The sequence below is a fragment of the Lepidochelys kempii genome, chromosome 3 (assembly GCF_965140285.1).
Source record: "Lepidochelys kempii isolate rLepKem1 chromosome 3, rLepKem1.hap1, whole genome shotgun sequence".
Taxonomy (NCBI): domain Eukaryota; kingdom Metazoa; phylum Chordata; order Testudines; family Cheloniidae; genus Lepidochelys; species Lepidochelys kempii.
Window position 1 is genome coordinate 27,945,709 of NC_136382.1, and position 576,716 is coordinate 28,522,424.

The 576,716-nt window shown below is 41.9% G+C and overlaps 1 protein-coding gene and 1 long non-coding RNA gene across 4 annotated transcripts; one reads left to right on the forward strand and one right to left on the reverse strand.

The window, feature by feature from the left end:
* Positions 1-134,679: 134,679 nt before the first annotated feature.
* Positions 134,680-138,260, reverse strand: LRATD1 (LRAT domain containing 1). Its single transcript, XM_073335985.1, has 2 exons — positions 138,174-138,260; positions 134,680-137,456 (listed from the first exon to the last, which is right to left on the reverse strand). The coding sequence occupies exon 2, from the start codon at positions 137,417-137,419 to the stop codon at positions 136,565-136,567; it is 855 nt and encodes a 284-aa protein (XP_073192086.1). The 5' UTR covers positions 137,420-137,456; positions 138,174-138,260; the 3' UTR covers positions 134,680-136,564.
* LOC140908575 (uncharacterized) lies at positions 136,849-150,274 on the forward strand. 3 transcript variants are annotated; one of them, XR_012157921.1, is made up of 3 exons: positions 136,849-137,389; positions 143,155-143,331; positions 149,982-150,274. It is a non-coding gene; the product is annotated as an uncharacterized LOC140908575 (long non-coding RNA). The 3 variants fall into 3 exon arrangements; XR_012157920.1 differs by lacking the exon at positions 149,982-150,274 and adding an exon at positions 148,034-148,719; XR_012157922.1 differs by lacking the exon at positions 149,982-150,274 and adding an exon at positions 148,037-148,719.
* Positions 150,275-576,716: the final 426,442 nt, after the last annotated feature.

The following is a 576,716-nucleotide window of genomic DNA, read 5'->3' on the forward strand; positions in this document are numbered from 1 at the left end:
AACAGTGTGCCCTTGTTGCCAAGAAGACCATTTTGGGATGTATAAGTAGGGGCATTGCCCGCAGATCGAGGGACGTGATTGTTCCTCTCTATTCGACATTGGTGAGGCCCCATCTGCAGTACTGTGTCCAGTTTTGCGCCCCTCACTACAAGAAGGATGTGAAAAAATTGGAAAGAGTCCAGCGGAGGGCAACAAAAATGATTAGGGGACTGGAACACATGACTTATGAGGAGAGGCTGAGGGAACTGGGATTGTTTAGTCTGTGGAAGAGAAGAATGAGGGGGGATTTGATAGCTGATTTCAACTACCTGAAAGGGGGTTCCAAAGAGGATGGATCTAGACCGTTCTCAGCAGTAGCAGATGACAGAACGAGGAGTAATGGTCTCAAGTTACAGTGGGGGAGGTTTAGGTTGGATATTAGGAAAAAACTTTTTCACTAGGAGGGTCGTGAAACACTGGAATGTGTTACCTAGGGAGGTGGTGGAATCTCCTTCCTTTGAAGTTTTTAAGGTCAGCTTGACAAAGCCCTGTCTGTGATGATTTAGTTGGGGATTGGTCCTGCTTTGAGCAGGGGGTTGGACTAGATGACCTCCTGAGGTCCCTTCCAACCATGATATTCTATGATTCTATGATTGCACAGCACTCCAGGCAGAAAGGCTGAGTATGATAAGTCATATGCAAATCTGTGATTGTCCTGTTGCCATCGTACCCCCTTCCCTCGTCCCACACAGCACAGATGTGTCATGTTCTTTCTGTTTCCCAAGCAGTTGTATTTCTTTTCAAAAAATGAATTTTTTGGCTTTGAAAACATTCTTTATTATTGCATTTAGTAAAAGATACAGTAGCCCAGGAAAGCAAGACACACTTCAAGTCAGTGCATCATACGTAGCAAACACAGATTCCTACTAACATTGGAACCACTGCACTTCACTCCTTTGCAGGGCACCAAACACTAGTGGTGGCTTTCAGCCTCAAATTTCTCCTTCAAGGCATCCCTAATCCTTACAGCCCCACACTGGGTCCCTCTAATAGCCCTGCACTCTGGCTGTTCAAATTCAGCCTCCAGGTGTTGAACCTCAGAGGTCCATGCCTGAGAGAAGCTTTCACCCTTCCCTTCACAAATGTTATGGAGGGTATAGCATGCGGATATAACTGTTGGGATGTTGTCATCGGCCAGGTTCAGCTTCCCATACAGACAGCGCCAATGACCCTTTAAACAGCCAAAAGCACACTCCATGGTCATTCTGCAACCACTCAGCCTGTTGAATTACTCCTTGCTGCTGTCAAGGCCCCTGTGTAGGGTTTCATGTGCCATGGCATTAAAGGGTAAGCGGGGTTTTCAAGGATCACAATTGGCATTTTGACTTCCCCTATGGTGATCTTCTGGTCCGGAAAGAAAGTCCCATCTTGCAGCTTCCTGAACAGGCCTTGTGCTCTGAAAGATGCGCGTGTCATGCACCTTTCTGGACCAGCCTGCATTAATGTCTATGGAATGCCCACTGTGATCCAAAAGTGCCTGGAGAACCACAGAGAAATACCCCTTCTGATTAACGTACTTGGAGGCTAGGTGGCTGGTGCCAGAATTGGAATGTGTGTCCCATCTATCGCCCCTCTGCAGTTAGTGAAACCCATTTGTGCAAAGCCAGCCACAATGTCATGCACGTTACCCAGAGTCATGGTTCTCCTGAGCAGGATGCAATTAATGGCCCTGAAAACTTGCATGAACACGATTCCAATGGATGTCTTTCCCACTCCAAACTGGTTAGTGACCAATTGATTGCTGTCTGGAGTTGCCAGCTTCCAGATTGCAATAGCCACCTGCTTCTCCACCAGCAGGGCAGCTCTCAATCTTGTGTCCTTGTACCGCAGGTTTGGGGCGAGCTCAGCACGCAGTCCCATGAAAGTGGCTCTTCTCATTCGAAAGTTCTGCGGCCACTGCTCATCATCCCAGACTTGCATGACGATCTGATCCCACCACTCAGTGCTTGATTTCCTAGCCCAAAAGCGGCGTTCCACTATAGTGAGCGTGTCCCTGAATGCCATAAGCAACCTCATGTCGTATGTGTTATGTGAGTCGACATCATCCTCAGACTCCTCACTGTCAGTTTGTAGCTTAAGGAGTAACTCGACTGCAATTTTTGACATGCTGGCGAGACCCATCAGCATATTTCTCAGCAGTTTGGGATCCATTCCCGCAGACTGAAAGGGAAGACAGCCTGCAGTACAAAAACCATTGAAAGGTGGCGCCAAATGTGGATGGAAGCACAGGGATTGCTGGGATGCAAACTGATGCATCACAGGGCATTGGGACAGGAACCAGAATGCCCAGCACCCTCCGCCCCTACCCACAGCACCAGAATGGCAAGAGGTGCTCTGTGGGATAGCTGTCCATAATGCACTGCTCCGAATGCCACTGCAAGTGTCTAAAATGTGGCCATGCCAGTGCGCTTGCAGCTGACAGCGTGAACACACTGCAGTGTTTTCCCTGCTGCGGTCTCCGAGGACTGGTTTAACTCCCAGCTCTCTACATCTGCAGGTGTAGCCATGCCCTCATTAATGAAATCTACAATTCCCTTTTGTAGGTAGGTATTTTGTTATTCCCATCTTGCAGATGGATAAATTGAGTCACAGAATTAAGTGACTTGAGCAGGGTTATATAGCAAATCAATGGAACATCTGGAAATAGAATGCAAGAGTTCTGACTAAATCCCTGCAATGATGTATGATTGCAAACACACAAAAGTAGTCACTAAATATCGATGACAATGAATGAATTACTTTTCACTCCAGAAACAATCCTTTTCTGTGACCTATAAAGCCAGTCCATGCTTCTTAGAATCTAAAATATGAGATAAATTTTATTTTACTTTTGGGTTTCTGAGGAGACATTTTAAAAAAAAATTCTAGTTAAGACTGTTTTCTTTTTAATTTGTGATGGTGAATGAATTATCCTTGTGGTGGTTTTTGTGTCAGGATTAAGCAAGTTGGTTGGGCAGACATTCCCCTTGCACTATTTTAGTGTAAAGCTTAAGAACAGCGTAAGAACAGCCATACTGGGTCAGACCACAGGTCCATCTAGCTCAGTATCCTGTCTTCCAACACTGGCCAATGCCAGGTGCCATAGAAGGAATGAACAGGTAATCATCAAGCGATCCATTCTGTGATGTTGCACTCCATAATGTTTTATGGAAATATGCTAATGAGTGTGAATACAATGTAACTGGAATATGCTTTAAGCAAAAGGTGTCTTGTAAGATATCATTGCAAAGCTTGTAATCTACTGAGTGTGTTCATCCCATTTGTATGAATGTATCATTCTTGTATCTGAAACTAGGAATATGAAGTATAATGCTGAAGTCCTATTGTAATTACGCAAAGTGTGGGCCATTTATGGTGGTTTGGAAGCTTGATGGCTCCCATTGACTAGGACAATTGGTTGTAAATGGTCTGTTTACTTGCAAGCCTTCCTGGGTGCATGTGGGCCACCCCTGGAAGAATGGAGGCTGGGGTTTCACAGGACATGTGAACATATCACCTGATACTGGAATCCATCTTAAACCTGGTGCTTTTCCTTTTAGAAGGAGGAATGGGGACGCAGAGAGACAACAGATTCCCACCTGGTGCCAAAGCTATAAAAGGGGGTGGAACAGAACAAAGGTGGCTGCCAGTCATGAGAACACTCCTGCTTTCCACCTAAGATGTCTGCTGGAACTAACAAGGACTGTACCAGGGGAAAGGATTGGGCCCAGACTAGGAAGGAGTCTAATCTGTGAAAGAAGCTTATTGGAACATCTCTGAGGGTGAGATTTTACCTGTAATCAGTTTCTTAATCTATTAGGCTTAGACTTGCGTGTTTTGGCTTTATTTTGCTTGGTTACTTACTTTGTTCTGTCTGTTATTACTTGAAACCACTTAAATCCTACTCTTTATACTTTTTATATTTTATAAAATCACCTTTATTTATTAATGAACCCAGAGTAAGTGATTAATACCTGAGGGAGAAAACAGCTGTGACTATCTCTCTATCAGTGTCATAGAGGGTGGACGATTTTTGAGTTTACCCTGTATAAGCTTTATACAGAGTAAAACAGATTTATTTGGGGTTTGGATCCCATTGGGAACTGGGTGTCTGGGTGCAGGAGATAGGTGACCTGCTGAGCAGTTTTTGGTTAAAATCTGCAGCTTTTGGGGCATGGACAAGACCTGGGTCTGTGTTGCAGCAGGCTAGCATGTCTGGATCAAGAAGACAGGATTCTGGAGTCCCAAGCTGGCAGGGAAAATGGGCTCAGAGGTAATTCCAGCATGTCAGGTGACAGTCCCAAGCGGGTCTCTGTAACTTAACCCATCACACATTCCCTGTCACTCATTCCCAGCTTCTGGCAAACAGAGGCTAGGGACAGCATCCCTGCCCATCCTGGCTAATAGCCATTGGTGGATCTATCCTCCATAAATTTATCTAGTTCTTTTTTTAAAAAGAACCATATTCAAGGACAAAGGAGGAAACGGCAAGGGCTCTTCTTAACTAAGGAGGATCCTGGCATATTCCTGGCACTTTTTTGCACCCATGTAAAACTCCATTAATCCGTACAATGAAACAATGCCTGGATAATAAGTAGATCACCACCTTCTTTAATCCTTCCATTGTTTCCATGCAAGGATAAAAAGAGTGGTCTGCCAAGCACTGTTAGGTACAAGGGTTAAGCAAGAGACTATTCATAGGAGCAATGCTAGTGGGGAAATATAAATAATCACTCTTTTCAATAGCCAAAATCCTGGCATGTTCCATTTATTTTTGGTCTTGTAGAAAACAGGACTAATCCTTGACTCTTTGTGTCATCACACATGATTCTTGCACTTTTTCTGGCATGAGTAAATCAATGCGCCCCTTCGATGAATTTGCTAGAGCTACAAAAATGTCTATAATATAATCATGGAAAAACATTAAGGACCAAATCATGGCCCTATGAATATTAGGTTAGAGGGAGCAAAGAGGAAGATGTTATGCCTCCAGCAGTACTGGGGGATGCACGGTAGAGAGTCATGCTGCAGCATGAAGGTATAGCCTATGGTGCCTACAGTACCACCCTGCCAGCACGCGCTGGTGTGTTGGCTGGGCAAAGCCATGATCGCACCCCTTTCCTTCTAGACTATTAAGATGCCACCAGCTGCATTCGCCATCTTGCACCTCTTGCAATCCCAGCCACATTGTGGCTGTCATCTTGAGGGTTTGCTGGGAGGGAAGAGGAAGGGGCTCCTCCACTCTAATTCATTGGGGGCCCAATTATCACTTACACTAAGTCCCCTTTATACTACCTAAAGTGGATGTAAATGTGGCTTACTCTAAGGTCCCTTTACTGCCAGAGGGGTGTAAAGTCGCCTTTGTGCATAGGCCTGTCATGAGTCTGTCTGTCTGTAGAGTGTCCCCTCTAGGACTGTGATAAATGAAGGTGCGGGGGAGCTCCCTTTTATGGACACCCAGCTATCCAGTTAGCTATAAAATCCCTGTTAGTAGCTGTTTCTCTACTTGCTTTACCTGTAAAGGGTTAAAAAAAGTCCATAGGTAAAAGGAAGGGAGTGGGCACTTGACGAAAAGAGCCAATGGGAAGGCTAGAACTTTTTAAAATTGGGAAAAAAACTTCCCCTTTGTCTGTCTTGTTCTCCGGAGAGAGGGGACAGAGCAGAGACAGGGCTGAAGCTATGCTGTAAAAAGCTGTGGGCCTGGTATGAAAATCATCACATCATACCTAGAGACTACTCAGTTGAAACCCCAGATATGTAAGTAGATCAGGAAATGTCTAGGAAGACGTGATTAGGTTTATCTCTTTTATTTCTTTATGGCTTGTGGACTCCTATGTGCTAGCCCCAGATGCTTTTGTTTTGCTTGTAACCTTTAAGCTGGACCTTGAGAGAGCTATCTTGATGCTTAATCCTTGTAACTGTTTTTTTTTAAATCTAGCAAAAAGCCTAAATTCCAAATGTATTTTCTTTCTTTTTGTTTTTAATAAAATTTACCTTTTTTTTAAAGAACAGGATTGGATTTTTGTGTCCTAAGTGGTTTGTGCATATGTTGTTAATTAGCTGGTGGCAATAGCTCATTTCCTTTGTTTTCTTTCTCAGCTCTTCCCGGGGGTGGGGGTGAAAGGGCTTGAGGGTACCCCACAGGAAGGAATTCCCAAATGCGCCTTCCTGGGATCCAAAAGGGTTTTTTTGCACTTGGGTGGTGGCAGCATCTACCCATCCAAGGTCAGAGAGAAGATATAACCTTGGGAGTTTAATACTAGCCTGAAGTGGCCAGTACTGATTTTTAGAATCCTTGCGGGCCCCCACCTTCTGCACTCGAAGTGCCAGAGTGGGGAATCAGCCTTGACAAGACTTACATGGGAAGTACCCACCTGAGTCCAATTATCCCCCACCCTAGCAGGTGTTACAGGGCATCTTTCTAACAGGCCAGCCCTCAACCCTATGGCTGAGGCCTCTGGAGTCTGATCCCCTCACAGGGTCCCAGGTGAAACCACAAAACAGCCTGCAGTCAGTAAATGGGGCTAAACAAAACCAGGGGTGGGGGGAACCCTGTAGGTAGTTCCCTCCAGAATATGGGCCTCGCTTACTTCAGAGGGGCTGTGGGGCTATCACCATCCACTAGGGTTCCAGTGAAAGTAAATATCAGTCCTTTCTCCTTCATATAAGGGGTCCTGCACCCTGCCTCTGCAAGGGTAGGGGCTCTGCAATCTCCCAGTCCTCTTCCGAGCTAGAGAGGCTCAACAAACTGTTTCCTTCACAGGGTTGGCCAGATATGAAAAGCATTCAGTCCTTTAACTCTTCCTCCAGTCCTGGGATGACTCACAGGTGTGGAGGAATGAGGCCATTCCAGCTACGGTGACCAGATAACAAGTGTGAAAAATCGGGACGGGGGTGGGGGGTAATAAGAAAAAGTCCCAAATATTATGACTGTCCCTATAAAATCGGGACATCTGCTCACCCTAATTCCAGCCCAAAGCAGCTCCTTAACCACTTGCATACTAGTGCAGGGTTTATATATCCTGTCAGAAGGCCTCTGCAGTGTATTATAAATGCTGAAGTGGATAAAACATATCTGTACATGGCATTAAAAGAAGATTAAAAATCCCTTCCAAAGCCTAGGTGTCGCTGGTAAAAAAAACAAAACAAACCCCCTGCCCCAAACCCCATCATAAGATAAAATAAAACACATTTGTGACACAAGCAATGAATCAAGAGGATCTGACCTGACAGGGAAATCAGATAATGGGTTCTACAAAAGTGTCTCTATTCCTAGACAGGAAGACTAATACTTTTAAGTGGAAATGAGGTCCACGAGTGTTGGGTTATTTGAGGTATCAACTGTGGCTGTAGTGATATGAGAAATATTTGTTCTGGCAGAAAAGATTAAAATAAGTTTCAAAAACTACAACCATGTATAAAACATTCCCTTCTATCCTTGGAGACCAGTGAAGAAACAGATAAATAGAACATCTTAGGAAAGATTCAAATCTAGTCTTGACAACCTATTAGCATTGCTCAAGAGCAAGTTGTCCCTGTTGTCTTTGAGGATTAGGGAAATGGAGGGACTATACTTATGAGAGGATGCACAGAACACAGGGATGTTTCAATGCCAGCACACAGTCACACACACTCCTGCAGTATTTATAGCATAACTTCATTGGGCTAAAAAGCATATTTGCATATGGACCCTCTAATATAAACTTGCAAGTGCAATGATGTATGGTAATGCTATTGGTTGCTGTTATAATCAGCTTTCATCCTTTTATACTATATGTCATACCAACTGTTTCTCTTATCATCCATAAGTCTGCTATTAAGTTACAAAGTTTTTAAAAAGTACATAATGTCTTGTCTTGTCTTATTCCTGGCTTATAGATGTTCTTAATTTATTTCTCTGTTCAGCTCCTTTTCCTTTCCCCACCATAGAGGCAAATACTGCACAGATTTTGTTTAACACATCATAATAGGCATAAACTTCTTTTTAAAAGAATTGCATTGTTCCATGCTTAACTTGGATGCCTGCTTATCTGAAAAAAGCAGTAAATCTCATGTATAACAATTCCAATGCTATGGATAGATTTATAACAGATCCCAAGTAATTTTCTTCAATCATACTTCTCTCTGGAAATATTGCACCTATGATTGTTTCAAGTAATCCATAAGATTAGTATAGCTGAAATAAATTAGACGGGGGTGGGGATTAAGGGAAGGGATTTTCTATTTTTAGTTTGTTTGCTTGTATGTAGTTGAAAGAATTTTTGGTATTAGTCAGTTTCACTGTTTTCCCTGAACAGTCAGTTACAGTGAAATTCACCATTGTTCAAATTCTGGACCTCTACACAATCTGCCAGTCCCTAATTAAACCTGCTTAGGTGGGTTTTTAAGGGGACTACAGTGATGCATATGCAGTGTGGCCAACTCTAGCCACTTTGATTGCAAATTTTGTGATAGGTGGCATTTGTCTTGACTCCCCAGCTCTGGTAATCTTGTGACTGTGAGATTCTCAGCATTCTTTAAAAAACAACAACAAATACTTGTAGCCCTTCTGGTTGCTGAGGAAAGCTGAAAACATAGAATCACAGTAATGTATAGCTGGAAGGGACCAGAGGTCATCTAGTGCAGTCCCCTGCACTGAGGCAGGACCAAGTACACTAGCTCACTCCACCAGAGAAGTAGATCACAAAATGGAACGGGCTACCCATATACCCTAAGACAGTGGTGGGCAACCTGCAGGCTACACACGGCCCATCAGGGTAAGCTGATTGCGGGCTGAGAGACATTTTGCAGCTGTTGACCGTCCGCCGGCATAGCCCCCTGCAGCCTCCCAATGGCTGAGATTCACCGTTTCCAGCCAATGGGAGTTGTAGGAAGTGATGGCCAGCACATCCCTGAGGCCTGCCGCTTCCTGCAGCTCCAATTGGCCAGGAACAGTGAACCACAGCCATTGGGAGCTGCAGGGGGCCATGGATGCAGATTGTCAACGTCCGCAAAATGTCTCACAGCCCACAATCAGCTTACCTTGACAGGGCAGTGGTGGGTAACCTGTGGCCCAAGAGAACCTGCTTCATTATGGGGTGGGGGAGGGGAGAAAATCCCACTGATGCCTAGTTATCAACTACCACACCACCCTGGAACCCTTACAGAGTATCATCAAACAATTACTTAATGGAGACCACCATACTGAAAGAAAACTTTCTAGATCCGTCTCTTCTGGCTTGTGCTAAGCTCATCATCAGGATCTCCCCATAGATGAGGATGCACCAACTCTAAGTGGCACCAGATCCGGCCATAACAACAGACACAGACATATGTCCACTGCTATGATGATCAATACTCCCAACAACATGCCTTTCAAGATCCATAAGTCCTACGTGTGACTATCACAATGTGCATGAAAGGGGGAGAGTAGGGGACGAGAGCTGAGGAAGCATTGTTCTAAGTCAGCCATAAAAATGTTGGCATACTGTGGGGCCATGCAGGTACCCACAGCAGTGCCACTGATTTGAAGGTATACATTGTCCCCAAATGTGAAATAGTTATGAGTGAGGACAAAGTCACAAAGTTCAGCCACCAGGTTTGCCATGACATTATCGGGGATACTGTTCCTGACGGCTTGTAGTCCATCTTTGTGTGGAATGTTGGTGTAGAGGGCTTCTACATCCATAGTGGCCAGGATGGTGTTTTTAGGAAGATCACAGATGGATTGTAGTTTCCTCAAGAAGTCAGTGGTGTCTCAAAGATAGCTGGGAGTGCTGGTAGCATAGCGCCTGAGGAGGGAGTCTACATAGCCAGACAATCCTGCTGTCAGGGTGCCAATGTCTGAGATGATGGGGCATCCAGGATTACCAGATTTATGGATCTTGGGTAGCAGATAGAATATCCCAGGTCGGGGTTCCAGGGGTGTGTCTGTGTTAGTTCTTGTGCTTTTTCAGGGAGTTTCTTGAGCAAATGCTGTAGTTTCTTTTGGTAATTCTCAGTGGGATCAGAGGGTAATGGCTTGTAGAAAGTGGTGTTGGAGAGCTGCTGAGCAGCCTCTTGTTCATATTCCAACTTATTCATGATGATGACAGCACCTTCTTTGTCAGCCTTTTTGATTATGATGTCAGAGTTGTTTCTGAGGCTGTGGATGGCATTCTGTTCTGCACGGCTGAGGTTATGGGGCAAGTGATGCTGCTTTTCCACAATTTCAGCCCGTGAACGTCGGCGGAAGCACTCTATGTAGAAGTCCATTCTGTTGTTTTGACCTTCAGGAGGAGTCCACCCAGAATCCTTCTTTTTGTAGTCTTGGTAGGAATGGCTCTGTGGGTTAGTATGTTGTTCAGAGGTGTGTTGGAAATATTCCTTGAGTTGGAGATGTCGAAAATAGGATTCTAGGTCACCACAGAACTGTATCATGTTGGGGGGGGGGGGCAGAAGGAGAGGCCCCGAGATAGGACAGATTCTTCTGCTGGGCTAAGAGTATACCTGAATAGATTAACAATATTGCTGGGTTGGTTAAGGGAACCACTGTTGTGGCCCCTTGTGGCATGTAGTAGTTTAGATAGTTTAGTGTCCTTTTTCTTTTGTAGAGAAGCAACAGAATGTTTGCCAGTAAAAGATGACCTCGCCCACCTTCTCTCTCTCTCTCTCTCTCATATATCCTGGGACCAACATGCTTACAATACTGCAATAAACTATCCCTGACAAGCGATTGTGTAACTGGTCTTACAAACCTTCAATGATTGGGATTTCACAATGTTCTTTAGAAGTCTATTCCAGATCTTAACTATCCTTATAGTAAGACAGTTTACCACAATATCTAACCAAATCAACCTTTTCTCAGGATTAAGATGAGAATAATTCATTGAGAATAATTGATCACAGTGCTCTTTATAACAGCCCTTTACATATATGAACTGTTATCAGGTCCCCCCTCAGTTGCCTTTTCTCAAGACTTAACATGCCCAGACTTTTTAACCTAGCCTCATACATCAGCCTTTTATCATTTTGTGTTCTCTTCTACACTCTTTCTAATGTCCACATATTTCTTAAAATGTGGTGTCCAGAACTGGCACAGTACTCCAGCTGAGGCCTCACCAGGGCTGAGTAGAGCAGGACCAATGGAATTACCTCCACTGTCTTACATATCACACTCTTGTTAATACACCCCAGAATGTTGTTAGCCTTTTTTGCACCTTTTTTTTTGCATCCTGTTTGCTCATGATCAGTTTATGATCTGCTATAATCCGCTGATCCTTTTTCAGCAGTACTACTGCCTAGCCAGTTATTCCTTGTTTTGTAGTTGTGCATTTGATTTTTTTTCTAAGTGTAGTACTTTGCACTTGACTCTATTGAATTTCAGCAAGTGAACCTGAAAGGCTCAGAGAAGAGAAGGTGAATTAAAAAAACAAACAAACAAAAAAACGAACTAAAAACCTCCAGGATTTTTAAGCTATGCTCATGAGTTTTAGGACCTGACTCGAATTTTTGAACATTTAGGGTTGATGATGCTGCATAGGGCAAATACAGGCCATCTCTGCAAGGGTGAATTTCCCCTAGGGAATATAGATCCTTAACTTGGGCCTAATTCTGCTGCCATACTGGAAGAATTCGTATTAATTTCCCTGGAAGCAGGAGCAGGTCTGTGCTTGTGTGACAGCTATCATCTTGGCTGACAGCAGCAAAGATTGAATCAGGGACTTCAGAGCTAAAAGCACAAGTCTTCACAGCTTGAGCTCAAGAGGCAGCTTATGCTCAAATAAATTTGTTAGTCTCTAAGATGCCACAAGTACTTCTGTTCTTCTTACTACCTGAGAGATGTAACAGATTCACATCTTCTGTGGATTAGGCACAGACTGGGAGATAGAAAACATACTGATCACTGGGTTTCACTGTCATTTAGTATATTTTATAACTATGAATATATTTCAAGAGGCCAGCACTGTGTGGGTAGATAATGCTGCTAAGAATGTTTTTCTTGTTTGTTTGTTCATTCCTTCCTTTAAAAGTGTGGAAAAACTAAACTGGGCAATTATAATTCTTTTGCTTTTAATTATCGTAATTGTTAGTAGTATACATGTATTACATATGAATTTTAAGTTTAAACGGCTCTTTAAAATGTAGGTCCTGACATTTTTATTGCATGCTTTTTGATGAGACTTAAGACATCGTCTGTACTTTCTGAAGTCAGAAAAGAATAAGAAGTTTATAAAACCACACTTCACATTTGTGTATGCTGTGTGGATTAAAATATTAAATCACACATTACAAAATGAATATTAAAATATCTTGCTATTCACGTGGATGGAGAAAATGTCTCCTCTGTACATGTATTGCATCCTTTGGGTGTTAAAATATAGATTAACTTGATACATAAATTAACGAAGCAATTTGACATTTAAAAACAATCCCCACTAGTCTTTCATTGTCATTTCCCACTGCAGGTGCATTAAAAATAAACAAATTATTAACTTGTTAGCAGAATGAATTGAAATGTTTAAAATAACTTTTTAAAAATATTCCTTCTAACTGCCTTGTGATTTACTCTGTTTGAATACAACCTGAACCATTCATGAGAAAACAACTTGTAAATTGTTGAAAGCATTCCCATTTCCTACCTGGTCATAATCTCTATAGATAAAAATAATTGAAAATAATAATTCATTAGTTACTCCAAAACAATGTTCAAAATTTTTTTACTTTTTTAAAAATTGTACTTTTGAGAAAATGAGACAAAAATGGCAGTCAGAGCAAATGCTTTGACTCTTTTAAAAAATTTAAAAGACTTTTTTTAGGTAAGTAATGGTAATTAACCATGATTAGAACAATTTATCCAGTAGATCCTTAATCACTGGCAATCTTTAAATCAAGACTGGACTTTTAAAAAAAGATATGTTCTAGTTCAAACAGGAGTTAATTCAGGCAAGTCCTAGGGACTGTTATACAGAACATCAGAATAGATCACACTGGTCCCTTCTGGCTTTATAATCCATGCATCTGGGAAATGTTAAGGTCCAGTTTTTCAGAAGAACTCCATTCCAATTTAAGTACTTCACATTTCACAAAATGGGGAAGAGATGGCCAGCCCTCTGTGGAGATAGAGGTGGTTAGGGACTATTTAGAAAAGCTGGACGTGCACAAGTCCATGGGGCCGGACGAGTTGCATCCGAGAGTGCTGAAGGAATTGGCGGCTGTGATTGCAGAGTCATTGGCCATTATCTTTGAAAACTCGTGGCGAACCGGGGAAGTCCCGGATGACTGGAAAAAGGCTAATGTAGTGCCAATCTTTAAAAAAGGGAAGAAGGAGGATCCTGGGAACTACAGGCCAGTCAGCCTCACTTCAGTCCCTGGAAAAATCATGGAGCAGGTCCTCAAAGAATCAATCCTGAAGCACTTGCATGAGAGGAAAGTGATCAGGAACAGCCAGCATGGATTCACCAAGGGAAGGTCATGCCTGACTAATCTAATCACCTTTTATGATGAGATTACTGGTTCTGTGGATGAAGGGAAAGCAGTGGATGTATTGTTTCTTGACTTTAGCAAAGCTTTTGACACGGTCTCCCACAGTATTCTTGTCAGCAAGTTAAGGAAGTATGGGCTGGATGAATGCACTATAAGGTGGGTAGAAAGCTGGCTAGATTGTCGGGCTCAACGGGTAGTGATCAATGGCTCCATGTCTAGTTGGCAGCCGGTATCAAGTGGAGTGCCCCAAGGGTCAGTCCTGGGGCCGGTTTTGTTCAATATCTTCATAAATGATCTGGAGGATGGTGTGAATTGCACTCTCAGCAAATTTGCGGATGATACTAAACTGGGAGGAGTGGTAGATGCACTGGAGGGGAGGGATAGGATACAGAAGGACCTAGACAAATTGGAGGATTGGGCCAAAAGAAATCTGATGAGGTTCAATAAGGATAAGTGCAGGGTCCTGCACTTAGGACGGAAGAATCCAATGCACCGCTACAGACTAGGGACCGAATGGCTAGGCAGCAGTTCTGCGGAAAAGGACCTAGGGGTGACAGTGGACGAGAAGCTGGATATGAGTCAGCAGTGTGCCCTTTTTGCCAAGAAGGCCAATGGCATTTTGGGATGTATAAGTAGGGGCATAGCGAGCAGATCGAGGGACGTGATCGTTCCCCTCTATTCGACATTGGTGAGGCCTCATCTGGAGTACTGTGTCCAGTTTTGGGCCCCACACTTCAAGAAGGATGTGGATAAATTGGAGAGAGTCCAGCGAAGGGCAACAAAAATGATTAGGGGTCTGGAACACATGAGTTATGAGGAGAGGCTGAGGGAGCTGGGATTGTTTAGCCTGCAGAAGAGAAGAATGAGGGGGGATTTGATAGCTGCTTTCAACTACCTGAAAGGGGGTTCCAAAGAGGATGGCTCTAAACTGTTCTCAATGGTAGCAGATGACAGAACGAGGAGTAATGGTCTCAAGTTGCAGTGGGGGAGGTTTAGATTGGATATTAGGAAAAACTTTTTCACTAAGAGGGTGGTGAAACACTGGAATGCGTTACCTAGGGAGGTGGTAGAATCTCCTTCCTTAGAGGTTTTTAAGGTCAGGCTTGACAAAGCCCTGGCTGGGATGATTTAACTGGGAATTGGTCCTGCTTCGAGCAGGGGGTTGGACTAGATGACCTTCAGGGGTCCCTTCCAACCCTGATATTCTATGATTCTATGATACTTAAAAAGCTGTTGAGTGCTCAGCACTCTTGAAAATCTGCTCACTTGGTCTAGGTGCCTCAATGAAAATTCTTGGGTGCTGAATTCTTTTTTAAACCTGGACCTCAACTCTTATTTTTCCATTCCGGTTAGTCTCATAAGAACTCTGACAATTGTTATGCCTGGCTCAGTGGTGTGGCATGCGGGAAAGGGCCTGTCTCGAGTGTGACTTTGGAACCCTCACTTCACAAAGTTGGCAGGGTCTTGGAATGATTGTCCCATGGAGAAAGGAGACTCGCTGAATTCTGTGGCAGTCGCAATACAGTGCTGTGGCAACACGTACTGATATGGTGAATCTGAGTCTGGAGTCCATTCTGAACATAAAGAGAATTCTGTGCATGGCTGTATGCGTGCATACACACACGTAAACACACACAAGGGCTGAGATCCCTTAAAGATATTTAGTGCATTGGCTCAGCATTGCACCACCTAACCTGTACATAGGGTTAGAAGAGACTGCAAGGGTCACCTATACTAATCCCCATAGTTTGCTGACCAGTGGAATTCTCAGCCCTGAGTTAAGTACCCAGGCTCCCCATAGAGTGCATGGGAAGAGTTAGATGTTAAAGGAAGGGATCTTCAGAAACTGGCCATGTGAGCAGGGCGCCACCTAGGCGAGCCAGGAGTGAAATGCTGAGGAGAGGGGCTTAGGTACCTTAGTCCCGAGGTGTACACACTGTCAAGCCCCTGAGTGTTCAGAAACTGCGCAGCTGTAGCGCTCTTAAAAAAAAACTACCCCGGAGCGAGGCGTAGAACTTTCTGCATGGGGCTACAGTGCCACGGTGCCAGTGTAGACCCCGTGGTGATTCCAGTGCTGCAATTGGCCTCCGGGAGGTGTCCCACAATGCCTGTTCTCACCTCTCTGGGCATTAGTTTGAACTCTACTGCCCTGTCCTCAGGTGACCAACCGTCAGCCCCACCCCATCATTCCTTTGCAAATTTGAAAGTCCCCTTCCTGTTTGCTCAGTGATGCGTGCCATGGTCTCAGCGCATCTTTCCAGGTGGCCATGCCTGCTCCACGCACCAGGCGATCCCCCGCTTGGAGCAATGCCGAGCTGCTGGACCTCCTTGGCATCTGGGGAGAGGAGACTGTCCAGCCCCAGCTGCGCTCCGGCCATCGGAATTATGATATCTACGGACAGATTTCAAGATGCATGATAGAAAGGGGCCGTGACCAGGACACATTGCTGTGTAGGATAAAAGTGAAGGAGCTGCGGAATGCCTACCACAAGGCACGGGAGGCAAACTGCCACTATGGTGCTGCGCTCACGAGCTTCTGGTTCTACAAAGAGCTGGACCCAATACTCGGTGGTGACCCCACCTCCTCTGCTAAGGCCCCTGTGGATACTTTGTTGGCTCACGTGCCAGTCAAGAGTGGACCGAGCCAGGAGGAGGAAATCTTGGATGAAGAGTGGGAGGGGGACGCAGAGGTAGAGGATGGCTTGGAGGCCAGAGATGCATGCAGTCAGGAGCTCTTTTCTATCCTGGAGAAGCCTAGACAGTCACAGCAATTGGATCTTGGTGAAGCACAAACGGGAGAGGAGGCCCTTGGTCAGTGGATCTGATTTTGGGAATTGCTGAAGCTAGTTGTTGGGGGCAGGAGGGTTGCAGGAGGCAGGGTTATCTCCCACCGTGTGCCTAGTCTGAGCAGTGGAACAGGCTGTTGATTGACTCCCTCATTTCACGGGAATCTCCCTCAGAGATCTCCAGGAAACTCTCATGGAGATACTGGGCAACCTGGGCAACTCAGGTTCCTCGGCAGAGCTGCTTTGTTTCTTGCCCCATTAATGGTAACTTTCCCATGCCACTCTGCCATCACGGGGGTGGAAGGGAAAAGGGGGGAACCATTGCTGCACACAGGCAAGCCGCATAGGGGCCAGGGCAGAAGCTGCAGGCTTGGAGAAGACCCTCCCTTGATTCCCGGCTCACCCTCAGCAGCAAGTTATCTTCCATAATGATCACATCCTGTGGAAAGTGTGGGGACGGGAATGATTATCAAGCCCCCCCATTACAGTGCTGGCTCTCCCGAAGAGCCATGTGCCCAGTATACAGCAGGGTCCAGCAAGAGTGTTTCGCCCTGCCCCTGTGGCTACTCACCATTTTGGGGGTCTTGTGGCTCATGTGTGCTTGCCTGGGGTCAGCCAGTTAGTGACAGGTGTGTGAGTACTGGATGTGTTTTAAAGCACTGAATCAGTGTTGTCTGTGTTGCAAACAATACTGCTTCTGTAAAATGTTACATTTTAAACTTCCTAGAGATGACCTTGGGAGGCCAACCTCCCTTATCGGCGGCAGAACGACTGCACAGAATTAGAAAGTGGCCACAAAGAACTAAGGATGACTTTCTCCATGAGGTTATGATGAATTCTGCTGCTGAGAAATAGGAATTGAAGGAGTTGCAAGACAGCGAGAAAAGGACTGAAAGGAGAATGCGGCACACCAGAAAGGAGCCACGGAGAGGCTCTTAAATGTTATGCAGCGCCAAGTGGACACGCTCCAGGCAATACTAGCTCTTCAAACCAAGCAGCTCTACGCCTGCCTTCCCCTGCAGCCGCTGTCACAAAACTCTTTCCCATGCTCCCCCTCCCTGCCACACCATCAACACACTCTTATCAACCTCCTGGCTCCACTCTCTACCCACAGCATTCCACTCCTCATAGTCCAGCAGTGTTGTCTCCCACCACCCACTGCACTCAACCCCCATCCCTCTGCAGTTTGGCCCTGCTGAAGTACAGCACCCACTGTATTGTACTCCAAAGGAGAAGGTTGAGTATGATCCCTGGACATACACATATCTGTAGCCGTCCTGGGACCCTTCCTCCTCTGGAGACCTTCTCTTCCCCCATCCCCATCCCTGCTGATGTATTTTTGTCATTTGACTCTCTCCTCCAGTTGCTGTCTTTTAATAAAAGAATTGGTTTGGTTTGAAAGCAATGTTTATTCTATTAAGTGAAAGCAAAAAGAGCACTGCAAAGCAACATGCAATTATGTTAAACCCCCTTATTGCATCATGTGCACCAGTCACCTCCTAGCATTACAAGCACTGCAATCCCGAGCATAGCAGCAAATATTAGTGGCTTTCCGTTTCAAATTGCTGCCTCAAGACATCCCTGATCCTTATGGCCCCACACTGTGCCCCTCTAATAGTCCTGGTCTCTGGCTGTTCAAACTCAGCCTCCAGAGCACCTGAGTGAAGTTTTCACCCTTCCCTTCACAAATATTATGGAGTGCACAGCACGCAGCTATAAGCATAGGAATATTGTCATCGGCCATATTCAGCTTCCCATACAGGCATTGCCAGAAGGCTTTTAAATGGCCAAAAGCACACTCATCAGTCATTCTGCACTTGCTCAGCCTGTTGTTGAACTGCTCCTTGCTGCTGTCAAGTTGCTCCATGTATGGCTTCATAAGCCACAGCACTAAGGGGTAAGCGGGGTCTTCCAGGATCACAATGGGAATTTCAGTGATCTTCTGGTCCAGAAAGAAAGTCCCTGCTTGCAGGTTCTTGAACAGGCCAGTGTTATGAAAGATGTGTGTGTCGTGCACCTTTCTGGACCAGCCTGCATTAATGTCCATGAAACACCCACGGTGATCCACAAGTGCCCAAGAACAATTGAAAAATACACCTTGCAATTAATGTACTCGGTGGCTAGGTGGTCTGGTGCCAGAATTGGAATGTGCGTGCCATCTATCACCCCTCGTCAGTTAGGGAAGCCCATTTGTGCAAAGCCATCCACAATGTCATGTACGTTGCCCAGAGTACCAGTCTTTCGGAGCAGGATGTGATTAATGGCCCTGCACACTTCCATCAACACGACTCCAAAGGTTGACTTTCCCACTCTGAACTGGTTAGTGACAGATCAGTAGCAGTCTGGAGTAACCCGCCTCCAAAGTGCAATAGCCACATGCTTCTCCAATGACAGGACAGCTCTCATTCTCTTTGTCCTTGTGCTGCAGGGCTGGGGTGAGCTCATCACACAGTCCCATGAATGTGGCTTTCCTCATGCGAAAGTTCTGCCACCACTTCTCATCATCCCAGATGTACATCACCATGTGATCTCACCACTCAGTGCTTGTTTCCTGAGCCCTAAAGTGGCATTCCACTATGGTCAGCACCTCCATGAATGCCACAAGCGATCTCGTGTCATAGCTACTACGCGTGGCGAGATCAATGTCACACTCCTCTTGCCTTTGTAGATTAAGAAATAACTCTACTGCCACTCGTGACGTGTTGGTCAGAGCGAGCAGCATACTGGTCAGCAGTTTGGGATCAGCAGGGATCCATTCCTGCGGCCTGAAAGAGGCCGGGCACACAGTACACAAACTGTTGAAAGATGGCTCCAAATGTGGACAGAAGCACAGGGATTGCTGGGATGCGAAGCAATGCATCATGGGGCATTGGGACTGGACCCAGGATGCCCCAAGACCCTCTCTGCCTTCCCACAAGTCTTAGTGGCAAAAGAGAGAGAGGTGCTCTGTGGGATAGCTGCCCAGAGTGCACCACTCCAAAGAGTGCCGCAAGTGTGAACACGTTATTGCGCTGTCAGCTGTCAGTGTGAACACACAACAGCAGTTTCCCTTCTGAGCTCTCTGAGTGGTGCTGTAACTGCCGGCGCTGTAACTTTGCTAGTGTAGACATGCCCTTAGACACCCAAGCCAGGTCAACTGCTTAGGAAGTCCATGTGCTAGCAGCTGCAACTGTGTCTGTTTCCTGCTCACTACAATACCCTCTCACACTGATACTACATTTACTTTGGTCCCCACCTGTCTTTTGTGCAGGTGCTGTGCTGTCCCTCCACCTATCAGTAGCCTGCATCGAGTCCCCTGCTGAGGCATCTGACAGGTATCAGATCTTAGACGTGATCAGACCATGCCTGTAGGTTCAGGTCCTGCTGGTGAGATAGATGTTCTCCTACTTAGTTTGACAATCCAGCTGTGGGGTCTCTGGGGCTTATTTCACTAGGTGTCTAGGTGCCTAAGGGGTTAGGCAACAACTGAATGGTGGCTTTGAAAATTTCAGTGGCACCTAAATGGTGAACTTAGGCATCTACCAGCTTCTTTAAGTGCCCAAGTACCTTAGTGGATCTGGGCCAAAGAGTGTATACAGGGCAAGACAGTTGTTTGGATCCCAGTCCTGCAAACACTTACATGTGTGTTTAACCTGACTAATTTAACTGTTTGGGACTATTCACAATAGTGAAGTTAAACACATGTGTAAGTGCCATAGAGTCAGGATGCTGGCCACCCAGAAGAGAAAAGCAGAGTTGGAGTAGGGAAGATGGCTGCCAGGCCTTTCTCCTTTCTGGTGTAGACCTATAACCAAGTAGGTGTCTCTGGAACTTATTAAAAGGAGGGAATATGTAACGACTAAGGAAAGAAAGGTGAAAAAGTTCAGGTAATACAGAAAAAACATGATATAAATTAAATCTGATCTCTGAAGTTAATCCACCTTGAATCTGAAATCAATATGTGGATAGAAGCAAAAGCTCCATCTTTCAAGGACAGAGTGAGCTGGATCTGCTGGATGTTCAGTGTCAAAGGAGCTCAATCAAGTTATAATGAACCCTACTTAGTACTTTCACAAGCTGTTAAAATCTTTACCTGCAGCTGAGTGGCACTGAAAGGTATGAAATTCTTTCCTGCCTTTGAAAACATCAAAGAAAATCAATTCCTCATAACTGGAAAAGTCTATCAAAAATGTGTAAGCAATGGTGATCAAAAGTCCATCAAAATGTGCAAGCAATGGTAATCACAAAAAGCATTAATGCAAATGGGAACTGGTTTTTGGTAAGTCATATTGGCTTTGTACAGCTGAATGATACCAACGAAGTGTTCACTAAAACCAAAGTCCACTCTACGTATATTTAGATTTTCTGATATGAATAAATTAGTTTCTTAGTACATTTACAGTAATGTAAATTATATTCTCAGAATAAAAATATTTCTCTTTGCAGCTTGTCTATAAATAACTTTAGACATTAAAGTGCTACAGATAGGCTTGATCCTTTCTGGATCCAGATCCAAATGTCCCTAAGCATTAAAGAGTGTTGATCCCAACTTTGTCTCAGGCCCATCAAACCCACATCAGTGTGTGGGTTGCTGCGTAAATAGAAGAGAGCTGCTAGGATCTCTGCTAATCCTCACTAATTTAGCATGTGTGTGTGTGAGTGTGTGTGTGTGAGAACACCCTCACAAGGCATCCAGGAAGTGGATAGTGAAAGAAGAAATATGTCATGACAGAATCCCAATGGTAGGATTTTTCAAAAGCTGAAAGGTTCATTCAACATTGATCTGATTCTGCTCCTATGGGATCCAATGGAATTTTACCAGTGATGTCTATGAGAGAAGGGTTAAGCCAATACTGATGGCTTTTGAAAAGTACACCTAATCTTTTCTGTACTGTACTATACGTTCATTGTACTCTTACAACTGCATCTGGTGATGCTGAGTCAGGATGGTGCAACATCATATCTAGAGTGGATCAAATTAATGTTACTAGCCAGTCTATTCAGACATTTTAATGAATGTTTTTTTGTTCATAAGAATCTTTGGGGAATGGCTGTTCATGTAAACCACATGTACTGGCATGTGAAGAACGGCAGTAGGGAAAGACAAGAATACTTATATTTCATTCTTTGCTATTTGCTAGTTTTAATTTATAATTCTTCTGCTTAAAGTGTTCTTTATTCAATCAAAAAGAAAAGGAGTACTTGTGGCAGCTTAGAGACTAACCAATTTATCTGAGCATAAGCTTTCGTGAGCTACAGCTCACTTCATCGGATTCTTTTTGCGAATACAGAGTAACATGGCTGCTACTCTGAAACCTTTATTCAATCAGAGAGCACAAAAGTACTATGTAACTAAAGTAACCAATCCCATACCAGGAATGAAAATAGTAAATAGTCAACCCAAAAAACTTGCAAACAACCCACAGGCTTAAGAGTGTGTGCATACATTATTCAGGAAATCCTTGTAAAAATGAACAAATATGCAGAAATCAGGACTGATTCACAAACAGTCTGAATGGAAGAGTCTAATGTAGACTTTCAGTAGGACTTACACTGCTAAGTCACTTAGAGCAAGATTTTGAAAGATATTTAGGCACTTGAAAATGCAGATAGCTGCCTAGTTGGATTTTCCCATTTATTTCAACTCCTTAGGCTCCTTCCCGTCAAGCACCTATTTGCATCTTTAGGTGCCTAACTTCCTTTGAAAATCTACAAGGTTATTTTGAAAATTCCACACTACTCTTTAGAAATAAATTATCCAATGAATTTAATTTGTCAAGTTCTCTTCACAATGCAACCCACACAAAGTCAGATTGCCATACTGTGCTACTCTACAATTGTGTTTTGTGATGTCATGGCTCCCCAACTCCTCAATATTGAGTCCAACTCTTCTAAAAGCACATCAACAGCCAAAATGTGAGCAGCAGGTACAGATTCCGAGAACTGGTCATCCATGCAGTTCTAAGTGAAATCTACAACATTAGTGAAATTATGGAAGAGAATTCTGCAGTGCTTCACAGGGCTTCAAGCACAGAATGTGATTATTTTCAAATATTTGGTAATGGGGGAATGAACAGGACAATGCATGTTCCAATGACTGTTAGAATACAAAACATATTGCCAGGTCATCATTTCAAATCCAGATCAGGTTCATAGTAACATAAAATAAGTGCCATATGATTGTTTGGTGGTCTATGTGCAGTGAGTTGATAGCTTCAGCTCCCTTCCAGAGAGCAAATCTCCAGTTTACCATACGTACTAATTAGCACCTTTTGTTGGCAATTTCAGCAGAGAGCCTGAAGTATCCTCTCACTTGAAGCGGTGGTCCGTATGACTCTGGACTGAATACATCAGCAGCACAGAAAGGAAAAGTTTGTACTGTCCTTGCTCATGCTAATCTCATTCTGTGGATAAATAAATGACTTCATTTTTCATGATTGTAATCCAAACATATTTGATGAACATAGACATTCATTTAATTATGAACAATGCTGATATGCCTTGGTTATGCCATCGTTAGGTGTAACATATTGCAGTACAGATGCATCTCCCTTATTTACTGAGACCACAGCTATAATATTCTGTTTGTCAAAGCATCTTGGCTGTGCAGGTAACTTTGCAGTATAATGGTATTTATGCCACATACCACTGAAGGCACTACAATGTACTAAGTACCTATGTATGTTATACTGTATGCAGTAGGTGAACAAAGCATGCATAAAGTAAGATAAAACCTAGCCTGCAGTATTCCACAACATCTTTGTGGTAAAAGATTGGAGATTCAATGGTAAGGTGGGGGAATGGAACACCATCACCATTCAACTTCCTTTCCCTCAGAGAGCATGGCTGTGACGTTCTGTACCTCATGGGAAGACCCTACGTCCCCATGTTCATCCTTATAATATGATTGTGTGGTATCTAATGCAAAGTTTGTCATGCTGGGTGTCTTCGGAAGGCTCATGATGTACTGAGCATAGTTGTTATGGTAATATTATAGTAATCGTTATAGTAATGTTATAGGTTGTAATTTCATGTATATAGTTATGAGGCTGGGAATATGTCCTCATGACTTAAAGTAAGCCCAGGCAAAAACTCCCTAAGAGCAGAGGGGCAGTTCACACCTTATCAGGGCACGTATGGGACAAGCCCAGCCCAGCCTCACAGAAACAAAGGACCCTGGCCTAGGCAACAACAAAGGATCTGTTGGACTCTCGAGTGAGTCATTCCCCCTTCCTTTGGTCAGTTTGGGACTGCGATGAGGTAATGCTCACCTGACTCTGAAAGGGGGCAGCAGGGAGAACCCAAGAAGAAAGAAAGAACATGATAAAAGGGAGAGACGTTTGCTGTGCTCTTCCTCTCCCTTCCACCTCCATCTACAGACATCACCACCAAGCAACTGAAGTGCTGATCAGAGGGGAGAGCCTGGCTGAAGGGCAACCATCCAGCCTGTGGTGAGACGCACCTAAGTTTGTAAGGGCATTGAAAATGTTAAGATTAGCTTAGAATGCATTTTGCTTTTATTTCATTTGACTAAATCTGACTTGTTGTGCTTAGATTTTAAGTGATTGTAAGTCAATCTTTCTAGTTAATAAATCTGTTTGTTTATTCTACCTGAACCAATGTGTTTGGTTTGAAGTGTGTCAGAGACTCCCCTTGGGTTAACAAGCCTGGTACATATCAATTTCTTTTTTAAATTGACAAACTAATATAAGCTTGCAGCGTCCATGGGCATAACTGGACACTTCAAGAAGGAGGTTCCTAGGGTTGTGCCTGGGATTGGAGATATTGGCTAGTGTCATTTGGCTGCACAATCCAAGGAGCAGTTTACACACCAGAGGCTGTGTGTGAACAGCCCAGGAGTGGGGGTTCTCACAGCAGAGCAGGGTAAGGCTGGCTCCCAGAGTCAAGGACTGGAGTGAGCTATCAGATCACTTGTCCAGATAACACCAGAAGTGAATGTCAGGGCCATGTTGATCCTTCCCATCATGGAATTAGGTCTGGTAAAGATTTTGTGGTGGGCTCCAAATTCCATAACTTAGACTTTATTTTATGTATTTTCAACACTTCCTCAGTCACACAATGCTTCCTGCTTTGGCCATCAATGTCTCCAGAGGCTTGCATGCAGAGGGATGAAAAGGAAATATTTTGAAACTAAGGGTCTGGGCTTAGTTATTTATTTATCTGGTAATGTGGCAGCTGAAACCCCGAGGACACACAATTTGGTTACGCTAAGCATCAGGTACTAAAGGATACTAATATCAATGAAGGCTTTAACTGGAATTACAAAGAAATAAGGGAATTTGGCATTTGATTTTAGACACCTAAACAAATGTACTGACTTACATTAAAAAGTTTTTTTTTAACAAAAAGAAAAAGATGAAGTGACTCACACTTTAAATAGCTATATTTCAACTGTGATGGTAGGCAGCAAGGTGCGTTAATTAACCCATATGGTAGGGCACAATGCAGCATGTAACTAAATAGAAGGGGAAAGGGAGCAGAGCATTACATCACAATGGACTGCGGAGGGCGGGGGAGAGAAGGCCTGCCCTTAGCAGAGAAGAAGCTCTTCTTTCCTGAAAAAGCATGCCTGAGAAAAGCAAGCCACCATCTTTGAGTAACTACAAAAAGTGAACCACAGACAGGGTAATAAATCCACGCACCATTCAGCTCAGAATATCAAAGTAAATGATTGAATGAAACAAGCACTACTGGTAGAGATGAATAGGAGTGTAGCAGGTGGGAGGCTGAAAAAGCTTGGGGGAGACTTTTCAAAGGCACAAAGGGAAGTTATGTGCCTAACCCCCATGAAAAGCGCCCTGGAAGTTCTACAGAACCTCCCACCCACTCGCTCTGCTCTTTTCCCAGAACGCTTTTATCTGCTACCACAAGGGAACTGTGCTGTTCTGACTTCTCCTCCCCTCCCCACTAAACACACCCTTCACTGTGAGGGGTTCACTGCTCCCTGTATTCATTACTACAGCCCTCTATCGCTCAGGGCTGGAAGGAGAAGCCAAGTCATACTGGTTGAGGTTATTTTCCATAACGTTGGCAGCGGCAGGCAGTAGGTGATGATGAGGAATGAAGACTAAAAGCATCGCTAGTCTTGAAATCTGATATCTTAAAAACACCGGCCTGGATTCTAAGGATCAGTGAATTTTAAAAACCTGTGGTAGAGAGTCTCAGAGCCTGGGGCTATAGGCATGGCCTTCTACTATAGAGCTAAAAACAGCCGTATAGACATCGGGCTCTGATGCCCATCCCCATCCCTATGCTTCAGAATCTGAGTGCAGGGGCAATGTGTAGGGTGTTAGCAGTGGGGGTTCATGTGCCCCCCCCAGATTTACCTGTTATGGACCGGGAGGGAGAGGGGCTACATGAGCTGGTAGCCCCCCCAGCATCTTGGCCCCTGTCCCTGGCAGCTGAGCTCAGATGAGGAGGCATGCCACCCCGCCACTGCCTCCCAGCCAGGGTCTTTCAGGCAGAAGCGGTTCTGACCTGTTCCTTGCTCAGCTGCCAGAGAGAGTCTAATGTGCTGGTGGGGGGAAGGAGGGGCACAGTGAGAGAAGGGCAGAGCTCCCTTCCCCCTCAGGTAATGTGGGGCAGGAAGAGTGTGGTGGCCATGGGCTGGGTGGAGGGTGGGTGGGGGGACACCGGGCAGAGGAGACACGTGGGGCAGTCACATGTCCTCCCCTTTAGTTTGTGACCACCAAAATGCTTGAGCCCTAACCTAACACAAACATCTACACAGCTGTTTTTAGTTTTTAGTGCCATAGAGCAAGTCTGGATCTGCAAACCCAGGCTCTGACACTTGCTGCTGTGGGTTTTAAAACACAGCGAAAACATACCCTAAGAGCAGCAGATGTTTCTACCCTTGGAAGGTTATGAGACAGCAGATCTTAATGCAAAATGATGTATTTTTATCAGCTTGCTTATTTTCAACCACTTCACTTCTGTGTGAGAACTCTTGGAGCTAGAGATTATTGCTGTATATACTAACTAAATGCTTGGGATTGCAGCTGTTTAGTGCTCTATATCATCCACTTGTAAATATGTGAAATCAGTCTTAAAACTACCACTGGTCCCTCAAACTAGCAGTTTCTTGTTCAGCCACTGCATTCTGGAGCAGAAGCTTCTCTTCTTAAACCAGCCATAAACAGCAGCCTCAGCTGGGTGGAGGACTGTACCTAGAGCCAGGAACAAAAAGGACACCTTCAGATGGGGAATCCAAAAGAAACTGAACTAAAGATAGAATGCTATTAAAAATAGATAGTGATCTTGTGACACATAGCCAGAAATGGTTAAGCAACTTGCAGGCTAATTGACTCAGATTCAACCTTTAGAGACATGTTAAAGTATGTAAAGGGTAATTAGGGCCATTCCATGTTAGATAGGCTAGAGCTTGAAATGTAAACTTAGTGGGTAATGTGTCCGATCCTTTGGGATTGGTAAAACTTTCCTATATGATGAACAAGATTTTCAATAATCCTTATCATATTTGACTTGGCTGTCTGGGTGAGAGCTCAAGGCTGGGCTGCTTTAAAGTAACTGTGTTTTGGCTTCTGTGTAACCAGTAAGGTATTATAGAAGCTATTTTGATGCTGGCTTGGTGAATCTCAGCATTGGAATATCTACCAGTTTGGGGGGATTGTCTGCCCCATTCTTTGCAGTTGGCTCTAATTAAGCAACCTCAGTGTGGGCCCCCTGGGATCTTGGTCACAGATCTATAACCCAGCATCTATCTACTTATCCTCCCTTGTGTATCACAGTGACATCAGTGTACCTTCCACATTGAGTGTCAGTATCAGCTATAATTCAAAGAACATTATACTGGGAATTTCAGCACAGAAAATCTGAGGAGAGTGATAAGGAATGAGAACAGCCTGTAGAAAGTGTATATACCCGTCCATACCAAGCTACTGGAAAGTATGGCAGGAATGCAATTCAAATTTGACTGGAGACAACATAGAAATGGTGAAAAAAATTTTAACTGAGTTTTATTGAGGGATGGGGCATACATGAATCTGCTCCACTGTTAGAAAGGTGTATATATGTGAAGGAAAGAAGGTAAAGTCCCACAAGAAGAGTGCCTGCTCACTGATGCTAAGCATTGGTAGAGTAATGTAATGGGTTGGGACTCTCTCTGTCTAATGATTTTGAGGATCTGTTTTTTTTCTCAACTACTGGCATAATAGTGCAGTCTGTGAAGGGATTTGCAGATATTTTAGGCCAGAAGAGACCATTGTGATCATTTAGCCTGACCTCCTGCATAACCCAGGTCATAGAATTTCACATAGTAATTCCTGCAGTGGAAGGAATTCTCTTTCCCAGCTGTGAGCTAGATTATCACTTTGCAATCTGCACTGAGTAATGGGTAACACTCACATGAAGGAGAAGCAGATTACAGCACAGCTGCAATGAATGGGATGGAGCCAAAGCTCTGTCTAGCCTCCCACACCTATTTGTGTATTCCTCGCCCATCAGGATGAAAGCAGAAGTAGTGCCCCCTTGGTCTCTGTTTTCTCCCACTGAAGGACTATGTACATTGAGGGACTGAATGCATAGCCAATGGAAGAACAGTGCACCTCAGTCTTCTTCCTCCTCTGCAAAGGGACATTTTCCCTTCCCCTGTGTTTATTAACTCTATTTTCCCTCATAACCTGAGGCTGAAATCAAGCATATCTTTTAGAAAGTGTGGTGTACTGAAAATTATATTTAAGCTGTCACTTTAAATGTGCACGGATTTTCCTGGTCCTGCTTGCAGGCTAGAGGGATCTGTAGGGAAGTGTGTGATCTAGACTAAGTAACAGTCAATCTTCAGAAAGGTTTCAGAGTAGAAGCCGTGTTAGTCTGTATCCGCAAAAAGAAAAGGAGGACTTGTGGCACCTTAGAGACTAACAAATTTATTTGAGCATCAACTTTTGTAAGCTACAGCTCACTTCATCGGATGCATTCAGTGGAAAATACAGTGAGGAGATTTATATACACAGAGAACATGAAACAATGGGTGTTACCATACACACTGTAAGGAGAGTGATCAGGTAAGGTGAGCTATTACCAGCAGGAGAGCGGGGTGGGGCGGGATGGATCTTTTGTAGTGATAATCAAGGTGGGCCATTTCCAGCAGTTGACAAGAATGTCTGAGGAACAGCGGGGTGGGGGGGGGAAAGAGGGATAGTTTTACTTTGTGTAATGACCCATCCACTCCCAGTCTTTATTCAAGCCTAAGTTAATTGTATCCAGTTTGCAAATTAATTCCAATTCAGCAGTCTCTTGCTGGAGTCTGTTTCTGAAGTTTTTTTGTTGAAGAATTGCCACTTTTAGGTCTGTAATCGAGTGATCAAAGAGATTGAAGTGTTCTCCAATTGGTTTTTGAATGTTATAATTCTTGACGTCTGATTTGTGTCCATTTATTCTTTTACATAGAGACTGTCCAGTTTGGCCAATGTACATGGCAGAGGGGCGTTGTTGGCACATGATGGCATATATCACATTGGTAGATGTGCAGGTGAATGAGCCTCTGATAGTGTGGCTGATATGATTAGGCCCCATGATGGTGTCCCCTAAATAGATATGTGGACACAGTTGGCAACGGGCTTTGTTGCAAGGATAGGTTCCTAGGTTAGTGGTTCTGTTGTGTGGTGTGTGGTTGCTAGTGAGTATTTGCTTCAGGTTGGGGGGCTGTCTGTAAGCAAGGAGTAGCCTGTCTCCCAAATCTGTGAGAGTGATGGGTCATCCTTCAGGATAGGTTGTAGATCTTTGATGATGCGTTTGAGAGGTTTTAGTTGGGGGCTGAAGGTGATGGCTAGTGGCGTTCTGTTATTTTCTTTGTTGGGCCTGTCCTGTAGTAGGTGACTTCTGGCTCTGTCAGTCTGTTTCTTCACTTCAGCAGGTGGGTATTGTAGTTGTAAGAACTCTTGATAGAGATCTTGTAGGTGTTTGTCTCTGTCTGAGGGATTGGAGCAAATGCGGTTGTATCATAGAGCTTTGCTGTAGACAATGGATCGTCTGGTGTGATCTGGATGAAAGCTGGAGGAATGTAGGTAGGCATAGCAGTCGGTAAGTTTCTGTTATAGGGTTGTGTTTATGTGATCATCGCTTATTAGCACCGTAGTGTACAGGAAGTGGACCTCTTGTGCGGACTGGTCCAGGCTGAGGTTGAGGGTGGGATGGAAATTGTTGAAATCATGGTGGATTCCTCAAAAGCTTCTTTTCCATGGGTCCAGATGATGAAGATATCATCAATGTAGTGCAAGTAGAGTACGGGCATTAGGGGAAGAGAGCTAAGGAAGCGTTGTTTTAAGTCAGCCATAAAAATGTTGGCACATTGTGGGGCCATGCAGGTACCCATAGCAGTGCTGCTGATTTGAAGGTATACATTGTCCCCAAATGTGAAATAGCTGTGAGTGAGGACAAAGTCACAAAGGTGAGCCACTAGTTTGCTGTGACATTATCGGGGATACTGTTCCTGACGGCTTGTAGTCCATCTTTGTGTGGAATGTTGGTGTAGAGGGCTTCTACATCCATAGTGGCCAGGATGGTGTTTTTAGGAAGATCACTGATGGATTGTAGTTTCCTCAGGAAGTCAGTGGTGTCTCGAAGATAGCTGGGAGTGCTGGTAGCATAGGGCCTGAGGAGGGAGTCTACATAGCCAGACAATCCTGCTGTCAGGGTGCCAATGCCTAAGATGATGGGGCGTGCAGGATTTCCAGGTTTATGGATCTTGGGTAGCAGATAGAATACCCCAGGTCAAGGTTCCAGGGGTGTGTCTGTGCGGATTAGTTCTTGTGCTTTTTCAGGGAGTTTCTTGAGCAAATGCTGTAGTTTCTTTTGGTAACTCTCAGTGGGAAATCGCTTGTAGAAAGTGGTGTTGGACAGCTGCCTAGCAGCCTCTTGTTCATATTCTGACCTATTCATGATGACAACAGCACCTCCTTTGTCAGCCTTCTTGATTATGATGTCAGAGTTGTTTCTGAGGCTGTGGATGGCATTGTGTTCTGCATGGCTGAGGTTATGGGGCAAGTGATGCTGCTTTTCCACAATTTCAGTCCGTGCACATCGGCGGAAGCACTCTATGTAGAAGTCCAGTCTGTTGTTTTGACCTTCAGGAGGAGTCCACCCAGAATCCTTCTTTTTGTAGTCTTGGTAGGAAGGTCTCTGTGGGTTAGTATGTTGTTCAGAGGTGTGCTGGAAATATTCCTTAAGTCGGAGACATCAAAAATAGGATTCTAGGTCATCACAGAACTGTATCATTTTCGTGGGGGGGCGGGGTGGGGGGGAGAGGGGCAGAAGGAGAGGCCCCGAGATAGGACAGATTCTTCTGCTGGGCTAAGAGTATAGTTGGATAGATTAACAATATTGCTGGGTGGGTTAAGAGAACCACTGTTCAGGCCCCTTGTGGCATGTAGTAGTTTAGATAGTTTAGTGTCCTTTTTCTTCAGAAAGACAGCTTAGAGTAAGGTGGAGTGCACTGTGCCTTTCTGTTTTAGGGCAGGGATCAGCAACCTTTGGCATGCAGGCCATCAGGGAAATCTGCTTGCGGGCCAGGACAGTTTGTTTACCTGCAACGTCCGCAGGTGCAGCCAATCTCGCAGCTCCCACTGGCTGTGGTTCACCGTTCCAGGCTAATGGGGACTGTGGGAAGCAGCAGCCAGCACATCCCTTGGCCCACACCACTTCCTGCAGCCCCCATTGGAACGGTGAACCAATTTCCCTGAATGGCCACGTGCCAAAGATTGACAATCACTGTTCTAGGCAGTAGCCTGCTTTGTGTCTCTGTTTTGAGGTTCTTGTACATTATCATTCTGAACTCTAAGAAATAAAGTAGCATTACATTGCAGCCTTCCAGCAAAACTATTTTTTGTTTTTTGCCTAACTTCTCTGTTTGCGTGCTGTGAAACATAACAGACACCCAGACACATCTGTACCTGCAATGAGTGGAGGAAGCTTGAAAAAGAATTTATAATCAACAGAACAATGACCAAAGCATGCATCACATGTGGACAACTCTGCAACAGAAAATGATTCAACGGCTAACTTCACTGTTGGCAGAAATGAATGAAAATCAATTGAACTACACGGAGTTCCAGCCACTGATGCTAGTGGCAAATATGGAACCAAGTATTTAATACTTTGGCCATCACAGCCACGTGATTTTACTCCAGTGGAAAGAAGTTGGAGTGGATTGAAGATAACAGTAGAGAAGAACATTCACAGCAAGAAAGGCTCCTTCTCAAAAAAATTCTGCTGTCCAGACAGCATTTTTAGGACACTTTATGGTCCTAAAGGACAAGCTCATGGTGGGTGCCAGAAATATTAAATAGTCTGCAAAGGTATATTCACTACCTTTTTTATTTATTTAACTTTTCAGTATAGATCTAAACTTCTGAGTGAATAAAGTCAGGTGCCCAGTTATATAGTTTCTTTTATACAACTCTAATTAAATCTCCAGTTAATTTCTGATGGAATCTTTTATTACCGGACAGTACAAATAAACAACATGGAAAGAACAGAAATGCCACAGTGGGAACAGTTAGGAAAGTCATATGCCCTATTATGTATGAGGTCTGAAGCAATGGCATAAAATTAATGCACTAGACATTATTATACTTGTAATGGTATATTCTGTTTTGTTGTCATGTTTGGATTGTACCTGAATGTGCAATTATATATGGCCTCACAGCTGGCAGATAGCATGGAGCTGGTGATTTGCTGATAACAGGAAGGAGGTAGCTACAGTGCATTACTAGGTATTGAATCTTGCTACTTTTCATCTCCAGTCACAGTATGTGGCTGTTTCTATGCATGGTATAACCAACACAGCTTAGTAATCAGCATCTTGTCTTTGAGTGGATGCCTGATCACATTTTCAGAGAACTCTCTTCTTGTAGCATGCATCTACAATCTGTAGGCCAAATCATACAGCTCCATTGATTGAGGATAGCTCTGCAGGGATAGCTGAGTCCCCCTTCTGTGCAGTAGCTGCAGATGCGGGTCTTGATTCTAGTTTTTCATTTTTCGTGCCACTTTAAATTTGAGCTATAATGGCTATTGCACTCAGCATTATAACATGAAAGGAAAAGCATGTCAGAACGAGGCTCAGCAGAGTCAGTCCTGGGCAGACATGATGGGAAATCTCAAAGGAAAATCCTAGGTCCTTCAAGGAGTGGTGCTGGGGATTCAGTAAATGACATTCTTCCCTCCTATTCTGTACTGTCCATAATATACAAAAACAATGACCTCACTATTTGTAATGTTTAAAGATCCCCTGAAATATTTTGGAAGTAAAAGGGTGTTAACCCCAATGTGGTGGGTTTTTTAAATATCTCAATATTCCTGGTATTTAACAACCCTTTGTAGTTCCACTTCCTTCACTTCTAATCCTCTACTATTCCACAGCATTGCTGTGGTGTGTTAAACATTTGCAATGTCCCACCCATAAATGGCTGCACTTGAGGGACTGTTGGGTAAATTTTAGATTCTATAAAGCCTGATCCTGAAAAGCAGTGAGCACCTACCACTAAGGTGATGAGATCCTGATTTTTATAGGGACAGTCCCAATATTTGGGGCTTTTTCTTATATACGCACCTATTACCCCACAGCCTGTCCCAATTTTTTTCACATTTGCTATCTGGTCACCCTACCTACAACTCCCACTGGTTTCTGTGGCTAGTTCTGACATTCTTTCCTCAACACGCTAAACCGATGAGTACAAATACATGAAAGTCTAGATAGGAGTTGTGAGCGGCCAGAGCTTATCAAGATCCAGACTATAGTTTGTGAGGCATGTTGCAACGCTTCCAGATGTTATATAATTGAAAGTGTTATGAAAATCTATTCAAATACAAAAAGAATAAGAGAAAAAATCATGGCCTCTTGAAGCTGCTAGGGCTAAGGAGACCTTTAAGTCTCAGAATCTGAAAAAACTAACCATATTAAACAATTATCTCATTTTGAATTGTGATGCATTTAAAATGCCTGCCTTTGTAAAAACATTTTTTTTTAAAATGAGAGATGAAGTCCATCTCTACTAAGAGGTGTCAAAAGAAATGGCTGGTCTGGGACAGTAGGGGGGATGTATTCATACAGTGCTGAAAGGAGGTGTTGTCGCTGATGAGGAATGGAGGGAAAGGCAGCATAGGGTCTTATAAGAGCAGAGCCAGATAGAGATTGTGGGAAGAAGAAAGATAACAGTTGGGTATATAATCTGCTACAATACAGTACATACAAATGCTCAGCCACAGTTCATCAGCTTGTGTGCTGTGGCCACTGCTTTTTGCACTTATCATAATTGTCTCATTGTTATCTTGTGCTTCCCCATCCATTTGTTGTAGCAACCTGTTGTGTTTTGTCTTGCACTTTTATTGTAAGCTCATTGGGGCAAGGGCCATCCTTTTGTTATAAATGTGCATATTGCCCAGAACAACGGGGCCCTGACGGGAGGCCTCTAGGTGCTATCACAATTCATACAGTAAATATCAGTAATAAAGCTGGGCCTCTGAAATGCCCTACTCTAGCCCTCCCTCCTCCTAAACCTCTTTGTCTTTCATTCTTTCTCTATCCTTGTTCCTCGCTCCACCTCCTTTCTTCTTCCCTTTCTGCTAAATGTGAAGGTCAAGGCAATGCACATAGACAGTATATTAATAGGCCCAAGACAACTGTATTATTATTGGCTGGGTTACTGCTTGTGTCACAGACAATTAATCTGTGGGGAAGTGGAGTCGCAACCACCTTGAAATCAAAATTTGAAGGCTGGTTCCCCTGACTTACCAATGCAACAAGAGCAAATATCCAAGCATGGTTCACGTGCTGTTCCTGGTGCAGCTTAGCTATGCATGAACCTTTTGTAACCTTGCACTCCAGCCCAGTGTAAAGAAGGGTAACACAATCTGGCCATTTCTTGGTATCATGGTTTCCCCTTTCCAGCTTTGACGTCACTGTGTCTGCTGAAAATTCTAAAGTTCTAGTAAAGTATGTTTGGGGGAATTATAGATATAAATAATACTAAAAATGTCTAAGAGCCAAGATTCTTCTGAAAAAATTCTCCATGTAGTCAGCAGTCTAGTAATTATCACATTGCAGAAGGGTACATGATGCTACCCGTACATCATTCTGAAAAGCAAAAAACGTCCAGTACATCTTGTAATGATGTTATTTAAGGAGACATTCTTCCCTTTTGATGTAAAAGCTCACGGTGACCTATGCTAAGTCATTAGGATAATCAAATCTTTTGCTTGGAGGCATAAATGCTAATTGCCACGAACTCTGGAATTTTAATCTTTCCTTTCCTCATGTAGAATCCACATTTGTCTATTTAGCACTGATGGATTTATTTGAGGATTTACCAAATGCCCTATTTTGGAAGCTCACCTCTGGACTTTGGCAATACGAATAATGTTATGGGATGGCAGCATTAAGACTGCCACCTTTGACTCCAGCCTGTCCACTTCTCTCATTTGTTTCCTTCCTCTTTCTCCTCCCTGTCTCTTGAAACTACTCTGCAATAATGGATCACAAGAAATATGTTGTGTTGTCAGCACATGCTTGCAATAAGACCTTGAGAATCACCTGTAGACTGCTCCCCCTGGTTGCCCTTTTCTGTTGCCTCTGAATAATCATTTGTACAGTAGTGATCATGGAAAAAAATAAAAGAAGCAGCAACTAATTATTCCTATAATTTTATAGAAGGCACATTGAAACAACCCAATTTTTAAAAATAAATCACATCAAATAGTAAATCGTGGGGAGAGGACTGGCCCAGAAGAGGGTTCCTGACCAGAATGGGGAAAGGGGGCTTTCTAGTTGCCCCTTGAATACCTACTTTAGATTTACACAAGTGTAATTCCCAGCAAACTCCAGTTCTACATTTGGGACAATGGAGTTTTGACTTGCATATCGGACTTGAGTCTAGAAATTGGGCCTATTAACAAGGGAGAAGGAATGCAAGCCAAAATAGGAAAAGAACAGGTTAAAGATGATATCAAGAACTTAGATGTATTCAAGCTTGCAGTGTCTGACATTCACCCTAGGGTACTTCAGGAATAAGATGAAACAATATTGGAACCATTAGCAATTATCTTTGAGAACTTATTGAGGACAGATGAGGTCTCAGAGGCCTGGAGAAGGGCTAACATAGTGCCTATCTTTAAAAAGGAGAACAAAAGGACCCAGGGAATTAAACACTAGTCAATCTAATTTTGATTTCTGATACTGGAACAAATTATTAATCAATTAGTAAGCACCAAGAGTATAATAAGGTGCTAAGTAATAGCCAAAATGGATTTGTTAAGAATAAATCATGCCTAACTAACCCAATTTCTTTCTTTGCCAGTGTTGCTGAAACCATAGACCTGATATTTTAGTAAGGCTTTTTTAAGTGTCTCAGAGGACATTCTTGTAAGCAGAAGTGAAATGTGGTCTAGATAAAATTACCATAAGTTAGGTGCAAAATTGATTGAAAGACTGTACTCAAAGTGTTATGGGTATAAAGATGATCATGTTTAGTTTTGAGAAAAGAAGGCTGAGGGGGACCTGATAAGTCTTCAAATATGATGAGGGATGTTATGAAGAGGACTGTGATCAATTGTGCTCTATGTCCATTGGAGGTAGGACAAGAATGAATGGTCTTAATCTGCAACAAGGGAGAGTTAGAAAGATTTTCCTAATATCTACCTTAACTATAAGGATAGTTAAGTACTGGCATAGATTACCAAAGGAGGTTATGGAATCCCCATCACTGGAGGTTTTAAAGAACAGGTTAGACTAACACCTGTTATGGATGCTCTAGGTATACTTGCTCCTGCCTCGGCACAGAGGGTGGAGTAGATGACCTCTTGAGGTCCCTATATTTCTACAAGTCTATGGGCTTCTGAAACAAAGCCTCAAAAACAAAACAGGCAAGGTAGAAGGGAACTGGGGCCTGGCTGGAAAAGGCATGTAGGGTGGGGCAGGAACCTGATACACTAGCTTCAAACCAGCTGAAAGCTCCCTCGTACTAAGGCAATTCTGAGCTGGCCAGATAGTCTGATTCTGAAATAGTGCAAGGGGGATTGAACTGGGCAGAGAACATGGACTTTGAACATTTGAAAGTTAACTCAGAAATATTTCAGTAGTGATGCCATGCACAGCTACAGCACTACAGATGTAAATACATTATAAAAAATGATGTAGTGTATTCTAGAAAGAATTCAAGTGGTTTTCCTATACAATTTTTCAATAATAAATATTTAAAGAAAATGATGTGAGTGGGGATGCAGGGTCTGGTTGGGAGGATCACAGTGATATGCGAGTTTCACATAAGCAATGTTTCCAAACTTTTAGTTGCTTACCTGAATGAAATCTCTGAACCTTTAGTACTATTACCATAAAAGATTCAGAGTTGAGATTGGGATTCTCATGACACAGCAGGTCATTCTGCTCTCTACTTGCCCCTCTACAGTCTCCAGTACTATTCAGTTTTCTTACATGTAAACTAGATTAAACTCTTAAGCCACTAATACACTTTACAGAATATTTTATCTGTGTCCCCATCTTAAAATCCAACGATTCAAGATCTGCAGAGAATGGCTGTGTTACTTAGCAAACTTGTTGAAGGAAATCTGCTCTCACTGAAATGAAGCTAGCTTTCCCTAATTTCATATCATTAATATTTGTCAGGCTCTTTTTAAGGAAAAGTAATTATTTATTCATTATAAAAACCAATTTTAATCCTGATTCATCTCCCACTGAAGTCAATTAGAGTATTTCCATTGACCTAGGAGGGCACTGAATTTAGGTTCAACTTACTTCCTCCTCCTGAGGAAAACAAAACGAAACAAAACAAAAACAAAAAGCCCAGAACATTTTCCCTTGTTATCACATCCCAAGATAAAAGGTGTCCATCATGAATCTTTCTCCCTCACCTTAATTTGCGTCACACAGCAATGTATAATTTTAACAGAGTGTGAAAAGTCAGCTAGAAAAACAAAATGACATACCAGAAAATATTTTACTTTTGAAACAGAAAATAAAGAATTATTCTTGAGGGTGGGAGAGAAGATATGTTAGGACTTAGGCCACCAGAACTGTACAATTGTAATTTACAATATGCCTCTACTTGTTCTGATCTTTACTATTAAAAAAATGTTAATTTGGCAACTTCCCTACTGATTAAAAAAAAAGATCATTGGGGCAGGGACTGTGTCTTCCATCATGTTTTGTACCGTTTAGTACTGAGCACACTATGAAATAGTACCAACAGGGTCATCTACTAACTTACGTAAGAAAAGCCTATGCAGAAATTCCATAGGGACAGGATTTACCCCCATCATAGAACACACAGCAGGGAATGGTTGGTCCCCTTTGTCCCTGGGTCTCAGGATGACTCTGCTCTTCTCCCAGTGTTCCCTGAAGAGTTATTCTCCCATGCAGTCCCCACCAAAAACTCCAGTCGAGCTACTGGTGGTTCAACTTAATTAAAGACGTTAATTCTTTATCTCAAGTGATAACAGCTCATCCTTTTAGTGCTGGAAGTCCCAGGTTCAGTCTTGCAATGACTTCCATCATTGGAAGGACCTTATTTTTCTCAACAGCTAATACATCTGTAACTATAGAAGGTGATCAGAGCTGTGGCTCTCTCCCCTCTCACTTGTTTGGGATCTAATATGGAGCCCCCTGCACTGTGTAGTGACCTTGTGATTCAATAATAATAATTTTATTATTATATATATAATATATTATATAAAATAATCAGCTGAATGATCACATTGGTGAAAATTCAACAAGGTGGCATTGGAAAAATAACCCAACCCAAACTTTTAGCTTTTTCAAAATAAAACTGCAGTGAAAAACTTTGCCAGCAATTTCTTTATCTCGTAGGCTGGTATTTAAAAATTACCAGCCAACGACTTTGCATTAATCCTGCCAAAAACTGAACAGCAACTAACAGTTGTGCTTTACTCTTCTGGGCTCATCATCAGTGAGGTGCAGCTGCTGCTTTAACTTCATCTTTTGTGTCTTGTCTTTGAAATGTTGTACCTTTTTTTTTTTTGCATTGCTCTATATTAATTTTATTATCCTGGCTTCTCTTAAGGACTCACATTTACCTTGACAAATCCATGCTGATTAGCTGCAAGAGGGATGCTCCGTGGTTCTTTATGGTGAATGAAATGCTGGCTGAAGGTGTAGAGAATAGGTTTAGAAGATGCATACACGTCAGCAGGATGCAGCAGACTGATGTTCATTTTAGAATAATGGGACATTTTGTCATTGGAAAGATGGCAGTTATTTTGTAAGCAACACTAGGACATCAGCTGGATGAGAGTGAGCATGTTTGCTACCCTAAATTATCTTCCAAAGTGATCGTATTTATTTTATTTAAGCTGTGTTTTAGAGCACAAAAAGAAGGCAGCAGAGGGGCAGTGACTTGGCTAGCATAAAGTTATTTACATTAGTACATCACAGCTTGACGTTACCCATGTTTGAAATAGAGTGGATTATACATGAAGACTTTTAAGAATATCACTCCGCTAGATCTTATTGTATCTGGTAATTACAACGATGTAAAACCTGGATGTAAAATACACTATTTACCTTTTCTCAATGGAAAGATCTCAAAGAGAAGTGCATGGAAATATGTTAAGGACAGATACTTAAAGTAGGGATAAACAAAACAGTTTGCATTTATGGTAAGGATTCAGCAGCTTTCTGCATGATGGAAGCAACAATTTTGCTGGAGCGCTGTCAGATTTATTTACACATTGCTATGTGCTCTGACAATCTGAGCCCAAGGAAGTGAGATTTATTTGGAAAGAAGCGTATCTTTTGGCTAAGGAAGGTTTTCTATTCAGAAGGTATGCAATGAAAAAAACAATTACAATATACAAAGATAATGAAGGAAGACTCTGTAATCACAATTAGTTGAGAGAGTGACACTAATTGGAGTAAATTTATTACAGTTTCCAGTAGTAACAATGTATTTGCTTCTCACCTTGAAAGTCTCCCATAGAAATGTGACTTTCATGTTTAGAAAGAGCCTGTTGGGAACAACCCCTGAATTAAGGGGCTGGTGGTGTGTTTATAGGGAGCTCCTGGTGTTGGTGGAAAGAAAAAATAATTTGAGATACTCTTTTATGGAGAGCACCATATGTCTGGCCAGCTCTGTTAGCTGGCACATAATGGGGCAGAGTCACCTATCCTCCCTCCTCTTTTCAGACAGTTGGTCTGGACAGGAGCACAGGCTCTGTGTGACATTCTGTACCTCGGGGGAGCGTATTGTAACCCCCATATTCTTCATTTTCATATCATCATGATCTCACATATAAAGTATGCCTTGTAAGGTATTAGGGGAAAGGTTATGATCTGCTGAAAATCATTTCTCTATCCACATATGTATGTCATTAATACATATGAAGTTATGAGAATTGTGTTGTATGGTGGTCACTAAAGCATGGTGTAAGTTGGGGAATCAGCCAGATATTAGCTCCCCAGAGGCAACACCAAGGAAAGTAACCAAAGCCTGGGCAGAGTGTCAAATAGCTCTCAACAGCCATTGTCCAGCAAGGGAGCTACAATGCAATGACTCACCTGCATGAGGCCCCACCAGGGGTATTGCTCAACCCTGCTTGGGGAGACTCAGCAATGCCACACAGACATGCTTGGACTTGTGTTCTACAGGCACATGGACTGAGAGTATAAAACAGGCAGAGTGGACACATCAGTAGTGTAGCCAGGTGGCAAAAACTGGGGGAGTAGAGATAAAAACGGCACAACCCACTTGTACTCACCCAGCAGCGCTCCGGGTCTTCAGAGGCTCTTTGGCATCGGGTTCTTCACTCACTCCGGTCTTCGGTGGCACTGAAGGATCCCCTCCCCCGCCCACCACTGAAATGCTGCCAAAGACTGGAGCAAGTGAAGGACCTGATGCCGAAGAGCTGCTGAAGACTTGGAGCGCCTCCTGACCCGCCGCCGAAGACCCGGAGCACCGCCGGGTGAGTAAAAATTCAAAAGGCGTCAAAAATTTTTAAAGGCACCATTTGTGCTCGGTGGGGGAGCGGCCGCTGTCCCACTCCCGCCCCTAGCTACACTACTGGGACACATACTGAGCCCTTCTCCTGCCCCACCTATCCTGCAAGCAACCAAGACACAGAGAAGAAGACAAGACTCCAACACAGAAGATTGGTCCAGGTTTAAGGAACAAACTTGTGTTCTAAGGACAGCAATATCTAATGGGGTGAGAAAAACTGCTTAGTCTAGTTGCTGCTCAGTCTAATAGGGTTGAGAGTTTAGACTGTGTGCTTATATTATATTTTATTTTATTTTGGTGAGTTGTTATGCTTTGTCTTATAATCACTTAAAATCTACCTTTATAGTTAATAAATCTGTTTGTTTGTTCTACCTGAAGCAGTGTATTTTGTTTGAAGCGCATCAAAGACTCCACTTGGGAGAACAAGCCTGGTACATATCAATTTCTTTGTTAAACTGACAAACTTATGTAGGCTTGCAGCATCTAGCAGGCATAACTGGACGCTGCAAGACGGAGGTACCTAGCGTTATTTCTGGGTCCGGAGATATTGGCTAGTGTCATTCACTTGCAAGTAGCTGGGAGCAGCTTACATGCCAGAGGCTGTGTGTGAACAGCCCAGGAGTGGGGGTTCTTACAGCCGAGCAGGGTAAGGCTGGCTCCCAGAGTCAAGGATTGGAGCGGCCTAGCAGATCACTGGTCCAGATAACACCAGAGGGGAACGTCACACTCTGCTACTGAGGGAGAGGAGCAAAATGGTAGCAGCCCCTGTGCTCATTTGATTGCAGGGGCAGTGGTTCTGTGTATCCATAAAGATGCACAGGCAGGCAGGAGGTGCAGTAATTATTCTCCCCAATACCCTGTTCAGCAGCAATAGAAAGGGCACAATCTAGTCCAAAGGGATCACTTCAGTATACATGTGGGATTAGAGTCAGTGTTGTCACTGATATTCGAATTGGGCACCGTTATAGGGGATGCTTTGTATCCCCGTTGCATCATAGACATTCCAGAGGAAGATGATGTATTCAGTCATCTAGATTGTCCTGCTGCTTGTATGGGAATGTTCAGCAGAGTCAACACTCTAGTGCTTCCTTCAGCCCACTTTTACATGACCCAAATAAATGTGGCTTCCAGCACTCCCTTTGAGAGACAATCCCACAGATTTTTCAACATTGAAAATTTATTTTCCTGACATGAAGCCTACATTTTCCATTGATTTGCCTCTTTTCATCATTATTTTTTATGAACATGGTAACTGCTAATCCTTGAAATACATAGCGGTTTAGAATTTAAATGGCAAGTGCATGGAAAGAAGAGCTACACAGTAAGTTTAGAGCCTGATGCTACATATCTGTACACACATAAGTACTCCTAAGTCAATTTCAATGGGTCTATTCACCAGACTAAGGACTTTCTGTGAGGTGAGAGTGAGCAACAAGAGGTTTTTGGGGCCAGGTTGTGTCCTAGCCTAGGAAGCTGTCCAGGGAAATAAAAAGGAGCAAGTCCCACAACGTGCTCCTGCAGGGCTTCTCTGCATCTCCACCACAGGCCCATAAGGGAAAAGCGGTCCTGTGAGCCGGATTCTGCCCCTTGCACAGATGGTGGGAAATGGGTGGAGCACTGTCATCACCCCTGAGCCAATGGGTGTTTGTGAGGGTAGTAATTTGCCACTGGAAAAGATCAGTAGCAGGTTTCCATCCTGCAGGAACAAGGAGAAAATAGGGATGGAACAGAGCATCTCAGAGGCAGTTCCTTCCCTGCTCTGTCTCTGGAGTTGAACAGCTATATGCCACGCCTATTATGGGCTCAAGGTAAAAAGACAATCAATCCCTTGTTCTGTAAACTGTTTGGGCTATGGATCTGTCTTTTATTTGTCTGTACATTACTGTACACTCTTACCATATTGTAAATATTATTATTATTATTATATAATTATATAATAAACATGCAGTTATTTCATTCCTGTAAACCAGAGTGCAGGTTACCTGATAGTGACACTATTTTGGGAACTACAGGACTAAAAGCAATCACCAGAAAAGATTAAGGAACCATGAATCATGCACTGGCATGGTTTTAACCCGCAAGTAAAACCTGCATAAGTAATTACTAGGGCTGTCAAGCAATTAAAAAAATAAATTGCGCGATTAAAAACATTTGTTCAGCCAATTGCTCAAACAAGTTTGTTTACAGGAGATAATGCTGAATGCTTCTTATTTACAATGTCACCTGAAAGTGAGAACAGGCATTCTCATGGCACTGTTCTAGCTGGAATCACAAGATATTTACATGCTAGATGCACTAAAGAGTCATATGTCCCTTCATGCTTCAACCACCATTCCTGGGGACTGCGTCCATGCTGATGCTGGGTTCTGCTTGATAACAATCCAAAGAAGTGAAGACTGATGCGTGTTCTTTTTCATTATCTGAGTCAGTTGCCACCAGCAGAAGGCTGATTATCTTTTTTTGGTGGTTCAGGTTCTGTAGCTTCTGCATCAGAGTTTCTCTTTTAAGACATCTGAAAGCATGCTCCACACCTCATCCCTCTCAGATTTTGGAAGGCACTGCAGATTCTTAAACCTCAGGTAGAGTGCTGTAGCTATCTTTATAAATCTCACATTGGTATTTTCTCTGTGTTTTGTGAAACATTGAAAGTGTTCTTAAAATGAACAACATGTGCTGGGTCATTATCTGAGACTGCTATAACAAGAACTATATGGCAGAATGCGGGTAAAACCATGGAGTAGGGGACATACATTTCTCCCCCAAGGAGTTCAATCACAAATTTAATTAATGCATTACTTTTTAATGAGCATCATCAGCATGGAAGAATGTCCTCTGGAATGGTGGCCAAAGCATGAAGGGGCATGTGAATGTTTAGCATATCTGACACGTAAATACCTTGCAATGCCAGCTACAAAAGTGCCATGCAAATATCTGTTCTCACTTTCTGGTGACATTGTAAATAAGAAGAGGGCAGCATTATCTCCTGTAAATGTAAACAAACTTGTTTGTCTTAGAGATTGGCTGAACAAGAAGTAGGACTGAGTGGACTTATAGGCTCTGAAGTTTTACAGTTTTGTTTTTGAGTGCAGTTATGTAACAAAAACCCACGTTTGTAAGTTACACTTTCATGACAAAGAGATTGCACTACAGTACTTGTATGAGGCAAATTGAAAAATACTATTTCTTTTATCATTTTTACAGTGCAAATATTTGTAATAAAATAGCATACACTTTGATTTCAATTACAACGCAGAATGCAATATATATGAAAATATAGAAAAACATCCAGAATTAATAAATTTCAATTGGTGTTCTATTGTTTAACACTGCAATTAATCATGATTAATTTTTTGAGTTAATTGTGTGAGTTCACTGTGATTAATCGACAGCCCTAGTAATTACTTAAGCTGATTGAATAATTAAGTGAATAATTTCCTTGATGTGTTTAGCCTCATATTCCACTTGTGGAATGCCTATAGGATGATTGCAATTTCCACAAATAAATTTATCACTGGAATTTGCTCAATTTCTTTTTTTTAAATATTTTTTGTATTATGTATTGATTGTGATCAAACTGATGTGAATAGTAAATATTTGATATCTGAAACTTGAGTTATGATGGCCAGTTGTGACTGGTCATGTAAATCACATTATTGTTTCTGGTCCCTGACCTGGATGAGTGTGGTTCTTATTGGCCTCACCTGGATGAAAAGTTTTGACCAGTCATAGTTGACCCATGCATGTGCAGTCTTAGCTGCAAAGGGTGCAGTCAGAACTTTATCTTGCTCATTTAGTTTCCTCTGTGTCAGAACTCTGGCAATGGGTTTTCCCTTTGTGGTGTCCCTCCTCTTCTGGTACAAATGTTTGCATGTGCGTGTTTACATTTGCCCTCAGCAACCATTCATGCCTACAGAGTTTGGTCGGGGAAAGAGCATAGAAAGGCAAACAAAGCCATGCCAAAGTCAAATCCAACTGCTTGCTTCCGCCAGATATGTCATAGAATGAGGTATAATAGGAGCAATGGAAGACTCAAATACATTGCATTTGAGAAGTTTCATAATAACTTTTGTTAATTTTTTTTTGCAAAAAAATGGTTTTCCTCTATACTGGCATCTCAGTTTCAGCTCACGCTATTCTCCCCATGCTCCTCCAAACTTTTTCTAGTGTTCCTCTGACCTGTCTCCCCTTACAACTAGATGTGGCTCGCTATCTTCCCATCGACCGCCCAACCCTCTCTTCCAGCACATTGTGGCACCTTCTTCCCTCCCCTAACCACCATTAAGGCCCTGCCTAGTTCCCTATCTTCCCGCTGCCCTCCCCACAACCTCTTCTGACCTAGTGTACTTTCTCAACTGCCCAAAACCTCTTTTGTCCTCCTGGTGTCCCTTGTAAATGCTTCTAACACTTTCTCCTCATTTCCATGGGACCAGGGCTTAAATTCAGCCTGAGCTGTCTGGAACAGACCTCCAGGAAATATGTTCAACCCCCCTGGAGTTTTCATAGCATGTTGGGGGCTAGGGCATAGACCGCTCTGGGAACTACTCTGAGAATTTAAGCCCTGCATGGGACTAAGTATGGAGTAAGGTACAACTCAACATGACTAAAGGTGGTAGAATCAGATCTCATGTGAATATTCACAAAGATGTGTTTGTGCCATTTGCCCACCTCCAGTAATTACTATGTGTGCCCACGAGGGCCGGGGAGTAGGGGCGGGGGGGTGGGGGGGGAAGAGAGATACCAGCGAAAGGAGGACACTCAGGCCTAAGAATAGTAAACTATGCTTTATTGAAGGAAGGAAGGAAGGAAGGAAGGAAGGAAGGACTTATGCTCCAATCTGCGCGGGGAACCCCTAGGATGTGCGGAGGGGCTGCAGGGGACTCTGGCCATTCGGGACAGCTGACCAGGCAGGACTCCGTCAGGGGGAGTCCTCTGCAGCACTATATTCTCTGCGCTTATCTCAGGGTTACATGGGGTCAACAGCTGGTTACATTCTTATATGTATGATTTATGCTTATTATATAAACTAACTTGTTTACAGGCAAAAATATGCTGAGCTATGCTACAATTTCTTTTGGCAAGGTCTGTCGGACAAAGTTCATTGAAACTGCCTGCATCCTCCGCTTACATCCAGTCACATACTCAGTCCACCACTTAGCTCCTCGCCAATCTTCCGCAACCTTGCCCCTACACTATGCACTGGATATAAACAGGTACTGACATACTGACATGGTAACTGGTTAAAAGATAGGAAACAAAGGGTAGGTATAAATGGTCAGTTTTCAGAATGGAGAGGTAAATAGTGGTGTCCCCCAGGGGTCAGTTCTGGGACCAGTCCTATTCAACATATTTATAAATGATTTGAAAAAAGGGGTAAACAGTGAGGCGGAAAAATTTGCAGATGATACAAAATGACTAAAGATAGTTAAGACCCAGGCAGACTGCGAAGAGATACAAAAGGATCTCTCAAAACTTGGTGACTGGGCAACAAAATGACAGATGAAATTTAATGTTGATAAATGCAAAGTAATGCACATTGGAAAACATAATCCCAACTATACATATAAAATGATGGGGTCTAAATTAGCTGTTACCACTCAAGAAAGGGAACTTGGGAGTCATTCTGGATAGTTTTCTGAAAACATCCCCTAAATGTGCAGCGGCAGTCAATAAAGCAAACACAATGCTGGAATAATTAAGAAAGGAATAGATAATAGGAGAGAAAATATCTTGTTGCCTCTATATAAATCCATGGTATGCCCACATCTTAAATACTGTGTGCAGATGTGGTCACCCCATCTCCAAAAAGATATATTGGAATTGGAAAAAGTTCAGAAAAGGGCAACAAAAATTATTAGGAATATGGAACAGCTGCCATATGAGGAGTGATTAATAAGACTGGGACTTCTCAGCTTGGAAAAGAGACAACTGAGGGGAGGTATGATTGAGGTCTATAAAATCATGACTGGTATAGAGAAAGTAGATAAGGAAGTGTTGTTTACTACTTCTCATAACACAAGAACTAGGGGTCATCAAATGAAATTAATAGGCAGCAGGTTTAAAACAATAAAATAAAAGAAACTATTTCTTCACATATCGCACAGTCAACCTGTGGAACTCCTTGCCAGATGATGTTGTAAAGGCCAAGACTTCAACAGGGTTCAAAAAAGAACTAGATAAATTCCTGGAGGATGGGTCCATCAATGACAATTAGCCAGGATGGGCAGGAATGGTGTCCCTAGCCGCTGTTTGCCAGAAGCTGGGGATGAGCGACAGGGGGTGGATCACTTGATGATTGCCTGTTCTGTTCATTCCTTCTGGGGCATCTGGCACTGCCCACTGTTGGAAGACAGGATACTGGCCTAGATGGACCTTTGGTCTGACCCAGTAGGGCCATTCTTATGTTCTTATGTTATTTACAATGTAAAAGGATGTGATACTGCCATTGGATGAAGAAGAAAAAGCAGAAACCTGCAGATGGGCTATAAACAGAGAGCATCTATTGGACGAATATTTTATTAATTGTGCAGTGTGTTCTCTCCAATGGACCTGTCCTCTAACCTAGCCTAACTAGAGCAACTGGCCTATGGTGCATACTGCAGATGGATAGCAACAGCAGCAACACAGTTACATAACTGGCTCACAGGCGTCTGGGTTCGTCTTTCCAGTGAGCTGCCATAAGCCAAATATTTATTTGTTGTTTGGAGGCTTTGGGGTGTGTACTGTTGTAAAGAGGTAGGGACAGTGGTGAGCTGGAGCTGGGTCCCACCGGTTCACACGAACCGGTTGTTAAATTTTGCAGCCGGTTTAGAACCAGTTGTTAAAGGGGTTCAGGAAACTCCGGCCCGCAGGCCACATGCGGCCCGCAGGACCATCCTGTCCATCCCGCCTGAGCTCTCGGCTGGGGAGGCTCCCCTGAGAATTTCTACTCACCCAGCAGCCCTGCGGTCCTTCGGCAGCACTTCGGCGGCAGGTCATTCACTCACTCCGGGTCTTCGGCGGCACTAGGTTTCACTCTAGTGTGTGGCGGACCCGGAGCGACTGAAGGAACCGGTTCTTCAGCTTCTGGCAGCTCATCACTGGGTAGGGGATCTCAATCTCTTAATCAGAAACGTTTGTGGATTTAGGATCTGCCTGTGGATTTTCGCTGTATTTTCCAGAAATCTTTAAAAAGTGATGTTTTTATCTCTTGATTGCAAAATGTGCATTCACAATCTAAAACAATGTCCAATCAGTATCATCATGTCAGGATCCCTGCTACCTAAAAAGAATTGGCATTTTGGGGAATGTTCCTGTTAATAATAAGAAAGCACAGGCACCTAGGTACATAGCAACTTTTCTCCAAAGATCTCAAGGGCCTTTACAAACAGTTGATTAACCCTCATGATGCACCTATGGAGTAAGTATTATTATCCCCATTTTGCAGATGGGGAAACTGAGGTGTATATAGAAATTAAGTACCCAGAGTCACGCAGTGGATTCATGGCAGGGCTGCAAATAGCTGCAGGAGTTCTGATCCCCACCTCCATTCCCATTAGCTCCTAGAACACATTGCATGGAAGAGTACTGCATGCGGCCAGCAGCCTAAGATTTAAAAGCATTTTGATTTTTTTCCAGTAAAAAGAGATTTTTCTCCTCACATATCCTGGTGATTATATACTATCTGTTCACTCACTGCTAAAGGGAATAGCAAAGGGCTCATGAATGATTAATGAAGTTTTAAGTCCAAAAATCTCTAAGTAGCAGTGTACTTGCAAGTTTTACAGAGTGATCTGTTACCAGGGAATATACCTTTTGATGTTTCATTTGTTGGATATATTGTGCTGTGAACTGGATAATCCTTTTCATCCTCCCCCTTTCCTCCTCCTCCAAAATGATCAGCTGGGTGTGGGCAAGAGAAAAACCTTGCTGCATTAAGTGGATATTGCTGGTAAGAGTCTGATATCTTTCTGCATGGCATGGTGAATTGTTTCTTGTTTATATGCTTGGTAGGAATAGGGATTGGGGGAAATCTCTGATTTTTCTGGCATTTTCTTCTGGTATGAAGTACAATTTGCATAGCATCCACCACAAACTTTTTCATATGCTTTATTAATAGCCTTTTAGGGAAGACAGGGACACTCCTCCAGGTAGCTTGGGTCTGGAAATCCTTGTCATGACTGAATTTTAGAGGCTTGAAATAAAGGATGAGTCACAACTAGCTTTAGGAGGGAAGCAATTATGCTGGATGTATGAATTGCAGGTTGGTGGGGGGGTTAATAGAGATGATATTTTTCATTTTTGAGATGGGTTGTCACATTGCTTGAGAGGGTGGGGAATTGAGGATAATAAGTGGCAATCCTAAACTCAAACAGCCATGGTACAACATGCTCTGCTTGTGTGGTATTACACTGCATACAAAAAATGACATTCAAAGGATGTTCTTTAGGTTGCAAAGTCAAGCACTGGAAAATGGCAGATGCAACCATGCAATTTTAATTCTGCCTCTTCATGCATCCATTCTGCATCCTGAATGAGGCTGGGGTCCTGCAGGAAAAAAACTGTATGGGTACATCTACGGTAGTGAGTCCGGGTCTGGGTCAACTGCGATATGGGGCTAAAAATAGCAGTGCAAACATTCCCACTCAGGCTGGAGCCTGGACTCTGAAACCAGGGTTGGGAGGAGGGTCTCAGAGTGGGAACATCTGCACTGCTATTTTTATCTCCATTGTGCGATCCCCACAAGCCTGGATCAGTTGATCTGGGCTCTGAGACTTGCTACCATGGCTTTTTTATTTTTATTTTTATTTATTTTCCCCCCAGTGTAGACATACCTTACTTGATCCAGGCTTTCCATCCGCTGAATTTCAAAGGCCTGCAGCAAACAGAATCAGTAGAGCTTCTTAAAAAAAAGTCGCAAAACTTCCTTACATTGGAATGTGCTGGCAACCTAAATATAACAGGCACTGCCAGGTTTCACTCTAGTGTGTGGTTAATGAGCACAAATAAGAGAAGGAAGAAAAACAATGACTAGACAAGTGTGATGTAATAAATATATCAGTGGAGAATGGCTTGAAGTACAAATTCAAACAGAGCTAACTCAAACTACCTGCGATCAAGGCCAGAGCTATCTAACTAGGGCTAGCTCTAACCTGTAATGAGCAGATACTGGCCTTGTGGGAGGGCTTATTTTATAAAGAGTCATTTTGAAATCCTGTCCCTACCAAAGACAACTCTTGGCATGGAAATTCTGCCCCAAAAAGAGGCAGTTTGCTACTTAACCTCAAGTTTTGGGTCTGAGACTTAGGTGTATGGGGGACTTTTCATGTCCTGCTGGTAGCACCATTACCATGGATTGCCTCAAACTTGCCTACTTAAAGCGTCATTGAATAGAAAAGGCAGACAGTAACTGTTCCACATATGCCCTTCTTTTAATGAGTTCTCCATGTTAATGACAGCAAAACAGTTGACTGCAAAGCTAATTTAGTTGTGCCTGAGATATACAATTAGGGACTGATCCACTGAATTCCACTCCCACTAACTTCAAAGGACCCTGAAATAACTTCATGAGAAATCTAGAGAATTTGCTCAATATGAGATTTTCAAATGCCCAATCTCATTCCAAATAAAACCAGTTTCCACCAGAGAAAGACAACGAACTGCTTCTCAGGCCTGCTCTACACTAAAAAAGCAGACATAACTATATGAGCTAAGAGTATGAAATAGTCATATCCTCTATCCAACTTAACTATTCCAACAAAAACCTCAATATAGATGCAACTATGCTTACATAAGAGTACTTTTGTTGGCATAGCTAATATCCTTCACAGAGATGGTGATTCTATATTTGCAGAACTCCAGTTGGCATAAGCTGTGTGTCCACTGGGAGGCTCTGCTGACATAGTTATTGTGGCATAGGCTGTGGAGTGTAGACCTGCCTCAGGGAGGGCTACTTCCATGTCAAATGATGTCTTTCAAACTTCAGCCTTTTGGGCTAGTCAAAAAAAGGTCACCATGACTTTTTCTTACATTCAAAAATAAATAATAATAATTAATGAGATATATTTCTCACTTTCGTATCACCCCCAAAACATCAAATCACTTTTACTGAAACCTCTCAAAACAACCTTGCCGTCCAGCAAAGATCAGTTGTGGAAAATTTCAGTGCAAAAGGTGAACTTTTCTGAGAGACTGAAAGCAAGAATGGGAACAGTCTCGAAACCTTTATGAGAACCAGGTTGCAGCTACTGCCCCATTATAATAAGAAAATTTGACATTTTAAAATATATATTACAAAAACATAGCAGAGGCAGATGATGCAACGATGGGAAGATGGTTCTAAAACAAAGAAATGGTAAGTGGGGTCATTAGAGCACTCAGCTGAGAGGAAGCACTTTGGCTTGGCTTTATCTTTTCTCCATTTTATTTGGCATATTTTCCCCTGTTGACTCTTAAATTGGATGTTAAATTCTTTTACAGTATTTACTTTCCAACCTTGCCTAAAAGGAAGATTAAGGTAGATTTAAATTCTCTGCAGCTGAATCTTTAAACTCTCAGGGGCTGGTGAGTCCTCTAATTTGGCTTTCATAGAATCATAGAAGATTAGGGTTGGAAGAGACCTCAGGAGGTCATCTAGTCCAACCCCCTGCTCAAAGCTGGACCAACCCCAACTAAATAATCCCAGCCAGGACTTTGTCAAAGCCACTTGACAGGGCTTTGGCAAGCCACTTTCTTCAGTGCTGGCCCCTGGTGGAATCGTGTGTGATTCCTCATTGTGCACTGTCCTAGAGGAAGAGAATTGGAGACAACCTACTGATTGTGGTTATGTACATTGAGCTGGAGTGGATGATACACTAGTGCAGCCAGGCTATTTTGTTCATTCACTTTTGAAATAAAACTTTGTAACACGCTTTGGGTGGGTGATGCATGTGGAAGGATAATAAATTATATTAAGCATTATAAACTTTCAAAACACTGAACAAACACTAGTTTACTAATCCTCACAGTACACCAAGGAAAAGGAAGTATTATTTTTCCCATTTTTAAAGATTAGGGTAGCTGAGGAACAGAGAGATTATGCCAGTGGTATTACCAACCCTCATGATTTTACTGGGGGGTCTCACAATATTTGGTATTTTTCTGAAAGGCCCAGCATCTGGAGTCAAGTATTTACATGAGAATCTCAGTTTCCATTTTCTTTTGAAAGTAAATTTCTAGTTCTCATGGCTGTGGAGAAAAAGATCAGAAACCAGAAATCCCAAACCCACCCCCCCCCAAACTTTGACTAAAAGCCAAAGTCATATATAAATTTTATGACTTCAGGGGTCTGCATCCTAATTTTTGAATGCCTGGGGTTGGCACTACTGTAAGACTTACCCAATGTCGAGCAGCAAATCAGTGTTATCAAGTGACAGTTGTAAATAACACAGTCTTCTAACACTGTATTAGACTAAGAAAAACATATTCTACTAAAACTACTCTGATTAACTGTTTCTCTGTAGTGTTTTTCTCTGGAATCTTCCCCAGCTTCCTCCTGCCTCATTTTCTGTTCCAGATTAAACGAAACAGTGTACACCCTTAGACATGGCAGAGCTAGGATTAGATTTTTGGAATACTTGAATTATACTTCATTCAGTAGATCATCCTGCCTCCCTGCAGGAATACAACTAAGGAGGGATATAGGCAGAGACTAAAAAAAAATTATTATTAGCCACTTTGCAACAGCTTAGCTGTTAGAATCCTGCTATTTCCTGGAATGATTTGCCAAAGTGATGCTTAGAAGAATGTGGTGTATCTAATACAGAAATGGAAATTATTGGTGCAAGTTAACTGATGTTGTTTTAGCTGATTTTTTCAAACCAAAATTAAGGCACAGTGATTATTTCTACAAAACAGATTAATATATTTTTCCCTAGCACTCAACTTCCCTGTAGAGGCCAGCTCAGAGTGTGAAAATTATTTACTGTTGATAAAGAAATGTTACAGTGGACTTACCACAGTGTCCCGAAAGGATTAATTATGTGCTGCAGAACCAAATTGAAACAGTGTAAAAATCACATGAAAGCATGTAATGTCAGAATCCTTGGCCTGCCAGTTGGTGCAGAGAATGGGACCTGATTACTTTCTTAGAAGATTGGTTTGTGGAGGTCTTGGAACTTGAGACAGTGATCTGATCTATGTTGAAAAGGCTTACAGGCTTCCCACCAAGAAGCTTAATAAAGAATTGTTGGCTGGAAATACTGTAATTTGTAAACCAGTGACTTTAGGGATAAAGACAAAATTCTGAGAACAGCTTGTGTGAGAGGTGAAATTCTGTATCACTCATTAGTCCTGGTATACAGATCGTACTCCTGGGGGAATTCTGTGCCACTGCGCACACACAGAATTCTATGTCATCAATGTTCCCTCTAATTTTTCCCACTCACATGTGGAGTGAATTTTGTTATGTGCACTGTCATAAATATAAAGGGAAGGGTAAACCCCTTTGAAATACCTCCTGGCCAGGGGAAAGTTCCTCTCACCTGTAAAGGGTTAAGAAGCTAAAGGTAACCTCGCTGGCACCTGACCAAAATGACCAATGAGGAGACAAGATACTTTCAAAAGCTGGGAGGAGGGAGAGAAACAAAGGGTCTGTGGGTCTGTCTATATGCTGGTTTCTGCCAGGGATAGACCAGGAATGGAGTCTTAGAACTTTTAGTAAGTAATCTAGCTAGGTATGTATTAGATTATGATTTCTTTAAATGGCTGAGAAAAGAATTGTGCTGAATAGAATAACTATTTCTGTCTGTGCATCTTTTTTGTAACTTAAGGTTTTGCCTAGAGGGGTTCTCTATGTTTTTGAATCTAATTACCCTGTAAGATATCTACCATCCTGATTTTACAGGGGGGATTTCTTTATTTCTATTTACTTCTATTTTTATTAAAAGTCTTCTTGTAAGAAAACTGAATGCTTTTTCAGTGTTCTCAGATCCAAGGGTTTGGGTCTGTGGTCACCTATGCAAATTGGTGAGGCTTTTTATCCAACATTTCCCAGGAAAGGGGGGGTGCAAGTGTTGGGAGGATTGTTCATTGTTCTTAAGATCCAAGGGTCTGGGTCTGTAGTCACCTAGGCAAATTGGTGAGGCTTTTTACCAAACCTTGTCCAGGAAGTGGGGTGCAAGGTTTTGGGAAGTATTTTGGGGGGAAAGACGTGTCCAAACAGCTCTTCCCCAGTAACCAGTATTAGTTTGGTGGTGGTAGCGGCCAATCCAAGGACGACGGGTGGAATATTTTGTACCTTGGGGAAGTTTTGACCTAAGCTGGTAAAGATAAGCTTAGGAGGGTTTTCATGCAGGTCCCCACATCTGTACCCTAGAGTTCAGAGTGGGGGAGGAACCTTGACATGGTGGCAGTGGTGGGATTAACCTGAAATCATTTTGAGATCCAGTTGAGATTTTTTGAACTAGAAATACAGTTTTTAAAAAGGAATTTTTTTTTCCTTTGGAAAGGAAGTCCAGAAAGCAGCTGAAACTGAAAGCAGCTTGTTTTTTCTCTGCTTTGTGGCCAAGCAGAGACAAAAGGTGATTATCTTTGTGAATTGCAGGTTGTCTTTGCCTGGAGGCAGGGTACTTAACTCCTGCAGGGAAATTCACAGTCTTCCAACCCAGGTTTTTTTTTTTTCCTTAAAGTAAATGGGGGGGGGTGTTCTACCCATTTGCTTTTCCTTTGGGTGCTGGTAAGCAGGTTTCCAAGTAGTTGGAGGTTTTTTGCTTTGATTTGGGCCCAGAGCAGAGACAAGGGAATTGTCTTTTTCTGTAGGCTGACAATCACTATCAGAGAATAGGTATTCTATTCCAGCACAGCAAAATTTTACAGCCAAGTTTTGTTTGTTTATTTCTAAACCTCGGGTGTAAAGTTAGTTAAAAACAGAGAGGTTAGAATGACAAAATCCACGGCTCGACTACAGCTGGAATTAGCCAAATTTCAGGCTGAGAAAAAACAAAGGGAACATGAAAGACAGATAGAACTCATGCGGCTGGAGAAGGAGGTACAGGAGGCTGCCCACAAGAGGGAAATGGAGGCAAGGAAGCATGTGGAGGAGGAGAAGGTAAAAGAGAGGAAGCATGTGAAGGAGGTGGAGAAGATAAAGGCTCAGCAGAATATACCAACAAACCCTAGCAATCCTTCTCCAGGTACCACTTCCCATCCCAGAAAGTTCCCCACCTACAAGGCAGGTGATGATACTGAGGCCTTCTTAGAAAACTTCGAAAGGGCCTGCCTTGGGTACAGCATCTCTACCGACCAATACATGGTAGACCTGAGGCCACAGCTCAGTGGACCCTTAGCTGAGGTGGCGGCTGAAATGCCTAGAGAACACATGAACGAGTATGAACTGTTTAAATCCAAGGCGAGAGTCAGAATGGGGATAACACCCGAGCATTCTCGTCAGAGGTTCAGAGCCCTAAGGTGGAAACCAGACGTGTCATTTACCCGACATGCCTACCACATTGTGAAACATTGGGATGCCTGGATATCAGGAGCAAGTGTTGAATCTCCAGTAGATGTGCCCTTCCTAATGCAAATGGAACAATTCTTAGAGGGTGTTCCTGAGGAAATAGAAAGATACATCCTAGATGGGAAGCCCAAAACTGTAATCGAGGCAGGAGAGATTGGAGCCAGATGGGTGGAGGTGGCAGAGAAGAAGAAAACTGGTCGCAGTTGGAGCGGAGACCAGAAGGGACAACCCCAGACCACACCCTATTACCGGGGGCCACCCAAAGCCCCACCTACCTCCCAAAGAACCCTCCAGACCCCTTATCGTCCCACCACCCCGTTCTCCAGCAACCCTCCTTGCCCCAGTGATCTGTCAGCTGGACGATGTTTTAAATGTAACGAGCTGGGGCACGTAAAGGCCAACTGCCCCAAGAACCCCAACAGATTACAGTTCATTGCACCGGAATCACACCAGAGGTCCACAGGCCCAGATACCTCCCAGATACCCTTGGAGCGGAGGGAAACTGTGAGTGTGGGTGGGAAGAAGGTCACCGCGTGGAGGGACACCGGAGCACAAGTGTCAGCTATCCATGCTTCCTTAGTGGACCCCAATTTAATCAACCCAGAGATCCAAGTGACGATTCAACCCTTCAAGTCCAACTATTTCGATTTGCCTACAGCCCAGTTGCCTGTCCAGTACAAGGGCGGGTCAGGAATGTGGACTTTTGCAGTCCATGATGATTATCCCATCCCCATGCTGTTGGGGGAAGACTTGGCCAATCATGTGAAGCAGGCCAAGAGGGTGGGAACGATCACCCGCAGCCAGGCTAAACAAGCCGTGAGGCCTAGCTCTGTTCCGGAAACTTCTATCAGGACCCGGTCAGAGGTGATGGACCCGGACCCCAGGCCAATGTCTGCAACAGCAGTAGTGGATCCAGTCCCAGAGGCCCAGATGGAACCAGTCCCAGAACCGGAACCAGCCGAAAAACCAACACCAGACCCATTGTCAGCACTGAATCCAGTACTTGCAACCTCAACACCAGAGTGCCCCACCGACCCTGAACTGGCAGCAGCCGATAACCCGACACAAGAGGCTCAGCCGGAGCCTGAATCCCAACATAGTGCACCAGCAGAGAGCGGTTCACAGTCAATAGAAACAGCTCCATCCCCTATATCGCTTCCAGAGGGACCAAGCCTAGGTCCACAATCCAATGAGGAACTGATGTCTCCAACATCAAGGGAACAGTTCCAGACCAAACAGGAAGCAGATGAAAGCCTCCAGAGAGCTTGGTCGGCAGCACGGAGCAACCCACCGCCTCTCAGCTCTTCTAATCGATCCAGGTTTGTTGTAGAAAGAGGACTTTTATACAAGGAAACTCTTTCTGGGGGACACCAGGAAGACTGGCATCCTCAGAGACAGTTGGTAGTTCCAACTAAATACCGGGCCAAGCTCTTGAGCTTAGCCCACAATCACCCTAGTGGCCATGCTGGGGTGAACAGGACCAAAGACCGTTTGGAGGGGTCACTCCACTGGAAGGGAATGGGCAAGGATGTGTCTACCTATGTCCAGTCTTGTGAGGTGTGCCAAAGAGTGGGAAAACCCCAAGACCAGGTCAAAGCCCCTCTCCAGCCACTCCCCATCATTGAAGTTCCATTTCAGCGAGTAGCTGTGGATATTCTGGGTCCTTTTCCGAAAAAGACAGCCAGAGGAAAGCAGTACATACTGACTTTTATGGATTTTGCCACCCGATGGCCAGAAGCAGTAGCTCTAAGCAACACCAGGGCTAAAAGTGTGTGCCAGGCACTAGCAGACATTTTTGCCAGGGTAGGTTGGCCCTCCGACATCCTCACAGATGCAGGGACTAATTTCCTGGCAGGAACTATGGAAAACCTTTGGGAAGCTCATGGGGTAAATCACTTGGTTGCCACTCCTTACCACCATCAAACAAATGGCATGGTGGAGAAGTTTAATGGAACTTTGGGGGCCATGATACATAAATTCGTAAATGAGCACTCCAATGATTGGGACCTAGTGTTGCAGCAGTTGCTCTTTGCCTACAGAGCTGTACCACACCCCAGTTTAGGGTTTTCCCCATTTGAACTTGTATATGGCCATGAGGTTAAGGGGCCATTGCAGTTGGTGAAGCAGCAATGGGAGGGATTCACAACTTCTCCAGGATCTAACATTCTGGACTTTGTAACCAACCTACAAAACACCCTCCAAACCTCTTTAGCCCTTGCTAAAGAAAACTTACAGGATGCTCAAAAAGAGCAAAAAGCCTGGTATGATAAACATGCCAGAGAGCGTTCCTTCAAAATAGGGGACCAGGTCATGGTCTTAAAGGCGCTCCAGGCCCATAAAATGGAAGCATCTTGGGAAGGGCCATTCACGGTCCAGGAGCGCCTGGGAGCTGTTAATTATTTCATAGCATTCCCCACCTGCAACCGAAAGCCTAATGTGTACCATATTAATTCTCTAAAGCCCTTTTATTCCAGAGAATTAAAGGTTTGTCAGTTTACAGCCCAGGGAGGAGACGACGCTGAGTGGCCCGAAGGTGTCTACTACGAAGGGAAATGTGGTGGTGGTGTGGAAGAGGTGAACCTCTCCATGACCCTTGGGCGTATGCAGCGACAGCAGATCCAGGAGCTGTGCACTAGCTATGCGCCAACGTTCTCAGCCACCCCAGGACTGACTGAACGGGCATACCACTCCATTGACACAGGTAATGCTCACCCAATTAGGGTCCAACCTTACCGGGTGTCTCCTCAAGCTAAAACTGCTATAGAACGGGAGATCCAGGATATGTTACAGATGGGTGTAATCCGCCCCTCTGAAAGTGCATGGCCATCTCCAGTGGTTCTAGTTCCCAAACCAGATGGGGAAATACGTTTTTGCGTGGACTACCGTAAGCTAAATGCTGTAACTCGCCCAGACAACTATCCAATGCCACGCACAGATGAACTATTAGAGAAACTGGGACGGGCCCAGTTCATCTCTACCTTGGACTTAACCAAGGGGTACTGGCAGGTACCGCTAGATGAATCTGCCAAGGAAAGGTCAGCCTTCACCACACATCTCGGGCTATATGAATTTAATGTACTCCCTTTCGGGCTGCGAAATGCACCCGCCACTTTCCAAAGACTTGTAGATGGTCTCCTAGCGGGATTAGGAGAATATGCAGTCGCCTACCTTGACGATGTGGCCATATTTTCGGATTCCTGGGCAGACCATCTGGAACATCTACAAAAAGTCCTTGAGTGCATAAGGGAGGCAGGACTAACTGTTAAGGCTCAGAAGTGTCAAATAGGCCTAAACAGAGTGACTTACCTTGGACACCAGGTGGGTCAAGGAACTATCAGCCCCCTACAGGCCAAAGTGGATGCTATCCAAAAGTGGCCTGTCCCAAAGTCAAAGAAACAGGTTCAATCCTTCTTAGGCTTGGCCGGTTATTACAGACAATTTCAACCACACTACAGCCAAATCGCCGCCCCACTGACAGACCTAACCAAAAAGAAACAGCAAATGCTGTTCAGTGGACCGAAAAGTGTCAGAAGGCCTTTAACAAGCTTAAAGCGACACTCATGTCTGACCCTGTACTAAGGGCCCCAGACTTTGACAAACCGTTCCTAGTAACCACAGATGCATCTGAGCGTGGTGTGGGAGCAGTTTTAATGCAGAAAGGACCTGATCAAGAATTCCACCCTGTAGTGTTTCTCAGCAAAAAATTGTCTGAGAGGGAAAGCAACTGGTCAGTCACTGAAAAAGAATGTTACGCCCATATGTTTGGGGACGGCCTTTCCACCTGCAAACCGACCATGCTGCACTGAAGTGGCTTCACACCATCAAGAAAACTAACAAAAAACTTCTTCGGTGGAGTTTAGCTCTCCAAGATTTTGATTTCGACATCCAACACATCTCAGGAGCTTCTAACAAAGTGGCTGATGCACTCTCCCGTGAAAGTTTTCCAGAATCAACTTGTTAAAATCGTCCTTGAGATGTGGAAAATATTGTTAGTCTTTATGTACTTGGTAGTATATTTAGAGATGCATGTGTCTTATTAACTCTGTTTTTCCTAGAGCTCCAGGAAGAAATCCCATCCAGTGTTTCACCCTAGCTGAGATTTGGGGGGCGTGTCATAAATATAAAGGGAAGGGTAAACCTCTTTGAAATCCCTCCTGGCCAGGGGAAAGCTCCTCTCACCTGTAAAGGGTTAAGAAGCTAAAGGTAACCTCGCTGGCACCTGACCAAAATGACCAATGAGGAGACAAGATACTTTCAAAAGCTGGGAGGAGGGAGAAAAACAAAGGGTCTGTGTGTCTGTCTATATGCTGGTTTCTGCCAGGGATAGACCAGGAATGGAGTCTTAGAACTTTTAGTAAGTAATCTAGCTAGGTATGTGTTAGATTATGATTTCTTTAAATGGCTGAGAAAAGAATTGTGCTGAATAGAATAACTATTTCTGTCTGTGCATCTTTTTTGTAACTTAAGGTTTTGCCTAGAGGGGTTCTCTATGTTTTTGAATCTAATTACCCTGTAAGATATCTACCATCCTGATTTTACAGGGGGGATTTCTTTATTTCTATTTACTTCTATTTTTATTAAAAGTCTTCTTGTAAGAAAACTGAATGCTTTTTCAGTGTTCTCAGATCCAAGGGTTTGGGTCTGTGGTCACCTATGCAAATTGGTGAGGCTTTTTATCCAACATTTCCCAGGAAAGGGGGGGTGCAAGTGTTGGGAGGATTGTTCATTGTTCTTAAGATCCAAGGGTCTGGGTCTGTAGTCACCTAGGCAAATTGGTGAGGCTTTTTACCAAACCTTGTCCAGGAAGTGGGGTGCAAGGTTTTGGGAAGTATTTTGGGGGGAAAGATGTGTCCAAACAGCTCTTCCCCAGTAACCAGTATTAGTTTGGTGGTGGTAGCGGCCAATCCAAGGACGACGGGTGGAATATTTTGTACCTTGGGGAAGTTTTGACCTAAGCTGGTAAAGATAAGCTTAGGAGGGTTTTCATGCAGGTCCCCACATCTGTATCCTAGAGTTCAGAGTGGGGGAGGAACCTTGACATGCACCAATATGGGGGTGATGTATGACACAGCACCTTCATATTGGTGCACATAACAAAATTCATGTGGTAGGGGTGGGCTGAGGGGTTCAGAGTATGGGAGGGGGCTCAGGGTTGGGACAGACAGTTGGGGTGGAGGCAATGGGGTAGGGCCAGAGATGAGGGGCTCAGAGTTGGGGCAGAGAGTTGGAGTACAGAGGTGTGAGGGCTGTGGCAGGCTCTGGGGTGGGGCTGGGCATGAGAGGTTTGGGGTGCAGGAGGGTGCTCCAGGGCTTTCCTCTTCCCAGCTGTTATTAGCAAGCAGCCTGGCTCTAACGAGCCCTGGGAGCTTCTCCCTGCCGGGCAGGGACTACAGCCCAGCCCAGCTCCCTGCCAAGAACCAGCAGCTTGGCGGGCAACTTCCGAAGAGCCAGGAGCTTGGCAGACAACTCCCTGGTTGCACTGAACCACTTTCCCCTCTGCAAGCCCTACCGGGAAGGCACACTAAAGCGAAACAGGCAGGGGTTCCACTCCACAACCCGGCCGGTCACTCCATGTGCATTTCAACTTGCAAGAAGCAATTAGCTCCCCCGCTCTAATGCCCCCTGGCAGAGAACAGGGACGATGTGGGAACCCGCTGCTTTCCGCCCGCCAGGACCAACCACAGCCAGAGAGACTAAGGGCTGGTCTACACTGGCAACGCTAAAGCGCTGCCATAGCAGTGCATTAATGTGCCTTGTGTGGTCGCGGCAGAGCCAGGGAGAGAGCTCACCCAGTGTACTAAAAAAACCCGCCTCCACGAGGGGCGTAGCTTCCAGCCCTGGGAATGCGGCTCTCAGCGCTGGTGCACTGTCTACACTGGTGCTTTACAGCCCTAAAACTTGCTGCACTCAGGGGGGTGTTTTTTCACCAGCCTGAATGAGAAAGTTGCAGCACTGTAAATTGCTAGTGTAGACAAGCCCTAAGCTGCTTCCACCATCTCCACTCCCTACCAGCACCAAGGCACACAATACCTCTGACCTCTGAGCACACCACCACTGGCCCCAGCCCCTTCCTGCGGCCCCCAGGCATGAGATCACTGGCCCCAGCCCCCAGGCATGAGATCACCAGCCCCTTTTCTCCTCCTGCAGCCCCCAGGGACAAGATCCCTGGCCCCAGCCCCCTCCTGCAGCCTCTGGGCTGTGGGGGAGAGGCACCTCTCCCCGCCATGGCAGCTCCAGGGCTGGGACCACAGGGTAGGCGTCCCCGGCAGGTCCGGGCCAGGGCTGGGTTCAGGCTGGGGAAGGTCCAGGATGTGGCAGAATTGGGGCTGGGGGAGGGGCACCCCGGCTACAGCAGGTCCAGGCTGAGGCTGCATTCTACCTACAGCTGTGGTAGGTTGGGGGCTGGGGTAGGTTGGGGCCAGGGAGGTGTCCCCCCCTTCCTGGCCATGGCAGGTCCTCAGGTGAGTTCCCTGAGCACCTGCACAGTGCTAAATAGACTGTTGCATGGCCGCGCAGCTTACAGAAAACTTAACATATCCCCTGCAGATTTTTTCTTTTCTCTGTGAAAAATAAATTGTTGGAGAGGCACTGCAGTTATGCCTTTCACCCACCAGGAGCTGCTGTGGTGCCAGAAAAGAGGGCAGATGGCTCACCAGCAGTAGCAGTCAGCAACTGATAGAGAGGAGGAGGAAAGGCTACGTTCCTCACAGTGGCCTTCCTGCATGGTCAGGTGAGGAGACATGGGATGAGGGGCACAGACTAGAGCAGGGCACATGGGGTTTCTGAGGGATCACATTAACTGGGGTTCAGAAGTGATAGTGAGGGACAGACTGGGTAGGGAGCTAAATGGGTGTGGGGGTGCAGGGCCACATGAGGATGGGGGCAAGGAAGTGCAAGGCCACATGTGTTGTCTGAGTGGGGGTGCAGGGACAGAAGGAGATGGGACAGTTGTGCCTGACTGAATGGAAGAGGCTAGGAGTCAACCAGGGTCTGAAAGACTCCCCAGCTCCCTAACAATCCCCCAGCAAAACCTGCTCCATACTTCTCCCACCCAAAACCAACAACCCTCCAGGTTGACCCCCAGTCTCCTTCCCAGTTATTACTTCCCTCTCCCTGAGTTCCTCCATTACCCTGACTTCCCGAAGCCTTTGCATTGCTTCTGAGGGGTGCAGGAAATATGTTTCTCTATTGTAGTTTAAAAGAATTATTACTCAGAGTTCTGCATTTATATGCCTATTTGTCAGAAAACATTTCCTGAATCTTTTTTGTTGTTTGTATAGTTACAGACATACTTGCTGATAGATATTTTGAAGCAAATTACCAAAATAATTGAAACTGGTATGATTATATTGTTGTTTTGACAAATAAAATATGTATAATTTTCTACAATTTTAAAATATTGTGTGCAGAATTTTTTTTGGCGCAGAATTCCCCCAGGAGTAAAATCAAAAGGTGGTCTCTTGCAGACTGAGACAGGGATTCTAATATGGCAGGGTCCATTCTTTATCCAGCAAAAACCCAGGTCTCCGGGTTTTCAGAGAGTGTCCATTGGGAAAGGCTAGAAAAATATCCCTCAGACATCTCTCTCAGATTTGGAGATTTTTATATATATATATATATATATATATATATATATACTCTCATTTAACCTCTCTCTGGACTGCATTGTAACTTTAGAATCTGCTCTGAGTAAAGGGGTGGTTCATAGCTGCAGAACTCCCGGGGCAGACCAGAGAATGGTACAGGTGCAGAGAAGGGCTACTAAAATGATCAGATGAATGGAAAACCTACTTCATGAGATAACTGGTAACTAGTCTCTCGGAACAGTTTTCCAACCATTTATGCACCCATGTTATAGTAGCTCCATCTAGGTTGTTTTTTCCTAGTTTGTTTATGAGAAGGTCATGCAAGACAGTATCAAAAGCCTTACTAAAGTCAAGATATACCCCATCTACTGTTTCCTCCCTATCTTCATGGCTTGTTACTCTGTCAAAGAAAGCCAGTAGGTTGGTTTGACGCTATTTGTTCTTGACAAATGAATGCTGACTTTTACTTACTACCTTATTATCTTCTAGGTGTTTGCAAATTATTTGCTCCATTATCTTTCCAGGTACTGAAGTTAAGCTGGCTGGTCTGTAATTCTCCTGTTTGTCCTTGTTTTCCTTTTTTATAGATGGCACTATATTTGCCCTTTTCCAGTCCTCTGGAATCTCTCCCATCTTCCAAGACTTTTCAAAGATAATCACCTTTCTCTCCCTCTTTCTTTCTTACCTAGTTAAATATCTAGGACCCGATCATCAGTTGGTGTGTAAATCAGCATAGCTCCATTCAAGTCAGTAGAGCTACATTGCTTTATACAACCTGGCCCATACAATTCTGGGAGGGGGAGTAACAAAATCCCCTCTGTGGTTTGCATGGTTATGGGCTTTGCTTCAAACATTTCACACAGCTCCAGCACCAAGCTCATTTTTTTTCTAAAGGTATATCTGATTTTTAAAGGTGGTTTTGAAAGTAGCAATTAAACAAAGACCTTACTGGAATACAATCTCTCTCTTGTGGGTATGATCTGGTGTTTAGCATTGCAACAAGTGACCCTTAGTTTACACAACCCTCATCAGGATACAGTGTGGCAGTTTGAGTGACACAATTAATGTGATATGACCTTGTCTTACTGAATGTCATTTTCCCTATGCCCCTACTCATGAATTGCTGTCAAAAATGGTTTTCGATTGTGTCAGCTACTCAAAAACATTTATACCCACAATAGCATGGATTGTAACATACCTTATCCTTCACAGCCTGACAGTTAACTCATGTCTGCTTGCCCTAATACTTAAATAGTTATTTCACCAAACTAATTTACCTTCATAAGTGGTAAGTACACATACCAATAACATGCTATGACCCTAAGCTGTGACACCTGTACTCACACCCTAAACACTATTGTAATACTCCTTGTACAAAAAACATGCCTTATAAGTTTTCAAGTTATGCCTCTCAACTTGCTGATCATTAATACTCTTGTCTGATGTATGTATGCAGTGTGTACTAAGAGTTATGAATATATGCTAGAATTATGACTGTGTGATTAAACCAGGCATGTCAGAGGGAGTTGGTAAACAAGTCTGCCTTAGACAAAAGAATGTGCTTTGCTTCTCTGACCTGCAGCCCAGCTGTCAGGCAGAGACAATGAAAATACATTTACATACTGGGTAAATAAATATATCAAGAAACAAGAGGGGTAGGAGACGGCATGGCATGAAGAAAGAAGCTTGGTCAGGGTTTTACTTTTCAAATAATACACTGCAAATGTTTACTTACTAGAAAGAGGGGGGTTGGACCTCAAGTGATAAGCAATTGAAGCAACTGATTGTATTCAGTATTTCTGTATTATAAAAGTGTATAGAGTGAGGTCTTTTATGAAAGTTAATGACTCACTGGTGACACACTGGTGATTAACATCATTTATCCCAGTCAAGTTAATAAGATGTGATGTACTTTTGTCACTTCAAAGGAACAAACAAACCTTGTTATTTCTCTGAACTGTCCAGAAAAGGGCTGAACATTGCCAAGCGCAGAGTTTGAAGAAAACTCAGGCCTGGGAGTGTGTTGGGGTCACCTTGCTGGTTGTAAGCCAGACTGGTGGAAGCTGCTAGAGTCAGAGTTCTGAAAGCAGGGTTGGCTGACTAGCACACAGACACTCAGGTTGTGACCTGCACTCTTGTAGGCTGGTAGGGAGCTACATCAGAAAAGCCTTATATGGTGTGCAAGGGCTTTGGGGCAAGTGGTAACACAAAGCCTTACTGGTCTGGATTACACCCCAAACCCTGTGACACATGACTCTACTGTATATTGTTGTATTTAGCATGTAGCACAGTATCTCACTGTGTGTTGCTCTAATTGCATTTCTGGCCAATCCAACAGAGCTGTGATGCTGTGATGTTTTTAATTGGCAGGCATGGATCTCAGAATTTTTGTTCTCTAGGTCAATGTGGAGAGTGATCATCAGGTTACCCAGGGTTTTCAAAACCCAAAACAGTGGTATCTTTACTGTTTCTCTCCAGGTGCTGTCAGGAATAAATCAATGGGGGCACAGCTCATCCATCTGATAAATAATTGGCACAAGGAGGATTGCTTTCATCTAAACTACTTTTCTGTTAGATCTTAAGCATGTGAACACATGCACATGCTGTCAAATTAGGGTTAAAGCATTTCAAAACATTTATAGTTACCCCAAAAGTCTGAAATTGTTCCAAGGGATCATCAGCCAGGCTTCAGTGGGGGCCTCATTTTCCGTCTAGCCACTGGGGAACTTAGCTGTCAGATCCTTGCCCAAAGAAAGATTCCATGGACTGCTCCAAAGTAAATTCTTTTGCCTAATCTTTTATTGCTAACTTCAAACAAAGCACATAACCTACAGTTACTTTTAGTGGGTCACCATAGTAACCCATAATGTATTACCAATTCTCCTATTTTCAAAGAAACTACTCATCTCTTATCATAAAAAAAAACATTTCTAGTCATAACAATAATAAAACTTACATATCAGAGATGTCAGAAGAAAAGGAGTACTTGTGGCACCTTAGAGACTAACAAATTTATTTGAGCATAAGCTTTCGTGAGCTACAGCTCACTTCATCGGATGTAGCTCACAAAAGCTTATGCTCAAATAAATTTGTTAGTCTCTAAGGTGCCACGAGTACTCCTTTTCTTTTTGCGAATACAGACTAACACGGCTGCTACTCTGAGAGATGTCAGAGACACTCAAGACCAAGGTCAGCCATCCAAGCACTCCTATTCTCACAATACATTCACTTCTTGTCCCAATCTCCCATTCTGATAGCAATAACTGCAAACAATTATTTGGCCTTGCCTCGCACGGCCTAAGATTTTCCTAGGTATGTGATGTTTGGTTTTCAGCTCTCAGTGGCATGTCCTTGCATGCCCTGGCAAATTCTGCAAGGGATCTCAGAGCAGCATGGTGCCCCAGAGGTAGAGTGAACAGGCCCACTGATATGTGGAAAACATCCTGGCACTCACTATTCCTTGCCCCTAACTAGCAGGCTAGTAGCAAGAATCTCACCAGTTTCAATGGCAGATAGGACTGTTATACTCTACAGCGGCCTAGGAAGTGGATGCAGACAGAGCAGTTGTCTACTACTATACAGGAACAATTCCACATCGACAGCCATAGACTGCACCCTGACCCCTGCCAATTGCCTTTAGAACACATGCAACTGGAGAACAGCTGAATGGGCAAGAGCGTGTGAATGGTTCAACACAAGCCATTACCACTGAAAACAATTCTGAGGACTAAGGAAAGTTTTACAGTGAAGAAGATCATACTGGCAAGCAGTAGGCAACGACGGGCTTATTTTGTTCTAGATTAACCACCATATGGATCTTTGAGGCACAGATTCTGAGTCATAAACAGAAACAGACTTGGCAGGCACAGATGGCAATCTTTTCCTCCGCATCAAGCTACCTATGTACTTCATCTGGAAAGGACTGCTACTCACACATTGGTCTTTGTAGCCACAACTGTACTCACAATCATGTAAAACAATCATCAGTGTCATCTTTGGTCATGAGGGACAAAGAACAACAACAACAACAATAGGGAGAGCAGCATATTGAACTCAAGAACAATGTGGTGGATCTCAGCACCCAATTCTGCACTTTTAGATAGTCTATGTTGATACAGGGGACTGGACTAGATGATCTCTTGAGGACGCTTCCAGTGTTACGATTCTATAAAGGCTTTGGAGAGAGAAAATGCCTCAGTGACCATTTTAAAACAATATTTTACTGGAAAGGTTAAAGCCTTTGGGGCCTCAGCTAATATAAATCAGCAGACTCTTACTGAAGTCCCTGGAACTACATTGATTTATACCAGGTGGGGATTTGGCCGCCTTCTATTTTGCTTGTGAGGGCATGGAATTATAGCAATGATCAGTCACTTCTGAGGATTATCTTGGTGCTATACTGCAGCAATTTCCTACTTTCTCAGCCACTGGTGATTCAAGTTTTTGCTGCTGGTATTTGGCTTGCCTTGCTCCCCTCAGCTGATGGCCCCCAAGGCAATAAGTGTCCCAGTTTGGGACCCAATCCAACTCCCTTTAAAGTCAATTGAAAGGCTAAGTGAATTTAATGAAAGTTGAACCTGGGCTCTTAATGATGACCCTTTGTGCTGGATGTTGGTGAGTTGATGTTAATGACTTTCCATTCATTTTTAGCTGGTGCACTCTAGATGAATTTGCCTTCATGTTTTCATATACAATAACTCCTTGCTTATAACTTTCACCTGTTAGATTGAAAATGTCAAGGTCTGGGTCTTTTTCTGTGGGTGAATAAGGCCTGGTCTACACTCGAAAAATAGGTTGGCATAACTATGCCACTCAGATATGAAAATTTTTCACACCCCTGAGCCACATAGTAAAGGCCTTGCATAGTCAACACTAAGCCAACAGAAGAAGTCTCCCATTGACCTAGCTACCATCTCATGGGGAGGTGGATTACCTATGCCAATGGAAGAATCCCTCTGATTGGCGTAGGTAGTGTATATGCTGAAACGTGACAGCGGTGCAGCTGCACAGCTAGGCTGCTGTAGCATTTTAAGGCTAGACGAACCCTTAGTTTGGAGAGTTTCAGGAAAAACAATTCAGCTACTTCTGAAGGAACAGAGAATAAAAAAAATACATTTTCCCCCATTATAAAAACATTTCTTTAGCCTTTTATTGAACAGATTTAGCTTTGAAAGGAATAGAGGAACAAGCTGAAATTTACTTCCAATATAATCCCTGGCACGGAGATAATTCCAATGAAAATAGCTTTTTATGTGGCCAAGTCACAGTATTTTTATTATAGCAATATTTTTAACAATAGAAGTTGGTTTCTGCTGCACCTGGGTACATGTCTGATTTACCTGCGTACCCAAAAATGTGCACTTATCCACTGTGCAGTAGAGTGTACATTGTGTAAAGCAGGGCCTACTTCATTCAGTGTACTCTTGTAAGGTTACACATTGAGGATCTGATCCACAGCCCATTGAAGGCATGTGAGTCTTTCCATGGACTTTAATGGGTTCTGTATTGGTCCCAAAATTTTCAGTAGCACAGGGTACACCTTCACTCTCGAATCCTGTCTCAATGAGGCACGGTATCAAGTGAATGAGGCCGGGTTCCGCAGAGTCCCTTGCATCAGTGAATGTACACCCAGTGTCAGACAAGGCATCCTGGTGGCATGTTGCCAAATTGTTCCCAATCATGGAATGTCTTTTTTCTTTTGAAAAATAAAAGACAAGCCAGGGGAAAAGTCATTTAAAAGACAACAAACCCTATGTTAAGAGAACGTTAAGGTGAGCATTCGGACGTTCAAAAAATGTCAGAGTAAAGATTGCCCTCCACCCTTAACACTTCTTCCTTGTGTGTGCATGTATACATCACAAAGAAGTTCATTACCTGTTCATATACTATTTCTCAAAAACACAATCTGTAGTATCATACAGATTTTCTTCTTTATAGATTTATGGAGATACATCTTGGGAGGTGTTCAGTGAAGAAGACAGGGCTCCAACTGAGCCCTTTCAACTCTGAGTATTCATCTGGAATAGAGCAGGCTATTCCAGTGGCACCTAGCCAAATAATTGAAGATTATAAATTCTTTTCCTTAAAAAGAACCCATCTAAGGTTTTCCCACCAAAAAACATACAAAAAATCAACAACCCCTCTCTCCTCACTATATAATGATTGCACAGTTAAGAATTCAAAAGTAAGGAAATGAAGTTTTATGTTGCTTGTATGATATAGCCCAGCAGAGAAGAAAGAAACAAGCATCAACGAACCCTAAACAACATTTCTGACATATACCAAGTGAGATAACCATCCTGCTATTTCTATCAGGTCACATCTTGATAAATGAAAGTAGGAGAGAAGTTCGGCGCAAGGGGCTATAAGGTGAATCATCATAAATGAAAAAGAGTGATGCTCTTCAAAGAGAAGTTTTTCAAACCAAAATTAAATCTATACAAAATAAAATAACAGGGCCCTTCCAGGCACTCATGTCTTACTGTGTAGCGAGTTGCAGCAACAAAACAGGTTGGTAGCTGATGCTTTAGGTATCATTCACTGCTAAACACAAGGTCCACACAAAACAATTTGTCTTTAAATTATTATTAATTGAAAAGCTACTGTGGCTGAACAACAAAGGGAAGTTGACAATTTACCTCTTTCCAGAGGCAATATATAACGAGAGAAGACAGACATGAGCAATTTCATTTCTATACTAACTGCTGTCTTAGTAAAAAATAAACACAGTAGGCCACTGACATTACCTTCCACAGCTACAGCAGCATTACTTTTCTCTTTGGCTTTATCTGTATACTCTGTTAAACCCAATCTAACTACCTATACTTGTGGTTCTCTGTACAGTGTCTGACACAGAAAATCTTGATTATAATGTATAGCAAATGACAAGTTGCATATCAATCTGTTGCTTCTTATCTTAAATTAGCTTGTAAATTCTTCAGGGCAGGGATCTTCTCTTACTACGTATTAGCACAAGGGCTTGAACTTGAATGGGATTTGTGGGCACTAGTGTGACAGTATAATAATAAATACTAATAAGGGGTCAATGTCACAGAGTAGTTGGGGAAAATATCATATTTTGGGGGTTCTGATTCATATGCCTCTAGCTGTCCTCTCCTCCCCAAATCCTGATGGATAAGGCAGGAGGAAGAGGTGGCTCAATCATTACTAGACTAGGATGGAGCTTGATGTGCTTGATAGTTTAGCTGAGTTCCTGGAGTGTGGACAGGCTGTGAAGCAGGACAGTGATTGCCAAACCCTGTGAGCTCTGCGACTCATGGTGGTGGTGGTTACACCCAACCCACTGTATGTCTTCCTTCCTTCACTGCTGCCACTTATTTTATTGGTTTAGGGCCCTGAGCGTAGTGATGGCTCCTGTGATGGGAGAAGGCAAAACGATAGGACGGGACAGGTCCTGTGAGATATTCAGCCTCCATAGGACTTCTGGGGTAGGCTTGAGGTCTTGCAGGATTTGGCCCATGATTTGCAGCCATAAGGTCTTCTGGGATTTGGCATGAGATTTGGAGCCATGATAAGAGCCACATGCTCAGAGCCACTTCCTGTTTGCTGGTTTCCAGCAGTTGAAGAGGAACAGAACACACAGAGTACTTGGATCATAAGCAGCGGTCTGGGAATAACCCAAACCTGCTGGATTATGCAGGGCACATGGCCAGCTGGTTGTAGACCTGGCACTGAGCCCCAATGGAGCAGCAGGATGGGCTAACAGACCCATTGCATCCACCTGATGCAGGGGGCTGTGTGTTTCCTATCCCAGACCAGAAGGTAAACAGAAAAATCAGGAAGGAGAGAGAAAAGCACATGAACCCAAGAAGGGAACTATGTCCTAAGCAGCCAGGAATAGGGAGAAGATGCAATCCATTTCAGATCGGCACGAGGCAAGGATGCCTGACCAGCTGAGGCTTTTCTGCTGGGAGTATGATGAGACGGGGAAGTATTTTCATGCATCAGGTAGGTTTTTGCCATGAATGTGGGCATTCTGGAAGCAGGCACACATCCTCAGGCTGCCAGCATTTTAAGGGCACCTTCCCCGGGGGAGGAATGGGGGAATGCGCAGCAGCTGAAGACAGCACGGAGTGTGGGCAGGGCCAATGTGACTGAAAAATTCAACATCTCCAATTAATTTGGGGTTTTGAGCCTCCCCTTTTAAGTGACTAGCCCAAGAAGGCAGATTTCATATATTTGTGAGAGAGTTACTTTCAGGGTTTCAGGATGAATGTGAAAAAAATGGTTAAATTAAGACTGGCATAACGGAGGCATGCACAGTACAAGAGTGATCCTATAATGGATTTGCCAGCCCTTGTGCTTGGATAACTGCATCTTCAAATGACCATGATTCAGACCAATGTAATGGCAAATAACTTCAGCTCTGTTAAAGGCATGGAGGACATAGCCAGGGACAAGATTCAAAAGAGGTCCATTTGGTGAGGGTTGCATGTCCTTTCCAGCAAATGCTGTTGCCTAATCTCTGTCTCTCCCCCTTGGGCCTTGTCCCTAAGGAAGTGCCTGGTGAGTATTGCCTCAGTCACCATTTCTCATACCCATAGGGGGAATCAGTGAAAAATGTGATCAACCCCAGGCTGTGCACTGTTCACTATGCGTCAGGCGACATGGCAGTGCACATGGTATGCTCATGCGGCCCTGCTGCCTTTCTTGCAAAGTGCAACATTAAGTAGGCTTTTCACTTCCTCCCAGTCCATCCAGCTGACTGTGACCTCTTGGGCTTTTCCTTCAATGGTCAATTTTATGTGGACAAAGCAATGCCCATGGGCAGTGTTATTTCGTGTGTAACCTTCAAAAAAAATTCATTACAGTGCTGGATTGGAAGGTCAGGAGATGTGTTGAAGGTCACTTGTTAGTGATACATTACCTGGATGATTTTCTGGTTGCACACAGGGCTGGGGCAGGCGAGCGTGAGGGCCTGCTTTCAGTTTTTCAGGTGCTGACTAGCAAATTGGGTTTTTCCCTAACTGATGAAAAATGGAGGGACCTGTGACCACATTGACATATATAGGCACTGAGCTTGACACTGTCCAGGGCAGTCCCACCTTCCTTGGGCCAAACTTTTGATGTTAAAACATACGGTTGTTAGGATGAGCAGGGCCAAAAAGGTGAGTCTGAGGAATCCCCAGTCTCTGTGGGGCCATTTGAAGTTTGCATGCAAAGTCATCACCCCGGGCATGCCTTCGGTGTGTGGTTTGCTACTGGTTTTAGTGGGGTATGAGCCCCACACTGGTTTATAAGGGTAACTATGGAGATGACGGAAGATCTGGCAACCGGCATTGTTTCCTCGCTCATTATAATGAGGTGTCCATATAGTGGGATGTTTACATGATCAAGGCCAATCTGGAGTCTACTTGGACGCAGCAGGAGGCATAGGTTTTGGCTTGTGTTTCAGGTGGCATTGGTGTGGCCCTAGGCGTGGAAGGAGTCTGGAGTTTTGAAGGCCATCACATTCCTGGAGTTCTTCCCCATTCTGGTGATGGTCACCGTCTGGGAGGGGGAGTTCAAGGAGAAGAGGGTCAGGTTGGAGGGCAGCAATCATCAGTTGTTCACATGGTGAACTCTCAGTGCGCTAAATTGACTTGTGTAATGAGGTTGGTGAGGCCTTTCGTTTGCCATTGCCTCAAATGCAATATTTAGTTCACTGCAAAGTAGGAACTTGGGCTTAACAATGGCATAGCCAATGCTCTCTCGATTGTAGGTCGACAGATCCTAAGCACTAGCCCTGTGGAGTCTTGGTTACTAGACACAGCATCCATGCCCAAGGGATCCCTTATACCACATACCTTTTTAACTTACACAATGCTGTTTCAGGAGTTTCAGATATTCAGGGGATATGTGGGACAACCCGGGCCTGGTCTATACCAGAACCCCACATTTGGCAGTTTAAGGTCTCAGTACATAGGCAGGGGCTGGTGCCACCAACTATAGCAGGGGTGGGCAAACTTTTTGGCCCGAGGAACACATTGGGCAATAGAAATTGTATGATGGACCAGGATAAGAGCCAGGTGCTCAGAACCACTTCTTTTTCGCTGGTTTTCAGCAGTCAACCCACTTTGCCTCCCTTGTGCAGGTCCCTGTGGGCTATGCGGGTTGCCACTTTGTGACAGGAAGGATTTTTTTCCTCATACCACCAGACTGGGAGAGGCTGGTTGGGTTTTTTCACATTCCTTTCAGCAAAACCTAGAGGTTGAATTTGGGTAAAGGGAGGTCTGGAATTCTCCCCGCTCCCAGAGGTCACAGTTGGACCTATGTGAGAATTGTTGAGTTGTCACAACTTTTGGCAGAGGCCCAGTGTATGAACTCACTGATTTGGAATCCAAATCCAAAAAAGGTAAGATAGCGGGCAGCCCGAGGGAATCTCCTTATAAGAGGGAGGCAGTATGTCTAATGCCCCTGGGGGCAGATGCAAATCTGAGGCACCACTGTAGGGGGACTGGCCCTCAAATGTGCTTGATGGCAGTGGTGGCTGGGGGTTGAGTTCCACTCTTGGCTCAACACCTGAAAAGGGGAGGGATGCTATCAGGCAAGTAGAGGCATCCAGAAACCTTCTTAGCGTGGTGATTGACAAAGGATCAATGGAGTGCAAGTGACTGCATGGAGCTGTCCCCTGCTGGGAACCTTGGTTGTATTTTAACTAATAAAGTTGTGGCTTGGTTAAAACCCATACCACGTGCCATCGTCCACGCAGTAAGCACACCACTATTACTTCTGCTTCTCTGAAAAACAAAACAAGATTCTTTCCCTTTTCAACTTCCATCCCACAAAGGGCTTTCAAAATAACCCTGCAAACACAGGAGATATTGCTGCACATGTATACTCTTGTACCGTTGATTTCAGCAAACAGTCTCAACGCAACTTTGCCGAAAGACGGAGTGAAAAACAGATTTTAATGGTCAGAAAGCCACCCTTACTCATGGTGAATGGAACCTTACTCCATCAGTAGTCCCACTAAAATTCAGGTGGCTACCCATGGGTAAGATACTACTCATCATTAGTAAGGTTACAGAATCTGACCCGGGGTAAGGATTTCAGAATCGATTTGGGTAACAAATTTTCAACTGAAACAAACTTGTGTGTATGTAAAAATGCAGTTTTTGTGACACAAACATTTAATCAATTCCTGTCCATTTCATAGAATCATAGAATCATAGAATATCAGGGTTGGAAGGGACCCCAGAAGGTCATCTAGTCCAACCCCCTGCTCGAAGCAGGACCAATTCCCAGTTAAATCATCCCAGCCAGGGCTTTGTCAAGCCTGACCTTAAAAACCTCTAAGGAAGGAGATTCTACCACCTCCCTAGGTAACGCATTCCAGTGTTTCACCACCCTCTTAGTGAAAAAGTTTTTCCTAATATCCAATCTAAACCTCCCCCACTGCAACTTGAGACCATTACTCCTCGTTCTGTCATCTGCTACCATTGAGAACAGTCTAGAGCCATCCTCTTTGGAACCCCCTTTCAGGTAGTTGAAAGCAGCTATCAAATCCCCCCTCATTCTTCTCTTCTGCAGGCTAAACAATCCCAGCTCCCTCAGCCTCTCCTCATAACTCATGTGTTCCAGTCCCCTAATCATTTTTGTTGCCCTTCGCTGGACTCTCTCCAATTTATCCACATCCTTCTTGAAGTGTGGGGCCCAAAACTGGACACAGTACTCCAGATGAGGCCTCACCAATGTCGAATAGAGGGGAACGATCACGTCCCTCGATCTGCTCGCTATGCCCCTACTTATACATCCCAAAATGCCATTGGCCTTCTTGGCAACAAGGGCACACTGCTGACTGATATCCAGCTTCTCGTCCACTGTCACCCCTAGGTCCTTTTCCGCAGAACTGCTGCCTAGCCATTCGGTCCCTAGTCTGTAGCTGTGCATTGGGTTCTTCCGTCCTAAGTGCAGGACCCTGCACTTATCCTTATTGAACCTCATCAGATTTCTTTTGGCCCAATCCTTCAATTTGTCTAGGTCCTTCTGTATCCTATCCCTCCCCTCCAGCGTATCTACCACTCCTCCCAGTTTAGTATCATCCGCAAATTTGCTGAGAGTGCAATCCACACCATCCTCCAGATCATTTATGAAGATATTGAACAAAACCGGCCCCAGGACCGACCGTTGGGGTACTCCACTTGATACTGGCTGCCAACTAGACATGGAGCCATTGATCACTACCCGTTGAGCCCGACAATCTAGCCAGCTTTCTACCCACCTTATAGTGCATTCATCCAGCCCATACTTTCACCAAATTGTTTGTGTACGGTTGTTTTGACTGAAAGTCCGTGTTTCATTTTGACAATTTTGAAATTAAATATTTCAATTTTTTTTATTTGAAATGACTTTTTTAGAAATTGCCTTTTAAAAAAAAATAAAACATGAAAAAATGCTCAAAATCTAAGCAGAATATTTTATTTTGGGGGATTTTTTTGACCCAAAATTTTTAAACAAAATTTTTGCAACCAAAAAAAATCCATCAGCTATAGGCCCAGCGTGAAATATAAACTCTTCGAAACTGCTAGTTGTAATTTCCTTTTCCTTCAAAAACACTGTTTTATATCAGCCTTGGACATATTCAGGAATTGTTCCTGTATCATCAAATCCCACATTCCTCCAAAGCTAGTTACATCCTGTCCTTTGAGCCATTTATCAAACAGATCTGTCACCTGGTTTACATAAGCCACAGTACTTAGTCCAGGCCCTCTCTTAAGGGTTTGAAATTTTGCTCTGAAAGTTTCAGGTGTAACTTGAAATTGTTTTAAAACCAAATCCTTGAATTTAGCATAGTCAGAAGACTCATCAATAGGCATCTTATTGAATATGTTCAGAGCTCTTCCAGTCAGCACTTATTGAATATGTTCAGAGCTCTTCCAGACCAAGAGATTGCTGATTACTTATGCTTTTAGTGCCAGCTGCAAGACAGAATTAACTGGAATGCTGGAAGTTGAGGGTGGAGGGAAAGACCTATATTTACCTGAATGGACCCCCTGATTTATTCTAAAGGTTGGCTTGTTAATGCTAATCTAGTACATTTATGCACATCAATCGCATAAATCTATGAATACTCCCAACCAAATGTAAATATAACACTACAGTTCTGAGATAAAAGACAAAAAAAGTGAACATTTGTATTTTCAATAAAGCCAAAAAGCCAGACTTTACTGGGTTGATTTCAGAAAATTTATGGGATATAATTCTTAGGAAAAGAATACCACATTTTCATTAACATAAAAATGCATTATGTAGTCCCATTCCACCCAGTGAACTCAAGGAGGTCAAGAATATTTGCTAGATTCCCACAGAGAAATAAACAGAATAACGCCACCAAGTTTTCAAGCATTTAAATGAGAGAGGCAGTGCTTTACCTGCCACTAGAAACTATTGGTTTCATAAGGATACTTTTCATATTAAAGCACTTCATAAACATTAGCTATTTATCTTCTCTACCCTAACAAAATTATAGAGATTCAGTTTAATTTACAGGGAAGGGAATGATTTCTGAACATGGATTAATGTTGCTAAGCCTTCATAAGAGCATGGAGGAAAAAGCAGGACATTCATCAGTAGCAACATGTCTTCAATAGCAACATTTCTAAAGATAACACATTTTTTGATGGAAAAAAAACAAACACCCACACTTTCAAGTCAGAGGCTAACGCTAATCCCCACTGGGGCCTAGAACACTGCAAGTCTTTATTTTTCCTTTGGATATTGCACACAGGGTTTAAAAACTGAAAGTAGCAACCTTGAGATGGTACCTTGGTATTACGAAAGGTACTACTCACAGCTGAGCCAGATCATCCCCTTTGCAGGGTAGGAGATTGCGAACCTCCATGAATTTCGAGTCAAGGAGTTTCCATCTGACCTCTGCCTTTAAGGGATAGAAGTGAGGTTGGTCCTTTCACGGAATGAGAGCAGGATTCATGGCTGTCAGAGGCCTGGATATCAGGAACTTTCCAGAAAGCCCCGGGGCTGTGCCAAAGACTGTGCTTTCAGCAGTTTCCATGGGCCTGCAAATCAGCTGCTGCCTCATGAGCCTCCTCCTTTCTGTGGGCTGAGGGAAAAGTTAGATAATGACCTAGTCAGCATTATTTAATGATCCTCCCTGGGTTTTTGGGAGATCAGTGAAGACCCACAGCCAATGGTTGCCAACTTTCTAATTGCACAAAACCAAACACCTTTGACCTGCCCCTAGCCCACCCCTTCCCAGAGATCCTGCCCCTTCTGAGGCCCCTCTCCCACTCACTCCAGCCCCCCTCCCTCTGTTGCTCATAGTCTCCCACCTTCACTCACTTTCATTGGGCTCGGGCATGGGGTTGGGGAGTGGGAGGGGGAGAGAATTCTGGGGTAGGGCCAGAAATGAGTGAGGCTCTGGGCTGGGGCAAGGGGTTGGGGTGTGCAGGAGGTGAGGGCTCCAGCTGGGGGTGCAGGCCTTGGGGATGAGGGCTTTGGGGTGTAGGAGGGAGCTCTGGGATGGGGGCAAGAGGTTTGGAGTGCAGGAGCAGGCTCAGGGCTGGGGCAGTTAGTTGGGGTGTGGGAGGGTGCAGGCTCTGGCTGGGGGTGTGGGCTCTGGGGTGGGGCTGAAGTGTTTGGGGTACAGGAGGGGGTTCAAGTGGTTTGGAGTGCATGAGGAAGTTTGGGGTGTGGACTCTGGGAGGCAGTTTGGGTGTGGGATGGAGCTCAGGGCTGGGGCAGGCAGTTGGGGTATGGGTGGAGGTGCGGGGTCTGGGAGGGGTTCAGACCTGGGGCAGGGGGCTTGGGGTGCAGGCTCTGCCTTGGTAGTGCTTACCTCAGGTGGCTCCCAGTCGTCAGTGCAGTGGGGCTATGGCAGACTCTCTGCCTGCCCTGGCTCCGCGTTTCTCCTGGGTAGTGTTTTTCCATGATACCCAGGGACAGCTCTGTGGGGGGGAAGACCAACTTCCCTCACTTCCCCGGTCCATCAGTTCTCCCTCTCAGTCATTTCTGATCACACTGCATTCTCTTCTAGTTTAGGCTCCTCCAGGTAGTCATCACCCAATGGGAAAGGCTCTGGTAGTTGCACATGATGTTATCTTACCACTCAACCATCACTTAATAAGTGGACTTTAAAAGACAAGGTCCAGTTTGCTCTAGGATAGTACTTGAATCCCCAGTGGCTGGTGAATTTTGAAACTATTGTTATAGGTCCGTTGGATCCAGCTCTGTCATGGTTTTGTTTTTGAAAAGCTTGCTTCCCCAACATTTGCTTCCTCAACACTTCCCCCCATGCTGTGATGCGTTGAGGGACAAGCTCATGCCTGTTGTAGTTTGAGGAGTGGTTCTGTATTTCTAAAGAAAGCAAACCAGCTTTGTTTCCAAGCTTCCATCGTCTTCATCCCCTCTTTAAAAGTCCTTACTGCTCCCTCTGCTAGACCACTGAAAGCTGGATGATATGGGTGTAGTAGCAAGAGAGTGAAAGAGCAAGCACATGCAGGCGCCTGGAGCAAGGCCCAAGGCCTGAAACAAAGTCAGCAAAAGTTAGACTATGAGAAAAAGTCAGGCCCTGCACAAAATAAGATGGTTTGACAGAGGTGATGAATAGGGATGTTTAGTTTGAAATATCCGGTGATAACCATGAAACACATAAGATGATACACAAGTTTTTTATCTCAGATTGTTTGTCTCAGTCTATAAATGTTGGGATACCTCACCTTCACTCTTTGTCAGGCCTAAGGGGCAGCAGAAAATTGCACTGCTGACTGAGCTGGTCCATTGTGCTGAGCATACACGTGTTAGTGTACCTGTAGACATTGATCCTGGGAACTAAAACCGTGATTTGTTGACAATAAACCTGTCAGAGCACCTTCACCACCGAACCAAGACTGTGGTCCTTCTTCAGTTCTTCAAGGTCGGCTGGGCCAGCTATCTGTGCAGAGCCAGGACAACACATAGAGAGAACATATACACACTTGACAATAACAGTGTTACTCACAAAAATCTAGGGCAACCCACCTATACCCTACCGAGGTCTCAAGGTGTGACCCAATCAATTTAGGCAACCCCCACCCTGTCCTTTCCAAGGGCTCAGGGTGTAAGGAACTATCTTTACCCACGGGGCTCAGGAAGAAACCTGCTCAATTTAAGTATCTGCCCTTTCCTTCGGGGATCAGGACTCTATGGGTCTGCAGAAACTTTTCCCAGTGAAAAAGCCTTAAACATCTGTGTTCTAAACACCTATTAGCAACACACACAGAATACATATACCAAGCAAATCTCTTATGCTCACCACTCCCAATATACAGACAAATTTCACCAGATGACTAGTCAGGAGCCACTAATCTAGGGGTTCCTTGCTATGCCTCTGCTTGTCACAGTTGTGCAGAGGGGTCAGAGTTCCAGCAGCTTGATGCTGAATTGTGGTCATGAAATGCTTCCCAAAGATCATTGTTTTTCATTTACAGTATATAGGTAAAACAAGTTCCCACCTTCAAATTTATTAAACCTATCACATTAGCCACACTCCTAAATAACAAAAAAATTAACCAGTTACATACTGGCACCTATGTGTCCTCCTTGCTGCCCAAGTTTTTACATGTTATCTTTCATGCCCAAATTGTAATTTAATTTAACCTTCTCTGTTTATGTATATGGTCAGCCTAAAAACTCTGGTTAGAGCTGATTTTACCATTTGTTGAGTCTCTTTCTGTATCCTCCCTAATTTATCAGAGCCTGAGGGTCTCTACTTTTATAACCAACAAGTTGTACTCTCATTAGGGACATTCCTGAAGTGGGAGTGCTTTATCAGCAACAGAACATTCTTTTTTTCAATTTTGGTTGTGAACTCCTTGAGTTTTCCCCAAGGCTAGTTTAATATGGGATGGAGGTGATCAGGTCTCAGGCCTACAACAGAGACGTTTGAATGTGTTTAATCCCATGTGTCATGAATGTAAAGGGAAGGGTAGCAACCTTTATGTATGCAGAAGCATAAAATCCCTCCTTGGCAGCTGTACTGGATTGCCTTACATGTAAGGGGTTAAGCAGTTCAAATAATCTAGTTGGCACCTGACTAGAAGGAGCAATGAGGAAAGAAGATACTTTCAAATCTGGCGTGGGAGGTGCGGGGGGGGATTTGTTTGTTGTTCTCTTTTGTTGTTCCCTCTCCGGACGGAGGGAGAAGCCATGCAGGTACAACATCTCCTGAAAAAATACCTGGAATAAGCCATCTAAAACCACAGAAACTGTGAGTAGGGCAAGGAAATGCATTAGGTTACCTTTTGTTTTGGCTTGTGCATTATTCCTATGCTACTGTGGTAGTTTCATTCCTGTTTTTGTAACTGTGAAGCTGAGCCCAGAAGGGACTCCTCTGTGTTTTAAATCTTTTCTTACTCTATAAAGTTACCTTCCATCCTGATTTTGCAGGTGTGATTCTTTTACTTTTTTCTTTATTATAAAGTTCTTCTTTTAAGAACCTGATTTATTTCAGTGTCCTGAAGACAAAGGGTCTGGTCTGTGCTCACATTGCTAAGGCAATTGGTTGGTACATTATTCTCAAGCCTCCCCAGGGGGTGAAGGGACTTGGTGGGGGGGATATTTTGGGGGGATAGGGATTCCAAGTGAGCCTTCCCTGAATATTTTCTGTAAATCACTTGGTGGTGGAACAATACCAGTCCAAGGACATGGAAAGGGATTTGTGACTTGGAAAAGTTTTAACCTACGCTGGTAAAATCATAGGGGGTCTTTTATGTGGGTCCCCACATCTGTACCCCAGAGCTCAGAATGGGGGGCGGGAGGAGAACCCTGACACCATGTTTGCTTAAAAAGTCTTTAAACTCCAAGCCTGTAAAATTTGGTCCATGGTGTGTGACAGGTACTCCTGGTAGTCTGTGTGAGCAAGGATCTAACTGAGCTGTTCACAAGTAGCAGTGGAGATGGTGGGGTCATTGCATGCACCACTAACCATTTTTAATGTGTATCCAATAAGATTAGAAACATTTTATCCCAGGTATGGGCCTGCAGAGCCCATACATATGCAGAATCATGGGTGTTCTGGCCATTCTAGGGGTGAGGAGTGTCAGCACCAGGTCTGCTGGTGTATGACATTAGAGACTTCTCTTTATTACTTTTTCCAGGTCCTCATCCTCATGCTTGGCCACCACACCCAGCCAAAGATTTCATGCATGAAATGCCAGAGTGTACTTCATGTACTTCAGTCAGGCCTTTATCTCATCCTGGAATGACTTCTGTTTCATATATTCATATGATTCTATGATTCTATGAAACAGAAGTCATTCCAGGATGAGATAAAGGCCTGACTGAAGTACATGAAGTACACTATATACGTCCATTCTTTGTGCTCATTTCCGTACGCCTGTCCCTAAATGGGCAGAATTCTTCCCTCTTACACTGATTTAGCCAGGCCTGCAGTATCTGATGCTGCCTCTGGGCAGGATAGGATTCTGTCTAGTCCATTCCCCTACCTAGGAAGCCTTTACTCATGTCTGGTAGAGGTGGTGCATGAACACCACAAATCTCTCCTGGAAGCACCATAGAACCAGCTTGTTCTGATAACACCAATGGACTAAAGGTATCTGTGTTAGCATAGTAATGTCCAGCCTCAGAGTCTATCCTGTACACATAAGCCGCTATGGTCAAAGCCCAACAGTGTAGCAAGTGGCCAGCATACACTTGTTTTCATGGAAAAGTCCCACAAGTGGTTTGTAATCTGTCAGAACAGTACAAGGCTCCCCATACAGATACTGATACAGTCTCCCACAGTATTCTTACCAGCAAGTTAAAAACGCATGGATTGGATGAATGGACTATAAAGTGGATAGAAAGCTGGCTAGATTGTTGAGCTCAACGGGTAATGATCAACAGCTCAATGTCGATTTTGCAGCTGGTATCAAGCGGAGTGCCCCAAAGGATGATCCTGGGGCCGGTTTTGTTCAACATCTTCATTAATGATCTGGATGATGGGATGTACAGCAAGTTTGAGGATGACACTAAGCTGAGGGGAGAGGTAGATACACTGGAGGGTAGGGATAGGGGCCAGAGTGACCTAGACAAATAGGAGAATTGGGCCAAAAGAAATCTGATGAGGTTCAACAAGGACAAGGGCAGAGTCCTGCACTTAGGGTGGAAGAATCCCATGCACTGCTACAGGCTCGGGAACGACTGGCGAAGCGACAGTTCTGCAGAAAAGGACCTGGGGATTATAGTAGATGAGAAGCTGGATATGAGTAAACAGTGTGCCCTTGTTGTCAAGATGGCTAATGGCATATTGGGCTGCATTAGTGGGAGCATTGCCAGCAGATTGAGGGAAGTGACTATTCCCCTCTATTCTGCACTGGTGAGGCCACATCTGTAGTATTGCATCCAGTTTTGGGCCCCCTCACTAAAGAAACATCGGAGAGAGTCCAGAGGAGGGCAACAAAAATCATTAGGGGTCTGGGGCACATGACTTATGAGGAGGAACTGGGCTTATTTAGTCTGCAGAAGAGAAGAGTGAGGGAGGATTTGAGAGCAGCCTTCAACTACCTGAAGGGGGGTTCCAAAGAGGATGTTCTCAGTGGTGGCAGATGACAGAACAAGAAGCAATGATCTCAAGTTGCAGGGGGGGAGGTCTAGATTGGATATTAGGAAAACCTATTTCAGCAGGAAGGTGGTGAAGCACTGGAATGGGTTTCTTGGGGAGGTGGTGGAATCTCCATCCTGAGACGTTTTTTAAGGCCCAGCTTGACAAAGCCCTGGCTGGGATGATTTAGTTGGTGTTGGTCCTGCTTTGAGCAGGGGGTTGGACTAAATGACCCTCTGAGGTCTCTTCCAACCCTAATCTTCTATGAGTCTATGATGAATTTTTGTATTCTAAAAATGATATTTAGATCTCTAACTGAAAACAATCCCATCCAGCTTTAGTCAGTGATCTGGAGACATAGCCAATTGGCCATTCTCTGACAAAATTGTCCCTATCCCACATGAGGAAGCAGCATATGATAGGATCAATTCTTTGCCGGGGTCAAAATGAATAAGTTTAAAGATTCTGAGTAGATTTTAGACTCCTGGAAAGCTCTCTCATTCTCCCCTTTTCCCCCCCGCCTCAATTCCTGGAGAGCTTCTTACTTCAGAGTTGATGCAAGGTCTCTAAAAGGACTGAAACATTTGGAAGAGACCTGTAATAATAATTTAACATACCATACAGCTTGCAGCTCAGCTGTGTTCTAAGGGGCAGGAGCCTGATTAATTGCTCTGATGTGATCTGCTACAGAGTGAATCCCTTCATTGTCTATTCTGTAGCCCAGGTACACCACTTTTGGTCTCATAATGAATCTTTGATCCTTAATCCCTTTAGAAGCCCTTAAACGGTGGGTGGGACTACTCAGGGTTTTAAAAAGCCATCTCCAATGTGACCTTGGGTGGCCTCCACATCCGCCCTGGCCCCACCATGTTGCCTGCTCACCACCTCCTGGCCCTTGGGCCCCATACCTGCCTGGCCTCCGGGCCCCAGCTTGCTCCTATGCCGAGGTGGCTGCTGACCCAGCCCAGATGTCCTTCACCTTTGCCTTGCCCACGCAGGTGTTGTACAATGGAGCCACCGTTTAGCAGGTGGACGTTCCCACTTCGAACGGCTCCTTTGGCATCTCCCGTTCCCACCCTGCAGGTCCTGAAACCTGGAATTTTGATGGTCTTTGCCAAGGATGGCACAGCGACCAAGTACTTTGTGCAGCTGCTGGCAGAAGAGGTGGCCACTTTAGACATGCTGGATCTTGCTACTGCTAAATTGAATCTGGATAAGTCCTTATCCCAGCTGGCTGCAGTACCTGATGTAACAGCTAAAGTAGAAGCCCAGATTAACAGCCCAGATTAGAAGAAGCCCATGAGTAGAAGACCAGGTTAGAAGCCCAGATTAGAAGCCCATGAGGCCCTTGTAAAAGCCCTGGAGTAATCAGGGGATTCTGTGGTCGATGTGCAGAAGCCATGGACTGGAGCTGGGGCTGGGCCTGGCTCCTCTCCCTTCCCTCCCCCCACCCGTTTGTACAGATGGCATGAGACAGATTGATGCCGATATATCACTTTGATCAATTAAAGAAAACAAAAGCCTCCCCCCAAGAAAAAAAGTGACCAAAGGAACTAGTGAGCAAGAGCTGAAAACAGGGGAGTTTTGAAGGGGAGTTTAGAAGGTAGCGAGAGCCAGATACACCAAACATTCTCTAAATGTAGGTCAAGAAACACCTCCCCCAACCCCAAAAGAAACAACCACCACCAAACCAAAAAAAAAGCTGCAAGATTAAAAATAATGCAGGCAGAAGTCCAGCAGCAGAACGGGGGTTACCAATTTATCACACTGAATGCATCATGCCTGATTACATGTTTTGTGGGCAGGTGGCATGTGTGCATTCAGTGCAAGCAGCTCATGGCCCTTAAAGACAGACCGAGTATGGGCTCTTGAAGCCAGAGTGGCTGACCTGGAGGAGCTAAGGGAGACAGAGTGCTACATAGATGAGACTTTATGGGATACAGTAGAGCAGGGCCTCCCCGAGTCTGGCCACTTGCGTGCTGTTGAGGAGGATGAAAGTCTCAAGGAAAAAGAAGATCAAACTGAAATGGAGGGAAGTGATCTCCTAGTTGGGGCCCTCCTTCCAGATGATGTCATGGTACCCTCTTGCACTGAGGGTACTTCTCTGGGGAAGGGGATCACAGTTATTAGAAACAGACAGGTAATAGTAATGGGGGGGTTCAATTCTTAGAAATCTAGATAGTTGGATTTGTGATGACCAGGAGAACCACATGGTAAATCCCCTGCTGTGTGTGAAGGTTGCAGATCTCTCAAGAAATGTAAACAGACTTATGTGCAGGCCTGGGGAGGAGCTTGTGGTCACAGTACATCTAGGTACCAATAACATAGGGAAAGGCAAGCCTGGAGGCCAAATTTAGGCTGTTAGGTAAGAGATTGAAGTCAAGGACCTCCATGGTAACATTCTCTGAAATACTTCCAGTTCCAAGAGCAGGGCCAGGTAGACAGGCAGAATTGCATGATCTCAACCCATGGATGAATGAGGGTAGGGGAGTTATTTTTAGGAACTGGGGAACCTTTTGGAAAAAGAGAAGCCTATACAGGAAGGATGGGCTCCATCTAAACCAAAATGGAACCAGATTGCTGGCATGTAAAATTAAAACAGAGGCCTAGGGGAAAAACTAATGGGTTTGTAGGAACACACAGTTCAGACAGGCACATCCCTTATAGGAGGATCTATTAATGGGGATTCTCTACATCCTAATAAAGAAGAAAGGATAGAAGTTGACAAAGTACTGGTAGGAGCTGAAGAGAAACAGTCAAATGAAAAAGAGTCCCATTCAATTTTATCACATGAAGGCAGACAACTAAATATTGTCTAATTTTATAAGTGCTTGTATACAAATGCAAGAAGTCTAAATACTAAGATGGTAAACTTGAGTGCCTAGTATTAAATGAGGATATTGGTATAATAGGCACCAGAGAAACTTGGTGGAACAAGGGTAATCAAAAGGGACATGGTAATGCCAGGGTACAAAATATATAGGAATGACAGAGTAGGTCGTGCTGCTGGGGGAGTGACACTATATGTTGAAAGAAAGTGTAGAGTCAAATATAATAAAAATCTTAAATGAATCAAACTGTACCACAGAATCTCTGTGGATAGGAATTCCTACTGCTATGGTATTGTTGTTCAAGGGGGCAGGGAAGGTACCAAAGAAGAACACCAACTAGCATTTATCTTCAAAAATGGGAACTACATAAAAAGAAGGAAGCTAGTTAAATGGAAATTAAAAGCAACAGTCAAAAAAGTGAAATATCTGAAAGTTTTATGGAAACTTAACCCCCCCCCCCAACAAACACAATAATAGAGGCTAAAATTACTTGTATAGCCCAAATTAAAAAGAAAAAAATAAGTGTACCAAATAAAGTGTACCAAATAAGTGTAAGTGTACCAAAAAAATTCCACCTTGGCTAAACAGAGTAAAAGATGGTTACAGACAAAGAGACATCTTTTAAAAATTCAAAGTCAAATCCCACTGAGAAAAAGTAGAAAGAAGCATAAACTCTGACAAGTCAAGTGTAAAAGTATAGTTAGGCAGGCCAAACATTTTTTTAAGAGTACCTTGCAAAAGACATAAAAACTAACAGGAAAAAAAGATTAAGTACATCAAAAGCAGGAAGAATGCCAACAATCAGTAGGACCAGTAGGCGATCAAGTTGTTAAAGGAGCATTGGAGCATTTAGGGAAGACAAGGCCATTGCGGAGAAGCTAAATGAATTCTTTGCTTCAGTCTTCACTGCAGAGGATGTGAGGGAGATTCCCACACCAGAGCAATTCTTTTTAGGTGTCAAGTTTGAAGAACCATTAGGAACAAGATAGATAATAAGACAGTAAATATCATAATGCCACTATATAAACCTTGAATACTGGACACAATTCTTGTCACCCCATCTCAAAAAAGACATTCGAATTGGAAAAGGTACCGAGAAGGGCAACAAAAATGATTAGGGATATGGAACATCTTCCTTATGAGGGGAGATTAAAGAGTCTTGGATTATTAATCTTAGAAAAGAGATGACTAATGGGGGATATAATAGAAGTCTATAAATCATGACTGGTGTGCAGAAAGTGAATAAGTGAAGAAAGTGAATTTACCCCTTCACATTACACAAGAACCAGGGGTTACCCAATGAAATTAATAGGCAGGAGGTTTAAAGCAAACATGAGAAAGTATTTCTGCACACAACACAGTATCAGCCTGTGGAACTCATTGCCAAGAGATGTTGTGAAGGCCAAAAGTATAACTGGGTTACAAAAATCAAAAATAGTTCATGGAGGATGAATTACTTACTGAGACAAGTTAGAGGTCTTCAAATCACCAGGGCTTGATGAAATGCAACCTAGAATACTCAAGGAGTTGACTGAGGAGATATCTGAGCCATTAGCAATTATCTTTGAAAAGTCATGGAAGACAGGAGACATTCCAGAAGACTGGAAAAGGGCAAATATAGTGCCCATCTATAAAAAGGGAAATAAGGACAACCCAGGGAATTACAGACCAGTCAGCTTAACTTCTGTACCTGGAAAGATAATGGAGCAAATAATTAAGCAATCAATTTGCAAACACCTAGAACAGTGGTTGTCAACTCTGGTCCACTGTTTATTCAGGGAAAGTCCCTGGTGCGTTGGGCCAGGTTGTTTACCTGCCACGTCCGCAGGTTCGGCCAATCACAGCTCCCACTGGCCGCGGTTGGCTGCTCCAGGCCAATGGGGGCTGCGGGAAGGGCAGCAAGCACATCCCTCGGCCCACGCCACTTCCTGCAGCCCCATTGGCCTGGAGCGGCAAACCGCAGCCAGTTGGAGCTGCGATCGGCTGAACCTGTGGACATGGCAGGTAAACAAACCGGTCCGGCATGCCAGGGGCTTTTCCTGAACAAGCGGTGGACCAGAGTTGAGAACCACTGACCTAGAAGATAACAAGGTGATAAATAACAGTCAGCATGGATTTGTCAAGAATAAATAGTGTGAAACCAACCTGATAGCTTGCTCTGACAGGGTAACAAGCCTTGTGGATAGGGAGGAAGTGGTAGATGGGGTATATCTTGACTTTAGTAAGGCTTTTGATACTGTCTTGCATGACCGTCTCATAAACAAACTAGGGAAATACAACCTAGATGGAACTACTATAAGGTGGGTGCATAACTGATTGGAAAATTGTTCCCAGAGAATAGTTATCAGTGGTTCACAGTCATGCTGGAAGGGCATAATGAGTGAGGTCCCACAGGGATTGGTTCTGGGTCCAGTCCTGATCAATATCTTCATCAATGATGTAGATAATGGCATGGAGAGTACACTTATAAAGTTTGCGGACAATACCAATTTGGCAGGGGTTGCAAGTGCTTTGGAGAATAGGATTAAAATTCAAAATGATCTGGAGAAATGGTCTGAAGTAAATAGGTTGAAATTCAATAAGGACAAATGCAAAGTACTCCACTTAGGAAGGAACAATCAGTTGCACACATACAAAATGGGAAATGGCTGCCTAGGAAAGAGTTCTGCGGAAAAGGATCTGGGGGTCATAGTGAATTACAAGCTAAATATGAGTCAACAGTGAATGCTGTTGCAAAAAAAGCAAATATCATTCTGGGATGTATTAGCAGGAGTATTGTAAGCAAGACACGAGAAGTAATTCTCTCTACTCCACGCTGATTAGGCCTCAACTGGAATATTGTGTCCAATTCTGGGTGCCACATTTCAGGAAAGATGTAGACAAACTGGGGAAAGTTCAGAAAAGAGCAACAGAAATGATTAAAGGTCTAGAAAATATGACCTATAAGGGAAGATTGAAAAAATTGGGTTTGTTTAGTCTGGAGAAGAGAAAGCCGAGAGGGGACATGATAACAGTTTTCAAGTGTATAAAAGGTTGTTAAAAGGAGGAGGGAGAAAAATTGTTCTTCTTAACCTCTGAGGATAGGACAAGAAGCAATGGACTTAAATTGCAGCAAGGGCAGTTTAGGTTGAACTTTAGGAAAAACTTCCTGTCAGAGTGGTTAAGCACTGGAATAAATTGCCTAGGGGAGGTTGTGGAATCTCCATTATTGGGGATTTTTAAGAGCAGCTTGGACAAACACCTGTCAGGGACGGTGTAGATAATACTTAGTCCTGCCTTGAGTGCAGGGGACTGGACTAGGTGACCTCTTGAGGTCCCTTCCAGTTCTAAGATTCTATGAAAGGCTATTAGCCAAGCTGGTCAGGTTGTCCCTAAACCTCTGACTGCCAAATTCTGGGACTAGATGACAGCAGATGGATCACTTGATGATTGCCCTGTTCTGTTCGTTCCCACTGAAACATCTGGCATCAGCCACAGTCAAAGACAAGATACTGGGTTAGATGGACCATTGGTCTGACCAGTATGGCCGTTCTTATGGATGTTAGATGTTCTTTATTTAAAAAGCCCTTACTTTGTTGTAAGCAAAGCACCATGGCCTTCAAATCTTTGAAGTACTTTTGCCAGTGTTGAGACATTGTGTCACTTCTGCCTGTGATGAGAATGTCATCAATCCTCACTAAAATACGTGGGGCACCTTTCAGCAGAAGTTCCATGGCCCACTGGAAAATTAATGTGCTGCTGATATTGCAATCTATTATATGAGTATTAGTCCTTGGCAGTGTCTATAGTGCTAAGTTTTCTGAGGGCATAAGGAAGTGGACTTACTTTAAAGAATTTTGGCTTGACCCCATCCTGGGTATAAATCCTGGCCATTACACCATCCAGGGTCCCTAACCCTTCTTTAAAAAGGTGTAGGTCAATGTCCAGGAGTGCTGTGTTTTGCTAGGGTCTAATTTGGGCATTTCCTCCCAATTCAGTTTTAGTTCTTGCAACCAATCTCTGCCTAACAGATTTTACATTTGTCCCCAGGTCATCAGGGGTCAGGAACGTGGGCGGTCAGGTCCACTGGTTGGAGCAGGAGTCAGGGCTGGGAAATGGAACTGAGGCTCAGAACCAGGTCCAGAAGCTAGATGCCAGAGCCAAGGGTCAGACCAGAGTTAGCACCAGGAATCAGAACCAAGCGTCAGAAGTGGGTTACCTGGAGTCAAGGAAGGGAGAGCAGAGCTAGGTCTGAGGCAGGATTGAGACTGGGATAAGGCAAGTGTAGTCCCTTACCCCCTACCACAGCCTCTCTTATTCACTGGCTCAGTTTGAGATTGTTCAAGATAGGGGAAGCCTGCCTTGTGACTTTTTACACAGCTTTGGTAAACTGCGTCTGAGGTGTGCTTTGTGTTGTGTGTCAGTGTGTGTTCACCTCAGACCAGACCCATTCAGACAAACCACCAGGAATAAGGCTTTATTCTTTAAAGAACACAGGACAGGATTACAGGCCAGCAGCCTCCTCTCTGCTTGCCTGCTATGTGCTCCCAGCTGAGTCAGTGCTGAGACCTCCTGCTGGGGGGGCACAGAGTATATCTGGGTCGGAACCAGGAAGTTCTCCCAACATGCAGCAGTTCATTGTCCACAATGTGTAGTTCCCATGGCTGCTGTTGAAGCACACTGGACTTTGGGCTACACAAGGATGCAGGAACAAAGCAGGATCTGTCTCAGCAGCAAGTCAAGGACCTGCCTTGTTGTACAAACAGCCTACAAGTGTTTTCCTTAGGCCTTTAATAGCACAGTGGGGCCAATACAGAACATTGCAGGCTCCGCTAGTCAGGGCCTCTGTGGGCAGGACATCCAGTGCTACTTGGCTCCACAATGTTCACAGAACAGGGATATGCAGACCCAGGTCCTAGCCCAGCTGATCCTCACCTCAAGAGTGGTAACTTTTCCTTTACAGGGACAAGCACAAAACCTACCACCTGTACGGGTTTTCCAATGTATATGTGCAGTGTCACTTTTGCATTCAGTCCTGCTTTGCACTGCTGACCTGTACGTAACGCTGACAGACCCAGGAGGTGTGTGGGTTACATGTATATTCATTGATCACCGTAGCTGAAGTCTCCTTATCTAATTCCATTTGGACTGACTGATTGTTTAACTCTACCATTATTTCCTAAGGTCCCACTTTCTTCACTTTTAGACCATACACGGTATGTACCACATTTTCTGTCCTCCCCACCAAGGTAAAAAGCCCTCTGCTTTCTCTTTTTCTCTGATCTTTGGGAATCTACCCTCCTGTGCTTGATAGTCACCTTTGCTTTTTCTGGTGACGTGTCCAATCTTGAGCCATCTATGACATGGAGCTGCTTTAAGTTTATAAACTGATGCAAAATGAGCTCCTCCACAGCAGAAATACCTCTCAGGAGTCTGAGTCTCTTGCAGCTGGCTTTGTCTTTTTTATTGATTTGCCCCGAATTCTAAGTGCAAATACATTGTAAGGTTTTTTTTTTTGAAAAATGCTGCTTCCATTGCTGTTGCTAATTCTACTGCCTTCAGCCAGGCTGAGTTCTCCTCTGCCAGCAATCTTCTTTGAATTCTCTCATTATTAAAGCCACAAACAAACCTGTCCTGCAGTCCTCTAGGACTTTTCCAAATGAGCAATATTCCGTTAATCTTTTTAGCTCTGACACATACACAGATACAGTTTCACCTTGAGACCTCATTCTAGTATGAAACTTGAAACATTCCACAATAATGTTTGGCTTTAGGGTGTAGTGCTCTGGTAAGATATTTTGCAGGTCTCCTAAACTTTTGTCTCCAGGTTTCTGAGGCTGTAACAAACTCCTTAAGCAAGAGTAGGTTTTGCAACCACTGACCCTGAGGAAAATTGGTCTCCATTTGTCCTCATCTATAATCTCATTTGCAAGAAAATAGTGTTCCAATCTTTCAAAATGTTGCTGACTCTCCTCATTTTCTGCATTAACTGAGGAATTTTATCAGACATTGCCATTCCTATGTTCTTCCTTGTGTAACCCTTCTGCCAGATGGAGTCAGTAACAAGGGTTGGGTTCAATACCTCGGGGTTCCTCTTAATACAAAACAGAACGGGCTCAACCCCCTCAACCTGTAATGTGGGAAAACTAAACACCACCCCTGGGCTCCTCTAAGAGGCAACGCTTCCCCGCTTGCAAGCACGAAGCCTGTGCATAACAAAGTAAAACTTTATAAAAGGGAATTGCGAGGTGAAAGTCTGACAAATGAATGTCCCTTTAACACACCACTCCTGTTTCTCTCTGCTTCACCCCACTCACAGTTAGCTGTCCTTGGTCAAGGAAGATCCAGAGTTCAGAGAGTCGTTTATCTCCCATCCCTGACAAGGGAGGAGGAAATTCACCAAACAATGTCTCTGCTGACACTTTTGCAACTTGCTCACTGCTGCTGCTGTCTGTGCTACCACATGCCATCATACTCTACCACCGCCACTGTTATCTCTGCTGCTGCTTTGCCACTTCTGCAAAACTGCATTCCAAGGGTCCACCACATATCTGTGGAAGTCACTAAGAACTGAGCTCAATGGTAGACATCTCAGCTGCTACCCCGTCAGGGCCTTTCATAGAACACTACCTCCCGCACTGCATCTAAGTCTTTTCCCCCAGTTTGTCACTAGATGTCAGGGCAGAGCTCATTTAGTTGCTGCTTATACTTGTGAACCAGTGAATGCTCACCAGCCCCAAGGAGTTGGGTAGACAATCATTAATGTACTAATGTGGTCAAGGTACACATGGTGGACCAGGATGATCTGACCACCGCAGGATGAAGTGGGGGTTGGGGAATGGAAAAAAATATCGAAGCCCAAAGAATATGCAGTATTAGTGATAAAGGACATATCAGAATTTAAATGATCATTTATGCTCAAGTCTTTTAGATCCATTTCTCCACCATTTTCTCACATCTTGGCAAGTTTTCTTGGGAAGGCAGCCCCCAGCCTTTGCCTGATTTGCCCAAACCTTGTACCTAACAGGGCTTTGTACCTTCTCCTTTCCCAAAAGGATTCTTTTCCTTAGGCACTGTTTCATCCGCCCAATTTGCTAAAGCACTTGCTCATCCTTATCCTTTGAAAGGAGCTGGGTCGGGTTTATATAGGCCCAGACCCATCCCACTTTTAGGAGCTTCTAATAGGACTGCCTAATTAGAGAGAGCTGCTTTCCTCCACTCACATCATGTGATAGGTTACTCTAATGCATTCCTCAACACCAGTTTTGTCAAGGGACCACTTATAGTATTGCAGGCTGGGAATGTGCTGCTTTATTCAACTACATATGAACAGAATGGGGCAGGGTACACCCAGTAACTAAACTGAAAGTAAGGGTATGTCTACACTACGAAATTAGATCGAATGTATAGAAGTCAGTTTTGTAGAAAGCGTTTTTATACAGTCGATTGTGTGTGTCCCCACACAAATGCTCTAAGTGCATGTAGCCGGTGGAGTGTGTCCACAGTACTGAGGCAACCGTCGACTTCCGGAGCTTTGCACTGTCGGTAGCCTATTGCACAGTTCCTGCAGTCTCTGCCGCGCATTTGATTTCTGGGTAGAAATCCCAGTGCCTGATGGGGCTAAAACATTGTCGCGGGTGGTTCTGGGTACATATCGTCAGGCCTCCCTTCCCTCCCTCCTTCCATAAAAGCAAGGGCAGACAAACATTTTGCACCTTTTTTCTTGAGTTACCTGTGCAGACGCCGTACCACGGCAAGCATGGAGCCCGCTCAGCAAACCGTCACCGTATGTCTCCTGGGTGCTGGCAGACGCGGTACTGCATTGCTACACAGCAGCAGTTTATTGCCTTTTGGCAGCCGACAGTGCAGTATGACTAGTAGCCGCCGTCGACATAGTCCTGGGTGCTCTTTTAACTGACCTTGATGAGGTCAGGGCACCTGGGCAAACATGGGAGTGACTCAGCCAGGTTATTTCCCTTTTAAGTTTTGTCTCTTGGCAATTGAACCCTACTGGCAGTGCACTGTCTTTTAATCAGCAGCCAGCAGAAGATGATGACCAGTAGTCATACTGCACCGTCTTCTGCTGAGCACCCAGAAAATGACGATGTCTAGCAGTCGTACTGCACAGTCTGCTGCCAGCAAGATGTATAAAGATAGATGAAGTGGCTCAAAACAAGAAATAGACCAGATTTGTTTTGTATTCATTTTCTCCTCCCTCCCTCCGTGAAATCAACGGCCTGCTAAACCCAGTTTTGAGTTCTATCCTTGAGGTTTAGAGTTCTATCTTTGAGAGGGCCATTCAGTTTCTCGCAAAGCCACCCCCTTTCTTGATTTTAATTCCCTGTAAGCCAACCCTGTAAGCCATGTCGTCAGTCGCCCCTCCCTCCATCAGAGCAACAGCAGACAATCGTTCCGCGCCTTTTTTCTGTGCAGACGCCATACCGTGGCAAGCATGGAGCCTGCTCAGATCACTTTGGCAATTAGGATCACATTAAACACCACACACATTATCCAGCAGTATATGCAGCACCAGAACCTGGCAAAGCAAAACCGGGCGAGTAGGCAATGTCAGTGCGGTGACAAGAGTGATGAGGACATGGACACAGACTTCTCTCGAAGCAGGGGCCCTGGCAATGTGGGCATCATGGTGCTAATGGAGCAGGTTAATGCAGTGGAACTCCAATTCTGGGCTCGGGAAACAAGCACAGACTGGTGGGACCGCATAGTGTTGCAGGTCTTGGACGATTCCTAGTGGCTGTGAAACTTTCGCATGACAAAGGGCACTTTCATGGAACTTTGTGACTTGCTTTCCCCTGCCCTGAAGCGCAAGAATACCAAGATGAAAGCAGCCCTCACAGATGAGAAGCAAGTGGCAATACCCTGTGGAAGCTTGCAATGCCAGACAGCTACCGGTCAGTCGGGAATCAATTTGGAGTGGGCAAATCTACTGTGGGGGCTGCTGTGATGCAAGTAGCCAACGCAATCAAAGATCTGCTGATATCAAGGGTAGTGACCCTGGGAAATGTGCAGGTCATAGTGGATGGCTTTGCTGCAATGGGATTCCCTAACTGTGGTGGGGCCATAGACGGAACCCATATCCCTATCTTGGCACCGGAGCACCAAGCCGGCAAGTACATAAACCGCAAGCGGTACTTTTCAATAGTGCTGCAAGCACTGGTGGATCACAAGGGATGTTTCACCAACATCAACGTGGGATGGCCGGGAAAGGTACATGACGCTCGCATCTTCAGGAACTCTGATCTGTTTCAAAAGCTGCAGAAAGGGACTTTATTCCCAGACCAGAAAATAACAATTGGGGATGTTGAAATGCCTATTTTTATCCTTGGGGACCCAGCCTACCCCTTAATGCCATGGCTCATGAAGCCATACACAGGCAGCCTGGACAGTGGTCAGGAGCTGTTCAGCTACAGGCTGAGCAAGTGCAGAATGGTGGTAGAATGTTCATTTGGATGTTTAAAAGTGCACTGGTGCAGTTCACTGACACAGTTAGACCTCAGCGAAACCAATATTCCCACTGTTATTACTGCTTGCTGTGCACGCCACAATATCTGACACTAAACTGGGAGGAGAGGTAGATACGCTGGAGGGTAGAGATAGGATACAGAGGAACCTAGACAAATTAGAGGATTGGGCCAAAAGAAATCTGATGAGGTGCAACAAGGACAAGTGCAGAGTCTGCACTTAGGACAGAATCCCATGCACCACTACAGACTAGGGACTGAATGGCTCGGCAGCAGTTCTGCAGAAAAGGACCTAGGGGTTACAGTGGACGAGAAGCTGGATATGAGTCAACAGTGTGCCCTTGTTGCCAAGAAGGCCAATGGCATTTTGGGATGTATAAGTAGGGGCATTGCCAGCAGAACGATGGACGTGATCGTTCCCCTCTATTCAACATTGGTGAGGCCTCATCTGGAGTACTGTGTCCAGTTTTGGGCCCCACACTACAAGAAGGATTTGGACAAATTGGAAAGAGTCCAGCAGAGGGCAACAAAAATGATTAGGGGACTGGAACACATGACTTATGAGGAGAGGCTGAGGGAACTGGGATTGTTTAGTCTGCGGAAGAGAAGAATGAGGGGGGATTTGATAGCTGCTTTCAACTACCTGAAAGGGGGTTCCAAAGAGGATGGCTCTAGACTGTTCTCAGTGGTAGCTGAGGTAGAACAAGGAGTAATGGTCTCAAGTTGCAGTGGGGGAGGTTTAGGTTGGATATTAGGAAAAACTTTTTCACTAGGAGGGTGGTGAAACACTGGAATGAGTTATCTAGGGAGGTGGTGGAATCTCCTTCCTTAGATATTTTTAAGGTCAGGCTTGACAAAGCCCTGTCTGGGATGACTTAGTTGGGGATTGGTCCTGCTTTGAGCAGGGCGTTGGACTAGATGACCTTCTGGGGTCCCTTCCAACCCTGATATTCTATGATTCTATGATCTGTCAGAGTAAGGGGGAGACGTTTATGGCGGGGTGGAAGGTTGAGGCAAATCACCTCACTGCTGGTTATGCACAGCCAGACAACAAGGTGGTTAGAAGAGCACAGGAGGGCGCAGTGCGCATCAGAGAAGCTTTGAAAACCAGTTTCATGACTGGCCAGGCTACGGTGTAAAAGTTCTGTTTGTTTCTCCTTGATGAAACCCCCCACCCCTTGGTTCACTCTACTTCCCTGTCAGCTAACCACTCTCCCCTCCTCCCTTCAATCACCACTTGCAGAGGCAATAAAGTCATTGTTGCTTCATATTCATGCATTCTTTATTAATTCATCACACAAATAGGGGGATAACTACAAGGTAGCCCAGGAGGGGTGGTGGAGGAGAGAAGCACCCCAAGGGGTGGTGGAGGAGGGAAGGACAAGGCCACACAGACCTTTAAAAGTTTAAAACTTTAAAACTTATTGAATGCCAGCCTTCTGTTGCTTGGGCAATCCTCTGGGGTGGAGTGGCTGGGAGGCCGGAGGCCCCTCCACCGCGTTCTTGGGCATCTGGGTGAGGAGGCTATGGAACTTGGGGAGGAGGGTGGTTGGTTACACAGGGGCTGTAGTGGCAGTCTGTGCTCCTGCTGCCTGTTAGAGAGCTTATTCCTTCACTCTTCCACTTCCCTGGTCCTTCTCGCATGAAAGAGAGCAACAATACCCAAAGTCCGAAGGTGCAAACAATTTGATGTTTATTGGGGTGAACTTCCCGCAAGCTTAAATCCAAGTTCCTTTTTCCTTATTTTCAAATCCCAACTTACTTCCTGTTTGCCCCTAAGTTATATAGTAATATTCTTAGCTATACCTTAACCAATCATTCTACTGAAATTTACCTAACCAATCCTAACATATTGTAACATGATTAGCTAACCAATTATATCTCACCACCTTAATTAGTTTACACCCAGCAAAATTAATTATACAGCAGACAGAAACAATCACAGAACCAGACAGAGACCATGCAAATAAACAATAGCAAAGTGGGAACTATAATGACAAAACAGTACAGAAGTGAGGATTTCACAACTACATTTATAAAGACATGAGGGTTTCCCAGCTGTGTCTATTGATGAGTGAGTTCTTACCAGACAGAAAACTATCAACCTAAATTTCCTTTTACATTTTCTAGGCTCTTCCCTTTCTCTGGAGGTGATAGATCGGATCACCTTCCTAACAGCCCCATATTGACTAGATAGGAATGTGAGGATGTGACCGTACACTTCCCAGCTTATGGCTGCCTCTGCTGCTTAGCCAAAGGCATTGGCCTAAGAACAGGGCTTTAGACTGTCACAGTGAGAGAAGGCCCTTACACAGATTCTTTCTTGTCTTCCTCTATTACTAGCTAAATGATAAACATATACCTACATTCTTAGAGTATAGGCCTTTACAGACAGGCCTAAATATCTATATCTTAACATTGCCTTTCCTGCAGCTCAACCATACGCTGGAGCATATTAGTTAGATCCTCCAGCAGCCTCAGCATTGAATCCTGCCTCCTCTCATCACGCTGCTGCCACCTTTCAGCTTCAGCCCTCTCTTCAGCCCGCCACCTCTCCTCCCGGTCATTTTGTGCTTTCCTGCACTCTGACATTATTTGCCTCCACACATTCGTCTGTGCTCTGTCAGTGTGGGAGGACAGCATGAGCTCAGAGAACATTTCATCACGAGTGCGTTTTTTTCGCCTTCTGATCTTCACTAGCCTCTGGGAAAGAGAAGATCCTGTGATCCTTGAAACACATGCAGCTGGTAGAGAAAAAAAAAGGGACAGTGGTATTTAAAAAGACACATTTTCTAGAACAATGGCTACACTCTTTCACGGTAAACCTTGCTTTTAACATTACATACATAGCACATGTGCTTTCATTCCAAGGTCGCATTTTGCCTCTCCCCAGCATGTGGCTAGCCTCTTCACCCTCCCCCCTCCCCATGGCTAACAGCGGGGAACATTTCTGTTCAGCCACAGGGAAACAGCCTAGCAGGAACGAGCACCTCTGAATGTCCCCTTAAGAAGAGCACCCTATTTCAACCAGGTGACCATGAATGATATCACTCTCCTGAGGATAACACAGAGAGATAAAGAACAGATGTTGTTTGAACGCCAGCAAACATACACTGCAATGCTTCATTCTACAATGATTCCCGAGTACGTGCTACTGGCCTGGAGTGGTAAAGTGTCGTACTATGGTGGATGGAATAAGGCTGCCCTCCCCAGAAACCTTTTGCAAAGGCTTTGGGAGTACCTGCAGGAGAGCCGTGAATGCCAGGGCAAATTAAACATTAAACATGCTTGCTTTTAAACCATGTATAGTATTTTAAAAGAGACACTCACCAGAGGTCCCTTCTCTGCCTGGCGGGTCCAGGAGGCAGCCTTGGCTGGGTTCGGGAGGTACTGGATCCAGGCCAGGGTGAGAAACAGTTCCTGGCTGTCGGGAAAACCGGTTTCTCCACTTGCCTGCTGAGAGCTATCTACAACTTCATCATCATCTTCTTCCTCGTCCCCAAAACCTGCTTCCATGTTGCCTCCATTTCCATTGAAGGAGTCAAACAACATGGCTGGGGTAGTGGTGGCTGAACCCCCTAAAATGGCACGCAGCTCATCATAGAAGCGGCATGTTTGGGGCTCTGACCCGGAGCGGCCGTTTACCTCTCTGGTTTTCTGGTAGGCTTGCCTCAGCTCCTTAAGTTTCACGCGGCACTGCTTCGGGTCCCTGTTATGGCCTCTGTCCTTCATGCCCTGGGAGGTTTTGATAAATGTTTTGGCATTTCGAAAACTGGAACGTAGTTCTGATAGCACGGATTCCTCTCCCCATACAGTGATCAGATCCCGTACCTCCCGTTCGGTCCATGCTGGAGCTCTTTTCCGATTCTGGGACTCTATCGTGGTCACCTCTGCTGATGAGCTCTGCATGGTCACCTTTGCTGATGAGCTCTGCATGGTCACCTGCAGCTTGCCACGCTGGCCAAACAGGAAATGAAATTCAAAACTTTGCGGGCCTTTTCCTGTCTACCTGGCCAATGCATCCAAGTTGAGAGTGCTGTCCAGAGCGGTCACAATGGAACACTCTGGGATAGCTCACGGAGACCAATACTGTCTAATTGTGTCCACAGTACCCCAAATTCGACCCAGCAAGGCTGATTTCAGCGCTTATCCCCTGGTCAGGGGTGGAGTAAGGAAATTGATTTTAAGAGCCCTTTTCGTCGAAAAAAAGGGCTTTGTCATGTGGACGGGTGCAGGGTTAAATAGATTTAACGCTGCTAAATTCGACTTCAACTCCTAGTGTAGATCAGGGCTAAGAGAAGGGTGGATTATGGCTCCAGCCCATAATACTCTAAGCAACCCAGTTAAACTCTGGATAACTACTTTACTACAGAACCCCCCCTCCACCAGATCTGTTGCTGAGTCAATTAAACATGTAGCTGATCAGAAAAGCCACTATGATTTCATGGCTGGGAGGGGAGGAGAACGAAAGAGCTACAATAGGAGATTAATATAGTCCCAAAGGTCGGCAATGTTCATTGAGAAAGTGCATAAACATGGAATGTGTTGATTCAGAGTATCCTATAACCAACCTCCGTAAACTAGGCTCTTGGGTAGTGGAACCTACCCCCTGCAGTAACCTCAAGGGATATCAGTGGAATTAATCTTTTCTGAGGCACAAAGGGTTGCTGCATCTCTGAAGTATAAATTGCTCCTCCCTGCATCAGGATTAGTGAATATCACACACAATTTTCTGGAGAGGTCCAGAGAAAACAAAAACTAAAAACTCTATATACAGGTTTAGGGTGCTATGAGTGAAAGTTAATAAAGCAGAGGGTTACTTGTTTGTTTAATTTCCTATACTTAGCATCAGATTATTGCAGGTAGGAAATGGCCAGTTTTATTGGCACCTACCACATGTTCTACAAAGAAAGCTTCAGTAATGACTCTGTGTCCACTCTGAGTTTAGGGACAAGTATGTTAGATGCTGAAAACAGATACAAAGCATGCAATTCACTTTGAGCCTAGAGGAAGAGGAGAAAGTGTTACAAAAAGCCGACTTTACAAATGCTTATAAACCACTTGTCTCCCTATACGAGCTGTTTGACACTAGCTTTCTCTTTGAAATTATTTTTACTTTATGTACTCAGTTATACAATGTCTCTGCTTCTGAAATGTTAATGTCTTTTTGTGTATAAAACAGGGCTGGATTATCCTTTCTACAGTACTTTTAGCAGGCACTTAGGTCTTTGCCAGTGCTAATAATGTTTAGGAGGACCCTCACAGTTGACCTGGGGTGGAGGTTGGGAGTGGGGGAGGGGAAGGGAAACAATAACCCCTGCCTTCCTTCTCACTTACAGAGACTTGTGACTCACACTGTTTTAATTCTCTTGAATGCCACTGTCTTTTTGTCCTTCAGAATTGAAATAAATTTACAAGGGTGTTTTAGAGAAAGGAAAGTGGAAAAGCTGTTTATTCTCCAAGCACACCATGCTGGCTTCTTCAAGCAGCAGTCATTGTTCAGTAGTTATAGTCCCTGCTGAACTCATAAATTGAATTCAGGGAGGCGGTGCAAAGATGGTGGGAAGGTTAGATAAAATGGCAAGTTGTTCCAGTGAGTCCCACAATGATGGTAATGTCTTATTTATTTCGTGCTTGCAGCTACACTTGACATTTTACAACATGTAGAATATTGCCACGTGCAAAGTCCCAGAATTCTTGTCCTGAAGAGTTTACAACTGAGCAGCACTTAGAGGAACTTAGGTTGGGACCTCAGAGTGCCATTGTCAGGCAACATGTTAATTATCATTATTATTAAGAGTGATGTGGGCATGGTCACATGTGGGCATTGCTGAATGGGCTGATATTCTGAATATAGATCTCGAGGTGATTGACATACAATAATTGAGAGGCTATTCCAAGCATAAGGAACCAAATGTAACAAGACATGAAACTGAGGAAAGAGAAAAGACAAAAGGTTAGATCTAATTGTTTCCTTGCTTTGTGATTAGGTTTGGAAGGATTAAATTTTTGTCTATATATGTCAATAAATACTAATAAAAATTTACATACAGGCAAAGTCAGAAAAATGCTGCTTGAGAACTTACTAAAATTTGATTTTAGGGTATTTACTTTGTGTATTTTGACGTGTGATAGTGACACTTTGTATTTTTACAGTTAGAAAGTTTAACACTTTTAATCTCATCCTCTACAGTCATTAAATTATTATTGTCTGACCCTGTCCACCCTAATTTTCTGCAACTATGAAACTTTAAATGGATAAAAATTGAAAAAAATGCTTAAGCCCCATAATTCTGCAGTACTGTAAACATTTAAATAAACCAAAAAAGTGCTTAAAATAAACACTGATATTATCCATCAAAATTATTTTTAAAAAATCAAATTCTGCCAACATGAGGGCCTGGAGCTTACCCACTGTCCTGACCAAGGTGATAGTAGTTAGAAAGCCTTCCCGCACCAAAAAATGTGTGAGAGAGCAAGAGGTAGATAGCACCAGCTTCAAATCCCAAGCAGGCAAAGGTTTCAATACTGAGAGAACATTCTGATAACAACTTTTAGAAACTTTAGTGTTGTGGAATGGGCGAAAACTGAGCCATTCTCTATTGGAGGATGAAAGGCCTGAACAGTTGCTAAATGTGCTCATAGAAAGTGGATGGATAGGCCCAATGATTTCAAAGAAAGAAAAATTCCAGTACAAGAGGAATCCTGGGCTCCTCAGAAGGTAACTGATGCTGCTGACATCACAAGGAGAACCTCTTCCATCTGGTGGCATAGCACTTCCTTGTGGAGGGTTTTGTTCTATTGGGAAGGATGCCTTGAACCTCCTTTGAGCAAGAATTCTCTAGGTCCTTTGCCCATCCACAAACCAGGCTGGCAGATGAGGGGATGCCATGCCATCCCTTTCTCCATTGTGCAATAGTAGACATGGGAAGAGCTATTTTGTTTCTTAAGCACAGCACTGAGAACATTGCTCTGCCATCATTAACTGAAAATAGAGGAAAAACTGAAATAAAATTAATTAAATGAATTGGCAGTGGTAGACTATAACATTAAGGTGTATAAGATAACAATTAATCATATACTAAAGAAATAAGGTGATGGTTTATAAGTTAAAAGTTTGGTAATATAAGTGTGCATACAATATTGGCACACAGTCAAGGACAATGAATTGGCAGTTTCAAGCAGTTTGGCCTATGGCAGTCGTTCTCAACTCTGCTCCACCGCTTGTTCAGGGAAAGCCCCTGGCGTGCCGGGCAGGTTTGTTTACTTGCTGCGTCCACAGGTTTGGCCAATCACAGCTCCCACTGGCCGCGGTTCGCCGTTCCAGACCCATGGGGGCTGCAGGAAGTGGCGTGGGCTGAGGGATGTGCTGGCTGCCCTTCTTGCAGCCCCCATTGGCCTGGAGCAGCGAACTGCGGCCAGTGGGAGCCGCGATTAGCTGAATCTGAGGACGCGGCAGGTAAACAAACTGGCCTGGCATGCCAAGGGCTTTCCCTGAACAAGCAGTGGACCAGAGTTGAGAACCACTGGCCTATGGCTATTGTGTTGGTAGGCAGAATGTGGACTGAGGTTAAGTAAAGGTCACTCCAACACTGCAGGGATGGGTCAGTCAGGCATGGTCAGTCCAAAACAGGATGAGGGTCCTCAGACCATAATAGTAAACAACCCATAATTCTACGACTTGTTGTGTAACAGCTTTGATTGACAGTTAGACTTCACAGTTCTAATTAATTAATACTACAGAGTTTGGGGGGAAGTTGGAGGGAAGTAAACAGTTAAGAGTTGTGGAAATGTTAAAAGGTAATGGTTGTGAAGATGCTAAAGAGTAACAGTTGTGGTGTTATAAGAAGGAAATTTTTGGTTTGATGATAAAACCCAGTTATATAAATGTAATTATTTGTGCACCTCGGTACAGTCACATTGGGTGGAGCCCTGGTAGTTAAACAAATTATACAAGAGAGTCAGGTGACTACTACCACCACTATGTTTTTGTCCTCAAAAGCCTTTACGGCTATTCTGAAGGAAAATTGGCCCTTTTCCCACAGGGAAGGTTTATAAATACGATTTAATCAAAATCACTAAAGAAATGTAAGGGGTTTCTATTGGAAGTTAACTTGACTGCCTCCAATTATACAAGATGGGAATGTAATTTGGGTACAGTTGTTTAAAAATAATGAAAGCAGTGCAAGTTAGGCAAAAGAGAATGTGTGTGTGTGTGTAATTATGTAAGGTTATAAGGACCTAAACCAACATTCATGGTTTGTAAAATCCTGTTTGTAGATTTAAGACAAATTGGTTTGGTTTTGTTTTTTACAATAAAGACAAAAACGGTGGCACTAAAACTCCATTTGAATCTCTCATTCAAAGTTGCAACACTGACAGACCCTTGTGCCAGACATGGGTAGCTAGTATGATGTGGCTTTGGTATTTAACATTTAACTCTTTGGGTACCTTCCATATTTTTTAATAGAGTTTAATATCTTTTTAAATAGGGACCAGAGAATGTGGCCGTGGCTGGGGCAGCCAGAACTGGGAGAAGGGGAAGAGATTCTGGATTCTTTTTGGTAATGAATAGCAGGAGGGGAACAAAAAGTTAAAAGAGAGTGTACCTGTGAAGCAAAGGCAGAGATGGAATGTACAAAAAAGCAATGTCAGAAACACTGAGCCTTGAGGTGGCTCTGAGTAATCAAACTGTCGCAATGTTAAACCTTGGGATAAAAACTAGTGAGTAATCTTGTAATAATGGATCATGTGTATGATTTTGGGGAAATTTTTAAGCATGCTAAAAATGGTCATTGAAAGAAAATCTGATGTCAAATGTTTCGTAGCCTCTCAGCTATTACCTGTGAATAAACTTAATGCTTGGCACAGCAGAGAAATAATTACAAACCTGGTCTGTTGTACAAGAGGGGAAACTGAGGTACACCACCTCATGAATTTCATAAATGAACAGTGGGATAACTCACTAGTCTGACTATAGAGCAAAACAAGGAAAGTTTGGAGGTAATTCTTCTGTTTTTCCTGCAGTCAGCAAGATTTGTAAAAGGAAAGGGATATTTTAAAGCAATAATCTGTCCCCACCCAGGGGGCTGGGAAATGTTTCTTTTGTTTTTCAGACACTCTACAGGCAAGCTGGCACAGTGGAAGAGCAACCCAGAACACTATATGTCTACTGAAACTACAAAGATTGTGTTGAAAGAAAAGGAGGACTTGTGGCACCTTAGAGACTAACCAATTTATTTGAGCATAAGCTTAGTCTCTAAGGTGCCACAAGTCCTCCTTTTCTTTTTGCGAATACAGACTAACATGGCTGCTACTCTGAAGATTGTATTGTGTGTTTTGTGTTGTTTGTCTTGTTATTACTGTTATTTTAGTGGATATTGTACAAGGAGGGTTAACACATATAGTAGCAAAGGTCAACAAGTGGTATGACCTGCCTGGGAAGCATGGTCTACCCAAGCTGGGAAATCAACAAAAAGGCACAAAATGGGGGTTAAGAAGGAGGATGTATAAATTGTTACATGTATATTACAGGTGGACCTACAAAGGGAAACCCAAGGATTCCCTGGCCTGGGATGGAACAATCATTGCTGCTAATGACAATTGTTGCTGTTAATGTAACCCTACAGGTGATATGGATGCCAAGCTGGAAGAATTCTGATCTAAACTGGCCACAGCCTGGAGCCGGACATACTTCCTGACAGGCAAATGTGTTGGAGCCACTGTGGGAGCAGGTGCAATCAGCGCTTCTCAACGTGTCTTTCCAGTCCGTAACATGGATGGTGCATCCCAGAGAATGGTGGGTGGACCGGGTATACCCCAACTGCAGTACATACATAAAAGGCTGATGCAACATTTTAATAGGTGAGTGAGGGGACCCACATGGAATCGTCGCCAGAAAAGGGATTTGTGGGAAGCAGGAAAAACAGGGTTGGGTGTATGAAATCATTGGGTAACTAAGTAACTGATAAGCCAGAATGTAAAATTGCAGCAGCAAATCAACGAGCTATTGGCACAGCTGTCTGCAATTGCAATGGGGTGGAAAAGAGCAGCAGAGCTTAACACAGTGGACAAGGAACCTTGTGGTGTCGGTGGGAGGTGGCTTCAGAAGGCTAATCTGGGGGGAAGGATGTATGGGAATACAAAATGCTCAACTGTGGGGCTAGCACCTGTGTAATAGTTACTGTGGTACCTTGGAATGGGATGGCAACTAAGGTGGCCCCCATAAGTCCTATGGGAATAATGAGACAGGGAAGGACTTGCTAGAAACCACTGGGGGTATAGATGGGGAGGATGGAATGGTGAAAATTGGACTATAATTCAATTAAGTAATTGTCCAGAGAAAATATTTGGATGTGTACCTCTCCGATGGCCATGGTGGAGCAGACCTAATGGCCTGTTGCCAGGAGTTGACAATTGAGTGTAATGTATGTAATATATTGGGTATGGAGTGTTATGCTGGGAGTGTATACAATTCTGCAATATAATACTTGGGAGTACCAGTGCACCAGCATCTGGCACAATTATGCACATTGATGTGCTGCCATCGGGACTTCAGTATACAAATGGATCTGTGAAACTCATTGCTGTGGACAATCAAACCAGTGTATACTACCTGATTCCATACCACGTGGTCGAGCTGGTTTGGACAATACCCCATTTCTCTGTGGACATTCAGTGGGCTCATGATATAGACAAAAGAATGCAAAACCTGCAGGAGCAGCTCAATGCAACTGCCAACAATTGGACATATTTAAAATATATTCTCCAGAATGGTGTTAAAAGGATCTTAACCCTGTCAACAGAGGAGAAACAGTGTTTCTGGTGGTGGCCTGGATGTTGGATTATATTATGATGGACAGGGCTGACAATATTACTGTGCATAATTGTGGCTATTGGCCTATTGTTAAGTGTGCTAATTTTGCAATGTATAGTATGGTGGTTAAGTGGGGCACAGACCCACAAGGTATAACTACTAATTGTCACATATAAGTAATGTAATTGGCCCTCCACCACAGTGTAACAGATAACCTGGACCCAACCTTCTCGGGCCCATTACTATGGAGAGTCTGACACACTCATTGGAATATACATGCAGTATGTCCGTACGAGGGAAGGTGCAGGGTATCATGCCGCATAGGTGGCAGTGGGACAGATGGAGCATTGACACATTCATTCTTGATACTTGGCCGCCATATGTCCTATGCTTTTCCCAGGAAACCTGGGCAGGAGGGTCCCAGAAGAAAAGAAAATAAAGGGGTGGCGTGTTAGTATATAGGTCTGTTTGTTAGCCTGGGATAGAATTTTGGGTCTGACTTTTTGATACTCTTATACTAAAATGTGTAAACACGGGAAAAAGACACTGGGATGTTGCTTCTGCTTAGTCAGCTGGATTTGTTAGTACAATGGAAACAGATAAGAGCAGTTAAAGTGTTACTCACCAGTGTTACTCACTTAGCAATCCCTATCTCAAAGCAAAGTTAAGCAACCAGTCGGGAGGGGCAAAGGGGCTTGGCGTGGGGGAGGTATAAAACACTAAAAGACCAAGTAGCACAACCTCACTCCTTACCACTTCCATGGGGTACAAAAGGGTGGGATGAAGACCCCAGACCCAAAATGGAACATGACCCTAAGTTGTAAGGGGTGGAGCTGTGGGAATGCTTTGCAGGTATATTTGGGCCTGCTAAGAAGGAGGAGGTGGGCATTGGAGAATTGGGAATGGGGAATAGGGAATGGGAAATGAGAACTGGGACACAGGCAATGCTCTGCAGCATCAGAGCTGGGAAGGGAACACTAGGGAACAAATTCTATCAGCCTATAGAGATAAGCCTGCCTGGTGTGAAGGGCTTCGGAATATGCTTGCTTGGAAGCTAATCCCAATAAACAACGCATTGTCTGCACTTCAGACTTCTGGTCTTTTGCTGCTTGCTGTCTGCGTGCAGCAAAAGACCAGAAGTCCGAAGTACAGACAATGCAATGTTTATTGGGAACATTAACAAGAACCAGGGAAGTGGGAGGGTTGAGGGAAAGCCCTCTAATAGTGTAAATCACCAGGTCCTCAAGAAGGGTGTGCAAAGAGCTCGTGGGAGGAGAGCTGGTTGGATTCTTTGGAAGAGTGCAAGCTTGGACATGGGGGGCTTGGTGCACTGTGATACTGCCCGTGCAGAAGGCAAACACTCCGTCCCATCCTTGCATAACGCAGGGGTCAGTCCCGCCTCCTTTATGAGTGGTTTTGGAATGTTGGAAGCTCCCGGTACTGTATGTGCAAGCCTATATCCCTCATGAGCTCTGCACACGTTCCAGGGCATAAAGTCATTGGGTTTACTGGAGGATTCTGAGATGCAAAGTGTCGGTTCTAGAGGGGCACTACCCCAAGACTAAAGTTGAAGAAACAAAGAGTGGGAAGGTCCTGAATTCAAAAGGAGCTCTATTAGGTGCCTGTACAGTGTGAAATCCTGAAACAGCCTGATAAAAGGTGGACAAGAACAGCTGATTTCACACAGCGAAGGAATGTGTGATTCCCAAGGAAGTACAAGCAGCTTTTGTGCATGTCTGTAGGGCAGGCAGGGTTTGAAGCCTGGACTCCCAAGCAAACTAGGTGCCTGAACTGTGTGGGAACAAGAGGGGAGGAAATTCCCCAATCCCAAACTATTTAATTAAGACAACTGTCTAATTTACAATTTATATACAGAATTAAACTTTGAAGGAATGCTAGAATGCTACGGACTTGTGTTTCCATCCCAGACCACTTGTGGCAGAAAGGAACGGGAGAGGTGGCCAGTCGGTTCCATCCCTTATGCCCTGGACTAGGAGCACCAGGAGGTGAAGGGCACAGCTGCGGCCCAACAGACACTTCCTTTGAAGAGTTTGTGATCTTGGATGCAAAGAGCACATACGCACCCACAGTGAATACCCATAGGGACCAACTCTCAAAGAATATTTTTTTTTTCCCAGCTGAAGATGGCATGTGCCTCCCTTCTCAGACAAAAATAATTCAGAAGTCTGTGACAAGCAAATTCAACAATCTGACATCCACCAAGCAATAATGCCTGAGACAAAGCTCTTGAGAGGTGGCAAGAAGGTCTTCTTGTTTTAGGGCCTCCTCTGTGTAGTCTTGTACTCACAGTTGTGATGTTTGGCCACCAAATGTCTCTCTTCTCATCTTTGGAAACAAAAATGGAAGCCAAATTGTTTTCTTTGTAGCTTGTTGTTGTTCTGTCCAATAAATACCTGTTGTTACAGTCTGTGGCTAAATTACTAGGAGACTGTGGAACACCTAACCAGAAAAGAGAAGAATAGGCTCAAGCCAACTATTTTCAGAGCGTAATGCCTCCCAAGAACTACCACAGATAAGTAATGACAAAAACAAGAGAGAGAATGAAACAATAAGCAAAGCTCCCTAAATTAGCAGAGGTGAAGAGCAAAGTACATTATGGACAACTTCATGTGAATCAGCTCTATTGTATATGGTATATTTAGAAACGGTAGCAGAGAATAACACTTAGTGAGTCTGTTTCCCACTGATTTTCCTCAGCCCCAGTAGTTCCACTTAGTTTTATTTTGGTCTATTGATTGATCTTGAAGTTGTTATTTCTACACCTCCACTACAAAAACAGAAAGATGTTTCTGCAACCATAAAGTTTTAATCGGTCTTGCTCTGCTCTCCTGCATAGGAGGATAGTGGGGATTCTAATAATAGGGAGTTGCTGACAGAAGAAAGGAGCTGATCACCAACTCTGAAACTTGCCACAACAGAGATATGTGTTGATGTAGCTCATCCAGAGTGCACCAATCTTTCTGTGAATAAACTGACCTACTGCAGAGCCAAGATATGCAGCCTTTTGGAGCTTGAGAGGCTTCTAAGGCCAAAGATATACCATATAGTCCTCCAATCAGTGCAAGTGGACAAGTGCTTATAAAAGTGCTTTGCTGTGTTCTGCTCTGATGTTTTCTGCTGAAAGGAAGAACAAATGGAATATCTATTTGCTTTTTGCCACTGCAGTCGGACTGCAATGCCATGGAGAGAAATGTATCCACTGATCTATTATACTGTTCATTTGAACAGTGTACATGTATTTAGATCAAAAGACAACATTTGGGCACCAGGTGGATAAGGCTTAGACAATTCATCGAGAATTGTATCAACAGGCCGGTGAACAGAAGTAGTGCTTGGTGTGGTTATTGAAAACCATGAGAACAACTGTTCCAGCAGCAATCATGTTCTCTCTTTAGGATGTCTATAAACCCTACCCCTACCACTGGGCTACAAGAATAAAGATATCCTACCAAACATGTACCATGAACAGGGTAATACAGCTCATTGTTTTCCATATCACACAAAAGCAAGAGCAAACAGGGACAAGTTTGAAGTCCTCATCAAATAAGTATTAAAAACAAAACAAAAGAAAACAGCTCTAGCTTGTGGCACTGTGATTAGAGCAGGTCCCCTAACTGAGAAAATAAAAAGCTTTGAAACCTCTCTGTCCTCTTTGTGTTCTGATGACATCCTCAGGAGGCACACAAAGGAGTTTCAAAATGAAAGCAAGCTCCAGGCTAATTATTTGATTTTTATAGCACTGAGCCTCAGAAAAGTTTAATCTTTCACCTGAGAGTAGTAGAAAATTCCATCTATTGCCTGTACTTTGGGTCTCTGCTAAAATGCTCTGACCCCCAGGGGCAAGCAGGTAAAGAAAAAGTAATATCCAGTCCCTGCAATTAGAAGAGTGTTTCCCCCCCCAGGCTACAAGGATTCCAAATGCTTTTGAATTCCTGCATACCATTCAAAATTTTATTCTTTCTAAATGATAACAGTTACAATGAAATGAATGGAATAATAGTTAAAATTAATAAAACACTTTTCACTGCCACATCTTTCCATGGATAGATGCTGTGCATTTTATATTGCAGCATGGGTCTAGGTAAGTGTTTTTGTAAATTAATCACTTTCTCATTACTGGAGTAAAGGTCAGTCCTTAGGGGAAAGAAAAAAAAAAACAGTGCTTGCCCTGTTACTGGAAATGATACTTTCGTTTAATTCCCTGCTTCACTGCTAATCTATTATTTTATGCTTCATAAAGAGTTACTTAAGCAGGAACCAAAGACGGGGTTTGGAATTGCACAGGCGGCAATTGTCAGTCGATAGTTTTCAGTCAAGTGTGAAATTCATCAGGGGAACGTTTTAGATTTGTGCAGCTAGCATTTTTTTAATCCAGGTCATTTTTATTCGTTTTTCTTTCTAAATAGAAAACGTCATTATTTGATGGCATCTGGTAGAGTGATGTGTGAAGTTTGATCAATCAGAGGTTTAACCAACACAGTAAGAGTGAAGGGAGAAAAAAGATCTATGAGTGCTTCCTGTCAATGTCTGAATGAAACTGGTTGGTTAGGACCTACAGGTAAGGTTCAGAAATAAGAGATCCCACCTAAAAGCTAGTTGGGGATTCCTAATATACAAATTTATACATGATATCAAAGAAACACTTATGAAACACGAATGCTTTAATAGTCTTTGTCACTCTGTCTGGAGCGGCTAACGGTCATAAGTGGCAACCTCAGGGCAGACTGTCAAAAAGCAGGGCAGAAACTCCAAACTGGATGTATGTTCTATTATTAGATTTCACCCACCCAGTAAAAAGTGTAAAAAGAAAAGGAGTACTTGTGGCACCTTAGAGACTAACCAATTTATTTGAGCATAAGCTTTCGTGAACTACAGCTCACTTCATCGGATGCATACTGTGGAAAATACAGATGATGTTTTTATATACACAAACCATGAAAAAATGGGTGTTTATCACTACAAAAGGTTTTCTCTCCTCCCACCCCACTCTCCTGCTGGTAATAGCTTATCTAAAGTGATCACTCTCCTTACAATGTGTATGATAATCAAGGTGGGCCATTTCCAGCACAAATCCAGGGTTTAACAAGAATGTCTGAGGAACGGGGCGGGGGGGTAGGAAAAAAAAAGGGGAAATAGGTTACCTTGCATAATGACTTAGCCACTCCCAGTCTCTATTCAAGCCTAAGTTAATTGTATCCAATTTGCAAATGAATTCCAATTCAGCAGTCTCTCGCTGGAGTCTGGTTTTGAAGTTTTTCTGTTGTAATATCGCAACTTTCATGTCTGTAATCGCGTGACCAGAGAGATTGAAGTGTTCTCCGACTGGTTTATGAATGTTATAATTCTTGACATCTGATTTGTGTCCATTTATTCTTTTACGTAGAGACTGTCCAGTTTGATCAATGTACATGGCAGAGGGGCATTGCTGGCACATGATGGCATATATCACATTGGTAGATGTGCAGGTGAACGAGCCTCTGATAGTGTGGCTGATGTTATTAGGCCCTGTGATGGTGTCCCCTGAATAGATATGTGGGCACAGTTGGCAATGGGCTTTGTTGCAAGGATAGGTTCCTGGGTTAGCGGTTCTGTTGTGTGGTATGTGGTTGCTGGTGAGTATTTGCTTCAGGTTGGGGGGCTGTCTGTAGGCAAGGACTGGCCTGTCTCCCAAGATTTGTGAGAGTGTTGGGTCATCCTTCAGGATAGGTTGTAGATCCTTAATAATGCGTTGGAGGGGTTTTAGTTGGGGGCTGAAGGTGACGGCTAGTGGAGTTCTGTTATTTTCTTTGTTAGGCCTGTCCTGTAGTAGGTGACTTCTGGGAACTCTTCTGGCTCTATCAATCTGTTTCTTCACTTCTGCAGGTGGGTATTGTAGTTGTAAGAATGCTTGATAGAGATCTTGTAGGTGTTTGTCTCTGTCTGAGGGGTTGGAGCAAATGCGGTTGTATCACAGAGCTTGGCTGTAGACAATGGATTGTGTGGTGTGGTCAGGGTGAAAGCTGGAGGCATGTAGGTAGGAATAGCAGTCAGTAGGTTTCCGGTAAGGGTGGTGTTTATGTGACCATTGTTTATTAGCACTGTAGTGTCCAGGAAGTGGATCTCTTGTGTAGACTGGACCAGGCTGAGGTTGATGGTGGGATGGAAATTGTTGAAATCATGGTGGAATTCCTCAAGGGCTTCTTTTCCATGGGTCCAGATGATGAAGATGTCATCAATATAGCGCAAGTAGAGTAGGGGCGTTAGGGGACGAGAGCTGAAAGCACTAAGGACACGATTCTGTCATGGAGGTCATAGAGTTCATGGAATCTGTGACTTTCTGGGACTTTTGGGACTTCTTGTGGGGCAGGGCTGGAGGGGTGGTGGCCCCTGGAACAACTGTCTGGCAGTCAGCCCAAGGCCACCGAACAGTTGACCAAGGGAGCAGCAGTCCCCGGCCTGCTGGAGCAGCAGCTGGTATTGTGTCAGCCTCCCTGGGGCTGGAGCAGCACTGGTTAGCGCTGGTCCAGTTTAAAGGTTACAAGCAAAACAAAAGCATCTGGGGTTAGCACAGAGGAGTCCACAAGCCATAAAGATATAAACTTAATCGTGTCTTCTTAGACATTTCCTGATCTATTTACATATCTGGGGTTTCAAATGAGTAGTTTCTAGGTATGATCTGATGATTTTTCATACCTGGCTCAAAGCTTTTTACAGCATTGCTCCATGCCTGTCTCTCCTCTCCAGGAGAACAACATAGACAGACAAAGGTAAGTTTTTTCCCAATTTTAAAAAGTTCTAGCTTTCCCATTGGCTCTTTTGGTCAGGTGCCCACTCCCTTCCTTTTACCTATGGACTTTTTAACCCTTTACAAGTAAAGCAAGTAGAGAACAACTACTAAAAGGGATTTTATAGATAACTGGCTGGCTGAGTGTCCATAAAAGGGAGCTACCCTGCCCCGCTTTCATTTATCACAGCCCCTGCTGCAGGAGCAGCTGCAAGCCCTGGCAGCACTCTGTTTGTCTCCCCCACCTCCAGGGTATTTTTAGTAAAAGTCTCAGACAGGTCACAGGCTTCTGTAAATTTTTGTTTATTTCCCACAACCTGTCCTTGACTTTTACTAAACCTGTGACAGAATCTTAACCTTAACTATAACAGTCTCCCCATGGAATCACAGACAGTCCCCTTGTGCATTCCAGTCAATCTTGTCACCCAGTCAAGCTGGACTATGTGATAGAGGGTCACTTTACACCAAAAATCACAACAATATTCAGGTTACTACCAGTCCCAAAGGACCAGTCATTTACCCCAGATCATTTGTACTCAGATCTCAAACCAAAGACAATGCCTGTAGCCAAAGCTGTAATTAACTAAGAAAAGAAATGAGAGTTATATACAAGGTTAAAATAGGAAACACACACAAAATTTACAGTCTTAGATTTAAAAAGGTAATATAAGGTTCTATAATAAACAGCTCTGTATGTCCTTTAGGGATGACCCATACCAAGCAGAATGGGGAACTCTTGCTTGTTTTTAGGAATCTTTGTCCCTCAGAGTCCAGAGAGCATAAAGAGACCCCAATTGCTTCTGATCAGGGATTTTTATCACACTCCCTAGAGTCCAAGCTGATGGGACAAGCGCTTCTGCACATAACCTCTTCATGGGGGTTGGGGCAATCAACAAAGTCTTTGTTCCACAATGGCCCATTTGGATTCAATAGTCTTTTGTTATGGGCAGAAGAAAACACCTTCTGTAGGAACCCAACAGTTTGCATTAGATGAAGGGTTCCCTTCCCCCCCATCGCTGCTTGATTGGTTACAGACTTTCAGAACACACATTTTACAGTTATAGAGCAAACACTCAAGTATTATCTTATAGCATGGGGTGCAGATATTATAAGCAGGATTAATACATGCATGATCATACAACCATTCCATAAAGTCTAAACACTAATATCTATTTTAATTATACTGACCCACAAGTAAGCCACACTGGTTTCCAGCTATGCATTTGTCAGCATTTGGTGAGACCCAGGGACTTGGCATGAGCTGGCATCTGCCCTACCAGCACCACAGCCTTCTGCATTTTAGTCAAGTCTCTTTATGTTATGTCTCTTCTTTGGCTATTTCTCGATGCGAGGATGATGTCTTTCAAAGGGGGTTCATTGGTGAGTTTTTAAGTGGCTGAGGAGCCCAATTCTTGCTCTGCTGATTTTCCCACAGAAGTGACAGGTGTAATCTTGGAGGAGACATAGTTGTCGGCTGGAGTGTTGTGCCCTTTCTTTCCTCCTCTGTCACTTCTCTGTCTCATGAGCACGTCTGTTCTCCTCAAAGTGAGCTGTGGCTTGGTGTATGGAGTGGCATCACTGTGTTCTGTTCCGTGCCAAGTCCTCCCAGTTTGTTGGGTTGATGCCTCCCTTTTTAAGACATACTTTCAGTACATCTTTGAAATGCTTCTGCTGCCCTCTGTGAGCCCTTCTTCCCTGACTGAACTGAGAGAAGAGTACTTGCTTTGGGAGGCAAGTGTCAGACATACGTACACAGTGACCAGCCCAGTGGAGTTGGTATTTCATGACCTGCGCTTCTATACTGCTGATGTTGGTTGAAGAGAGAACGCTGATGTTAGTGCATTGGTCTTCCCAGATGAGCCTGATAATCCTCCTGAGGCAGTGCTACTGGAACCATTCAAACCGTTTGAGATGTCATCTGTAGATTACCCAGGTCTCACACCCATACAGAAGGGTGGAGAATGACAACTGCCTTGTAAACCAAGATCTTGGTTCCTGTTCATAGATCCCTTTCATTGAAGACTCATTTGAGTAATCTTCCAAAAGATGTGCTGGCACAGTGGATCCTGTATTCAATTTCTGTGTCAACGCTGGCTGTTTGGGAGAGGTGGCTGCCAAGGTACAGAAAATAGTCCACATTTTCCAGGGGTTCTCTGCTGATGGTGATTTGTGGAGTAAAAAGAGTAGTTTGTGTAGGTGAGGGCTGGTAGAGTATCTTGGTTTTCCCGATGTTGAGAGAGAGACCCAGGCTGTGATAGTCATCTGCAAAAAGATTTAGGGTGTTTGCACATCTGCCTCTGTGTGTGCAAGAATTACACAGTCATCTGCATATTGAAGGTCAGTGATGCCAATTCTCATGATCTTAGATTTTGTTTGGAGATGTCGAAGATTGAGGAGTTGGCCATGCACACAATACTCAGTTCTGATTCTGTCAGGAAGGCGGTCACAAAGGAGAATCAGAATCATGGCAAGGTAAATGGAGAAGAGTGTTGGAGCAATGACAGAGACCTGCTTGACACCAGTGCAAATGGTAAATGGTTCGGTCTCTGAGTCGTTGCACAAAATGGTAGCAGTCATCCCATCATGGAGTAGTCTGATGATGGAAATGAATTTCTGTGGACAGCCAAATCTATAAAGCACCTTCCATAGGACATCACGGTTGATAGAGGCAAAGGCCTTGGTTAGGTTGATGAATGCCATGTTCTTGTTGCTGTTCCTGGTGTTGCTCTCTGAACTTTTCCTGAATCTGTCGTGCCATGAAGATCATGTAGGTTGTGCCTTGGGATGGCTTGAAGCCACACTGTGATTCAGGGAGGAGTTCCTCGGCAAGGGGGAGGAGGCAGTTTAGTGGAATTCGGAAAAGAATCTTCCCTGCAATGGAGAGGAGAGCAATACCTCTGTAGTTCCCACACAAGGATTTGTCCCCTTTCTTGAATATTGTAACCATGTTGGCATTCTTAAAGTCAGGTAGAATTTCTTTGCAGGTTCAGATTTTCTCAAGGAGTTAGCAAAGTTGGTGCTGGAGCATTGTTCCACTAGCTTTAAAAACCTCAACTGGGATGCTGTGCGGGCCTGGCGCCTTGTCATTTTTTGTCTGAGTGATGGCATGCCAGACTTCCTCAAAAGATCGGGGATCAGAAAGGTGTTCCATTGCTGAGTGTTGTGGAATAAACTTGATGGCATCTTCAGAGGCCATGGATTCGTGGTTTAGTAGACTCTCAAAGTGTTCCTTCCAGAGTTGTTTAATGGTTGCATTGTACTTGAGGGGGGTGGAGCCATCCTGAGAACGTAAGGGGGTTGGGCCTTTGGAGCTTGACCTATATATAGCTTTTGTTGCTTGAAAGAAGCTTCTCATGTCATCCTGGTCTATGAAACCCTGGATCTCACAGGCCCTTTCTTGTCACCACTTGTTTTTGATGTCATGTAACCACCTTTGGACTTTGGGTTTAAGCAGGTGATAGGCCTCATGTTTTTGTTTGTTAGAAGAATCATTTTGCCAGTTACAAAATGCATTTCTTTTGTGTTGAATTAATGCTAGGATTTCCTTGTTGTTTTCATCAAACCAGTCTTGGTGCCAATGAGTGGAATATCCTATGGTTTCAGCATATGCATTGTGAATGGTGTTTTTAAGTTGATCCTAGTGCTCTTGAATGTCAATGACGTTGTCAGGCAGGCTAAAGCATTTCTCCAACAGATGTTGCTGGAACGACTCGTAGCTGGCTTTGTCTTGAAGTGCTTTGACGTTGTACTGCTTTCGCTTAGTCTTTGGGTGTTTGTGGTGTGGTGGAGCGAACTGATGGAGCGAGCTGATGACTGATCTTACTAATCAATGGTCTGTCCAACAGTGATCGGAACCTCTCATATCTCGGGTTATATATATATAACATAGTAAAGGAGGTGCCAGTGTTTGGACCAAGGATGTTTCCAGGTGGTCTTAAATTTGTTACTCTGCCTAAAGATGGTATTTGTGATGAGCAGGTCATGGTTCACACATTTGCTGAGGAGGAGAATACTATTGGGGTTTACATTTCCCACCCTTTCTTTCCCTATTGTGGCTCTCCAGAGTTAGGAATCCTGTCCGACTCTGGCATTGAAATCTCCAAGGAGGATGTGGTTGTGAGAACTGACTCGAGAGTTCCATGAAACTGCTCCTTATTGTCTTCCTCATCATCAAGTGTTGGGGCATATGTGCTGATGATCGTGGCATATTGGTTATTGCTAAGCTTGAGCTGACAAGTCATGAGACGCTCATTGATCCCCATGGGAAGCTCCAAAAGCTGATTGGTGATCTTATTTTTGATGGCAAAGCCAATCCTGTGACTGCATCTCTCTTCAGGTGGCTTACCTTTCCAAAATAAAGAGTAGCCACCTCCATCATCTTTTAATTGGACCTCATCAGAGTGGCAGATCTCACTAAGAGCTACAATGTCAATATTGAGTCTCTGGCAATTATGGCAGTTCTTCTTTCTGGGCATTCACTGTCCTGAGAGTCCATAAGGGTGCAGACATTCCAGGTGGAGAAATTCATTGTCTTGTAGCTCTTGTTTTGGCCACAGAGTTGAGTGATCTCATGGGATATGGCCATCCAGTCCGAAGAGTGAGAGACAGTCTGTGTTTGGGTCACATTTTTTAGCCTCCTCCCCATTTGGGGTGAGCAGAGGGGATCCTGAAAAGGCCTGCCCAGTCACAGCTGCTGCTGCTGAAATGCTCTTCTGTCTCAACCAAGCACAAGATGACTGTCACACAGCTACCACCTGCATGCAGATTTGTGACTAAAGACTCCCAGAGATCACTGCTTCTGTATTCCCTGCCACTCATCCATCGCCACAGGATTTTGTGTGGGTTTGAACCCTTTGGCAGAGGACTGCATGTGAAATCTTTTAACGTGGCGAAACCAGTGTGCAGGCGATAACCACACAAAAATTGACAGGAGGAAAACCCTGACCTGGTGGCGAGGAGTTCAAAGATAACCAGGGGTCTCCCTTCTGCTGCAGCCCTCATCCGCCTTCACAGCCGCAGAGTACTAAAGTTCCTCGATATGCGCCCGATCCACCATTGGGGTCTTTTGACATTTGGACCAAGGTTAGTAAGGAGCCTTGCCTCAGACCTGCTTGCCAAGGGGGACCCTACCAGGAGTATAAAAGCTCTGGATGATATAGCTCCAAGGATCTTTAGCCCATGCAAGCCTCTCCACCATGACCATCAGAGAGGTTATATTATTAATTAATTAATTATTATATATTATATTATAATATGTAGCACAGCGGCTACTGACAGATATAAATCCATAGGACAGCTGCAGCAGCACAGGAGACAGCAAACAGAGCTGTAAACAGGGGAGTTTGAGTGGGAGTTTGCAAGGGGAGTTTGGGGGGAAGACTAGGAGAATCAGGCAGAGGAACAGACAGGCTACTGAACAGAGTGTGTGAAGGTCTTGCAGTGTTTTGGTGCTCGTTGGGGGTTTGTTTTTGCTGTGCGTGGTGGTGTTTTGGTTTGGTTTGTGTTTCCTGGACTAACAGGGACTTAAGTGGGAAGGCTGTGAAAGATACAGAGGCAGCAGTGGGAGTGACCCAAGCAGTGGAAGACACAATGAAGAGGACTGGATGTGGAAGCTGCAGCATATACATGATCCTGGAGGGGGTACCTGAAAATACTTTCGTCTGCATGAAGTGACGCCTGATAGGGCTGATGGAAGAAAAGATCCGAGGATTGGAGATACAGGATGTGGACCTGAGGCTGAAGAGGATCCTAATGGAGTGGGAAAGAATCCACTGATTGTCCTTCAAGTGGGAACAAATGATTCGGCTAGATTCTCACGGGAATGTATCAAGGGAGACTATGCCAGGCTCGGGATGACACTTAAGGAAATCGAGGCTCAGGTGATCTTCAGTGGGATTCTGCCTGTTCCTAGAGAAGGGCAACAAAGGTGTGACAAGATTATGATGATCAACAGATGGCTCAGGCAGTGGTGCTATAGGAAGGACTTTGGTATGTATGGCCACTGGGATGCATTCATGGACAGAGGACTGTTCTCTTGGGATGGATTTCACCTGAGTAGGGAGGGAAATAGACTTCTAGGATGGAGGCTGGCACAACTGATTAAGAGAGTTTTAAACTAGGAATCTGGGGGAGATGGTTGGGAGATAATCCAGGTAATCTCCAAGCCGGATTTTAACATTGAGAGGGAAGAAAACAAAGTAAGAAAGGATACAACTGTGGGTTGGAGAATGGATATAAGAAGGAAGGGTAGTGTAGATACCAGTCTAATAGATGATACTGGCAGTAGAATGTATGTGCCTAATCAGGTAAAGAATGTGAGTGAAGCCAAATAGCAAAAATTAAGATGATTGTACACTAATGTAAGGAGCCTAGGTAACAAAAATGAGGAATTAGAGCTATTGGTCCAGGAAGTAAAACCAGATATTACAGGGATAACAGAAACATGGTGGAATAGTAGTCATAACTGGAGTACAGATATTGAAGGGTATGTGCTGTTTAGGAAAGACAGAAATAAAGGCAAAGGTGGTGGAGTAGCATTGTATATCACTGATGAGGTAGACTGTAAAGAAATAAGAAGTGATGGAATGGATAAGACAGAGTTTGTCTGGGCAAAAATCACACTGGGGAAGAAAGCTAATAGAGCCTTCGCTGGGATAGTGCTTGGGGTGTGCTATAGACCGCCGGGATCAGATTTGGATATGGATAGAGAACTCTTTAATGTTTTTAATGAAGTAAATACTAATGGAAACTGCGTGATCATGGGAGACTTAAACTTACCAGATATAGACTGGAGGACAAGTGCTAGTCATAATAATAGGGCTCAGATTTTCCTGGATGCGATAGCTGATGGATTCCTTCACCAAGTAGTTGCTGAACCAAGAAGAGGGGATGCCATTTTATATTTGGTTTTGGTGGGTAGTAAGGACCTCGTAGCAGAAATGGTTGTAGGGGACAATCTTGATTCAAGTGATCATGAGCTATTTCAGTACAAATTAAATGGAAGGATAAACAAAAATAGATCTGTGACTAGCGTTTTTCATTTCAAAAGGGCTAACTTTCAAAAATTAAGGAAATTAGTTAGGGAAGTTGATTGGACTGAAGAATTTATGGATCTAAAGGCGGAGGAGGCCTGGAATTACTTCAAGTCAAGGTTGCAGAAACTATCAGAAGCCTGCATCCCAAGAAAGGGGGAAAAACTCATAGGCAGGAGTTGTAGACCTAGCTGGATGAGCAAGCATCTTAGAGAGGTGATTAAGAAAAAGCAGAAAGCATACAGGGAGTGGAAGATGGGAGGGATCAGCAAGAAAAGCTACCTTATTGAGGTCAGAACATGTAGGGATAAAGTGAGAAAGGCCAAAAGTCAGAGTTGGACCTTGCAAAGGGAATTAAAACCAATAGTAAAAGATTCTATAGCCATATAAATAAGAAGAAAACAAAGAAAGAAGAAGTGGGACCGCTTAACACTGAGGATGGAGTGGAAGTTAAGGATAATTTAGGCATGGCCCAATATCTAAACAAATACATTGCCTCAGTCTTTAATGAGGAGCTTAGGGATAATGGTAGGATAACAAATGGGAATGAGGATATGGAGGTAGATATTACCACATCCGAGGTAGAAGCCAAACCCGAACTTCACCTTAATGGGACTAAATCGGGGGGCCCGGATAATCTTCATCCAAGAATATTAAAGGAACTGGCACATGAAATTGCAAGCCCATTAGCAAGAATTTTTAATCAATCTATAAACTCAGGGGTTGTACTGTATGACTGGAGAATTGCTGACATAGTTCCTATTTTTAAGAAAGGGGAAAAAAAGTGATCCAGGTAACTTCGGGCCTGTTAGTTTGACATCTGTAGTATGCAAGGTCTTGGAAAAAAATTTGAAGGAGAAAGTAGTGAAGGACATTGAGGTCAATGGTAACTGGGACAAAATACAACATGGTTTTACAAAAGGTAGATCGTGCCAAACCAATCTGATCTCCTTCTTTGAGAAGTTTCAGAGTAACAGCCATGTTAGTCTGTATTCGCAAAAAGAAAAGGAGTACTTGTGGCACCTTAGAGACTAACCAATTTATTTGAGCATAAGCTTTTGTGAGCTACAGCTCACTTCATCGGATGCATACCTTTGAGAAGGTAACAGATTTTTTAGACAAAGGAAACACAGTGGATCTAATGTACCTCGATTTCAGTAAGGCATTTGATACGATACCACATGGGGAATGATTAGCTAAATTGGAAAAGATGGGGATCAATATGAAAATTGAAAGGTGGATAAGGAACTGGTTAAAGGGGAGACTACAACGGGTCATACTGAAAGGTGAACTCTCAGGCTGGAAGGAGGTTACTAGTGGAGTTCCTCAGGGATCGGTTTTGGGACTAATCTTATTTAATCTTTTTATTACTGACCTTGGCAGTAATAAAAAGTGGGAATGTGCTAATAAAGTTTGCGGATGACACAAAGCTGTGAAGTATTGCCAATACAGAGGGGGACCGGGATATCATACAGGAAGATCTGTCTGACCTTGTAAACTGGAGTAATAGTAATAGGATGAAAGTTAATAGTGAAAAGTGCAAGGTCATGCATTTAGGGACGCATCACTTCGAAGTAACAGAGAGTATCTTGAAGTATTAGTTGATCACAGGATGACTATGAGCCGCCAATGTCATATCGCCGTGAAAAAAGCTAATGCAGTCTTGCGATGCATCAGGTGAGGTATTTCCAGTACAGATAAGGAGGTGTTAGGACCATTATACAAGGCACTGATGAGACCTCATCTGGAATATTGTGTGCAGTTCTAGTCTCCCATGTTTAAGAAGGATGAATTCAAACTGGAACAGGTACAGAGAAGGGCTACTAGGATGATCCAAGGAACGAAAAACCTGTCTTATCAAAGGAGACTCAAAGAGCTTAGCTTGTTTAGCCTAACCAAAAGAAGGTTGAGGGGAGATATGATTGCTGTCTATAAATATATCAGAGGGATAAATACCAGGGAAGGAGAGGAATTATTTAAGCTCAGTACCAATGTGGACACAAGAACAAATGGATATAAACTGGCCATCAGGAAGTTTAGACTTGAAATTAGACGAAGGTTTCTAACCATCAGAGGAGTGAAGTTCTGGCATAGCCTTACAAGGTGAGCAGCGGAGACAAAAGACATATCTGGATTCAAAACTAAGCTTGATATGTTTATGGAGGGGATGGTATGATGGGGTCGCCTAAGTTTGGCAATTAATTGATCTTTGACTATTAGCGGTAAATATGCCCAATGGCTTGATATGGGATGTTAGATAGGGTGGGATCTGAGTTACTACAGAGAATTCTTTCCTGGGTGTCTGGCTGGTGAGTCTTGCCCACATGCTCAGGGTTTAGCTGATCACCATATTTGGGGTCAGGAAGGAATTTTCCTCCAGGGCAGATTGGCAGAGGCCCTGGGAGGTTTTCACCATCCTTTGCAGCATGGGGCATGGGTCACTTGCTGGAAGATTCTCTGCACCTTGAAGTCTTTAAACCATGATTTGAGGACTTCAATAGCTCAGACATTGGTCAGGGGTTTGTTACAGGAGGGGGTGGATGAGATTCTGTGGCCTGTGTTGTGCAGGAGGTCAGACTAGACAATCATAATGGTCCCTTCTGACCATAAAGTCTATGATTGTATGACTTGCATAAGGAAATTCAGCCCTGATGCAAAACCCACGGAAGCTGATGAAAGTCTTTTTCCATTGAGTTAAGTGAGCTTTGGCTCAAGGCCTTTGAGTCCTGTCCTGACACCCCCTTCTCCTCTATTCCAAGGATGTTTAGTACTGGCCATTATACAAATTCAGACTAGATATAAGGTGTACATTTTTGACAGTGGGGGTAATTAACCATTGAAACAATTTATCAAGGGTTGAGGTGGCTTCTCCATCACTAACAATTTTAAATCAAGATGGGATGTTTTTCTAAAAGATATACTCTTGGAATTATTTTGGGGGTAGTGCTATTGCCTATGCTATACAGGTGATCAGCCTACATGATCACACTGGTTGCTTCTGGCCTTGGAATCTATAACATGCCTTCATTCAGAACTTTTACAACAAGGTGAGAAAAAGTACTAGACTCTGTATTATAGGGAGCAATCCTATATTTGCAAGAGAGGTACAGACTATGGGGAAAAAATTCAAAAGCACCTACTGAAATACTGTGGCCAGTTCTGGTGTACACCTTTTAAAAAGAATGTTCAAAAAATGGAGAGGGTTCAGAAGAGAGCCACAAAAATTATTTGAAGGCTGGGCAAAATGTCTTCCAGTGGGAAACTTAGAGAGCTCATTCTGTTTATCTTATGAAAAAGAAGATTGAAAGGGGACTTTATTACAGTGTATGGAGACAGGTCTACGCTACAGACCTATATCAGTGTAACTATGTCACTCAGTGGTGTGAAAAATTCATACCTTTGAGTGATGCAGTTATGCCAACCTAGTCACCCATGTAGCTGTGTCAATGGGACAGATTCTCCTATCAATGTAGCAATCGCATCTCGGGGAAGTGGATTAACTGATCCAACAGGAGAAGCTCTTCTGTTTGTATAGTAGTATCTTCACTAAAGCGCTGCAGCAGCCCCAGCTGTGCTGCTGTAGTACTGTAAGTGAAGACATGCCCTTAGTATCTTCCCAGGGAGAAAATTCAGGATACTAAAGGGCTCTTCAATTTAGAGAAGAAGGGCATAACAAAAAACAATGGCTGGAAGATGAAGACATACAAATTCAAATTTGACATTGGGCACAAATTTTTAACGGTGAGGGAAATTGGATGAATGAATGGGGAACAAACTAGCAAGGGAAGTGGTGGATTCTCCATCTGTGAAGGTCTTCACATCAAGACTGTCTACCTCTCTGGAAGATATGCCTTAGCCAAGCACAAGTTATGCATTAGTCAAAGTTATTGGGCTAAATACAGGGATAAAATGTAATGGCCTGTGCTACACAGGAGGATCATCTAATGGTTCTTTTGGCCTTAAACTCTAAGAATCTAAGTGTTGTAAGAGCTTAAGGGCCAGATTTTAAAGGTATTTTGCACCTAAAGACGCAGATAGGAACCTAAGTGACAAGGCTTTAAAAAAATCTCAGGAGGTTCTTATCTGCATCTTTAGTGACAAATACCTTTACAAATCTGGCCCCAAGTCCCATTTTCAGAAGCAGCCTAGGCACTTAGGATGGGAACATAAGTCTCACTGAAAGTCCATAGTACTTAGGCTTCTAAGTGTCTCAGTCACTTTTGAAAAGGGGAGATGGATGACTATAGGTATGCTACACTGTAATCAGGTGGTGTGACTGTAGCACATGCCAACATTCCTTAGCTAGCTTTAATTTAGCTCGGTCAAGTACTGTTAGTAATGATACTGGGGCAGTGCAGGCTTGAGCATGGACTGCACAGGCCTGCCCAGTATCCTCAGGCAGCTAGCCGTGCAGAAACCCATTCTCCTATGGCTTCACTGCTACCCAAGCTAGTTAGATTAAAGCCAACTTTGGGTATTGTGACAGATATGGCAGTTTCCTGCAGTATCTTTGGGAGATGCTATCATTTGATGTAATATTGTGGGCCAGGGAAAGTATGTAATTCTATGGGGGAGGATGACCACATCTCCTCCAGGAACTCAGAACAGTGGTGGGTGATTAGGCAAATTCATTCAGGTTGTAACATGTCCAGAGGAATACCATCACCTGGAGACACTCGCATATATTAGTTCAAACTGGATTCTCTGGAGACCAACAGACAAAGAAATGACTTTTGGATATATAGTCTCACGGTAAATTGACTCAGGGCCTTCTTTGTGATCCAGCAAACTGTAGCCAGTGAACTGGGCAGCCTGGAAACCACGGCCAGGAGGAAGGGAGAGTTCCCGCCTATGGGACGTGATGTCTGAGGAGCCAGGTGCCTTTGCTGGATCATGAAGGGAAATATAGGTGCAGTTGCCCTGAACTAAGTGGTTTCAAGTAATAAAAGACAGAACAAAGTAAGTTACCAAGCAAAATAAAACAAAACACGCAAGTCAGCCTAATACAGTTAAGAAACTGAATACAGGTAAATGTCACCCACAGAGATGTTCCAATAAGCTTCTTTCACAGACAAGACTCCTTCCTAGTCTGCGCTCAATCCTTTCCCCTGGTACAATCCTTGTTAGTTCTATCTCAGGTGGTAACTACGGGATTTCTCCATGACTGGCCCCCTTTGTTCTGTTCCACACCTTTTAATAGCTTTGGCACAAGGTGGGAATCCTTTGTCTCTCTCTGGGTTTCCACCCCTCCTTCTAACTGGAAAAGCACAAAGTTAAAGATGGATTCCAGTTCAGGAGACATGATCACATATCCTGTGAGACTTTATTACCCACTCACTGGCACACAGGAAGTCTTAAAAGTAAACAGAGCCATTTACTACCAATTTTCCTAGTCAATGGGAGCCATCAAGCTTCCAAACCACAATTAATGGCCCACACTTTGCATAATTACAGTAGGACCTCAGAGTTCTATTTCATATTCCCAGTTTCAGATACAAGAATGATACATTCATACAAATAGGATGACCACATTCAGTAGATTATAAGCTTTATAAGTAAATGATACCTTACAAGAGACCTTTTGCATAAAGCGTATTCCAGTTACATCATATCCACACTTAAATATATTTTTTATAAAAATATGGAGTGCAACGTCACAGACATAATGCCGCAGAAAGTCTCAGATACTGCCAGATATATGGTACCTCTACACTGCACAAGAACCCAAAGCAAAAACACCCCCCCCATTTCCCCAAAACCTGAGGCAGTGGGCCTCAGTGCCCAGATCAACCTGAGCTCACCCTATGGGGTTAAAAATACCAGTGTAGATGTCTCTGCTTCAGCTGGAACCTAGCTCTGAAACTCAGCAAGTCAACTGACATGGGCTTTGAGACTTGGTGCCACAGGGCTGGTTTTTTTCCGCATTGTAGTCATGCCCATAGACATTTTAGTGCATAACTGCCTTTACTTCCCTGCATGGTGGGGCACATATAACATTTCTTAAAGCCAGATCCTGAGCTAGAGTAAACTGACACTGAAATCAAAGGAGCTACACCAGCTTGGAATCTGTCCCCTCAGTCTTTAGAGTCTCTGGGTATGTCTATACTGAAGAAGAAAAAAAAAGACCTGCAGCAGTTAGTCTCAGAGCCTAGTCAACTGACTCAGGCTCATTGGGCTTGCGCTATGGGACTAAAAAATTGCAGTGTAGATGATCAGACTCAGGCTGGAGTTAAGGTTCTGAGACTCAAGCCTACCAGATTTCAGAGCCTGGGCTTCATTCCAAAACCAAAATGTCTACATTGCTCTTTTTCATAGAATCATAGAAGATTAGAGTTGGAAGAGACCCCAGGAGGTTATCTAGTCCAACCCTCTGCTCAAAGCAGGACCAACACCAACTAAATCATCTGAGCCAGGGCTTTGTCAAGCCTGACCGTAAAAACCTCTAAGGATGGAGATTCCACCACTTCCCTAGGTAACCCATTCCAGTGCTTCCCCACCCTCCTAATGAAATAGTTTTTCCTAATATCCAATCTAGACCTCCCACACTGCAACTTGAGACCATTACTCCTCATTCTGTCACCTGCCACCACTGAAAACAGCCGAGCTCCATCCTGTTTGGAACCCCCATTCAGGTAGTTGAAGGCTGCTATAAAATCCCCCCATCACTCTTCTCTTCTGCAGACTAAATAAGCCCTCAACTTCTCCTCATAAGTCACGTGCCTCAGCCCTCTAATAATTTTTGCTGCCCTCCGCTGAACTCTCTCTAATTTATCCGCAAATTTTGCTGTGTAGCATGAGCTGAGGTCAGTTGACTTGGCCTCTGAGACTCACGGCTGTGGGTCATTTTTTGTAGTGTAGACATGCTTTCGGTTTTGTAATTCCTCCGACATCTCTGGTGAAGCTGTCATTCCTTACAATTCATTTCTTTATTTGAGGAAAACTCAAGTTGTGGCAATGATTTACATTCTTATTATTAGAATAACAATTAACTCAGTTGAAAAATGGATCACACTCATATCTACTTCTCACATTCTACAGTCTTGCTGCTTCCTGGTATGTGACCAAACACCAAGATTTGGATGAAAGAGAACCATCAGAGGCTCAGTGAAGGCAAGATTAATGGAATGCTGGTGGGCAGGAAGAAGCATCTACAGAAGCATACAGGGCAGTGGGTACATCAGGCTTTTCCCAGTATAATTCAGTGTGTTGATATCCACTTAGATCCATCACTACTCCAGGAATCCACAGATAGGAGCAATGGTTCCTCATGCTTTAATTCCCCCCCACACACACCATGATATATGATCTTTCCACCCAAATATGGTCCTTAGTAGTTACCCATCCCTTTTTCATCTAGCTGGAGGTACTCTCCTTAGGCTCAGCTTGAATTCTGTATTAGTTGAAAATTCCCATGTGATCTTCATCTGCTCCCTTCTTAGATTGCGCCAATCCATAAAAGCATGAAACATGAATTCTGTGTACTGGCTGCCTGTTTACTTCCAACAGCAATTAGAGGCATTGATAACAATCTTTAAAGCCTTGAACCTGTCTGAAACCCAGCTTTGTGGGAGTTAAGATCAGTTGGATCATTCCTAATATCAGAGATGGTATTAAAACTTTCCAAAGCCTGCAGCAGAGATCTCAATGGAAGGCTCTATTCCTCTGGCAGATCACCAGAATCTAAGTTTGGCAGCCTTCAAAGCATAGTGTAAGGCTTACTTGTTCAATCAACCATTCAATTAACTAATATGTCAGTATGTTGGTCCTTTGTGAGACAAATAAAAGGCAGTTAGAATGCATTAGGCTATCCATATGGGTATTTTTAATTAATATTTGTTTTTAATTTATTGTAAGATGTTCTGCCAATGAGTTCCAAAGAAATCCTTAAAATAATTAAATGAGTTCTGTAAACTTACTGGAGGGCACAGGTTTTTCCTCTGTGTGTGATTAGAATTAGGCAAACTGTTTAATGGACAATTTATTCCACACACTTAATCATTTTTACTGTTCATGCATTATTTGAAGTTTCACAAATGAGTTATTTGTAACTAACTGTCCATTGAATTATTTGTACAAACAAGATACGGATTAACCACAAACTGACCAATATAATTATTTGTTAGACATTTTGTGATTGGACATCTAAATAACGTCATTCTCTGACTGAATACATTAGGAAGTATGCCTGAACAAATCAATGACACTTTGAATGTCTCATGAGAGAATGGAACGTCTAGGGAATTTTAGGACATTTTAAATAATTTCCTATTTAAATTCCTAGAGAGCTTTTGGCATCAGTTCTTACGATGGACTAATAAAAGTTGTTAGCATTCTATGAAATGGAAACCCTAACATTATCCTCTCTATGCAATACATACATGTATGAATGCTTCTCTGTTACACAGAAATATAAATGATATAATCTTGCTGTAAGCAGGCAGTTTGGTGCCTGAATTGAAAAATCTGAAAGAAAACTTGGTTAATTTCAAATCAAAACTGAATTCTTTTTATTTTTTTCCCCCTCACCAAACCAAAATAAAAAAAAACATTCTTGTTGAACAAAGTGTTTAGAATGTCATTTCAGATTCAAAATAACATTTCTGAAAAAAAAAATTGTCAAAAACAGTTAATTTTGACAGTTCTGAGTTTAACTTTGTTTGTTTGTTTTCAGCCAAAACAAGTTGCTGAATTTGACACAAAATCATGAAATATTCTCAGTGTCCCCAAAACACGTTTATTGGTGGATTTACTATTCACTGAAAAATTTTGCACAACTGTTCCTAACACAGTACACACACATTGTATCTGATCCAAACTTATCCTCTTCCTAATTCCTATCTTTATATAAAGCATGAATATAAATCTCAGCCTAAAATACCTTCTCAGCTTGACTGTTTCTAGGGTTTTTCACTGAAGGGCATCTCTATACCTTTATCCCTTCTTTTCCCTAGTTTCCTCAGACTTGGAGAGAGAATTAGAGAGCCAAACCCTTTTATATCCTTGTTTGGTACTAAGACAACCCAGGTGAGATGGCTGCCAGCATGAGTCAGCAATTTAAGTGCATCTTTGCACAGGGTCCTAGCACTTGACACTCAGTGCCATAATTAAAATGAGTCAATGGGTCAATTAAAATGAAGTTTTCAATGCTAATGACTCTTAACTGCAGCTTTTTGGAAAAGCAATGATATGAAATCAGTGCTGGCTTGGTAGGACTAATCCAAAAAGCTTGTTATGTAGGCAAATACACCATAAAACAATGTTTGAATTCAAAGGTGAAGCAGGGATTTGTCACATAGTAAATGGGCCATTTTAATAACTGTTGGTAGCAAGCAATACTATCAGGAACATATAAAGCTTCTGTATTCATTTGAAATTTTGGAAATACCTAAATATACAGTGCACAGCGTATTAGAAATAACTGTTGCTAATGCTCAGAGGAGGATGATTTTTAAGTGCCAGCACTATTGTGGCAATCGCTTATTTGATGTATTAATCTTAAATAGCAGCATATTTTCATTTCAGAAAAATGGGTTAGTTCAAGGAACATTGACAGGATTGGTAGGTCCAATATTTTTCTTTCATTGACTGTAAAAATGATATAGTTCTCAAGAGTGAGACTGAACTCTGCACTGTCCCCTTAGCACCAGTTAATTCCACTGGTGGGGTTGTTCAGTGACTACCATCTAAATACCCATACTGGGCAGCCTCTGCACTCTGTGAATGCCATGGGCCGGGACGGGGGAGGGTCTTGCACCAGGTCCAGATAGTTTGATATGTATGAAGATGGCTTGTGAATGGAGTAGAAAATCCATAACTATGAGGTTCAAGTGATGCAAAACCTTCATGTGGGATTGGGTTGCGGCATCTACTCTGCCATGGGCTTTGTGGTCTATCTCCCCATTAATCTACCACACAAAAGATTACTTGGCCTTTGTGGGAAGTGGGTGAGGTTAAGTTTCACCCTATGCACATTGAGTGGGATTTCTGAAAGCAGTCAGCATTTACTTAACTCTAGTTCCATTGCAATCTGTGGGTGTTCACTATTGACTTCAGTGGGAGACAAGTTAGTCCAATACTGAGAGCTTTGGAAACTCTTACCCTTTTTGCTTTTGAAAACAAACATACTGATGCTTTAAAATAATAAATCAAGGCCCTCTGCCCCTCACTTAGGAACAACTATACCAGGGGTGACCAACCTGTGGCTCCGGAGCCACATGCTGCCCTTCAGAAGTTAATATGTGGCTCCTTGAATAGGCACCAACTCTGGGGCTGGAGCTACAGGTGTGAACTTTCCATTGTGCCGGGGGAATGCACACTGCTCAACCCCTGACTCTGCCACAGGCCCTGCCCCAACTCCACCCCTTCTCATCCCCTCCCCTGAGCCTGCCATGCCCTTGCTCCTCCCAAGAGCCTCCTGCATGCCACGAAACAGCTGATCGGAAGGTGCGGGAGGTAGAGAGAGGTGCTGATTGGTGGAGCTGCTGACATATTACTGTGGCTCTTTGGCAATGTATATTGGTAAATTCTGGCTCCTTCTCAGGCTCAGGTTGGCCACCCTTGAACTATACAACAACAGATTAATATCTTTACACAATGGAGCACAGCTAATTTCAGCATTAAGCTTCCAAGGGATTACAAACAGCAAGAAAAAATATTTAAATGATGAAATTCCCTTGACAGTGTCCTTTTAAATATACTGAAAAGAAGGATGGATGGGTATTTCTCTGGAACATTCTCTTATTTATAAACACACAAGTTGGCAGCAACATATTTCATTCTAAAATAGTACTTCATTGTTGCAAAGTGTAGTGTTCCTTGATTTTTTTCTCCACTAAGCACTAATATGTCAAAGACCACATATTTAATTCAAAGGTATCAGAAGAATGCAGCATACCCTAAAGCACAAATGTTTGAATAGTATTAAATCCAGTTGGTTGTGAACCTCAGGCACCTGTCTGTGGCACACATAAGGAACACATTGAAATGACAATGCAGTTTATAGTGACACTAATAAAATAATCATGATCATATATATATTAGTTCTAAGAATTAAATGTGTGTATAAATACTTACAGTCAATTCTTATATTTCTTTTAAACAATCTCTCATTTGTATTGCTTTCCATGATCTTTCCTCTTATTCAAAGGGCACATAGGAGTAAGAATACTTCCCTTTTAAAGCCAGATTGTGATACTTTTACTCATGCTGAATAATACACCAGGAGTATTCCCTTTGAAGTTGGTGGGTACAAAGTACTGCTGAGGGTGAGTAAGCATATCAGAATTTGGCCCTTAATATTTACTCCTGTTGTTAGCTTTCATGTTGCTAGTTCCCTACCCATACCTCTGATTCTGTCATGCCTCATGAAATTTGCAGATGACACAAAGCGGGGGGGGGTTACCAACACTTTGCAAGATAGAGCTAAAATTCACAGGGATCTTGATGAATTGGAAAATTGGGCTATAGACAACAAAATGAAATTCAGCAGAGACAAATGTAAGGTGCTACACTTATGGAAGAAAAAAATAAATGCACAAATACAGAATGGGGGATAACTGGCTTAGCAGCAGCACTGCTAAGAGGGATCTGGGAGCTGTGGTGGATCACAACCTGAACATGAGTCAGCAATGCGATGCGAGTTGCAAAAAAAGGAAATGCAAATTTTAGGTGGCATTAACAGAGGCATACTATGCAAGTCATGGGAAGTGATAGTACTGTTCTACTTGGTGCTGGTTAGGCCTCACCTGTAGTACAATTTTGGTCACCAAGGTATAGAAAGGATGTAGAGAAAATGGAAAAGATCCAGAGGCAAGTGACAAAGATGATCAAAGGGATGGAATGCAAGCCATATGAGCAAAGGCTGAAGAAACTGGGTATGTTTAGTTTGGGAAATAGGAGATTACTGGGGGACAGGATAGCAGTCTTCAAACACTTGAAAGACATCCACAAAAAAGATGGAGAAATGTTGTTCTCTCTTGCCACAGAGGGCAGGACAAGAGGCAATGGGTTCAAATTACCGCATAACAGATTTAGACTAAATCTCAGGAAAAAATTCCTAACAGTAAGTAGAGTAGGACAACGGAACTGACTGCCAAGATTGTGGAAACTCCTTCAGTGGAGGTTTTCAAAACGAGGCTGGAGAGCCATCTGTCTTGGATTATTTAGATACAACAAATCCTGCATCTTGGCAGGGGGTTAGACTAGATAATCCTTGAGGTCCCTTCTAATCCTATGATTCTATGCTGCCTATAAATGTAGGCCCAGATTCTTTATGTTATTTATACTGGTTTTACATCCATATAAGTATTCATTTCAATGGAATTACTCCTGATCCACACCTGTGTGCAAGAGATCCAAATCAGGCTGCCACCTCTGCTGTCTGTGGATCAGCAAGGAAGACTGAGATACTTAGGTCTTCCAGTTGTTGTTTGTTCTTTGCCAATTAGTCTATAACTAAACTTTGGACGTGACTTTTTCACATGGATTATCATCAGTGCCACTCTGTGTTCAAATAATGTTTAAACTTACTATATGTATATGTTAAGGCAGATGATACACCACATTTTTTATTCACCCTGTTTTTGCTGTGGTAGCATAAGGAGTCTCCAAAGTTTGAGTGATTTTATTATATTAGAGGGGCTGCGTGGATATAACAGAGAGAAAGAAAGGAATTTTAGACTAAGCTCTGAATTTCTTGTTTGATGAGTCTGAGACTCAACTACATTATTGTCCAAACCTGCTCAGATAGAGCCTGATTTCTAGAATAAAAACCTTCCATCCATGTCCATGGATATGGCTACTCAGCTCCAGCTGAAAATCAGGCCCATAAACTGTACCTCTCACACACGTGCACGCACGCACACACATACACAGAAAGCCTGCATCATTTACATAAACAATTACCCATTCTGTACCACGGAAAGCCAATTTTGCATCGACAATTGCTGTATGTACAGTTAAGTAGGTGCTATTTAGGTCAATCTTGAAGATATCGCTCGCACAAAACTCCCAGTGAGAGTTTGCCCGGAAAGAGTGGGATTGGATCCCTGTTTTGAAAAATCAAATTAAATATTAAATTAAGGGAATTTTGTGCTTTTAAGTAGGGTTTAAGGGCCTGATCTTGCAAACACTGAAGTATCTTTACTCATGAGTCATCCCATACTCATATGAATAATGTTAAGCATGTGCATAAGTGTTTGCAGATTAAGGACCCCAAAAAAGGAAAAGAATAAGAGTGTCAAGAAAGTATTTAAGAGTTCACAAGATAGATTAGCACACAATAGTCTTGCTGTTAATACAAAATTAAGTACATACTATTGGCTGCTTTAAATGTAAAATGCCATTGGGCCAATTATAGTTTATTTCCCAAGAATAACATAGTTCCAATACTATTAATATGCACACAACCATATGTCACCATTACGGTACGTTCAGAACATACATCTTAACATGTAGGTCTGTATTATTTAGCTGTAGTAAAATTCTACTGCAAAGGGGAAAATGCACATGTTCAACAGCCACTTTTAAAATTTACAGTAGGGATGAAATTCTGCTGGCAGCTATTTCAGTGTAAATCTGGAGAAAAATCCATTAACACAGGATGTTTCTATGGATTTACAGTAGTTTTAATCAGAGCAGAATTTGTCTCATTGTCTCCATCCCTACTTCATGCCCAACATACACAACTCCTATTTTTGATTTACAACAGCTCAGAGAAGTGTCTAATCCCATCATTCATTACTTTCCTTATACTGAAATTTAAAAAAAAATCAAATTAAATTTTGTCAAAAGATCCATTCTAGTATTGACTATTTTGTATGTCAAATTTCAAACTAAGACACGTTTTTACAGACAATGTAAAAACCCTTCATAATAACAAAAATTAAAATAAGATCTGGGTTTATCTTGGAAATACTGACCATAATTTAACTAACAGCAGCAATAGGGTACCCAATTACTGTATTCACAGATTATCATTTAGGTCTCAATCTTGCAATGGAACCCACCCCAGAGTAAGACTCCATCTACACAGTTCCTGTTTCAGGATTAAAGCTCTATATTTTGGAATACAATTGACTTACTACAAGTACAACTATAAACTTTAAGTGGTGAATGACTTCACATACCTGGGGTCCACTATCACATTCAACCTCTCACTTGAAAAGGAACTCAACATCCACATCAGAAAAGCTGCTACAACAATAGCTAGACTGAACAAGAGGGTATGACAAAACAATGAACTGACAGAACACACAAAGTTGTGTGTCTATCGTGCATATCTTATCAGCACACTTTTGTGTGGAAGTGAGGCATGGACCTTATACTCTCATCAGGAAAAGAGGTTCAACGTGTGTGTTGTCTTCGTCGAATCTTTGGAACCTCCTGGAGGGACAGAGTCACCAACAATGAGGTGCTCAAATGGGCCAGCATACTCAGCATGCAAACACTCCTCAAACAGAGATGCCTCCGCTGGCCTGGGCATGTGTGCCAAATGAATAACAGGTGCATCCCAAAGGACTTCCTCTATGGTGAGCTGGCATCTGGAAAAAGACCCAAACAACGCCCAAAATTGTGGTTCAGGGATGTGTGCAAGCAAGACCTTGAAGAAATGGACATGGATGTGGATAACTGTGAAGATCACACTCAAGGCCACAGCCTTTGGAAACAAGAGCTTAACTAAGGTCTCCGGAGTTACGAGAGGAAGCCACCGAGCTTAGCAGAGGAGAAAAGAGCTCGCATGAGGCAGAGCCCACAGGGTTGAAACATCACCTTTAAATGTGACACACACAGCAGAGATTGTCACTCTCCAGTGTGTCTCTTTATCCACAGCCACGGCTGCCGTTAAACCAGCTCAGTAAATTCTTTACCTCTCAGGGGCACATATTCATGGTCTCTCCAGACTTAAGGATGCCTACTACTACAAGTGTTTAATAAATCTCCACATGCATATCCAGGTAAGTTCTTTGGGGTAGGGATTTTATTCTCCTACCTGTCTATAAAGCACATAGTTTGTGCAACATAAATAACAATATGGACCAGCAGTCAGAGAAAATTATGAATGGAGAAGTATTAAACTATTTCAATAAGAATGTTCTACAATAATGAGTGAGATCTGAGTACTGGCATTAACATCTACAAAGCCTAGCCCAGCCCAGTGTTTCCTCCATAATAGCATACAAAGTTAAGATTAATGTACGGCCAAAATGATGGGCTGTGGAGAAATAACACTGACAAGTTCAAAGCAAATGTCTCTTAAAAATCCACTGAATTAACATAATAAACTATGCAGTTCCCATTAGTGGGGATGTACCATGCTGCTTATATAAGGATTCTGCTTCTGCTCCTGTATTATTCATAGCAGGGCAGTTTAGGGAAACGAGGATCTAGCTCCAGAAGTCAAAAAGTCAAATATGGAGAACATACAAACTCATCTTCCTACTTATCCCACTTACCTGCTCCCCATGTATTTCCTCCCTCCTATCATTCCCCCCTCATGCTACCCTTGCACCATAATAAAAAAGAAAAAGAAATGTAACTAACTAAACCTGTACCCAGCATTCTTTCCCCATACCCTTTATTATTTTGTCTTTTTAGATTTTAAGTGTATTGGGTGCAGGGACTATGTCTTCCTGTGTTTTTGCACTGCACCAAGTATCATATGGCACTTTTGGGCACTAATGCAGTATAGATATTAAATAATGATAATGCCATCCCTAATCTTATCACCTGTTCAACAAAACTTCACTTATTATTGTGAGCATAAAGCTTGGTACTATATATATCTCACTCTTGCCTTACCATTAACTTCACAGCTGTAGAGAGAGAAACTAAACTCACCAATGGGATAAAAAAAGAGTACCTACTATAGTAGCTGTTCAATGTTAGGGAAATATACTCCATTTCAAGTCCACCTAGGATGCTATACAATAATGTAAAGGCTTCTGCTGTTCTTTATTGATAAGGCCACAGTTATCAGCCAACAGATATGATCAAAATACATGTAAAATATTACACATTTGTTAAGAGGTGTGTTATTGGAATTTGAAGCCATTCTATCAGCTGTTTGACATGGGTAGAAATTCACTTTTAAAAATTCCTCCTACTAAAGTAAGTTGTTCACACAGTGTTGTAGCAACGATCAGTGATTTGAAGGAAAAAAAAAAAAGAAACACCTTCTCATTTTATTGCCAAATAACTTTGTCAAGCATATCAGCAAATATAAAACCAGTTACATGACCTTCCGTTATAAGATTGTCAAGTTCCCCTTTTTCTTTTTAAACAGATGTCTTATGTGAAACAAATGTTGACATCTGTCTTCTAGTAAAGTACACTCCATCCTCATAACATCAGTCATGGAAGGCAAATGCTTTGTTTGTTAAAATGAAGTACTGTTGCAACAAGGTTGCTTATGATGTTGTTTAATATAGAAGGGAGCCAAGATACAGTATATCAGAGAGGGTGGAGTGTATATACAATAATTCTGCCATCTGTTACTTGATAGAGAGGGGAAAACAAAAACCAAATGCATTTTCTTTCCAGTATCGATACAAGCAAAAATAACTTGGTCATTACAAATTGTATGCTGCTCATCATAATAATAAAAAAAGGATAATAGATTTAGGAATGTCCCAGTATACTTAAGAATGATAGCTGATTATATATATGTTATGATCTTTTTATTTCAAGGCTGAGAATTAATCAATCAATGAATGAACTTGGAATGGGATCTGAAATAAAAAAAATGCATTGATCACATGACATAAAAGGCATCTCTTTATGAAACTTTGGATTTCTAAATTTAGACTAAGCCTATTTTCTTTTATTGGATTTAGAAATGCAAGGTAAACTTGGTCACACTGCTATAGTTTGGAACACTCAGCATGCCAAACTCAATTTTATTTTGGCTTCTTTGCAGCGTATAAAGAGGTGGCAAGTATCCTCAGAGTACTGGTGCAGTAGCTCTGTGGGATGCAAGGCAAACCTAGAGCAGGAGACCTTGCAGGATTGCTTTCTGGAAAAGCATGTATGTAAATTGCTCACCAGAATACTCCCCCTCCTTTATTTAATGTTTCAGAATGGCTTTGTTCTCAAGAAAGCAGCTGCTCACTAACTCTTAATATTTTCAAAAAGAGTAGAACACTAAAGTATTGTGGGAACATCTAGCAGAAAGAGAACATATAGGAAGGAAAAAAAAGAAGAGAACAGATTTTTAAAGTTGTGATCAGTTTCTGCCAGAAAAAGGTAAAAAGACTTACACCTGATTAATACCTTGCTATAGTTTACTGGACTAAAATTAGGGCTCTGGCTAGGAGATGTATTTAGAAATAAAACAAACAGAACCTCCTCCCACCCCACAGAACTAGCAGAAGATTTGAGACAGTTTGTTTGTTTGAAAGGCAAATGTTAGCGAAAAACTCTTTAGCTAAATCTGCGTCTATGGCCCCAAATGCTTAAAAGTATCATGGATTAAAGCCATGAAAATAAATTTAAAAGAATTTCAATTTGAAATTTTATTAGCATGTTGCTAGAATGGCCAACATCGATTGACAGGACAGACTTTGTCCACATACTTTGTAAATCTCCTCCACACATACCCCTCTTTTCTTCCCCTCTCTTTCTTCGTTCATTAAATGTTATTAAAAGCCAAACCAAATACTGGTTATGGGTGTAAGAAGAATGCTGGTTTTCTGGAACGTTGCCCCATGGATTCCGGTTTAAATTGCGTCCCACCAGAGAGCGCAGCCCCCGGTCTGTCTGTGGCAGACAGCTCTCGCCAAGCCGGGGAAAGAAGGGAGCACCTCCTCTCTCCGCTGTTCGTTACTCTTTCCCATCCACTATAGCCAGGTCTTTGATCACTCTCAGTTTGCCACTGGCATCGATCCTGCGCTTCTCCCTTATTAGATCCTCCAGGCTGTGGAATCGCACCGTGTGCACCTTGTTCTCAGCCAGGTGGATCTTGAGATAGTACTGCTGGTGGTGCTGGGTGCCGGTAGCAGCCTGCAGCTCCCCCCCGGCTTTGAACTCCCTTTTCCCGAACCGGCACCAGGCGGCGAAGCTCTCCGAGTTAGTCCAGCAGATCTCGTCGCTTTTTAAACCCAGGTGCCCGCAGGCGTTCTGCACCACCAGCTCTGCCACCAGGGGGCGGTAGCGGTACCAGCTATTCACCACCCGGCCCACGTTGCCAGCGCCCGCCTCGTACAAGCTGTCCTGGCGGATCTGGCCCTGGTGCAGGTGGATGATCTGCCCGCTGCCCACATAGACTGCCCAGTGCGGGGGTGGGGGTGGGTGGTCGGATGGCCCCAGGTAGAGCAGCTCCAGCAGGTCTCCCGGCTTGCAGAGGGCAGGCAGGGCAGAGACGGAGAAGACGCGCAGGTCCCCAGCCTGGGGGCCGCTGCTGACTTTGGAGAAGATGCATTCCTGGCCGCGGAAGGCGGAGAACTGGGTCTCGTTCAGCACCAGCTGATGGTGGTGAGTGGGGGTCTCCTGCCCAGGGCTGCTGGAGCCCTTCACGCTGTACTTGTCCGGCTGGCCTCGCTCGTCCAGGTCCTCCTCCTCATCCGAGAAGAAGTAAGCCACCCCGACCCGCAGCTCGTCCTTCTCGATCCCCGAGGGGTCTCCGGTCGGCAGCTCGCTGTAATTCAGGTGGGTGATGCGATCCAGTTGATTTCCCATCAATGACAAGGCAAGGCGAGGGCAGGAATCGCCGGGTCTGGGGGGGGGGGGGGGAGGGAGGAGAGAAGCAGGACGGGGAGAGGTAAGTTGGGGGGGGGGGGAAGAAGGGGGAAAGGGAGAGGAGGAAGAACAAAAAAATCCAGGCACAGAGTTTCAGTGATTTCCCCTCCCGGACCGCGTCCCCGCTCCCCGCGTTAGGAGAACCCTCCCTCCCCTCCAGCTGTGCCCCTTTGGGGCTGCGCCCTGCCCGTGCCCGGAGCAATCGTTACACGCGCGGTTCGGGGAACGGAGCCGCACCGGGGGCACCCGCACCATGCCACAGCGGTGCAGCCGCGTTTGGCGGGCACAGCTATTCCCGGGAGACGTGGGGACCGCTGCCGCCTCTGGCGAACGGCGTCCCGGGCGGCATCCGCACCCTGTCCCGCTTCCAGGGTCCCCGCCGGCTCCTGGGTTCCAGGGGGGGGGGGGGGGGGAAGGGGAGAAAGTTCACCGCAGCGTCTCCGGGCCAGGGGGAGAAGGACGCCGGGTGGCCGGAGCTGGGAGCGTCCCGCCTCGCACCGGTGGCTCCAGCAGAGCACGCTCTGCCCCGGCTCCCGGCCGCCCAGCTCGGCGGGGCTGCACGGGCAGGCACCGCAGGGCAGCGTCTGGCTCCCGGGAGCCGAGCCGTGACCCCCCGCTTGCCCCCTTCCATCTCCCGCCCGCAGCAGCGGCCCCGCTCCTGCCCCCTGACAGCGACCCCCCGCGCCCTCCGTACCCGTGATCGCCCCGCTCCAGCCAAGCGCCCAACTCCCTTAAAGTCTTCTTGTCCCCATGGGAGCCGCAGAGCAGGTGAGCAGCATCATCCCCGGTGCCCCTGCCGCTCCCCGAGCTCCGGCTCCTTGGGCGCGCTCTACCTTCCCCTGGACAGCCCCGCTCCGCTCTGGGCTGCCCCCCGCACCGGCGAGTCTAAGTACCGGCGGCTCCCGAGCCCAGCACCCGCCCCGCGCGGAGCTCATTGGCTGCTTTGCTCTGCGGTTGGCGAGAGGAGCGAGCCTCCGGGATGTCAATCACCGGCCCAGGGTGGGATTCCAAACGTTCCTTCTGCTCGCTGCTGCTCCGCCAGGCCCCTCGCCTGCTTGGCCAAGCTGCTAAAGGGCAGAGCATCGACCTCGGCGGCAGGAGCACTGGGAGGCGGAGGACCCGGAGCCCGTACCACTCTCTCTCCCTGAGAGCTTGGCTGTGCAGAACCCTTCCGGCCCCCAGCTCGCATACTGTGGCCAGAACAGCCAGGCAATATTCAAGTCAGGAATCTGCATAATGCCGTGATAGACTGGTACCACGCTCCAGGTTTATTCTTCATTGTCAGGCCGAATAGCACAATACCTTGCTTTCTTGGGAGACCCTCAAGCAGCAGCTACTAGATCCAGGTTATGGGGCAGGAAAGTAATAAAGGAAGAAAAGGTTATTGAAATAAGGTGCATGGTATTACTTCAGTGGAAAGCTATATTATATAACTAGAAAGTTATTTCCACTGTAAATACTTAGCAGGTCTGCTGGAGGAGCTCAGACATTCACCAGGCTTCATAACACCAAGAGATTTGATGGATTCTCCTTTGTTTGGAGGCTCTAAGTCAGTCTTTTTAAAGGAGATGATGTGGCTGAACCAGATTTTGGGAGGGGGTATTCAATGCAGGAATTACAGGGTCTCTATCAGTGGTGTTATGCAGAAAGTCAGGCTACATGATCATTGGACTCGGATTCTCAATGGTATTTAAGTACCAAATTTCCATTGATTTCATTGGGAGTTAGGTGACTACATACCTTTGAGGATCTGGACTAATAATCCGTTCTGGCCTTTAAAAAACAAACAAAAACCAACCACACCTGTGAATCACCACTGTGAGGTAGATAAGTATTATTATTACAATTCACGTTTTACAAAGGAGGAAATTAGGTGATGAAGTAACCGTCCAAAATCTCACCATGAGTCCGTGTTAGATTATAAATAATAACCTAGAGTTGCCAGCCCTGTGCATTAACCACAAAAGCACATTTCCTTTCCTCTTTGCTGAGGAGTGAGAATTTAACCTAATTATGTCAGATATATATATCAGCAAATTTTAATACATAATATTTTGGCCCATGTGAAAACCACATGAAAGTACAAATTTTATTTACATGAAAGTAAAAGTACTATGTTCCTTGCATTGTAATTGTTTTTGGTCATTAATAAACTCAGCCACTCTCCCTTTCATTATCAGCAGGGAGGTATACCCATATTGCTGGCAACATATACTTGTGTTGCTGGCATCTTATCTGATGCTTGCTTCATTTGGATCTTTTCTTCTTAACTTTGAACAATATCATCAGTTCATTTTCACCATATAGGAACAATGATCAGACTTTATTTCAGCTTCAGAATGGTTCAAGGTGCACACATAACAGCATCTCAGACAAATGTGGAGCTTCTTAGTTAAATTAGAGCCTTGCATACTATTTGGAAGACCCCACACTACTGCCATCCCACTGATCAAATGTTTACTTGGCTATCTTTCTGCAGTAGCATTTCCAAGATGTGTCACTTATGAAGGGCTAATTAAACACAACTTAATTATGAAAATATAGTAAAAAATGTTGGACTTATTCCTTATATTCATTAACTATTGCAAAAAGAAAAGGAGTACTTGTGGCACCTTAGAGACTAACAAATTTCAGTTTATGCTTATGCTCAAATAAATTGGTTAGTCTCTAAGGTGCCACACGTTCTCCTTTTCTTTTTGCGAATACGGACTAACACGGCTGCTACTCTGAAACCTGTCATTAACTATTGCATCTACTTATACAAAGAAAAACAAACACACGGGAGAGAAAATAAAGGGCAAGCTCACATTGATATTGATCACCCAGTTGACAGGTGTGCCTCTGCCACACACAGACTATTTTTCATTGTAACTATACTGAGCTAGTCATGGTTACAGGGTGTCCGAAGTTTGGGGACTCAAGGGCTAGATTGTCAGATCAATGAACCTATCCTGACTTACGTCAACAAAGGTGCTGGCGACTGGATGGTGGATTCAAAAGAACAAAAGATTTTTAAAAATTTCATTCTACTATGATAAATTTGAAAGTTTTTATGGCGCTAAACATAATAGATCAGAATCTCTTAATATATGGAAACAGTGTAAATGAATTTCTTAAAACTTGTTAGCTATTACATAGTAATCGAGTTTTAAAATATAGGGGTGATGAAGGTATACCATAAGACTGAGGCATCATTGTATCTTCATAGTTAAGGTTATTTTGGAATTTGCACATAAAGCAGGGTTTAAATGCCTAGAACTTACATTACTGTTTGTTAACATCCTCCATTTCCAAACCTGGACCATTTTGGAGATCAGGTCCCCCTCATATTTTCTAGGGTAAATCTTTCAGTACTTTTATGAACAGTTTCTGTTTTCTAAACACTATTTTTTCTTTTTAATATCAGCACTTTTTTGGACCCATTCCCACAGTTCACACTTCCCACAGTTGCCAATCATCAAGATGATGAGAATGGCAGAGGGTCATTTTTAGACAATTTCAAATAAACAACAAGTTAGTTCATCTTTGCCAGAAACAGTCAGTGGAGAATGCATCACTGCTATAGGCTACTTAGTGCAGAAGGAAGGAGCTGTGCTGTTGTCTAGATGGCAGGTTCCTTGATACAACTCTGTTCCCCTCTGTGTCCCCCATTATAACTCTGCTTCTGCTTCCCATGCTCTCACAGGTCTGTCCAATCTATCTGCTTCACTCCATCACGCTCCCACAGTTCCATCTGGATCAACTCCCCTCAACCCCACTCCACTCACCCCCACTGTCCACTTTCCATTAATATTCCATGTCTGCTGACCACCAGACTCTGCCACAACTTTGCTAACTCCTCCATTCTCATCCTTCACACAGTTCTTTTAACCCCATCTTTTCTCTAACCCCCAAGAACCTGATGGTTAAAATCTTAAATTGGGCAAAGTGCGTGAAAGGTCATCTTATTTTCACCAATAAACATACTGTAAAAATTGTGAAAGGCAAGTACAGAACAGTCCTAGGGAGTATGTAAACAGACTGCATGAACAAAGGAGTTGTTGATTAGGAGTTTCAAAGCTCCTGGTGAAGTTACAGAATTGTTACAGAAGCAGACCAAAATGTTCTTAAGATGGAAAAAAGTTTGGACCACAGCCTTGGACCTCTGGATGCTTGTGTTGATTGGTCAGTTTTGATGAGCAAATTTGCTGCCTGTTTCAGATATTACTTTTCTGGAAGCACTTGGTGACTTCTTCAGCACAACAGTGAACTCAGAGCTTGGCAGCAAGCTTAGAGAAGGCGTGAGATTGCAGCAGCATACTCACATTGACCAGCATCACAGTGTTGCCATCATGGTAGCAAAACCACCACATATTGGGACAGAGGACTTTACCATCACAAACAGTGAACCTTCTTTTTTCTAATAGCAAATAATGTTTCCCTCAGACCAGACAAAGGAAGGGAACCAGATGATGTTACCATCTCCACGGCTGCACCCTGAACAAATCCTGGTGCGAACCTAAGGTTTTCATTATTATCCCTTCTCTTTGGTTCATCTTAGTCTTCCTACTTTTTTCTGTCTTTCTTTGCCTTCTGTCTAATAAGCACCAAGTTGAGTCAGCTAGAAGAACTCTAACCTGGTAACAATTGCTGTGACCAGCTTGGCAGTGATGTATGCTGTGCCTGGCTTTTCTGGTTAAGAATCTTCTCTTATAGATGTATTTTTGTTTTATCTTAAGAAGAAAGAGGATTGGATTTTTAATAACAAAACCTGAGACTCGTTACTTAAAAATGACTCTCTCTGTGTCTTTTTTTCCAGCAATAGCATTGACTGCATTACATTTACTGGCATCCAATGAACTGTATTCCTGGTTTCCTTGGAACCAGTAGCGAAACTCACATAGACCACAAAAGAGCTGGTTATCATAAATAAATATAAACTGCTATTGAGAAAATTAGTGAACAAAATAGATGTTGTGATGCATTATCCTTGATTTTCTTAATCAATCATTTACTCAGTAATCTGCAAAGCTCAGGGATTTGAAAAGGTTCTCCCAATTCAGAGATTTTCAAAGTTTTTCACAACGGGGACCACATCTTAATACAGACACTGTCTCACAGACCATTCCTCTGGCATTTACAATCATACAACTTTCCTGTGGCAACTAAGGCAATTGCTTCCATGGAAAAGTAATATTTTGGGGAGTAGTTTGTGTATATGTGTAACACCGACAGACCCTGGTCGTCAGTGGGCGGGATCGAACCTGGACCTCTGGAGCTAAATGCATGCTCTAAAAGCTACATTGCCTCTTAGCTAATGCTCTAGCAGCCTCAATCTCTAAGTGGTCTTAGTGCCAGTGGAGGGGACAGAACACCACACCCAGGAGGTGTGTGGGTTACACACTTCCTATAGCTGAGGAAGCATGTCCTGAGCTTCAGAGACTTCCTAGTTGATATCCCGGACGAGCCCCTACTTGTAACTCCAACAGACCCCAGTCGTCAGTGGACGGGATCGAACGTGGAATCTCTGGAGCTAAAAGCATGAGTCTCTACTGCATGAGTTAAAAGCCACATGCCTCTTAGCTAAAGCTATAGCAGACTCATTAATCAGTAAGTGGTCTCGGTGCCACTAAAGGAGACAGAACACCACACCCAGGAGGTGTGTGGGTTACATATGCACTTGTCTTTCAATACAGTGTAGCAACTGGACACAAGGAGAAAAAAGCCAGCATCATGTGACCAACCAACCAACTCTTTGGGGACCATCAGTGGAAGTCCCTCTCCTAGTGACTAGCATGAAGATCCTGGCACAACTTCAAGCAACACTATCCTAATCAGGAATTTATTAGTTTTCCAAACTGGACAGAATTAAGGTAATATCTACACATTTGAAATGTAATCACTAAAGTAATGGCTTCCCTCTACAAAATGTGTCTCGGTAAATTACATAGGCCAGAAGCCATAATGTATGAGTATCTAAGGTCACATAGACAGCTTTAAATATATTGTTAGCTTACTGTTCCCTTTTCCCATCCCATAGCCCCTGAGGCATACTTGGCAATATGACTTCTCCAGTGTAAGTCATCAAGTTTTCATGGATTTCCCATTTCAGAATGGAGAGAACACAATTTTTACTGAAACAGCTGCTGGCAGCTTGGAATTTGCCTGCATGCATTTTTTCCTGGCCCTGTCCTCCTTTACTTGTGTAATGTGATCCTTTATTAAATCTTTGTTGTGTAATTATGATGTGCTATAATACCCCTGATTTGTAATATATATGAATTTTCTGCTGCCCTCAAGGACCCTCATGAAAATTAGATGTTTAAATAAAATGATCAGTAACGCTTCTTCCTAGGCCAAAAGGCCAGTTAATTTTTTTAAAGTCTTTTGTTTGTGGATCTTTGATTATTTTTCTACATTTACCCTGCAAAAATGACTTTCTAAATATTATAAATAAAATACATGCTCCTTGATTGAATAACAATCTCTGTGACAGTTGCTATTCATAAACAGCTCAGGATGCACACTCATAGTTTATAATGTTTGCAGAACCTTTCAGTGAATTTACAGAGCTGGATGCAATAGAGGACTCATTCCTTGTTATATGTAAATACCTTTTGAAGTAGTTTCTGTTTTGCTTTTTCAAATATAGAGTCCAATCCTGTAGGCCTAACTCATTAAAACCACCCATTGATTTAAATGCTAAGCCTGAAGGATGAAGCCCCTATTATAGAAAAGCCTGTTAACAGTAACATGCACACAATCTCCTTTGAAGATAGTGTGATCTATAATATGCATCCAAAGCAAGAATATGGCCTTCAGTACTTAGAAAATAGCAGATACATTTATATTACTGGAACTGTTTCAAGTCACCAAGATGTCTAAGTGTTGAACGAAACTATTGTATATGCACACAGGTTTCGTTAAAGTACAATTATACTCTGCAAAAATGACATTGAGGGTTCCAAATGTATCAATTCACAAATATTTCCATATGAAACTTTACAGCAAAAATATGGATTTTTTTTAGTGTCATCCTACAAATTTAACCTGGGATATGAGAGACAAGTTGGTTTCTTTCCTTCTTGTGCATCATCAGCTATAATAAAGGGTTTGCAGAGCAAATCAGACTCCCAGTTACACCTGTTCAACCCAATTAACTTCAAAAGTATGCTTTCAGTTACATCTGTGTAACCCCATTATTTTCAATGGGGTTGCACAGATATAACTTATTGAAATTTAGGAAACTATTTTATTGATGATGCAAGAAGAGTAGGGTTCAACTCATTCCCACTTCACTGTGTGGTTTCTGCAGTAATAATAAGTGAAAAGCAGTACAAAATTTATTTTTATCACTAAGTTCAGAAGATGCTGAGTGACCCTGAATACACATAAGGAAAAGCTAGATTAAGTAAGAAAGTGCCATTTTTACATAAACATTTTTCAGAGCAGAAATGCATATTAAGTGACCTCTTTTTGTTCAGAAAAATCTCAGGCTGAAAAGATGGTCCTGTGAAGTGGGGACTCTGAAAATGTGTGTTCAGTTCTGAGCTCTACCAGACAGACTTGCTATGTAATTCTGGGCAAGTAATTAAATCTCTTGGTACTTTAGTTACACATCTGTAAAATGCGGATGAAAATACTTCCTCTCCTGCCTTTTATCAGTCTTGTTCATTTAGTGTAAGTCTCTTGTCTGCCACAACAGAGTCCAGTCTTGTTAGTCTTGTCCAGTCTTGGGATCTTTAGGGACTACTGTAATACCAAGTAATAAATAATAATAATAATAATTAATAATGTGTTGTTAGTTAGGTTTGAGGTGCATTGGCTAAGTTACACAGGGAAGATTGCAGAGGATGGGCCCATAGCTACCCCTGTCTTGAAACGGAACATCTGTGTAGGTCTGAAGAGGCAATTTATGACATAAAGAAAATGGTTCAACAATGTCAGTGCAGGTCTAGAGAGACGATGTTACAGTGGTAGAAGGGAATGAAGTGATGTTAATACACGTCTACAGAGAACATGTTACACAATCAAAGTGAATGAAACAAATGCAGAGGTATGGAGTCACTGTCATACAGAAGTGAAATTAGACTACTGAAAGTTACATTAACATTTCAAAAAAAATTAAGCTCACATTTTCAAAATGGCACTATATGAGATGACACTACACAGTGGAGCTCATTGTGCCCTGGAGGTGATAAAATTGGACTATATATGCATAAAATTCACCTCTGTGCAGAGAGCCTACACAAGGTCTAGGCATCACTTAAGCCCCATTTCCAAGGCTTAAATGGGACTTCAGTGGCACAAAGACCTTCTGCAAGCTCTGAGCAGAGGGATGCATTTCATCCTATGTGAGTGGGGGGACTGCTATGTGGTGACAGATTATTTGGGAGGCATTAGCACCAGGCTTGGAGGAAATCCAGTGTTCAGGACATTGTGAAAATGATAGGTTTGCGTTTTGTGCTATGGCTAATGGCTGTATTTAGGCTCAAAGTTTGAGGGAAGCTGCTATTCTGGTGTAAAAATATGTGCAGGGTTGGTGATTGCAGGCAAATGTTGCTCAGACACATTAACAGGAAGTGCTTTTCCAAAACCAAAGATACAGAGACAACAGAAGCAACAGAAGAGGACTTGGCATTGTAAAAAAATCTAAATAAAACATTAAAACAACATAATGCATGGCTGGGAGAGGAGAAATACAGGAATCAAACAAGGCTAATAGAGAAGACACATCTTACAAACAACTAAGCATGGTAGATTAAACTGAGAGGGACACAAGTCACATATGCTCATCTCAGCCTTAACTGGGCAATAATTCATAATGAATCATTTATTTGACTCATTTTGGCTGTGTTTCTGTTCACAAATTGCCTGTGAAGAGAACATTGTTTTCTCCAAGGGATTCATTATGCAAAATTATTTTGCTGAACAATTTCTGGAAACAATTCTTGGTCAGTAGCTCTAGTTCATGAGCAATTTGTGGCAAGTACTTAAATCTGAGCTGGCTAGGTTGGACACAGTTCATTTGCTATGAGTTCTCTGACTAGGTGAATGCAGACTCAAGGTTATGGTGAGAGTTTTTATTATTATGAATTCAAAATCCATTTTCACGGTGAAATTAACTCCAGTACAGTGGGCCAACATGAGATGGCTGAAAGTTAAAGCTAGACAAATTAAAAGTAGAAATAAAGCACACACTTTTTAGCAGTAAAGGTAATTGGAACGAACTATCATGGAAAAGGCAGATTCTCAATATATTGATGGCTTCAGATAAAGACTGAATGCCAAGATATGCTTAGCCAAACAAGTTGGGCTCAATACAGGTGTAACTGGGTGAAATTTAATAGCCTGTAATATTAAGAAGATCATCCTGGATGATCTACAGGCTCTTTCTAGGTTTATAATTTATGAATCTATAAAAGATAACAGCCCTTGATGGCTGCTTATGATCCCAATGCTGAAATCTGTTGTACGTAGACGGACTGTTACACTGGCACAGATCTTCATTGATATCAGTGGGGTTCCATCATATTGCAATAAATTGCAGGATTAAGGCCTAAATCATAAAAAAGGAGGAGGGGAGGGGAGCATTTTAAGTGAGATGTAGGCAGCAATTTTGGCTCTGGCCTGGCCCTCTGCACAGAGGTGAATTTCACTCTCTGTGAATTAGTTTCCAATACTTTTTTATAATTCACTGTTTTGGTGAATATTCCTGCCAATAAAACTCACTTGTGAAAAGTGAACACAAAAAGGGGGAATAGAGTTGGTGCAAATTCATTTAAAAGTCTGAACACATATTTGTGGAAAATGTTGTGCAGTATTTGCCCAGGTTTATCATAGCCACATTAATCAATTATTGTATTCACTAAAGTGGCCTCTTTGGAACAATCGAGACTTGAAAATTGATCTTTTTTTCTGTATATTTGAAAAATGGGAACCATCTACTATGCTATGCTTTTGGAGAAGGGTTGTTTCAGTAAGCTTCTCCATTAAAAGTATTTCCAAATTCTAGAAAACTATTATATTTTTTAATTATGTCCAGCTGTCCTCACCTCACTCACATCCACCCCACTTTTATTCCCAATTTGCCACAAGTTCAGATCTATTTTTCATCCAAAGATATATTTTGTATATTTTCTTTCACATATAACTACAGCTGGGAGAACCAAGACACAAGGGCACTGTTTTTAAGGTTATCCTTGCTCCTTAACTCAATCCCATTGTTCACTGTAGTCTAAGGCTATGTCTACACAACCATCCGGCAATCAATGCACTGGGGATCAATTTAGTGGGTCTAGTGAAAGTGTAAGTGTAAAGTCTTATCGTGAAAGTGTAATTTACAAATGCAGATTTTTTTTTTTTTGGTTACATAAACTGCACTCAGAAACAAAACACTCTAAAACTTTAGAGCCTACAATCCATTCAGTTCTACTTCTTATTCTGCCAATCACTAAGACAAACAAGCTGATTAAAAATAATGCATTAATTAAATTTGTGACTGAACTCCTGTGGGGAGAACTGTATGTCTCTGGCTCTATTTTACTCACATTCTGCATATATTTCATGTTATAGCAGTCTTGGATGATGACCCAGCACATGTTTGATTTAAGAACATTTTCACGGCAGATTTGATAAAACACAAAGAAGGTACCCATGTGAGATTTCTAAAAATATCTACAGCATTCAACCCAAGGTTTAAGAATCTGAAGTGCCGTCCAAAATCTGAGAGGGACAAGGTGTGGAGCATGCTTTTAGAAGTCTTACAAGAGCAACACCCTGATGCGGAAACTACAGAACCCAAACTACCAAAAAAGAAAACCAACCTTCTGCTGGTGGCATCTGGCTCAGATGATGAAAATGAACATGCATCAGACCACACTGCTTTGGATTGTTATCAAGCAGAACCCATCATCAGCATGGATGCATGTCCTCTGGAATGGTGGTAGAAGCATGAAGGGGCACATGAATCTTTAGTCATCTGGCATGTAAATATCTTGCAATGCCAGCTACAACAGTGCCATGCAAATGCCTGTTCTCACTTTCAGGTGACATTGTAAACAAGAAGCAGGCAGCATTATCTCCTGCAAATTGTAACCAACCTTGTTTCTCTGAGCGATTGGCTGACCAAGAAATAGTACTGAGTGGACTAGTAGGCTCTAAAGTTTTACATTATTTTATTTTGAATGCAATTTTTTTGTACATAATTCTATATGTGTAAGTTCAACTTTCATGGTAAAGAGATTGCACTACAGTACTCGTGTGAGATGAATTGAAAAATATTTTCTTGTTTTTTACAGTGCAAATATTTTAATAAAAATAAATATAAAGTGAGCACTGTACACTGTATTTTGTGTTGTAATTGAAATTAATATATTTGAAAATGTAGTAAACATCCAAAACTATTTAAAATAAATGGTATTCTATTGTTGTTTAACAGTGCAATTAATCACAATTATTTTTAATTGCTTGACAACCCTAATTTAGATATAGTGTACCAATGTATTTACATTTCATACATTTAGATTATTTAATGAGATATATGACACTATAATTGCCTACACTGCTTTGAAATATATATATATATATATATATATATTATATATATATAATAAATAAGATACCAGTATATGGAAGGATATTTGGGGCACCACTTGAACTGTATTAGTATGGCCCTCATTCAGGAAAGCATACCTATTTCAGGACAGTATACTTAAATCCCACATGTTTAAGTACTTTGCTGAGTCAGGACCCACATTTGGTTTGAAAAATGGCTTGGATCTGTGAATCCAACACCTTGGCACAAAGGGGCTGTAAAAAAAGTGAAATTGCAGCCTTAATTCAGAATTTCCATGCTTTTGTGTTTTGATGTCTCAGGTTTAATGCTATTTTAATGTAGTTTCTTCATCTTTAATTTTACAGAGAGATTCATATTAGATGCATTATTAATTCCTGTAACACTGCCTTCCCTTTTCCAATACAGTATGACAGAGTCCTAGTTGGAACAGAAGTAGTATTATGCAGGATTGTTTTTTTTAAATTTAATATAAACAAACACTGTGGATTATTTTTTAATCTGCATGCATTGTAATTTCCCCCCTAAGATTTTGCTAACGTTGTAGTAAGACTGAGAGACATAAACAATCACTAGGAGCCTTTAAATGGGATCTTTGGATATGTACCTTACAACCTGAAATTCTCATCATGCAGCACAGTGTCCTGGAAAATATTCTCATGTTCTAAACAGAAATGTGAAGTACAGTATCTGGATTTTCTACAGAGGTTTGAGATAGATTAAGTAGAACACAATTCTAACATGATGATGAATTGTAGAAGAGGCAATTAAATGTTTAATTGATGATAATTAATGGGACGAATTAGAAAATATATTTTGAAATGTGAATGCTAGTGTTAGTGATGCCCATGTCTGAGAGAGAGGAGGTGGAATAAGAGATTATAAATGAATTGAAGAAGAAATGTCTTTTGGGGGGCGGGGTGATTACAAACTCTTTTCCTTTTGCAGTGAAATGTATACAGTCTTCTTTGGATGATTTCACTTCCCTGTTCTTATGGAGCTACAGCTGCACTACAAATAAGCCAGCAAGAAAAAGAATAACATGGTGCAGTGAAAAGTATGAGCACAATATTTCTACTTAAATGCAATAGACTAGAGCTGTCAAACTATTTCCTGTAGAAAATCACACAATGTATTGTCTCATAGATATCACCCTGTCCATCAAATCTCATAAGAGCCCTGTGGTCAATGACAGTGACTGCTTACATGGAAAAATTAATGTTAGAAGAGTATGTATGAGTCAGATCCTCAGCTGTTATAAATTGGTATTGTTCTATTGAATTCAAATCGTGCATTTTTTAGTTGTCTTAACTGTTTTTTTCTTTATAAAAAAATTAACCACAAGATAAAATTTGTAAAAGTGCTTGCATGATTTAGGAGCCTCAATGCCATTTTCAAAAGTGACTTTCAAAGAAACCTGTCTACATAGCACATTAGTCTGCATTAGTGGCTTGTAAATGCTAGCGTGCACTAGTGTGTTGTGCACTAACTGGCCCATGTAGACCCTGTTGGTATACACGAAAAGTTCTCTAGCGAGCATTAATATAGAACTGTGTGAAACAGGACTCCATTAATGTGCACTAGGGAACTTTTAGTGCACGCCAGCATGATCCACATCAGCCATTTAGTGTGCAACACACTAGTGTGCACTAGAATTTATACCCCTCTAGTGTAGACAAGCATTGTGCATTGTGTAGACAAGCCCTCTGGCTGTTAAGCTACACAGGCCCTTTTGAAATGTTACCGACTGCCTACTTTTGTTCTTCACTTCTATAGCTGGTCTGGAACTTTCCACTGGAAATAATTTTCTCTCCAAATGGATTTTTTCTGGAAATCCTTTCCCATGAAAAACTGTGCATTTTTGACTTTTCAGAATGGAAAAAAAACAAATATCACAACATTTTCCACAGGAAGGGATTTCCATTTTCAGGTAGCTCTGTTCATTTCATCTCAACTCCATATTTATTCTTTTCCTCTCAGCTGGTAACCGGAAGGACAGTAAGCACTGTGTCCAGCTAGCTCTCCACAGACCCCCAGCAAATGGTCTGCAGACCACAGCATGGGAACATCTGAAATAGATATTACATATTAAAATAACTGACATTTTGTATGATTATCATTTATTCTTTATATATAATTTATCCTTTAAAGGCTTTGTATTAATCTAAAGACTAGGGTTTGGGCTGAGTGATATGGAACACATGGAAATTAAATGTGGCTCTAAACTAAAAGATGCACTACATGTTACACTTAAAAGCCATAACCCAATGAAAACTGCATGGGACTATATTTACTCAATAACTTGCTACCTGCAATTTGCCGGTGTCCCTCCAAGTGGTGGTGGAGAAGAGGGCTACAGTATCAGACGAACTTTTCAATACACTCATCACATCCAGAAGGGGAAATTTTCTCACAACTTCATGGGGGGAAATAAATTGTAAAAATGAATAGTGCTACTGAAAATATAGGACTATTTATGATTCTTATCTTGATTTGAATAACACTAATTAAATAAAGAGGAGAAAATGCTGGTGATTATTTTCATGCAGGGGACACTTGGGGTCACTGTAGGGACTTATGGACCAGGTTCTAATTTCAGTTATTACTTATAAATCCAGAATAATTCCATTGAATCCACAAGGCCTGATTATAACTCACACTTGGGCAATGTAAAGTGCAAAGGAGCCTTAGTGTAAATAAGAATCAGGCCCAGAGAGGTACTCTGGATTTATAGCAGTAAAACTATGATACAAATGTGGTTTAGTATCTAGAAAACAGATTAAGTGGCATGAAGTCAACATTTGTGGAAAATACCAAAATTATAAGATCCAGAAGAATGTATAAATCCTAGACTAATGGAAATCAGACTCAGAGGTAAAGGCTCTGATTTTGCTCTCACTTGTACTAGTTTTAAACAGTGTAGTGATATTCCTGATTTACACCAAAGTAAGTGAGGGAATAATCCGTCCCAAAGTCATGCATCTGGGAGGCCTCACAAATAACAAAGTACACAAGGAAGGGTATTCCATGGGAGAAGATGAAGGAAAGGGAAGTTAGTACTGTACTAAAGTTCTGATTTCTTTGGTGCTGTACAGTCCACACAGTGCCGGTGTGTAATTTGGAGCCTGCTTCTCAAGTCATCTATGTATGGAACTCTCATTGAAGACAGTGGGAATTCTGTACACAGGGCTTTCACCATTGGGCCCCTTTTAAAAGCCCCTGCCAGATAGGCAGTATTTGTTGCCTGCTTTGAAACATTTATTCTGATATTAGCAGAGGCCTAGAGAAGAGCTAAAAGACTGGTTCACAGAGTAAAAGAATTCTCTCATTGGGGGCAGGCTTTGGGTATTAGACTTGTCCACACTTGAAACACCACAGTGACCCAGCTTCCACTGCACTGCTGAAGCGCTTCAGTGTAGACTCAATGGGACAGGTTGTCCAGTTGGTGTAGGTAATCCACCTCCCCAAGAAGTGGTAATTAGGTTGATAGAAAAATTCTTCTGTTGACTCAGTGCTGTCTACACAGGGACTTAGATCAGTTTAACTATGCCCCTCAGAGGTGTGGATTTTTGCCAACCTAATTTTCTATTGTAGGCCAGACCTTGGATATAGTCACCTGGAGAAAGGAGTAGGAGATCAGACATAATCATGGTCTTTAAATACTGTACTTCATGCAAACAGACCCAGACTAAGACTGGTACTCAGCAGTGCTGACCAATAGTCACAGTTATAAAATAAGCAGTTAAGGCCAGATTGTGATCTATCAGAGAATCATAGAATATCAGGGTTGGAAGGGACCTCAGGAGGTCATCTAGTCCAACCCTCTGCTCAAAGCAGGACCAATCCGCAGGACCAATCTCTGTATATCAGTGACAATTCAGGGTGATTCCTTCTGGACTGATTCTCTACTGCTTTGAACCTTGGTAGGCATTCACATCTGTGCTAAATGAGTGCAAAATGCCACCATTCTGACTTGATAGTGTTTCACACAAAGTTGGGACTCACTTTGTGAGGCAGTGCAGAATCAGGCTCATTGCCTTAGGAGCCACTCCTATTTTGAATTACTAAAACCAAACCCAGAATGGTTCCCATGGAGGTTTCATTTAGGCATGCTGTCCTTCTAGCCTCTGATGAAATATTACCCACATCAGAATTCGGCATGACTCATGGGAGAACAAGGGAGTGGAACAACAGCGGCTGTTGCAGATCAGGAGTGCAGCAGGTGAGAGTTGTGAATGTGCACAATGTGAGCCATATTCTTAACTGGTGTAAATTGGTGTAGCTCCACTGATTTCAATGAAGTTGTGACAATTTACTCTAGCTGAGAATCTAGCCTTGTATGTCTGCATGGTGCCTAGTAATAGTCAGTGCTATTATCACCTGACTGTAATAAGCACTATATGTAAAAGAGGTAGGTGAAGCCAATAGGCTTTGTTGTTCTGAATAATTTTGTGCTGTACTTGTAATAGACAAATATTGCTAGAAAAATCCTCCACCTACAAACATAATAGAAAATCAACCATAAATATTCCTCTAAACAACTCTGCTTTTCTAAGAATAAGGGAATATATATTGAAAGATGCATAAAATACATGAAGCTCCAAGAGCATTTTGGAAAGTTCAAACTAATAATCACATTGACACCACTATAATAGCTAGAGCACAACATACAGCGTCACAGCATGTCAGCAGAATATACAGTAGCACAGCAGAGTTTCATGGTAAGCTCTGTGCACAATATACACAGCAGAGCCTGTGATAATCCATGATTGTACAACTGGTATTTCAGGCTACACTGGAGCTGCTCTCAGGTTCTGGAATTAGTTTGTGCTAGCAGAGCCAAAAAATAATATACATGTTCTGTAAATGATTATAGCACTTCCTCTCCCACTCAGTATTCTCCTCCTTTCTGAATTCCTCTGCAATATTTTGCCCAAACTCCACCTATTTTATTGTCTGGTTGGCTTACTTTTTAGTTTAGATTTGTAAAAGAACCTTCATTTAATTCCTCCCTCCCACACAGTTCTGAGCTGTAATACTCTGAGTGGACACCGTAGTATGGTGTCAGGTTCTACTACTTTGCATAGAGTTGCAAAGTTCTTTTGCAAACACATCCTGATAGGAGGTATTGGGACCCAGCACAGAGATGCAGAGCTAGTCAGCTGACTCCTGTTGGCAGAAGTGTAGGAGAGGTTAAGCTTCTCTTTGAGGCAGAGAGAATTAAGGAATAGGAAGGTTCTGCAGTGGAAAACTCTAGAGACAGCTAATCTCAGGAGCAAATTTAGGCTGAAGGTTATATTTTGTTGTGTTAACAATCAAAGTAAAATTGGTAAATCTGGACCAAATTTTCTCTCTCCCTCTCTCTCTCTTTCTGTAGCAATGTGGGAATGCCATCTGCTTATATTTACTTCTGCCACATTTTAGATTAAAACACCTATAAAAGAAGACCCCTCAAACTAGTCTGCAGTAAGAATTAACAGTAATAAATCATCAATCATCATCATAACCACAGTGATACAGTGCTGGGTATGATTTGAGAATCTAAATAGAAGAGAAATATAATAGTGTGGCTCAATGAAAGGCACTAGCAGAAAATAGTTCTCTGTGAGTGGTTTGTGTTGGGTAGGGGATGCGATAGGTGTGGGGAAGTGGTTGTCTTTAGCCATGGGACATGAGTGGATATCTGAAAACCAAATATACCTAACCTTCAAAGGTCAGGAGCATTTGTCATTCTGTGGTGACGGATATACAGTACAGGACCTCACCAAATGGCTGTCATTGACTTAAGCCTGAAGGCTGCTTATAAATCTTTGGTAAAGTAAAACCTGCTTGGTTCTGCAATAAACCATCTTCATTTTGAAAATCTACAGCAAAGAAGTGGTGGAACTGTAAATTATCAGTGTGTCCAAGCTCACATGAATCACAGTAATTGATAGTCTTATAAACAATATGGCAATGATTTGGCAAATGTGTAGCACTGCCTCAACAGAGAGAAAATGGTGTATGTCAGAGGCCCTATATTGCTAACGATTAAAAATGATTCTCCTGTAGCTCAGTGATAGAGGCCTGTGCTTTTGGAACAGCAGCATCTGAATTCTATCCTTGATATTGCTATGAAGTTTTGAGTGTCTATGGATTTGGTATTCTGTTATTTAGTCTGTGTAGTATATTTCATATGTACTGTATCACAAAATGTTTCACAGAGTCGAATAATTCAACTGCTGAGTTAAAAATAAGATTGGGAGAAATTAAGAGATACTGGCAAGGGAGAAAATATGTTGATGAGAATTAAAAAAAGATCAAAAGTCAATGAGGTCTAGAGATACAGGAAGCTCACATTCCAGCAACAATAATAAAAAAAGTGAACTTAAAAAAAACTTGTACAAGGGGAGTGGATTGTATTCACAGTTAGATCTTAGTATATTCATTGGCTTCCACACTTATCCATGTTCCTATTTGATGCCATCTTCCTGTTCTGATTTTTAAGTTTTCGTACAACCTGCTTTTCAATTTCAATTTAATGGGTATATCCCAGTTCACAGCCAGTGAACCCAATCTGGGCTCCAATTCCGCTCCTGTGGAAATCAGTGACAAAATTCCCCAAAAGGCAAAATTCACTAATACAGGGCTTCAGTGAAAAACATGAAACCTATGTCAAGTGTGAGAAAGTTCATATTCAAGAACTGGCACTTTAAATGCCTGTCAAATCACAGATGAGAGGCAAGGAAAGACCTGAAGTTGAGGAGAGGAAATACGATGAGCCACCTCTCACCAATTTTGTATATATTTGTTTTAAAATGCTTTTCTCTCTCTCTCAACCCCCCCCCCCACCTGTGGGGACTACTGAGACTTACACTGGGCTCAGTAGTGAGCCAGACTCAGAAAGCACCCCTTTACTCATCTGCATTGGCCACATCCATTGCAAGTTAGAGAGCAGCCTCACTGGTTTCATTCATCTTTCTGAGTAGGGAGCTGGGTAGTAGGCGGCTGGAGTCCCTCCCAATATATTAGCCAACACAGAAGAGCCAACACACAGGGGCAAGTAAACTGCACCAGAAAAAACAGGCTGCCACAGTTTAATTCCACCCTGGTACAAGGAGAAAGCAGGGACCAAATTGCGACACTACTCAGCACTGCACAGGCCTAACTGAGAGCAGATTGTAAGGTGCTAGTTAAGGTTATTAGGGTTGGATGGTGTTCAGAATAACATAGATAATGTAAGAGTTATTGCTGGAAGTTAATTTTATTTTGTTAAATTAAAAATGATCTGTTGTACTGTCTTCCTGGACTGTAGGGCACAAGACTGTTGGAGCCTGGTATATGCAGATGCAGAAGAGTGACTGCTTGCATTTTTGCCTCTGCAGCATCTGGAATCCTCTGTAGCTTGATTTTCAAAGGGCTGTGTTTTTTATTTAAGAAGGACTTATCAGGAGGTATGTTGGACCAAATTCATCTCCAGTGTAGCCCAATTCAGGTCAATAGAACCAGAATAAGTTTGAATCATTTTTTTATGATTAAATTTTAGTGTGTTTTTCTTGTGAGAAAGTATCTAACATGTCATTGATAGGTAACTATTAACATTTATTAGTACATATTAGTAATTGGGATAGGACTTCTGTTAAAAAGAAGGAAATTATGTGAACAAGGGATTTATATTTGTTTTAATCTATGGAGACACATTTGTCAAAGTTAATCAATTCCCCCCCAATTCCCCGATATTAGCAAAACTCTGTTGAGTTAGAATAACAAAAAGATGTGAATATATATTAAAATGTGAAATAAATAACTGAGGAGATGCTAATCCTATTTTATTTGGGAAGCACTTATATCCTAGTCATCTGTGACATAGACTCTACTATTAATAAGGTTATAAAGAGTAATTTTATGACGTGTTTTGGGGGTTTAATTTCTTAATTTTTGAACAAATATTTATTTGTAACAAAATAAAAAGATGTATTGGATGTTTTTTTTCTTAATTGGCCTGAAAGAGGCATTTCTGTCCCAGAGAAAGCATCACATTGTAAAATACACATTTTTAACTAAAGAATTGCAACCTTAAATCTGATTTTCCCCTTACACATCTGAAGCAAGAAATAGGGTTGAAAAAAATTGTTGAAAAGCCCATGGAAAAATTTGTATATTTCATTAACTTGCATTTCATGAAACAGTTGAAACAGCTCCTGGGTCCATTTAGATTAATTCCCTTATAATAATTCCCTCCTTTCCTCAGCCTCTGATATCTCAGGTGTAAGCTATATCTATGCAAAAGTTGACAGGAGTAGTTTATTATTTCTTTTGTGCATGCAGAATGTACATGGCAATTAAAGATAATTCAGCGCTCCAATATGAACAAAAGAAATGCTAATATGTCTGTCAATAACACAACTCAAAGAAATAAAAGGGGAAAACGTGCAATAATGAAGCCATTTCCAAATTGTTTTTTAAATATGCTTCAGAATTTATAACAGTGCCAGCTAGTGCATGTCAACTTCTCCTTTTTAAATCTTCCTTTTAGAGGGTTATTACATGTTTGTGAGATTACTCTCTGGCCTAACACTTGGTATTCAAGGGCATAACTCAGAAATAATTTTGTTTTTACTTTGGACAAATTGCCAGAAAAATCGTATTTGCTGCCTTTAAGACTGAACTTTTTTTTACCACTGCTGTGAGGATTTGGGCTTTGAGGGTTTTCAAAAATCTTTTCGTTTTGTAGAGAAATATATTGGATTGTATGGAGATTTTTCAGGACTTTTCCACATGAGTGGGGGATCAAGGAGTGGATTCACAGCAGGGAGCCATTTCTACTACCACACCAGAGAAACAAGCCTGTTTCACACTTCCCACCCTCTTGCCTGAGCTAGGTTCTTCAAACTGTAATGTATTTACTTGTAAATATGTATATTTAAAGGCCCTGAGTCTCTACTGCTGAACACCAGTGTAAGTCAGGAGTAAATCTGTTGAAGTTACACAGCTCAGATCCTACACCACATTGTGGCCACTGTGTGCACCATCGGTGCAAAACAGCCATTCCCATTTGAGGGACCCTATAGTGGTCTAGAACCAACAGTGTGGCTCCTACATCACCTTCTTCCAGCACAGGAGGTATGGCTGTTGAACCCCCTACATTTCAGCATTGATGTGAACAATATTATATAAGCCAAGCCATACAAGGGAGAAATGGACAGTAAGGTAAGTATCCCTACAGGTCATGGGAGGTCTCTTTTTGGTGGCATTAGAGGAGGCTATGTTCACTGATGCAACTTTCAAGGAAGCTGACTACCCTACATATATCTTAATGAGGTTGGTCAGAATCATAGACTTTGCCCACAGGGAGAGTTTGGGCAGCTGGTGTGCATGCATGTGTGTTTTCTGTTCAGAATCCATAGAAACATCTATGGAATGATGTCCATCTTCTGAGGGTTTAATGTCACAGAAGGCACATGGGCCAGCATTTGGGACACAGTCATCTACTATACCAAATACTTCACCCACTTTCATCACTAGAAAGCCATTCATATAAAAATAAAGGTATATTTTCACAGGATATATCTTTAGAACAAGATCCTAACTGTCTGACTTAAAAACAAGGCCAGATTCTCCTCTCTGCTGAGTCCACTCTCTACAGGGCACTGAGTGGCCCTAAACCCAGTATAGTTGGCCACTGAAGGATCATCCTATTCTCCTACACCACCTCCCTTCCCACCTATCAGTGTAAGGCACATAACAAGGGCATCCACATCCTTCCTGTTCCCAGGTGCATTAACAGCAGCTTGGGGCCATAAGCAGCCAGAGCAACCCTTCAACTGAACTATGTGAGTCATGGACTGGACCAGCCAGCCCAGGAGTGGGTAGTCTCAGACCACCTTTGTACCTTCTCCCTCCCTGCTGAGTGTTCCTTGGATGAAACTCAGATTCTGGACCCATAACTTTATTTTCACTAGATATTGCAGAGATAGCTAAACAGTGGGTGGCTGTTAGACAGTAGGCCATGGGTAATCAGGCCTAGTGGTCAGAGCAGGAGCCTGGAAGCAGATCCAATCCAAGGGTCACAACCAGAGTCAGAAACCAGTAGCCACACCAGGAATTAGAGCCAGGATCAGGAACCATTGGTAGGCACACCAAGGGTCAGAAGCAGAGTCAAGAAGCAAGGTCAGGGTGAGGAAGTCAGAACCAGGAGGAAGCTGGGGTAGCAAGGACTGAGCAGACACAAGACTGGGAGACAAGGCAGGAACAGAACTAGGAGCAGGGCTGGGGCAGGCACAGGAAGGACCACACCTGGAGTCATGAATGCATTGAGCAGCAAGAGAGCTGCTGCTGCAGCGGGGCTAAAAGCCAGCCAGCTTCCCTCCTTAACCAATCAGGTAGCCTGATGCAGGCCTGCTGTGGTTGTTGGTTGCCAGGAGACTGGGTCTGCTGTGGGCCCTGATCCTTGATAGTAGCCCTTCCTGTGATTTGTACTGCATACTTACACCTGCTGGCGGTCAAATAAGGATTGCCTTTTTATTTTAAATTCTTTATAGTAGTGTTGTTCTCACCAAAGAATTTCAACTGTTTTTTTCTCTCTCTCTCTGTGTGTGTTTCAGTTCACTTCCATTGTATTTTCTAATTTTTTCCCCATGAAATTATTTATTCTGAGAAGCATGTTTCTGTGTTGTGTTTTCATCTCTTGTTTGGGTATGCCTTAGGATCTTGTATTTTCCCAGTCTTAATTACACAGTACTGCTATTGGCAGATTGATGATGGATGAGGGTATGGTTTAGAAAGGACTACTTACTATATGTTAAGCAAGAGCTGACTATATGTTACTTTGCCAAGCTCCCTGTTGAGACATGCAGTACTCTCTTCATTCAGAAAGAATATCAAGACATATAGCTAAGATTTAGGGGACTATGTTGATCATCCAAAAGGAAACTACGGACCCAGTCCAAAGCCAGTTTAAGTCAATGACTGTCTTTCCAGTGATGTCAGTGGATTTTGGATCAGGCTCAAACTGCCTAATAGCTGCATTTTTGCTGTATTCACAGTTGAATTAACTAACTAAACAGCAATACAAATTAAAACCATTCTAGATTTTCCCTGCACTTACAGCTCCCAAAGACATTTTCAACTCTCCCAAAACATAATAATTTTCTCCCAGTTTTTCTTTGTTTTATAATAATTTTTATTTAATTTAAATTAAATTTAATTAATTTTATTTAATAATTTTGTTTTAAATAATTTTTAAAAACATAAAAGAGGTTTTAGGGGGAAAAAAAACATTTTTACCCTTCCAGAGGAATCTTGAAACAAGCCTCTTTACTAAATCATAGATTTCTTAAGTTAAGGGGGACTGATAGTGTTTGTGTATTAGATGTACAATAGCATTAATGAGAAAGCAGCTGCTATGGTAACTACCTTTTAAAATGAGTACCAAGAGAACAGTGTAGGAAATTCACTAATTAGCATGTTAGCTAGGGATTTTAAGGCGAATTTTCACTCTCAAAGATTTTTTCTGTCATTTGTTTTATTATAATAAATTGTTAAGTAAAGCTGCAAAAACTCTTTTAATTGTTTGATAGCTCCCCAAAGTTGAGCTGTGTGCTACTTGGTTGGGGTGCACTTGCATATGTGGTATGAAGAAGGCTATTGTACCAAAACAGTATGTTTTTCAGAAATTATTCAAGTCTAAACAATTCTGAGCAAACACATTCAGAAGAAAGATTTGAAGGAGCACAAATCTGGAGCTGTTTTGGCAGTGCAAGCCCCAACAAGTGTTAGTTGCTGACTAAGAGAAAGGCCAATGTATTCAGAGACAACTCTGGATTACTGGAGAAGTCACACCCCTCTCTACAGAAACTCAGTTCAGAAGCAACCATTTATGGAACCATTTGAATCTTCATGTTCTGTATACCATTATTTCGGAGAATTGTATCTTTCAGTCTTCCTCCAGCACACCCAGCCATGTATCATTTGGAGTTAATTGAGAACTAGGGAGAAGATTCTTACCTGCATCTGATCTTCACACAGCACTGCTGCTCAGGAGAGGTCGGGTAAAGTTGGCTGTGAGCCATCTTTGTGGCCCGCAGATTCTGGAGATGGCCAGGGAACAGTCTTGTCCTTGGCATAAATTAGAACAGCCCAAAGGCTACTCCAACATACTCAGCTTCCCACAACCGCAAGAGGGCATTCTGGCTGATGCCCTGGTGGTGCTCCCAAAGGACAATACCAATAGATGAGGTAGTTTGTCTTGAGTCCTTCCCATGAAATCATTTCCCAATAGATAGATGAGTAGAATCAGGACAACAGGAAAATATTATATAAAAAGAAAAATAATAGTTCTGGGCACATTCACGATCATAGTGTGCAGAAGACAAAGGCTGAGGGCAGTACAGGCAATTCAAGGAATTCTTGACTGCTAGTGATCCTAGAGATAATAGCTATTTATTTTATTTAGATTTTGGATATTTCCAACCAACCCAGTTTCCTCCATTGTTACCTATTTGGGCAGGTTTGGGGCCCTTCCTCCTGTCAGAAAAAGTCTTTTGTGGAGAACAGAAAGGAGAAGTTGGTTCTTGCTCATTACCAACCTCCCCCTTCTTCCCCAACACACTTGCTCCCCAGAGCCGTTTTAAGGAGAGAGTGAGCTCCAGGGCCATTTTTCTGTGTACTTTTTCCCCCATAGATGACAGCACTGGCTTTGTTAAAATGCTCCAGTCAGACAGCAGTGATGAAGTCTAATGTCTCATATTGAATTGGAATATGTTTTACTGTCTACGCAGGAAGAGAAGGACAATAATATTGTATGATTATTTTCATCACATAGACAAATTATAGCCAATGTCAAAACCCCAGGGTTAATATTCAGACTTCATATAGTTTAGTTGTTTTTGCAAAATTACATAATTTTACTAATATTCATGAAGTACAATATATCATACCTAACTAAATCTAAACTACAATTTACAGTCTAAGTAAACAAAAAAACATTACTGAAGCAATAGCCTTGGGGGATAGGGGGGCGTTATTGAGTGCATTTGCTTCCTCACTAATTCACAAGATTCAATAACTTGGTCCAGTGCTGGGCTGTAAATCTTGGTTTAAGATTAAGAATGTGATATTCAGAGAAGCTATTGCTATGTCAGCAAGATACATGTGTAAACAGACAAATATCTCATGCTCTGTAATGCCCCTCTATCACGTACATCATGGGAGACCCATGGAGGTAGCACAGATTTCAGCATGGCATAGCCACTCAAGTAAGTACCCAGGTTCCAGGGTGGACTTGCACAGCCTGCGCTAAAGCCAGTGCTGCAGTGATTTCACTGCTAATAGTATTCGCGCTAGGTATGTTAAAGGTAGCTCTGGTAAGTTTGCACATATTGCAATCACACTTCCCATTGCAGTGTAGGCATACCCTTGATCAGAACAGCCAATGTCTTCCTCCAACTTCCACAGTTAGCCAGCCTGTGCCATTGTCATGTTTTCCTGTAGTACAAGCCAGAATGTGGATGTATGGCTTTTACTAGGAAAAAAAAGACTACCGCATTATACAGTAATGTCACAACCTACTGCTGGGTTCTCCAGTGTTATTTTAGAAAACAGTGCCTTTTATTGTTACAATAAGGGACAGCTGCAACTGGTCTATGCAAGGTAAACATAAGGAAGTTGTGGTGAGAAACTGCAGTATGATGTATTTTATAGCATGCAAGATTTATATTTAAATATAGGAAAATCTTACTATTGCTAGAGAGAGAAATGGTTTAGGAAAGGTAAAAAATAGAAAGGAATAGAAAGAGATTACGATTTATAATTCCTGAAACTGCAGAGTTTTGGCAACCGAATGTAGATTTTAACATGGCTGATTCATCACGGCCTTCTTCCAGATTTACACCAGTGTAAATCCATTGAAATCATCAACATTAAAATGGACACAAGTGTGAATAACCTCTCAGGTGAAGGAACTTTGCAGTATTGTAAAATTTCTGCATCAGATGAAAAAAAATCTCATTTTTCCAACCATTGTATGCATGCAATTTTTTAATAAATCCATATCCATTGAAAGGACTAATGTATTTTCATATTTGACACCCCATGAAAATATTCCATTAAGCCTCATATTAACGCAAAGAAATCTTACATTTGTATGTTCCTCAGAACCATTGAAAACCTTTGGATTGTTAACTTTTTCATCAGGAAATATGGACAGCAGGAAGCTGAGATCCTCATTAAAATTCTACTAGCTAACTCATGATGCATCATTAAAAATTTAAAATCCATCCTTTTCATCAGGTGCTTTTCCTTATATTAATTATCTAATCACAACAGACTCAATTGATTAATAGCTCTTATAAAATGTGGTTCTAGCCTATCGGAAAGGGTCGTCTGGTTAGAAAATGTGTCGTTTATACAGGAATTGCTGCAACAAGGTCTGTTTTTTTTAAAAGTTAGTAGAGGATATAAAAGTATGGGGGGGAGGGGGATGAAGCCCATGCTATGTTGGAGAATAGCAAGAAAATCATACAAATGAAAATTGCTTTCAACTTTTTTACTGCATGTAATATATGTCTGAGATTCCATGTACAATATGGAACAAGAGTGAGATCTATAGTAGAATATAGCAGATTATTAACAATCTTGAAACCTTCAACAAGAGAAATAGTTTTGAACGCAATTTTTTTAGAATTTCTCCATCAGAATTATCAGGATATTGAAATAATAGTTATAAATAGATCTGTAAAATCAAGAATGTCATGGAGAAAGTGAATAAAGAAGTATTATTGAAGTGAGTTGTAGCTCACGAAAGCTTATGCTCAAATAAATTGGTTAGTCTCTAAGGTGCCACAAATACTCCTTTTCTTTTTGCGAAAACAGACTAACACGGCTGTTACTCTGAAACCTATTATTTACCCTGTTACATACCACAAGAGTCAGGGGCCATTCAATGAAATTAATAGGTAGCCAGTTTAAAACAAAAATAAAGAAGTACATCTTCACACAATGCACAGTCAACCTGTGGAATTCATTGCCAGGAGATGTTGTGAAGGCCAAAAGTATAACTGGTTCAAAAAAAAAAATTAGATAAGTTCCTGGTGGATAGGTCCATCAATGGCTATTAGCCAAGATGGTCAGGGACGCAACTCCATGCTTTGTATGTCCCTAAGCCTCTGAAGCTGGGACTTAATGACAGGGGATGGATTACTTGATGAATTAATCTGTTCTGTTCATTCCCTCTGAAGCATCTGGCACTGGCCACTGTCAGAAGACAGGATACGGGGCTAAATGGACCATTAGTCTGACATAGTATGGCCATTCTTATGTTCAATTATTTTAAAAAGTAAACGAGCAAACATTTTTTAAAAATTATTTCAAAAATAAATCTAAGATTCAGCAAAATCATTGTTGCTGAGCACAGCAATTTTTCATTTTTTCCATGTTCTGTTCATTGCCATGTAGTTGATGAGGAGGCTACATGTTTATTTTCATCATATATAGTAAAGGAATAGTTTTCAAACTATGGTCCATCCGCAATTCTAGGAGCTGCTTCTGTTGCAATGGTGAAGCATCTGCAAGGCTTCAAGCAGTAGTGTTTCCTGCTAATATTTGATCAACTACATTAAAAACAAAAGCAACATATGCAGCTGCTTCATGTCTTTCTTTTTATACTTATGTATATTCAATCCTGATAAAATTTGTGAATGAGACCAAAATGGGATGGATGACAACCATACTGCAAGGTGATCTAGGGATGATACCTCCACACAAATATGGACAATGCCATATTTTGTATTAGAAGCAAGGGCTTACAAAATTCATAATATAAATGTTAGTGCTGATTTTCAACAAGTGTTTTCCTAGCTGTATAAATAGACAATAAATTAATCTGTAATAATGTGGAATGCTTTTAAATCAATATGACAAGTAACTATAACATCAAGAATAGGAATCTTTGCCAGACACTGGCCCTTTAGTTTATAGAGAAAGTAAATTATCATCCTAAATTCATAACACTCTATTAGAAACAGATTATGAAAACTGTCCTCATGTTTTCATACTTCTTTTATAATGTCAAGTAAAAGTTTATCTCAATTAAACAATCTATGTTAGAGTTTTACATAAAGGAACAATGAATAAATCTCCTAGGACATCTGTGACACACCTAGATCAGTTGCACTCAATGTTGAACACAGAAACATGGGAAAAGTCTCTAAAGAAGCCAGGACTATCAATTTTGCTCATCTTGTTTATTTCTTGCTATTGGGTGTGTATGGAGTAGCATCATAATTGAAATAGCAGTTGGTGACTGTTAGCTTTTTTAGGACTGGGCACTTAATTTTAAAGTAGCTCCCACACATTTGCAAAATGAGGATATAACAAATATAAAGACCCTTAATGTTAGTTTTCCCCTCTAAAGCCTTTCATTTACATATCTCTAGAGTTTGACCTTTGTTTTTAAGAATAATTTTTACTGTCTGTGAAAGGTGCCAGACTGACAGATGTCCTCTGTTTAGTCTTCAGAAAGTACGGCATCTCTGAAAGTTTCCTATAAACTGCCTCAATCAATGTATATCATCTCTGATGTGTACAACCATTTTTAGTAGAATGACAGAGTAGTTCAGTCTCCAGGCTTATTCAATTCTCTGCCCATCTGATGAGTTTACAAGGATTGCAGTTGGGATGTGGCTACATACCCAATAGTAACTGGACTTTGTACACAAACTTATTTCCTATAAACCAAAAAACATCTGCCAGATTATAATGACTTTGGGTCACTCCCATGCTATATTAAATATGAACCAGAGACCTACAGGTGAAAGTGATTCTATTTCTCCAGCCCACTGTAGATTAAATTTTCTGTCAGTAACATTTGCGTGGCTTTTAAAACATCATCAGCACAACAAAATCTTTTATTTTATATCAATTTCATTTAATTTAATGTGAGAAAACAAAAGTCTTAATGGGCACATTTTTATTAAGCATTAATTTCTTAGTGTTCTGGCATATTTAGGAAAGTTTATCAGCATAAAATTCAAATGTGGTGTTTGGGAGTGAGTCAGTGAATTAATACAATGTATAGTGATGTGGTCATTTTTTGTTTGCTTTCTCTGTGAAATTTTAAAATAGGATACAAGATCTGAGAAATCCTTTTTAACAGTATATTTTATAATATTACTGATAGGAAAAAGGAAAATGTTGTTGTCTGAAATCAAAATATCCTGCGGGGTAAAGCAACATGAAGTATTCATATATTACAGTGATAAGGAAATACTTTCTATTGCACCAGTAACTAGGGAAGCTGTTAATCAACAACTATCAAAGTTAAGGATTTTTTTAAATTGTCTAGACTGGATAACTTACACTCAAGAGTGGTAAACAAATTGGTTGAGAAACTCTTTGAACCACTGTTGTTGATTCTTAACAAATGTTGGGACACTGGGGAAGTTGTAGAAGACTGGGAAAAAAATCTAACATTGTGACAATATTTAAAAAGAGTAAACAGGATGACTCGGGCAACTATAGGCTCGTTAGTCTGACGAATCCCAGGCAAAATCATGGAAAGGCTCATATGGGATGCAATTAGTAAAGAATTAAAGGATGGTAGCATACAAAATTTAAAAATAATTATTGTAATGAGATTATGTAACTGTGTAATATGCTTAAACTTCTATAAAGTATTTGACATAGTCTCATATGACATTCGGACACAAAATTAGCACAATACAAAAATCAATGTAGCCCTTATTAAATGGTTAAAAACTGGCTAATGAATACATTTGGAAAAGTAATTGTAAATGAGGAATTATCATGCTAAGAGGGTATCTCCAGTAAGGTTCCTGTTTTTGGCCCAATGTTACTCAATATCTTTATACCAGTAATCTGAGTGAAGAGATAAAATCATAAAATTTGGAGAGGATAGCAAAATTAGTGGAGTTGTAAATAATGATTGGCACAGGACAATTATACAGACCAACCTGTATCACCTGGTTGTTGCTGGCCAGAAAACAGCATATTTGTCCCACGGGAAATTTTGAGTGCTTGAAATTTTGTTTCATTCCAAATTCGAACAAAACCTTGAAACTTGGAATTTCCTGTAAAAGACTATTTTGATTCAGGAATATACCATTGCTGCTGCCACCCATCCTAGGTCTCCCTGTCCTTCAGTACTGCTCCTGGAAGGGACTGCAGAAATCCCTCAGGCTAATGACTGTGAGGGGTTGGGAGATTGTGGAGGGAAACTCCTGGGCTGACAATGGGAGAGGATGGGGTTGGAAGGAAACCCGGGGGGGGGGGGGGGTGATAAGAAGAGATCAGAGAGAGGGAATCCCCTAGAGCGACAATGGGATGGCAGCATGGATATTTGGGCCTCCCACCATACTGGCTACTGGAAAGGTGGAGATTGTGAGCAATCCTGGCTCCCACGCTCACTGCCAGGCACGGTGCTAAGGACTGAAAGCTCTGGGAGCCACAGCTGCAAAGGAGTTGCGAGGCTGGAAGATGAGGCTCCCAGACTCTCAGATGCTGAGGAGCCAGACTGGTGAGCTGGTGAAAAAAAACAAAACAGGCATGTTGCTTACAGAAACTGGCCAGGCAAGCAGGACTCCACTGAAAATTTTGCCTGGTTTCCATCAGAATTTTGTCCCTGCAGAGCATTTAGATTTCAATGAATCGCCATTTCCAATGGAAAAATGTTCTCTGAAAATTTTCCAACAATCGCTAATCACTTGGGAAAGTGGTTTCAATTGGACAACATCCTTTTTAATATAGCCAGTTGCAAGGTCATACATCTAGGGACAAAGAATGTAGGTCACAGGTACAAGTTGGGAAACAGTATCCTGGAATGCAATGATGCTGAAAAGGATTTAGGGATCATGGTAGACAACAAACTGAGTGTGATTTCCCAGTGTGATGATGTAGCTAAGAGGATCCTTGGATGCATAAATAGAAAGACTGTATTACTTTTGTTTATTACATCAGTAAGATCAGTCCTGGAATATGTTGCTCAGTTCTGGTATCCACACTTCAGAAAGGATAATGAAAAATTGGAAAGGGTTCAGAAGAGAGAATGATTCTAGGAAAACATGACCTATGGTACGTGAATCTCAATGTATTTAGTTTATCCAAGAGGAGGTTAAGAGGTGATTTGATCATGGTCTGCAAGTACCTGCACGGGAATGAGATTTCTGATAGGAGATGGCTCTTTAATCTAGCAGGAAAAAGTTTAATGAGATCCAATAGTTGCAAACTGAAGCTAAACAAACAGATTAGAAATAAGGTGCACATTTTTCATAGTGAGAGTAGTGAAGGTAATTAATGATTGGAACAAAATACCCATGGCGGACGCTCCATCCTTTGAGGTTTTAAATCAAGATTGGATATCTTTCTAAAAAAAATATTTGTATCTCAAACAGAAGTTAAGAGCTTGATGCAGAAGTTACTGGGTGATGGCTTATGGCCTTTGTTATGCAGAAGGTGAGACTAGATGATCTAGTGGTCCCTTCTGGCCTTAAAGTCTATGAATCGATGACATTATGTCCTCTAATTTGTGGCTGTGAAGGAGCACAGACACCAGTGCAATGAAAAAGTTCTATTGTGCAAGTGCTTGCAGGATTTGGGGAGCCCGAGCAGGAGGTATGCTTTGGGCACAAAGTCCATATATTCTCCCTGCCCCTCTCTGCACAGCAAAGTTCAGTGAAGAGTGGGTCATAGGTGGTTTGGAAGAGAAGCAGAGATGGAACCAATGCAACACATATCCACTATCCACAGTCACCCCCTTTAACATGGATATAGGGGTGATTGGAGCTACTGTACCCTCAGAGTATCACTGTTCCCATTCTCTGGCACACTTAAGTTCTTGTGTTGACTTTCCTCACCCCATCAACCCATGCAAAACCTCTTGCACAGAGCCTTGCTACTCAGGGTTGATACAAAAGAAAAGAATTGTTCTCTGTGAGAGGGTGTACTGGCCCCACACTGGAGTGAAAGGGGTTAAGGCAATACTCCTGGCAGCATAAAACATGCCCCCTCAACCCTGCTGGACATGCTCCAACTGCTGTTGCAGTATCAAAGGGAGCAGCCTAGTTCAGTCTGGGCTGACCTCTGAGGAGGGAGGATGCACCTTGCCAGCTTCAGCCGAGGAGCAGCCAGTAGCCCAGACCAAGGGAGTGGGAGGCGCTGAGGCCCTGGCAGGCACCCAGACATCCATAGATGCCCTAGATCCCAAGGACACCCCAGCTCATCTACAGGAGTCACGGTAGGAAGCAGCCCAGGGAGGGACTAGCCAGTGGCCCTGAAGTAGTTGGTGTATTGTGGGCAGATTCCCTGCCGACTAAGTGGCAAACCCCATTGCCACTACCAGAGCCCTGGGCTTGGACCTGGTGGAGCAGGGAGGGCCTGGGAGTCCTATTGACTCTGGTCATTGGGTCATGCAACCCTGAGGCTGGGTGTAACCCTCTTGGCTTCACTGAGGTGCTAGCACACCCTTGCCTCACCCCCAGGTGATGGGGTGTACTAGCCCTGCAACAATCCCATGTAACTTACTGTGCTTTACTGGAGTGTGAACTCATTGCTAACAAGATCACATCTACTTTCTTTACATATTAATTGAGATTATTACTTATTACTTTCTTAAGGTATGTTTACACTGAAATAAAAGACCTGCAGCATGGCCACGGCTGGCCAGTCAACTGACTTGGGTTTATGGGGCTAAAAATTGCAGTGTAGGTGTTTAGGCTTAGGCTGGAGCCTGGGCTCTGAGACTCTTCCCCCCCCTTGCTGGGTCCCAGAGCTCAGGCTCCAATCTGAGCCCAAATATCTACACAGCAATTTTTCATTACTGCAGCCTGAGCCCTATGAGCCTGAATCAGCTGAACCAGGACATCTGTGGGTGTTTAATTGCTGTGTAGACATATCCCGATTGTCTATTATACTGACCCTCTCTATTATTGCTACTTGTTTTACTAGTTTGTAAATGTGATGGGATGAATTACAATTAAAAGCCCCTCTTTATAAAACAAGAAATGCTTGCAACCGAACAGGCGAAGAATTTATTCTTGAAAAAAAAGCATAGAATACATGGGATACTAATAATCCACATGCAAACTTCTGTCACTCTGATAAAGTTCATATTCAAGGAAAAATGAAGACTGCCTGCCATGAGAATATGATTTGTGATTCATGGTTTAAAGCTTGTTCATCCCCATAACCAACATGTGTATAATCAATAAAAAATACAAGATTATTATTGCATAGTCAAAAACCTTATGATGGTCTCTGATAATATATATAGACTGCCAGGGGCTAATCTAAATGGACTACTTAGAGCCAGCCAATAAGCTTACTTCTTTACAATAGATGTACTATATACAGTAGTCAACATGTCACAGTAAGAGGAATATCACCTTCACAAAAATATCTTCACAACAATCTATGAGGAATGAAATTATTCATAAATTAATAAGCATTTTGAAATAATTTATTCAGAAGAGATGCCTACAGAATTCCCTTCATAATAGTAAATTCATGAGAATTAAAAAGGATGCAAAGTCAACAGACAAGTAACAGGTGTTCAGGTGGTGTAAATGAGTGTAGCTCCATTGGATCTGTTCAAAAATATTTTAATAAAATATGATTAAATAATTAGTTTAATTACATTGCACCTACACATACACACACAGAGATTCTATTCACCTCCACCAAGAGGCCATGGTCTACTAACAAAAAGAATACATAAGTGTGGATAATATAGGATATTTTTGCATTATTTTTATGAAATATTATTTGTGTCTCAGGTTAGCTGTGTAATCTTCTGTTGCTGGTTACCTGACCTTGAGGGGTTAGTATCTTTCCAGACATACTCAATTGGCATAGGAAACAGGCAATCATGTACTATTGCACATACACTGATCGCCATGTAGCCCTGTCTGGGTTGGGTGAATGAACTATCAAGATGCATTGGCACTTTAATGGGTCTATCTGGGTAATACAGTAGATATGCTAAAGAAGATGGCAAAACCAAGAAAATTTGTTCTGCTCAGGAGGACTGGTAAGTAAGCAACAGATCACCTGAGGCGGGGTAGCTTTCATCATCTGACAAGTCTAACAAAGGGGACTAGAAGTTCTAAAAAGGAAGAGTCTCTCATTGGTCATTTTAGAAAGACGAGAAGGGTACTAATTGCAGAGGTCAAACATAGATTTCATGTTCCAGAGGAGAAGCCATGACTTTAGAGGTACAGGAGAGGGGAACAGGGATCTTGAATGGACAATGGCCCAAATCCTGAAGAACACTCCAGAGTGGTGATGAAACTCAGGAAGGAAATGGCATGTACATGTTTATTAGTTTGTCTAGATCTTGGGCTGTCTAAAGTACAAAGTATTTGGTTTTGGAACTTTTTGCAAAGTCTGTGTGCTGTGTTCTTCAACTATCGTGTGTCCCTGAAGAAGTAAGATGCAAATCAGAGTGCACACAAGGATGGAGCTCTGGGAAAGGGTGTGCTAAAGCTACTGGGGGGCCTGGGGGAGCCAGCATTAGGTTCAGGGCCTTGGCCATTGGACTGTGGGGGTCTCAGTTCTCACAAAGGTATACTTGACAGAGGATCTGCATCCCAACAGTGTGCCTAGAAACCGAGGGCCAAGGACATTGCATGGACTCTGCTCAGACTAAGGAAGCTTAAAGCACAAGGGTCCAGTGTGTTGGGACCCAAACATAGCCGCCTGGTGAGTATTCAGAAGGGAGATCTTGATTAGGGCTGTGAAAACAACATCAACAAAAGGCTAGCAAAAGGTCCAAAGAGGGGAGATCCAACCAAAGAAAACAAGTTTTAGGGGAATGTGGTTAAAAGTGGTTGTACTTTATTTCCTTGGAATACATTCTTAGGTGTTGTATAAAAGTGGGAAGGTGTGTATAAACACCACACCAGACCTGAAGGAGTTAAGGAGCAACTCTGGATTCAGGCAGCCCCACCAATGCCCACTTGCAGAGCATGATCACACTGGAGATGGAGCTTAAAAAGTGAGCCAGTCAACTCAGAAGGGCACAGATAGGGCAGTAAGAGCTCTCTGAAGAGGACTTCCTGAGAGCTCCTGAAGAGGACTTCACAGAATCCTTTCCCTGGGAGAAAAAACCTGCCTGCTGAGCCCAGTGGGGCTGAAGTTTCAGTCACTCTTTTTCTTTGCTACTGTGTCAAACTGTAGGACTTTGGTGGGGTAGTGAGTGGTAGGAAGGAGTTCCAAGAAGTGACCCAAGAAGGCAGCCTTAAGGTACCCTTGGGTGCTGAACATTGTTGCTTCTTACAGGGCCCAGGGCTGGATTCCAATGGCATGGAGGGCCCAGACTCCCCTGCCAACTACCTTGTTGTGGAGGGCACAAAACCCCCCTCTTCCAGACTCCCCCCTGAAAAAACCTGGAGAGGGTAAAGACTTTGAAAAATCCATTGCTAGGAATGACCACTTTCAGAGATTGCTAAATGGACTGAAGGTCCTCTCCCACCTACATTGGGAGGGCTTGAGACCAAATATCTTCCTTGGGACTCCAACGTGGGATACGGCTAATTGGTGACCTGACTAGAGGTTTGAGTCGACATCTACCAAAAGGCAGATCACAACGGGATGTGACCGTGGTTAGTGAAAGCCATTGGATTCAGGACAAGTAGAGATCTAGTGCCCTAACCACTGTGTGACACTGCCAGTGAGCACCACCCATCACAGGTGGACTGAAAGGAAAGTAGAGGAAGGGTGAGTTGCACACTACCATAGGGCCCATCACAGCAGAGGAATGATCTACAGATTGACAAAGAAATCTCCAGGGTGGTTCTTGATCATAGAAACCTGTCGGGACAATGCTAAAAGAACCAGGTCTCTCATATACCCATTGCTAACAGTTTCAAATAACCAGCAGTGTCCATGTAAAGTCAAACTGCTATTCTGGAAGAAGCCAGCGTAAAACACACAAGGTGCACATACTGTGGACACAGTTACTCAGACCAACAGGCAATTGTGATTCTGCATCTGACACCAGTGCAAGTGAAGGAAGAGCCTTGTTTACGCACCTCCTAGGAGTGAAGTGCAATAATCAAGCCTCATTGTCACATGGGAATATGTTGTTGATATAAAGATATCACTGGGAAAGTAAGGGGAAGTTTCACAGCTACATGAAACACCACCTTCATGCTACACCTGATACCTCTGAGTGAGTAAAGAAACAAAGGAAGAGAGAGTATCTCCATTCTGAATAGCTCTGCACACAGGAAGACTTCAGCTTTCCAGCAGTGGAATGCGAGAAAGCTCCTGGACTTCTGTATGGAATATCATCCAAGCATCCCTTTGGTGATGAGAGAGAATATGCAGGGGCAAGAACTATACAATCAGTGTAATGTTGGTACCCCCACCCCAATGTTGGAAAGGATCCCACCATGAAGTATTAAAAATATCGATAAATATAATGCAAAATATTCAGAAACATATGCATATTTTGGGCCTCATTCATTCTGCTTCTGCATGCTCTGGTGTAACTTCATTAAAAGTCAGTTGAGTTATTCCTGTGTAAAACTGGTATAATGGAGTGGAGAATCAGGTCCATTAACTTCAATCCAGGAGCCCAATTCTGCCCTGCAAATATCTTATTTACTTATGTGAATATATTTGACTTACGGGCCAAATGCTATCCTCAGTGTGCAAGAAACCGTCTGTTGATGTCAACAAGAGTTGTTCAATGGGGAAAGAGCAGTAAATAGCCCAAAACATGCAGTGCATTCATGTGGAACTCCGGCTGGTTTCAATGGGAGCTTTTGTGCTTTTGTGTAAAACTTAGCCCTCAGGCTTTTTAAGTGACTCATTTTCTTCCTTGGTATAACAAGATGCACCCTTTCTTACATTTATGAACTAGGAGTTTATCTAAGGTGGCCCATTTAGTGATAAAATACTTCCATCTTTGTATGCAAATATTGAGGTCCAAATTATTGGTGGGTCTCAACTGTGTATGTGTATGCTCATGTGTGTGCAAAACCAGCAGTATATTTGCACAATAAACCAGTATATACTGTCAGGTACCTAGGTAACAACATGGGATTTTCACTGAAAATCTGGCCCTTAATCTTAATATTCAAAACTGGAAAAGTATCTGATATCCTAAAATTAATCCAACAACGTTTACAACAAATTAGCATAGAAAACAACTACCCGTTCCTTTCCTTCGGCTGGGTTATCTTGGCATTGATCAACAAACCTCTATTGACTTAATGGTTGATAATCATTGCTTAGATTTGGCCCCATATACAGTCCTCTCATACCAATAGTTTTTCTGCATGTTATACCAGAAACAGATGGAGAAAAGTTTTCTAATGTATGGTTTTTCATTTGACAATTTCATGTTTTTTCCACATTTCAGCAGATACTGAAAAGATCAGTGTTGGGGGCAGTAACAGGGCTGCCAGGACCATTAAGGAGTCCAACTCCAGTAGATCCAGTACAGAGGGTGTCAGTACTAATGAGGAGGCTTTGCTGTATCAGGCTTTGGTGCCAATCCAGGATGATCAGGTCTCTGGGCTCATAATACAGAAGAGTCAGGAGGCACATGGCTCTTTTAAAAGTCTTTGATCTATCTCATTTCAGGAAAGAGAATTGGTGCCAGGAGGAACTCAGAACTGCCCGGCCTTGATGTGGTGGAGGTGGTATCAGGCTTCTGTGATGAGCTGTCAATGGTGATCTCAATTTGGAGGACCAAGGATGACTGACGGAGAGGGTTGCTGATCTTTTATTGGTACCAGTAGCAGCAGCCTTTAGGGCAGAGTCCCTGCGTAAGAAGTTCTGATGGTATGGGATCACTGGGAAGAGAGTCTTCTTTTGGAACTGGGGAATTGTCTTTTGGAATCACACAGTGCTCTCACAGATTGCTCCAGTAAGTAGAGCTTTAGCTGAATGTCTCTGGAGGAGAAAGTTCCAGTGGAGGAGGACAAGCAAACAAAGCACCAGTCTGGAACATTGCTCTCTCCCATCCAGAAAAGACATTGATTGTCTCCATCGGTGAAAGGATTAAATCTGTCACATGATGGGCATGGCTTGAAGACAGAGGATTTAGATTCAGCCATTAAGTGCGGGGAAATAGCCAGAAGAAAGGAAAGATGTTTAAAGAATGAAAACAAATAAGGGGCTGCTAAGAGGGCAGAAATTTGTCACTAAGCTAAATTCATTGAATATTTACAAGCGGTTTCAATTAAAGGGCATTATGGAGCAGCAGGTGGACACTGCCCAATTCCATTTTGCTACCATGTGCAGTAAGAAGGAACTCAGAGGCAGTCAGGACCACTCTATTCAATTCTATCATCAGGTGGAGGGGCACAAGGATATACAGGGCATAGCCAAGACGCCATTAAATGCTGCTGGTCAAAATAATCTGAGGCCCAGATGCTCAAAGGAAGTCAGGTGCCTAATTCTCATTGACTTCAGTGAGAGGCATCTAAAATTCCCTGGGCCTGAGTTCCTATGCGTAAGACACATGCACACCAGTAGTGGGAGAGAGAGACAAAAACTTAAAGAACTAATCTTTCTAGGAAATGTATCAAAGGAGCATTTTAGTTTTGCTAAACTGCTTTTCTAGAATTAAAATAATAAATTCTTTTTGTTGCACTCAGCAAAGCAATGAAGAACATTTATTCATTTTATCAGTTTTAAAGGAAATACATAGGAGGAGATTGACATGAAGTACTGACATTCCTCTCCCCCACCCCCCGCCCTCAGGGTTCTGTAGCTTTTTCCTTCATGTCTAGGACTCTAAACCAGCACTCTCTAAACTCAAAATGAAAGAAAAGTGAAAATAATTGAACATTACTTCATTTGTTTCAAAATATAAACTTGTAGCTATTGAAATGTAGTGTAAGTGTTCTTTTAACCTGTGATCACTTCTTGTTTTTGTAAGCTACAAATACTAAGGCCATAACTCACTGGCATATTAGCTATACAAAGGCACTGGAGTGTATCAGTGAATGTTAACTTACAATGTTTTGGTTCTATAAAATTTATGATTGGCTTCTTTTCAGCATAAAAAAAGCCATAGAGGAATAGGAGGCATCTCGATACCAATTAAACAAACTGATTTTCCCCTTCACTGCAATAACAGTTTTTACTTGACTGCAAACACATACGCTGGGAGTGATTTTCCAAAGCACAAAGGTGACTTAGCCCTGGTCTACACTAGGACTTTAGGTCGAATTTAGCAGCTTTAAATCGATGTAAACCTGCACCCGTCCACACGATGAAGGCCTTTTTTCGACTTAAAGGGCTCTTAAAATCGTTTTCCTTACTCCATCCCTGACAAGTGGATTAGTGCTTAAATCGGCCTTGCCGGGTTGAATTTGGGATACTGTGGACACAATTCGACGGTATTGGCCTCCGGGAGCTATCCCAGAGTGTTCCATTGTGACCGCTCTGGACAGCACTCTCAACTCAGATGCACTGGCCAGGTAGACAGGAAAAGAACCGCGAACTTTTGAATCTCATTTCCTGTTGGCCAGCGTGGCAAGCTGCAGGTGACCATGCAGAGCTCATCAGCAGAGGTGACCATGATGGAGTCCCAGAATCGCAAAAGAGCTCCAGCATGGACTGAACGGGAGGTACGGGATCTGATTGCTGTATGGAGAGAGGAATCCGTGCTATTAGAACTCCGTTCCAGTTTTTGAAATGCCAAAACCTTTGTCAAAATCTCCCAGGGCATGAAGGACAGAGGCCATAACAGGGACCCGAAGCAGTGCCGCGTGAAACTTAAGGAGATGAGGCAAGCCTACCAGAAAACCAGAGAGGCAAACTGCTGCTCCGGGTCAGAGCCCCAAACATGCTGCTTCTATGATGAGCTGCATGCCATTTTAGGGGGTTCAGCCACCACTACCCCAGCCATGTTGTTTGACTCCTTCAATGGAGATGGAGGCAACACGGAAGCAGGTTTTGGGGACGAAGAAGATAATGATGATGAGGTTGTAGATAGCTCACAGCAAGCAAGGGGAGAAACCAGTTTTCCCGATATCCAGGAACTGTTTCTCACCCTGGACCTGGAGCCACTACCCCCCGAACCCACCCAAGGCTGCTTCCTGGACCCGGCAGCTGGAGAAGGGACCTCCGGTGAGTGTACCTTTTAAAATACTATACATGGTTTAAAAGCAAGCATGTGAAAGGATTAATTTGCCCTGGCATTCGCGGCTCTCCTGGATGTACTCCCAAAGCCTTTGCAAAAGGTTTCTGGGGAGGGCAGCCTTATTCCATCCACCATAGTACGACACTTTACCACTTCAGGCCAGTAGCACGTACTCGGGAATCGTTGTAGAATGAAGCATTGCAGTGTATGTTTGCTGGCGTTCAAACAACATCCGTTCTTTATCTCTCTGTGTTATCCTCAGAAGAGTGAGATATCATTCATGGTCACCTGGTTGAAATAGGGTGCTCTTCTTCAGGGGACATTCAGAGGTGCTCGTTCCTGCTAGGCTGTTTCCCTGTGGCTGAACAGAAATGTTCCCCGCTGTTAGCCATGGGGAGGGGGGAGTGGGAAGAGGCTAGCCACATGCTGGGGGGAGGCAAAATGCGACCTTGGAACGAAAGCACATGTGCTATGTATGTAATGTTAAAAGCAAGGTTTACCGTGAAAGAGTGTAGCCATTGTTCTAGAAAATGTGTCTTTTTAAAATACTGCTGTCGCTTTTTTTTTCTCCACCAGCTGCATGTGTTTCAAGGATCACAGGATCTTCTCCTTCCCAGAGGCTAGTGCAGATTAGAAAGAAAAAAAAATGCACTCGCGATGAAATGTTCTCCAAGCTCATGCTGTCCTCCCACACTGACAGAGCACAGACGAATGCGTGGAGGCAAATAATGTCAGAGTGCAGGAAAGCACAAAATGACCGGGAGGAGAGGTGGCGGGTTGAAGAGAGTAAGTGGCGGGCTGAAGAGAGTCAGTGTCGGGCTGAAGACAGGGCTGAAGCTCAAATGTGGTGGCAGTGTGATGAGAGGAGGCAGGATTCAATGCTGAGGCTGCTGGAGGACCAAACCAGTATGCTCCAGTGTATGGTTGAGCTGCAGCAAAGGCAGCTGGAGCAAAGATTGCCACTACAGCCCCTGTGTAACCAACCGCCCTCCTCCCCGAGTTCCATAGCCTCCACACCCAGACGCCCAAGAACGCAGTGTGGGGGCCACCGGCCAACCAGCCACTCCACCACAGAGGATTGCCCAAAAAACAGAAGGCTGGAATTCAATAAATTTTAAAGTTGTAAACTTTTAAAGTGCTGTGTGGCATTTTCCTTCCCTCCTCCACCACCCCTCCTGGGCTACCTTGGTAGTCATCCCCCTATTTGTGTGATGAATGAATAAAGAATGCATGAATGTGAAGCAACAATGACTTTATTGCCTCTGCAAGCAGTGATCGAAGGGAGGAGGAGAGGGTGGTTAGCTTACAGGGAAGTAGAGTGAACAAGGGGCGGGGGGTTTCATCAAGGAGAAACAAACTGAACTTTCACACCGTAGCCTGGCCAGTCATGAAACTGGTTTTCAAAGCTTCTCTGATGCATACTGCTCCCTCCTGTGCTCTTCTAGCCGACCTGGTGTCTGGCTGCGCGTAACCAGCAGCTAGGCGATTTGCCTCAACCTCCCACCCCGCCATAAACGTCTCCCCCTTACTCTCACAGATATTGTGGAGCACACAGCAAGCAGTAATAACAGTGGGAATATTGGTTTCGCTGAGGTCTAAGTGAGTCAGTTAACTGCGCCGGCGCGCCTTTAAATGTCCAAATGCACATTCTGCCACCATTCTGCACTTGCTCAACCTGTAGTTGAAAGCTCCTGACTACTGTCCAGGCTGCCTGTGTACGGCTTCATGAGCCAGGGCATTAAGGGTAGGCTGGGTCCCCAAGGATAATTATAGGCATTTCAACATCCCCAACAGTTATTTTCTGGTCTGGGAATAAAGTCCCTTCCTGCAGCTTTTGAAACAGACCAGAGTTCCTGAAGATGCGAACGTCATGTACCTTTCCCGGCCATCCCATGATGATGTTGGTGAAACGTCCCTTGTGATCCACCAGAGCTTGCAGCACTATTGAAAAGTACCCCTTGCGGTTTATGTACTTGCCGGCTTGGTGCTCCGGTGCCAAGATAGGGGTATGGGTTCCGTCTATGGCCCCACCACAGTTAGGGAATCCCATTGCAGCAAAGCCATCCACTATGACCTGCACATTTCCCAGGGTCACTACCCTTGATATCAGCAGATCTTTGATTGCGTGGGCTACTTGCATCACAGCAGCCCCCACAGTAGATTTGCCCACTCCAAATTGATTCCCAACTGACCGGTAGCCGTCTGGCATTGCAAGCTTCCACAGGGCTATCGCCACTCGCTTCTCAACTGTGAGGGCTGCTCTCATCTTGCTATACATGCGCTTCAGGGCAGGGGAAAGCAAGTCACAAAGTTCCATGAAAGTGCCCTTACGCATGCGAAAGTTTCTCAGCCACTGGGAATCGTCCCAGACCTGCAACACTATGCGGTCCCACCAGTCTGTGCTTGCTTCCCGAGCCCAGAATCGGCGTTCCACAGCATGAACCTGCCCCATTAGCACCATGATGCATGCATTGGCAGGGCCCATGCTTTCAGAGAAATCTGTGTCCATGTCCTGATCACTCACGTGACTGCGCTGACGTCGCCTCCTCGCCCGGTATCGCTCTGCCAGGTTCTGGTGCTGCATATACTGCTGGATAATGCGTGTGGTGTTTAATGTGATCCTAATTGCCAAAGTGAACTGAGCGGCCTCCATGCTTGCTTGTGTCCGCACAGAAAAAAGGCGCGGAACGATTGTCTGCCGTTGCTCTGATGGAGGGAGGGGCGACTGATGACATGGCTTACAGGGTTGGCTTACAGGGAATTAAAATCAACAAAGGGGGTGGCTTTACATCAATGAGTATTTCAGGCACGGAGGGTTCCAATAAGAAATGGTGCACCTAAGTAATTGTTCTTATTGGAACAAGCAGGTTGGTCTGGCCTCTGATTGATACATGGCTAGATTTACCTCGCTGCACCTTCTCTGTGAGTGACTGCAGTGTGCCCTAGAGGAATGAGTCCCCTAGACTTGGGAGGGGGGGAAGCAAATGAGTACAAAACAAATCTGGTCTATTTCTTGTTTTGATCCACTCCATCTATCTTTTACATCTTTCGCTGGCAGCAGACGGTGCAGAAGGACTGCAAGCCATCCACATGTCATGGCTGCTCAGCAGAAGATGGTGCAGTAGGACTGCTAGCCATCCTTATCTCTTGCCTGCCTGGCAGAAGATGGTACAGTAGGACTGCTAGCAATCCATATCACCTGCCTGCTCACCATAAGATGGTTCAATAGGACTGACTGCAGGACTAAAGAGAATGACCTGGTCAAGTCACTCCAAATTTAGTCCCTGCGCCCATGTCTGCCCAGGCGCTCCTGATCGACCTCACAGAGGCAACCAGGAGCACCTCGGACATGACGATGACGGCTACCAGTCCTACTGTACCGTCTGCTGCCACAAGGCAATGGGTTGATGCTGCTGTGTAGCAATGCAGTACCATGTCTGCTAGCACCCAGGAGACATAAGGTGACGGTTACCTGAGCGGGCTCCATGCTTGCCGTGGTATGGTGTCTGCACAGGTAACTCAAGAAAAAAGGCGCGAAACGATTGTCTGCTGCTGCTTTCATGGAGGGAGGGAGGGAACGGGAGCCTGATGGTATGTACCCAGAACCACCCGTGACAATGTTTTAGCCCCATCAGGCATTGGGATCTCAACCCAGAATTCCAACAGGCAGTGGAGACTGCGGGAACTGTGGGATAGCTACCCACAGTGCAATACTCCAGAAGTCAACGCTTGCCTCGGTACTGTGGAAGCACTCCACCGAGTTAATGCACTTAGAGCATTTTCTGTGGGGACACACACACTCGAATATATAAAACCGATTTCTAAAAAACCGACTTCTATAAATTCGACCTAATTTCGTAGTGTAGACATACCCTTAGGAGCACAAGTCCCCTTGAATTTAATTCAGATCTATGCTCTGAAGTGCTTATGAAAAGCCCAGCCTAGACTTCTCTAGGCTTCCTTTCTTCTTGCTATTGAGCTAACCTTCTATCGCCTCTCTTAGCACTTCTCTTTTTAAGTGTGTCTGTCATCAGGGTAATGAAGCATGTGATGCACCTTGCTTAATTCAGTGTTTGTTGTGCCAATGAGATTTTCTGGGGAGTTTGTTGTTTTAGTGTTACAGTATACAAAATGTAAGCTCACGGACATATCAGATTTAAATGAACACATCCTCAACACTGGATGCTCCCCAGTGTGCTATTTTCATGACAGTAATGTAAAGCACAGGCAGCGGGTGGTGGCCAGGGTTCCAGAAGATCCTTGAGCTCTCAGAGATCATCCCCCAGAGCGGGGTGGCCAACCTGTGGTTCTGGAGCCACATGCGGCTCGTCAGAAGTTAATATGCGGCTCTTTGTACAGGCACCGACTCTGGGGCTGGAGCTACAGGTGCCAACTTTCCAATGTGCCGGGGGTGCTCACTGCTCACCCCCTGGCTCTGCCACAGGCCCCTCCCTCTCCCCTGAGCCTGCTGTGCCCTCCTATCCCCCCCAAGAGCCTCCTGCATGCCATGAAAAGGCTGATCGGGAGGTGCGGGGAGGGAAGAGGAGGCATTGATCTGCAGGGCTGCTGAGGGGGTGGGAGGCACTGGGAGTAGTGGGGGCGGAGAGCTGATTGGAGGGATGCTGACATATTACTGTGGCTATTTGGCAATGTACATTGGTAAATTCTGGCTCCGTCTCAGGCTCAATTTGGACACCCCTGCCCCAGAGAATGGGCAGAGGGAAGAGGCTAGCTGCATATAGCAACTTCTCATTAGGGACATCCCAGAGGACCATTGGGGCAAGCCAGCAGCTGTTTAGACTGAAAGGGGGACCCCACATGAACCTGAAGTCAGCAATATTCCCAGGGGTACTGAGGCATTGTGATACTGAGTGTTGAAATGCCTAACTTTTAAGCACCTAGAAATTACAGGAACAACTCTGGGAATTTGCAAAGCCTGAGTGAGGCACTTAGGCTCCCTATACAAGGATGGTGAGAGACAGGCACCTTAGACTGTGATTCACAGAAACCAGGTTGCTAGGCAGGAGCAGCCTCAGCTAGCTAATTGGAAATGCTGACAAGAGGGCTGTTTGCACCCCTCTCACAGAGACAGCTCTTAAATATGGGCTGCAGAGAGGTGCCTATCTCTGTTAGCAATCCACGAAGGGGAATCGCTTTCCTGGAATCAGGCAGATTAGGTGCCTAAGCTGCTTCCCCTGAGAATGAGTTAGGCAGGCAATTAACTCCACACAAAACAGTCAGAGGAAGAGGAGGAGCAGCCCACCTTATAACTTTTAGTCCAGTAGTTAGCGCAATTACCTGAGAGGTCGGAAACCTAGGTTCAATTCCCTCCTCTGCCAGAGGAGGAGAGTGGGTTTGAACAGAGGGTCTCCTGCCTCCCAGAAGAGGGCTGTAACCACTGAGTTTGGGATGTTCTGTTAGGGAGGGGAATCCCTCTGTCTCTCCTGGGAAAGCTGTTCCAGTTGGCTAACAGACAGCTGCAGCGGGACAGGAGCCAGCAAACAGAGCTATAAACAGGGGAGTTTCAATGGGAGTTTGAAAGGGGAGTTTGTCTTGTTTGGGGTTTGTTTTTGCTGTGGGTGGTGGTGTTTTGGGTGTGGTTTGTGTTTCCCAGATTAATAGGATTTAGGTGGGAAGGCGATGACAAATACAGAGGCAGCAGTGGGAGCGACCCATGTAGTGGAAGACACAATGAAGATGACTGAATGTGGAAGCTGCAGTATGTACATGATCCTAGAGGGGGTACCTGGTAAGAGTTTTGTCTGCATGAGATGCTGTCTGATAGAGCTGATGGAGGAAAAGATCTGAGGTTTGGAGATGCAGGTGGAAAGTCTGATAGAGTTTAGAAAGGGGTTCAAGCAGATTATGGAGCAAAGACATGAGGCAGCTGAAGGGAAAAGCTCAGACTTGCAGATGGAAGCAGGACTGAAGAATACTGAGGGGAGACTGCTGGGTGAGTAAGTGGACAGTGGAAGCATGTGACTAAGAGAACCAGACAGAGGAAAAGATGGGCTAGTGAAGGAGAAATAGAGCTCAGGAACAGGTTTGCAGAGTTGGAAAATGAAGAAGGGGCCCAGCAGGTGGTCACTGAAGATGGAAGGGCAAGGAAGAAGAGAAGAGCAGCTAGTCCGATAGGAAAAGGAGAAGAGTCAATGGAGACTACACCAACTATGAGCCCAAGGAGGATACAGGATGGGTTGAAGAGGATTACAAGGGAGAATAGGAATGGAAAGAACTTGCAGCCAGAGGGAATGGGGATAGACTGGAGAATAGCACTGTCACCAGGAAAGGCAGGTCTATGTGATCGGGGACTCCTTACTGAGAAGAATAGACAGACCTGTAACCAGAGCTGATCCGGAGAATAAAAGGGTGTGCTGTCTTCCAGGTGCTAAGATACAGGATGTAGACCTGAGGTTGAAAAGGATCCTAAAGGGAGCGGGAAAGAATCCACTGATTATCCTTCATGTGGGAACAAATGATACCAGTAGATTCTCGCTGGAATGTATCAAGGGAGGCTATGCCAGGCTGGGGAAGACGCTTAAGGAAATCGAGGCTCAGGTGATCTTCAGTGGGATTCTGCCTGTTCCTAGAGAAGGGCAACAAAGGTGTGACAAGATTATGACTATCAACAGATGGCTCAGGCAGTGGTGCTATAAGGAGGGCTTTGGGATGTATGGCCACTGGGAGGCATTCATGGACAGAAGACACTTCTCTAGGGGTGGACTTCATCTGAGTAGGGAAGGAAATAGACTTCTAGGATTGAGGCTGGCTCAACTGATTAAGAGAGCTTTAAACTAGGAATTTGGCAGAGATGTCCAGGTAATCTCCACGCCAGATTTTAACACTGAGAGGGAAGAAAACGAAGTAAGAAAGGATACAGCTGTGGGTAGGAGAATGGACATAAGGAGGAAGGGCAGTGTGGATACCAGTCTAATAGGTCATACTGGCTGTAGAATGACCGTGCCTAATCTGGTAAAGAATGTGAGCGAGGCCAAACAGCAAAAATTAAGATGTTTGTACACCAATGTGAGGAGCCCAGGTAACAAAATGGAGAAACTGGAGCTACTGGTGCAGGAAGTGAAACCAGATATTCTAGGGATAACAACAACATGGTGGAATAGTCGTCATGACTGGACTACAGCTAATGAAGGATATGTGCTGTTTAGGAAAGACCGAAATAAAGGTAAAGCTGGTGGAGTAGCATTTTATATCAATGATGAGGTAGAATGTAAAGAAATAAGAAGCGATGGAATGGATAAGACAGAGTCCGTCTGGGCAAAAAACACATTGGGGAAGAAAACTACTAGAGACTCCCCTGTGATAGTGCTTGGGGTATACTATAAACTGCCAGGATCTAATTTGGATATGGATAGAGACCTCTTTAGTGTTTTTAATGAACTAAACACTAATGGAAACTGCGTGATCATGGGAGACTTTAACTTCCCAGATACAGACCGGAGGACGAGTACTAGTAATAATAATAGGGCTCAGATTTTCCTGGATGCGATAGCTGATGGATTCCTTCACCAAGTAGTTGCTGAACGGAGTAGAGGGGATGCCATTTTAGATTTGGTTTTGGTGAGTAGTGAGGACCTCATAGAAGACATGGTTGTAGGGGACAATCTTGGTTCAAGTGATCATGAGCTAATTCAGTTGAAAGTGAATGGAAGGATGAACACAAGTAAATCTGTGTCTAGGGTTTTTATTTCAAAAGGGCTGACTTTCAAAAATTAAGGAAATTAGTTAGGGAAGTGGATTGGACTGAAGAATTTATGGATCTAAAGGTAGAGGAGGCCTGGGATTACTTTAAGTCAAAGCTGCAGAAGCTATCGGAAGCCTGCATCCCAAGAAAAGGGAAAAAACTCATAGGCAGGAGTTGTAGACCAAGCTGGATGAGCAAGCATCTCAGAGAGGTGATTAAGAAAAAGCAGAAAGCCTACAGGGAGTGAAAGATGGGAGGGATCAGCAAGGAAAGCTACCTTATTGAGGTCAGAACATGTAGGGATAAAGTGAGACAGGCTAAAAGTCAAGCAGAGTTGGACCTTGCAAAGGGAATTAAAACCAATAGTAAAAGGTTCTATAGCCATATAAATAAGAAAACAAAGAAAGAAGAAGTGGGACTGCTTAACACTGAGGATGGAGTGGAGGTTAAAGATAATCTAGGCAAGGCCCAATATCTAAACAAATATGTTGCCTCAGTCTTTAATAAGGCTAATGAGGATGTTGGGGATAATGGTAGCATGACAAATGGGAATGAGTATATGGAGGTAGACATTACCATATCTGACGTAGCAGTGAAACTCGAACAGCTTAATGGGACTAAATTGAGTGGCCCGGATGATCTTCATCCAAGAATATTAAAGGAATTGGCACATGAAATTGCAAGCCCATTAGCAAGAATTTTTAATAAATCTGTAAACTCAGAGGTTGTACAGTATGAGTGGAGAATTGCAAACACAGTTCCTATTTTTAAGAAGGGGGAAAAAAAGTGATCCAGGTAACTACGCACCTGTTAGTTTGACATCTGTAGTATGCAAGGTCTTGGAAAAAAATTGGAAGGAGAAAGTATTTAAGGACATTGAGGTCAATGGTAAATAGGACAAAATACAACATGGTTTTACAAAAGGCAGATCTTGCCAAACCAACCTGATCTCCTTCTTTGAGAAGGTAACAGATTATTTAGACAAAGGAAACGCAGTGGATCTGTTTACCTAGATTTCAGTAAGGTGTTTGATATCGTGCCACATGGGGAATTATTAGTTAAATTGGAAAAGATGGGGATCAACATGAAAATTGAAAGGTGGATAAGGAATTGGTTAAAAGGGAGACTACAGCGGGTCATACTGAAACGTGAACTGTCAGGTTGGAAGGAGGTTACCAGCGCAGTTCCTCAGGGATCGGTTTTGGGACCAATCTTATTTAATCTTTTTATTACTGACCTTGGCACAAAAATTGGGAGTGTGCTAATAAAGTTTGCAGATGATACAAAGTTGGGAGGTATTGCCAATTTAGAGAAGGACCAGGATATCACACAGGAGGATCTGGATGACCTTGTACACTGGAGTATAGTAATAGGATGAAATTTAATAGTGAGAAGTGTAAGGTCATGCATTTAGGAATTAATAACATGAATTTTAGTTCTAAGCTGGGGACACATCAATTAGAAGTAACGGAGGAGGAGAAGGACCTTGGAGTATTTGTTGATCACAGGATGACTGTGAGCCACCAATGTGATATGGCCGTGAAAAAAGCCAATGCGGTCTTGGGATGCATTAGGCGAGGTGTTTCCAGTAGAGATAAGGAGGTGTTAGTACCATTATACAAGGCACTGGTGAGACCTCACCTGGAATACTGTGTGCAGTTCTGGTCTCCCATGTTTAAGAAGGATAAATTCAAACTGGAACAGGGACAGATAAGGGCTACTTGGATGATCCAAGGAATGGAAAACCTGTCTTATAAAGGAGACTCAAGGAGCTTGGCTTGTTTAGCCTAACCAAAAGAAAGTTGAGGGGAGATACGATTGCTCTCTATAAATATATCAGAGGGATAAATACCAGAGAGGGAGAGGAATTATTTAAGCTCAGTACCAATGGGGACACAAGAACAAATGAATATAAACTGGCCATCAGGAAGTTTAGACTTGAAATTAGATGAAGGTTTCTAACAATCAGAGGAGTGAATTTCTGGAATAGCATTCCAAGGGAAGCGGGAGGGGGGGAGGGGGGGCGGGGGCAAAAGACCTAAACTTGATACTTTTATGGAGGAGATGGTATGATGGGATAGCATGATTTTGGCAATTAATTGATCTTTAAATATTCATGATAAATAGGCCCAATGGCCTGCGATGGGATGTTAGATGGGGTGGATCTGAGTTACTAAAGAGAATTATTTCCTGGGTATCTGGCTAGTGAATATTGCCCATATGCTCAGGGTTCAGCTGATCGCCATATTTGGGGTCGGGAAGGAAATACCTCCAGGGCAGATTGGAAGAGGCCCTCGGGTTTTTTTGGCTTCATCTGTAGCATGGGGCACGGGTCACTTGCTGGAGGATTCTCTGCACCTTGAAGTCTTTAAACCATGATTTGAGGACTTCAATAGCTCAGACATAGGTGAGAGGTTTATCACAGGAGTGGGTGGGTGAGTTTCTGTGGCCTGCATTGTGCAGGAGGTCAGACTAAATGATCATAATTGTCCCTTCTGACCTTAATATCTGTGAATCTATGAACTAGCAGGATCCTGGATCTCCCATGTCCCAGGTGAGGACCCTAACCACCAGGCACTGGAGTTACTCTCATTTGTTGTCTCTCTGTGTCTGACCCAATAACTCTAAGAAGCTATGCACTGTGAAACAGCTTAGACTACTTAAAGAGTCATTGAGCCAGAGACAGAAATTGAGAGAAAATGACTCTGTAGCCTGGGTATTAGGGCTCCCACCTCAGCACTGGGAAACCTAGGATCCAGTCCTCCTGCTTTAATCACTCTTTAATTAGTTAGCCAAACTGGAACAACAGGAGAGAATGAGGGAACCACCCTTTCTGCCCCACAGAATATCACCTTGCTCACTTTATAAAGCACTCTCCTGAGAGGTGGGAGATTCCTGTTCAAATCCATTCTTCCCCTCTGCCTGAGGGGGAAAATAGAACCCAGGTCTCCCATATCCTACATGAGTGTTCTACCTACTGGGCTAACAGGTATAAGTAAGGAGATGGCAACACAACTGCTCCCTCCAGCCAGATTTTGAATGGGGCCCGATCCCACTAGGCAGCCTCTGAGCATGCCCACTGGATCAGGTCCACACACAAGTGGAGCAGATGAATGCCAATCTTCCCTGGTCCGTGAATCACTCTGGGGCTTAGGCAGGAGATAGGCATCTGCACACCTAGAATGAGGCAGCAGTGCGCATGCCCACAGACTGAAACCTAAGGAATTTTGACACTTAAAATTTAGGTAGCAAGTCAGCCTGGGTGACTACAGGGTTTGATGAGAGCTCTCTGAATTGCAGTGGAGCCAACACTGGGATTTAGGCATCTAAACTCACACTAAGGGTATGTCTAGACTTCAGTGTAAGACCAGGATTAGTGGGACTTGAGTCAGCTGACACATTGTTAGGGAAACGTGGGATTGAACATCTACATTGTATTTTAACTCCAGGTTAAGAATTTTCTGACTTGTACTCCAATGTAGGGCTCTGGCGTCCACACTACAGTCCGCAGACCCGAATCAAAGTAACCACGTCCCAGAATCCCTAATGCTGCCCCCACTCTGATATGTAGCCATAGTAACATAGTTCACTGTGGGAAAACTTTACTGCCCACCCTGCACATTACCCGGAAGCAGCTCACTTTGCAAAAGGCTTGATTGGTTCAAAATCCATTGCAAAACCAGGAGGCTTCTGAGATACTGTGCTTGCAGATTGGTGAACAGAACAGAACGGGTTAGTGCTGACCTGAGCTGCTGTCATTTGCCAAGGTGGGGTTGGGGGGGTGCTTCCATTTTCAATAGTGTAGATTGCAGGTTGTTGGGACAGAGAGACTAAGGAAGTTGTCCAATGGAATTGTTGGGATTGTTCCAGATGACTCCCAGACCTGAGTCAAGCAGGGCTGTGGCTACACAGCAAAGCAATAGTGCTCAGACCTTAGGTTCCAGCTTGACTTGGGTTTAGACCCTCCAGCCCTGCAGGGTCTTGGAACCCTGGGTCTGAGCCCTGGGTTAGCGCAGTTGCAGTGTAGATGCAAGATGGATTAGCCTTGAGCCTGGACTCAAGCACAAGCTTACATTGGGTGCCCTTAGGCCCCTAAATACCTTTGTGAATCTGGGCCTCTCTTTTGTGACAAATATCTCAACTCTATTCATCAAACTAACAGAATCTTCCTGCAACTAATATTGCAAGCATCCTGTCCCTCTCTCCCCAGGGGCTGAATGCAGCTTTTGTGACTCTGTGACATATGTTCCAGTCCCTATCCCAGCTGATGAACCCCCTCCAATGATAAATCCCCAACCTGCCTCCTAACTGATTAAACCAAATCTGACCCCTCAGCAACAGTATTAACAAGTGTCCTGGTCCTTCCTACCTGTCAAATCCCTCAACTCCCAGATAGTACACAAGCTAAAGCAGTCTGTCTATGGATCATCTGCTCATACTTTGCACTGTGTCCCACAAAAGGTAGGACCAAACCAGAAGAGCACCTCCTAAAAATTGCCAGGAAAGCATAACAAACTGAATTTTTCAAAAGGCAGAATTCAGCCATTGTTAAAATGTTCTACTTGAAAACAAAAGCAATGCAGCTATCTAGTGAAGTTCTTTTTTTTCGCCATAAAAGAATTTCTAGCCCTTCTGGCATAATTCACTAGTTTTCTCAGGCTTGAAAAGCTGTTTATTTGGTGGTATTTTCATTTGTTGCAACAATTAACACATATATTTGAACTATTTCTCCTTAATGATCTCTAACTCTGAAGCTTGCAGTGCTATTAAGTGCTGAAAAATCATCTGTTTTATTAATGCTCTCCAGAGTTAGATAATCCCTGTGATCCTCCCTCCTAAAACTGCTCTGGAACAGCTACCTGATGAATTTCAAACAATGAAGGAGCCACCACCTCAGCTAAGCTCCTGGTCGATGTGGTGTTTAAAATTCAGGAATTTGCATTGCACATTTGCCAACTTCTTCACATAAGATTCTAAAACTGAAATGCAAGACTGAGAACTCTGTGCTCATGTGTCATAAGACTCTGAGACAAACAAGAGACTCAAAATAAAGCACAGTAAATGTAATGTCTTTTTCATTTCTGACTTCTATAATTCTATCATGCACATTCCAGGGGACAGACAGAACCATTCTTTTTTGTCTCTTTCAAATGGGAGACTATGCACTATATACCACATTAAAAAGATAGAGTTTTTGATTCCTATCCAAGGGCATTTTAAAAAGTACAGTACTTAAATACACTTACTATTTAGCTCAACCTTAACTACAGTAACAAAGGTTTTGTTTTTTGAACTGGATACACAACACCCATAGTTTGTATCCTCAGTATCCATGATTATTGCTGGTGTGCCTTGATATGTACTATAGCAGGGTGGCCAAACTGTGGCTCGCGAGCCACATGTGGCTATTTTACAGTTAAAGTGTGGCTCACAGAGCCCCCATGGCCTCTCTCCCTTTTTTGCCTACCAGACTGTGTGTGCAGGACCTTGGGGCTTCTGCCCTGCGGTGGGCTGGTGGGGCTAGGAGCTTCTGCCAGAGACAACTGGTGCCTGCTGAGAGTTGGGGCAGGCAGCATAATTTAGAGGTTCCCCCCTAACAGCTTGAGTCACTCCCCCCGGCATGCCCCCCCGACCCCCAGCAGGCCCTCCCTGCAGCTCCCAGATGTTTGCCACTGCCTCTTCCCAGGCGGTCACTGGTGTGTTCCTCATTTCTGAGTGCTGGACTTGAGACGTTGGAGTCTCATATGGAGAAGTGCTGAGCCCTCATAACTGCAAATGAAGTAAATGGGAACTGTGCTTTGAATATGTGAAGTGCTATATAATGCTATGTACTCTGAAAAATTACATCCTAGGTGTTGCAAATTGGGTACCCCAAATAAGTGGATACTTTTGACCTTAATCTCTCTGTGCCTCAGTTTTCCAACCGTAAAATGACAATAATACCACCCACTGATCTCAGGGGGGTGTTGTGAAAATAAAAACCCTAATATTTGTGAAACACTCACTTACTATAGTGATGAGTGCCACAGAAGTGACCAATAGGGAATTAATAAATCTGTCTTCAGAGCATGCTTTTGAATTGTGTGCAGTAAATAAGGCATTGAACCACGCATTGAACAACAATGAGAAAACAAAATATTGAATAGCTGTTGATCAAGTAAGCATCATCCATTCTGTATACTGAATGAGGTGGGAGTCCTGTGGAAAAAACAGTATGTGATCATGTATTTAAAGACTGCATCATAATGCATGCGCACAAGGGGGCCAAATTAGAGTTGCACAGGCAACCTTAATGCTAGCATTTGGTAACTTTTGAGTGCTTGACTTTGCAACATTAATAATGTTCCTTTAATTAGTTTTTGTGTGTGTAAGAATTAGTACACCTTCTAACCTTTTTAATGTCTGAATGCTGCCTTTGTTCAAAAGGAGTAAATAACTGGAATAATAACGTACAGAGCTACTCCTTTCATAAGTGCACCACTGCTTACATGCTGTATTGACTGATCTGTTTGACTTGGCAGATTTGACTGAGACATGCCACCTAGTACATGGCATACCTAGGTCAATAACTGCAGCGTGTGATGTGCATTACAGTTCTCTGAAAAGCATCCCTTAAAATTCTGCAGTGTAGAGTCCAAGTACGGTTCCCATTCAATTTTGTCCTCTCATGTGTGATTTTGTGAAATAGTAAATTCTGCATTGTCTTACCCCTGTAATTCAACTCCATTGAATTCAGTTGGGTATTAGATAACGTAAATCAGCATAGAATTTGGCCCAAAGCTCCCAACAGATAGTAACAATGATATCTGATTGTGTTTCTTTGGATCACTGAACTAGCTGAAATATATGTAAAAATCACATTTATGCAGCCAGTTGCTGATTAATTAGGTATCTGAGGAGGCTCTTATGTGTTGTTTATTCCAGAAAGTAAAAGGCATATCTGGCACTGTTGAAAGCTGACTGACAGGTTGGTGGCAGAGTATGCCAATAACAGGTAAGTGGGACTAAAAATATCTCTTGCTTATAGTCAAAGAGCACTCTTTAAAAAAAAAAATCTTCTAGCACAGGTATTACATATATATCTGCCATTACACTGGGCCTGATCCATTAAGATTTACTCTGATGCTTAGGCCCGCTGAATTAATGACTTCTCTAGTGACCATTTGGGCAGAGTAGGTGAAATCCTGGCCCCACTGAAGTCAATGGAAAAACTCCCACTGACTTCCATAGGACCCAGATTTTACCTATTTTTAGAGTACTCCACTATAGTTTTGAGCAGAGGCTGCTGCTAACTCCACAGATACATGTTCTATTTTTTTCCCTTTTGTTTCTATGTATGTACTAATCAGATTAGAATTAAGTACAGTGTGCCAAACCCATCTCTAGTGTGATTCCTCTGAAGTAAATGGAGGTACACGAGAAATGTATTTGGGATATTGTATTTTGACAACCACAACAAAATAACAGAGGGATGAAGAAAATTAAAACAACACATGCCAGATTTCAATATGTTTAAGTTACATGAAAGGAAAAAGCCCTCACTCTAATCTACACCTATATCTATATCATCTATGATCACCATTAATAAATCAACATTTACAGCAGTGGTGTCTGAGATAGTATAGCTATTTCCTATTCTAAGTGTGGTAAGGGTGGGTATTTGTGGAGTTTTATTAATAATAACTGTATATATGTTCATATACATAGCAATATATACTGATATACATGATCTATGGGCAAAGAGGAAAAGGAAGATAGAGAATCACATTGAGGGGATGTCTACGCTTGGAGAGGAGTGTGTGATTCCCCACTTGAATAGACATACTCATGTTAGCTCTCGTTGAGCTAGCTCATGAAAAATAGTAGCGTAGCACAGATGGTGGTGAGCAGCCATATAGGCTAGCCATGCTGAGTACAAACCTTCCCAGGCACCGTGGGTACATACTCAGAGTGGCAAGCCCATGCCACTGCCTATGCTACTGCATCTACACAACTACTTTTGGCTCTAGCTGGAAGAGACTATTATGAGTGTATCTGCTCAAACTGGGAATCACAGCCCCAGCTCCAACCATAGTAAGAGGCCAAGATCTCAAGAAGGATAATAGTATAGGCAGACATTGAGTGGGTTATGAAAGAATAAAGAACACAGAATGCAGCATGGAAATATACTGTAATTCTAGGTACTGAAACTGCAAAGATTAGAATACAAAGGTGAGAACAGTGAACAGTTTCCATTCAATGCTTTATATTCCCTTTTCCTAGCTGCACATTATTAATCACCCTTTTCTGCTTTCAGCATCATATTCTCCTTTTTTCTCTTTTGCCTGCCTGTCCCTTTTTACACTTCAACTTGCATCTGTACTTTTCCTCACATATTTTTTTTCAAACTCCTTCCCCTGCCTCACTTATAGTGAAGCAACTCACATATCCTCTTCCCACTATTTATTAATCTGATATCGTTTATAGATAAGGCTCCTACTCTGAGGTAAAAACCTTTTGGAAATAAGAGAGATTTGCTAGGCATTATTAGATAATGGCAATCCTTCTCCCTTGACCCATTTTTCAAGTAGCTTTTAATCTCTGTAACCCCAGATCATCAGTTTTGCATAGCCACGAGTTTATTCCCAAATAAGAATGGCAGGGAATTGACTGGCGATGAGAGGAATGCTAGAACTGTACCAGACTGTGAAACCCTTCCTCATACTGAATGGAATCTTATATAATGAGTACTTCCATTGAATGAATGCGTTTTTTTCATGGCGTAAAATGCTATTCAACATGAACAATGTATCCTAATCTGGGCCATTGTGAATATAATTCTGATAAATGCAACTCCCCTGAAATGTTCAGTTTTAAGCTATTTTTAAAAAATAGCCTGGGGAATTTAACAAAACAAAACAAAATTAAAAAAGCCAAATGTAAGTCCAGGTGGGAGCAAATATTGAAGATAACATCTGCTGCCTTACCAACGTGGCAACTATGCAGCCATCACAATGGAGTGGTAATAGATTGTGTTACTACAGCCACATTGTCAAAATGGATATTTTCAAGGAAACTCAGCCCTCAGAGAAAACGCTTATATAGGCAAGTACAAACTAATATCCCCAACTGAGGCACACGGAGGTTAAACAAGAAACAGCATAATAGAGTTATCAGTGTCTATACAGCATGAATGGGGAGAAAGGTGAAAGTATGTTTGGAAAATTGTGACCATAATTCATCAATTTGTTTTGTGAATTTTTTAAGTCCTCAAAATATTGCAACATTATGATGATGATGATGATGATGATGGATTAAATGCTTTTTCACAGATCAGTCGGTGAAGCACACAGCCAGCTTGCATTTATGATTTTATATTTAAGGTTTAGGCATGCAGTATTGTAGGTATTTAGGTGAAATTCTGGCCCTATTGAAGTCAACAGATCCAGAATTTCACCCAACATTTACGGTAATGTACTTTGCATTTATATAGCACATTTCACATGAAGATCCAAAGGATTTTGGGACCCTGTCTTTGCAAATTGGGCCTTTTATTAATTAACGAAGTCTCAAATTCAAACTCTGAGGAAAGGTAGGTATTGTCACAATTTCTCAATAGATACAATATTTTCTAATGTTCAGAGCAAGTGATAGATGATGTTGGTTATGACACTGACTTGCTGTGTGATCATGGTCAAATCACTTAATGTCTTTTGTGCCTTAATTTCCCTGTCAGATTATCAGCTGGCATAAACTGACAAGCTCGCCTAAAGTGGAGGATCCGGTGCCCTGTCTGTAAAATGGCCTTCCTCATTGGTGTGCTGTGAGACAGAAATAGAAAATGTCTGTATAGTGCATTCATCTTGAAAATGTGAATATATAATTTACTATAGTATTATTTTATTGCTAAACATTATGATTATTTGAACACTGCAAGTGAAATGTGTATACTCTGATTGGCTGCTTTTTTCTTTTGAATTAACAGGGGTTGCAATGGTGAAGCAATGCAGACTGAGGCACCGTGATTCGTGGGAAGATGGAGAAGTAGCATGATTAATATTTTTTAAAAAATCACATAACTAAGGCAATATGTGCCTACCACCACCTTAAACTATGTGACTGTCTCTCTCTCTCTTTCCTGCATAGTTTGTGTTCTTACACTAAGCTTTTTGGTGAACAAGGATCATATCTCTGTGCTGGGAAGTGCCTACCATATTTCGGGGCACAGGGTAAATAATACAATAATAATGATAAACTAACAGCTGTGCAAACTGAGGCTCAGGAAAGTTAAGTGACTTGCCATAGGTCACATTGTCAGAGGCAGTGCAAATAAGAAAAATCCAGTGTCTGAACTCTGTCAGCTATTCCACCATTAAACCAGGTGAAGATTTCATGTTTAAGCAGGAGCATGCACATGAATAAAAATGTGACAGCTTTAGAGGGGCACATTCTATGTTCTTGCCACAGCCCTGGGGCCAGAGAAGCTGTCCACTCCTCCCACGGCCCAGGGCCAGAGTAGCTCGCTTTCCCCTCATGGCCCAGCGCTGCAGAAGCACACTCTCCCCCTGGGCCCAGAGGAGCTTGCTCTTCCAACCGTGGCCCCAGATCTAGAGGAGCTCTGTGCCCTGTCAATTATTGCGGGGGAGGGGCGTGCTCCTGCTTGTCCCTCTTGTGGACACCCCTATGCTTAAATACAAGAAATGATGCAGTTTCATTCTTGATTTTTAAAACATCCTCTAGCACCAATATGGGGTAGGGAAAAAGGAAGTAACAGGCAAAGTTCTGGTGTGCACAAGTCAATGGAAGGAAATGTTAAGGGTCAAAAGTTCAAAAGCGGCTTCAAAGTTCAAGTGCCTAAGATGTCTTAAAGCAGGCATCCCAAAATAAGGCCCACACTTTTGAAAATTTGGCAGCAAAATGCTTCAGGTGATATATACTTTAAAAATATGTATTCTATCGGTCCTTTAAAGCTGGAGCACCAAAGAAACACAGTCAAACAAAACCATTCATTCACAAAATATGTAAATATATGACATTACAAAGGTGGCACATATTTGACCTGTGGGATTGGGTCTAGTCACTCACTGACTGCAAATACATTGTTGTTAGTGGGTTTCCTATGAACCGTGGATATCAAGGATTGACTGTGCTATTTGGTCACAGCCCACTGCATGGCCCAGAAGTATAGAATCATAGAAGATTAGGGTTGGAAGAGACCTCAGGAGTTCATCTAGTCCAATCCCCTGCTCAAAGCAAGACCAACCCCCAACTACATCATTCCAGCCAGGGCTTTGTCAAGCCAGGCCTTAAAAACCTCTAAGGCTGCAGATTCCACCACCTCCCTAGGTAACCCATTTCAGTGCTTCACCACCCTCTTAGTGAAATAGTTTTTCCTAATATCCAACCCAGACCTCTCCCCACTGCAACTTGAGACCATTGCTCCTTCTTCTGTCATCTGCCATCACTGAGAACAGCCTAGCTCCATCCTCCTTGGAACCCCCCTTCAGGTAGTTGAAGGCTGCTATAAAATCCCCCCTCTCTTCTCTTCTAAACCATTAACATTTTTTATCTCATCAAAGCCTGAGAAGTGAAGCTAGACAAATTCAACCTGCAAATAAAGTACACATTAAGTGAGGGTAATTTGCCATGGAAATAATTTACCGAGACATGTGGTGGAAATCTTTAAATCAAAACTGGCTGTCTTTCTAAATGAAATGGTCTAGTTCAAGAGAGGTTATTGGGTTCAATCCAGTAGTTACTGGATGAAATTATATGCTCTCGGTTATGCCGGAGGTTGGGAGACAGACCAGTCCTCGCTCACAGACAGCCACCCAAACTGAAGAAAATACTTTCCAGCAACCACACACCAGACAACAAAACACTAACCCAGGAACCTATCCTTGCAACAAAGCCTGATGCCAACTCTGTCCACACATTTATTCAAGTGACACCATCATAGGACCTAATCACATTAGCCACGCCATCAGGGGCTCGTTCACCTGCACATCTACCAATGTGATATATGCCATCATGTGCCAACAATGCCCCTCTGCCATGTACATTGGCCGAACCAGACAGTCTCTACGCAAAAGAATAAATGGACACAAATCTGACATCAGGAATCATAACATTCAAAAACCGGTAGGAGAACACTTCAACCTCTCTGGCCACTCAGTAAAAAATTTAAGGGTGGCAATTTTGCAATAGAAAAGCTTCAGAAACAGACTCCAATGAGAAACTGCTGAGCTTGAATTAATATGCAAATTAGATACCATTAACTTGGGTTTTAATAGGGACTGGGAGTGGCTGGGTCATTACATATATTGAATCTATTTCCTTAAGTTAAGTATCCTCACACCTTCTTGTCAACTGTCTAAATGGGCCATCTTGATTATCACAAGTTTTTTTCTCCTGCTAATAATAGCTCTTCTTAACTAATTAGCCTTTCACAGTTTGTATGGTAACTTCCAACTTTTATATATATATATAAATAATGTATTCCATCCTATGCATCCGATTAAGTGGGCTGTAGCCCACGAAAACTTATGCACTAATAAATTTGTTAGTCTCTAAGGTCCACAACTACTCCTGTTCTTTTTGCGGATACAGACTAACATGGCTACTATTCTGAAACCTAGACTATAACTATGATTCCTTCTAGCCTTAAAATCTATTGATCCTTTTTTGTGTTGCCAGTGCTTAAAACTTTAACAATAAAATAAAAAGTAATGAAAAGGTGTAACAAAAAAAAACATTTTAAATTTTCCTCCTAATACAAGATTCTCACCATTGTCCTGTTAACTAAAACAGATAAATAATAAAGGAATAGAACTACAGCTTTATTAAAATGCATAGGCACTATTCAAATGTTATCTTATATCTTACTTTTTCCCCTGTCCAAGTTTCATCCATGTCTTTAAGCAAAGCATTTTGCAAAATTGTGTATAATTTCTGAATTGGAACTAATGCAAGAAATCCAGGTCACGATATTGACTTCAAGAAGCACTCCTCAACTGATTATGTCATCTTCACTGATGATTACAGAACATTCCCTTTTTCATTCAGCTCAAGCTTTCTTCTGTAACTTCCTTTTCTGGCATCTTTGGTGGAGCAGAGGGAATGGGGGGGTTATATGTGAAAGCTAAATAACATATAATTCAGCTCTGCCAACTTCAATTTAGAAGGAAATGGATTTGGAGGTCAAGATCTTGAGAGGCATTATCATATCAAACCTTCCTTTCTTTATGGCTAAGTAGGAAGGGGGGAAGAAGAGTTCTGTTTTTTCTGCAATGACATGGGGGTCACAGTATAGAAAAGTTTAAGAGCTGCTGATCAAGAAGAAGGCAAAATTCATGAGTATTACAGTCATGCTTAAGAAAGGTACGGTTTATATCAAGACCCTTTTAAAAATGGGGTTATTAATAATTTGATCTAAACTAATTTTGCAAAGTATGGAGACAGGCAAGAAGCATGAAGGCTACAGAGTGGAGCAGGTGGAAAATCAAGTGTGAAATTGGCAATTTTTTGAGTTATACAGGGAGTTTAAGGCTTTATTGTTCGACATGATATGACTGGAACAGAGGTGCAGTGATTTTGCCATCCATGGAATGGCTATTTATGTCTGTATAAAAGGATCTTAAGCCTGGATTTGCAAGTGGTGTTTTGGAAATTATGATTTAGTTGAACAAAGTTAGACAAGGCATGGCTAACAAATGGGTTATTGGTTAGGCCTGTGGAATAGGAATTTTACCAGAAGCAGAGGTGAAAAGGAATATTATCACCTTGTTTCCAGACTGCTCAATGCCTTCTTTCCTATCAGGTAAGTGCATAGGGAGGAGATTGGGGCTGGAAGATGACACCAGGGTAGTACGTAAGACTGATCTTTATTCTTCTCATATAGCTCTATCAGATATCATAAGCAACGCAAGACTGGACCACATCAATACCTGACTAGAACATTTCTCAGGAAAATTCAGACAGTGCAGGAAGTGGTACTAGTGAATCAGTAGTGAATCCACTCTTCTATATAATTATTGAAGCAATTATTATAGAACATGATCTTAACAAGCACTGTAGATGATAATGGACTGCTGATCACTACCTTAATTCTTGGTTTCTGAGTAGACATAACTCAAAATGTTGTAGAGAGGAAAAATCCCAGATTACTGTAAAAATGAAAAAAAAATATTCACAAGAGTAGCTGGGAAATATGTCATTTCTGCATTTTACAATAATAAAATCAGATGCCTTTGTACATTTTTGCTGATGTGCTGTAGAATAAATACAACTACATCCAGAGATGTGGTCCCTTCAGCTTGCTGATTTAAAAGAACACCATGCATGCCATTAGAAATATTCCTGCTTCGATTATTAATACAGAGCCTGATAGATCAGTGCAACCAATAGTTAACTTTTGTTTACTATGAGACTCTGCTCCTTTTAAACTTAGAGAAAATATCTGATCAACAGGAGCTGCTACAAAAACACCAATCTGCAATGCTTCAGACTCCGACTCTGTCTTAGTACTACAGTAAAGAGAGAAAAAAGAAAAAAAAAAAACCTGTATGCCTAACTCCAAAAACCCTCCCAGACACATACTCTTTCCTTGCACAAGTCAGCATTTATTCACCTGAGTCAGGGACAGCAGGACTGGCCTTTTTATACTATACTTTCCTTCATCAATTTTCAAGACCAAAATATGAACTCCTAAAATTGATATGAACTAGCAAGAAAACCTGAAAGTACTGTTTAGAGATTTAAGATAGAGGGAGGATTCCCAATATAAATTCACACAGTTCTATTTATTTCAAAGATCTAAGCCCATTTCCACCAGGTAAGCATCTGGTCTAGAGAATTTAAAAGACTTAATGTAACAGAAATAAAACTTCCAACTTTAAAAAGAGCTATTATTGGTTCTTAATATAGAGATAAAGACATCTTTATGTATACTGCACTTTATAAGTCTGTTAGGCCCTCAGATATCTCAGTGGTGGGTTCAGCAGAAGAATCTAGACGAATAGAGAAACACACATGTAGTTTTGGAACAGCACTATAAGATGTAACATCCAACCAGGCAGAACTTTGCAGCTGGATTTTAAAGTAAACTGCTTCATTTTAGAATCATAGAATATCAGAGTTGGAAGGGACCTCAGGAGGTCATCTAGTCCAACCCCCTGCTCAAAGCAGGACCAATCCCCAACTAAATCATCCCAGCCAGGGCTTTTTCAAGCCTGGCATTAAAAACCTCAAAGGAAGGAGATTCTACCACCTCCCTAGGTAACGCATTCCAGTGCTTCACCACCCCCCTAGTGAAAAGCTTTTCCTAATATCCAACCTAAACCTCCCCACTGCAACTTGAGACCATTACTCCTTGTTCTAGAGTAACAGCCGTGTTAGTCTGTATTCGCAAAAAGAAAAGGAGTACTTAATTGGTTAGTCTCTAAGGTGCCACAAGTACTCCTTTTCTTTTTACTCCTTGTTCTGTCATCTGCTACCACTGAGAACAGTCTAGATCCATCCTCTTTGGAACCCCCTTTCAGGTAGCTGAAAGCATCTATCAAATCCCCCCTCATTCTTCTCTTCTGCAGACTAAACAATCCCAGTTCCCTCAGCCTCTACTCATAAATGTGTTCCAGTCCCATAATCATTTTTGTTGCCCTCCGCTGGATGCTTTCCAATTTGCCCACATCCTTCCTGTAGCGTGGGGCCCAAAACTGGACACAGTACTCCAGAAGCAGATAATTATCTGAGAAAGTGAGATAATTTACAACTGGTATCCCTTTGGAAACCACTATTAAAAGTGCCTAGTCCTAGATCCAAATACAGAGAAAGGGAGAGATTACTGTCGATTTGTGCTGTTTTAATGAAAGCAATCTGCTGACCTTGTAGGGAGAATTGTAAGTGATGTTAATGTGAGAGGAAAATTTTGCTATGGCTATTTTTGAAAATGTTACACATTCTCCTGGCAAATAGTGATTGTCTTTATCCCCTTGGAGCAGAAAATCTAGGGTTCTTGTCATAGTGTGAATGTGCTCTGTATCTGCATCTTTGATTGTGAAATTTTGGATCCTGCTGCAATTCATGGGGCTATTGCTTTATATTGCAGAATGAAATTTCAACACCATTTGTGATGACTTAGACATGCAACTTCTATTTATGCTAATAGGAACTGCATGTCTGATCACCCATGACTAGCACTGGAAAGGTAATCCAATATGATATCTTTATACAGAAATATCATCTGTGATATTGCTTGTCACTGTGACTTGATACGCACCTTTTTTTTTTGGTAACCAGCTGCCATTGGAATTCTCTTTTGAAAACTCATGTCCTCCGTATTTACATTTGTAACTATTACATGTATATATTATCTACCTAAGAGAAGATGGGAACCTTTGTCCACTCATATTTGGGAGAGGGGGGCACAAAAGGGGAATGGGAGTCTGAGAGGCAACACATTGCCTCCCAAATACCTAGGAGTGTAGGTGACAGCAGACTTCAGTAATGTCTGCTTCTTCTTCTTCTTCTACACTGTGGAAACCAAGGTTAGTTGTGGTTGGCCGGGGGAAGGGTCTGTACTTTCTATAGGAAGCAGTATAGAAGCAAAGGGCCCCATGTACAGATGCCATTGCTTCAGGCAGATCACGGGAGTCTGTGGGTTCAAGGCAGCCTTTTACACTGGACAATCTCTATCTTCCTACCCCAGTGGAAGAACTAGATGGAAATTCCATGAGTGTGAACTTTCAGAATGTCCAGTCCCTTATGCACATCGTATACATTCACTTCTACTAGTAGGTCACCAATCTGAAATCCCCTCCACCCTCACCTCAGACTGGTAGTGACTGAAAGTTGTTAAAATTTGATGGACATGCAAAATAAGTCTGGTCACCTGAGCTCAGCTCTCAGTGAAATAGCTCCGGTGCCCAAAGGACACATCAAATAAAAATCACTATAGTTGGCAAAAAAGTAGATTCAGGTTGGCCACATGCTGAATGAGTATAAAGATTGAGTTACACCCTTACACAGAAAGCACCTCTAGAAAATATTGTCTATTTTGGGATACCTATAAAACTCTCTGTTTTTAACAGCTTACTCATCCCTATGAACAAGTCTTTACAGAATACGTTCAGTGATTACTCCACCATAAAGAATTAGCACCAACTTTTCAGATTCAGATGTAAGAACTGCAGCAACAAGGATTCACCTTTATATACAAAACTGGTATTTGCATATTTAAGTGCCCAGCTATGCACACAGCTACTCATCTTGCATTTGAAAGTTTATGAGAATGTGTGTGAGAGCACAACATGTAAAACAACTTTTGTGTGACTGTACCTATTTCAGCTTTCCTTGAAAATGTAAGGCCAGGCCCAGCTCCCAAGGAAATCAATGGAAGTTTTGCTTTTGCCTTCAATGGATGCAGAATCTGGCCCAGGCCCAGAATATGTCAGGGGCCAATAGATTGGGCTCCTGCATCTCCAGATTCAATGCAATTATTCCAGCAGAGTGTTTAGAATTTATCTGGTTTCATAAGCATCTGTTTTTATTCTAAAGCTTTTCATGGATATTTTTTTTTCTTATTTACTATATTTGCCTGTAAGTATGTGTAGCTGTAACCCCTGCCCCCACCCCAATTAAATATTAAAAGAAGAGAAACAGACAAATGGAAAAAGGAGTTCTTTTTATGTCACTTCTGCCAGACTGGACTCTCTCCCTCTCTCTCTCTCTCATATGTGTGCAGAGATCATGTCGTTTATTGGGCTAGTCCATTCCTCTATATGGAATAACACTGATAATAGAATGATTTGAAAATCCACCATTTACTTGAAGGATCCTGACAAGTAAGCATTTCTAGTCAAAAGGTGATTTCTCATAAATCATGAATTATTAGAAATACTAGATTAAACTCAGGGGCATTTGAGGTAGATCTTTTGAAGCCACTAGTGTAAATGAAGACACACACAGGATAATCTCCACAAAAATAATACTAACAGAAACAGTCATGTAATTCAATCACAGCATAAACAAGGACCGGATTAGCCAGATAGCACAAATACATACACAGAGACAGCTGCATTGGTTGAAGCCAAATTCTGGCCAGCCTCATTCTAAATATCTAAATAAGTGGATGTGTGGCTCCAAAACTTGCTTAAGACACATCACATAAGTTCATCTGTCAATAGAGTAATTTTGCCCCAAAAATTTGTAGGCAGGAAGATAAAAAGCTCTTCCACCTTTTTGCTACAAGGCCCACACACAGAAGGATCCCAGCATTTACTTTGGTGTTGGCTGTTCTTTGGAATCTCTAACCATCTTTGGCCAGATCCCGTCTTATACTCATCTGGGCTTTTCCAGCAGCAGTCTTTGGCTAGTGTTCTGTATCTCTTAGGCCACACATTTTCTTCTTTCCCAAGCCTCTTTTCATTCATCATCCCTCCAAATTTCCTGAATCTTTCTCCTGTTCTCAAATGCCCCTCCTTCCTGAACGCTCCTCCCTCTCTTCTTCTTCAAACGTCCTCACACTTATCCTGACCCATCAGCCTCCCCTCTGAAATCTTCCCCTCCCCTTCAGCTCCCAGCAAACCCCACCCAAACCTCCTTCCTTCAAGACTTCATCTTCTCCTCCCTCTCACCCCAAACTCCTCTCTTTCAGCCTCCCGCCCACAACCTCAGACTCCTCATCTTCACCAGTGGCTCTGCTTAAACACCCCTCAGACTCTCCTCCAACTCACCCAAACCTCTTCCTTTTCCCCAAAATCACTCACCCTCCCTTTTCCTCGGTTTCCCCCATTTTCCCCTTGTGTTCCCTCCAGCTCTCCTCCCTCAAGCACATCTCCACCAACTCCATCCCCCTCTTCCACTAAACCACCGATATACCCTGTTCAAGTCTTCCCCAGATGCCTCTGTCCTGTGTCCCTCCCCCCAGTTCTTTCCCATGAGCCCATGTTGCCCCTTGCGAGCCCACTGCCTCCTACCCTAGAACTTCTTGTGGGAAGAAGGTAGAGCTTGTGTTGTGTAGGGGCTAGAACTCAGCCCTCTCTTCACTGGCTGGACTCTCCTGCTCTTCACTCAGAGCCAGTTGGAGGAAAGGGCAGTCCAATAAGGAACTATGCTGGCACCAGATAGAAACCTCCATCCTGCCTAGCAGAAAGATGGACATTGATGCTCCTGGCAGGAGACACACAATGGTTCTCTTTGATCAGCTCAACAGCCGATCACTGGATAAGACAGCACTGAGTAGTGCTGGACTAGCAGCAGCAGCCTCTCATTCACATCATCTCCCTCCCATTGAGGTGGTAGAAGGGGATAGAATCACTGTGCTGTCCCCCTACTGCCAGACTGAGGCTGGGATATAGATGTCCCTCTTTCCCTGTCCCCACCCTCTGAAATTAGGTCAACAGTACCTGTGCATGCAGTGTATTTTGTCTACGCATGAGTCTTACAAAATTTGGTGTTTTCTTTAAAAAGACAGCTCCTGAAGTCCTGTGATTATATGAGAATCTGAGATTTTGTTAAATAAAGAAAATTTCTAACCCTTATGGTTTCATTGAACATTGAAAATGTGAATCTAAAAGCTCACAAACCAAAAGGCCCCACAAGTCAATGTCTTCAGTTCCAATACCTTCCCACATGATTCATAAACGAGATGGAATATGAATTCACTCCATGACAAAACTTTGGGGTCCAATCCAAACCCTACTGAAGTCAATAGACAGACTCCCATTGCCTTGAACGAGTTGGATCAGGACCCAGATGTATGACACTGATAATTATAGGCCAGATTCTACTACCTGACTCATGTTGAATTAATGGGACTTCTTTGCAGAGTAGGGTATTACTAAGTGTAAGGGTGACCTATGCTAGCTATGAAAGTTGGTAGGGAAAGACAAACACAGACTTGAATGCACATACTAATGTTTCCTGTTTATGAAAACCATTTTAATAGAATTTGTTGCAAAGAAAACATATAGCTAATGAGTGACATACTATTGTAATTCTACCACAGATCCTACTCAAGTTTCTGTTTTGTCTCTTTTCCATTCAATTATGAGTTTGTGTTGCACTTCTGGAGAGAATAATTCTTTTAATGAATGTTAATATAACCTAATTCCTTTGTAGTCTAGCCTCTTCAATCCAAAACCAGGATAATCTGTATTCAATAATCACAGGATAGACTTCACAGAAAATAGTTAAATCCTAGCCTAATCAGAAACAAAATTCAAATAAACATATAACTCAACTGTAAGGATATTAAAGTTGCAGATTAAACCTGTGATGTAACTGAAATTCACAATCTAGGCATACCGGGGGACCAGCCTCATTCTTTAATATGCCCCCCGCATTGTGCATAGAGGCTTGAAGTTTGGTCTTAAATTTTGAATGTCCATGTTGTCATGGGTCTAAACAACAATCTTATTTTTTAATGTAGTTTTTGTCTCTGATGTATGTTCTTAACAAATGACAACACTTTTTCTACACCACTGAGCAAAGTGTTACAAAGTTTATATGATTTATCATGAAAAATATTGCATTAATTACTGTAGTCCATAATTCTCTTAATACATATTTAGCCTGTAATGAGTAGAGATTTGGGCTTAATTCTGAGGAGTGGAACACTGTGTGGCTGCATTCCTTTTCAGTACAACAAACTCATCTGTTTATCAGACTCACTTTAAAATGTTTGATTGCCTATTGTTACCAAGTACAGGGCCTAATTCTGACATCCTCACCCAGGTTATATAGCACATTATCTCATGAGTAGTCTACTCATGAGGTAAGGTACTATTCAACAAAAACACAAGTATCAAAAATGTGCCCTTAGTAACTCAGCATTTTCCATGTGGCTTTATATAAATATTATAACAATTCCTTGGCCATCTCAAACTTCCTGGTTTTTATTATAAACTGTAGATGAAACTTTAGCCCCATTGAAGTCTATGGCAAAATTCCTATTTACTTCAATGGGATTAGGATTTCACTCTGTGTCTCCAACCTCTTGTGAATTCTTGACATCAGATTTATTCTAGTTTGTTCTTCTGCTAAAGAGGAAACAAAGAGGTGAAGACAAAGATGATGAACAATATTTTCCTATTTTTCCACTTCAGCTCATTCGTCTATTTCCATGATGCTAAGGCCATCAGTTACTTATCGCTTTCCATCTAAATCAATGGGGGATTCCATGTTTTAACTGACAGCTTGATATGATTCAGGGTGATTAGATATGCCCCAAAAGAAAAGACCAAAGGTGATATTCTTCTCATATATGTCTGTATGACTTCCAGGGAAAATAAAATCAGCTGTGCCAAAGCATCCAAAGGCAAAATTTGGCCCTAACTTTCAGGTCTGGTCAACATGATATCTCACATTCATGGTGAAATTTGATCCTATGTAGTTAGCATACTTCTATACACATATATGAATAATGAAAATATAAAGTTACATCAGTCAGACTTTTTTAAAGTAAGACATATAAAGCCTCATAGCTTCAGAGCATAAGCCAACATCTGATTGACACAGGTTTGGAGGAAAGTTCCCTGATGAAGAGGTAATTATCCACTATGGGATATCCTCCACCTTCTTGCATGGTATGGGCCACTAACACAAGATATTGGATGGTTTAATTGCTATGAATCACAGGATAACAACATCTACAGCAATAACTACAGAAATAACACCATGTTGCTTCAAAGCACTGTTAGTGCTTTAGAAATATTTCCTGAACAGGCTGGGTATGTAAGCCTCACACTGTTCATTTTCATTCATCATCTCTGCAAAGGGGAGTTACACTTTTGCAAAAATTCTATAGGATCCAGCTTTTCACAACATCCTTCATGTCTCAGCCTCATGTTAAGCTATGCATATTGCAACACAGAACAAGAAAGATTATGAGGCACTGAGAAAGAGCAATTTGTATGAGAAAAAGTGCATAAAATTGATACTACCATAAAATGATCAAAGGGTGTCTTTTTTTTAAAAAAAGATGTCTGGCAGGATCTATTTTTCTGTGCACAACATTTCATCATATTTTTGTCAGATAGTTATACAAAAAAGAACATAACAATCCAGTCCATTTTAGCATAATATAATCTCCAGTAGGTTTGGCTTTGGTCATATTTCATCCATTCTCATAAATAAAGTTATAATTACACTCTAAGAATATTCCAAGTCACTGAAAATTTTAATTATTTTTCAATTATTGGATTACTTAATCCACTCATTTAAAACTCAACTCCTTTAAATGATATTTGCCAGTGTGATAGCCAAATAAATGCCAAAAAAATGCTTAGACATTTACTGTGTGTCTGTATAATATACGTCTGCCTGAGTTCTGCTTGGCACAAGACCTAATTGTTGGGGGTAGGTGGGCAGAATCCACTTTTATGTCTCCAGTCCTAGTCTGTGCTGAGTCCTCAGTCAGCCCTCAGCACAACTGCAAGCAGCCTGAGGGCTGCTCTGGTATGTACCCCCAGGAGCCATTACTGCAGCTGTGGATTGCCAGAGTGCAGAACAATTTCCTCCTTCCTGATGGTAGGGGCTGTAAAGTGGGAATCCTTGGCTTGACTCTTGAAACAACCTTACATCTGCTTTGTCTCATTAAAAAAAAAAAAAGTACCTGCACATATTTTTGCATCTTTTCAACCTACACTAAGGCCCAGATCCACAAAGATATTTAGTCTCTTAACTTCCCCTGATAACTGAGCTACCACATCCTCCAAATCAGAGTTAACCTCTTCCACTGTCTGCCAGGGATTTTAGCCAATTAAGATACAAGGATAATTTCCCCCCACCCTGCCCTATGGAGGAATACATACATAGCAGCCAAGTAGATTTTCTACTTTAGAAATCCCAGCAAGAGATACAAAAGTAATAGTCACTATACAAATGGTCCAGATACATCCCTGGCATAACTTAAATGTCATTGATTTCAGCAGAAATAAATATGGCCCTTCAAGATAGGGAAAATTTCTTCCTCTTTGTTTCAAAAGTGCCTGACATATTTTGGATGATAGCTCAATCCATAAATTATTAATAATCATATAATAGCCTGACAAAATGGCAAAGGCATAATATAGAAATAGATTTGTTTCTATAATTTATATTTGAGTTGGATGAAACCTTACATTGGAAAGGGTTAAAAACCATACAGAGTATCTTAGCTTGGTAATATTAGTTGATGCCAGAAAGAATAACTTCGGGAATCAATATCACATTGTCTCACCTGGTTGGTATAGCATGTACCTCCTCTGAAATGTACGGAATTACAGTGGCTATCCTGTAGAGCTCCCTTAGCTGAGAAATGGTTCCCTTTTTCAGACATAGCCCAAGGAAATGTATCAGTACCATCTTAGGGTGGTTATGGTTGACATCAAGCACAGTTAGGAATAACCGTGACTGGTAAACTCAACACAAATCATTTAGGGCCAAATACGTTGCATGACATTTAACTTGGGGGACACTCTGGTATTAGTATGTGGAAGGAGTGGTGAACAAACAGGATGCTCCATCGAAGTAATTGCAGATAAGAGCGGCCCCACTGGAACTGATATGTAGCCACCTTTCGGAGAGCAAGGAAGCATGTGCTGACTATAACTGCAAGCACAAGGGAAGAAAGGGGATTTCCTGCACTCACCATCCAGTATCTCAGTTCAAAATTATACATGCCTGTCATGAAAATAAAGACTGCTATGTCTGTCGTCAGCCATTTCCCTCATATAACAAGGAAATAACCAGAGATTGCCCCTCACCAGAAACCTGGATCAAAACACCAATGTATTTTGAAAAAGTTTGGATCCAGTTCCAAAGTTTGGGGCTCAGACCCACCTTTAGGAATAACGTATTTTTGAACGGCAAAGGGTGAAATCCTGGCTGATGTGAACAATGAAATTCATTGAAATTAAAGAGGCCAGGTTTTCACCCCACGTCTTCCTGAAGACTCAGAAGTCATGACAATAACATAAAGAAGAAGTCACCCATCTGATAAATATTATTTTTTCTTCTTTAAAGGGACAGGAATAATAATGATGATGTCAAGAGAACATAAAAAGAAACAACTAAAACTTCTGTTTCTTTCGTTTTAAAAAAGGATTACACTTTGGCTTTTAAAGTGTCCAAAGGATTTAAACCCACATTACTTCCTGATCATCACTAGCAGCAGCTCCACCTTCAATTGCAAGCTGTATCTCAGAGAGCTTTGAAAGAGCTCCTCTTGTTAATGTATTTCTGGAACACACTGCTAATTCTGTAAGGGAAAAAAACAAAGCACCATTATTGCCAACGAAGGAGTAAAAACAACAGAGGAGAGTGTAAAGTTGAGATATAGTCATTCACATAAGATAATAATGAAACAGCCATACAAATTGCTAAATTAAAAAATACAGTGTTTTAACAAGATTGATTCTGTGGGAGGATTCCTTTTACAAAGCTTGTCCATTCAGACTCCAGTTTTACAACACACTGTGTACGGTCTGATACAGCACAAAATGGGTGTAGCCTTCCTTGCCCAAGCCCCTGAAAGGCAAAGATCCTCTTGGCTCTGCAGCACACCAACCTCTTCAGAGAAAAGATCTGTCTTCCATAAAACAACTAGAAATGTTATACCAATAAAATAAAAAACAGCAGGATCTTATTAAAGAGGAATAAGGCAAAATACCACATTTATTATGACTACAGAAAGAATCATAGTAAGCAGTTAGTTATAGCTATAACATTCCATTCAATCTCATATTTATTCACACATTCATTCATACAAACACACAGACACAGGTTCTGCAAGGTTTTTATCATAGTTACCAGCCTTAGAGTTGCTCATGCCAAGCCACTGGCCAGGTGGCCTGGACATAAGGAGGGAGCAGGGCCTTCTCAGATGCTCATCTGATGCTCCTGGAAGTTGGTTTGCAGAATCAGACCCCCCAAGTTCTCATTTTCTAAAGTCCATTTTTATAGGAATTTCTTCCTATGCCAGTCTGTGGGAATTGCTTCATCATGCTGTTGCTGAATCAATCAGCAGATGGCACATTCCTGACAGCTCCATGCTGCCAGATGTTATCTTGTTCTTTGGTTCTCCCATCCTTGAGGCTGTTGGGTGGATTCCAGTCTGCCCTCCAGGGGTCCTCTGGTTATTTCCACTTGACGCCTTCTTCAGCCGATGGACACTGGGTTCTTAGGCTGGCACCTCCCTGATCATTCAGTTATTATCCACACCAAGCATCCATCCACATACGTCCTCTATCTCTATTTTAATCAGAATTGTAAATACAACAAAAGGGCGGGGAGTCTCTCAGTGCTGTTTCTGTTGTTACAGAGTATTGCTTTGAGTCTCTCTCTCTGTGAATTGCTTTGAGAACAGACTCTGTCTTAGAATGTACTAACGCAATTAGCAGCTTGCAAGTTTCACACATAGAGGGGGAGAAACAGTACCAAAAACCAAGAGACCTCTTAATTAGTAATACCCTGGAATTTAAACTATGGGGAATCAAACTCATTTGTGATTTTAATACAGAACTTCTTTAATATGATCCAGGTATTTGACCAGCCTGGATTTCCAATTGCCAGAAAAATAATTTAATCTGCCTTTTTTTACGTGGTCTAAAGATTTACATTATTATCACAAAAAGAAAAGGAATACTTGTGGCACCTTAGAGACTAACCAATTTATTTGAGCATGAGCTTTCGTGAGCTACAGCTCACTTCATCGGATGCATACCGTGGAAACTGCAGCAGACTTTATATATACACAGAGAATATGAAACAATACCTCCTCCCACCCCACTGTCCTGCTGGTAATAGCTTATCTAAAGTGATCATCAGGTTGGGCCATTTCCAGCACCAATCCAGGTTTTCTCACCCTCCACCCCGCCACACAAATTCACTCTCCTGCTGGTGATAGCCCATCCAAAGTGACAACTCTTTACACAATGTGCATGATAATCAAGTTGGGCCATTTCCTGCACAAATCCAGGTTCTCTCACCCCCTCACCCCCCTCCCAAAAACCACACACACAAACTCACTATCCTGCTGGTAATAGCTCATCCAAAGTGACCATTCTCCCTACAATGTGCATGATAATCAAGGTGGGCCATTTCCAGCACAAATCCAGGTTTTCTCACATCCCCCCCACCCCCATACACACACAAACTCACTCTCCTGCTGGTAATAGCTCATCCAAACTGACCACAAAGTCTGCTGCAGTTTCCACGGTATGCATCCGATGAAGTGAGCTGTAGCTCATGAAAGCTCATGCTCAAATACGTTGGTTAGTCTCTAAGGTGCCACAAGTACTCCTTTTCTTTTTGCGAATACAGACTAACACGGCTGTTACTCTGAAACCTATTATTATCACAATACACTGGTATATGTAATGTCAAAAGTTTCTGTGTCCAGATATGGATGCTGCAGTGTTCCCACTTCTGCAGTTTAAATAAGAAAGTGACATAATCAATCTTACCTATAGGTTTCAGAGTATTAGCGTGTTAGTCTGTAACCGCAAAAAAGAAAAGAACTTGTGGCACCATAGAGACTAACAAAGGTATTTGAGCATAAGCTTTTGTGAGCTACAGCATCCGATGAAGTGAGCTGTAGCTCATGAAAGCTTATGCTCAAATAAATTTGTTAGTCTCTAAGCTGCCACAAGTCCTTCTTTTCTTCTTAACTATAGGTGTTATCTCTCTAGATACTATAAGTGGCTGTTGAAGGGGGTGGGTTGCAGAGTCGCTTTGTGATTGGGGACTGGAGTGGCAGTGGGCTTGCCTTGTCATGGGGATGACTGCCTTTTTTTTTTGTTTTGTTTTGTTTTGTTTTGCATTTCAAAGATTGTAAGGGTAGACACAACCCACCCCATTTCATAGAATCATAGAATAGCAGGGTTGGAAGGGACCTTAGGAGGTCATCTAGTCCAACCCCCTGCTCAAAGCAGGACCAATCCCCAATTTCACTCCTGTTTGGGCTGCTAATCAAAAATCACCCCCCCCCCCCCGCCTTCCAGCAGCTAGTTTAGGTCACAACCACGTTGAGAGTTGGATTTGGTTACCTTGAGTAGCACCTTGCTCATTCCACTGATGAAGCCTCTTGGAAGCTGAGTATTGGTGGCTGATTCTGGACCTGAGGTTGTACTTGATTTGTCTGCTGGTGAGGAGCAAATGTGTTGTCCACATGTTCTGCAATATAAAAGAAGTTCACAAAGCCTGAGTGTCGGTAGCTAACTGCCCATCGGTATTTCTCACCTATTTTTTCCTCACCTATATACAGGGGTAAAATCCTGCCTATATTGAAGTCAATGGGATTTTTGCCATTCACTTAAATGGGGCCAGGATTGTACCCTGTGTCTTTAGAAGTTGAGATACGAACACAATGAATTAGAGGTATCTAAAGTGGCCACCTCTGCATTATAATCATGTGTCCCATTTTAGATATTTATTTCAATAACATACTGGTTTCATATCTCTCTCTTCATGGGGGCAGATCCTCAGCCTCCAATGGAGCTATAACAATTTACATCAGATGAGACACTTCCCCCATAACTTTACCATTTTTACCACAGTGGTTTACAAATATTGATGGGTTCAGGATTCTACAGCAATAAAATGTTGCCTAAAGGTTGGAAATATTCCTCAGATTAGATTAACACTGTGTCCTGATGTTATCCAATGTCAAAGGTCAAGTTTGCCTCTTGGAAAAGTTCCTCTTTCCTGTCTCCACATCTCCCTCCCTTAACAGCTCTGACATTCCCTTCTTGCCACCTCTGGTCTGAAGAAGGCCCTCCATGTGCATATGGAAACTGAGAGCAGAATTAGGCAGATCAGAATTTATGAGTTTTCCTTTAAAAATGATGCTCAGGAAAATGTACCAAGGTAGGATCTTCAAATGTGCTAGTCTTTTCAAGATCACACTGTACCTTATTGCTTTCATGGCCCTGGAATAATAGCTGCTGTGAAAGAGAAATTATACTTTCAAAAGCATTCTTTCTGCCAGCAAAGATTTTCTTGGGAGTGAAATTGACCATAATCTTCCTGTCAAGATCAATTCGTAGTTATTTTTTCACCAGCCTCTTAAACAGGATTTAATTAAATGAGCTTGCTGGGATGTTCTTGTGACCTGTTAAGAAACAAGATGAATCCAGACTCCCCTAGGTTCTGACATAGTTCCATGCCATGGTACCAGATATTCAAAATATGCCCTCCTGGCTGTTGCAGGTTCTCTTAATACTTGTCTCATTTTTATTTTGTTTAAACTGAGGTTTTCTGTTGTGGGTTTGGGCGTAAAGGGTTGATCTCCTGCACCTGGAATTTAGCATTTGGTTGGAGAGCATCCTGGTTTGCCTCCTCTTGCAATTTATCAATAAATTAAGAAGAGGCCAATGAATTGAATGATTGCCTGGCTGATTGTTGCACTGCTGCTCACGTAAACTGAAGCGTGAATATTTTAAACTGTGCTGGCCTGTCAGTATTGGATTTGTATTTGGTGTGTGAAGGGCACACTGGGAGGTTTCAGATAAATCACAGCACAAATAAATAAATACATAAAGGTGGGTTATGGGTGAAGAAATAGAAGGATACAAATGTACATATTCATTTACTTATACAGTATCAGGAGATGAGGGAAGCAAAGAGGTGTAATTTTTCTAGTCAAGGATATCATTTGGTCATAGTAACTCCAAAACAAATGACATCGGCCAGTGTTGTTCAGAATCTCCTGGAAAAGTAGGTTTTCTGAATGCAGTGGGAGAGAAGCCACTTTGAAGGATGCTTTTCAAAAAGTAGTTTCTTTTCTTTTCTTCTTTTAAATCATTACTTCACTTTATAGCACATTAATGGAGCGCAGAAAAACAGCTCAATATTGTGAGAGTAACATGCTCAAGGTTAAACATTTCTGACCCAGGAGTTATTGTGTTTAAAGACAGAAGGGAGGAGGGGAAAGTACTGCATTGTATGACTATTTTTAACTTCTCTGATTCATAAAATGCCTGGAAACCTTCCCTTTGGAATACAATAACAGTACAGAGAGTGACTGGACTTTTAGGTAATTATTTAATAGAATTATTTATTATCTGTAATATGGTAGCACCCAAGGGCCCCAACTGAGACAGACCCTTTTGTGCTGGATGTGATACAAACACATAGGGCCAGATTGGGAACCCCTTACTCATTATGATAAATTATTCATACAAGTAGTCCTAAGCGAACAAAAATTCTCTGTAATTATTTTCAGCATTTCTTTAAATATAGCACAAAGCACAACTGCATAAAAGCTGAAGTTTAAAAGTATCTCAAAACATTGATATTATTTAACTTTAACATTGATACCAGGACTGTCAAGTGATTAAAAAAAATAAATCTTGATTAATTGCGTGATTGAAAAAATTAATCGTGATTAATCTTGCTGTTAATGATAGAATACCATTTATTTAACTATGGTTGGATGTTTTCTAAATTTTCAAATATATAGATTCCAATTACAACACAGAATATAAATGTACAGTGCTCACTTTATATTTATTTTTATTACAAATATTTCACTGTAAAAAACAAAAGAAATAGTATTTTTCAATTCACCTAATACAAGTACTGTAGTGCAATCTCTTTATCATGAAAATTGAACTTACAAATGTAGAATTATGTACAAAAATATAACTGCATTCAAAAATAAACAATGTCAAACTTCAGACACTCAGTCCACTCAGTCCTACTTCAGCCAATTGCTTAGACAAAGGTTACAATTTTCAGGAGTTAATTCTGTCCACTTCTTGTTTACAATGTCACCTGAAAGTGAGAACAGGTGTTTGCATGGCACTGTTGTAGCCGGCATTGCAAGATATTTATGCACCAGATGCACTAAAGATTCATATGTCCCTTTATGCTTTAACCAAAATTCCAGAGCACGTGTCCAAGCTGATGATGGATTCTGCTCAATAATGATCCAAAGCAGAGTGGACCATTTTCATCATCTGAGTCAGACGCCACCAGCAGAAGGTTAATTTTCTTTTTTAGTGGTTCGGGTTCTGTAGTTTTCACATAAGAGTGTTGCACTTTAAGACTTCTGAAAGCATGCTCCACACTTCATTCCTCTCAGATTTGGGAAGGAACTTCAGATTCTTAAACCTTGGGTCAAGAGCTGTAGCTATTTTTAGAAATCTCACATCAGTACCTTCTTTGCATTTTGTCAGATCTGCAGTGAAAGTGTTCTTAAAATAAACAATATGTGCTGGGTCATCATCTGAGACTGCTATAACATGAAATATATGGCAGAATGCAAGTAAAACAGAGCAGGAGACATACAATTGTCCCCCAAGGAGTTCAGTCACACATTTAATTAAAACATTATATTTTTAATGAGTATGATCAGCATGGAAGCATGTTGTCTGGAATGGTGGCTGAAGCATGATGGGGCATATGAATGTTTAGCATATCTGGCATGTAAATACCTTACAACACCAGCTACAAGAGTGCCATGAGAACACCTTTTCTCACTTTCAAGTGACATTGTAAATAAGAAGCAGGCAGTAGTATCTCCCGTAAATGTAAACAAACTTGTTTGTCTTAGTGATTGGCTGAACAAGAAGTAGGACTGAGTGGACTTTAGGATCTAAAGTTTTACATTGTTTTGGTTTTGAGTGCAGTTATGTAACAAAAAAAAATCTACATTAGTAAGTTACACTTTCATGATAAAGAAATTGCACTATGGTACTTGTATGAGATGAATTGCAAAATACTATTTCTTTTGTTTATCATTTTTACAGTGCAAATATTTGTAATAAAATAATATAAAGTAAGCACAGTGCACTTTGTATTTTGTGTTGTAATAGAAATCAATATATTTGAAAATGTAGAAAAAACATCAAAAATATTTAATAAATTTCAATTGGAATTCTATTGTTTAACAGTGCGATTAATCACGATTAATTTTTTTATTTAATCGCCAGAGTTAACTGTGTTTAATCGACAGCCCTAATTGATACCATCGGCCATTATTTTGTATCTACTTACCCATATATTGTTATTTCCTATTTCCTTTGCAAAGCCTAGCATGTCTCTATAGCCTTTTAGGACTCTAACTCTCTGTTTTCATTTGCAAAGCTTTTATATCTCTCTTCCTAATATCACACTTACATTTGAAATAGAGGCAGTACCCCTGTCGTTGCCATGATCCATTGCAGGCTATCATTTATCCCTGTTCCTCCTAATCTCAGTGCATCTGATTAGCCTCAACAAAGGGCAAAGCAGATTTGTGTATTTTGGCCGAAGACCATGATAGCTTTACAAAAATAATATTGTAAGAGATACAAAATGTCAGGTCCCACTAGCAATTGTTGATGATTAAATGTTTGTTTTTCCCCAGTGGTTGCTACATTTTCATGTTACTGCACAGATGATTTTTTAAAAAAAAAGTAAGAAAAAAGATTTAAGGCCTTTTCTGTTTCTTCCTGTCCAATTTTAAGCATTACTTACTTGTAATAGAAAATATGTTGCTTAAATGAGCAGTTTTCTTGGGCTGGTTCAATAGTTTTTGAGGCCCAAATGTGTGCCAAATACTGCTTGGAAAGACCACCACAGGAGAACAATTAAATTTAAAGTAGGTTACATTTTTCATTATAGAAGACACAAATTAATGGCCTAAACACCCTCTTACTACAGAGATACAACAAGGGCCCTCCGGGATAATAACGCTGTGAAAATCTCTTCAAAGAGATTCCCTCTCCCCAATCACTCCATGTATGTGTGTGAGGGAGGGACATTTTCTCCACAAAAGATGTGGTCCTGCCTAATAGATCCTTCCTGTAATGTAACGTCTGGTGATACGCAGATTCTGTAGATGGTGACACTACTGCACTCATCAGCATAGTTTCTGAGTAGTCCTGAAGTACAGCAGCATCCACTGCTTCCTCTGGCCTGCACCCTGGCTCCAGCTTGCTCGCTCTTTTTCACTTGTAACAGTGGCCAGTGGAGTCAGTGGCTATGACCCCCAGCCATATGACACACATACCTTTTGTAACCATGACCTATGTCAGGTGCCTAAGTCAGAAAATACAAAGGGCTTTACCAGTGTTTAGAAGAATTTGTGGAGAACTCTCTCTGGTGTTCTAGAAAAAGGGGATGGTTCTGTGGAATTTACTGACCATTCCCTACCACGCAGCACAGGAGGTCTTCTTCATGTGGATCTTCTGAGCATGCTCTAGCCGAATATTTTGAACTACAAATATTATTTTTAACCTGTGAGTCTTTAAGTTCCTTAGAAACATGTACTAAATGTTATAAGCCTTCTTTATACTAATTTTCAAGATTGATCAACTGAAGCAAAGAGTTTGTATGAAAAAGTGCTCACACCTCCCTATTAATACACACAAGCCTGACTTGTACATACACACGAGTTTTATATTTGCAACAGTGACGTTCCTAAAATAACACAGGACACAAGTCAGCAGCCAACTATGAATGCACTCTAACTGTCCTGACTACTGGGGATCTTTTTATAACAGTTTCTGTGCATATAACAAAGCCTCAAGGGTACTACTATATGGAGAATTTTCAGATTTCCATTCTGCAGATTGTTACAGGAATTGGGCACATCATGGGAGGGTAAAATAGAAGTAGGTGAGTTTGGGAGTCCCTATTTAAATCAGCAAAAGAGAAACCACACAGCCACACAAAAAGCTTTCCAGTAGCTCCGCTTGCTATGGCAGGTGATACTTTTAATCTTGCCCTTTAGCACTGTCATTTCAATTTGTCTGTAACAAGGAAATAAGGCTTTCTTCTGTGCTGGGGGGGGGGGAAGTCAGATAATAATTAAAACACATTTAACTTAGCACATAGCTCAAAAAGCTAAAATAATTAGTTTTTGAGGGGGCGGGGGAAAGAGCAGAGGGTAGAGTTTGTTTCTCAGGCTGAACTCTTCCAAATACGCAGGTGGTGTCAGAGAGAAGGCTTTGGATTCTTTGACTATGGGATGTTGTTCCAAGAAGGAGGAGTGCTAGGCAGAGACAGGCTCCACCTAACGAAGAGAGTGAAGAGCATCTTCGCAAGAAGGCTGGCTAACCTAGTGAGGAGGGCTTTAAACTAGGTTCACCGGGGGAAGGAGACCAAAGCCCTGAGGTAAGTGGGAAAGTGGGATACCGGGAGGAATCACGAGCAGGAGTGCGCGAGAGGGCAAGGCTCCTGCCTCATACTGAGAAAGAGGGACGATCAGCGAGTTATCTCAAGTGCCTATACACAAATGTAAGAAGCGTGGGAAACAAGCAGGGAGAACTGGAAGTCCTGGCACAGTCAAGGAATTATGATGTGATTGGAATAACAGAGACTTGATGGGATAACTCACATGACTGGAGTACTGTCATGGATGGATAGAAACTGTTCAGGAAGGACGGGCAGGGCAGAAAAGGTGGGGGAGTTGCACTGTATGTAAGGGAGCAGTATGACTGCTCAGAGCTCAAGTATGAAACTGCAGAAAAACCTGAGTGTCTCTGGATTAAGTTTAGAAGTGTGACCAACAAGGGTGATGTTGTGGTGGGAATCTGCTATAGACCATCGGACCAGGGGGATGAGGTGGACGAGGCTTTCTTCCGGCAACTCACGGAAGTTACTAGATCGCAGGCCCTGGTTCTCATGGGAGACTTCAATCACTCTGATATCTGCTGGGAGAGTAATAGAGCGGTGCACAGACAATCCAGGAAGTTTTTGGAAAGGGTAGGGAACAATTTCCTGGTGCAAGTGCTGGAGGAACTAACTAGGAGCGGAGTTTTCTTGACCTGCTGCTCACAAACTTGGAAGAATTAGTAGGGGAAGCTAAAGTGGATGGGAACCTGGGAGGCAGTGACCATGAGATGGTCGAGTTCAGGATCCTGACACAGGGAAGAAAGGAGAGCAGCAGAATACGGACCCTGGACTTCAGAAAAGCTGACTTTGACTCCCTCCGGGAACTGATGGGCAGGATCCCCTGGGAGAATAACATGAGGCAGAAAGGAGTCCAGGAGAGCTGGCTGTATTTTAAAGAATCCTTATTGAGGTTACAGGGACAAACCATCCCGATGTGTAGAAAGAATAGTAAATATGGCAGGCGACCAGCTTGGCTTCACAGTGAAATCCTTGCTGATCTTGAACACAAAAAAGAAGCTTACAAGAAGTGGAAGGATGGACAAATGACCAGGGATGAGTATAAAAATATTGCTTGGGGATGCAGGAGTGAAATCAGGAAGGCCAAATCACACCTGAAGTTGCATCTAGCAAGAGATGTTAAAAGTAACAAGAAGCGTTTCTTCAGGTATGTTAGCAACAAGAAGAAAGGCAAGGAAAGTGTGGGCCCCTTACTGAATGAGGGAGGCAACCTAGTGACAGAGGATGTGGAAAAAGCTAATGTACTCAATGCTTTTTTTGCCTCTGTCTTCACGAACAAGGTCAGCTCCCAGACTGCTGCACTGGGCAGCACAGCATGGGGAGGAGGTAACCAGCCCTCTGTGGAGAAAGAAATGGTTCAGGACTATTTAGAAAAGCTGGATGAGCACAAGTCCATGGGGCCGGATGCGCTGCATCCAAGAGTGCTAAAGAAGTTGGTGGATGTGATTGCAGAGCCATTGGCCATTATCTTTGAAAACTCATGGCGATCCGGGGAAGTCCCGGATGACTGGAAAAAGGCTAATGTAGTGCCCATCTTTAAAAAAAGGAAGAAGGAGGATCCTGGGAACTACAGGCCAGTCAGCCTCACCTCAGTCCCTGGAAAAATCATGGAAAAATCAGGTCCTCAAGGAATCAATTCTGAAGCACTTAAACGAGAGGAAAGTGATGAGGAACAGGCAGCATGGATTCACCAAGGGCAAGTCATGCCTGACTAATCTAATTGCCTTCTATGATGAAATAACTGGCTCTGTGGATGAGGGGAAAGTGGTGGACATGTTGTTCCTTGACTTTAGCAAAGCTTTTGACATGGTCTCCCACATTATTCTTGCCAGCAAGTTAAAGAAATATGGGCTGGATGAATGGCCTATAAGGTAGATAGAATGTTGGCTAGATTGTCGGGTTCAATGGGTAGTGATCAATGGCTCCATGTCTAGTTGGCAGCCGGTATCAAGTGGAGTGCCCCAAGGGTCAGTCCTCAGGCCGGTTTTGTTCAATATCTTCATAAATGATCTGGAGGATGGTGTGGATTGCACCCTCAGCAAGTTTGCAGATGACACTAAACTGGGAGGAGAGGTAGATACGCTGGAGGGAGGGATAGGATACAGAGGGACCTAGACAAATTGAAGGATTGGGCCAAAAGAAATCTGATGAGGTTCAACAAGAACAAGTGCAGAGTCCTGCACTTAGGACAGAAGAATCCCATGCACCGCTACAGACTAGGGACTGAAAGGCTTGGCAGCAGTTCTGCAGAAAAGGACCTAGGGTTTACAGTGGACGAGAAGCTGGATATGAGTCAACAGTGTGCCCTTGTTGCCAAGAAGGCCAATGGCATTTTGGGATGTATACGTAGGGGCATTGCCAGCAGATCGAGAGACATGATCATTCCCCTCTATTACACATTGGTGGGGTCTCATCTGGGGTACTGTGTCCAGTTTTGGGCCCCACACTACAAGAAGGATGTGGAAAAATTGGAAAGAGTCCAGCGGAGGGCAACAAAAATGATTAGGGGACTGGAACACATGAGTTAATAGGAGAGGCTGAGGGAACTGGGATTGTTTTGTCTGCGGAAGAGAAGAATGAGGGGGGATTTGTTAGCTGCTTTCAACTACCTGAAAGGGGGTTCCAAAGAGGATGGCTCTAGACTGTTCTCAGTGGTAGCTGATGACAGAACAAGGAGTAATGGTCTCAAGTTGCAGTGGGGGAGGTTTAGGTTGAATATTAGGAAAAACTTTTTCACTAGGAGGGTGGTGAAATCTCCTTCCTTAGATATTTTTAAGGTCAGGCTTGACAAAGCCCTGTCTGGGATGATTTAGTTGGGGATTGGTCCTGCTTTGAGCAGGGGGTTGGACTAGATGACGTCCTGAGGTCCCTTCCAACCCTGATATTCTGTGATTCTATGAAATACTTCAACTATAGTGGGTTAGGTACAGAAATGGGAATGAGGAGACCTGAATTCTGTTGCCACCTCTATTGCAGACACCCCAACAAATCTCTGCATGCCACATTTGCCACACCTATATCATCTGGCTAAACGTTCCTTATCCCTTATATTTTTTTGAAATCATCAGTTGTATGGAGGTGACAGTTGTGGTTCCATAGTAAAAGTTGAGTTCAGTTCCATGCTTAATCCAGGGATTCATCCTTATTCTTATGAATGAAAAATGAAGAGAATCTTCCCAAAAGTTATAGCACTTTCCAAGTATAGAATAAATTTCCTGAGAATGTACAAATAAATCTACTAAATTAGTTTTGGAGTTAAAATGAATGTTACAATGAATTCTTTAAGAAATTTAGCACCTTTGTGTGTCTGCAGTTATACTAATTATTATTCATTATTTGGATTATCATTTTATCTAAGAAAACTATTCATGGCCTGGATTCCTATTGTGTTTTGTGCTTTTCAAACAGAAAAAAAATGAATGTCCCTTCCCAAAGAGCTTATAATGTAAATACATTACAAGAGATAACAAATGGATACAGACAGAGGGGGAGTACAAGGTAACAATAAGACAATATTGGTCAGCATGACAGGTAGTGGTCTCAGCGTACAAGCTGACTAGCTTCCGAGATAGCTAAGAACTTACTGACACATGCATACACTTCATTTTAAGATATTTATTTAATTTAATTAATTTATTTATTTAGAGGATTAATGGTCACTTTTCCTGTTATTCTTCATGAGTGAAAGTTTCTATTTCAGCAGATGTTGAAGAAGGATGTTATATTACAGAGAACTTCACGAAGAACTGCCCTCTTTTAAAATGGCTGCCAACTCCCATTTTCTTAATGGGACTGGATGATCTTATTTAGTTGGCCATTTTGAGAGGGGCATCTATGTTTCATTGTTCTCAGTAAGACTGAGAACACTTTTCCATCTCCTGACTGTATTGAAGACCCCCATCTTCACTGATAGGAACTTGGCTTCAACCTCATTGTGAACAATGGGACATGGTAGGCATTTTGAAAAAGCAATTCTTCATGAGTTATTCTGAACAGGAATCTATGTACTTGCCCTTCTGACAGGCAACAGAGAACTAGAGAAGGGCAAATATAGTGCCCATCTATAATAAGGGAAATAAGGACAACCCCAGGAATTACAGAATCTAACTCATATCTAACTAGATTGCTTACTAACTCTTTACAGGAGTTCTGACCTGCAGTCCTGCTCTGGTCCCAGCAAAAGCATCACACAGACAGAGAGGACCCTTTCTTCCCCCCACCTCCAGCTTGGAAAGTATCTTGTCTCCTTATTGGTCATTTTGGTCAGGTGCCAGCGAGGTTATTTTAGCTTCTTAACCCTTTACAGGTGAAAGGGTTTTTCCTCTGGCCAGGAGGGATTTAAAGGTATTTCCCTTACCTTTATATTTATGACAGGTAGTTACAATCTGGCCAGGACACAGGGGTTAAGATCCCTACTCTAGCAAAAATGAGATGAGATTTTTAGTAATCTTGGTTTTATATCTCATGGTAGATTATAAATTCTGTCCTCCACAACAGTAACGGAAGAATCTTTTTCAAAACAAGTGATTTTTTAATGGAAAAATAAAGCTATTCGCATTCTCTGTGTTCAACTGTTCTATCAGACATGCAAGAGACTCTAGATTGGGGATTTGTGTGTGCAACTTCAATCCATGTTAATGGGCAATACCGTGCACGCCTAAATCCCCATGTGTCATGCTGAAGATGCACACCGCTTTTTTCCCCCTTTGGCGCTTGAAATGAAACACCAATATCTTCCTTTTCTGAACTTTTTGACTTGAGGGATTCTAAGCCTGCTGAGTATTTGAAATCCATTTTAAGACTAAGCAGATGTGGAGGCAGGAGAAGAAAGTGACAGTTTTCATCCGGCCTTGTCTGCCCTTTCGAATGTCAATAACTGCAAAATACTAGCAGAGAAAGGATAAAAGCTTTTTGGATGTGTGGACGTTTTCTAATACCCATGTGAACACCTAGCTAAAGAGTGAACTGGTTCTAAGATATAAGGGTACAGCAGTATCTGAATAATCTCACTTGAAAATTTCTTCGTTAATAAACTGATTTCTTCAGTTCCATTGCTTTGCTATGCGTTTTCCCTGTCACAATATCCTTTTATTTCTTAAATAACTGAACTGTCTCCTGCCCCACAAGTACATTCTTAAACTGTATGCTTATAATGATCCTTGTCAAATATAATCTTGTGTTTCCATATTTAAACTCTCATTCCATAAGGAAAATCATATTGCTTTGTTCTTAATATGCTAATTTTGCAATCATCATTCAACTTGTAAAGTATTTGTTTTTTGATATGCATGAATATGGCTTAGGGGCAGCAGAGTTCCTTACTTGTAACCAAAAAGATAAGATTAGCTTGTCATTCCTTCTTGAACTTTAATCAACCCAGAGCTCAAACTAACGAAGGGCAACAGTTCAACCTAATGAAAGGCAACAGTGGCAACTTGTTAGGGTCCCATGAGTCATGTCTTTGGCATAAGCTTAAGAGGTACTATGTGTCACAGGCCAGAGAAACAACACCTATGTTCCCCCTCTGCAATCCAGCAAAGGCACCCTCTCTAGGCTCCTGGTTCCTCAGTTATTACCCATGTCTCTCTCCCTTCTGACCTGGTTACCAGTCTACACTGTGAGTTCCTCAGCAAATCTATCTCCCATGTTTGGCCTGAAGCCTGGACTTTGACCATCCCTGATTTAGGACTACGTATCATTTTTACCATTCTGAGTTTCTTTGCAGAAAAGCACCAACATGTTACATAAATGCAGAGGCTGAGTATTCATCCCTACTTCCATTTTAAATTATTGCTCTTTGCAGTTCCAAAATCCAGAACAATCAGTGAAAAGAAGACTGACAAATGTGGCTTTCTAGGAACTGCCTTTTTTGTACTCCATGAAGTTATTTACAGAGATATGTTAAATTAAGGGATTTTCCCCTCCCCCCCGAAATGGGCAAATGCCAACTTTTTTCTAGAAATGGCCAAGTGGGTATTGGCAGTGGGACAGTAAGACCATTGAATGGCCAGTAAAAACCAGAGGATGTTATCACAAACAGAAGAAGATAAATTGTGATACCTTCTGTCTTAAATGTGATTACAATTATTATTGTGCAATCCATCAGAGATTGAGTCTCTCTCACACACCGTTACTCACAAAAACACAGGCAGGTAGAAATCAAGAAGTAGGATTAAATAATAAAATTGGACATGTTTTATTAGTCTTTGCCTTCAGACAATCGAATGTGTTTTATTTATGGCTTTCCATGCAATACAAATACCATATATACCTAGTACATGGAGCACAGCCTTTCTGGTTAATCTCCATCCTCAGGGATACAGTTCAGGATGGATATGCCTGGGCACTTCAATTTTACAGGAGTAAAGCAACAGGACACATTTGGAAAAAGGCCAGTTTTGCTTTCATTTGCACCAGTTTAAATATGTAGTAACTCTACTAATTGTAGACATACACTGAGATATCTGAGATCAGTATTGTCTTTATCACACTGAGAACAAAAAGAACTCACAACTTGTTTTTTGTTATGTAGTCCCAATATATTATAAATAACATCTAGCATTTAAAAATATTTTGCATTTCTATGAAGGGATCTCAAAGCATTTCACAGAGACCTCTTTATCTTTGAATCTCAGGAGACTCTACAAAAATGAAAAGGAGTACTTGTGGCACCTTAGAGACTAACAAATTTATTTGAGCATATAGTGAGCTATAGCTCACTTCATCGGATGCATTCAGTGGAAAATACACATTGTTTCATGTTCTCTATGTATATAAATCCCCACACTGTATTTTCCACTGAATGCATCCGATGAAGTGAGCTATAGCTCACAAAAGCTTATGCTCAAATAAATTTGTTAGTCTCTAAGGTGCCACAAATACTCCTTTTCTTTTTGCGAATACAGACTGACACGGCTGCTACTCTGAAACCTGTCATTATGCAAGGCACTGAATTTAGCCCTATGAAGTGGAAATCTATCAACTTCATGAAAAAACTCATACAGATACAGACAGACATCATCTTCCTTTCCAAATGCAAACAGATGGACATCATACCAAAAGGACTGAAGGTAAAAAATATCACTCTGGTTACAGTGTGTATGGTAATACCCATTGTTTCATGTTCTCTATGTATATAAATCTCCCCACTGTATTTTCCACTGAATGCATCCGATGAAGTGAGCTGTAGCTCACGAAAGCTTATGCTCAAATAAATTTGTTAGTCTCTAAGGTGCCACAAGTACTCCTTTTCTTTTTACAGAAATGAACTACTTTAGACTTTCAGGTTTGAAGGCTATTATTAGGTATGAACCATCATAGAACCAGCATCCCACAGTGCCTCCTGGTGGTGATACCGAGAGTTGCAGCCCCTCTGCTTTATCCTCTTCCAGACTTCAGTGTTCTGTGCAATGACTTGGGTGCAATGACTTGACCCTCTGGCTATGTCAACCTTTTCTGGGATATCCAAGTCCAATAGAAACAAAACACAAAGTCTTTGTCCCAGTCTGAAACTGGGCCCTTCCCCTCCTTCCCAATAGGTCTATCTTCTCTTTTCTAATTCAAGTACTGTTCTGCCCACTCACTGAGCTCAGCTTTTGCTCTCCCTGGGGTTCTTTCTGTCTCTCCCCTCAGCGCTTCCTGGGTTCCTTTGGGTTGCTCCCTGGTCTTTCCTGAGCAGCCACTCCCAGGCCTTCCTACTTAGAGTCTACCATAGGCCTTTGTGCTTGCTTTGTGCTCTCCTCTGGCTCATCAGTCTTCTGTGCTCCTCTCTAGCCAGCCCCCCACTGTTTGGCTTCCTTCATCTTAAATCCCAAACCCTGCATGGGTATAGTGGGGCAGGATTAACTCCACGGTACTGATTACCCAATACCTCCTAACCCTCAAAAGGACAGGTTGGAGTATTACAATATCCCATTTCACACATGAGCAGAGGAAGGCACAAAGAGGTTAACGCACTACTTTTCAGAGGGGCCGAACATCTGCAACTTCCACTGACCTCCATTTTCATATGTGGGCCTGTCATAAATATAAAGGGAAGGGTCATCACCTTTAAAATCCCTCTTGGCCAGAGGAAAAATCCTCTCATCTGTAAAGGGTTAAGAAGCTAAAGGTAACCTCGCTGGCACCTGACCAAAATGACCAATGAGGAGACAAGATACTTTCAAAAGCTGGGAGGAGGGAGAAAAACAAAGGGTCTGTGTCTGTCTGTGTGATGCTTTTGCCTGGGACAGAACAGGAATGGAGTCTTAGAATTTAGTAAGTAATCTGGCTAGATATGCATTAGATTATGATTTCTTTAAATGGCTGAGAAAATAGCTGTGCTGAATAGAATGAATATTCCTGTCTGTGTGTCTTTTTTGTAACTTAAGGTTTTGCCTAGAGGGATTCTCTATGTTTTGAATCTGATTACTCTGTAAGGTATTTACCATCCTGATTTTACAGTGGTGATTCTTTTTACTGTTTCTTCTATTAAAATGTTTCTTTTCAAGAACTGAATGCTTTTTTCATTGTTCTAAGATCCAAGGGTTTGGGTCTGTGGTCATCTATGCAAATTGGTGAGGATTTTTACCAAAGCTTCCCCAGGAAGTGGGGTGCAAGGGTTGGGAGGATTTTGGGGGGAAAGACTTTCCAAACGATGCTTTCCTAATAAAAATGAACCCAGATAAATGTTTGGTGATGGCAATGCAAGTCCAAGGGCAAAGGGAAAATAGTTTGTATCTTGGGGAAGTTTTAACCTAAGCTGGTAAAAGTAAGCTTAGGAGGTTTTCATGCAGGTCCCCACATCTATACCCTAGACTTCAGAGTGGGGAAAGAACCTTGACAGTGCCCCTAAATGCAGCCACCAAAATGCCTGTTTCAGTGCCTACATAAGTGGTATGATTTAAAGAGGTGATGCTCTCTTCAGTTGCCTACATAAAGATGAGATGTTCATATTCAAGGCACTCGCATCTGCAAGTTTTGGCATGAGTGACTTGTCCAAACTTACACCACAAGGTGTCATGGAAATGGGAATTCTGGAGATTTAACTATTAGACCAATAATTATAAATAACAGGTTTCAGAGTAGCAGCCGTGTTAGTCTGTATTCGCAAAAATAAAAGGAGGACTTGTGGCACCTTAGAGACTAACATGTATTTGAGCATAAGCTTTCGTGAGCTACAGCTCACTTCATCGGATGCACACCGTGGAAAATACAGTGGGAAGATTTATATAGATTCATAAAGAACATGAAACAATGGGTGTTACCATACACACTGTAACGAGAGTGAACACTTAAGGTGAGATATTACCAGCAGGAGAGCGGAGTGGGGGGGACCTTTTGTAGTGATAATCAAGGTGGGCCATTTCCAGCAGTTGACACGAATGTGTGAGGAACAGTGGGGGGTGGGGCATAAACATGGGGAAATAGTTTTACTTTGTGCAATGACCGATCCACTCCCAGTCTCTATTGAATCTTAAGTTAATTGTATCCAGTTTGCAAATTAATTCCAGTTCAGCAGTCTCTCATTGGAGTCTGTTTTTTTTGTTGAAGAATTGCAACTTTTAGGTCTGTAATCGAGTGACCAAAGAGATTGAAGTGTTCTCCGACTGGTTTTTTAATGTTATAATTCTTGACATCTGATTTGTGTCCATTTATTCTTTTACGTAGAGACTGTCCAGTTTGACCAATGCACATGGCAGAAGGGTATTGCTGGCACATGATGGCATATATCACATTGGTGGATGTGCAGGTGAATGAGCCTCTGATAGTGTGGCTGATGTGATTAGGCCCTATGATGGTGTCCCCTGAATAGATATGTGGGCACAATTGGCAATGGGCTTTGTTGCAAGGATAGGTTCCTGGGTTAGTGGTTCTGTTGTGTGGTTGCTGGTGAATATTTGCTTCAGGTTGGGGGGCTGTCTGTAGGCAAGGACTGGCCTGTCTCCCAAGATCTGGGAGAGCGATGGGTTGTCCTTCAGGATAGGTTGTAGATCCTTGATGATGTGTTGGAGGGGTTTTAGTTGGGGGCTGAAGGTGATGGCTAGTGGCGTTCTGTTATTTTCTTTGTTGGGCCTGTCCTGTAGTAGGTGACTTCTGGGTACTCTTCTGGCTCTGTCAATCTGTTTCTTCACTTCAGCAGGTGGGTATTGTAGTTGTAAGAATGCTTGATAAAGATCTTGTAGGTGTTTGTCTCTGTTTGAGGGGTTGGAGCAAATGCGGTTGTATGGTAGAGCGTGGCTGTAGACAATGGATCGTGTGGTGTGGTGTGGGTTTTTTTTAAGAGCACTGGGAGAGCTCTCTGCTGCGACCACATAAGCCACGTTAAAGTACTGCCACGGCTTTAGCGTTGCAAGTGTAGACTCACTCCCAGTCATTGCCCAAACGAAACACTCTGTGCATTTAAGGAGTTGTACAGAAGGTTTGAATAAGAGATTAGAATCAAGCTGACACTAATTAAAAGCCATTGTGAGCTGGATTGCACCCTTCATGACCATACACAGAATCGAGTGCAGATTTGATTCCGCATATGTATATATCTTTTATCCGCTATAAAATCTTACTTAAATTAAAAGTTACATATATGGGCCCTGATCTTGCAGTCATGTATGCATGAGTATTCCCACTTTGAGTCATCTGTTTGCAGCATTGGCATCACTGTTTGAACGCCATAGAAAGGACATATTTCCATGTACAGTATAGTAAATATAACCCTATTTGCTTTCATGATGTTTCTTTTGACTATAAAAATGATCTCATTGGAAAAAAAAAAACATGTGGTATTGTGACAGTTTGACCCAAAGACAGGTCAAATAACACTTCTTAGATCTCTGGTAGAAATAAATGTCACAGATAAACCAAGTTGTAACAAAGCAATTTACAAGAGTGGATATTTATGCATACTCTCCAGCTAGTTGTTAGTTCTTACTGAAAAGCACACAGATCAAAATATATCCCTTCCCCAGAATTTCTAGCTGAAATATCCTAACTGCAGCTACGGCACCTATAAATGGATAGCTTTAGCTGATGATGTAAACCAAGGACACAGGTAAAATGTATGCTCCAAGATCTAAAAATACAACATTCTTTATTTGGGTGGGAGTGGGGTTGGGGAGTAAAGCTGATGTTTGAGCTCTCCCTCTGCTATGTCTTTATGTCATTTTAGTAGTCTGGAATCCGGTTTAATATTGGACCATATTCCTTTTAAGAGCATGATCTCAGAGTGGTTTCATTTAATTGGTTAGCAATTCTCAGAGTTCATTCTAATTCATCTATTAATTATGTTATCTAAACAAGAATTCTTTGGTTGCTTCAACCTGTAACATTTTGCCTAAATTAGCCCATCAAAGAACTAAATGTCTATTCTGAGCTCTTGGAGATTCGAACAACTTGTACAAACCTCTACAGCCTTATGTTTCCTTCATAACTAAGCTTAACTGCAATTAGTTTAAAGGGAAAGCCAATGGGCACTGCCAGTGACACACAAACCTATTAGATCCAGAGAGGTTTAGCTATTAACATTTACATTGACAATTAAAGGACAGCTTTTTTCAAATTGTCTGGAGCGCAATACATTTTTATCTATACCCTGCAACTCAGATGCCAAAGTTGGAAGAAGTGATCTTGGAAACCCTCCTTGTATCAAGAGCTATTTTGGAGGTGGACAGGTAAACCTTCCTCAAGAGCAAGGAGGAACAGGAGGCTTGATAGCAGCAGATTGGTGGAGCATAGGGACCTAGAACAAGGTGAGAACACTTCTGTATATCACTAATCCATCCTTCCAGGTTATTTAACACAGGGTACTATTGTTATGTCAAAAACAGGATGCACATCAAGATATCTAAAATAATAGACCTAAGCTGAGTTATTTAAAGTGAGTAACTCACATTTTTCCTCTTTTTAAAGCATACAGTACTTTGCAATTTTTTTGCACTTATTCTTTATTCCCAACACATTATTCTCACCCTGAGTAATATCTGGTACCAATCTTGGTGTGCAGATTGTTCACAGCTTGGAACAGTGCATTATTGATATTCAATATCTGAAATTTGAACTGCATTGGCTAGTTTCAGTCAGATGTGTGGGCCACAGGTTATATTTGTTCCATAACTGAATGAGCTTAACTCTTAGAATCATATTTCCCATGTGAATTCTCACATTTCTGTGTTACAATTAATTTCAGGGGGCAAACCCAGTTCCAAGGTCCTTCCAAGCAGCAGAACCCAGGAGCCCCATTGTGCAAGGGACAGGGATGGATGCAAGGGGACTACACAAGCTCATTTGTGAGGGAGCTCTCTATGGAGCATGGAGTAGATTGGCTGGAAACAGCAAAGGATAGTTATAGGATCCATTACTGTAGGAAGGCTCCCTGGTAACAGGAGGCTGCATCTGTCTCAGAGATGAAGGGATGAGTCTACCATGTAAGCAGTTGAACCTATGCTTCTAGGGAGGCTCATTTTCCAGACTTGTTCCACAGATTACAGAACCATCCTCTCATGTAGATACTAGCTGTGGTCTGTAAACAGCTTCATTTACTAGGTGCACATTTTACAACGAAGGCTGCAGGTGGAAAGCACATTTCATAAAACACTGGCTTCTAAAGAAATCTATAAGTGTCCATATGCAAATGCTAGTAGGAGCATGGTTATAAAGAAAAATAGCTTGAAATGTGGCTATAAAAAGAAAATATGATTTCATAGACATTACAGAAACATAGTGAGATAAGTCTCATGATAAGAATATCAATACAGGAAAATATATATTTTACATATGAGAGAGAAGCTTAGGAAGGAGTAGGTTATACTCTACACAGAAAAAGTACAGTGATTTAGATTCAGGTATATAATGATGGTAATAGTAATATTGAAACTATGGATTAGATTAAAAGAAAGGAGCAATAGCGAGGAAATCATAGCCAGGGTTCTGGATCAGCAAGAAGAAAACAACAAAGTATTGGTAAAACATATTAATGCTGACTAGTGATAGTATCCGATGCTATTCTCGGGAGATTTTACTCAGCTTTCTGTTTTGATAAACTGTGCTTTATTGCAAATGTTTTCCATTTTTTAAAGTATTGATTATAATTTCCTGTTTCAATGAGTGGAGAAGGAGACTGTGCAGAGACACATTTGGATTTACTATTGACCAGTTGGAAGGAAATAACCATGGGATACAAATTAATGGGAATCTTGTAGCAATTTATCATAAATGAATAGAACTAAATATACCAAAGTAGGAGTTCAAGATCAGGATATCAAATTTAAATGTAAAAAAGCAATGAAACCTCAATGCAGCACATATTTCCTCCCTTGTGACTATTTAGCTCTGCTATAATTTATATTTTAACAGCACAAATTAGGGGCTAATCTTGACCCTCTGTCTGCTTGGCAGTGCATTTATGCCACATAAATGGAGGGGAAAAGATTTGGGAAATGGGACATGCAACCCCTGTGCTGTGTGGAAGAAAGAAAAAAAAATTCACTAAGAGTGTATAGTGGGAAGTGATGACCTGAGACTTATGGGAATAAATGGAAGGTTACATAAAGAACAGAAACACAACACTGAATCATATACAGAAAATAGAAGAGGGAAAAGAGAACAAAATAGGCCATTAGGTAAGCAATGAAAACTTATAGTAACAAAATTAGGGGGGCAAATAAACTAAATGAAACAAAACATGAGCATTAAAGAAGATAAGGTTTCTTTTTAGTAGCACATTGCTTACATTGGCTGTGTCAAAAACAGCAAATAAGGTTTAAAAATCAATACATGCAATTTCATCATAAATACTGAGAGGAAAGATATAAAAGGATTATTTTTCAGAGTAGCAGCCGTGTTAGTCTGTATTCGCAAAAAGAAAAGGAGTACTTGTGGCACCTTAGAGAAACTTCATGAAAAACTCATACAGATTTTTGCCACAAGTCCTCCTTTTCTTTTTCCCAATACAGACAAACACGGCTGCTATTCTGAAACGAAATCAACTGGATCACCCACATGCTTACTGACACCCTCAAAGAATTCTAATAGATTGGTGAGCCATGGTTTCCCTTTAGGAAAGCAGCACTGATTTTTCCCCAACCTATTGTGTTCATCTATGTGTCTGATAATTCTGTTCTTTACTATAGTTTCAACGGATTTGCCTTGTACTGAAGTTGGCCTTACAAGCCTGCAATTGCCAGAACTGCTTTTGGAACCTTTTTTTTTTTTAAAAAAAAATCATTTGATATGGAGACTGATTTAAGTGATTAGTTACATACCACAGTTAGTAGTTGTGCAATTTTGTATTTGAGTTCCTTCAGAACTCTCAGGTGAAAACCGTCTGGTCCTGGTCACTTATTACTCTTTAATTTTCAGTTTGTTCCAAAACCTCCTCTACTGACACCTCAGATTTGTCACCTAAAAAGAATTGCTCAAGGGTGGGAATCTCCCTCATATCGTCTTCAGTGAAGACCCATGTGTAAGGGGACTGTTGCTCCCTTACTAACATTCAGTGGGGGTGTTTTGGTTGGCTAGCTCTCAGTACTCAAAGGGGAAGGGTCTATGGGAAATCAGGACCCTGAGACTGATAGTCCCCAGGAACAATGGGGAGAGGTCAATGCTCCAGGTCAGCCTGAATGACAGGGCAGGCAGGTAATCAGGGAGTCAGAAGGTCAGGGAGGTCCCATCCTTTGTGTGAGCTGGAATTGCCTGGGTCAGACGGAGTGGGGCAGAGCTAAGGAGAAAGCAGAGGTGCAAGCTGAGCTGGGGAGCAGAGCTATGCCAGATCCAGAGAGAGCAGACCCTGGTCTGGGAGCAGAGCTGCAGCCCCAAAGCCAGAGGCACAGCCCAGAGAGAGCAGACTTGCCCTGGGAGCAGAGCTGCAGCAACCAGAGCCAGAGGGACCAGAAAAGCAGCCCACGAAGCAGGTCAGTGCTGGGAGCAGAGTCACAGAAGCAGCCTGCAGAGCAGACTGTCCTGGGAGTAGAGCTGTAGCAACCAGAGCCAGAGGAGCCAGAAAAGCAGCCCAGGGAGCTGGAGGCAGAGCAGCAGCAGCAATGCTGAGACAGAGTGGTGGAGCTGGGGCTGGAGCAGTCCGGAGCTGGGTGTGGTGAGCAGCTGGGGAGAGGAAGGGGGCTCTGGACAGCGGGCCCAGCACAGGGAGACGCCTCAGCCAAGAGGCTCTGCAGGCCAGGCTTGGATCGTAACCCCGACAGGGCGGGGGCGACACTGGGCAGAAGGGTCCTACCACTTAGAGCCTGAGAGCGTGTGGCCACCACCAGAGCAAGTGTCCAACCCACAGCATCCCTGCAGCACAGCCAGGGCCTGAGAAGGCGGCCTGGGACTTACAAGGAACAGACGGTGAACTGCCCTGACATTCCAGAGACACTGTTTGTGATGTTCCCTGCCACAAAGTGGGTTGATGTGTTTCCTTTAACCTTTCCCATTTTTCCTTATTCTTTTTAAAATTAATTGTTGATTAAATAACTTGCATTTGCTTTAACTTGTATGTAATGGTCAGTGGGTCAGAGAAGTGCCCAGTGCAGAGAGAGTACCCCGGAATGGGGAACCCTAGCCCCTGTCCTAGGTGACCACAGCAGGATTGGGGGTCAAGCCCCCCAGAAATCCTGGGCCCAGCCTTGCTGGGGTTACGAGGACTCTGCCAGACAGGAGAGTGGAAGGGGAGTTTTCAAGGGCAGGGAGGCCACTAGGTAAAGGAAGTGGGAGCTAGGACTCAGATTGTTTCGCTAGCCCACTTCACCGGGGTAGTGCAGAAGCCAGGAAAGTTCCCCACAATAGCGGGACTATTCCCCCGCTTACACATGCAAAGAATTTATTTAGCTTCTGTGCAATGACCTTGTCTTTCTTAAGTGCTCTTTTAGCACCTTGATCCTCCAGTGGCCCCATAGATTGTTTTGTAGCCTTCCTGCTTCTCATGTACTTGAAAATATTCGCTACTAGTTTTTACTAGTTGCTCTTCCGATTCTTTTTTTGGCCTGCCTAGTTATACTTTTACACTTGACTTGGCAGAGTTTACACTCCTTTCTATTTTCCTCAGCAGGATTTTACTTCCAATTTTTAAAGGCTGCCTTCTGGCAGCTGACTGCCTCTTTTACTCTGCTGTTTAGCCATGGTGACATTTTTTTAGTCCTATTACTGTTTTTTGTTTTTGTTTTTCACTTGGAATGTACATTTAGTTTGAGCCTCTATTATGGCATTTTTAAATAGTTTCCATGTTGCTTGTAGACATTTCATTTTTATGACTCTTCCTTTTAATTTCCATTTAACTAGCTTCGTCATTTTTTGTAGTTCCCCTTTTTGAAGTTAAATGCTACTTTGGTGCGTTTCTGTGGTATTTCCCTCTTGTTAAATTTAATTACATTATGATCACTATTTAATTAAATTTAAGGTTGCTGATTTAGTTACATTATGGTCACTAACTTAATTACATAGGTATAAGGAGGAATTATTCATAGATATCAAGGGCCGAAGGGACAACTGGGTCCATTTCTTTTGTCCTTTTACTATCTGACCTTTGGTACAAGCATATGAATACATCATCAGTTTTTTCTACCAAATACAGAACAGAAATATTTATTGAATACTTTTGCCTTTTCTGCATTGTTATTGCATGACCATATACTAGTGGACCAATACACTGTTAGGATTCCCTTTTATTGATATAGCAAAAAAAAGTTCATTTTTATTTTGTTTAACCTGCTAGCCATATATATTTCTCCTTTTATCCCTTTGCTTCCCTTATCAGTATTCTGTACTTCCTCACCTCTAATTTATATTAATTGTCATCAAGTTTCCCTCTCCCATTTATTATGTATTGTGGATTCTTTATTTACTTTATTGTATTAAAATAGCTGCTTTCACGTCCTCTCTACACGAGGTTTTGTTGTTGTCTTTTTTAAAGATAGCATAGCCTTCTTTCTTAACTTTGGGCTTGTGGCATTTTGGGCAGTTAGTAAAATGTTATTAAGCAGTCCCCAATTATCAAATTCATTCTCCCAGCTAATTCAGCTCATAATTGTTCTCAACTTTGTGAATTTGTCTCTTTGAAAGCATCAGATATGTACAACTCTATTCAGCTGGCACATATCAAATGTAATCAAGTCATAATCACTTACACCTAAGCAACTACTAGTTCTTTGTTCAGAGATCAATGTCTCTATCTGCCAAGTTGAGGTCTAATATAAAGAGTAATGCTAATTTCAAGTTGTGTCATTATTACAGCTGGGTGAATCTATTTGATGATTTTACCCTTTTTTCTGTTTAGGAACAATGCGTGAATGACTTGGATTTTCCCAAATGTTTGTTCAAAATAAGGGTTTTATTTATCACATAATTTCTGTCTAGATGTGCCCTTAAAATGGAGTTCTTTTGGAAGCACCACACAAACATAACTATATACATACACAAACCCACAAAGAAGAGTCGAGGAAAATAAATGTAGTACTTGTCTTTAAGAAACTTAAACCATGTTTTTATGTCTATTGTAAAGATCAATTTTTTGGATACTGTATAAATTAATATCACTTATAATAAAAGAATGACCCAGGAAATGACCAGTCAGTTAGCCTAGCTTTAATACTGAGGACAGTCTGAGAAGATAGCCTAAGGTGATCTATATAGACCAAATACTGAAGTCCTTAATCAGGCAAACCAATCTCTGGAGTTTGTTTATTTATTTTTGGAGTGAGGGTTGAGTAAAGGTGTTATGAGAGAACTGAATTTGACATAACCTGCCGCCATCTTGTGCACTTAGCCACCATAAGCTGGAAACAAAAAAACAGTCAGCAAAAATCTGGCCTTGGTTTAGGCAGGCAGAAAGGACAGATTCACGAGAAAGTGAGGTAGGTTTTGTGTGTGTGTGTGTGTGTGTGTAGCTGACCTTGATCTGGGCTCCTGTGCTTAAGTTTCTTTGCTAAAATTGCTTTGGTGATAAGTAAAATAATGAATTATTGTTTGCTGTTCCTAGGGAGATTGTTGGCCTGTTAGGGGCTATTTTGAGCTATGTGCTTGGCACAAAGAAAACTTATAAAGAGTTTAGTTAGGTATACTTTGGAGAGGTTTGGATTTTCTACAAGAAAGGAGTCATTGACATAAAACTTCCCAGCAGCAAGGAGAAAGGCTGGGTCACTGGAAACCTGCTGCAGGCACTTGACACCACATTAGATCTTGGGTAACTACATTTTGGGGGTGTTCTAAACTACTGCATTTTTTATGTGGGCTTTGTACTTAATAAAAACAAGGATTTTGGGGTGGAAGCACTCTTGTTTATCAGACAGAGGTGTTCTGTCTCCCACTGATTTATTTCCTGACACTGCTTGGGAAATAGAGTCTAGTTACCATAGCTTTCTGTTCAGATAACCCTGGGTAACAAGGCAGAGTATGAACATCAGGATTTGACCCCAAAGAAGGGAATGCCTGCTCTGTAGTGCCCCCTTTTGGCCAACTGTGGCTTTGAGGTACCCCACCTCAGTTTCTCCCTTCACTTAGGCTCTACAATAACTCCACACAGGCTTTCTCCAATAACAATGCATCTTTTGTGAGTCTGGCTTAGTAAAATAAACTCAAAGTCTCTTCTGGTCTGGCTCATACTGAGCACAACCCCTCATCCCTGAGGTCTGTCTGTCTTCAAGCTTCCAGGTTGGACATAACTTTTCAGCCCTTCCCAGGCTCTGCTCAGTCATTCCCCTCAGCCCATCCTGGGCTCCTTTAAACACTCCCTGCTCTCTTCTGAGCATTGGCTTTCAGGCCTTCCTACCTGGAACCTATTCTTGCTCTTTTTCTCTGCAGCAACTCCTCGACTTTTCTACCTGGTGTTTCGCTCCAAAGAACTGGTAACAACTGTTACGTATAGAAAATAACCAAACAACACAGAACTTGAGCAGTTAGGTAATCTGAATTACCAATCAAGAACTGTTTTTGGGTAAGCAGGTGCCTTTCACATGACTCGCGACCATAAACAAGACAGACCCATGTTCCTTAGGCCCAGTGTTCCTTCTGCGCATGCATAGCCTGCAACAGTCTGTATTCCTGTGCTCACCCTTTTTACAAGACTGTGATACATTTTATACAAAGTGTGCCTTGTGAGGTAGCATTTGAAAACTCAGTTGGCTGATCATTGTAGTTCTGGTAAAATACATGTGGCAACACTGTATATCAAGTTATAAGATTCTATTGTATAAGATCACTGAGACATGTCCCCAGGTTAGGAAAGCAGGCACAAACCAATTCCTCAAAGACAAAGGCAAACTGATGCTTCAGGCAGGGATCAACAAAATCAAATGAACTATCACCTAGTTAAGTGGCCATTCTTTGTCAAGAAAAAGGGTGTGAGCGAGAAATCTACATTTTGGCAAGGAACAGCTGGAGATCCATCCCAGACCTTCTGTCTCCTGAACCTCTGCTGGAGAGTATTCTTAAAAGAGAGGGAAACATATAAAGACTGGGGAACAGATGCCCCAAATCATCTCTACTCATGGTATCAACACTTGAAGGACAAAGGAAGCATCATTAGACTGCGGAGATATCCTGACTGAAAGATTCAGCCAGTAAGACTGCTACAGAAAGTGGTGAGAAAGACTCTTAGCTTTGAATTCACTTGTTAAGTTAGGTATTAGATGTGTTTTACCTTTTATTGCTTTGTAACCAGTTCCGACTTTTATGCCTCATTATTTGTAATCACTTAAAATCTATCTTTCTGTTGTTAATAAACTTGCTTTATTGTTTTATGTAAACCAGTGTGTTTGGTCTGAAGGGTTTGGGAAACTCCATTTGAGATCACAGGATTTGTGCATGTATTTTTCTAATAATAAAATGATGGACTTTATATGAGCTTGTGTTGTCCAGGAGAGGGCTGGGCAGTACAAGACACACATTTCTGGGGGGGAAAATCTTGGGACTGGGAATTTGCTGGTGTTACTCTGCAGTATAATTCAAGGGTGGCTGGCTGGAGCACTCTGGGAGTAATTTACATGTGGAGGCTGTGTGTGAGCAGACCAGACATGGTTGTTCTCAAAGTGAAGCAGTGTAAAAAAGGCACCTCAGGCTAGAGAACTAAGAGGACATGGCTGTTCAACAGTTTGAATGTACCCTGGGGAATGTCACACAGCAGACACCTTGATTGACAGCCCAAAGGCTGCACTCACTCTACTGGCCATATATTGTTAGCACAGCTTCAGATTTGGCTCATGTTATGGAGCAAGATCTCTAGACAGCACAGCTGGGAGTGGCATTGCATTAGCTCCCTGCCTCAGTTTCACCTAGTATGCTCTCAATATGTTCAACGAGGCTTTACACAGAGAACAACATTCCTTCTGAGAGGTCTAAGGTATTAATGAAATGCCGATGAGAATACAAGCAAACCTTCACTCCAGCATCTTGGCTAGGAGATTAACTAAGACTGACTTGATCTGCTCCCTCCTGAGTCCAAGATCTTTGACAGCAGGGTTCTCTTGACACAGGTCCCTTCCCTTGAATGAGTCCTCTTGCTGCTTCTTGGAGAGAATCCTTCCCTAGAGCCAGAGGCCCACAGAGATCTGCCAACTGCAGCTGTTCTCCAGGACAGCACATAGTTCCTGACAGGCTGGGTTTCCTGCTGTTGCTTACAAGAGACCTTGAATTGTGCCAGGCCTTACTATAGGCCTGCCAGCTGTAGAGATGCCCTTAGGAACTTACCCTAACTGAGCGCAGGTAACCTTTTGATTAGGTCCCGGCGCTCACATACCAGCAATCAGTTACTCCCAGGTGGGTCTTCAGAAGGAGTCACAGGCAGACTGGGCCCTGACTCCTCTTAAAAGAGCCAGTTGCCCCATGACAGGCTAGCTTTGTACTTGTCTGGGAGTTCTCTCTTGGGTTACATCAGGAAGTGGTAGTGATTCACCAATTAGCATATTTAGGTCAACTGAACAATTGCTCGAGCTTGGTATTAGGGGGTAATGTACTGGTGTGGGTGGGGTTTGTTTGGTTGGTTTTGAATGAGAGAAACTTAAGGTCCTGAATGTTTTTGGTCAAAGAAAGATTTCTTGATATTTTTTCTTTCCTAAAAATAGGGATGTTATCCCTAGTGTTGTGGCAAGAATCGAGTGTAGGACAGTAATGTAAATTCTGCCTTTCTGATAGAGCTGGTTGAATAAAATCAGTTGAATAATTTAGTCAACTAATTTTATAACTTGTTTGAATTCAATATTCAATAGATTATTTTTCACTAATATTTACTCAGCTCTACTCCCAAATCTAGCCCTAGGGCGTCAATTGCATATTTCCTTTACTTCCTTTCCTAAACTTCCTTTGCTGTGTTTCTGTGGTCTGCTAAACAGCTTCTGTATTCCATCCCACAGTGGTTGCTCTAACTGTGGGTATTTTAGGCAGAACTGGTAGTACCAACTATTACAGTATTAGGGTTGCTCGACACTTTCCGTTATAAGACTTCGTTTTTCATGGGTTATCATTTTTCCAAACTTTAACTGGGCTGCAAATGTCATATTTGGTTTCTGCTTTAGGCTAATTTTTTCCGGAAGACTTCAGCCAAAACAGCTCAGCTGTTTCAAAGCTTGAGGTTAGAGGAAAATACATTGTCTACCTTTCTTTGAGAAGCTCTAACTCCCTGTTAGCAGGTACTTGAAGTTTGGCATCGAAATGGCCTTTGTGTCAGGCTGTGACTTTTGCTGTCCTGGTAAAAATTGGCTCAAATTTGGCCAAGTTATAAGCCTTTGGGGAAAAAAATTACAGTTCACACATAGTCAGTAGAGACTCGCTAGTGTTTTGTGGATACATCTCTCAAAGATTCCATTTGCACTGAGCATGCTTCGGCCCAGGTCTGCCGGATCTGAGCAGAAGCAATTGAAGCTCTGTGTTGCTGCCGGCTGGACAGGAGTCACCAGAACTTATATCAAGGATACAGGCTTTCCTGAGCTCTCAGTGATTCCCCTGTTAATGCCCAGGCAGGGAAGAGGAGCAAGTTACATAGATATTAAGGTCAGAAGGGACCATTATGATCATCTAGTCTGACCGCCTGCACAATGCAGGCCACAGAATCTCACCCACCGACTCCTGCAATAAATCTCTCACCTATGCCTGAGCTTATTGAAGTCCTCAAATCATGGTTTAAAGACTTCAAGGAACAGAGAATCCTCCAGCAAGTGACCCGTGCCCCATGCTACAGAGGAAGGTGAAAACACCCCAGGGCATCTTCCAATCTGCCCTGGAGGAAAATTCCTTCCTGACCCCAAATATGGTGATCAGCTGAACCCTGAGCATATGGGCAAGATTCACGAGCCAGATACGCAGGAAATAATTCTCTGTAGTAACTCAGATCCACCCCATCTAATATCCCATCACAGGCCATTGGGCCTATTTACCATGAATATTTAAAGATCAATTAATTGCCAAAATCATGCTATCCCATCATATCATCTCCTCCATAAACGTATCAAGTTTAGGTCTTTTGCCCCCCCTGCTTCCCTTGGAAGGCTATTCCAGAAATTCACTCCTCTGATGGTTAGAAACCGTCGTCTAATTTCAAGTCTAAGCTTCTTGATGGCCAGTTTATATTCATTTGTTCTTGTGTCCCCATTGGTACTGAGCTTAAATAATTCCTCTCCCTCTCTGGTATTTATCCCTCTGATATATTTATAGAGAGCAATCATATCTCCCCTCAACCTTCTTTTGGTTAGCCTAAACAAGCCAAGCTCCTTGAATCTCCTTTTGTAAGACAGGTTTTCCATTCCTTGGATCATCCTAGTAGCCCTTCTCTGTCTCTGTTCCAGTTTGAATTCATCCTTCTTAAACATGGGAGACCAGAACTGTACACAGTATTCAGGAGAGGTCTCACCAGTGCTTTGTACAACAGTACAAAAATCTACTTATCTCTACTGGAAATACCTCACCTGATGCATCCCAAGACCGCATTAGCTTTTTTTCATGGCCATATCACATTGGCCGCTCAATCATTCTGTGATGAACAAATACTCCAAGGTCCTTCTCCTCCTCCGTTACTTCTAATTGATGCGTCCTCTGCTAAAATTCATGTTATTAATTCCTAAATGCATGACCTTGCACTTTTCACTATTAATTTTCATCCTATTACTATTACTCCAGTTTACAAGGTCATCCAGATCTTCCTGTATGATATCCCGGTCTCTCTCTAAATTGGCAATACCACCCAGCTTTGTATCATCCGCAAACTTTATTAGCACACTCCCACTTTTTGTGCCGAGGTCAGCAATAAAAAAATTAAATAAGATTGGTCCCAAAACCGATCCCTGAGGAACTCCACTAGTAACCTCCCTCCAGCCTAATATTCTTGGATGAAGATTATCTGGGTCCCCCGATATAGTCCCATTAAGCCGTTCGAGTTTCGCTGCTACCTCAGATATGGTAATATCTACCTCCATATCCTCATTCCCATTTGTCATGCTACCATTATCCCCAACATCCTCATTAGCCTTATTAAAGACTGAGGCAACGTATTTGTTTAGATATTTGGCCTTGCCTAGATTATCTTTAACCTCCACTCCATCCTCAGTGTTAAGCGGTCCCACTTCTTCTTTCTTTGTTTTCTTCTTATTTAAATGGCTATAGAACCTTTTACTATTGGTTTTAATTCCCTTTGCAAGGTCCAACTCTGCTTGACTTTTAGCCTGTCTCACTTTATCCCTACATGTTCTGACCTCAATAAGGTAGCTTTCCTTGCTGATCCCTCCCATCTTCCACTCCCTGTAGGCTTTCTGCTTTTTCTTAATCACCTCTCTGAGATGTTTGCTCATCCAGTTTGGTCTACAACTCCTGCCTATGAGTTTTTTCCCTTTTCTTGGGATGCAGGCTTCCGATAGCTTCTGCAGCTTTGACTTAAAGTAATCCCAGACCTCCTCTGCCTTTAGATCCATAAATTCTTCAGTCCAATCCACTTCCCTAACTAATTTCCTTAATTTTTGAAAGTCAGCCCTTTTGAAATCAAAAACCCTAGACACAGATTTATTTTTGGTTATCCTTCTGTTCAGTTTCAACTGAATTAGCTCATGATCACTTGAACCAAGATTGTCCCCTACAACCATGTCTTCTATGAGGTCCTCACTACTCACCAAAACAAATCTAAAATGGCATCCCCTCTAGTTGGTTCAGCAACTACTTGATGAAGGAATCCATCAGCTATCGCATCTAGGAAAATCTGAGCCCTATTATTATTACTAGCACTCGTCCTCCAGTCTATATCTGGGAAGTTAAAGTCTCCCATGATCACGCAGTTTCCATTAGTATTTACTTCATTAAAAACATTAAAGAGGGCTCTATCCATATCCAAATTAGATCCCGGTGGTCTATAGCACACCCCAAGCACTATCACAGGGGAGGCTCTAGTAGTTTTCTTCCCCAATGTAATTTTAGCCCAAATGGACTCAGTCATATCCATTTCATTGCTTCTTATTTCTTTACATTCTAGCTCATCATTGATATACAATGCTACTCCACCATCTTTACCTTTATTTCTGTCTTTCCTAAACAGCACATATCCTTCATTAGTCCATTAGTCTGTAGTCCAGTCATGACTACTATTCCACCAGGTTTCTGTTATCCCTATAATATCTGGTTTCACTTCCTGCACCAGTATCTCTAGTTCCTCCATTTTGTTACCTAGGCTCCTTGCATTGGTGCACAAACATCTTAATTTTTGCTGTTTGGCCTTGCTCACATTCTGTACCCAATTAGGCACGGTCATTCTACAGCCAGTATGACCTATTAGGCTGGTATCCACACTGTCCTTCCTCCTCATGTCCATTCTCGTACCCACGGTTTTATCCTTTCTTACTTTGTTTTCTTCCCTCTCAATGCTAAAATCCGGCATGGAGATTACCTGGACATCTCCCAACCATCTCCCCCAAATTCCTAGTTTAAAGCTCTCTTAATCAGTTGTGCCAGCCTCCATCCTAAAAGTCTATTTCCTTCCCTAATCAGATGAAGTCCACCCCGAGAGAACTGTCCTCTGTCCATGAATGCCTTCCAGTGGCCATGCATCCCAAAGCCCTCCTTATAGCACCACTGCCTGAGCCATCTGTTGATAGTCATAATCTTGTCACACCTTTGTTGCCCTTCTCTATGAACAGGCAGAATCCCATTGAAGATCACCTGAGCCTCAATTTCCTTAAGCGTCTTCCCCAGCCTGGCATAGCCTCCCTTGATACGTTCCAGCGAGAATCTACTGGTATCATTTGTTCCCACATGAAGGATAATCAGTGGATTCTTTCCCACTCCCTTTAGGATCCCTTTCAACCTCAGGTCTACATCCTGTATCTTAGCACCTGGAAGACAGCACACCCTTCTATTCTCTGGATCAGCTCTGGTTACAGGCCTGTCTATCCTTCTCAGTAAAGAGTCCCTGATCATGTAGACCTGCCTTTTCCTAGTGACTGCTATTCTCCAGTCTATCACCTGTTCTCTCTGGGTGCAAGTTCTTTCTATTCCTATTCTCCCTTGTAATCCTCTTCAAGCCATCCTGTGTCCTCCTGGGACTCATATTTGTTATAGTCTCCATTGACTCTTCCCCTTTTCCTATAGGACTAGCTGCTCTTCTCTTTTTACTTGCCCTTCCACCTTCAGTGACCACCTGCTGAGCCCCTTCTTCATTTTCTAGCTCTGCAAACCTATTCTTGAGCTCTATTTCTCCTTCACTAGCCCATCTTTTCCTCTGCCTGATCAGAATGCAGAAGAGAAAGGGAGCTGGTGTGGGGGTTGTGTGGGGAATCTAGGCCTGGGAATTGGCATTGAGGGAGATTGGAACCAGCTGGGAAAGGACACTGGGAAGCAAGACAGGGAAACAAGGTTATGGCTGGGAACCAGTGGGGTGTAGGCTGAACTCTGACAAGTAGCTGCATGGGATATAGGGACTATCTGGGTAAGGAGACTGGGACAAGTATGAGAAACCTGATTAGTAGAGACTGTAACTGGCTAGATGAAAAGAACAGGACTGGAATAAGGAGACAGAAGAGACAGGAACTGAAAAAAGATAAAAGACAAACACACCACATCACTTGTAGGTGAACACTTTTCACAAAACAATCACTCTGTGTCTGATCTATCAGTCCTCAAAGGATACCTGCACAACATTTTCAAATGATGAGCCTTAGAGCTTAAATACATAACTCTGCTATACAGTAAGGCTATGTCTACACTATGGATCTTCCTGCTAGCTACCAAATGATATCACTTCTGAGTTTACAGACTTCTGGAGTGATTAATTCTGCAAAGAATAATGCCCACAGTAGAGCAGGCTCTGAGTGATGACCAGGCAGGTTTCAGACCTAACAGGCACACTTGTGACCAAGTTCTCACTTTCAGCACCTATATAGAAATGGTTTCCAACACACTGAGAAGACAAGGGCTGTGTATCTTGTCTTGACAGTAGCATATGATACCATCCGGCCTGCTGGTCAAGATGTCACATAAGTTACCCCAGTGGGTTGTTATGGTCATGGAAATGCTTTGAAACAGACAATTCCAGGCAATACTAGGAAACCAAATTGATCATATGGAGGACTCCCTCAGGGATCTGTTCTTGTTTTACAAATGATCTGCCTCCAATAATTTCAAGACAATTTAGTATGCAGATGATATCTGCCTACTTCAAGAAACAGAGACTTCAAAAAGATTGAGGACAACCTGAACCAAGACATGGCAGCCATCAGTGTCTATTGACATACCTGCACACTTAAGTCCAGTGTATCAAAGTGTTATCATTCTTCTATCTCAACCACACCAATGCTACGTGACAGCTCAACATCTTTGTGAATGGAGAATGATTGACACCAGTCTCAAATCTAGGAGTAATTCTAGCTCACGCTGACCCAAATGGGCCACCTCACCAAAGTAGCTCAGAAGATTAAGAGGAAAAATGGTCTCCTAAATAAGCCTGGGACAACTGACTTGGGCTTGCAGGGCTCCGAATAGCAGCGTAGATGTTCCCATTCAGGCTGGAGCCCAGGCACTAAAACCAAGCAAGGGAGGTGGGTCTCAGAGCCTGGGCTCCTGCCCCAGAAGGAACAGCTACACTGCTATTTTTAGCCCCATAGCACAGACCCACAAGTCCCAGTCAGTTGACTTGGGCTCTGAGACTTGCTGCCGCAGGGTGATTTTTGCAGTGTAGCTATAAAAGTCAAGAGCATCAAAGGGTACATCTACTCTATTTGTCAATTTTATATTTTGCATTTTGAAATTTTTTCATCTTTATTGTACCACTTGTGCATTTGCTAATAATATAACTGCACTGGGAATCCTCTGTACAATATTCTCTGTATAGAAAGAACTTCTATAAACTATGGAAATAAAATCCAAAGAGAGGCAACAAGGGAAACGATAGGATTAGAAGGTATGACATCTGAGGAGAGATTAAGGCAATTTAATACAGTATTTACTGCTTGAAGGAAAGGAGATAAAGGGTAATATAACTACTTACAAACACCTCCGAGGTAGAAATATAAGAGGTATGGGCATGTTTACAATGACTGGTACAATACAAGTTTATTTTGTGTGGTAACTTCTATACCAATCAACTCAGACAGTTATCCTGCAGAGGCACATAAATTGAGAACCAAGCAGTCTATTGTGCGGGGGCCTTTCAGATGAAACCATAGAAATAGAGGCTATTACTTAAGGAACAGTTAGGTTATTAGGAAACAGAATAAAGGCTGTTGGGACCCAATTCGGCACCATTAATGTGTGTGGTAATTTTGCAAGCGAGTTGTATAGATGTGGTACTGAGATGCTTAGGCAATTACATGAATTACTAAGGGAAGTGGTTAACAGGGACACACTTTGTCATCAAAGATGCTCTTAAACAGATGCAGGGAGCAGGGTAGAGGACAGTCTAGACCAGTGGTGCACGGCCTGCGGCCTGCACACAGCCCACCAGGGTAATCCGCTGGCAGGCCGCCAGACAGTTTGTTTACATTTGCACGGCTGCCTGCAGCTCTCAGTGGCCACAGTTTACTGTTCCCGGCCAATGGGAGCTGCGGGAAGTGGCGCAGGCCACAGGGATGTGCTGGCCGCCACTTCCTGCAGCTCCCATTGGCCTGGACAGCGAACCGTGGCCACTGGGAGCTGTGGATGGCTGTGAAAATGTAAACAAACTGTCCAACGGCCCGCCAGCGGATTACCCTGTTGGGCCACATGCGGGCCGCAGATTGCCCACCACTGGTCTAGAGAGAATACTCATGCAGGGTGTTGAACTAGATGACCTCAAAAGGATTTTTAAGTTGTTTTCATGTAGTATTTTACCACTGTTAGATGCAGACATTTTAGACACAGAGCAGAGATGTTAAATCATAACATGTACTTTACATTTATTATAGTTTTCTCTGTGAGCCATCAATTCTGCCTGCTGTCAAACATGCCATAATGGAAGAAAACTCCTTTTTACAACTTTATTTCTAGCTAGAGGGAGCAGAGAATAAAGGTGTTGACAGGTACTAAATTTCACATGGTTTCAGAAGTACTAATTTAACCTACATGTCTTACTGCGTGGTAGACAATTTTTTTGTAAGCAGTTCAACACAAAAATGCTCACTACAGAATAAAAGGACAGCTGCACAAGGAGGAGGGATATCAAAATATGACTAAGAATCTATGTGTTTTACATGAGAGCTTTTTTATTTCATAACTTACTCATCTATTTTGTATTTCAAACCATTTGTGTTGTCATAACTTTAGAACATGGTATATAATTTCACTGAAAGAACTTCTCATTGTTCTGCTACTGATAGAGGGAGAAACTGGTTCTAGCAAGAGTTAATCTACAGCAAGAATCAACTTCTAATTAATGTAAAATACTGATTTTTCTTATTTACTTTTGAAAAATGAAGTTATTTCACACTGTTATGTGGCAAGGTGGTTGGATCCTTAATTAGTCTTACAGTACAGAAATTGTTCTAGACCTATATGCATGGGTGAAGAACTTCTATCACTAAATGCCACTTATGTGCCCAGTCCTTCAGATTTTATCTTTTCATAGGTAATTATCTATTGAATCTGCCTAATGCATTCTCTGGGTTCTTATTTTGCAGTGTGGTAGCTGGGAGCCCATTGACAATGGGAAAATGAATTGATATGGACTGCAGGAACAGGCAAAATGAGTGATGACCAGACATTGACTTCAGCATTCAGGAGTTCGTTGAAATATGCTTCTTTTTCTCGCTCTTCCATGTCCATGAATGATTTTGTGCCAGTATCTGTTATCCTTAGCCATTTGTATATTTAGCATATCCACAGACCACAACACTGTGTCCATGACTAGCAAACAAACTGTGTTACACATACCATCACTTGTTTTCTTGCAAATGAAAGTTTTCTTGCAATTCGCTTTGAAAGCACCAGGCAATATCTTCCCAAATATAATAATCAGATCCTGTACAGATTAGATAAAAATCTATGTATTTATTGGACATTATAGCAGTGAAAACAGTCAATAAAAACTACCATTAACCATCTGATAGGACATCTATGCTGTTTGCAGTGGTGGTTCAGCCATTTTGGTTCCAGGAGATTAGAGACACAAGATGGGTGAGGGCTTTTATTGGACTATCTTACACATCTTGTCTCAAGACATGTATGAACAGGTTCTGTAAACTGTTCTATATACTTAGATTTGGTAGTAAAGACTTAGTTTAGGGGGAAGAAAACCAATTACCTCATCAAATTACATAGCCAGAAGCATCTTGGCTACTGATGCTTTCTACCGGAGCACTACCATAACGTGTAACATTCCCCTGGGAGAACATGTTTTTCAACAGGGTTTCCTTCAGCTATAATTTAAAACTCTTTTTTTCTCCCAGGTGGCAAGCAGGCACAGGAGATTGCTTTGTTAGTGCTTTGTCAAGGTACATATGAGTTTTTGAGTCTATAGTATCCCCATATTTGAAGTTATACTAAAAAAAGGAAATTGTGATTTTTGTATAAGATACTTATTAATCACTAGAACCATTCCCCCTAATTCTTTCCTAAATACCACCAGATTTGAAGCAAGACTTTGATCTGTAGGCATTTTCTCAAACTCATATCTAGAGCTGTGAAAATAACTGATTTATTTTTTTAGTTTAGTGGATGTTCCAAAAAGGTAAACATTTGCATTTTAGTCAAAAAGAAAAAAATCATTCAACCCAAATGGAAGTTTGATTTTATTTAAAAACACTCAAATATAAAAATATTCAAAGTGCATTTCTTAATTAAATATTTTTTAAAACATTTTTTGAAACAACTTAAAATTCCATTTCAAATATGTTGAAACAAAAGCTAATTTTTTGTTCTAATGTGGAATGAAAAATGAGACCTTTCAAATTTTTTGTGTGTGGAAAAAATGAGAGTGTATCAGACCCCCAGAGGTTCATCTCAGAACAGCCAACAGCCAGTGGTTGGGCCACTCACTTGGGATGTGAAAAACCCAGATTCTGGTCTCTGCTCCCTTAAACCTGGGTCTCCTACATCGTTGGTGTATGCCCTAACCACTAGGCTACTGGCTATTCTGGAGTCTCTCTCTTTCGGTTCCCTCCTGAGATGTTTTCATTGAAAGCAATACATTTCCACGACAAGTTTGATTCAAATTGAAATCTTCTGACAAAAAAAACATTTTGTTGAAAAATTCCCAACCAACCAGTTTGTCACAGTGATGTTTGGAGCTGCTACTAGGGTGGAAGATGCAGCTGAGGCAACATGCCTTACTCCGGGCTGTGCCCAGCAGCACCATCTAGCATAGTGGGACTGTTTACTGAGGAAGATACTACTGAACAAGAGTCAGTGTGGCAGAACTGGACCCTTAAAGAACAAGAGAAAATGGGCAATTAATTATAATCACAGGAAAACCGATTCAATGTTGTTAGTAACAGGATTTCTTAGGGGTTATGATCAGGAACATCAAGATCCAAAACCTTGTAATCCCATACAAGTGACTTGACTTTGTATTACGAAAGTGATCTGTGGTTAACAAAAATCCTCCATAACATTTTCTTCTCATAGTTGTGCTTCCTTTTTCTTCCTTATCGTATCACCAGTCGGAGTGAATGTAGATAAGACTAAGTCCATCACCAACAAGATATTTTCCTAAGAAAAAGTCTGTTACAGGTTGACAGCTGGTCATATTGTTGGCTGACCTGTGCAGTTATGTAAAGGTTTTGGAATATAATATAGATTTTAGAATTAGCATTAGAATTATTTTAAAACTTTTTAGTGCACACTGGTGTTATGAAGCCATAAATGTACATCAAGTGAGTGACCTCCAGAATATTGAAAGATATTAGGATGCTGCATTAATTAATTGATTCACCCCAGGAGGTTACATTTAGTTAAACTGTCACTATATGCCAGCTTCCAATGGAAATAAATCCTCAGATTTGCACAAAGTTTGAAGGCTTTTTTAAAAATAACTTTTATCATTAAAAAAACCCACAATGCAGTTTAAAAATCTGTTCATAATGTACTAATCTGGAATCACACTAAAAGGCTGTTGTAATTAAAAGACTGACAAATTAATTCTGACAGAATGGCATTAGGATATTACTGTATTCTTTGAAAGGTTAGGTATTTAATAGAATTGTGTCAGGGAACAAGATATTTTTATTATGTTTGGGAAGGAATGGGGAAGGTAGGTGAAAATTAAGATAAAAGTATGCACTGCTGTACATAAAATGACATCCTTCATTGTTTAAGTAGGATCCTGGGATACAAAGCCTGTGCCATATTTCCAGCTGATGTATGTCAGTGTAGCTACACCAGTTTAAAATAACTGATGATTTGTCCCATTGTGTTTAGAGTTGATACCCAGTGCACCAAGAAAAGAATCAGAATTATCCTTTACCACCCAGACCATATCACTACCAACAAGCTAGCCCACCACTTGGATGAGATCAGCTAAAGGATGAAGAACAACTGTCTGAAGCTAAATCCAAAATAAATAAATAAATAAATAAATAAATGAAAATGGAGGTTATGCTAGTTGGCAAAGGAAAATACTGAACAAAATACAGCTATTGTGCAGTCTCCTTTGGTTGAAGGTGTACGTGCACAATGGGATAAGTCAGTCTGTAGTTTAGCACTGCTCCTGGATTCCTCATGCACCCATACTAACCTCTCACATGGCATCACCCCTGGGTAACACTTTATAACATTTCTAGGTGGCTAGAAGACTCCATCCCACCCTGTTGGATGATGAACAGGCCTCAGTTATTCATGCCCTTGTCATCTCTCTCTGATTATTATTGAAGTACAACAATACAATGAACTTGTGTGATCAAAAGCACCTCTGTATTCACACCTTACATACCACTGTAATAATCTTTGTACAAAATATGCCTTGTGAGGTACTATTTGAAAACTAATACCTGACTGGTCAAAAATATTGTGAATTTATATGATAATATTATATGTAAATGTATGAATTCCCCCTGTATGTTGTTAGCACATGTTCAGAACCAGAGAGCCCTGCAAAGCCAAATGTTGTTAAACAGGCCAATCCTAAATAAAGGAAAGTGTTTACTTCAATTTACATATGCATAATAAACAGGGCCTTCAAGAGAGCAGAGGGAGGAGACATAAAATAAGCTACATGGCAATAACTGTTGAGCATTAGAACACACATTCTATTGCAGCCAGTGCAGGAAGAGTTGATCTTCAGTTCGTGAGGGTCCCTTTAATCCCTTGGTTATCCCAGTATGACCCTAAAGAAGGATAGGACAGTGAATGGGAGTTCTAAAAGTTTGACCCTGCTGGTGTCTGACACATGGTGCCAGTTGTCTGTTGTGGGGATGTTTCTCTTTTGATGGTGGGGGAAACCTACTTTTGGTGGAATCAGATTCAGCACTGTTTCAGTCCAGCCATGGCACTACCAGATACAGTATAGATCATTGTTTTTAAATGCTGTCTTCACAAACATACAGAATTATTGTATAATTATTTTGCACATTGTATCTTTCTTGACAAAGTATCAGACAGAAAAAGACTAGATATGTTAACATGCTAGTCCAGGGGTGGCCATCCTGTGGCTCCGGAGCCACATGCGGCTCTTCAGAAGTTAATATGCGGCTCCTTGTATAGGCACTGACTCCAGGACTGGAGCTTCAAGCACCAGCTTTCCAATGTGCCGGGAGGGGGGTGCTCACTGCTCAACCCCTGGCTCTGTCACAGGCCCTGCCCCCACTCCACCCCTTTCTGCCCCTTCCCCTGAGCCTGCCATGCCCTCGCTCCTCCTACTCTCCCCCCGAGAGCTTCCTGCATGCCACAAAAGGGCTGATCGGGAGGTGCAGGGAGGGAGGGGAGGCATGCCGCTGATCAGCGGGGCTGCTGAGGTATTACTGTGGCTCTTTGCCAACGTACATCGGTAAATTCTGGCTCCTTCTCAGGCTCAGGTTGGCCACCCCGTGCTTGTCATTCAAATATGGATGGGAATCCTGAGAAGGAGGCTACACAAATATTTAACTGTTTGTACAATTTACTGCACCTTCACATAAATTTGTCATAGCTTTTTAATAGCACTCTGGGAACGTAAGCTAGATATTATGAGAGGAAGCCATACTTGAACTACACTAAACAAAAAAGCAGTTGTTTGGGTACCTGTATGCTGTTGGTAGATCTCACATTTCCAGTAATGCTGTCAGAGTATCATCTTTGCTGCTCTGAAGTATTAATGTCAATCTTTTTCATTTACATTGTGGCTGAAAGTTAGATGATTTGACTTAGGCAACTGTTTATGAATATGTTTGAACAATAATCTAATTTCACATTTTATTTATTGTAAGCTTCGTAATGATATTAAACAAACCAAAATATCTGCTTTAGATGAAAAATTCTTCAAACACTGATGCTAAAAATGATTTGATCCAAATTCATCATTAGACCTGGCATTCTTTTTCCCCCATTGCAAAAGTGTAAGTGATTATTTGGGCTGTAAATCTGTGGTTTGGGGGGATCTTTTCTTCAAAAACATAATTAAAATACTTTTAAAATAAGTTCACATAGAAGTTCCTGAAGATGACACTATTTAAAATGACAAAAAATATACCAACTATGCAGGAAAAATGTGACAAATTTTGTTTTCCAGAGCTTTTATTCCAGGAATTTTTATGTTTTATAATAACTTTAGAATTATTAAAGCGGCCTTTCATATTGTTACCCGTCCTATATTTAATATTAATCACTTAGTCATGGAAAGCACCCTGCTGTAAGCAAAATAGGCAGTTACATTTCTACAGGGCAGTTTTATTAGGGTAACTATTGCCTTCAGCAGTAAACAGTTACACATGATGCTTTCAATTATTGAAATCGATTAGTAAATATGCTTCATTTATTCTCAGGGGAATAAGAGGAAGCTATATAGATTTCCTTTGTTTTTCAATTATCTATATCCTTGAAATGTAATCCAGGGTTAGCTATTTTTTCATGAACCACTGTCTTCCTTTTCAGATGATTCCCTTTACTCATGTATTGTTTGGATTTTACTGAACAGAACTAAACCCAGTATCCATGCAGCATATTCATGAAGCTGCTTTATTAACTCTCTTGATAAGGAGGTATCAAATGGAAAATTCCACCAATTAAATCTTGTATCAAAAAACAATGAATTTTCTTTTATTTTAAAAGAGTGTTTAAAATATTGAAGCACCAGTTCATGAAGCAGAACTGCCCACCTCCTTGAAGTCAAGGTGAAGGCCTGCTTACTATCTGATGGCTCATCGCACTTAACACCAGCAATTGGCAAAATGCTGAAATTCCATGGAAGCCTTCATTTCCCCCAAATAGGCAGGAAGTTTGATTAATATCAATGTCTGCCTCTCAAGCGTGGTGTCATCTGTGGCCATTTTTAAGGGTATGTCTACACTAATATTTTTCCCTTCAGTTAATTGGCTGCCAACTAAATTGAGGTAGTTTACCTCCTTAGATATGTGTTCCAGGTTACAAACATTTGTACTTTATCCTTAGGATCAGCTGTTTCCTGTGCACCATTAGGATCATAGCCTTGGAGATGACATCCTATGGGAGAGCACTTCTTGGGCCATGTCATTTTTAACCTGAGCTCAGCAAGTTCCAGACACCCTTCCTTCAGTACTTCTTTTTCTGTGGCTTCTGGACAGTCTGTGTTAAATTCTTCATTTAAAATCACCTGTACTAAAACACAGTTTTTTAAAAATAGAAAGAAAGATTATAGCAAAAGAAAGTCTGGGTGACGCATCTAACCTTAAACCATGCAAAAGTTTAGCTAGATCAGTACTAGTCATCCCATCGCAGGGTGCAAGTCATGTCTTCCATATTACCAAACCCCTTGGTTTCCCTTTTTCTTCCATGCCTTTTTGGTGGGGTAGTGTGAGTGCATGTGCTAATGCAACGGGTCCCCCTCTGTTCAGATGGAGCACTGCTGCACAGAGTCCAGTCTGGCAGGGTAGTGAGTCAGCTCCTCTTGCCTGAATCCCTATGGGAGTCCCATTTGGGCTAGAAAGGATGTTAGTTGCAGTCCCACTGGGATATACAGGTTTCCCTTTATACTTGGCATGGTTAGCTCATCCTGGTCCTCAGGGAGTCTAAAAACCCCTTTGGTTTTTAAATCTGAGGTAGCAGTAGGGGAATCCAGGCCCACACACATCACTGGGTTCCAGGTCAGGGCCCTGTAAACCAGGCAGGCTGAATCAAAGCCTCATCATCAAAGTTCTGCTTTGCCCTGAACTTCTTCCTCTGTTATGTAGGCTTCTCCACCCAGTAGATCTGGTCAACTTCTCAGCAGCTTGCTCCTCTGGCAGCCACCCCACCCTTCTGCGTCTCAGCTCTTTATTCTCTCGGTTGCTGTGAAGCTGCCAGTCCGAGCTGTATGGTGATTGCTGCATTAACTCTCTTTAATAGGGTGACCAGACAGCAAGTGTGAAAAATCAGGATGGGGTGGGGGGGTAATAGGAGCTCATATAAGAAAAAGCCCCAAATATCGGGACTGTCCCTATAAAATCGGGACATCTGGTCACCCTACCCTTTAATCACCGGGCCAGCCTATGCACCCCATGACAGGCAGCATATTACAAGCCACTTTCTGGTATCAGATATCATCCTTTCCCCTTTTCCCTGAATCCTTTCTTTCCAGGATCCCTCAGTTATACTTTTCAAGTTACTTTGATCTGTCCCTATGAACTCCCCTACAAAGGCATTTCCACAGATATACCATCCAATGGGGTGGGATCTTAAGTGCCAGGTATATATTTCTTTCCAGTAAACCCAGGGGATTCAACCTTTTCTGCTGTGGTCCTGCTTCCTAGGGTGGAAGCTCAGCTAAGGTCCTGGATTGATCAATCCTCTTTCAGCCAGGTCACAGTTTAATGGAGCCTTGAAGACACTGAGATAAGTGGGCAGCCTGCTGATGTACACCAAGAAGGTAGATCAAGAAGAATTCAGAGAGCTCTGATAAAAATTAAATCTAACACAGAATCCCATGTATTTAGTATTCTCAGATTTTGAATACAAGAGAGTTCTTTGCTAAAAAATCAGCTTAAATCTACTTTCATTTTAAGTATGTGTGATGGGTTGCTTCACAGAAACTCCCTTGGGAACTCCCACCTGATGTGCTGAGACTACCTCTAAGCCTGTTTTCCCTGGCAGTTTGGGACTTCAGTGCCCTGCCTGGTTGTGCCGGATACGGTAGCCTGCTACAAACACAGACCCAGATCTGAACTACGTCCCCCAAAAGCTGCAGGCTTAACTGAAAACAGCTTAAGAAATGCTCTTGTCTCCAGCACTCAGATACCCAACTCCCAACGGGGTCCAAACTCCAAAAAAATCCGTTTTACCCTTTATAAAACATATACAGGGTAAACTCATAAATTGTTTGCCATCTATAACCCTGATTGAGAGATATGCACAGCTGTTTGCCCCCCCCCCCAGGTATTAATACATACTCTGGGTTAATTAATAAGTAAAAGGTGATTTTATGAAATACAAAAAGCACGATTTAAGTGGTTACAAGTAATAACAGACCAAACAAAGTGAATTACCAAGCAAAATGAAATAAAACACGCAAGTCTAAGCCTGATACAGTAAGAAAGTGATTACAGATGAAATCTCACCCTCAGAGATGTTCCAATAAGCTTATTTTACAGACTAGCCTCCTTCTAGTGTGGGTCCAGCAATCACTCACACCCCTGTGGTTACTGCCCTTTGTTCCAGTTTCTTTCAGGTATCCTTTGCGAGTGGAGAGGTTATATCTTGAGCCAGTTGAAGACAAAATGGAGGGGCCTCCCAGGATCTTATATAGTTTCTCTCTTCTGGGTGGAACCCCCCGTGTAGAATTACAGCTACAAAATGGAGATTTGGAGTCACATGGGCAAGTCACATGTCTATGTATGACTCAGAACTTTACAGGAATGTTCCCAGGAAAGCTCAGATGTGGATTGGCATATATCAAAGTCTATTGGCAGATTAAGTGTTTCTTGATTGGGCACTTACTGAGAATAGTCTTTTCTGAAGAAGCTGACCAAAAACTTCACTAAGGCTACTTAAAGTCAAACAAGTACACAGCCAATATTCATAACTTTGAATACAAAAATGATACATGCATTCAAATAGGATGAATACATGCAGAAGAACGTAACCTTTGCAAAGATATGTTACATAGCATATCTAGCATAAAACATATTCCAGTTATGTCATATTTACACTCATACGCATATTTCTATAAAGCGTTATGGGGTACAACTTCATAGTATGTATTTCATAGAATCATAGAATATTAGGGTTGGAAGAGACCTTAGGAGGTCATCTAGTCCAACCCCCTGATCAAAACAGGACAAATCCAACTAAATCATCTCAGCCAGGGCTTGTCAAGCTGGGCCTTAAAAACCTCTAAGGATGGAGATTCCACCATCTCCTTACATAACGCATTCTAGTGCTTCATCACCGTCCCAGTGAAATAGTTTTTCCTAATATCCAACCTAGACCTCCCCCACTGCAACTTGTTCTATCATCTGCCACCACTGAGAACAGCCTAGCGCCATCCTCTTTGAAACCCCCTTTCAGGTAGTTGAAGGCTGCTATCAAATCCCCCCTCACTCTTCTTTTCTGCAGACTAACTAAGCCCAGTTCCTTCAGCCTCTCCTCATAACTCATGTGCCCCAGCTCCCTAATCATTTGTGTTGCCTTCCGCTGGACTCTCTCCAATTCATCCACATCCTTTCTGTAGTGGGGGACACAAAACTGGACACAATACTCCAGATGTGGCCTCACCAGTGCCAAATAGAGGGGAATAATCATTTTCCTCAATCTGCTGGCAATGGTCTTACTAATGCAACCCAATATGCTGTGAGCCTTCTTTGCAACATGGCACACTGTTGACTTGTATACAACTTCTTATCCATTGTAATCCCCAGGTTCTTTACAGAAGAACTGCCGCTTAGCTAGTCAGTCCCCAGCCTCTAGCAATGTTTGGGATTCTTCTGTCCTAAGTGCAGGATGCTGCACTTGTCCTTGTTGAACCTCATCAGATTTCTTTTGGCCCAATCCTCCGATTTGTCTAGGTCACTCTGGCCCCTATCCCTACTCTTCAGCATATCTTCCTCTCCCCCCAGTTTAGTGTCATTTGCTAACTTGCTGAGGGTGCAATCTATCCCATCATCTTTATATGAATAAAGATAAAATGTATTGTTAAGGGAAATTCATAAATTTCAAATAAAATGTGATTCAGCTTAAGAATTACTCAGTAAGAAATAAGTATTTTCTTCCTTAAAGCACTTACCCTTATGTTTACAAAGAATGGATAACTGTTCAGATTTTGCTGTCAGAAAGGGGGAAAATGTTGGACTTTATTAAATCTCTTTCTTTGTCTTTAGTCTACAGTCTCTTTATTTAATAATTGTTCTTTTTCCTTTATTTTGTTTGCACACATTTTAATATGTTTGTGAGAAAAATGTTTAAGATCATTCATGACTGCCATCATACAAAAAAACTTAAACGACTGTCTTTCAGGACAGATTGTGGCCTCTGAGTTGGAAGTTAAAAATGTCAGCATACACACAGTAAACTTTTCAAAGGTCCAATTTTCAAAACTTTCCCAATTAGTTGTGAATGCAAATCCTGTCTAGTTGGTAGGCCTGCCAACTTTCTAATCGCACAAAACCAAACACCCTAAGAACATAAGAATGGCCATACTAGGTCAGACCAAAGTTCCATCTAGCCCCGCATCCTGTCTTCCGACAGTGGCCAATGCCAGGTGCCCCAGAGGGAATGAATACAACAGGTGATCATCAAGTGATCCATTCCTTGTCACCCATTCCAAACTTTTGCAAAACAGAGGCTGGGGACACCATCCCTGCCCATCCTGGCTAATAACCATTGATGGACCTATACTTCATGAATGTATCTAGTTCTTTTTTGAACCCTGTTATGATCTTGGCCTTCACAAAATCATCTGGCAAGGAGTTCCACGGGTTGACTATGTATTGTGTGAAAAAATAATTCCTTTTGTTTGTTTTAAACCTGCTGCCTATTAATTTTGTTTGGTGACCCGTAGTTCTTGTGTTATGAGGAGCAAATAACACTTTCTTATTTACTTTCTACACACCAGTCATGATTGTATAGACTTCTATCATATCCTCCCTTAGTTGTCTTTTTTCAAAGCTGAAAATTCCATTTTATTAATCTCTCCTCATATGGCAGCCGTTCCATACCCCTAATTTTTTTTTCCCTTTTCTGAACCTTTTTCAATTCCAATATATCTTTTTTGAGATGGAGCAACCACATCTGCATGCAGTATTCAAGTTGTGGGTGTATCATGGATTTATATATAGGCGATACAATATTTTCTGTCTTATTATCTATCCCTTTCTTAATGATTCCCAACATTCTGTTCACTTTTTTGACTGCCACTGTACATTGAGTGGACATTTTCAGAGAACTAGCCACAATGACTCCAAGATCTCTCTCTTGAGTGGTAACAGCTATTTTAGACCCCATCACTTTATATCCATAGTTGGGATTATGTTTTCCAATGTGCATTACTTTGCCTTTATCAACATTTAATTTCATCTGCCTTTGTGTTGCCCAGTCACCAGTTCTGAGAGATCCTTTTGTAGCTCTTCACAGTTTGCCCGGGATGTAACTATCTTGAGTAGTTTTGTACCCTAGCCACGCCCCTACCCGAGGCCCCTTCCCCAAGGCCCTGCCCCCTCACTCCATCCCCCCTCCCTCCATGGCTTGCTCTCCCCCACCCTCACTCACTTTCACTGAGCTGGGGCTGGGGTGCAGGAGGGGGCGAGGGCTCTAACTGGGGGTGGAGGCTCTGGGCTGGGGCCAGGGATGAGGGATTTGGTGTGCAGGATGGGGCTCTGGGTTTGGGGGGAGGGGGCGTGTTCATTAGGGCTGGGGCAGGGGGTTGGGGCACAGGCTTACCTCGGGTGGCTCCTGGTCAGCAGGGCTAAGGCAGGCTCCCTGTGTATCCTGGCACCGCGTTGTGCCCCAGAATTGGCTAGCAGATCTGGCTCCTGGGTGGGGGAGCCAGGAGGCTCTGCGCGCTTGCCTCAAATGCCAGCTCCGCACTGTGGGGGCAGTGCCCGCAGGTGAGAGCAGCGCACGGAACCTCCTGCCTCCTCCCCCACCCCCCACCGCCTATGAGCTGGACCGGCTGGCTGCTTCCGGGATGCAGCACGGTGCCAGGACACACAGGGACTAGCCTGCCGTAGCCCCCCAGCACCATCAACTCGACTTGTAGCTGCCCAGTTGGCGGTGCTGACCAGAGTTGTCAGGGTCCCTTTTTGACCTGGTATTCTGGTCAAAAACTGGACACCTAGTCATCCTACTAGTTGGCAAGGTTTCAAGAGGTAAAATGCTATATTGGCCTCTAAAATCCACAAGAGAGATCACAAACTGAAACGATGTGCGGAAAATTCTGGGGATGAAACAATGCAAGTATCTTGTATTCCAGATCCAGATCAGATCCTTGGCTGGTGCAAATGGAGCACTTCTGGTGCTCTGTCTTCAATGGAGTAGCGCAGATTTACATGAGCTGAGGAGCTGACCCCTCTATGCCTGCTGCAGATGATCACTTAATAAACTCTTCCATTAAGTTCTAGTTTTGAATTTTGGACTTTTCTTCTATGTTGGACAAAACTTGATCACCATTAGTACCTAGTATGGCAATTAATCCAATACTATAATCCTTACCCCCTGCAGAACCTCTAACTGAAACCAGCATGAGGCTTGCCTTTTTAAGGACTTCAGAACTGGCCTGTGTGGTGTGTTTTTGCTGTGTCTTCCTTCCCGCAATGAGCTTTATTCAAGCAGGAAATTGAAAGATGGTTCTTTTGTACAACAGAAGCTTTGGATGCATTTGTTGTACATTTCCAGTAGGTATTTCAGTCTCTCCAAGTGCTCTATGAGAATCCTTATGACTCTAGACTACAAGAGGCCATGACTGAAACAAAATGTCACTCAAAGTAAATACCATGCAAGCAACAGAAAGGTACCATCCTTCAGTCTAATGTATGATCCTTCAGCTCTAAGGATGACCTTTTGCATGGTATGCTTCACTTGATCCCCACTCTGAAGAAAAACAAAACTTAAGAGACCAAGCCAGATTTTGACTTTGCAGTTTGATGTCATTTAAAACCACATTTTCCCCAGATTCATTGTTTTTTGTGTGTGTAAAGGCTCAGGTGCTACATATAATACTGCCACAGAAGCCCTTCAGCACAGATTATACAACAAATGCTCCTTAATTATAGTATGAAACACTAAAAGCTCCAAGTGGGCTGTCCTCCATACTGTTTCTAAGGCATTTGGTTAAAGCTTTAGCAAGGCTTTGACATACACCACTATGAGCAAGGAAGGAGGTGAATTTAAAAAATGAATAGGTTGTGCTATTAAAGTGAAAAAAATGACACCATAGAAAAAGAGAAAAGCGTATCGTGAATGTTGCTGCAATGTGAAACCAAAGCAGCCATACTTGAGAGACCAAATCTTCTAGACTGCATGCATGTTTAATCTGCATGCTCAATTACTGCTGTTGTGTACATAAACATAGTGCTTGGCTGCACACATTTTTCCTGAACGCAATGCTGAAGAGCTTAGCTTTTATTTCTAAATGTAGGTAATACATTTTAATAGCACTTCTAAAGGCAAAGGGGGAAAAAAAACTATGTTGTTCTAATCAACCAACACTTCTTTGAAGTTTCTGCTTTAGTGTATGACATTTCAAAGTTTTCTCAGTAAAACTGATAGTAGATTACAAAAAAATCACAGATTGGAGAGATGTTTTCTTTGAAGTTTGCATTGATGGGTCATTTAGTTGTGAATGCCTAAAAGATAAGAGAGTTAAGGCTGATCCCCACTTCATGTCTTCCACAATGAACATGTATTTCCCGAGAAGCAACTTGGCAGAACATACCAACCTGAGTCCTCAATAGCAATTTACTTACAACATAGCAGTGTGTGTACTGTTATTGCTCTTTTCTTGCTGTCTTTTACAGGCTTCAAATGCTATAATTGTGCATTCATATACAAAAAGGTAAGCATCACAAATTTCATAGATTATATGTTAATCTGCCATACCTTGGTGTACTCACAATGACAAACTCAGTTAGAAACCACAAATATAAACCTAATAAACCTTACATCTAAGAATTGTAACAACACAGAGTATTAGGGACTTGTTTTTTGACAGGACTCATTGGTGGCAACTAGTGCCAGTACACAAGGTGTTGCACACTTAAATGGGGAAGGGATAAGATAATCACAAATTCTACTTGTGCAAGTATCATGGTGGAGCAAATGCTGGATTGTTTCCATCAGAGTAGGTGTGGAATACAGTCTAAACAGCATAATTGTTACTATAGAAAAGAGTCAATCAAAATGAGGCAATAAAGAAAGATAAAAGTAAGTTGTATTTAAATGCCCTTATTATATATCCCTTTTCAATCCATACATTCATTTTTCTCAATGATTGCCAAAAAAAAAGTGTCTTGTATTTTTAAGACCAGGCATTAAGACAATCAATTTATCAAAATAACTTACAATTACATAGTATTTTTCATGTTAAATGGTCCCACAGAATACTACAATTTTAGTTTCTATTCAACCAAATTATATGGAAACTATATAGGGCCACTACATTCACCACCAGAGCTGAGCAATCTTTAAAAAGTAGTACAATACAGTACTATGCAAAATTTTAGGAGAGCAACTGAAGAAATAGCAGATCCAAACAGAATTGCATGGGAAATTTAGGCAGTCAATTTTGCAAGAGTCTAAATGTAAAAGTAATGACAATGAATGTAAAGGTTCATGGATGGAAAAGTGTAAATTTTACATCTAATATACAGATGCTCAAATTTGAGCAGAACACCAGGATTATATATCAATCACCTGCTCTCTTATAAAAAATGTTACAGGAACTTTAATGACCACAAATATTCCAGTATCTTAGTCTTAAAACATAAAAAGACAGCACTTTCAACAACAGAGTATGGTTAACTCACACTAGGGCAAATGGTCAGGCCCAACTCGGATGGATGTGTGCCACTTGTAAAATTACCAACACCATGTTATGCATTTTGTTCCTCAAAGTTGATCCAAGTACTGATTCAGCCCAATACTGTCCATCTTGAAAGATCTAACAAGATAATAGCTCAAGGTGCAACAATTTACTTGCAAGAATTTCAAAGCCTGGTGTATGCACCACTCAGAGTTCGTTAGATTACTGCCATTTACCCTTCAGGTTCTCTGTTAAGAGTGAATGGGCCTATGTCATAAATATAAAGGGAAGGGTAAACCCCTTTGAAATCCCTCCTGGCCAGGGGAAAGCTCCTCTCACCTGTAAAGGGTTAAGAAGCTAAAGGTAACCTCGCTGGCACCTGACCAAAATGACCAATGAGGAGACAAGATACTTTCAAAAGCTGGGAGGAGGGAGAGAAACAAAGGGTCTGGGTCTGTCTGTATGCTGGGTCTTTGCCGGGGATAGACCAGGAATGGAGTCTTAGAACTTTTAGTAAGTAATCTAGCTAGGTATGTGTTAGATTATGATTTCTTTAAATGGCTGAGAAAAGAATTGTGCTGAATAGAATAACTATTTCTGTCTGTGTATCTTTTTTGTAACTTAAGGTTTTGCCTAGAGGGGTTCTCCATGTTTTTGAATCTAATTACCCTGTAAGATATCTACCATCCTGATTTTACAGGGGGGATTTCTTTATTTCTATTTACTTCTATTTTTTATTAAAAGTCTTCTTGTAAAAAACTGAATGCTTTTTCATTGTTCTCAGATCCAAGGGTTTGGGTCTGTGGTCACCTATGCAAATTGGTGAGGCTTTTTATCCAACATTTCCCAGGAAAGGGGGGGTGCAAGTGTTGGGAGGATTGTTCATTGTTCTTAAGATCCAAGGGTCTGGGTCTGTAGTCACCTAGGCAAATTGGTGAGGCTTTTTACCAAACCTTGTGCAGGAAGTGGGGTGCAAGGTTTTGGGAAGTATTTTGGGGGGAAGGACGCGTCCAAACAGCTCTTCCCCAGTAACCAGTATTAGTTTGGTGGTGGTAGCGGCCAGTCCAAGGACAACGGGTGGAATATTTTGTACCTTGGGGAAGTTTTGACCTAAGCTGATAAAGATAAGCTTAGGAGGTTTTTCATGCAGGTCCCCACATCTGTACCCTAGAGTTCAGAGTGGGGGAGGAACCTTGACAGCCTATAATCCTCATAACAGATAGTGAGCCTATTCCATATATCAAAATCATCTTTGTAGACTCTAATGGATCTAAAGTATAGGAATTAAGGAGCTTTGAAAAAAAATCTGATGAGAGATCTCTAAAATTACTCATGTGATAGCACTCTTGCTACTGCAGCTGAAGATCACAGGTTGTTATCCCATGACAGGGCCTGGATTCATATTTAACATGGACACTAGTGTAGTCTATTACTATTTAGATAGAGTAGGGTTTGGCAGACAACATGCATGTCATTTCGGGAGAAAAATGGAGGTACTGACATTTGTTTTCATCCCGCAGTGGAACACCCCAACACCCTTTGAATTTTTTTGTGACTAGACAATGCCTCAGAGGTTAGGACACTCCCTCTGAACCAGGGAGAGCTAGAGACTGCTGCTTCATTTGTTGCAGGAGCTGGAATGCATGTAGTTCTGGCTATCAGTGTCATCATTATCTCTGTTTTACAGATGGGACAACTGAAGCACAGGCAGGGGAAAAGGACTTGTTCAAAGTCACCCAGCAGGCTGGGTTTTGGTTTAAGTGACTTGCCCAGTATCACACATTATGGTCCAAATACTTAGTCCTGCCTTGAGTACAGGGGACTGGACTTGATTGCCTTCCAGTTCTATGATTCTATGAAAACACTGAATAGCTTCTCATTAAGTGTGCACTGAATGAGGAAGGGTCCTGTGGGGAAAAATAGTATATTATGTAATTCGACAAGGAATACATGTGACACGCAAAGGGGGGATGAATTAAGATTGCCAGCCTAATCTTTATTCTAGCATTTCCTAACTTGTAAATGCTTCACTTTACAATCTTAATAATGTTCTTTTACATAGTGTTTTGTGTGTAATATTTAGATTTATTTCCTCCCATGTAGAGATGTGAGAACATTGCCCCTATGTTTCTTGTAGAGCACATAATGGCTATTCTACATATCTATAGTATCATCTTGTTACTGTGCTTAGGTCTGGAGGGGAGGCAGGTGGATTGGTAATCATCCATACAATTTTAAAATTCATTGGGGAGAGTGACTGTGCTTGCCATTAAGGTTTTCCACAGGTTCTACAGCTCTAGTTAAAACTGGTGTTTCATTCTCCCTCTTCAAGGGTATTTTAATGCTTTTGGAAGCCATAAATAAAGGGTGAGTAATGTTCCACATGAATTCAAAATCTGTGCTGCTGCATTCAGCCTCTGAATTACAGGAATCATTTGAACTGAAAAAGATCCAAGGAAGTACAGCTTACTGAATTTTGCAAAGCAAAGTTATATTTATTTATTGCATATGCCAAGTGTGTGTATCTTGGGGTGGAAGAGTGACTGTTTAACATGTGCAGAGTATTATAACTTTAAACATGCTTTTAAATTGCATTGGCATTCTCATAAAAAAAAAAAGACTGACTTCAGTGGAGTGATGACAACAACAGCTGAGACTGCCCCCTTGCATATCTCCTTTCTGGGTTTCCAGAATGGTTCATCATCAGGCAAACCATTTTTAGATGAGAAAAAATCCACCCATGTACAAACAGTTCTAGAAGAAGTAAACTTGTAGTTCTGCTGTTCCAATACCGCAGGCTACTGATGTCCTTCTAAAGTGCTAGGCTGTATGCTAGCATGAATCCACTTTCCATTAATACTTAACCTACCTCCCCGTCATATTCAAAAGCCCCGTCCCCTTCCAGAGATCTAAATGGCATGGTGGCTACTTAACAAGGCTGATGAAATACCACTGCTTAAAACCCAGTAGCTTTAGCTACAAGTAACTTAATCTGTAAAACATCTAATAGATATTAGACACATTTTACCCTTCCAAAGAGTCTCATCTCTAACATTTTCACTTATTTTTTTCCTCATCCATGGAGCTGAGGAAGAAAAGCTGTGGAACACCTCTCCTTCATAAAGCATCTTCTCTCCTCCAAACCCTTCTTTAACATCCATCTCTCTTGGAAATGCTTCCTACCTTCTCCACATCGATAACTTTAAAATAACCTCTCTTTAAAGGACTTTTCCCCCTCTTTGTCTCTCTCACACTGGAGGCTCTTGAGGGCAAGGAATGCATCTTATGTATGTGGCGCACCATATAAATGCATAATGTTATTTTTAATTGTAACTACAATGAAATAGTCTCTCTCTTTCTCCCCTGTAAGTGGAGGGGAACACCATCTATTTCCTTATCAGGCCCTAATACAGTTTTTGTGCAAGTCTGCAAGAATTGTGTTTGTAGTTTTATATTCTCACAGATTAGGCGGCACTAATTAATTCTACGTTTTTATTTATTTTTTTAAAGCAGAATTACAGAACTAAATTCTGTTCTCAAAAGCATTCCTCATCCCCTTTGATGTCAATAGAACTTTGCACCTCCATCTGAAGGTAAAATTAGACATGCAGGGTTGTAGACTCTTTTCACAGGGTAAAAGTAACTCCAGTTGAAGTTAATGGGAGTTCCTCATACATGGTTATTGGAGGATAACCATGAAGAGCCTACAAGCTGCATTTGAATAAGTAAAGTAGGTGTACTTTTGATTAATATAAAGCATGTATGGGTTGACATAATGCATTGAAGGCTGTTATGAAAGGTCTGGTTAAATTCATTTGACCTGAAATGTCACAGGGCAGCTTAGAAACACCATACATAACATATACAACTCATATTTGAGCCAAATTCACTACTGGTGTAAACAGGTTTTGCTCCATTGAGCGTAAGTATAATTCCAGGAAGCTGCATCAGTTTACCAACAAAAAAATTGGTCTATTATTCCCAGTGGTTTTATTTTAAACATCACACAAGGCTCTAAGGATTTTGCAGTACTTCAGTGTCAGTTTAATTCTTCATTTAATTCTTCATTACTGAAAGATCGGACATTTGGGAAATCAATGAAAGGTTAAGTTTACAGACTATTTTGAAACCAGTCCAAGATCCTGCAGCTTTTCAGATTGCTTGGGGCATGACAAAAAGCCATTTTCTGAGGCAGGGTCATACATTTTATTGCTAAGAAAAAGAAAAAAATGGAAGCAGATCTTGAAAAACAAGAGAAATCCCTAGAGTAAAGAGCACAAAGCTACCTGTACCACTTTTCAAAAAGTTTTGAAAACCTGGGTCAAAATCTAGGGTTTGTTAGGTGATTTTCCCTAGAAACTAATTTTGGAAAAGGAGATGCAAAAAATGGTTGAACTATGGATTAAACAGTTGCACTTAGGGTGACCAGATGTCCTGATTTTATATGGACAATCCCGATATTTGGGACTTTTTCTTATATAGGTGCCTATTACCCCCCACCCCGTCCTAATTTTTCACACCTATATATATATATATATATATATAATATATATAGTTCTTCTCATGCACATTCTGTTTATCAAAAGGATGAGGGTAGCATCTTGCTTGCTTGGAGTATAGCCACTATTTCCATTGAACCCACTTAACTGCACACTGAAAAAAAATGGTGAACAGGGTAGAAATTGTACTTGGAATGATAATTGAAAGAGCCCCAAAATGGAATAACTAATTTGCACGTTAGGGCTTTGCCCCAAACCCCAATAGTTGCATTGACATCGGAGCAAGCCAAGACCCAAACTGTAAAAGTCAATGTGTTTCCTGGTTCCTCCCTTGCTCCATGGCTAGATACTATATCCTTATATCTGGCACAGATCACTCCTACTGGGAAACCATTAAAAGCAACTAAATATCAAGGTTGTAAAATTGAGATGATACTCAAAATGCATTCACAGGAAAAATTCTAATGAAGTATATTTGTAATGATTCACAAACAAAACTAGATATTGAATGAAAAACCCATCTTTAAAGATGATAAACATTGACATGAAAGAAAGTTTTCCATAACACCTCCAACTTCTAATAGATTAAAGCGTAGAAAAGGATAACATATGAGACTTATAAGGTTGAAATATAAAATGAAGAATTGCCAATCGTAAGATTGAGAGCTTTGATAGCTATCATTTTAATACAATGTAATTATGGGCGGTGAATGAGTATAGATAAGGTATCACTTAGAGCAAGGCCTTGCTGTCATAAGTGTGGTTTTGCCAGTGTTTTTACATAGAATTGTTAACTTGCTTAAAATGATGTTGTTCCTGACAGACCAAAAGTAACATGTGCTGGAAGCTGTGAGGTGAAAATACACAAACCTGTAACAAGTAGACTTTTACTGGTAAGACTGAGGCCGGGGTGAGAAAAAAAACAAAACATGACAAACAGTGAAATTAGGGAAAAAAATATCAATGTCAGATAATTGAAGCTTGCCCCATGCGTAATGTACTGGTTACATAAAAAATGTGCTAAAAGCTGATTGGATAAAGGTCAAGTAATCTGGAATGTGAAAATGTATAAAGACTTAAAATAAATATTGAGCCCAAACTGAAGAAACACCAAAAGCAGAAACTGAAGCATGTGACTGAAGTACCAGACCAGGTGGCCAGGGGAACGTGGTCACTTGGTCCCACAGGTAGGTAGTAGTAATAGCAGTAAAAATATATAACTTCCTACTATCATGGAAGAGGAAAGGACTTTTCAGTGCCTAGGAATGTGGCAACTTGAGCCCATTTACCAATTCTGTCTTATGTTATTCTTTGTCTGGCATAAATGTTCAGACATTATAAGTGACAATAATTCTATTTTGAAATTGTACAAATAAAGATGAACATTGATTAAGTCTAGATTAGGTGGACTTGTGACTCAGTTTCCCAACTTTTACCCCAATTTCAGGAATATAAGATTTTTTTTTCCACAAATTACACACTGCTGTTCTATGCCCTGGCCAGCGCTTCAATGAGAAACTGAAACTGTGGAACAGAGGCTGTCACAGTGTTCCCCTCTCTCTAGCTAACACTGCAGATTGGAGAGTGAAGGGTTCATGTAGCGTTCATGCACCTGGAAACAGTCAGGGCACACCCTGACTGTTGTGTAGGAGCAATGCACACATTGCTCTGTTCTATCCAAGGACATGGACCATGAAAACATGGTCCATCTGGGAAGTCAAAATAAGGACATCAGCCGTGGGAAGCTTCCTCGGCCGAAGCTCAAGGCCTGAGAATAAAGATTGTAGTAGATAGAGGCTAGTAAATAGGAATATTAATCAAAGTCATATTATTTCCTTTGTTGATGCCTTTTGCGGTCGGTTGGGGTATGTGATGCGCAGGGGGGAGAGAAATAAAAGAGGTGGAAAAGCTGACAGGGGTAATCCCATCAGCAGACCAGCCTGCTTGCTTGCCTAAAGCCGTGTCCTGTCTTGTATTGAACCGCCACAACTGGTGCCCAAACGTGGGGCCCTCAGCACTCACCTTGCCCGGCAAGGGTTTGACGCGTCACTCATCCGCTTCGCGGATCCCGGTGAGTATTTTTCATTGTGGTAAGTATGGGAAGTTCCCTCTCTGCTTTGCAAGTGCAGCACCGCTGTGAGCTACAGTATTTGTTGCGTAAGGCTCAGCATGACTGTCCCACTAGAGAGCTCACTCTCCTGCTACAGGAGGTGAGTGCTCAGTGCCTGTGGTACCCTGAAGCTGGAACCCTTAACTTAGCGGACTGGGAGCAGTTGGGCCAGACATTGCACGAGGAGCCTCGGGCGCCCATGCAGGCTTTACATGCCTGGCACCTCTACCGCGATGCGATACAGCGTGTCGCCTCGGACAGACCCTCCCTCGAGAGGTTGGTGATCTCGCCACCCCCGTCCGCTCCTGCAACCATCCCTCCCCCTGCTTCGCCCCCAGGGCCTCTATTACCACCGCCTCCCTGGCCTTCCCCACCGGAGCCGGTGTGTGATCACCCTCCCCCCGTGGGGCCCCCCGGAGGGTCATCCGCGTCTGCTCAGGGGCTTTCGCTGGTGCAACGAATGGTCCATGCAGCGAAGACTCGCTCAGATCTTACAGCGGAGGAGCTGGCTGATCTGGTCTCAGTTTGCCCGGTGACCTGGCAGAATGATGACCAGGGCAACCCCGTGGGCACCTGGACCACTTTGCCATACTCGGTGGTTAGAGAGGTAAAGAAAGCAATTCGTGAGTTTGGCCTGACTAGCACCTTTGTGCGTGGTCTCATTGAAGGGATAGGTACTGGGTACTCCCTAATCCCTGAGGATTGGAAAACGCTGCTGCGCATGATGTTATCACCCAGTCAGTATGTTATTTGGATTAGTGAGTATCGGCAGATGGCAGAACGCCAAGCTCAGGTACATAGAGAGCACGGTATCATTTATGAGCATTTGGCAGGGGAGGGCCCGTTTGCTACTATTGAGATGCAGTCTCAACTCCCTCAGGCCGTCTTCCCCATTATTTCCACCTGTGCCCAGCATGCTTTCAAGAAGGTCCCGGATTCAGGCAAGCCTACCAAAAGCTTTGTCAGTATCTGTCAGGGTGCCTCAGAATCCTTTTTGGATTTTACCAACAGATTGCATGAGGCTATCCTCCGACAGGTGGATAACACTGAGGCAGCTCACGAGCTCCTGTTAAAATTGGCAGTTGAAAATGCAAACGAGGATTGCCGCCGTGCTCTCCAGGCAGCGCAAGCCTCTGGTATTTTAGAGCTCTCAGACATGCTGTGGGCGTGCCAGAACATCGGCACACAAGCCCATAAGGCTGGAGTTCTGGCTGCCGCCCTGAGAAAAACCGGGAAGGAGGGGAAGCGTTGTTACCGCTGTGGTAAGGAGGGTCATTTTCAGCGGGAGTGCCGCTCATCTAAGGCACCAGCCCGACCCTCAAAGAAGTGCCCCAAGTGTGGGAAAGGTTATCACTGGGCTAATCAGTGTCGTAGCGGGTCGGGAAACCGCGCGACGGGTCCCCCCCGAACCCAGGGCCAAACGGGGGTGTTTCCCACTCAGACAACCGCTCCTCTGCCTTAAAATCCATAGACTCTATGAGGGCGGCGACTGCTGGAAGTGCAGGGCTTGATTTGATCATGCAGGAGGGCACTGACTTTCGGCTGCCAGGGGAGGTCTGCGCCATACCTACACAGGTGACGGGACCTCTCCCTGTCGGCTTTGTAGGTCTCGTTCTCCCTCGCTCACATGCTGGGAAACAGGGCTTTTTTGTCATTCCAGGGGTCATTGATGCTGACTACACAGGCATTATTAAGGTTCAGGTGTGGACTCATCTTCCACAGTCGCTCCCGTGTGGACGGTCAATTGCACAATTGATTTTAGTCCCCTATCAGGTGCCAGCTGCGGAGGATCGAGACCGGGGTGGAGGCGGCTTTGGATCGACGCTGGCTCAGTCGCCATCTCACAACACGTCCTCTCCACTTGTTGCTCTAACAATGTCGGTCCGCCCCTCGAAACCTCAGTTAACACTTCTCTTAAATGATGTTCCCTTTACAAGGCTGGTGGACACTGGAGCTGACGTTACGGTGATCCGTGATCTGGAGTGGCCGGTCAGTTGGCCAACAGTTCCTTCTAAGGAGTTGTGGGGGATCGGGGGTAGTAAACCCGGGCGCCAAAGTTTGTCTTGGGTCACAGTCTCTAAACCGGGAGGCCGTGCCCTTGCTCCAATCCGTCCTTTTGTGCTCCTTGTCCACCTCAATATTTGGGGCCGTGACTTGCTTACAAAGCTGGACACCACCCTCGATATTAATATCTAATGGCCCAAAAACCTCCCTCACCCACCGTGCCCTCCGCATTACCCTTGGTATGGCAATCCTTAGAGCCCGTGTGGATTGACCCGTGGCCCCTCCCTCTAGAGAAGCTAAAAGCGCTTCATTCGCTTGTGCAGCAGCATTTGCAAGCACAGCGATTGGAGAGCTCCACTAGTCCCTGGAACACCCGGTGTTCGTTATTAAGAAAAAATCGGGTGCATGGCGGCTGTTACATGATTTAAGGGAAATAAATAAATGCATACAACCTATGGGCCCCTTGCAATTTGGCTTACCAAACCCGAATTTAATTCCTCAAACCGATCAGCTTTGTGTGTTAGATTTAAAGGATCGTTTTTTCACTATTCCCCTTTGCCCACAAGACCGCGAAAAATTCGCGTTTACGGTGCCACAATATAATAATCAGCAACCCTCTCATAGGTATCAATGGAAAGTCTTGCTCCAGGGAATGCAAAATAGTCCGACCTTGTGTCAGCTCTTTGTGGATCGGGCCCTTGCCCCTTTTCGTGCCCGGTACCCCACACTAAAGGTCTACCATTATATGGATGACATTTTGCTTAGTGGTCCCCAAGTTACGGCAGAACAACTGGAATCTCTGTCCGAGATTCTCGGCCAAAATGGCCTATTAGTGGCACCAGAAAAAATCCAACGCTCTTATCCCTACCACTACCTCGGACATAAGGTTTTACAAACCTATGCTGCTCCGGTTCGTCCGGAATTAATTCTACCTCAACCCCTAACCCTTGTTAAATTACAACAAGTTTTGGGTCATTTAAATTGGATTCGGCCCTACTTTCGTCTCCCCACTTCAATGCTGCAGCCGTTGTTCGAGCTCCTACGTGGAGCCCGGGCACCGGGTGCGGTTATTGCCATCACTGAAAAGCATACTGCCTGCATTCGACAAATCAATGCAGCATTGAGTCAGCAGTTTGTGGACAGACTCCCAGAGGTCCATCCCTTACGGTTGGTTCTTCTTGCCACCCCTCATACGCCAACTGCGGCTCTGTTTGTACCCCGTACAGACACAGCCATCTCTATTATAGAGTGGCTGTACCTTTCATCCACCCCCCCTCGAAATATTTATCCGTATTTAGATGCCCTATCTGATCTTGTTCGTAAAGCCCGCCACCGTGCAATGCAACTTACTGGCACTGATTTAGTTGCCATTGTGCCCCCCTTGTCCCGTACTGAATTTGACTCTTTGTGCCACACCTCCTTGGCCTGGCAGGTTGCTCTTTGTGATTATATGGGAGAGATCTCTTATAATCCCCCTAAAGATCCCCGATTGGTAATTACCCAACAGGTGCCCCTGGTTGTCCATCGTCTTAGTCGCTCTCAACCCATTGTTTCAGCCGTCACTCTTTTTACTGATGGCTCTCCATGTTGCGGTGTTGTCACCTATCAATTAGGTGACCCCCCTCATTGGCATTCTCACTTTACGCTGCCTCAGCGTTCTGCGCAGCGCTCAGAATTGGCTGCTGTTGTTTTGGCCTTTCAACTTTTTGTTGATTGTCCCTTTAATTTGATTGTGGACACCCATTATGTTTATCAAGTAATTGATCATTTACCCCTAGCCCTCATTACCCCTCAGGTCGATGCAGACCTCCTTCGCCTGTTTTTGTCTTTACAGTATCTCATCACCACTCGTCATTTCCCTTACTTTGTTGCTCATGTTCGCAGTCATACCCCTCTGCCTGGGCCACTCACTGAGGGCAATGCACGCGCCGATCGCGCATTGCGTGGTCAGGTAAATTCCCTTTTTTCTGACCCCATTGAAAGCCATGCCTTTTTTCATCAGTCTGCCTCTGTTTTGGCCTGGCAGTTTCACATTCCTGCTGATCATGCACGTTCCATTGTTCGTTCCTGCCCCCACTGTGCTGCTGCTGCTCCTACTTTCTCTTATGCCGTTAACCCCCGAGGTACCGCAGCAAATCAGCTGTGGCAAATGGATGTTACTCATGTGCCACAATTCCGCCCCTATTCGTTTTTACATGTTTCCATTGATACCTATTCGGGATTCCTCTGGGCAACCCCACAGCGTGGGGAAGCCACTCCTAAAGTTATTCACCATCTGCTAGCCTGTTTTGCTGTTATGGGCCGCCCGAGCCAAATAAAAACAGATAATGCCCCAGCCTACTGCTCCACAGCCCTTTCTGCCTTTTGTGTCCAATGGGACGTCCGTCTCACACACGGGATCCCTTATAACTCCACGGGCCAAGCCATTGTTGAACGTGCAAATCGCACACTAAAAACCTTACTTGACAAACAATTAAAACAAGGGGAGCTGCGTCTCCGAACCTTGGGAGACATTCAGCAACAATTGCATATCCCTTTGTTCACTTTAAATAACTTAACGCTAAACGCAGATCAACAGACCCCCGCGGATCGGCATTTTCATAAATCCGAGGTGCTGGAAAGACCACGTGTCTATTACCGTCAGCTGCCTGATCCGCAATGGCTGGGCCCAGTACCTCTAATCACTTGGGGTCGGGGATATGCTGCTGTGTCTCTCCCTACAGGACTGTTGTGGGTTCCGGCCCGGTGTGTGCGACCGGCACTGAAGCAGCATGGCGTGGCACCAGGGACTATCGAACCCCATACCGGAGTTTCAGCTGACCCTGGAGGAGGGAGCGGTGCCTCCTGGGTCGACAACGAAGGGACGGAAACGGAAGAGGCATAGTGTCCCAAGCCAGCCCGTGACATGGGGAGCAGTAAAAGCATTGGTTGCTGCGGCTCAACGACGGCTGGCAGCAAACCAACAGCCAGAGACTCCTGAGACTTTGTTTGTGGCAATTCTTGCCCAAATTACTGCTAATTCTGTATTGATTATATGCCTTTTGTGCCTGCTATTTCCTGTAGGGGTTGGCTCGGGAGCGCTTTCTCCGTTATGAGCCCGAATGACATATAACCTATGGGAAAGATTGGCTTCAATAGCAAATGTTACCCACTTTTGTTTATCTAATTCTGTAGCAGCTGGAGAATTGTTGGGTACATGCCTTATCCCAGTATGTCATCACCCTGAAGAAATAGGGAATGAGACGATGCTCGCTGCTTATGCGAATCTCTCTTCCCAATACTCTGGTATGGCTAATTGGGGCCCGGCCAATTATACTTTGTCTCACACGGCCATATCCCTCCACACACCGTACCCGGCCGGGGCCAACAATGTCACCTGTGCACATGTGGTTAACTGCACTAGTACAAGGGTGCCCTTGGGCTTTCGGCAAGTTTCTCAATCCTTTTTAAATTGTAAATGTTTCATACAATTATGGCCATATCATCCTACCATCAGGCTGGTTTTTTACCTGCGGTTCACGCACCTTTAATTATATTCCTGCAAATTTAAGTGATGGCACCCTTTGCTGCCTCAGCAGAATGACACTCATTCTGCCTTTTGCCGGCCAAAAGGGCAGTAAAAGAGGTGTACCCCTTTCAGAAGACTGTGTTGCAGATGTTGATCTTCTTAGCCACGCTGAGTATACTGCTTTAGCAGCCTCTATTGTTGGGGTCCCCGCGCTTGCCGTTTATACAGCCAGAACTTTAAATAACCTGGCATGCTTTGCAGCAAAGGCAATTAATACAACATCCCAGGCAATTGCCCTACTTAACACAGAGCAACATGAATTAAGGGATGCAATTTTGGATAACAGAGCAGCCATTGATTTTCTGCTCCTGAAACACCATCTAGGCTGCTCCACGTTTCAGCACATGTGTTGCTTTAATTTAACTGATAATAGTTGCTCCATAGAAACTAGACTGGCCGAATTGGCCAATCTTACAGCACACATATGCCAAGATCTGGGGTTTGAGGGCTTTTGGAATTGGCTTACAGGATGGCTGCCCTCTCTAGGATGGCTGCGACAACTTTTCGGTTATGCTGTGTTTGTAATTGTTGGGCTTATATTTTGCTGCTGCTGTATACAATGTATTCCCTCCTTGCTAAGGCTTTGCAGAGATCCGCCCTGGTAGGCTCCCCGAGTTATGTCCTTGTCTGTCCGGGAGTTGAATCACTTACAAAAGCAAATTGATGGCTACCATGAGATGGCCGAGCATAATAATAACAAAAGGGGGGATGAAGGGTTCATGTAGCGTTCATGCACCTGGAAACAGTCAGGGCACACCCTGACTGTTGTGTAGGAGCAATGCACACATTGCTCTGTTCTATCCAAGGACATGGACCATGAAAACATGGACCATCTGGGAAGTCAAAATAAGGACATCAGCCGTGGGAAGCTTCCTCGGCCGAAGCTCAAGGCCTGAGAATAAAGATTGTAGTAGATAGAGGCTAGTAAATAGGAATATTAATCAAAGTCATATTATTTCCTTTGTTGATGCCTTTTGCGGTCGGTTGGGGTATGTGATGCGCAGGGGGGAGAGAAATAAAAGAGGTGGAAAAGCTGACAGGGGTAATCCCATCAGCAGACCAGCCTGCTTGCTTGCCTAAAGCCGTGTCCTGTCTTGTATTGAACCGCCACAGGAGAGTTTAGAGTGGTCTTTTCAGTAGTTTGTGTATTAGTCCATATTTTGGGATTGAACATGCTGTTGGCATACAGCCCTTATTAAAGGGCAACAAATATGTGCCTCACAACTGGAGGAACACCAGGGGGCATCATCTCTCCAAAGGACAATACTTCCCAGGGGAACCCTGTTACAATGGGGGCAGGTAGAGTTTGTGTGATACTCATTTAAGAGGTGCAGATGCACCCTTGTCATATGGGAAGTCAGCTCTTCCTGGCCAAGATGCAGGAAGGAGGGAGTGAGAACAATGGGTGCCCTCTTACTCCTCTTACTCGTCCAGTGCAAGAGCTAGATGCTCCGGTCATCAGGTACCCAGATCTGTGATGTGGGAAACCCTTACATGGTAGTGCAAGGAGGAGAATTCTTACATTGTAGGAAGGTGGTTGTTGTGCCTACAAGTGCTGTTTTTCGAAGGCAAAGTGCCCTTTCTTTGTTTTTGTACCAAAAAGGTAAATTCAAAAGGTGCTGATTACTTGTATTTCCTACGGAAGTCCATCGGAGTTGAAGATACACAGCTGGTGCTTAGCACCACAGCAATTGGCCCCAAGAACACTTCAGAAATATTAAGAACTTCCAGCATAACTATCTTGGTTAGGGGGTGATTTATTTTTACTAAAATAGTGTTACTGCTACAAGCCCTTGTGTGGGTGCAGTGATGCCTTAGGTTTAGTGGTGCCTTAGCTTTAGTCTACACTAGCAGTTTATATTGGTATAACTACGTCTCTCAGGGGCGTTGAAAATCTACACCCCTGAGAGATGTAGTTATGCCCACCTAACGCCCAAATTAGGCCGTACTATGTCAATCGGAGAGCATCTCCCACTGTCACAGCTACTGCCTCTCGGAGCAGTGGATTAACTACACCAACAGGAGATGCTCTCCCATCAGCACAAGTAGTTGATGCTCTCCCATCACCAACCTCTACAGTGGTACAGCTGAGCTCCTGCAGCACTGTAAGTGTAGACAAGCCCTTATACCAATATAGTCATCCCCCTGCCCATATACGAACAGCTGTATTGGTATAAAGGTGCTTTATACCAACACCACTGCATCCACTTTAGGGGCATTGCAACACTAATTATACTGGCACCGATTCTTAGCTGAGAAAAGACCTGAACTGAAAAGGGACATAAAACTATCCCACTTGACTCTCAGAAGCAACTGACCAAAATACTGTCACCAGCCATCAGCAACTTTAAATACCATTAATTACTAAAGTCCTTGTGCCTACTAAACAAAATACAAATAAGGCATAAACACATGGTTAGAGCTCTTAAACAATAAGGAACAGAATGTTTCATGCATCCATTGTGAGTAAATATTGACGACTTATGGTTCAGAGTAGGAATATAGCTAGGCACAAAAATACACTACATCAAGTGGAAAAGCAGTTCCTTTGCACTAAAAGCATCTTTCCTTAGCCCTGGAAAAAATTATCTGTATTTGTAAATACCTCTCATTGTTTGTGTAAATGCCTCTCAATGTGCCCCATGTGATCGTATTTGGTTACAGTGAATCATGTCCACTTGCTAAATTTCCTTTGAAGTGTCTTTTGAGGTGGAAAAAGTGTGTGCATGAGTGTGTTTTAAAGCTCCATCTTGTCCTGGGTAAGATGTTACATATCAGCATACTGATTTGAAAATGAAGATCCTGTCCTCCTTGAAGATCAACCTTGCTATGACTGAGGGACATTGCTGGAAAGGCTTCAGGGTTGGGGAGACAGACAGACAGACACACACACACAGACCCCCAACCCTGCCATTGGTTAGAGCAGAGACCTCAGAGTCAGAATATTTGGGTTCTATTTCTGGGTCTGTTCATTGTGTGGCCTTGGCAAAGTCATTTAGACCAATATTTTAAACTTGAGTTGATAAAGTTAGGCACCTAAAACAACTCTATAATTTAGGGACCCACAGAACAATACCATCTAGCTCTAATATAATGTTTTCATCAATTATCTCAAAACACTTATAGGTAGTATCATCATCCCCATTTCACTGATTGAGAAAGGGAGACAAGGGAAGGTGAAGTGAATTGCCCAAGGTTATATGGCAGGCCAATTGTGGACGTGTGAACAGAATCCATATCTGCTGCATTCTAATCCAGGCCAGTTTCTATCCACTAGACACAATTGGCCAGATTTTCAAAGGTATTAAACTTTGGCAATTTGCACTGATTACAGTGGGAGGAGGTCAGGATTCTACACACCCTTCAAAAACTTTACTTAGAATAATTATCTGCTGGAAAATATTGACTTCTTAGTAGTGACTATTGTATGTGAAATTAGTTGGCGGACTATAGATGCAATTTAACTTCTGTCAGAAGCCAAATGCATAATTACCATTGACTTTTATTTATCCACATTGGGACAGGCCCTAAAAGTAGATAACAAAATACACTATTCTAGCTGGCTATAATGAGCACCCCAGTGGCAGTTTCAGCAGAAAGGTCAAGACAGAATGAGCCACAGACATGGAATTACTACTCATGGCAGCTCCTCCAAGTCAGGATTGTAACACACCAGCAAAATATGGGGAGGCTTGCACTATTTCTAGTGATTCTGTAGATTCATAGAAGTGTTCAGTGTAATCCATCGCACTTAATGTTTTGCAAATGAAATTAAAATAGAATTATTCCCAGAGATGGAATTTCTGGGAAAAGCTTGTAAAAATAAAGTCCTTGTGCATCTTGTGGTATGGAAATCTCTTGTGAACTTGAAGGAGCTTACTTGTGTTTGTCTAACCAGCGTAGCCAATCTCTATTTAAAACATTGTATCCCTCTATTTTGTTCCTGTTGGAAATGCAAATACCAACTATGAAAATGTATGATTTGACCTCCTATTTACCTGAGTTCTTTCAAAATGTGGCCCCATTTGGTTTGTTACCATAACAATCTGAAGCTGTTTATTTTACAAAAAATATCAAGACTATGCTCTTTTGCAGGCTAATTTGAGACATTTCAAATTTCCAACTCAAAAGATGTTCAGGCTGCTCTCAAGATTGAAAATATAAAATGTAGAAAAGGGTCTGAAAAGGTTATTTATTAAGAAGTAATGTAGTGCATCTGATTAGATGTTAAAAAAAGACAATCATCTCCAGGTCTGCTGCATGAAACTGCCTTCAGAATAAACATTTTTGCATCTCCTCTCCTGCACACTTTGTGTGCCTCTGTTTGAATTTACCTCATGCTATACAAAAAGCAGCTCTCTGGACTTGTCCACACTGCCTGGAGTTCGAACTACAGAGATGCAAATAGCAGTGTGCAATAAAATGTTGCGATGTGGATGGATGTCCCCTGTGTGGACGTTGCAGGTACAAACTAAAAAGGTACTTTGCATTAATGTAATCCTGTTTGAAGAGGACTATGTTAATGAGACCTACAAACCTTTTATTCACACCAATGACGTCCATGTGGGGGAGTTACAATACAGCACTATGCTGAATTCTGTTATTTACACGGCCTGGAGTTTGGACTTCAGGGGTGTGGACATGCTGGCTCACACCTAGCCAACATACCAAATGCTTATGCTGCCTGTACTTAGCACCACCACAGCCACACAAAGGAAATTAAAAGTTTCCCATCCACACCCTCAACCTCTCCTTCTATTACTGAAAGCATCTTTACTTAGATCTTCTGGACATTCAGCTTGTCCCTCCCCCATCCCCTTGCCCAAGTCTGTGGAAAATGCTGCCACCAATGTATGTCACTATCTTGAACCACATCATCTTTCTTTATGAATTGCTTAACTGGCTCCTCATTGCGCTGTCTGTATCAATTTTAAGGTCCTTATGCTTGCTTTGAACTCTGTCATTTAGCCTCAATCTGGATCTCCAGCCTGGTATCCTTTTGCTGCTCCTTTATCACCTCCTTCCACCAGTGGTTCCACCCTCAGTGTTCCTTCTCCCATCTCGTATTTCATGCTTTACCCTATGAAATTGTTAGTAAAGTACCATTTCCCAATAAAACAAGACAAAAACCTTTGCTTAGCGCACATACAATATCCTACTTTCAATATTTGTTTAACTACCACTAAATACTGTAAATTTGTAAACTACCACTAAAGTCTAATCCTGAAAGCCAGTGGTATTAAGTCTTCTCATCTTATGTCCTTCACCTTGGTAAATAAAATTATATTGTTGGATGCTCCTTGGCAGCTGTGTATGTTTGAAAGGTTCCTGCCTCCGTTCCACCACTATGTCTTTGCTTCTCAGTACTCCTTTTTCTTCTCCAAGTTTCTTTTCCATTTCCAAAGCTTCTGGTGTGAAAGCTATAGCCATAAGATACGACTTATCTACTGTACTGGAAAACCATAACACGCGATTATCAAATGACACCTCATCAATGACACCAGCTCTTGCTTACTATTTTCTCTTGCAACTCTTCCTGCATAGCAAGTGAATATCTCGATTTCCTCCAAGATGTGTCTGGCTACCTTTAAATTGGAAACGTCAAACCTTCAAATGCATTCTTTCAGTTAGGTCTATTCTTTCTATCCTCCTTAGCCAGAATCACAGGCTGGGGATGAAAAGTCAGCATTATGAATGCAGCAGTGACAAAGAAAATGGGGAAAGGTTTGGCCAGCCAATTCCATTCCCAGCTCCCTCAGCCTTCTTGGGCTCACAGACAATGGGACACCAGGCTCCTAACAGACCTCTATGTGAGGAGCTATATATAAATAAAATAGTGAAAACAGCGGTAAAATAGGAGCAATTAAGAAAAGAAAGCCCAAGTTACAGAAAATAATTTTCCACATAAGCAGAGATGGGGTTTGAGCTGTGACAACAGAACCAGAGAGAGGCAAAGCGACTTGTCCTACTTCATTCAGTAGGTCAGTGGCAGAACTCTTCTGGGTCCCAGTCTAGTGGCCTTTCATGAGAACTACACTACCTCTTATAGTGTACTATATGAACTAAATGCCACAGTAGGCCCATCTCGAAAGTCCTGGACCCTTAAAAATTCCCCCATGCTGCAAAAGATTTTATCTTCTGACAAGAAGGGAATGTCTTGTATATAGGATCTGGGTGCTATTCAATGGAATTCATCCTTCAGAAGGGTGGCTTATTAAGTCTGCAAGACTATGTATTCTTAAAGATTCAGATAAAAATGGGTTATGGAAAATGAGATCTTTTAGGAGAAATACATAGAGCAAAAAACATTGGTGGCTATATCAGCTCTTCATTTCATACAGTATTGTTCAATTACTCAATAGCCATTCTCCAACATCCATCCCTTCCCTCACTCTTTTTTTTTTTTAAAGAAATGTTAGCAGCAGCAGCCCTTTTCTGAAATTGGCAGAAAGGTATGAGCCTATTAAGGAGGGGTTGTTAAGGTTGAATATGATCAGAAAGGAGAATGAATTCCTCCGAGATTTATATCCTTTTGCTTTTTATTGTAGTCCACAATTTGTAACATTTCATTACACACCCTCTGGAGCAATTTACCCCCTTTTTTGTTTCACTCTATAGGCTTTTATTGCAGTGATCTCAGCAGAGGAGCCAATATTTATTTATTTGTAAATATGGATTTTTGAATGGATTAAAAATGGTCAAGTTTTTTTTTTTGCTGGAATGATGCAACTCAGCCATGTTATTTGTTTTGTTAGCCATGTTTAAAATTAGTGCACAGGGTACAAGACAGTACGAATATGTGTTTGTATTTTAAGGGTGGGATTTCCAAGCTCTGCTTCCACTGAAGTCAATGGTAATTCTTAACAACTCTAATGGGAGTAGGCTTAGGATTTTTAGAAACCCCACCTTAAATACAGTTAAAACAGATATGCTTAGATTCACATCCAAACAAGAAACAGATGTCAGCTGACTGATCTGACCAATCACTACAGGGCAACTCTACTAAGTTTCAAATGCCTGCAATCTACATATTTAATTATATATTGTCATGGGGTCCATTCACTGCTAGGGGCACCGCCTCTTGGCTGGTCTGGGGATTAGCTTCTTCCACATCCTGCGTCCTCTTCTGGAGGTTCCTCCACCCATTGTCCTCTCTCACCCTGTGGCCCCTCTTGCTCCAAGAGCTGCAGCTTCTTCTTCATGACTTGGGCCACTGGCCAGGTCACTATAGTCCCCCCCCCCCCCTTCTGGGGAATCAAAGTCTTTCAGGGCAAACTGTCTCAGGCAGTGCATCCTCCACTGTCTGGTCTATGCCACTGCTTCAGTGGCTGGTAAAGGAACCCAGACCCTCCCTTTGCTCTGGGTTCCTGCTCAGGGGCCCAAAGCAGCCAAGGTCCACACTATCTTATGCCTTGCTGCTTCTCCTCTGAACCTTCCCGGCTCTCCCCCCTCTCTGGGTTTGCCAGTCCAAACACCCTCCTCCCAGGAAATAACTGTAGGGTACTTCCTTCCATAGCCCCAAACACACATCCCTTCACCCAGAGAGTGACTATAAACTGCTTCCCTACAGCACCTGCCTGCTCTCAGCTTCTGGGCTTTATAGAGACTGTCCAGCTGAGCCTCATCTAATTGATCCCTGCCACCCCTCTTCTTCTACAGGCACAGCCTGGGCAGCTAATTGGCCTATCTAGGCCTTCTGTGGGGAGGACACTCCATTGGGGGAGGGTGTGTACACACACACACACACACACACACACACACACACACACACACACTTTAGCAGACTTGAGGAAATCCCAGACTGGTTTTGGATTTTCCCATGAGCTGACAGTCCAAATTCCTTGTATAAATTATTACACTGTAAATTTCTCAGCATCACCACAGAGGCTATTGATGGCTATTGGGTTGCAGGTGTTCTGCATCTTCCAAGCAGTGCTAGTTGCCTCACAGGATCGGGCCCTCAGGTCCCAATTCAGCATAGCATTTTTACTCAGTGATTAGGCACCTGCTTAACTGTGAAGTCAATGGGATTTAAGCCCCTGTTAAAGGTTAAGTGCTTTGCTGAGTATGGGTTTTAATGCAGCCCTATTAACATGCTTTTCTGAACTGGAGTCTACATGAAGCAGATTTAAAATTTTTGATAGAAACTCACACTCTGCAAAGTCCTTCCTCTCAAAAGGGAGATACTTTTAAAACTGCATTAAAAAGTTAATTATATAAAAAAAAAAAGGTTCTGACTCCAGGTCTGGAAAGCAATTATAAAATGGTCTATCAAAAAATGTGGGGTACATTACACATGATGAGGTGAGATCTTCTCCAGTGCCACTTCTGAGTGGTATTGAATCTATTCCAATTCTTCCCCCAGTCTCATTTTGACTTATTGCTGTTGTTATTTTCCATCACAATACAATCAGAAGCTAAGAAGTCTCCTCCTAATTTCATCAAAATGCTAATGAACTGCTTTTGTTTGCAGCTTATAAGAAATTGAGCTGCTTTTTGAGGAACAATGGATTATATCACAAGTAGATGGATATACATTTCTTGTGCTTTTAAAGTTCAATACTATTTCTCTAAAAATACGTCAGGACAAACAATGTGGAATCTGATTTCCCTGACATTTTTAAATTCTAAGAGTAGAATATTATGAGAAACACAACAATCATGTTTGATTTCTTTGAAGGAAATGATTAAATGTAAGCATGAGAAGTGTGGAGGCTCAGTGAAAGATACCAGGAAAGTAGGCTTGCTTTTTTGTAAGCTTGCAGTCTTACAGAAAATTTAATTAATGTCCTTTCTCTTGTACTTATATAGACTCAGCAATGATCCGGGGGGGGGGGGGGGTAATTAAATGAAGAGCTGTCCAAAACCACATGCACACTTAGAGAAATTACTGGAAGTTTTCAGTAAATGTGAACAAAGTCACTTTTGGTCAATGAGATTTAGCAGCCATATTCCAATATCTGTTTTGAAAGAGGGGCCTGCATAGGAAGTTTTGAGGCTCAGTGGTACCAGGGTGGACAGATTTAAATAAAAGTAATTTAAAACACTGATTTTAATCAGCAAGTAGGAAACCTTGATTTAAATAATCAGTTTTAACTGTGTTTTGCATTTCTACTTTTTAGTTATTTTCCCAAAGAAAAGTCGATTCTCATTGGTTGGTAACCATTAAAACATGTTTCTACAGCCACACAGAGACTTTTACACTAAATTTCCTGTTGCTTTTTGCTAATCAGGAATATACATTGTATCTATACACATTTATTTAAGCAATTATGAAGCTTAACTTTTTACTAGATGATCATTAATTTTTACTAGCTATTTGTGTCAAGCTCTATTTGGATGAAAATTCAAAATAATTTAATAAGGCACAAAACCAGCATTTTTTGTTTTTTAATAAATAAAGCTACCATAAATGTGGTGGATGCATAAGAGATTTTTTTTTTCCAAATCATATTCTGCATTTAAAATTAGCCATTTTTTTTAAACAACAGAAGTGTTATTTGAGTGAGCTAAGCTGATCATTTCTGGTCACCATAACCGTCAAGATTTTAGAACTAGTAGAGCTCATCCTTTCACACTAGTTTTTATTCATAGATTGGAAGAGGAAAACAATCTTTCCTGCCTGAGGCTGCTCTAATGTACACTGGCATAGTTCTGGTCTGAAAATTATGAAGTCATGACCAACTTCTTTGCACTTATTGTTACGCTTCCTAGTAGAGTCTGGACACAGCAGAAGATCTGGCTCTAGATGTCTCACTAAAACTAAGGATAAGTTATCTCATTTTCCCTAAGTGAGTGGCAGAATCTGGCCTCAAGATTTTGGAATAGAATATATTATTACTCTAACATTCCGGTAAAATTACAAGCTATCAATTTAATTTGTAAAGGGTTTCCTGTTTGTGCGTCCTGGTGAGGTGGCTCTGTAGGGAAGCATGTGATCAGAGTCAGTGTGCAGACAGAAAAAACTAGAGGATGGTGGGGTAAGTTGGGTATCTCTTTTTAGAGAGCAGCCTGCTTTGTTTTTCTCTCTGTTTTGGGGTTTTCTTTTGTATTAGTGTGCTTCATTTTACGAAACAGTGTAATGTTACATTGCAACCCTTCAGCAAAAGTATTTTATGTTTTTATCTAACTTTTGTGTGTGAATGCCATGAACATAACACAAACAAAACAGGGTGAGTGATGCGTGTCCATATAGTACAGAATATTTAATTGTACTTTTCTGGAATTTCCCTTTTAGGAACAAAGAAAGCACAAACGGCAGAACTGTTCAGTGTTGGCAGGACTGAACATGCAAAACCAGTTGACTCAGTGTACATATCTCTAAACAGCCATCATGATCATCCTGACTAGTGTTCTTAGTGTCTCATTTATGTGTTATGTGCCTACCAATTGTTTTCAGACTGAGAACATTGGAAGTCACATACCCTGTCAGATCAGTGGTCTGTCTAGTGCAGTATCCTGCACACTACCAGATGCTTTAGAATAAGAAGCAAGAACCCCGATAGTGAACAGTTATGAAACAGAATATCCACAGGAGGAGTTACTTCTTACCCTCATCAGCTAATAATATGTTCATACATTAGAAGAATGATACCCGTCTGAAGAAAAACAATTTTGCTCCTCAAATTTAAGGATGAAAAGGCGCACCCAGTTTACATTCTCATTAATTATTCCTTCATTTTTGTATACAACTCTATGATAGCCCTTCTTATTTTGCTCTTCTGTACCTTCAAATCTCTCTTCCTATGGAAGTCTTTGCATGCCTATAATTACTTTAGTCATTCATCTCTGAACAAGGTCTTTCACAGTTAAACTTCTTTTGGAATCACGCAAGCAAAATGATTTGTTCTTCAGTTTCCCAGAACCCAAGGAGACAAGGAGATAGGAACTTTCATGGACATAAAAGTAAGTTATCACAAACACTCCTGGAGAGATGAAATGCTTGAACTTGTAGAATCTATAGTCAAGATAGGGCAAGTTGGAATAGTGGTGAAAGAACAGGGATATGGATTCTGCCTAAATGAAATCTAATCAATAAAATATATATAAAAATATGCCAGGCCACTTCAGCAATTCTCAGTGCCATTCACTGGTTTGGGGGTGAGTACACCACATGAATCAAACTGCAGGAAAGCTGAGATGTGTTTCATTCACTGATAAGTCCGAATACCTTTTCTTCCTGCATCAGGTGTTAGAACCCCATAATCTGAAAGAGTGTTACACAGCAGAGTTCAGCTACTGGAGCCACTAAGGTATTTCAAAATGAGATTAAATGAATTTGCTTGTAGCTTGGTGAATGCAGTTCTGACCTCGTGATACATTCTGGTCATATACCTGAAGTCATGCCCTGACAGAACAGCTGCTGGCAAGGTTATTTTCCTGACATCCCTCAAAAACATGATCATCTTGTCTGATCTTCTTTGTAGAATTCTAAAGCTCCAGCAAATTAAAATGATAGAATGTCTTCTTGTTAGCAAGGGACAATGAAGGAAAATGTAGCTACAGGAGCAATGAAAAGGGAAGTATGGGTTGTGATTAAGGCACCAGCCTTGGAATCAAAAAGATCTGGGTTCAGTTCCTGGTTCTGAAACAGGTCTTTTTTTCTGAAATTGGGCAAGCCACTTTGTGCCTCAGTTCTCCATTTATTATGAAGATGATAATATTCCCTTTCCTATTTATATTGTAAGATCTTTTGGGCAAAGATTGCCTCCTACTAAGTATTTGTAGAGCACCTAGCACAGAAGGGTTGCAGTCTCTGCTGGACTCTTGCCAGACAGACAGACTGACCTAGTCCAAACAAACTCAAGGATGGTGTTAGGAGAGAAAAAAGGGTTTTGTATATCTTAAAGGGGGTACAGCTTCACTCACCCCAGAGAAGCAATATTTCTTTTAAAAAGAAACATATGGTCATGGTAAGTGAAAAACAATGTTCATCTCTGAGTTTGGAGACTTAACTAACTTCTGAAAACTTTGAAACTATTCACCATGCTCAATTAACAAAAATCTGAAAGTGCACAATGTTTTGAGCACAGATGGGATTTTGATGGAAATTAATCTTCATATCATGGAGCAGTGTGACATCAAGACAACAAGAAATCTCAGAGAACATACTCTTGTTGATCTGATAAAATAATTAACTCAATCACTTAATTGCTATGGTATGTGTCATCCTGGTAGTCATGGCCCTCTCTCTATTTTCAAGGCAGCTTTCTGCCAATGTGAGGGAACAGATTCAGGAAATAAGATGCTTTAAGACCCCATTACAATCACCTCTGACAATGGATCAGGAAAAGTTCCTATATTTTTATTTATTACAGTTGCTTCTGATACCTGTGTAGAATTCAAGGTCTCCTGTTCTACAATGGCTAAGCAAGAAAGATGGCATACTTCCACTCCAAACAGAAAACAGTGACCCTACTTCAAAGGGGGTTCATTGTCATAAATGTGGTTACATTTTTTGGACAAAAAGAAATATATTTGAGAAAGCTCAGAAAAAGAAGGCAATGTCTTAGGGGAACAGTGAGTAGTTATTCTGTAATCACAGTTTCGGATCAATGCTGAATTCTATGCTATTTATTCTTTGTATTGTGGGTACAGCAGCAATATATTGCATGGGCAGATCTGCACTCAACTGTATTTATGAAGAATTTGAAAAATGAAAAATTATAGAAGTGTCCAAGTTTCACATTGAATGGAATAGAGTGAAAAAGAGGTTCAGCAAAAAACAATTGTTTATTCTTTTTTTTTAAGTCTGTGTCCTGCCTCATTGGGACAGTCATCTGTTCATTCGTTGATGACACATTGCAGGATTCCCATTGTATATTCAGTTTCAGCATGTTTGTTTATACAGCTCAGAGCTATAAAGTTTTGGAAGAACCTGAGGCTAATATGAGGGGGAAAGGAGTCCAGGAACCTGGCTGTATTTTAAAGAAGACTTATTGAAGGCGCAGGAACAAACCATCCCGATGTGTAGAAAGAATAGCAAATACGGCAGGCAACCATCTTGGCTTAACAGAGAAATCTTTGGTGAGCTTAAACACAAAAAGGAAGCTTACAAGAAGTGGAAACTTGGACAGATGACTAGGGAGGAGTAGAAAAATATTGCTAGAGCATGCAGGGGTGTAATCAGGAAGGCCAAAGCACAATTGGAGTTGCAGCTAGCAAGGGATGTGAAGGGTAAAAAGAAGGGTTTCTACAGGTATGTTAGCAACAAGAAGAAGGTCAGTGAATATGTGGGTGTCTTACTGAATGGGGGAAGCAACCTAGTGACAGATGATGTGGAAAAAGCTGAAGTACTCAATGCTTTTTTTGCCTCAGTCTTCACAGACAAGGTCAGATCCCACACTGCTGCATTGAGCAGCACAGTATGGAGAGGAGGTGAACAGCTCTTATTGCTGAAAGAAAAGGTTAAGGACTATTTAGAAAAGCTGGACATGCACAAGTCCATGGGTCTGGATCTAATGCATCCGAGGGTGCTGAGGGAGTTGGCTGATTAGATTTCAGAGCCACTGGCCATTATCTCCGAAAACTCATGGTGCTCGGAGGAGGTCCCAGAGGAGGTCTCCTTCCCTTGAGGTTTTTAAGGTCAGGCTTGACAAAGCCCTGGCTGGGGTGATTTAGTTGGGAATTGGTCCTGCTTTGAGCAGGGGGTTGGACTAGACGACCTCCTGAGGTCCCTTCCAACCCTGATATTCTATGATTCTATGAGTCTATGAATTGGAAAAAGGCAAATATAGTGCCCATCTTTAAAAAAGAGAAGAAGGAGATTCCAGGGAACTACAGACCACTCAGCCTCACCTCAGTCCCTGGAAAAATCATGGAGCGGGTCCTTAAGGAATCCATTTTGAAGCACTTGGAAGAGAGGAAGATGATCAGGAACTGTCAACATGGATTCACCAAGAGCAAGTCTTGCCTAACCAACATGATTGCCTTCTATGATAAGATAACTGGCTCCATGGAAATGGGGAAAGCAGAGTATGTGATATATATTGAATTTAGCAAAGCTTTGGATATAATCTCCCACGGTATTCTTGCCAGCAAGTTAAAAACAGGTATGGATTGGATGAATGGACTACAAGGTGGATAGAAAGCTAGCTAGAACATCGGGCTCAATGGGTAGTGATGAATGGCTCGATGTCTAGTTGGCAGCTGGTATTAAGCGGAGTGCCCTAGGGGTCGATCCTGGTGCCGGTTTTGTTCAACATCTTCATTAATGATCTGGATGATGGGATGGATTGTATCCTCTGCAAGTTTGTGGATGACAGTAAGCTGGGGGGAGACATAGATATGCTGGAGGGTAGGGATAGGGCCCAGAGTGACGAAGACAAGTTGGAGAATTGGGCCAAAAGAAATCTGTCGAGATTCAACAAGGACAAGTGCAGAGTCCTGCTGCTTAGGACGGAAGAATCCCATGCACTGCTACCGGATGCAGACCGACTGGCTAAGCGGAAGTTCTGCAGAAAAGGACCTGGGAATTACAGTGGATGGGAAGCTGGATAGGAGTCAACAGTGTGCCGTATTGCCAAGAAGGCTAACGGCATACTGGGCTGCATTAGTAGAAGCATTGCTAGCAGATCGAGGGAAGTGATTATTCCCCTCTATTCAGCACTGCTGAGGCCACATCTGAAGTATTGCATCCAGTTTTGCATCCCCCATTACAGAAAGGATGTGGACAAATTGGAGAGAATCCAGCAGAGGGCAAAGAAAATGATTCGGGGGCTGAGACACATGGCTTATGAGGAGAGGCTGATAGAACTGGGCTTATTTAGTCTTCAGAAGAGAAGAGTGAGGGGGGTTTGATAGCAGACTTCAACTACCTGAAAGGGGGTTTCAAAGACGATGGAGCTAGGCTGTTCTCAGTGGTGGCAGATGACAGAACAAGAAGCAATGATCTCAAGTTACAGTGGGGGAGGTCTAGGTTGGATATTAGGAAAAACTATTTCACTAGGAGGGTGGTGAAGCACTGGAATGGGTTACCTAGGAAGGTGGTGGAATCTCCATCCTTAGAGATTTTTAAGGCCAGGTTTCATAAAGCCCTGGCTGGGATGATTTAGTTGGGGTTGGTCCTGCTTTGAGCAGCGGGTTGGAATAGATGACCTCCTGAGGTCTCTTCCAACCCTAATCTTCTATGATTCTATGACTAAGTGGGATTTTACATGATGATACCATGATAAATCTAATATTTGTAAATTTGCTATAATGTATCACAAGGTTTAAGCTTTATGATGAATGCCTTGGAATAATCAGGTCCTAGAAACTTAGATAATGTCTTGTTTGTAATGACAATCACTGGTCAAAAACATTGTTTCATCTATGTTGAGGAAGAATAGAGAGACTCATAATTATTCCAAAATTCATGCACCTGGGAGGTCTCTACCTGATCCATGAATCTCTAAAAATTGACAAAGCCACCAGGCCACTAAAGGATTAGCTTCACTCATGGCAATGACCCTACCTTCCCAAATGGGCAGTGATAACATTGCCTAGAAACAGAGCCATATTTGAAGATGTAGCACCAGAATGAATGAAATTCCATTCTCTACCTGTAGATAATCTATTGATTAAAATCCAAGACGTGTTTTCAATGGGAAATAAAAAAAAACCCATGTTAGAAGAAACATATTTCTAATTTATTAAATAAGGAGCATGGTGGCATCAGAGCACCTACTCTTTGTCACACATATATTTACAGAGTCAGTTCATTAAAGGGTAATATAATAGAGAAAAGGATTTTAAAGAATGCAAATATGAATATGGGGAGAAGTTACATAAAGAGTAACATTTTCAAAAGCACCTAAGTGACCTAGGAGGCCAAGTCCCATTTAAAAAAAAATGACTTAGGCTATGTCTACGCTGGTGCTGGAAGGTGTAAAATTCAGCTCAAGTAGACACAACCAAGCTAGCTCTCATAGAGCTAATGCACTAAAAACAGAAGCATAGCTGCTGCAGCATAAGCACCACGCCACCCAAATAAGATCCTGTCCAAGACCCTTGGTAAGTAGTGGGGTGGCTAGCCCCTGCTCAGTCTGCTGCAGCTCACCTCACTTCTATTTTTAGCAAATAGCTCAATTAGAGTTAGATCAGGTGTGTCTACTCAAGCTGGAAACTACACCTTCCAGCTCCAATGTAGACTTACCCTTCGGTGCTTAGGAATCTAAGTGTCATTGAAAAATCAATGAGACATAGGCTCCTAAACCACTTTTAAAATAGGATGTAAGCATTTTTTAGAGTTTTCCCCAGAGCATTATATCTTACATGCAAAAAACTATACTAAAAGAACACTACATTTGCAAAGCCAAGTGCTCAGAAGTTAGGAAATGCAACAAATAAGGCCTTATTTCAACTTCCTTGTGAGTATATGTTACACGATTTTTTTTTCAATGTAATGGTTATACTGTTTTTTCCACAAGACCCTGCCTCATTCAGTGCACAGAATGGATGATATTCACTGAATTAGCAGCTGTACAATATTTTATTTGAATCTTCATTTTTTCAAGATATGTCTCCATGCCTTATTCACTTCACCACATTCATAACCTGGCTCTGAAGATAGAATTTCCTCATGAGTTTGCTAGGACACTCATCACTTGTCACTGTAACATAATGCATGTTCACAAGAGGGCCAAATTAAGATTGCATGAGTGCTCCATTCTCTTGCTCTAAACTCCCGATCAGGAAGCTTGAAGAAGACAAAAGGTTCTAGTTTTAAGGGTTTTAAATCTGTTGTTATATTGAGATTTAATTTCTTGCTGTATTCATTTAGTCTGTCAGCGATGTTATAAACTGCACCAGTGCAAACGCTGATGAATTTTTTTGGCATCAGTAAACAGGTTAAGTAGTTGTTTGTGCTTATTTGCTCATCTAGGAGCAACTAAAGAGCTGAGAGAAATGAAAGTGGGGAAACTAGAAGTGCCTCAATTATTGCACAGCAGTAAACAAAAGTTTCCAAATACCTGCCAAGTGAGATACTGTTATTTCCCATAGAAGACTGAGTGCTCTTCCCCAACAGCAGGACACATATTGAGTGCAGTACAAAAAGAAAAGGAAGGAAGTGTAAAGGTAAGAGGAAACCTGGCTTGGGAGAATTGTTACATTGGCAAATTGACAGCAATGACACCATTTGAGTGATGTGTTCTGTAATCTTACCACTGAGTAATCCTCAGCAACTGATTTGTCGGAAAAGTGTATTAATGCATATAATTTGTATTGCTATACAAAGACCCAATCAGTTTGTGGGGCCCACTGTGCTGAGCATTGTACAAACACACAGAAAAACATAGTCTTCATCCCAAAGAGTTTATAATCTGATTTAAAACAAGCTTCAATAAGTGAAGATAAACTACAAGTGGGGTGAGGGAAAATGAGGAAAACAGTAATGAGATAATGTATTTAGAGGCTAGAAATTTAACAACTTAATAAATATCTTGTGTTACAGGTTGTGCAGATCGGGACATTTATAGCTAAGGTTGCCTAATGCTTTCCGTAAAATGACCCTGATCTTTAGTTGATTATAACTTTGCCAATTTCCAAACTAGTTGTCTGCCTCAGATTGATTTTGAATATTTCAATTAAAATTGTTCAGACATTTCCACGAATGAGGTGAGAGAAAATGACATTTTTTTTTGCCCATGTTGCAAAATTCTTACAACTGTTTCTCTGAGAAGCTCAAGCACATCCATCCTTTGGAGCAGGAACCTGGAATTTGGCAGGAGTTCGGGGGTCACTCTGATATCGGGCATGTGCCTTTGGCTGTCCCAGTGAAAAATGCACCCACATTTGGTCAAGTTACAAGCACTGCAGTAACAGAGCATGAGTGTGGTAGTATATTGGGATATTTCAGAAGAATAACTTTAGCATTAAATGTGTTTGAAGAACAAAAGACTTATCAGAATTAGCACTATTACAAGATGTTAGCATAGGAAGTAATAATAATCTGCCATTTATTTAAAAGTGTTGCCATCTTATTAATATAGTCTCGCTATAGTTTGCTTTTCCAGTTAGTGGTAACTATTTTTTTAGCAGATATAATCACTTAAGTCTTTCTAAACAATGTAGCTGCAATTTTCACTTTCTTTTAAATATAATCCTAGTTTAAACATTGTTCTATCTTGCAAGACTGAAAAATTGACTGCAAAAGGCTAACATTTAAAATCACTTAGCTGTTCAAAGGGGTCTGGTAGTACCCGTCAGAAACAGCCCAAGAATAATTATTAGTATTCTCTCTGTCTGTCTCCCAATTTGTCTGACTTGACGGTCTTTCTCTCCCTCCAAAGAGTTCCACTTGTAAGAGGATGAGAGAAATTTCTTGACTGTAGAGTTAGAATTCACTTAGTGGGTCTCAGGTTAGAAGTGCAATGCATGTAACACAGCAGGCTCCTGTTTCTATCTGTCCATGTCTGTGAATATTCCCAGGAAATGACAGCAGTCAAGTGATTTTACTACATTAAAGGTCTGCACTGTTGGCTACCTTGCAAAGTTTAGTGACCAAAGCCATTTTTAAAAGAGATTCTTCACTCACCAGCTTTTGTTCTCTTTGGGGTTCTGCGTGGAAGTGAAGTGCCTTAAAAACTAAACACACTGAAAAAATATGAAAGTGGATGAAACAGCACGTCCCTGTGCTTGCAATAAAAGTGTAATCATCAAAGATAATTGCATCACTGAAAGCCAAGGGATAACATACACACAAACAACATTGAATTGATTCTTTTAACTGGTTGCCAGCACTGCAAAAAGGCATCACTAAAGTATCATCTGGGACCTGAAAGCGTGGCTACGGCTTTGAAAGGCAAACCATGCTGGATGCAGAAGGTCAGCATGATGCTTAAAGCCAAGTAGGAGAATTCAGCAACAGCAACAGGACTTGTCCTTTCAAACATGTGTTACACTAATCAGAGCATTCTGTTTATGTGTGTTGACACCAGGTACCACACACAAGAAACCTTTTTCTCAGAACCTTGTTCTCACTATCATTGCTACTAGTGGCACTAATCATTTTTATATTTATATATACTGATTCTTGACATTGTGGTTTTCCATAGCAAGAAAGAGAGAGAGAGAGGGTAAGTTTGCAGCAGTGAAAATCTTTATCAACCATTTATTAAAGATATGATGATTTTGGAAACACATATACATACATCATCTAATTTTATTTTCCGTAATTTTCTTTGGTAGAGCTTTGCTCTATGTTTAGGCTAAGCTCTACTGTTATTTTAGTTAGAGATGATCTTCTGATCTAGATCCAGGGCTAGATTGTGTCTTGGACTCCCATGGTGGAGTAAGAACTTCCATTATGCCCTTGAATATAGCTACGCAGTGAGTGTGTATGAGTAGGGAGATGCTGCATGACCTCTTTTCTTGCAACAGGTGGGCAGGGAAGGGTGGGAAATGGGTGGAGGTATGGCTCCAGCTGCCACTTGCTAGGCAGTAGAGCTGATATAGCTTGGAGCATGTCAGTTTGCTGCTGGAATAGACCAGCATCCCTTAGAGCAAGAATGGAACAAACTATAAGTCAATGGTACATCGGAGTAACAATAGCTCTTGGATCTATTCCTGGAATGATGCAGTTTAGGATCAGCTTTGAACAAAAGAGTGATGCATCAAGTCACAATTAGAGGTAACTGACATTTTTCCACTGACAAGTTTTCCTGTTGGAAAAGAAGGTTTTTGTCAAAAATCAATATGGGGGTGAGGGGAAGGGGAGTGTTAGGATATAGATATTCAGGCCTGCCTGTAAAGGCCTATACTTTAAGAATGTAGGTATATGTTTATCATTTAGCTAGTAATAGAGGAATACAAGAAAGAATTTGTGTAAGGGCCTTCTCTCACTGTGACAGTCTGAGGCCCTGTTCTTAGGCTAAGGCCTTTGGCTAAGCAAGCAGAGGCAGCCATAAGCTGGGAAGCCAACGGTCACATCCTTACATTCCAAACTAGTCAATATGGGGTTGTTAGGAAGGTGATCCGATCTATCACCTCCAGAGAAAGGGAAGTGCCTAGAAGATGTAAAAGGAAATTGGGGTTGATAGTTTTCTGTCTGGTAAGAACTCACTTATCAATAGACACAGCTGGGAAACCCTTATGTCTTTATAGATGTAGTTGTGAAATCCTCACTTCTGTATTGTTTTGTCATTATAGTTCCCACTTTGCTATTGTTTATTGGCATGGTCTCTGTCTGGTTCTGTGATTGTTTCTGTCTGCTGTATAATTTATTTTGCTGGGTGTAAACTAATTAAGGTGGTGAGATATAACTGGTTAGCTAATCATGTATATTAGGATTGGTTAGGTAAATGTCAGTAGAATGATTGGTTAAGGTATAGCTAAGCATATTACTATTTAACTTAGGGGCAAACAGGAAGTAAGTTAGGATTCGAAAATAAGGAAAAAAGAACTTGGATTTAACCTTGCTGGAAGTTCACCCCAATAAACATTGAATTGTTTGCACCTTCGGACTTTGGGTATTGTTGCTCTCTGTTCATGTGAGAAGGACCAGGGAAGTGGGAGAGTGAAGGAATAAGCTCTCTAACAGGGAGGATTGACAATGTTGACTTTTTTTTTATTCCCTGATCAAGACAATCCAAACAAATTAATTAATTCTAACATATCATAGTCATTTTGTCTAGATAAAAATGTTTACTTTCTTGTTTTGTTATTCCAGATTCAACACTTTTCAAAATTGTTTTGTGCAAATTTTTGCTATTTCAAATTTTCATTTTAATTCAGAAGAAAAAATGTTTTTGAAATGCCAAAATTTCCTACTAAAAGAAAAAATACGGGTTTCCAACAGTTCCTTTTCACAATCTAGCCCCCCAGAGTCAGAGTGAGATTAAGCTACTGTTTGCATTTGAGGATGAATCAGGGGTAACGGCTGGTCTACACTAAACCTGTAAGTTGACCTACCTTATGCTACTTCCGTTACGTAAGTTATGTAATTGAAGTCAATGTAATTTAGGTGGACTTACAGCAGTGTCTACACTGCACTGTGTCAATGGGAGATGCTCTCCCACCGACTTACCTTCCGCCTCTCAGGGAAGTGAAGTACAGATGTCGACAGGAAAGTGCTCTGCCATCGACTTGGCTTTCTTCACCAGACCCGTTAAATTGACACCTCTACATTGATCACCGCAGGGCCGATTTAGCTGTAAGTAAAGAAAAGCACTAAGATACCAAAATTTTGTGAGCTGATCTCCTGAGACTTGTTAACATGTAAAATTTTATGGTCTCAGCTATTTTTGCAAGATGCATATGTACTTGTGCTGCACTGAAATATTACAAAAAACATTGTTGTCGTGAAATTTTGACGGTATGTGCATCAAACTTGGAACAGAAACTCCTCCCCGTTTTGGATGTGACCTAAAACCAAAATTGTGGGGACAATTTTGGATCTGGGGATTCAAATAAGCATACACAATTCAAATGTGCTGTGATTCTAGGTTCTGGCTTTAACCCCTCTCTATTTTTAAATAATTTAGAAAATGTCACTAGAAGAGTTTAACAACAAAAGTCAGATGACATGCAGACAGCAGGTCTAAACCTTCCTGCATTCAATTGATCCGAATGAAAAGTAATTGGTGTAATGATAGAAGATCAGGTTATTTCTTTAAGGAAGCCATCATTCAAAACAAAGTCCCCAGAATTTGTGCACCATAATAAAACTATACTAAGAGAAAAAGCTTTTGGTCGAAAGCTTTTCCATACCCCTGGGAAGTCTAAATGGATAAAAAGCCAATACCAAAAAAGAAATAAATAGAATGCACTCAAAATCTTTCCTCACAAAAAAATATGGACTGAGCAGACTGTCTTCTGGTGTGCTGTAGCACACAACACTGAAACGTGACAAAAATATAATGACACCGACATCCCCCTTACGTTTTTCATAGATTGAATTATCAGAATGAGAGGTATCATTTAACAAAAGCACTTGTATTACTGGCATCTAGAGATACTGCCCCTAACAGCAGAATGGTTTCTAGAACCAGCACTGGGACCAATATTATTAAAAACAGTTTACCCTCTGTGGATATTGTTCTTACAGCTATGTGAGCTGCATGAAGCCTAAGGTCAAATCTGTGCTGAGTGCTTCCAGGCAAACTTCCCCGTGCTCGAGCTTGAATTCAAAACTACCCTGGGATTACTTAAGAAAAGCAAATGGAAAGGCTTCTTAGCTATTTACTTGAAGTCCTTACAGAAAAAAAACAAAACCAAAACAAACTCACTCCCACACACAACCATGGAAAACAGAAATCAAAGCTGATTATCACAAGGATTTTTTTTTACCGTAAATTGCATAAAATAATGGAAATCTGCACCTAATACTATTTAAACTAAACTGGAGGATTATTCCCAGCAGTATCTTCAATCCTAATGTCTGAATTACAGCACATACAATTGGTTGACTTGTACTAGAATTAAATCTGGTAGCAGCTATTCAATTTTACCTGACAAAACTCAGAGGCAGATAACATTGTTTCCTATTTGCTTTTTAATATCACCAGAACATTTTTTGTTGTTGCTGTAAGCAAATGTAAAAAATTCCTTCATGCCGCTTCATTTCCCAATTCCTTGGCTTAGTGTGTATTATGGAGACAAAAGAGAAAGACTGAAAAAAGAGAAAGAAAGGTGGGTGGTTATAATAATGCTTATATGAAATATTTAAAATGAAGATTAAACCAAGCAGATTATGGAGAGTCATTCTGTCAAATGTAGCCACTGCATTAAAAAAAAATCCCAACCTACCTAACATGGTTATTTGGGTTACCCAGAGTATTAGGGAATGGAGCCATGCTCCACTCCTCCCTAACTTCATGTTTTATTAAGGGAGAAGGGAGTCTGCTCCCAACTCAGTTTGTTGTGGTACAGTTGAATAAAGCAGCAAGTTTCTCAGCCTGGAGTCCTGTGAGTAAAGTGTTATTTTTGTTACACTGAGCAGTCCCTTTACAAAAGGAATAGTCCCCTTATTCCCTGGTTGATCTGTAAAGTGGTTTGAATAACTGCTTATTTTGGTTCCTATTCTGGCGGTTTCAAAACATCGTGGGGAGAAAAAACAACAACTCTGACCAAAACTGAAATTTTTCAGAATTTTTGGCAAAATTGAAGAAGTCAAAAAAAAAATGTGTTTCACCTGGAGTAAAACATTTCATTTTGTGTATTTTATATAAAAGCAAAGGAACTGACGAGCTAGATTCACAAAAAAATCATGTCTTCTTATACCCAATAGCCCAGTGGTTAGAATATTCACATGGAATGCGGGAAACTGAGGTTCAAATCATAGAATCATAGAATATCAGGGTTGGAAGGCACCCCAGAAGGTCATCTAGTCCAACCCCCTGCTCAAAGCAGGACCAATTCCCAGTTAAATCATCCCAGCCAGGGCTTTGTCAAGCCTGACCTTAAAAACCTCTAAGGAAGGAGATTCTACCACCTCCCTAGGTAACGCATTCCAGTGTTTCACCACCCTCTTAGTGAAAAAGTTTTTCCTAATATCCAATCTAAACCTCCCCCACTGCAACTTGAGACCATTACTCCTCGTTCTGTCATCTGCTACCATTGAGAACAGTCTAGAGCCATCCTCTTTGGAACCCCCTTTCAGGTAGTTGAAAGCAGCTATCAAATCCCCCCTCATTCTTCTCTTCTGCAGGCTAAACAATCCCAGCTCCCTCAGCCTCTCCTCATAAATCATGTGTTCCAGTCCCCTAATCATTTTTGTTGCCCTTCGCTGGACTCTCTCCAATTTATCCACATGCTTCTTGAAGTGTGGGGCCCAAAACTGTACACAGTACTCCAGATGAGGCCTCACCAATGTCGAATAGAGGGGAACGATCACATCCCTCGATCTGCTCGCTATGCCCCTACCTATACATCCCAAAATGCCATTGGCCTTCTTGGCAACAAGGGCACACTGCTGACTCATATCCAGCTTCTCGTCCACTGTCACCCCTAGGTCCTTTTCCACAGAACTGCTGCCTAGCCATTCGGTCCCTAGTCTGTAGCTGTGCATTGGGTTCTTCCATCCTAAGTGCAGGACTCTGCACTTATCCTTATTGAACCTCATCAGATTTCTTTTGGCCCAATCCTCCAATTTGTCTAGGTCCTTCTGTATCCTATCCCTCCCCTCCAGTGTATCTACCACTCCTCCCAGTTTAGTATCATCCGCAAATTTGCTGAGAGTGCAATTCACACCATCCTCCAGATCATTTATGAAGATATTGAACAAAACCGGCCCCGGGACCGACCCTTGGGGCACTCCACTTGATACCGGCTGCCAACTAGACATGGAGCCATTGATCACTACCCGTTGAGCCCGACAATCTAGCCAGCTTTCTACCCACCTTATAGTGCATTCATCCAGCCCATACTTCCTTAACTTGCTGACAAGAATACTGTGGGAGACCGTGTCAAAAGCTTTGCTAAAGTCAAGAAACAATACATCCACTGCTTTCCCTTCATCCACAGAACCAGTAATCTCATCATAAAAGGCGATTAGATTAGTCAGGCATGACCTTCCCTTGGTGAATCCATGCTGGCTGTTCCTGATCACTTTCCTCTCATGCAAGTGCTTCAGGATTGATTCTTTGAGGACCTGCTCCATGATTTTTCTGGGGACTGAGGTGAGGCTGACTGGCCTGTAGTTCCCAGGATCCTCATTCTTCCCTTTTTTAAAGATTGGCACTACATTAGCCTTTTTCCAGTCATCCGGGACTTCCTTGGTTCGCCACGAGTTTTCAAAGATAATGGCCAATCCTCTCTCTAGAGCAGGGACTGCAATGTGGGTGTCTCTCTCTTCCCCCCTTTAGATGAATGTCCTAATCATCAGGATATAGAGTCATTATCACTCTCTTTCACTGGCCCAATAGTTTATCAGGTTTGAATTTGCCACCTTTCGGTATCACCAAATGTCCCCTTGTTCTTGTATATTGAGGCTGGATCAATAGAAGTTCCCAGTCAACTAAGCAGACACATGTCAAAACAAGAGACGAGAAAGCAAAGGGAGGAGTTAGGGAATATGGATAATTGGTGGTGATAAATACAGGAATAGGAGTTAACTTAGGACAGGTCTACACTGAAAAAAAATTAAACAATCCTCAGCAGTGAGTCTCAGATCCTGGGTCAATTGACTTGGGCTAGTGCTATGGGGCTAAAAATAGCAGTGTAGATGTTCATGCTTAGATTGGAGCCCGGGGCTCAGACACCAACCAAAGAGGTGGGGGCATTTTGGAGCTGAGGCTCCAGGTTGATGGGGAACATCTACGCTGCTATTTTTAACCCTGTAGCAGGAGGCCCATTAGCCAGAGTCATTTGCCCCAGACTCTGATACTACTGTGGTGTTGTTGGTTTTTGCAGTGTCACTGCATACATCTTATTTCTTTTGCAGATGGGGAGGAACGACGGCTCAGAACAAAGTAAGTCAAACAAAATAGAAGTCTCTTTCATCATGATTCATTAGACTCTCCCTGAAGGACTGCCAATGTAACTTAATGCTTAAGGCAGGGATTCTCTACTGATGAGTCACTGGCACTGAAACTGAGGGAAATTATTTGGACATATTAGGGGATAGGTCTATTTACCAAAAAAAATACAGTTTTGGATCAACCAGAAACATTCACAAATTGTTGTCGAGTTTGCTGAATAGCTTCCACTGAACTGAAAAAGTCTAAACATTTTGATAATGTTGAAATGAACTAACCACTTGGCTGTAGAATCATTCTCACTCTCTTTTCCTTGCCCAGTGACAACCTACTGTCATCATGAATGACTATGAATTGCTATTATGAATGACAATGAATAGTGGGTCAGGAAACTGGAGCATCTATTTCTCTCCCCAATCCATCTGTCACTGAATACTCAGGGCCAATACTAATGTAAATGGAACTTTGACTTTAATGGAGTTACGCCCATTCACCCTAGGGCATAAATTGGCCCAAATTGTTGAGATTTTGGAACTAGGAGCAGGGCCTTGTCTACACTATGCCATATAGTTATACTGGCAAAATCGCCTAGTGCAGATATAAGCTATATCAGAAAAAAAAAATCAATCCTCTTTTGCCAGTATAAAGTGTCTCAGTTCCAAGAATGAAATGAGCAAAAAAACCTGCATCTACACTCAAGTTTTTTCTGACATAGCTATATTAGTTAGAAGTGTGATTATTTGACACTCGTAACAGAAACAGCTACACTGGAAAAATTTAGTGTAGACAAGGCCCAAGACTCTCCCAGGTTCAAAAATGGGAAACATAATTACCCCAAGTTCAAAGAAGTACAGAGCTGGAATTCAGAGAGGAGGTCTGGAAATTCATAATCACAAAAGGCTTGAAGTCATAGCAATATCTACATGGCTGGAGACAGCTGAGGATGGGCAGGCTGTGGCCACCAGAGAGAAGAGAACCAGGAGGAATTCCACACCCCTAGAATTTTCCAATCAAAAGTACCTCTCAAGATCCAACTGCTCCAAGGGAATGGAGAGAAGTCTAATGCCATCCAAGTACCTATGGATGGCAATTTGGTCCAAATTGTAAGAAATCAAGCTGATCCAGAAAGAGTTCTCCAACTGTACACAGGAGTCAGACAATGCTTGTGGAGATTCAATACTCAGAAAAAATCTAAAGAACACTCTGCAAGGGACAGGTAGAAAACAGGATGGTTTGTTGCCTTCCTGTAGCCAAGACTTGAGATGTCACTCTATGATTGGCAAAAAGAAAAGGAGTACTTGTGGCACCTTAGAGACTAACCAATTTATTTGAGCATAAGCTTTCGTGAGCTGTAGCTGAATGCCCATGAGATCTTGTCTGAGTTCCTGTCCCATGTCCTGTCCCGTTATTGAAAAGTGAACTGCTGGCTATGTAAGTGGTGTAGGGCAGAGGGTTTGGGTTTTGTGCAACATTAGTCCATGTTAAATGGGGAAAGAGGGCAATGGTTTGGATGGCCTCCACTCAGTACACAGGGAACCAATCACCTTGAGGACAGACTGGATAGAATAGTCAGGAAGACATTAAAGTAATTACAAAAAGGGAGGGTAAACAGAGGGAAGATATGAGCACTTAGCACAAAATCTGGATGTTGAGAACAAAATTAATCAAGGAACCAAAGGACATGAAAAGAAGAAATTCTTTAATTGCCTTTACACCATGTTAGGAGCCTGGGTACCATGCAAAAAAGAATTAGAATTGCTCATTTAAAAGCATAAGTTCAATCTAGCTGGTATTACTGAAACCTGGTGGGATAATTGGCACAATTGGGAAGTTAAAATCAATGTTTATAACTATTTAGAAACAATCAAGTGGGCAAAGGGGGATGGAGAATGGAACTCTGTGTGAAAATTATATTACCTGTTTCAATCACTGATAACTCAGCAGAAAATTATCTTGAATGCATATGGATCAATGTCCTGACAGATAAAACACAAGATGGGCTACTAGTTGGTGCCTGCTAAGACCACCAAATCACATTAGGGAACAGAATGATCAGCTTCTTAAGTATCTATCTATAATGCACAGGGACAGAGGAAGCTGTATAACCATGAAGAAAAGGAGTACTTGTGGCACCCTGGAGACTAACCAATTCATTTGAGCATAAGCTTTCCACTATAGTAATCATTGAGGAAAGCTTATGCTCAAATAAATTGGTTAGTCTCTAAGGTGCCACAAGTACTCCTTTTCGTTTTGTGAATACAGACTAACACGGCTGTTACTCTGAAACCTGTATAACCATGGGGACTTCAATGTGAGTGACATATGCTGGAGGTCTCATGCTGCCAGTAATAAAACATCCTTTGAATTACTAAATATTATATACAGGTGACAATTTCCAAATTCAAAAAATGTTGTATCCAACATTGGGGAATTCTGTATTAGACTTTGTCTGGACAGATCAGATAAAGGGGACCTGATAAGTGAACAGGAGTGGCTAACAGGGGAGTTTTGAGAGGGAGTTTGGAGGAGACAGTGTGTGTGTGGGGGCATTGGGGATGGAGGCGCTAAGCTGATACACTTAACATTCTGTAAACTTAGAGCCAGAAACACCCCCCCCCCATAAAAACAAAACAACAACAAAGGAATAAACTTCAGGAGTAAAAAGATAATGCAGGCAGAACTCCAACAACAGAATGGGGACTATCCAGTTTATTGCACCCAATGCAACCTGCATGATTACCTGCCCTATGGCATGTGTATACATTCAGTACAAAGACCTGATGGACCTCTGAGACCATATACGGGCTTTGGAGATCAGATTGGCTGAACTGGAGAAGCTAGAGATATATAGATGAGACTTTCCTGGACACAGAAGAAAGGTCCCACCCTCGGTCTGACATCCTCTTTGCTGTTGAGGAGGACGAAAGTCTCAGGGAAGGAGAACATCCAACTGGAGCAGAGGTAAACAATTCCATAGTTGGGATTCTTCTTCCAGATGATGCTGTGGTATCCTATAGCACTGAGGGAACTCCAGTTATTAGGAAGAGACAGATATTAGTAATGGGTGACTGGATCATTAGAAACATAGATAGCTGGATTTGCAATGACTAGAAGAACCACACAGTCACTTGCCTGCCTGGTTTGAAGGTTGTGGATCTCTCAAGAGGTCTAGATAGACTTATGTGTAGTGCTGGGGAGGAACCAGTGGTTGTGGTAAATGTAGCTACCAATGACATAGGGAAGGATAGGAGAGAGGTCCTGGAGGCCAAATTTAGGCTGCTAGGTAAGAGATTGAAGTCCAGGACCTCAATGGTAGCACTCTCTGAAATGCTTCCAGTTCCACGAGCAGGACCAGTTAGACAGGCAGAACTACAGGATCTCAATGCGTGGATGAGATGATAGTGTAGGGAAGAGGGGTTTAGATTTATTAGGAACTGGGGAAACTTTTGGGAAAGACGGAGCCTATACAGGAAGGATGGGCTCCACCTAAACCAAAATGGAACCAGATTGCTGGCACTTAAAATTAAAAAGGTAGTTGAGCAGTTTTTAAACTAAGGGCTGAAGGAAAGCTGACAGGTGCAGAGGAGCACGTGGTCCAGACAGAGACATCCCTTTGGGAAGGATCTATGAATGGAGATTCTCTATGTCCTACTAAGGAGGAGAGAATGGAAGATGATAAAATACAGGTAGGATCTGATGAGAAACAGTCAAATAAAAAAAAGTCCCATTCGATTACAGCATGTAATGGCAGGCAATTAAACAGTGACAGTTTTTTAAAGTGCTTATATACCAATGCTAGGAGACTCGGTAATACAATGGGTGAACTAGATGGCCTTGTATTAAATGAGGCATCACAGAAACTTGGTAAAATGAAGATAATCAATGGGACACTAATACCAGGGTAAAAAAAAAACATCAGAAGGACAGAACAGGTCGTGGTAGGGGTGGGGAGTGGCACTTTATGTGAAAAAAAAGCATAGAATCACATGAAGTAAAATATCTTAAATGAACCAAACTGTACCATAGAATCTCTATGGATAGTAATTCCATGCTCTAATAATAAGAATATAGCAATAGGGATATATTACCGACCACCTGACCAGGATGGTGATAGCGACTATGAAATGCTCAGGGAGATTAGAGAGGCTATTAAAATAAAAAACTCAATAATAATGGGAGATTTCAACTATCCCCATATTGACTGGGTACACGTCACCTACGGACAAAATGCAGAGATAAAGTTTCTTGACACCCTAAATCAGGGGTTCTCAAACTGGGGGTTGGGACCCCTCAGGGAGTCACAAGGTTATTACATGGGGGGCTGCAAGCTGTCTGCCTCCACCCCAAACACCACTTTGCCTCCAGCATTTATAATGGTGTTAAATATATAAACAAGTGTTTTTAATTTATAAGGGGGGTCGCACTCAGAGGCTTGTTGTGTGAAAGAGGTCACCAGTACAATAGTCTGAGAAACACTGCCCTAAATGACTGCTTCTTGGAGCAACTAGTCCTGGAACCCAAAAGAGGGGAGGCAGTTCTTGATTTAGTCCTAAGTGGGGCACAGAATCTGATCCAAGAGGTGAATATAGCTGCACCCCTTGGTATTAGTGACCATAATATAATTAAATTTAACATTCCTGTGGCAGGGAAACCACCACAGCAGCCCAAAACTACAGCATTTAATTTCAAAAAGGGGGACTACACAAAAATGAGGAAGTTAGTGAAACAGAAATTAAAAGGTACAGCACAAAAAGTGAAATCCCTGCAAGCTGCATGGAAAATTTCTAAAGACACCATAATAGAAACTCAACTTAAATGTATTCCCCAAATTAAAAACATAGTAACAGAACCAAAAAAGTGCCACTGTGGCTTAACAACAAAGTAAAAGAAGCAGTGAGAGGCAAAAAGGCATCTGTTAAAAAGTGGAAGTTAAATCACAGTGAGGAAAATAGAAAGGAGCATAAACTTTGGCAAATGAAATATAAAAATATAAATATATATAAAAATATAAAAAATATAATTAGAAAGGCCAAAAAAGAATTTGAAGAACAGCTAGCCAAAGACTCAAAAAGTAATAGCAATTTTTTTTAAGTACATCAGAAGCAGGAAGCCTGCTAAACAACCAAGGGGGCCACTGGACAATTGAGATGCTAACTGAGCACTCAAGGACGATAAGGACATTGCGGAGAAACTAAATTAATTCTTTGCATCGGTCTTCACGGTTGAGGATGTGAGGGAGATTCCCAAACCTGAGCCATTCTTTTTGGGGGCAAATCTGAGGAACTGTCGGATTGAGGTGTCATTAGAGGAGGTTTTGGAACAAATTGACAAACTAAACTGTAATAAGTCACCAGGACCAGATAGAATTCACCAAGAGTTCTGAAGGAACTCAAATGTGAAACTGCAGAACTACTAACTGTAGTCTGTAACCTACCATTTAAATCAGCTTCTGTACCAAATGACTGGAGGATAGCTAATGTGATACTAATTTTTAAAAAGGGCTCCAGAGGTGATCCCAGCAATTACAGGCGGTAAGCCTGACTTCAGTACCAGGCAAACTGGTTGAAACTATAATAAAGAACAAAATTGTCAGACACATAGATGAACATAATCTGTTGAGGAAGAGTCAACATGGTTTTTGTAAAGGAAAATCATGCCTCACCAATCTACTAGAATTCTTTGAGGGGATCAACAAGCATGTGGACAAGGGGGATCTAGTGGATATAGTGTACTTAGATTTTCAAAAAGCCTTTGAAAAGCTCCCTCACCAAAGGCTCTTAAGCAAATTAAGCTGTCATGAGATAAGAGGAAAGGTCCTCCCATGGATTGGTAACTGGTTAAAATATAGAAAACAAAGGGTAAAAATAAATGATCAGTTTTCAGACTGTAAAGAGCTACAAAGGATCTCTCAAAGCTACGTGACTGGACAACAAAATGGCAGATAAAATTTAATGTTGATAAATGCAAATTAATGTACGCTGGAAAACATATCCCCAACTGTACATATAAAATGATGGCACCTAAAATTAGCTGTTACCACTCAAGAAAGAGTTCTTAGAGTAATTATGGATAGTACTCTGAAAACATCCACTGCAGCGTTAGTCAAAAAGTGAACAGAATGTTAGGCATCATTAAGAAAGGGATAGATAATAAGACAGAAAATATCATATTGCTTCTATATAAATCCATGCTACGCCCACATCTTGAATACTATGTGCAGAGGTTGTCGCCCCATCTCAAAAAATATATATTGGAATTGGAAAAGGTTCAGAAAAGGGCAACAGAAATGATTGGGGTATGGAACAGTCTCTGTATAAGGCGAGATTAATAAGACTGGAACTTTTCAGCTTGGAAAAGAGACGACTAAGGGGGAATATGATACAGGTCAATAAAATCATGACTGTTGTGGAGAAAGTAAATAAGGAAGTGTTATTTACTCCTTCTTTTAACACAAGACTAGGGGTCACTAAATGAAATTAATAGGCTGCAGGTTTAAAACCAACAAAAGGAAGTATTTCTTCACACAATGCACAGTCAACCTGTGGAACTCTTTGCCAGAGGATGTTGTGAGGACCAAGACTATAACAGGGATAAAAAAAGAACCAAATAAATTCATGGAGGATAGGTCCATCAATGCCTATTAGCCACGATGGGCAGGGATGGTGTCCCTAGCCTCTGTTTGCCAGAAGCTGGGAATGAGTGACAGGAAATGGATCATTTGATGATTACCTGTTGTGTTCATTCCCTTTGGGACAGCTGGCATTGGCTACTGTCAGAAGATAGGATACTGGGCTAGATGGATCTTTGGTCTAACCCAGTATGGCCATTCTTATGATCACAGAACTGAAAACTAATGATAGCTTAGTTATGATGATCATGACTTGATCATATTTATATTTTACAAAGAGAATAAAGCCTATATATATATATATATAGAGAGAGAGAGAGAGAGAGAGAGAGAGAGAGACTTGGTCTTTAAAAGATCCAGTTTCACAAAACTATAAACAATTATGAGCCTAATTAGATGGTAGGAAGAATTTAATCAGAAAAACATGAATGATAATTGGGAATTGTTTAAGAACACTTTACTAGATGTGCACAACACAATCCCACAATCAAGGAAGAAGGATGTATTGGTTAAAACAAGAACTACTTTAGTGGGGTAGTAAAGGCAGCTATAAAATAAATAAATAATATTTAACAAAGAAAGGGGAAGTTGATCATAATGAATATAAGTGAGAAGCTAGGAATTGTAAACAAATGATAAGGGAAGTAAAAGAACACAATGAGAAATCTATGGCCAGTTGAGTTAAGGACAATAAGTAATAGTTTTTTTAAATATATTAGGAACAAAAAGAATCCTAACAATGGTATTAGTCTATTGACCAGGAGAATTACCAATAATAATGTTGAAAAGGCAGAATTGTTCAATAAATACTTCTGTTCTGCCTTTGGGGGAAAAACAGATGATGTAGTAATATCATATGATAACACTCTTTCTATTCAACTAGTATCTCAGGAGGATGTAAAGGAGAAGCTACTAAAGTTGGATATTTGTAGATCACCAGGTGTGGATAACTGGCATCTAAGAGTTTTAAAATAGCTGGACAATTAATGTTGATTTTCAGTAAGTCTTGGAACACTGGAGAAGTTCCAGAAGGCTGAAAAAAAAAACACTATTGTTGTGCCAATATTTAAATAAGTTTAAACGGTATGACCCAGGTAGTTTTAGGCCTGACGTCAGTCCTAGGCAAGATAATGGAGCAGCTGATATGAGACTTTATTAATCAAGAATTAAAGAGGGGTAACATAATTAATGCCAAGCAACATGGGTTTATGGTAAATAGACCTTGTCAACCAACTTAATATCTTTTTTTATGAGATTACAAATTTGGCCGATAAAAGTAATACTGCTGATGTAATATACTTAGACTTCTGTAAGTCATTTGACTTGGTACCACATAACATTTTGATTTAAAAAGTAGAATATAAAATTAATACGCCTGTGATGGGTGGACTAAGCCCAAAGATCCCCTGCTTGAGGCCTCAGAATTCTGCCACACTCATCCCAGGAAAGGAGCATTGGAGAGGTCCTCCAAGCAGGCTAGAATGGCTGCAGGAGAAGCAGCCAATCAGGGCTCAAGAGGGCCCTATAAAAAGGAGCTACAGAGCCAGAGACAGTACAGTTCCTCACTAGAGCTGGAGGAGTGTGGATGGCTAAGGGAACTGCAGCACAATGGACAGCCAAGTGCTTAGTAGAGACTGGGGGAGCAAGGAAGAGCTCCTGGCTGGCTACTGGGCCTGAGCTTAGGAGAGCCCTGAGCTGAGGGCAAGGCAACGGTGAAGGCTGGGGCCCAGAGTAGTGTGCGGGCCTGGATTCTGACCCCATCCCCATAGGGGAAGGGCCTACAACTGGACATCAGTAAACCCCTAGAAGGGGACTGAACTGTCAGGAGTCCCAGCTGAAGACTGGGCCAAAACAAACTAAGAGGGCAAAACCATTGCGTCCAGGTAGGAAGCCCTGGGGGTATGGCCCAAAAGCAGGGATAGGACTGGTTTAAAGACTGCAGACACACCCAACCAGAGGGAGCACTCATGAGAGGTGGGTGCTGACCCTGTTACAATGGCACATATCTAAATAGATTAGAAGATGGCTAATTGATAGGTCCCAAAATAGAATTGTTAAAGAGGCATCATCATTGAGTGGGGGTGTCTAGTGGGATTTCCACAGAATTTGGTTCATGGTCCTACAGTAGTTAACACTTTTATGAATAACCTGGAAAAAAAACATAAAATCATCACTGATAAAGCTTGCAGATGACCCAAAAATTGGGGGAGTGGTAAATAACAAAGAGGACAGATCACTGATACAAAGCGATTTGTAACTGCATGTTTTAATATAGCTAAATGTAAATACATACATTTACAACAAAGAAAGTAGGTCATACATATGCGATAGGGAACTCTATGCTGGGGAGCCATGCCTTTGAAAAAGATTTGGGGTCATGGTGGATAATCAGCTGACCATGATTATGATGTGTGACCAAAGGGACTAATGCTGGGGTCTCAAACACGTGGCCCATGGAGTTATTTCCTGCGGCCGCCAAGCTCCTCTAAACCGCCGCCCCCACTCCTCCCCAGCGTGCTGTGTCCCCGCTTCTCTGCCTACCTCCAGACACTTTCCACTGCCAAACAGCTGTTTGGCAGCGCTTAGAGCTTTCTGGGAGGAGCAGGGAGCCACACACTCAGGGGAGGAGGCGGAGAAGAGGCGGGGCCGGGGCCGGGGTGGGGATTTGGGGAAGGGGTTGGAATAGGGGCAGGGAGGGGACAGAGTTGGGGTGGGTACTTTAGGGAAGGGTTTGGAATTGGGGCGGGGAAGGGATGGGAAGAGGTGAGGCAGGGGCGGGGCCTCATGGAAGGGGTGGAGCGGTTGTGGGGCCAGGGGCAGTAGGGTGCGGGGGTCAGTGATGCAGCCCTCGGGCTAATGTACTAGTTCTCATGTGGCCCTTGTGGTGATTTGAGTTTGAGATCCCTGGACTAATGTGATCCTGGGATGCATAAACAGGGGATTTTGAGTAGCAGGAGACAGGTTATTTCACCTCTGTATTTGACAGTAGTGTGACCAATGCTGGAATACTGTGTGCAGTTCTGGTTTCCACAGTTCAGAAAGGTTGTTGATTGGAGAGAGTTCAGAGAAGAGCCATGAGAATGATTAAAGAGTTAGAAAACCTGCCTTATATTGAGCTCCTTGAGTCTGTCAATCTGTTTAGCATAAGAAAGAGAAGGTTAAGAGGTGACTTGATTACAGTCTATAAGTATCTATGGGGGGGGACAAATATTTGCTAATGGGCTCTTCAGTCTAGAAGAGAAAGGTATAACATGATCCAATAGTTGGAAGTTCAAGCTGGAAAAATTCAGACTCAAAACAACGCATATATTTTTTAACAGTGAGAATAATTAACCATTGGAGCAATTTACTAAGGGTTGTGGTGTTTTTCTATCTATATCACTGGATATTTTAAAATCAAGATTGGGTGTTTTTCTAAAAGATCTGCTCTAGGAATTATTTTGGGGAAGTTCCATGGCCTGTGCTATACAGGAAGTCAGACTAGATGATCATAATGGTCCCTTCGGGCCTTACAATCTATGAAGGGAAATAATAGGTGGAGTGGAAGTGGCCTCTCAGAAAACCAAACTCCAGGCTATGCCGAGCTTTAAAAATCATCATTAACACTTTGAATTGCACCTGAAACTAAATGGGAAGCCAGTATACAATGTCAGTGTGGATGTCAGGAAGACTCCTAGAGAGTTTTGTTCTACAACTAATTAGAGTCAGACAAATTAACAGAGCAAGATCTTAACTTACTTAATACTATTGGACTGGAGACTTCCATTTAAATTAAATACTGATAGCGTGGAACCCTGGCCCACAACCGTGAACAAGTCTGCATCAAAAAAGGCGTTGGTAACATTTAGACTAGGGCAGTATTTTTCTGATTGAGTCATTTAGAGACAGTCTGAGATCCAAAGAGAGTCTCTTTATTCTTCCCAAGGGCTGCATCTAATTGATCCTAAATCAAAGAGAAAATAAGTGTTTCACCAAAGTCAGTGCTCAATTGATAATGATTATTATTACTAAATATTTATAACATATCAGTGCTCACTGTCTCAAATCAGGATAGGGCTCCCAGTGCTTACAGAGTACATCCAGTACAGGGACCATGGTTTGCTGCCTATGGAGATTACAGCCTAAGGAATGGTTGACAACAAATATGATATGTACCCTACTCCAGAGAAGATTATTTTATTCTGACTCTAAAATGGGAACATGTAAGAACCAGCAATATTTATGCTGTTTCTTTATTTGCTGTCTTATAGTGTCATTGGCTTATTAGATTCCGATACATCATTGCATTCTGACAGAAAGGATCTGAAATGCAGAATACCTGTACTCGCAATGCAGAAAACTGAATAAGCAGCAGAGATGAGTAATTAAATGATAATGTTGTTGTTTTTCTGATGTGACTTCATCTAAAGCAGAGACAATACTGAGAGCCATCTGATATTTTAAAACGCCTGAGTCTGCAGCAGACAGTTTTCCCAGCTGTTTTCAGTAACTGAATCTTTATCATCATCTTATTTGTGGCTTAATATGTTCTCAGATGAACTGTCACTTTCTATTCTCAATTAAAAAATGAAAAGAGGGCTCACTCCATTTCGCTATTTTTTTTCTGTACTTGCCATTGAAAGCTGGCTGCAGACATATGGATTTATTTATTCCTGAAAACTGAAGTGTGGATTGGCAAGCAAATCTGAAGGAAAGTGAATTGAACAGGTTTCTTGCCTGGTCCCATCACTCTAGTTTTAGTCTATTGCTTCTTTTCGCTAAGAGCATTGCCTTTTCTGAAGCTCCTTCCTCAATCCCATAAATTTTAGGCAGTAACAGACAGGGATAGACAGACGCAGAAGTCTCCTAGGCTGGAATCTACAGCTGCAATAAACTCTCATCTAATCTGCTTGAGAAGTAAAATCAAAACAGCACAACACTGAGCCCTAAAGCCCTTCACTGCTCACCATCTCAGCCATTCTCATGCGAGTATTGCTATCAGTTACTCCAATAGCTCAAGTGGCAAAGGTCTGTTAAGTCTATCTTAAGGTTCCCACCCTGGGGGACTGTGGGAAGAGAAGGGATAGTCTCATGATTAAGGCAGTTAGAGCTGCCTTGGAGAATTGGTTTCTATCCCCCCCTTGCTGCAGAGTTCCTATGTGAAGCTAAGCAAGTGACTTAAATGAAATTTTTCACACGTGGTCACAAATTGTGTGTTCCTCATTTTCTGGGTGCTGGCTTTGAAACCCTGGAATTTGATTGGTAGAAGTGCTGAATCCTCACCACCACAACTGTTAGTCAAGGGGAGCTGTGTTTGGAATGTATAAAGTGCTATTTAACGCTAAGTAATTTGAAAAATCAGGTCCTACATGTCTCACATTGTCCACCTAAAATTACTGGATACTTTTGACCTTAATCTGTTTGTGCCTCAGTTTCCCATATATGAAATGGCAGTAATACTCCCTCATCTCACAGCAGTGTTGCGAAAATTAGTGTTTGAAGGACTCAGCTATCATAGCGATAAACACCATAGAGAAGCTCATGAGGAAATTAATAATTTTATCTTCAGAGCACTAAATAAGGCACAGGGCACACATTTAAGAATGATAAGAAAACAAAATATTGAATAGTTGCTCATTACGTGAACACTATCCAATCTGTGAACAAAATAAGGCAGCTGCCCTGTGGAAAAAATTGCATTGATCATGTAATTAAAGACTGTGTCATAATGTATTTCCACTAGGGGGCCAAATTAAGGTTGCACAGACAACCTCATTTCTGGCATTTCCTAATTTTTGAGTGCTTGACTTTGCAACGTTAATAATGTTGTTTTAATTGGTATTTTTGTGTGTAATTATTTCTGGGTACCATAGGCACGCAAGTGCTTTATAAACAAATAGCCATAGTCCATGCCCTGAAAAGATGATGGTGGTTGGCATTAAGATCTTGATATTTCTTTGGTTTAACATCAACATAATACGAATTACTTGCAAATGGCAATTGCAAATATTTTAGTGGAGACCATTAAAATCTAAGGCCTAGATCCTGGAAACTTGTACACATCTGGGTTAGGGTTGCCAGGCGTCTGGTTTTCTACTGGAACGCCCGGTCGAAAAGAAACCCTGGCGGCTCTGGTCAGCATTGCTGACCAGGCCGTTAAAAGGCTAGTCAGTGGTGCAGCGGGGCTAAGGCAGGCTCCCTGAAGCAACCAGCATATCCCTGCAGCCCTACCCCAGAGCCTGTACCCCCAGATGGAGCCCTCACCTCCTCCTGCATCCCAACCCCCTGCTCCAGCCCAATGAAAGTGAATGAGGGTGGGGAGTAGCCACTGATGGGGGGGGGAGGGGACAGGGGGTTTGGAGTGAGTGTGGGGCGGGGCCTCAGGGAAGGGGTGGGGCAAGGGTTTTTGGTTTTGTGCAATTAGAAAGTTGGCAACCCTAATCTGGGTAGCTTTAACCATGTGAATAGTGCCATTGATTTCAAATGTGAACAGAGGTCCCTCTCCTCAGAGGTGACTGAGGTCTGCATGGAATAGGACCAAAATGGGGGAATCAAAGGTGCCACCTAAACACAATCAAAATCCCTGGGTCTGCCAGGGCTGTCTTGAGCATCTGTAGAAGCTGGAACAGTCCTTAGCCTGCTCTAATGCATGATGGCTGGTGACTTCCCCCAAGAGACCATCTCATTGGCTGCAGATTGCTATAATCCAGTAGTCACACCCACAGCTCCCTTCCTTGAGAGAATGCTGCTCATGCTAGTCGTAAAGAATAGACATATTCATTCTTTAGCTTTTTCATTTTGTCTAAAAATTTGAAAAACATGTTACACGAGCTATAATAATGAAAATGTCAGACAATTGGAGAAAACACCATACATTTGAAAATATACAAAAGAATAAATTCACTGCCTTGAACTGAGTGAGAAGTAATATAAATGCATTAGTATACCTGTCCAGGAGAAAAAATATTTACATGGGGATCTCTAAGACTGAATTTCAGTTAAATCAACAAACTTTGGTGAAGCTCCATACTCAAAGATCTGTGTGAAGACAGATTTTATATTGAATGTTTAATTTTAATTTTTATTATGACATTGCCATTCTCCTCATGAAATTTTTTAAAGGCAAAATGCAAAATAATTAAAATATATATTCTTCTCCTTACATCTGATTAAAGGAAGAGCAGAACAGGTCATATATAAAGAGAGGAGAAAAAGTGATAGTTAGTTTAGTGATATCATTTTGAGTTGTCTGGTGCTGATTAGGATGCAATAAAGGTAGCTCACCATTAGAATACATGAGAAATCAGTCTTTTCAGGAAGTTGCATGTTGTCTTTTCATAAGTGTTTATTGAAACAGGTAAACTTTAGTTAAAGAATGGTGAGAAGATCTCAATTCTCATTAATTTGCCAATGGCTAAATGATTAAAACACTGTTCTATTAATGAAAAAAGTTCTAAGCTCCCTCAGGGGAAAATTTTGGTACCAATGGCCAAAATATTAATTGGCAATAATTTATTCAATATCACTAGTTAAACCAGGTGTACAGCTGCTTTTGTGTCACCAAAACTATGCAAGATAGACTGGGCATACTGATGAATCTGACTTGAGACTTTCAATGAAGTTAACAGCAGATGGAACCAGCTATTATTCATGGTTGAAGAGACAGCTATTTCACAATTCCTTAATTTTCCCACTTTTTGCTTTTCATAAAATACTTTCAAACATTCAGAGCTCATCCATAAAACATAATTGCTCTGTTTTCATTAACTTTTATAGGTGTTAGGCACATACATATTTCCACACTGACTGGTCCAGGTATCGGAAATGTAACTTTATCTTACAGCACTCTAGAAGTATTAATCCCTTGGGCTCTCCTTCCTCCCCACTTAATAATATCTAAACTGCAGCTCTCTTTGTCAGTTCAAACTGAATAAATATATGTTTTATTGCTAGCAATTTCACCCAGAGTAATAAAAGTTTTCACCAAAGAAGAGACACTTAGTCTTAGAGACAGTTAGTAGGGCACCCAAGTCAGTATCTTACAGTGCATCCTGTACAGTAGAAGATTGCTATGTCTGAAAGCATGAAATTCATCCTTGTGCAATGGACTGACACGACTTAAGCCCTCTAATGTGCCAGTCTTTTTGTAGTGCTGAATTTCACCCTAAAATGCATACTCTGGCATTGGGTACTATGGAGAACTCCTGTGTGCTCTGGTGCCTGGGTCAGCAGAGGTTGAAAGATGCTTCCTCCAGTCTCTCAGATGTCAGAAAACTCTCCCCTATTCACAGTAACTTCAGGGATAAATAAAACAGATTGTGGCTTGTTCTGCAATTCTGAATCCCCTCCTCCTCTGGTTTGTCTGTTTCAGACAAGAGCAAGTGACACAGATTATAACAACTATATCTGAAGTATTCAAGCACAGGGCTAAAAGTGAAACTAACATTTTCTCTTGTAAATTAAGTTTTAGGTAACCGGAGGATTAAATACTACTTGGATTGTAATTAGCGTCAAGCCTGAGGTCCAATACTAAAGGAAACACATTGACCCATAACAGGGCAGTCATTATTCAAAACTCAGCTCTGTGAGGCTTTATCTATACTGTTCAAAGTACAGCAAGATATTGTTCTTCCTGCGGTCACCTTGAGCAGTTGATGTTGAGCTATTTTTGGCATCCATAGTGTTTTGCATCACAACCTGCTAGAGGGCTTGAGCCTGTTAGGCGCTGAGAACCCTGGCTTGAATCCAGCAGACCACATGCTTATCTTTAACCAGGTAAGTAGTCTCACTGACATCATTGGGTCTACTCTGATGCTTAAAGATAAGCACATGCTTAAGTGATTTGCTGGAGCCAAGCCAGGGTTCTGAGCTGCTCACAGGATCAAGTCTTGAATGATGAACAGATGCACAATACACGGCTTTTCCTTATTTGCAAATGTTGTATAAAATGTCGCAAATGTTCCCTCTTGCAAATGTTGTATAAAACTCATTTATTAACAAAAAAAAAAAGCCCTACACTCTCAATACTGAAGCAATCCCATGTTGGGTGTGCATAAACTCTACAATGAAAGAACAAAATATTGCCCTCTAATATACCCATGTACCTAGCATTAACTTGAGTGGGAAACAACTGTATGGACCTGAAGCAAGATCTGGCCACATAATTTAAGATGCCATTTTCCCATGATAATAAAATAAAGTTAACTCCAGCATAAAAGCCCTCTCTTCTAATAAAATATCACAATGACATTATTGTAAAGACTATTACTACAGCTTATTCAATTTGGCCAATTACTGTACACCCTCAGATAAACATACTTGCCAAAAATGTGTTCCTTACCAGCATTCCTGCCTTCGAGCTGTGTGATTATAACTAGGGCTGTCAATTAATTGCAGTTAACTCATGCGATTAATTTTGTAATCGAGATTAATTTTTTGAGTTAATCTCAATCACACTGAAGGTCAGGCTTGACAAAGCCCTGGCTGGGATGATATAATTGGGGATTGGTCCTGCTTTTGAGCAGGGGGTTGGACTAGATGACCTCCTGAGGTCCCTTCCAACCCTGATATCCAAAAAATTCTATTTTCATAGAATATTTTTCTACATTTTCAAATATATCTATTTCAATTACAACACAGAATACAAAGTGTACAGTGCTCACTTTATATTATTTGTGATTAAATATTTGCACTATAAAGATGATAAACAAAATAAATTTGATTTTTCAATTTACCTCATACAAGTACTGTAGTGCAATCACTATCATGAAAGTGCAACTTACAAATATATTTTTGTTGCATAACTGCACTCAAAAATAAAACAATCTAAAACATTAGAGCCTACAAGTCCACTCACTCCTAATTCTTGTTCAACCAATTGCTCAAACAACTTTGGTTTCAATTTGCAGGAGATAATTGTGACGTTCTGTACCTCAGAGGAATACTCTGCACCCTCATGTTCATCCTTATAATATGATTGTATGGTATCCAATGCAAAGTTTGTCATGTCGGGTGACTTTGGAAGGCTCATCATGCACTGAGCATTGTTGTTATAGTAATGTTACAGGTTGTAATTTCATGTATACAGTTATGAGGCTGCAGATGTGTCCTCATGGCTTAAAACAGGCCCAGGCAACACTCTCCAAGAGCAGAGGGGCACTTCACACCTCATCAGGGCATGTATGAGACAAACCCAGCCCAGCCTCATAGGAACAAAGGACACTGTCCTAGGCAGCAACAAAGGATCTGTTAGACTCTTGAGTGAGTCACCCCCCTTCCTTTCGTCAGTTTGGGACTATGAGGAGGTAATGCTCACCTGACTCTGAAGGGGGGTGGGCAAAGACAAGAGGGAAGAAAGAACATGATAAAAGGGAGTTTGCCATGCTTTTCCTCTCTCTCTTCCACCTCCTTTACAGATATCACCACCATGTGACTGAAGTGCTGATCAAAGGGGACAGCCTGGCTGAAGAGCAACCAGCCAGTCTGTGAGAAGCATCTAAGTTTGTAAGGGCACTGAAAGTGTTAAGATCAGCTTAGAATGTGTTTTGCTTTTATTTCATTTGACCAAATCTGACTTGTTGTGCTTTGACTTATAATCACTTAAAATCTATCTTTTGCAGTTAATAAATCTGTTTGTTTATTCTACCTGAAGCAATGCATTCGGTTTGAAGTGTGTCAGAGACTTGCCTTGGGATAACAAGCCTGGTACGTATCAATTTCTTTGTTAAATTGATGAACTCATATACCCTTGCAGCATCCAGTGGCCATAACTGGACACTGCAGGATGGAGGTTCCTAGGGTTGTCTCCGAGACCGGAGATATTGGCTAGTGTCATTCGGTTGCACCATCCAAGGAGCAGCTTACATGCCAGAGGCTGTGCATGAACAGCCCAGGAGTGGGGGTTCTCACAGTAGAGCAGGGTAAGGCTGGCTCCCAGACTCAAGGCTTGGAGTGACCTAGCAGATCACCAGTCTGGATAACACCAAGAGAATGTCACAATAATGCTGTCTGCTTCTTGTTTACAGTGTCTCCTGAAAGTGAGAACAGGTGTTTGCATGGTACCGTTGTTGCCAGCATTGCAAGATATTTATGTGCCAGATGTGTTAAAGATTCATATGCCTCTATGCCTCTTCATGCTTCAGCCATCATTCTAGAGCAGTGGCTCTCAAACTTTTTTGCAGGTGACCCCTTTCACATAGCAAGCCTCTGAGTGCGATCCTCCCTTATAAGTTAAAAAAAATCTGTGGTTTTGATTTGACATTGGCCTTTTAAATACACTTGAGGAAACAAACAATGTTATGCCTTTTCAAAGTGCAGTAGCCTGCAAGAATTCCTTTGCTTGCATCCTCTGAGATTTCTCAGCCTTGTCACGGCTGCAACAGAAGGATACTAACTTGCTAGGAAGCAGCCTCTGACTTTAACATTAAGACTATATTTGACTAGCTCCAGGATTATCCAAAAGGCTAGCAAAAGCATGGTTATTTCTGGCATGTGGCAGCATATAATGGTATAAGTGAAGCTATATTGTAAAGCAGAGGTACTTAACTATGAGAACTTTTATGCCCTTTCTATGTGTTCAATGTTCTGTAGCTGCCCATTTTCCCCTCTTCTGTATTTCACTCATTGTCTTGCTTAAGGCCCTGATTCAGCAAATCACTTAAGCAGATATGTAGGTCCTATTGGTTTCAATGTGACATAAATATGTGCATAAGTGTTTTGCTCAATGGCGACGCACTTAAGCAAGTGTTTAGGTTAAGCATATGTTCAAAAAACTTCACTTCAGGATGAAATACCTTTAAATACAAGTAGCACACAACAAATACAAATGAAACCCTAGAATTTGTTACAACACAAGTACACTCTGGGTGCAGAAGGGGAACAACAAAGTATGACTCAGAATGTTGCCTTAAGTTTTAGCCTTTTGTCTCTCATTAAAGTTGGAAGTCACATGGTTAAAAATTCTGTGCAAGGTTTTGAAAAATATTCCTTTCAGAGTTATCCCACATTAGTCTGCCATTAATATAGATTAGTCAGATGAGATGTTAGGACAGTGATTGAACACAGACAGCATGATATAAGGGCCAAGTATTTGGATGAGTCCTGCTCTTATTGTGTTTGCTCTTTGTTTGTGGTGAATGTGGCAATGAAGGTGACAATGCAGAATTATTCTAATAAGGCTAGAAATATACAGAAACAATTTCTGTTTTGAATTTTGAGTAGGGAGTTTCAAAAATACTTCATGTTTTCCCTTATCTATGAGACTAAACAGTCAATGGGGACATTGCAATATGCAGAATCAGAAGGGAGAGCATCTTACACATGAGCTGCATAAAGTAGTTGATAACTTTACAATAAGGCAGCAGGGCCTTTGGCTATGACTACACTATGGACCTTACCACAGCTATTCCTCTTGGTCTAGCTGAAATTACTATAAGGTGGGTGCACAACTGGTTGAAAGGCCATACTGAAAGAGTAGTTATCAATGATATGCTATCAAATTGGGAGGGTGTATCTAGTGGGGTCCCAGAGGGTCAGCCCTCAGCCCAGTACTATTCAATATTTTCACTATATGACTTGGATAATAGAGCAGAAAGTAGGGTTGCAAGTACTTTGGAGTACAAATTTAAAAATCAAAATGACCTTGAAAAATTGGAGATTTTGTCTGAATTCAACAAGATGAAATTTAAGACAAGCGTAAAGTATTTTATTCAGGAAGGAAAAATCAAATGCACAACTACAAAATGGGGAATAACTGTCTAGGTGGTGGTACTGCTAAAGAGGATCTGGGGTTCATAGTGGACCACAAACTGAACGAGTGTGATGCAGCTACAAAAAACACAGATATGATTCTGGGGTATATTAAGAGGAGTGATGTACATAAAATATGGAAGGAAATTGTCCCACTCTACTCTGCACTGGTGAGGCCCCAGCTGGAGTACTGTGCCCAGTTCTGGGAACCACACTTTAGGAAAGAATTCAGAGGAGAACCACAAAAATGATAAAAGGTTTAGAAAACCAGTGAGGGAAAGCTAAAAAAGCTGGGCAAGTTTGGTCTTGAGAAAAGAAGACTCAGATGGAAACCTGATAAGTCTTCCAATATGTTAAGGGCTGTAATAGAGGACAGTGATCAATTGTTCTCCATGCTCACTGAAGGTAGGACAAGAAGTAATAGGCTTAATCTGCAGCAAGGGAGATTTAGGTTAGATATTAGGAAAAACCTTCTAACTATATGGGTAGTTAAGCTCTTTAATAGGCTTCCAAGGTAGGTTGTAGAGTATCCATCACTGGAAGCTTTTAAAAACAAGTTAGAATACCCATCAGAGATGGTTACTTGGTCTTGCCGCAGTGCAAAGGGCTGGACTCGATTTCCTGAGTCTGTTCCAGCCCTACATTTTTAAGATTCTATGACTATTTGTTGCATATGACTGATCATTCAAAACATATGGTACTGCTTCTTCTTCCTGAATAGATTCCTGATTTTTTTTTTTAAATAAGCAGAACAGCGAACAAATACACTCCTGGTAAAAAAAGAGAGACATTATCAAAGTTTTTCAAATTTGAAAGCAACTGACACTTATTCAGCTGTTCAGGAAAAAACTGATTCAGAACTTTAGACTCTAAGCCCTTCAGGACAGAGACCAACTTTGTGTTACGTGTTTCTGCCATGCACAACATAATGGGGTCCTACTCCACTACACCACCAGTTAATAAAATAAACAACAACAAGATCATCTTTCCATCCAAGAAATATGTCTGTCATTGCAAGTCAGTATTGACAATAGGAACACTGAAATTTATTAAACTTGCACTTTTGCACAAACATTTTGTGGCCTTAAGAAATACCACAAAATCACTTTGGTTAATGAAAATGTTTATTTGCAACATATATTTACCAATCACTTCTTGTGTCACTTGACCAGCATAATTTCTAAATAAGGATACAGGTTGAATGGAGCTATTTGTGAATGCATGAATCTCCACTACAAGCCACCAAGTGCACTGCCAACATGAAAGTTGATTTGTCATTTGTGCTTTTGTTAGTCAAGAGGTTCATCAGCCTTCTGCTTCAACAACTAGAAAGCTAGAAGACACAGGCAAGTGGCAGAAAGCATCACAGAACTCGTCCAGACAAAACTGCCTGTTGAAATCACTGTAGCCAGTAATAATCCAGGAACAGGATCATTTAGGTCAGTGAGGGTGAAGAATAACAGGCCAATAAGGATAAAAGACAGGTGGATAAACTTGGTTTAAGAAAGGCTACAATTAAATTTGGCTATTAAAAGATTAGTGTCAGCCACAGCATTTGACAGGAGGTGTTACACTTATTTTTACGGGGATTATTTTTACTATTTTCACATTATGCACCTACAACAAAATTAGCTAATAAAATATGCCAGCTAGTCCAATAAAATAAACCACATTAGAAATGTGATCCCTTAACATTGAAAATACAACCGTGTTCACACTGATGACGAGCACTGGAACTCCTCTGTACATTTCGCCCACTACCAGTCCAGTTACACATGGAGTGTCGGATTGGTTTTCCTACCAATCCAGTTTAGGAAAACTGGAATACATTCCATTCAGAATTGTTAGGGGGCTTATTACTTCACCTACTTACTTCCCTGGTCCTTCTCGCATGAACAGAGAGCAACAATACCCGAAGTCCAAAGGTGCAAACAATTCGATGTTTATTGGGGTGAACTTCCAGCAAGCATGATTCCAGTTTCCTTCCTTAGTATCCTCCTTCCCAGCTCTGACACCACAGAGCCTTACACCTGTGTCCCTGTTCCCATTCCTACCCTTAGCCAAACATGTTTCCAACTTCCTTACTCCCATTCCCTGTTCCCATTTCCCCCTTTAGCAAAACATGATTCCAATTTTCTTACCCCCATTCCCTGTTCACATCTCCCTTACCCCCATGCCCATGCCCACACCCACACCCACTCACTTCCTCATTGACTACAGATTATATAGTAAAACTTGAGTTCTGCTTAGCTATACCTTAACCAATCATTTTCCTGAAATTTAACTAACCAATCCTAACATATTGTAACATGATTATGTAACCAATTATATCCCACCACCTTAATTAGTTTACACCCAGCAAAATTAATTATACAGCAGACAGGAACAATCACAGAACCAGACAGAGATTATACAGACAAACAATAGCAAAGTGGGAACTATAATGACAAGACAATACAGAAGTGAGGATTTCACATCCCAGCTATTGATAAGTGAGTTCTTGCCAGACAGGATGCTATCAAACTAAGTTTCCTTTTACATTTTCTAGGCACTTCCCTTTCTCTGGAGGTGATAGGAATACAATCCTGTCCTGATAGTGCCTAACAGCCCAATAGCACCTTATTTCAATGTGACTAGTTTGGAATGTGAGGATGTGACCATTCGCTTCCCAGCTTATGGCTGCCTCTGCTGCTTAGCCAAAGGCCTGAGCCTAAGCACAGGGCCACAAACTGTCACAGTAAGAGAAGGCCCTTACATTGGCAGACAGTGGTTTTGATTCTTTCTTTTATACCTCTGGAACTAGCCAAGTGATAAGAATACACCTAAATTCTTAAAGTATAGGCCTTTACAGACAGACCTGAATATCTATATCCTAACAAGAATCTTTTTAGGAAAAAAAAATTGCCATCACACCCCATGCTCTTCTCATAGGTATTTGGCCAGATGATCCCATTTACATCTGGATTTATAGGCCTGATCTAAAGGCCACTGAAGTCAGTGGGAAGACTGCTCCTGACGTCTGTGACTTTGGGTAAAACCTATAGTTTATGCAGTACATACACTCTAAGAAAGCAGGTGTTTTTGGGAACCAAAGTGCAGACTATGAAAACACCAAAACATTTACTCATTATCCTGCTCTAGGGCAGTTGCTGTCTTTTCCTTGAATGAACATGAGCCAGACAGTACTGAGCAACGTAAGTTCTTACACTGGTTCCATAGGGTCTGCTGTGGTGCATGGCAGATTATTGCAAGTGTTGTCTATCGTATAGGTCTTTAGTCCCTCATACAGATTCCTTGTCATTCTCTAAAAAGTAAAATGGTGCATGCACAGAACAACTCCAACTTCTTCTGTTCAATCCCTCACAGACTATAGCCCCAAACTTGTTTTGCCCTTGAGGGATTTCACCCTATAACTGAAGTTTCCACTTCAGGGTTATCTATCAAAGAAGTTGTTGTCCTCAGACAGTGTGCTGGAATCAAGCTGCATCACCTGGAGGATTTCTGTCAGGATGGTATACATCATTCCTCCTGAGCCTCTAGCGAGACTGATTTGGAATGCATGACTGCCACATTATCTCCCCTTGCAGCATCCTGTTCCTCTCACTCCTCTGCGTTGCCATGACTTGTCTGTTTGAGTAATTTGGAGGCCTAGGTACGTGCTGTGGGCTGCAGCCAACTAACCAATAAACATGGTATTCCCAGGGTTGGCAGTTCTTACAGAAGGAAGACTTTATAAAATAGAATTCAGACTTCATACTGTGTAGAGGCTTCTATTGTTGCTGCAGGTTTAATCAAGCTTTAAAATACATGACTGCTTTATAAAATTTGTCAGCATCTGTGTACAGATGTTCCTGTGGCAATATAATGACAACATGACTGTCACTGTGCCAGCTGAGAGCGCCAATTTCAGGTCAGACTGACAAAAACTGGGCAGACACTCCCACAGTGGCGGTCTATTCTATAATCAGATTGAACCAAACCAGCACGAAATGTGTGCTTCTGGATTGCTATACTATCTTAATATGGAGCCACAGGCCCAGTCCACATTAAACCAGACAAGCTGGATTTCTGTGATGAACGGTTATTAAAACCAAAAACTCATCACACATTAGGTTCCCCCAGACACAGGGGCCTGTCTCTTACCCAGGTCAAAGGATACTCAGGACCTTACACCAAAAACAATGCTGTAGCAAATCCTTAGTAAACTAAGTAAAGATTTTTTAGCTATTAAAAGTTTAAGGCAGGTAAAACACACTACAGATGGATCAGAATATGTAATCCAGAATGTTAGCAGGGAAGTTAAATCTGCTAGTTCTAAGTCCGTCTGTGTTACCTAAGTAGCATTGGGGACCTCAGTCCTTTTGTTTAAAACTTCCTGTCGGAATTCACAGTCCAGAGATGGAATAGGAAAGAGGTGGCCAGGGCCTTTGATTCTCCTTTTTTATATCTTGACCATTTTTGCTGGAAAAATCCTGGCTGCGTAATGGGTCAGGCAGTTTCATAGCTTATGTGCTTGGCCATCAGTTTCTCATATGAATTGCAAATTCTAGCTCGCACCTTTGCATATGTGCCATTTGAGGTGACTTTGAGGATGATGTGCAGACCCCTTGATTAGAGTGCCTTTGTTATTTCTAAAGAGCCAACCTGTGGGCTTTTCATACCCAGAGCATGTTTGAGTTACCAACACACAGCAAAATTTAATAACATGTCAATATACACAGTATAACAAGATCATAATATTCAGCAGATTACAACTTCTCAAAAGCCATACTTTGTACAAGATTTATGACAATTTTATCATAATGGTGACCATATTATTGTAGACGGTCACCTACTCCTTTAGACACCATTACAATGACAAAAACAGAAAGATGTATTGAGTCTATAGTAATAGTACTGAGGCTTGCATTCTACATGTAGTAATATGCTATAATACCATGTAAATAACATGCCAGACCATTCTGCATTAGGAAGGTTGAGCTGGTTCAAATTTTATTAGATTAAATAAAGAAGGAGGTTTATAACATGCACTGATAAGGAGAGATTCTCTGTTGTTTTTTTCCATAGGTGGACTATATCTTACTAGCACAATTGTTTCGTGGACCTGTCTCCCCTACCATTTTTACTTTTATAACTTCCCAATGGAAATTACAAGTTACTTATGTGGAAGAGTAATGTTATGTATGTGTTTAAGCTTCTGTTAATGCAAGTTAGAAGCTGGAAATATAGCACCATATGATCAGTTCCTCCTCTACCTCCAAATACTCTGTGTACTGCAGACTGAGACCCACAGCTATGCAGCGTTCTATACTATATTCAGCCTGCAACCGTGCGCAGACTGACCAGCGGCACCTCCTGCTGGTCATCTCAGGGAATTAGCTCATGAGCCTCCAGAGCGCCCTCTTCAGGCCAGTGACTCGCCTTGCTGCTGGCTCCTATGTCCCTCCCAGGACCCCGGTGCCCCTTTCACTGGGTGCTGCCCCCTAGCAGTACCCCACAGTTCCAGATCTCCCCCTCCAAGGGACCCCCCCCCACTATCCCTACCTCGCCTCAGTCGTAGGCTCCTGCCAGTCACCAGCTAGCCCCCGCGACCTGGGGCAGACTGCAGTATGAGCCACTCATCACTGGCAAGGTTGGGTTTGGACCTGCTGCCTCTGCCTACCTGTGGCTGCCCCTGCAACCCCCATAACTAATAGGCCTTACCAGGCCCACAGCCTGGGGCTTTCCTAGGCCAGAGCTCCCTGGCTCCCTTGGCCTTTCCCCAGCCCTGATCCAAACTAGGTCCTGCTCAGCACCTTGCAGCCAAGCCCTTCTCTCTCTAGAGGCAGAGGGAGACACTCTCCCTGGGCTTCTGGCTCACAGTCTTTATAGATCCAGCTGGGCCCTGATCCGGGCATGGCCCCCAGCTGAGGCTGCTTCCCCAATCAGCCCCTCTGCCTTCCTTCTACAACAGCCCTCTCCCAGGGCTGTTCTAAACCCCTCTGAGCCCGAGTGGGTGTCCACCCGCTACACAGCCACATCATGCAATAAGGCTTATGAGAACAAATGGCCAATTGTTAACCCATTACCACTTAGCTGGAACATTACAGGAGGAAAAGGTGACACTGTTTGAAGGAACGGTCTCCTTTTACCCACTAGTGGACTTTTGCCATCTAGTGCACTTCTGCACTAGCAACTTGTACCACCATTTGCTTGAGCCAAATTGTGGATTTGTTACTTACGTTGGTCAGCAACTACTCAGGCAAGTAGTTCCACTGATATGAAAAGGCACACTCTTGTGTGTAAGTGTCCATCAAGATGAGTAAGGGTTCCACAACTGGGCCATTACAATGCAAATTAAATCTTCAGACATCATGCCTAAAGGAAAATGCATAACAAATAAAATAGGATCCTCGTATACTTCAAAATCTGAAGACGATACAGCTGCCAGGCCAAGGAGATGTGTTAGTACACCATTATTAGAAAGTTAATGTAGCATATTAACTAATATAGTATTTCCCAGAGCTTTCCCCAGGAAGTATTCTTTGATCTACAAGTATCATCCACAAGTCTTAAATCAAGGCGTCCGGATTGTTTCTTAAAAGCCATCAATTTGCATGTCTTAGACCCAGGGGGAGCAACAGCAAAACAACTGAAAAATACAATAACCCCTTTTACTGCAAATTTACACTTTGTATTTATAAGGAATCCTACTTATCAAGTGATTTAGAAAGCAGCATGTGTACCTAAATACTTGGCAAAGGTTTACTTATTGCAGGGAAAACATAATAGCTCCCGTTAAAAAAACAAACAAATGTTTATTGCAAAATAAACAATAGTTGGCTTTGCAATACATGTGATGTGTTATATCACTGTATTTAGTTGATTATAAATATTAGATATTAGCCTGAATGAAAACTCTGTATTTAATCACCCCAAAACATTGGCTTGTTTGAGGTATCTTCCAAGTTCAGAAACTATGGTGATGAATGAGGTACAAGAACTTAAATAAAATAGAATTGATATTTTGCAGTTCAGACTCATCTCTATTGGAAATATCAATTGAAAGCACATGGATCTATTAACTCTTTATATTATGATAGAATTTAGAGGCATCACAGATCATGGCTCATCATGCTAGGCATGGTATAAAACATATAGTAAGAGATAGGCCCTGCCCTGAATAGTCTACAGTCTAAACAGACAAGATGAGGGATGGTGAAAGGAAGCAGTTACCCCTTTTTTTCAGTTGATGAACTGAGGCACAGAGAGTTTAAGTTATTTGCCAAAAATAATCTAGGAAGTCTGTGGTGGTACTAAGTGCCAAACCCATCCATGTCACTTACACTCATTACATATACTTGATTCATAACAATGTAGTTCTAGAATTATAATGATTCTATACACAGAGGCTCCCAAGAAGAAAATGCAAAGCTGACAAGCAACTGATGTAGGAGTCTTTTCAGGAGTGTACATCCCAAATCCTCATTATTGTGGCACTAGGAAAATGTCTTGTTTAACTGAAATAAAAGTTAGAGTTCTTTTGGGATTGTACTCAGACTATGATTGCAAAAAACACTCACTGCAGAATATGGTTTGCATGCTTAATAGAATTGAGAGAAATGGAAAGGACAGGCTCTGCCCAACTACTGCCTGCTATTCTTATCTGTCCAAGAAGCGTGCATCTGTGCCAGTTTAGCCACTAAGCTTGATTTAACAGGTTCACCTAAGTGAGCAGGAGTAGACTTGAAACAATCTTGATCATCAATACATAAAACTCAAAGTGAAACCTGAAATACACAGTTTTAGACCTAGCTGCTAAAAGCATCTACCCTTGTCCTAATTAGGTACTGACTTCCAGGTTCAAGGAACAATTTGGACTGTAAGAAATGCCAAAGTTGTACTTATTAGTGTTGAAGATAGAAACAAAATCATGAGGAGAGATGGAAAGGGCCTGATATGAATGACTCAACTCTGACAATTTCCAGATTCCTTAATTGTCTTTAGGCTCAGAAAGAGGGGTGGGGAAGTGAGGATTAACTACAGTTACACTGTCTGGAGTAGTTCACGACCATGAGTGCCTACCTCAGGGCAAACACCTCAAACCAGTGCTATGGTCTATAATTAGATTTCATCAACCCAGTAACAAATGTTAACTCCTAGATCACTGTAACAATCTTACCATGGAGTCACAGACAGTCCCCTTGGCCTCTCCAGTCTATCTTGCCACCCAGGCAAGGTGGATTTAGTGATAAATGGTCACTTACACCAAAAAAAATCACAAAATATTCAGGTTGCTCCCAGTCCCAAGAGACTAGTCACTTACTTCAAATCAATTTGTACCTTAGATCTCACACCAAAGACAACGCTGGTAGCCAATCCTATTGTAAGCTAATTAAGGATTTATTAACTAGGAAAAAAATCAGAGAGTAATTCACAGGTTAAAGCAGGCAACATATATACACAAATGAGTTCAGTCTATGGCTCCAAAAAGGTGACAGAGATGTAGCAATCTGTCAGCACTGAAAGTCTTTTCAGGGCTAACCCGTGCCAAGAAAAGAGCTCCCCATGGTGCTTATGTTTAGTGTCTTTGCCCCTCAGATGGCATGAAAGACTGAGTTTCTCCTTCTCAGGGATTTTTATCCCCTCAACTCCAGAGTCCAAACTGATGGGATGATTTCATCCTTAGGTCTCCTAGGGGGAGTTAGCAATGCAACTAACAGGGCCTCTCTCCTTTGATGCTACACAATACGTTATTTGCCTTCAATGGGCCATCTCGAGCATTTTAGCTTAATTAACACTACTTTTCCTGTTTGGTGAATTACACAATTACAGAAGTTTACAATGCAAACACTCAATATAACTTTATACCATGGGTTTTCGAGCTTACGTGCAAGGTCAATACATGCAGCATCCGACAAGTATTTTATAAAGTCTGAACACTTTCTTATCAATTTAACATCTAATACCTATTTTGAAAATGCAAACAAACAGGTAAGCAAGACTGGTTTCCAGCTGTGCATGTGTAAGTGTTCCTTGAGGCCTGGGGCCTCAGCATGAGCTGGCACCTGGCTTACCAGCGTCACAGCTACATTCTGACAATAGTTAGCTGGAGTTATGAGTAAAAGAGGATGATAACTTAAATCTCTTTCTCTCTCAATAAAGATTTCAATGTGATCCAGACCAAAAAGTTGCTTTGACTTAGTATGACAGTCTGCAAAAACAACAAGTCAAGCCAAGGGTAAAGAAACAGATCAGTGGAGGGGAGTGGGAGCAATGGAGCCTGCTGGGTTCCCCTCTTCCACAAGCAGTAATCTCTGTTGATCAGTTCCAGCAAAAATCGAGCCACTTTGTGCTGCCTAAGTGACTCAAAGGAGTTAGAACATAATCGAGACTCTGACCCAGAGAATACAAAAGGAGGCTCTAATTTACCATCTCATCTACTACAGTCAACCCAACCACTTCCCCATGCTGATCCAATCTAATGGAAGTAGTGAGCACCCACAGAAGTCCTAAGAGATTGGATTAGCCTCTGAACATTCAGAAGCTTATCTGAGACTGATGTAACCCTCTTTGGAACAGAAGTCAAGCTGGAAATATCAGTTGATCCAGCTAATAAGATATCCAGGTTTTTGTTGGTTGGTTTGTTTTGTTTTAGTTTCAAGACAGGTATTACTGGTTCCCTAAGGTAAGGAATATCAACCCCTGTAGCAGAGCTTTACCCAATTCAGCTTCAGGCCCTGCTGATGGCTCTGTTTCATCATCTTCCGCAGTTCATTACATGTCACACTGCAGGTGTTCTCGCAGTAGCACTCTCCTTTCAGGAGACTGATTCATTAACAAAGTTTGATACACAAGTCTTCCACCCTGATTTCCTAATTACCTCACCACCTCTGCCACAGGGTTGTTAGTCTTGCCTGCTAGGAGGAAAGCCTCAGTGGGGACTATCTCCCCAGCCTCCCCTCTAGCCTTCCTAGCTGGCCCCTGCTCCCTCCAGGTTTGCACTTCCCAGGCCTTGTGCCCGGGAACTAAGGAGTGTCCTCAGTGTGGAGTCAATCCTCTTGCTCCCATGAGTCTCTTCCCTGAACTCAAGGACTGACCTCAGGCTGCCCTCACATCCCCCAGAGGTCTGGTTCCTAGGCACAGGTTAGCCTGAACCCAGGACTGTTTCAAAGGGACAGCTCAGTCTCTGTCAGATTTGCTCCTCAGAGCCTTGCCCATCTGCAGGCAGGCTCTCCATGTTACATGAGCCACATTTCTTCTGTCAAGACCAGACAGTCTGGTTTTCTGTCCTCAGTCCCTCCAGCTTTCTTTTCAGTTCATTAGGCTCAGAAAGTAGTTGGTCTCTCTGCAGGAGTACTTCCTTCATATCATGCAGCTGGAGATAAATTCTGTCGCTCTCTCCCTGGCATCCAGCATCTATAATTGGAACGCTAAGCCTTGCTTGTCTGCAGTCCTTCCTTCAAAAAGTCTTTCTCGCTGGCTTGCTTGGAGGCTGCAAGTGCCTCCCAGTAGCTATTGGCCAAGGAGATCAGGTCACGCACTGCCATATTGGTTAGCTTGGCAGTTGTAAGAGACACTACAATGACTGCAGAGTGGGTGTTTTTGTGTAGCCTCTGTACTCATGCCAGATTCATCACACATTCCAGAAGGTTCTCCCATGTCATTCCTGTGGCCATCTTTCTCTGCTACTCCCCAACCCCTGCTTGAGCCTGCAACGACTCTACTTCTTCGATGAGCTCACTTAGCTTCCTGGCCTCCTCCTCCTTCAAGTTGTGCTTCATTCTCCTCCACCCCTTTACTGAACCTCTCCATTGATTAGTCTAATTCCCCTTCCACATCCCTTGTCCTGGACAGGATCAGCATCTCTTGCCCTCCTGCTCTTCAGTATGATGGACAGAACTGTTCCTCCTTTCAGCCAACAGCTGCTCCAATGCAAGCTGTGCATTGCTTGCAGCTTGGAGATCCTCTGTCACTGGCCCTTCAAAGTGTCATTCATCACATAACTCTGTGTATTCCTTGTTCCCATGACTCAGCCTTGTCACTGGACCTCTGCTTCTCTAAGTCCAGCATCCCAGACTTCATTTCCACCTCAGCACAGAGCTTAGCTAGTTCATCCTCCAACAGCAGGGCTGCTGCCCCTCATTTCCATCTCTGTCTTTAGATGGAGCAGTTCCAGTTCCTCCTTTACAGCTTGTGTCTCAGTCTTACTCCAGGAGGAGCATGTTTCATCCAGCTCTTGCACAATCTTCCATCTGTTCCTACAAAACTGTAGAGCTAATTAACTGCTTTGCCCCAATCTGATCTGGCCCTCCAGATCCTTTAAGTCGCGCTCCAGCTTTTCCCTGGCAGCCAGGGAGTACTGCTTCCTCCCTGAGCCCGGTTGTTCTTCCAACTGGGCTCTCTTTGATTTCAGCCTGTGCCTGGGAGCTAAGGAAAGTTGGGGGCGGGGGTGGGAAGGAAGACTGCACAGCCCTCCTGCTCCTGTGTCTCTTCTCTGATTATCCTCATATCCCCCTGCAGGCCTGATTCCTAGTCACATGCACCCATCATGTCACCCCCTAGACTGAGAGGTAACCTTGTCTCAGGTGGGATTGAATCCATGACTCCCTTAAAAGGACTCTCTATGGTAATGCCCTAGATTTAGGGCCTGATTCTCCACCAAGTGCCTTGCACCTACTGCAGTCATTTACACCTGTGCAACGTGCTACCAGCTTAGAAACTTAACATTTTACATTAAGCATACACTCAGTTAACACACGTGTAAATGACTACACAAAGTACATTGCCTAGGAGAATCAGGCCCATAGCAAACTGCTAACTACAGTGGGCCCAAGAAACTGAGGAGTTACTCTGACTTAACACTTATGTATTTGAAAACAGAATTGGGCCCAGTAAATCTATATTCTTCTTTCTTCTTCAATTTTGCCTGCATCCTTCATGCTGTTGTCAATTGACTATAACAGAAATGGCAAGTTATTAACTTCTACCACCTCATAACAGAAACATTTCATTTTTCTAGGGACCCCTGAGGAATAACAGCCATACTGATGTATGCCATTTGTATGATCTAATCGTACAGCAATATAATGCAGGATATTCAGTCTAAATGAAGGTAGTAGACAACATGAGAAGTGACTATTTATGTTTTGTTGATTTTGACAAAGCTTAACATAAGAGGTAAAAAGCTTCTTAAAAGCAGACAACATTGGGGGCCATTTCAGTGGGACAGTTACGCTTATCCCAGCTATTTCAGGCTGCAAACCTGATGACTGCCTCCCACTGTCAGCCTTTGGTTCTAGGTATCTTGAAATTAACAGCCTGAGATGAGTGAAGGGAAAGCCAGCTGTCTGTGTTGGATAAAAACGAGCACAAATAGGCCCATGCCAAGCTAGGAAAACATTTGTGTAATGTGGTAAATTGATGTTGTTGCCTTCGCTAGAAGAAACATAGCCAATTAAGTCAACTGCAGAGATAATAATGATGTGTTTCAAGTTCACAAAAGGAGTGAGTCCCTGCAGAGTTTATTATATTGTTTCTCTCCTATCTGCAGTGACTTTTAAATATACAAAATCCTCAATTCAGGATGGGGAATATTGAAAGTAAACCATTAACTAGATTAACAAATGACTCCAACAGAAGTAGTCTCCTTTAGCCTATGACACTGCTTGAGCACACTGGAGGCATGCTCTTGCAGGAGAGAGGACAAGGGAATCGATCAATTTCCAGAACCACACCCCTTTTATACAAGAAAGCTGTCGTAAACAAGGACCACCATCACTGAGCAAAGATACTTCTGTTCAATGCACTGGAAAGGCTTGTATTTTGTTCCTGATAAGAGTACTGAATATATTATGCTAGGGTGTTCACTTTATGTTGCAGCAAAAAAAGTCTTTAGGGAGGCCCAGTAAAAGCTTGGACATTTTTAGACACCCATTCCAAAAGAAAATAAATATATACCTATCTCTGGTAGGGATGATTTAGCCCTACCCAGAAGCAATGAATTCCCTCAGTAGCAGGGAAATATCCCCAGTTCTTCCTTTGATGGCAGAAATTCAACAAGAAGGTCCCATGTGCTTTCTCCAGTATAGGTTAGTCAATATTTCACTGTACTGCTTCAACAATATAATCAAGTCTTGTCCACTATAATCACATTGCTATTCATAAGACCAGGGTAAGCATTTGCGGGAGGGTAAAGATAGGTGTTTTCAGAAAGATGCCAGACATAACAATCATTTCACATAAAGTGTCTGTGAGATAGGGAGTGATATCACTTTTGTCTGGTGATCCTATACAATGCTTCCGGCGTTGGCCCCACTATGGAGAAAATATCATTTACATTTGTGAAATATACATCAAAAATGAGATATGTATCTAGCCAGATAACAAGATATATTATTTAAAAAAACAAACAAACTAGTGACCCTGTTCTAAGACATTATCAGGGCTGTTTTAAACATTAATAAGTCAGTTTCTGAAAACTGGGAGGTTTACAGAACCAAAAATCATTTTTTAAAACCAACTCTTTATCCTTGTCTCTTCCTTCTTTGGAAGGGAAGAAGAAGAGGGGTGGCTCACAGTTAACAGTTGTGGAATACATTCTGCTCTCAGACACAGTGTGTCAATTCAGAGCAACTTCACTGAAGTAATTACCCTAGATTTACACCATTGTAATGCAGAATTTAGTCCACTACATCCAAATCTCCACTCACACCATTTTTGCAATGACTTCAGAGTGCCTCCTAATTTACATCAGTATAAATGAGAAGAGAATAAGGCTCACTGTCTGTATATTGCCATTGCTCTTTTTCATTTGTTGGTTATTGGAAGGAAAATGAGCATGTTCCATCTCAGCTGATTTTAAGAGGCAGGTGAAGCAAATGGGAGTTGTGGGCTTTTGATCATGGCCACTATAAAAATATGAAATGGTTCAGACGAGAAAGAGTAGCATGAAGACGCACTGTATTGTCATTATCTGAGCCTCACAAAAAGCGTCTTTTCATTTAAGAGCATGCAGTTAAAAGTTAGGGACAGATGCTATAGCTCAACCACAATATATGGGCTTAATGCAGGAATTTCTGGGTGAAATTCTTTTGACCTGTGTTATTTAGGAAGTCAGACTAGATTATCATAATGATTCCTTCTGGCCTTAAAAATTAAAGTAGATTTTTAAAAAAAATATATATGAATAAAACAAAGTCAGCAGCAAATAGCGTCAGGAGCAAATGTTTCACAGGGGTAGTACAGGCTGGACATTACAACAACAAATGAAATAGCAGGTGTAGTAGGATTCACATCTTACACTTATCTTCACACTGAGGAAAACCAGCAGTGTCAGCACATAATCTGCTTCACTCAAGATTTTTTTTTCAGTATTCTAGTACAGTGGTTCTCAAACTATTTTTTTCCACAGACCACTTGAAAATTGCTGGGGGTCTTGGTGGAGCACTTAATGATCTTTCCAAATGTTGTTTGTACCATTAGCTAACTATTGTAAAGTGCTTTGGATAAAAGCACTGTATAAAAAAGCTTAATAATAATTAATGTTTTTTTGTTCTACAAATAAAAGAACACAACTCATATTTTAATATCAGTAGTCTTACCTTCCTAATGCGATGGATGTGCCCTCTCTCCCCTGCTGCAGCAGCCCCCGAGCTGGGGCTGGGAAGGAGGGGGGGGTCTCTCCCTCTGTCACCCATTGCAGCAGCCCCCAAGCTGGGGCTTGGAAGGAGCGGGATCTCCTCTCTTCCCCCTGGGAAGGAAGGGGGTCTCCTCCCTTCCAGGCAGCTGCAGCCCCGGAACTGGGAAAAGTCGCCTCTTTCTCTGGCTGCCACAGCCCTGCACATCCCAAATTCCTCCCACCCCCTCTTCTCACCTCACTGCCCCCTCCTATCTACCCCCTATTCCCCCCAAGGGCACCACCTCACCTTACATGTTTATCTTCTCCAGCGTACAGGCACCTAATTAGTGGAGCCATGCCTGTGGGCTCCACTAATTAGGTAGGTCTTTTATTTTATGGTGGCCCTTCATTCCCTCATGTGAGGCCACCCAGGCATGCACCTTAGAGGGAACTATCCACGGACCACAGTTTGAGAACCTCCGTCCATGTAGCATCAGCAGCTGAGCCAACTCTTCTGCAGCATGCGTGACAAAGAATACTTTGAACTTGTGTAGTGTTAGTCATGTTTACAGCATTGGACAATTAATTAACAAACATAGGTGGTGACAATCTGCAAATCACTCATTAAATTTACTTTTAATAGGTTATTAGGGCTGCATTGGCTCCTGTGAGTCAGAGTTTATCACAGCTCTTATGCTGATCATCATTAGAACTTTGATTCCTTTCTCAAAGAGAAGTGCAAAGATTTTATAAACAAAAACAAACATCACCCCCGATCCCCCAATAAAAATTTGTTTGACTCTTATATAAAGACAAATGGCAGAATCTCGTTTACAATAATATTCTATCTAACATAGATCCCCTGTATGGCCCCATCACTCCAGTATCTGAGTGCCTCACAATCTTTTAATATATTTATCCTCACAATACATCTGAACCAAAAAAACCTGTTATTATTGCCATTTTACAGATGAGGAATTGAGGCACACTTAGACTAAGAAAATTGCCCAAGTTCAGACAGGAAATCCTTGGTAGAGGACATAACTGAACCCAGGTCTAATGAGTCCCAGGATAGCAACCTAATCACTGGACCATCCTTTGCATCACCATTGTAAATAATATTTAGTACTTACTAGACAAAAAGATTCTCAACATGCAACGTATCACCATAGTTACTTTATTATTTGTATCACAGTAGCCTCCGAAGGCTCCACTCAGGGTAATGGCGCCATTGTGCTAGCCGCTGCACAAAGATCTCGTATCAGAAAGAGCTTATAGTCTGTGTGACTTTTCACCTCTAAGGCTGTTTTAAGTGAAGTGACCAGTGGCGTGAGCAGAATCCATATTAATATGGAAACTAGGGACGACAGTTTCAGAAGCATGTGAGTGTCATAGCAGCTCAAGTTCTATTCTTCAGTGCACCTCTATCCCACTGAAAGTCCATGAGACAGTCAGTCAATCACTTGCTGATTTTGAAAATTGTCCCCCTAGCAAAGATACAGTTATAGTATGGTGCTGTTGCTAATTAGGGTTGCCAGTTTTGGTTGGATTTATTGCTGGAAATGTAATTACATGACACAATCTTTAATTAAAGATTAATCTTTAATTCTTGGAGACTCCAGGCAAGTCCTGGAGGGTTGGCAACCCTATTGCTAATGTAAGAATTCCCCCTCCCCCCCCCAAAAGCAATGATACTATACAACCTATACTCTACTCTCTCGAGTCCTATACCTCCTCCCACTCCACCTCCTTGACTGAATTTCAGTCTTAAAAAAAAATCTAAAACTAAAAGCCTTTTCACAAATAAGGAAGAAATTGCAGCAGATGGTTTTCTAACTCAGAAAAGAAACTTTTCCCAGAGCTCCATCAATCTTAAGAAGTTCTATCAGCTAAATGAGCCAAAATGACTTTAAAAAGAAAAGTGAAGATTTTCTGGAATGCAGTGTTGCATATGAATAGGATGAATACATTCAGTAGAACATAACCTTTGCAAAGATATGTTACATGGCATATCTAGCATAAAACATATTCCAGTTATGCCATATTTACATTCATAAGCATATTTCTATAAAGCATTGATGGGGTGCAACGTCACAGCATATTAACCTATATTGACCAGAATGTAGTGGAAAACTGATCTGATGTGGCCAGTGCAGCTCACTTCTACTGCTAACGAGGGTGGGTCACGGACCATTATACACTGGGTAAGGGCCAAGCAGAAAAGGGTTCAACACACCATGGGAATGGGCCTGGAGGACTATTGAAACTTGGGACCTGGCACACACCCCAGCCACCCCATCCACACTGCACTGTAGCACATGTATATGTGTACAGTCACTATTGCAGAAGCAGCCATAGGGTATTGATCCTCACCATGCTCCTGTGAAGTATTATCCCCCTAGCACAGGTGGGGGACTGATGCACTTTGAAAGCAATAGGCGTTAGGTGCCTAAATACCTTTGAGGATCTGAACCTAAGTGACTTGCCCAAAAGTCACACAGGAAATCTGTGACACAGCAGGAAATTTAACCCAGGGCTCTCCAGTCCCTGGCTAGCACCATAACCATTGAACAAACTACTCTCAGCTAAATGATCAAAGTAATCCTGCAAGTTTACAGCTCGATCTTCACCTATGCACATTGGTACAGCTCCATTGGCTTTTGATTTACTCCATCTGGCACTCCGACCCTCAGTATTTAGCTCTTCGGGATAGTCTTTAAAGTGAACGTAGTAACTGCTTTTCCTGCTCCCTGCCCCACCTTTCCTTTCCTTCTGTTTTTCTGGGAGACAGTGAAGCTTCCTCTTCCCCATTGGTTGTTTTATGGCAATGTTTTATTTTAAATTTAAAAGCAGAAAACAAATGTTACTGATGTTCTTCTGCTAGCTGTTGGGCCTTTCATTCAGGTTTTAATTTATAAATGAAGGTTACATCATTAAATAGTTTCTAACTGTACAGTCATTAGAAGTTAGCTATTATTTGGTGGCCTATAGGAAAGAAATTCAGTCATCTCAATTCAGTTCTTATAAGTTCATATTAGAAAAAGCCAGCAGTTGACATGAACACACACAGTTTTGGGCTGTTTCAGCAGGAACTCTAGGCAAAGAATGGACAAATTATCACTTAACATTTGTATTCCAGTAGTGCCAAGAAGACCCAGTCAAAACTGACACCGTGTGCTCGGCACTGTACAAAAACTGAATAAATTGTGGATTTTTACCCTGAAGAATTTGTAATCTACTTAGACAAACAGATAAGTAAAATACAAACTAAATGTCCCAAAGAAGTAAGTTTTGTTAAAGGACCCGTCCACCTCCCCCATTGTGAAAGTGCCCCAGATAGCCTGTTCCACTATTGCTGACAAATTTGCCAACATGCCACCCCAATTTTATTCCTTCACCTTCCAGATTGTTCCCTCCCCAGAATAGGATTAAGGCACAATGAGGAGGGTTAGCATCTTGCACAGGCTGTCCTTGCCTATTCTGCGGATGAAGAGGGGATTTGAATCTCCACAGCCGTCACTCAGGCACTTTTCTCAAGTACTAAATTCACTGAGAACTGAGAGAAAAATTCTTTAACTATATTTATAGGACACGAAAAATACCAGCAGATAATGAGGTTGTTCTCTTCTTCTTGCATAGTTTATGAAATGCAGTCTGGGTGGCAGAACTAACTATTCTAGTGACAGAGCCAGTCTAACATGAACATTTTATTTTGGTCCAATTATTATTTCCTGCCTACAAGAACTGTGATTTCACAACAGCAAGCATACTGGAATGTATTGGAAAGCCTTTATTGCTGAGCATGTACCAAGTTTAATTATTGCATTTAGCCTAAAGTACATAAGGTTAGTTGCTGTTATCTTTTAATTATCCTTCTAGTTATCTTTTAATTATCCTGTTTCCCCCTGACCACTAATCTGTGTAGCTGCTATCCTGCATCTTTGTCTTACACAGGAGAATGTCGACTGCTTCTGAACAGCTGTACAGCTCTGGCCAATGTTTTGCCTGTCTGACCATAATATTATTCATTATATACATCAGACAGATGTCCCCATGGGTGAATCCACTGGCACACTAATTGAATAAGAAGTTTTATACTGAGCTTAGATATAAAATTCATTTACCCTCTGAGAAGTAATAAGATGTGAAGTTTCACATGCTTTTTTTACACTTTTCTTGATGAGCATCTAAGCAGAACATGGACCATTAGTTATAGCCATAGGCAGAATAGTCTATGCCACCAAACTGTTGTAATCTGAGCAGCATGGGGAATGTTGGGAAGGAACAGCCTATCACAAACTACTTCTCTGCTCCCCACAGATGACAGGATCTCATGGTGGTGGCTTTTTTAGGACTAACCCACAGACAGGACTGGATCTCCTCAGGGAGGGACAGTTTGTCATGGCTCATCTCCTTTTTATTGCACAAGTGCAAGATGATACCCAATGAAACCGAGAAGCCTCATCACAAGAAATGGCAAATATTTAGGTAGCAAATATTGAACCTTAGAAATTCTCTGCCAGAGAAGAGTAAATAAGTTAGCAGAATTATATGAAGGGCTGAATACTTTTACAAGCATTAAAGCATTGGTAATTGTGCAAAATAAGTTACTGATACCAGAGAAATCCAAAGTCATGCTTCAGAGGATAAACTGGTAAGGTAGGAGAATCATTCGTGGTACTGTGTTGTCACAGTTTATTATTTATTGGGCGCTAACAGTATCCTTTGCAATGTACAAAAAAGAGTAAGTATGCTCCCTGCCCCATGGAGCTTGTATGTGTCTAAATGGGATTGCCTGTTTCCAGCTCAGATTGGAAGATCCTTGGGGCAGTCTTTGTCATAGACTCATAGACTTTAAGGCCAGAAGGGACCATAATGATCATCTAGTCTCACCACCTGCACATTGCAGGCCACACAACCTCACCCACCCACTACTGTAATAGACCCATACCTATGGCTGAGTTATTGAAGTCCTCAAATCATGATATAAAGACTTCAGGCTACAGAGAATCCATCCCTTCCATAAAATTATCAAACTCAGCCTTAAAGCCAATTCGGTTTTTTCCCCCCACTGCTCCCCTTAGAAGGCTGTTCCAGAACTTCACTCCTGCAATGGTTAGAAACATTTGACTAATTTCAAGCCTAAACTTATCGATGGCTAGTTTATATCCATTTGTTTTTGTGTCAACATTGGCACTTAACTTAAATAACTCCTCATCCTCCCTTGTATTTATCCCTCAAATGTATTTAAGGAAACAATCATATCTCCCCTCAGTCTTTTTTTTTTTTTGGCCAAGCTCTTTGAGTCTCCTCTCATAAGACAGGTTTTCCATTCCTCTGATCATCCTAGTAGCCAGCCCTTCTCTGCACCTGTTGCAGTTTGAATTAATCTTTTTTAATTGTGGGATACCAGAATTGCACACAGTATCCCAGATGAGGGCTCACCAATGCCTTGTATAATGGTACTAACACTTCCCTGTCTCAACTGGAAATACCTTGCCTGATGCCTCCTAAGAGTATATTAATCTTTTTCACAGTAACATCACATTGCAGATTCTTAGTCATCCTGTGATCAACTGATACACCCAGGTCTTTCTCCTCCTCTATCACTTCCAACTGATATGTCCCCAGCATATAGCAAAAATTCTTGTTGTTAAACCCTAAGTGCATGACTGCACTATGCACTATTCAATTTCATCCCATTTCTGTTACTCCAGTTTTCAAAGTTATCCAGATCTTCTTGAATCATATTCCGGTCCTCCTCCATATTGGCAATGTCTCCCAAGTTTGTGTCATCTGCAAATGTTATTAACCCACTCTCACTTTTTGTGTCAAGGCTATCAATAAAAATGTTAAATAAGATTGCTTCCAAGACAGATCCCTGAGAAACTCCACTAGTAACCTCCTTCCAGCTTGACAGTTCACCATTCCGTATGAGCCATTTAAGTCTCCCCTTTAACCAGTTCCTGATCCATCTTTCAGCTCTCATATTAATCCCCACCTTCTCGAATTTAACTAATAATGTCCCATGTGCAACTGTATCAGATGCCTTATTGAAATCTGGGTAGATTAGATCTACTGCAGTTCTTTTGCCTGAAAAAATCAGTTATCTTCTGAAAAGAAGGTTTATTTGGCATGATTTACCTTTTGTAAAAACATGTATTTTATCCCAGTTACCATTTATCTCTGTGTCTGTAACTACTTTCTCATTCAAAATTTGTTCCAAGACCTTGCATAAAATTCAGGTCAATCTACCAGGCCTGTAGTTTCCTGGATCACCATTTTTTCCTTTCTTAACAATAGGTACTATATTAGTAATACTCCAGTCATTCTCCCCCCAAGTTTACAGCTTCATTAAAATACTTGCTATTGGGCTTGCAATTTCATGTGCCAGTTCCTTTAATATTTGTGGATGGGGATTATTCCCCCTCCCCAATTTAGTCCCATTAATCTGTTTGAGTTTCACTTCCACCTTGTATGTGGGAATTTCTACTTCCATATCCTCATTTCCATGAGCCACCATACCAGTCTCTCTAATTTCCTGACTACCCTTATTAAAAACAGAGGCAAAGTATTTGTTTAGGTGTTGGGCCATGCATATATTATCTTTAATCTCCACCCCATCTCTCAGTGTTTAGTGGTCCTACTTCTTTTTCCTTGTTTTCTTTTTGTTTATATGGCTATAGAACCTTTTACTAGTGGTTTTAATCTCCTTTCCAACTCTGCTTGGCTTTTGGCAATTCTCACTTTTTTCCCTACACTTTCTGATCTCCAAAAGTTAGCTGTAAGCTTTCCTTGCTGTTCCATCCCATCTTCCATTCCTTGTAGGCTTTCTGCTTTCTTTTAATAACTGTTTCAGGTGCTTGCTCACGCATCTTGGTCTGCAACCCTTCCCTAGGAATTTTTTTCCTGCTTGGGATGCAGGCTGCAGATAGTTTCTGCAGCTTTGACTTAAAGTAATTCCAAGCCTCCTCCACATTCATATCCTTGAGTTCTTCAGTCCAGTCCACTTCCCTAATTAATTCCGTTAATTTTTTTAAAAAGTTTGCCCTTTTGAAATCAAGGACCCTAGTTACAGATCTATTGTTGTTTATCCTTCCACTTACTTTAAACTAAGTTAGCTCCTGATCACTCGAACTACTGTTGTCTCCTACAACCAGTTCTTCTATAAGATCCTCAGTATTCACCAATTTAAAATGGCATCATCTCTTATTGGTTCGGCAACTATTTAGTGATTGTACAGCACCATGCTCAATGAATATCCACCACTATTACTCAGCTGTCTCTCCAGCCAGTCTTCTATTTCCATCAACAAGCTCCAGGACCAACTCTGAAAGTATCTAAGGAAATGGTCCTGTGGATAGGGTGCTAGCCTGGAAGTCAAGATATCTACAGCTCTGCCATTGACTTGATCAGTACATTTGGTGAATCATAACAATGCTATATAGGTGTGAAGTGTTATTTTACTTATTTACACTTACTGTTAGTTACTGCTGCCGAACCCCTTCAAATCACGGGGTCAGAAGAGACCATCATGATCATTTAGTCTGAGTAGTCTAGAGTAATCAACCCTGACTTGCAGGGTTCAGTTTTCAGAGTGAGCAATAAGAAATGTATGTCACAGTTTACATGATACACTTTGCTAATAAGTGCTTTTATCTTTCAGCTACACTGTCACCTAGCAACATGCAGAAGGGATATCCACCTTCCTTCAGAGGAGGAAGCTAATGGAGAAAGTCCTACATAGCATCAAGTGGAAAAGTCCATTGGTGGCATTGATTTTGGTAGCCCTATAAATCTTAACAGTAGGGAAAGTTGTTCTGAATATTTTCACTTATGCCTCTAGTAATAATAATTATATGTAAAAAATTTTTGCTACAGTGTTGTTGCTCTTTGTAAATTAATATATGATTAAAATACTTCTAGAGTCCAACTCTGTATGGAGCAATGATTATTTCATGGTATTTAGCCAGATTATATCATAAATTTGATGAACTTTGAAAACAACTTTATATGGGGGACACATTATTTTATTCATTTGGAGGTATTGCTTTTCTAATTGGACAATCAGTCCCTCTGGTCTTTTGCTTTTAAATATCAGTTCCCATTATAGACATTTCTGCAAACTCTTACTGCTCTTCAGGTATATTAAGTGAGATTTTCAGAGTGGGAAAACTTTCAAATTCTACACATCAGACCATAGCTTAAAATCAATTTACCCTTTACTCCTAGCTCCTAGTCTTATGCTAAAGCTGATCCTTTTTTCCCCTCCCTTGACTGTATTGCACAGTATTTACAAAAGCAGATATTACAAAACAATTTCTATATTTTGCTAACATTGTGCAAACAATTTTCTATTCTATAATTCAAACAATGGGACAGAAAAAAGCATCGTTATGGTGGTATGACTTTCTGCAACTCACATTTTCATAGATAGCCATTCATAAAAGTAGATTTTGGTGTGTTTTCATTTTTGATCCTCACTCAACCAGATGGAGGTACAGTAATGTGGAGGGTAATAATGCCCAAGCCTTCTGCAGATATCTAAATCTCAGGGCTTCCACAGATCCAGGTCAAATCCATTGCCTTTTGGATGGAGGGAAATACCAATATCCTAGAGCAAATTGTAAGAAATTTTTGAGTTCAAATTAATGAAGAGAGTTCCCTGATCCTTGTTTTCTTTGTCTATACAAAGAGAAGCAGCTATATACTTCTAGTGACCTTTATATCTAATTAAGGGAAACACCATAGCAAGAAAGAATAAACACAATGTTTCTGTGAGCCAACAGTGGATGTTTTCCCTGTTACATGTTGCATCAACTCTGCCTCAAAAATGGCATCTGCTGAGAGCACATTTCTAGCAATTGAACGGTACAATATATATAAAATCATAAGAGTTACATAGTCATACCAGACATGATTTTTTCCCAGATATGGAATGATATGGCTCATTGATATAATAGAATACACATACTTTATTAAGCTGAATTTAACATTGCAACCCTCACTTAATACTTTTGCATATTTTTGCAATCTTTTCTAAGAGTTTCAGAAAGTCTAAGTCCAATTAATCATTTCCATGGACTTTCCTTTATTGTACAGCAGTAAGCTTGTTTTTTATGAAATTGTTGATAATTTACCGTACAGACTGAAACACCATATAATAAGCCATTTCCTCAGACATCTGGGTGATGGGCACAGTAATGAAACTAGATGTTGGGAATCATGTCTTAGAGTAATCAAGATCCTCTATTTCTTTGGAATAGCCTTTTATAGGAATTATTTATAATGATACTTCTGTAAATAATCACTAGTGCTGTTTTCCTTTACACAAGGCTATGTCACAACTCACAAATTCCATGACCTTCCTTTCATAAAATATCAAAAGGACCAAATACACTAGTAAGTTACAATTTACATTACATACACAGTATTATTAATGGTAGGTTACTCTATTAAAATGGGTCCATTTATCACTTCTCAAAGCAGACTGAAATATACAAACTCTGAAAGAAATAAACCAACTTCACAAGTGTACTTTAGTATGCTAAACTATTAGACTCAATGTTAAATATAGCATTCAGAATTAATGTTCAATATTCAATTCAATGTTCAATTCAATACTAATAACATTGTGTAAAAAGGACTAAGAGACAACAGGAAGAAATGAGTCAAGAGGGCTTGAAATAGTTTGGACCATCTTAGATTTTAGTACTATGCAGATTAATACAAACTATAAACTCTCATCCAACCATTCCAGGACATTCTGATCACAGTTCTTTATTGGGCCCTTCTTTTTTATTGACCTTCTCTTTAAGAAACTAAACAAACAAACAATTTTCCTATAGCTCCCCACATATGATTATGGCCCAGATTATGAACCTAGAAACATAATTCTGCATAGGGTAAACCAACTCTGTGGAAGTTCCACTCATAGGCTTTCCAGCAGATCATTTCATCAAGTGGTTTATTTCCTCTCTCCTCAAGACCTGTGACTATCAGGGTATTTTAATTAGAGACAAGACCCATACATCCCCTCAACTCCTGGATTCCATAATCCTCCATAACTTCCTGATGGCAGGGTTTACCCTGTGGACAGCTAATCCCAGGATCAGTCCCACAGGGGAGTCCACAAAGGGGATCCACATAGCTGCTGGTTTCTATGAGGGATGATGCATTTACTACCAATTGGAAAGAAATTAACAAGAATGTGAGACTAATGAGAAGGTACCAGTAACCAAAAGCTTCTTGAACTCAGTGCAGTAAGAAATGGGTTATAGAATTCACTTATACAAGGTCAGGAGATCATGCTTTAGGGAATTGAGTATGGTGTAATGAGAGACACCCTAATGAAGGCACAACAGACTAGAATTCCTGTGGAAAAAATAATTTATAAGAAACAAGCAGAAGCCAATATGTCTTCACAACCAAGCAATGTTCTAAGATCTTAGGTTACAATCAAAATGTATATTGGATATGGAAAATTTATGGAAGGCTACCAGATAAGACTATATTTAAGGATTTCAGAGAAGGACAACTCTTAGAATTTTACACCTTCAAAACACTGTAGAAACATTAGTAAAGTGAGATAGAGAAATAGGTATGAATCCCATCTTTTCAGATGGGACAGCAGCAATAAATTGGCGAGGTTAAGGAAAGGACACAAATTGATGTTGTGTTCTATTCCCGGCTCTGTCACAAGAATTTGTTTTTCATATTAGGCATAGTTTCTTAGACTATGCTTGCTTGCTTGCATGGAAAGCACAAGGGCTTCAGAAATCCCAGTCAACTGCCCCCCCTCCCCAAACTCACAACTCTTGCTCCCCCAGCTACTGCCATCCAGAACAATTTACTACTAGACAAAGAATGTTATACAGACTAAGGGCTTGTCTACATAGAGAAGTTGACTGCAATGGTTATTTCAGCATAATTATTCCAAAACAGCTCTCCATGTGGAAACACTATTCCAGAAAAAAAAAAGTGACTTTATCCCAGAATAAAATATTTCTCTTGCAAAGCAGAGAAATTCTAGAATAAAGAATGCCTATATGGGGGAGTTATTCCTGAATAGCTAAACTGAACTGGAATAAATATGCCCATCAATTTTGTCTTGTAGACAAGCCTCTAAGACTGGATCAGGGAGCCTGCTGAGGAAGCCCAATTTAAGAAACAAGTGCTAATGGCTAGAGGTACAACAGCTGATGAGAGAGGTGAAGTGGTTTATTGAGCAAGGAAGAAAGAACAAATGTGTAGTGGAGAATGTCTGCGTGTCCCTGGACTTTCAGGTGTTTCAGCTGCATAAGAGCAGAGGAAGCGGATTAGATGTGTGAGAGAGAGAGCGCACTAGTGGTATTGCTAGGGAACTGTAGAACAGAGGTGGGAGTCAGGAAAGAGAATCAAGCACTGAGGCTCTGTGGGGTTGAAGACAAGGAGCACAGAATTAAATGGAAGAGGCAAGAAAGTGGGGAAAGGATAATAGTCTGATTGTCATATTTCATATTTTGTTTATATTCAATATTTAAGTAGACCAGAAACATATCTTCATGTACCTTATTGGTTAGCTGAACATGTCAGCAGTTTTCTATTGGCGAGGGCCACAGACTGAATTCTGCAGTTAGGTTTCCTGTAGCAGTGTTTGTCTAATGAATAATCATGCCTCAGCTTCAGTGATTTAGTCCTAAGGAATATTCACTTCTTATTTGTACACATCCCCACAATACCCTTTACAGCTCCACAAACCTTAGCTGAAATATAGCCTTAGGATATAAAGAGAAAGCATAACAAACATAGAAAATATTGTAGAAAACATGGTTTTACAGAGCAAATATTATGGCACAATATAGCCTATAGGCACCTCTTCAAACATGCTTAGAAGCTGTCCCGGAATTACTCCTTTTAGCTAGTTTCTGAGAACCTTAATAAAAAGGCAAACTCTGCCACGCTTAAGGTGACCAGGTAGCAAGTGTGAAAAATCAGGATGGGGAGGGGGGTAATAGTTGCCCATATAAGACAAAGTCCCTAATATCGGGACATCTGGTCACCCTAGCCACACTTATTCACCCGGAGTGGAACCTTACCACACAGATAATCCCATTAGCTAATTGGGAATACTTGCATTCTGAGGGCATGTCTACCCTTAAAATACTGCATGGGACCTGCACAGATGCAGCTGCGCTGCTGTAGCAGTTTGATGAAGACGCTCTATGCCGACAGGAGAGCTCTCCATTGGTGTAGTAAATCCATCTCTCTGACAGGTGGTAGCATTGTCAGCAGGAGAAGCTCTCCCACTGACATAGCGCTGTCTATATGGGGGTTAGGTCGGTATAACTACGTTGCTCGGGGTATGGATTTTTCACACCCCTGAACAACTTAATTATTCCAATATAGGTCTGTCGTGTAAGATACTAATCAATGGGCACAACTGTGATTTAGATGCCCAGATGCAGGAAAGCCAGCCCCTCTATACTTCTGTGTGGGCTGCCCCTACTGCTAAGGCCCTACATGAGAGTGAAGGAAGAAAGCAGGCTGCCTGGCTGCTACTGACCCTCCTGTGCAGGGGATTGGGGAATGGTGTATAAGGGCAGGGAGTGAACCAAGCAGCCAGGGCAGAAGCTGAAGACAGTAGTATTAAGAGAAAGGCTATCTTAGCTTCATTCCCTCCCATGGGGTAAGCAGAGAAAGAGCTGTGATATAGTTTGGGCCCTTCACAGCTCCTGGGCAGCATAGCTATGTGCTACCCATTACTCAGGCTGAATTAGAAGGTGCCAAACCAATGCACTGTGAGCGAGGATGGCAGAATATCATCTAAACAGCATTAGGTCACTTGATCCTCCTGCATAAGGACATGTCTACCCTACAAGAACTACAGCAACACAGCTGCAGCTATGCCACTGTAGTGTAGACGCTACGGTGTGGGAAGGGATGTTTCCATTGCTGTAGTAAGACAACCCCCTTGAAAGGTGGTAACTAGACTGACAGAAGAATTTTTCTTTCAACCTAGCAGTGTCTACACCAGGGTGTAGGTCATCTTAACTACAACTCTGAGGGATGTGAATTTTTCATACCTCCGGAGTGATGTAGCTAGTTTGATCTAAGTTTTAGGTATAGATGAGACCTAATTCTGGGCTTGAACATGCAGTCCTTAGTCCAGCAAAAACTCTCATTCGGTTTTGTCTCAGCAAATGCTGATCTGGGCCTATTCATTAATTAATCCTCAAACTATACCTCCAAGGTAAGCAAGTGAGCATTATCGGCAGTGACTGGAAGTGGAAATGATACTGAATGTCACCAGCTGAGTTCCATAAAGGATTGTGGATGTGTTACAATTCAGTGACTTTCCTTTAGTTGAAAAACCTCATTAGCCCTAAAAGTAGGAACACACTGAGCCAAATCCATCACTGGCGCAAATCTTTCCAGGGAGTTACATCAGGAACAAATTTGGCTCAGCATGTCTTTCTAATTTTACGGCAAGTTAGTCTTTATCAAGCAAAGAAAAGTTACTGTGGATGCAGCATAATGGATGCTTTTGAATGATAACTGGATGCGTGCATGCACTATGGGTTTGACAAGAATGTATATTCAGGAATTTTGTGGGGTGTGAATGCACCCCTTCAAGTCACCTTTGTTACCATGTGTAACATCATCAATATTACTATTCAGTTTCTTGATTAATCTGACTCTGTGACAAAACAAATCAATTGATTTCACCTGCACAAATTTTAAGTTGTAGCTGAGTACTGTCAAACTCAATGGGCGGAAAAAGGAAATCTTAATTTTAATTGAATTAAGGCACAGAGCCTACAGAACGGAGATCTGCAGACTAAGTGCTTAATTGTTCAACCTTTATTTCTTCAGTTTTATTTGGGTGTTGTTTAATTTAACACTCCAGTGAACTATCCAATAGCAGGCTAGTTGTGTCAGACACATAAGGCTGCATAAATGTTTTCACTTACAGCAACAAATTAAGATGTTCAATATAAATCACGGTGTATTCTTTCTGAAATGATTCCCAGATGCAGGTTCCAATATTTCATGCATCACTAAATCTATCAAGTAATGCTTGTTTTCTCAGAGCTAATAGAAATGGAACCATTCATTTTTTTTAAGTGTCTTTTTTCCCCTTTTCCCTGCACGGATGCTATGTTTCGTCTTAGCCATTTCAGACAGAAATGAAGAGCTTTCCCTACGGCAGAAAGAATCTGTAAATTTAGCTTTCTATTGCTACCCCAAATCCAATTATTATAACAGCCCTGCTAGCATTGCTATAGTTAAATGCCTGTCAGTATTTCCATTAAAACCCCCTTTCTACAGAAGTTTATAACTCAGCCATAAAAATTCACTTCAGGCTAGAACTTGTCATATATGGTTTCAGCCCATAACACATTTTTTTTTTTATTTAAACTGAGTTTCAAATCATCTTCCTTACAATTTTTAATGCTTAGGGTGAAAAAACAAAGTTTTAAACTTAAAATGTTGCAGATTAATAGGACAGCAGGACAATAGGAATTAATGGGACAACTGATACACAATTAATGTAAATAAATAGTCTAGATAATGCACACATTTGAAGAAAGGTATTTTTAATAAGCACTGGGTGGCATGGATCTCTTAAAAACAAAATTGGCTATGGTTAATACATGCTCCAAGAGTAGCAATCATCAAAGCAACACCGATAAAAAAAATATTCTCTAAAAAAATCCTTGTTTGCGTAACTAATAGGGCGTTAGGGTATGGCAGGGAGTGGGTGCTGGAAGGCAGAAAGAGATTCCAGCTTTGCACATCCTTATAAGAGACCATCGGCAACAGCAGTCTCTGCACTTTCCTGTGCCCCGGTGACATAAGTAGCTTCAGAGGGGATGGACGAATTCTGGGCCATAGCCTTGCCCATGCCAAGCACACAGTGAACAGCAGGCTGTGCTGGCAGAAAGAATGTACATTCAACTGTGCACCAGGGTATTTGGAGGATGGATTGTGTCTTCCTGGGAAGTCTCTCCTCCCTCCCCCTCACACCTCCTTGGCCCTCCCCCTGCTTACATGCTTACCATTTTTCAACCAGCTCTAATTTCCAGTGCTTTTTATCCCTTTCTATTTTGCTTGCTTTTCTGACTGCCATTTTGCAATTTGAGCTGTCCGCAATGATACCAGGACATTTTCTGAGGATTGACAGTTAACTGAAGCCTCATCCACACATAAGAATTCGGTTGATATAACTACATTGGTCAGGATCTGTGAAAAATCCATCCCTCTGAGCACCATAGCTATGCCGTCCTAACCCACAGCGTAGACACAGCTAGACCAATGGAAAATGCTTCCATCAATCTACCAACCATCATTTGAAAAACCCGTTCCCATAGGTGTAGGCTTCATTCCCTTTGTTAGGAGTATTAGTGTCAATGCAGGATTCAGGCTTGTAATGTAGGATTCAGGCCTGAGACAGTATTTTGAGTTTTGCTTGCCTTTTTTTTTTAGATATACATTTTTACTAATGTGTGTGAACAAACAATTCTTACTAAAAAACAAAGACAGACACTGTAAATGTTGCTTTTGCCTAAGCCAAATGAGCTTGTGTGGTAAACCCAGGACAAAACAGCTACAAAAGGGGGGTAGTAATTTGTCCCAGGGGAATAAAAGGCTCCTCCCTATCCACTAAGGAGAGAAAACCATGGGGCAATAAGGTTCAGCTGGAAAAGGGGTTGCTAGGGAACCAATTAGGTTCAGCTACTCCAACTACTTGGGACCTTTTTAAACCCTCCCCTGGATGGTAGGAGTGAGCAGAGCAGGGAAGCTGCCAGTAGTCTGTTTGCAGCAAGACACCAAACTTTCCCGGTAGGAAGGCTGCACTTGCTCCCCAGAAGGGAAGGAAAACATGCACAAGGGACTGACTGAGGAGAGGAGTAGCAGGACCCTGTGCCACCTATAAGGATTCACCTTGCCCCAAACCCGAGTCTCCAAGGCTAAAAAGGACTGAGCCTGCTGAGGTAAACAAGTTATTTTGCCACACTTGTTATTATAATGAAAACCAATAAGAGCAGTTAAAGTGTTACTGAGCACAGTGGGAATGTAATATAAGAGTGCACACTTGAAGACTGCCTCAACTCCTTATCTCAAAGCAAGGTAAAGCAACCAGGCAAGAGGGGCAAGGAGGGATTGCGGGTGGGAAGATAAAACACTAAAAGACCAGAGAAATGCCTGCCCCTGACCAAAGTACAACCTCAACCCTTACCCCTCCCATAGGGTACAAAAGGGGTGAAAATGAAGACCCCAGCCTGACAACCCCCCAGAATGGAACATGGCTGTAAATTGTAAGGGGTGGGACTGTGGGCGTGCACTTCAGGTATAATTATGCTGTTGAGGAGGTGGGAGTGGGAACACTGGAAAACATGGCTCTGTGGCATCAGAGTTCGGGACACATGCTTGCTGGAAACTAACCCCAATAAACATTGCATTGCCTCCACTTCGGACTTCTGGTCTTTTGCTCTCTGTCTGCGTGACAAGAACCAGGGGAGAGGGTGAAGGGAAAGCCCTCTAACACCCTCTGGGGCACCTGGCATTGGCCACTCTCAGAAGACAGAATACTGAGAGATGGACCATTGGTCTGACCCAGTATGACCGTTCTTATGTTACACTAAGGGTTTACGCCAGTATAGCTACAGCAACATAGCTATGCAAGCATATTCCTCAAAATATAGCATTCCACCAACATGTTTAAATAGTTCAAATTATTCTTCCCAATGTGCCTTAATTTGTAGCTATTGAATTTCATCTGCTTTATATTGCTCATTCATCTGATTTTGGAGTTCCTTACAGTTTTCTCCAGTATAGTCTTGACTATACTAAATAAATATGTCATCAATAGATTCTCACCACACCGCTGAATTTTCCCAACTATTAATTCATACATTAAGTGGTTCCAGTCCTACTACAAATATTTGGGACACCCCACTGTTAACCTTTTTGCCATGTTGAAAATAGACTATTTAATCTTATCTTTAATTTCTTGTTGTTCGTTTCTTAGCTAGTTCTAATTCACGAAGGTACTTTACTTTCACTCCATGGCTAGTTAATTTCCTCAATAGCATTTTACATTTATCTTTAACCTACCTTTTATAGAGTCCAGGCATTTCATGGATCTCCTTACAGTGACTACACTTATTTTATACTGTGGATCAAATCTCTGCTTGTTTCAATTGGTATAATCTATTCATTTCAGTGGAACAATGCTGATTTACACCTGTTGAGGATATGGCCCACTACATTTTGTAATATACATGCATAGTAGCATTGGATAAAGATGGAGTATAACCTGAACTCCATATTTCGTATCTATTGTAAGGTTTTAATGTTATGCTTCATTCTGTCAGGCCATAGTTTGTGTGGTTTAATTTAGAATAATCCAGCTCTGTAATGCAATCTGCTTGGCCTGCTTGTTATTTCCTGAATCTGCTACCAGGCATATAGATGATCTTATTGTGGGATGCAAATGTATTAACACACCATATTTCGGTGCTTTACATTTGCAGTGCTAAGTTCCTGCTCTGTGTGAATGCAATCTAAATGTCACAAAGAGCTCACAATGATGTGTGGGAGCACAACCTTTTATTTATACTACTTTAAAAGGAATTTTTATATAACTGGCTAAATAGACAGTATGCTTGGCCTGTACTTTTTTTGTACATTGTTTTACATACCCATGCTAAAAGGAAATAAGAGTTGGCAATTAATAATATGAAGATTTGGTTTATCTGTCACATAAACTGAATGATTACAATCTTCGGAAGAGATTTTGAAAAGATTTTGACCTAAATCTGCTCTCATTTACTTCTCTGGAAGCTGTACTAATGACTGCAGTTAGAGCACTTGCACACTTTTGAGTATCCTACCCTTAATTAGAAGACAACATTGGAATACAATGTTCCCTTGAAAAATCTAGACCTGCTTGTGACTTTGTAATGCAATTTGTTTTGTTCCAATGTATTTTGTTATGAGCTTCACCAAAAAAAAGGTGCAAATAGCCATTTGGGTGCCCATTTTTAGACTCAAGTGGGAGTTCATTGCTCTGGGGAGTTGGCACCAATTGGTGCCAAGTGCCCAGATAGGTTGGGAACTCAGTTCTATTTCAAGAACTAGCATCACCCACATTCCAGTTTGAAAAATCTTTGTTTTCTGCACACACAAATCCCTATGGGAGTCCTCCATGCGAGGCCCTTTGAAAATTCCTCTCTAGCAGATATCTGGCTAAAAAGTCACCTATATACAGGCTGCTTTGAGCACTTTCAACAAGGCTAGCAGAAGTGCAGCTCACTGTTGGCAACATTAACTTTTTGTTTCAAAAGCACCTGGCCTCCTCCTGAAGGGTACTCAGCACTCATAGCTCCCATTGAAGCTCTCATCAGGTCATAAATAGCTCTTCCTCTGGTAGAATGTGCAATGCCACTATGTCAGGAAAGAATCTGAAGAAAAGGATGCACAGTAGCTTGAAAATATAGAGCTTCATATCACAATTGAACTTAATGGCCTGGAGATCCCAGGAATCTCTTTTTAATAGTCTCATGAACAGAAAGGCAGTAAAGGAGGAACAGGAGACTATAGTATTGTGATTGTCAGTATACAGACCAAAAAGTCTATGACACTTCTTGCACTGTCACGTTTAACTTTTTGAAAGACTCCCATTGAAAGGCAAGGTCAAAATGCAATTTCAGGAGGAGAATAAGTTTTGTGAACGCTGTCATCACTTCGTTTTGCCTCTATGCAAAGAAAATTTTATCTTGTGTTCCAAGTCACAGAACATTTATTATCAGATGGTGGTGACTGCAGTCTAAGACTAAGTCTTTTCTGTCAAAATGTTTACATCAACCGCAGAACTGTTAAAGAAACTAACTACAATTCTAAGGCTGGGAAGGAACAGATTTCATCTGAACTTGGCACATCTTCTGGCTCTAGCAGAATTCAAATGCATTTCTGAGAGTTGCAATGCATTGTCATGATCAAAACAGCAACAGTAAGCCACATGATTTGTATGCTGTTCAGAACACCAATCACCTTTCTCAGTTTGAGTATTATTGAAATGAACCCAGGTTGTTTTTTTATGGCCCTCATCACTGTAGTATCCAAGCACCTCAGATATACTACTGAACTTATCCTCACAACATCATCATGAGATAGGAAAGAAGTATGAACCTAATTTATAGATGGGCAATTGAGGCAGGGAGAGATTGTGGCCCTGATTCAAAACCCATCAATATAAATGGAAAGATACCCATCAACTTCCATGGGCATTGTTTCAACCCTAAATGACCTTCCCAAAGTGACAAAGGAAGCCTGGGGCAAAGCTAAATCCCAATGCAGAGCGTTTTATCATAAGATTCCTTCCCTGGGGAAGTTTATTTGCTGTTTTGATTTGACCCTTCTTTAGTCCATGAAGCTTTTCACTCAAAAATGTGTTCTACTGCTTTTCCAGATGAGTATGCATCTCTTCATATGTGAGAGGTATTAGTTAGCGGTGTCATTAATGTATATGCTGTTCCCAATGAGACTAATCTAAATCTTCATGAAGCTTGAACAGTCACTTATTTATCTTCTCATTACTTCTTTCTCTCTCTCTCTCTCATACATACACAAACACTTTTGCTTTTCATTATTTAAATAAGTGATGATGAATCCTGCTGCACTTTCCGATAGAAAGATACAGATTCAAACACGATGCTAGTTTGGTTTTGATCAACATTTTTTCTTCTTAATGCTTTCTGAAGAGGAACACAAGGTTCACTAGGGCTCATCTGTAAAATAAAATAAAATAAAAACAAAACACAACAATTCACCACCTTTAACTATATTTAGCATTTATGCAATGATTTTCATCTTCCAAGTCTTTACCAATATCAACCAGCTGACCCTCCCACCACCACTGTTTAGTATTTAAGCAGGCATTATTGGGCCTAATTCATGGGTTGAACTCAGAGTACGTCTGCACTACCCGCCAGATTGGTGGGCAGTGATCCATCCAGTGGGGGTCAATTTATTGCATCAAGTCTAGACACGATAAATCGATCCCCAAGTCCTCTTCCATCAACTCCTGTACTCTACCGCCCTGAGAGGCACAGGCGGAGTTGACGGGGGAGTGGCAGCAGTCAACCCACCGTGATGAAGACACCACAGTAAGTCGATCTAAGTACGTTGACTTCAACTACGTTATTCATGTAGCTGAAGTTGTGTAACTTAGATCGATCCCCCACCCTAGTGTAGACCAAGGCTCAGACTCTGGGTTCCCAGTGCTAGGAGTGGAGTGCCAGTGGTGCGTGTCCTTTGAAATCCCAGTTTTGCTGAGGTAATCTGGGCCAGCCAGCCTAGCCCACAAAGTGGGCAAGACAGGCCTTGGAGAACTATCCAGGAACAGTGCTGATTCTCCACATCTTGTCTTCAACCTCTTCCATTAAATTTCCTATAAATTCCACTGCTGGAATGTAAAGCTGCCCTCCTTTGCTGGTTCCTGTCCTTGTTCCTTCTCCTCCCCTTCATTCCCAATGATAGTTCTGTCACCACCATCTTTGACGATGACAGAACGATTGTGGGAGTCAAATCACCCCTCAAGCAGAGATGTGCCAGCGTGTAAAAGATGGTGCAAGTTATACTCCCAAGGGCCCTGTGTGGTGCATCTGGCTCATTATCCTAATTTTAGAGGTGGCAAAACTGAAGAGAAGCCAAGATGTTTGCCTAAGATTGCAGGTGCCAGGTGTCCAGTTTTCAACTGGAATGCCCAGTCAAAAATGGACCCTGGCAGCTCTTGTCAGCACTACCAACCAGGCCATTAATAGTCCTGTCAGCAGCACATTGGGGGTCCGAGGCTAAGGCAGGCTTCCCATACCGCAACTCCCTGCCCCAGGCATAAGCCATTGCAATACATGTCCCAACAACAGCTATGTGGGTGAAACCAGACAATCACTACGCTCTCGAATGAACTCTCACAGGAAAATGATAAAAGACAAAAACATTCTATCACTGATGAGTGGACACTTTTCACACAGCAATCACTCTATGGCTGACCTATCAGTCCCCATCCTCAAAGGAAACCTGCACTTGCATTTTCAAAAGATGAACCTTGGAGCTTAAATTCATAATTCTGTTAAACGCTAAAAATAATGGACTGAACAGACACACTGGATTTATGGTTTTATGACAACAATCTGTAACCCGCTAACCCCCTGTTTTTGTCCAAAGACTGAAGAGGTGTTAATGGGCCACTCTACCTTGAATGCACCTAACTTTGTGCACCAAAATTTATTAACTTCAATTAGAATGATTTTTTCTGCCAAATCCAGTTGGCATATGATATTTCAAGGAGATTCAACTCACTAAAAGTTTGAAGATGTTGATTATTTTTGTGCTAGAGGCAGACAAAGGTACGGACTCTGTCTTTAGTTATGCATTTGTACAGTTCTTAACACAATGGAGGCAGGCCCTGTTGATGCTACTGTAAAACACAAGAAACTTTAGACTGTCAATTTTTCACATCAAGATACTTTAAATGACCTGAAGCTCAAAAATCATGGAAAGGTTTTCTTCAAAATTTGAAGAAATAAACAAGCATACATTCTCATTGGCCCTCATAGTCAATCTGGCCATTTTCAGGATTAATCCATTTTTCAAATCAAAGCTACAGGATAGTAAAAATTATAGGGTATTATGGAATAGGAGTTAGTTGTGGCTCTAAGAGGAAGCTACAGCCTCTCCATGATTGTTTGTCACCCTTGGAACAGTAGAGGTGACTGGAGACATCTGTTGACCAATCAAGATAATCAGTGCCAGATACCTCTTCTCTATCATACCCATATCCATTCAGTTAGGCCTCATCCCTTTGACTCATATGACTTTAAGAAATGTCACATTTGACTTCACAGTGGTGCTGTAGTGCTTACCACAAGGACATCCCTTAGGCATCAGCCTGCAATTTGAACACAGCCCTGTTTGACTGTGATAAGGAGGATGTGCAATTAACACATTAAGGTAACACATTTTTAAGTAGCACCAGAACTGAAACACATTACAACATTACAGACAAGAGAGGTTTAATAATAGGCTAGTGAGCCCAGAGTCAAACTTAATATTCCAACAAGAGCCTGTGAAACAATATAGCTTGGTAACCCATGTCCCATCCCACTCTGAATGGGTGAGTCAGTTGTACATCTGAACATATTTTTAGAGGTTTAAGAGAAAAATGTGCACAATTTTTGTTTAGTGGGGCCATGGACATCAACAAAAAGTTACTATGTCTAGTTATCATGCTTGTGGGAAGTTTCAAATTCCACACAACTCCTCTTTATAACAGGGAATAAAAAGCAAATCCCAAAATGTAGTGTGTGGGGAGGAGGGAGAGTAATAAAAGATCCCACTCGTACAGCCAAAGGGCAGAATGAATCAAATTAGAAACTTCTGATACGGTCTCCCACAGTATTCTTGCCAGCAAGTTAAAGTATGGTTGGGATGAATGGACTATAATATGGATAGAAAGCTGGCTTGGTCATTGGGCTCAACGGGGAGTGATCAGTGGCTTGATGTCTAGTTGGCAGCCAGTATCAAACAGAGTGCCCCAGGGAATGATCCTGGGGCTGGTTTTGTTCAACATCTTCATTATTGATCTGGATGATGGGATGGATTGCATTCTCAGCAAGTTCGCAGATGACACTAAGTTGGGGGGAGAAATAGATACTCTGGAGGGTAGGGATAGGGTCCAGAGTGACCTAGACAAATTGGAGGATTGGGCCAAAAGAAATCTCATGAGGTTCAATAAGGACAAATGTAGAGTCCTGCACTTAGGATGGAAGAATCCCACGCACCGCTACAGGCTGGGGACCAACTGGCTAAGCGGCAGTTCTGCAGAAAAGAACCTGGGGATTACAGTGGATGAGAAGCTGGATATGAGTCAGCAGTGTGCCCTTGTTGCCAAGAAGGCTAACAGCATGTTGGGCTGCATTAGTAGGAGCATTGCCAGCAGTTCAAGGGAAGTGACTATTTCCCTCTATCTGGCACTGGTGAGGCCACATCTGGAGTATTGCATCCAGTTTTGGGCCCCCCACTACAGAAAGGATGTTGACAAAATGGGGGGAGTCCAGTGGATGGCAACGAAAATTATTAGGGGGCTGGGGCACATGACTTACGAGGAGAGGCTGAGGGAACTGGGCTTATTTAGTCTGCAGAAGAAAAGAATGAGGGGTGATTGGATAGCAACCTTCAACCTTAAGGGGGGTGGAGCTAGGCTGTTCTCAGTGGTGGCAGATGACAGAACAAGAAGTGATGGTCTCAAGTTGCAGTGGGGGAGGAATTAGGAAACACTATTTCACTAGGAGGTGAAGCACTGGAATGGGTTACCTCGGGAGGTGGTGGAATCTCTTTCCTTAGAGGTTTTTAAGGCCCGGGTTAACAAAGCCCTTGCTGAGATGATTTAGTTGATGTTGGTCCTGCTTTGAGCAGGGGGTTGGACTAGATGACCCTCTGAGGTCTCTTACAACCCTAATCTTCTATGATATTTCATTAAAAAAAGAAAAGGAGTACTTGTGGCACCTTAGAGACTAACCAATTTATTTGAGCATAAGCTTTCATGAGCTACAGCTCACTTCATCGGATGCATACTGTGGAAAGTGTAGAAGATCTTTTTATACAAACAAAGCATGAAAAAATATCTCCCCCCCACCCCACTCTCCTGCTGGTAATAGCTTATCTAAAGTGATCACTCTCCTTACAATGTGTATGATAATCAAGTTGGGCCATTTCCAGCACAAATCCAGGTTTAACAAGAATGTCGAGGGGGGGGGGGGGAGAGGAAAAAACAAGGGGAAATAGGTTACCTTGCATAATGACTTAACCACTCCCAGTCTCTATTCAAGCCTAAGTTAATTGTATCCAATTTGCAAATGAATTCCAATTCAACAGTCTCTCACTGGAGTCTGGTTTTGAAGTTTTTTTGTTGTAATATCGCAACCTTCATGTCTGTAATCGCGTGACCAGAGAGATTGAAGTGTTCTCCGACTGGTTTATGAATGTTATAATTCTTGACGTCTGATTTGTATCCATTTATTCTTTTACGTAGAGACTGTCCAGTTTGACCAATGTACATGGCAGAGGGGCATTGCTGGCACATGATGGCATATATCACATTGGTGGATGTGCAGGTGAACGAGCCTCTGATAGTGTGGCTGATGTTATTAGGCCCTGTGATGGTGTCCCCTGAATAGATATGTGGGCACAGTTGGCAACGGGCTTTGTTGCAGGGATAGGTTCCTGGGTTAGTGGTTCTGTTGTGTGGTGTCTGGTTGCTGGTGAGTATTCGCTTCAGGTTGGGGGGCTGTCTGTAGGCAAGGACTGGCCTGTGTCCCAAGATCTGTGAGAGTGATGGGTCGTCCTTCAGGATAGGTTGTAGATCCTTAATAATGCGTTGGAGGGGTTTTAGTTGGGGGCGGAAGGTGACGGCTAGTGGCGTTCTGTTATTTTCTTTGTTAGGCCTGTCCTGTAGTAGGTGACTTCTGGGAACTCTTCTGGCTCTATCAATCTTTCTTCACTTCCACAGGTGGGTATTGTAGTTGTAAGAATGTGTGATCGAGATCTTGTAGGTGTTCATCTCTGTCTGAGGGGTTGGAGCAAATGCGGTTGTATCGCAGAGCTTGGCTGTAGATGATGGATCGTGTGGTGTGGACAGGGTGAAATCTGGAGGCATGTAGGTAGGAATAGCGGTCAGTAGGTTTCCGATATAGCGTGATGTTTATGTGACCATCGTTTATTAGCACTGTAGTCCAGCGAGAGACTGTTGAATTGGAATTAATTTGCAAATTGGATACAATTAACTTAGGTTACCTTGCATAATGACTTAGGCTTGAATAGAGACTGGGAGTGGCTAAGTCATTATGCAAGGTAACCTATTTCCCCTTGTTTTTTCCTCTCCCCCCCCCCCCCCCGACGTTCTTGTTAAACCTGGATTTGTGCTGGAAATGGCCCAACTTGATTATCATACACATTGTAAGGAGAGTGATCACTTTAGATAAGCTATTACCAGCAGGAGAGCGGGGTGGGGGGAGGTATTTTTTCATGCTTTGTGTGTATAAAAAGATCTTCTACACTTTCCACAGTATGCATCCGATGAAGTGAGCTGTAGCTCATGAAAGCTTATGCTCAAATAAATTGGTTAGTCTCTAAGGTGCCACAAGTACTCCTTTTCTTTTTTTGCGAATACAGACTAACACAGCTGTTACTCTGAAACCTATGATATTTCATTATAATAAGAATAACCAGATCTATTCCAGCACAACTTCCTTTACACTGGTATCTTGCTATAGTGGTGTAACCTTGGCAAGATCTTAGGCAATTTCTCATGAGGCCACCAGGTTGGCTTACAACCTTGCCAATACATGCAGAGATAGGTAAATGGTACACACGTGCTATCAGTTGAAAATATTTGTTTAAAAAAAGTACTTCCTTTGGATTTGTTAAAGTCCACTAGTTCTTTGCCAAGGCACAACTATAAAATACATTTTGTAATACACAGAAGTGTCTCAATTATAGAGCAAACAAACAAGAACTGGCAGAGGCTGAAGATTAAAAGGTGCTGTCTAAAGCAGTGAACATTGCTGTATGGGACACATTGTGAGTATTCCCAGCTACATTTATAAGTAATGCATGTGCAGAGAAGTGGAGTATCATTTTAGAAAATAGATATAATAAACCACTGCATGAAGGTTGGCTTGGGGAGACTGAATGGCTAGGTATAAAGGTGAGCTGACTTTTCCATATAAGGACTAGGAATAGATTGAGACAGTCTTTACCTTGCCTCCTCCTCTGCAGCCATAACTGTGTTTTAATTGAAGTCACACTAGAGCCAGCCAAAAGTAGGGTGGGGTGTGTGTGTGGTGGTGGTGGGGTGATGTGTTGTTTGCAAGGAATATTGCTATTTTGCAATTTGCTTTCATTCTGAAAGCAGGTACTCTGCCAGCTCCCAGAGTCCCCCCTGCAGCAAGGAATCCTAGGCCTGCAGTTGTGGAACCAGGAGCCTGCCAGCACCCCCAGAGCCCTGGCTCTACCTGGGAATCTGAGAACTGGAAGTTTCCCTACCCGAACAGTGAACACGTGAACACCAGCAGTTTCCATTTGCTTCGATGAAGGTTTTGTCAAATCTGTAATAGATTCGGTGAAACATTTTGCTTCAGCGAATCAGAGTTTTCCAGTATAACCATGTTTGGTTGGAAAATTCTGACCAGCTCTACATGATACCTACCCCTTGTGAAAATATGGGTATACCTTTAAATACGGGGCATTAATGAACAAAGGCATGGGTGAGATGATCTTTATTAACTGCATGTTCAATTCTCTTATGTTGCTCACCCTCATTTCCAAAACAAATGATGGAGCAACTGAATGGGTCGGTAAGTTTGAGGGCAGTTTTCCAGTTCCTTGGCCCATGAAGATCAGGAAGGTGCTCCATTTGCATCCCCTCCATGGCAACTTGGCTCCAAGGGCAGGTAGGCTCTGCCAACATGGATTCTGAAGACACCTGCTTTAGTGACCCACCCTCAACAGGGATCCCCACTGCAGAGGCAGAGTGGGCCACAATACACTAAGCACTGCAGGGCCAATGAGAGAGATGATGTATGCCTTTCCTGACCCTAACCCTTGACTGTCTGTCTCTTCCTTCTGGCCCAACAAAGACTCCGGCACAGGGGAATGCTGCTGCAGAAGTAGCTGAGCAGTTCTTCCATGCAGGAAGCTGTGATCTGCATAGATCTCAAGGCTATGATTAGGCACTAAACTACCAACATCCTAACAAGATAAATGCACAGATAAAGGCAAACAGAGGAACAAGACCAGCTGAGTTATTTAACACAGCCATAAAAAGAGTAAGAGGGAAACTTTACAGCTCTTTTGTACAGCTCCCTCTCACGTATCCCCATTATCTGCCGTGCTGCCGCTGCTCTGGGCTCTCCTCCTACATCAAGATCTTTTTTAATAGCTTTTTATTCTCTTAGCCTCTTTCATTACTTATAAACACATACAATTGTGCTAGTGTGCAAAAGGCCATTGTATTATCTTTGTACACACAGCAATAGGTTCCAGGATAATTCAAGGTGTGCTCTTCAGAAGAATGAGGCAAGGATAAGAGTCTTTTGACAGGATTGGGTTAATAATCTCCTGAGAGGGGCAAATGAACTCCATCATGGCCAGGGGAAAAAAACAAAAAATATTTTCCCCTTGAACTTGAATATCGATGTACAGTTAGCTAGAAAATAATCCATTCCTTCATTAGGACATCAGCTGTATCCTCAGGCATATCAGCAAGCCAAATCCTGATACTCTTACTCAGGACCCAGTCATGCTGTACAAGCACCACCCATACTGTGAGCAGTGCAGAATTACACTGCTTCTCTGGAAGTGCCACAAAGGATTCTATCTTGACTCCATGGCTGATGCTGAGTGGGTTGGTTTGATGCCATACCTCCTCCCCATCACCTTTGTGGTTTTGTGCACTCCAAGGTGAGCTGCCAAAGAGCAGTCCCTATACTTAGGGAATTCAAGTGTGCTGCTTAAAGGGACACTGGAGTAGAAGGGCTTCTGGAGCCCTGACCTTGCACACCTGAAAGCTGAGACAATCTGTCCCTCACTTTTTATGCAGACCCTAATCAGACAAAATGCCCATTGGATTTAAATAAGGATTTCAGGGTTTTCACCACTTTGAAGAACCAATTGTTATTGTATGGGGGAGCTGTGGACTGCACCACTGGGAAAGGAAGAGAGAAAATATAGGCATTTCATTGTCAGCAGAAAGAGATTTCACACCAAGGATCAGGACTAACCTCCTCTCCAGTTTCGTTGTTTGGATAGGCCAAATGCGAGTGTGACTAATTTCTCTTGGATCAGATCCCTAGCAGACATTGGTTTATATAAAATAAATCATTGGGCAATAGGGAATAATTCAACATTATTCACAATCTCTGCTTAATTGAGAATCAGAACAATTAAGCAAAACAGAAAGGAATGTAAAAACCAAAATTAAAACCCAAAAGCAATGAAAATAAGAGATTTTTAAAATGGAAGATTAAGATTAAGTGCAGAGGTGCTGCTCTCTTTGGCTTCAGAGGCAGCATTCCACATTCGCTGTTTATTTCCTAATGCTGGACTAAGATTAATAACCTGGACATGTGCTTCACACCAAGGATATGCGATAAATTCCTAGTTCCTGCATGTTTGTCTCAGAGGGAGGTAGCTTACAAGATAGACATTTGCATTTTGAAAGGTGTTTTTATTAGAGTTTTTATACTGTGGCTAACAAAAAACAATTTGTATGCAGTTTTAGATATTGAAACAGAAAAATTCGTACTTGCTACTTTAAGACAGGTCAATACTACCTTATAGTTCTATAGTAACAATCAGCCAATGATCTCAGTGTTTTATAATTATTAATTAGGCCTCAACACCACTTTGAGGTATGCTAAACATCTGTGTTTATAGATAAGGAACTCAGGCCCAAAGATTAGACTCAAAGTCTGCCAGACTTATTCCTTTTTAAAGCTGTACTGAGGAAGAGTGTTCCATTTCCCAAAGGAAGTAGAGATTCTCCACAAAAGAAAATTCCTAAAAAATGTTTTGGGGCAATCTAAACATTGTTTTGATTTTGACTTCTATATTTATATTATAATATAATACAAAATATAATACAAAATTTAAAAAAAGAGAAGTAATTTCAAGAAAAAAAATCAAGATACTGCATTCCAAAAATGTCTAAAGAGATGTTTTGACACTTGATATTTTTCTGCTTTTCTTCCAAATTAAACTTTCAATAAAATCAGCTTAATTTTGTGAAGTATTTTGATTCTGACAGAACTACATATTGCAACAGAATATGGTTCCATCAAAATGTCTGCCACCAGTTCTATTCACATTGGGTAATATTTTGTGTTAACTTCAAGAGGGCTAATCATGAAGTCAGATAATAGTAGAGTGAAGAGTAGTACCCAGATCTAGTTATCTGTATGATTTACCCAAGGTCACCCAGGAAGTCTTTGGTGAAATCTGAAACATAACTAACTTCCAGTCGTGTACCTGAAGTACAAAGCTAAAAATGCATTCTGCATAAAAATGCATTAAGCAGGATTTTTAAAATCTCTTTTTCCTTTTAAGTTGACATATCCTCAGCTGCTTATGCCATTTTTAATGTAATTAAACCTTTGAAAAGCTGTTTCTTGAGTTAATATTTATAATAAAACATTTCTGGAAAAGCTATATGAAATAAGGTGTTTGCTAAACCATACCATAAAGATCTCTGAATATACTGAGGCTCCTCTATCTCTAGTTAATATGCATTTGTCCACTGTTGATGCTACAAAAACAGTCCTTGTCATAGAATATCAGGATTAGAAGGGACCTCAGGAGGTCATCTAGTCCAACCCCCTGCTCAAAGCAGGACCAATCCCCATTTTTTGCCCCAGATCCCTAAATGGCCCCCTCAAGGATTGAACTCACAACCCTGGGTTTAGCAGGCCAATGCTCAAACCACTGAGCTATTCCTCCCCGCAAATTGTGCCACATTTTATTTGATAATCATAAACATTCATGTGATTTTTTGATTCCTGGATGAATGTCTATTCACCACACAAATTCATATTGGCATGTGCACAATGGTATGCAAGTGAGAACATGAACTTTTGCTATTTAGTATTCTCCTCTTTTTATAAAACGTGGCATCCAATCAGGAAGCTGGGAGGAAAAAAAAGGGCAAATAATACTGTACTGACTGCCAAATAGTAAATCATGGATAGAAGTAAACATTTTGTGAACAACCCACAGACTGAAACTTGTCCATATAAGCAACTTGTTGAATGCTTATGATTAAAGAACACGAGCAGAAAACAAGAGCAGTTGGCAAACAGGAAGAAAAAAAACTAAATTTTATTGGATAATTTGCTCACAATAAATTATTTAAACAGCCTCAAATAGTAAGTATATCTAACATAAGGAATTGCTTTACCCTTTAGTATGTGTGTTTATCTCTGATTAATGGGAGCTGTTCATCTAGGCACCTGTAGTTCTGTCAAATGTAAAGTCCTTTAGATGGGTTGCTATGGTAGAGAAACTATGAAACACGGCAATTCTAACCTGCATTTTTATGGTGGGTGGATATAAACTAAGTGAAATGACAGAAAAATAGGATATACACTGGGGAATAAAATAGGTTTATGGCTACCAGTATGGCTGCTTTATGGTGTGGTTTAGCAAATGCTTTATTTCATTTACTGTTGACAGAAAATTTAAAGTTATATTAATGTGTTTGCCGATAAAGTTTGCACAAAAGCTCTCTGCTGTTTTCATAGTAACTAGCCATTAAAGAAAAGCACAGGGGAGGGTGGTGGGTGGTATTCCTGTGCGAGATGCAGTTTGTTTTCTCTCTCTCATTGTAAACACCTTTGTGTGTTTAATTTTCTACGTTAAAAGAATATTATCTGTTATGAAGTAAAGTTTCTGAAATGCCAGAATTTGGGTTGTCTTGTTGTGAGAGAACTGTATTGACATAATTTGCAGCCATCTTGTGCACTTAGCTTCCATAAACTGGAAGAGAGGACACCACATAGGAATAATTTGGCTTTGCTTAGGCAGACAGAAGAAAAACTGCTAGAAGCATCAGTTTTACTGAATGGGACAGACAAAGTGAAAGGACAGATTGATGGGGTGGGGGCATGGAATGTGGAAAACTGACCTTGATTTTGGTTGTCTGTTTGTAAGGGTTTTTTTCCTGAAGCTGTTTTGCCGATAAGGAGAATAGTGAATTGTTATTGGCTGTTGCTAGGGAAATTGTTCATCTGTTAGGGGCTATTATAAGTTATGTGCTTTGTTTGGAGAAAATCTATGAAGTGTTAAGTTAGAAAGTGTGCTTTGAAGCAGTCTGGGGAAGCTTTTCTTTGGGCAAGGATCAGACAGCAGCTGGATGGAAGGAGGGCCCCCGGAAGCCTGGCTGCTGATTCCTCAAAATCATTTTAAACTTTGGTAAATATAAAGGTTTAGGATGCTCTGAACCTACTTCTACGTGTGTGTGTGTGTGTGTGTGTGTGTGTGTGTTTGAGACCTAATCAAAAAGCACTTTTAGGTAAAAACACTTTTGCTTGTGCCAATCATTTATCAGATGGAGGAGCTGTGTCCCCATTGATTTTTTCCCCTCACACTGCCTAGAGAGAAACAGTTAAGTTACTACTGATTGGGTTCTGAAAACCCTGGGTAACAGTCTGTGTAATCTTGATTCACCTCCTTGTGCAGATGTATTACATGATCTCATACTCTTTTAACCCAGAGCACCCATGCATCATTCAGTGAACGGATGGAGGGCATAAAGTAAAGAATTAGAGCAGGGTCACAAATGAAGCAGGTTGTAGAATCTATGCCTCATTTGCTCTGGAAGTTGAAAGATACAGGGGGAATAAGGAAGGGGTCTACAGAAAGAAAAGCAGATAATTACTGTGGTTAAAGACAGGTGAATGTCCTAGCTGAGAATGTCAGTTGGTTCTGTTGTGTTCCTGTAAATTAAGAAAAAAGCCCATCTAACTTTGGACTTGTGTACATGGGAAAGCTTTACCAGTTAAACCGATATAGCTATACACAGTTATTCTGAAATAAGTGTGTGTGGAGGGGGTCAGTCCCTGCTTTTGCCACAATCTACCTATGTGATGCTTGGCAAATCACTTAAAACCAAACTTTTGGCAGATAGCCTCAATGCCTGGGCGCTTGACCTGAGGCCATGTAGCAGTGCAGAGCACTCAAAACCATACTTGAAGTCAACCAGGGACTCAGCACCTCTACCAGGAGCAATATTGTCTGAGGGAATGCACATGGTTAGGGAGTCAGTAGATCCCAAGTTCAGTCCTAGCTGTGCTACTCATTTGCTGTGTGGCCCCAGTCAGGTCTGTCTTAATTTGTGAAATAATATTCTTATCTCATAGAGGACATACAGATTAGTACAGTTTTCTAAGACACTCCTACTATGACGATAAGCTCCATTAGCAATGGATAATTCATTATTTAGTGCAGCATTTAGATTATATGCAGTGAATAAAGCAGGAGCCACACACTGGACAACTAAGGCTTTGTCTACACCAGAACTTTGTTGGCGAAACTTTTGTTGTTCAAAAAAAAGTTTTACTGACAAAAAGCGTCAGTGTGAATAGCTCTTTGTTGGCAGCATCCCATTTGGCAGTACAAATAGGAGGCTGTGGCGGCACAGGCGTGTCACTGAAAGCGAGGCCGTGTAGAGAAAGCCTAAGAATACATTTCAAAGAGCTGTCTCAGTCCTTGGGCACTCTCCGTCCTGTGCAGTGAATAAAGAAGGGATCCTGAGGAAGAAAATATGCAATCATAACACATATACACCAAGGGTAGAATGAAGGTTGCCTGAATAACCTAAATTCTGGCATTTCCTAAACAGACACACATTTTTCTAGTATTAAATACTAATTTTACTCTAGAGACCCAATTCTCTACTCTTTTTTCATCAGTGATTCTTGTTTTAGCTCTAAGAATATCCCAGAGTTATTAGGGACAACTGTGCTTTGTTAGTCCCTGTAATTGTACAGATGGTTCAAGAATATATTAAAGTATGACAAATGTATAAAACTTGAAATCCAGTACATGGATTTACATAAAAATTCAATTCCCTGGTCCAGAATTCGGGAGGATTTGGATGGTCTGAACTGAACTTGAACATTTCACACATTATTACATGCTACAAAGGAGACTCAGGAGTGACAGAATTATAATTATTAATATGTGAAAGAGAGATGCAAAGGGAGAATTAATCAGAATATACAAAAGAAAAATATTTAAAACTTATTGTTGTTCCACAGGCAGAGTTAAAAGATTTAGGAAGAAAATGGACATTCTGGGAGATAAAATAATATAGCAAATAAAATGAAATAATTTGGCTAAATCAGATCATTTGATTCAGTGCAAAACATTTTATATCAGTGAAAGCCTTGCATGACAGAAGTGCTGCTGAAAATACTTTATTGTCATGCTATTTCCTTGCCATTCAACCAGCCCAAAGTCAATGTGAAAGAACAGAAGAAATTAATGTAGTGGTAGACGGGACCATCAGAATATTTCTTACTGCAGAGGCAATGGCAGTTCCATTTGTTGTTACCTCCTAGCCAGTTAAAGTTCTTCATTGCCTGCTGCCACTGAGCCAGTCTCCCCACACAAATACTTCACTTGCTTAAATTAATATTGATACTTGTGATTACTGATCACTTTCTTCATTAGATGGGCGGGCAGAGCAGCAGTAGTGTTTTGTTTTTTAGTTATTTTGTTGTGCACGATCTGCTTTATCCATGACTACAGGATATAAACTTTGTATAATCATAATGCAGCTTTCATTAAAGCTGGCTGCCAAACTAAATCAAGCAGACTGAGTGTCACAGAAACCATTTGCTTTTCCAAAGGCAAGGAACCTTTTAAACACCCTGTTTAAGAACTTAGGTTTCCTTTTCTGATGACAGATGTGAAATTGTCAAGGTCATCAGAGTCAAAAAAAGTAAATACTTTAGGCTCTCCAACTAAAGCCTACAACTGTAAGAAGTCCTTGGTTTTCCACTATCAGACACTGCCAAGAAACTAAAACAGTGTGATCTTCTGACCAAAGCTCACTGTCTATTAGATCAGCTGCAGGAAAACATCTTTATGTCAGCAGCTGAACTAGATATGAACTAGATGAGCAAGATTAGAATTCCATTTTTATGTGCTGAAACATCTTTTAGAATTGAGAAAGGCAGTCCTTGTTTATTTCTCAGAGGCACTGAACCAGATTCTTATTTTGGTTAAACCACTGTCAATTCAGACTAAGCCCACAGCAGTTACATTCCAGTGTAGCAGAGATCAGAATCTTGCTCTTGGGGTGTAATTAGCACATCTCAGTTTTGGCCAGAAATGTCATGTTACACATTTCTCATCTCTGTCACATGGATACGATCACCTAGGATATGTAGTTTGACACTCTCATTTACTTTGCTCAGCCATTTTCCCCAACACCTCTGAAAACCCATTTCAGGAGAGAATATAAAGAGAATGTCCATTAAGATGGTTTAAGAAAGGTTAAAGCCAGTTTTAAATCAGAGATTATATGGAACAGAATCCTACAATATAAACGCGTATGATGGAAACCAATTAAAGTCCCTCTATTAGAGCACTGAGACAAAACTTTCTGGTTGCCTAGGCCTAAGATTACAAGTGTCCATCCCAGGCCATTCCTTCTGAAGTTGTAAAAATCCTCCAAAATATCAGAGTTACATATGACCTGGTTATCCTGTCACTTATACTAGTTTCACATATATAAAAACCCATTGACTTCAATGGACTTATTCCTGAATTACGTGTAACCCTTCTGCCAGGTGGAGACAGCAGCAACCAGGGCCAGATTCAATATCTAGGGACTTCATCAATACAACACAGAACTGGCTCAAGCCCCCACCCAGTAACCTGGGAAAATTACACACTACCCCTGGGCGCCTCTTCCCCACTCGCAAGCACAGAGTCGGAGTACAGAAAAGAAACATTTTCATAAAGGAGGGAAGTAACTGGTGTCAATACGAGAAAACACTGCAAACAGGGTTCATAAACATAAACCATGAGCAAAAGACCCACTCCCAAGTAAGTTGGGCAGTGTCCTTTTCCCCTCAGGTCTCTTTCACATGCCTGACCCTTCTCTTCACTCCACTCAAAGTTGCTGTCCTTGATCAGTGCAGACCCACAGTGCAGAGGTGCATCTGCAGAGTTCGTCTCCCATCCTGGGTGGAGCAGGGGGTAAAGAGGCTCTTTACTTGCTCTGCTGTTCGAGCACTTGCTCGCCGCCCCTCTCCACCAGCTGCTCTGCTGGCCATACGCTGCACCACTCCGCCTCACCAGCCAACTATCAGTCACCTTCTGTGGCCACCTGCCTCTCTGCTGTGACCTCTGCATATCAGTCTCTTACTAATTTTTGGCTCTTACCAGGCAGGGCAGAAACACAGCCCCATCTCAAGTGATTTCAGCTCTCAGTGATTTTTAGCTCTTAACAGGCAGGGCAGAAACACAGTCCTACCACAACTGGTTTCAGCTCTGATTGAACAATTAAAATAACAATGAGGCTCCAAGTGAAGCCTATTTACCTCTTTTCTTTAAACAGTAGGGAGGAGCAGGTTAAATCAGTCTAGGGAAGACCCTTGGTGAGGGTTTTCAGCCTCCTGTCTGGGACATCTGTCCCCACCCCTCTTACTTTCACAGGGCTCTGGCATTCGAGCCCCTGGCTTAACAAGGTTCTTTCAACTGAGGGTGACCCCACTGTTTGGGACAGGTTAAGAACAGTCCTCCTTTCCTGTATTGCTACAATAATTACAACATTGGTAACCATATTTCACTACCCCTGCATTCAGTACTAAGGTGATTTGTAACCAAACACCAGCCAAAGTTGATCACTTTGACACCGTTTTATCTGCTGAATATGTAAGCAGAGCAGGAGCAAACTGTATTTACATAAACACACCATAAGTCTTTCTCCCTCCCTGCTAGCTGTCAAGGAAGCATTCATTCAGACCCTGCTTACATATGCAAAAAAGCGTTGAGTGAAAAGAGAATCAGACCCATGGGAAGCAACAGAACTAATGCTGCATAGAGGATTTCATTTTCCAGGATTGTCATAGGCCAGCATTTTTCAAAACCATTACAATCCATTCAACAAGTATAAAAAGATACCAAATCACCCCATGCGATAATTGCTCAGGTCCATGCAAGTAAAAGAAGATACAAAACCCTCAATTTAGGAATTCTTTAAAAGGAACATCTCATCTGTCTGAAATAATCAGCTTCCTTGAAAGATACACATATACATTTATTTAAATATCTGACCAGCTGAATATGTTCCTTGTCATTAATAATTTATTTACAAACATGACTAACTTACCATGTTCTTCACAGGTTGATGATATGGCTTAACTTCACTATTTTTCTTCATAATATCTGTGATTATTGTCATAAGTGCCAGATTTTTAAAGCTATTAAGTGCCTAAAAATGCAGCTAGATGTCTAGTGGGATTTTTTAAAATAGCCTAGATGCCAAATGCACACTGAAATCAATGGGAGTTATGTGGTTTTGAAAATCCTAGTAGGTGTCCATTGGCATCTTTAGCCAACTAAACATCTTTAAAAATATGGTCCTGAGGGACTTAGGTTCCTAAAATCCCAATTTCAAGAGTGACTTAAACTATGTCTACACTAGCATTTTTGTCAGTAAAACTTTTGTCAGTGAGAAAAACCACACCCTAACCAACATAACCAACACCAAAAGTGCTGGTGTGGATGATGGTATGTCAGCAGGAGACTCTCCCATTGGAGGTGGTTTAATTATGCTGATAGGAGAGCTTTCTCCCATCAGCAAAGAGTGGCTACACAGGAGACCTTACAGAAGTGCAGCTGCACCAGCACAGCTGTGCCACTGTAAGGTCCCTAGTGGAGACATAGCCTTAGGCACTTATGAAAAATTTAGCCTCTATCTGTCAACTCACCACTGAGAGGGTAATGGAAGTTTTCAGTACATCATTCTTAAGTGTATCCAGACTTTTCTTCTGTTTAAGTAGTATTTATGGTGCATCTGATGGTTTGATAGTTTTATCTGAAACATTGCACTCAGGGAGAGAGGTTGGACTTCATCAAGAGTGAAGGATGAGATACATAAAGCCTGGGAAAGGTGGCCAAAGTTTATCCTGTGCTTGGTTAACTAGGTAGATACAGGATTTAAATTTCCTCAAGAATGTGTGAATATTCTTTTTACCTCAACTTTTTTTTAAAGACTGCTTACTCTATATTCAGGGCACTAAGGAAAACAAACAAACAAAGAAACTAACACAAGCCTTCCCCCCCCCCCCCCCCCAACAAACAGATTATTCCTTCTTCTAATGCTCCAAACCTCTCTAAAAGTCATGCCAAAATCTCTACACATCAAAAGGACTAAAGAAAAAAAGCACTCAAGTATCCAAATAATGTGCTGACATAACTTGACCCTAATTTATCTTAGCCAACAGATCATTTTCCAAAATGTTAAATAAAAATGCATGGCTAGATTCTAGAGTATTTTGAAATAGGACATAATTGTGTGAGTTTAAATATGTGATTTTAAAATTACAAAGTTATAGCTATTTTCCAAATGTCTGACTGGGCATGTACACTTAGATTCACTTGAGTATGAGAATTACTTAAATTCTATGTAACATTTGCATTTTTGGCCTGGTGATGGGAACTTTCTGAAGATGAGCAAGTTCATACCTCAAGTTATTCCCACTCTAGAACTGCCATCTAACTTTCTAATTTATCACCAGATTTCACATGATTAAAGTTAAAGGTATAACTAATATGCTATAATTGCATCCACACATGCATCCTAGGTAGAACCGGTCAGAAGTTTTACAGCTTTTTTGTTGTTGGAAATTGCTGATCCATTGAAACTGAAGCTTTCCACAGGAACTTATGAGTTCCAAATAAAACAGTCATAGGAAATGGTTTCTTAGGTCCATGCAGGGGCAGGTATGGTGTTCCAATTCAGAGGATGCACCATACTAATTTTTTTCTTGGCTGTGATTTTGGTTTGTACTCAAAGGAGGCACTGACCATTCATGGCAGCACCCTCTGGCACTGCAACCCTAATCCTAGCCCAGTGGGGAGGCCCCAAGGTAGGGGCTGGAGTGTGATCCTGCCCTGCACTCACCCCATGGGGCTGGCCCAGGCTCTCCACTCTGGACTGTGTGCCATGTTACACAGGGTTGCAGCACCACTCAGGTTTGGCACCATTGGTTTCATGATTTCTGTGGGTTCAATTGAATCCATGAACCTGCCTGGTCAGGACATGCATCTGAGATGTGGGACACCCATGTTCAAGTTCCTATTCTGCCTGATTTAGACCAGGTAATTGAACCCAGGTCCCCTACATCCCACACGAATGCCTGGCCAGCTGACTATTCTGGAGTCTCTCTTTTCACAAAAAACTTCAGGATGTCTCAGTTTCATCCACATGTGGAACAAGAATGTTTTGAGATTTCAAAACATTTCCTGGGACTGGTTCCCCTGCCCATTGTAATCAGAGGAGATAAAAGAAAGAAAGAAAGAAACCAATATCCAGCTCTAGGTATCCTAACACTTAATCTCACAATAGCACAATAAACAGAAGCCATTAAAAAATCCCAGCATGCAAAGAAGAACAAAGTAACTCAACTCCACATAACCAGCCAGCGAATCAGCTACAAGAAGCGTTCTTCTCCCCACCCCTATCATCATCTGATTTTTAGAGACCAACAAGTCCTGCATTTCTGCCCAATCAGATTGGACCACTTTCTTAGAGTACAGCATCCTATCTGGTAGTACAAGATTCTTCAGAGAAAGGTGCAAGAATAGATATTCTGAACAATAGGGCACACAGTTCTTGATTTTGTATGTTGTGAGATCATGTGATGAAAAACCCGCGTCAGAATACAGAAGGAAAATGAGGTAGAGTTCGTGGGTTTTCTGGTTTATTTTTCTCTTCTCAAGCTTGTTGTGTTAAAAAAATGAGCAAAAATAAAAATTATCAGGTTTAGAGGAAGTAATTTTCAGTATAACAAGCATCATTCAGACTTTGCAAGCTACTTTAAGAGCCTGCTTAGGACAAGCAGCTGCAATAATTCTTTATTCCATCTTGTCCATGTTTTAAACACAGCTATATGGGCTTTTAAATCCCAGTGTTGGTATAGGTTTCAGAGTAACAGCCGTGTTAGTCTGTAGTCGCAAAAAGAAAAGGAGTACTTGTGGCACCTTAGAGACTAACCAATTTATTCGAGCATGAGCTTTCGTGAGCTACAGATCACTTCATCGGATGCATAAAAACTCTTTTTATGCATCCGATGAAGTGAGCGGTAGCTCACAAAAGCTAGTGTTGGTATAGCTTTTTTGATACACTAAGATTTCATGCTGTTGCGGTGTCATTGATTCAAGTTCTAGGGTTTGTTGCTATTGCAGTACCATTGGTCCAAGCTGCTGAACAATGAACGTGAGATGACCTGTCAAACACAAATTTCATATCTGTTCCTATGCTATATCCCAGTAGTGCTTTTATTTACAGTATTCATAGAACTATACTTTGTTCTCCTTCTCCTGCATGACTGCAGTCCATAGATTTAATTACCTTTTCAGAACAACAGGTAGTAACTCCTATCCAATCAGTTAGTTGCATATGAAACTTCACCAGTATTTTTCTTGTCTTAAGCAACTTTGTATTTTAGAGACAGGAGATGCACATAGATTTTAATTTGTTATGAATCCATTCATTCAATATGTAGTATTTTCTTGAGGCATTTGCTTTCAAAGGCATTTCGACGTCTCCCTGTTACTTTCACATTCATATCTCAGGGCAGAAATATTTGAGTTGGAATTAATAGTTTGGTCTTCAAGTTGTAGATTTGTGATGACCACATCGTGATTATGCTGGCAAATACAGCTGCCAATCCATGACTTTTCCTTCTGGACATGCCCTTTGACTTGTAAATTACTGCCAAGGTATATGAATTAACTCTCCTTGTGTATTCCTTTGCTTTCTAACATAATGCTTGAGTTGGGAGTTGCTGGGGTTTTCATTAGATTTGTTTTTTTAAAAATATAATAAAATGATTAACCATCCTTTTTGCTATACTCGACAGTCTTTTAGTCTTAACTAAGATTAAGCAGAACTGTAACATGGAAGAGTGATGTGGTCAGCAAATCTAAGTCTTCTAGTTTAATGTTGTTAAAATATGTGATGCCTGTGTTTTATCTGCCTACACTTTCTCTCATAATGAAGTCAATGGTAATGTCAAACAGGAGAATGCATCCTTGTTTGATGCTAGAGTCTGTTAAAACTACTCACTCAAGTCAATGTTTACTTTAACTGTGCAAGCTGCACCTTAAAAACATTCACTGTTTGTTGGCATACCACAACACTTCAATATGTTCCAGAGTGAATTAAGATGGAAGCTGTTAAATACTTTCTTAAAATATATGAAGACAATAGGTATTTTGGCCTTCCCCCCCTTTTTTGGGGGGTGTCATTAGATTGTCTTTTTGATAGTTACTCTTAAGGTGGACACATGGTTGACATATGATCTTCTGGGTAGAGATCCAGCATGCTCCTCCCTTAGCTTTGCTTCAGCCATTCTTCTTAAGAAGATAGACAAAGCCATCTGCAGTATCATCGAAAGACATTTAACACCTCACCAGTTGTAGTCACATAGGTCATTTTCTTTGGTATGAGTCACATTAAGTTAGTTGAGGAGTACTTGTGGCACCTTAGAGACTAAAATTTATTTGATCATAAGCTTTCATGAGCTACAGCTCACTTCATCGGATGCATTCAGTGGAAAATACAGTGGGGAGATTTATATACACAGAGAACATGAAACAATGGGTGTTACCATACACACTGTAATGAGAGTGATCAGGTAAGGTGAGCTATTACCAGCAGGAGAGGGGGGAGGGGAGGACTTTTTGTAGTGATAATCAAGGTGCTCAAATAAATTTGTTAGTCTCTAAGGTGCCGCAAGTACTCCTTTTCTTTTTGTGGATACAGACTAACACGGCTGCTACTCTGAAACCTGTCATTAAGTTAGTTGTATTCTACTCTGAGCATGGGAAGGTTTGCTTCTTTCACAATTTTGTAAAGGATATTTTAGTGCTCTTTATTGTCTGTTTAGAAATAAAAAACAAAGATAGATGCAAAAGGGAAAATACCACAGATTTGATAAATTCTCAATATGCATTGCTACATTATTAATTCACTTAGAAAATCTGTTATATTCACCTATGTTCTGAAAGTGCTGGGGGAACTCTAACTGCAACCAGTGAGGTGTACCCATATCCTTCCTAGCTGATAAAGGTAATGCATGGTTTCTTAAGCTATCTGTTCATATGGATTTTACATAAAATTAGAACAAGTACCATTTAAAATTATTAGGGTTTGTTAGTTTCATTGTGGTTCCATGGAAAAGGTTTATAAGTTTCCTTATCTGACCAGCTATTCAATATACTTGACACCATCAAATTAGGCCTGAATAAAGACTGGGAGTGGCTGGGTCACTACAAACATAATTTTCCCTCTGTAGATACTTACACCTTCTTGTCAACTGTTGGGAATGGGCCACATCCACCCTGACTGAATTGGCCTCGTTAGCACTGACCCCCCACTTGGTAAGGCAACTCCCATCTTTTCATGTGGTGTATATTTATACCTGCCGACTGTATTTTTCACTCCATGCATCTGATGAAGTGGGGTATAGCCCACAAAAGCTTATGCCCAAATAAATTTGTTAGTCGCTAAGGTGCCACGACTTCTCATTGGTTTTATTTATGGCATATAATGTGTATAGTTCAACTGAAACAAGAGAGATTAAAATTAGGAAGAATATTCTTGTTCTAAAGGATCTGTACTTAAATGCAAAGAGCACAGACAACAAGCAAGGACAGCTAGAATGCTTCATGGATGTAATATATGAATATTAATGTAAATGGAGTACAGTCTATACAGCTAAGGGGAAGAAACAGACTGGAAGAGTGACATTATGCTGTCTGTAAAGACTATTTATAGTGCCAATGAGCTACAGTTAGAGAATCAATAGTGTACTACTGAAACATTTTGGATTAGGCTATAAGAAATAAAGGAAAAAATACCGTGGGTCTCAGTAATTGAGGAGAAGGAGAGTTCCTGGACGAACTACTGAAAGACATAGGATGTTATATTTATGGGAGATTAGATAATTATAAATACAGCCAGATGCAAAAAAAAAAAAAAAGTGAACATAATTCTAGGATACATTAGCAGGAGTATTGCAAGACAGACACGAGAAGTAATTCTTCCACTCCATTCAGCACCGGTCAGGCCTAAACTGGAGTACCAATTCTGGGTACCACACTTGAGGGAAGATGTAGACAAATTGAATAAAGTCCAGAGGAGAGCAACAAAAATTATTAAAGTTCTAGAAAACATGACCTACAAGGAAAATGTGAAAACACTGGGTTTGCTTAGTCTGTAGAAGAGAAGACAGTCTGATAACAGTCTGCATGTAAGTAAATGGCTGTTATAAAGGGAGGACAATAAATCATTCTCCTTACCCACTACAGTCAGAACAAGAAATAATGGGCTTAAATTGCAGCAAGAGAGATTTAGGTTAGATATTAGGAAAAACTTCCTAACTGTAAGTGAAGTTACTTAGGGAGTTTGTGGAATGTACTATGTAAGAAACAAGACAGATAAATACAACTCAGTAGGACATCAATTACCATTATTCAGAAAAAAAAGACCATAAGCAACACAACAGTCAATGTGGCCTCACCAGGTCTGAGATCAAATAAAATACCTGCAGTGGAAATGGAAGAGGGGAAAGCAACTAGACAAGAATCCACAGAGTTCCCATCTTGTCCCCAGTGAGTCAATGGCAAAACTACTACTAACTTTGATGGGGCAGGATAAGGTGTAGAGTCGTTTTAGGATTGTAGGGAAATAAATAAGGACAGCAAAACTAGAATGAGTTAATGCTGCCAAGAGAGGTTAAGGGAAGAAGAAAGGACTTTTCTGAATGTATCAAGCGGAAATAGCACCGGAGAATCAATATTTCTACTAAGTAATAGTAATGAAAGTGTAGCAGACCAAACAATGAGGTTGGGTCAATTAGGGATACAAAAATAACTGAGATTCTGAACATCTTTTTGTAGTTAGAAAACAGATTGAGGTGTATTAAAAACTGTTAAAATTAGGCTATCACTTAAAATTTCCGGGGCAAGGGCATTCCTGGTTCTGCTTGCAGGCTCGGGGACTCTGTAGGGAAGCTTGCAATCTGGGCCTAGCAGCTGTCAGTTTGCAAACAGCCAGCCAAGAATAAGGTAGGGTGAGGTGTGCCTCTTTAATATAAGGAGCAGCCTGAATACTTTCTCTCTCTTTTGGGGTTCTTGTGTGTTATCATTCTGAATTCTAAGAAATAAAGTAATATTATGTTGCAAATTTCAGCAAGAGTATTTTATGTTTTTATCCAATTTCTCTGTATTCGATGAACATAACAATGATCACATAAAATTACTTGTTAACAAAAAGAGCAGGTAAGGAAACATTTGGAAAGTGTGAGTATATACAGATGCATATATTAGATATATCCTAATATATACTAGGATGTATTAGATTCTTAAGGAAATTAACATACAATGTTACTGGTATCTATTTTTTAAGCTTTAAGGAAAAACTATAGTGATATCAGTAAAGTAATGTGTAATTTTGGGAGTTGCAATCCTGAAAATTCTACTTCTATCTCTAGTAAAACAATTTAGTAGAACAGAGAAAAATATGCAAACCACAACTGCCTAAGCAGAGGTATGGCATTACTGGATAAAGAGGTAATTATTCCTCTGCACACTGTACAACTCTGCTATGATCACACCTGGAATATTGCATTCAGTTCCAAGCATCATCAGAAATATACTGACAAGCTAGAAGGAATTCAGATAATACAAATGATAAGTTGACTGGAGAGATTAAAGAGAGATAAATATGTCCTTGATTAAGCAACAACTAAAGAAGTGGGTCTAGTAATGGCCTGCCAATATTTAAGGATATAAACATCAAGAAGGCAAGATTATTTAGCCTAATAAAAAGTGAAATAATCAAGAATAATAAAATGAAATATAAAGTTCACATTTAATAAACAGAATAGTTATACTGAAAGACTGATGAGGTTGGGGAATAATCTCTCAAGATAGAAGACCTTGGCATTTTTAGAATCAGTTTAGAAAAAAACACTGGTAAGTGCACACTAGGGAATCCATTGTCAGGACAACAGAAAAGTCATCTTGGCCCAAATCCACAAAGAGACCTTGTACCACTCAACATTGCAACACCTAACTTATAATCAGCTAGAAATCTCTGGAACAACTCCAGTTTTCAGAGTAGCAGCCGTGTTAGTCTGTATCCGCAAAAAGAACAGGAGTACTTGTGGCACTAACAAATTTAAGCATAAGCTTTCGTGGGCTACAGCCCACTTCATCGGATGCATGCAGTGGAAAATACAGTAGGAAGATTTTATATACACAGAGAACATGAAACAATGGATGTTACCATACACGCTATAATGAGAGTGATCAGTTAAGGTGAGCTATTACCAGCAGGAGAGAAAAAAAAACACCTTTTGTAGTGGCCCATCTTGAGTATCACTTCAGAACGCAATCTACAAAAGCCAGGAACCATTAATGGGAGATGCCAATGAGAAGGGCATACTCCGAGCCCTTCCCTTTTCACAGGCTAAATTGATACTGCAGGAGACACCTAAAACTAGGGAAACAACAGGTTAAAGAACATTTAGATAAGTTAGATGTATTCAAGACAGCAGGCCCTGATGAAATTCTTCCCAGGTTTCTTAAGGAATTAGTTGAAGCAATCTCAGAACCATTAGCAATTATCTTCATGAACTGATGGAAGACAGGTGAGGTCCCAGAAAACTAGAGAAGGACAAATATAGTAGGTTTCAGAGTAGCAACCGTGTTAATCTGCATTCACAAAAAGAAAAGGAGGACTCGTGGCACCTTAGAGACTAACCAATTTATTTGAGCATAAGCTTTTGTGAGCTACAGCTCACGTCATCGGATGCATAAAGTGGAAAATGCAGTGAGGATGTTTTATACACACAGACCATGAAAAAATGGGTGTTTATTTTTGAAGTGATAAATACCCATTTTTTCATGGTCTGTGTGTATAAAACATCCTCACTGCATTTTCCACTTTATGCGTCCGATGAAGTGAGCTGTAGCTCACAAAAGCTTATGCTCAAATAAATTGGTTAGTCTCTAAGGTGCCACGAGTACTCCTTTTCTTTTTACAAATATAGTATTTATCTTTAAAATAGGGTGCAAAAAGGACCTGTGGAATTAACTGTAGACCAGTCAACCTAACTGTAATACCTGGAAAGGTATTGGAACAAATGATTAGACAATCAGTTTGTAAGCTCCTAGAAAATGGTGTTAAGTAAGATCCAAGATGGATTTGTCAAGAACAAATTGTCAAGAACAAACTAACTTGATTTCCTTCTTTGACAGAGCTACTGCCTAGTGGATAAGCGAAATACCTTTATTTTAGTAAGGCTTTTGTCACAGTTGCCATGAGTTTCTCATAAGCAAACTAGGAAAATGTTGTCTAGATCAAATTACTATAAGGTGGGTGTACAACTGTTTAAAAACTGTTCTCAGAGAGTAATTATCAGTGGTTTGCTGTCAAACTGGGAGGACATGTTTGGTGGGTCCTGCAAGTGTCTATCCTAGGTCCAGTACTATTCAATATTTTCATTAACAATTTGGATAATGGAGTGGAGAGTATGCACATGACACCATGCTGGGAAGGGTTGCTAGCACTTTGGAGGACAGCATTAGAATTCAAAACAACTTTGACAAATTGGAGAATAGGTCTGAATCCATAAGATGAAATTCAGTAAAGACAAGTGCAGACTACTAAACTTAGGAAGGAAAAATTCAAAATGCACAACTACAAAATGGGAATAAATGGGTGGGTAGTAATGCTGTGGAAAAATGATGGAGGGTTTATAGCGGATCACAAATAGAATGAATCAACAATATGATGCAATTGCAAAAAGGCTAATATTCTATGGAGTATTCTGGGGAGTATCATTCTGTGGAGGACTGTTGTATGTAAGACATAGGAGGTAACATCCTGCTCTAGTCGGCACTGGTGAGGCCTCAGCTGGAGTACTGTGTTCATTTTTGGACATGACACTTTAAGAAAGATGTGGACAAATTGGAGGAGAATCTATAGGAGAGGAAGAAAAATGATAAAAGGTAGAGAAAAGCATATAAGGAAGGTTGTTTAAAAACTGAGCATGTTTAATCTTACAATCCAGAGCTGTTTGGAGGAGAAGCTGCCATTGTTGCATCCCTTATAACTTTAAGGATACATCTACATTTAGAGCTCCGGGATGTGATTCCCAGCTCAAACACACATACACTCATTGAGTTAGCATGCTAAAAATAGTAGAGTAGCCACCGAAGCATGGGCAGAGGATACCTTTGTGGGCCTGGGCTCTAGTCTATTTCTAGACTCTGTAAATGCTTTGAAGAGGCCATTTCACTACATATAATGATCTCTAGTACATACATTACATTGAAAGGGTTCATATGATTTTTGAGAATAGTATATTGTCAAGGCTGATTCCCCACTCTGGCACTTTGAATGCAGAAGGTGGGGGCCTGCAAGGATTCTAAAAATTAATACTGGCCACTCCAGGCTTGTATTAAACTCTCAAGGTTGCAGCCTGTCTCTGACCTTGGATGGGTAGATGCTGCCACCACCCAAATGCAAAAAAGCCCTTTGAACCCAGGAAGGCATAATTCCTCCCTGTGGGGAACCCTCAAAGCCCTTTCACCTCACCTCCGGGGAAGAGCTGAGAAAGAAAACAAAGGAAATCAGCTGTTGCCATCAGCTGATGAAACAACAGAAGCTTTGAGCAGGGCGTTGGACTAGATGACCTCCTGAGGTCCCTTCCAGCCCTGATATTCTATGATTCTATGCACAAACCTCTTAGGACACAAAAACCCAATCCTGTTCTTAAAAAAGGTAAATTTTATTAAAAACAAACAAAAAAAGAAAGAAAAATACACCTGGAACTTAGGCTATTGTTAGATTTAAAAAGAGCAACTATAATAATTATGCATCAAGAATGGTTTTCTTGAGGTCCAGCTTAATGGTTACAAGCAAAACAAAAGCATTTCAGGGGTTAACACAGAGGAGTCCACAAGACTTACAGAAATAAAAAGATAACACTAATTGCATCTTTCTAGACATTCCTGATCTACTTACATATCTGGGGTTTTTAATTGAGTAGTTTCTAGGTATGATCTGGTGATTTTCATACCTGGTTCCCAGCTTTCACAGCATAGCTCCAGCCCAGTCTCTGCTTTGTCCCCTCTCTCCTGAGTACAACAACAGGCAGACAAAGAGAGTTTTTTTCCCAATTTTAAAAAGTTCTAGCCCTCCCATTGGCTCTTTTGGTCAGGTGCCCACTCCCTTCCTTTTACCTATGGGCTTTTTTAACCCTTTATAGGTAAAGCAAGTAGAGAACAGCTACTAATAGGGATTTTGTAGCTAACCGGCTGACTGGGTGTCCATAAAAGGGAGCCCTCCCCCTTCATTTATCACATATATGATTACCAGTGTTAATGGATCAAAATGTGTTGTTTGTTGAGTATTGTGTATTTGGTGCTTGTGAACAGTACAAGGTGGTCAGTATCAAATTTATTATTTATAACAACAACATAAGAATGGCCATATTGGGTCAGACCAATGGTCCATCTATCCCAGTATCCTGTTTTACCACATAGGCCATTCCCACTTGCTTCAAAGGGAATGAACAGCACAGGGTATTTATCAATTGATCTCTTCCATTTCATCCAGTTCCAGCATTGGGCAGTCAGAGGCTTAGGGACATCCAAAAGTATTGGGTTGAGCCCCTGACCAACTTGGCTAATAGCTTTTGATGGACCTAGCCTCCATGAACTTATCTATTTTTTTTAATCCAGTTATAGTTTGGCCTTCACAACATACCCTGGTGATGAGTTCCACAGATTGACTGAGTGTTCTGTGAAGAAGTACTTCTTTTATATATTTTAAACCTGCTGCCTATTGATTTCTTAATGCCCCTGGTTCTTGGGTCACGTGAAGGGATAAATAACACTTGCTTATTCACTTTCTCCCGACCATTCATGATTTTATAGACAGCTATCATATCCCTCATCAGTCATCTCTTTTCCAAGCTGAACAGTCCGCGTCTTTTTAAACTGTCCTCAGTGGAAGCTGTTCCATACCCTTAATCATTTGTTTCCCTTCTCGGTACCTTTTTCCATTTCCAACGTATCTTTTTTTATATGGGGCAATCAGAACTGCACACAGTATTCACAATCTGTATGTCAGTGTGATTTTATATCATGGCATTATGGTATTTACTGTTTTAGTATCTATCCCTTTCCTAATAGTTCCTAACATTGATAGCTTATTTTGACAGATGCAGCACACTAAGTGGATGTTTTCAGAGAACTATCAACCATGGATTCCCAGATCTCTTTCTTGAGTGGTAACAACTAATTTAGACCCCATCATTTTGTATGTATAGTTGGGATTATGTTTTCCAATATGTATTACTTTGCATTTATCAAACATTGATTAGCATCTGCCATTTTGTTACCTAGTCACCCAGTTTTAATTTTAGAATGGGCATAGAATGGGTCATGAGATCCAGTTTCCTTCTACCACCCAGACAAAATGCCTCAATGCTCACCTGAAGTGACCACCCTAAGCAATAAGTGAGTGAAGTATTTACTGTATACAGTCATTGGTCTTTCTGCAGCAAGTTACAATAGATGTTCGCCAGTGGATTTGTTCTAGTGTTCAAACACACTATTGGTGTGAGAGGTGCACCTTAATTTAAGTCATCAGAGTTGCACCAGCTATGAATTTGGCTCCTAGGCTGAATTTTAATTGTTAGCCTAGAGGAGAGGCAGCATGTCCCCTTATTAATGCCACAAAATATCTAGTCCAAATCATTCTTAAAAAGCAAAGGTACCATTGTCATAAATATAAAGGGAAGGGCAAACACCTTTAAAATCCCTCCTGGCCAGAGGAAAAACCCTTTCACCTGTAAAGGGTTAAGAAGCTAGGATAACCTCGCTGGCACCTGACCCAAATGACCAATGAGGAGACAAGATACTTTCAAAGCTGGAGAGGGGAAAAACAAAGGCTCTCTCTGTCTCTGTGATGCTTTTGCCGGGGACAGAACAGGAATGGAGTCTTAGAACTTAGTAAGTAATCTAGCTAGATATGCATTAGATTCTGTTTTCTTTAAATGGCTGACAAATAAGCTGTGCTGAATGGAATGTAGATTCCTGTTTTTGTGTCTTTTTGCAACTTAAGGTTTTGTTTAGAGGGATTCTCTATGCTTTGAATCTAATTACCCTGTAAGGTATTTACCATCCTGATTTTACAGAAGTGATTCTTTTACTTTTTCTTCTATTAAAATTCTTCTTTTAAGAATCTGATTGCTTTTTCATTGTTCTTAAGATCCAAAGGTTTGGGTCTGTGTTAACCTATGCAAATTGGTGAGGATTTTTATCAAACTTCCCCAGGAAAGGGGGTGTAAGGTTTGGGAGGATTTTTGGGGGAAAGACGTATCCAAACGGGCTCTTTCCCAGTTATATATCTGTTAGACATTTGGTTGTGGCAGCAATAAAGTACCAGGGAAAAAGGTAAAATAGGTTAAAACTTCCCCAAGGTACAAACTAAGCTGGTAAAAGTAAGCTTAGGAGATTTTCATGGAGGTCCCCACATCTGTACCCTAGAGTTCAGAGTGGGGAAGGAAGCTTGACATGGTGGCAGGGCAGTGGGATTAACTTGAAATCATTTTGAGATCAATTTGAGATTTTTTGAACCAGAAGCACAAATTTTAAAAGGAATTTTTTTTCCTTTGGGCTGCTGGAAAGCAGGTTTTAAGCTGAAAGCAGTTAGAGTTGTTTTTTTCTCTGCTTGCGGGCCAGAGCAGAGACAAAAGGGAATTGTCTTTTTGTGAGCTGGAGTTTTCTCTACCTAAAGGCAGGGTAGTTAACCTCCTGCAGGGAAATTCACAAGTCTTCACAGACGTGAAGAAGTTTTTTTTTTTTGTTACTTAAGAGCAACTAGAGGGGTTTTCTGCCAATTTGCCTGGAGACAAAGGTGTTAGGGTTTGGGTTTTTTTAGGATTTTTCTGTAGGCTGACAATCACTATCGGAGAATATAGGTATCATATTACAGCACAGCAACATTTTACAAGCCAAGTTTTTTGTTTGTTTGTTTTATTTCAAACTCTCGGGTATAAAGTTAGTTAAAAACAGAGAGGCAAAAATGGCAGAAACCAAGACACAGCACAAATTGGAGTTAGCCAGACTGTAGGTAGCGAAAGAGGCAGAAAAAGCCCTAGAAGCTGCCCACAGGAGAGAAATGGAGGCAAAGGTCAAAGAAATGGAGGCAGTGAAAGAGGCAGAACAAAACCAAGAGGCTGCTTACAGGAGAGCTATGGAGGCAGAAAAGAATCAAGAAGCTGCCCACAGGACAGCTATGGAGGCAAGGGCCAAAGAACTGGAGGAGAAGACAAAAGAGAGGAAGCACAACCTGGAGATGGAGAAGGCAAAGGCTCAGGAGAATATACCAACAAACCCTAGCAATCCTTCTCCAGGTACCACTTCCCATCCCAGAAAGTTCCCCACCTACAAGGCAGACGATGATACTGAGGCCTTCTTAGAAAACTTTGAAAGGGCCTGCCTTGGGTACAGCATCTCTACAGACCAATACATGGTAGAGCTGAGGCTGCAGCTCAGTGGACCCTTAGCTGAGATGGCGGCTGAAATGCCTAAGGACCACATGAGCAAGTATGAACTGTTTAAAACCAAGGCGAGAGTCAGAATGGGGCTAACACCCGAGCAATCCCGTCGGCAGTTCAGAGCCCTAAGGTGGAAACCAGACATGTCATTTACCTGACATGCCTACCACATTGTGAAATATTGGGATGCCTGGATATGAGGAGCAAGTGTTAAATCTCCAGAAGATTTTCCCTTCCTAATGCAAATGGAGCAGTTCTTAGAGGGTGTTCCTGAGGAAATAAAAAGATACATCCTAGATGGGAAGCCCAAAACTGTAATCAAGGCGGGGGAGATTGGAGCCAAATGGGTGGAGATGGCAGAAAAGAAAAAACCTGGTCGCAGCTGGAGCGGATACCAGAAGGGCCAACCTCAGACCACACCCTACTATCGGGGGCAGCCCAAGGCCCCAACTACCCCCAAGGAACCCTCCAGCCACCTTATCGTCCCGCCACATTGTTCTCCAGCAACCCAGCTCGCCCCAGTGACCCGTCAGCTGGACAAGGTTTTAAATGTAATGAGCCAGGACATGTAAAGACCAACTGCCCCAAGAACCCCAACAGATTATGGTTCATTACACTGGAATCACACCAGAGGTCCTCAGGCCCAGATACCCTTGGAGTGGAGTGAAACTGAGTGTGGGCGGGAAGGTCACCACGTGGAGGGACACCGGAGCACAAGTGTCGGCTATCCATGCTTCCTTAGTGGACCCCAATTTAATCAACCCAGAGATCCAAGTGACTATTCAACCCTTCAAGTCCAACTCTTTCAATTTGCCTACAGCCAAGTTGCCTGTCCAGTACAAGGGCTGGTCAGGAATGTGGACTTTTGCAGTCTATGATGATTATCCCATCCCCATGCTGTTGGGGGAAGACTTGGCCAATTGTGTGAAGCTAGCCAAGAGGGTGGGAATGGTCACCCGCAGCCAGGCTAAACAATCCGTGATGTCTAGCTCTGTTCCGGAAACTTCTACCAGGACCCGGTCAGAGGTTATGGACCCGGACCCCAGGCCAAAGTCTGCAACAGCAGTAGTGGATCCAGTCCCCAGAGACCCAGACAGAGCCAGTCCCAGGACCAGAACCGGTGGAACAACTAGCACCAGACCCATTTCCAGCACTGAACCCAGTACTTGCAACCCCAACACCAGAGGGTCCCACCGAACCTGAACCAGCAGCAGCCGATAAACCTACACAAGAGGCTCAGCCGGAGCCTGAACCCCAACATAGTGCACCAGCGGAGAGCACCAGAAACAGCCCCATCCCCTACATCACTTCTAGAGGGACCAAGCCTAGGTCCGCAATCCAATGAGGAACTGATGTCTCCAGCATCAAGGAACAGTTCCAGACTGAACAGGAAGCAGATGAAAGCCTCCAGAAAGCTTGAACGGAGGCATGGAGCAACCCACCGCCTCTCAGCTCTTCTAATCGATCCAGGTTTGTTGTAGAAAGAGGACTTTTATACAAGGAAACTCTTTCTGGTGGACACCAGGAAGACTGGCATCCTCAGAGACAGTTGGTAGTTCCAACTAAGTACCGGGTCAAGCTCTTGAGCTTAGCCCACGATCATCCTAGTGGCCATGCTGGGGTGAACTGGACCAAAGACCATTTGGGGAGGTCCTTCCACTGGGAGGGAATGGGCAAGGATGTTTCTATTTATGTCCAGTCTTGTGAGGTATGCCAAAGAGTGGAAAAACCCCAAGACCAGGTAATAGCCCCTCTCCAGCCACTCCCCATCATTGAAGTTCCATTTCAGTGAGTAGCTGTGGATATTCTGGGTCCTTTTCCGAAAAAGACACCCAGAGGAAAGCAGTACATACTGACTTTCATGGATTTTGCCACCCGTTGGCCGGAAGCAGTAGCTCTAAGCAACACCAGGGCTAAAAGTGTATGCCAGGCACTAGCAGACATTTTTGCCAGGGTAGGTTGGCCCTCCAACATCCTCACAGATGCAGAAACTAATTTCCTGGCAGGAACTATGGAGAGCCTTTGGGAAGCTCATGGGGTGAATCACTTGGTTGCCACCCCTTATCATCATCAAACAAATGGCCTGGTGGAGAATTTTAATGGAACTTTGGGGGCCATGATATGTAAATTTGTAAATGAGCACTCCAATGATTGGGACCTAGTGTTGCAGCAGTTGCTTTTTGCCTACAGAGCTGTACCACATCCCAGTGTAGGGTTTTCACCATTTGAACTTGTATATGGCTGTGAGGTTAAGGGGCCATTGCAGTTGGTGAAGCAGCAATGGGAGGGATTTACACCTTCTCCAGGAACTAACATTCTGGACTTTGTAACCAACCTACAAAATACCCTCCGAACCTCTTTAGCCCTTGCTAAAGAAAACTTACAGGATGCTCAAAAAGAGCAAGTAGCCTGGTATGATAAACATGCCAGAGAGCATTCCTTCAAAGTAGGGAACCAGGTCATGGTCTTAAAGGCGCTCCAGGCCCATAAAATAGAAGTGTCATGGGAAGGGCCATTCACGGTCCAGGAGTGCCTTGGAGCTGTTAATTATCTCATAGCATTCCCCACCTCCAACCGAAAGCCTAAGGTATACCATATTAATTCTCTAAAGCCCTTTTATTCCGGAGAATTAAAAGTTTGTCACTTTACAGCCCAGGGAGGAGATGACACTGAGTGGCCTGAAGGTGTCTACTATGAAGGGAAAAGTGCTGGTGGCGTGGAAGAGGTGAACCTTTCCATGACCCTTGGGTGTATGCAGCGACAGCAGATCCAGGAGCTGTGCACTAGCTACACTCCGACGTTCTCAGATACCCCAGGACTGACTGAACGGGCATACCACTCCATTGATACAGGTAATGCTCACCCAATTGAAGTCCAACCTTACCAGGTGTCTCCACAAGCTAAAACTGCTGTAGAATGGGAGATCCAGGATATGTTACAGATGGGTGTAATCCACCCCTCTGGCAGTGCATGGGCATCTCCAGTGGTTCTAGTTCCGAAACCAGATGGGGAGATACGTTTTCGCGTGGACTACCGTAAATTAAATGCTGTAACTCACCAAGGCAACTATCCAATGCCATGCACAGGTGAACTATTAGAGAAACTGGGACGGGCCCAGTTCATCTCTACCTTGTCTTAACCAAGAGGTACTGGCAGGTACCGCTAGATGAATCCGCCAAGGAAAAGTCAGCCTTCACCACCCATGTTCACCAATATGAATTTAATGTACTCCCTTTCGGGCTGCAGAATGCACCCGCCACCTTCCAAAGACTTGTAGATGGTCTCCTAGTGGGATTAGGAGAATATGCAGTCGCCTACCTTGACGATGTGGCCATATTTTCAGATTCCTGGGCAGAACACCTGGAACATCTACAGAAAGTCTTTGAGCGCATAAGGGAGGCAGGACTAACTGTTAAGGCTAAGAAGTGTCAAAACAGCCTAAACAGAGTGATGTACCTTGGATACCAGGTGGGTCAAGGAACTATCAACCCCGTACAGGCCAAAGTGGATGCTATCCAAAAGTGGCTTGTCCCAAAGTCAGAGAAAAACGTTCAAAAACAGGCGATTTGTAGTGCAATACAGCCAAATCGCTGCCCCACTGACAGACCTAATCAAAAAGGAACAGCCAAATGCCGTTCAGTGGACCGAAGAGTGTCAGAAGGCCTTTAACCAGCTTAAAGCGACACTCATGTCTGACCCTGTGCTAACGGTTTGACAAACCGTTCCTAGTAACCACAGATGCGTCCGAGTGTGGTGTGGGAGCAGTTTTAATGCAGGAAGGACCGGGTCAAGAATTCCACCCTGTAGTGTTTCTCAGTAAGAAGCTGTCTGAGAGGGAAAGCAACTGGTCAGTCAGTGAAAAAGAGTGTTACACCATTGTCTATGCTCTGGAAAAGCTACGCCCATATGTTTGGAGTGATATTGGTTGAGCTTTTTTTAGTACAGAATGTTAACCAAGTCCAAATAATTTTCAATTTTCTAGATTATAAAGCCAAAAGGGACCACTGTGATCTGACCATATTTTCATAGGGGAAGACTATACAAAATGGCAACCTTCTACACACCATCTCTTAGCAAACTGTCTTAGAATCATAGAAGATTAGGGTTGGAAGAGATATCAGGTGGCCATCTAGTCCAACCCCCTGCTCAAAGCTGGACCAACACCAACTAAATCATCCCAGACAGGGCTTTGTCAAGCTGGGCCTTAAAAACCACTAAGGATGGAGATTCATCACCTCCCTAGGCAACCCATTCCAGTGCTTCACCACCCTCCTAATCAAACAGTGTTTCCTAATATCCAACCTAGACCTCCCGCACTGCAATTTGAGACCATTGCTCCTTGTTCTGTTGTCTGACACCACTGAACAGCCTAGCTACATACTCTTCAGGTAGTTGAAGGTTGCTAACAAATCCCTCCTCACTCTTCTCTTCTGCAGACTAAATAAGACCAGTTCCTTCAGCCTCTCCTTGTAAGTCATGTGCCCTAGCCCCCTGATCATTTTTGTTGCCCTCCACTGAACTGTCTCCAATTTGTCCACATCCTTTCTGTAGTGGGGGCCCCAAAACTGGACACAATACTCCAGATGTGGCCTCACCAGTGCCAAATAGAGAGGAATAATCACTTCCCTCAAGTTATTGGCAATCCTCCTATTAATGCAGCCCAATATGCCATTAGCCTTCTTGGCAACAAGGGCACACTGCTGATTCATATCCAGCTTCTCATCCACTGTAATCCCCAGGTCCTTTTCTGCATTAGCCAGTCGGTCCCCAGCCAATAGCGGTCCATGGGATTCTTCCGTCCTAAGTGCAGGACTCTGCACTTGTCCTTGTTGAGCGTCAGATTTCTTTTGGCCCAATCCTCCAATTTGTCTAGGTCACTGTGGACCCTATCCCTACCCTCCAGTGTATCTTACTCTCCCTCCAGCTAAATGTCCACCACAAAATTGCTGAGGGTGGAATCCATCCCAACATCCAGAACCTTAATAAATATCTAGTCTTTAATAAAGATCTAATAATTAATAAAGATACTAGTATTATCTAATAAGAAAGGCAGGTTTTACTACTGTTTGCACTTAGGCTGACCAAACTTGGGCTGACCAGATGGGACCTTCCCGATATTCAGGGCTTTGTCTTATATGTGCAACTATAGCCCCCTCCCGGAAAAAAAAAGTATGCTGATTTTTCACAAGTCACACTACAGATCCAATATAGCAACATACAAGCAAGCTGGATTCTATCCTCTTTTGAACATCAACAAGGCAGCGATGTTGATTCTGATTACAAGTTCTTTAAGAATTGTGAGATTTGAGTTTGTTCAGGACCAAAGCTTACAGAGCTAGCCACTTAGGGAAAAATTAATTAATTTTGACTGGAAAGCAAAGAAACTTGACATGGATGTCATTGAAAGAAGAATGACTAGATAAGTGCACAATTATCTTTTCTCACCACCTTTCCAACTGAACACTTTAAACACTATTCTGGTTTAATAAAGCTATTGCATACAGCAAACAAACCATTTTGTTCTTCCCTAGTCTTGGTTGATCTGGTAATGGCATTACTATGAACAAGAGGGAACATGTATTTTCTCTAATCCCTTCTATCATAACCAACTTGGAGTTTTTGATATTTGTGTTTCTGTTTGCCCATCTACCAATATTTCATATCCCTTTAGGATTTTCTCAGTCAAGGTTCAGAAACCCCCAACATGTGTCATTCTGATATACTTGTTGACCATCCTAATGCAAGCAGACAGGCCAATTTCACACCTGTATCTCTGACACAACATTCTGCAATATCTATCTTTAAGTGTGATAAAGAAAATTCAGTCTCCCAAATTTCACAAAGTTAGGCTTTCTAGGTTTTCCGTAAGAAGAGTCTGACTGTATGGAATATTTGACATTCTTGACAGCTAACTTTAGTAAAACATACTGAAGCATAAAGTGGGTTATGTTATAAACGTTGTGTTTCCAAGTTTGGACGTTACAAATGTAGGCCAGAAATAAATCCTCTGTATGTAATCTTCTGCAAACTTTACCGCTAAACTCCTTCCATACTTCTGTAGCGAACATAGTACTTCTTCCTATCCCCTCACATAAAACTCCTAGAAGAAAAACATTCCTAAACAGACAAGCATCAGCCAATATGTCTCTCATTAGTAAAAAGTCCTTCCCCCTGTGAGGCAACATTATGATGATCAGCTTCCCCAGAATTATCAATATCTATTGACTGATAAATCAGTGACTAGTAGCACAGTCTTGACAGCTAGTGGAGGAAAAATCACTAATGTTCTCTCCGTTAGATCTTTTGATGACTTTGTCAATAGCATTGTGTTAAAGGATAAAGAAGAAACTCTTCTTTCAAACCCACTGACAAGAGAATCTGCTAAAGAATTTCTGTCCTTTGTGGTTTCCCTAACTGACAGATTGATCTACATCTGGCCTTTTTACTAACAGAACATTTGAAATGTCAATTTCACTTAAAGCTCTTTCTCACAGCAACACACTCATAGTTCCATTTTCCCCTCTTCTTGGGATATACACAGTCACTTTGCTCTCAGAAACCCCCCCACAAGCAACAAATATAATAAAGCAATAATACTCTGGTCTCATTTGTCATTAAAAGCTGAACATCTCCCTTGTGGGCATTGCTACTTTGTGAAGCACTTCCACATTGGTAATAATTCTAGTTTGTTATTAATTGACAGTATCCTCCTGACACCACTCTGATTTTATAAACTGATTATTCAGATTAGGAGTACACCCCGAACATCTTTGGAGAACTCACTACTCAGAAAAATTGAAAGATATATGTGAATGCATTAACAACAAATCCGATTCATGAGAGATTAGATCTATATAAACAAGTGGATTAGAGAGCTGGATGCTTACGGAGAAAAAGTTATGGGCTTTTCAGATACTTCCAATGGAAAGTTCACTTGGGGGGGGGGTTCTCTCCTCTTTTTACTGTATTTATGAATGAAGTTTTCTTCATGCTAATGTTCATGGAAAGAAAATTCACCTGGACAACTCTTGATTAGCCATGAAATAACTCAGTTTGTAATTAAATGAAGTAAAATTTGGACAGAAGTACTTTATAGACACAGAAGCATCCCATTAGCTTAGAAATTACCATGTGATTTCAGTGACCAATCCCACAGTTTGAATATATCATTCAAACAGATGTTACAGGTTTTGTGACTGAGGTGCTTTGATCGGTGTTATGCAGCTGGGCAAACTAGAACATAATAACGGTCCCTTCTAGATTTAAAAAGATGTATGGTTTCAGTACCCAAAGGAATGTGTGCAGACAGTTCACAAGCAATAGTTATGAGAAATGTATATGCAAACATTCAGTGTTTAAACACATTTGTCAAAAAAAACAAATTCTAGTCTGTACACACATCCATCCCAAAAGAGCTATGTTAAAAGAATGCTAAGGTTGCAAAGTCAAGTGCTAGAGATTTAGAAAACGACAGAATTAAGGTTGCTTCAGCCTTCAGTTGCCCAGCCTCACGTGCATAGCACAGTTGCCAACTTTCGCGCGGTAAATAAGCACCCCGACTTCCACAATAAGCCCAAAATCAAGCTAATTCCATTTCAAAACACGGCCAAAACAAGCCAATCCCTAAGAACCCCGACACTCTACGTGACTAGACTGCAGGCAGTCTGGGACTGTGGTGGGCCCGCTGTGCACCCCTGACTCTCTCCCCCACTTGCCCCTGCTTGCTGGGAGCTGATCCAACAAACAAAACAAACAAACAGCGCAGCAGCAACAAGCTACATGCCAAAAACTAGCCAACAAGCAACTCACAAGCCAATTAAGACAAAAACAAGGCCAATTTCCACATTTTTTCGTGGGTTTGGCATGTCTGGTGTGTAGGCTTTATGTTATAGTTTTTAGTTATATGATCACGTTTTTTTTCCACAAGACCCCTGCCTCATACAGTGCAAACGAGGGACAGTGCTTGCTAAATGGATAGCTATTCGATATTTCTTATCTTAAGTCATTGTGTGTGTGGCCTCAAACATTGTTTACTGAACATCATCCAAACTCGGCACTGAATACAGAATTCTTTATTTCCTCATGGAAATTTCTATATTGCTATCATCACATGCTCTTGTAATGGAAAGTGTCAGGGAACCTTAATTATAGGCATCTCTACAAGTGTCATCTATAATAATTCATGAGCTAAAAATGGGCTAAATTTGCCAAATATATTTGGAGCCAATTGTTTGCATAGTTCTAAATTGGAGATACAATCTATCACATATGTACAGATACATAATTCAATTCTCATTAGGAGATGTCCCCCTTCCACCAAAGGCTTCTAAAATACAGTAGGCAAAATTCTGGCCTCCAACTGAAGTAAAAGGCCCTTTTTCAGTTGAGTTGGCTTGTTTTAGTTCTTCCACCCCCCCAAAAAACTTATCTGTATCCATGGATATTAAGGAGAGCTTTCCATCATATTAAGTAAAAACCCATATACCGCTATGTCCACAAGGACAGATACATGCACACAAACCCACTGAAATCAATAAGACTTGCCAGCTCAGGACAGAAGTGTACATGAAAAGTGCCACATAGTCCTCTGAATGCAATAAAATCTTGCATTATGTGCTAGACATCCACAATTCACCTTCTTGGCTTACAAGACAGAAGATTTTGAAGAGTTCGAGTTCCAAACAACTAGTCCTATCAGTTCCTGGAAAGCTCTCCCCTTGCAATTCTCAACCTGCTGCTCAGCAGTGAAGAACTGATGCTGGTCAGAAATGTAGTTGCAACACAGTATCCCCTTTGGGCATTGTTACCCAGGGTTTTCAGACCCCACAACAGGGACAACTTAACTATTTCACTCCAGGCGGTGTAAGGAATAAATCAACAGGAAATCAGTGATTCTGTCTGATCAAAGAGTAGTGCAAGTAAGCGTGCTCTTGTCTGACACTGCAGTTTATTAGATTTAAGCACACACACAAACATAAACAATAGGTTTAGAACATCCTAGATATTTTCCTAACACCTGGAATGGTATTGAGTAATTAACAGCAGGTTCACAGTGGCTAGTTGCTCACCCACCGGGGAGAAAGGGTGTCAGGAAAAACATCTCTTAAAATGTCTCCAAAGTACATTCTATTAGCAAATCTTTTATAACTAACTTCTACAAAACACATAGGTCATAATGACCTCTCCTGGATCATCACTTTTCTAACTTTCAATAAACTTTTAATATCAGAGGCATCAAGACTCAAGGTTTTCCAGCCATCAGTATTTTCAGTCTCAGTAGTTTACTTCTCTGTCCCCTCCTCCCATTCTGATTAGCAGAAACTGTAGATAGTTTTGACCTTGCTTATGGAAGCCTGTCTCCAAATTGACCCTTAACTATGTGGTGTTCTATTTCATTACTTCAGGGTGGCTGAGTGAACATAATATGGTTGCAATTAACTTGATCACATTCTGGGATATGCACACCCCTCATATCCATGGCAACAGGCATTACTTGAGCATTTCTGACAAATAGGAAAGCAACACACTCCCATTAGATTGTTGTGCATGGGACTTGATAAAGAACCCATTATTTACTGTAACCACTAAAAAGTATATATCTAGTAGTTAGCTTTGCAGCAGTTTCCTTTCTAAGCAACTATCAAGACATCATACAAGTACAGGAGTAGCCTTGTATTTTGGAATGAGAATCCATGCCATTTACATCACCAAGACAACGGCTCTTGACAGCAAATTTCATACTGCCCTTGGATCTTAGAACAATGAAAAAAAAGCATTCAGTTCTTGAAAAGAAACATTTTAATAGAAGAAACAGTAAAAAGAAAATGATCACCTCTGTAAGATCAGGATGGTAAATACCTTACAGGGTAATTAGATTCAAAACATAGAGAATCCCTCTAGGCAAAACCTTAGGTTACAAAAAGACACACAGACAGGAATATTCATTCTATTCAGCACAACTTATTTTCTCAGCCATTTAAAGAAATCATAATCTAACGCATATCTAGCTAGATTACTTACTAAGTTCTAAGACTCCATTCCTGTTCTGTCCCCTGCAAAAGCCTCACCCAGACAGACACAGACCCTTTGATGTTCTCCCTCTTCCCAGCTTTTGAAAGTATCTTGTCTCCTCATTGGTCATTTTGGTCAGGTGCCAGTGAGGTTATCCTAGCTTCTTAACCCTTTACAGGTGAAAGCGTTTTTTCCTCTGGCCAGGAAGGATTTAAGGGTGGTTAGCCTTCCCTTTATATTTATGACACATGTGCATTGGCCAAACCAGATAGTCTCTACGCAAAAGAATAAGTTGATACAAATCTGACATCAAGAATTATAACATTCAAAAACCAGTAGGAGAACACTTCAACCTCTCTGGCCATTCAGTAAAAGATTTAAGGGTGTCAATTTTGCAACACAAAAGCTTCAAAAACAGACTCCAACGAGAAACTGCTGAGCTTGAATTAATATGCAAACTAGATAACATTAAAACTTGGTTTTGAATAGAGACTGGGAGTGCCTGGGTCATTACACATATTGAATCTATTTCCCTATGTTAAGCATCCTCACACCTTCTTGTCAACTGTCTAAATGGGCCATCTTGATTATCATTACGAAAGTTTTTTTCTCCTGCTGATAATAGCTCATCTTATTTAATTAGCCTCTTATAGTTTGTATGGCAACTTCCACCTTCTCTGTAAGTACATTTATATCTTCTTACTATATGTTCCATTCTATGCATCCGATGAAGTGGGCTGTAGCCCATGAAAGCTTATGCTCTAATAAATTTGTTAGTCTCTAAGGTGCCACAAGTACTCCTGTTATTTTGTCAAAATTAAATGTATACCCCAAACTAAAAAAAAATAGTAACAAGACCAGAAAAGTGCCACCATGGCTAAACAATGCTAGCTAAAAGAAGCATTTAAAGTAAAAAAGGCATCATTTAAAAATTGGAAGTTAAATTCCTATTGAGGAAAATAGAAAAATGCATAAACTCCGGCAAGTCAAGTATAATTAGGCAGGCCAAAAAATAATCTGAAGAGCAACTAGCGAAAGACTCAAAGTAACAGCAAAAAAAATTAAGTACATAAGCCTGCTGAACAAACAGTGGGGCCACTGGACAATCTAGGTGCTAAAGGAGGACTCAAGGAAGACAAGACCATTGTGGAGAAAGTACATGAATTATTTGCATCAGCCTTCACTGCAGAGAACGTGAGGGAGATTCCCATACCTGAGCCATTCTTTTTAGGTGATAAATCTGAGGAACTGTTGCAGATTGGAGGTGTCACCAGAGGAGGTTTTGGAACAAATTGATAAATTAAAGAGTAATAAGTCACCAGGACCAGAAGGTTTTGACTCAAGAGTTCTGAAGGAACTCAGAAATGAAATTGCAGAACTACTAACTGTGGTATGTAACCTATATTTTAAATCAGCTTCTATACCAGGTGACTGGAGGATAGCTAATGTGACACCATTTTTTTTAAAAAGGCTGTAGAGGTGATCAAAGCAATTACAGGACAGTAAGCCTAACTTCAGTACCAGGCAAACTGGTTGAAACTATAGTAAAGAACAGAATTATCAGACACATAGATGAACATGATTTGTTGGAGAAGAGTCAACACTTTTTTGTAAAGGGAAATGATGTCTCACCAATCTATCTGAATTCTTTGAGGGGGGTCAGCAAACATTTGGACAAGGGTGATTCAATGGATAGAGTGTACTTGGATTTTCAGAAAGCCTTTGACAAGGTCCCTCACCAAAGGCTCTTAAACAAAGTAAGCAGTCATGGGATAACAGGGAAAGTCCTCTCAGAGATCAGTAACTGATTAAGAGACAGAAAACAAAGGGTAGGAATAAATGGTCAGTTTTCAGAATGGAGAGAGCCGAATAGTGGGGTTCTCCAAGGGTCTGTACTGGGACAAGTGAGATTCAAAATATTCATGTATGATCTGGAAAAAAGGGGTAAACAGCGAGGTGGAAAAATTACTCAAGATAGTTAAATACAAAGCAGATGGCAAAGAGTTACAAAGAGAGCTCACAAAACTGAGTGATTGGGCAACAAAATAGTGGATAAAATTCAATGTTGATAAATGCAATGTAATCAGTGTTGGAAAACATAATCCCAACTATACAAACAAAGTTATAGGGTCTTTATTAGCTGTTACCACTCAAGAAAGAAATCTTGGAGTCATTGTAGATAGTTCACTGACAACATCCGCTCAATGTGCGGAAGTGGTCAAAAAAGTTAACATGATTTTAGGAATGATTAGGAAAGGGATAGATAATAATACAGAAAACATCATAATGCCTCTATATAAATCCATGGTAGCCCCACATCTTGAATACTGCATGCAGATCTGGTCTCACCATCTCAAAAAAGTTATATTGGAATTGGAAAAAGCACAGAGAAAGGTAACAAATGATTATGGGTATAAAACAGTTTCCATATGAGGAGAGATTAAGAAAACTCGTGGCGAACCGGGGAAGACCCGGATGACTGGAAAAAGGCTAAAGTAGTGCCAATCTTTAAAAAAGGGAAGAAGGAATCCTGGGAACTACAGGCCAGTCAGCCTCACCTCAGTCCCCAGAAAAATCATGGAGCAGGTCCTCAAAGAATCAATCCTGAAGCACTTGAATGAGAGGAAAGTGATCAGGAACAGCCAGCATGTATTGACCAAGGGAAGGTCATGCCTGACTAATCTAATCGCCTTTTATGATGAGATTACTGGTTCTGTGGATGAAGGGAAAGCAGTGGATGTATTGTTTCTTGACTTTAGCAAAGCTTTTGACACGGTCTCCCACAGTATTCTTGTCAGCAAGTTAAGGAAGTATGGGCTGGATGAATGCACTATAAGGTGGGTAGAAAGCTGGCTAGATTGTCGGGCTCAATGGGTAGTGATCAATGGCTCCATGTCTAGTTGGCAGCCGGTATCAAGTGGAGTGCCCCAAGGGTCGGTCCTGGGGCCGGTTTTGTTCAATATCTTCATAAATGATCTGGAAGATGGTGTGGATTGCACTCTCAGCAAATTTGTGGATGATACTAAACTGGGAGGAGTGGTAGATACGCTGGAGGGGAGGGATAGGATACAGAAGGACCTAGACAAATTGGAGGATTGGGCCAAAAGAAATCTGATGAGGTTCAATAAGGATAAGTGCAGGGTCCTGCACTTAGGACGGAAGAACCCAATGCACTGCTACAGACTAGGGACCGAATGGCTAGGCAGCAGTTCTGCGGAAAAGGACCTAGGGGTGACAGTGGACGAGAAGCTGGATATGAGTCAGCAGTGTGCCCTTGTTGCCAAGAAGGCCAATGGCATTTTGGGATGTATAAGTAGGGGCATAGCGAGCAGATTGAGGGACGTGATCGTTCCCCTCTATTCCACATTGGTGAGGCCTCATCTGGAGTACTGTGTCCAGTTTTGGGCCCCACACTTCAAGAAGGATGTGGATAAATTGGAGAGAGTCCAGCGAAGGGCAACAAAAATGATTAGGGGTCTGGAACACATGAGTTATGAGGAGAGGCTGAGGGAGCTGGGATTGTTTAGCCTGCAGAAGAGAAGAATGAGGGGGGATTTGATAGCTGCTTTCAACTACCTGAAAGGGGGTTCCAAAGAGGATGGCTCTAGACTGTTCTCAATGGTAGCAGATGACAGAACGAGGAGTAATGGTCTCAAGTTGCAGTGGGGGAGGTTTAGATTGGATATTAGGAAAAACTTTTTCACTAAGAGGGTAGTGAAACACTGGAATGCGTTACCTAGGGAGGTGGTAGAATCTCCTTCCTTAGAGGTTTTTAAGGTCAGGCTTGACAAAGCCCTGGCTGGGATGATTTAACTAGGAATTGGTCCTGCTTCGAGCAGGGGGTTGGACTAGATGACCTTCTGGGGTCCCTTCCAACCCTGATATTCTATGATTCTATGATTCTAACTGGGACTTTTCAAATTGGAAAAGAGATGACTAAGGGGTGATATGATACAGGTCTATAAAATCTTGACTGGTGTGGAGAAAGTTAAGAGGGAAGTATTATTTTTTCCTTCAGAGAACACAAGAACCAGGGGTCACCCAATGAAATTAATTGGTAGCAGGTTTAAAACAAACAACACAACATGTTTTTTTCACACAATGCACATGTGGAGTTCTGCCAGGAATGTCCTGAATTGGGATGAGAAGTCAAAATCTCAAGTCTTCACAAATTTTGGATAAGGTCAAAGCATTGTTTCAGTTTTGAGCTTTTTTTTTTAAATTAAACATTAAAAGTTAACATTGATTTTTAAATGAACAGTCATTTTGACCTGAAAAATGTAGCTTATATTAGAAAAAAACTGCTAAAACAGTACTTGAAAACAATTTTGAAATGTTCTGAAATTTTCAATTGGGAAATTTGTTTCCTATGAACTGTTTCATAGAATCAAAGATTAGGTTTGGAGGATAATTCAGGAGGTCATCTAGTCCAACCCCTTCTCAAAGCAGGATCAACATCAGCTAAATCATCCCAGCCAGGGCTTTGTCAAGCTGGGCCTTGAAAATCTCTAAGGAAGGAGATTCTACCACCTCCCTATGTAAGCCATTCCAGTGCTTTACCACCCTCCTAGTGAAAGTGTTTCCTAATATCCAACCTAGACCTCCCTCACTGCAACTTGAGGCCATTGCTCCTTGTTCTGTCATCTGACACCACAGAGAACAGCCTACCTCCATCCCCCTTGGAACCTCCCCCCACCCTTCAGGTAGTTGAAGGCTGCTATCAAATCCCCCCTCACTCTTCTCTTCTGCAGATTAAACAAGCCCAGTTCCCTCAGCCTCTCCTCATAAGTAATGTGCCCCAGCCCCCTGATCATTTTCGTTGCCCTCCGCTGGACCCGCTCCAATTTGTACACATCCTTTCTCTAGTGGGGGGCCCAAAACTGGATTCAATACTCCAGATGTGGCCTCACCAGTGCTGAGTAGAGGGGAATAATCACTTCCCTCAATCTGATGGCAATACTCCTAGTAATGCAGCCCAATATGTCATTAGCCTTCTTGGCAACAAGGGCACACTGCTGACTCATTTCCAGCCTCTCATCCACTATAATCCCCGGGTCATTTTCTGCAGAACTGCTGCTTAGCCATTTGGTCCCCAGCCTGTAGCGGTGCATGGGATTCTTCCGTCCTAAGTGCAGGACTCTGCACTTGTCCTTGTTGAACCTCAACAGATTTTCTTTTGGCCCAATCCTCCAATTTGTCTAGGTCCCTCTGGAACCTATACTTACCCTCCAGCATATCTACCTCTCCCCGCAGCTTAGTGTCATCTGCGAACTTGCTGAAGGTGCAATTCATCCCATCATCCCGATCATTAATCAAGATGTTGAACAGAACTGGCCCTGGGACTGACCCCTGGGGCACTCCACTTGATACCGGCTGCCAAATAGACATTGAGCCGTTGATCACTACCCATTGAGCCCGACAATGGAACCAGCTTTCTATTCACCTTATAGTCCATTCATCCAATCCATACTTCTTCAACCTGATGGCAAGAATACTGTGGCGGATTGTAGAAAGAGCTTTGCTAAAGTCAAGATATATCACATCCACTGCTTTCCCCATATCCACAGCGTCAGTTATCCCATAATAGAAGGCAACCAGGTTGGTCAGGCATGACTTGCCCTTGGTGAATCCATATTGACTTTTCCTGATCACCTTCCTTTTCTCCAAGTGCTTCAAAATGGTTTCCTTGAGGACCTGCACCGTGATTTTTCCAGGGACTGAGGGGAGGCTGACCGGTCTGTAGTTCCCCAGGTTCTCCTTCTTCCTTTTTTTAAAAAGATAGGCACTATATTTGCCTTTTTACAATCATCCGGGACCTCTCCCGATTGCCCCCAGTTTTCAAAGATAACAGCCAATGGTTCTGCAATCACCTCAGCCAACTCCCTCAGCACCCTCGGATGCATTAGATCTGGACCCATGGACTTGTGCATGGCCAGGTTTTCTTAACCTTAATAGTCCTTAACCTGTTCTTTCACCACTGAGGGCTGCTCACCTCCTCCCCATACTGTATTGCCCAGGACAGCAGGGTGTGAGCTGACCTTGTCTTTGAGGACTGAGGCAAAAAAAGCATTGAGTTATCAATACTTCAGCTTTTTCCACATCGTCTGTCACTAGGTTGCCTCAGCTTTTTCCACATCGTCTGTCACTAGGTTGCCTCCCCCATTCAGTAAGGGTCCCACACTTTCCCTGACCTTTGTCTTGTTGCTAACATACCTGCAGAAACCCTTCTTGTTACTCTTAACATCCCTAGCTAGCTGCAACTCCAGTTGTGTTTTGGCCTTCCTGATTACACCCCTACATGCTTGAGCAATAGTTCTTATACTCCTCCCTAGTCATCTGTCCAAGTTTCCACTTCTTGTAAGCTTCCTTTTTGTGTTTAAGTTCACCGAAGTTTTCATTGTTAAGCCAAGCTGGTCGCCTGCCATATTTGTTATTCTTTCTGCACAGTGGGATGGTTTGTTCCTGCGTCGTTAATAATACTTCTTTAAAATACAGCTCGCCTGGACTCCTTTCACCCTCAGATTAGCCTCCCAGGGGATTCTGCCCATCAGTTCCCTAAGGGAGTCAAAGTCTGCTTTTCTGAAGTCCAGGGTCTGTATTTTGCTACTCTCCTTTCTTCCTTTCGTGAGGATCCTGACCAGCTTTAATTAGAAACCACATCCTCCAGCTTTTGCTTATTGAGTTAATATTGTCTATTGTTTCATTCTTCTAAAGGACAATCATGTAGTATTGCAGCGCCCACGGGTGTATTTACTTTACCCATAGATATGTCTATGGCTGTAGCGCCACAGCACAAAAGTTTCCTACGGTATTGAAAGAGGGTTTTCCATCAGTGTAGTTAATCCACCTCTGTAAGAGGCAGTAGCTAGATCAACAGAAGAATTCTTCCTTCAGCGCCACTGCATCTACACTGGGAGCTAGGTCAGCCTAGCTACGTCACTCAAGGTTGTGAAAAATTTTGCACCCTGAACACTGTAGTTAGGTTTATCTAATTTTTCTGTGTAGACCAGGCCTGTGACAAAAATTTGAGTTGTTCCAATTCTATCCAATAGAATCTGGCAGTATACATCTACACTAACCAGTCCAATAATACAGGGATAAAGCAGCGCACAGACTGTTAATACTGGAATCTAAAGCAAAGCAGGTTTATATTAGAACTAGCCTCGTGACATGGTACAATGAGAAGATTATCTTAACACTGATGATGTGGATGGGGAGAACATCACATTTTTGATGGGTCATAAGAAAGCAAGTTTTCATTCTAATTTTAAGTTTTGTAATAAAGAAAAGCTATTTTCAACAGATAAAAAGTTAATTGTTTCACACAGATATAGGGTATGCAAAGGAAAACACTAATAGTCTAGATGAGCTTCAGTGATATGGAAGGTTTATTGGGAGCTTGCACTGTATTAAAATCTCCATCTCAATATAATCAAGAGCATAATTGCTGATGCCTCCCTCCCCCATCCCCAATATGTCTATGAATAAAAATGGATCAAAAACTCTGAAAGGGGTACGTTTAAAAGACTTCTTATGACAAATTTTTCCAGTGCCATTTATCAAGTCATGATTCTTCATAGTTGCAGGAAAGACATTAATATAATGCCTCCGATTAACTGTAAACATTTTCTTCCTCTCGTTTTTAGAAGTAATTTCATGTACATGGACACAATAGATCATAATGGCTTCTCTGGAGCTCCTACTGTGCAACATGGCAATAATTCGCCTTACAGAGTCCCTAAGTAGTCATTCACATGATGGAATGCTATTATTGAGCTTAAGGAATTATTAGTTATTGAGTCAACACTTTCAATAAGCTCCAAGGAGTCATCATCCTCTGTTGGGAAAAGATGAATTTTAAGGGAGTCCTTAGAAGATATAAACCTAAATAAACATGGATTCCACTGCGAGAACTATTCTAAGAGCCTGATTGTATCAGCCATATTCACACTGAGCAGTATTTTATGCTTCTATTAATTCCAATGAGAATCCTTGTGGAGCAATGTGAATAAAGGTTAGCAGAGTCTGGCTCTAAATTATTAGTATATACCTGGGGCTAGAATGCAACTTTAGGCATAGCCTTGACCCAAGGAGTAGCTTAAACTGCAGCAGCAGCCCAGGAAGCACTGTTTCAGAAAGAATCTGCTTCCCCCCTTCTTGGGAGAGAGAGAATTTCTAGTATGCTTCTGGTTCCCAATTTCTTGGATTAGCCATTTCAGCATGGTTGAAATAAAGAAGGGTTGAAATGTTCACGGCAGTAGATAGAATATGGGTCAGTTACTCTGAACAGTAACACTTCACAGGGTCCTAGAGCCCTGGCTCCAGCCCAAACACCTACACCACCATTAAACAGCCCCTTAGCCTGAGCCCTGCGAACCTGAGTCAGCTGACACAGGCCAGCCACAGGTGTTTAACTGCAGTGTAGACATACCCTTTGATTTTAACCAAAAATTCCACCTTGGACCTGAGAAACCTTCCCGACAAGAGTTTAATCAAAAGAGATATGTTGCTGCCAAAAGTTCTCTTTCAACAAATCTGTATTTTGTTTAAAAAAACCCCAAAAACACAACAACCCAAACCTGTTTCATCAAAAGATATCTTACCAGCCATAGTCAGGACTTACGTTGCCTTTAGCTGATCAAGCGGGAGTGTAGTTCACATCTCCAAATCTCATCTCCAGATACAGAATGCCAGAAGTCATTCTGCCATGGGCTTTTTGTGAACGTTATGCCCAAGCCAGTGTAACCCAAATGCTTTACACTGCAGCATATGACTTTGTTTTCACTGTGGAGGGGGAGTGAAGCAGCAGGGAGGAAGTATAGATCTTAGTTGGATACTCTGTGTCTCTGTTCATGTTCAAGAGCAGGGTAGGAGAACTCAGTTAGAAAGACCCAGAAATTTCCAGAACAGAGTGTCTCATTGGGACCATATCCTGAAAGAAATCTTTCCTGATTCCCCCCTCTTCTGGCCTTCAAAAAAACCTCATAATCAGAAGCAAGCTCCCCAAAGACCAGGAGACACTAACTCAAAGTAGCACCAGATTGTGCTGTGACAAGAGATGCAAAACTTGTAGACATATCTCCACAGTGCTACAACGATCAAAACCCCATACAATATGCATAGATAGTACACATGCCTACCACAATATGTGGTGTACCTCATCCAGAGCACTGAATGCCCCAATAATAACTGTATGGGTGAAACAAGACAACCAGTACACTCTTGAATGAACTCCCACAGAAAAGTGATAAGACAAAAACACCATATAACCTGTGTGCGACAACTTTTCACAAAATGATCACTCCATATCTGATCTCTCAGTCCCCATCCTCAGAGGTAGCCTGTGCAGCACCTTCAAAAGATGAGCCTCATAGCTTAAATTCATAACCTATTTCCCCTTGTTTTTTCCTACCCCACCCCCCTTCTTCAGACGTTTTTGTTAAACCCTGGATTTGTGCTGGAAATGGCTCACTTTGATTATCACACACATTGTAAGGAGAGTGATAACTTTAGATAAGCTATTACCAGCAGGAGAGTGGGGTGGGGGGAGAGAAAACCTTTTGTAGTCATAAACACTCATTTTTTCATGGTTTGTGTGTATAAAAACATCTTCTGTATTTTCCACAGTATGCATCCGATGAAGTGAGCTGTAGCTCACAAAAGCTTATGCTCAAATAAATTGGTTAGTCTCTAAGGTGCCACATATACTCCTTTTCTTATAACTTTGCTAGACACTAAAAATCATGGTCTTAAAGACAACACTGGATCTGTGTGTTATTACAACAATCTGTAACTCACTAACTCCCCTTTTTTGTCCTATGACCGCAGAGGTGTTAATGCTAAATGTTTATGCTAAAGAATGTGTTCCACTTCGTATTTATCTGTGACACTGAGTAAATGTCCCAGATCTGAAAAAAGACCTCTATAGAGCTCAAAAGCTTGTGTCTTTCACCAACAGACATCAGTCCAGTAAAAGATATTACCTCATCTTGTCTCTCAGAACAGGGTGTTTCAGTTACTTGACATGCTCATTAGCTTTTCTGAGATTTTATAGGAAGTTTTCATTGTGGACAACCCACCTGGGAGGTCACACTCTAGTTACCCTTTATAGCTGAACCAGTCAGAGAGCAAGGAGGAGAAAGTTTGTAAATAGAAGTGCTAAAAAGAGCTCTGTGGATGCAGTGGCTGATTGCCTCAGGACCAAGAGATGGGTCTGCTGGAAGGGTTGGATCCCAATAACGGAACCACTTTGGATACAGGCCAAAACTGCTACTCCAGTTTTATTTACTCAGGAAGCCATCCATTAGATTAATATTTGGTCTGCCACATTTTATAGATCTAATAGGAGATCTGGTGGGAAGCATTTGTTACCCCTCAGATTACAGACCCTGTGAAACATACACTGAGCTATCAGTTTGCCACTTTAAAATGGGATTGTGTCTCAGAGAGAGATAATGGGGCAGCACTTAAAGTAAGATTGGTGACATCCTGCCTGACTTAGATGGACTTATGGAGGAGAAAATAGAGTCCTTTACAGATTTAGGAAATGGATATGCTGATTCCACTTTGGATACAGGCTGCAGATTTCTGTTTCTGCAGCTGAGAGGACCAGACAGCTATCAATCTAAGGGCTGGAATTCTGCTAGCTGTGGAGATCCCCTGGATTCTGCTAGCTGTGGAGATCCCCTGACTGCTGACAGAGTTCTGAAGCACCCCTCTGTCCCCACTGCACCAGCATACAGGTGCTTCAGTGAGACCACAGCCTCAGTGTTGTACAAGTAAAGGAAATGGATGCTACTAGAAGTCAATTTTTAGAGTGTTGTTTGAGATACTGTATTTAAAAAGCCTTCTTTGAAGATTCAGATTTTGAATGGGCAAAGCAAAAATGCCAGGTACAGATTACTATCCAGATATAATGATGAGCCTGATTCTTCAAGCCTTAGTCAGTTCTAGCAGTCCTTAGTCACCCAAGTAGTCTCACATAAATACTACACAATGTTAGTAGTGTTAGAGAATCTTGCCCTGTACCATTAGGCAATTTTCTTTTTAAAATTACCTCTCTGACCACATTACAATTCCTGTTTTCCAGCAAAAATATGCGTTTGACTTTCTGCAGTTAAAGCCCCAAAATGCCTTTTAGTCATGTTAATTTCAATATTTCCCTAGATATGAAATGGTCCTCTCTGGGTATACAACTGGCATATGACAATCCCCAATACAAAATCAAAAAACAAATACTTGAAGAGATTTCTGCTCATAATTCCATCTATGCTGTAATAACATCCATTTTCAGAGTCAGTGAGTTACTCATTGAACTCATAAAGAAGTGGTATTTTTTGTGTGTCACGTCAATACAAGTTTCATCAAATCAGCTGAAATTTTCCATTGTTTACACATGGTTACAAAGTTGGTTAGTTAACCACAACATGTAAGTTAAACCCAAAGTACCTACTAAATGATTTGTGCAAGTAAACAAATTAGAGTTAGATTTAATATTTTGCTCTATAAATTACTGATTATTTCTAACTGACTCAATTTTTCACTGATTGGGCAATAGTTACCCACAAAAAGGCAACATGACTAATTAGGGATATTAGTTTCCATTACACATCTTTACTGGAGCAAGAGGAAGGAAATTCTTTGAGGTGCTAAAATCTAGAAGCATGAGGTATCTTGGGAGACTTATCAAAAGTTTCATCGCTGTTTCTAGGTAAAAGAGGTTCACCTAAAATTTAGCTAAGTACAGTCTTTAATTTGTAATGAAAGAGGTGCTGGGGCTTCAGCAATTTTTTTTTACTTTCGTAACTGACGCGAAAAGCCCAGAGGCACCAGGGCTATGAACTGCCAAGCCTAGAGCAAGTTCTGGCACAAATTAAGCACTGGCTAAGTGTCCAAATGTAATTAAGCCACTTGCCTATCTGGCAAGTGAAGGGAATTATAAAATTCTCCTCTGAGCCACGGTTTGAGAATTCCAGCCACTCTACTTTAGAATATATTGTGTCCACTTATCTACACTGGTGCTGGTCTCATGTTAATGCCTTACTCCCAACAGGACAGGGGAATATGTCTCTGCGAAGAGTCTGATGTTTAGTAAATTGTTTGTAGTTTGTCCATTTTTTGGTCTTTGCAGAAAGTTTCTACCACTGATTTACATACTGCTTCTAGACTTGCTGGAAGGCAGAAATCTAGTTGAGGATCATGTTTCAGTTAATTGAAAACTGTTAGTAGATAGGTCCTGCAGTTCTTTTGTTGTAGGTGCTGGAGAGGATGTGATCTATCCAACTAGGTCCTAAAATTGGCTCCCAATTGACATAATATTTAAGCACTGACATTAATCTGCTGCCATTAAGTAAAGATTTATGATGGTACTGCCGAAAGGCCCCACGTCACTCAGTTTTTAAGAAGTTGGTCTTCTCAATACAAAGAGATGAGACGAGATTACGGGGTGTGTGTGCGGGGAGGGAATTAAGGAGAGAAATAGAACTGATATGTCAAGGCAAAGTCCAATGACAGTAACTGCAGTGAGATTGCCGTTACTCTTCACCATCACCACCCCTTTTGTCCTCCACAACCACACTTGAGCCTCATCATGATGGACATAGCTATTCTTTTCACTAAGGCCCTGATTTTACACATACACATGATTAACTTAATCCTTTGAGTAATCCTACTGAAACTAATCTTGCACTTAGAGTTAAGTGTGTGCTTAAGCATTTGCAGGAGCAGAGCCTGAGTCTTTCTGAGGGGTAGCCCGAGTAGGGATGATAATAGAGGATTGGTAATTTCCAAGTGCAGCCTTATGACCTGATGCTAGAAAGATTATTCTTGTGATAAATTTAACAGCTTTTTAAAGTCTTTGTACATGTAGAGGAGTGCAGTCTCTACATCAAACAATCAAAGTCAACAATAGCTTCTTTCTATGCTCGGAGTAAATAATTGTGACAGTCTTAGATACTGCTGTGATAGACAGTCAACATGGTTACCACAAAGTGAAGACCAAGTCAGATGTAATCACATAATTAAAAACAATATAAAAATCAAACAATTTTAGAAGATCTATGTTTGAGTAAAAATATTCAAGCTCAACTTCCTCCCTAAGAAACTTATTCTGATCTAATTTTTTTTCTCTTGGTATGCTCATTGCTTGTTTTTGTACAATGTCTGTCTATTTTCCACTCTCAGAGAAACATCTATACTGCCCTACAGTTCAGACTACAGGGATGTGAACAGCAGCACATACCAAAGTGCTGCACTGTAACTCCCTGCATTTGGACAATGTGAACACAAACTAAAAAGGTTCCCACTTCACAATAACGTAGTCATCTTCAAACAGGGCTATATTAATGTGAAGTAGGAATCTTTCAGCTTGCACCTGCAGTATTCACACAGGGAAGTTACAGCACAGTGCTTTGGTGAATGCTGTGAATCACACCCCAAAATCTGAACTGCAGATTTTATCTGAACATAGACAAGCCTTGAGATTCACAGGGCAAAATCTTGTATGTGTCTTTACAAGTGAGACACACTTAATGAATAATACTCTTGACTGGTTTGGGAAAAGGAACAGTTATTCCAAAAAGCTTTTTTATATTAAAAAAGCAAAACAAAACAGTGTTTCTGTTCAACTATTGATGTACACTGCACACAGCCACCAGGGTTAGGAAGAAGCATGAGTACTGTTACTGTACCTGATAGAGCGACCCCTGGCCTACACAGAAAATAAAGGCATTGATAAGTATCCTTTCACCTTATTCAGCCCTGGCCCGGCTGTGTTTATAAAACAGAGATGGCTGTTATTTATGTAAAAAGCTCACAAAGGGATTGCAATAACTGACGGGACATGAGTAGGGAAACCACCTTCTGTTTGAAAGGGTGAACAATTGTGCTTAAGATTCGCAAATGCAATCATGGAGGTTGATACCTCTTCATTGTGTAAGTGCACAGAACTGCTATTAAGGAAGGCACATATTTGTTTTTTCTCAATTTTTGCAAAAAAGCTAGGACAATTGTTAGATACACAGATTATAAAACAAGTTTTGACAAAAAGTAAATCCACATAAAGTAATTTGAGAAAGACCGTTCATATAATGCTCAACTCAACTGACATTCTCTCCATGCCCCAAAACATTCCTAATTAACAGCCAGTTCTTGCCTCTAACCCTGGGCTGGATAGTGCTTGGCCCTTGAATGGAATGAGTGGAAAGAGCCTCCCTTATCTATGTGTGCCTCTTCCACTCCCCACAAAGCAGGGGTCAGGCACAATCAGTCCCTGTCTTTGGGAGGTTGCAGGGACTTATCCTGGGCACCTCTCTAAGGGTACAAACCATCCAATAGGTTGCATCCCTATCACCACACCAGCCAGCTCGACTGGCCACTCATGGAGAGGCAACCACACGTGCACTGTCTTCTGAGTTCTGGGGAATCTTAGATGGCTTATGTCTCATGGTACAATCTCTTCTAGCACTCCCCTGACAGCGTGAGACTCCTCACTGCCCCAATACCAGCCAGTGCCTATGAGGCAAAATCTGGACCAGTGTTAGTTTTTTGTTAGTTTAGACACAACTAGGGGGTAGACTAGATGACCCTTGCAATCCCTTCTAACCCTATGATTCTATATACAAACTGGAGATTGACGTGGCTGTGCCCTGGAAGATGATGGTAAAAACACAGACTTTGTAAGACATCTTTCATCCTAATTAACAGTGACCTTGCCATGAAGTCAGTAAAGGTAATATGTTCAAGTGCCTAAGTGATTTAAGAGACTAAATCTTTCGTCAAACATGACTTTAGGCACATAGAAGCCTAAGTCACTTAATGTTAAAATAGTCCCTAAATTATCTAGATATTTGAGGGGTACAAAAGCCAGAGAGGAATTTAGTATTCTACAGGAGAGGATAACTAAGAGTGATAGGACTGAAGAATAAAGAGAAAAATTTAAGGTGAATATCAGAATACACTTCCTGACAGTGGGGCAAGTGGTGGAGACTTCACTGATTATGTCTTCCAAAACTAGATGTGAAAAAATGCTTGATAATATGCTGTACAGAACAACCCTGGATTGGCACAGAGATAGAGGTGGAACATAGAGGCAGAGTAGAAAGAGGCCCATTAGATTATCCAGTCTGTCTTTTAGCATTCATATTTTTGTGAGGTACCAAGAAGACAGAAGACTAGGATCATCTCAAGTGCTTATATACGAATGCACAAAGCCTTGGAAACAAGCAGGGAGAACTGGAGGTTCTGGTGATGTCAAGGAATTATGACGTGATCGGAATAACAGAGACTTGGTGGGATAACTCACATGACTGGAGTACTGTCATGGATGGTTATAAACTGTTCAGGAAGGACAGGCAGGGCAGAAAAGGTGGGGGAGTAGCACTGTATGTAAGGGAGCAGTATGACTGCTCAGAGCTCCGGTACGAAACTGCAGAAAAACCTGAGTGGATTAAGTTTAGAAGTGTGAGCAACGAGAGTGATGTAGTGGTGGGAGTCTGCTATAGACCACCGGACCAGGGGGATGAGGTGGGTAAGGCTTTCTTCCGGCAGCTCGCAGAAGCTACTAGATCGCACGCCCTGGTTCTCATGGGTGACTTTAATTTTCCTGATATCTGCTGGGAGAGCAATACAGCGGTACATAGACAATCCAGGAAGTTTTTGGAAAGCATAGGGGACAATTTCCTGGTGCAAGTACTAGAGTAGCCAACTGGGGGGGGGGGAGCTTTTTTTGACGTGCTGCTCACAAACCGGGAAGAATTAGTAGGGGAAGCAAAAGCGGATGGGAATCCGGTAGGCAGTGACCATGAGTTGGTTGAGTTCAGGATCCTGACACAGGGAAGAAAGGTAAGCAGCAGGATACGGACCCTGGACTTCAGGAAAGCAGACTTCGACTCCCTCAGGGAACGGATGGGTAGGATCCCTTGGGGGACTAACATGAAGGGGAAAGGAGTCCAGGAGAGCTGGCTGTATTTCAAGGAATCCCTGTTGAGGTTACAGGGACAAACCATCCCTATGGGTCGAAAGAATAGTAAATATGGCATACGACCAGCTTGACTTAACGGTGAAATCTAGCGGATCTTAAACATAAAAAAGAAGCTTAGAAGAAGTGGAAGGTTGGACATATGACCAGGGAAGAGTATAAAAATATTGCTCGGGCCTGTAGGAATGAAATCAGGAGAGCCAAATCACACCTGGAGCTGCAGCTAGCGAGAGATGTCAAGAGTAACAAGAAGGGTTTCTTCAGGTATGCTGGCAACAAGAAGAAAGCCAAGGAAAGTGTGGGCCCCTTAATGAATGAGGGAGGCAATCTAGTGACAGAGGATGTGGAAAAAGCTAATGTACTCAATGCTTTTTTTGCCTGTCTTCACTAACAAGGTCAGCTCCCAGACTGCTGCGCTGGGTATCACAACATGGGGAATAGATGGCCAGCCCTCTGTGGAGAAAGAGGTGGTTAGGGACTATTTAGAAAAGCTGGACGTGCACAAGTCCATGGGGCCGGAAGAGTTGCATCCGAGAGTGCTGAAGGAATTGGCGGCTGTGATTGCAGAGCCATTGGCCATTATCTTTGAAAACTCGTGGCGAACGGGGGAAGTCCCGGATGACTGGAAAAAGGCTAATGTAGTGCCAATCTTTAAAAAAGCGAAGCAGGAGGATCCTGGGAACTACAGGCCAGTCAGCCTCACCTCAGTCCCCAGAAAAATCATGGAGCAGGTCCTCAAAGAATCAATCCTGAAGCACTTACATGAGAGGAAAGTGATCAGGAACAGTCAGCATGGATTCACCAAGGGAAGGTCATGTCTGACTAATCTTGTTGCGGTTCAGTGATGAGACAGAACACAGCTTTATGCAAGCAAACAGGCTGGTCAGCGGAGATGGGCTGTTCTGCCCCCCCTGCTTTCCACCTTCTCCTTTTATTATATTTCTCCCCCTAAGCATTACACACTGCTACACAAAGGAATGTATGACGTTGATTCATATGCTTAGTTACCATCCTCTATCTACTACAATCCTGGTTCTCAGGCCTTGAGCCCAGGCTAAAGAAACCTCCCACAGTTGCTGTCCAAACAATCAAGTTCTCAGGGTTCATATCTAGCCCTTGTCCTTGGATAGAGCAATGTGTGCATTGCTCCTAGGAAACAGTCAGGGTGTGCCCCGCCTGCTTCCAGGTGGAATAGCTAGACATTAACCCTTCATAATCTAATCACCTTCTATGATGAGATTACTGGTTCTGTGGATGAAGGGAAAGCAGTGGATGTATTGTTTCTTGAATTTAGCAAAGCTTTTGACACAGTCTCCCACAGTATTCTTGTCAGCAAGTTAAAGAAGTATGGGATGGATGAATGCACTATAAAGGTGGGTAGAAAGTTGGCTAGATTGTCGGGCTCAATGGGTAGTGATCAATGGCTCCATGTCTAGTTGGCAGCCGGTGTCAAGTGGAGTGCCCCAGGGGTCGGTCCTGGGGCCGGTTTTGTTCAATATCTTCATTAATGATCTGGAGGATGGTGTGGATTGCACTCTCAGCAAATTTGCGGATGATACTAAACTGGGAGGAGTGGTAGATACGCTGGAGGGCAGGGATAGGATACAGAAGGACCTAGACAAATTGGAGAATTGGGCCAAAAGAAATCTGATGAGGTTCAATAAGGATAAGTGCAGGGTCCTGCACTTAGGACGGAAGAACCCAATGCACAGCTACAGACTAGGGACCGAATGGCTAGGCAGCAGTTCTACGGAAAAGGACCTAGGGGTGACAGTGGACGAGAAGCTGGATATAAGTCAGCAGTGTGCCCTTGTTGCCAAGAAGGCCAATGGCATTTTGGGATGTATAAGTAGGGGCATAGCGAGCAGATCAAGGGACGTGATCGTCCCCCTCTATTCAACATTGGTGAGGCCTCATCTGGAGTACTGTGTCCAGTTTTGGGCCCCACACTACAAGAAGGATGTGGATAAATTGGAAAGAGTCTAACGAAGGGCAACAAAAATGATTAGGGGTCTGGAACACATGACTTATGAGGAGAGGCTGAGGGAACTGGGATTGTTTAGTCTGCAGAAGAGAAGAATGAGGGGGGATTTGATAGCTGCTTTCAACTACCTGAGAGGTGGTTCCAGAGAGGACTATTCTCAGTGATAGATGAGGACAGGACAAGGAGTAATGGTCTCAAGTTGCAGTGGGGGAGGTTTAGGTTGGATATTAGGAAAAAAATTTTCACTAGGAGGGTGGTGAAACACTGGAATGCATTACCTAGGGCGGTGGTAGAATCTCCTTCCTTAGAAGTTTTTAAGGTCAGGCTTGACAAAGCCCTGGCTGGGATGATTTAATTGGGGATTGGTCCTGCTTTGAGCAGGGGGTTGGACTAGATGCCCTCCTGAGGTCCCTTCCAACCTGATATTCTATGATTCTATGATCTAAGTAGACCATCTCTAAGACCTTCTGTATTAGGGCCAAAGCCTCTCTAAGTCTAGTCCAAACAATGAAAAGATAGCAATAATGGTTCCAGTCTAAACTTTGGGAAACAAACATTCATGGGTTTCTCTTAGCCACAGAACTGTAAGTGAGAATAAGACAGGGCAGCTTCCTTTTGCCCAATAATACAGTTGTCCAAAAACAAGTGGTCAAAAAAAAAAAACAAAAAAAATCAGTCTCACTATGGTCTCTGGTAGCAATATACCCGTCCTTATTTGAGGGCAAGCAGATAAATCCTCCAGTTACTCGTTTCTCCGTACATTTAGACTGGATCAAGAGTCAGTGCTGAAGAAAATGGCCCCTTCTAACTATTATTTGTATTGCAATAAAACCTAGGAGCCCTCCCCATGGTCCTGGTCTCCATTGTGCTAGGTACTATATGTAATGAACAAAGAGACTGTCCCTTCAAGTGCTGCCCTACCTTGTAACAGTCACTCTGAAAAACACACTTCTTTTCTAGGACCTCAGAAACATAGCAGGAGCACTGAGAGCACAGACAAACAGCTGAGAAACAGTGTGTCTCTCTACTCCATTTGAAGAGCACAATGATGCTTCTAAAGTCCAAGAAGCGTAGGTTCTATAGTGAAGGTTATTAATAATTTTAAAGGGATTTGTATCCCTGGCATAATTTATTTAGTGTTGGAAAATGCCACAACAGACAAAATAAAAAGTGAGAAATTTCACACACTGAACACGAAAGAGTCTCCTGCAGTTATCCTTATGGCTCAGGGTTCTCAGGCAGTTAAAATGGGCTTCTAAATTTCACCTGACAGGAGATACAGTACAGCCTCCACATTACCTGAAGGAGACTAAACAACCAAAGTAGTAAGAGCTGAACACCTTCAAAAGCATGCAGAGGGGGCACCAAGGAGAAGAACCTTGTCAGAGAAATTCCAGTTTGTCAGGAAATGAAGAATTGCTGAGGAAGCTGCTTGGATCCGTCCTGACATCCCAAAACCTCCTAACTACCTACATTTATATTGGGATTCATAGCACCTGTGCACAACGCCTTCCACTTCAGGCAGTGAGTTGATAAGTTTACAGCTTCAGCACCTCTTTGATTCTATCTAACCAATCTGGACAGAAAAACCCCTTCTCCCTATACCCCCTACTGACCATGGGAGACTCATCAAGGTCAAAGAGCTCCAGGTACAATCATACAGAAGCTCCTGGGGTAAAATCCTGACCATGCTGAAATAAATGGCAAAACTCTCATTGACTTCACTGAGACCAGGATTTCACCCTTAGATGGGAAAAATTGTGTCCAATAAATGCCTTCACATCCCTGTTACAGTGGTAGGCTGCAGTAGAGAATGTAAAAATGAAAGAAAATTGCCCACTAATCTGATTTCACAAGAAACTGCAGCCAAAGAAGTATGCTGTGTGCTCTATACAAGTTTATGCAGCACAAGGAAAAAGAACAGTTTGTATTTGCCCTACAGTAGTAGTTCTAATTATGGAACTGCTCATGATAGAAAATGTCCATTCTACTACATTACCCAAAAGCTATAACAGGAAATGGGGCACATCTTTGCAGAGTGGAAGAAAAAGTGCACTGGTTTATTGGCTACACCCTCGTTATAGAAGTAATTCCAGCTTTGCAGTAAACCACAGAAGTCAATCACATTGAAGGTGAATTTACAGCATTTAGCAGTCAGCAGTTTGGTCTGCTGACAAGTTATATAACTCTATAATAGATTTCAGCACAGCAATTTATCATGCTCATTTGATTGCTCCCCCTGCTCTCTGATCCATGTCCCCAGGGATGGCTTCCAAACATGAGCTGCCTTTTTTTTTTAATTAACCCCCCCCCGCAATTTACAGCTCCCCCACCCACATGCACCCCAAAAAACCAAACTTACTCTAGCCAAAGCTAAGCAATGTTTAAGCCAGGTTTAAGTTCCAAGTTACCTACCCTCCTTGTTAAGATGCACAGCTGATTAGTTTCTTTCATCAGATGCTTTGGTGCTTTAGCACTCCAGTCAAATTTGGAGTCCACCCCTTCCAGGGTACACAAAGGCTATAATAATAACAAAGCAGAGTACTTCAACCCTCATTGCAGGGACTCCATCAACAGATCTTCAGGTTCCCTATGAGAAGGGTCAGCCCCTTTCCTCTATGTCTGTGTGTGTTTGCCTTTGGGGTGCCAATAGTACTTTGTAGCTTGTTGAGAGTTCACAGATTTCTTCCCCCTGTCTTGCAGAGATTTCAGCACCACTTCTCACAGTGAAGCTCTCAGGGAGCCCCCCCTAGAATCCCTAAATCATAAAGCCGCTGAGAGCACAGACCCCAAACTGCCCTGCTTTACTGTTTCCCAGACCTGTTTTATACAGTGCCAGTTCTAGTTAGGCTGTCTCCCTAGCAGTCCTTTAATAAATCCTCCTCAGACACCTTCCCTGGCTTCCTGTCGGCAAGGAACTATTACTTCTCTTTCCTATATTACTTGTTACCTCAAGAGCCACCTCCTCAGCAATTTACTATGTTTCTGACTAACTCTAAGGGAGTAATTTCTTAGTCCTGCCCCCATTTCCCAGTAAACTTTGCTGTAGCCTATAGTCACATGTTCCATGTGGGCTACAAGACCCAGAATTCTTTGTGCCAGAGTTGAAGCTAGACACAGTCAGAATAAACATTGGAGCTTCTCTTAAAGGGCCAACTCATCCTGTTAGAGTCCAACATCTCAGAATCCTGCAGAATTTATACAACTGGAAAGGTATACAGTGTTCCACCATGAGCATCTTCACACTGGTAACCTAGAAGAGGATGGCACAGGAGTCTGCTTTACAGCATCAGATGATTTCACATGCACTGAGATGATCATCTTGCAGCTGGACACAACAGTTTTACAGCTAGATCCTCCCAGAGTGCACCACAAAAAAGTCAAAGCATGACCCGGAACTGAGCCCAAAATATATGGAAATGGTTGAATTTATATTCCAAGTTTTAAACCAAAAATGGTTCCAGTTTATTATTTTTCTTTGCTCATGAATCTCTGGCTTGCAGATAAAATTCTTCTTGCTGGCTTGTTCCTTTGTAAGGAGTAGCCTGATGCTCTTACATATAGAGTAACCTAATCTGTTAAATTCAGGTTTGGGATTATTTGTATAAAATAGATTTGTTGCATCATAGGTATAGGAATCTGTTAGTTTTGGAAGGTTATAACCATACTAATATTTGGGCTGATTTTGATTTCTCACACACACACACACACACACACACACAAATTGTAAGTGATGGTCAAAATTTTCAGAAGTATCTGCTCATTTTTGCAGCCCTATTTTTGGGTGCCCATTCTGAAAATAAACAAATTGTGGCTTTGACTGTGTGCCCATTGAAATCACTGACAAAAGTTTCATTGCAGGATGAGTCACTATATGATTTTTTAAGTTATTATCTTATTGTTTTTTCTGCTACCATAAGTAGTCCTACACATGTGATAAGAAAAATTAGTAGTAGTAGTAGTAGTAGAAGTAGCATCTAGCAATCTTAAACTGGGCACCCAAAAAATGGAGGGAACCAGAATCACTGGACACTCAAAAATATTGGCCTTGATCACGCCCAGAAATGCTACCTCCTCAAAATGTGTATAAGCTTGCTAGAACATCTATGAGCAAAATGTGTGAGTCCTTCATCAAAACTCTCATTGGCTCAGTGAAACTGAATGCCAAAATTTAAGTTGACCAGAATGTAAATTGCTCATAAATAGTCTCTTGACTCAGTACATTTCTCATTTATATTATATATCTGGACATGGTCCTTTGGTGATGAAAGCAACGTTGTTACTTCACAGAGACAGAAAAGGAAAATCCAAGGATTTTCTCCAACTTTAACCTTTTTTTCTTCTCTCTTTCACTATGAGGTAGGAAACAATTTAGCACCATCATAGGGTCATAAATAAAATGTCAAAAGAGACAAGAATTTGCTTTCTGCTCTTCTAGAAATCTGTTCTTTGTCCTTTTGGTATATGGCACTGTGATTGATAACATGTCTTACTGTAATTTTACCCCCCTAGAATAAAAGGCATAAAGACTATTTTTAAAGCAGTGCATCAAAGAGGGAATAGCAAACTTAAGTAGAAAAACATACACATACCACTGTAGGAATCAGGATATATTCACTAAGGGTTCCATCTTTCAAGTGAGGTTATGAGCTACAGTGCCTAGCAGAATGAGGGCCTAATCTTCATTGACGTTTCTAGGCACTACCATAATACAAACAAGTAATAATAAATCAATCAGTAAATATTGTTTCAGAAATTAAAAAGGGAGAACACTGGAAAAGTGAAAATTGTCACATAGAAGAGGGTCCTTTCTTATGCTTACTAAGACATATGATATACTTATAATCCTAAGTCATAAGTATGTAATAGTTATTTTAATACAGTAAAACCTGTGAACACCCAAAGAACCAGCAAAAATCAGTTGCCTTTTAAGGGTTGGTCCTAAAGTGTGATGTTTATTGCTTGTGTGCCTGTGCCTCTGGGGCTGGAGTAAAAGCTGCTACAATTTGACTGGAGCACTGTGGTAATACATGTAGCCTCCTGGGGGAATCAGTACATCTCACTGTTTATTGCACTCCTGGTTTGGGAACTCAGCAGAGTTCATGGACTACAAACAAACCATCAACATTAGCATAGCCACTCCTGGTAGGTTATTATTGAGGTGCTGGGGAAAGCTGACCTATAAAAAGTAGTTTTCATTTTATGATTTCTATCTGCCTCCTAATTCTTTTGCTGCTATCACTGAACAGGTCCTGCACTGTGCAAATTGGCTCTTTCAGAGATATTGCTTCCCATGACTGATTGGCAGGAGGCACTTGTTCAAGAATTGCCAAGTCACACAATGAGAGGGAGAGAGCACTGTGCCAAGAAATTGCTGTAGTAACATTATTTATTGTGTTGTTTATTTATTTCAACTTAATGATCATGAAAGAAGCCAATTTCAGGCTTTGGGCACCCTGCCATACATGAAAAAATATGATCCACAATATTAAAAGTGAATGAGACCAGCAGATCCTACTCGACATGCTCCATATAAAACAGCCAGTTATCGGGAAACATTACACAACAACATCTCCTCATATCTCAGATTCAGCTACTTCAGTTCTATGCTTAAAATAAAATAAAAGTAATTGCAGCATAGCCAAAATCTGTTGAGTTTCGGGGTATTTAGGACCCAGGGAGAAAATGGGTTCCTACATTTCCAAGTCCTCATAGATAACGTTCATTCAGCAGCTCCTTCCCTTGCAAACAAAAGAGGCCCCACTCGAGGGCACTTCTGATCAGGGCTGCACCACTTCGGCAATGAGTTGAGAGACAGTTTCTCAGAAAGGCAGCTCCCAGGCCATTTAGGGATCTGTTCGAACCAGCACTTTAAACTCCACCCAGAAACCCATAGGCATCTGATGTAGATCATGCACTAATAGAATACTGACATCATGTGCTCATGGTGACCTATGCTGCTTAACAAGCAGGCCACTGCACTAGCTTCAGCTTCTGAATGAATAGGAGGTGTATCCCATGACTGAACGTTTTGCAGTAGTCCAGTCTTGGAGTAACAAAGACATGGATCACAATAGGAGAGTCCACATCTGGGATAAAATGTCCTGTCCAGGCACAGATAGGAAAAAAAGGCCTTTCTGGTCATTAGTTTTCTTCTGAACCATCCATCCAGCCCTACTTCTATTCAATGCCTCTCCATCTAAAATACTTAAATAGTAGGGCTATTATCAGAGGAAGCTGATATATGGTAGGGGCAGAAGTGGCTTACACACTTACAGGTAACTTTCCTTGTAAATTATATTTTAGATTGCCAGTGTGGAAAATATCATTTCACACTTGATATACTATGTTGGGGAAAAATACACGAGGATTTGCATTTTCCCCACATTTTTGTCTTCCAGGGTTCATCTGATGTGCATCATAAGTATAACGTGCTGCAGACTGCAGCATGGCTTCACAGGTCTGTTAATATGTCCCAAATATTTTGACCTGTCACTCTGTCACTTCTTTGAGCACTAGACTGCAAACAATATCTAATTCTCTGTTTTATTATTTCCTCACATGCAATCTTTGAACACCGGCTGTAAGACCAGATCAGTGTCTGTTGTTAAACAGAAGTGTGGGTGGGTGGATTGGGGTGAGGGCTACTTTACTTTGATATGAAGGACACTATGTGAAGTGAAAACTTCAAAAGGAGACCACCATAAATGAACCATGAGGTAAAATCTTCCAAGGAAGCCAACCCATTTATGAGAGGAAATCTAATAAGAATCTTTCCTTTCTGTGAGATATGCAACTGCCACTCCCTTGTGTAAAACGATTTAATTTCACAAGACTCCTCCATAGAGTAAAATGTTTTACATCCACAGAAAAATGTGAAGCATGTCCATTTCCAGTTGAGAGATTTTGACAGCTGCCACAACCTGACAATGTTTGTACTCATTCCCAGGATACCCATTTCATTATTATTGTTAAACATACAACATAAGTGTTATGAGTTTTATGAAATCAATAGTCTGAGGATACTATCACTTCAGATCACTGATCTTGCAATACTTATCTGTTTACTTGCTATGAACTGATACAGGGCTCACATACACCAAAGCAGATTGACTGTCAAGGCCCGTAGGACACATTTGTATAAACTACAAACATAAAGATTTTGTCACAGTTCTGGCAACCGAGATATTATTTACCATGTCCATTAACCAGCAGTGCCCAAGTTTCAACACCAACACAATTAATTAGCTGAGTCCACTAAATCAGATAGTGGAACCCATTGAGAAAAAGTTGGAGTGACATGGACTCAAGAATTTATTAGAAGACACATGTTTAAACTTTGTCTGGGAGACTTTCTTGTGTTAGAAAGATATATAAATGCAACAGTACATGAGGTTCCACCTTGAGTTTGATATTAAGCAATAAGAGAGAGTATGAGAGAGACTGGCAATTCTGAGGGACTAAATTCCAGAAGTATATTGAAACCTGATGATGCCCAGGGGAAATACTTGCAGTTCGTTTTAAAATGTCACAATGGACATGAAATGGAAAATGGTCAAATTTATTATTCAGTCTGCCCTATCATTGACATTATAAACCACTCTCATGTTCTTTGCAAGTTGTGATCCACTTCCCAGTGGAAACATGAACAAAGTTAATCTCATTTTTCAACCAAAGAAATGAAAAAATGGACTGATCAGAAAGAAGCATTTTAATGGGGTATGTACATTATACATTTCACTTGTTAACAGAAAGAGAGTAAAGGTCACTGAAACTATGTGAACAAATTACAATGCTGAATAGATATGGAAATCATTGCACACTTCACATGCAACAGTTCTGCTTGAGGCCAAAAGTAACATTCAGAAGTCTGAAATATTTCTGATTTCTACAAGTCACTATCTACTCTGCCTTTAAAAAAAGGAAAGAAAGAAAAACTGTAAATATTTTAGGTGTTTATATAGAAGGTGATAAGAAATTCCAAAAGAAAAATGTGAACGATAATGCTCATCACAACAAATAATGCTTAGTTGATCAAAATTTCTGGAAAGTGAAGTGAAGGGTAAAGTGACAATATTCAATTTGTTTTAAATGTATAAGTTGTGTTGCCTGGCAAGTATTATGTATCATACATTCAGTAGAAAATAAATATAAATGCTGCTTAAGAAAGAAAAATCAGGTTATAATGTTATGTAAGTTTAACTAGAGAGCTAGAATATGCTTTATTGTTACCAGGTATAGGGTACAATAACTTTTTCAAATCACCGTAGTACAATAATGTCACACTTCTCTAATAAGACTAAATGGATAGATTTAATGGTGTATCTTATCAGACAATCAACAGTACTGTATTTGAAAAGAAAATTCAATTGCAAGAAGTTAAATAAAAATGGTTCACTCACCTCCCTCTACAATAAAGAGACAATGGATTGTGGGAGGACAAATGAGCTAAATTTCATCAGCAGCCCTGAAAGGCTAACTCAGATTCTAGACTGCGTGGTATAATATGTGTGATAATTTCAAACTTTCCTCTAAGAGATTATTTTTATTTGAATTCCAATAGCAGCCAAAAACACAATCCCTGGCCAAAAGAGTTTTCAACTAAAAAGAGAAACTTTGAGCAAGTCTGAAATTACAAAAAAATAAAGGATGTTACACTAAATTTAATCACAGAATCATAGAATATCAGGGTTGGAAGGGACCTCAGGAGCAGGAACAATCCCCAACTAAATCATCCCAGACAGGGCTTTGTCAAGCCTGACCTTAAAAATATTTAAGGAAGGAGATTCCACCACCTCCCTAGGTAATGCATTCCAGTGTTTCACCACTCTCCTGGTGAAAAAGTTTTTCCTAATATCCAACCTAAACCTCCATCACTGCAACTTGAGACTATTACTCCTTGTTCTGTCATCTGCTACCACTGAGAACAGTCTAGATCCGTCCTCTTTGAAACCCCCTTTCAGGTAGTTGAAAGCAGCTATCAAATCCCTCCTCATTCTTCTCTTCTGCAGACTAAACAATCCCAGTTCCCTCAGCCTCTCCTCATAAGTCATGTGTTCCAGTCCCCTAATCATTTTTGTTGCCCTCCGCTGGACGCTTTCCAATTTTTCCGCATCCTTCTTGTAGTGTGGGGCCCAAAATTGAACACAGTACTCCAGATGAGGCTTCACCAATGTCGAATAGAGGGGAACGATCATGTCCCTTGATCTCCTGGCAATGCCCCTCCTTATACAGCCCAAAATGCCGTTAGCCTTCTTGGCAACAAGGGTACTGTCATAAATATAAAGGGAAGGGTAAACCCCTTTGAAATCCCTCCTGGCCAGGGGAAAGCTCCTCTCACCTGTAAAGGGTTAAGAAGCTAAAGGTAACCTCGCTGGCACCTGACCAAAATGACCAATGAGGAGACAAGATACTTTCAAAAGCTGGGAGGAGGGAGAGAAACAAAGGGTCTGTGTGTCTGTCTATATACTGGTTTCTGCCGGGGATAGACCAGGAATGGAGTCTTAGAACTTTTAGTAAGTAATCTAGCTAGGCATGTGTTAGATTATGATTTCTTTAAATGAAGAATTGTGCTGAATAGAATAACTAATTCTGTCTGTGTATCTTTTTTGTAACTTAAGGTTTTGCCTAGAGAGGTTCTCTATGTTTTTTAATCTAATTACCCTGTATGATATCTACCATCCTGATTTTACAGGGGGGATTTCTTTATTTCTATTTACTTCTATGTTTATTAAAAGTCTTCTTGTAAGAAAACTGAATGCTTTTTCATTGTTCTCAGATCCAAGGGTTTGGGTCTGTGTTCACCTATGCAAATTGGTGAGGCTTTTTATCCAACATTTCCCAGGAAAGGGGGGGGGGGTGCAAGTGTTGGGAGGATTGTTCATTGTTCTTGAGATCCAAGGGTCTGGGTCTGTAGTCACCTAGGCAAATTGGTGAGGCTTTTTACCAAACCTTGTCCAGGAAGTGGGGTGCAAGGTTTTGGGAAGTATTTTGGGGGGAAAGACGCATCCAAACAGCTCTTCCCCAGTAACCAGTATTAGTTTGGTGATGGTAGCGGCCAATCCAAGGACAACGGGTGGAATATTTTGTACCTTGGGGAAGTTTTGACCTAAGCTGGTAAAGATAAGCTTAGGAGGTTTTTCATGCAGGTCCCCACATCTGTACCCTAGAGTTCAGAGTGGGGGAGGAACCTTGACAGGTACACTGTTGACTCATATCCAGCTTCTCGTCCACTGTAACTCCTAGGTCCTTTTCTGGAGAACAGCTGCCTAGCCATTTGGTCCCTAGTCTGTAGCAGTGCATGGGATTCTTCCATCCTAAGTGCAGAACTCTGCATATGTCTTTGTTGAACCTCATCAGATTTCTTTTGGCCCAATCCTCTAATTTGTCTAGGTCCCTCTCTATCCTATCCCTGCCCTCCAGCGTATCTACCTCTCCTCCCAGTTTAGTGTCATCTGCAAACTTGCTGAGGGTGCAATCCACGCCATCCTCCAGATCATTAATGAAGATACTGAACAAAAACGGCCCCAGGACCAACTCTTGGGGCACTCCGCTTGATACTGGCTGCCAACTAGACATGGAGCCATGTCTCTCATCTCTTTAATTTGTCCTTAAAGAATTAAGTCAAGATGACTCTTCAGATGTTTCTGGAATGACAACTGAACATGAAACTTAGAATCTCTTCCAGAGATATAGGAAAAAGAATATTATCACCACATGTTCAAGTAATAACATCCCTCATTTTAAATTCTCCCAATTTTTCCTCAAGAAAAGAATTTTTTTTAAAAAAACCAAACCATAATTTATGTTGGGTAAAGGAATTTTACCCATGATGGATAGACAAGCTCTCTTTTTTTACATTGACAAGACTTTGAGTGCAAAGCTTTTTATGTGTTAACTTTGAGAGGCTAGGGAAGAATAGCATCCAGTTATAACTGTTTCAAGAGATTATGGCACCTGACTGGAAGCCAATGAAAAGAACATAAGAACATACAAATGGCCATACTGGGTCAGACTAATGGTCCATCTAGCACAGTGTCCTGTCTTTCAACTGTGCCTAATGCCAGATGCTTCAAAGGGAATTAAGAGAACAGGGTAATTATAAAATGATCCATCTGTTGCTGACCAGTTCCAGCATCTGGCTATCAGAGATTTAGGGACATCCAGACTATCGGGTTGAATCCCTGACCATCTTGGCTAATAGCCTTTGATGGACCTAGCCTCCATTAACTTATCTAATTCTTTTTTTGCAAAAGTTATACTTTTGTAGTGATAATCAGGATGGCCCATTTCAGACAGTTGACAAGAAGGTGTGAGTAACAGTAGGGGAAAAATTAGCATGGGGAAATAGTTTTTACTTTGTGTAATGACCCGTCCACTCCCAGTCTTTATTCAAGCCTAATTTAATGGTGTCCAGTTTGCAAATTAATTCAAATTCTCCAGTTTCTCATTGGAGTCAGAGACAAACACCTACAAGATTTCTATCAAGCATTCTTAAAACTACAATACCCACCTGCTGAAGTGAAAAACACATGAGAGAGCCAAAAGAATAACCCAGAAGTCACCTACTCCAGGACATGCCCAACAAAGAAAGTAACAGAACACCACTAGCCATCACCTTCAGCCCCCAACTAAAACCTCTCCAGCGCATCATCAAGGATCTACAACCTTTCCTGAAGGACGATCCCTCACTCTGACAGATCTTGGGAGACAGGCCAGTCCTCGCTTACAGACAGCCTCCCAACCTAAAGCAAACACTCACGAGCAACCACATACCACACAACAGAACCACTAACCCAGGAACCTATCCTTGCAACAAAGCCCGTTGCCAACTCTGTCCACATATCTATGCAGGGGACACCATCATAGGACCTAATCACATGAGCCACACCATAAGAGGCTCATTCACATCTACCAATGTGATATATGCCATCATGTGTCAGCAGTGCCCCTCTGCCATGTACAATGGCCAAACTGGACAGTCTCTAGGTAAAAGAATAAATGGACACAAATCAGACGTCAAGAATTATAACATTCAAAAACCAGTCAGAGAACACTTTAACCTACCTGGTCACTCAATTTCAGACCTAAAAGTCACAATTCTCCAAGAAAAAAACTTCAGAAACAGACTCCAATAAGAAACTGCAGAATTGGAATTAATTTGCAAACTAGACACCATTAAATTAGGCTTGAATAAAGACTGAGAGAGGATGGGTCATTACACAAATAAAAACTATTTCCCATGCTAATTTTTCCCCTACTGTTACTCACACCTTCTTGTCAACTGTTTGAAATGGGCCATCCTGATTATCACTACAAAAGTTTTTTTCTTCTTCTCTTGCTGATAATAGCCCACCTTAATTGATTAGTCCCGTTACAGTTGGTATGGCAACACCCATTTTTTCATGTTCTCTGTGTATATATATATATATCTTCCTACCATATTTTCTACTGCATGCATCCAGTGAAGTGGGTTTTAGCCCACAAAAGCTTATGCCCAAATAAATTTGTTAGTCTCTAAGGTGCCACAAGTACTCCTCGTTTTTTTTTGCTGATACAGACTAACACAGCTACCACTCTGAAACCTGTGAACAATTCTTTATTCACTTTGTTTACAACATTCTTGTATCATATCCCCCTTTAGTCATCCCTTTTCCAAGATGAACAATCCCAGTGTTTTTAATATTGCCTCATATTTTAAAAAAATCTATTCTGACTTGGAAGGATAGAGACATTTTCCCCATTGCACTTCTGTGAAAAGAGGAGGAGTTTTATTTATTTCACAGGTGGTAGCTTAAATTTGCTGAGCAGCTTTTAGAGACTCTCTTTCACAGCTTTCAAAAACAAATAAACAAAAAAAACCCTGTTCAAAGCTCTAGAGTTAGTGAAAAGTGTATCTTTAGTAGGGGCTTGATCCAAAGCCTTTCAAAGTCAATAGGTGTCATTCAGTGCATCTTAAGATAACAATGACATTAATTGTTTACAAGACATGTGGAGTTATATATATATATCTTTTTGAGTTTTAGAATTTGCCAGGGATAATTTGAGAAGGTTTTACATGCACCTGACCCGGTAAAATACAATGTTTTTTTTCTAATCTAGTGTCACCGATGAGATTTTTCAGCATGTTCATTTTCCTGCAAAATGCAGAGAAAGTTTTGGTCAAATTTAACTTATGGCTATAGTTTTTTTTACCGTAGCTCTTATTTTAAAAGTAGAGCTGATTGAAATATTTTAATATTTTTGATCTAAACAAAAAAGATCATGAAAAGTGTTCATTTTTCCAATCTATTTCTATATTTTTAATCAGAAACGTTACTGGAATTTTTATCAATTAAATTGTCAATCAAAAACTGTGATCTGGGAAATTGGTTCATATATTCCACTTTATTTTATAAACTGGCTGCATTCCCATAGCTGTCTTTTACTACATATTTACCTCAAATTTCTTATACTAACTGGTAGGGGGTGTCACCAGAGCGTCTGTCCATGAATAGGTTTGCCCATAGGCAGCAGAGCCAGGGGGCAAGGAGGTACCAGTCACAAAACAGGGCAGAGGCAGTGTGACCTACTGGTCAGAGAAGATTTAGAAGACAGACCCAGAAGCATGGTCGGGGGCAAGCCAATGGTCAGAATTAGAACAGAACCAAAAGGCAGAATTGGCATCATAGTCAGGAAACAAGCCAGTGGTCAGAGCCAGGAGTTCAGAGGAAGGTAGGGTGCAGGGCTGGGGATGACACAGGAATGGGTTGGAGCGAGGATCCATATAGGAAGCAGGTCTGGTATAGCTATGGGCATAGAATGCATTGACCAGCTGCTGTGTTGCTGGTATTAAGAGGCTTAAATGGTGAGCTGATGGGCCTTCCATCCAATCAGGTAGCACAGCCACTTAGTGAGGATTTATTGGGCCTTGCCGAGCTCATTGGGTTGCTAGGTGACCAAGCCCACAGTCAGCTGAATTCCTGACACCACCTGGCCATGGACCAACCACTTTTTAGCTGAGCTAAACATGAGTGATGCTGCAACACTGCACACCAGGTTGCAACACCCTATACTTAAATGGTTGCAACACCCCTTGCTAGGGTGACCATATTTTCCTATGCTCAATACGGGACAGCTGGTAAAATTACTCTTATTCAAGCAAGCTTAACAGCAATCAATCAGAACTATGCAGTCCAGACATTCAAATTAACATCAAGTTGACTGAGCCCCTGCTGAAAAGAAATACTGCTTAGTTGGGTTCTTTTTATTTACCTTCTTACCTTTAAGGCTTTATGGTTCACACAGGGAGGGGTGACACACACACACACTCCCATACCCCTCTCCTGGTACCTGGTGCTGTGTCTTCCCGAGGCAACGTGGGAGGCACACAGGGTCACATATCCCCCTCCCCAGATTTCTGTCAGGGTTCACACCAGAATGTGGCCAGCAGCAGGCTTTCAGCAAAGTGTGAGAGGGAAGGGATGGGGCCTGATTCCAGCTTCAGGAGAGAAGAAGTGGGGGAAGAGATGACCTGGTCCATATCTTCACAGACCTTATCTCTTCTCCACTCCTGCCTCCCATGTGGGTGCAAGCAGCTTGTCCCTTCCTGCCCACACAGAGTTGAAAGGCAGCTAACACTTCCAGGCTGCTGCTGGCCACTGACATAACCCAGCCGTCTCCTGTCCCATGGCTACAGTGCAGGCAGGAAGGGGTTAAGCCCTAAGGATGCATTGTGCACCAGGGCCCAGGGAACCTGACTGCAGGGGCTTCAGCAAACCTGGCCAGAGAGGTGGCTCATCACAGGAGGGTGCCTCAGGGACAGAGCAGCCCCGCGCTCCCTGAAGGCAGGACCCAGAGCAGGGGGGATGGTGAAGAGCGTGCTAAGCCCGTGTCCGGGAGGCTGCCGTGGACCATGCAGTTTCAGGGCATGAACAGGATGTAAATCACTTTCCCCCACCACCACTCCAGAGCTTAGCTGAGGGGCGCAGAGGCTTCCCCATGCCAGCGCTGTGCGGGGCTTTGGCACATGCAGGGCTCGGTTCCCCCTAACCAGCGCCCCAGGCCGGAGGGTCTTGGGCTTTCCCAGGTCACTGGCTCAGCTAGAGGCAATGGAGGAAGGAAGGAGCCTGCCAGCCAGGTTGCTGGTGAGCTGAGTGCTCCAGCCAGGGGCTGGTTCTCCACATAGTGGTGGGAGTGGGACGCGCCCCACCAGGGGGGATATGGAGTTGCAGCGGGTCTGAGGGGGGCGAAGGGGCAAAGCAGGGATAGGACAGCAAGAGGGGAGCACATAAAGGTCCAATGGGTGGGCAGCAGAGGTGACACATAACCGGTCACTGCCTGGCACCTGCCTGCACACACCAGCCTTTACAGCACACAGCCAGTGCCATCCGGAAATGGGACAGGGGGCGGGGACCTTCTGGCCAAGAGCCGGCACACAGCGATGGCTGTGCTGATGGATGAGCAAGGGGAGCGGCTGGCCCCACGTGCTGCATCTTGGCCCTGCCACCAGTCTTTCACACCCACCCCCATTATTGGCCACTGGACCCCCACTCACTGCTGGTGGGTGGGTGGCTGGCAAGCAGGCATCTGGCCAGCAGCAGGACCCGCCAGTACCGACGGTGGTGAGGAGACAGAAAATATAGGACAATTTGCCCATTTTCAAGGGCTTAAATATGGTGCTGTCCCTTTAAAAATGGGACATCTGGTCATACTACCCCTTGCTCAAATTTGGAGGGAGTAGATGTAAGGGCTCATGGGCTGGGGAAGGGAGATCAGGCTGCTGACAAAGGAAGAGGGCAAATCTATGGTTATCTCCACTTTAAACGATACTCCACAGCTTCTGGCTCAATCGACATCTTAATATAAATCGCCCAGAAAGAACACATGAATAACTGCATCCTAGATAAAAATAAATAGATTTCTCTAACTTCACTGCAGAGCATTAGGGTTTTCCAAGTTTCCCAAGGAGAAGGAACAAAGAGATGAGATGTTGGTACAGCCTGTTTTTAAAAATACAGAGACATGGTAGGTCAGAAAGAAAGAAAGAAAAAGCTTGGGGCAGAAGAGAGGAACAAAGATAGGATTTTGGACTCAGAGGGGACTTTCTGACTGCAAGTCCAGGCAAGGCTGATGGACATTGGCTGTGGAGAGAAACTCTGTATGTCAGAGAAGAAGTCATTAGCTGCATGAGGGGATCCTGGACACCCTAGAGAACCAAATTCCAAACAATGTTCAAGAGTGGGGAGGAAATTGAGGCAGGGAATGGTATTCAGGTGTTCTATTCTTTCTATCTCAATCTGTTTATCTCTTGTGCTGTCTACAGTAAAGAGTAGTTGTTTTAGAAACACTGTGCAAAATCTGTCTTCTTTGCTTCAACTATGACAGGTCTCTGACGGGGTAAACTTTAAACCACAGTGCCCATAAGGTTGGAGCTCTGAGACAGGGTGTGCGTAAGGTGCAGACTGTTCAAAAGTTGGAATTTCCAGTCGTCAGGAAATTCCAAAAGTCTGAAATTTCATTCTGTTCTGAAATGAGAAGTAGAATGTTTGAAAGTTCCTGTGGAAGGAAAATCTGAAATAAATCATTCTAAAATAATCCAAACATTTCATTTGGAAATTTTTGAAACCAAATTGAGCCTGGGATTCCAAGCCCCAAAGCGTCCAGATCAGCCCATGCTTCTAGGCTCCAGGGTCTGCAGCTGTTCTTTCTGTAGAGCAAAGAGTTAAGCCCTGCTTATAGCCAGGTCTCCCAGAATAAGAGGTGCCTTGGAGCCATGAGTCCTGGAAGCCCCCTGCTCTCTGACTTTGAGGCACTTCAAGTAGCAGAGCTGCCCTGGAACTATGGACCCTGGAAGCCCAGGTATCCCCAGCAGTCCAGCAAGTTAATTGGCAGGAAATCAGACCAAGAGAACCCTGCCTGTGTTTTGTTGTAAGTTCCTCAAAACCAATGCATTTCCACAAAATGTTTCAGTTTCAACAAATATGCATTTTCTGACAACAAAACAAAACAGTTTCTTCAGAAAATTCCTGACCAGCTCTACTTGGGAGTAGAGGGGAGCTGGCATTGGTCTCAGGGCCGTAGCAGTTGGGCTGTGAAATCCCTGCTCTTACAAAGGGGTGCTAACTGGAAGATCTGTACTTCAAGAGTTTGCCTAGAGACCCAAAAATGTTGTTGGAATTTTTAGCAAAAAACATTACTGATATGGTTATTGACATTTTACCAAACCCTGGATTTGCTAAATGAAATCTTTTGAGAACTATTTTAATATTTTCACTTTAAAAAAGTCACTAAATTGAAATTGAGTCTGTTTCAAACCCTATGAAATGGAAACAACTTTTTTGGAGAAAAAAGGTAATTTCCCCAACCAAAGTAAAATGGGGTAAAATCTTGGCACTAGTGAGGTGAACTGGAGTTTTCTCTTCAACTTCAATGGGGCCAGGATTTCACCCACAGAAAATGTATCAGAAAATGCAAAAGTACAAAAGTCTTGCTTCTCATGTACAGCTGTGTGTGCCAAGGAGTGAGGAAGATTTGAGGAATCCTACTTTTATGTCTGTGCTGGGGCATCCAGAATCTTGTGCTTTCACTTTACAAGCTCAATTTATCTGCTTGTGTGGCAAGTTCCCTGTACCTCCCAGGCCCTGGACAAGAGGCCTGCTTAAAATCCACCTGGTAATCCTCTATTTGGCATGTTCATGAAGCAGAAGATCTCTATCCAAATTAAATGGCTTTTCTGGGAAACAATCCCCAGGCAGTTTGGTTTGTTGTTTGCTTTTTATATGGACTTACATGCTGAGTTGCAAGCAAGCATTATGGCTGTTCTATATTGGTAGCTTTTATTAAGGAATTAAATAAGTTATTACAGGTTTGCTGCTTTCCTGTGTAAAAAAAGTATGTGCCAATACAGAGGTGCACCATTTAACTGTTATTGTAAGAACACCCTGCAGTGGTCTAGTTACATGACCAGAATTCCATAAAGTCTTCCTGCAAGCATTACTTTTCATTTTATCCCAACTGCAGCTGGGGGGGATAGGATTTTAAATTTCTAATGTGTTTGGACATTCTTCTTTCTTCCAGGATATTTTGAAAGTATAATCCTGCAATTTAGGTCTACTTTCTGATACCCTTACATTGAGTAACACCTTATTCTATGACTTATCCCATTGACTTGAATGGGACTAATTGTGGAGATATGAGCAACCCAGCGTAAGGATATCAGAATCTAGCCCTTAAACAATAAAATTATGCATGTGCCTAAGTGTTTGCAGGATCCAGCTCTTTTGAGCACAGTAAAATGAAAGGAAAACTTCAACGTCTGCTAAATTACTCATATTTTATTTTAAGCATGAAATATATTCCATACATTTTACAGCCCACCACAAAAGTTTAAAATTCCTGCTAGGGAAATCAGAAGGTAAATTTTAAAAAGGAGATAATTTAGAAAAGTAGCTGTTATTATTTTCTAATAGTAGCATAAGGGGTTTTGTTTGCTATTTTAAACTAGCTGTAGTTATGTATAAACCTACTGCTAGCCAGTGGTTTATTAAATCTTTAATAAATAATGGTATAGCTTATCACTGTAAGCTAAAATCAATACAGTGCTGCCAAGATAGCATCATCCCTGACCTTTGTGTTTCATATGGCTTTTATTAAACTTAGATATCTCAGTAACCTTTCATTCAAAGGATGAATATCATCTTTTGAGATGAACAGTTCCAACTTTCTGCCACTGGAAAAGTTTTGAGGAACCATCTCCATACAAGATAACAATGCCAGCATGCAGCTGCATCTTCATAGCAAGTCACCCCCATCTCCATGATAAAGTGCACGCTAAGCAATATTTTGAGAAATGGCATCCAAAAACATTTTGTTCCACTTATGTTCTAATTTTGAAGCACCTCTTAAGTTCTATATTTTAATGGTGGTAAAAATAGGCACCAGGGACTATGCTAGTCTTATCATTCCTAATCATTCTTTCCTGTAGGCCCCTTCTTTCCAGCTAAGTGAGATCTTGCTCTGACTGGAAGGCAGTAAGTCTAACAAGTGAAATAAGGAAATAAAAGAGGCACTCATGCTTCTGCTGTAAAGAGAGCCTTTGAATGACTAGTTTGGGGCCAAATTCTGCTCTCAGAATCATGCTGTGAAAGCAGAGTTACTCCATTGGCATTAGTTGAGTTGTTCTGGTTATACTGTTGTAACACCAATAGCAGCAAACCCTGTTCCTCCCTCTGTCCTTCCTTCCACAACTTTCCTGTGCTGCCTTTTATCAGCCCAGGGCTGATGGGGTAATTGGCTCAGCTGGGCAGCCTGAGTAATTACCCTTGTCAGCTTCCTACTGGGGAACTAATTACTATTAGTGTGATCAGAATGCAGGGCACAATCAGGTCACAGATGTATAAATAGGAGAATCTCAAGTAGTAGTAGAGAGATTATTCAGTATTTGTCACTGGTGTGACTGCTGTTGGAGTATCCTGTCTAGTTCTGGTGCCCGCAATTCAAGAAGAATGTTGATTAATTGGAGAGGGTTCAGAGAAGAGCCACAAAAATGATTAAAGGATTAGAAAACATGCTTATAGTTACAGACTTAAAGAGCTCAATCTATTAATTTAGCAAAGAGAAGTTTAAAGGGATGACTTGATTACAATCTGAAAGTATCTACATCGGAATCAAATTTAATAATGGGATCTTTAGTTAAACAGAGAAGGGTGTAATGCAATCAAATGTCTAGAAGCTGAAGCTAGACAAATTCAGACTGGAAATGAGATGTAAGTTTTTCACAGTGAGGGGAATTAATCATTGGAACAATTTACCAAGAACCATGATGGATTCTTCTTCACTGAAAATTTTTAAGTAAAGATTGGATTTTTTTTAAGAGATCTGCTTTAGGAATTATTTTGGGGAAGACCTATGGCCTGTGTTATTCAGGATGTCAGGCTACATGATCACAATGACCCCTTCTGGCCTTGGAGTCTATGAAGCTATGAATTACTTTTAGAGATCTAGCAGTTAACTATTTTAATCTATTTAATACAGACATTATTTAAAAAAAATTAACACTGTACAAAATAAGTGTCATGAGGAACTATGACCATCCTTTTAATTCTTTTCTTATTGCATCCCATGTCAGCCTTTCCATAATTTTGCCTAGGATCTATGTCAGGCTAGCTGGCCAATAGTTACCCAGGTTATCATATTTACCCTTTTAAAATCATGGTACAACAATATATTTTTTTCCAGTCCTCTGAGTATATTAGTTTCTCCTTCGGGCCAATCAATCACAGGTCCCACAAATAGGTGGACATATGTGACACCAATGTAATATTAGCATCTTGGAGAATTCCTGAATGAGTAAGTGTGTAAGAGTTACCTTTAGAAACTCTTTACAAAATATAACAAGAAGTCCGGTGGCACCTTAAAGACTAACAGATTTATTTGAGCATAAGCTTTCATGGGTAAAAACCTCACTTCTTCAGATGCATGGAAGAAGTGAGGCTTTTACCCATGAAAGCTTATGCTCAAATAAATATGTTAGTCTTTAAGGTGCCACCAGACTCCTGGTTGTTTTTGTGGATACAGACTAACACGGCTACCCCCTGATACTTTACAAAATATAGTTCCCACCAGACACTAGTGCAAGGCTGATTTGGCAATATTTTTGGTTGTTGGGTATCAAAAAGACTATACATTGGATTGGTTTGGGAGATGGTAGCTATTAAATCTTTGTTATGATGTAATTCAGTCATTAGTGGCATCTCTGGAACATTAGACTTTGAAAATATCCCTTCAAAATGTGGGAATTATCCTGGAATCATTCCAGTAGTTCAGCGTCCATAGAAATCAATAGCAATTTTGCCTGGGGATCAATAATTCTGCACATACTCAATAATGTGTTATTTCTGCATGCATAGCAAGAGGAGTGCACACCCACAAGGAAAATGCAGATGTTTGTGTGATCAGGATACATCTCACCCTGATTTTTTTTCTCATAGGCATATTGCAGTATTTGAAGCTAGCATTTTGACATGGTCCCATTATATCTGAGATTATACTGTTGTCTAATCAAACACCACAATACATTGCCAGTGTAACAATAATATGTAATAACATAACATAACCTCAAATGGGAAAAATAAAGTAATTCATAGAAACGCTTCCTCCACGCCCCCCCCATATCTTGAAACTTGTGGGGAAAAGTTTAATTGTTCATATATCTCAACTGCTTGCTGTTCACAGAAGGCGAAAGCTGCATCAAAAGCAGCTGTTCAGATAGATGAAAGTTTTCTGATCACCAAATCAGATATCTCATTACATTTCAGATAGAATTCCATTGGGGTTTGTGAGCTATTTATTGACAAAATACACCCTGCTGTATTAAGCTTCAGCTCAAAACACCCAGGAGCAGGTTTTAATTTAGGAAGAGATGTCTATTCGTATTAGATTTCAGAGTAGCAGCCATGTTAGTCTATATCCGCAAAAAGAACAGGAGTACTTGTGGCACCTTAGAGACTAACCAATTAATTTGAGCATAAGCTTTCGTGAGCTACAGCTCGCTTCATCGGATGCATGCTTTCCAAGCAGGTGCTTGGGGTGGCAATTAGAATGGGGTGGCAGTCCGTGTCCCGCAGCGGCAATTCGGCGGCAGGTCCGCCACTTTTCCCGCCGCTGCGGCTTCCGATGAAGTGAGCTGTCACTCACGAAAGCTTATGCTCAAATAAATTTGTTAGTTTCTAAGGTGCCACTCCCTTTATCACTATTAGAGAAAACAGAGCATGTGGAAAGCGTGTAAGAGTGATCTTTGCATTTAGCTCGATAGCTGTACTGTAATTCAGTTTGGAAAAGCTGCTGCTTGAGGTCAGGCATTGTCTACCACATTATATGCTGTGATATAATTATTAAACAACAATCATAATAAAAACAACAGATTTCAGTGTGGGGAGCATAGGCCTTAAGCAAAGAACATTTACAGCCTTCTGGTATTGTATTTATTAAAACAAAAGAGATGTTCCTATCAGATAAGGTTTGAATGATTTGGCAGATAGCTGAACAAATTTAGGGCCTTCCTGGTTTGGAGGGAATTAAGACAAAAGATAATTTCATCACTGGCCAGCTTGAAGTGGAACTTGTCTGGAAGATCAAAAGGCAAGCTGGTAAAACTCATCACAATTCAGAATTTGCCTACTGTGGTCCAGATCCCACAATGACCGAAAACAGTGGGGAGGTGGACACAGTGGCAGCTCTAGCAATTTTGCCACTGAATTGCCGCAACCCAAAAGAGCAGTGGAAGTGCCACCCAAAAGCCGCAGCAGTGGGAAAAGGTGGGAAAAGTGGCCGATCTGCCGCCGAATTGGCGCCACGGGACACGGACTGCCACCCTATTCTAATTGCCGCCCCAATCACCTGCTTGGAAAGCTGGTGCCTGGAGCCAGCCCTGGGTGGACATGTGCAGAAGGGCAGATTCAGTCATAAGCAGTGGTCTCCCTCCTGGTCATAGACTGGTCACTGTCAGTCACCCTTGCTGCTTATCTAATTAGTGCTGTGGCTGTACAAAATGGCTGCTGTACACCAGGTTTTCCTCCAGTAGTGGAGTAGGAAGATCCACCTAGCTACACCCAATCTCCTTCCACACTCCTTTATCCTTTAAGAGCTAAGACTAAAAAAATTACAAAAAGTCAGCTTTCGATATGTGGTAGATGACACACATTGGAATCCCGGCACAAAGGTGTGGCTACATATATGCATAACAGCATCGCACAGTAGGATAATCACCACCATAGCCTTCTGAGGGATCTATACGTCTATGCTATTTTCAACCCAAAAGTGACAGTTAATGGTAGATTCTGCCACCCTCGTTCACAGTGAGTGGCACTTTACTACTCAAATAGCTTCAGTTAATTCAGTGGGGATAATGGAGTAATACTCAGTGTGAATCAGGGTGGCAGAACAAAGCCCAAAGTAAGTACTCTGAGAAAAATATATGAACAAGCTATATTTTATTTTATACAAGGAGGTTGCTATGTGCAACAGTCCAGCCCCAACACACTTGCTACTTTAAGCTCTGAATTATTTCCGCATGCAAAACTCTCACTGATTAAACACCTATTCAAAAAGTCTGGGATCAGGGATAGACTGATAACAGGAAAATTAGACGCTACTTATCCATTTTAATTTTGTAACTGAGGCAGAACAAGTGCTTTCAGCACACTCTGTGCTGTAGTATTTTGGTTCCCTCCCCTACAAAGAGTTTTTCTAAAACAGCATCAGAGGGCCTGATCCAAAGCACTTTGAAATCAATGGAGCTTTCCCATTTTGATTTCAGTAGATTTTGGATCAGGGCCATAGTCTCTTGGAAATCCAAAATTGGCTGGCAAACATTGGCATCTGTTGACAGCACCATAAATACTAGGATACCCCCAATCAATCTAGGGTGGCTGCTAATGTGCTCTAACAACAACTGTGTCATGCCAGGGTGTGGGCAGCCCGATTTAAGGATTAGAGTCAGGCTGAGGGTCAAGGCCATGAGAGAATTACCAGGATTCAGGCCTGGCTGGAACACCAGAAAATCAGAATTGAGAGAAAAACTGGAGGGCAGGGATCAAGAATCAGTTACCAAGAGTCAGGCCAAGTCAGCATACCAGGAGGTCAGGTTCAGGCACTGGAACCAGTGGGCAGGAAACCAGGAGCCAGTTACCAAAGGTCAGGATCCCAGGAGGTTTGGAGAAGAAGGAAGTAACAAATAAACATTGCACCAGTGACCCATGGCAGTAGGGTGACCAGATAGAAAGTGTGAAAAATTGGGACAGGGGGTGGGGAGAAATAGGTGCCTGTAAAATCAGGACATCTGGTCACCCTACATGACAGAATGAAGCCCAGCTGCACAGACAACTTCCTGCTTCTTTCTCTTGCTTAAATAGGTGCTGCGGCCCAATCAGGAGCTGTGGAGCTGGTCCAATCAGAGTGTAGGGTTCAGGGTTGTGCCTTATTTGGGCTTCCTGAACCTGGTTCCAGATGCTCTCTGTGAGCTGATACATGGAGTGTATTGAAGTGTGATGGCTCCCACCACCCCCTTGGACCCAGGTTTGGGGCCATGGGGCCTGACATCACCCCCTCTCCAAGTGGCTACCTCTAGGTCCCATGGGTTCAGGCTTCTAAGGGTGATTCTCATTGAAGGCTTGCGCTGCAGAGGGACTGTGCATGTTTTTTTCTGCTGGCTTCCACATACACTCCTCAGGTCAATAGCCTTTCCATTTCAGGTAAAAAAAAGTTTACCTCACTGGCATTTGGAATCCAAGATTTCATGCACAATGTATTCGTGTGGCCTTATACACACACTGGTGGGGGAGGTAGTTTGGTCCTGTGTGGAAACAAGTTCTTGAAATAGGGTTTCAGAAGGGATATATGGAATACTAGGTGGATCTTAAGCAATCGGGGTAAATGTAGTTGAACAGTGACCAGGTTAACTTGGTGGCAGATCCAATAACAGACAAGAAACTGGAATTCCAACTTATGGAAGGATCTGTTTGTGTGGAGATATTCTGTCGACAGCCATGCTTTTTATCCAACTGAATAGGTGAGGACTGATTGATCATGGTGGTCTGCATGTCACTTGTAGTCGGCCTTTGCTTTTTCCAAGTAGCCCCTTACTTCTTCCTGGACTTGATGAATCCTCTGCACCAAGTCTGAGGTGGTCAGGCAAGGAAAGATCATAGGTGGTTGTAGGTGGAATTGGGGAGGTACCCATAGTTAGCAAAGAAAGGGCTTTTTCCTGTGGAAGCATGAGCTGCGTTATTGTACACAAACTCCTCTTGGGCAATAGCAAAGACCAATCATCTTGATGGTGGTTAATATTACATCATAGGTTGTCAAGGCTGATTCCCCATTCTGGCATTTTGAGTGCAGAAGGTGGGGGCCCGCAAGGATTTTAAAAATTACTTGCCACTCCAGGCTTGTAGTAAACTCCCAAGGTTACAGCTTTTCTCTGATCTTGGCTTGGTAAATGCTGCCACCACCCAAATATAAAAAACCCCTTGAACCTAGGAAGGAGCACTTGGGGAATTCCTCCCTGTGCGGTACCCTCAAGCCCTTTCACCCCTACCCCCTCCAGGGAAGAGGTAAGAAAGAAAACAAAGGAAATGAGCTGTTGCCACCAGTTAATTAAACAACATATGCACAAACCTCTTAGGACACCAAAAATCCAATCCTGTTCTTAAAAAAGGCAAATTTTATTAAAAACAAAAAGGAAGAAAATACATCTAGAACTTAGGTTTTTGCTAGATTTTAGAAGAGCAATTCCAAAAATTAATAGCTTTTTTGGGGTCCAGCTGAAAAAGTTACAAGCAAACAAAAGCACCCGGGAGTTAGCACAGAGGAGACCAACAAGCCAAAATAAAGAAATAAACCTGATCACATCTAATTAAACATTCCCTGACCCAATGATTCCTTCTAGGTATAGAAGATGAATTTTTATACCTAGTTCAAACCTGACACAGCAGTCCTGCTTATAGCATTGCTGCTCCATGTCTCCTTCTCTGGAGAAATACAGACAAAGGGAAAGTTTTCTTTCCCAATTTTAAAAAAGTTCTACTTTCCCCTTGGCTCTTTTGGTCAGGTGCCCACTTCCTTTTCTTTACCTGGGGGACTTTTTAATCATTTACAGGTAAAGCAAGCAGAGAACAGCTACCAAGAGGGATTTTACCGCTAACTGGCTGGCTGGGTGTCCATAAAAGGGAGCTCTATCCCACCCTTTCATTTATCACATAGGTATTGCTCTAAAATCAGATTGACCTTTCTGTCTGACCTTTGGACTGAGGGTTGTAGGCAGAGGAAAGGTGGGGGCAGACCCCAAAAAGACCTAGGGCCTCATGCCAGAATCAGGCTTAATAGTGACCCTCGACTGGCAGTGATGCGATCTGGTAGGTCATGGAGATGAAACACATGAACTATATGGTCCCTGTTAGTGAAGTGATCTACCACTGCCAAGATTTCCATGGACCCGTTGCACTGTGGGAGCTCCATGATAAAATCCATGTAATACCGGCCCATGGTCAGGATGGAGTGTCTAAAGTTTGGCGTAGACCTCAGGGTTTGCAGCACATTGTCTTGGTTTGGCATTGTCTTGGTTGGACACATTGCATGATGCCATGAAGGCCTGTATTATGGGGCACCAGGAAAGACAGATCAGTTGCTGAGTTTTAATGCTACTGTAGCAGTATGAAGTCCAGTTTTATGGACAACTTTCTGGCTTCTCCTCTGACTTAAGTAGGGGCTGCGGCCTGATCAGAGGGCAAGGGTGGGGCTTGTGCCCCAGTTGGATTTCATGGACCCCAGTCCCAGGTGCTATCTGTGGGCTGACAGGTGAAGGATTGGAGTGTGATGATTTTGCATAGACCCAGGTTCAAGACCCAGAGGGTCTGATGCATTGTTACAAAAAGTTAATGTGCTAAACAAGCAATTCAGTGGTACTGTAAAGTATGCCACTTTCTTCTCATGGTTAGCTGAAACTTTAAAGTAATTTAGAGCTATGTTACACATCTCAGTCAGTGGTGAGAAATCAATATTCTGCCAGCCATGAAAACACATGTGACTCAGTGACATTTCGAGTTGCATAGCAGAAGGGACAGCACATCTTTCAAAGGGGTCAGAGAACAACATATAAGATGGCATAGAATGTATGCAGAAATCAAATTACATGCATTTGATTCATCTGGAAAATAACAAATTGGAAAAATACCAAAAGCTTAAGTTAAACTAACCTTGAGTAGCTTTAATATATACACTGGTCTTGTGGTGTTCTGTGACCTTCTTAATCACACTGTGTAGTAACTGAGGACCCAAAGTTATGAATTATTCCTATTTGAGAATTGCCCAGGCATCATGGCCTTTAGAAAAGATAGAACAGAGTGCTAAGAGAATAAAAACCACAGGTCTAACAGCTAGATTTCTTCAGTGGTCTGAGGAAACTGCCTTTCACAACAGTGTACCACTAGTGCACCCAGAGACTTCCTTTTCCCCCCAACTGTAAATAAGTAAATGAATTAAAAATCATATCAAATTAATATCAAATATTGCTTTTGTGTGATGTGCCAGATACAGTTGTAAAAGAGGGAACATGATTGAATATAATATTAGAATTAAAATGTATGTAAAAGGGTAATCAACTATAAATGATACAGCTTTGGGAAACCCTGTTAGGAAAGAAAGGGGTTGCACTCATACTGATTTCTTTTAGTTTAAGTGATAAGAATTAAACTTAATGTTTGCAATCAGACATGCTTATGCTATCAAGTTAGTGAAATACACCTGTGCTGAAAGAGGCAGTAAATAAAAGGAACTCAAACCAAATATGTGTTTGTAAGGACGCTTGACCGCAGAGTGGAACAATCAGAAATGCAACTGTTCGGTTAATAAGGCATGGACTCAGCTCAGCCATACGTATCAAGGCCCCTCCCACCATTGTTCGAACAGGGAGAACAGAAATGGAAGATTTATACAGCTGTTTTGGCCTGCTAGAGAAAAACAGTTCTTGAAGTAACCTTGTGTGTACAATTAAAACAAATTCAAAGAGCATTAAAGAATGAGGAGGAACTTTGTATAAACTTTTATCTGAACTTTAAGCTGTACAATTCAGCGGCTAGCAGAGAGTTGATGGAGAAGCTGCAACTTGAGCAAGCATAACTGCAAAGCTGGCCAAGGCATATACCATAAGGGGCCCCTGGAATGCAACTTATAGAGGTAAATTGCTAACTGGAATAAACCAGCTGGTGTTCAAGATATATCCCAAGGTGGTTATATTGGCCTTGCTGGAGCCCTATGCATAACTGACAGTATGAACCAAAGGCTGCAAACCAAAGTAGTCCTGGCCTTGGCAAAATAGTAACATATCGGGTATTGACTAACCAAGTAAGCACATTTATGACTGGAGAAGATGGTACAAGAACACCCAGAGTTCTCAAGTAAGTATGTTAACAAATTCCCAAGAGATTATAGAAGAACACACCAACCCCTTGTAAGATAAGGATGGAATGACAGAATGATGGATGAGGATGTTTTGTTCACACTAACAGGTACAAGATATAAGAGTGGTAACTAGCAACATCTGGAGTGTAATATGTAACTTGTTTGTATCAATGTATAAAAGGAGAAGTCATAGGAATGGTATCTCTGTATCAGCTGAGGGGACAGCATTCTGATTTGTTGACTTAGCCTTTACCTTGTCATGGGCATACATGTGTTAGTGTCCCCGTGATGCATTGACCAGGGTGCTAGTACTGTGCTTTGCTGAGAATAAACCCGAGTGCCTTAGACACTGAATTGAGCCTATGGTCTCTCTTTAAGAACAATATTGAAGTCTACCGAATCGCCAAGCTGCCTTCTCTGCTAGTGCAGCTAACGCTGGAGCTCCAAGAACAGCAGCACAAGCAGCAGTAACAACTCTGCAGCACTCAGCAGCACTAAAAACAGGTTCTACCTACAATTTTGGCCTAACTTACCTTACATAAGGTGGTGTAATAAGACGTGTTGCACAAAGAGACTGGAAAATTTCAGTCCCAGTTGCAAGAACTCAAAAGCTGATGTCCTGTTCCCTGATTGGATGGTGACAGAGGATGACTCATTTTATTTGGACATTTCAAATCTTCAGAAGAAGTATGCATCATTATCTGATTGGTCCACTCAAGCACCTTCAAGAAGAGGAACCAAGTTGGACGACCCAATAGAAATAGGCTAGAACAGCCTGATTCTTTCAGCACATTGCTTCCAAAAGCCGAAGTACAGCTGGAAGGGAGAAGACTGCAGTCCTGGGCAAGCAACCTTGGAGTCCTCCTGGTGACACAAAATACTTATCTCAGACAAACATGTTTAACTGTCTCTTTCTATTTTCCAGTAATTCAGGTGGTCTGCTAGCACACCAGGAAAAGACTATAATCATGCCCATTCTTTGCTCCCTTCTGTGTTTGCAGTGACAAATCCTGCTCTGAACAACTTCTGAGCTGAAATCTGATGGCAGATCAAAGATCATACAAACTGTTTCTGGGGTGATGACCTAAATCAGTCAGTTGAGCACTGACAGAAACTGGGTGTCTATTGCATAAGGAAGTGTGCATGTGCATGGGTTCTAAAGATTGTCACAAGTATTGTGCCAAGTAGCAGAGGGGCAGCCATTTCAGTCTGGATCTGTGAAAGCAGCGAAGAGTCCTGTGGCACCTTATAGGCTCACAGATGTATTGGAGCATAAGCTTTCATAGGTGAATACCCATTTCTTCAGATACTGTGTATGTCCTTGTTTTGTAACAGGTTCCAATCAAGATTGTTGTAAAGTAGCTTTAAAACTGAATGAGTTACTATTGTTAACTAAGCTTGTACAACACTACACCGGTGTCAACCATAGCTAATGTCAACCATAGCTAATGGTTTCATACTGCCTTTCGAGTTCTAGGTGTATACAGGCATTAGTGACACAAATTGCGCAAGTTTTGTGAAATGCACTCAACCTATACCGTTTGTCATAGATATATGAGTTTATGTTAGACAGTTAGGAGTGTTAGTAGGATCTTGGTGTTAATTTAATTAATTGGAAAACAGGTAACAAGGGTTGACTACCGTATCTTCGCTGGGAAGGAGACCTTGATGAAATGGTAGGTAAGTAATTGATCAAATTGTCCTATGATCTAGCTTCTGGATTATCTTGCCTCTGGTGTGTTAGCAACACCAGAGTTGATAACCAGTTGGCACAGGTGAGGCCCTGCTTTGAGGGACTTAGTCAAATAAATAAATCTAAACAAAGTCACCTTCCCAAGATAGCAGTTGTGTATAAGTGTTATTTTCTATTGGGATGGTGTGATTTGACTCTGAAAATCTAAATGGTTATATTGACAAATTGTCTAGCTTGTTAGCCAAATCATAATCCTATAGTATATTTGTCTTCTGGGACCTGGGAAACTGACCATCTTCTGACTCTACTTAAAAGAGACTTTGTAAATCAAGGTCTGTTTGTCAAGTTACTACTCTTTGTTTGCTGTTTTGCACTTCCATTTTGAAATCAGGCTGAAGAAAGCTGCTGCCCTGACTTCTTATACATTGAATCATGGTGGAGAAATGCTCTGCACAGAGGTGCATTTGCCTTAAAGTGGCAGGCTGCCATATATTATTTTTTATTCCCTTTTACTTGCCGTCCAAATGACACTGGGAGAGAATTGTTTTCAAGTGCATACAGAGCAACATTTAAAATTATTCTGCAATGTTTAAAAACAATAAATTGACCTAATACTGACTCTAGGCATGGATTTAGGAGAGAGATCTAGGGGAAGATGTGGAGGGACAAGAATCCACAAGAGAGGGTACAGTAGAGTGGGTTATAGGACTGAATGGATTAGAAATATGCTACATAGTTTACTGGTGAACTGATAAGGCAGGATATGAGATGCCAGGCCTTGGCAAGGCATGGAATGGGAAATGAAGGGATAGGAGATGGTCTGGAAGCATGAGAGGAGTGCAGGTGACTGAGATGAGTGGAATGAAGGAAGCTTTAGGGCAAAAGGGAAAAATATATTATTGGTGTTAAAAAAACCTTTAAATATTTAAGCTTTTGTAGGTATTTATGAATGAGCAATCGCTGCTTCACAGTGAAGATCAAAGTGCCAGGATCTTCCCCAATAAATTCAATTTTTAACTCCCCTTTAACTTCTCTGGCATATAAACAATCTTCCTGAATTTTTGCATGCAGCATCTCATTGTAGGGAAGAGTTTTCCAGAAAGTTTTGCAAAATTTCAATAGAAATTTTAAAATTCTGTTTTGAATTCAGATGATTTTTCATGTATCTATTCTGGAGTAAAAGCAATATTATAGAAAATTATCCTATCAATATTGTTTCTGAATAGTTTCTCACAATAGGATTTAAATGACTCAAGTACTAAAGGGTTTAAACAATACTGTATTTATTAAATGAACATGATAGTTGTTGGCTTTTAGTTTGGTGCTAATTGATCCACAGCTGTCAAAAACAATAAATGACCGTTTCAATTGCCCCTCTAAGTCATACACATTTTTTTCATAAATAATTCCTAGCACATACAAGTATTCAAATATAGGAAATCCATAAATAAAAGCTATCAAGAATTATTAAAATCTTGTTAAATTTGGGGAGAATGCTTCAGGGGTGTCCAGTTACATTCTTTAAAAAATAAGGATTTATTATTTTTATTTTATTTACAAAAAGTGTGCAACCTCATCTGGAAAAAAAACCCCAAAAAACCACTGTAAGTAGTCAGTTAAAGGTTCCTAACTTCCCCACTGTGGTACAAATCTTCATTAATCACTGTCACGCTACATGAAACCATACAAAAAATTAGGTAGGAAGAATATAATCACCTCAATTATACCTTCTCCTCTTTGTGTAAATTAGATCATCTTAAAATAGCAGGGAGGAATTGGTTGTGAATCTGAACATGGTAGGTAATTTAGGTGCAAGTGATCATGAAATGACGGATTTCATGATTCTAAGGAAAGGAAGGAGTGAGAGCAGCAGAACAAAGACAATGGACTTAAAAAAAAAGGCAGACTTTAACAAACTCACAGAACTTATAGGTAGGGTCTCATGGGAAGAAAATCTAAGGGAAAGGGGAGTTCAGGAGAGCTGGCTGTTTCTCAAAGACACAATATTTAAGGTACGTCAACAAACTATCCCAAAATGAAGAAAAGATATGGGGAATAGTATGAGGCCAATCTGGCTATATAAGAAGTTCTTTAATGACACTGAGTAATTGTGGCACTTTAGAGACTATCCAATTTATTGGAGCATAAGCTTTCATGAGCTACAGCTTACTTCATCGGATGCATACTGTGGAAAATATAGAAGATTTTTTATACACACAGACCATGAAAAAATGGTTCTCTTCCCCCACCCCACTCTCCTGCTGGTAATAGCTTATCTAAAGTGATCACTCTCCTTACAATGTGTACAATAATCAAGGTGGGCCATTTCCAGCACAAATCCAGGTTTTCTCGCCCCCCTTCCCCCCTGCCCCAAAACCCACTCTCCTGTTGGTAATAGCTTATCTAAAGTGATCACTCTCCTTGCAATGTGTATGATAATCAAGGTGGGCCATTTCTAGCACAAATCCGGTTTTCTCCCCCCACCCCACCACCCCACTCTCCTGCTGGTAATAGCTTATCTAAAGTGATCACTCTCCTTACAATGTGTATGATAATCAAGGTGGGCCATTTCCAGCATAAATCCAGGGTTTAGCAAGAACTTCTGCGGAACAGTGTGTGTGTGTGGGGCGGGGGGGAAGGAATAAGCAAGGGGAAATAGGTTACTTTTTATAATGAATCAATTTCCCCTTGCTTATTCCCCCCGCCCCCCACCACTGTTCCTCAGACGTTCTTGTTAAACCCTGGATTTGTGCTGGAAATGGCCCACCTTGATTATCATACACATTGTAAGGAGAGTGATCACTTTAGATAAGCTATTACCAGCAGGAGAGTGGGGTGGGGGGAGATATTTTTTCATGCTTTGTGTGTATAAAAAGATCTTCTACACTTTCCACAGTATGCATCCGATGAAGTGAGCTGTAGCTCACGAAAGCTTATGCTCAAATAAATTGGTTAGTCTCTAAGGTGCCACAAGTACTCCTTTTCTTTTTGCGAATACAGACTAACACGGCTGTTACTCTGAAACCTTTAATGACACTGAAAATTAAAAAAAGAATCTTGCAATAAATGGCAACATGGACAAATTCTTAAGAATGAGCAACAGCAATTTATGAGCAATAATAAAAGTTTCTATAAATACACTAGGAGCAAGAAAAAGTTGAAGGAAAGTGTAGGTCCTCTACTTAGTAGGGAAGCAGAGCTAATAATGGATGACATCAAGAAGGCTAAGGTGTTTAATGCCTATATTGCATCAGTCTCCTTGAAAGAGGTTATTTGTGACCAGATGTTTAACACAATTAATATTACCAACAAGGGGGAAGAATAAGGAAAGAACAGAATAAGATAGATGTATTCAGTTTGGCAGGGCCTGATGAAATTCACCCTTGGGTACTTCAAGAACTAGCTGAAGTAATCTTAGAATTATTAGTGATTATCTCTGAGAATTCATGGAGGACAGGTGAGGTCCCAGGGGACTGTAGAACGGTAATCATAGTATCAGTTTTTAAAATGGGGAACAAAGGACCGCAGAAATTATAGACTGGTCATCCTAATTTCAATTCCTGGAGAGATACTGGAAAAAATTATTAAATAAATTGTAAGCACCTAGATAATAATAGGGTTATAAGTAATAGGCCAAATAGATCTATCAAGAATAAATCATGCTAATCCAACCAAATTTCTTTCTTTCTAGGATTATTGGACTAGTGGATAAGTGTTAAGATATAGATGTGATATATCTCGATTTTAATCAAGCTTTTGACACAGTCCCACATGACACTCCCACAAGTAAATTAGGGAAGTATGGTCTAGATGAAATTACTATAAGGTAGGTGCACAACTGGTTGAAAAAACATTCTCAGGGAGTACTTATCAATAGTTTGCTGTCAACATGGGGCGATCTATCTAGTGGGGTCCTGCAGGGATCTGTCGTGGATACAGTACTATGCAATATTTTCATTAATGACTTGGATAATCAAGTGGAGAGTATACTTATAAAATTTGCAGATGACAGCAAGCTGAGAAGGGTTGCAAGCACTTTGGAGGACATGATTAGAATTCAAAATGACCTTGGCAAATTGGAGAATTGGTCTGAAATCAACAAGATGAAATTCAAAATAAAGGCAAGTGCTAAGTACTACACTTAGAAATAAAAAATCAAATACACAAATACAAAATGGGGAATAACTGACTCAACAGAAGAACTGTACAGATGCTTCCCAACTTACGCAATTGTTCTGTTCCAGAACGCCGTGCATAACTCGAATTTTGAATAAGTCGGAAACATATACCCAACCATTACGCAAAAAAACAAAACAAAAAAACAAAAAAAACCCCACCAAACAAACAAATAAGAAATCCCTCCTATTTCTAGCTTACGGAATGTGCAGATTTGTGTAAGTCGGGTCTTGCATAACCCGGAGAGCGTCTGTATGAAAAATCTGGAGGAACAGTGGATCATATTTTGAATATAAGCGAACATGATGAAGTTGACTGTTCAGGATCTATTCAAGATGTATCCTCCCCACACTACTGTATGGTTATGAAACATGGGCACTGTGCTGCTCAAACTGGGCAAAGCTGGAGGCTTTTCGCACAAAATCCCAACATTGCATATTGGGCATAATGAAGACATTTATGGTTACTCAGGTCTACAGACTACTGGGGCTATTGTACACACCTGGAGTCTTACACTTTTCAGACATGTCGCCAGAATGCCGCAAGACATTCTGGGGAATACCATTCTCCAGTTGTCTTGTAACATACAGAATAAAATTCCACCAACCGGGACGTGGAGGCAGCCTACTGGCAGACCCTCTATTACATGGGTCTGAGCCAATGTTGGACTTTCAGCCCATCAAGCCCTTGCGGCTGCACAGGAACAGACCAAATGGTGAACGATTGCTACAACTGATCATTCAGCTAAGCATTGGAGAGGAATATGGTGCAGTTGTGAAAAAGGTTAATATCATTCAGCAGTATCATATGTAAGACACAGGAGGCAATTGTCCCTTTCTATTTGGCATTGATGGGGCCTCAGCTGGAGTATTGTGTCCACTTTTGGGAAACCTTTAGAAAAAGATGTGGACAAAATTAGAGAGAGTCCAGAGGAGATCTACAAAAATGATGAAAGGTTTAGAAACCTGAATTATGAGAGAAGGTTAAAAAAAATCGACATTTAAACTTGTGGGGGGAAAAGACCAAGGGAGAACCTGATAACAATCTTTGAATACATAGGACAAGAAGTAATTGGCTTAATCTGCAGCTAGGGAGATTTAGTTTAGATATTAGGAAAACATTTCTAAATATAAGTATAGTTACATATAGGAATAAATTAGCAAGGGAGGTTGTGGAATCCCCATCATTGGAGACTTTTAGACAAACACCTGTCAGTGATGATCTAGGTATGTTTGATCCTTCCTCAGCGCAGAGAGATAGACTAAATGACCTCTCTAGATCCCTTCGTGTTTTACATTTCTATGATTGTGACTCTGACATATGTTAGAACAAGGGAGTTTACGTATGTATACAGGGATTTAATTTATTACACCTTTTGCACCACTTCTGAATTTGACCACACATCCCATTTGAATAATGGCATCTTCTGCAAGAGTAGTTTCACTTCTAACTCAGTGCTGGAGTACCAGTTAAATTTGTCTCAGAGGAAAGAGTGTCACCCACTAAATCAACACTATTTCACATCAGCTTCTGTGTTTTCCCTCCTAATTCTTATGATTATTTTTATTACCATAGTGCCTAGGAGCCCTAGTCATGGGCCAGGACCCCATTGTGCTAGGTGCTGTACAAACACAGATGTGCAGAAAGAATAGCAAATATGGCAGGCAACCAGCTTGGCTTAACAGAGAAATCTTCAGTGAGCTTAAACACAAAAAGGAAGCTTACAAGATGTGGAAACTCAGACAGATGACTAGGGAGGAGTATACAAATATTGCTCGAGCATGCAGGGGTGAAATCAGGAAGGCCAAAGCACAATTGGAGTTGCAGCTAGCAAGGGATGTGAAGGGTCACAAGAAGGGTCTCTACAGGTATGTTAGCAAAAAGAAGTTCAGGGAAAGTGTGGGACTCTTAATGACTGGGGGGAGGCAACCTAGTGACAGATTATGTGGAAAAAGCTGAAGTACTCAATATTTTTTTTGCCTCGGTTTTCACAGACACGGTCAAAGACTGCTGCACTGGGCAGCACAGTATGGGAGGAGGTGAGCAACCCTCAGTGGTGAAAGAACAGGTTAAGGACTATTTAGAAAAGCTGGACATGCACAAGTCCATGGGTCCAGATCTAATGTATCAGAGTGTGCTGAGGGAGTTGGCTGATGTGATTACATAGCCATTGGCCATTATCTTTGAAAACTCATGGCGATCAGGGGAGGTCCCGGGTGATTGTAAAAAGGCAAATATAATGCCCATCTTTAAAAAGGGGAAGAAGGAGAATCTGGGGAAATACAGACCAGTCAGCCTCACTTCAGTCCCTGGAAAAATCTTGGAGCACATCCTCAAGGAATCCATTTTGAAGCACTTGGAGAAGAGGAATGTGATCAGGAACAGTAAACATGGATTCACCAAGGGCAAGTCATGCCTGACCAACCTGATTGCCTTCTATGATGAGATAACTTACTCTGTGGATATGGGGAAAGTGGTGGATGTGATATACCTTTACTTTAGCAAAGCTTTCAATATGGTCTCCCACAGTATTCTTGCCAGCAAATTAAAGAAGTATGGAATTGGATGAATGGACTATAAGGTGGATAGAAAGCTGGCTAGATTGTCAGGCTCAACAGGTAGGGATCAATGGCTTGATGTCTAGTTGGCAGCCGGTATCTAGTTGGCAGCCGGACTATCCCAGGGTTGGTCCTAGGGCCAGTTTTGTTCGACATCTTCATTAACTATCTGGATGATGGGATGAATTGCATCCTCAGCAAGTTCACGGATGACACTAAACTGGGGGGAGATGTAGATATGCTGGAGGGTAGGGATAGGGTCCAGAGTGACCTAGACATATTGGAGGACTGGGCTAAAAGAAATCTGATGAGGTTCAACAAGGACAAGTGCAGAGTCCTGCATTTATGAAGGCAGAATCCCATGCACTGCTACAGCTGGGGACTGACTGGCTAAGTAGCAGTTCTGCAGAAAAGGACCTGGGGATTACAGTGGATGAGAGGCTGGATATGAGTCAGCAGTGTGCCCTTGTTTCCAAGAAGGCTAACAGCATACTGGGCTGAATTAGTAGGAGCATTGCCAGCATATCAAGGGAAGTGATTATTTCTCTCTATTTCGCACTGGTGAGGCCACATCTGGAGTATTGCGTCCAGTTTTGTATCCCCCACTACAGAAAGGATGTGGACAAATTGGAGAGAGTCCAGTGGAGGGCAACGGAAATGATTAGGAGGCTGGGGCACATAACTTACAAGGAGAGGCTGAGGGAATTGGGCTTATTTAGTCTGCAGAAGAGAAGAGTTTGGGGGGATTTGATAGCAACCTTGAACTACCTGAAGGGGGGGTGGGGTTCCAAAGGGGATGGAGCTAGCCTGTTCTCAGTGATGGCAGAACAAGGAGCAGTGATCTCAAGTTGCAATGACGGAGGTGTAGGTTGTATATTAGGAAAGCCTATTTCACTAGGAGGGTGGAATAGGTTACTTAGGGAATAGGTTACTTAGGGAGGTGGTGGAATCTCCATCCTTAGAGGTTTTTAAGGCCTGGCTTGACAAAGCCCTGGCTGGGATGATTTAGTTGGGGTTGGTCCTGCTTTGAGCAGGGGGTGATACTAGATGGCCTCCTGAGTTCTCTTCCAACCCTAATCTTCTATGATTCTATGATATATTCCACATCATTTTTATAATTTTGAACAAAAATGCTGCATTAGTATGTCTATAGCTACATAGGAAAAATGCATCTTTGTTTAAAATTATACTTACATATGAAACAAAATAAAAGCAGAATCTAAACTTATTTGCATCTACTGAGCTGTGACATCTAGTGGGAATGAATGATCAGGACCCAGCAGTTCCACTGTCTGACACACACAATTCCTGTTAATGTTGATACTCATTTTGAAACCATTTAACCTATAAAACTTCAGAGGAAATATACAATTCTTGTGATAGTGGTCATCAACTCCTTATATCAAATATCTATTAATGTCTTAGGGCCTCAAGTATAGCAGCCATGAAATTCTTTAATGGAACTTCAAAAGACATTTTTTTTACTTGATAGTCTGTAAAACATATAATTTTTTAACTGGGTATTGCAGAGCTTTATAAGTTCTGAAAGTGTCTCTGATAAACTGGCATCCTCTCAGACCTATTAAGAAAAGTGCCAATTAAACCTAGAAGAAAAGGCTAATCAAAGTGTGTAGATAAAAGGCTTCCAGTTAGAAGGCAGTTGGATCTTTAGATAGTATGTGGATTAACTAAAATACTATATTTTTCTACGAGAGAAATTAATATAACAAAGTATTATTTTCTGTAAGTACCCCATTTTCAAGTGTCTGTATCATTTCTGAAACATGATTTGCAAAAATTCCATTATTGATAGACTTGTTACTCATTTTAATAAGGTCTAATGACTGTGTATTTTAGCAGTAAATTAGGAGTGATTAAATAAGAATTTCAAGGCAAGAATAATAACCAGTATAAGGTTTGAAAGGTTTGTACACTTGTAATTGTTACTTTAAAACAGATATTCTCTGTTCCACACATTCCTGTCTCTGATGGAAGTATGACAGCATCATTTTTTTTTAAGATTGCACATGAAAATCATTCACAGGATGTGCAATATATGACACTGACTCACAAATGGCTTCTGATTACTTAGATGGCTGACTCACTAGTTCGCTTGGGTCTACTGGGGAAGTATTACTTATGCTGGAGGAAAATAGTCCACTTAGCTCTGTGACTCACTAGTGCCCCTCAGAAAAGTAACAGGTACACTGATGAAAAACAGCTCACTTAAAGTCTCTGGGCCTGATAGTTCTTCTCACTTAACACTTGATCTTGCAAAGTATGGGGCACTTTGGCCCTGATCCAGCAAAGTACTAAAGCCTGCGCTTAACTTTAAGTAAGCATTTTGTTACAACTTCTATTGTTGCTTTAATTTTCTTTCTGATAACCTGGAGTCAATTGAGAATCATTTTCTTTTACTTTTAACATAATTGCCATCAAATTTATAGTGGTTATGAAAGTTGCCTTAATGTATGCACTCGTGAATAAAGGTCTTTATCAGCAGGAATGGTAGACTATGCACGCACATAAAAAGGCCTCCCAAAGTGCCTCATATAACATCCTGGAAGGACCACCTTCAGAGTAAGGGAATTCTATTTTCATGCAAATTAAGTTCTTAGCGTTCAGATTAGTTTAACTCTTAACTTTGATGGCGTTCTTCCCAATTTACACAAGTGTAAATGCAATAGCGGCTGGGGCCCGTTAATCCTGTGTTACCAGATTTGACTGTTAATTTGGGGTATGCTCATTTATTAGGGTTACTTTTCTGCTGGGGGGGGTGTTCTGTAATTCTATCAATGTACTGCTTGTGTAACTTGTGTTCTCATACAGAGCTCTACTTCTCCCTGCTGCAAGTTCCCTCCCAATGGAGCTATCCTGCGGGACCTAAATTCTCCAGGGCTGGGTTCTTACACACACACACACACAGCGTGTCTGAGAGGACTGGGTTCATCAGCACTCCCAAGCTGACCCATTATATGTCCCTGGACTCAGCAGAGTGGGTCAAGCAGCATTTCCATTTGTCACCCTCATATGCCACGGGCACCGTATCGGAATAGAGTATGCGTGAGCAGGCTGGGTCGAGCAGCACTTCCAATCTGCCACCAACAGATGCCCCTTGACTCAGCAGTCTGCCACCCTCATATGTCCCAGTTCAGCATGTCCCTATCCCCACTTTCACGTTATGATTGTTCTGGTAGTAACCGACTAGGTGAGCAAACCCCACAGGATTTTTGGGCGCTGCAGGGATCTTTAGCTTAGGTATGAGGAGCGTTTCTGCAGAGCAAATGAGGAAACCAAAAAACATTAACATCTGGAGCAGAGATTCCCCATCATGCAGTGCTTCCCTGCTTTTCTGGTCCCAGAGTTCCATGCTGGTCTTGCCTTGGAATCTCTGTTCTCCATTCTGTATGATAATAGAGATGCCTCCTTGTTCCATCTTCGATGCAAATGAGGCTAAGGGAGTTTTCTTAATCCTGTCACCCTTATCCCAGGGTTTTAGGTGTGTCTCCCATTGCCTTTTCATTGCTTTTTTAAGTCTTTCTTCTGATTGCTTTTGGTTCAAGCAGAGCCAGGAATGGGGGAGGAGAAGGTCTTTCGTGAGTCAGACAGGCAGGGTACTGCACCCTGGTTCCCCAAGAACACAGAGTTGCTAGGTAACACTTGACAATGATTAGTGCTAGTTTTGTTTGTGTTGTGGCCATTTGTTGACTTGGAATTACATAGAGACCAGCAATTCTTTTTCTATAGGCAGAATGCACTGATTTTGGTCACAAGTGTTCTTGACTGTAGACTGAGAATGTCCACAATATAAGGATCATAGATTTATCCAGCAACATGGAAGCCACCAGCTTTGTTGGATTCTTGGAGGTCTGCATCACAAATCTATTAATACTGAACTCAAAAGGTAAACCTATATATATGGAAATGTCTTTGAGGATAAATTGGCCTCTCATTTCATATACATTGGAGCTGGTTAAAATTTCCAGTTAGAAAATGCTGATTTGATGCAATTGAAATGTTTCATGGGAATAGGTTAAGAAGGCTGAAATGGTTTTTTTTAATTTTGATTTTGTGATTTTTCAATACATTAATTTAGAATATATAATAATATACAAGTTGAATTGAAATGTTTCCATAAGGACAAACTGCAATATTTTTGGAATATTTCATCCGGTGAAAAATTCAGACGTTTCAACATTTTATCTTAAAGATGAAACCAAATTTAAAATCTTGGGAATTTCTTGTCACACAGAAATTCCAATGTTCAACCAGCTCTACTTTTCTTGTTACATGCAATATAGTATAATGCAGGATAAAGAACATGTCTTTCAGCAGCAACATATGAACTATAAAATATGTTGCATTTTGTTCTTTTACTGATGTTGACACCACAATGAATGACCTGATCCGAAGCCCATGACAGGCAGTGGGAATCCTTTCAGCAACTTCAGTTAGGCTCTAAGATGGCATTTGTACTAGGATTTAGAAAATCAAACAAAAAACAAAAAAACAAAATAAAAAACCCTACCACACACTATTTCAAACCAATGTAGCATCTGAATATTCTTTTCTGTAAAAACAGAACACACAACAATTAAGAAATTCCATATTTGCCCTGGGAAATGAAGACCACCATGAAATTATTGGAAAAGTTTAAGCAGAAAATAGAAGAGGATTTAGTACTGAAGATGGATCTAGGTTTTAGAGTTAGAGGAGAGAGTAAGATGAAGCCATCACATGGACTAAACTTGTGTTCTTAATTGAAAGCTAATTTATATCCATTTTATATAGTGATTTAATGTAGATATGGGTTCATTGTGTTTCGTAATGAAACATCACTGTTAATTTAGAATTAACCTAGTCTCAAATATTTTATGCAGGATATCTATGTGAGATTACTGGATTCACAGTATGATACTTAACTTTTAGAAAATTAACTGCCTCGTTAATTGTCCCTCACCACTGTGGTATCTGAGTGCCCCATAAGCTTTTTAAAAATGTATCCTCACAACAGCCCTTTGAAGTAGGTCAGTATTATTATCCCAGCTTTACAGAGGAGGAACTGAGAAGCTAAGTGAGTCCTCCAAGGTCACTACAAGGACTGTGGCAGCACAGGGTTTTGGCATCTCTTCTTTCTCTAAAATACATTTATATATTAAAGGCCATCTTTCTATATTAATCATTGTCCTTTCTGGCATATCTGCTAGTTCAAATGTTCAACCAGGTCAGCTGATCTAACAAAGTGATCAGAAACTGATATATGTTGCTATTAGTAACACTTCTAAACCAAAGTGAGGATGTCAGTAACTCAGCCAGAGGTTAGGGGTCATTACAGGAGTGGATGGGAGAGGTTCTGTGGCTTACAATGTGTAAGAGGGTCAGACAAGGTGATCATGATGGTCCCTTCTGACCATAAAATCTAAGAGTCTGTGAGTACACCATTTTCCCATCATCATGCAGAAGACACACAAAATTTCACTGTCATTTTATTTTGTGTAGGGTTAAAAGGTTTGTCTGAAAGTAAATCCTATATTGCCTGATACAGTCATTTAGATCCAGAAGTTTTTTGCATCCTATGTGACAAAACTTTGTTTAAAAACTCTTTTATTATTACTTAATATTTATGTTGTGGCAGCATCTCGAGGTCCTGGGGCTCCACTGTTCTAGACAATGCACAAACACATAATAAATGACAGTAATGGTTAGGGTAGCTTGGGTGACAGTGAGTGGAACTGAAAGTAGCATGATGCAATATCATACCCATAACCCTAACCACTAAAGATGACTGTGATGGGTTACTGGTTGTGTCACTCAAATTCAGTTTAATAAATAAAGAGCCCATATTTTCTCCCTCCTGGTTATAACATGGAAAAAGAGAGGTAGGGTGAGGAATAGAGGGAGAGAAGGAAGACAGACAACATTTTGTACTTTTGGAATGGATGACTGTGGAGATGATTTTAGTGTCAATCTTGGCTCCACAGAAGTAAATGGAATATTTTACATTAACTTCACTGAAAATAGGATCAGTCTGCTTCAACATTTTCAGAAATCTTGCCTTATTCTAGGGGAAATGTTCTTCTCTTCAGGGATATTGAGTAATTCAGGGGAAATGTGGATGGTACCAATGGACCTTCTTCAAAAACCTTACTCCAGTAAGGAGAATAAGCAGGTACTCATCAAAAACCCAAGTAATTAACATCAGTCCCTCCAAGCCAGGGCTGAATCACACTGGTGGGATGCAGCAGAAGCAGTTCACAGTATCACTGTCCATGCTGTTCCTCATCTATGGAAAAGACAGAAGACTTCAGCACCCAAGGATGTTATTCTGGTGTCTTTCAAAAACATCCATTTCAAGAATCCTGCAGTCTTCAGGAAAAACAGGACTTGGGAGGTTATCACTCACAAAATAGCTATACTGGGGTGGAATAAAGGTATAGAAGACTAGTCCAATTACCCATTGTATTCATCAACACGTTTGAAAGGCTAAAGAAATGTTTCTTGTCCGTTTAAATTATACTACTCCTCCCAGAGGGGACAAGTGCCTGTGAGTCAGACCTTCCTCAATCAATATGCACTATCTCAGAAAAAGAGAAGGCTTGATCTTCCTTAGATTCATGCCCATTTTGGATAGAGAAAGGACCTGCATAATAGTTTAAATCTGCAAGTAACTAGTGCCCTAGACTGCAGAGGGAGGCGAAAAACCCACAGAGTCTTTGCTTCATGACCCCAAATATGGCAATCAGTTAGACCTTGAGCATATGGCCACCAGACACCTGAGAAATAATTCTCTGTAGTAACTCAGAGCCCTCCTTAGTTAGTGTCCCATCACCAGTCATTGGAGATATTTGCTGCTAGTGGTCACAGATCAGCTACGTGCCATTTTATGCAGTCGCATCATATCATCCCCTCCATAAAATTATCAAGCTTAGTCTTGAAGCCAGTTAGGTTTCTTGCCCCCACTGCTCCTTTTGGAAGGCTGTTCTAGAACTTAACTCCTCTGATGGTGTCAGGGTTCCCTCCCCACACTGAACTCTAGGGTACAGATGTGGGGACCTTAAGATTATTTTTACCACCTTAGGTTAAAAAATTTCCTAAGGCACAAATTTTGCCTTGTCCTTGGACAGTATGCTGCCACCACTAAGTGATTTAGACAAAGAACAGGGAAAGGACCACTTGGAGTTCCTATTTCCTCCAAATATCTCCTCAAGCCCTTACACCCCCTTTCCTGGGGAGGCTTGAGAATAAACAAGATGAGCACCTAACCAGCCTTGGATTTTTAAGTCCCAAAACCCCCAATCAGATTCTTAAAAAACAGAACTTTATTAGAAGAAAAAAAAAGATAAGAGAACAACTCTGTGAGATCAGAATGGAAGATAATCTTACAGGCAGTCAGATTCAAAACATAGAGAATCCCCCTAGGCAAAACCTTAATTTACAAAAAGACACAAAAACAGGAATACACATTTCCTCCAGCACAGCGAATTTCACAAGCCAAAACAAAGAAAACCTAATGCATTTTCTAGCTAGATTACTTACTAACTTTACAAGAGTTGGAGAGCTTGCATCCTTGATCTGTTCCCAGCAAAGGTATGACACAGACAGACAAAAGCCTTTCTCCCCCCTCCAGATTTGAAAGTATCTTGTCCTTCCATTGGTCATTTTGGATCAGGTGCCAACCAGGTTACCTGAGCTTCTTAACCATTTACAGGTAAAAGGACTTTGCCTCTGACCAGGAGGGATTTTGTAGCACCGTATACAGAAATGTGGTTACCCTTCCCTTTATTTTTATGACAGATGGTTAGAAACCTTTGCCTAATTTCAAGCCTAAATTTGTTAATGGCCAGTTTATATCCATGTATTATTGTGTCAACATCGGCACTTAATTTAAATAATGCCTCCCCCTCTCTGGTATCTATACCTCTAATTTATTTATAGAGAGCAATCATATCTCCCCTCAGTCTTCTTTTGGTTAGGCTAAACAAGCCAAGCGCTTTGAGTCCCCTCTCATAACGTAGGTTATGCATTCGTCGGATCATCCTAATAGCCATTCTCTGCACCAGTTTGAATTCATCTTTCTTAAACATGGGAGACCAGAATTGCACACAGTATTCCAGATGAAGTCTCACCAATGCCTTGTACAACAGTACTAACACTTCCCTATTTCTACTGGAGATACCTTGCCTGATGCATCCTAGGACTGCATAAGTCTTTTTCACAGCCGCATCACATTGGCGGCTCATAGTCCTCCTGTGATCAGCCAATACACCCAGGTCTTTCTCTTCCTCTGTCTCTTCCAACTAATACAGCCCCAGTTTACTGTAAACATTCTTGTTGTTAGTCCCTAAGTTCATGTCCTTGTACTATTACATTTAATCACATTTCTATTACTCCAGTTTTCATGGCCGTCCAGATCTTCTTGTATTCTGGTTCTCCTCTGTATTGGCAATACCTCCCAACTTTGTGTCATCTGCAAATTGTATTAGCACACTCCCACTTTTTGAGCCAAGGTTATTAATAAAAATGTTAAATAAGATTGGTCCCAAGACAGATCCCTGAGGAACTCCACTGGTAACCTCCTTCCAGACTGACAGTTCACTTTTCAGTTGGACCTATTCCAGTCTCCCCTTTAACCAGTTCCTTATCCAAATTTCAATTCTCAGATTAATCCCCACCATCTCCAATTTAACAAATAATTTCCCATGTGGAACTATATCAAATACATTACTGAAATCCAGGTAGTACTTAATTTCCTTTGTCTAAAAAATCAGTAATCTTCTCAGAGAAAGAGATCGGTGTGTTTGGCAAATCTACCTTTTGTAAAACAATGTTGTATTTTACCCCAATTATCGTTCACCCCTATGTCCTTAACTACTTTCTCATTAAAAATTTGTTCCAAGACCTTGCATACAATTGAGGTCAAACTAACAGGCCTGTAGTTTCCTGGGTCACTTTTTTTCCCTTTCTGAAAAATAGGAACTATATTAGCAATTCTCCAGAAGTAGGGTACACCCCCTAGTTTATGAATTCATTAAAACTCCTTGCTATTGGGCTTGCAGAATCAATGGGAACTGAGGGTGCTCAGCTATAGAGTTGGTCAGAAATTTTCCAATGGAAAATTTTTTCCATTTGGAAATGCTGAGTCATTGAAAGCTAAACATTTTGTGGAAATGTGTCCATTTCCACAAATCTCATGACGGAACACAGGCAGATTCCCTTTGGAAACATACCTAGTTTCCTACCAAATTGCCTGCCTTGGCAGCTTCTTGGCAGCCCACATTCAGAGTTGAGACAGGATGGCTTCCAGTGTCCTTGGCTCTGGGATGCTCCCGGCCATGTGGACTGAGCCAAAGCTGGGCACCTCAGGGCATTCAGGCTCCTGTGACAGATGACTCCCCAGGTTGCCTGACTTCCACAGTCTGGGAAGTCCCACTCCCTGAGAGTCAGGGAGTCTGAGGAAACAGTCTGTGTGGCAGGGTTGCCACAAAGCCAGAGGCCCTGGTAACCACTGACTGAAATTGACTTGATTCTTGTGAGTTTCAGTGTTGCCCAACACTGAATAGCAGTGGTGAAGCTGATCCCAGGTAGCATTTTTTTGTTTTGTAAACACTATATTTTGGTGTTTCTGCAATAAAATATTGCAGGATTTCAGTTTCACAATTGCCCCTCTCTTCCTCCCGAAAATAAATATTTTGGCTTTTCTTTCTTTCTTTCTTTCTTTTTGTGGTCCTGATTCAGGACAAAACTTCCCAAAACTTAAAAATCATCATGGATCAGAAATTTGTAGTTGCTCAGCAACTAACAGAAGTTGGGTCCAAACTGCTCTGTCTTCATCCCTTTATAAAACATTTTTTTGCAAAAGAACTCAAAGTTCATCCACACTGCCAAAAGTGTGATATGAAGATTCTTATATCATTCCTCACTGATAGTGATTTCTGTGTAGTTTTCTAAAGTACTGAACACGCTGACGGTGCTCGGCAAATTAATCAGTAATAGCAGCAATTATTTCAGTGAGATTCACCAACATATCATTAGATACTTTTATCATGTTGTGTAGAATTTGGTATGAGGTACATTAAGGAGAAAGTTCAGAGAGATACATTAAGGAAGGGACAAAGGTCCAGACTAACTCCATTGATTTCAATGAAGCTACTTCAGATTTACATGGATGTATATTGGCTGAGAGCATAATTAAACAAATTATTTCATTTTTATTTTAAGCAAGCAAGCTATTGTAAAACCTAGAGACCTGAATTGCAGAGTAACTGTGCACCAACTGATTTAAGGTTTTATTCTGGGTCCTCAGAACCTCTCAAAAGTCAAGGTCTAAGGTTCTCGCTGGGGCTGGAAAAACACAGGAAGGTGATCTCATTGGAACCCAAGAGGGGACGCATGTTCAGAAAGCAAAGGAAATGAAAGAGTGTTAACGTAGTATTGAAACCAGTTAAAGTCTGCAATGGTCTCTCTCCCCCCACTCCCCTCAGTGTGTCAGTTTAAGGGGCCTAATGTTCTCATTGACTTCAATAGACCCAGTAGCAGCAAAATGTTATGTTGTACCTTCCATTCTAACCAAAATTTGTATGTTTACTCAATCTCTTTTCTCGTGAAATTAGTAAGGCTAGATTTTCCTGTGAACAGGATTCTTGCCACATAGGTACTATGGAATTTAGAACATGCCATTATAGACTCTTTTTCAATGTAAGTGCCATTGACAGCTCATTTCCTATTCATTTTCCATTTTGTTTTACTATTTTTATGTGTACTTAATACTCTAATACAGTGGTTCTCAAACTAGGGCCGCCACTTGTTCAGGGAAAGGCCCTGGCGGGCCAGGCCAGTTTGTTTACCTGCCGTGTCCGCAAGTTCAGCCAATCGTGGCTCCAGGCCAATAGGGGCTGAAGAAAGGGCGGCCAGCACATCCCTCGGCCTGCGCCGCTTCCCGCAACCCCCATTGGCCTGGAGTGGTGAACCGCAGCCAGCGGGAGCCACGATCGGCCAAACCTGCGGATGCGGCAGATAAACAAACCAGCCCAGCCCACCAGGGGTTTTCCCTGAACAAGCAGCAGCTCTAGTTTGAGAACCACTGCTCTAATATTCATAAATGCCTTCCCTGAGCTTTATGAACAATCACATTGAAGAGTTAAACATCAGATTAATTTTCTATATCCATATAGTAAAAACCTGGTTGAGTCAGCCTCTCTCTCTCTCTCTCTCTCCATATTTACACACATACACACATGTACACACAAACACTTCTCAGGGGAAATAATTTGGTTTTGGGGGAGGAGGGTTTAGCTGATTTTTTTGAATTTGCGATCATTTATTCAGTAGGATAATAGTAAGATTAATTAATCTAGTGTCTTTATTACTAGGGCCAAGCCAATCAGTGATGGCCAGGTCTGGTGTGACACTGAGAGAGGAACATGTGTCATTTCTTCTGTAGACAAAGAACAACCAGAATCAGTCAGAATAAACTTTTTTAAAAATAAAAGAGCAGAAAGAGAAAGGAGCTGGTGTGGATCTGAGTCTCATGATAGCAAACCAACACTTTCAACACTCCTTCTTTTGTCCTCTGTACTGTCTTCAAAGGAAGTTTTGCCTGTGTAAGGAGTGCAGCACTGAATACAAAATCACCAAGGAAGAGAAAAGCTTTCACAGTACTATATAAATCTATACCCATCCCTTGTGGTTTTATGTTTTGTTTTGTTTTTCCTCCTCTTTCTTTCATTTCATCTGATGATGAAAACCATAAGCACTTAGAGGTGCTCTTTGGGGCCTCAAACTCTCTTTCCCTCTTGCAGTCACAGTCCTCATGCTTACATCAGAAAACCCTCCAGATAAACAACAAATCATGAAAACACATTCTGAAGTTTTCTTTGTAGCTTGGCTAGCTACTATAGCTGGAGAAATATATTGCTGATAGCTTAGAGTTTGTTGTAATTTTTGTCTGTCTACTAATTAGGATAATTCCAGGCTCATAATTAAAATCAAACCTACTAAGCCAAAGGCAGAAAGTTGGCATTTTAAGCTTCCAGGCACTTTTTTGCTCTACTTCAAAACTCTGTTGAATTCAGATCTAGAAATAGGAACTTCTGCTTTTTCCACTGCTGAAAGTAAAAATGTAGCATACAAAATGTACCAAATGTACATATCTTGTCATAGTTCAAGATGTCAGCAAAAATGTTAAACCTAACTCGCTGTTGAAATACAATTACACTATGCATTGCTCATGCAACAACAGATGTGCTGTGTTTAAAATACATTCTGTTAAGACATGAAAACATTCTATCAAGACATGAGTTAATGAGAAATCTGAAAGAACGGCAGGAGACAATGAACAGGATTATCCTCTGATTCATACCAATATAAATCAGGAGTATATCAGTAAATCAGGAGAATGGTATCACTCTCAGAGTGGCATGAGAGGAAACTTCAGGCACTGTTTCAAAAATAAAATGTATCTTCTTTTCTCTTGGCATTTCAGAAATAGCAGGTTACCATTCCCTTTCAATTTAATTTATGGATCTGTTCTCTCTGGGATCAATTTGCGTAATTCCCACTGGGTGGTCAGCTAGCACCATGCCTAGAATGTGGGCAGCTAGGGCTCGTGGTCGAAGCAGAATTAAGGCCTAGTGGTCAGAGCCAAGGGTCAAAACTGAATGCAATGTCAGGTATCAAGTCAAAGGTCAGACCCAGGATAGCATTGGAGGTAAGGTGGAGGAGCAGGGATCTGGAGTAGGGCAGAGATGGCCCCAGGTAAGATATGAAAGTCCATAGGTTTGTCAATGTGTATGTGTGAGAACGTTATCAAAACATCTATGGAGAGATTGCTGCTAGGTCTTGGGCAATCCTGGGCCATCATCTATCTGTCTCTCCACTGTTATATGGTCCCTTTCAACTCACTGTACAGACTCTTCCTGGAAATCACTTCACTAGTTGCTGAAATGCAACCACCTAAATAGCAAACTGGTAGTAGATGGGAGTCTGGGGTTGGAGGATAGGAACAGGAGCAGGCAGGAATGCAGGGCTCAGGAATCATGTAAGCAGAAGGGGTCCATAGTAGCAGCCAGCCAGGGTTTCCTCTGGTTGCTCAGACAACTTCCTGGTTTATACAGCATCCCTCAATTGGGAGGGAAAGTGGCTGGATGTTCCCCTAGTCAGGAGCTTTGAGGGCAGAGGGCCTTCTGTAAGCTAACCCTTTGCTGATCCCTTCCTTTGTTATGAGGGTGAGGCACTGGGTGGTGATGGTTGAGGCCTGAGGACTGCCAGGGGGTTCATGGGCCTGAGTTTGAGGTCCATGATCCCTCACAGCTAAAAGAAAAGAAAATGTTGGAGTTCAAAGAAACTTAACTCTGCCCCATACCTGCCTTAACACATCATAGAATATTAGGGTTGGAAGAGACCTCAGGAGGTCATCTAGTCCAATCCCCTGCTCAAAGCATGACCAAAACCAACTAAATCATCCCAGCCAAAGCTTTGTCAAGCTGGGCCTTAAACATTTTAATGAAAAACTGGTACTTATCTATAGAATCACAAATAATATAATCCTGAAAAAACTTGTTTGCAAAACAAATCTCTTTTTTTGGTGATTAGATGAGTAATTGGCGTCTCTTTGCCACCATCTGTTGCATGCAATATCTATTTGATTATGGATCACAGACCAAACAGAATGATTGTACAGTAACTTGACATCTTTATTAACTGTGGAGTGAGGTATGAAGAAGGAGTCATTCAATGGGATAGATATGGTGCAATCTGGCATGATTTAGAACTTATTATGTGTTCTGAAGACTGGAACCATAGCTCACTGAAGTAAACAGAAAGACTCTTGTTGACTTTAATGAGCTTTGGATCAGCCCATGCTCTTTACAATGAGGCATCACAAATCCACAGCTTCCAAAATGAAGGAAAATGGCTGAAATAAGAAATATAAGCAGAATATCAAGCGCAGAGTTCCAGGGAGTCAATGAGAGTTCTGACATTGATTTCAATAGAGCCAGGATTTCACCCCTACTCAGTGTGGCCATCTCTTACAATACTATCGTAAGTCTCAAGAATATTTGGTGTTTTCTTAAAATTCCAGTTCCTGGAATTAATAAATTGGATCAGAATTTCAGCTTTCATCAAAAAATCCGGCCAATATGTATATTTCTACCTCTGATGACTGCAGAGAAAAGCTTGAATATGTGACCCAAACACACCCTGCAAGCCCAAAATAAATTGTTTTTTAAAGTCTCATGATTTTTAATATAATCTCATGATTTTGGGAGTCTTGATTCATGGTTTTGTTAATTCTGCTATCTATGATGTGTTAGGCCTGTCAGTTTAAGACATCCTTTTAATTAATCAGGTGATAAGATATTTTTAAATATCACCAAATTAATTCCGCAACATTACATATTTTCACAGCTCCCAAAAGTGTGCTAGGTGCCTTATAAAATATATAGAAAGACTTTAGTGGGGCTCTGCAAGTTCTGATTGCAGTGCTGGGACCTAATTCTAGATAAGTGAATTTGGGAAGGGTTTTCTCAGGAGATCAAACCTACATGACATTTGGGTCATTTTCATTGACAGAGTAGCTCTTTGTGACGAAGTAGCACTTTTCCACATGCAGAAACAGCTTTTCTGATCTTCCCAGAAAATTCACAGTGGAAAAAAAAAGTTTTGCTTCTCACTAAATTATAAAAATATACTAGCATGACTAATGGTCGCTGGGATCAGGCACATACAACCAAAGTGGTAATGGCTCATTTACATACAGTTGTGTTAAGCTAGAAATGTTTTCAAAATTTGAATGTGGACAATATACAGTAGCAGGATCCAATTGCCTAGTACTATTGAGTAATGTGATCTTCTTTAGAAATGTTGATATACTTTCGCAGTGCTGTAAGCAATAACCATATCACACATTTATTAATATAAGAGAGAGGAGGCAGAGGACAGAATATCTTCAATAGGACCAACTTCTGTTGGTGGAAGGGGTGCAACTTACACAGCTTGCACAGAGCTCTTCTTTAGGTCTGAGAAAGGAAGCAGAGTGTCTGATCTTAATACAAGTTGGGACAGATTATTAAGCAGAAGGAATAAGACATATTGGAAGCACATTGGAGATGTACCTCATCAAGTACATCAAATGCCCCAACAATAACACTCTCAAATGAACTGTGGACTTGTCCTGGGAGGTTTGCTCCCAGCTGCAGTGTAAACTTACCGATAGGGGCCGCTTTAAATTATGGGGGCTGTTACCAGACAGAAACAGGCTGTGCACTAGTCAGGATTATTGGAACCTGATTCAGGATCTGGCCCACTACATCTATCAACAAGGTGGCATTTTTACCCTAGCCTGACTAGGGAACAGTGCAGAGTTGCACCAGCCCCTTGGAAGAAAGGGGAAAGGTTGTGTTTGAAAGAGGTGGCATCCCTGAATTATGTAGGATTCACCAACCGCGTAGTCCACCACCTCTGCTGTGACGCTGAGTGCATCATTGCCAGTTCAATCATGAGTCTCACATAACTTAGTATTTTTCTTAAAGCCCCGGCTTATGGAGTCCTAAGATCACATGGGAATCTCTGCTTTCATTTTAAAGAAGGATGTTTCTAGTTGTCACAGTTAGAGAAAATCTTGAAAACAATGAACCCTAGAAACACAAACACCAGAAGCAAGTAAAAAAGCCCCAAATGTATTGTTTTTAAGATCTCATGAATTTTAAGTCAAAACCAACCAGGAGATTATTCCCCTTCCCTCCAGGCCTGACTCATGAGTTTTGAATGCTTGGAGTTGTCAACAAAATTGTCTGGTGCAGATGGGAAGGGGGTGTAGGGCCATGGCCCTGTCTATTCCCTACCCATTGTGCGATGCACAGAAGGATTCTCGAGTACAGCAGCTAAACTCCACAGGCTCTTGCACAGGCCAGAAAACGGGAGCACAAGATACTTTTGGACAGAAGGCGTATTTTGTGCTCCATCCTCCTCCTCGCCCCCTATTCAGCTGCATGCTTCTCTACCCACTCACCTGCCTACATACCTATACACACACACAGCAACATAGGAGCCTATTACAATCTGGCATTTATGTAATAAATTATAATTAAGACATAATATTGTATGGTTGCAAGCTTGTAAAGAATAAACTATGAATCCGAATAAGAGAAAGAATATTGGAAAATCTGAAATTAACCAACTGAAAAGAAAACAGAAATACCATTACATCTCCCAGAAGCAGACACTGAACAAAGAGACGTTTATTTAAAACTTCATAATATGCATCAGCTCAAAGTTATCAGCTTAGCATGACAGTCGCAGGTTCAGAGCTTAATTTAGATGAATAGATTGGAAAGGAAATGTTTTCAGCTGGCAGGTAAGTCTGCTTTCAGTTCAGATAGATTGTTCCACCAAATAATTTATATTGACAGGCTTATGAGAAAAGAAAAATATGCTTGTGAGCTAAGGGTACAACTGGGAATGGATTTTTACTTTTATTTTATTTTTTTTCGTATCAGCTGGCAAAGCCGTAAGTTCTGAGGGTTCAGTCTGCTACTGGTAACAGCCTATATTATAGCATGCCTGAGTTTCCTAGCCTGCAGTATATTTTTTCAGTGGCATGAATTGTAACAAATAATAGAAACATCTCGTTTCTTTTAAACGACAGAAAAAAAAAAGATTAAAAGGATGTGCCACTACTCAGCCAAATCGTCTCCCAAACAGGCAAGAATAAGGTACAGCTGCATATATGTTTGTGTTATGGGTGGCGGGTGAAGCTTCCCCTGAGGGAGGCTAGCTCCCTGCCCACTCTCCATCCCTGCTCTTCCCCAGGCCCCACCCCCGCTCCACCCCAGGCCCTGTCACCTTCCATTCTTGGCCCCCGCCCCGCTGGTCCCCCACCACCGCTCGTCGTGTCCCTCTTCTCCTCCATCCTCCCCGTGAGCCCTCGCCGCCCCCCTGCATCTCTCCACCCCTCAGGAGGAGGGGAGGAGGGATGCAGCGACCAGCAGGGACCTCTGGAAGGGGGTGGAGTGGAAGAGAGGAGGGACAGACTTGCTAGGCAGCTGCAGGTGGTGGGGACCTCGCGGAATGGGCGGAGCAGGGAGGGGAAGAGGCGGAGCACAGCAGGGCCACCATGGCCCAGGCGTCTGACAGTGGGTTGGCAGCAGCTGCGCCAGGGGAGGCTTAGTCTCCCCTGGCCCATTATACCTGCCGGCCATGGTTTGTGTGTATATATATTACACACAAACTACGTTAGAAGAACATTATTAATTTTGCAAATCAAGAACTCAAAAATTAGGAAATGCCAGGATTAAGGGTGCCTCAACCCCTTTTGCGCATATGCATTATGAAAGTATTTAAATACATAGTACATGCTATTTTTTCCCTCAGGACCCCTGCCTCATTCAGTGGACAGGATGGATGATGTTCACTTAATGAACAGCTATTCAATATTTCGTTTTTGCCTCATTGTTCAGTGTGTGTCCCCAGGCCTTATACACTGTATGCTATTCAAACCCTGCTTCGGAGTCAAACTTACTGATTTCCTCCTGGGCTTTTCTATGGTGCTCATCACCATAGTAGCTAAATGTTTCAAAAACATTAATGAATTTATTTTCACAGCACCTCTATGAGATGAGGGGATATTAATTCCATTTTACAGATATGAAACTGAGGCACAGGGCAATTAAGGTAAAAAAGTATCCAATAATTTTGGGTGCCTAATTTGAGATGCTGGGGACCTGATTGTTCAACTTAATATTATATGGTACCTTATATGTTCAAGGCATTGTTCTCATTGACTTTAGTTGAAGCTGTGAGCACTCAGTGTTTCTAAAAATCAGACCCTGGGGACTCAAGTCTGGCACGCAGAAAATGAGGGAACACACAGTTAGTGTGCACTTGTGAATACGTTTGGTTTAGATAACTTGACTAGCATCACATAGAAACTCTGTGGCAGAGGCAGGGATAGAATCCAGTTCTTCAAGGCAATATTTGACTGCCTTAACCATGAGACAGCAATCCCCTTCCTCATTTACTACAGATGTTCCAATGCCTATCCCAGTACCTCAGGTAGTACAGACCTTCCAACTTCTACAACAAATGTAGCAGGGGTTCTACCAGGTAGCAGTCCTCTTCATTACACAGCCCTGATACATCTGCAGAGGAGGATCACAGTATGTGATTCTTCAACTAAAGACTGTGTCATAATTAGAGCAGACCAAAATGTGGGATTTCTGGTTGATGGGAAATTATGCTTTTTCAAAATTCCCCACTAACTGGGGATCCTGAAGAAGTTTTGTTTCAGAAACACTGACACATGGTATCTCTGAAATGACTTGTGTTCCCCAGGACCCTGACAGCTGCTGATTGAAACTGACATTTTTTCATCCTCCGGTTGTGGCTGTGTCTAGTTGTCTGGGCCAGTCACTGAAAGTTCAATCCCTTCCAGGGTAGCAGAGTTCCCAAGTCAAAGCTCAGCATAAATACAAACCAAGAGACTCTTCAGCCCCAGTGGGCTCAGCTGCCAGCCCCTTTCCTTTTAAGCAGATCCCAGCTACAGCTGCTTGCCTTAATGCCCACCACCAGGGTCCTAGTAACAAATCTAATGAACAGTCTATGTCAGGCCTACCCTTCAGCAGGGGAAGTCCTGGCAGATCACAGTCTTCAGGCAACTCCTGGTCCAACCCAGTCTCCTCACACAACATGGGAGCTGCCAGTCTGATCTCCGTTCTTGTCTAATCCCAAATGAGCCATCTCTCTCCTTTTAACCAACCCCACCAAACCTGACAGCTCTTGCAAGTGAACCAAAGTGTGGCTGATTAAGCCCACAGCAACTCATTAACCCTTCCTGGCCAGTGAGGCTCATATACCCCATCACAGTCCAATTTTCATACTCCAACGCACAATGAGACCTAAGCTTTCCCATACCCAAGTTTACAAATTAGAACACGTGCCAATGAATGGGAAGTGGAAAGGAAGCGGCACACCAGGATTTAGCACAGATATTTGTCACTAAAGGCCAAATTGTGAGCTTCTTCCTCTGTTTTCACTTGCTTCTACCCTGGACAAATTGACTTCAGTAAAATAAAAAGTGGGTGAAAATTATGTAAGGACCTCAAGATTTAGCCTCATTGGAGTTTTGCCTAAGAATTATTTTTTTAAAATGGAGTAAAGACTTCACAATTTGGCCCTAAAATAACACTGAGGAATTTAGGGTACCAGTCACAAAAGCTTGAAGTATTTGTACTGGTGCAGATACTAGTGGTAAGGAACCACTGATTAGGAGTAGTATCTGACACCAACCTGTGCTTCATCAAAACTGAGTTACTCAAAGTAGGACAAAGTAATGAATTCAAGGTTAAGGATTTATTTCAGCCTTATCAAAGAAATGAAACCCAGAAATGAAACCCAGAATAGAATAAGTATCATTTTTTGTAACTGAAGTTATGCTCTCATTACAATGCAGTTAAGGAGGACTGACAGTAAACACATGCTGAAATCACTCCAGAGTGTAATGGTTGCAAAGCAGAACTCTGAACTCCTTTCTCTATAAAAGCCTTTTGAAGAATGCAAAGTAGTCGATGGTCTCGCAACACTTATTGTTGCCAAAGTACCAAAGAAGTGCAAAACAATACAAAGGGCTCAGAATTCTCAAAAATGGAAATGCTTTTACTGCTTATTCTGCTAAAATAAATTTAGCCCAATCTGCCAAGTAGAACAATCAAAAACTGTTATGCTTATCTGCCACAAATGGACATGAAATTCTAGGGCAGCCAATTACTTTTGGGTAGCTAAGGAGGTTCTGCTGATTTGGGGATAAGGATATGTTCTAAAGCTGGTCAAAAATATTTTCAAAGGAACAGTTTTCCATCAGAAATTGCAATTTCATTGACATTGAACTAAGGCCATTTACTAACTAGTCAATGAGTTAACACCTTTGTTGTTAATGGGAGCTATGGGTGTTCAATGCCTCTAAACTTCAGGCTACTTGCTTAGGGTGCTCAAATTTAGGTATTCACTTTTGGAAATTGTAACCAAAGAACCTTATTCACTTCTCAGAACAGTTTGAACCTAGTGTATCTCAGATGACTTCAGAGTTTCCCCTGATTCACATTGGTTTGAGTGAAGAATCATTCTAACTTCATATGCTCCCACATGCTGTGGTTGGTACTGAAGAAAATACTTTACCAACATTTACTATACACTGGCATCAGAGATGCTATTTTGTTTTTTAAACCAAGCATAGAGAGAAATTACTGTATGAGATACTGCTCTGTGGTAACAAATATTGCCGCTAATGGTGACTCTTGTATAATGCACTTGTGAACATGGAAACACAAGTGGATCATGCATCTCAAACCCAATTTTCTTTTAATAAATATGTTTTTGTGTCAGATTTTACTTCGCTCACTCACACTAAGGAGCACTAATGGGACTACTTATGGAGCAAGGTGCTGCTGCTTATTCAGTAAACTCATTAGAGAAGGGACAGTCTTTTTGTTCTTTTTGTACAATGGCTAGCACAATGGGGTCCGATCCACAACTGGGGCTCCTAGACGCTACCGAAATACAAATAAATAATAATAAAGTAAAGATGGCAGGGTTTGGGACTATACAGTTAATTAAAAAACTTCCCAAAGAAATAGCTTCTTACTGGATAAGAAATTAGTCTCTGCTGAGCATCTTTTGGATGTAGTTTACAAAACATCCATATGCTATTCTTTGTTGTTTTTTTACTTTAGTCCCAATGCTTCCTACTTCATAGATGAATTTGTAGTTGATGTTTAAAGACTCCCTGGATGGACTGCTAGCATTTAAAGTGTTTTTAGATCTTTTTAATCTATTCGGGTTACTTTACTTAACCAATTTCTACCCTAACTTTACATTAGCTAGAAACAAGTTCAGTTTTCTTGGAGATCTGCCAAAGTAGTGCTCCAGGAAGAAAGTAAAGGTCAATAAACAATCAGCTGTACAAGTGACAAACAGATGCCAAGAATGAGGTCTCAGTTGGATCCTCATTACCCCTATTGCTTAAAAACAAATATTGGGTATGAAAAAAAAGGGTCATTCGAATTATAATTTGATTCCTTTTTACAGAGGAGGGAGGTTTAAAACTAGAGCTTGGCAAAATGTTTTTTGGAGAATAGAAAATTCATTGAAAAATTCATTTTTGGGGGGAGGGGCAACAAGACTATTCATGAATTTCGTGAATAATTTCAGCTGAAAAAATGCAAAAATGGTTTTGAAAGTGTTGGAATAGTTTGTTTCAGCCATTGCAAAACAAAACATGCTGATGTTTGAACACATGGCTCAGAGACAGAGACCCTATTTAAGAACAGAGTTCTGCACTGTGCAGGTGACCAATCATTACCACATATAAGAACTACATGAGAAAGATGGGTCTGAGAGGGTGAGAGAGGGAAAGAGGGACTATGTTTAGCCTGAGACACTTACAAACCTTGGACTCACAGAATGCGTGAACTCAGAATAGGTGACGGTATCTCCAGATTTTTGTCCTTTTCAAAAGACGTTTAACTCTTACATGCTTTAAAAGTAAAGTCACTGTGGGTACGAAATTCTTCTGCTGAGGCTGTGTTGTAATCCTGAAGGGAGTAAGCTCATAGCCCAGACTGCCTATTGCCTAGATAGAGCTCTGAAGGAGCATGTATAAGCAATTTGGGGGGATGGGCCAGGAGGCCTGACACTGGTTTCAGGGACAAAGGCAGCTGGACAATGAAGGAAAATAAGGTCTGAAACCTACAAGTATTTCCTAGAGTCCCAGAACAAGAAATAGCAACTAGACTCAGACCCAATTGGCTTGGAAGCACGTGGGACCCAGTGATTGGGTCCTCTTGCAACTGATTGGTTACTGTAAAGTGGATTATAAGGGCTGTTTCTAATATATATATATTTATTTTTTAAATTAGGAATTTCCCTAGAGGAATTCAGAAACCTTGCACATAAACTTAGCATGGTATTTGGGCCAAGATCTTATGACTTGTGTTTTAGAAATAATAGGGCAAAACCATTGAAAATTATGCTATGATTTTTTATTGTTGATTGATTTATCTTCAGAAGAATATAATATATCAAGAAGTTGAATGTCATAAATATTTATGCATGCTAGAATTATGTCATGGGACAGCAAGGAATGAAGAGTAAGGTCAAAAGAGAATCTCCTCGAAGTTGTGAGAAAACTGATCTTGAAAACAGATATGTGAGGAATGTGACAAATAATTAGTATTGATGCTGTAGTTATATTCACCACTACAGCTGGCATAAAAGATTAAATTTGTAAAATGTAACCATATGGACATTAAAATGGAAAATCTTATGAGTATTTATAAAGAACACATTTTGATGTAAAGAAGTTATACAAACAGAGAAGGAACATTTTGGAAAGTGGTGATATTAATAAGAATGTTGCAATACTATACTTAAATAAATCATGTGCCTGCTTGTTGTATGAGATAACAGCAAGATATTACATAGAAGGGAGGCCATATAAGAATTAAATAACTTCCAGCAGAGACAGAAACAATATTGACAGTGAAATTTCAGCTTGGACATTGCCTGAATTTAGGTTTATGAAGCCAAGCATCAGAAGCAGCTGTATTGGGCTCATTATTACCAACTTGTACATTGAATTGATCTGATCTATTTCCCAGTGACATAAGGAGAAAAGTCTCTTCATGATGGATTTGTGAAGTTCTGCTCCTTTAAATGGTTGGGCACTTTGTACTTAGAGCTAAGCCCCACTTCTATTTGTTCCCAGAACAATAAAGTCACCACCACAGATAGCTGTGTTTAAACCAACTCCCCCTGTGTCTATCTCCTTCCACTGCTGGGTCCGAATGTAACATTAGTGATGAGAATCTCCTATCCCATGAGTGGCTAGTGCTCCCACTATCTAAACAACAAGAAGAAAAAGTAAGCAAATAATAATTTTAAAAGAAAATATGTTCACATAGAAACACAAACTACACACTCTGTGAAGGATTTCTAGGCATGCCAGGTCATTTGCAGGAAGTGCCAGAAGAAAGGACACATTTCTGTGACCTGTTTCACAATTCAACAACCAGCAACGGAGTAACCATCCATCCAAGATGATACCTTTGAGGACTGAACCTAAGAAAGGATGGAAGTCAGGAATTCATAATGTGGAAAAAGCGAGAGCTCTGATGACTCTGACCAAGACCAAGCACTGCATGTGTTATTGGAAGCTAGAGTCAGAGATGGCATCTGGGTCAATCCCTTCATCAAGGGAGTTCCTGCAAGAATGGAGTTTGATCCTGAAACTGCCCTCTCACTGATTATTCCATCTATCTGTCACCATACTTTGTCACAAGTTCCTCTGGAAAAAAAACCCCTCCATGGTTTTGAAGACATATACTGGAGAAAAGTTAGTCCAGAAAGGGATACTCCAGGAAAACATCAACTAGATGGACAATCTGTCATTTTACTCTTGAATGTGACAGAAGGAAATCATAGACTATTGAATATCAGGGTTGGAAGGGACCTCAGGAGGTCATCTAGTCCAACCCCCTGCTCAAAGCAGGACCAATCCCCAATTAAATCATCCCAGCCAGCGCTTTGTCAAGCCTCACCTTAAAAACCTCTGAGGATGAAGATTCCACCACCTCCCTAGGTAACCCATTCAGGTGCTTCACTACCCTCCTAGTGATAAAGTTTTTCCTAATATCCAACCTAAACCTCCCCCACTACAACTTGAGACCATTACTCCTTGTCCTGTCCTCTTCTACCACTGAGAACAGTCTAGATCCATCCTCTTTGGAACCAGTTGAAAGCAGCTATCAAATCGCCCCTCATTCTTCTCCAACATTATTTGGCAGATCTTGGCTTGAGAAGCTGAAGGTGAATTGAACCGAGATCAAGACGATCAAAAAAGCACCTCAAAACCTTCAAGAAATACTGGACAGACACGCCAGAGTTTTTTTGAAAAATAACTTGCACAGATGAGCAATGTATCAGTGAAGTGTGACAGCCAGCCAAAATATTGCAAGCCCAGCGTAGTGCCTTATGCACTGAAGCCTCTGGTGGAAGCTGATTTGGACTGTTTAGCGAACACTGGAATCTTGTCACCAGTTTCACACAGTAAGTGGTCCACACCCATTGTACCAGTGATTGAGAAGGATGGATCAGTCTGAATTTGTGGAGATTTCAAAGTGTCAGTGAATCCTGCTTTATGTGCAGACCAGTATCCACTACCATATATTGAATGTTTGTTTGCTACTCTTAATGGAGGACATTTTTTCAGTAAATTAGACTTGCTCAATGTAGAACTACAAATGGAGATCATCTCACAAATACCTCACAATCAACACACAAAAGGGCTTATTTTGCTACAACAAGTAGCCTTTTGGTATCACATCAGCATCTGCTGTGTTCCAGAAAACCAAGGATGAGATCCTCAAAGGATTGAACAAAAGTTCAGTGCTATTTGGATTACATCCTTGTTACAGGAAAGGATCAAGAGGATCATCTTTGAAACTTGGATGCTGTCTTGCAAGATCTGGAAGACTATGGATTGACAGTGCATTGAGACAAATGTGAGTTTTTCAACTTTCTGGATATGTAATTGATGCATTGGGCTAATGAAAATTGTCAGAGAAAGAGAAGGCAATTCTTTAAGCATCACCACCATGGAAAGTGTCACACTTAATTTTTAGGACGGTGTAACTACTACTGCCTAATCTGGTGACAGTATAAAGTATACAAGAAGAAAAAAAAAGGAAATGAACTGACAAATGTGAATGTGCATTTAAGGAATCAAAGAAACTGTTAAAGTCAGCCAAAGTTCATACACACTTTAATTCCATCACTACCATTGCAATTGGATAGGTACCCATCATCAGCCAGAGTACATGTATCATTATGCAGTAATCATGGTGAATTTATGAGAGATGTAGTCCAGCCCATATGAGAGAATGGGGACACGAGGCATCTCAATTTGGACAGCTCTGATGAGGTAAATGTGCAGTTCTGGCAGACTCAAATTAATGTTGAGCTCAACCAGCCTGAAATCTTCTGATTAGATTTTCCTGAAAAGTTGGCTTAAAGATCTTTTCCTGGGGAAATGGTCAATTTTGCAGAAAACATATTTTCTGTTGAAAAAACATTTTGATGAAAAATTTCTCACCAGCTCCAGCTATAGGCTCCTGAAAACAAGGCCTTTGTTATCTCTTTGTGTTGCACAATGCCAAACAGATGGTTAGTGCTAAAAAAAAAATCAGTATTAATGTACTTCAGAATATTAACATATTTTATATAAGCAAAAAGAAAAGGAGTACTTGTGGCACCTTAGAGACTAAACAATTTATTTGAGCATAAGCTTTGGTGAGCTACAGCTCACTTCATCGGATGCATACTGTGGAAAGTGTAGAAGATCTTTTATACACACAAAGCATGAAAAAATACCTCCCCCCACCCCACTCTCCTGCTGGCAATAGCTTATCTAAAGTGATCACTCTCCTTACAAATGTGTATGATAATCAAGTTGGGCCATTTCCAGCACAAATCCAAACACCTACAAGATCTCTGTCAAGCATTCTTACAACTACAATACCCACCTGCGGAAGTGAAGAAACAGATTGATAGAGCCAGAAGAGTTCCCAGAAGTCACCTACTACAGGACAGGCCTAACAAAGAAAATAACAGAACGCCACTAGCCGTCACCTTCAGCCCCCAACTAAAACCCCTCCAACGCATTATTAAGGATCTACAACCTATCCTGAAGGATGACCCAACACTCTCACAAATCTTGGGAGGCAGGCCAGTCCTTGCCTACAGACAGCCCCCCAACCTGAAGCGAATACTCACCAGCAACCACATACCACACAACAGAACCACTAACCCAGGAACCTATCCTTGCAACAAAGCCCGTTGCCAACTGTGCCCACATATCTATTCAGGGGACACCATCACAGGGCCTAATAACATCAGCCACACTATCAGAGGCTCATTCACCTGCACATCCACCAATGTGATATATGCCATCATGTGCCAGCAATGCCCCCCTGCCATGTACATTGGTCAAACTGGACAGTCTCTATGTAAAAGAATAAATGGACACAAATCAGATGTCAAGAATTATAACATTCATAAACCAGTCGGAGAACACTTCAATCTCTCTGGTCACGCAATTACAGACATGAAAGTTGCAATTCTTCAACAAAAAAACTTCAAATCCAGACTCCAGCGAGAAACTGTTGAATTGGAATTCATTTGCAAATTTGATACAATTAACTTAGGCTTGAATAGAGACTGGAAGTGGCTAAGTCATTATGCAAGGTAACCTATTTCCCCTTGTTTTTTCCTAACCCCTCCCCCCCTCAGACGTTCTTTTTAAACCCTGGATTTGTGCTGGAAATGGCCCACCTTGATTATCACACGCATTGTAAGGAGAGTGATCACTTTAGATAAGCTATTGCCAGCAGGAGAGTGGGGTGGAAGGAGGTATTTTTTCATGCTTTGTGTGTATAAAAGATCTTCTACACTTTCCACAGTATGCATCCGATGAAGTGAGCTGTAGCTCACGAAAGCTTATGCTCAAATAAATCGGTTAGTCTCTAAGGTGCCACAAGTACTCCTTTTCTTTTTGCGAATACAGACTAACACGGCTGTTACTCTGAAACCTGTCATATTTTATATATGATAAATCCTGGGAAGGTTTGCAGAGTCTTAAAACACATTCTCCCAAATCCTACTGCATAGGAGCTATATGACCATACTCTATATTCCCTAATCTTATTTTGTTTCCCAGGATCAATTACCATTATGTTTTGAACACTGAATCTCCTGAGGCTAGATCTATACTACAAACTTCAGTCAATGCAAGTTACATCATCATACATCCACCAAAGTTTTATATCACCAGGGCACATGCATACTTGGCTGCTTGAGTCAATGCTGTGCATTCTCACCATGCATGCCCATGTTAATGTAAAGTGCAGACTTGATGTAAAGTGGGAGGTATCCCAGTGTTCCATGTGTTGCTGTCAAGCACAGTGCCTTTGGAACATTTTTGCTGTATTTTGTGGCAATATTAACAATTCACCCAGGGATTTCTGGGAGCTAAGGGTCATGCTCCCAGCATGCAATTCTCTCAATCCCATAATACTTTCCATATCCCATAATTTTCATGCCTATTTTTACAAACCCATGCCACAAACCCAGGTGGCACTTTTCATTCTCTGCCATCTCTGACAGAAACATGGAGCCAGCAGAACTCAGCATTATTCTCCGAAACAGGGCAAATACAGGATGCACAATTCTCCTGTATTTGGATACCTTCAGGAAGTACCACAACTACTGGAATCACAGTGAGGAGCCTAGGGATATCTTTGCAGAGAGTTTGTTGATAGACATAGGAAAAAAATTCCAGGTAGCTGGTAGCCTTCACAGGGAAGCTACAGAGATACTTCTGGGCCTGAGAAATGAGCACTGACTGGTGGTTTTACATCATAACGCACATTTGGTTCAACAAGCAGTGGTTGCAGAACTTTCAAATACAAAGAAGACCACATTCCTGGATTTGTGTGCTGAGCTCAACCCACCTCTCAGGAGCAGGGACACTAGAATAAGAGTTGCACCGACAGTGGAGAAGCAAGAGGCAAACATTTTCTGGAAGCCTGCAATGCCATATTGCTACCAGTCAGCAGGCAGTTGAAAAACAAACGGTGGGGACCATTGTTATGCAAGTGCAAAGGGCCATAAATGATCTAAATGCTATGTATGACGGAAATCTCAGGGTATGTCTACCCTACAAATGTAAGTCGACCTATATTAGGTCAGCTTACACCAATGCAGTAATGTCCACATTACCCTCCTTGAGTTGGCGGTGCATGTCCCCACCAGGGGCACTTCCACCAACTTCCACCAAGAAGGGCAGTAGGGGGAGCTGAGACCCAGTGTCTGAGCTCCACTAGCAGCTCCTTGCTGGGAGCCCAGCTGCCCCTTGGGCTCCCGATGGGCTACTCCCCCTCCGCTCCCCGTTCCCTGTCAGAAGCTGCACAAGGCTTCTTACCCCTGGGGAGCGGGGTCCAGCTGCTTCACTTCTCAGGTCTCCCCCACCCACTCTCTGCTGGGAAACAGACAGCCTTGTCAATTCCACCTGTCAGAGAGATGGGAAGCCACCGGGGAAGCTTTCCAGGAGAGCGGGGTGTGGGGCGCGGGGGAAAGCTGGACTCTAGCTGCCTAGCTTTCTTGCCAATTTCACAGCTCTTGCCAACAGCTGATTGCCTACAGCCGACGTAAGGGATGAAGTGTCTACCCAGACCCTGTGTTGCTCTAACTACAACGACATAAGCCTTACGCCTCTCATGGAAGTGGAGTTATTATGTTGGTGTAGTGGGACACTTAAATCAGCAGGAGGAAAGTTGTAGTGTAAAGATTGACATAATTAGGTCAACATAAGCTGCCTTACGTTGACTTAACTGTGTAGTGTAGACTAGCCCTCAGCAATATGCAAGAAGTAGTGGATGGATTTAGTGCAATTGGCTTCCCAAACTTCAGTGGGATGACAGATGGCAATTATATCCCTATTTTGGCACCATCCCACCTTGATACTGAGTACATACAAAGGGATACTTTTCCCTGGTTATGCCAGCATTAAGCAGATCACTGGATCAGGGAGGAGGCATGATGCTCACATCTTTAAGACCACAGGACTCTTCAGAAAGCTGCATGCAGAGATGTTATTTTCTTGGCAGTGGATTACCATTTCATGGGGGGAAAGGCTCTGGCAGCTCCCCCTCCCAGAGGCTCCAGTGCCCCTCCTGTGCAATAGCCTTACACTTCCTCATGTAGGTATACACCACACTGAGTGTGGATCCAGCCTGTCTTTCACTGTGTTGTGTAGCTCCATGAACCCTGCACCCCACCACAAGTTCAGACAAGATCTGTATCATTAGCAATTTACTTAGATTCTTGCATAGTGCCTGGGTAGATTAAGGCTAAAAAAATCCAAATTCCCAGCTTCACTCAAATCTACTGGAATTCTATAGACCTTCTACCACACCTCAAGTTCCCCCTTAAGAGCGTTCCTTCCAGTCTAGTGTTTCCCCTTTCCCAGAGCAATCCCTCCATCTAATCCCATGGATGGACTCTTTGCAACCAATGGGATTACTCATGTGAGTAAGAGAGCAGGATTTAGCATTTTATATTTTTTCCCAAGCAGGAACTGTCTTAAGCAGCACCTGTAATTATAATCACCCATTGTTCAATCTTATCTTCTCAAGTAGAATCCCCATGTTCTGTCTCTGATTAACTTTCATTGTCTCTTCCTTATTGCTGATATCAACTGAATTACTAAAAGATTACAGGTTTCAGAGGAACAGCCGTGTTAGTCTGTATTCGCAAAAAGAAAAGGAGTACTTGTGGCACCTTAGAGACTAACCAATTTATTTGAGCATGAGCTTTCGTGAGCTACAGCTCACTTCATCAGATGTTTACCGTGGAAACTGCAGCAGACTTTATATACACACAGAAATCATGAAACAATACCTCCTCCCACCCCACTGTCCTGCTGGTAATAGCTTATCTAAAGTGATCAACAGGTGGGCCATTTCCAGCACAAATCCAGGTTTTCTCACCCTCCACCCCCCCACACAAATTCACTCTCCTGCTGGTGCTAGCCCATCCAAAGTGACAACTCTTTACATAATCAAGTCGGGCTATTTCCTGCATAGATCAAGGTTTTCTCACATCCCCCCCACCCCCATACACACACAAACTCACTCTCCTGCTGGTAATAGCTCATCTAAACTGACCATTCTCCAGGTTTAAATCCAAGTTAAACCAGAACATCTGGGGGGGGGGGTAGGAAAAAACAAGAGGAAACAGGCTACCTTGCATAATGACTTAGCCACTCCCAGTCTCTATTTAAGCCTAAATTAATAGTATCCAATTTGCAAATGAATTCCAATTCAGCAGTTTCTCGCTGGAGTCTGGATTTGAAGTTTTTTTGTTTTAAGATAGCGACCTTCATGTCTGTGATTGCGTGACCAGAGAGATTGAAGTGTTCTCCGACTGGTTTATGAATGTTATAATTCTTGACATCTGATTTGTGTCCATTTATTCTTTTACGTAGAGACTGTCCAGTTTGACCAATGTACATGGCAGAGGGGCATTGCTGGCACATGATGGCATAGATCACATTGGTGGATGTGCAGGTGAACGAGCCTCTGATAGTGTGGCTGATGTTATTAGGCCCTGTGATGGTGTCCCCTGAATAGATATGTGGGCACAATTGGCAACGGGCTTTGTTGCAAGGATAAGTTCCTGGGTTAGTGGTTCTGTTGTGTGGTATGTGGTTGTTGGTGAGTATTTGCTTCAGGTTGCGGGGCTGTCTGTAGGCAAGGACTGGCCTGTCTCCCAAGACTTGTGAGAGTGTTGGGTCATCCTTTAGGATAGGTTGTAGATCCTTAATAATGCGTTGGAGGGGTTTTAGTTGGGGGCTGAAGGTGACGGCTAGTGGCGTTCTGTTATTTTCTTTGTTAGGCCTGTCCTGTAGTAGGTAACTTCTGGGAACTCTTCTGGCTCTATCAATCTGTTTCTTTACTTCTGCAGGTGGGTATTGTAGTTGTAAGAAAGCTTGACAGAGATCTTGTAGGTGTTTGTCTCTGTCTGAGGGGTTGGAGCAAATGCGGTTGTATCGCAGAGCTTGGCTGTAGACGATGGATCGTGTGGTGTGGTCAGGGTGAAAGCTGGAGGCATGCAGGTAGGAATAGCGGTCAGTAGGTTTACGGTATAGGGTGGTGTTTATGTGGCCATTGTTTATTAGCACTGTAGTGTCCAGGAAGTGGATCTCTTGTGTGGACTGGACCAGGCTGAGGTTGGTGGTGGGATGGAAATTGTTGAAATCATGGTGGAATTCCTCAAGGGCTTCTTTTCCATGGGTCCAGATGATGAAGATGTCATCAATATAGCGCAAGTAGAGTAGGGGCTTTAGGGGACGAGAGCTGAGGAAGCGTTGTTCTAAATCAGCCATAAAAATGTTGGCATACTGTGGGGCCATGCGGGTACCCATAGCAGTGCCGCTGATCTGAAGGTATACATTGTCCCCAAATGTGAAATAGTTATGGGTAAGGACAAAGTCACAAAGTTCAGCCACCAGGTTAGCCGTGACATTATCGGGGATAGTGTTCTTGACGGCTTGTAGTCCATCTTTGTGTGGAATGTTGGTGTAGAGGGCTTCTACATCCATAGTAGCCAGGATGGTGTTATCAGGAAGATCACCGATGGATTGAAGTTTCCTCAGGAAGTCAGTGGTGTCTCGAAGGTAGCTGGGAGTGCTGGTAGCGTAGGGCCTGAGGAGGGAGTCTACATAGCCAGACAATCCTGCTGTCAGGGTGCCAATGCCTGAGATGATGGGGCGCCCCAAGGAATATTTCCAAAATACCTCTGAACAACATACTAATCCACAGAGGTCTCCCTGCCAACACTACAGAAAGAGGGATTCTAGATGGACTCCTCCTGAAGGTCGAAACAGCAGACTGGACTTCTACATAGAGTGCTTCCGCCGACGTGCACGGGCTGAAATTGTGGAAAAGCAGCATCACTTGCCCCATAACCTCAGCCATGCGGAACGCAATGCCATCCACAGCCTCAGAAACAACTCTGACATCATAATCAAAAAGGCTGACAAAGGAGGTGCTGTTGTCATCATGAATAGGTCGGAATATGAACAAGAGGCTGCTCGGCAGCTCTCCAACACGAGTTTCTACAAGCCATTACCCTATGATCCCACTGAGAGTTACCAAAAGCAACTACAGCATTTGCTCAAGAAACTTCCTGAAAAAGCACAAGATCAAATCCGCACAGACACACCCCTGGAACCCCGACCTGGGATATTCTATCTACTACCCAAGATCCATAAACCTGGAAATCCTGGGCGCCCCATCATCTCAGGCATTGGCACCCTGACAGCAGGATTGTCTGGCTATGTAGACTCCCTCCTCAGGCCCTACGCTACCAGCACTCCCAGCTACCTTCGAGACACCACTGACTTCCTGAGGAAACTTCAATCCATCGGTGATCTTCCTGATAACACCATCCTGGCTACTATGGATGTAGAAGCCCTCTACACCAACATTCCACACAAAGATGGACTACAAGCCGTCAAGAACACTATCCCCGATAATGTCACGGCTAACCTGGTGGCTGAACTTTGTGACTTTGTCCTTACCCATAACTATTTCACATTTGGGGACAATGTATACCTTCAGATCAGCGGCACTGCTATGGGTACCCGCATGGCCCCACAGTATGCCAACATTTTTATGGCTGATTTAGAACAACGCTTCCTCAGCTCTCGTCCCCTAAAGCCCCTACTCTACTTGCGCTATATTGATGACATCTTCATCATCTGGACCCATGGAAAAGAAGCCCTTGAGGAATTCCACCATGATTTCAACAATTTCCATCCCACCACCAACCTCAGCCTGGTCCAGTCCACACAAGAGATCCACTTCCTGGACACTACAGTGCTAATAAACAATGGCCACATAAACACCACCCTATACCGTAAACCTACTGACCGCTATTCCTACCTGCATGCCTCCAGCTTTCACCCTGACCACACCACACGATCCATCGTCTACAGCCAAGCTCTGCGATACAACCGCATTTGCTCCAACCCCTCAGACAGAGACAAACACCTACAAGATCTCTGTCAAGCTTTCTTACAACTACAATACCCACCTGCAGAAGTAAAGAAACAGATTGATAGAGCCAGAAGAGTTCCCAGAAGTTACCTACTACAGGACAGGCCTAACAAAGAAAATAACAGAACGCCACTAGCCGTCACCTTCAGCCCCCAACTAAAACCCCTCCAACGCATTATTAAGGATCTACAACCTATCCTAAAGGATGACCCAACACTCTCACAAGTCTTGGGAGACAGGCCAGTCCTTGCCTACAGACAGCCCCGCAACCTGAAGCAAATACTCACCAACAACCACATACCACACAACAGAACCACTAACCCAGGAACTTATCCTTGCAACAAAGCCCGTTGCCAATTGTGCCCACATATCTATTCAGGGGACACCATCACAGGGCCTAATAACATCAGCCACACTATCAGAGGCTCGTTCACCTGCACATCCACCAATGTGATCTATGCCATCATGTGCCAGCAATGCCCCTCTGCCATGTACATTGGTCAAACTGGACAGTCTCTACGTAAAAGAATAAATGGACACAAATCAGATGTCAAGAATTATAACATTCATAAACCAGTCGGAGAACACTTCAATCTCTCTGGTCACGCAATCACAGACATGAAGGTCGCTATCTTAAAACAAAAAAACTTCAAATCCAGACTCCAGCGAGAAACTGCTGAATTGGAATTCATTTGCAAATTGGATACTATTAATTTAGGCTTAAATAGAGACTGGGAGTGGCTAAGTCATTATGCAAGGTAGCCTGTTTCCTCTTGTTTTTTCCTACCCCCCCCCCCCAGATGTTCTGGTTTAACTTGGATTTAAACCTGGAGAATGGTCAGTTTAGATGAGCTATTACCAGCAGGAGAGTGAGTTTGTGTGTGTATGGGGGTGGGGGGGATGTGAGAAAACCTTGATCTATGCAGGAAATAGCCCGACTTGATTATGTAAAGAGTTGTCACTTTGGATGGGCTAGCACCAGCAGGAGAGTGAATTTGTGTGGGGGGGTGGAGGGTGAGAAAACCTGGATTTGTGCTGGAAATGGCCCACCTGTTGATCACTTTAGATAAGCTATTACCAGCAGGACAGTGGGGTGGGAGGAGGTATTGTTTCATGATTTCTGTGTGTATATAAAGTCTGCTGCAGTTTCCACGGTAAACATCTGATGAAGTGAGCTGTAGCTCACGAAAGCTCATGCTCAAATAAATTGGTTAGTCTCTAAGGTGCCACAAGTACTCCTTTTCTTTTTTTAAAAGATTACAGTTGTTTTCTTGCTCATACACAGACTAGTTCATATATACAGCAGTTGTAGGCCTCAGCCGTTCTTAGGCAGATTTTGCAGAAGAGATGCATACAGGAGGAGGGCACTGGAGGAATGCCACTTCTGACCCATTGTTTCTCTCCCCTGCTCCCTACTTCTGAGACTCCAGTGAGGAATGTTTCAGGGGTGGGTCCCCAAAATAATGAGCAGAGTAGAAAACCTTAGATAGCTATATTAAGGCTATTCATACTTAAGTTCATTATGCATAAAGTGGGGAAGTTAATAAAACTACTATTCAGGAGTGTAAAGATTACTCACATGAATAAGAGTTATAGAATCAGACCCTGAGGCTGCCTCAGGGCAAACACGATTCAAAGATTTTTTTTTTTGTAAAGGTACAAAATAATTGTATAGTGAAACAATACAACAATTGGGGGTTATATATTTTAGAGGCAAATGAGAGAAGTTGTATTTATTAGTGTTGCCTTGAGACACATTTGTGTTCTGATGGTCTATTCTGTCTGCATCTCTCTGTGTGCATATTGTTTGCATCCTGTAGCACACGACACAGCAAACCTAACAGCAAAGCAGAGCACTGTTGGTATTCCCTGGACAGGGATTTTTCATTTCATTTCTGTAGTATAGTGGAGGCACTTAAAACGTTCCATCAGTGTGAAAGATATTACCAGCTCCATATATATTACCTCCCTTTAAAATGGGGTATTAGACTAGCATATATTAGAACTTTTTTAAAATTGCCCACTTTATACTACTCATGTTCTGCGATTACACTAAAAAACGTAAACCAATTCAACCTCTTTCCTCCATTAATATTAGTATCTGTTTATTGTACTTCATGTTTACCTGTTTTTTGCAGAAAATGTGTGCATGGACACCTCGATGCTGAAAAGTGGATATGGCCACAGGTCACCGCAGTGGACAAGGGATAGGGAAAGAAAGAAAATAAGAGGGGACAGAAAAAGAATGAAAGGGAGGAAGAAACAGAAAAAAGAGAAGAAAACAACAGATTCTCTATTTATTTCTAATAGTCTGTAACAACACAATGTTTACGGTTTACCCTGCCCACTCCTCCCCCATTAAGAAGGGATCTAATAGACATTTCTAACTATTCAATTGTTTTAAACATCACCACACACATTCTTAAAACATTTATGAGTGATGGGCGCAACATTATGGGCAGTGAGTACCTTTGTAGAAGGGTGGAACTGGGATTTATGTACTTATGAGTTGTCACTTAGGGCTTGTCCATACAGTGGGTTAGTGTGCAGCAAGCTGGGATGTATATCTACAGATCTCTAGCATGCTGAGCAGTCCATACTGACCCTGCTGCTATGCACTAGAAGTTCCCTAAGTGTACTATGGACAGTTCTTGTGCGTCATACTGGAGCACCGTAGGTTTACATCCTAGTTTGCTGTGTGCTAACTTACCATATAGACATGCCTGTACTGTTTTTGAATCCTCCTGTTTCAGGCCCTGATCCTGCAAACAGGATCATGCAGAGTCAGGCACCTGTGCCTATACAGAATCAGTTGCAGAATATGGTTAGAATATGTACAAATAATAAAAGTTTTCTCAAACATAAAAGACGAAATCCTTATTCGGTCATCTGCTGAATCCACACAAAGGGCGATCCTGAAGGTGCTATGCTGATAACACTCCCATTGAAGCTGAGTGGACTTTTGCCTGTATGATGTAATCAGGAGTGGGTCTTAAGTGGGATAAAGATTTGACTACCTAATATTAGGAGCCAGGAGTGAAAACTGCTTCCTGTTTTCATTTATAGTGAAAAACGAGCCTTTCAGTTAAGACTCAAAGATCCTGCTGCAAGCTCTCCTAGCAGAATTTGCACTCATTTTGCACTATTCTCCCACATGTTTGAATTTCATATTTTTTCCTGTCCTTGTCCCACATATGAATTGATATTACCAAACATTTTAATGAAAAATAATAATTTTATTTAATAAAATTTGACTACATGGCAAATCTTTGCTCAAAGGAATAATGATGCCAGTATTTATTTTAAAAATTGCATTCAAATTTGAACCTGGGGATGTGAGAAATCTGAATATTTTGCAATTTGACTTGTCTTAATTCCTTTCAGCATACTCATGTTGATGCAGTCTGAAACAGCAGGCTGATTCACAGATTTTTACACTAATCAGAGAGTTAATTAATGTAACATTTAACATTCCCCAAAAGCTGTGAAGTTATCTGTAAATTGAGTAAGCAATTTTTGTTTGATTGTGATTTGTCATAATAAGGTGTTTTAATAAATGCCAAGTAGTCTTACACCACAAAAATTCCATTATATCGCCAGCTTTCTTTAGGAAAATGAATACATTTTTAAAAAAAATCTCAGAGCTATTACAGGCCTTTTTGAGCTAAGCTCTTGCAAAGCCAAATTCTGTTTAAGCAGAGAAAATTGGCTCAACATTGCCTTTAGATAATAGCTTCCAAAATTTGACAACACAAGGAGGGAGCTCAAAATCTTATCCATCAACTGACCCAAATCACCACCCACAAATTGGCTTGAATAAATTCCTTATTTGTTTATTTTTGAGGTGCTGGCATCCTGGGTTCCAACAGGAAGTAGATGTAGGACTGTTCATGTACAGAATGGCAGGCTTTTCTCCTGAGGGTTTCAGAGCAAATGGAAGTAAGATGTACTGGGAGAATCTCAGATTCTTGAGGTTCCTGACCTAAGGGATGTAGATATGGTTCTGTTAAACACCTGTGGCTGGAGTGAGACCTGATAATTCACATCTCTGAATTTTCCGCTAAAGCTTGTGACTGCTCTTTCAAAGCAAAACTCATCTTTTCAGTAATAAAGTGCAACTCAATGTGACTAGGGCTAAAGGCTGAGGAAGTAAGGAAACTCCTTGTGCAGAATGCATCAGCCTAACTCCTAAACAGGAAAACTTTCTACCTTGGTGCTTCATATCTTCCACTGGTTACCATTCACTTCTGCTGTCAGTCCAAGACCCTAGTCTTAATCTTGAGGGCCACTAAAGGACGGTTGTCTACATAAATGACCAAATTTCCCATTCATAGCCCAATAAGTCAGTTGTACTTTTCTGGAAAAAGGCATGTCACAGTGCCCCAATTTCAAAGGAGATACACTTACACATATCACCTGAGAATGTGGCCCAAAGCGTTTTCCATTGAAAGCATTCAACTGTGAAAATACCAACTGGAAAAGGTAAAACTTTTCCCATGCCTAGTTGTTTGTGAGAGAACTTTACAAGGCTCAACTTTTTGCAAAAGTTTTCAAGGAATAATGGAAGACTGGAAATAAAATGCCAGGAAGACAAAACCAAAATAAACCACAATAATGAAATGGTGCCAAATTGGAAAAAGGCGAAGAACAGACTCTACCAAGACTACTATAGATACGTCTCTGCCAAAATCTTAATGGCTACACAAAGCAGTCAAACACTCTGGTAAAATGCACCCTGGGAATGCCTAAAATGGAGACAAACCTGAACTCAATCCAAACGTTGAACTAATTGTAAATTTATGAAAAGTGTATGCTACTGACATCAGTGTAAGCAACATAGGTAAAAAGAGCAATGATGCACACATGCAGGAGGACTGTAAAGGACTGACTGACAGGATTGCTATAACAGATATCTTAAAGAGGAGACACAAATGGATCAGGCAGTAGTACAGTATTAAGTTCCATGCAGGAAATAACTTAATATTTTTCAGGAATTGGTTGGAAAGTAATTTTACTTTCAAGTTTCTAAGAACATATTACAGTAACTGGTATGGAAAGTAATTTTACTTTCAAGTTTCTAAGAACTTATTACAAACAAAAGATAATAAACCAGTAACACTATGAAAAGTACCAGACAGTTTACTTTTAAAGTTATTCATATAATCGACTGTCCCTTATAATGCTGATAAAGTATTTGCACAGCAAATTCTAACAAAAATCAATTATGCTTGAATTGAATATTTTGATATGTTTACAATATTGCTCAAGTCAAATATATGCACATAAAGCAGCAAAACTTTGCAGTGGAGAGCTTTATTCCTAAACCTACTGTACTTTGAGATCTGCCAGACTGGGGAATTATCTGTCATGAGAAGTAATGGAAATTGCAAAACTGGGACATTTTAAACTTAGACTGGAGTCTGCATTAGAAAATTCACAATTCAGCACTGGCAAGGAGATGGACTAGATGACTTAATGAGTCTTTCCCACCTGTATCTTCAATGATTCTATAGTTTTACTACAAAAGAAAATAGTCACGAATACACATAAGCTAACAGAATACAAATCCATGCATACTATTGTCCCCATCACTTTTGGCAGTCATTGGGATCTTATTGCACCTTAGAGACTAACAAATTTATTTGAGCATAAGCTTTCATGAGCTACAGCTCACTTCATCGGATACAGACTAACACGGCTGGTACTCTGAAACCTGTCATTAGGATCTTAGTGGATTTGCCATTTTTGCTGCTGTTTCTAAGTGGTTATAATTAGTATACAGCTAGCAAACATAGAGGACATGATTCACCATTTCCTTAAAAAAATTCACACACAAGCACATCCATTACACATGTGAACACCCTCTCACGCAGACACCCATCACACAGTTGTATTGTTACACTTAGGCAAAAAAAGTGTAAAATTCTAGCCAGATTATCAATAAACTGGCCCAGAGACTATTGTCTATTGTCTGCAAAGGAGTCCATGATTTATTCATAGCTCTTTTACAGTCATGCACCCCGATCTGAAAAGTAGTCCCACACAGCTGAACCACTGCTATTTTATGGAGTCCCGTTAACTTCAAAGGAAATAATTTACAGAATCAAGGTCTTGGTGTGTGACTTTGGGTAAGTAATTTAACTTCCATCTGCCTAATGTGCAACTACTTACAATGTGTAGCTCACAAGGCTTCCTTTATTAACACTTTGTATAGCACTACATGATCCTTGGCTGAAAAACAGCCATACAAAGAAGAGGAGGACAATAATAATGTATTCACAGCTCATATTGCAGTAGGGCCTACCATGTGATACGGGCTTTTCAAACATAGACACAATCCCTGCTCCAAAGAGTTTCTGTCTTTCAGATTGCAATAACAGATGAATGGTGGGTAAGAGGATACAGAATGCAAGTGAAATGGTCAGGATGATGTTTGGCCACATCTATTGGAAGATTTAGTTTTTCGATTTTTTGTTCATTTATTTTGCATAAACTAGGACTGACTGCCCAACCAGGAACATTTTAGCTGGCTATTTTTTGTATGCTTCTTGGCAGAAGTGGATCTCAGGGAAGAATGTGATTGATGATCAGGTTTTGGCTTGGAGAGAAGAAGAAAGTGAAGAGAAGGAAATGAAAAAAACCCACCTTTATTCACTTTAAACATCTCACGCACTGGTGGGATTCTCAGGTTCCCATCACTGAAGGCCACACCCTCAACTGATGTAAGTCAAAACAGAATCTTTCACTTCAGTGGAGATCAACTCATTTACAACTGCCGAGGATCTGGCCCAAAATCCAGGTTATTCTTTTAGCTCTGACATATTTTAGGTTGAAAAACAAATCATAGTTGAGCATTCTTCTGCAGTATCCCTGAATCCCTTCCTCATTACAAAGATGTTTGTTCTCACTCTTTTATCAGTATATTATCAGTACATTATATAGTGGGACTGTTTCATAGATCATTTGGGCTGTGGGCATCAGATTTAAAAATGGTAAAAGTGGTTTAATATATTAAACCATCTCTTACAGATGGTTGTCTAATCTGGCCTTCAATATCTTATGTGATTATAATTTCAAAAACTCTCCTTGTAGCTTGTTGGCTTGCCGCTGATTCCCTGAGATCCTGGGCTGGTGGTCCTTGACTGGATGGGGGACACAGGTCCTCACTGGGCTGAAATTCTCCTGGGATAGCATGGAACTGACATACAGTGGGCACCTTCTGTGGCCCCTGCACTATGGCAACAGGGGTGTCCTGGGCACCCCTGGAAGAGCATAGTCTGACCAGCCCTCCTCTCCCAGTTGAATCCCTAAGCAGGTTCCATCTCAGCAGTATTCCGTTCCTGAGGGTGTGTCCAACAGGATATGAGCAAAGGGGTCTTGCTCACCCTGCATCTTCCACCTGTCCCCATTCCCTACGAGTCCCACAGCAGATCCTTCAGGGACTTATTTGAGTGTATGTGGTGGGCTGGCTCCTGTGATTCCCACACAAGTGGATCTGTGGCCATCAGGCCGGATTGATTTAAATCAGCAAGCAGAAAATCTGAATTGAAATCTTGTTCTGCCTTTTGTTATTTTCCTACAAAGGGTGATTCTCATTAGTTGAGAACCATTAAAACATGTTGATTTGCAAAAAAGCGAGAAGAATGCCGGGAATCATTAAGACAGGGATAGATAATAAGACAGAAAATATCATATTGCTTCTATTTAAATCCACGGTACTCCCACATATTGAATACTGTGTGCAGATGTGGTCATTCCATCTCAAAAGATATACTGGAATTGGGAAAAGGTTCAGAAAAGGGCAACAAACATGATTAGGGGTATGGAACAGCTTCCATATAAGGAGAGATGAATAAAACTGGGACTTTTTAGCTTGGAAAAGAGACAACTAAGGGGGGATATGATAGAGGTCTATAAAATCATGACTGGTGTGGAGAAAGTAAATAAGGAAGTGTTATTTACTCCTTCTCATAACACAAGAACTAGGGTTCACCAAATGAAATTAATAGGCAGCAGATTTAAAACAAACAAAGGGAAGTATTTCTTCACATAATGCACAGCCAACCTGTGGAACTCTTTGCCAGAGGATGTTGTGAAGGCCAAGACTACAACAGAATTAAAAAAAGAATTAGATAAATTCATGGAGGATAGGTCCATCAATGGCTATTAGCGAGGATGGGCAGGGATGGTGTTCCTAGACTCTGTTTGCCAGAAGCTGGGAATGAGCGACAGGGGATGGATCACTTGAAGATTACCTGTTCTGTTCATTCCCTCTGAAGCACTTGTCATAGGTCACTGTCGGAAGACAGGATACTGGGCTAGATTGACCTCTGGTCTGACCCAGTATGGCAGTTCTTGAGTAACTGGATGAAACTTGTTCTTCTAACTATCATATAGAAGTTAAAGATTTTACTGATAGAAAAAAATGTTTGTTTCTTTCTTCCACTTAAGAAATTTGTATTCATTCTTCACTGACTAATGAGAACAATTGATTCCAGTTTCGCTATGTTCCAAAAATATTCAGAATTCAAGTCTTTCTTTTCTGCATTTCACTATTAATTGAAAATGGACTCTGTTTCCATGGGAAAATTTTGTTAAAGGACTCTAAACACATTTGGGGGAACTCATCCCTGTGAAGCAAGGAGTAGCACAAGGATTATGATCCATTCCCATTTAAAATCTCACAGTATTTCGGGGCAATATTACTAATAAGCTTTGTACTGGTTCTTTGTAGTTTTTAAACACAGTTTAAACACAAATATTTATTTTTTAGTGACAATGGGCAAAAAGTGGGTTCATTTTTTGCACACCAAGAAGATTTATGTGTTGAAAATATGGAACTGTTTGTTTTGTGTTTTAAAGGTCCTAAAAGGGTGCAATTTGAGAGGGTGGAGAGCTGCACAAAAAGAAATGTCTAAAGTTTGCATGTGAAGTCCATGAAAATAAGAAGGTGAAATCTGCAGAGCTCTATTTATAGGATTCTGTATTTGTGAGGAATAATCATCCCTCTATTTCAGTCTTCTTTCAGTGGGGATGAGCATATGCTATTCTCCTAATAAATGCAATGTTCCAGACTTACTGTTTCTGTGCCATTCTTCTGAGCTTTCCCCAAATTATCTATTGTTTTGTAAAACCTGTTGACAGTGAATACAGAACATTTAATAAGGCCAAGCTCAAACTAAAAAGAGCAGATTATTACCTCTTATTTAACTATAGCCCTATACGTACATCCAAATATACTGCAGAAAAGCAAGCAAATCAGTGTTACAAGAGCATCCAACTATTTAATTTTAAATTTCTGTAAGCGATCAATACACCTTCTGGGCTTCAATCAGCTCAATTGACTTCGATAGCAGAAAGATTGGTACAATTCATCCCTACCCATTGGAGGGGTGGGAATGGTGGAATTAAAGAAAAAGTTTCAACCCCCCCCCCCCCCGGAATAAAACCTGGGGGGTGTGTGAAAAAGTTTCACCCCTCCCCCCCCCGGAAGCTTGGCAGATCTCACAGTATTTATGCCAGAGTGGAGCCAGCTTCATGGAGGTCCTCTACTTCTGTACAAACTATATCTCTGAAGAAGCACTGGCTATTAGGACTGCCTGCTAGCTTCAGCATTCCCTGGAACAAGGCTCTGAAAAAAAAGTATAAAGCTGGAAGCTCCATTATCTTTTACAGGGAATTTCCATAGATTTGAAAAGGGACAATGTGTTCCCCACAGCTCTTGACCCCATCCACTCCTCTACCAGCTCTTCTGGTTTTCCTCTGGACTGTGTGGAGCCTTTGGTGAGGCCTCTGAAGATTCTGAAGGAGGGAGAGGTGATATTAGAGGCAGCTGAGCCCTTCTGCTGTGCAGGAGGGGGAAGATACACCTATGGAGGTGCTCCTTTATGTGCAGAGGCACCATTGGAGATCCTGACAGGTGCTGAGGCTAACAGAAGTAGCAGGTGATCATCATCTCTCGGGATTTGGCCTAGAGCATGATTTTCCTCTCACACTGTCAGTGAGGGATAACCCCACTGAAGTCAATGGGATTACACTGGTGTAAGTGATGACCCCTACTTATACAAAATGTCAGCATGCAAAAGGAACACGGGAGAAGCACAGTACAGGAAGTATTACAATGCCACTGTAGAAATCAATAATAAACCCTCCTCTGTCACTCTACCCAATTCTAGCCACCACCTCTCCAAAAGCATATTGCAGAATTAGAGGGGTTCAGTGTATTATATTTACAGTATACACACAGACGACTTAGCTTTAAAAAAAACATGAATATTCTTGCTGGAAGTTTGTGATATAACACTACTTTATTTCTTAGAATTCAGAATGATAACATACAGGAACCCCAAAATATATAGAGAGAAACAGGCTCCTGCCTAAGGTGGTGAGATACAACTCACCAACCTTATTTTAAGGCCGCTATCTCCGTACTACTGACTGCTGCTCGCCCTAGTTAGCACAATTCCCCATAGAGCCCCTAGCCTGCACATAAGATCAGGAAAAAAACACCCTGAAATTTAAAGTGACAGCCTACAATGTAACTGAGTTTTCAATACACCACACAGAAGGGTGACAAAAATTATCAGGAAAACTCACAGGTAGTGAGACTGAAGAGAATGAGATGCTGTACCTGAGAGAGCACATAAGAAAGAGGTGATGTGATAGAAGCACACAGAATAATTGTGCATTCACCCTCTCTTATAACACAAGAACAAGAGGATATTCAGTGAAATGGAAAGGTGATAAATTCATGATTAAAGGAATACTTTTTCCTCACAACACACAATTAGCCTGAGGAACTCATTCTCACCAATTATCATTGAGGGCTAGAGCTCAACAGGATTTTTTTTAAAGATTAGATATTTATATGATTACGCAGAATATACAGAGTTATAATTGTAAATATGAAAAAAACAAACAAACAAAAATTGTGGATGGGACAAAAACTCCTCCTTATTTTTAGGACATAAACCAACCTCTAGATATTGGGGTTAAGGAAGAAATTTTCCCTGGGGGCAGGTTATCTATCCAATAACTACCTACATTGAGGCTTCCTGCACCTTGTTGTGAAGCACTGGTTACTGGACACTGTCACTGCCAGGATACTGGACTAGAGGGAGCAATGGTCATACCAGCATGTCATTTCCTACGTTCCTAAAAATGATATACGTGAACGTGGAGTCAGGTCCCTGAATAGTGTCATAGCCAGTGTTCTCTCCACACAGTTCAGCCTGTGTCGTGCCTGTGTTTGAGTCAGCAGGAATCTATGTAGAGTATTAATTTCAAAGGACATACCCTTCATGTATATATAGGAGAGAAAGAGATGATATTGGTCATGAGGAACCCACCTGCCTAATTTGTCCTCCATTTTTAAAACAACCTTATTTCAGTTTCTTGACAGAAGTAATTTCTCCCTCCATATTCTTCCCCTGCTACTTTCAAAATAAACAAACAAGCCCTTTGAATCATTGTTACCAGATGTTTCTTATTCAGCCACTGCATTCTACTGCTCTGGATGTTTCCCCAGACAAAAAGATACAGAGCAATATGATAATAAAGCATTTATTTTCAATAATGCTAAGCAAGATAGATGCAAATGCCCCTTAGAGCAATACCTCCAACTAGCTGAAGCATAAAAGTGTGAATAAATTAAATATTTATAATGTCAACAGTTCCACAGCCACTTGCAGCTGGATAATTCATTGTTCTGCTACATTAAGACTGGGAGCATAAGCCATTCCTTCCTCACTTGATCTTAAGCTCACTATTCAGGGGCTGTAGAAGAGATCAAAATAGCTTTAGGTAGACCCCATGATGAATCCAAGCAAGTCATACTTGGCATCCACTTAGATTTCTCATTCTGTATGAAATTAGCCAATCAATATGAATCAAGTCTCTAATAGAGATGTGCAAATGTGTCTCTCAATTACATCCATTTTGATCCAGTGTATTAAAATGACACCTGTGAAAATCTGGAGTACAGTTTGTCCCCCTCTTTTCATATCTGCCCGTACATTCGCTACACAAAGCCTTAGCCATTGAACACCATCCCCAAAATGTTAAGCGGGAAGTATTTCCTGGAAGTACCAACTGCCAGGGACGCATTTCCAAAATGTAAGCTGAAAATATAATGGTGCCTCAGTGGATATGATAGGTAAAAACCACGTGCCTTCACAAGAGAACTTGCCCTGATTCACTGGTCCATAACTGTGGTCATGATCAAAGATATCAAATTCTTCAGTTAGGCCATTGTGGCCAGATGTTGGCTGCATGTGTGTTCTCTCTGTGTGCTATGCTGACTCTGGCCAGATAGTCTGATCAAACTGCCCAATAGCTATAGACTTGGTTTGTAGTGAAGGAACTTGGTCAGGTTTATTGTCGACGAAGCACAGTATTGGTGCCTTATGTTTGTTACAAGTACACTCAATGTATGTATGCCAATGACAATAGACTATCTCTTCGGCTGGCCAAAGACACTCCCTCTGTGATACCTCTTTGTACATCAATATTAACAAGTTACATATTACCCCTCACACATATCTAGGTGCCACCCTCTGACATATCTGGGTGCAACCCATTGCCTTGTGCCTGTTGGTTTAATCAAAACATCTCTATCCATCATGCTGTCATCCTGACCTTATCTTTAAGATTGGTCAATGTGTTTCTGTTATCTTTGGGGAATGTACTAGTATTGGTATGTTCTGGTACCCCCCTCATGGAATGTGTTTGTGTGTATATTCTTTTATCTAGCACTACTTAGGAAAATATGTTTCTGCAATATTAGCCTTGTTCTTGCCAGATTCTGCGAGCAGGGCCTGCCTCCTGCTCACAACTTAACTTTGCTTTATAGCAGCGAAGCTTTGACCCCTCTTTAGCCCAGGCCTCATACCAGGCCTTTGATACAAGGTCTTATGTCTCAGGCCCTCTTTTAACTACAGTTTTTATGGCCCATTGTGGACTATAGTGTGTGCTTAAATTTCCTTTTGTTCTCTATCATTTCAGATTTATTATTAAAAGGCAAAACTTAAAAAGCCCCTCAACACATTAAGCTGTGTTAAAAATTTGACTTAGATCCATAGTCAAAAGTAATTGTGCCCGCTTGAAGGGTTAAAATCCATTGCTGATGTAAAAACTATATGTATATGGATTTGTGTACAGGCCCAAAGTCCAGAGTTTGGTCAAGAGATCAGAGGCCTAGCAATAGATAAGAGAAAGCAGAATAACCAAAGATAATCTTGCTTTTGCTAAAATATGCCTGGTCAGCAAAACGCCAGATGTTGCGGGCAATAATTGTATCTTATTCAAAGTTGCAAATAGAACAAAGAAGCCCTGTTTCTGTTGTGTTAGTTTCTTCTGTAGGGAGATGTTCTTCCCACACATCCAACCTTGAGTTTATGAAAGGTTCCAGCATGTCAGTATAAGATATGGCCTCCTCCCACCTTCCTTTCCCAGGGACCAATGCCTGCCTTAAAACACAAATGAACAACTTGAAAGACAATTTTTATTGCCATATACTTTCACTGTTTCTTTGCTTTTTCCCCTAGATATGTATCTGTTGGACAATCAAAGGAGCTGCTTCATTCCTATGGACCCCAAATCAGAATTCAACAGATATATTTTATACTAATACATTTATTAAAGTACTAATTAAATGTTAAATGTTAATTTGTCAACTTGAGACCATAGGCGGAGACATTATGTAACCTTTGACCATTGGCTACTGTGCTATCATGTCTTGCTGCTAGACCTATCTGGGAAAGTGGGACTGCCTACTCCGTCACTTTCCCCCGCCCATGGAAAATCCATATATTCCATTGTAATCAATTGATTGAGTGTCTCTGAGCCTAATAAGCAAGGTGATGTACATAATACATAATCCATCAGCGCTGTACATAATAAACTCCTGTGTTTGACCGCTACACGATATGGATTTATATCCTTCACTGCTGGTTGGAAAAATCAGGGCAGATATACTGGGACAAATTCTACTCCCAGGCCCCTGTGCTCCTTGCTGTGTCAGTGTTTGGAGGGAATGCTACTACTGTCTGATCAGCTGTTCCACTTCTCCAGATTGCTCCCTTCTTCCAGTGACCCCTGCAGAAGCCCATCCATGGAAGCTCCACATAGTTCCAACTTTGTGGATCTTGTTGGGGCAGCCGGATATCACAAGAGGCAGGGAGTGGGAGTTGATTGAGCTCCAGCCTGTGAAGTGGTAAGGAAGCAGTACAAGCTTAAACATTTTCAGGTTTGCTACATTCCCACCCATGCTGTAGGACCACCATTTGGCAAGGTTTGAGTAGCAGCCATGGTAAGGGAAGATCTCAGAAGCAGTGCTTCTCTAAGAGCCAGGCTACCCAGAGAACAGCACATTCTGGTGGAGTCAGGAAGGTAGAATGTCTGCCCGTGGTACCCTGAGTTCTGTGCAGTAACAGGGTGGAAACCTGGAATCTTCCATTGGGTTAAGTGGCAAACCACATCCACCCACTGGTGAATCCTCACAGGGGATTAAAGAATATAGAAATAGCACCTTTGTGGTATTTGTTCTCTGTAACAGGGTGTGCCTTTGCTCCTGTATTCTTGTAGGCTCCACTAGTTGGGCATTCACAGTACCATTTATTTTGAGTCCCCTCCATCAATACCACTAAAGTCCTAATGCAACAGTGTTTACAATATGTTCTGTGCTTTTGGCCCTCTCATCAGGATTTGAGGGAAACAGAGATCTTCCTTCCCTGAGGCCTCTGTGTGACAGGGCTCAGCTAGTCCTGTTCCCCTCCCCCACAATTCCTTCCTGTGCCTCTTTATTGGATTTGGGTTCGTGGATTTCTCAGCTCTTCATCTCACCCAGCCCACCAGCCTGATTAGATAATTACCTCAATCATCTTTCTCTGGGGAACTAATCGGCACCTAAGTGATCAGAGTGCAGGCTCATCTGTTTACTCCCTTCACTCTGTCACGTTTCCTACTCCCCATCTCTGCTGAAGCTGCATTGCCAGGGCACTAGGATATGTCCTCTGGTGCTTAAGAACTGAACTCCCTGTTTGTTCTGCTCACTCAAGGGAGTGATCCAAAGGAAATTATATTGGGGGAATCTGCTGGAGTTTCCAGTTTACCACATAGGAGTTGGCTATATGGAAGATAATGTAGGCCTAAAAATTAGAGACAAGGATTTATTTGCCAGACTGTTCCCTACTGTATATGCATAGTTTACTTTAAGCTACTCATGCAATGAAACATTTCACCTGGGAAAAAATCCACTGTTCAGTACTACATTTTAGTATAATTTCCTGACATTCACCCTTAAGTTTCTTTTTCTTAAAATCAGCATTTTACCTTTAGTCAAATCATATTGCTCACCAGTTTGTTCATACATCCTGAGCGGTCAGTTGCATTCAAAGATGTAACTTTCCTAGATTTGTGTGAGACTCTCACAAACCTTCATTAAGTGGTCAAAGAGGATTCGGATTCCAGACAAGCAAACACTACCCACCATGGCTGTCACCTCCTATTCATCATCAAGAAATCCCAACAAAAACAAATTAACCAAAAGTTGAAGCTCTGGAGATAACATGAGCCCATAATCTCTGAGTTGTTAAGTTATACATTGCTACCAAGGACTGTTCTGAAGAAGCCACATCTGATCATTTGAAATCAAAACACCCAGTATTCCTTCCAGCTGGTTTTGGGTGTTTCCGACAGTGTACATTTGATGGGAATATAACATTTGAAGTATTGTCTTTTTTTCTTAAAAAAGACAATGCTTCAAAAATACTAAGTGCTGCTGCTTGTGTCTCTGTTTAGCAGGGATGGCAGAAGTGCTGATGTCTATGTTCAGAAGCTATGCTAGATCTCAATAGCCTTCTCTTCCTGGCTCAAAGCCAAACCAGTATGCTCTAAGAGGAAAAAATCTGCAACAATTTGGCTGCTTCTTCACATATTAATGGCAAAAGTGTCTTTTGCCTATCAGAATAAAAACAGCTCCTTTGATAACTAGACTACCTCAATTATCAGACACAGTGATGAAGAAGGTTTCAGAGTAGCAGCCGTGTTAGTCTGCATCCGTAAAAAGAAAAGGAGTACTTGTGGCACCCTAGGGACTAATAAATTTATTAGAGCATAAGCTTTTGTGAGAAATAGCAAGGCTTACTATGACCAAAGAGCGACTAGTAGCCAGTATTTACTACAGTAGAGGAGGGCTTCTGATCAAGCGTAATTTTCCTTCCGTTTTCCAGTTTCTAGTTGGATGAGACTTTGCTGATGGATGAACTGGTATAACAGTAGTGGTAGAATTAATGTCTGGCACCGGTGTCATAGAACAAAGAGATTGTAACCTGTGATGCAACGAAGAGAAAATGTCTCCTTCCCCTGCCCCTTGTTATTTCTATCAATACAAGTGCTGCTACACTTACTATTCCAGAGAAGGAAAGGAGGTATATGATCTGAAGCAGTATAATTAGGGAGAATGAGGACTCTTCATGCACAAACAGAGGTGTCTGGAGACAATATACATTTATAATATCTCCTTGACTGTGTAGTGAGAGGTGCTTCTTGCTAACCTGGGGAACATGTGTGGTCAAATGTTTTCCTTTCTATACCCTATCAAGACACATCATCTCTCCCTGTTGTGCTGCCCCATAGACCTAGAGGCAGGTTTGACTTCCCTTACACAGGTGCAATGGAAGTGGACAAAAATCACTCCTTTCTTACTACCCCTCCCACCACCTGCTTTGGAAAAGCTATCATTTGGCTCTCAGTGTGCCTATTTCCTACTAAGCAAACTAAGTCTTTTGTATATTAATTGTTTACCATAAAACTTTCATTTGAGCAGAGAGAGAAAATTCATTATTTAATGCCCACTGTAGTAAATATTTAATATATTTCCATTCTTCTAAAACCCAAAATTGATATAAAATATTAATTTCCAGTCAACACATGCAGTTATCTGTATGCCATTTAATTACACTTAAAACCAAGCAGTGTAAATCAAGAATATATTCCACAAGTCTTAAGGTTAGTATCAACTGAAGTGGTAATACAGTACAGTACATCCACATTTTCTTGCAGTGGCTATGATGGATGAGACAATATGTTCTAGCTGTAGATTTTAATCTAGGAAATTTCATGCAAATAGCAGAAAGAAGAGAAAAATAGACTCTACATGTGTATGTTTTTAGGGGAAGTGAGTGTGAAACGGCGAGAAACTTTGTATTGTTTCTCCCCATTTGCTTAGGCACCCTTTCATGTGAAAGCAGAGGCAGATATGCTGAAAGAAAGAGCAGGATAAGTAGATAATTATTAGCTTTACATGACTCCTTGGAGCAAGTTGCAGTTTGTGTTCAGTGGAAGGTACCAACTGTTGTTTTTCAGCTGCATTGTTGACATGGCTAAACCCCCTGACAGTTCATAGTCAGCCCTGTTGATACACATTTACATTCTTCTAAATCAAAGGCAGAGAAAAAAAGGAACTATGATAACAATTTTGACATTTCCATACTGCAAATTCTGTCAGCAGAGGGAGACAATAGGGTCATGTCCACAATGTGACTTTTTTAATTAGTCACAGACTGACAGCTCAAGGTGTGCTTCAGGCATCACATGCAGATGCTAAGGTGAAACAGACTGAGGTTAGCTAAAAAGTGAGTTTCTTTTTTCTTGCATACTTCTTCTTTTCACACCTCATTTACTGAATACACGCCTATGTTTTTTCCTGTTACTAGATTATGAATCATTGCTTGACTATTTTACTATTCTGTGGAACAGTCTGAACACCTGAAAAAAGCAAATGTAATCCCTATTATCTAGTCTTCAATACTTTTCATGGTTTCAGTTCCTTGATTTTTTTTTAAAGTAATGTTTTCATTGGCCACAGTCTATTAGTACATCTCATTTTTCTGTTAATGTTAAAGAGCCATGGTGCCAAACACAGCCTTGTCTCAAAGAAAGAGTTTATTTCTTCTAATGTTAAATAAGGAACTTTGCTCAAAGGGAAACAATATTAATCCCTTGAAGTTACTGGAGATAGCTTGTAAGGCAGCTTAAAGGGAGCCAGGAGTCTCGAGGCAGCCTCAAGGCTTCCCATGGGGAGTGGAGAGCCCAGGGTACAGCCTGGCTAGGAGCAGGGAGCTGGGCGGGTATCCCCCTTAGCTGCCAGAGGCTCCCAACACCCCACTCCACATGGGGAGTCCGGCAGCTGCAGGGAGATTGCAGCCAGGAGACTGAATGTGTCAGGGAGCAGAGAGCCTGGGGGGCGGCAGCCAGGCTCCTGGGAGCAGGGAACAGAGAGTCTGGGGGCAGCCATGCTCCTGGCGGGAAGCTGCATACAGAGCTGAGAGCTGGGGCTCTAAGCCCACACACACACTGCCTCTCTTAAATCAGTGGAAGTGCTCCTGGTGAGGGCGTGCACCACTGACAGAAGGAAGGTAGTGTGGACATGAAGTCGAACATAGGTTGATCTTTCTAGTGTAGAGATGCCCATACGCTCTCTCTGCTTCACTGAAGAGCTTCTCTATAGAATCTTCCCAAGTGCCCATCGTCCCTTCGGCTGCCTATCTTCCTAGTGGAATATTAAAGAAACAGCACACATCAACAGCTTCCCATGGAGGTCAATGGAAGCTGTACCCATTTACTGCATTGATGAATGTGTCCACCTGAGGCCAAAGGAGGAAACATATAACACAACATGTTTATAAAAGTTGTACCTAGTTAACCATGTGACCTATACCTGAATCCACAAAGAGAGACTTTGGCCTTGCAATGCTCAGCATTGCAAATTCTAACTTTTAGGAACCTAGAAAATCACAAACCCTGGCTCCCTGCCCAGTGCATGGGAAGAGATAGGCACTGTTTCACTGACTAGGCGTGAAACTGAAGCAGTTTAAGTTGAACAAGTGAAGCTTTATTTAACCCTGTGCACTGCTGTCCCTGCTGCTGAGTTGCTTCCAACCTAACTCTTTATTCCCTGTCCCATTGCTGTCCTGTCAATAACAGGCCCTTCAGGGAATATTGGCTCTCTGACTCCAGTTCCACTGACCATGATGCAGACTAAGAATGGGATCCACAAAAGCCAGCATGCTAGGCAGGACACTACCTAAGGTAGTCAATGGGAGTTGCCAAGGAAAGGAGTATGTCCTAAACTCTGCCCTGCTCACAGAGTGACACACCTAAGTCCAGGCTACGAGGAGATACCTATCTCTGCTTGAAGGCTGCTTAGGCACCTAAGCTGTTTCTTCCAAGAAACACTTGAGTGGGAGGGGGAGAGGAGATGGTGGCGACTCACATAACTTTTAGCCCTGTGGTTAGAGCACTCATCTGGAAAAATGGAGACCTGGCTTCAACTGACCCCTGTGCCTGACATGGAGAATGGATCTGAAGAGGAATCCTGTGAGATGGGAGATCCTGATCACTGGACTATGCATATTTTGAAGCTGGTCTCCCTCAGTCTCTCCTATTGACACCATGCGACTTTGTGCAACAACTTAAAGAGTCATTAGGCCAGAGTGAGAGTGAGAATGACTCTATGGCATGGTGGTTTGTGCATCCTCCTGGAGGTGGGAGACTCAGGATTCAGTCCCTAAGCTCTAAGGCAGTAGTTCTCAAACTTTTGTACTGGTGATCTCTTTCACATAGCAAGCCTCTGAGTGTGACCCCCCCCCCATAAATATATAAAAAAGTGTTTTTAATTTAACACCATTATAAATACTGGGGGCAAAGCGGGGTTTGGGGTGGAGGCTGACAGCTCATGAACCCCCCCATGTAATAACCTCGCAACCCCCTGAGGGGTCCCGACCCCCTGTTTGAGAACCCGTGCTCTAAGGGCTCTTTAATTATTTCTCTAAAGTGGAACAGCTTCAGCAATAAAGATTGAGGACTCCATAACAGAAAATCCAATAGCTCAATGGTTAGGGCCCTGATCTGAGAGGAAGGAGACTCTGGTGCAAATCTTCTCTGTATCAAGCAGAGAGGGAAACTGAATATGGGTCTTCCACATCGCAGATAAGTACTCTAATCACTGGGCTAAAAGTGATAAGGGAAGCACTTTGGCCCAGATCCACAAAGCTACTTAGGTCCCTATAGCCAAGACTAAATCTGAGATTAGGTGCCTAAATCGCAGTTTTGGCTTCACTGAGATTCACAAAACTCCTGCGGAACCCTGTAAGCACCTATACTCACTCAGTGCCTAAGTTTTGAGGAGGAAAGTTTTCTTGGTGCCTAAATTTCTGACTCTGGACATGCACACTGCTGCCTCATTCTGGGTATCCAGACATCACTCACCCAAGCCACCACACACTTCACAAACTGGAGAAAGATAAGCACTCATCTACCTTAGTTGCACACAGGGCCCGATCCAGAGGGCCACCTACTTGCTCAGGTCCCATTCAAAATCCGGCCAGAGGATTTGGTGCCTACCTTATAACTTTTAGCCTCCTGCTTAAAGAAATCACTTGGAAGGTAGGAGACCCAGATTCAATTCCCACCTCTGCCAAAGGCGGGAAAAGAGGGCTCCCACATCTCTCTGGAGAGTGCTCTAACTACTGAGTTATGCGATATTCTGATGTGGGGCTCCCTCAGTCTCTCTTGCTGAAGCTTTTCCCCTGTGGATAAATAATGACTAGATTGGGGGACTGGATCCTGGCTCTCCCACCTCCGAGGTGGGTGCCCAAACCACTGGACTACAAAATCATTCAAACTCTCTCTGACCCAATGACTATTTAAATATTTATCCTCAGTAGAACAGTCACTAGACCACAGAGAGAGGGAGGAGTTTGGGGTGGGAGGGATTCATGAGATAGGTGCCCAGACTCCTAGAGTGAGGCAATGTGCACATGCCCAGAGGCAAAAACGTAAGTGTCTAAAGAACTTTTAAGAACAACAGAGAGGTCATACTGGGTCAGACCAAAGGTCCATTTAGCCCAGTATCCTATCTTCTGACAGTGGCCAATGCCAGGTACCTCAGAGGGAATGAACAGAACAGGTAATCATCAAGTGATCCATTCTCTGTCGCTCATTCCCAGGTTCCAGCAAACAGAGGCTATCCCTGCCCATCCTCGCTAATAGCCATTGATGGATCTATTCTCCATTAATTTATCTAGTTCTTTTTTGACCCGTGTTATAGTCTTGGCCTTCACAATATCCTCTGGCAATGAGTTCCACAGGTTGTGCGTTGTGTGAAGAAATACTTCCTTTTGTTTGTTTTAAACCTGCTGCCTATTAATTTCATTTGGTGAACCCTAGTTCTTGTGTTATGAGAAGGAGTAAATAACACTTCCTTATTTACTTTCTCCACACCAGTCATGATTTTATAGACCTCTATCATATCCCCCCTTAGTTGATCTCTTTTCCAAGCTGAAAAATCCCAGTCTTATTAATCTCTCCTCATATGGAAGCTGTTCCATACCCCTAATAATTTTTGTTGCTCTTTTCTGAACCTTTTCCAATTCCAATATACCTTTTTTGAGATGGGGTGACCACATCTGCATGCAGTATTTAAGATGTGGGGGTACTATGGATTTCAATAGAGGCAGTATGATATTTTCTGTCTTATTATCTATCCCTTTGTTAATCATTCCCAACATTCTGTTCACTTTTTTTGACTGCTGCTGCACAGTGAGTGGATGTTTTCAGAGAACTATCCACAATGACTCCAAAATCTCTTTATTGAGTGGTAACAGCTAATTTAGACACCATTTTATATGTATAGTTGGGATTATGTTTTTTTAATTTGCATTTATCAACACTGAATTTCATCTGCCATTTTGTTGCCCAGTCACCCAGTTTTGAGAGATTCCTTTGTAGCTCTTCGCAGTTTGCCTGGGACATAATTATCGTGAGCAGTTTTGTACCATCTGCAAATTTTGCTACCTCGCTGTTTACCCCTTTCTCCAGATCATTTGTAAATATGTTGAATAGGACTGGTCCCAGTACAGACCCCTGGGGGACACTTCTATTTACCTCTCACCATTCTGAAAACTGATAATTTATTCCTACTCTTTGTTTCCTATCTTTTAATCAATTACCAATCCAGGAGAGAACCTTCCCTCTTATCCCATGACAGCTTACTTTGCTTAAGAGCCTTTGGTGAGGGACGTTGTCAAAGGCTTTCTGAAAATCTAAGTACACTATATGCACTGGATCCCCCTTGTCCACATGCTTGTTGACCCCCTCAAAGAATTCTAGCAGATTGGTGAGGCATGATTTCCCTTTACAAAAACCATGTTGACTCTTCCCCAAAAATTTATGTTCATCTATGTGTCTGACAATTTTGTTCTTTACTATAGTTTCAACCAGTGTCCCTGGTACTGAAGTCAGGCTTACCGGCCTGTAATTGGTGGGATCACCTTTGGAGTCCTTTTTAAAACTGGCATCACATTAGCTATCCTCCAGTCATTTGGTACAGAAGCTGATTTAAATGATACGTTATGGACTACAGTTAGTAGTTCTGTAATTTCATATTTGAGTTCTCTCAGAGCTCTTGGGTGAACACCATCTGGTCCTGGTGATTTATTACTGTTGAGTTTATCAATTTGTTCCAAAACCTCCTCTAATTACACCTCAATCTGGGACAGTTCCTCAGATTTGTCACCTAAAAACAATGGCTCAGGTTTGGGAATCACATCCTCAGCTGTGAAGACCGATGCAAAGAATTCATTTAGTTTCTCCACAATGGCCTTATTGTCCTTGAATGCTTCTTCAGCATCTCAATCATCCAGTGGCCCCACTGGTTGTTTAGGAGGCTTCCTGCTTCTGATGTACTTAAATTTTTTTTTGCTATTACTTTTTGAGTCTTTGGCTAGCTGTACTTCAAATTCTTTTTTGGCCTTTCTAATTATATTTTTAGACTTCATTTGCCAGAGTTTATGCTCCTTTCTATTTTCCTCACTAGGATTTAACTTCCACTTTTTAAAGAATGACTTTTTGCCTCTCACTGCTTCTTTTGCTTTGTTGTTTAGCCACGGTTGCACTTTTTTCGTTCTCTTACTATGTTTTTTAATTTGGTGTATACATTTAAGTTGAGCCTCTATTATGTTGTCTTTAAAAAGTTTCCATGCAGCTTGCTGGGATTTCACTTTTGGTGCTGTACCTTTTAATTTCTGTTTCATTAACTTCCTCATTTTTGTGTAGTTCCCCTTTCTGAAATTAAATGCTCCAGCCAAAATTTAAGCACCAAGGGAGTTTCAGCACTTACAGCGTTAGTCAGCAGCTAGGTGGGAGTGTTGTGGATTGCAGTGTCCCCAAATCTGGGATTTAGACTACATCTCAGATTTAGGTGCCTCTAGTGCTTAGAGAATGGTTAGCCACCAAAATCAAGCTGAGTCAGGAGAATGTTAGCTGAGGAGTGATAGCAAAACTCAACAGTACCACTGTGCGTTGTCCTCAGCTTGATGCTATAGTGTCATGAAAGTCCCTGTGGGACAATTTGAAAAGCTTCAGATGCATGCCTTGAACTGCGGAACATTGAGAATCTACAACAAAAATTATATATCATATGTGGAACTGGATTTAAAAACCTGTATAAATCAATGCCTTTCAAAGTTAAAAAAATCTCATCACCTGTGTAGTGCATGGTCTAGCACTAAAATAGCTAAGGGTTGCTTTGCTGCTAGTCTTTGAAGCTCTGTGCCTGTGGGTCGGTGTGTTTCTTGATGTTTGCATTTCCCTTCCTCCCCCATTTTTAACAGGCTTAGACAGGTTTTTAATATTACCTTTCAGCATGGAATCTCCTATACAAGTCTCAAAGTGTGGCAGTACAAAGGGAAATTACATTTCCCTTGTTAAAGACTGTAATTAAATTTAAAATGTTTCCGCACTTCTCATCCCAAGACTGCAAGAGTTACTGCCCCCAAAGTGGAATTTTCTGTTTTCAGGAAAACAGAGTAAAAGCAGGTTAGTTAGAAGTGGGGGTCTGCTTAAACAGGGACAACTGGGCAACAGCACTGAGCCTAAAAAAACTTCCATAGAAGTCACTGGAAAGACCCCATTGAGGACTAGACATTACATCAAGCCCATTCTGAGCAGCAGTGATTAGTGACAATGGGGTAGTCCTTTTAATTAGCAAGTAAGGTAGCATTTTAACAGCTGACATCCATACATTCTCTATTGAGGAATGATATTCTGTCCTGGTAAGGGGATGGACTAATTTGAGAGGTCTTTTCCATCTCTAGCTGGATCCGAATTAAAGAGTGACTGACTTGACTTATTAATGGGAGGGTTGGATAGAAAAGAAGACATGTTCCCCTTGTTAAATGTTTATGTTTTGACCTTGCCTGTACTGCTATCAAGTACGTTTACAAGAAGTCTCACATACTGGATATACAAGTAGAGAAAAATGTGATGGTTTAAATGAGATGAAAAGCACTATAGTGCTTAATAATTTCATCCAAAGTCTTCTTTTTGTGCTGGCAAGGGACATTCATATAGTGAAAAACAACTAATGAATGCAAGATTCACAGAGGGTCTTATAATTCCATAAATATAGCCCATGGAAAGTCATATGCTTATTGCCCATTGGCACTAATTGACACTACCTATTCTAATACATCACATATAGGCAGAAGAACAGAACTCCTGTGAATGTCTGTTGTTTTAAAAAGTTGATATCTTCCTAAGAAAAGGCAATTACTTCTCCTGTTCTCTATAGTCTGGCTGATCTCTTGGTCTGGGATAAATGTCACAGGTTGTTTGTTCATACCTCCCCGTAAAAAGTACAGAATTTAATTTGTAAGAGCTTCCCCTGAAGTGTCTGACCTCAATATCAGGCAGAGAGGAAGGCAAGCTTTGAGTGTAGGAACATTTCCAAAGTACTTTCAAAATCCTCTATGAATTGTAACCCTTAAAATGTACAATGCTACAAAGTTCTCCAATGGCTGTACAAAATGGATGCTTATATACTAAAGATTTGTGTGTAAAAAAATATGTATTCTATTGTGTTCTTAGCAAGAACAGGCAGAGAGAATTTTTATTCATAGAGTCAGAGTATAAGGCCAGAAGGGACCATTAGATCATCTAGTCTGATCTAGTATATCTTAGGGCATTACATTTCACGTAGTTACCCTAGTACTGAGCCCAATAACTCCTCTATCCTAGCATTGGCCACACCAATGTTATACGAAGAGGTAAAAATAATCTCCTTACTTCTACTCACTACTTTCCTGCTTACACAGCATGGACTGCCAAAGTATTGCATTAAGAACTCATATTCAGTTGCTTGTGCACTGTGATCCCTAAATCAGAGTTAGTGGTTTCCAGGATATAGTCTCCCACTTTGTAGGTGTCAAGGTTCCTCCCCCACTCTGAACTCTAGGGTACAGATGTGGGGACCTGCATGAAAAACCTGCTAAGCTTATCTTTACCAGCTTAGGTCAAAACTTCCCCAAGGTACAAAATATTCCACCCGTTGTCCTTGGACTGGCCGCTACCACCACCAAACTAATACTGGTTACTGGGGAAGAGCTGTTTGGACGCGTCCTTCCCCCCAAAATACTTCCCAAAACCTTGCACCCCCCCTTTCCTGGGAAATGTTGGATAAAAAGCCTCACCAATTTGCATAGGTGACCACAGACCCAAACCCTTGGATCTGAGAACAATGAAAAAGCATTCAGTTTTTTACAAGAAGACTTTTAATAAAAAATAGAAGTAAATAGAAATAAAGAAATCCCCCCTGTAAAATCAGGATGGTAGATATCTTACAGGGTAATTAGATTCAAAAACATAGAGAACCCCTCTAGGCAAAACCTTAAGTTACAAAAAAGATACACAGACAGAAATAGTTATTCTATTCAGCACAATTCTTTTCTCAGCCATTTAAAGAAATCATAATCTAACACATACCTAGCTAGATTACTTACTAAAAGTTCTAAGACTCCATTCCTGGTCTATCCCCGGCAAAGACCCAGCATACAGACAGACACCGACCCTTTGTTTCTCTCCCTCCTCCCAGCTTTTGAAAGTATCTTGTCTCCTCATTGGTCATTTTGGTCAGGTGCCAGCGAGGTTACCTTTAGCTTCTTAACCCTTTACAGGTGAGAGGAACTTTCCCCTGGCCAGGAGGGATTTCAAAGGGGTTTACCCTTCCCTTTATATTTATGACAGTAGGTATGGCCTGCATTCTTTCTCCTAGATGCATAGACTTACATTTGGTTGCGTTAGAACAGGTATTTTAATGGGCCCAGTTTATCAAGTGATCCACATTACTCTGCAGGACAGCCCTGTGTCATCCACAAACTTTATTGTGTGTGATTTTTTAAATTTACTTCCAGTTTACTGATGAAAATACTAAATACTGTTGGGCTCCATACTGCTCCCTGAAGAATCCCATTAGAAATACCCACATTTGATGATGATTCCCCATCGATAATTTCTTTTTGAGCTTTGTCAGTTAACCAGTTCATAATTCAGTGAATGTGTGCTTTATTAATATTGTAGAGTGCTAATTTTTAATCAAAATGTCATGCAATGCTAAATCAAACACTTTACAAAAATCTAAGTACATTACATCTCTTCAGGTAGCATTATCAACCAGATTTGTAACCCTATCAGAGAATGAAATCAGGTTTGACAAGATTTAACTACACTCAGAAACAAAACAATCCAAAACTTTAGAGCCTACAAGTCTACTCAGTCTTACTTCTTGTTCAGCCAATCGCCAAGGGATGATTTAGTGGGGGATGGATCCTGCTTTGAGCAGAGGGTTGGACTAGATGATTTCCTGAGGTCCCTTCCAACCCTGATAGTCTATGATTCTAAGGGGAGCTAGAGAACAGGACCACAAAGAGGGGAGTTTGAGAGGGAGATGTAATAGAATTGCTGTGGTTAGGAAGGACCGCATCGCCACTACCAATACTACTCCTGTCTCCTCCACCTGTGCCTGTATCTAGACAGACAATCTAGCCAGGGATGCCTCCGCCCAGATCCTGGTGTGGATTTGCAGAGACTCTGGCCTGTATTTCCCACTCTCAGAAAGCCAGGCTGGGGAGGACCATACACTACCAGGAGGAAATGTAGGGTAGTGGTGGTTGGTGACTCTCTTCTGAGGGGGATGGAGGCACTCATCTGTCATCCTGACATGGCATCCCGGGAGGTATGCTGCCTGCCAGGGGCCCGTATCAGAGGTGTTACGGAGGGATTGTCAAGGATCATCCGGCCCTCTGACTACTACCCCATACTGCTCATCCATTTGGGCACTAAGGATACTGCGAGGTATGACCCTCAGCAGATCAGAAGTGACTACAGGGCTCCGGGAGTAAGGGTGAAGGAGTTGGGAGTGCAGGTGGTGTTCTCTTCAATCCTTCCAGTCAAGGCTAGGGGCTTCGGCAGAGACAGATGCAGCCTGGAGGTGAATGCCTGGCTGCAAGGATGGTGTCGCCAGGAGAGCTTCAGCTTTCTTGACCACAGGATGCTGTTCCAGGAAGAAGGACTGCTAAGCAGTGATGGGGGCCACCTATCAAGGAAGGGGAAGAGATATTTGGATACAGACTGGCTAACCTAGTGAGGAGGGCTTTAAACTAAGTTCAAAGGGGGCAGATGACCAAAGTCCACAGGTAAGTCAAAAACATGGAGACCTGGAAGACAGGTCGGAATTTGGGGGGAGCATGGGCTGTTATAGGAGGGATAAGAGAGAGACAAGACAGAACTGGGTGGGTGGGGAGATAAATCAATTCTACATTTGTAAGTTCAACTTTAATGGTAAAGAGATTGCACTACACTACTTGTATGAGGTGAATTGAAAAATACTATTTCTATTGTTTTTTACAGTGCAAATATTTGTAATAAAAATAAATATAAAGTGAGCACTGTAGACTGTATTCTGTGTTGTAGTTGAAATCAGTATATTTGAAAATGTAGAAAACATCCAAAAATATCTTTAAATAAATGGTATTCTATTATTGTTTAACAGTGTGATTAATCACACTTATTTTTTAAGCACTTGACCACCCTAATTTTTATCATCCAATGCCAAATCTATTTAGATCAATTTTGCCATTGACTTCAATGGGAACAATATGTAGCCTAATGGTTAGAGTGTGCCTCAAACATAAAAGCACAATATTAATACTAAGTATTATTAATCACAGCTTTACAAGCTAGACATTCACTGAACTATTGCTCCTTTGGCATTGGTTAAAAACAAGAAGTAGTATGGACACCCATGGTGGAAATGAGTACTAACAGCTGCTCATAGACAGAGAATGAACATTCTTTCCAAGAGGAAATTCCAACAGGATGCTCACAAGAAATGAGCCCTTCTTTGTACTTCTTTTTATAATTGCTGCAGTTTTTTGTTGTCTTATTTTTTCCCTTCTAATTTTAAAAGTGTGTTTGGGTGAGAGAGAGAAGGGTCTTCAGGAAGTATTTCAGTGAGGAGAGGGTAGTAGCCTTGCAGGACAGCTTAGGAAATAAGATCCACATATAAAGGGTGATGTGGAAGGAAAGAGATTGCTCAGATAAAAGCCACAATTTTGAATTGTTTTTGGAAAATGAAATCCCCCTTACAAATTGTTTGGGGTCAATCAAAATGTTTCATTTTGATTTTGAACTTTTTTATATTTTTTGATTATGTGTCAAAATGAGTTGAAATTTATTTTTTTATGTTAAAAAACTTTTGCAAAAATGTTGAAATGGGACATTTCCATACTGTATTTTTCATTTTTTTTTCTAAAACAAAAGTTTAATTGAGGTTTATACAATTTTGTGAAAATAAATTAGTTCTGTCAAAATGGCATTTCAAGTGGAAAATTGTTTCAACAATTTATTGATTGATCAAGCAACTCTACTATTGAGGCTGGCATTAGTGGAAAGTAGGGAGTTAAGTGTAACATGAGGAAGAAAAAAAAGGAAGAGAGAATGGAATTAGCATGAGAGGATCAGAGTTATACAGAGCCAAGAAGGAGGAATATTTCAAAGGTCTAAACAGTTCATGTATAAATTTTTATGGCCTTAATCCAAAGATCACTGATGTCAATGGGACTCTTTTCCATTCGTTTTTCAGCCCTACATTTGTTAACGACAAGACAAATATATCTATACAATTGCATAATTATTATAGTGGTCAAAAACTAGAAAAAATTCTAGTGACAATTTCATCAACACGATTCCATCCTCCCTTAACAAATTGTAATTTGATGTAATTAGGTAGGGAGTTTAAGTGATCAAGGAACAGGCTTAAGATGGTAGCTTCTTCATAATAAATACTGGCCAGGGTGCACAGGTGGGAACATGCTATACCACCTAGATGGGATGTAGAAGTTGTTGTGCTCCCTCTGTGTGCTGGAAAATTCTAAGATCTGCCTCCATTAGATAGATTTTCCCCTGGACCCTACCTCTGGGATAGAACAGGATGGAGAGAACTGCCCTCATTGGACAGGTCTTTGTTCTAAAAAGGATCTGGGCTAAATAGTTTTAAAACCTCCACGGAGATAATTTTCAGAGTAACAGCCATGTTAGTCTGTATTCGCAAAAAGAAAAAGAGTACTTGTGGCACCTTAGAGACTAACCAATTTATTTGAGCATAAGCTTTCGTGAGCTCATAAATTGGTTAGTCTCTAAGGTGCCACAAGTACTCCTTTTCTTTGTGAGATAATTTTAGGTATCTTGGGATGTGCAGCACCTTCATGTTCTAAGAGTGAGTGTGTTTTAAGTGTGAAATGGCTTACAAGGAAAGCCTTTTGAAGTTACCTATTCCATTTGTGATATGGGTATTTCTGGCACACTGGCATACCATATAGTTTTCAATCTTTCATGTGAAGCACTGAGGCAGTACATTACCCTTGTGTGCATCTACTTGACATTCCAAAGATATTTTATTTTAAAGTCTATTTCCATCACATTGCACTATGTAACCTCATATTCAATGAAGAAAATGCAAATTTAACAATCAGTGCTTGTAGACATACGACTCAGGTATATTAAATTACTTGAGGGTAATTTGAGAACTTTGGATACTGTAATACAGTACATCAATATAATTAGTTTAATCCAGTGAACCTCATTAATAATACAAAATAAGTAGTTCTCTAGCTTTTATGACTGCCTGGCATGTTCCAGGGTTTTGGTAACATTGCTGGAACTCTAATTTTGAATATAATTAAGCTTTCTGATGACTTCTCCAGATTCTAGGCCACCAGTTTTATAGAAACAAACAGTTGTCTAGCCCCTCTGAAACAGCAAATCTGAAATATGCATGTTTTGGTAATTCATTTGCAGGTATGTCAAAGATAATGACTCGATCAGCACATCTCTTTTTCTAAGGAGGACCTGGCTAAATAGCTAAAATTATCTCCCTTGATGTTTTAAACTACCTTGGGTAGCCCAGCTACTTGGTGTCCTTAGGGTGAGTTGCTGTGAAGTGGCTTACAAGGAAGGCATCCCCGGACTGTTGGTACAAATGAAACCTGAAGGATTCTTCTGCCTACATCAAGTTAATCAGACTCAAGAATGTGTTTGTTTACTTACTTGAAGTCAGGGTTATGTCAGCACATAGGGTGGCAGTCCATGGCAGAGTCTCAGAGCCCGGGCTAACAGACTCAGGCTCACAGGGCTCACACTGCTGTGCTAAAAATAGCTGTGTAGACGGTACAACTCCAGTTCAGGAGCTTAAGTTCTGGGTGGGCTTCAGGGCTTGAACTGTAACATCTACACAGCTACGTGTAATGCCACAGTGTAAGCCAGAGTATGTCGACCCAGGCTCCGAGACTTGCTGCCGCAAACTGCTGCTCACTGGGTTGATGTACCACTGGCTGGGCCTTGTGCATCATTGTATTTGCAACCGCCAACAGTCCAGAACATGGGATGTTCTAATGTAAAATATGACAAGTCTATGTAGTGGAACTTTTCTCAAGTGATCAAATTTTTAAAAGTCAATTCTTTTGTTTTAAAAGGAGTTCAATATTTCACCCAATTTGTTTTTTCCCCTTTGAAGCAGTGAGAACCTCCTTAGAGTCCTATATTTTAAAATAAGAAGGAATCACTATGATTTACTCTCTGAACTCATGCATAACAATAGACCATAGAATTTCAGAGTGATTCTTGAAGTTGTGGGAATTCCTTCCCTGCTCCGTAAGTGAACAGCATCAAGCCCAATAACTTGTGATTGCATATCATTTAACAGGACAACCAATGCCAGTTTAAACACTCCTAATATAAAACTGTGGCTGCCTGCATATATACAGCATTGCATGCCCTGACCTCCTTCCAGTTTTGCTTCCAATATTTCCCTATTTTATTTATGTTCTGTGGTGGAGTGTGTATAATGTGAATTAGAACAGGCCAGCTTAGAAAGCATACAATTCTCATCCATTTTAAAAGGTTGAAGCCTTTTAGAGAAGAGCTCACTAGAGGGCAATTCTAATACACTGTGTAAATACATGTATTTGGTGGGATGACTGCACAAAGGAAGATTCTGGTAGAATGCTGAAATCAAGCCAGTGAACATGCATGACCCTTGATGCTGGGGTGGGTGTTCTAGAACACCAAGAGCAGAACAGCAGTAGTCTGAGCATCGCACACAAAGGTAAGACAGGCAGAAACGTGATAGATCAAGAGAGAAACTGCCCATAAGGAAAAAGACTGGGTATAGGGAGAATAAAATAAACTAAAAGGAACAAAGAATCTCTTCAGGCAAGAAAGAGAAGAAACCCAAACTGAATTTTCCCCATAGATGATTTGTTGCTGAGAGCTAGCAGCAGAAAATGACGTCAGGAACAAACAAACAGCAGCAAAAGACAGGTGGTCAATAAGGCCATGAGAAGCTCAAGGTCAGGTTGATGACTAGATCTTGCTTAGATCTTAAAATATTTAGCATTTCTAAGAGTTACTTCATATGACAGCCTGAAACGCCTAAAGGATATCCAAGGTTACTCTGCAGCATTGTTAACTCCCTGGCTTGTCTTGAAATTTAAAGAAGGCAAGCCCTCTGAGACTAGGGCTGCAGCTCAAACACTTTGCAATTTGTCCTGGCTAATCTGCACCAAACAGCTCCACCATCAATAAGTGTTCTTTAGTAGCACACATTTCAGAGGCACCCTGAAGTGCATTCCTTTAAGATGCAATCCAGTCAAGCTACATTGACTGAGAATCAGGCTGCTGAAGACTGGCACAGAGAACACTCACGCCAGTTTAACAATAGTGTATAACAATGAAGCCTGTTCCTGCAGCACTGCAGAAAAAGAATACTGGGGCAAGAGAACAAGAACAGTACCCCATTACATTGTGTGCCTGCCTTGATTCCTCACCACAAAGAGGAGAGGAAATGGAATTCTTATTTTTTTGTTTTTCTTGCCTTATTTGCCCAGTAAGCACCCCTGCACAGAGGACAGGTCTGATCTATGCTGTACAAAATCTGGTGTATGTTTTATAGTAATAATAATGATAATTAATACACCATTTTATATTTTAAGGAATAATATGAAACAGTGGCTGGAAGTTAAAAACAGGCAAATTCAAAGGCACATATTTTTAACAGTAAGTGGGATTAACCATTGGAACTCCCAAGGATGCTCCCTCTCGAAGTCTTCAAATCAAAACCGGATGCCCTTCTGGAAGATATGTTTTAATCATATCCAAGGTACTGGGCTTAATACAGGAATAACTGTAATAAGTTCTATGGCCTGAGTTATACAGGCCAGACTGATTTAATTGGGGATTGGTCCTGCTTTGAGCAGGGGGTTGGACTTTAAATCAGCTACTGTACCCAATGACTGGAAGATAGCTAATGTAACACCAATATTTAAGAAGGGCTCTAGAGGTGATCCTGGCAATTACAGACCCGTAAGTCTAACGTCAGTACTGGGCAAATTAGTAGAAACAACAGTAAAGAATAAAATTGTCAGACACATAGAAGAACATAAATTGTTGCACAAAAGTCAACATGGTTTCTGTAAAGGGAGATCGTGTCTTACTAATCTATTAGAGTTCTTTGAGGAGGTCAACAAACATGTGGACAAGGGGGATCCAGTGAACACAGCGTAATTAGATTTCCAGAAAGCCTTTGACAAGGTCCCTCACCAAAGGCTCTTATGTAAATTAAGTTGTCATGGGATAAGTCCTTTCATGGACTGAGAACTGGTTAAAAGACAGGGAACAAAGGGTAGGAATAAATGGTAAGTTTTCAGAATGGAGGGGGGTAACTAGTGGTGTTCCGCAAAGGTCAGTCCTCGGACCAATCCTATTCAACCGATTCATAAATGATCTGGAGAAAGGGATAAACAGTGAGGTGGCAAAGTTTGCAGATGATACTAAACTGCTCAAGATAGTTAAGACCAAAGCAGACTGTGAAGAACTTCCAAAAGATCCCACAAAACTAAGTGATTGGGCAACAAAATGGCAAATGAAATTTAATGTGGATAAATGTAAAGTAATACACATTGGAAAAAATAATCCCAACTATACATACAATATGATGGGGGCTAATTTAACTACAACTAATCAGGAGAAAGATCTTAGAGTCACCGTGGATAGTTCTTTGAAGACATCCATGCAGTGCGCAGCAGCAGTCAAAAAAGCAATATGGCTAGTGGCCTCTGCTATGACTCAGGGAAGCATGCCAGGGTATGTGACTAGATCATATGACTAGACCATTTGATACAAAACTCCATCTTGTTACCTGTATTTTTCCACAAGCTGTGCTAAGGGCTTTGTTTGAAACAATGAGTTTTCCTCCACATGGCAGAAGCTATAAAAGGCCCCAGAAGCATCTCCATTTGGCCTCTTGCCTGCTCTGATCTCTGGACTATGGACTTATACTAATGGGAGCATTCTAACCAAGGGACTGAGGACCTTCCAACCATTTGAGAGCAACCAGAGACCTAACCAGTTAGCAGTTTATACCATCACTGCTTTAAGCCTGATCCAAGAACTTTGCAATTATTATATGTATTTGATTCCTTTAACCAATTTTATCTCTCACCTCTTTTTTTTATAAATAAACTTTTAGATATTAGACATTAAAGAATAGGCTGTAAGCATGTATTTGGGTAAGATCTGAAGTATTCATTAACTTGGTGGGTAATGCGTCCAATCCATTGGGATTGGTAGAACTTTTTACATGATGAACAAGATTTTCAATCATCTTTATCATATTTGACTTGGCTGTCTGGGAGGGAGCCAAAAGGCTGGGTTGCTTTAAGGGAACTGTGTTTTGGTTTCTGGGTAACCAGTAAGGTATTGTAGAAGCTGTTTTGTGGCTAGCTTGGTGGATCTAAGTATTAGAATAACCACTAGCTTTAGGGATTATCTGCCCCATTCTTTGCAGATTGCCCTAATTGAGCAAACCCAGTGTGGCCCTCCTGGGACCTTGGTCACACATTCATTTCAACGTGTGGTGCAAAGTGTTGAAATTTCACCTACAAAGCCCAATGCAGTTTGTGACCTACAAGATTACATTTCTCCCTTACTTCCACGCTTCAATCTCAGTGCTGAGATTTAAGCATCTGCAGGTTGGAGGTAGGGTATGTTTATGTCAAGTGCAGATACAGTCACTAATAGATATACTCTGCCTATATTTTATATGAAACCAAGATTTCTGTATTTCCCCCATGACACAGGTTAGATCTAGCACAATGCGGTCCTAGTCCATGACTGAGATTACTAAATGCTGTGATTATGCAAGCACAAAGTCATAAATACATAATAATAATAATACATTTGGGAGCTAGCCATGGTTTCAACTGCTCAAGATCAGCTGATTCAGATGGGGCGGGGCTGGACTGGACTGTAAGTTCAGCTCTCCATCTTCATTGAACTAATGGTTCCAAATTCATATTTTTTCCCCCAAGTTCACACTTTTTTTTTGCCCAGTGTTATTTATAACTTGATTCTATTAAGCTAAATATTATTCAGCAGGTGCTAAATGGTTCTCTGCTAGTAATATATTGAAAATTCAAGATGCATAAATTACAACACAAAGCCCGTTTGTAAAAATAAGTTGTATATTTATGCTAATTAAAGTTGTGCAGTTAATTTCCCGCTATTAAAATTTACCCCTAAAATATTTTTAAAAGGCCAAGTAGCTGTCAAATTATAGCATGAAAAAGTGCATCAGCTGCTAAACACAATTAACAGTAAAAAAACAAACAAACGAACAACTAGATGTGACAAAGAGGTTACTTTTCTCCAAACATCAATGTAATTGCAATTAAAAATAATATTTATATAGGCGCTTAACATCTGCAAAGCACTTTGAAAATGAAAACTAATTGCGCCTGTGAGGTAGATAAGTATTATTATAATCCACATTTAAAAGAAAGGGAAATGGAGGCAGATCGTTCTTTAACAGACTAACACACGGGCAGAATGTGTCAAAGCCAGGAATAGAACTCAGGAGTTCCTGGTGCTAATCAAATGAAAAAAAATTTGGAAAATTTATGAATTAAATGTATTGGGTGCAATCAACTGTACGGCCAATGAGTCATTGGTGCATGTGATAATTTGACTGCAGAGGGAGCAATGAGAGCCAAGTGCACAAGGTGTTAATCCAAAGGTGAAGCTGTTTTTAGTGTTTCTGACGTGAATAATGAGGCTACGAAGGGTTTGAATTCTATATTTGAATTCCATATTTTCAGCTTCTCAAACACTCTATTTTACTAATAACTTCAGAGATAATTATGTAGACAAACATCTAACTGACTAGGCTTTAATTCCATGTTCATCACTGTGTATTTAATCATCTCAAATATCTAAAAAAGGCTATAAAGATCTGTAGTGCCTGAATTATGTAGAATAAATTAATAACCAGGAACAAGCGAACAAAAAAAATTCTACAAGCTGCAGCCTTCATTGGGCTCATTAGGGACAGACTCTACCAGCTCATGCATCCAGTGCTTCAAGGACTACCAAAGAGTTACATCCTGGTTTAGCACTGCCTTTAGCCCAATATTAGAAGCATCAATGCACAGCACAAAGGGTTTGCTAAAATCAGGGCTGACTAAAACTCCGTCTGTAGACAAAGCCTCTTTTATGTTCTTGAAGCCTCTTTCACAGGCTTCAGTCCACATCACCTAGGCTGGCTTGTCCTTTTTTGTAAGGTCTGTTATGGGGGGCAACAATGTCACTAAACCTCTTTACTGACCTCTGGTAATGGTTGGCAAGACTGATAAAGGATTGGACCTGCTTCATGGTTTGTGGGACAGGCCAATTCTGAATGGCTTCTACTTTTAAAGAATTGGGGCAAAGAAACCCATTTCCCACCCTCTGTCCTAAAATAAGGTAATCTGCAGCATCCATCTTGCATTTGGACACCTTGACAGTGAGGTTTGCTTCTCTAAGCCTCTGCAGTACAATTTCCATATGGATCAAGTGGTCTCACCAGGAGTCACTAAGGATACACAAGTTGTCTACACAGGCCCTGGTGAAGGTCTGTAAACCCTGCAGCATCTCATTGACAAGCCTCTGAAAGGTAGCCCCTGAATGAATGAATCCAAAAGGTACAATCTTCAACTTATACAGGTCAGATTCTACTATAAAAGCTGACTTTTCCTGGGCAACAGCATCTAACTGAATTTACCAATACCCACGAGTCAAATCCAGAGTGCTTACGTCAAGCAGTTTTCCACCTGGGTCCTGAGCATCACTGAAAACTCAGGTCCTAGATGCATAAAATAAGGCATTCAACATTAGAGGCCATTTTAGAATGTGGGCCAATAAGGTTTACCCACTTTTGTTAAGTATCGATGAAGCATGTTATCTGAATGCTGAGTATTTATTATTAATCAGTGTTATTAATTCAACACAAAGCACTCTGGAAAATTGAGCTGATAAAAACAAACTACAATGCATTGCCAACAGGCAAAAAACTCATTCTAGTCTGATTAAAAAAATTATTATCCCACATAAAATAAGAGACTCTTGCCTCTACTTGTGGAAGGGATATATAGTCATATTATAGGTTTCAGAGTAACAGCCGTGTTAGTCTGTATTTGCAAAAAGAAAAGGAGTACTTGTGGCACCTTAGAGACTAACCAATTTATTTGAGTATAAGCTTTCGTGAGCTACAGCTCACTTCATCGGATGCATACTGTGGAAACTGCAGAAGACATTATATACACAGAGACCATGAAACAATACCTCCTCCCACCCCACTCTCCTGCTGGTAATAGCTTATCTAAAGTCATCACTCTCCTTACAATGTGTATGATAATCAAGGTGGGCCATTTCCAGCACAAATCCAGGTTTTCTCACCCTCCGCCCCCCTACACACAAACTCACTCTCCTGCTGGTAACAGCTCATCCAAAATGACCACTCTCCCTACAATGTGCATGATAATCAAGGTGGGCCATTTCCAGCATAAATCCAAGTTTAACCAGAACGTCTGGGGGGGGGGGGGAGGAAAAAACAAGGGAAAATAAGCTACCTTGCATAATGACTTAGCCACTCCCAGTCTCTATTTAAGCCTAAATTAATAGTATCCAATTTGCAAATGAATTCCAATTCAGCAGTTTCTCGCTGGAGTCTGGATTTGAAGTTTTTTTGTTGTAAGATAGCGACCTTCATGTCTGTGATTGCGTGACCAGAGAGATTGAAGTGTTCTCCGACTGGTTTATGAATGTTATAATTCTTGACATCTGATTTGTGTCCATTTATTCTTTTATGTAGAGACTGTCCAGTTTGACCAATGTACATGGCAGAGGGGCATTGCTGGTACATGATGGCATATATCACATTGGTGGATGTGCAGGTGAACGAGCCTCTGATAGTGTGGCTGATGTTATTAGGCCCTGTGATGGTGTCCCCTGAATAGATATGATGGCACAGTTGGCAACGGGCTTTGTTGCAAGGATAATAAACAATGGTCACATAAACACCACCATATACCGGAAACCTACTGACCGCTATTCCTACCTACATGCCTCCAGCTTTCACCCTGACCACACCACACGATCCATCGTCTACAGCCAAGCTCTGCGATACAACCGCATTTGCTCCAACCCCTCAGACAGAGACAAACACCTACAAGATCTCTATCAAGCATTCTTACAACTACAATACCCACCTGCGGAAGTGAAGAAAGCTTGATAGAGCCAGAAGAGTTCCCAGAAGTCACCTACTACAGGACAGGCCTAACAAAGAAAATAACAGAACACCACTAGCCGTCACCTTCAGCCCCCAACTAAAACCCCTCCAACGCATTATTAAGGATCTACAACCTATCCTGAAGGATGACCCAACACTCTCACAAATCTTGGGAGGCAGGCCAGTCCTTGCCTACAGACAGCCCCCCAACCTGAAGCAAATACTCACCAACAACCACATACCACACAACAGAACCACTAACCCAGGAAACTATCCTTGCAACAAAGCCCATTGCCAACTGTGCCCACATATCTATTCAGGGGACACCATCACCGGGCCTAATAACATCAGCCACACTATCAGAGGCTCGTTCACCTGCACGTCCACCAATGTGATATATGCCATCATGCACATTGTAGGGAGGGTGGTTACTTTGGATAAGCCATTACCAGCAGGAGAGTGAGTTTGTGTGTGTGTGTGTTTGGGGGGGGGGGGTGAAGCGGGGTGAGAAAACCTGGATTTGTGCTGGAAATGGCCCACCTTGATTATCATACACATTATAAGGAGAGTGATCACTTTAGATAAGCTATTACCAGCAGGAGAGTGGGGTGGGAGGAGGTATTGTTTCATGGTCTCTGTGTATATAATGTCTTCTGCAGTTTCTACAGTATGCATCCGATGAAGTGAGCTGTAGCTCATGAAAGCTTATGCTCAAATAAATTGGTTAGTCTCTAAGGTGCCACAAGTACTCCTTTTCTTTTTGATAGTCATATTATGTTTGTTTTGAGCATGGATATGCAAGCATAGATTTGATATTTTATTCCTCCCCCCCCTTTCTATTACAACAGATATACTTCTTTTGTATTTCAGTGTAAAGCCTCTGTCTGATTACTATAAAACATATGTAGCAAATGCAGCCTAACTGTTTAGCCATCCACTCAAATATATATATATATATATATATGTATATATAGTTCTTGCACTTCAATAAGATAAATGTAAAGGACACGGCAAGCAAGTTGAGAAGAATATCGCCAAACTCTTTACACTGGAAGCCTGGAGAAATATAAGTAAATGTTCATGAAGTGGGGGAAGAGGGACATCAAATAGCGGAGAATGGCCCAAACCAACATATGAGATCTACACACCCTTGAGCGACAGGAAAAAGTTTGGATCGTATTAGTTACTCTGTGTGTTGGGCTCATCTTTGCTAAATACTAGCAGTTTAATCCTGGCTGCACTGAGTTAGTGGGAGTTTTGCCATTGTCCTCAATGAAGTCTGGGATAGAACAATTATTGCAGGTCAGGAGAGAGGTGTTTTGTCACAGCTGGATGTGGGACAGTTGCAGAGCTCCTGCCCACACTAGGCGTGGCTCAAGCCAGTGCTAAATTCTGTTAGGACTAAATTCAACACACACATACACTTTAATACTATGCAGGAATGTAGTTAGGTGTTTATTTATTTTAAATCAAATATTTGCTAAATTTTCTAATCATCCCCTAACACAACCAGATATTTAGATCCTCAGCTGTTGTAAACCAGGCTATGCTGATTTATACCAAGTGTGGATGTGGCCCGAAGACAGATCCACTAAGGTACTTAGGTGCCTAAGTGACATTTTAGGCATGACTGATCGACAAATCTCCCACTTGGCTGCCACCTAACCCTGGGCCTAAACTTACTCAGCACTTAAGTTTCTTTCCTCTGAGCATCTGCTCGGCAACCAGCTGCCTATCTCCCTCCTGGGCATGAGCATTACTGCCTCATGATAGGTGTCCAGCTGCCTATCTCCCTCCAAAACCCCAGAATGATTCACAAACCAAGAAAGCTAAGTGTTTGGCTGCCCAAGTTGTATACATGGTCCTGATCTAGTAGGTGGCCTCTGAGCACACCTACCAGATCAGGCCTCTCACATAAGTTCACACAAACCCACTGTGTGTGGGGGGGGGGGGGGTGGAGGGAGGAGGAGGACCTAAGCTACTAGGTCATTTTAATTCTTTTGCTGGCCCAAGTAATATTTTGGTATTCCATTGTTTAATTAAAGTGCAACAAGTTCAACAGGAGAGCTTGAGGGAGTCCCACATCAGAATATTCCATAGCCTAGTGCAGTGGTCCCCAAACTGCGGGGGGGTGCCCCCCCCCCCGAGGGGCACAGAGGAATGTTCGGGGGGGGGCAGTGGGGCCCACGCCAGCCCCTACAGCAGGCAGGGAGGGAGCATCACCAAGCTGCGATCTGCCCCCAACCGCAGCTCTGGCCTCACTCCCTATCTGACCCCCAGGCCATTTCTGCCTCTAGTCCCAGCTCCTCCTCCATCCCCAATTCTGCCCCCAGCTCTGCCATCAGCCCAAGCTTCTCCGCTGAACAAGCCTTGTCTGTGCAGTAATGGAAGGGGGACACAGATTCCATTAGTGGTAAGGGGACGTGTGACAGGAAAAGTTTGGACACCACTGGCCTAGTGGCTAGGGCACTCACCTCAGTTGGAGTGGGAACTTGAGCCAAGGGGCACCCACATCTTGTGTGAGTACTCTACCCTCTGGGCTAAGAGTTGTAAGAGAGGTTCTTTTCTAGTCCCGCTCTGCCCCCCAGCTGTTTTGTTTTGGGTCCCACACAACTTAGGCAACCAAGTGCCTATTTTCCCTCAGTTCATGGATCAAGAGCACAACTAGTCCTCACCCTGCTGCCTGGATTTGGACACTTCTGTCTGAGAGAAGATCAGGGCTTAGCGCACACCCCTCTGGGCTGTGTCCCCCATTGGCCACCTTAGGCAGCTCCCTGCCTAGCATGCTGGCTTTATGGATAATGGTCTAGTTGTAGCTCTGTCTACACAGCCGTCAGCAGTGAACTTCCCAGCCCAGGTAAATGGATATGATTTTGTGTGGCTCACCCTAGTGTTCTAAAAATAGCTGTATGGACAGCGCTTTGGGGTTCCAAGCCCAAGCTCCAGCTCAAACCACAAGCCCACTCCTTTCCTTAGGCTCCAGAGGCTGAGCTGCAACTTCAAACCACTGTCCACACAGCTATTTTTAGAGCACTTGTTGTGTCTCTCACAAGCCCAATTCTGTTCAGGCAGGCTGGGAGGCTTGCTGCCATGTGATGTGTACTCACACCCTAAGATGCCTATCTCTCCCCAGTCATTGAATAGGGAGAGTGCCTAGCTCAGGCTTTGTGGCTCGCACTGTTGTTCTTGTGGTTTTCTAGGTGCCCAATAGTTTGGCTCCGTGACACTAAGCCTTGCAACAACTAAGTCCCTTTGTGGTTCCCGCCCTTAGTGCTTTTATTCCATTTGACTTATTTAAAATTGTTGGAGCTGTGAGTCATCCTAATCTGCAATGCAGCAAGAGAGACTGTGGGCTGGTCTACACTGAAAATAGACGTCTCTCAGGGATGTGAACAATCCACTCCCGTGAGAGACGTAGCTATGCCAACCTCACCCTGGTGTAGACAGCGGTAGGCTGATGGAAGAATCATTCTATCAACCTGGCTACTGCTTCTCGGGGAGGTGGATTAACTACAGCAATGGGAGAAACCACTATATCATGATACTGAAAGGTGCTAATGGCTGTACACTGGTAAATCTTAAATCCAAGGACAATCACAGATCTCATTAAAGCCAATGGGTAGCAAGCACTCTTTGAGGCTCGGCAGAAGGAGCCATTGAACCTCTGTATGTAGTAAAAACAGATGCAGATACTGACAGGCCAAGGCAAGGGGCTACGTGGCAGGTTACAAGTAACCCAAATCAAGTAACAGGGTTTTCCAGGATTGCAGGTGCGCGGGGGGTGAGGGGGGTGGGGGAGATGGTTAGAATATTAATAGCAACATATGGGTGTAACTTGGGAGAAAAAAAATAAGAATTACCCTGAGAGGCAGCAGAGAGGCTTATATTTGGGCACAAGATGTACTAGGGTGGCAGACTTGGGGATTTCTGACCAAGTAAACTGAATACCGCTGTTTGCTGGAAGATTCACAAAAGGATTTACGTGCTTAACTGCAAGTTTATGCTCTAAAATCCAAAAGTGAGATCCTTAAAACAACTCACACCACAGACACTCAAGTTCACACTGATAGACTCACCTAAATTTCTGCTGGTGGGCATGCACCACTGACACCCAGCATCTAGCTCACGCTGAAACCCCAGCAAGATCCTCAAGTTAGGTGTTCCCCTGCCAGGCCTGCTCTGGTAGGCATGCTTAGAGCAGACCTACCAGATCAGTCACTGCACAAAAACATAGCTGGTAATAATGCTACTGCCCCCTTTTATCCAACACCCCAGTAATTAGAGCACTTATCCAGGATGGTGGAGACTCTGGATTCAAATCCTTTCTTTGCCTGATGTGTAATAGGGACTCAAACCCAGGCTCCCACCCCAGGTGAGTACTCCAGCCATCAGCTACAGAGATGTTCTCACTATATCTCCAACCCAATGAATATTTAAGTATTTAATACATAGTGGAACAGCTTGAACTGGAGAGACAGAGCCACCCAGCCCAAAATACCCTCCAGCTCAGTAATGAGAGCACTCTCCTGGGATATTTGAGATCTGGGTCCAAATCCCCACTTTACATCAAGCAGAAGGGGAGGATCTCCTACATGCTCTATACGCTGGAATAGAGGGAGAGATGGCAAACGCTCCTCTCTCTCTTGCCCCCCCCCCAAAAAAAAAAAGAGAGAGGAAGGACTGACCTGGCTTTGGTGCCCAACTCCAGAAGACTGCTCATGGCTGTGACTCCCAGGCAGAAGGAAGTGCATTTCCTTAAGCACCTAGCTCCCTTTGAGGGGCAGGGCTCAGGACCCACCCACCCCTTAGCATTCCCTATTGGCCAATTAGGTAGCTCCTTATTCATCTTACTCACTTCTGAGAGTCTAATTCTTAGGAGTCAAGGATCCTTATACAACGCAGAAGAGTCTAATTCAGGACTTTGCAACATCTAACCTTTAGGTACCCTGTCACCACATGGAATCCAATGCTGATTCTAAATCCCCACTTTGTGTACATTTCTTGTAAACGAGATTATATGAAGAATATACCTGACTCATATCAGGCATAAAAAAATTTCTTATTTTAATGAACACAGTGCTGGAAGGCCCTGAATTTTACCAAAGTACATCATCACAGTTCTCTGTCTAGAGTAAAATAAAATGTTTAACATGAAAATGTATTACTCTTAGTCCTGTTTTTGCACTAACACACGGACTCATCCGTCACTAGAAAAAATAAATCTCTCCACAACAACATAACAGAAGGATTACATTTCAGTGTACAGTATTTTTCTTGGCAAATAGCCAAAGGAAATATATTGAGTTACTGGTAATCAAAATTAAAAAAAACAAACAATTGGAAAGTTTTTTTCATGTCTAAATCTTAATATTTATAGCATCTCAGGCACTGAGCAAAGTGTACACAGGGAGGGATCATGTCAGCTTCTACTGAAATGTAGATATCTCTTGGGTGGAATGTGGTCGCTGTTTAATAGAGTATTATTAGCAACAGTACTCACACAGCTCAAAAACAATATATCTCCTGAAGCTGCAGAGGGAATTTAGCTTGGCAGAATGGAATTACCCAAACTATAAGATAACTTCACTTAAATATCCCATTGTGCTTTCTTTTATTTACCACAAGTGGTAAGGAGCCTCAGCATTCAGCTCATGTGGAAGACAGAACCTACATCAGCACAGCATTCTGTAATATCATGCTAAAATGATGGCTCAGGACCAACTCCGAGGAAAGATTGCTGCCAATTACTAATCTTCCAACACCACCTTCCTTAATTTCTGCCTACATATTGGAAGTCAGTGACCCAGCTCAATCTGACAAAGATCTGACGAAAAAAAAGAGCTCTTGCAAGATCACAGCACAAATACTATGGCTGTTGGGAGAGGAAAAGGAAAGATTGATCCCATTGATTTCAGTGGGAGGTGGGCATCTAAATACCTTAGGATATTTGGGCCTAAGCTGGTACGTCAGACCAATGATGCACCCTCTGGCCAAGCATGGTATAGCCCCTGGGGAATAGCCCTAGCAGGGCTGTCAGCCTATTCTTGGTGCCCCAGAGTCTGAAAACACTTTCTTCAGTCCCAAGTCTATCAGGAGGTTGGTAGGGGAACCCAGACCCATCCATTCCACTGGGTTCCAGCCCAGGTCCCTTGACTAGATAAGCAGGATCAGGGTTCTAGAACTCTGACAGTACCCTGCGTTCCTTCCTACCTTCCCCTGGATCTCTCTGCAGGCTCTCCAGCCTGTCGTTCAGTTCATCCCCTTCTGGGCAATTGTGCCTGGGTGGCTCTTTAGTAGCTGGCTGGCAGGAGCACCTTTCTCCAGCCTGCTCACTCCTCTAGTCCTCACCCTGCCCTTCTGTTTTCTGTGCTTTTGTCCTCCTAGCTGCTGTGAGGCTGCAAAATCAGCAGTGGTGGGCAGTGCCTGTATTAACTCTTTGGTTGCTGGGCTAGCATGTTGTGCATATACCCTGTAACACCCCTGTTTAAGCATCTGAATAGTTGCATCAAAATAATTTGGACTACTAATGATACTGCTTCAATACAGAAATAAAACCCTCTCTGACCTCACACCCCTCGTTGTCACCTATTACTCCACACTGGATCCCATATGGGGTATCAAATAACTACAACCAAATACTCAATGGAGAACCCATCCTGAAAAAAAAAATTCCTGAACCCCCTCTTCTGGTCTTCAAAACAACCCCCGCCAACCTCTCCAACCTCATTAACAGAAGCAAGTTCTCCATAGACCAGGACACACCAACTCAACGCAGCACCAGACCCTGTCAGAATGGATACAAAACCTGCAGATATATCTCCACTGCCCAATACCGCCTCCCCTAAAAAAAACAAACAAACAAAAAAACCCACAGACTTTTTAAGATCCAGGAGTCCTACACCATGCCTATCAAAACATGTGGTGCATCTTATCTGGTGCACTAATGCCCCCAACAACAACCAGACAATCGCTAGGCTCTCGAATGAATTCACACAGGATAATGATAAAAGACAGAAACATCCTATCACCTGCAGGTGTACACTTTTCAGAACGCAATCACTGTATATCTGACCTACCAGTCCTCATCCTCAAAGGAAACCTGCACAACACTTTCAAAAGATGAGCCTGGAAGCTTAAATTCATAACTCTGCTAGACACTAAGTCTAGGTCTACACTAGAAACGTTACAGCAACACAGCTGTACCACTGCAGCTGCGTCGCTGTAAGGTCTCCTGTGTAGCTGCTCTATGCCAATGGGAGAGAACTCTCCAGCCAACATAGCACTGTCCACACCAGAGCTTCCTGTGGTGAAACATAGTTTGGTCAGGGGTGGGGGTTTTTTCACACTCCGACCGACAAGTTTTACAGACAAAAGTGCTAGTGTAGACATAGCCTCAAAATCATGGACTCAACATATGTTTTATTACAACTATCCATAATCCACTAACCCCCTCTTTTTGTCCTCTGACTGCGGAGATGTTAACTGGCCATTACCTTGAATGGTCTCTTACAATACGTGCTAACTACTTATGGAAAGCAATCTTGCATTTCCACCTTGCATTTTGCTGTACACTTGGAGTACCTTTTGCAGACCAGAAGAAGCTTTGTGGCTTGAAAGCTTGTCTCTCTCACCAACAGAAGCTGGTCCGTTAAAAGATATTACCTCACCCACCCTGTCTGTCTAATACCCCTGGACTGACATGGCTAGAACTGGGCTGCATCCTGCTGAACTGGGGCAGACTTACAAAAAAAAACCAAAAAAACTAAAATGAGTTTGAAAAACCAAGATTTACTTCTAAGGAATGATGATGAGATGAAGATATACGCCTGATTTGCCCTCCACCCATATACACTTTTGTATTTCTTTTCTATTTAGGCTGTAAACTCTTCAGGGCAAGGACAGTCTCTTATTCTATATTTTTTTAGAGTTCCTCACAGAAATGGATGCTAATCTTCATTAGGTTCCCTAGTTGCTACCACAGCAAAAATAATTATATAGAAGCAAGCATTCTGGCCCACATGGCCTTCCAATTGTAAGGGGACTGTTGCCCCCTTACTAACATTCAGTGGGGGTGTTTTAGTTGCTAGCTCCCAGTACTAAAAGGGGAAAGTTCTAGGGGAAACCAGGACCCTGAGATTGATAGTCCCCAGGAACAATGGGGAGAACCCAATGTTCCAGGTCAGCCTGAATGACAGGGTGGGCAGGCTAATCACGGAGTCAGGAGACCAGGGAGGTCCCGTCCTCTGCATGAGCTGGATTTGCCTCAGACAGAGTGGGGCCAAGCTGAAGAGAAAGTAGGGGCCCAAGCTGAGCTGGCGAGCAGAGCTGTGCCAGATCCAGAGGGACCAGAAAAGCAGCCCAGAGAGAGCAGACCCTGTCCTGGGAGCAGAGCTGCAGCCCCAAAGCCAGAGGCCCAGCCCAGAGAGAGCAGACTTGCCCTGGGAACAGAGCTGCAGGAACCAGAGCCAGAGGGGCCGGAAAAGCAGCACACGAAGCAGGTCAGTGCCGGGAGAAGAGTCACAGAAGCAGCCTGCAGAGCAGAACTGTCCTGGGAGCAGAGCTGCAGCAACCAGAGGCAGAGGGGACAGAGAAGCAGCCCAGGGAGCTGGAGGCAGAGCAGCAGCAGCAATGCTGAGACAGAGTGGTGGAGCTGGGGCTGGAGCAGTCCGGAGCTGGGTGTGGTGAGCAGCTGGGGAGGCCGAGGGGGACCCTGGGCAGCGGGCCCAGCACAGGGAGACGTCTCAGCCAAGAGGCTCTGCAGGCCAGGCTTGTATCATAACCTCGACAGGGCGGGGGTGACACTGGGAAGAAGGGTGCTACCACTTACAGCCTGAGAGCGTGTGGCCACCACCAGAGCGAGTGTCCAACCCACAGCATCCCTGCAGCACAGCCAGGGCCTGAGAAGGAGGCCTGGGACTTACGAGGTACAGACAGTGAACTGCCCTGACGTTCCAGAGACACTGTTTGTGATATTCCCTGCCACAGAGCGGGTTGATGTGTTTCCTTTACCCTTTCCTGTTTTTCCTTATTCTTTTTAAAATTAATTGTTGATTAAATAACTTGCATTTGCTTTAACTTGTATATAATGGTCAGTGGGTCAGAGAAGTGCCCAGTGCAGAGAGAGTACCCTGGAGTGGGGACAACATAGCCCCTGTCCTAGGTGCCCACAGCAAACTTGGGTGTCGACCCCCCAGGAATCCTGGGCCCAGCCTTGTTGGGTTTACGACAGGAGAGTGGAAGGGGAGTCCTCAAGGGCAGGGAGGCCACTGGGTAAAGGAAGTGGGAGTGAGGAGTCAGATCCTTTCGCTAGCCCACTTCACCAAGGTAGTGCAGAAGCCAGGAAAGTTCCCCACAATAGCGGGACTATTCCCCCGCTTACACAATCAAAAGGTATGCCAAATTCTGATTTTTGCATTAAGAACCATCTCATGATGCTACATGTATGTACAGAACCTAATACAAACAAAGCTCTAAAGGCCTCCAGGTACTACAGTAGTACAAATTATTATTATTATTATTTATTATTATTATTATTGGTTGTTGAGAAAATAAATTTCCAAGATGTAAAAGTATCACTGACTCACCAATATCATATTCTACTTTCTGATGTTTATAGTAAAGATCAGAACAGTAAAGAAGTATTTTTGGCTTATGACTGACTTTTTAGTGTGGTGCACAATGAAAAACATTAAAGAAACAATCCTTGTTGTTCCGAGACCAAAATACATCTATTCTGCTTAATAAACAAACAAAAAAATCATTCTACCCTGCAGAAGTATCCTTGGAAGGAAGCTATGTTGTGACCAAACAATGTCAGTCTGGTATATATCAAACTGAGTTTAGATTAATGGAGTGTAATAGCAATCCATTTTAATATAGATATGGATATCTTTAATGTAAAACAAGCAAAATGTGTCCATTTCTGGTAATAAGACAGCAATATTAAATCAGAACTTGTAGCAGATCTGTACACCTGATGGTTATGAATTAGCCTTGAAATTCAAAGTCCTCAAGGACACTAGACCAATTTAATACTGTATAGGATTAGCTTTGTAAGACTGCATTGTAGAGGTCCTAAGGGTCTCATAGCTCACTAATTCCAAACCTTTAATACCCTCATTTCAAATTTCTTCAGAAACAATAATAGCACATTCTGATTTCAGAACCTATTTAAGGAAAATATAAATATAACAATTGCCAGTTTAGGATAAACCATGGTGAAACAGAATATACATAGAGAAGTAATTTTTCTGGCTCTGCAAGGAGTGGGAGAAAGGCCAGGAGGGGCTCTCTCGGTCTTCTAACACAGTGTAGGGGCCATGGAAAATAGCGGTCTTTGTGCTCTGAGTTTGAGTACTGCTGTAGTCTAGCACTTGCAGGAGTGTTAGGCTTCTCCATTATCAGACTAGAGTCAGAGCATTTTACACTCCCTGTGCACAGGGGTAAACAATCACACTAGGTGTGATATGTTTTAAATCAGATTGACACCATGTGGTAGTGCATCTAATATTTTAAAGTGGACTGTAGCAGGCTGCGGAGCGTAAGCGGGCTTCTCCCAGCTGGCCCATTTATATTAATCTTGCCAGAGTTTACCGAGACTGGCAACAAAGTTTTTCAAAGCAAACAGAACTCAAAATGACACCTTTATAATAAACTTATTTCCTCCCAGTCATCTCCTCTGGGGTACAATGTCTACACAGCAAAGAAAAAACTCATGGCTGGCCTCTGTTGGCCAACATGACTGTGTAGACTTCAGGGCTCAGGCTGGAAACTGAGCTTTGCGACCCTCCCACCTTGCAAGGTTCTAGATCACAGACTCCTGCCTGAGCCCGGAATGCTACACAGCAATGAAACAGCCCCGCAGCTGGCGCCCCATGAGTCAGTCGGCTGGCATGGACCAGTCGTGGATTTTTCTCTGCTGTGCAAGCATTGTACCTCATATAGACATACCCTAGGAGGCCAGGTCAAAACACTTCTTTCCTGGGCAAGGGGAGAAAGGACTAATCTGCAAGCAAGTAGTCCTTCTCCTGCTAGTGTCTCCCCCGTTATAAGGAAAAAACATAGATTAGATGCTGTCCTGCTTCCAAGACCTAGTCCTGGTTGGCTGGGACCCTTGTCCCATCATACACTACAAGACTCCTGGTCCTGGGCCCTTAAAGAAGCAGTAGCCGGTTTTCTTTCCCTCCTAACTATTATCCCAGGACCACCTTTCACAGCATCTGCCTCTTCCATTCCCATGACCCTGGTCTGTTCCAAAACTCCTGGAAATGGGAAGCCATAAATAGCTTTAAAGAACCAGTACACTCCATTAGATGGACAAAAAGTATATCTTTTGGGGTATTCCTCATTTAAATTTGAAATGGACAAATATCATCTATGGATTTAAAAATCTGCTCACAAACATGCAAAGGAAATTTTCTTTTTAGCTGTTATATACAACATTGTCAAGTTGCTAAAAGAATAGAACTCCTGGTCAAAGCAAAAAATTAAAATAGTTCAATAGTGTTTTATAAATAATACTTTATTAAGGGCCCAGTTTTGCAATCCTTACTCATGTGGAACAGCAGCAAAAATATCCTGCTCAGAGTCAAACTTCGTTTGTTTTTTAAATCATCTCTGGTACTTTTATGGCCTTCCTCACAATAGGATCTGAGCATCTCAGTCTTTAATTGTTTCTATCCTCAACATCCCTGAACAGTGTAGAAGTATTTCCATTTTTTCCAAACAGATGATACCCAACATTTTACTACCAGCTAATGGACATCTGGACCTTTCAGAAAATGCTGGGATCTTACTTTTCGTACTCTACACTTCAAGCGGTTAGTGTATTTTATAACAAAGAACCATTGCAATGCGGGGTCTAGTGACAAAAGGAGCTAAGAGTATGACTCCCAACTCGAGTAGACATGCTCACATTAGCACTCATTGAGCTAGCATACTAAAAACAGGACATAGCCACAGTAGCACAAGCACCGGGGCAAGCTAGCTGCCCAAGTATGTGACTAGGGTCTCAGATGGGTGTGTAATCGGGGTGGCTAGCCTGTGCTCGTGCTGCTGTGGCTACATTATATTTTTAGCCCACTAGTTCGATGAAAGCTAGGGCTAATATATCTTCTTGAGCTGAGACTCAACCCCCAGCTCCAAGTGTAGACATATCCTACATTACAATGGTTCTTTGTTATAAAATACACTAACCTCACTGACAAACAGGACAGAAGCCTGTATCATGCAGTATCAACCGTCTTCATTTCAATATGAGTCTTTACCAAAATATATTACTCTGACAACCAAGTTTTATTATGGGTTTCAATTTAATATGGTTTACCCACAAAAAACTGCCATTCATATTGCTACACTGTAACCACTATAGCAACATTCCACAAGCATACTTTATTGTGTGATGAGTATGACAACTAATTTATATAGTTCCAACCACATGCTAGGTTCTTTACAGAGAAGATTCATACTGCTGTCTGTGTTAACATCTGGTATTTATTCTAAAGATATACAAAAGCTCCTTACAGGATTTACAATGCCATAAGGTGATTTCACTCTCTGCATCCTAGGTACTTATATGGCCCTCATTACCATCTGAGCACCTCACAAGTTTTAATGTATGTATCTTTAAGACCTCTGTGAGATAGGAAAGTGCTACTTACCCACATTTTAGAGATGGAAAATCGAGGCAAAGGGAGACAAAGTGACTTCTGGAAGGTCATACAGGAAGTATGGCAGAATAGTGGCATAACAGTGCAAGACTATCTTTCCTAGATATGTGTCCTTCCTTCTCCAACCCTCTACATTAAGGAAGAAGAAATTAAATCTATTTAGCCAGTCTTTGTTGGCACCAGAGAGTTCAGAGAGTAAGTCTAGTTCCATTCCATTAGCTGCTTGTTAAGTGACTTTAGGCAAGTCATTTCTCTTGTTTGTATTTTGGTTCCTTCATACGTAAAGTGAGGGTAAAAATGTTAACCCACCATAATAATGTGCTTTGAAAAGGCTATTTAAAAGTTGTTCCACTGTTGGAGTTAGTTCATGGATGGTGGTGATGGATGGTGATATTCATGAGGTCAGATTCAGGGGTTCCCAAACTTGGTTCATGGCTTGTTCACGGTAAGCACCTGGCAGGCTGCAAGACACTTTGTTTACCTGAGCGTCCACATGTATGGCCATTCACAGCGGCCACGGTTTGCCATTGCTGGCCAATGGAAGCTGCAGGAAATGACGGCGTGGGCCAGGTCACTGCCTCCTGTAGCTCCCATTGGCTGAGAACGGCAAACCGTGGCCACTGGGAGCTGCGGACGCTCAGGTAAACAAAGCGTTTTGTGGCCTGCCAGGTGTTTACCCTGAACAAGCCATGAACCAAGTTTGGGAACCCCAGGATTAGATTAGATTAGAATAGAATAGTACTCCCTGCTGTCCTTGAACTCGATTACTTTAAGTTAACTTGTATTATTAAATACCAAGAGGAATATAAACATTTGTTTTTTTTCTGATAAATACTAGAAGAAAACAATGTTCTGTTGCAAATATCTAAATTTGCTTGAAGAGGTATCTCTGAGATAGCCCATAGTGTGTCTTGAAGAGACATCGCCTTACAATTTTGGTGATATAGACAGTGTACACAATGGTCATATATTGCATTTGCACTAATGATACATAAACAATTTTGTACATAGTACCAAAGCTTGTTGCCAGCCTGACTCATCATTATTCCTAATGCACAAACTAATAAATACCTGTATTTGCTTGACCATAAGACTGCCAGAGCATCAGGCATTAACATAGAGAAAGGTCAATATCTCTACTCTAGCTATATGGAAACATCTCTTGGTAAGACTGATGTAGGTAAAATACTTCTTTGGCATTTATTTCAAGAAATAGGAATAATAAGATGTAAAGGTATTGAGATGTGAAAATACTCATTTTCAAGTAATCTATTAACTAGAAAGCTTCATTTGAACCAGTTATTAGCAAGTTGAGAATGTTTTCTGCATTTCCTTAGAATATATGATACTGTAAAATGTCTCATTTTTGGTAGTAGACTAACAGCACAATTTTGGGCTGGCTGATACTTAACACTTTGCTTGATGGCCTTATAAATCCTATGCTATATTTTGTAATATATAAATATGGCAGAACCCAAATTTTAATTTAAATATGATGATACATCTGTAAAATAAAGCTCAAGTTATATTTTATTTCACAGTAGCTCTACTTAGATACGTATGTACATAGTTCAATCGGGTTCAGGGCTTCATTTGGATCGTAGTCTACCTAGTTTGGGCATTTCCCCCCATGTTTACCTGGCACATACTGCCAGGAAAACCCAATTGTCTTTTACCTCATCCCCACACAATGTAATGCAGATGATCCTCTTCTACTTCTTTACCCATCCTGCATTTTGGTAGGAATTTCCACAGTTGTCGTCACCTCAATTGGTTATTGTGTACTCCACATAGAAGCCTCTCTTATATTAAAAACACAAGAGTTCCCCAAATTCATATATTTGAATTCTAAGTCAGTCCGTTATGCACTTGCTCAGACTGAGTATGAGAAAAATTGTGTGTCATCAACCACATTTGAATGGTATCACAATCTCTCTCAGACCTATCCATAAACTGTGGCAAATCCTCCCTTCTTCCTCTTCCCATACCAAAGCATTGTATACCTGCAAGTCTTTTGGACTCCCACACGGAAGAATGTCATTGCTTCTGCTGCAGATTATTTGTATGTAGTCTGTGCGGCAATTAGAAACATTTCAGACTGTTACTTAGAACAGTCATTGATCCATTTAGTTTCCTTTTCAAGAATTTTCCCATCTTCAGTTCAATATAACATTTTAAACTATGCAAAGTTCAGGAGCTAGGAGCCAGGTTGACAGGGAAGAAGGTATTGCAAATCTATCAAATGCATGAGTACTCAACTGTCAGTCAGTATAGATTTTTGGAAACACCTACCATGCTCAGAAACATGTCACAATGATTAGAATAATCACTCCCATATTATTGTTGTGTAATCTCCTTTGCATAGTCACTCCCTTACCTGTAATTTGATTCCTAATTTCTAAAGATAGTAAAATGTAAATGCACTTTTTAAACAAAGTCATTCTATGAAAAAAAGAGACTTCTCCATTCCTACTGAAGGTTCTGGTATTCCATGACTGGTATCTAAAGTGATTCTTAAGTATAGGTTTGAGAACTTTTTTAGTATTACTAACTCCGAGCATCCAAAGATCATGAGTCAGGCCACAGAATACCATGAGATTGTCTTAAAAATTCATGGGGGCTGTTTTTTTTTAAAAAAACATTTACGTTCTGTTTATTTGATTTTGGATGTTAAGCCTTTAGGGTTCACTGGGTGTCATATTTTAAAGCTTTTTTCCAGCAAACTCTGAAGGCTAGAAACTTTTAAAAAAGAAAAAAAAAAGCTAAGACTCCAGAAGCTGGGGCTTTAAGACAAACACTCAATATCACAAAGCTTTTAGGAGCTGGCATTGCTTTTTGGTGTTTTTTTCCCTTTGCTTGTTGTTTTACTGACCGAGTCCACCAATGCTAAGAATCTCAGTTAATACCACAAGGGAACAAGCAGCTGATCGACAGATCCCAGGGCTACTGTACCTTAGCTTTGATGAATGGGTATAGTTGCACACTAAGAAATATAATAATAAGAGTATGTTTCTAAAGCAACATGCATCCAGCAGAAAGAAAGTTTAAGACTTCTGGATGAAGATGTTGCTTTTATAAAAATATGACTAGCTGGGATGCTATATTGAAATCGGTTATGACTGAAGAACCACATATAATCCTTTTGGATTTTCTTTAAAAATGCTATTTTATGAAATAAAAGGAAAGGTTTCCAAGGACTGGTAGGGATCAGAACAGCATTCTCTCTAGCCATTTTAAAAGCACCTCTCTGCATAATCCTTCAAAAAATCCCAGGCTATAATCCTGTAAACACTTATGTGTACAATTTCATTTCATATGAATGAAGTTACTGGTGTGCATAAGTGTTTGGAGGATTTCCTTTTCATTGAGTCCAAGCATTTGTAGCCAAAGTCGCTCACTTACATTCCATTTCAGTTTATGGTCATACGCTGTGAAATAGATAAGGTTATAATTGCTGGATTAACACAACATTGATTGATAACGTTAAGAGCTGCCAAATCAGGAAGCTATTTGCAATGCATAACAACAACTTTATAGAACCTAGAAACTTATGAACAATGCTACATAAATGAATCCTAAATATTAAGAAATTCCACTAGCTGGTGTTCTTTATGTTAGCTATCAGAGAGATGCCACCTTTTAGACAATTCTCATAACAGGCAACACTGGATTCCTATGAAAGTGTCAGGAAGCATGGCCGGAGCACAGCCATTCTCCAGGCAACAGAGTGAGCACAGCTGGCCACTAGGGGGATGCCCAATTAGCTACACTGATTGGTTGGAAAAGTCAGCAGACAAGTGATTGGTTGGAAAAGTCAGCAGACAAGTTCTTAAGCCGAGCAGCAGCATTTTGGTAGCTGCTCAGAGCATTTGTCCACGGCTGTGATATCAAATGCTTGTTCCCAGCCCCGCTCCTGCTTTGGACTGAGACTAGTTCCTGTTTTACCTCACTCCACATACCCCAGCTCTGATTTCGGGCTTTGGCTCTGTCATCTGGATTCTGCCTCTGGCTCCAGCCACATCCCACTCTCTGACAGAGTGGGGGAAGGAAATCACATTGTGACCCTAAAGGAAGAAAATAAGAATCTGTGCGAAGTCAATTCTGCTACAACACAATGGCTTTTTTGCACTTGTTTGTTGTATCTATTTGTGAAGAAACATTTTCCCACGTACTACATAATATACTTAGGGAGCTACCAATAAGGCAAGATCATTTGTACAAGAATAAAAATTTGTAGATTAATTTCCAATCACTACTTGCACCCATATAGTACCTCAGATGTATGACAGCGGAGACCAGTGCTGTCTGGAAAGCAATAATTCCATTTTGAAAAACAAAAATATGAGGTTTCAGCATTTGTTTTTGTTCTGCATGGGATTGAAACTGTGACATTCTAATTTTATGTGTGAAAAAATGAGATACAAAAAGACCCCAAAATAACCAATAGCCTGGTGATGAGGACACTTTACTCTGAATCAGGCAGAGCAGGGACTATAGCTTAGGTCTTTCATATCCCATGCGAGTACACTAACCACTGGGCTATAAAGTCAATTCTCCTGGTGGACCTGTTTCACTTTGTATATATCATTAAATATTAATTGAGCCAGACAGAGACTTGTTCTATAGCCCGTGATGGGTCTCTCTCTGTGACCTGAATTCCATCCTGGACCTGAGGAAACCTTCCCAACAAATGTTAAGCTTCCACAAAAAAGTTTCTGTTTTAATAAAACAGCATTTTCTGAAGGAAAACGCATTTCATCAAAAAATCCCAACCAGTTTAAGCAAAAACCCTACTAATTTTTGCTTAAGTGAAGTGCTAACAACATTTCATGAAAAGAGTAGGAAACGTCTTCTGTTTATCATCTCTATTTTTACCTGGTTTGCAGTTCAAGGCAAGGGAAATCAGGAGTTCTCAGAGCATGGCAAATAGAATGTTCTCAATTCGAAAAGGGAGGATTATATTAATTAATGCATAAACAATTTCCATTCTGCAAGATGTTTGAAGTGCAAACCGCACTTAGTTTGGCAACTTGTTTGGAACCAGATGGTGAATATGATCAGCTGATTATAAGTGGGCTCTTTCAGTATAGAAAAGGCTACATTTGACTAAGTGGTAACTAAACATATTTTCTGTTGGCATTTCCAATTCCCTTATTAGCTTTCATACATAGATGCTCCCCAGCAAGAGAGATTTATCTGCAGAGCCTGTCCAAGAGTGCAATGCCCTTGAGAATGTATTACAACATTCTCACCATCAGTTTAAACAAAGCTCTCGGATTTTGATCACTGGACTGAATAATGAAATATTTGGGATTTGATAAACCGCATGGGGCCTGATCCAATGAATAATGAAATCTATTGAAAGACTCCCACTAACTTCAGTGTAATTGGATCAAGCCCTAAATACTGGCCTTGTACGTCATACACCTGAACTGGTGCATAACAGTGGGTTATAGATCACGATAGATATTAGCCAGGATGGGCAGGGAGGGTGTCCCTAGCCTCTGTTTGCCGGAAACTGGGAATGTGCGATGGGGGATGGATCACTTGGTGATTACCTGTTCTGTTCATTCCCTCTGGAGCACCTGGCATTGGCCACTGTTGGAAGACAGGATACTGGGCTAGATGGAGCTTTGGTCTGACCCAGTATGGCCGGTCTTATGTTCTTATGATAATGCAAGGAATCCTATGGAAGGAAACCTCTGTACTCACATGTAGACCACTTGGCTTCCATGGTGCTGTGGGTTGGTGGATACAGGACAGAGTCAGTTTCTTCAAGATTAGGTCTATGCAAAAGTATTTCCAATAAAACTGAAAATCTCAGAATGCTGAGATACTCATTTCCCCCTCCCCAATTGTGCAACATTAGTGTTTTGTAGGGTTTTTTTAAGCCTGCATATTTTTGCTGATATTCTACTTGAAAAAAGTAGTATTTCTGAGTGGAAAATATCCATTTCACTTTCATGTTTAGCACAAGATCTGATATTGGAATTTTTATTCTGGTGAAGATAAATTTCAAGCAGCAGGATGTCCCAGAATAAAAATGAAAATTACCATCAAAATTTCCTATTTCCTCTCCTCACCAGAAATGCTATTTTTCCAAGTGCAATCAATTTTGGAATATATATCAGTCCAAAGCTCTACGTTCACCTGCTCATGAACCACACACACATCTCAACTATTCTGAATGTTCACACACCCATCACTCGTCTGCATGTTTCCAATCTTTATTCTATTTTATATTTTAATACAACATAAAAATCTATCCTTCCTGGTAATGAACTTCAGCAGAGCTCAAGGATTTCTTTGGCAAGTCAATTATTTATAAGAGGCCTAGAAACCCCAAGTATTACAAATATTAACAAGGTAGAAAGCAGATTATCTTTCCTAATGTTCCCTAAAGCATATGGTCATGGTGTCCACTCACCATTAGTGGTGCATCTTCCTGGCCAGGCCATAGAATCATAGAATATCAGGGTTGGAAGGGACCCCAGAAGGTCATCTAGTCCAACCCCCTGCTCGAAGCAGGACCAATTCCCAGTTAAATCATCCCAGCCAGGGCTTTGTCAAGTCTGACCTTAAAAACCTCTAAGGAAGGAGATTCTACCACCTCCCTAGGTAACGCATTCCAGTGTTTCACCACCCTCTTAGTGAAAAAGTTTTTCCTAATATCCAATCTAAACCTCCCCCACTGCAACTTGAGACCATTACTCCTCGTTCTGTCATTTGCTACCATTGAGAACAGTCTAGAGCCATCCTCTTTGGAACCCCCTTTCAGGTAGTTGAAAACAGCTATCAAATCCCCCCTCATTCTTCTCTTCTGCAGTCTAAACAATCCCAGCTCCCTCAGCCTCTCCTCATAAGTCATGTGTTCCAGACCCCTAATCATTTTTGTTGCCCTTCGCTGGACTCTCTCCAATTTATCCACATCCTTCTTGTAGTGTGGGGCCCAAAACTGGACACAGTACTCCAGATGAGGCCTCACCAATGCCGAATAGAGGGGAACGATCACGTCCCTCGATCTGCTCGCTATGCCCCTACTTATACATCCCAAAATGCCATTGGCCTTCTTGGCAACAAGGGCACACTGCTGACTCATATCCAGCTTCTCGTCCACTGTCACCCCTAGGTCCTTTTCCGCAGAACTGCTGCCTAGCCATTCGGTCCCTAGTCTGTAGCTGTGCATTGGGTTCTTCCGTCCTAAGTGCAGGACCCTGCACTTATCCTTATTGAACCTCATCAGATTTCTTTTGGCCCAATCCTCCAATTTGTCTAGGTCCTTCTGTATCCTATCCCTCCCCTCCTGCGTATCTACCACTCCTCCCAGTTTAGTATCATCCGCAAATTTGCTGAGAGTGCAATCCACACCATCCTCCAGATCTTTTATGAAGATATTGAACAAAACCGGCCCCAGGACCGACCCTTGGGGCACTCCACTTGATACCGGCTGCCAACTAGACATGGAGCCATTGATCACTACCCGTTGAGCCCGACAATCTAGCCAGCTTTCTACCCACCTTATAGTGCATCCTGAAAATTAGCTCTGCCAGGTGTTGCCCACCTTCTGGGAGTGTCTTCCCCTATCCCGTCTTGTCCAGTGGCCCCTCTCACTCCAGGAACTGCAGCCTTCTTTTTGTGACTGCCCTCCAGCAAGTCACACATTTTCCACTTCCAGGAGTATTAAAGTCCCACTAGACAAAATGGCAGTCTTCTCTTCACTACTCTGACCATGCCACTCTTCCAGTGGCTGGTTGGGGAACCTGGGCCTGCCCCCTACAGTGGATTCCAGTCCAGGGACCCTCTTTCTTGCAACAGTGGCCTGCTTGCTCCCAGACCATGTTGCTCTTCTCCTGGACTCCTTCCTACTTTGCAGTTCTATCTCCTGGCTCTCCCCGGTTTGTCAGCCTAAACTTCCCCCACTCAGTGAGTGACTGTTGACTACTCCCCTAAAGCTCCTTTCTGCTGTCTACTCTCTGGCTTTATGAAATCCGCCCCATTCCTGCCAAACTGAGCCTCTTCTCAATCAATTCCTTGCTCCCTGACTTCTCCTCCAGATGAAGCCTTTGGAGTTAATTGGCCCACCTGGCCAATTTAATCCCTTCCAGGTTATTGTGTGTGAGGTAGACATACCCTTAGAAACTAATCTAAATAAAAGTTCATGGCACTAACAAGACAAATAGCTCCACCCATTCCAAATGAAATAATTTCTTTTGTTACATTCCATTCTCTCTTCCTGGTGTGAGCGTGTTATCTAGTTAGACCTGGATTTACAAGTTAATTCACACATACAGGCCCCTTCTCTTACACAGAGCCCCACTGAAAGCAGTGGAGCTCTGTATGGTTTAGGGGGTTGACCACAAAGAGTAATTTGCTGGTCCCTTCCTGTCTTTAAAGCATTTAACACACCATTGGCATTATTCAAATAAAAATACGACCAAAGCTATAGTCATCTCTTATAATTTAATTGTATCTGACAAACACTATGATCTAAATTCAGCTCTGTGACACGGTGTAACTACTAAAGTTACTGCTGATGAACATACTACCACAAAGGTTTGACCCTGTCAATTAACCTGTTCTAGTCCATCTCTCTCACTTTGTGGGAGGGGGATAGGGAGGCTGTATATCTTACATTGGGAGAAGAGCCTGAATTAGTATGGTGTTCACAACTGAGTAGAGCACCCATTTCATTTTAAAGAGTCTTTTAGAATTTTCCATCACATAGCTGTAAGACTTTTGTCTTATAGAAATGCATCAGTGGTGTCTAATACATTAAAGACAATTGTGACATCCAACATAAGTTCTTCCTATCAATATTGCATGTCATAGAACAATTAAACTATAAAACTTAGCTGCAGACAAGTCTGCCTGCCTCCATCTTTTACAAAACTGACCCATATTTTTCTCGCTTGCCTGATAATTTATCCTCTGCTTAACAGACCATTTAGTTGTGATGTGCATATTGAGACAATGGTAAAATTATCAAAAGTCCCTATGTGACTTAGGAGCCTAACTCCCATTTTTAAAAGTGACTTTAGATACCTAAGTCTTATTGAAGTTTTACCTTAACGTACTGACTTGATAAATATGAATTACTAATAGTTGTATATAAAGGAAAAGAGAAAGGGCATAAGTCATCTAAAGGGCATAGTGAGAAATGATCAGTCTTCCCTTTTTATGCATTGTAACACCATTCTATAAAGAACAAAAGAGAATCAATGAACTTAAAGGGCACTTGAAACCAACAGAAGGAAATTTTGTACAGTGTTTGTAGCAGTCACTGTCAGTGGGCTATTTTAATAGTCCGGCCAGAGCAGGAAAAATACCACATGCATAGGTGAAGCTTAAGTAGCTTTGTGTTTATTATTTGCGGGGGAGACAGGTTGGGTTAGAGGCAGGGTTGTAAACAAAGATCAGTGCAAAAGGCAAATATAACAGTCTCCCTCTTCTTAAATATGAAGTAAAGCCGCATAGGCCACGATTTTCACAACCAGTTAGTGATTTTGGGTGTCCAGCTTGAGACTTTTAAAGGACCCTATTTGCAGAGACCAGCATTCAGCACTTTTTGATAATCAGGACCCTTGAAGGGCCCTCAACTTGGGCATCCAAACATTGAATACCCCCAAAATCACTAGTCCTCTTTGAAAGCATTAGCCAGGACTGAAGCAGAGGACACAAGCGTGACTCACTCCAGACATATTCTGAGGAAGGAAGCAGAAACCACCTTACTAGATTTTTTTCCCTCCCATCTCACAACCTCTTTCAAGAGACCTTACCTCATTGTCTCGGAGTCAAAGATTCCAGCTCTTATGTGATGCTGAAGGAATTAATTCATTGCAGCTGGACCAGCCCTGAAATCTTGCATTTGCGCTCAGAGTTAACTCTTTCCCTACCAACCTCTGGTTGGAGTTGTATACAACAAACCAAAATTGGGGATAGATTTTTAGAAAAGACCAAATAATTTCTAGATAATGTAATACAATCACCTGCAGAGGTCAGAAAATAATTTTCTAGTTAAGGATAATACAGCAACTGCAACACACATACGCGTGAGAGACCTACAGAAGTATGAAATATTGGGACTAGGGCCACAAAAGCATTTAGTAGTTGTATCACTCAACATTGCAGTGCCTAAATTTTAGATGCCCTGCCACCTCACTGGAATCCTCAACCCCAAATTAGATGCCGAAGTTCCATATACAATACATGGGTAGAGTTAGGTGCCTAGGCATGGAGTTCAGAGAAGTCATCAGGCTGAGTGGGGAGGCCACCAAGGACAGAGACGTAACCTAAGACCTGCCCCTTAAAGTGTCAATCCTTTCTCACAAAAAAAGAGGAGACAGAATGACAATCCCATTGTAACTAATAGCGCAGTGGGCAGAGCACTCACCAGGAATGTGGGAAACCTGTTTTCAAATGTAGGGACCTGAGTCTCTTTACCTACCAGGTGAGCACTGCAACAACCAGACTATAGAATCAATTTCTTTCTTAATCATGAAGAACAAATATTCGCTCTCTAGCTAGGTATACAAAGTGGAACAGCTTCTGCAGAAGCCCCTCTCCAATGTATCCAGTAGCCTGGGCATTAGGGCACTCACTTCGAATGTGGGAGACCCAACTTGAACTCCCTGCTCCAAACCACAAAGAATGGAGATTGAAACCCAGGTCTCCCACAGCCCAGGGAAGCGCTCTAAATACTGGGTTATTGTGTGTTCTGGGATACATCTAGCCAGCCATTCCCCAAAATTCTAGATCTGGTCATCCTGACTGTCTTTTGTGCAGGACTTGAACCGGTAGGTATGGTCTGATAATGCCTACAGATTGAGCCCTGCTAGGAGGACAGGCAAGGAAACACTCAGTTCAAGAATAGTACTGAGGCCCGGGCTACAAGCAGCTTGGCATCAAGATCTAGGCAATTTTTCACTTCTCACTTCCCAAGGAAATGTAGGTACTTAGGTAAGTGACAGCTCATTGGGGTTTTAAGACGCAGTAGCAGTTAGGTGCCAGAGGCTGTAGGCCTTGGCTACGGCTGGGACTAATGTACCGGAGTAGATATTGTATGATTTGATGGTTTGATATTGTATCCTAACTTCAATGATAGTATGAATAAGCTATTTATATGCCTTTCTCTGTTCATATATCTAGAGCCTGGCAAAAATTCACAGGGATTTTTAATTGTCACTAGAATTATCTGCTGTACACACTACCGACTCATCCAGAGATAAACCTTGATCAGAATTCTCTCACATGGACTTCAGAAGGAAGAGAGAAAGTGTCAAGTGTAATAGTCTTAGAAACGAGACAGTTTTAATTCTGTTAAATCCTCGCTTGACTTGCCAGTTGTGTTCCTCCCCCGCAGATGTCCATAAATTGAATTAGCTCAGGTTTCTTGATATCACTATTCTGCTTATCAAAGGCAGCATGACCCTTCTGTGAGGGTTAGAGCTTTCATATGATGACAGATTTTTAGGCCCTGATCTTACACCCACTTATACAGGTGCTTATCATTACACACATGAATAACCACATTAGTCCCATTGGGACTAATCACATGTGTAAGATCAAGTATGTGCAATCATCATTTTCTCAGTTAAGGTTTTGGTTGTATGCATTGGACATTATCTTTGATAAAGATAAACATTGGCAGTGAAGATGCATATCAAAGTCCGTGGCTTATTGCATGGGTGTACAAGGCCCTGTCGGGGTTTCCCCTCCCCACTCTGAACTCTGGGGTACAGATGTGGGGACCCGCATGAAAGACCCCCTAAGCTTATATTCTACCAATTTAGGTTAAAACTTCTTCAAGGTACAATTCCCTTCCTTGTCCTTGAACAGCATTTCTGCCACCACCAAGTGATTTACACAAAAATGCAATAAAACGGTCACTTGGAGTCCCTGTTCCCCCAAAATATTCCCCCAAGCTCCTTAACCCTCTTTCCTGGGAAGGCTTGAAGATCATATACCAACCAACTGGTTACAGTATGAGCACAGACCAAACCCCTTGGTTTTTAAGATGCTGAAAACCAATCAGGTTCTTAAAAGAATAATTTTATTTATTAAAAAAAATAAGGGAATCACATCTTCAAAATCAGGATAGAAAGTAAGTTTACAGGGCAATAAAAAGATTTAAAACAGAGGATTCCCCTCTAGGCTCAGCTTCAAAGTTACAAAAAAAACAGGAATAAAACTCTTAGCAAATGCAAGGGGACTGTTGCCCCCTTACTAACATTCAGTGGGGGTGTTTTGGTTGGTTAGCTCCCAGTACTAAAAGGGGAAGGGTCAATGGGAAACCAGGACCCTGAGACTGCCAAGGAACAATGGGGAGAGGCCAATGCTCCAGGTCAGCCTGAATGACAGGGTGAGCAGGCTAATCAGGGAGTCAGGGAGGTCCCGTCCCCCGTGTGAGCTGGATTTGCCTGGGTCAGACAGAGTGGGGCCAAGCTAAGGAGAAAGCAGGGGCTCAGGCTAAGCTGGGGAGCGGAGCTGTGCCAGATCCAGAGGGACCAGAAAAGCAGCCCAGAGAGAGCAGACCCTGTCCTGGGAGCAGAGCTGCAGCCCCAAAGCCAGAGGCACAGTCCAGAGAGAGCAGACTTGCCCTGGGAGCAGAGCTGCAGCAACCAGAGCCAGAGGGGCCGGAAAGGCAGCCCATGAAGCAGGTCAGTGCTGGGAGCAGAGTCACAGAAGCAGCCTGCAGAGCAGACTGTCCTGGGGGCAGAACTGCAGCAACCAGAGACAGAGGGCCAAAGAAGCAGACAAGGGAGCTGGAGGCAGAGCAGCAGCAGCAGTGCTGAGACAGAGTGGTGCAGCTGGGGCTGGAGCAGTCCGGAGCTGGGTGTGGTGAGCAGCTGGGGAGACCAAGGGGACCCGGGGCAGCAAACCCAGCACAGGGAGACGCCAGGCTTGGATCATAACCCCGACAGGGTGTGGGGGACGACACTGGGAAGAAGCGTCCTACCACTTACAGCCTGAGAGCGTGTGGCCACCACCAGAGCAAGTGTCCAACCCACAGCATCCCTGCAGCAAAACCAGGGCCTGAGACTTACAAGGAACAGACTGTGAACTGCCCTGACATTCTAGAGACACTGTTTGTGATGTTCCCTGCCACAGAGCGGGTTGATGTGTTTCATTTAACCTTTCCCATTTTTCCTTATTCTTTTTCAAATTAATTGTTGATTAAATAACTTGCATTTGCTTTAACTTGTATGTAATGGTCAGTGGGTCAGAGAAGTGCCCAGTGCAGAGAGAGTACCCCGGAGTGGGGACACCCTAGCCCCTGTCCTAGATAACCACAGCAGGGTTGGGGGTCTAGCCCCCCAGGAATCCTGGGCCCAGCCTTGTTGGGTTTACGACAGGAGAGTGGAAGGGGAGTCCTCAAGGGCAGGGAGGCCACTGGGTAAAGGAAGTGGGAGCAAGGACTCAAATCCTTTCGCTAGCCCACTTCACCGGGGTAGTGCAGAAGCCAGGAAAGTTCCCCACAATAGCGGGACTATTCCCCCACTTGCACATAGGAAAAATACAGAAGCTAAAACAAAAGTTAATTAATGCATTTCCTTGCCCTAACTTACAATTTTTATAATCTTAGATGCTCATTTCAGGAAATGTTTTTCCTGCCTGGTCTCTCTCTCTCTCTCTCCATCCAACAAAGAGCCCAACCCCCACAAGATTTGAAAGTATCTTCTTTTCCCATTGGTCCTTCTGGTCAGGTGCCACCTAGGTTAATTGAACTGATTAACCCCTTACAGGAAAGGCAATTCAGTACAGCTGCCCTGTGTATATTTATAACAGGCCCTAACAAATTATCTTTGCTTAGGGGAAAATAGGCTGTAGAGAAAACTTGTGCACTCAATCCTGTATTCTGTGAAGTCTCAGACCTAGAAGGGGCAATGGATGGGTTCATAGGTAAGAATCAGAGCTGGTCAGAAAACAGATTTTCCAGCCTGCAAACAATTTCAAAACATTGAAACATTTTTTTCATCCCAAATCAGGATGAAAAACAAAATTTCAACATTTTTAATGAAACCAAATTCTGATGAAAAACTGTTTGGCCTATTTTTCTTGTGATTATCTCTGGTTGGGATAGCTATGCCCAGTAAGGCAAGAAATAGTGTGATTTGCTTAAGGTAAACCTCATGTAGGGACAGTGCGGATCAGTACTCCTGTCCAGACTCTTGAACTAGTTTTACAAACACCCAAGCCAGCTGAATTTCATGATTTGGGGTGGGATTCACAAAGGTACATAGCTGCCTAACTCCCATATCCTTTAGCCCTACAAACTATTTGCATAGAATGAAGCCCGTTTACATGAGTTTGTTTGTTGCTTTGGAATTAGCTTCTTTCAGTAAGCTGCTGGATCTTGTTAGGTTGGAGCTCTTAGTCAATGCCATCAAATAGCATAGCCTCTTGTCTGTATAAGTAAGTTACATATTATGCTTTAGAATTTACTTGGGCCAGATCATGCTGCCATACAAGTAGAGCAGAATATTGCTACTAACTTGAGCAAGAGCAGGTTCAAGTCTTACAACTGAAGATGACTGATGTTTAATTGTGCTGACTTTTCCTTATAAAAAGGAACACAAGATTCCCAAGCTGAAAGAATGAATTTCAATAGCCATATGTTTTTAAACTGGGTTTCCATCATTTGCCATTTTATATACGTATATATACACCCACACTTTATCAGTGCAGTTGCAACTTGTGCATACAATCCATCAATAAAGTAATATCACAGTTGTTCAGCTGTTAAATTATGATCCACTGTGGATGGGTTAAAAAGCTATGTGGATTGTTATATATATAGTTTCCTACAGTGTTTATTTGAAATGAGTTATAGTGATGACTTTCTGGTTTGCAATTATTAGGGTTTTTTTTTTTGTTTTATTTTTTAGATTAAGCATTTTATCTTGCAGACTGCAGCCAAATAAATGTAATTTACACAAAAGCAACATATTATACTCACTAAATGCATATGGTTTCACATTTCCCAATCCAAGCACAATCCCAAGGGCCAACTAACAATACAGCATACTGATCAAAAGCAATTATTAGCACGTCTTCCCATTCAGTGATGCAAGATAGGTTCTGCAAACACACTAGGAAAAACAGTGCTGATGTTTAGTATTTATTTTTACCTATGTTTCATAATATGAAGTATGTAGGTCTATATGGTTGCATTTAGTAACCTAGACCAATTAAAGCAACAAGGTCAACCATATATGTTCTTGGCATAATCTGATTACTCTAATATTTCTCAGAATCATCATAAAGCTGGTGCTTTTCTGTTAGAAACTGATTCTGTAAGATGCTGACCTCCCCTTTACCACCCATGTCTCCCAGTGAAATCATTATTAAATTGTGCAATATGGACACAAAATTAGGAGGGCATATGGCTTACATGTGTATGATTTGGTCGCACCAAGTATTGATTAAAGCCATGTTAATCAGAGGGATGTGTTAGGTATTTTGCTTTTCTTGTGGTTAACAACCCAAGGCAGGCTCCATACCCATCAAAATGCTCTTGTAATGTAATTTAGCTGGCATAAAGTACTAACTAAAGAGGAAATTATACTGTATTCTGGAGCAGTGGTAGCCACTCCATAATTAGGGTTCAAACCACAGACACCAGCTTCCCCCTTACTTTGGGGGTGTTCAAACCCCACTCTGGCCCCACCCCGCCCAACTCCACCCCTTCCTCCAAGCCCCCACCCTTGCCCCACCTCTTCCCACCCCCCTCCACCGCAAGCCCACACCCCACCTCTTCCTGCCCCATTTTGCTCCCTCCCCTGAGAACACCCCATCTCCGCTCCTCCCCCCACCCCCAGAGCCTCCTACCACCACTGAACAGGTGATCTGCGGCAGATGGGAGATGCTGGGAGGGATGTGGCGGGGGGAAGCTGGCTGCCAGTGGTGCTAAGCACCCACTATTTTTTTTCCATTGGTGCTCCAGCCCTGAAGCACCCACAGAATTGGTGCCTAGGATTCAAACACGCCTGATTTTGAACACCTCCTACCATAATTTCTCCAAAATGAGTGCTATGTTTTTGGCAACCTTGCCTTCAAGGAATTAATGCAATGCAGCTTCTGATAAATGGGGAGAGGACAATGGGTTAACAGAGGAACAAAAATGGCGACCAGTGAAAAACCTCTAGCACTTAGGGCAGTGATGAAGCTCCTCCACTCCTGTCTGTTTCTAGCAAGTCTATCAATGGTTCCCCAGCTGTGTCCCAGGTTTTCAGCTCAACTACCACAGCTCTTCACCATGTTATTTTTGGGTGGCCACATTTTTGCTTGCCTTTAGGTGTCCATCTTATTGCTACTCTGGGGATGGAATCAGTTACCATCCTTCCTGGTGATGACGGTGCTCAGATCCTCTTGGCTGCACTGTGTCAATAGATCTTGGTTTGAGATTGTTCTGGGCCAAAAAATACAGAGGATTTCTCTGAGGCAGGTTGTATGGAATGAAGGCAGTTTGGATGTGTTATACTTTCTCATTCCCCAGCATTCTTCACTATAAAGTAGTGCTGAAAGTAGGCAGCTCTGATAAATCTTGAGTTGATGGGATGAAAAAGGGATGAATTTAAGGTGAGTTACCTGCAGTTGCACTAATAATTGTCAAACATTGTACATGCTTTGGAAACAAGTATGAACCCAACTTTCCATTTTAAGTTTGAGAAATGCAAATGAAGGTTGTAGAGTATGGCCTTGTCTGGACAGTTCACGGTAAGCTGAGCTATAAATCTACAGTGCACTAGCCAGCCAGGCATATGCAACTGGCTGAGTGGACCCTGCTACTCCACACTAACAGTTGCTTAGTGTGATTTGAACTGCTCCACTTTAGGAGATGTCAAGGTTCCTTCCCCACTCTGAACTTTAGGGTACAGATGTGGGGATCTGCATGAAAAACCCCCTAAGCTTATTTTTACCAGCTTAGGTTAAAACTTCCCCAAGGATACAAACTACAATACAAACTATTTTACCTTTTGCCCTTGGACTTTATTGCTGCCACCACCAAGCATCTAACAAATATATAACAGGGAAAGAGCCTGCTTGGAAACGTCTTTCCCCCCAAAATCCTCCCAAACCCTACACCCCCTTTCCTGGGGAAGGTTTAATAAAAATCCTTACTAATTTGCATCAGTGAACACAGCCCAAACCCTTGGATCTTAAGAACAGGTTCTTAAGAGAAGAATTTTTATTGAAGAAAAAGTAAAAGAATCACCTCTGTAAAATCAGAATGGTAAATACCTTACAGGGTAATCAGATTAAAAACATAGAGAATCCCTCTAGGCAAAACCTTAAATTACAAAAAGACACAAAAACAGGAATATACATTCCATTCAGCACAGCTTATTTTATCAGCCATTTAAACAAAACAGAATCTAATGCATATCTAGCTAGATTACTTACTAAGTTCTAAGACTCCATTCGTTTTCTGTTCCTGTAAAAACAACATGCAGACAGAGAGAGCCTTTTGTTTCTCCCCTCCCCCCAACCCCGCTTTGAAAGTATCTTGTCTCCTCATTGGTCATTTTGGTCAGGTGCCAGCGAGGTTATCCTAGCTTCTTAAACCTTTACACATGAAAGGGTTCTTCCTCTGGCCAGGAGGGATTTTAAAGGTGTTTACCCTTCTCTTTATATTTATGAAAGGAGTACAGCAGAGTCCTTAGGGATATGTAGTGGACGGCAGGCTAGTACACTGTAGATTTACACCCCAGCTGGCTGTGCACTAACTCTCCATCTAGATGTGCCCTATATATGTCTGATCATCCATCTCTTTTACACTGGTGTAACTTCAATGACTTCACTTGAGTTAATCCTGATTTATACTGGCATTAATGAGATCAAAATCAAACTCTCTGGGGTCACTTCAGGAAAGTGACGCACCATACATCTTTGTCACCTGGATTTTTTGTGAGCTAAAGGCTTGAAGGTTCAGTTGGGGTAGTCACCTTCAAGTCTGGATGCATATTTGAGCTATCTAAGTGCATGGGATCTGGAAAACCAAGCTGATGTATTGTGAGGGAGTCTCTCAAGAATAGGCTATCTGGTGATTTCTTGCTTTCAAATGGGCTCAAAATATTGTAACAACCACCCCGCTCCCCACTTTTTGCATTCCTCAAAAGCACAGAGTATGCAAAAATTAGTATGGAGGAAATGTAAGGAAAAAGTTACATGAACAGCTTCCATCTCTGTCTTTGTTACTTCCTACTCCACATCTTGGACCTGGCAAACTCCCCACTTTTCTATGCTTGCTGTTTCCTTTGGCTTTACTTCAAAGCCTGCTGAAGGCTGTTAAAAATACTCCTGTTATTTCAATGGGCTTTGGATCAAGTCCTCACTTTCCCAACCATCCTCCATGTCCCTCAAATTCCCCCACTAAACCTACTCCTTCACCTCATTTCTCACCACTGACCTCCACCTTCCTAGTCCTACCTCATTCTCAGATCAAAATGAAAACAAATGCAAATGAATTAAAACAAATGTCTGGAAGGTGCAAACTTTCTACATCATGTAATGTTAATCACAGTTGCCTACATTTTCAAAAGTGACTAATGACTTTGGCAGCCTGCATATTTAGGTGCCCAACTTAAGATATCTGGAAGGGTAACAATTCTGAGAAGTCTCCTTTGAGTTGTTTCAAACTAGGCATCTAAAAAATCCAAGTTCCCAAAACCATTAGTCACCTTTGAATTTTTTAGTCCATTAGCTTTGTTGTAATCCATGTGCTCTCTTTCTCTTCCTCTGTCTTTGTTGTCATCATTCCCCATATTGCTCTCACTTAGACTAGAGGTAATGAGCAAATGCACGGTGCTAATGCCTGCAGAAGACCCATACATATTACAATGGTGATTTCAGTGCCCAAAGCTGAATACACATGCAGCACAGGAACTCCCTGTGGGAGGTAACTGATTGATTTTGCTCTAAACTGCATTCCTCTTTGGTGATGGGATTGTAAATCTAACCCCCCCCAACATTATTTCGTTCACCTCTGCATGTCTGTAGCATACATTGCATCTCCAGATAGATGTGTGCCAGTGACTAATCACACCCCACTTGGGGACAGAAAGTCTTCAGAGCTACTGTATCCATACTACTTTCTTGAATGTCTAAAATGGTGATAGTTTTCAATTAGCCCTTGATTGCTGTTTTTCTAGTTAAATTAGGTACCCCATCATCTCTAGAATGACAAAAGTGAGGAAGAAAACTAACATATTTGGAATTGAGTATCCTTCTTTCATATTCACTGCAATAAAATTATATTGTTCATGGGGCTTTTCAAACTCTGGGTATTACCAAGTGCTTTACAAAATAATGAGTTAAACATTGGTAGTGCAGTAGCCCTGTAGGCAAACAGTGCTGCTATTATGTTTCAACAATAGTTCTCACACAGTCTTAGAATTAGAACCTGCTTTTGTATTGAGAGTGTAAATGGCGAGGACACTGGGGTTATTCTCGACTCATTTTCTAAAGATCCATGGGCTCTTAGAATTTCCACTTTATTAGACCTAGGAAAAAAGAGGCAGAAGGTACAGGAGTGGTAGAAGAAACTACTATATGCAGCTTCATTCTGCTGCAATATAATACTAAATCTAGGCAGCCAAAGACTTTTGGCACTGTTCTGATTTCATAGAATCATAGGACTGGAAGGACCTCAAGAGGTCATTTAGTCCAGTCCCCTGCACACGTGGCAGAACTAAGTATTATCTAGACCAGTGGTTCTCAAACTTTTGTACTGGTGACCCCTTTCACACAGCAAGCCTCTGAGTATGCTCCCCCACCTTATAAATTAAAGCCATTTCTTTATATTTAACACTATTATAAATGCTGGAGGTAAAGTGGTGTTTGGGGTAGAGGCCGACAGCTCGCGACACCCCTACCCTCATGTAAATAACCTCATGACACCCTGAGGCATGCCAACCCCCAGTTGGAGAACCCCTGATCTAGACCATTCCTGACAGGTGTTTGTCTAACCTGCTCTTAAAAATCGCCCATGATGGAGATTCCACAACCTCTCTAGGCAATTTATTCCAGTGCTTAACCACCCTGACAGGAAGTTTTTCCTAATGTTAAACCTCAACCTCCCTTGCTGCAATTTAAGCCCATCTCTTCTTGTCCTATTCTCAGAGGTTAAGAAAAAAACATTTTTCTTCCTCTTCCTTGTAACAATATTTTACATAATTGAAAACTGTTATCATGTCCCCTCTCAGTCTTCTCTTTTCCAGACTAAACAAACCCGTTTTTTTCAATCTTCCCTCAGAGGTCATGTTTTCTAGACCTTTAATCATTGTCGTTGCTCTTCTCTGGACTCTCAAATTTGTCCACATCCTTCCTGAAATGTGGCACCCTGACCTGGATACAATACTCTACCTGAGGCCTAATCAGTGTGGACTAGGGCAGAAGAATTACTTCTCATGTCTTGCTTACAACACTCCTGGTAATATATCCCAGAAGGATGTTTGCTTTTTTTGCAACAGTGTTACATTGTTGACTCATATTTAGCTTGTGATCCACTATACCCCCCAGATCCCTTTTGAAAGTACTCCTTTCTAGGCAGTCATTTCCCATTTTGTATGTGTGTAACTGATTATTCCTTTATAAGTGGAGTACTTTGCATTTGTCCTTATTAAATTTCATCCTATTTACTTCAGTCCATTTCTACAGTTTCTCCAGATCATTTTCAATTTGAATCCTATCCTCCAAAGCACTTGCAATGGTGTAACATCGTTGGGCGGTGGAGCAAACAAACATTCTAGGATGTATTACCATGATTGTTGTAAACAAGACACAAGAAGTAATTCTTCTTCTCTACTCTGTGCTGATTAAGCCTCAGGTGGAGTATTGTGTCCAGTTCTGGGCACCACATTTCAGGAAAGATGTGGACAAACTGAAGAAAGTCCAGAGAAGAGCAACAAAAATGCTTAAAGGTCTAGAAAACATAATTTATGAACAAGGATTGAAAAAAATGGGTTTGTTTAATCTGGAGAAAAGAAGACTGAGAGGTGACATGATAACAGTTTTGAAGTACATAAAAGGTTGTTAAAAGGAGGAGGGAGGAAATTGTTCTTCTTAACCTCTGAGGATAGGCAATGGGCTTATATTCTAGTAAGGGTGGTTTAGGCTGGACATCAGGGAAGACTTCCTGACTGTCAGATTACTTAAACACTGGAATAAATTGCCTAGGAGGTTGTGAAGTCTCCATTGTGGGAGATTTTGAAGAGCAGGTTAAACAAACACCTGTCAGGAATGGTCTAGATAATACTTAGTCCTGCCATGAGTGCAGGGGCCTGTACTAGATGACCTCTCAAGGTCCCTTCTAGTCCTACAATTCTACGATCTATATTCTTTATCCGAAAAAGCAGAACCTATTACAGGAGTCCTCTGTATATGTAATTAGCTAGTTAAAAGATATTGGAGGCTCCTGTTGAATTTGATAGATGAGCTACAGCAACTTATTGTGGGTCCTGAGATGGGACCCTAGACAAATCTTGGTCCTTCAGCCTCATCCAAAAGTTCTACAGGTGAAGACTACTTCTAGCTTTATACTCCACATGTCTCTCCCTGTTTGCAGCAATCTGCAAGCTCTCAAAATCTTTCAGTCTGAAGTGGCAGAGCTGCTGCCATCGGATCATGTCATGAGCTAAGAGATCTCAGGTGTTGAGGTTAACATTGCAAGATTGGAAGTTGGCCTTGAAAGTGTCTTTGCAGCATTTGCTTGGTCTGCCCTGTAGCCTATGTTAAATTTAAATTATGATTTGGGCCTCAATTAGACCAGAGTATATGGGAAAATTGACATTGCAAGTGTGAGAAAGAGAGATAAGTTGGAGAGTGTAAAATTGAAATTATGAAGGACAGGAGCCAAGCTTATGTTGTAGTTATAATTGGCTTGAGCAAAGTTTTTAATGAGTGTTTGAGAATTATCTATATTGATAGTATGGGAAGGATATTGGTGCAGACATTAATTTTAATAATGTACATAATTTATGTAAAGGGACAATAAGAAGGTGGCAGAAATATAATTATGGTAAGTGTTGTTTACTGTTAATTAATATTGTAATGGATTATAAAAGGAGTGGCCTTGCTAAATTATTGATATGCTCCAATTAACATAAATATAATACTATTAGGTTCCAGGATTATAAGGCTGTACATCACTCAGTTGTCAGTGGACTGATCACCCACTGATATACTTGCACTCAGAGATGAAATAGTGTAATTGTAGTATTGTGTAAGTGGTAATTGCATGCCTTGTTGCTTAACAAATCATTCCTTTTTATTAAAAGTTTGGTTTTGTCATTCAAAGGGTCACCTATTAGCCCTCTACTACATAAATTTTCTGTAACCAACTTAAAGTCTTGAACCTGAAAACTATTGGTGTTAGTGCTCCCTTATGTTTAACAATTTAGGATTAAGTGGGAACATTTCAACATAAAGGTTACAGCCCCTAAAAATGAGTTCCAGTCTGCAATTTGCTATAAAAGTCAGTGTTCAGTATTCTACTGTCAGACTCACTGACCATATGACTGCACTATCTCATAGGAGCTCTCACTATAAAAGCTTGCCTGTGAAGTTGCAGCACTCAAAGATCTCAGTGTTTGACACCAAGTCTTGTCATTTAATTTCAATGATCCTCTATAGACATAATAGGTGGAATTGGTCCAAACATTTGATGTGGTGTTGAAAAGTAGTCCACATATCACAGCAATAGAGAAGTGGTGATGATGATGATGTATTGGTAAACATCAATTTTGTTTGCATTCTGATGCTGTGTTTATTCCAGAAATGATGCTGGCTGCACCAATGCATATAATAATGTTTTTGTCAATCACAGCATCTCCTGAGAGGACACTGCCTAGGTAGCAAAATTGGTTCACAACCTTGAGTGGTACATTGTTGATGGACAACTGGACTAATTGCATTACTTTCTGCTTGAGGTCGAACCATGACTTCTCTTCTTTAGGCTGATAGTTAAGCCAAAACACTTTGCTGCACACTCAAAGCAATCAGTGAGCAACTGACTGTTTCTGAGGTTATGGGTGAATAAAGCACTGCCAGTGAACAGTAATGTATGAATAACTGTCTTCATCATTTGTTTTCTCCAGCAAACAAAGCAGATTCAAGAGACCTCCATCCATACGGTAATACATATAAATGCCACAATCAATGTCTCTGAATACATCTATTAAAACAACTATAAACAGGATTCTAAATAATGTCAGGACAAAACCACAGCTTTGTTTTACTCCACTGGGGACAACAAAGGGAGCTGAGAAACAGCCTTGGTAAAGGATACAAACCAGCATACCTGTATAAAAAGATTTCATAATGTTGACAAACTTATCAGAGCAACTAAATATGTGGATACTGTCCACGGGCCATCTCAATTTACACAGTCAAAGGCCTTTGTAAGATTGAACAGAATCAGGACCTACATGTAGGGGTTTTTTTGGTCAATCATTTCTCCTGAATTTGCCAGCATGCAAACATCACATCTGAAGTACCACATCCAGGATGAAAGCCACATTTATACAGTGTTTGAGGTTCCCCCAAAAGTTAATCCAATGAATATTTTTCACTTAAATTGTACAAACCCAGTGACCATTGCAAACCAAATGAGGTGTTCTTATTCACTAACATTATGACTGTTTTTGAACAGATTCAGTTCTATATTGGATAATGATGCAAAGACAAGAATGCATTAAGAGGTCTGTGGGCGTGTCACCTGAAAATTGTTTTCCTTGTGTGCCTTTCTCTGTTTTCTTATAGATAAGGAACTGGATGCTATGCACAAAACAAGTCATTTTCAGTTCTTTAACATACATATAACAGATGGGGATCTCACATGGTACTTGAAAAAGTGTCACAATTTTTCAAAGGATTCAGGAGATCAAATTTTCCATCTGTAAAATCATTTATTTTCAGTTTGATTTTCATCTGAATAGCGCACAGTAATGAGAAACTGTCTCAGATCTTACAGTTACTTTCTTGAGGAGCAATTCATACCCCTCACCCAAGAATAGCGTCTGTCTTCTTTTCTGTTATCTCAAGCTCTCCCAGGCTGTTATTGTACTGTCATATTATACTGTTCTGTATTTACTTGTACGGGGAGCCATCTTATTTCCTACCTCTTTCCTTAACTACCCATCACCATTAGGGTGCATTATAATCCACTTTATTCCTTAATTACTATCCGTGTTTGCTGTGTAGCAGAGACATGCTGCATGATTTGGCATAAATGCTAGTATCTGTATCTGAGGATGCAGGTTCAGAGAGCTCTGTTTTTTCCTCACATTGTTGTGATTTCTGTCAAAGTCTTTACATGAATGGTTCAGCCATGCAAAATAATGTTAAATATTTTATTTAATTGGATTTGTTTTGTTTGAAAAATGGCCCCATTCACATTTCAGAGACAGATCTCTCAATAACTAGGCAACCTCCCCTAGGTTTATCCATTTGCACATAGCAGAGCTGGCTTACACACATGTAGCACAATTTAAGGATGTCTTTTTACTGGCTCGTCAGATCCCAGAGAACGATTCCATTTCTCTCATGTGCATCCCCTTGAAGTCATGTATTGCATAGTTCATCCTCTTGCCCTTTGGATTCAGTCACCAATGTTTATTAATTGTCTAGTCATCCATGAATTGAATTATCACTGTCATAGTGCACTGAGTTGTTCCCCTTTGGGCACTCATTGTCTGTTCTTTATTTTTTACTCTGATAACGGTAAAGGATTTTCTTGTTTTTATTGCCTTCTAGTATAATGTGGTTACTATGCTTCAACAAGTTCACTTCTGCAGGGGCATCGCAGAAATAATATTGCCACCACATGCTTCAGATGATGCCTGTATCTGAAATAATAAATGGGCAACTGAAGGCCTGCTAAGAGACCCTCTGTACCTTCTCTCATCGCATAAAAACAAGGGCATACTTAATTATATTAATAGGCAATTTATTTAAAACAGAAGACATTTTCATGTACTATATAACCTGTGAAACATAATATCGTTACATCTTGTAGCTTACCGGACTCCAAAGAGAATTAGAAGAGCATGTGACCTTTCACCTAACAATGGCAGGTGCCCTGGATTACTACAAGACTGCAGGTGTATGTGTGCACAAGAGTGATTTTCTTTTCCTCTCTCCAATGGAGTTTATTTGATCACACATCCCCTATCTGAATTCTACATCCAGCCTTTATTTCAATACTTGGTTAGTGACAAGTGAACACAATAGGATTGATCAGAAGCAGTGGTGAACCACCCCTTTGTGTAAATCTCATTAATCAGAATGTCAGGCAGGATAACGAGTGGGTCAGAGGATAAAGATAATTACAGGTCAGACGTTATCCCATAAATATTAATACTTGGCACTTCCATCATGCATGCATAAAAATCCCATCTCCCCATAACACCTTTAATACACAGCTGAACAATCAGTCTACATCCTTTTTCTAGCAAACCAAGGTGATCTACACTGATACGGCAGGTTCTTCTTTGTGGCAGCTCCTATTAAAGTCGAGGTTGTCAATAGTGTAGATTTGTTTGACAGAAATTTTAAAAAGTTGTTCATTGGACATATGGGCCTGATCCTACAAAGTACTAAGGCCAAGAAACTCAATGGAAGTTAGGAGCCTAAATACCTTTGAGGATCTTGGCCTAAGTACTCAGCCCTCCCACTAAAATCATCAGGAATTGAGGGTTCTCAGCAACTGCCAGCCTGGATCCAAAGCATATCCCATCACAGGTATGTATAAATAAGGCAAAATATTCAGCATGGTTCTGTTTTAATGCCATTGCAATGGCTCGGATTCCACTATAAGGAAATCCTATTGCTTAGAGAAATTATAAGTGATGTTGGGGGATGTGATGTGTCTTTGTTCTGATTTCTGTATAGTCCTCTTGTACTGGTGGAGAGGCATGGTAGGAAGCTAGCATGCTGAGGGGATGGGTCAGTATAATTGTGTTCTGACATCTTAGTGAACAAAACTTGCCAGATGGAGCAAGTGTCCAGTCAAAGACTGGGGCCTCAATCCTCAGCTGCTCTTAGGTAGGTAGTTAGCAAATTGTGGCTGTTACTAGGGAAAGGGTAGCTGTAACAACCACTGGAGTAATTTGGAATAACCCTTGGGTTGTTCTGACCTATACCTAGCTGGCGATTGTCCCAAATTTCCACAGCACCAGCCAGAAATTGCCATAATGCACAGCCTCATTCCCCCAGCATACTTCCTCCAGGAGGAGCTGGGAAAAGTGCGGTGTAAAAACAGGTTATACTAGCTATATGCTAGCCAAGGATTCCCCTGCACAAACAGAATTTACAGCTTACAAATCACCAACTTCTGGCCCTTTTGTGTTGCCAGAATGGCACAAAAGCATGGGCTCAGGATGGAAAAAAGTTGGTTTCAAAGAACCACATACCTAGGGGATGGAACTTGTGGCTCAGGCATGTTGGTGCATTAGGAGAGAATGAGAAATCTCCCAAGAAATGAGTTTGGAATGATCCTGCCCTACTCATAAATTGAGACTGGACTTGAAATCTAGTCAAAGAGATAAAGGGACATGACTGAAGTTAGCTAAACAGAAATAAAGAGAGTTTGGTGGAGGTATGAAAAAAAAAGGTGGTATTAATCGTTCATTATTTTAATACCACAGATATGCCTGGCACATTGTGGAAGGAAAAGGCCTGCGTAGAGACCATCGAATCGTGGAAGTCAACTAATTATTTACGCAGATGTTGTCAGAGAGAAGGCTTTGGATTCTTTGACCATGGGATGGTGTTCCAAGAAGGAGGAGTGCTAGGCAGAGACGGGCGCCACCTAATGAAGAGAGGGAAGAGCATCTTCGCAAGGAGGCTGGCTAACCTAGTGAGGAGGGCTTTAAACGAGGTTCACTGGGGAAGGAGAACAAATCCCTGAAGTAAGTGGGGAAGTGGGATACCAGGAGGAAGCACAAGCAGGAGAGTGCAAGAGGGGAGGGCTCCTGCCTAATATTGAGAAAGTGGGACAATCAGCGAGTTATCTTAAGTGCCTAACACAAATGAAAGAAGCCTGTGAAACAAGCCGGGAGAACTGGAAGTCCTGGCACAATCAAGGAATTATGATGCGATTGGAATAACAGAGACCTGGTGGGATAACTCACATGACTGGAGTACTGTCATGGATGGATATAAACTGTTCAGGAAGGGCAGAAAAGGTGGGGGAGTTGCATTGTATGTAAGAGAGCAGTATGACTGCTCAGAGCTCCGGTATGAAACTGCATGAAAACCTGAGAGTCTCTGGATTAAGTTTAGAAGTGTGAGCAACAAGGGTGATGTCATGGTGGGAGTCTGCTATAGACCACCTGACCAGGGGGATGAGGTGGATGAGGCTTTCTTCCGGCAACTCACGGAAGTTACTAGATCGCAGGCCCTGGTTCTCATCGGAGACTTCAATCACCCTGATATCTGCTGGGAGAGTAATAGAGCAGTGCACAGACAATCCAGGAAGTTTTTGGAAAGGGTAGGGTACAATTTCCTGGTGCAAATGCTGGAGGAACCAACTTGGGGAAGAGTTCTTCTTGACCTGCTGCTCACAAACTGGGAAGAATTAGTAGGGGAATCAAAAGTGGATGGGAACCTGGGAGGCAGTTACCATGAGATGGTCAAGTTTAGGATCCTGACACAAGGAAGAAAGGAGAGCAGCAGAATACGGACCCTGGACTTCAGAAAAGCAAACTTTGACTCCCTCCGGAAACTGATGGGCAGGATCCCCTGGGAGAATAACATGAGGGGGAAAGGAGTCCAGGAGAGCTGGCTGTATTTTAAAGAATCCTTATTGAGGTTACAGAAACAAACCATCCCAATTTGTAGAAAGAATAGTAAATATGGCAGGCAACCAGCTTGGCTTAACAGTGAAATCCTTGCTGATCTTAAACACAAAAAAGAAGCTTACAAGAAGTGGAAGATTGGACAAATGACCAGGGAGGAGTATAAAAATATTGCTCAGGCATGCAGGAGTGAAATAAGGAAGGCCAAATCACACTTGGAGTTGCAGCTAGCAAGAGATGTTAAGAGTAACAAGAAGGGTTTCTTCAGCAACAAGAAGAAAGTCAAGGACAGTGTGGGCCCCTTACTGAATGAGGGAGGCAACCTAGTGAAGGAGGATGTGGAAAAAACTAATGTACTCAATGATTTTTTTGCCTCTGTCTTCACAAACAAGGTCAGCTCCCAGACTACTGCATTGGGCAGCACAGCATGGGGAGGAGGTGACCAGCTCTCTGTGGAGAAAGAAGTGGTTCGGGACTATTTAGAAAAGCTGGATGAGCACAAGTCCAGGAGGCTGGATGTGCTGCATCCAAGCGTGCTAAAGAATTGACGGATGTGATTGCAGAGCCATTGGCCATTATCTTTGAAAACTCATGGTGATTGGGGGAGGTTCTGGATGACTGGAAAAAGGCTAATGTAGTACCCATCTTTAAAAATGGGAAGAAGGAGGATCCGGAGAACTACAGGCCAGTCAGCCTTACCTCAGTCCCTGGAAAAATCATGGAGCAGGTCCTCAAGGAATCAATTCTGAAGCACTTAGAGGAGAGGAAAGGATCAGGAACAGTCAGCATGGATTCACCAAAGGCAAGTCATGCCTGACAAATCTAATTGCCTTCTATGACGAGATAACTGGCTCTGTGGATGAGGGGAAAGCAGTGGACGTGTTATTCCTTGACTTTAGCAAGGCTTTTAAACTGTCTTTCATAGGATTCTTGCCAGCAAGTTGAAGAAGTATGGGCTGGATGAATGGACTATAAAGTCACGGACCTGAGTGTGCAGGCACTTCAGGCCTTGCCCTCCTTCTTTCAGGGGTAGATGAAGAACCCCAACAGGGGCCCAGTGCATTCCTGACCAAAAGAACTCCAGAATCTATGTCCGGAGGTTGGTCAGGAAACCCGGGGCCGGGACCAGGGTGTTGAGCCGGTACCAGAGCATGGACAGGACTAGTTGGTTAAGCACCAGTGCTCTCCCTCGGAGGGAGAGACATCGGAGTAGCCTCGTCTATTTCCGGAGCTGCTCTATCACCCTGCCTTCTAAATCTTGCCAGTTCTCTGGTGGACAAGGGTGCGTGGCAGAAAGGTAAACGCCTAGGTAAGCAGCGGACCTGCATTCCACCGGATAGTCTGAAGCGCAGGTGGGAGGGAGCTCACCTGTCGCCAGTCCCCCACCGCCAAGCCAGAGCTCTTAATTCAGTTGACTTGGGCGGAGGAGGCTGCCGAATAGATGGCCTGGCAAGCCTCCACCCTCGCCAAGTCGCCCGGGTCCTGGACCACGAGGAGCACGTCATCGGCGTATGCCGACAGGACCAGCTGCAGCTCCGGCTCCCGCAGCACCAACCCTGTTAACCTCCTTCGGAGGAGACAGAGGAAGGGCTCGATTGCCAGATCCCCCCGTATTTATAGAGAGCAGTCATACTCTTCCCAACCTTCGTTTAGTTAGGCTAAAAAAAGCAAAGCTCTTTTTAGTTTTTTATAAGATAGACTCTTGGTTCCCCTAACCACCTCAGTAGCTCTTCTCTGCATCTGTTACATTTTGAATTCCTTTCTTGAGCATTGGAAGCTTTTATGGGGCTAGGATTTGGACCACAAATAGTCTCATTAAACTTTGGGAGGGAATGCAACAGGGGCTACTATTTAACATGTGTGAAGCTACGCATTTAGTGAGATAAGATGGGGGAGACATAGTATGTTCCCTGGTTCTTTCCAAGTTCTACATACTAGCAAAATGGCATAATAATTAGATTTTGCTTCCACAAAGAGAACTAAGACCCGGAAACTGCTAAAGGATTTATAATAAAATATAACACTGGCAGGAACTTGACTCAATCCTTTCTAAATATCAGCTAGACATTTTGCCTGTTAGTTATTCAGCCTTTCTATAATAGCCATACAAATGTACAGTCTAACACCACACCATTGATCACAGGAGACTTCCACATTTTTTCCCCCTTAAGGCAAGAGAAACACTGGGAATTACATGAAAGAATATCACAAATTGAATATGGAGGTGCAGAGCTGAAAGTAATAAAAATAAAATCTCTTCCCACTACTTACCACGAGGAATGTACTCACAAGATTTGCCACAAATCAACCTTAAATTGCTATGCAGTGTGCTTTAAAAATATTTTCCCTACCTTAAACAAAACCATAAATAGTATCTATATTTACAAGTATTTTTTTGTATGGAACATTAGAGTAAGCAAAGCTATGGGCAAAGTACAGGGCCCAAATCCTCCTTTTCTATGAAGGACATGAAAGGCAGCAGAGTCAATGCTGTTCTGCTGTGCACTGCGGCAGACCACTGAAAGTCTGCAGCATGCATCCTTACCACTTATACATTGTGGAGCTGTGTTCCATGTGATCTCCATCTACAGAAGCTGGGAGGAGGCTTTTAGGAGGTAAGGCAGGAGTGGAGCAGAGGAATAAAACGAGGGAATAGTCAATACATCGATATACCCCTCCCACATAGTAAGGGCACAGAGCCTGCAAAGGTAGAAGCATAAGGAGAAGCATTGAAAATCATAGCTGTTATGAGCCAACTATAAGTCACAGGGAAGGCATCTACCATGGGCCCATTGCATACAATAGTGACAAGTCTTAGTTAGACTAAGGCCTCTTTATACCATTCTGGCAGCAACTGGACATGAAATTACTGCTTGCACAGATGGCTTCCAGGGTAGAGCTGGCATAAAGGGTCTATGCTAGCCCTGTTCTGAGCCCCCAGTATATGGGCAGACCAGGGTCATAAGCAGACAACACTGCACTACAGTTAATTTGTGCTGCTCAGCACCCATAGAGTGTATGGGAAGAAGAGCATAATTTAGAGCATCCTCAAAACTGCTCCAATTTACACCCAGGTCTGGGCAGGCCCCAACATGGTCTTAGAATACATGGAGTGCAAAGATGGCTTAAATATTCCTATGTGCACAAAGCAATGAAGAAATAAAGCCCAGTAGTTTATAAGATCAACATAATTAAATCCAGTTCATAAAATGGTACAGGATAACTGACATCTTTGGCCCACACATTAAAATAATCCCAACACATCTGTTGGACCATGTACCAAAGCATCCTTAAAGTAGTATGAAGGCATTTTTATATGGAAGAAAATTACAATCAGCCACTCACAGCCTTCTCCAGGTACAATATACACTATAGAATAGTGGGGGTTGGCTTGGTTTTTGTCTTTAAGCATAAATCCATATCTTTCCTAGTGGTTAAAGGAGATTTGAAACTAGGGAGGCAATCTTCTTCTGCAAGCCAAAGAGGCTATTTGGATTACTTACAGACCAAAGCCATGGAGAGGAAGAGGAACTGTACCCTTTCTCCCTTTTACTTTAATCCCGGCTCTTGAAAACACCCACCGGAAGGCAGAGGCGACTGAGATTATTCTGTCAATTTGATGAATCCTTTGGTCAGGAATGGGAAGAGAAGAGGGGGAAATTTGCCTCCCTCTGAAATGAGCAGGGAGTGTGGACCTTTGACCCTGCAGCTGTTCTAAGATCCACTGGACTTCCCTGCAGATCTTGCAGCATCCACAGGGGTCTGGGGAATTCACACACAGCCAGCTCCACCAGGCTACTACTGTGTGCCCCTTTTCAGGAACTGATGTAAAACTCTCCTAGAAGAAGGAGCCATTTGCGGTGTATAGCAATGTAGTACACTCCTGTAATACCCCTGTCCTACCAGCACCATAATTCAGTCTGGAGCACAATTGCCAATGGTTCCCTGTCTGTATTTGGCCTCCAATCCGGACTCCAAAGGGGGACCATGTGCTCAGTCGGAACCCAGCAGCTCCAGCCATCCCCCAACAAAGCTCACTAAATCATGAATGCATGGAGGAGTTTCCATGGTCCGAGGGAGGGGGTGATAATGTTGCATAAGTTGAACTCTCTCCCCAGGGTATGGATTGATACCTTGCAATCCACTGCAACCAAGGGGCACCAAACTGTGACAGAGTTAGCATCCAGTCTCTGCTTCCCATGACTCCATGGGTGAGGTAAGCTGTGCATAGCTTCTCCTGGCACAGCTCACTCCCTTCTCCATGAAGGAAGAGTGGGGAAAGGGGCAGATGCCAAAGCCCTATCTGCTCCTAATCCCTGCCTGCACAATCCCTCATCACCTGTCAAGCCTGCTCTCCTCACTCATGTTACTACCCATGATATGAGTAGGTTGTGCTAGGGTGTAAGAGGACTCCTTATGGTGCTTTAATCCCCTAAATGAGGGCATGGCTGTTATTTGGCTCTGGGCTCTTTGGCTCCTCCCTAGTCCATTGATTTCATGCCATGCATGGGAAAAAATCCAGGGATGATTTGGATCTTATGCTTTGGTATTAACCAAGAAAGTTGTCATTTCTAAACATACATTAAGTAAGGTTAAATGTCAGAGAGGATATAAGTTACCTGGGAAGCCTTTGCCCTGTCCCTGATGCTGCAACAAACTCATTAATTACAAAATAACTCCGAGTTACAAGGAATAACAATGAAGCTGATTTCTGATACTTAGAACCACATCTTTTTAACTTTCCTTCTCCTTACTGGGCAATAATTAATATAGGACTAAGGATAAGCGGGCATGAGCTATTCTGGAGAAAGGCTAGGTAGGTCCTTAATAAATTAGCAGCTGGGAAGAGGAGAATGGTAGGATTGTATAAGAAAGCAAGCTTCAGACAAAGAAGCCTAAGTTATTGCAGTTAACATATTGCAAAGAAGGTTAAGAGCTACACTTCCAGCAGTAATTTTAACTTTATTACACCCTTGAAGAACTAAAAGAAAAAAAGTGTGTTTCTTTCCTGATTTGTGGCAAGCAAATGACAGTGCAGTCTTAAGATTAGTAGGGAAAATCATTAGGATGCCAAGTATTAAACTGCAAATCAACATAGATATTCTTAGTTCATTCTTATCATTGAAATGACTAGACTAATAAACAACTATGACCAGTCTTTGTTTAGCCTGGCTCAACATATTTGTCACACATTAATTTAGAGTTCTCTCAATGGAAAATTAAAGTGAATCAAACTCTACACTAAATCCAATTATGTGTGCATCTCCTCATGGGATGGATCAATTCTTCTTGGTAAGAAATGACCCCAGCAGGCCAGCAGGATGCTAAACATTTAAAGATGCATGTAACAGGGTGAGTACCTGCTTCTCGTGAGCAACCCCACTCTGGCAGATACAGCTGCAATCACAGTTCTTTTCAGGAGCCGCACCCGCTCCCACAGGTGGTCCTTTTTGGTTGGTTGGGTAGGTGTGAGTGTTAGGATATAGATATTCAGGCCTGTCTGTAAAGGCCTGTACTTTAAGAATTTAGGTGTATTCTTATCACTTGGCTAGTTAGAGGTATAAAAGAAAGAATCAAAATCACTGTCTGCCAGTGTAAGGTCCTTCTCTTACTGTGACAGTCTGAGGCCCTGTTCTTAGGCTAAGGCCTTTGACTAAGCGACAGAGGCAGCCATAAGCTGGGAAGCGACCGGTCACATCCTCGCATTCCAAAGTAGTCACATTGAAAGAAGGTGCTATTGGGCTGCAGGAATACAATCCTGTCCTGATAGTGCCTATCACCTCTAGAGAAAGGGAAGTGCCTAGAAGATGTAAAAGGAAATTGAGATTGATAGTTTTCTGTCTGGTAAGAACTCACTTATCAATAGACACAGCTGGGAAACTCTTATGTCTTTATAGATGTAGTTGTGAAATCCTCACTTCTGTATTGTTTTGTCATTATAGTTCCCACTTCGCTATTGTTTATTGGCATGGTCTCTGTCTGGTTCTGTGATTGTTTCTGTCTGCTGTATAATTTATTTTGCTGGGTGTAAACTAATTAAGGTGGTGAGATATAATTGGTTAGCTAATCATGTTACAATATGTTAGGATTGGTTAGTTAAATTTCAGTAGAATGATTGGTTAAGGTATAGCTAAGGATATTACTATATAAATTAGGGGCAAACAGGAAGTAAGTTGGGATTCGAAAATAAGGAAAAAGGAACTTGTATTTAAGCTTGCTGGAAGTTCACCCCAATAAACATTGAATTGTTTGCACCTTCGGACTTCGGGTATTGTTGCTCTCTGTTCATGAGAGAAGGACCAGGGAAGTGGGAGAGTGAAGGAATAAGCTCTCTAACAGTGAGCCTGCTTTTTTATTTTAGTTCTTGTATCAGGGTGGCACGACCTCTCATGAGCACCCCCTGGGCAATTGTTCTCTCAGCTTATCTTCAATGACTCAGCCCTCTGGCCAAGCTACACATACTGTCCCCCCTTCCAGGGTATACAGTCACAAGTTCTTATCCCAGACCTCGTATGGGGCCATAGCTCTTAGGCTTCTCCCCAGAGGCATTGCCTTCTTCACGCTGGGAACCTATCTTCATACCTTCCAAATTAATTCCAGTTCTGCAGTTTCTCGTTGAAGTCTGATTTTGAATGGTTTTTTTTTTTTTGAAGAATTGACACTTTTTAAGTCTGTTATTGAGTGTCCAGGGAGATTGAAGTGTTCTCCTGCTGGTTTTTGAATGTTATAATTCTTGATGTCTGATTTGCGTCCATTTATTCTTTTGCATAGAGACTGTCCGATTTGGCCAATGGCGGAGGGGCATTGCTGGCACATGATGGCATATATCACATTGGCAGAACTGGAATTAATCTGCAAACTGGACACCATCAAATTAGGCCTGAATAAAGACTGGGAGTGGATGGATCACTACAAAAACTAATTTTCCCCTGCTGATACTCACATCTTCTTGTCAACTGTTTGAAATGAGCCACCTTGATTACATTAGCCTCATTAGTATTCACCCCTTCTTGTCAACTGTTGAGAATAGCCCACTTCCACCTTAATTGAATTGGCTTGTTAGTACTGACTCACACTTGGTAAGGCAACTCCCATCTTTTTATGTGCTGTTTATTTATACCTGCCTCTGTATTTTCCACTCCATGCATCTTTCATTAGCCCATGAAAGCTTATGCCCAAATAAATTTGTTAGTCTCTAAGGTGGCACAAGGACTTCTCGTTGTTTATGCATGGCTTGTCTTTCCCTAAGCTTTACCTTTCCTGGAAGCTGGGGAAGGCCCTGGCTGCTTCAGACTCTCCCACAGGATTGTGTCTGTCCTATCAGCCTTTTCTCCCCACAAACATCTTCCTTACATCTCCCTGCTTCCTCTTTCTCCATAGAGTCTTTTTTTAACCATTTAATGTGTCTTAGATCTCTAGGCTCCTAGTCAAGACAAAACAGCTCTGTGACTTTTGGCTGACACTTGACAGTAGCATCCTCACTGCACTTGCGCATGGTCTTGTAACTGTCATTTAACTGTTTGTTGAGAGGCTGCTTAGCTAGAGCCATTGTATTGTCTTCCTGCTTGTTTATCCAACAACCCTTGTTAAACTAAACCAGTACATGTGTATGCAAAAGTGTAATAGGCCAAAATTGCCATATAGTGACTATCTCGCTGACCAGGTCATGTCACAGTAAACATTATTACAAATCAGTATTCTTAGTTTACATAGCAGCTCTACATCTATCACAATCCCCCTAGTCATCTCTTCAAACTATACATATTTAGTCTCTCTCTTAATATTTGCCTATAAAATCCATATCTCAATCACCCTGGTCATTTTTTCTCTTGATTGTCAATATCTTCTTGGTACTGAAGGCATAAACGAACAGAGATGCATCAGAGTCATGCTCGGGCATGTAGGAATGTTATCAGGAGGGCCAAATCGCACCTGGAGCTGCAGCTAGCCAGAGATGTCAAGAGTAACAAGAAGGGTTTCTTCAGGTATGTTGGCAACAAGAAGAAAGCCAAGGAATGTGTGGGCCCCTTACTGAATGAGGGAGGCAACCTAGTGACAGAGGATGTGGAAAAAGCTAATGTACTCAATGCTTTTTTTGCCTCTGTTTTCACTAACAAGGTCAGCTCCCAGACTGCTGCGCTGGGCATCACAAAATGCGGAAGAGATGGCCAGCCCTCTGTGGAGATAGAGGCGGTTAGGGACTATTTAGAAAAGCTGGACGTGCACAAGTCCATGGGGCCGGACGAGTTGCATCCGAGAGTGCTGAAGGAATTGGCGGCTGTGATTGCAGAGCCACTGGCCATTATCTTTGAAAACTCGTGGCGAACCGGGGAAGTCTCGGATGACTGGAAAAAGGCTAATGTAGTGCCAATCTTTAAAAAAGGGAAGAAGGAAGATCCTGGGAACTACAGGCCAGTCAGCCTCACCTCAGTCCCTGGAAAAATCATGGAGCAGGTCCTCAAAGAATCAATCCTGAAGCACTTGCATGAGAGGAAAGTGATCAGGAACAGCCAGCATGGATTCACCAAGGGAAGGTCATGCCTGACTAATCTAATCGCCTTTTATGATGAGATTACTGGTTCTGTGGATGAAGGGAAAGCAGTGGATGTATTGTTTCTTGACTTTAGCAAAGCTTTTGACACGGTCTCCCATAGTATTCTTGTCAGCAAGTTAAGGAAGTATGGGCTGGATGAATGCACCATAAGGTGGGTAGAAAGCTGGCTAAATTGTCGGGCTCAACGGGTAGTGATCAATGGCTCCATGTCTAGTTGGCAGCCGGTATCAAGTGGAGTGCCCCAGGGGTCGGTCCTGGGGCCGGTTTTATTCAATATCTTCATAAATGATCTGGAGGATGGTGTGGATTGCACTCTCAGCAAATTTGCGGATGATACTAAACTGGGAGGAGTGGTAGATACGCTGGAGGGGAGGGATAGGATACAGAAGGACCTAGACCAATTGGAAGATTGGGCCAAAAGGAATCTGATGAGGTTCAATAAGGATAAGTGCAGGGTCCTGCACTTAGGACGGAAGAACCCAATGCACAGCTACAGACTAGGGACCGAATGGCTAGGCAGCAGTTCTGCAGAAAAGGACCTAGGGGTGACAGTGGACGAGAAGCTGGATATGAGTCAGCAGTGTGCCCTTGTTGCCAAGAAGGCCAATGGCATTTTGGGATGTATAAGTAGGGGCATAGCGAGCAGATCGAGGGAGGTGATCATTCCCCTCTATTCGACATTGGTGAGGCCTCATCTGGAGTACTGTGTCCAGTTTTGGGCCCCACACTTCAAGAAGGATGTGGATAAATTGGAGAGAGTCCAGCGAAGGGCAACAAAAATGATTAGGGGACTGGAACACATGAGTTATAAGGAGAGGCTGAGGGAGCTGGGATTGTTTAGCCTGCAGAAGAGAAGAATGAGGGGGGATTTGATAGCTGCTTTCAACTACCTGAAAGGGGGTTCCAAAGAGGATGGCTCTAGACTGTTCTCAATGGTAGCAGATGACAGAACGAGGAGTAATGGTCTCAAGTTTCAGTGGGGGAGGTTTAGATTGGATATTAGGAAAAACTTTTTCACTAAGAGGGTGGTGAAACACTGGAATGCGTTACCTAGGGAGGTGGTAGAATCTCCTTCCTTAGAGGTTTTTAAGGTCAGGCTTGACAAAGCCCTGGCTGGGATGATTTAACTGGGAATTGGTCCTGCTTTGAGCAGGGGGTTGGACTAGATGACCTTCTGGGGTCCCTTCCAACCCTGATATTCTATGATTCTATGAGTCACATACAAGGTGACTATTATCTGTTTGCTTCTGATGGCTCTGCATATCCAGTCCCAAACTGTCTTTGACTTTTTTTGAAGTTATATCTTACCATAAACTCATGTCTAATTTGAATTAACTGTTGCCCCTAACGTAGGTTTCTCTTGTTATTGCTTCTCAGGTTTTTCAATTCCTTTGAGTATTTGTATTTTTCCCCAGATGTACATATGACAATGTTTCATACTGAAGCTCACAATTACTTTTTACGCATGTTTCTACTCTCTCTAGGTCCCTTTCTTTATTGTTGTATTATTATTTGGAGGCACTTTTACAAAATACTGAACACAACAACAGAATTATACAAATAAAAAAAATCATTTACCAGTAATTGGTTAGGGTTCAAAAACTCACATGCCTGAATTTTTGTAGGGAAAGTAATGATCAAGGTAACTCTCTCCCTCTGTCTCTCTCTCACAGAAAAAGAAGAATTTACTATATTAGGTAGATTTTCAGAGACTTTGATTTAGTTCAGTTTTTCTGAAAATTAAGATAGGTAAAAATTATAAATTATATTCTGGTTTTTAGTTTATCTTCACTATTTAGGCTGTATTGCGGAGACAGTTTGTAGAGTCAAATTCCGACTTTCAAGATACTGATACATTCCTGTGGGAAGCAATGGAATTCCAAAACTGTCATTGAGGCCAGAATTTGGTCCATATATAGCATCTTAGAAGACAAATTTAAAAAACTAATTTGTTCAGAAACCAAATATTTATTTATTTTATTTTAACCTCTTCAGAACTGAATTTAACTGTCTTTTTCATCACAATGGGCTTTGCATCTTCTTCTCACAACTGGATCAATAATGAAGCAGTGGCAACCAAGCATATCCACCTTGTTATGCACTTTGGCACCAGATACATTTTTCTCTAGAAAAACTGGATGTTTTAGATACAGGAAACAGGCTACAAGGGGGAGCAGATCTGTTAAGTAGGTTCTGTTGTCCCTGGAGACCTGAAAATCCTTCAGGGGAATGTAGTTGATTATAATTCTACACGTGTATGAAAATGAAAATTCTGCTGACACTTGGTCAATATTGTTCAGTGCATTAATTGGCACAAAAAATTACTACAAGCAACTTGGAAAGCCCTCTGTTCTCTTGACAGCAGAAAAACATTTAGCAATAAAACATTGGCTTCATTATCAGATCAGTTATCAAAGCAGAGAACTAGGAACAAACAAGAGAACTGACATTCAGGAGGAAACAAGTTCCAGGTTTCTTTGCTGCTAAAACTTCTCTTCGTTATCCAGACAGCTCAAATGACAATCAATTATTTGCCTTCCATATGTCTGTGATTTAATTATAATCAAAACTGTCAGGGAGGTATTTTAAATCACAGGGGTTTGTCAGTGTTTGCTGGCACAAGTATGGAAATTTTCTGTGTTAATCTTTTATCTGACTCCAAATTTATATTAATGGACATCATTCCTCAGGCTGCCTTCCTCAGAAGTGTTGGGCACCATGATTGAAAGAGAAATAAACCATATATTGCCTCCAGCAGCAAGCAGCTGGAGTTTTAACTGTCTGAACACAAACTTAAGATGTACAATTCTAGCTTTATATGGCACGGGCTTTTATGGCTCAGACTCTAACAACAGATAGCTTATCCAACTTAACCATAAGAAGTGACATGAAGAGATTATTGTAAGGATAACTGCTTTAGAAGGAAGCTCTCATTAAGGGACAGAGTGCAAAAAATATCATGAAGGTTCAAAATGATTTAGTGAAACACAATTATTCTCACAAATGGAGAAATATAACAGTAGCATGTCATATGTCTGACTGCCAATAGATTTTTTCAAAGTGGATTAGTTAGAACAAAAGAAAAAAATGTGCCATCTACCCCTTAATTACTTTGTTAGTAGAGCTTGTGCTCAGATAATTCGGTTTTTGCCTTTAAAGTAAACTTCATCCTTTAGTGTCTGGGTTTTCTGATGCTGGTTAAGATGTTTCTCAAGAGAAATGTTCTCTTTTAAAATAAACAAATAGACAACATTATACTAGTCCATCTTGCCTTTTCCACTATAAGTTAGAATAACAGCACATTGCACCTATGCACCTAGCAACAGTTTAAGTGTCCAATGAACAGATTGTAAAGGCAAGTTCAAGGGAAAGTTTTGTTGCATTAAGAGTGTTTATCATTTTCTGTCACTGTGGAAGGCTTTTACTACTATACTCTCGTTCTGTTGCATCTTTTCACTGTAGAAGTCACTCTATTTCCTTGATTCAGATTTCTCATAAGAATCATGTTCCCAGAAAATTTTGGGACGGATTCTCATCTGTTTTAATTCGGGATAACTCAGTGGAGCTATGCTGATTTATATCAGATAATGATCGGTCTCTTTGGCTTTTTGAGATTTTAAAAATATGCACAATATCATGAATGTAGCACATATGTTTTACCTATTAATAGAGCAATCACTGGTGTAAATAATTAAATGAGTATGGCAGAAGGATGAATTTGGTCCATTGAGTATACTGAATATACCAAACTAGTAGAAGGTGAGATATTTTAATGCCAAGTTCAGAAATATTGTCTATAGTCCTTCTACAAACAATGTTGACACTTCAGCCAGTTGGCATTGTATGGTAATACATAGAAACAGAATCAGAAAATTAGGGTTGGAAGGGACCTCAGGAGGACATCTAGTCCAACCCCCTGCTCAAAGCAGGACCAATCCCCAACTAAATCATCCCAGACAGGGCTTTGTCAAGCCTGACTTAAAAACTTCAAAGGAACCACCTCCCTAGGTAACGCATTTCAGTACTTCACCACCCTCCTAGTGAAAAAGTTTTTCCTAATATCCAACCTAAACCTCCGCCACTGCAACTTGAGAACATTACTTCTTGTTCTGTCATCTGCTACCACTGAGAACAGTCTAGATCCATCCTCTTTGGAACCCCCTTTCAGGTTGTTGAAAGTAGCTATCAAATTCCCCCCCCCCAATATTCTTCTTTTCTGCAGACTAAACAATGCCAGTTCCCTCAGCCTCTCCTCATAACTCATGTGTTCCCATCTCCTAATCATTTTTGTTGCCCTCCGCTGGACACTTCCCAATTTTTTCACATCCTTCTTGTAGTGTAGGGCCGAAAACTGGACACAGTACTCCAGATGAGGCCTCACCAATGTCGAATAGAGGGGAATGATCACCTCCCTTGATCTGCTGGCAGTGCCCCTACTTATACATCCCAAAATGCTATTGGCCTTCTTGGCAACAAGGGTACACTGTTGACTCATATTCAGCTTCTTGTCCACTGTAACCCCTAGGTCCTTTTCTGCAGAACTAATCTGTAGCAGTGCATGTAATCTGTAGCAGTGCATGGGATTCTTCTGTCCTAAGTGCAGGACTCTGCAATTGTCCTTGTTGAACCTCATCAGATTTCTTTTGGCCCAATCCTCTCATTTGTCTAGGGCCCTCTGTATCCTATCCCTACCCTCCAGCATATCTGCCTCTCCTCCCAGCTCAGTGTCATCTGCAAACTTGCTAAGGGTGCAATCCACGCCATCTTCCAGATCATTAATGAAGCTATTGAACAAAACCGGCCCCAGGACCAACCCTTGGGGCACTCCACTTGATACCGGCTGCCAACTAGACATGGAGCCATTGGTCACTACCTGTTGAGCCCTACAATCTAGCCTGCTTTCTATCCACCTTATAGTCCGTTCATCCAGCCCATACTTCTTTAACTTGTTGCAAGAATACTGTGGGAGGCCATTTCAAAAGCTTTGCTAAAGTCAAGGAATAACATGTCCACTGCTTTCCCCTCATCCACAGAGCCAGTGGATGAATAACATATCATTCCCCAAAGTACTATCTAATTACCCTGGGGTATTTCATGATATAAGAATAAACAAGATGGAAGAACCTAATGGATTAGTGGTTGATCAGAGAGTTATTATTTATTGAACATTGGAATTGTGCTCAGTGTCAATGTTCAATAAATAATAACGGAGGACATACAGATTTCATACAAGAAAATGGAGGACCTACAGATTTCAACTCTACATATTGTGAAAGGGATTCTATAGATTTAAATATATGGAAACAGGCAATATAGGTGGTGAGAGGTTGTTAGACAGGGGAAAGGGGGAAGGGTTTTTTTATGAATTTATTATCTATCATTGGAGAAAAACCTCAAAGGCAGAATTCTCAATTACTTCAATAGGGTGAGGATTCTCTCCATTTCCTCCACAATATATTAATATATGGGAGAGGGAGAATGGACCAGTGAACCCAGGACCAGATTAAGGCATAGACACAATAGGCATGTGCTTAGAGCCCTGACTCCCAGAGTCATGTGATGACATTAGAATCTTACTTTTGATTTTTAAAATTTCCTTTAGCTCTCATGGTTGCAAAGAAAAGCTTGAAAACATGCCTCAGCTGTAATTGATACACTGACAGCTGCCTGGGTCTGCAGGTAGCTCCCAGCAGAGGGAGCAGCTGCAGCCATTACCAGACCAGTTTCAAAGATGCCTGGCGCCCACATCCATCACCATGGAAAATCAGGCCTACTCTGCAGGGTGGGACAGCCCCTGCTCAGATGGAAAAGACGGTCCCATAAAATATTCCCACTAATACTCAGGTAGGAAGTGGCCAGGACAGAAAAGATTGTCAAGTGGTGAGGGTGTTCCCCAGGGACTTAGGACATCTGGGTTCAAGGCCCTACTCTTCCAGAAAGACTGTCTGTGGGCAAGTCACTGAGCCCCTCAGTTCCCCATCTGTAAAACAGAATTAGTAGCATTGCTTTTCGTCATCGGGGGGTTGTGATAAATACATTAAAGACTGAGAGATGCTCAGCTACTATAGTGAAGGACAGCAATGTATGTACCTAAGATAGACATCCAGCCTCTGCTGGAGTGGTGGCTTGTCAGGGACTTTCACGTGTGCCTTATATGCAGATTTCCTGAGCAAGCCAATTCTCTTGTGAACTTAAGATACAATGACACATTTGAATCCTTTTCCAGCTTGGACTGCAACTAAAATAGAACTGAAAAATGGCCTTTCAAAGGAAATGTTCTTCTGAAGGAATTCAATCCACTTTTAGTGACTTTCCACAACGATAAAAGGGAAATGCACTCTTCACCTGTAAAATATCATTAAAACCATTAGTTGAAGTAAATAGATGTGTAATTTTAAAAAGGCGGGAAATGGGCTTCATAAGCACAAAACCAGGGAATTATGAAATAGTAATGTAACTAAGGGTACACCTACCCTAGTGACTATATACAGGCTTGTGGCATAATCTCTCTATTGTCCACATTTAAACCTCTGAAACACGTCTCAAGGAAAGTAGAGGGCAAATAAGCTAGTACACTTGAGGGTTGTGGGTAAGTACATGCCTTGGGCTGTAGCATGACCCCATACCTCTGCCAGTTTGCAGTGTGAACAGGATAAGAGGTGTGTACTAAGTCTCAAGGTTCAGTAGTTCTCCATCCCGTTCCCAGGTTTCCAAAACAATGTGATCCCACCACAGCATGATGGTTCTCCTTCACCAGAAGCAATGGTCTATCAAAGGGAATTCCATGACAATACTTGCATTCAGAATATCTGTACAGTGTGAGCTGAATGAATTATCATTGACCTTCAATGTCAGCCATCTTTGGTGTGTCAGAAAATGCTGCTCAAATTCCAGCCAGCACTTCACCAACTCTACTGTATAACCATTTGTCCCGCAATAAGGAGCAGGAGCAGAAGCAGATCATCATCCAGTTGCTCCATGTCTTCCACCAAGTTTTAATAAGGCAATAATAGTGTGGGGCAACGTGATCAGAAACTGTCATCAACAAATGTATAAAGGCAAGGGACAGTGACAAAGGAACAAGCAAAATTATTCCTAGAGTGTCTCCCTCTGATGTACAGAACCCTGGTATACTTCCCCTGAAATGGTAGTGCTCAAGCTACCGTGGCAGTGTTGACGTGAATGTATGGGGACACACAGCTCTACACCACATCCAGAAAGCAATGTGGACTGTCGGCATGGATGTGGGGAGCACACATGAGCATGAACATGATCCAGTATTCGGATTATGCATGCAAGTGTAGACATAGCCTATATATCCACTGAAAAAGGCATTGTGTGGTAGGAAAAAAATCACTCTCTTGCACGCACACACACACACTGTAGACCTAAATTTCTGTTGCTCTGCACATTGTGAAGTCATGTACTCTAGTGCAAAGAAAGTATAAAATAATATTACTACCATTCATAGCATTCTCACCCACTTGGCATTGATACACAACCATGGAGAGACAGGCCATGTTAGTTGAAAAACCACATTTGTCTGAATTGTTTACTTTACCTACTATGGTTACAAATAACATGTAAAATTACTATAATTGAAATATAGTCAGACCTCAATTTACCTGGGTTTTTTTTGCAGTTTCAGTTATGCATGGTCAATTAATTGTGATCCTTTATTTTTGTACATGGTAGGGATTCACTTTTACCTGTCGCCAAGATGCACAAATCAGTGGCATAGCCAGGACCCGACATGTGGGTGGGTCCTGACTTTGGGTGGGTGGGTAATGGTGGGGGTTGGGGTGGGGGGGAGGGAAGGCAGGAAGGATGGGGCAGGAGGGATGGGGGTGCCTCCCCTCACCTCCTCCAGCTGGCCTTGTGGGAGCCATGGAAACTCTTGTCAGGGGCATCCCAGCCCCAGGCATGGGGTCGGGGCGTGGGGGCTTGCACCACTCTGCCTGCCTGGCACTCATGCCAGGGAGTGGGATTGGGGGCTTGCCCTGCTCCACCCGCCCATTGCTTCCACCAGGGAATGGGGTTGGGTATTTGCCCCACCTGTCCAGCGCTCCAGCTGGTGAGCGGTGTAGGGAACTTGCCCTGCTCCGCCCATCCGGCACTCCATCCGGGGAGCAGGATCAGGGCTCAGGGGCTTGCCTGCTTTCCAGCTAGAATGCCAGGCAGGTGGAGTGGGGTAAGCCCCCCTATGCCCTGACCCCGCTCCCCAACAGGACTGCAGGGTGGATTGGGCCAAGCCCTCAATCCCACTGCCTGGCTGCAGCATGGGGTGGACAGGCAGAGTGGGGCAAGCACTAAGGCTGGAGCAGAGCCAGGGTTGTGGGGGAGTGGGCCTGGATGCTAAGGGGGTGGGTTGAACCTTGGCTAGAACCCTGGCACTGATATGTCTAGACTGAGCTCATTGCTTCCTACACTCCCTCCACCATGCTGCTCTCAGTGTGATGGGATATTGTCACGTTGTCCACTTGACTTAAGCTGCTATTTATCGCCCATAATAAATGTTTACCATGAGCTCTAAGAGGAAATTGAGAGAAACTCAAAAACTGTTATGTCATGTGTGAAGAAGCAGAACAAAGTGTTGACTTTAGTGCAGAAAGTGGAAATGTTGGATATGCTCGCTAAGGGTGAAGGTTCATCATCCATGGGTAGCACTTATGGCCTTAATGAGTCGACCATGCATACAGTGAAGAGACATGAGGCAAAAATTAGAGCAAGTGTTGCTGCAAGTGCACCTAAAAGTGCTAAAGTGTCATTCTATACTCATGTTACTACCATACAAAAGATGGAGAAAGCACTGAACATAGGGATTGAGGACCAAACACAGAACAGGGTTCCATTGGAAGGGCCAGTGATAAGAGAAAAATCCAAGAGATTGTGTGATCACTTAAAACAGGATGCTGCATCAACTTCGGGGGAGAGCAGTGTAGCCAAGGAATCGACTTTTATAGCCAGCAAGCGATGGTTTGTGAAGTTCAAAAGAAGGTATGGGCTGCATAATGTTAAATTGGTCGGTGATGCTGCATCTGCAGACCATGAAGCAGTAGCAAGGTTTCCACCCAAGCTGGCCGAACTCACTGAGGAGAAAGGTGACAAACCAGAGCAAGTTTTTAATAAGCAGATGAGACTGACTTATTTTGGAAATGGATGCTGAAGAGAACCTTTCTTTCAAAAGATGAGAAATCTGCTCTGGGTTTTAAGGCTGAAAAAGACTGACTGACCCTTCTCATCTGTGCAAATGCAATGGGGGATTTTATGGTAAAGCCAACGCTCGTTTACCAAGCCCAGAACCCCTGTGCGCTCATGGGCAAAGATAAATATCAGCTACCAGTGTTTTGGAGGTCTAATCAGCATGAGTGGATCACTTCAGTGCTTTTTTATGGACTGGTTTCATAATTGTTTT

What these genes read in the sequence shown, in the direction of transcription:
- LRATD1 (XM_073335985.1), bottom strand. Translation starts at nt 137,419, where the DNA reads ATGGGAAATCAACTGGATCGCATCACCCACCTGAATTACAGCGAGCTG.